The sequence below is a fragment of the Homo sapiens genome, chromosome 10 (genome assembly GCF_000001405.40).
Source record: "Homo sapiens chromosome 10, GRCh38.p14 Primary Assembly".
In the NCBI taxonomy this organism is placed as follows: Eukaryota; Metazoa; Chordata; class Mammalia; order Primates; family Hominidae; genus Homo; species Homo sapiens.
The window spans coordinates 30,728,818-31,305,533 of record NC_000010.11 but is presented as its reverse complement, the minus strand read 5'-3'; the positions used below and the strand labels follow the sequence as shown (position 1 = coordinate 31,305,533).

The following is a 576,716-nucleotide window of genomic DNA, read 5'->3' as shown; positions in this document are numbered from 1 at the left end:
TTTGATACTGTTTTATATTATTGCTATATAGGCTTAGATAAGTATGTTGTTGTACCTTCAGAAGCCATATTTGAGCTACAGGTAAAGCTATTCTTAATTAGAATAGTATATAAAGCATACACATGGGAAACCAACATTATTCAGCATGTTTTGCTATTACTAACAACAACTTATTTTAATATTGTAAATAGTTCTGGAATTTTATTTTCTATATATTGAATTACATTAAATAAGTAAATTTTCTCTTTAGTAGCTTATTTCCTGAATCTGCACATTTGATATCATGCTATTGATTGGTAAGCACCAATAAATATCTATGTTAATTTCTAAAAAATAGTGTCATAAAAATATGGAAGATTTTCTGGCAGAGATTTTCATTAGCCAACTGGTGACATTTTTAGTAAATGCCAAAAAGTAATATATGAATATATAAAACATCAAATGTTTAGCATAAACTTTATAAATAACAGAAATGCCTAGTAGAAGAAAGTATACAGATATTGTCTGCTAAAATAAAGATTTATAAATTGACTATATGAAAAAATATAATTAGTCTCTTGAACTGAACAAATTGATTATAGTTCTGGTTTTGTTTTCTATGTCTGTGGAAGTCATAGTAAATCAAGAAAATGTACAGCTTGAATTCTGCTGTTTTTTTTCCTTACTGCCTAGTTTGCTTACATTTTTTTGTCCTCCCTTGAACTCACTTTCTCCAGACTTTGGGTATGTCATGGGCATAAATCAAACCACTCAGATCCACTTTTGGAGGTTGGTGTTGCTTTTAAAGCACGTCCTTGTATCTGTTCTCCTTCCACTGCTAGTCATTACAGAACTGACCATAAGCTATCAACCACACAAAAGCTTCTGATGCAAAGAATTTGACAACCCATTAGCTAGAAAACTATTCCCTGAATAATCCAAAATCGATTGAAGCCTTTCCCCCACATATAACATTATTCTGCCATTCCATTCATTTCTGCATTCCTCCTTTGTATAGTCTTGGGAAACATAGATCAGTGATGTAGTTGCGAAAGACATCATGATACCAAACAGGAAACAAGGATTTGGAAGACACTTTGGACCTCTTAATTTCCAGGCCACTTGATAGCAGATACAGTTCATTACACAAGAAAATTGCTTGATCTTGGGAAAAGAGGGCGCTGGAGGTGAGGGAAAATGTGTTAGTCACCAAGACGGTTCACGTTGCAATTCAATCATTTAGATCTAACTGGAGAATGATTGCTGCCATGTTCCAGAAAAAGAATGAAAGCCTCATTTCACAATAAGATGGTGAATGATACATCTTCTGTGTTTAGATGCTAGAAGAAAGGAAGGTTCTTTATTCCCCACTCTCCTCCCCTCCCCATCTACCCATTATTCTTCATAACTACAAATCCCATGGTTAAATTCTGTTGTACTCAATAAACATAAACTCAGAGCTCTGCCAGCACAATATTCTAAAGCATAAAGTGTAAATATTTAGAAAAAATATGAGAAGTATTTTAGTGGATATTTTGTTATATGTTCAGTATTTATATAAATGTTTCCATAATATACACAATTTTGAATGACATAATTCTTTCTCTACTTCCTCTTCTCTAGTTGGGCAGTTCTGTGAACACAAAACATCTCCTTCTCTGACGTTTCACTTGTCAGGAAGATCCTCTCATTTCCCACCCTTTACCCCTCCCCATGTGTCCTTTATTCTTTTTTGATTCCCCTAGTCTCTGACCACCCACTTCAAATATCTACCATATTTGTGTTATAATCAATTGTTCCATGCCTTATGCTATAAACACTTTTATGATAGACACCATTACTAATAACTTCTGTTATAGTGATGAGCACATCTGAAAAACATATTTTAAAAATAGATACACCATCTATGGCTGGTATGGGACAAGGGTTCTAATTGGAAACTGATATAGAAGGAGATCACAGTTTGTCTCAGAGGAGTAAATAACCTGAACCTAACCCAATAAGAAGCACAAAGGCTGAAAAAGTGATAACTCTTTTTAAATGAGCTACCGAGGATTAACCATTGCATATGGTATTCGTATATTGTATATCTGAGTCCTGTGAGCTAAGGAAAAAAAGATTGATTTTTGGAGCAGGCATCTTTACCATGACTAGGCAAAATCAAAAAGGGAAATAGCAGTCAGAAGTTGATAGATGTCCACTATCAAAAACAACTTAAACTCTGATTTAGAGTTTAATAACTCTGGAATAAAAATGGATCTAGATTGCCCATGAATGTAAGGACACATAATAATACATCTCTGGAGTTATGGAGACAGAAAAGGTCAAGAGTATATCTTCTCGAGAGTATACCTTTCATGGAGACAACTAAGCTGGGAGAAAAGCTAATATTGCATTGCTGGTAGCATAACCCACAAATATCATTAAAAATTCTTTTGGAACATAAAAAATTTATGTTAATGTAGTATATGGAACCAAGAGGTAATAACTATAGTAGTTCCTTTTGGACCAAAATAAATTGCCAACCACATATATAATTAATTTTCAGAACTCCCAAGGTATTATGTCTTCAATATGCACCTTCTAAATAAGTTAAATAGAGGAATCAAGAAATGGTAGAAAGAGGGGTGAAGGAAAGAAAATTTTTTAAAGATATCACAAGACATAGTTGTCATAGGAAGAAATTTAAACAGCAGGGCAACCTTTCTCAAAAAGATGTATCACAAGATTACCTCTAGTCAAAAATGACTGCAGAGTAGAAAGAAATCTCAGAAGCCTACCAAAAAGGTAATTTAGGCAAAGGGAAGGAAGGAAGGGAGGGAGGGAAGAAGGGAGGATGGGAGGGAGGGAGGGAGGGAGAAAAAAGAAAAGAATTCCCTACCACCACATTAAAAAAATGTTTTAGGACACTTTAGAGTCATTGTGTCTCAGACCCCCAAAATTGATTTCCATAAGAATAAAGATAGTTTTAGTTTTACACAGAGACACATACACATACACACGGTGTAGTGACTGAGAATCTTAAAAGAGTAAAATGAAACAAAATGTGTATTAACTGAATATCTCAGAAAAATGATTATGATAAAAAGATAAGGGCCTAGCGACACTATCCAAAGGGGAAAAATAAACTGGAAAGAATTAAACATAAATACAACTAATACAATTTTTCCAGAAAGAAATGTCAACAGAGAATACCTTTTAAAAGTTGTTCCAGTGCTGGGAAACCTAGATACCCACTTGCAGAATGAAATTAGAACCTTATCTCATATCATACAAAAATCAACTCAAAATGGGTTAAAAACTTAAACATAAGATCTGAAACTGTGAAACTACTCAAAGAAAACATAGGGAAACAGCTCTATGACATTGGTCTGGGCAATGATTGTTTTGGATATGATGACAAAAACACAGGCAACAAAAGCAAACATATAATAGACAAATAGGATTACATCAAAAGAAAAAGCTCTGCATAGCAAAGGAAACAATCCGCAGAGTAAAGAGACAACCAATGGAATGGGAGAAATATTTGCAAAGTATTCATCTGATAAGGGGTTAATGTCCAAAATACATAAGGTACTCAAACAACTCAGTAGGAAGAAAACAACTCAAATAAAAAATGAACAAAGTACCTGAATAAATAGACATTTCTCTAAAGATGACATACAATGGCCAATAGATACGTGAAAAAATGCTCAACATCTCCGATCACAAAACCACAATGAATTATTACCTCCTACTTGTTAGAATGGTGATTAACAAAAATGAAAGAGAACAAGTGCTGGCAAGAATGTGGAGAAAAGGGAACGCTTGTAGACTGTTGGTGGGAATGTAAATTAGTACAGCCACTATGAGAAACAATATGGAAGTTTCTCAAAAATAGAACTGCCATATGATCCAGCAATCCTGCCACTGCCATATATATCTGAAGGAAATGAAATCAATATGTTGAAGAGATATCTGCACTACCATGTTCACTTCAACATTATTCACAATAGCCAAGATATTGAACCAACCTGAGTTTCCATCAGAGGATGAATAGATAAGGAAAATGTGGTATATGCACACAATAGAGTACTACTCAGCCCTAAAGCAGGAAATCCTGTCATTTGTGACAGTGTCCTGAAGGGCATTATATTAACTGAAATAAGTCAGGCACAGAAAGAGAAATAACGCATGATTTCACTTACATATGGAATCTAAAAAGTTGAACTCATAGATGCAGGGAGTAGAATGGTGGTCACCAGTGGCTAGAGGGTGGAGGAGTTGGAGAAATGTTGGTCAGAGGATACAAAATTTCTGTTAGGAGGAATAAATTCAAGAGATCTGTTGTACATCATGGTGCCTATAGTTAATAACAATATAGTATATATTTGAAAATTGCTAGAAGAGTAGACTTTAAGTTTTGTCAACACAAAAATTGTATGAGGTGATGCATATGTTAATTAGCTTGACAGGCTATTCGTAATGTATTTATTTATCAAAAGATGTTCTACATCATAATTATATACAATTTTGTCAATTTAAAAAAAGTCATCCAAATCATTAACAATGGTCTTAGAAAAAAGAAATCACGGTGAAATAAAATGATTATTTAAGGGATGCTGAGTAGAGCTAACTATTGGTTTCAGGCATAGTAATTATTGTTCTTTCAGTCGAGAGGAAGGTCAGTGTAGTAGGTCATTACAGAAAATACTGCTAGAATGTTTTTAGAAAACTGGATAGAGCTGCATACCTATGTAGGATAAAATATTAAGAGACCAACTATTAAGCCAAATATGTCAAAACGTGCCGTTTAACCTTCTAACCCTAGTTTGGATCCAAGGGAAAGTGCCTAATCTTTTTTAAAGAGAGATACTTAAGAATTCCTTTATTCATTTTTCTGACAAATATTTATTGACCTGCTTCTACGTACTCAGGCACCATTCTAATTTCTTAAGATACATTAAGGAATCAGATAGACAAAAATCTCTGCCTAGCAGAATTTATATTATAGTAAATGAGACACGTAACATGCAACAAATGCAATAAATAGGTAAATTACATGATGTGTTTGAAGAGGATTAAATGCTATGAAAAAATAGAGCCGGGTAAGAGTGATTGGAGTTGCAGAGGAATTGTGATTTCCTCTTTTAAGTTACAAGACATGAAAACTTGAGTGCCTCTACAACATGTTTTCAGAAAGGTGCACACCAGGTATATCAAGGGGGATGTCTGTGGAGCCAGGCATATCGAGGGCAGGGGGTGTCCAGTAAATGAGTGTTTGATTTTTAACTACTTAATTATTGAATGGTTCAAAGCAGTTGTTATAGCAGAAAGTAAGGTGTAGAATTCTCATAATAGAAATACACAGTTTTTCATGAGTTCTATAATAAACAAAATCTGTGGTGTCTCCCATTAACTGAATCCCTAACACCTGTTCTCTTTATTTACCTTACTTTTGTTTTCCATTTTGTCAAATACCACTTCACTACTGTTTTAAAACAAAATAATTGAACATATGTGGAGTTTTAGTCACAAAACATTTACATTTTTTCCATCAATGTTAATGATAATATAATCATCTATGTTTGTATGTTTATGAAAAGAGGAATAATTTATTTAACTACCACAGATAAATATGTGCAGCTCCTGCGTTTGAGCAGGGACCAAAGAATATGAAGAGATTTACTAACTTAGGGATAGGCTAGGGCCCTTTGGCTTGGCTTCATGTATCTTTTGCTTAGCTTTTTTAATTTTATGCACCTATGTTACTGCAGTAATAGTCTCAGTAGGGGTTATTGTTAATGACACTCAAATTCAAGACCATACAGATATTGGAACCTCTGCTTTTTTTTCTCAACCCTTGAAAAAAACATTAGAATTAAGAAAGTAATGTATTATTATTAAGCTACAGTAATAATAGTTCTAAAGAGCTTTACGCTCTTTACCAGTTAAAATCTCACTTAATCCTATAATAACATTATGATGTCAGGATGTCAGTGTTCCTTGGAACCTGAGAAAGAGGTGACTTTATCAAGGTCACCAAACTAGTGGGGTTAGTTAGGGGTTGGGTCAAGAAGAATACTACACAGTAACAAACAAACAGCAACACCTAAGTTATTTCTGTTTAAGGGACTTGGTTTTGTTGTAAAACCTGAAAAAGTATTTAATAGAGTTTACCAAATCTAGATTTAGCATTGTTTAAGTCAGTGCCCGTCATTACATGACTAAGCATCTTTCCTTTCACTCCACTGTTCTGTTTCCTGCCCCAGCCAGCAGCTCTGCTCACCTCATCTCACCTTTCCTTTTCATCTCAGGAGGGTAGGAACAGAACTGTTATAATCTCCAGCAAGGGAAGCAACCAAGTATGTAAAAAGAATTGTAATTGGCTTATTTTTAATCTTATGCTCACTTAGTGTATGAACTGTAAACTTTCTAAAAGGTGAAATACAACCCTTACCCAGCTCTATTTTTTCATAGCATTTAATCCTCTTCACATACATTATATAATTTATCTATTTATTGCATTTGTTGCATGTTACATGTCTCATTTACTATAATATAAATTCTGCTAGGCAGAGATTTTTGTCTCTTCTATATCATCTCTTCTATAATAATTCTTAATCATAATTTTTAAGCTTGAAAAATTCTCAAATGATATTGCAAAAATTAATATTTCAAAGCCAGTTTTTAAACACTCTCTCTATAATTTATGAATGAAACCAAAATTTTAGAGTTGAAATTTTTGAACTATTCCAGTCCCAATTATTACAGATGTAGAATTGCTAAACACTGGGTCATTTTAGTCTTCTATCAATTAATGAGTTTCTAGAACATTAATTGCCATAGGCTTTGCTTCAGGTCTCTCTTTCCTAAGTCTGGTCATTAACTAGACTTGCAAAAGAATAACCTACGGCATTTTGTTTTATGAAACAGCAGCAACAAAAATTACTATTCTTGAAATCTAAAGGATTTTTTTCTTGCAGTTCAAAAATTTTAGAGTCCTTTAAGACTCTTTTTTTTGCATTCTAAGACATTGGTAGACAAATTTAATTGCATATTGAATAATGAGATGAAATTTAGCATTATCCAACAGGAATGACCCACCCACCCACTCCCAGATGAAAGCATCGTATTATTTATTGAGTGTCTCTAAAGATTAAAATAACTTCCCAGGTAAGGAGACTTAACAGCCTCATTCCAGATCTTTACAGGATTATTAGGATAGTCTTCCTTATTGTTCAAATAGGTACTACTTTTGGGTTTAGGGATTTTCTGCCTGGTTTTCTTCTTAACTAGAAAGAAGGGAAGGCCCTCTCCTTGAATATGGAATTCCACAGCCTCTCATCTACTCAAGGACTTTTATCCTGAACTTAACCTTCTTTCTTCTGCATCAGTATCCCCCTCAGTAATACAACGTGCTGTAATGTTGTTACAGCCAGTGGTAGGTTCTCTGTCCTTGTGCTCCTTCCTGTGGCAAATCCTCACAGTTGGTCCTCTATCCTCCTTGAAATACTTCCTGCACTTGGCCTGTAGAACACCATGCTGTACTCGCCTGATTTCCCTAATGCTTTTCTAGCTACTCCTTTCAGGCTCCCTTACTTGTTGATCCTCCTCTCCCCGAACTATCAACATTAGACTGCCAGGGCCCAGTCCTTGCATGTCTTTCCTTCTCTGTCCACGTACCTTCTCTAAGCGATAAATATTCTTAGCTTTATGCCAATCATCTATATGCCAGTGGCTCCCAAATAAATATCTCCAGTCTGAATCAATTAACTCCAGGCTTAATTGGCCTCTTTATTTGGATGGCTAATAGACACTGCAAACTTAAAACTTCCCCAAACTGAGCTTCAGATACCAACCCCACTCACCAAATCTGTTCCTTCTGCAATCTCAATCTTTTATTTCACACAGTAGTAATTCCATCCTTTGAAAGGCTTGGGCCAAAACCTTGGGGTTAAACTTGACTATTCTTTTTCTTAAACCCCTTGTTCAATTCTTAAGAAAGCTCATACGTTCTTTTTTCAAAATACATCCAGAATTTGACTATTTTAAATCAGTTCCCCTCCCACTACCTGGGCTTAGCCACCGTCATCACTCACCTGCTGGCAGGTGAGTGTGATCACCTCCCCCGCTGGCATTTCTTGTTTCTACCTTTGTCATCTTTCAGCCTGTTTCAATAGAGCAGCCAAAGTAATTCTGTGAAAACGTAAATAGATCATGGTTTTGTTCAAAACTTCCAATGACTTCACCTCTTAGTAAATTATAGCCAACATTCTTACAATGGTCTTCAAGGTCTGCATGGTCTGTTCACACTCAACTCTCCAACGTTGTCCTGCACTCTCCATCCTTCACTATTCTAGCCACATCCACCTCCTCAATGCTCCTTGAATATACCAGGTATGTTCCTACCTTAGAGCAGGGGTTAGAACCAAGGCTTTTCAGATTCCAAAGACTATTCTAAATCTAAATAATTTAATAGAGACTCTCCAGAAATCCTAATGAGAATATTCTCATAAAATGTACTACTACCTTAATCACATGCTCGTTTTTAAATGCCCTTATTCAAAGGAATTCTAAACAGAGTACTTCATTCTCCTGGGTTATTTCCAAAAATCTGGTATAAACAATTATGAGACTAACTAGAAAAATATCTAACAGTTATTTGACATCTGATATGTACATACTAACTATGAGTGATTCAACTAAAAGCATCTAAATACAGTCAGCAAATGTTTATTTAGTATCTATTAAGTGCTGCCATATACTCTAAACTCATAGATTTCAGGTCCTGTGTTTGGGGGATACAGTGGTAAAAGATACATACACATATACACACATGCATGTACATGCACACACATATATACACATGCCTAATAAAAAACGTACACCTCTATACAGAACACCATAAAACATATATACACATATAGTGTGTGCATGTACATGCATGTGTGTTTATGTATATATATATAGAGAGAGAGAGAGAGGAAGAGAATAAGAGAGAAACTGGAGAAGGCCCAAGTGATTCTGAAAAAGGGACTATTAAGGGCCTTTGTCCAAAAGGAAATATAACATATGGTTATTAAATGAATCCAAGAATGCAAGTTTTGTTCAACATCATAATATCAGTTAATGAATTCATCATATTAACAAAATAAAAATTATCTCAATTTTGATAATTTTAAGATCACCTTGATTATCTCGATCTCAAATTTGCATAAAACACCTCTGATGTATTCAACATTCATTAATGATGTAAAGAAAGCTCTTTAAAAACTAGGAATAGAAGGAAATTTACTTAATCTGATGAAGAGTACCTGAAAAAACCTTATATCAAACATAGTATCTCTCACTAGGATCCAAGTGAAATAATGATGTCTAATCAGTATTATAATGAATAGTCTAGCCAGTGCAATAAGGCAAGAAAAAGACATAAAATGCATAAGGATCAGAATGTAAGAAATAAAATTAATCATTCAGTGGTGATATGATTGGGTCACAGAAAACCCAAAAGAATCTTCTGATAAAGTTTTAGAGTGAATAAGAACATTTAGCAAGAATGCTAAGTACAAAATCAATACACAAAAATTGGTTGTAATTCTCCATACCAGAAATAAACATCATCTAGAAAAAAATTAAAGACATCATAAAGAACAGTTCTTCAAAGCATCAAATACCTAGGAGTAAGCCTAATAAAAAATGTACACCTCTATACAGAACACCATAAAACATTTTCAAAAGCATACAAGACCTTAATAAATATGTATGCATTGGATGATGTTAGTTCTCCCTACATTCATTGGGTTTAATGTAATGAATATATTCAAACATATTCAATAAAAGTTCCAGTAGGTTTTTATGAAAACTGACAAGCTGATTCTAAAATTTACATGGAAATGCATAGGGCCGAAAATAGCTAAGAGTCTTGAAGAAGAAAAGGAATTACAGAGAAATTATAAAACAAAGTAATTAAGAGTTTGGATTTTAAAAAAAGGCTAATGAACCAGAAAGGAGAGTTCAAAAACTGATTTATGTATATTTATAGACTCTTGATTTGTGACAGGTGGCATCTTTTCGATAAATGGTGTTGAGTCAATTTCCTATCCATATGGTAAAAATGAAACTTGACCCTGAATTAATACCATACACAAAAATCCATACAAGCAAATTGTAGTGATTGTATATAAATATGAAATTTCAAACATTAAGCCTTCTAGAAAATAAAATACAAGATTATTTTCAGGTTCTTAGGCGAGGCCAAGTTTTGTTAGAATTAAAAAAGCATTATCTAAAAAGAAAAAGATTGATAAATTAGACTGTATTAAAATTAAGAACTTCCATCATTTAAAGACATCAATAAAGTAAAATTGAAAACCACAAAGTAAAAGACCCATACATTTGCAGCCTGTATAACCAAAAAAGAGCTCATACCGAGACTATGGAAGAACTACAGATGAGTAAGAAATATACAAATAACCAAATAGAAAAGCAAGCAGAAGACTTCAACAGAGCTCCACAAAGCAGGATATCCAAATGGCCAATAAAGCTATGGAAAGGGGCATCATTACTCTTCAGGGGAACGGAAGACAGAACAATAAAAGAGATGTCACTTCAAATCCACCAGAATGGATAAAACAGAAAAGCCTGGCAGGGCTCTGTGGAGAGGATATAGAGCAGTGGACGCACATATATTGCTGGTAGGAATGTAAATTGGTACTGGCAGTTTAGAAAACTATTCTGTATTATATACTAAAGCTGACCAGACTCAAGCCTTATGACCCAGCAAAATTCCACTCCTAGGTGTAACTGCATACATATGTGCACCTGCGTACGTAAGTGCAAAGACATGTACACACATGTCCACAGCAGCACATATATAAATAGCAGTGTAAAATGTCCATTCAAACAATGGGCATTCAGAACACTAACCATTGTGTTTCCATTTATATAAAGTTCAAAAATAGACAAAACTAATCTATGGTGATAAAAATCAGAATATTGGTTACTTCTCAGAAAGTGAGAGGGTTTAGATATGTAGAGGGACCAAGAGGAGGATTTTGGCATGTTAGTGTTACTGACATTCTATTTTTTGACCTGGGTGGTGGTTATAAAAATGTTCACTTTGTGTTAATTTGCTGAGATAGACACTTAGGATTTATACTTTAATATGTCTCTATTATACTACAATATTTCTTGAAAGATTTCTTAAAATCCCCATTGCAATATAGGAACTAAATAGGTACCATGTTTACCTCTTTTCCCAATTGATTTGTTTCTGTTTCAGTGTGCTACAATTGTTGGAAAAGGCATTATGTGAACTAATAAATATAGTAGAACCTCAGGAAAACATACCCTTGGCCATACCTATTACTGTATGTTTTCCTGGATATTTTGGGTTCACAAGCATGGGAAAACAATGTTTTAAGAGGTACTTAATCAAATAAATGCTTTTAAATAATATTTTTATTCCAAATGAATACATTCTTCTGTGGTCCAGACATTAGTCTATGCCTGCATTTTCAATACATGTAAAATATAGTTTTTTAAAAAATGAAGTGTGATAATACCTTACATATTATTTTGTGACTTATTTTACATCTCAAATATGTTTGAAATCTATTTATAAAAACAAATGTCTGTCTACCTAATATATATATTTTTTCTTTTTTTATTATTATTATACTTTAAGTTTTAGGGTACATGTGCACAATGTGCAGGTTAGTTACATATGTATACATGTGCCATGCTGGTGTGCTGCACCCATTAACTCGTCATTTAGCATTAGGTATATCTCCTAATGCTATCCCTCCCCCCTCCCCCCACCCCACAACAGTCCCCAGAGTGTGATGTTCCCTTTCCTGTGACCATGTGTTCTCATTGTTCAATTCCCATCTATGAGTGAGAACATGTGGTGTTTGGTTTTTTTGTCCTTGAGATAGTTTACTGAAAATGATGATTTGCAATTTCATCCATGTCCCTACAAAGGACATGAATTCATCATTCTTTATGGCTGCATAGTATTCCATGGTGTATATGTGCCACATTTTCTTAATGCAGTCTATCATTGTTGGACATTTGGGTTGGCTCCAAGTCTTTGCTATTGTGAATAGTGCCGCAATAAACATACGTGTGCATGTGTCTTTATAGCAGCATGATTTATAGTCCTTTGGGTATATACCCAGTAATGGGATGGCTGGGTCAAATGGTATTTCTAGTTTTAGATCCCTGAGGAATCGCCACACTGACTTCCACAATGGTTGAACTAGTTTACAGTCCCACCAACAGTGTAAAAGTGTTCCTATTTCTCCACATCCTCTCCAGCACCTGTTGTTTCCTGACTTTTTAATGATTGCCATTCTAACTGGTGTGAGATGGTATCTCATTGTGGTTTTGATTTGCATTTCTCTGATGGCCAGTGATGATGAGCATTTTTTCATGTGTCTTTTGGCTGCATAAATGTCTTCTTTTGAGAAGTGTCTGTCATATCCTTTGCCCACTTTTTGATGGGGTTGTTTTTTTCTTGTAAATTTGTTGGAGTTCATTGTAGATTCTGGATATTAGCCCTTTGTCAGATGAGTAGGTTGAGAAAATTTTCTCCCATTTTGTAGGTTGCCTGTTCACTCTGATGGTAGTTTCTTTTGCTGTGCAGAAGCTCTTTAGTTTAATGAGATCCCATTTGTCAATTTTGGCTTTTGTTGCCATTGCTTTTGGTGTTTTAGACATGAAGTCCTTGCCCATGCCTATGCCCTGAATGGTAATGCCTAGGTTTTCTTCTGGGGTTTTTATGGTTTTAGGTCTAACGTTTAAGTCCTTATTCCATCTTGAATTATATTTTTATAAAATGTTAAGATATTAAAACTCATAAGATGATAGAAAATAAACTCCCTTTTACCTTTGCCCTCCCACATTACTAATTCCCAGAATCAAGCATGTTAAAAGATTCTCTGTGTGTATGCCATTGTGGGTTTTTGTTTTCATTTTTGTGTGGTTTTTTTTTTTTTACAGAGTTTGAGATCATACTCTTCCAACTTTTCTTTCACAAATATACTTTCAGCACTTTACCTATCAGTGCATAAATATCTACATCCATTCTATATCAGTCCTTTAAATGTAGATAATATCTGTATCATTCTTTTTAATGATATAATATTATCATTTTAATGATAATAATGATATAATTTAATTTTTAATTATAATTAATTTTTAATGATATAATCTTCCAACATAGAGAAATTTCATAATTTATTTAGCCTTTCTTCTACTAATAGTCTTCTTCCAGTTTTTTCTTTACAAAAATGATACAACAAACATCTGTGTACTTACACGTGTGTGTGCATGCATATGTGTGTATCTTCATATATTTCAGAAAATACAAGAACCGCTGGGTTAAGAGTATAAATATTTTTAAATACTAAAAATAACTCAAACCATACTTCTGTGAGTAGTCATTGCTATTGGATACAACATCACAGCAAAACAAATGTAATCAAGAATTTAAGTAAGGCACCAACATGGAAACCAATGTGCCTCTTAAGGCAAGAAGACTATTAAAGGTTGATGTGAGATTTAGTGGAAAGGAATACATATGGGAGATAATTTACTGCTGCCCCAAGCTTATAGCCATATCACCCATTTTTTCCTTAGTAGTTAATAAAAACTAATGTCAAATATAAAATGGACAAACCAAACTATAAGCCAACATTGATAGATAGAAATTATAATACAATATAATTAAGTGATCAATTTATAATACTTATAGTCAAGTGAAATATTTCACTTAGGTTCCTTAAAATTAGAAATTGTCTTCTCAGGATTAGGCCACATTTTCTCTGAAAATCCATCATCCTTGAGTCATGCTGTTCTAAGGATGAGTTTTTCTTCTAATGGACAATTGTTGATGGTTTAAATCTGTACCTACTGCTGACATTGGGTTTTAGTTTAACCCCAGGACATGAAGACATCAGAATCTCTTAGCGATAAAGCAGTGGATATTATATGTATTAATGTGCTCTAAAGATAGTTAAATTTGGACGAGAGCAAATAAAATTTTTTCTTTACAGCCAGCAAATTAGTACTGTGGCTCCTTGTCATTTAACTCCTCCATGAGTCAGAATAAAATCTTTCCTTGACATAACACAAGATCACTAATAGTAAGGGAACAGGAGATGTAGTGGAAATCTAGATCACTGAATGACTTTGAGCCTTTCTGCATAATAGTGGCAGATATTTTTAGTGCTTGTTATGTGCAAGGTGCACTTGTAAGTGCCTAATTTGTATTATTCCATTTACTCATTATAACAACCCTATGAGGTAGATGGAAAATAAGCACTATCTAACAGACTGGTAATAGATGCATAGAAAAGCTAAGCCAAGTCAACAACTGGTATGTAGCAGAGCCAGTATTCATATCCAGGTACTGTGGCTACAGAGCCCGTACCCTTAACAATGTCACTAAAGCTGTTGGTTTAAACTTGTGAACCCCTAGGCTCAACCTCTTTTCCCCTGTACCTCACTTTGAAGCCCACAGAATCTCAGTAGGTCATAAAATATCTCTTTGCCATTGGGAAGAGAAGCTAGGCAGGGCAGATGTCTCTACAGATGTGTTATTGGGAAGTTGAGTGTCATAACCTTGTCTTGCCATTTAACTTTGTGATTTTTTGCTGAAAGCCACATGTGATGTATCTGGCAATAGGAACTAAGGTAATCAGGCTTTTAGTGTGAGATATTATGTTAATCTGGCTAGGAGCTGAGCTATGTTTAATTTGTTGTAGCTGTGCCAGAAGCTTATGTTTCCTCTAGGTTTTGGTTTTTGGTTTTTGGTTTTTGGTGTGTTTTCTTTTTCCTTCCCTGTTATCTTTGAGCTTCCCAAAGAACTCCTTCTCAAATAGAGTCTGTAATGAGCTCCCTCAACCGTAGTCCACTGCTATTATTGTGAAGCCCTGTTGATGCAATGGTAACATATTGGGGAGGGGAAGTGTGTTCTAAGCTTATGATTCACTCTCGGGGGTTGTTTTAGTGGGCCTTAGTCTCTGGACTGTGACTTTCAAAAGCATTTGTTAGCCTTTTTAACACTTCTCATTGTGTGAGAAGGTTAGGGAGAGCTCGATTTGTCTAATTGCCCTTACTTAGGTCAGATAAGGCTCTGGTAAAGGAGTTTTCCTTGAAGTCAGGTCTTTGCTGAAGAGAACAGAACATTCTGGATGTATCTAAAAATGGTCACTTATCCCCTGGATGTACTGAAAAATTCTTACTTTTCCCCTCTCCCTGCTTAAAGAAGAAAGGAATTTTCCTCTGATCTTCACCGTGAGAACCTGATGAAGCTTCTGGAGTTAAATTCAGGAAAGTGTGGGCTCCAGGGGTTTTAAACTCTCAAGCTAGTTCACCCTTAGCCTCTGGAAATTTATCAATTACTATTTAAGTGTTCCTGCTAGTTACTTATTTCAGTAACTTCTGCTTCTGATAAGCTGTGATTCTTTGTATTTATCTGCCTTTCCATTTTCGGAGGCAGCAGTTTGCCCTGTGACTTCAATTTTCTGATGGATCTAAGAAGAGTTGTTGATTTTCAGTTTATTTAGCTTTTTTCTTACAAGGAAGCTAAGTGACAACTTCCAAGCTCTTCACATGTTGGAGTGTGGTGAGGGAGAACAAATAATCTCACAAAACTTAGCGTCTTAATTCATTTGGCCCACTGTAACAAAATACTGCATAATTTAAGAATAATAGAAATTTATTTCCCACAGTTCTAGAGGCTGAGAAGTCCAAGATCAAGGCACCAGCATATCTGGTGTCTGGTGAGGGCTCACTCTCTGCTTTGTAGATGGTATCTCTTGCTGTGTCCTCACATGGCAGATGGGCCGGGAAGCTCCCTTCAACTTCTTCTATCAGGGCATTAATTCCATTCATGAAGACAGAGCCCTCATGACTTAATCACATCCCAAAAGGCTCCACCTATTAATACCATCACAATGGGGATAGGTTTCAGCATCAATTTTGGAGGGACACATTTAGACCATAACACATAGTATCTCTAAACTTCTCCTAATTTTTTTAAAATGTAAAATGTAAGTCTTCCCGTTTCAATGACAATACACAGGAAATGTCACCATTAAATGGTAGTTCTTAATTTTGCCAGCACATTTGGAGGTTTTGTTTTGTTTTACTTTTAATACCAGTGCTTGGGCCCTTCTCCAGGCCAACTGAGTCAGAATTTTTAGGGTTAGGCTTGAATATCCACACCCTGCCCCCACCCAGCCTTTTAGAGCAATGGTTCTCAAACTTAAAGTGTGCATCTCAGAATCACCTCGAAGATTTGAAATTCAGATTGCAGGGCTCCACCCCCCAGAATTTCTGACTCAGTGGGTCTGGTGTGGAGCCCAAGAATTTGCATGTCTAACAAGTTACAGATGATGCTGGTGTCACTGGCACTGGACCACATTTAGCAAACCACTACCACAGCAGATCCTAAAAATAAATCACAACATTTGACATCCATGATCTGCTTATTCCTCTTGCAAAATGAGACACCATAACTTTGCATTTTTCCTGTGAATTCTCTGGTTGATTAGGTAAAAATGCTCAATATGGGTTCTTTTTTTTTTTTTTTACTTTTGGTATATTAAATTTTTCTATCTTTCAGGGTTTTGTCTATGGCCAGCTTCTCTTTACATGTCACCTAACTTTCCTTCTGGGTGATCTTATAGATTTACATAGTTTATTTCATCTAAATGCTGATTATTCAAAAATCTATCTGTCCAGTTGGATTTCTCTCCCGAGCTTCACATCTGTATATTCTACTGGTTACTTGACATATCCATGAAGATGTTCCCCAAAAAGCTACAGTCAGCGTGTCTACATCTGAGATGTATTTCAGCCTCAAGGTCCCCTTTCTTTGTGAATAATACCAAGATGTATCCTATTTTTTCAAGCCAGAAACCTGCACGTCGACTTTGCTTTCTCTTCCTTATCCCTCTTTCAAAATGGTCCCCAAAGCCTACAAATACTATCTCCTTAATATCTCTCAAGTCCATTTCACTCCATTTATGCCACTGTGTATTTTATATTATTTGATTGGTACAAAAGTAATTGCGGGTTTTGCCACTACTTTCAATGGCAAACCCGCAATTACTTTTGCACCAACCTAAACCTCTGACTGAATGCTCCAATGAGATGATTTCATTTTATAAAATCTAAAGCTGGAACTGTATCATTGGTGAGAAGGAATACAAACTAATTTATTATGGATACCTCTTATACCACCCATGAACCAGCACTCTCCAGCATGCTAGTGTGAGAGAGATTCTTAATTTGAGCTAGTGTGTCCTGCACTGGAATGCTGGCTCTTTGGGGAAAGCCTGGAGTAGGTCCAACAGAGGTCTGTTTGCATGAATGGCCAAGGAAGCTTCTGGGAAAGAATTCACTGGAAGAGAAGAGAATCTGAAAGAGAGAGTCATGGAGGGAAGTTGCCTGAGCAACCAAAACTCAGTTATTGAGAAAAGGAAACTATTACATATAGCAGATGATTTTTTTTATTTTATTATTATTATCCTTTAAGTTTTAGGGTACATGTGCACAATGTGCAGGTTAGTTACATATGTATACATGTGCCATGCTGGTGTGCTGCACCCATTAACTCGTCATTTAGCATTAGGTATATCTCCTAATGCTATCCCTCCCCCCTCCCCCCACCCCACAACAGTCCCCAGAGTGTGATGTTCCCCTTCCTGTGACCATGTGTTCTCATTGTTCAGTTCCCACCTATGAGTGAGAACATGTGGTGTTTGGTTTTTTGTCCTTGCGATAGTTTACTGAGAATGATGATTTCCAGTTTCATCCATGTCCCTACAAAGGACATGAACTCATCATTCTTTATGGCTGCATAGTATTCCATGGTGTATATGTGCCACATTTTCTTAATGCAGTCTATCATTGTTGGACATTTGGGTTGGTTCCAAATCTTTGCTTTTGAGAATAGTGCCGCAATAAACATACGTGTGCATGTGTCTTTATAGCAGCATGATTTATAGTCCTTTGGGTATATACCCAGTAATGGGATGGCTGGGTCAAATGGTATTTCTAGTTCTAGATCCCTGAGGAATCGCCACACTGACTTCCACAATGGTTGAACTAGTTTACAGTCCCACCAACAGTGTAAAAGTGTTCCTATTTCTCCACATCCTCTCCAGCACCTGTTGTTTCCTGACTTTTTAATGATTGCCATTCTAACTGGTGTGAGATGGTATCTCATTGTGGTTTTGATTTGCATTTCTCTGATGGCCAGTGATGGTGAGCATTTTTGCATGTGTCTTTTGGCTGCATAAATGTCTTCTTTTGATAAGGGTCTGTTCATGTCCTTCGCCCACTTTTTGATGGGGTTGTTTGTTTTTCTCTTGTAAGTTTGTTTGAGTTCATTGTACATTCTGGATATTAGCCCTTTGTCAGATGAGTAGGTTGTGAAAATTTTCTCCCATTTTGTAGGTTGCCTGTTCACTCTGATGGTAGTTTCTTTTGCTGTGCAGAAGCTCTTTAGTTTAATGAGATCCCATTTGTCAATTTTGGCTTTTGTTGCCATTGCTTTTGGTGTTTTAGACATGAAGTCCTTGCCCATGCCTATGTCCTGAATGGTAATGCCTAGGTTTTCTTCTGGGGTTTTTATGGTTTTAGGTCTAACATGTAAGTCTTTAATCCATCTTGAATTAATTTTTGTATAAGGTGTAAGGAAGGGATCCAGTTTCAGCTTTCTACATATGGCTAGCCGGTTTTCCCAGAACCATTTATTAAATAGGGAATCCTTTCCCCATTGCTTGTTTTTCTCAGGTTTGTCAAAGATCAGATAGTTGTAGATATGTGGCGTTATTTCTGAGGGCTCTGTTCAGTTCCATTGATCTATATCTCTGTTTTGGTACCAGTACCATGCTGTTTTGGTTACTGTTGCCTTGTAGTATAGTTTGAAGTCAGGTAGCGTGATGCCTCCAGCTTTGTTCTTTTGGCTTAGTATTGACTTGGCGATGCAGGCTCTTTTTTGGCTCCATATGAACTTTAAAGTAGTTTTTTCCAATTCTGTGAAGAAAGTCACTGGTAGCTTGATGGGGATGGCATTGAATCTATAAATTACCTTGGGCAGTATGGCCATTTTCATGATATTGATTCTTCCTACCCATGAGCATGGAATGTTCTTCCATTTGTTTGCATCCTCTTTTATTTCCTTGACCAGTGGTTTGTAGTTCTCCTTGAAGAGGTCCTTCACGTCCCTTGTAAGTTGGATTCCTAGGTATTTTATTCTTTTTGAAGCAATTGTGAATGGGAGTTCACTCATGATTTGGCTCTCTGTTTGTCTGTTATTGGCATATAAGAATGCTTGTGATTTTTGTACTTTGATTTTGTATCCTGAGACTTTGCTGAAGTTGCTTATCAGCTTAAGGAGATTTTGGGCTGAGACGATGGGGTTTTCTAGATATACAATCATGTCGTCTGCAAACAGAGACAATTTGACTTCCTCTTTTCCTAATTGAATACCCTTTATTTCCTTCTCCTGCCTAATTGCCCTGGCCAGAAATTCCAACACTATGTTGAATAGGAGTGGTGAGAGAGGGCATCCCTGTCCTGTGCCAGTTTTCAAAGGGAATGCTTCCAGTTTTTGCCCATTCAGTATGATACTGGCTGTGGGTTTGTCATAGATAGCTCTTATTATTTTGAGATACGTCCCATCAATACCTAATTTATTGAGAGTTTTTAGCATGAAGTGTTGTTGAATTTTGTCAAAGGCCTTTTCTGCATCTATTGAGATAATCATGTGGTTTTTGTCTTTGGTTCTGTTTATATGCTGGATTACATTTATTGATTTGCGTATATTGAACCAGCCTTGCATCCCAGGGATGAAGCCCACTTGATCATGGTGGATAAGCTTTTTTGATGTGCTGCTGGATTCAGTTTACCAGTATTTTATTGAGGATTTTTGCATCAATGTTCATCAAGGATATTGGTCTAAAATTATCTTTTTTGGTTGTGTCTCTGCCCAGCTTTGGTATCAGGATGATGCTGGCCTCATAAAATGAGTTAGGGAGGATTCCTTCTTTTTCTATTGATTGGAATAGTTTCAGAAGGAATGGTACCAGTTCCTCCTTGTACCTCTGTTAGAATTCGGCTGTGAATCCATCTGGTCCTGGACTCTTTTTTGTTGGTAAACTATTGATTATTGCCACAATTTCAGAGCCTGTTATTGGTCTATTCAGAGATTCAACTTCTTCCTGGTTTAGTCTTGGGAGGGTGTATGTGTCGAGGAATTTATCCATTTCTCCTAGATTTTCTAGTTTATTGGCGTAGAGGTGTTTGTAGTATTCTCTGATGGTAGTTTGTATTTCTGTGGGATCGGTGGTGATATCCCCTTTATCATTTTTTATTGCGTCTATTTGATGCTTCTCTCTTTTCTTGTTTATTAGTCTTGCTAGCGGTCTATCAATTTTGTTGATCCTTTCAAAAAACCAGCTCCTGGATTCATTAATTTTTTGGAGGGTTTTTTTTTTTGTCTTTATTTCCTTCAGTTCTGCTCTGATTTTAGTTATTTCTTGCCTTCTGCTAGCTTTTGAATGTGTTTGCTCTTGCTTTTCTAGTTCTTTTAATTGTGATGTTAGGGTGTCAATTTTGGATCTTTCCTGCTTTCTCTTGTGGGCATTTAGTGCTATAAATTTCCCTCTACACACTGCTTTGAATGTGTCCCAGAGATTCTGGTATGTTGTGTCTTTGTTCTCGTTGGTTTCAAAGAACATCTTTATTTCTGCTTTCATTTCGTTATGTACCCAGTAGTCATTCAGGAGCAGGTTGTTCAGTTTCCATGTAGTTGAGCAGTTTTGAGTGAGTTTCTTAATCCTGAGTTCTAGTTTGATTGCACTGTGGTCTGAGAGACAGTTTGTTATAATTTCTGTTCTTTTACATTTGCTGAGGAGAGCTTTACTTCCAAGTATGTGGTCAATTTTGGAATAGGTGTGGTGTGGTGCTGAAAAAAATGTAAATTCTTTTGATTTGGGGTGGAGAGTTCTGTAGATGTCTATTAGGTCTGCTTGGTGCAGAGCTGAGTTCAATTCCTGGGTATCCTTGTTAACTTTCTGTCTTGTTGATCTGTCTAATGTTGACAGTGGGGTGTTAAAGTCTCCCATTATTATTGTGTGGGAGTCTACGTCTCCTTGTAGGTCACTCAGGACTTGCTTTATGAATCTGGGTCCTCCTGTATTGGGTGCATATATATTTAGGATAGTTAGCTCTTCTTGTTGAATAGCAGATGCTTTGTTACTCTCCACCTCATGCCTCTGTGAACTTAAGTCCTCTGTAGGTGTTAGATCTGCATGTAAATAAACTAAATGAACCATATGCCAGTTGTTAAGCACCAAAGCCTCTTCTAGCCTCTGCTTTGTGATGCTGTGGCTGGGACTCTGCAGACCTCAGTTCTGCTTTGCCAGCTGGCATCCTTCTAGGCTCTGCCAGTACAGGGAGGGGAGCTGCTATAGGGAACCTGGAAGGGTGGAAGGCTGGTATAATAAAATACCATAAACTAGATACCTTACAACAACAGACATCTATTTTTCACAGTTCTGGAGGCTGAGAAGTCCATGATCAAGGGACCAGCAGATTCATTGTCTGGGGAGGACCTGCCTTCTGGTTCACAGATGGCAAGTTCTGACTGTGTTTCACATGGCAGAAGGGATGCAGCAGCTCTCTGGGTCTTCTTTCATAAAAGGGCCTTAATCCCATACATAAGGGCTTTGCCCTGATGACCAAATCATCTCCCAGTGGCCCACCTCCTAATACCATCACATTGGTGATTAGCTTTAATATATAACTCTTGAGGGGAAGCAGACATTCCAACCATAGCAGCAGCCCTTTATGTTAAATTCTCTTTGTTCAAATAACTGGAACAGGTGTTGTCTCCTGATTGGACCCCAACTGACTCAAACCATTTCACTAACATTACTGTAAAATATTGGGACACAAAAAGTACTTATTTGGTTCCCTTCAATGATGCTGTAATACACAACAGGACAAAGGCATTCTGTATCTCATCTCATGGAAAACCATGCAACTGTATTCTGTAGATGAAATGGTACCTGAGTGAAGAGACAGTAGTGTCCAGCTTGCACATACAATGTGGTGCTGCCTTATGTGCCTGGCGGGCCTGGCCTGGATATGCCCAGGGGACACAGCAGTGCCTCCTGGATGTGGTAGTAAGCAGCGGAGGGACACACAGAACAAAAAGGGATTAAAACCATTTATGATGGTGAATTCTCTTCTTCTACTCTGACTTTCTTGGTGAAAAGTAACCAGATTTGTTAGTGAGCTCATGTAAGACGGCCTTTGGGAACTCCTAGAAACACTTGGGGCAGGTTCGTAGAAAACTAGGAAACAGTATTAGCAAGTGACAGAAGGACCCCTGAAATCAGGATTACCCTATTTAGCTATACATATGTTTTAAATTTTAGTATTGAAAACCATAGCCTTTAAAATAGGAGCTATTAAATGTTCTTATTTTTGTCTCTCTAGTTTTGCCATTTTAATATCCTTATTTGCCATTAATCTAGTTCTTTGACTAATACACAAATCTACAAAGTGGTTTAGTTATCTTGATTCAGAGCTCTGATCTGCATATGAGCCAGTGTAGAAGAGAACCAAGGACCTGGAGTTTCAAATGCAAGCACAGGAACTTTCAGCATCTTTCAAAGCTCTTGGCTCAGAGGGTAGCAAGCAAGATTGAGTGCTTATCATCTCTTTTCTGCCCCTTCCCTGAGCCCCATTCTTCTTCCACATTCTATGGTCTTGTTAGAGATTATGGATGTTCAAGATGAAATATTGACAAATGGTGTCTGCAACTATACTTTCTTAGCTTCTCCTTTATGAAAGTTTATATCCTTTCTTCCTGAATAATTGGTTTGATTTTTTTTATGGTTGTTGACTTGGGAAGTCTGTGGATATGTGTGCCTGCCTCCCATTCAGCCATTACCCTTACACTTCCCAAATTATGCACTGAAGTGTTCTGGGGCACCACAGAGAATTCAGAGAAGGACTGTGGAATATTTTTAAATTTTAAGAAAAATATTGTGACATTCATTCGACACTGCATGAACTACTATTAATGAGTTGTTTGCATGTTACTACTTAATAAAAGGAAGAAGAAAAGAACTGTTTGATGTTTCTTTTGATTCATGGGCACTATGAAAAAATCATTGAGGCACTAAGGGCACTGGGAAGAAAGTAAGTTTGGGAACCTCCGCATTACCCTCTTCCCAACAACTCATGTCTCTTTAGGGGTTCCATATAGATATGGGACCTTTTTTGCCCCCAGATTCAGGAGATGGAGCATAGGATCAAACTAAATTAATCAGTTCAATCTACCTCCTGGCTTTGTTAAGAAGTGAACTAATTAAGAAGTGAACATGTGATCCAAGTCAGCCAGATTAGAGTAAAACTCAGGTTACTTGCTTGAAATGCTATAACAATCTCAGTATCTCTTTGTTCTTCTTTTCTCTCAATGCCTAGCCTGTTAAGACATTTTTAATGACCCATAATATTGTTGAATTTGGTAAATACTTCATGTACATTTGAAAATAATATGAATTCTCCTTTTTAGATATGTTATTTAAACCAAGTTGTTAATTGTGTTGTTTAGATTTTTATAATCTTAACAAAGTTTGATTTACTTGCTCTGTCACTATTTAGACAAGTGTGTTAAAATTCCTCTGTAATTGGCCAGGTGTGGTGGCTCACGCCTGTAATCCCAGCACTTTGGGAGGCAGAGGCGGGTGGATCACGAGGTCAGGAGATCGAGACCATCCTGGCTAACACCATGAAACCCCCATCTCTACTAAAAATACAAAAAATTAGCTGGGCATGGTGGTGGGCACCTGTAGTCCCAGTTACTTGGGAGGCTGAGGCAGGAGAATGGCGTGAACCCGGGAGGGGGAGCTTGCAGTGAGCCAAGATCGTGCCACTGCACTCTAGCCTGGATGACAGAGCGAAACTCTGTCTCAAAAAAAAAAAATTCCTCTGTAATTATAATTTGGTTGATTTATTCTTTTGGTACTATTAATTTCTGATGTATACATTTTGAATCTTTGAGTGCATACATATTTAAAATTTTTATATTTCCTGGTGGATTGAATCTTTTATCATTATGAAAAGTTCTTCATTATCTCTTATAATGCCTCTTATCTTAGTATAACTAAAACAACTATTTTTTCATACTCATACATTTAACCTGTGTCCTTATATTTAAATATGTCTCTTGTAAAAGGAATATAGTTAGAATTTTTTGTTTGTTTGTTTTGTTTTTCTTTGTTTTCCTCTAGTCTGAAAATCTTAGTCTTTTACTTGGAATATTTTATTCAGTTACATTTATTGTAATTATTGACATTGTTGGGTTTAAATGTTCCCTCTTTCTTTTTTTTCCTATTTAACCCACTTGTTTTGTTTTTTCTTCTCCTTTATTGTCCACTTTTGTATTAATCATTTGATTATTTTGTTTCAACTGTTATCTTGTTGTTCATCTTTAACTCTTCTTTAGTAACTACCCTAGAGATTACAATTCACGTTTTTGACTTATTATAAGCTAATATAGATTATTACTTTTAATACTTCCCAGATAATGCTAAGACCTAATAACTTTTAGATTCAGTTTATCCCTGCCCACTTTTAAACTTATTCTTTTTTGCCTTTTAATTCTTTATGTAGTTTAAACTCTGTAAAGACTCAGCATTATCATTATCATCACCTTATACAGACAATATTCAATTATTAATATATTTATCAAAAATTTTTATCTTTTCTCTTGCTTTTTGTAACATTGATATTTTTGTCTATGATCATTTTCTTTCTCTCTGAAGAACTCATGTATTTCTTGAACTGCTTGTCTATTGGCAACAAATTATCTAAGTGTCAGTTTTTGTATTCCTGGAACGTCTTTACATCACTAAATTTTTGAAGGACTTTGGGGATTACAGTTTTTGATCAGCAGTTATGATCTTTAAGCACTCTTAGCTCTGTCATACTATTGATTTTTGTTTTCCATTATTACTGTTGAGAAGTCATCAATTAATCAGTTCTGATGCTTTGAAAGTAAAGTTTCTCTCTGGCTGCTTTTAAAATTTTCTTTTTGTCTATGTGTTTTTTAAAGCAGTTTTATTCTAGTGTGCCAGGAATATTTATCCTTTTCTGTATTTTTCCTTTTAAGGCTTTCAGAGCTTAATGATTTGTGTTTGATGTCTTTCATCTTCTGGAATAGTCATTTTTATCTCTTCAAATATTGCTTTAGTTACATTCTCTCTTCCAGTTCCTTCTGAGACTTTAATTACATGTTTCTTGGACATTTTCACTATGTTTCACATGTATTATTTCATACTCTTTTCTGTATCTTACACTTTTTTTTTAGCTCTGTTCTTGAGTGTTGAATTGGCCTCACTTTGGGTTTCCTTATGCTTTTAATCTCACATATATAATATGTTGTTAAATCCATATGCTGAGTTTCCAATTTCCATTCTTGCCCTTTTTAGTATCTTAGTATATTTTTGTCCTTTTCTTCTATTTCATTGAACATATTAATCATAATTATTTCAAAGTCCTTGTCTGCTTAATCCCATCACCAAATCATATAGTGATCTTTCTTATCTACCGATTCTTGATTTTATGATCTTTTTCTTGGCATGTTAAGTAATTTTAAAAAGTGAATTCTGGACACTATACATTAAAAAATCATAGAGGTTCCAGATCACATAATCTTCTCCAGAGAAGTTTCATCTTTCCTTTCTGGGTAGATAGAATGAAGACTGATAACAAATACAACCAGGGACTAAGCTTTATTCACACAGGTGAAAACTCTATTTACCTCGCTAGAGTGTGGCTCTCTAAGGCTTCCGCATGGAAACCTGTACTGTACACTGGAGCTTCTCTTGGCTAGTTCTTAACTCTATTATTATTGTTGTCCTGAATCAGAAACGCAGACCTTTTCTGGGGCTTTGTTCTTAGTTTCTTATTTTTCCGTCTCATGCAGCTTCAGAATTCAGCACATATTGTGGGGGAAACTTTCTTGTGCCAACTCTAGTGCTTCACTCATTCCTTTCAATCAAACACTAGCCCTTCATATCTTTAGTTTTCTAGACCCAGTACTGCAAGACCACCAAAAACTCTGCTGGTGTCCTTCTTTCCCAGTAGCCCTCTGTCCAGGCAATTCTCAGATTTTAGAGTCCAAAACTGGCAAATTTACCCATGGTTAAAGTCAGCTGCAGATTCCAAGCTAGTCTCCCCACTGTTGTCTCTTCTCCAGAATCTTCACAATCTTGGGCTCTCTTCTTCCTGGTTGCTTCAGGAAGCAAACCACTGATGCACTGGAACAGATATTTTGTGTATCTCATTAGCTTTTTCTGTGTTTTCTCCATGGGTGCATTGGTGTATGCTAAGCTCCTCTATCATATCCTAAAATGGAAGTTGATTTTTCACATTAAACTTTGCAATTAAGCCATGTTTTATGACAGCCCAGTTTTCCACGTATTGCTGAGTAAGGTCAGTAACACTAGTAAATACTGAGTTACTGTCAGATACGTTATATGTAATTTAGAAGAATTCTAGAAGTGATGCTTAAAGAGAGATTATAATATTTTTAATGTTTGCAATTGTAACAAGGCCTTTCGAGAAAAGTCTGTGAAATTATAAACAAGGTAAGAAAATCTATGTTACAGGAAGGAGGTGCTACTCAACATACAGAAAACACATTATCTCTTTTCCTCCATGTGATACTTCCTAGGATTAGGGACAGGGAAACATCTGACCAGTTCCAGAAAGATAAGGAATTCTGCTGACTCATAGAGATAGCCATATTTCTAATGACCAGCATAGGAAAAGCAGTATGAGAATTTGCTGTCCTTAGAAAAGGAAAGCCAAGGAAATAAAAATCCCCTCTCAATGAACACCAAATTGGCAGTGAAGATAAGCTATGGGGATATAGATACCACATTAAATTTATGTGTAAGTGATAAAGTTATGATAAGCTGTTTTTAGTACACATAAACAGCAAGAGAAATACAGAGGAGATTTCCAATTTGCCATGAAGGTTATCTTTCTAAGTACAATGGAGTCCTGTGCCTCATATCACTGCTATTTTTTTTTTTTTTTTTTGAGGTGGAGTTTCGCTATTGTGGCCCAGGCTGGAGTGCAATGGCTCCATCTCAGCTCACTGCAACCTCCACCTCCCGGGTTCAAACAATTCTCCTGCCACAGCCTCCCAAGTAGCTGGGATTACAGACATGCACCACCACATCTGACTAATTTTGTATTTTTAGTCGAGACGGGGTTTCTCCATGTTGGTCATGCTGGTCTCAAACTCCCGACCTCAGGTGATCCACCGGCCTCAGCCTCCCAAAGTGCTGGGATTACAGGTGTGAGCCACTGCGCCCGGTCCATCGCTGCTATTCTTAATATTCCCAAACACACATGTATAAAGTGAAGGTACTGGCTGGGCACTGTGGCTCACGCCTGTAATCCCAGCACTTTGTGAGTCCAAGGCGCGTGGATCACCTGAGGTCAGGAGTTCAAGACCAGCCTGGCCAACATGGTAAAACATCGTCTCTACTAAAAACACAAAAATTAGCCGGGTGTGGTGACACATGACTGTAATTCCAGCTACTTGGGAGGCTGAGGCAGGAGAATCATCTGAACCTGGGAGGCAAAGCTTACAGTGAGCTGAGACTGTGCTGCTGCACTCCAACCTGGGCCACAGAGTGAGACTCTGTTTCAAAAAATAAGAATAAATAAATAAATAAAGTCAAGGCACTATAAGGCTCTAGGAGCAATCCTGGACCTGTTAGCAGAAAAGAAGGATTTGAGTTTGGTAAATCATCAACTTAATGTCCAGTCAGTGAATTCTAGTCCCGCTAACTTCTATGGACAGGCCCCATCACCCACTCCTGCTTGCTTCTCCTGAACACTGATCCTCCCTTAACATTTAGAAACCCTTACTAGTGACTTTTCTGGTCCTATCCTCCTCCTGCTCCACCACTGGTTTTGGTACTGTAGCCATACTAGACTACTTGCAATTCCACAAATATGCTCTGTATTTTTCATACCTGCAAGCCTTAGTCTATTTGATCTCTCTCTCTGGAATATATGATTCCGTTTTATCCAACCCCTCTGCTCTTCTCTTTCCTATCTCTCTGCCTATGGTAATCTTATTTTTTAATACTTTCTCCCATGCCTCTTTATTAAATATTTCCATTCCTAGCCAGATGTGACCTGTTCTTCCTTAAAATGTTATAACACTTTGCGTATGTCTCTCCTAGGACTTTTAGTGTAATCTGCCTTGAAGAAAAATTGTTTGTGTTCTTATGTTATCCTTCTTAGTAGATAGTCAGCTTTTTGAGGAAAAGAACTGTGAACTTTTTTTAACTCCACAGCTGGGCCCAACAGAATCTTGCAAACACTAGTCGGTTAATAAATACTTGGTCAGTTAAATATAGGTGACATATGGCTCCCCAAGGCAGTTCACAACATGGATATTTATTTTCTTCCAAGCCAGCTGGATTGGCGTCTGACTTGTCACGCTTCTTTAAAGGCTCACATAATTAGATAGGACCCAACCAGGATAATCTCTCTTTTGATTTTACAAAGTCAACTTATTATTAACCTAATTGTGATAGTGATATGCCATCATGTTTACAGGTTCCCCTGTGCTCAAGGGGAAGGACACGCAGATAACAGGGATCATCATAGAATTCTGCCTATCACCTCCTCCTCCCTTTTTTTGCATCTTTTTTTGTATATCTACTCACCCAAGTGGTTGTCAAAATATGATCCCTCGACTATCAGTACCAGCATCACCTGGAAATTGTTAGAAAAACATTCTCAGGCCCCACACCTGATCTACTGCATCAGAAACTCTGGGGGCCCAACCATCTGTGTTTTAACAAGCCTCTGGGTGATTCTGATGCACACCAAAATTTAAAAGCCACTGCCTCACCCATGGGTCTTTTATTTTAGTACCATACTATAAGTAACTTTCTCTATTCTCTGCCTTGATTAAAACAAAACACAAAAAAAATAGCCTAACCATATTCCACTAGCTGTTTTAATCCTTAGTTGATGAGCAACTCAGGAGGAACATAGATTCCGAAACTTGTCATGCTGGGGCCTCTTCCATATTGACTGTGACTCCCTGACAGCCCCTGCTTCCGCCTTCTTATCCTGGTTGCCATTTGCCTTACAAGAAGAGGCACAGTAGTAATGCTGTGTATAACATGTCAACTGAATTAATTGGGTAGTTTTTCACCCATCTTTTCCCACATCTTTGCCCCATTTAAAAAATTGGAATGATTATTCTGACTCTGGGTTTATTGTTCTATTTCTTGCTATTATCACTGCTGCTGTGTGGGGAAAGTAGAGGATTTTCATGTAGTAAGTATAACACTTCCTTAGACTGATAGTAGTTGATTAATCTCAGACATTAGCGCTGAAATTATATAAAACCCATGTTACAGAAACAGAGATCTTGCTACATCTAAGTAGAACCATGTTACAATATAAGAATTGGGGTACAGCACTGTATTTGTAGGTTCTCCATGGTGTAAGAAGTTAAATGTAAACACTGCATGTGTTTGCACCAGAATCAAATCTATAGTATAGTTGAGTTGCTGAATAACAGGATTTTATTATACTTCAATAAAATTTTAACTGTAAAAGTTAACCAATCTCTAACCAGAAGTTTTCTAAATCAAGAAATATTTTACTTAGCAAATATCTGTATACATTTTTGACATTTTATGAGAAGCATCTTACAAATTGGCTCGCCGGGACATTTCTATAAAAGGAAATCTGCTTTTCCAACGACTCTCCTTCTCATGTCATCTTCCACCCCAAGGTAGCTTTCAGGAGGGTAGGGCTTTCTGTACATTTTGGCTTCTTACTGAATCCTCAGCACCTCGAAGATGGTGCTCACAAATATTTGTGGAATGAATATGCTTTTTCTATCATTTTATTACTGAAGTCTTCCTATGTATAAATGATAAAATGGACCAAATTGCCTGAGCATCCTCTACGACAAGTGAGGACCACTGCCTGTTTTCGTAAAAACCAGTTCTCTGTTAGAACATGGCCTGGGTCTTATTCATGACTCAACCATGTAGATTACATGCTAAACTGAATTTACAAAATTTAATCCAAGCTTCTTTACTTGGAACCAGAGGTTTTCTAATGCAGAAGTGTATACCACAGAGTATGTGCATGTATGGGTGTGTATATAAAGGAAATACATTTTATACACTTTCTGTGTTCATGTTTATTTTCAACCACATTAAACTAAAATTAGTGATCAGATGTGGTGGCTCATCCCTGTATTCCCAGCACACTGGGAGGCAAAGGAGGGGAGGATTACTTGAGGCTGGAAGTTCAAGATCAGCCTGGACAACATAGCAAGACCCTAAATCTAAAAAAAATTTTTTTTAACTGGGCATAGTGGTGAATGCCTGTAGTCCCAGCTACTCAGGAGGCTAAGACAAGAGGATCCCTTGAGCCCAGGAGGTTGAGGCTGCAGTAAGCTATGATCGCACCACTGCGCTCCAGCTTGGGTCACAGAGCAAGACCCTGTCTCTTACAAAAAATAGTTAATTTATGTGGTACCCTTTGCAGTGGTTAGCCCCAGCAGGACATTGGAAGAGATGAGCCAACAGAGCCAGCTGGCTGGTAAAAAGCAATGGTAAAACAAGCTGGGTGAGGAGAACTTTAGGAAAGACTCATGCCTTGCTCTTCCACTTCAGAGGACAGAAGCTGAAACCCAGACTTAGAACTTAAGAGAAAATAATACTCTAGAGTAGGGCTCCTTTATTCCTAGAATTCTTGTTAATATAATTAGAAATGATTAAACAATAAATGGCTGTATAAATTGTGGAATAAACAGTCAGTGTCTGTATTTGTCTTACAGAAAAGCTAGTGTATTGTTCTTCTTTTCTCATAGTTGAAGGGACTTCAAACTTCTGGTACCATAAATAATGGTGATATTAAAATGGCAACCATTGCTTCAGAACAGTCTACCCGTGACTCATGGTTTCCATAGTGGTGCACAAGCCTTCAAATTTCACAATGCATGGGACAAATGGAAATAAGGCTTTAAATATCATTTTACCCAGAAACTCAGAACACTCGGAAACATATGTAGCACAAATAGTTATTAAAGTATAGAAGAAGGAAAGGAGTGTTAATTCAGAGACAAACCTGTCTCCAATTAAGAAAGAAGGAACCCTACATTTTTCTTTCTCCATGTTCTTCATTTGCCCTAAATCCTCTCCTGTCCCAAAGAAGACGACAGACCCCCAGCCTGTGAGTCCCTGTTATGCACACCAGGAAGAGCTTTCAGCCTGTTTGGAAATGTTCTGTTTCCTCCTCAAAACATATTAGTTCTTTCCTCTCTTTTAGGCACATGTTTTCATGGGTTTCCTTTCTAAGGCTCAAAGAGAAAGAATAAATCTTTTTAGAAACTCATTTCAAATCAGTAACACATAATTTTTTAAAAAATGATTTATTTGCTGCCTTAAATATTTCCCTTCCCATTGCTTTATTTATTTATTTATTTATTTATTTATTTATTTATTTATGAGACAGAGTCTCACTCTGTCACCCAGGATAGAGTACAGTGGCGCGATCTCAGCTCACTGCAACCTCTGCCTCTGGGTTTAAGCAATTCTGACTCTGTAGTCCTCAGCCTCCCCAGTAGCTGGGATTATAAGTGCATGCCACCATGCCAGGCTAATTTTTGTATTTTTAGTAGAAATGGGATTTCACCATATTGGCCAGGCTAGTCTTGAACTCCTGATCTCAAGTGATCCTCCAACCTTGGCTTCCCAAAGCGCTGGGATTACATGCGTGAGCTACTGCGTCTGGCCTGTATATATTTTAAAATTAAAAAATCTAAAAGCCTTATTGTTGAAAACCAACAGTCCTCCTCCCATCCCTCTTTACTTCCCAAACAGACTACCCAGCAGCAGCCATGTTCAGTTATTTCAGCTGTTTCTCCACATTTTAGGTAATACTTAACAGTATAGTCTCTTGGTTTATGAATTTTAGACAATGTAAGCTTCATATTATGGTAGGTGAGGCTGCCATTGTCTTATGCCCTACCTTCCACTTCCACATCCCATCTGCCCAATACAGTTAGATTTTAGTTTTTGGCAAAAACAGCAGTCATTGTTTATGTTAGTAAGGCTAGGTAAATATTTTTTATTCTCCTTCAGTTAGTATACTTCGATTGTTTACTTTTTGTACAATTTTTATTCTTCCTAGAATTAATAATTGCTTTCTTTATATTTTTATTTGCTTAGTTTCTTTGTATCTATCAGTATATATTTTTTTCTAATGCTGTAACATTAAACAACTGTCAAACAACTAAAAATAACTTTCCCCAAATCTAAAGACAGCAGATCAATCAGTTCCATTTTCCCCCTCTCTGGAGATTTCTTTCCTACAGCTTTTGCCCCACTTGGTCAAATATGAATGTGCTATTTAGGGCGGCTGCACAGCTGTCATTCTGGAACATTCCTTCATGATCTCCTGGGAATTTTCTTAGTTTGCTACATATTCTATTTCCTGTATCTCAAGTATTCCTGTTTCTTCATTTACTTCCTCTTTTTTTCTGGAGCACATTCTCCAGTATTTTTCTAAGAGAGGGTATAGGAGGTAAAATTTTGAGCCTTTGAATATCCTATAACAATCAAGATTAACTGATAGTTTATCCAGTTTTAATATTGTAAGTTGGAAATAATTTTGCCTCAAAAATTCAAAGACATTTCTCCATTTTCTTTTAATTTCCTTTTGGGGAGTTTAATGCTATTTGACATCTCTTTGTATGTAAGCAGCTTTTCTTGGTTTGTTTATCCATTTTGGGAAGACTCTGGGATCTTGTCTGCTTTTTGGTGTACCTAAATTTCCTTGATGCTGTGACTTGGGATGGGTCTTTTCTTGTTTGGTGTGCTAGTCCCTTTCAATCTGGAGAAAGACACATGGGGTTAAAATTCAAGTGTAAATCTAAAGAATGATGTGTCTTTCCCCTACTCAGTATTTTTTCATATAAATCTTGCTTTTATGATATTTTTAAGTGAAGAAATTCCTGTTTTACTTCCTTTCATTGTTAGCTGTCAGTGCTGTCACAACAATATTAGCACCATCATGATAATTGATCATAATGGCTCCCTTTATGGCTATTACTGTGCCGCAGGTTCTTCAGGATCACAATAGAACCTATCTCTTAGTGTGTTTGAGAATATTAAGTGAGTTATAACACATAAAGCGCTGGGGCCAAATACTCTACATAGTAAGTGCTCAATAAATAATAGCTAGTTGTATCACTATTCATGATCCAATTAAACAGGCTAGTATTATCCTCATTTTACAGATGAGGAAACTGAGGTCAAAGAGGTTACATTACTTAGACAAGGTGACACAGCCAGCAAGTAAGGGGCAGGGCTGGAACCTGCTTTGCCTGGCTTTCAGTCCATGGTCTTTCTGTTCTGCCACACTGCCAGAGAAGGTGATATGGTTTGGCTGTGTCCTCACCCAAGTCTCATCTTGAATAGTAGCTCCCATTATTCCCATGTGTTGTGGGAGGGACCCAATGGGAGTTAATAAAATCATGGGTTTCCCCGATACTGTTCTCATGGTAGTGAGTAAGTCTAACGAGATTTGATGGTTTTATAAGAGGTTTCCCTTTCACTTGGCTTTCATTGTCTCTTGCCTGCCACCATGTAAGATGTGCCTTTCACCTTCCACCATGATAGTGAGGCCTCCCCAGCTAGGTGGAACTGTGAGTCCACTAAACCTATTTTTCTTTGTAAATTACCCTGTCTCAGGTATGTCTTTATCAGCAGCATGAAAACAGACTAATACAAAAGGCATTGCTGTCTTTCTTTCCATGTCTTTTTTTCTACCCATGGACACAACTCACTCTAGCACAATATAAATCACAATAGTGTGCAAGGTCAATGTCAGATCACAAACACTGGAGATCATGGACTTCCTTGAAGATACTCAAGTCATGCATAAAAATTACTCTGCCCTGAGTAAGTTAAATCCTCCTGTGTGAAGGCAGGAACTGGAACAATACATTTTCCACATGTGATATTCCATGACATCATGGAAAGTCTAGGGTTGGTTCAAATTAAGGCTGCGGTGATGTTCAGTTAGTGGTGAAATAAGAGCTTTGCTAACTGATACATGCAGCATATGTTAAAATAAGCAAGACATGTTGTCCTGTCCAGAAGAGGTTAACAGATTTGCTGTCTGTATTATTTATGACACTTTCCCAAAAGGAAAGGTTTCATGTGTGATTGTGCAGGCAGAACATTTTCCCAGTCAGTCACACAAAGTTCAGTCCTTTGCGGCACTCTTGAAATATCCCCACACCGTGCCAATAGCTATGGGAGCTGAGCACCTTCCAGATCCTCAGACCTCGCCTAGATGGAGCCAACTCCTTCCTCCACTGAGGAGTGTGGAATGTTCGGCAGAGCTGGGTACAACAGGTTTCACCTCTAATTTTGGAACTGGAAAGTGTTCCTTTTTGACAAATGTGGACACCCTTTTCGACAGGTCTATTGCACTAGACAACATTGAACTAGGAATAATGACAGAAATTGGCTTGAGTAGAAAAAGACCATTGCCTTTCTCATCATCCAACATCAACTACAATTTTTGATAAATTGAAAATAAGAACAAGCACTGGAGGAGGTGGTGGGCTGTGTTATTCTTGTGGCCCCGAGCATATGTCATAGAAAGGAAACCACCCAGAACAAACATTGTAAGATTTTTGAGGCTATGGAAATAGACAAAACGAAAATATACAATGAAATTTTACATGCTGGTCAATTTGTTTCCTTATTCTGTGTCATCCCTTTCTCATTGAAAACCTAGAATAAGGATACATAAGCAGTCATAAGGAACTAGGTTCCGTATATATATGTGTGTGTGTGTGTGCGCACATGTGTGTGTTATATATATCTATATTTATGCTTCCATATATATCTATATTTATATTTCCATATATATTACTTCCATATATAATATATATAAATATATATACTTCCACATATATTTAAATATACTTCTATATGTATTTTATATATATATATATATATATATACTTCCATATATATATATATGGAAGTATAAATATAGATTAGATAGATAGATATTGAGATGGGTCTCATTCTGTAGCCCAGGCTGGAGTGCAGTGGTGTAATCATAGCTCACTGCAGTTTCAAACTCCTGGGCTCAAACAATCCTCCTTGCCTCAGCCTCCCAAGTAACTGGTATTATAGGTGTGTGCCACCAAGGCTGGCTAATTTTTTTCTAACTTTTTGTAGAGACAGGAGGTCATGCTTTGTTGCCCAGCCTGACCTTGAACTCCCAGTCTCCAGTGATACTCTCACCTCGGCCTCCCAAAACACTGAGATTAGAGGTGGGAGCCACTGTACCCGGCCAATAATCTCATTTTTAATACGACTTGTTACTATGTATGTTTGTTCATAAGAAAAGATACCCATTTCAAAGAATTTGCAAGCTGATAAATGTGGGCAGGTCTCAGCAAGGCAGCACTACTACAGTGGGAGCTGTGAAAACGAGAAATAAATAAAGGGCCCCTGGAGTGCCCCATTTATGAGGACCTGCTGTAGTGGTGCTGAGGTTTTACCCTCCCAACTGCAAGAACATTTTGAACAAAATCCCCCTGGCTTGATTGATTTATTTCATTATAATATTGATTATAACACACCTCAGTGAATAATTCTGAAGCCATTTGGTGGCTGTAATCTCTACACATCATCTTTTCATGGGCCTGAAGATTTCTCTGTCCCACCTGCTTTCTGGCCTAGGGGAGGGACTATAAAGAGGGAAGGAGGTAGGAGACTTGCGGAAGGGGAGATGAATGCTCAAAGGTCCAGAGTGGCCGGGCACGGTGGCTCACTCTTGTAAACCCAGCACTTTGGGAGGCCAAGGCAGGTGGATCACTTGAGGTCAGGAGTTTGAGACCAGCCTGGCCAACATGGTGAAACCCCATCTCTACCAAAAATACAAAAATTAGCCAGGCGTGGTGGCGCCTGCCTGTAATCCCAGCTACTTGGGAGGCTGAGGCAGGAGAATTGCTTGAACCCGGGAGGCAGAGGTTGCAGTGAGCTGAGATTGCGCCATTACACTCCAGCCTGGGCGACAGAGTGAGAGTCCGTCTCAATAAAAGCAAAACAAAACAAAGTCCACAACAACCTTCCTAAGAAGGCCAGAGCCAGGGAGTAAAAAATGCCGTGATTATGTGTTCTTCTCACCTCCCTGGCCTGCTGCTCTCGGCATGAATAGAGAAGTAGCACTGGGCCTGAGGATTGGGACCACATCATGCACATCCTTTCGCACACAGAGATATGGGCGAGGTGTCCTGACACTTGGACCCACAGCTCAGCTGCTGGCTCTCTATGAGATTGAAGCAAGTCATGTGAATGTTCGGGCTTCCAAACGCTAGGGCAGCAACATCCACAGCGCCTTTCGCTTCTCACAGCCTCTGTCTCTGTTTTAGGATTCTTTTGCTCCTTGGGCCTGGAATTAATCTGGCCAATCCAAGAAATCATCTGGTTCTACAAAGATATACAGGCAAGAGTCTGAGAGCCAAGAGCCACCTATCATTGCTCTGAATCCCTTTTGTCAGTTCCAGGTGGTGTGTCCTCCCCCTGAGACGATCTGTCCCTCTCAGCCCGCTCCAGAGCAGCCCTGGCTTGGAGGACAGGGAAGATGGATGTTTTCACCTTGACCTCACACCTCCCTTCCCGGCATATCTTCTTTATTCCCATTCTTTCCAACCTTTACTCCTCTTCCTCTTCCCCATCCAAGGGGCAGTAGAATCAAAGGCAAATCAAGACAGATTCTCTGGCAAATCCTTTCGTACTGTGATTTATTAAATTACACAATTGTTTCCCAAGTCCCTGTGACCCAAAGTCAGGAAAACTGGCTGAGTCCCTCACAGGAAAATAAAATACTAAGAAAAATGCAATCCCAAAGGTAGGCAAGGGGGGATAAAAAAAACTTTCCATTTTCAATTCTAAATGTCAAATGGCCATTCTAGTTTTATTGTAGGGCAAATAATTGTTATTTGTTGAAATTCTTCTGCAAATAACAGTATGTAAAGGCTTTTTAGGAGAAATTGTTTGGGGAATGTATTTAACTCACTGTACCTAAAATTTACACAAGACCGACTATTTTAAGTACAATGAAATGCCATTTTCATAATTTCATATAATATTTTTGTGATGGATAGCTACTTTAAATTTACATGCCAGCTATGTAAATGGCCGGAGTGATTTTTCATTATCCTAAGTGGTAAGTAGTTTGAAATATCAATGTAAGTGCATTGCGGGCATCCCATTCATACTTTATTAAACTAAAAGGTTGCTAATTAGTTATTATATTGAAAACAATACCCACTGGGGAAGAAAACTGATTTGCTGAGATAAAAAATTATTTTTTAGAGTTAGAATGTAAGTAAATTAGTGGTAAGAATACACAATTATAGTTGATCGAATTTGACTTCAGGAAATAACTGTACCCTTATTGCTGAGTGGAGTGGGACCTGCTGAGAACTCTTTGTAGGAGTTCCCTATAAATGGGCTGGCAATTGTTTAACTCCATTGGTATACACAAGACAATGGGCCAGGCACGGTGGCTCACACCTGTAGTTTCAGCACTTTGGGAGGCCAAGGAGGGAGGATCGCTTGAGGCCAGGAGTGCAAAACCAGGCTGGACAACATAACGAGACGCCTGTCTCTACAAAATAAATTTTAAAAAATTATTCCAGTGTAGTTGCATGGGCCTGCAGTCCCAGCTACTTCGGAGGCTGAGGCAGGAGGATTGCTTGAGCCCAGGAGATTGAAGCTGCAGTAACCTGTGATTGCACCACTGCACTCTAGCCTGTGTGACAAAGCAAGTCCCTGCCTCTGTTAAACAAACAAACAAGCAAAGACAATGATGCTGTATCACAGTGTAAGCCCTGAAACTCAAAGTTTATCTACTGACATCTAGACTCTGTATTTCTTTGGACTTTCAAAACAGAAGACTTTTCACTGAAGCTTTGATAGCAGAAGGAATGACATCAAAGTAGAAGTAGGCTAGCCATGAGCAGCCACACAACTTCTTAAAAATCATATTTGTGAGACGGCATGAAATTCTGTTGATTTTTCTGCTGTAAAAAGATTGACCTAGGTCTTTAAGTTAATTGCAGCAACCAGATGATGAGTTAAATAACATTTTTAAAGTAATTATATTTTTTCACACAGCTAATTTTTCCAAGGGATGCAGGATAGATTTACAAATTGTTTTGACCAGGTTTGTCAGTGATAAATTGAGCTTCTTTCTATAGAGGATCAAGCTGTACTCTTTGTTTCATATTGCTTACTTTTTATGAAACACATATTTCCAGTTAATTGTTATAGGTATGTTTTAGCTAATTTGGAAGTTGATAAGTTTTCTTTCTGAAAGAATAAAAGTATAAATTTGAATGTCAAATTAGTTTAGTTAATCTATAATTCATCCTTGATTATTTTATGATTCTATACAGCTTAAAAACTTAAAAAAGCATTACTTATTATGTAGGTACCATTTTTACAAATCATTCCATTTTCTGCACTTTTTACATTACCAACTTTAATTTTAGGCATATTATGGTATGTCAACACCAAACCAAGTAGGACCTGTTTTGTTCGATGCTATTTAAAAAATAAAAGTTCTATGGGATTCTGAGTTTTAAAATATTCCTCTCAGGGCTAACATTACACATATATAGGATTTGTTCATTAATTTATTTGATATTCATCCCAATAAACAGCCACTGAAAGCTTATTCGTTATAAAACACTGAGCTAAGTCGTGATGAGGTTACAAAGATGAATAAAATATAGCCCTGCTCCATGGGGAGTGCACTCATTGAGCTAACTACTTTGCAGAGATTCAAAATACAATGGCTTAAATAAGATAATAGGTTGGTGCAAAAGTAATTGCGGTTTTTGCCCTTACTTTTAAATGGCAATTACTTTTGCACCGACCTAATAGATACATGTCTCTTCTCATTATAGCAATCCCTAGGGCCAGCAACTTGCCAATAAGAAAGTGACCTGGAAATTGGGTATATCATTTCTGCCCACATCTCATTGGAATGAGTTTTGTACCACAGCTATCCTGGGAATGTAATCTCTAACTGGGTAGCCAGGTACCCAACTAGAATTTAGGGATTTCATTACCGAAAAGAAGAAGAACACAGCAATTAAAGAGATTGAATTATTAACAGATGTAGCAACATGGAAGAATCTCAAAAACGTTATGCTAAGCAGAAGTCAGTCACAAGAGGTTGAAAGTCAGCCACTTTCAGTGGCTGTTTATTGGGATGAATAGCAAATAAATTAATGAACAAATTCCATATATGTGTAATGTTTAGCTGTGAGAGAAATATTTTAAAACTTAGAATCCTATAGAACTTTTATTTTTTAAATAGCATCGAACATAAGAGGTCCTACTTGGTTTGGTGTTGACATACCATAATATGCTTAAAATTAAAGTCCTTGGTAATGTAAAAAGTGCAGAAAATGGAATGATTTGTAAAAATGGTACGTATATAATAAGTATTGCTTTTTGAAGTTTTTAAAAACCTTAAAAAACCTTAATCCTGTGTGATTCCATATGTATGAAACTCAAGGCAAGGCAAAACTCCAGTGTAGCAGGAACACGATTGCCTGAGACCTCGGTCTTGAGGAGCACGAGGAAACTCTTTTTGGGGTGATGGAAATGTTCGAGATCTTGATTGTGGTTACGTGACCATACAATTATCAAAACTCATTGAACTTAACACTTACAGTGAGTTAGTTATTATCATTGTGGTGCTGTTGTTATTATTGTCTTGAGTAGGGTTCACAGAATTTCAAGGGGGTTAAAAAATCACTGATTAAATTTGGAATTCTTGAAGCCCCCCCTGAAAAATCTAACATAGCTTTATTTTATTTAGAGTCCTTTTTATTTTTTTAAAACTTGGCAAGTATATGTTTCAATTAAGATAATTTACAATGACTGTTATACAAACAACTCCAAAGCTCAGTAGATTAACTGAGAAATAAACAGAATAAAAGATATATTTCTCACATCTGTCACAGCCTCTCTGGGTGGTGGGTTGGGTTGCTGTCCTTCCACAGCAGTTAGGGTTCTAGCTTCTTCCATCTAGGGGATCCACTGCCTTCTGGGACTTTAGAGTTGTCTGGGATCTTGGAATCATCTGCTAGATCTTCTGCAGCCAGTGACGGGTGGGGGGGAACAGAGGGTCTCATGAGATTTAGGGGTCAGGCCTAGAAGCAGCACACACACCTCTACCATATTTGAATGGCCTGAGTGGGTCGCATGACCACACCTAGAGGTCCACCTGGAAATGTAGTCTTCTTATGTGCCCAGGGTGAGAGGGAAATGGTTAGTGAATATATTGCCTTGTGGCTACGTGTATCATTAAAAAGTTCAAATCCTGTCTTTGCAACATAATAGTTGATTGAATTTGGGAAAGTGTCTAGGCCTCAGGTTGGTTGGTTTGTTTTTATTTCTAAAATGATGGCATAAATGATACCTACCAAGCAGGGCTGTTATGCGAACGAAATGAGATTATTCATGTAGAGTGCATAATAGAGGGCCTAACACACAGCAGGCACATCGAATTTCCTGCCTGATTCTCCTTGCATGAGGAGCAGACTGATTTAATCACTGTGGTTTTATAATATACTTCAATATTTGATCGGGCTAGTCTTTCACCAGTTTTCTTTTTTGTTTGTTCATTCGTTTGTTTTAATGTACCTTATTTTTTCAGAGCAGTTTTAGGTTGAAAGAAAATTTGAGTGGTAGGCACAGAGATTTCCCATATCCCCCATCCCCATATATACCCAGCCTCCCCTACTGCCAACATCTCCCACAACATCTCCCACCAGAATGATGCATCTGTTACCTCTCTGAACCTACATTGACACAACATTACCCAGTCTTCTTTTAATAAAATAAACACTTTTTGAGATGGCTTTTTCTTCCAGGTGAACTACTATGCAATTTTTTTCCCCTTCTGAAAGTGTGTCAGCCTGGCTTCTCCAGAAAGTAGAGGCCAAGACGAAAGGCTTAATGTTATTAGGAAGTGCAACCCCAGGAGACACCCAAGAGGGTCCCAGAGAATGAAGCAGGGAAAGTAGAGCCTAAACAAGAAGGTGCTAGCTCACTGGCTGCTTCTCTGTGCACCTGATTGTTTCTTTCTACAGGGCTATCCTCTGATAATTTGAACAGCGTCTCAAGCCAGTCAATCCACAAGGAAGAGGGGGCCCTCATAACTCATTGGTTTAAGTTTCACTCACTGGCCCTTATATCTCATTATATTTAAGTTTCACCCCATAGGGAGTTCACTCCACATACCTCAGGGTTGAACATGACTCAGAGCCTAGTGTTCCATGGTGTGTCATGCCCAGGTGTCAGATGGGGTCCTGGTCAGATCCCCGGCAGAGCCAGCGCAGGACAATTGGCAGAGCAATGGAAGGGATGCCGAGAGAACGTAAATATGGAATAAGTACCCTTCTTTCTGTTATCCAGTTTTCCCATTCTAGAACTTAGCAATACCATTTGAAAAGGAAGTTCTTCCATTTACTCCTAAAGGCATGTTCCTTATGTTCTCTTGGATTTGCTTCCATTAGGATCAAATCAACAAAAAGCTGTATTATAAAAGGGAGAGGGTGGGACCCCTTAACTTAATGAAGAAATGCCATCTCCTGATGTAACCACCAGTCCCTGTGAGGTAACCTAACTTAGTTAAAGAGAAAATGCAGACAGTATGATACTGTTTTGAAAGTCAGAGGGATTTGCTATTGCCTTTGGGGGAAAGACTTCACTCATTCCCTGGCATAGGAGCCCGGGGATTAGAGAATCAGTTAGCATTCTCCTGCCTCTCCCGAGCCACTTCTGATCATCATCAAGGCAACTTATATTCTCCCCAGATGCTTATTAAGGTACCCTACAGCTTTGTACTTAGCAGTAAATTACTCTTGTTCAAAACGTGGCTTGAGAACCACGTGATAGCCAACTTAGCACTGAATCCTATAGAATGTTCAGTGTCGAAAAAGACATGTGATGGATCTCCCTCAAACTATACTCCCCTGCCTGCCACCAAGAACTCAAACTCTTCCTAGACCATAAATAACATCCTGGGCACTGTAAATACCTCCAGTGAGCTATATGGAAGGAACTTGCCCCATCTTTTGACATGCTAGGAGTCTGAAAGTCAGTTACAGGTGATCGTTTTGCACTCAAGAGAATGGTCTCTATGAGCCTGGTTTTTCCGTCCTGTACAAAAAACTTAATGAGATCCAGGTGAAAAGTTTCTGGCCTACGATACTAAGGGGTCTAATACGTGCAACCAAAGATACCAGTTATTTGTCAGGATGATTATTCTGGGACACGCTGAGCTTTGGGTTGGTCCTTGTCCAACCACAGAATTGCTGCATGCCCTTTGGAGGTGTTTTACTAGCTTCTCCATGTCTAGATGTACTAGTGTTATTATACAATATCAGATTTCCCCACAAAATGCCAATGCAATTGGCTATTCATTTGTGTGCACCAACATTATTATTTACTGTACTTAGTCCGTTTTGTAGTATTTAGTGACCTTCACCAGAAGTTCAGCATTCTTGGCAGGCATTTTTCCCTTGGCCACAGAGGAACCCTGTATTTCTCTGGCTCTGGCTCCTTCCAAGAGATGGGAATGTAATAGCAGCAGCTGAAGATATGAAAATAACTGGGAACAAAATAGACATCAAATTCAGAAAAGGACTGAAAAAAAAAAAAAAACCAGCAGAAGCCGTTCTTTTTCGACACTGAACATTCTATAGGATTCAGTGCTAAGTTGGCTGTCACATTGCTATTTTAAACAGAGGGAAAAACATAGGTAGATCGACATGTGATTTTATATTTTAAACACAGATATAGAATTCTGACTCCAGATTTTACTCTTAGATCCATGTGGGTGATTAATCGTAAATTCTGAAAAACATGGTTACAAGAATAGAACAGACTTCTAATACAGTTCCCTTTTTAACCAGACATAAATAAAACTTTAGAACTTCACAAAAAAATGAGTCTAGTGGGGTGGATGATGTTTCTGTTAATAATTTTAGAGTGTGATTTTTTTCAGGTTTAAAAAAAAAAAGCTTCACTGATTGTAAGGCTGAAGTTCATTGAGATACACAATGTCTTTCAGTGAGCATTCCAAAAAACCGAATGTCTCCTTCTGGCATGAATTGTTCTTTCTGCAGCATTCCAAGCTGACACAGCCACATTTCTTCCGTTATATGTTCTATTACCCATGAGACTGCAGGAGAGTCCCACCTAAAAGCATTAATGTTGCTACATTACCATAAAAGTCTGCCCTGCGAGTATTACTTAAAAAACAAACAAATGGGCCGCATTAGAACAGATTGATAGCAGCCTCCCCTCTTGGATTGAAGAAAACATCCACTTAACACTCTGGTTGCTGTAGGTTCATTCCTGCAAAGAGGATATCAACTTCCAAGTTAAAGCCTTTCTACAGTGTACAGAGACATCCATTGCCTTTTTTGCTTTTTTTGTTTTTATTTTTCCCCTAAGGTATTTAAAATATGTGCAATATCTTAAATCTAAAGCTATCTTTCAGATTAAGAAGGAGAAATATTTAAACATTTATGCATTCAGTTCATGATTCAGAGATTTATTTATAAAACTGTTGATTTTGGGACACCCAACTCTTGCATTTAAACTGCCGAAGTGAGTCATGTTGTGGGAGGTAATTACTACCAGAAAGTACAACTAACTTGTAAGCTTCTCTTTAAAATGTCCACTCACAATCTACAATTACTGCAAATAACAGGCTTACCAGGACTTTTACTCTGTTTTATGGCTGTGTATATTTATTATGAGTGCATTAGGCAATACCCAAACATACTTTTCTCGCATAGGGGTTCTTATAGGAGAAATGAGTCCCTTTATTAGTATCAGTGTAGATTTCTGAGGATGTAGGATTGAAAAGATATAAACTCAAAGTATCCCTTCCATTACAGGAAACAGCCTGGGGAACAGCTGGTTCAAGAGTAATAATAGATTCCAATTGTCAGAAAATGTATACCTATGATTTGTGCATCGTTAAAGAGCATATCCAACCCACTGAAATTCTAGCAGGCACTTCCCTCTTTAACACCTCCATGCCTCTCTGAGGCTGACTTTGTGTCCTCCTGGGAGGCTGTCTGAGTCTTCATTCTGTGATTGATGAAGTCCACACCTAACTGACTAGAAGCTGAGTGGGCAGCTTCTTGTGGGCCATAATGTCAGAGTCTCTGAGAACATCCTGCAGTTCATGGTTCTTTCTGCACTGATCAATGCCTAAAATTTCACAGATAAGATGTCCAGAGGTGGCTTACACCTGTAATCCAGCACTTTGGCAGGCTGAAGCAGGAGGATCACTTGAGGCTAGGAGTTCAAGACCAGCCTGGGCAACACCATAGGGAGACCTGTCTCTACAAAAAAAAAAAAAAATTAGGAACAGAAATATCTAGAGAGCTGGTGTTGTAGAAAGGAGAAGGAGTAGTAGGAGGGAATTCGGTGTTTGAGTCAAAGTAAATAAGAGACTGCTGCAGCAGGGGTTGGGGAAATCACCCGAAAAGAAAGGCTGGAATTTCCAAAGACAAACTCTGGCTTCCTGATGTTTTTGCCCTGCCATATCCTTAACCTACCTTTGACTAAACCTTGCTCAAAGCAACTCCACTGGGATACCAAGGCCACCCAGTCTTCCCTAAAGCTCCCTTGACTCCTGCAACAAACACATACTCTTCTTCGGTGGGCTTGAGACTTAACCAACTAAATAACCATGCCTCTTTACACTGCCTATGATCCAACAGCCTTATTGGACCTGTCCACGTTCATTCATTTGTACTGTTTCACTCATAATTTATTCAATACTATTGATCGAGTGCCCTCTATGTGTCAGTTGTTGTGCCAGGCCAGGCATGGTGGTTCACGCCTGTAATCCCAACACTTTGGGAGGCCAAGGCGGATCACCTGAGTCCAAGAGTTCAAGACTAGCCTGGCCAACATGGCAAAATCCCATCTCTACTAAAAATACTAAAAAAAAAAAAAAAAAAAAAATTAGCTGGGTATGGTGGTGGGTTCCTTTAATCCCAGCTACTCGGGAGGCTGAAGCAGGAGAATCGCTTGAACCTGGGAGGCGGAGGTTGCAGTGAGCCGAGATCGCGCCATTGCACTCCAGCCTAGGCAACAAGAGTGAAACTCCATCTCAAAAAAAAAAAAAAAAAAAAATTGTTGTGTCAGGTGCCGGAACATAACCCAATCCCTGTCTTTGAGGAGCATATTGACTGGCTGGAAAGACAGACCTCAAGAGTGGCATTTCCGAACTGCATGACAAATGTTACGTAGGAGTGAGTGGTTTTAGGGAGACACATCAGAAAGGCACCATACCTGAGCCTGGGGAACAGAAAGCACTTCCCACGAGTGCCCATGTTTCAGCGAAGACCTGAAAGAAAAGAGAGGATAGGCAGGGGACTAAAGGGGAAAACGAAGGTGAAGAGACCAGGTATAATATACTGTGCAGGAGGAAAGGAAGAAGCCAAAGCCTGTGAAAAACGTGAACGTGCAGTTCAGGGACATGTGATTAGTCCAAAATGGGTGGAGCCGACTTTAGATCAATAATAGAGTGATGATAGAGGAGGCTGGACAGGGAGACCAGAATGTGAAGGACCTTGTGTGCCACACTAAGGAGTTTGAATGTCAGTGGGACCTATTGAAGGACACATCCTATGTGCTTCATTTTCCTTCCAGGTACTACTGAGGCCTGACCCTGCTAAGCCTCCCAGATCAGATGAGACTCGCTGTGTTCAGGGTGGTATGGCTGCAGACCCCATGTAGGGTGTTTCTATTGGAGCAGCCATCCATCAGATTCTTTATATGCTTGCATCTAAGCTTGCAGGCTTAATCTTGAACAAGTTTGTACACCCCCAAAATTTGGCCAGCTTTCCTCTCCTAACTTTCCTCAGTTGACCTCGGTCATGGCCAGAACTACACACTCTTTGAGTCTTCTGACTTGTGGCGTTGCCTAATTTGTTCCACCTCTCTCAGCCACACACTCCACACTCCTCAACTTTACGATCCATCTGGACCCACAGTTTACCTGTAACCCTTCTAGTTCGCATATTTCATGGAAGTCTCTCTCTTGCTCAATTTTAACTCAAATTCAGGTCTGGAACATATAAAAATGTTACCATTCACTCAACAAATATTTAAGGAATTAGTACTACATGTTAGGAAGTGTTCCAGGCAATACAGTAATGACCAAAAAAGATTAAGTTTCTACCCTCATGGAGTTGACATTTTAGAGGAAGAAAATAGACAAACAATATATCAGGTGGCAATATATTGTTGTTTAATAATCATTGGTATTTAAAAATTGGTATGAAATAATTATGGTTATAAAGAAAACTTAAGTTAGGACTGCTGGAGTGTGTTATTTTATATAAGATTTATATATATATATATGTACACACAAATATATATACGTATACCCATAGACAAACACAAATAGAATTAATACATGCTTCTATAAACATGTACCAACAAATTTTTAATGACTTCAGGTTTCAACAATTAAAAATGTCATATAACTAGTTTGAAGTTAGAGATAAGTGATGTTATTGTCACTTATAAATTTCAGGTCTCAAGAATCTTTCTGATTTTTTATTTATCAAATTCAATGTGTAATTATATTTTTAGCCTTGTAGTGTAATATAGTACACAGGATTTTGCAGTAATCTTATAGTCTTTCCTTGGTTTGAAATACAAATGTGACACATTGTATTTCTGAATTAGCATTTTTCATTAGGAAAATATAAACATTTCTTTACATTTTCTTTTAATTTTCCATTTAGAATGATGGCAAAACATTATTGGTACAACCTTGTGGGCAAGAGTAGGGATTTTGATAGAGTGATGTAAGTTCTATAATATGTGCCTAATAGGAGTGACAGCAAAGGGGGATGGAGGAGCAATATATGATAAAATAAGAGCTGAGAATTTCCAGAATTGTAAGATGGCAGGAGTACTCTGATTAAAAGCACACTAGTAGCAAGCAGGATAAATAAAAATAAATGTACAACATAGTAAAATTGAAGAACATCAACAAAGAAGAGGCAAATATTAAAAGCTATCAGAAATAACAGATTCCATGCAAAGGAACACTCAATAGATGGACAGTGGACTTAAGATGTAAGAAGACAGTGATTATCTTCCTGGGCTGAGAGAAATTAACTTTCAATTGAGAATTTTATACCAAGCAAAACTATTAAAATGCATAAAATTAGGACATTTTTATAATCACAAAGACTTAGACAAGTAACCAATCATAAACTATCATTACAGGATATTCTTTTAAAAATGAATGTAAAGAGCTTTTGCATGGCAAAAGGAACAGTCAGCAGAGTAAACATACAACACACAGAGTGGGGGAAAATCTTCACAATCTATACATCCAACAAAGAACTAACACCCAGAATCTACAAGGAACTCAAACAAATTAGTAAGAGAATAACAATCCCATCAAAAAGTGGGCTAAGGACATTAATAGACAGTTCTCAAAAGAAGATGTACAAATGGCCAACAAACATATGAAGAAATGTTCAACATCACTGATGATCAGGGAAATGCAAATCAAAACCACAATGCAATAACACCTTACTCCGGCAAGAAAGGCTATAATAATAAAAAAAAAAAATAGATGTTGGCGAGGACGCAGTGAAAAGGTAACACTTCTGCATTGCTGGTGGGAATGTAACTAGTACAAACATCATGGAAAACAGTGTGGAGATTCCCTAAGAGCTAAAAGTAGAACCGCCATTTGATCCAGCAGGAAAAAATATGCCTGGAAACTTGAATAACACAGGTTAAAGAGGGAAATCACAATAGAAATTACATTTAGCATTAAACAGTAATGAATGTACTACATAGCAAATGGCTAAAGTTATGGTAGTCAGAGGTGAATTTATAACACAAAATGACATCTTTAAGAAATAAGATATATTGGCCAGGCGCAGTGGATCACGCCTGTAGTCTCAGCACTTTGGGAGGCTGAAGCGGGCACATCACGAGGTCAAGGAGTTCGAGACCATCCTGGCCAACATGGTGAAACCTCATCTCTACTAAAAATACAATTAGCCAGGCACGGTGGCACGCGCTTGTAATCCCAGCTACTCCGGAGGCTGAGGCAGGAGACTCGCCTGAACCTGGGAGTGTGGAGATTGCAGTGAGCCCAGATCGCACCACTGCATTCCAGCCTGGGCGACAGAGCAAGACTCCGTCTCGGTGGGAGGGAAGGAAAGAAGACATGTTAAAATAAATTAGCAATTGGATTAAAAAGTTAGAAAAAGAAAAGCAAAATAAACACAAGAAATGTAGAAGAAAAGAAATAATAAAGAATAGAAATTAATTAAACAAAGGAGCAATAGAGAGGATAAATAAAACCAAAAGCTTTTTATTTGAAAAAAACAACAAGAGAACAATCAAGAAAAAATACAAAAGGCACAAATGTATAATACTAGCATCTAAATAGGGGACTTTCCTATAGATATATGTGTTTTTTAAAAATACATTTTATTGTGTATATTTGAGATTTGCGACAGGATATTATAGGAAACATATAGTCAAGTGGTTACTATAGTGAAGCAGATTAACATACTTGTCATCTTACATAGCTACTAAAATCTACTTAACAAAAATTCCTAATACAGTACAATTTTATTAACTGTAGTGCTCATGTTGCACATTAAATCTCTAGACTTGTCCATCCTACATATTTGCTATTTTATATCCTTTGACCTACATCTCTCACTTCCTCTCCCCACCCCACCATGGGAACCACTGTTTTTCCTGATAGAGATTTTTTTTTAAACCACAAAATACTACTAGTAACAAATTTAAAATTTTAGATGAAATAATTTCTTTAAAAATAAATTACAAAAATTAATTGAATGAAAAATTTGACAATATGAATAGTCTAATCGCTGTTAAAGAAGTGAAGTCAGCAACCAAAACTCTTCCCCACCAAAAAGCCACCAGGTACTGATGATTTTACAGCTAGGTGTTATATCTTCAAGGTATGGATAGTCTCTAACTTATGTACATTATTTCAGGGAGCTGGAAAAGAGGAAAAGCCACAGAGCTTATTTTCAAACCTAGTGTAATCTTGAGATCAGAAAAAAATATAAGAGAAGAAAACTGTAGATTCATTTCATTTATCAGCAGAGAGATAAAACATTCTAATTCAAATGGTAGCAAACCAAAATCAGCAGTGTTTGTGTTCCAGTTGGGTTCATATCAGGAATGGAAGGGTGGTTTCAAGAAGAGATTCCAAAATCTTTTGATATGGTATACCATATTTAGACGTTAAGAAAAGCCTTATGATTATCTCAGTAACTCCAGAAAAAGCATTTGGTGAAAAATTAATATTCATCATAATTAAAAAATTAAACTAGGAATAGAAGTGAATTTTATTTACCTAATATTCAAAATCTACGTAATCCTGCATATTGATGAGACTTTAGAAGCATTACCATTAAAGTCAGAGACAAGATAAAGATATTTTATGTCACCACTTCTATTCAGTAATGTACTAAAGGTTATAGTCGATCCAGTAAGACAGATAAAAACATAAGGGTATAGAATTGGAAAGAAATATGAAGCATATTTACATACACATACAATCTAAGAGGTATTATTTCTAATGATTAACCAATATACGATTCTAAAAGTAGAGAGTTGATCTAGATTTTTGGATACAAAGCATAGCATAATCAATAACACTCTAGTAACCAGAAAAGCAATACAAAAAACATACTTTTCACAATGACAACAAAGACTATAATTTACCTAAGAAGCAATCTAATAAAGATATACAAGATAATGAAAAAATATATAGCATTATTGAAGTAAAGGAAGTCCTAAATAAATGGAGAAGTCCCGAGTAAAAACCATGTTTTTGGATAGGAAGATTCACTATAATAAAGATGGCAGTTCTCTCCAAATTTATTTATAAATCCAATGCAATTCCATCAGAGTTTTATATTTAACTTGACAAGTGTCCCTAATATTTAAATGGTAGAGAAAAGGACAACAATAGCCAAAAAAAAAAAAAATTGAAGACGAACAAGGTGAGAAAGAGATGAATAATTTTTGTAAAATTATAGTGATTACTACAATGTGATTCTGGCACAGAGACAGACAAGATGACAAGTGGAATAGAATACAGAGCTCAGCCCCATGCATACAGGGAAATGTAATATGTCAAGAGCTGCATTACAGATCAGTGGGGTAATAAAATGGTGGTGGAGCAATTAATTGTCCATATGGAAAATGATAAAATTTAATTCTTACCTCATTCCCCAGACCGAATTAAAAACTAAATGTGTAGAGCAGCATTTTAAAAATTTAGATAATAGCATATGAGAATATCTTTAAGACGTGAGGGTGGAAAGAGAGTTCTTGAACAATATACTAAGCAATTAAGAAAAAAAACTGATAAATTTAGCTCCATTAAAATATAAAACTTCTTTATAAAAAAGATACTATAAATAATGTTAAGATAAAACTTAGACCAAAAGGAGGTATTTACAATGCATATGGCTGACAAAGGATTAGTTGCCAGCCTATATAATGATTGCCTGCAAATTAAAAAGAGAGAGAGAGAAATCGCTCAATAAAAAATAGACAGTTACATCAGATAGCAGTCTATAGAAGAGGATTACCTAATGACCAGTGAACTTATAAAACATTGTTAAACTTTTTCTAGTAAACAGAGAAATGCAAAATAAAAGTAAGTTGCCACTTCACATCATAAGATGAAAAAAATTACTTAAAGCCTGATGATACCAAATGGTGGCTTGGATGTGAAGCAAGGTGAACTCTCAAATATTTCTGTTGGGAATGTTAATTTGCACAAAGTATTTGGAGAATAATTTGACAATATCTACTAGAGATGAAACTCCGTATACCCCATGCACCAGCTTTCCAGCCCTAAACAAAGATCCTTCACAGAGGAACATTTGAAGATTGCTGTGCAAGGACACTTTTATATGAATGTTCATTGTAGCAGTGCTAGAAATGGCAAAAATCAGGAAGCCACTTAAATGTCCATCAGTAGGAGAATAAACAAATTTTTATACAAGCAAGTAAAAAACCCCAAAAAACAAATACCATTTAAATGAATGAACTGGAGCCACATGTATCAACATGGATTAATTTCATAAATATAACATAGAAGGAAAAATTTCATAAAACATAATATAGAAAATCATAATATGTAAAATATGTCATTTATTTATATAAAGTTTATAATCCATCAAAATGCTATACATTATTATGGAGATTTCTAAATATGTAGCAAAGTAAAAAAATTTACATGATAAAGATAAACACCAAATTACTGACAGCAACTATCACTGGGGATGGAGAGAGGTGAATAAGATCCAGGAAAGGTATCTAGGGGGCTTCAACTTTATCTGTAATATTTAATTTCTTAAAAGACAAATCTGGGGCAAATATGGTAATATCTCAAATTCTGATAAAGCATGGGGGTACAATGTGTTTTCTATATTAATTTTGTACTGTCCCATGTCCATTCATTCAAAATGAGTACCTAGTATATCCCAAACTACTAGAACCAAAGATAGAGCACTGAACTACAAATAGAGCACTGAACAATAGACAAAAATCTTCAGCTACGTGGAGTTTATATTCTAGTGGGTATTTTTAAAACTTCACACTTTTTGAAAAGGGAAAAAAGAATAAAAGACAAATAATTGGACACAAGGAAATAATTCAGTTCCACAATAAAGAGACTTTAGCATCATCAATAATGGATAGAATCAGATAGAAGATAAAGTAAAGAAATAGAGAATTTGAACAACACAATAAAGCAAAGGGTTATGACAGACATATACAGAACACTCTACTCAATAATCACAGAATACACATTCTTCTCAAGTGCACACGGGACATTCTCCAGGACAGACCATAGGTTAGCTAGGTCACAAATTAAGTATTAACAGATGTTTAAAAGATGATATCATACAAAGTATTTTTTCTGACCAAAACAGGATGAAGATAGAAATCAATTAGAGAAAGAAAACTGGAAAGTTCACCAATTTGTAAAAATTAATACACTATTAAACAATCAATGGATCAAAGAAGAAATCACAAGAAAAAAAAGAAAATACTTAGAGACAAATGAAAACAAAACACAACATTCCAAAACATATGGGATACAGGGAAGGCAGTGCTATGGGAGAAATTTATAACTATAAATGCTTACATTAAAAAGCAAGAATGATCCCAAATAAACAACCTAACTTTGCAACTTAAGTAACTAGAAAAAAAAGAACAAATTAAACTCAGAGCTATCAGAAGGAATAAAATAATAAAGATTAGAGCAGAGATAAATGAATAGAAAATAGTAATAATAAGTAAATAGAAAAATAATAGAGAAAATCAGTGAAACCAAAAAATGTTTAAGAAGATCAACAAAATTGACAAACCTTTAGCTAGGCTAAGAAAAAAAGAGAGAGAAGACTCAGTTTGCTCAAATCAGAAAGAAAATAGGAACATTATTACTGATTCTGTGAAAATAAAAAAGATTATAAGAGAATTCTATGAGCAATATATGCCAACAAATTAGACAACCTAGATAAAATTCCTAGATAAAAACCTAGATAAAAAAACCTAGAAACACAAAACTTACCAAGACTGTATCACAGAGAGTTAGACAATCAAAAAACACTTATGGTTATTAAGGAAATTGAATCAGTAATCCAAATCTCTCAACAAAGAAATGTCCTTGACTTGATGGCTTCACTGGTGAGTTCTACCAAACATTTAAAGAACTAATACCAATCCTTCTCAAACTCTTCCAGAAAATTGAAGAGGAGAAAACACTTCATAACTCATTCTGGCACCAGCATTACCCTGACACCAATGACAGAAAAAGGCACTACAAGAAAACAAAACCACAGAACAATACCCCTTATGAACATTGATGCAAAAATCCTCAACAAGATATTAGCAAATTGAATTTGGCAGCATATTAAAAGGATTATTTATCATAACTATGTGGGATTTATTCCTGGAATGCTAGGATGGCTCTACATATAAAAATCAATCATTGTAATATACCATATTAACAAAAAGAAGGGGGAAAATGTGGATATTTTAATTAAAACAGAATAAGCATTTGACAAGATTATACACAATTATATGATGAAAACACCCAAGAAACAAAAAATAGAAGAAAACTACCTCAACCTAACAAAGACCATATATGAAAACCCCACTGAAAACATCATACTCAATGGTGAAAGAGTGAAAGCTGTTTCTCTAAGATCAAAGACAAGACAAGGATGCCCACTTTCACCACTTTTATTCAATAATTCAATATAGTACTGGAAGCCACAGCCAAAACAATTAGGCAAGAAAAAATATCAAAAGCATCTAAATTGGGAAGGAAGAAGTAAAATTACCTCTGTTTGCAGGTAATATGCTCTTATATGTAGAAAACTCTAAAGATTCCACACCACAAAAAAAAAACTCTGTTAGGACCAATAAAGGAATTCTGCAAAGTAGCATAATAGAAAGTGGGATACAAAGTCAACATACAAACATAAATTTCATCTTTATACACTAAAAATGAACAATCTGAAAGGGAAATTTTGAAAACAATTCCATTTATTTATTTAGTTTTTTAATTCCGAATAAAATTTTTTGTTTATTTATCTTTTTTTTATTATACTTTAAGTTTTAGGGTACATGTGCACAACAGGCAGGTTAGTTACATATGTATACATGTGCCATGTTGGTGTGCTGCACCTAGTAACTCCTCATTGAACATTAGGTATATCTCCAAATGCTATCCCTCCCCACTCCCCCACCCCATAACAGGCCCCAGTGTGTGATGTTCCCCTTCCTGTGACCATGTGTTCTCATTGTTCAATTCCCACCTATGAGTGAGAACATGCGGTGTTTGGTTTTTTGTCCTTACGATAGTTTGCTGAGAATGATGGTTTCCAGCTTCATCCATGTCCCTACAAAGGACATGAAGTCATCATTTTTTATGGCTGCATAGTATTCCATGGTGTATATATACCACATTTTCTTAATCCAGTCTATCATTGTTGGACATTTGGCTTGGTTCCAAGTCTTTGCTATTATGAATAGTGCCGCAATAAACATATGTGTGCATGCGTCTTTATAGCAGCATGATTTATAATCCTTTGGGTATATACCCAGTAATGGGATGGCTGGGTCAAATGGTATTTCTAGTTCTAGATCCCTGAGGAATCACCACATTGACTTCCACAATGGTTGAACTAGTTTACAGTCCCAACAACCGTGTAAAAGTGTTCCTAGAATTGGAAAAAACTACTTTAAAGTTCATATGGAACCAGAAAAGAGCCTGCATCGCCAAGTCAGTCCTAAGCCAAAAGAACAAAGCTGGAGGCATCACGCTACCTGACTTCAAACTATACTACAAGGCTACAGTAACCAAAACAGCATGGTACGGGTACCAAAACAGAGATATAGATCAATGGAACAGAATAGAGCCCTCAGAAATAATGCCGCATAACTACAACCATCTGATCTTTGACAAACCTGACAAAAACAAGAAATGGGGAAAGGATTCCCTATTTAATAAATGGTGCTGGGAAAACTGGCTAGCCATATGTAGAAAGCTGAAACTGGATCCCTTCCTTAACACCTTATACAAAAATTAATTCAAGATGGATTAAAGACTTAAATGTTTGTTAGACCTAAAACCATAAAAACCCTAGAAGAAAACCTAGGCAATACCATTCAGGACATAGGCATTGACAAGGACTTCATGTCTAAAACACCAAAAGCAATGGCAACAAAAGCCAAAATTGACAAATGGGATCTAATTAAACTAAAGAGCTTCTGTGCAGCCAAAGAAACTACCATCAGAGTGAACAGGCAGCCTACAGAATGGGAAAGAATTTTTGCAATCTACTCATCTGACAAAGGGCTAATATCCAGAATCTACAATGAACTCCAACAAATTTACAAGAAAAAAACAACCCCATCAACAAGTGGGCAAAGGATATGAACAGACACTTCTCAAAAGAAGACATTTATGCAGCCAAAAGACACGTGAAAAAATGCTCATCATCACTGGCCATCAGAGAAATGCAAATCCAAACCACAATGAGATACCATCTCACACCAGTTAGAATGGCAATCATTAAAAAGTCAGGAAACAATTCCATTTATAATAGCATGAAAAACAATAAAATACTTAGAGATTAACTTAACAAAGGAAATGAAAGACTTGTATGATGAAGACTGCAAAATATTGCCAAAAGAAGTTTAAAAAGACATAAATAAATGGAACACATTCCATGTTCATGGATAAGAAGAAAATTTTATTAAAATGTCAATATTATCCAAAGTCATCTAGAGATTCATGCAATCCTTATAAAAATTCCAATGATCATTTTTTCTGCAATAGAAAATCCATCCTAAAATTCATATGGAATCTCAAGGGACCCAAAATAGCCAAAACAATCTTAAAAAAGGAAAAAAAACCCTGAAGGATTCACACTTCCTGATTTCAAAACTTAGTACAAAGCTATAGCAATCAAAATAGCATGATACTGGCCTGAAAACAGACACATAGACCAATTAAACATAACAGAGAGCCCAGAAATAACCTCTTGCTTATATGGTCAAATGATTTCAATAAGGTTGTCAAGACCATTCAGCAGAGAAAGAAGAATTTTTTCAACAAATTTTTGAAAACTGGATATGCATATGCAAAGGAATGAAGTTAGACCCTTATCTACCTTATACAAAAATTAAATCAAAATGGATCAAAGACTTAAAGCTAAGAGATAAATCTGTGAAACTCTTAGAAGAAAACATTGGGTAAAAGCTCCACAATCTTGGATTTGGCAAGAATTTCTTGCATATGACATCAAAGGCAAGGCAATAAAATGAAAACCAATTGGACTTCATAAAAACTAAAAACTTTTGTGCATCAAAGGACACTATCAACAGAGCAACAAGGCAACACAGGCAATTGGAGAAAATATTTTCAAATCATATATCTGATAAGGGATTAATATTCAGAACATACAAAGAACTTCTGAAACCCAATCTAAAAAATAACTTGATTCCAAAAGGGCAAAAGACTTAAATAGACATTACTCCCATGAAGATATACAAGTGATCAATAAGCACATGAAAAGATGCTCAACATACTTATCATTAGGGAAATGCAAATCAAAACTACAATGAGGTGCCACCTCACACTCATTTGGATGACATCTATTAAAAATAGGCTTAATGCCTGGATGATTAAATAATCTGCACAACAAATCCCCATGACACAAGTTTACCTGTGTAATAAACCTGCACTCGTATCCCTGAACTTAAAAGTATAAAAACCCCAAAGATATTGAGTGTTGGTAAGGATTTGGAGAAATTGGAACCCTGTGCACTGTTGATGAGAATGCAAAATACTATAGTCACTGTAAAAAAATGATTGTTTCTAAAAAAAGAAAATAGAATTACCATATGATTCAGAAATTCCACCTGTTAGTATATACCCCAAAGAACTGAAGGCAAGGTCTCCATTAAAAAGTGGGCAAAGGGCATGAACAGACACTTTTCAAAAGATGACATACATGTGGTCAACACCCATAAGAAAAAAAGCTCAACATCACTGATCATTAGAGAAATGCAAATCAAAACCACAACGATATATCATCTCACACCTGTCGGAATGGCTATTACTAAAAAGGCAAAAAAATAACAGATGCTGGTGAGGTTGTGGAGAAAAAAGAATGCTTACACACTGTTGGTGGGAGTGCGAATTAGTTCAGCCATTGTTGAAAACAGTGTGGTGATTCCTCAAAGACCTGAAAAAAGAAATACCGTTTGACCCAGCAATCCCATTACTGGGTGTATACACAAAGGAATATAAGTCATTCTATCATAAAGACACATGCGTATGTATGTTCATTGCAGCACTATTCACAATAGCAGAGACATAGAATAAACCTAAATGCCCATCAATTGTAGAATGGATAAATAAAATGTGGTATATATACACCATGGAATACTATGCAGACATAAAAAAGAATGAGATCATGTCCTTTGCAGGAACATGGGTGGAGCTGGAGGCTATTATCCTTAGCAAACTAATACAGTAACATAAAACCAAATACTGCATGTTTTCACTTACAAGTGGGAGTTAAATGATGAGAACACATGGACACATAGAGAGAAACAACAGCACTAGGACCTATCTGAGAATGGAGGGAGGAAGGAGAGGATCTGTATAAATAGCTAATGGGTACTAGGCTTAATACCCGGGTGATGAAATAATCTGTACAACAAACCCCCATGAAACAAGTTTACCTATATAACAAACCTGCATATGTACCCCTGAACTTAAAAGATTTTTTAAAAAAGAAACCAGGGTCTCAAAGAGATATTTGTATATCCATTTTCATTGCAGCATTATTTGCAATGGCTAAAACATGGAAACAAACCACATGTCCAACAATGAATGAATGAATAAGCAAAATGTGGTATATATGTACTTACAGTGGAATATCACAGAACCTTAAAAAGTTAGAAAGCTCTGACACATTCTACAACACAGGTACATTTTGAGGTTATTATACTATGTGAAATAAGGCAGTCACAAAAAAGACAAATACTGCATGATTCTACTTATATCAGGTACCTACAGTAGTCAAAATTATAAACACAGAAAGAAGAATAGTGGTTGTCAGGGGCTAGCAGGAGAAAGGAATGAGGAGTTATTGTGTAACAGGTACAGAGTTTCACTGGACTCCTACCTATCACTATATGCAAAAATTAACTCAAGATGGATTAAAGACTTAAATTTAAGACCTAGAACTATAAAAATACTAGAAGAAAACCTAGGAAATATCCTTCTGGGCACCAGCCTTTGCAAGAATTAATGATTAAGTCCTCAAAAAAAAATTGCAATAAAAACAAAATTTGACAAATGGGACCAAATTAAACTAAAGAGCTTCTGAACAGCAAAATAAACTATCAACAGAGTAAACAGACAACCTACAGAAAGGGAGAAAATATTTGCAAACTACACATCCAACAAAGGTCTAATATCCAGAAATGATAAGGAACTTAAACAATTAAGCAAAAAATAAAACCCCATTAAAAAGTGGGCAAAGCACATGAACAGACACTTCTCAAAAGACACACAAGCAGCCAACAAACACAAAAAAATGCTCAACATCACTAATCATCAGAAATATGCAAATCAAAACTACAATAAGATACCATTTCACACCAGCAATCCCATTACTGGGTATATACCCAAAGGAAAATAAATTGTTCTACCAAAAAGGCAAATGCACTCCTATGTTTATTGAGGCATATTCACAATAGCAAAGGCATGAAATCAACCTAGGTGCCCATCAATGGTGACTTCAATAAAGAAAATTTACAAATTTACATAAGTTGACATATCTAGATAAAGTTACATATACATCATGGGATACTACACAGCCATAAAAAAAGAATGAAATCATATCCTTTCCAGCAACGTGGGTGCAGCCAGAGGCCATTATCCTAAGCAAATTAAAAGGCAAACAGAAAACCAAATACCACATGTTCTCACTTATAAGTGGGAGCTGAACATTGCATTGGGTGCACATGGACATAAAGGTGGGAACGATAGATATTGGTCACTACAGGAGAGAGGAGGAAGGAGGGAGGCAAGGGAGGCCAAACTACTTATTGGGTACTGTGCTCATTACCTGGGTGATGGGTTTAGTCCTACCCCAAACCTCATCATTATGAAATATACCCTTGTAACAATCCTGCACATGTACTCCCTGAATCTAAAATACAAATTGAAATTTTCAATAAATAATAGGTATAGAGTTTCAGTTTTGCAAGATGCAAAGAGTCGGGAGGTAGATGGTAGTGATGATTGCCACCAAGTACAACATGGATGTACTTCATACCACTAAACTGTGCACTAGACAATGGTTATGATGGCAAATTTTATATGTGTATTTTACAGCAATAAAGTAAATATTTTTTCTTTCTTTCTTTCTTTCTTTTTTTTTGAGACGGAGTCTCGTTCTGTTACCCAGGCTGGAGTGTAGTGGCGAGATTTCGGCTCACTGCAAGCTCCGCCTCCTGGGTTCACACCATTCTCCTGCCTCAGCCTCCTCCGTAGCCGGGACTACAGGCGCTCGCCACCACGCCTGGCTAATTTTTTTGTATTTTTAGTAAAGACGGGGTTTCACTGTGTTTGCCAGGATGGTCTCAATCTCCTGACCTCGAGATCCTCCCGCCTCGGCCTCCCAAAGCGCTGGGATTACAGGCGTGAGCCACCGCGCCCGGCCTAAAGTAAATATTTTCAAAAGAGCAAAGGTACAAGGAGGGGCCAAGGGAGTTTAGAGTATTTGCAAGAGAGTAGTTGGAGTAATGGACCACGGAATCCGAGAGTAGTTGGGGTAATGGACCATGGAATCCAACCTGGATAGGAGGGAAGTAGAAAGTGGGGAGATGAGTGGAAGTACCACTGAAATTGCAGAAGAGAGTGCCATGGGGTTCTTGAGCAGGCACGCTGGAACAACAACAACAAACTGGTTGTAGAGGTTTGAACTGGTGAGGGTTTTGAAGTGGAGCATTATTATCCACTTGATGGGATACTACGAATGCTTTTCCATTTCAAAAGAAATATTCCATTGCATGCATTTTAATAATGTATTCCATTTTATAGATGTAACAATTTAACCAATCTCTTCTTATAATTATTATTTTAAATCATAGTGACAAAATACTGTTAGTTTTATTTCAACTAATAAATTTATGATCCTTTCAGAAATCCTCACCAAGAAGTCTCTGACCTTATTGAGACTGGTGGGAAAAAACTCCTGGGATTCCAGAAAAACTCAAGACCAAAGCTACTGACTGGTGCCCTTTCTAAGGAGAAACACAACTGTGATTTTCCTTGAGGTGGACAGCATGGAATTCCTCTGCACACTTAGTCATGTGGGGAGAGAGATCGTGTAACTGCACTTGCCCCTTAATGTATATGAATTTCTTAGTTAACGCAACAAAATTTACTGAGCAGCTTCCACGTAAAAAGAACTCTATCTGGAACTGGAAATGTAAAAATGCTCTCAAATATAGTAGGCATAATTATATGAGTACATAAATTATTATAATAGAAAGTAAATGCAGAGGCAGATTTTCCATGAAGCAAATAAAACTCGAGCATCGGTGCCCCTCACTTACATGGGCCCCTTCCAACACTCTGGGAGAGACCCTATACATATACTTATGTGGTCATGTATTCTGGTAAAATTTGCAAAAGTGAAATTTTTTTAAAAAATCTTCAGTTAAACTGCTGTCTCTTTTTCCTCTGACTTTCCCTACTGTTAGAATGGCCAAGGACATTTTTGAGGTCCAAAAAAGGCAAAGTTATTGAAGACACATTCAGTTGAGTTTATTGAAATACATGTCTGGGGCTCACAGATATTTTGCTGTCAACCAAAAAGTTATTGCACCCAGCACAGGAAGTAGGTGAGTGCTGGAGGAGACACAAGGTTTGAAGTGCATGGAGCCAGGAGCTAGTCTGTGGAACAATGCTTCTAATCAGACATATAAAACTGAACAGTGGATTTCGTTCCCATCAGTGCCTGGTCAAAACAATTCTCTGAAAAAACCCCAGAATTCTCTGACTTCAGGAATACTTTCAATAACACAGCATAAGCAGTTCCAATTATACATGCTCTATCCGTTTGTTTTCTTTTTGTTGGTAATTACACAAAATAATAGAATGTGTGGATTTCTAGGGCACAAACCTGTAGCAGTATTTCAAAGAATAAGTGCATCTGTATGTGAAGTTGTATCTTTTATTCATTCCAATTATTGACAGTAAAAAATTATGACCATTATGGAAGACTGAACTATCTTTCCATGTCCTGTACAGAAAATATTAGTTAAGTAACTGTGGTAGGTAGTTGACTAATACAAATGTTATTTGTTTAGATTGTGGAATGTCTGTTGTATCTGTTAACTTTTTCAAAACTTCGTTGTAATTTCTTTGTTGTTGTTGTTGTTGTTGTTGTTGTTCAGAAGCAGAGTCTCGCTCTGTCGCCTAGGCTAAACTGCAGTGGTGCAATCACAACTCACTTCAGCCTCGAACTCCTGGGCTCAAGTGATCCTCCCACCCCAGCCTCCTTACAAGCTAGAACTACAGATACTTTTCCAATTCTAAATAAATATTCATTTTCATGCCTAATTTTGTATTAATCACTTCCAATTATTTTCCCTAAAGAGGTCCCCCCAAATTGTTTAAGCTTCAAGCCCCACATAACTTGGATTTACCCCAGTACGAAGTAATGACTGTGATACGAGAGAAATGTAAGAGAGCTTTTGGGAGTTCTGAGAAGGAAGAAATTATTAGTTACAGAGATGATGAGGGAAAGGTTTATCTAAGTTATGATTGAGTGGAAGAACTTGAATTCAGAGATATGGCAAATGATGCTCTCAATGAAAAATGGAATTCTTCATAACATTTTAATAATTTCTCTCCCCAAATCTACTCACTCAAATACTCTATTATTGACACATTCTCATCTCTACATGCATATTTCTTTCTGTTCTCATAGATAAAAACCTTTTCTGCTGAAGTTTTGTGGCCATGGGTTCAAGCAACAAATTAGTGCAAACCTGCTGGGTGTTCAAGGAAGAGAATTTCCCAGGATGGATTCTGGGTAGGGGTTCAAACCAGGAGAAATGTAACAATTCTGTCATGTAATCCAGACCCTATTATATGAATTATGTGGCAACAAAACAAACTTTCTTCTCTGCTCTTCAATTATTGTATAATTGGTGAGCAAGAGTCGGAGAAAGTCCTATTTTTAAGTTCTATGCTGCGCTCACCTTCATTCACTCATGAGAAGGAAACAGTCATAATATTCAGAAGCCAAGCATGGTTTCTCCTATGGAGCAATGTCATCAAGGTACCTTTATACCATATCCATAACTTGTTTGGAGAGAGAATGATGTGTGTGTGTGTGTGTGTGTGTGTGTGTGTGTGTGTGTGTGTGTGTGAGAGAGAGAGAGAGAGAGAGAGAGGACAGCAACAAGGATTGACCATGTTCTGTGAAGGGTGGAGGTCCCCGAAGGAAGTGCCTGGTGCTCTGTGTCTGCAGTCATTTCCTTCCCCATCTGGGACCACTTAGTCCACTGGCAGACTCAGCCTTCCCCAGGTCTGGTGACTCAGCCTTCCCCAGGTCTGGTGGGCAGATCAAAGGGCCCTTGACATTGGATGACTCAGCACCCAGTGAGCTTACTATGAACCAAGCTGACATCAGCTGGGAGAAGACAGCATCAGGGACACAGAGGGTCAGCCCTTGGGATCTGAGAAGCAAGTCTGAGACAGGTGGAAAGAACTGAGTAGTTGCTGAGTCATGGAAGGAAGAACTGAGAGTCATAACTCCTAGAGATGGGAATGGGGGAGCAATGACTTCTGACAATGACTTTCTCCATGCAGGGGGCTGATGCTACAGGCCCTGCTGAAATGCAGCAGTGCTCTTGTCATCTGACCAGTTCTTCCCTAACCTCAGATAGAGTGACCAGCTTCTGCTTTGTGCTTATGACCAATCTCCCGGTTTCCATTCACTCCGGCCTTGGTTTTCCAGGTCCCTCCAGAATGGGGGCTGAGCCCTAGATTTCTTAAGCCATGTTACCTATGGCTAGGGTGTCCGGTATCAGCACTTCCCAGCCAGGATTGCTGTATGTCATCCTGCCAAGACTGTCATTCGGGCCCTCTGCCAACCTCCCTAGGCATCCTCCTGTAAGATTTCTGATGGGCATTTGGAATACACACACTTACCAACCCTCCCCAGGTGTGAAAGCCCATGGAAAGACTGGCATATTTGCTCCTTAATGCAATCTCCTCTTTACAACTAATCCTCCAGACAGGTTTCACAGATAAGTAAACAGAGACTGAGAAGTTGTTCCTTGTTTAGGTCACATGAATGCCTGTCTTTTCTCTGGTTTGATTCCTCTTTATTCTGCATCCATGAAACATGTTTTCCTTGTCATTCTTCAGAACTGGAGATAATAATATCCACAGGATTGTTTTGATGGTTAAATTAAATCATCAATATGAAAGTGCCTAGCACGTAAGAGATACTTAACAAATGGCAGTTTCTTTATTTCATCCTTTTCTGACCTCTGCCTAGAAAACCAGGCTCCTCTGACAGACGTTGAACTTGGTATATGTCTGGGACAGCACTGGAACACATAGTAGGTTGTAGTAAATATTGGATGAATGAAATTAGTTGGGCATGGTGGTGTGTGTATATACATATATATGTGTATGTGTGTGTGTATATATATACACATATATATATATATACACACACACATACACATATATATATATATGATGGATGAATGAATGGATAATCAATGGAAGTATTAAAATTTTATTTAGAGTTTGCAAAAACCTAAAGATCACTCTTTTCCCCCTACACTGTGCTACTCTTGACTTCCTGCTGTTTGTGTCTATCAACTGAACATCAGATCCACTCTTTTGCTGGACTTCTCTTCACCGGCAGTGGAAGATGCTTATCCTCACCTGCCCACAAGATCATGCTTTTTGTGTTTCATGTGTCTAGTCATTGAGTTCCAGGCTCTCCTCGCTTGCCTGTACCTTTACTTTCTAAGCAAAATCCTGTTATTCTGCACTAAGGAGGCTGAACACGAGAGATGTGTTTATCTGAGTGAGTGGTCTACATTTCAGTAGACTTGCTTAGGAAATGGGGGCAACATACTACTGCAGTGTGGTTAGATCTGGGCTCAGTAAGGCTACCTGCTGCTGGCTCAGCACCTTTCCAAATAATTAAGCAATTTACTGAGAGCCTGGAGTTTGGAATCATAGAAAAAAGCTTTGGAGAGAAGTACAAGTCAAAAGTCTATAGATGCTTTTCCTCTAGCCAGCAGTTCCATTAAGGAAATTTATTTTCGTGTTTTGGAAGGGTGGAGATTTTAGTTCAGTCGTGGACATATCCAGCCATTACTCAGTCCTCAGTCAGCAGATTTAAAGGAAGCTCAGAAGGAAAAACCCAGGGCCCTGGGCCATCTGTAAGACCTAAGCACAGCTGCAGCCGTTCCAGGAAGAGGATACCTAGGTCTCCGCTCCAGCTCTGGGCATCCATTAGTGATCACAAAAAAGATACCTGGTAATCAAGGCAAAAACTGCCTTCAGATTATGATCAATTTCTAAAAATTAAGCTGCTTGAAAAAGGATAAATAAGTCCATGAAAAAGGCCCTAAAGTATAGAAGGGTATAATGACCTGGAAATTCCCTGCTCCTAAAGCTCTCCTGTCCCACAGCTGGAACCATATAGTGACTATCTGGAGATTCAGCTCTGTCCCAGACTCCATGATCAATTGCATTTCTGGTCAGGGAAAATATAGAAAATCTTTAGGTATCAGTTTGGGGGCTTAGCATCAAGTCATCCCTGTGCTAGCACCTACTCTGACCTAGCATGCCTGTATGTGGTAAATGTATTCTTACCTTATGCTTTTTGATCAGGTTTTCCCTTGGGACTCAGAAGTTCCAGACCTGCATCCTTATCTTAGTCCTGAACACCTGAACTCCTCCTTGCCTCTGTATTTTCAAAATTGGAAGCTTACCGTTGTATCACAAGAACTTGTAGAATCACACTCCTCTGATGCTTGTCAAATATGTAAAGTAGATTTAGCTCCCCCAGTACTGAAATTTTCTAGGACAACTTGCTCTCAGGCATTGAATCAGCCAGGTTTTGCATCTCAACCCAGCCTCAACTCAGTCTGCCTAAATTGATGTTTGACTGCATCCTGATCATGCAAGAGTAGAGTTTAGTGGATTAACCCATCCATGTCCAAATTCTATCTGCACATAGAATCCTGAGGCATGGGTGAAAGTTGCTAAGGCAGCAGGCTATCCAGAAAGCCTTAGGGCAATCACTGAGAATGAAAGAGATAGCTACATCTTCTTCTACATCTGAATCAAAACCTGCCAATAATTCCAAGAAGCCTGGTTTACAGTATTGCATATGTTCATTCACATTAGCTGTCCAAGACCTTGGTACTTCACCACATGCTTTCATTTCAAAGACCCGGCCAATTAAGGATCTTAAACTGTTGTGAAGCAATAAAAGTTTCCCTAAACAATAACTATACAGAGGATACTTCCAAGACTGAGATTTTGTTATTTCATTTCAGGCATTCTAAATTAAGCCCTGGAGAAACATTTTCCTGCTAATGAGTAATCACTTGTTGTAATATGCATTATTGCTGAGATAATAGGCTATATCAATATCTATTCATGTTATTGTAGCTGGGAAATAAGACTTGAGAATACCACTGTTCAGTATTCTCTGTAGTGAGAAAAAAAACAAATCTTAATTTCCATACTGTCATGTTTGGTTTAAATCATCTATTCTAAAATATAGACATGTATTCACCTTCAATATAATGAATTCATTTGTTGCCCAGACACATTTTATTTTTATCAAATATCCTTCTAAAACAATCTTATATGATAGGACACAGAAGAACAAATAGCCCATGACTTATCAATTGATAAATAATACATTGAAATTTACTAAAATACAGTGTTGATGAAATCTTACCTTTTTAAAAGGGGCTTTGTATAAACTTTAAAATTCATACCTTGAAGGTTTAAAAAAATCCTAGCTCGGATTCTTATGTGTATTTTCTCCCTGCTGATCTACGTTTCAGAATGTGTTGGTTTTTTAAAAATATGAATCTTATATATATATACACCAATTTTTAACAAATACCATCAACTCTTTAGGTGGAGAGTCACAACCTCTGATTGACTTTTCTTATTTTCATTTAGTTGATGTGCAGTAATGGTACGTATTTATGGGATTCAGAGTGATATTTCAATACATGTATACAACGTGTAGCAATCAAATCAGGGTAATCAGCACATCCTCTACCTCAAGTATTTATCATTTCTTTGTGTTGTGAATATTCAGTCTTCTGTTCTAGCTTTCTGAAAAATGTGCAGTAAACTATTATCAATCAAATTCACCCTTCAGTGTTACAGAACACTAGAACTCATTCCTCCAATCTAGCTATAATTTTGTGTCTATTAACCAACCTCTCCCTATACTCTCCTACCCCTACCCTTCCCAGCCTCTAATAACCACAATTCTATTCCTCACTTTTATGAGTTCAGGATTTTTAAAAATTCAAACATGTGAGTGGGAATATTCAGTATTTATCTTTCTGCGTCTGACTTATTTCACTTAATAGAATGTCCTCCAGGCTCATCTGTGTTGCTGTGAATGACAGGATTTCATTTTTATTGCTGAATAGTATTCTATTGTGTATAGACCACATTTTCATTATGTATTCATATGTTGATGGACATTTAAGTTGATTCCATACCTTGACTATTGTTAATAGAGCTGCAATAAATATGAGGTGTAGGTATCACTTTGATATACTGATTTTCTTTTCTTTGGATAAATACCCAGCAGCGAGATTGCAGGAACAGTAGTTCTGTTTTTAGTTTCTTGAGAAATCTCCATGCTGTTTTCTGTAATGGCTGTACTAATTTATATTCCAAACAGGAGTGTATAAGAGTTCCCTTTTCTCTACATCTTCATCAATATTTGTTTTTTTGTGTGTGTGTGTCTTTTTGATGATAGCCATTCTGACTAGGATGGGGTGTTATCTTATTGTGGTTTTGATTTGCATTCCCCTTATGATTAGTGATGTTAATCATTTTCTCATACATTTATTGGCCATTTATATACATTCTTTTGAAAAATGTCTATTCAGATCCTTTGCTTATTTATTAATTGAAATATTTGGTTTTTTTGCTGTTGAGTTTTTAGAGTTTCTTTTACATTCTGGATATTACTCCCTTATTGGATGAATACTATGCAAATATTTTCTCCAATTCCACAGGTTGTTTCTTTATTCTGTTGATTTCTTACTTTGCTCTGCACCTTTTTAGTTTGGTATATTCTATTTTTGTTTTTCTTGCCTGTGCCTTTAAGTCTTACCCATAACATCTTTGCCTAGACCTACATTATGAAGTGTTTTGGCTAGGTTTTCTTTTAATATTTTTGTAGTTTCAGGTCTTACATTTAAGTCTTCAATCCATCTTGAGTTGATTTTTGTATATGGTGAGATATAGAGGTCAAGTTTCATTCTACATCATATGAATATCCAGTTTTCTCAACACCATTTATTGATGAGGGTGTCCTTTCCCCAGTGTATATTCTTGGCACCTTTGTCAACAATCAGTTGGCTATAAATACATGAACTTATTTCTGGTTCTCTCTTCTGTTCCATTGGCCTATGTGTTTTATTCCAATACCATGTTGTTTGGGTTACTAGAGCTTTGTAGTGTATTTTGAAATCAGGTGGTGTAATGCTTTTGGCTTTATTCTTTTTGCTCAGTATGGCTTTGGCTATTTGGAGACTTTTCTGGTTTAATGAAGAATTTAGAATTGTTTTTCCTATTTCTATGAAGAATATCATTGGTATTTTGATAGAAATTGTATTGAATTTGTAGATTTCTTTGAGTAGTATGGTCATTTTAACAATATTAATTCTTCCAATTCATGTACATGGAATGTCTTTCCATTTTATTTGTCCTCTTCAATTTTTTCATCAGTTGTTTTGTAGTTTTCATTGTAGTGATCTTACATCTTTTTGGTTAAATTTATTTTTAAGTATTTTATTTTATTTCTATTTTTGAGATGGAGTCTCTCTCTGTTACCAGGCTGGAGTACAGTGGCGCGATCTTGGCTCACTGCAACCTCCGCCTCCCGGGTTCAAGCGATTCTCCTGCCTCAGCCTCCCGAGTAGCTGGGACTACAGGCATATGCCACCACACCCAGCTAATTTTTGTATTTTTAGTAGAGACAGGGTTTCACTGTGTTGGCCAGGATGGTCTTGATCTCTTGACCTTGTGATCCACCTTCCTTGACCTCCCAAAGTGCTGGGATTACAGGTGTGAGCCACTGCGCCTGGCCTTGTTTCATTTTTATAGATAATGTAAATGGGATTGTTTTCTTGATTTCTTTTTCAGCTAGTTTGTTATTGTTATATAGAGACACTACCCATTTTTGCATATCGATTTTGTATCCTGCAAATTTACTGAATTCACTTATTAGTTCTAAGAGGTTTTTTTTTTTCTTTTGTGCAGTCTTTAGGTTTTTCTATCTACAAGATCATGCCATTTGCAAAGAGGGAGAACTTGACTTATTCTTTTCCAAACTGGATGTCCTTCATTGCTCTGGTAAAAACTCCCATTACTATGTTGAAAATAAGACTGGTGAAAATGGGTATTCTTGTCATATTCCAGTTCTTAGAAGAAAGACTTTCAGCTTTCCTCCATTCAGTATGATGTTAGCTGTAAGTTTGTCATATACGGCCTTTATTATGTTCAGATATTTTCTTTCTATACCTAACTTGTTGAGAGTTTTTATCATAAAGAGATGTTGAATTTTATCAAATGTTTTTTTCTGTGTCTATTCGTTGATATGATGTATCTCCTTTATTGATTTGCATATTTTGAATCATCTTTACATTTCTGAAGTACATCTCACTTTATTATCATGTGTTTCTCATTGATGTGTTGTTGGATTTAGTTTGCTATTATTTTGTTGACAATATTTGCATCTATGTTCAAAAGAGATACTGACCTACAGTTTTCTTTTTTTGTTTTGTCCTTGTCCTTTTTTTGTATAAGGCTGGCCTCATAGAATGAGTTAGAAAAAATTCTTTTCTCTTCAATTTTTGGGAATAGTTTAAAAATAATTGGAGTTTATTCTTTAAATGTTTGGTAGAATTTGACAGTAAAGTCATCTGCTCTTGGGCTTTTTTTTTTCGGTTGGGAAATTTTTATTGCTGTTTTAATCTCATTCCTTACTATTGGTCTGTTCAGGTTTTCTGTTTCTTCATGGTTCAATCTTGGTAGGTTATATGTGTTCAGGAATTAATCCATTTCCTCTAGGTTTTCTAATTTGTTGGTGCACAGGTAGTCATAATAGTCTCTAACGATTCTTTGTATTTCTGTGGTGTCCGTTGTAATATCTCCTTTTTTCATTGCTGATTTTATTTATTTAAATCTTCTCTCTTTTTCTTAGTCTAGCTAATGGTTTGTCAATTTTGTTCATCTTTTCAAAAAACCAAATTTTCATTGATGTTTTATATTTTTTAGTCTCTATTTCATTTAGCTCTGCTCTGATCTTTATCATTTATTTTCGTCTACTAATTTTGGATTTGTTTTGTTCTTGCTTTTCTAGTTCCTTGAGTTATATCATTAGGTTGTTTTTAAAAATAATATTTTCTTTTTTTGATATAGACATTTATGGCTATAAACTTCCCTCTTGGTACTGTTTTTACTGTTCACAGGTTTTTGTTTGTTGTGTTTCCATTTTCACTTGTTTTAAGACTTTTTATATTTCCTTTTTAATTTATCCACTGACTCAATGATCACTCAGGAGCATGTTATTCAATTTTTTTTGTATTTGTAAAGTTTCTAAATGTTTCTTTTGTTATTGAAATCTAGTTTCATTCCATTGTGGTCTGAGAAGATACTGGATATGATTTCAATTTTTAAATATTTGCCGATATTTCTTTTGTGGCCCAATATATGGTCAGTCATGGAGAATGTTCCATGAGCTGACAAGAAAAAAGAAGACTATAGTTTCAATGTGCATTCTGCAGCTGTTTAATAAAATGTTCTGTAAATGTCTGTTAGGTCTATAATGCAGTTTAAGTTTGATGCTTCTTTGTTGATTTTCTGTCTAGATGATTCTGTTTAATACTGAAAGTGTGGTACTAAAGTCCCCAACTATTATTGTATTGGGATCGATCTCTCTCTTTAGCTCTAAAATATTTGCTTTATATATCTAAGTGCTCTGGTGTTGGGTGCATACATATTTAAAATTGTTATATCCTCTTGCTAAATTGATCCTTTTATAATTATATAATGACCCCTCTTTACCTCTTTTTATGCTTACTGACTTAAAGTTTATTTTGGCTGATATAAGTACGACTGCTCTTTCATATTTTTATTTGTGTGGATTTTCCTTTTCTATCTCTTTACTTTCAATCTATTTGTGTTCTTACTGGTTAAATGGTTTCTTTAGGTGGAATATAGTTGGGCCTTGTTCTTCAGCCATTCAACCAGTCTATATATTTTAATTGAAGAATTTAAATTATTTACATTCAAGATTTTTATTGATAGATGAGAACTCACTCCTGTCATTTTGTCAATTGGTTTGTGATTGTTTTGTGTTTCTTTTCTTCCTCTTTTATTGTTTATCTTTGCAATTTGGTGGTTTTCTGTAGTGATGAAATTTGGTTCTTTTCTCTTTCCCATTTGTGTGTCTGCTCTGTCTGTGAGTTTTATACTTTTGAGTATTTTCACAATGGTAGATATTATTCTTTTGCTTCTAGATGTAGAAATCCCTTGAGCATTTCTTGTAGGGTTGGTCTAGTGATGATGTAACTCATCAGTTTTTGTTTGTCTGGTAAAGACTATATTTCTTTTATTTCTGAAGGATAGTTTTGTTGGTTGTAGCATTCTTGGCTGGCAGGTTTTTTTTCTTTCAGCACTCTGAGTGTATCATTCTAATCTCTCCTGGCCTCTAAGGTTTCTGCTGAGAAGTCTGTTGTTAGTCTGATGGAGATTCCCTTATGTGTGACATGACACTGTTCTTCAGCTGTTTTTAAAATTCTGTCTTTGTTTTTGACTCTTGATAATTGGAATGCAACGTCCCTCAGAGATGACATTTTGGGAGTTGAATCTATTTGGGGATCTTTGGGCTTCCTGCATCTGGATATCCATATTTTTTCCAAGACTTGGCAAGTTTTCAGCTATTATTTTGTTAAATAGGGTTTCTGTGACTTTTTCCATCTCTTTTTCTTCCGGAACTCCCCAAATTTGAGTATGTATTCACTTATGGTGTCCCATATGTCACATAGACTTTTTCCATTCTTTTTTATTCTTTTTTCTTTTTGTGTCTTTCTGATTGGGTTATTTCAAAAGACATGTCTTCAACTTCAGAAATTCTTTCTTGTGCTTGATTAAGTCTATTGCTAAAGCTCTCAATTGTAGTTTTTACTTCATTCATTAAATCCTTTAGTTGCCACATTTCTGTTTGGTTCTTTTTTATGATATTTATTGCTTTGTTGAATTTCTCATTCAGATCAGGAATTGGCTTCTTTATTTCTTTGTATTGTCTACGTACATTCTTTGTATCTCACTGAATTTCATTAAAATCATCATTTTGAATTCCTTTTCACATACCACATAGATTTCCTTTACTTTGGGATCTGTTACCAGAGAATTATTGTGTTTATTTGGAGGTGTTGTGTTTCTCTCCTTTTTCATGTTTCTTGTGTCCTTATGTTGATATCTGTGCATCTGGTATAACAATTGATTGACTGAATTTTATGGAGCAGCTTTCACAAAGAATTTCCCATAGATGTATCTATAGTGTTGGCTGGGTAGGGTACCATCTCTGGTTTTGAGTGGCACTGTAGTGTAACCTCCATGCATGTGATTTCTTCAGCTATAATGAACATCAGTAGTGTCTGCAAGTTTCTCAGTGGCTTAGGCTGCAGTATTTTGTGCAGGCTGCAGTGTAGCTTTACCAGGGACTGGGATGCTAGGTGGACCAGTCCTCTGGGCCCTAAGTGGCTCACATGGACCTCAGTGGTGGCGGCAGTGTGCCCTGGATGGGCCAGTCCTCTTTTCCCTGTGTAGGGTACATGGGCTTCATCTGTGGTGATGGCTGTCTGTGAAGGATGATCCTTGGGACTTTGGATGGTGCACACCAGCACTGCTGGTGGCAACAACAGCCTCCACAGGCTGGGTGGCCAATCCGTAAGCCCCTGGGTGGCATGTGTTGGTATTGGCAGCAGGCTCGCTGAGCTAGTAGGGCTAATACTTGGGGCCCCAAGTGGTTGGAGGCACCTGCGTTAGTGGTCATAGCCTGAGCAAATTAAGTTTTGACTTCCTGGGTAGCACATGCAGGCATATAGTGGCCCTGTTACTGGAAAGGGAGGGGTCACTGTCACTGGTGGCAGTCCAGGGACAGTGACTCTCAGGCTCCAGAGAGTGCATGCTTCAGTTCTCTATGTCCTGGGGACAGGCTGCCTTATGTGCTGAACTGCCTGTTCCTCCATGTATGGAGTACTGTATGTGCTTGGGTACGGGGGGTATGGCCGCATCACTGGTTCTAGCTAGCTTTATGACACTGCAGCCCTCTGAGTGATTGTAGGGTGATGTCAGTGGGATCCCAGGGATGTGGAAGTGTAGGGATTTTTGCATCAGGATGAGATGCAGTATGATGTTGGCTCTATTATCAAAATGATGCTGTGCAGCAGCAGCTTGAATCCTAGTGGGTGGGTGGGACCCAGCATCAATTCCCTCTCTGGGAAAATGTAGTTGTGTGAACTCCAGGAAACTCACCATACTAGGCTTAGGGCCTGTGAGGGCCTAGGGGCTCTCCTGTAGCTAGGATTGCAGGTATCTGTGGTGGGAATGTGGACTGTGGGGGATCTCTGGCTTATTGTTTCCCCACAATGGGGAATCTGTCCATGCTTTGATGCTCCAAGCTGATCCTAGCCAGCTTCACTTCCCTCTCTGTGCTGCCATCTTGAGTTTCTGTGCCTCAGAGGGTCTCTCTTATTTCTCTTCTGAATTCCAGTGTTCATCCTTATATATTCTATTCAACATGTGGTTATCTGCTTCCTGTAAGTCATTTAATGAATCTTAAGGAATACAGAGCAAATTCAGGAAACTAAGCAGAGGCAACTGAAATGCAGAATGGAATTTTCGGCAGTCTCTTGGTCCTTGGGGGACAAAAGTTGGGTTTCAGAAACCCTCAAAGGAGTCAGGGGAGGTAGTGAATACCCAAGCTGTCAGTTGAGATCCCTGGAGGCTATAACACCCTGGAGGCTACATCACCATGGAGACAAACTAATCTTTATAAACATTATGACCCTGGTAACTACTGTTCTACTCTCTACTTCTATGAGATCAATTTTTTAAGATTCCGTGTATGAGTGAGATCATGTGATATTTGTCTTTCTCTGCCTGGCTTATTTCACTTAACATAATGTCCTCCACGCTCACCATGTTGTGACAAATAACAAGATTTTGTCCTTTTTTATGGATATGCTAATTACCATGACTTGATTATTACCAGTGTATACGTGTACCAAAACATCACACTGTACCCCATAAATATGCACAGTTACTATATGTCAATTTACAAAAAGATTACAACTCTACCTTAAGTTAACTGAATTTGTTATTGGCTCCAACCAATCCGACTCCATTCTAGATGCCTCACAGAAGATCAATAAATTCTCACTAGAGAATAATGACAGCATCCAAAGCCATCAGTTTTTAACATCAAGATGTCCTCATTAAAAAATAATGCCATTTTTCAACAGGAATGCTTCCAGCTTTTGTCCATTCAATATGATATTGGCTGTGGGTTTGTCATAAATAGCTCTTATTATTTTCAGATATATTCAATCAATACCTAGTTTATTGAGTGTTTTAACATGAAGGGACATTGAATTTTGTCAAAGGCCTTTTCAGCATCTATTGAGATAATCATGTGGTTTTGTTTAAGTGATGGATTATGTTTATTGATTTGCATATGTTGAACCAGCCCTGCACCCCATGGATGAATCTGACTTGATCATGGTGGATAAATGTTTTGATGTGTCACTGGATTCAGTTTGCCAGTAATTTATTGAGGATTTTCATATCTATATTCATCGGGGATATTGGCCTGAAGTTTTCTTTTTTGTTGTGTTTCTGCTGGGTTTTGGTATCAGGATGATGCTGGCTTCATAAAATGAGTTAGGAAGGAGTCCCTTCTTTCCAATTGTTTGGAATAGTTTCAGAAGGAATGGTACCAGCTCTTCTTTGTATCTCTGGTGGAATTTGGCTGTGAATCCATTTGGTCCTGGGCATTTTTTTATTAGTAGGCTATTAATTACTGCCTCAATTTCAGAACTTGTTATTGGTCTATTGAGGGATTTGATTTCTTCCTGGTTTAGTCTTGGGAGTGTGTATGTGTCTAGGAATTTATCTGTTTCTTCTAAATTTTCTAGTTTATTTGCGTAGACGTGTTTACAGTGTTCTCTGATGGTAGTTTATATTTCTTTGGGGCCAGAGGTAATATCCCCTTTATCATTTTTTATTGTGTCTATTTGACTCTTCTCTCTTTTCTTCTTTATTAGTCTAGCTAGAAGTCTATCTATTTTGTTAATTTTTTCAAAAAACCAGCTCGTGGATTCATTCATTTTTTGAGGGTTTTTCATGTCTCTATCTGCTTCAATTCTGCTCTGATCTTAGTTGTTTCTCGTCTTCTGTTAGCTTTTGGATTAGTTTGCCCTTGCTTCTCTGGCTCGTTTAATTGTGATGTTAGGGCATCAGTTTGAAATCTTTCTAGCTTTATGTGGGCATTTAGTGCAATAAATTTCCCTCTTAACACTACTTTCGCTGTGTCCCAGAGATTCTGGTACGTTGTCTCTTTGTTCTCATTGCTTCAAAGAACTTCTTGATTTCTGGAAGCATTCCCTTTGAAAACCAGTACAAGACAAGGATGCTCTCTCTCACCACTCCTATTCAATATAGTATTGGAAGTTCTGGCCAGGGCAATCAGGCAAGAGAAAGAAATAAAAAGTATTCAAATAGGAAGACAGGAAGTAAAATTGTCTCTGTTTGCAGATGACATGATTCTATATTTAGAAAACCCCATCCTTTCAGCCCAGAAACTCCTTAAGCTGGGAAGCAACTTCAGCAAAGTCTCAGGATACAAAATCAATGTGCAAAAATCACAAGCATTCCTTTACAAAAACAATAAACAAGCAGAGAGCCAAATTATGCATGAACTCCCATTCGCAATTGCTACAAAGAGAATAAAATACCTAGGAATTCAGCTAACAAAAGATGTGAAGGACCTCTTCAAGGAGAACTACAAACCACTGCTAAAGGAAATAAGAGAGGACACAAACAAATGAAAAAACATTCTATCCTCATGGATAGGAGGACTCAATATCATAAAAATGGCCATACTGCCCAAAGTAATTTATAGATTCAATGCTATTCTCACCAAACTACCATTGACATTCTCGACAGAATTAGAAAAAAATACTTGAAATTTCATGTGGAATCAAAGACGACCCCGTATAGCCAAGACGATCCTAAGCAAAAAGAACAAAGCTGGAGACATCATGCTACCTGACTTCAAACTATACTACAAGGCTACAGTAACCAAAACAGCATAGTACTGATACCAAAACAGACATATAGACCAATGGAACAGAACAGAGACCGCAGAAATAGCACCACACGTCTACAACCATCTGATCTTTGACAAACCTGACAAAAACAAGCAATGGGGAAAGGATCTCCTATTCAATAAGTGGTGCTGGGAAAACTGGCTAGCCATATGCAGAAAACTGAAACTGGACCCTTTCCTTATACCTTATACAAAAATTAACTCAAGATGGATTAAAGTCTTAAATGTAAAACCCCAAACCATAAAAACTCTAGAAGAAAACCTAGGCAATACTATTCAGGACATAGGCATGGGCAAAGACCTCATGAAAACACTGAAAGCAATTGCAACAAAAGCCAAAATTGACAAATGGGATCTAATTAAACTAAAGAGCTTCTGCACAGCAAAAGAAACTATCATCAGAGTGATCAGGTAACCTACAGAATGGGAGAAAACTTTTGCAATCTACCCATCTGACAAAGGTCTAATATCCAGAATCTACAAGGAACTTAAACAAATTTACCAGAAAAAAATAAACAGCCTCGTCAAAAAGTGGGCAAAGTATATGAACAGACATTCCTCAAAAGAAGACATTCACATGGCCAACAAATATATGAAAAAATGCTCAACATCACTGATCATTAGAGAAATGCAGATCAAAACCACCATGAGATACCATCAGAATGAGATGCCATGAGATACCATGAGAATACCACGCCATACAGAATGGCAATTATTAAAAAGTCAAGAAACAATAGATGCTGGCAAGTCTGTAGAGAAACAGGAATGCTTTTACACTGTTGGTGGGAATGTAAATTAGTTCAACCGTTGTGGAAGACAGTATGGTGATTCCTTAAGGATCTAGAAACAGAAACACCATTTCTCCCAACAATCCTATTACTGGGTATATACCCAAAGGAATATAAATCATTCTACTATAAAGACACATGAACACGTATGTTTATTGTGGCACTATTTACAATAGCAAAGACATGGAACCAACATAAATGCCCATCAATGACAGACTGGATAAAGAAAATGTGGTAAATATACACCACGGAATACTATGCAGCCATGAAAAGGAATGAGATCATGTCCTTTGAAGGGACATGGATGTAGCTAGAGGCCATCATCCTCAGCAAACTAACACAGAAACAGAAAACCAAACACTGAATGTTCTTACTCATAGGTGGTAGTCGAACAATGAGAACATAGGGACACAGGGAAGGGAACATCACACACCAGGGCCCATTGTGGGGTAGGGGGGCGAGGGGAGGTAACTTAGAGGATGGGTCAATAGATGCAGCAAACCACCAGGGCACATGTATACCTATGTAACAAAGCTGCATATTCTGCACATGTGTGCCAGAATTTAAAGTAAAATGAAATAAGAATAAGTAAAAAAGGAATAGCTAAAAATAAAGATAATAATAATAATACCAGGCATACCAAAAAAATAGGACACATTCATGACTTAGATATCAGGGTTATCAGACATGTACTTTAAAATAATGTATTATGAAATTGGCCAGGCATGGTGGCTCACACCTGTAATCCCAGCACTTTGGGAGGCCAAGGCGAGCAGATCACCTGAGGTCAGGAGTTCCAGACCAGCCTGGGCAACATGTTGAAACCGTGTCTGTACTAAAAATACAAAAATTAGCCAGGCATGGTGGTGGGTGCCTGTAATCCCAGCTACTTGGGAGGCTGAGGCAGGAGAATCACTTGAACAAGAGAGGCAGAGGTTGCAGTGAGCCGAGATCGCACCACGGCACTCCAGCCTGGGTGACAAAAGCCAGACTCCTTCTCAAAAAAAAAAAAATTAAAATCAATATGGAAAAATGTATTGGACTATTAAATCTAAAAGAAAATCAAATAAAAATTCAAAAACTAAAAAATATGATAAGCTGTAACTAGATGTACTTTATCATAAATACAACTGAAGAAGGAATTAGTAAATTGGAAGTTGTATTAGTAGAAAATAACCAGATTTGAGCACAGAGAACAAGAAGAGTAGAAATGCAGTGTAAAAACCATATGGGGCATGTTCAGAAGGTCCTTCCAGAATGACAGGGGGTGGGGAAATGAGATAAATGCAGTATTGAAATAATAATAAACATGTTTCCAAAGCCAACAAAACAAGCCACAAATTTAAGAAATACTAAAAGCTTTAAGTAGGATAAACATTTACCCACCCATCCCCCAACCCCATTCCACCCCTGCATGTTACATTATAGTAAAAGTTGGATTTATTCTAGGAATGCAAGGTTGATTTAACATTATAAAAATCAGCAAAATGCAATTCATCATTGTAATTGAGTATAAGAGAAAAATTACTGTCATCTCAATAGATGCAGTAAAAGCGTTGGATAAAATTTAAACCTCAATAATGGTTAAAAAGGGAAATAATTTAGCAAAGTAGATATAGAAGGGAAGTTCCTTAGTTGGATGTACAAGCATGTACAAAAAACTTAGAGCAAGCATTATACCTAAGTTTGGCATATCAAAAGTTTTCCTTTTCAGATCAAAAATGAGACAAAGATACTTAATATCTCTACTTTTATTTAACATTGTAATGGGAGTCTTAGCCAGCACAATAAAGCAAAAAGATAGAATGACTAGAATGGAAGAAATAAAACTGCCATTAGACTTAGAATATTCAAAATAATCTACACACTGTTATTTGTTGTGAACATAGTAAGGACATTAGATTAAAAAATCAATATGAATTTTTTTGTATTTCTATATACTAGTGACAAAGAATCTTAAAATAAAAATTTAAGTATACTGCTTATAATGGCATCAAAAAAATCAAATATCAAGGAATACATCTAACAAAAAATATGCAAGACTTCTATGGAGAAAATTTAAAAATATTATGGAAGCAAATTAAAGAGAACTAAATAAAGTTTGCCACACTCTAGATTGAAAGACTAATATTATTAAGATGTGACATCTCCACAAGTTGATCTATAGAGTAAATGCATCTCAATTAAGATCTCAACAAACATTTTTTGGGGAGGATGTGAAAATCAATAAGCTGATTCTAAAATTTTTATGGGATATAAAATTCCAGAAATGCTCAAGATGATCTTGAAGAAAAGCTAATTTGAAATATTTACACTACCATATGTCAAGACTAATTATAAGACTACAGTAATGAAGTTAGTGTGCTATGTGCACAAGGAGAGACATACTGATCAATGAAGCATAATAGAAAGTCCAGAAACAGACCCAAACAAACATACAGTACTTTGATTTATGACAAAGATGACACTGAAGTGCAATGAGGAAAAGATCTTTTCATTTAGTGGTACTGGATCAATTGAATATCCATATTGTAAAAAGAAATTATACTCAAAATGAATTACAGGCAGATTATATATCTAAACATAAAAGGCAAAACCAATAAACTTCTGGAATAAAACAGAAGAAAAGTCCTCATGTTTTTGGGGTATGTAAAGACTTTAAAAGTTCTAAATGTAGTGATAAATAGAACACAAGCAAGCAAACAAACATACAAACAAATCATCATCAATAAATAAGACTATAAAAAATTAAGAAATTTTGTCTAATGACAACATGAAGAGAATGAAAAGACAAGCCAAGAAGGCAGAAGATAATTTTTGTAATACTATAACCTATCATGGACACATAACTAAAATGTGTAAAGAACTCGCACCATAAAAGAGACATAACCAATAAAGAAATGGACAAAATATGTAAACACAGGCTTCAAAAAAGAGATCCAAATGGCAAGTAAATATGTGAACAGATGCCCCAAATTATTAGTTATCAGGTAAATGCAAATTTAAATCATAAGATACCATTATATATCCACCAGCATTTTACCTCTTGAAAAGATTAATTAAATTGATAAATATCTAGCAAGATTGATTTAAAAAATAGACATTAGCCATTGCCATATGAAAAAGGAGACATCGCTACAGATATTCCAGACATTAAAATTAGTATTTCATTGTGAAAAAACTTGTCCCCAAAATTTTGATAATAGAGATATCTCAGCACTTTGGGAGGCCGAGGCAGGCGGATCACCTGAGGTCAGGGGTTCGAGACCAGCCTGGCCAACATGGTGAAACCCCGTCTGCACTAAAAATACAAAAATTAGCTGGGCATGGTGGCACATGCCTGTAATCCCAGCTACTCGGGAGGCTGAGAAGGGAGAATTGCTTGAACCCAGGAGGTGGAGGTTGCAGTGAGCTGAGATCGCACCATTGCACTCCAGCCTGGGCAACAGAGCAAGGCTCTGTCTCAAAAAAAAAAAAAAGATTTCTAGAAAACTACAACTTTTCAAAAACTCACCTGAGAAGAAACAGAAAATTAGAATAGTCTTGTAGTTTCTAAAGATATTGAAACAGTAATTTAAATTTGTCCCATAAACAAAACCATGTCCATATGGCATCAACACTATATTCAATCAAGCATTTATTATTATTTTGAACAATTAATAGATTAAGAAAGAATCCACTTGATCTTACTTGGTCCTAGCACATTCTCTTTTAAGGAAAATGGTATTGCGTTTTTGGAACAAGAGAGAAGAAATTTAACCCTAGAATGAAGAAGAATTATATAGCCATGATAATACTAACATTGTTTGTTGACTTCCCGTATTAGAATCAATCTATAGGCAAGCCTTGAAATACTTAACTGTGCATAGAGGCAAAATGTACATAACATGTTTTGACAATATGAAATAAGATCTATAAAAGGTAGAAGGTTAAAATTCATAGCAAAGGGTAGTGGCAGTAATATTCTCATATTGCAAAATAGGGCATCAAGATACACTGTTAAAAACTGATGGAACAGGAAAAAGAAGTTTAGATACTGTATAGCATTTTAAATCACAAAGATAACCAAAAGAGGAACAAAAACAGCAATAAAACTATCAAATATTGAGGGATGAAGAAAAGGAGATAAAATAGTACAAATGTGCTAAGTCTTTACTAGTCATAAATTGAATTTATCTATTGAATTCATTGGCAGGAATTCAATAGATAATGACTAAGGCCATATTTTATTATTTAACTAGATAGAGTTAATATCAGAAAAAAATAAAAACAGAAATGGTTAAAATTGTTTCCGGTGAACAGGACTATGGGTAGGAAAGGAAATATTGGAGGGAGAGGGGAGTCAATTTTTATTATAAACATAGTCTCTACTATTTGATTTTTAAAAATGTGCACCTATATTACAATAAAATGTTTTTAATTAAAAAACACAGCTAGACTTGCATGAGAATAAATGGATAAGTACACTAAAATAACCCTAGTTTATGTCAAAATCTAGTATATGAAGAAAAATCACAAAGAAGAAGAGAAGGAATTTTTAAATAAATGAGTCTGGAACAATTTTTATCAACTGAATATGCTCAGTTCACACCATGATCCCAAACAATTTCAGGTGATTAATGAAACAAAGGTGACAATGAAACCATGAAAAGCTAGATGAAAACAAAGTGATTGTTTTCTCCTTCTTGGAGAAGGAATTTCCAAGCATAGAAGCAATGAAAAATAATTCAAGGGAAATAATTAACAACATAAAGTTTGAAAGCCTTGCTATTGGAAAAATAAGCCTAAATTGGATTAAAGGAAATAAGTAATTGTGCGGAAACAGTTGCAATAATAAGGAAAAAGTTTACTACCTTGATAATATACTAATGTGTATTAATAATAAAAATATATAAAGAAATTACTTTGTCTGTAAAATTTAAGAGAATATTTAAAATAGAAACTATGCAGTGCCTATGAGGATTGAATAAAATAGAGACTTTCATATAATGCTGGTAAGCTCAGCTAGAAACTTTTAAGAAAGCAAATTGTCAATATGTGTTTTGAACTCAAGAAGATCTATAATTTTTAACCTATGAATTTCATGTCTGAAAGTCAGTCTTAAGGAAAAAATCAGAAATTCTGATAAAGATTTATACATTTTTTTTAAAAAAATCAAAATGTTTAGAATAAGAGAGGGATGGTTAGTATGACATAACCATCACATTTACACATTCAACAAGTATTTATTGAGTTTTACTATGTGTGAAGCAATGATGATTAAACAATGAGCAAAAACAAAAAATTATGCCTTTATTCAGCTTACATGCTAAGAATATTTAACAATAAGCTAAACAGGAATCTGTTACGATCTCAATTATGTGAAAGAGTATGCAAAGAGAAGAGAAATACATCAAACTGTTACCAGTGTCACTTTACATGGTAAGATGTGTAGTGTTTATTGCTGGTACTTCTTTAGTATTTTCCAATTTTTCCACCATGTGCATGTATTACTTTAGCAATTAGAAAATGATGGAAATAAATGTATATATACTTAAAGGATGGTCATGAGGATTAAATGAAATGAAGTATAACAAGTGTCTGACAAAGAGTAGACTTTCAATAAATGTCAGTTTTCCTTTTCCTTGCAATCTGAATATTGATTTTGTCCTTTGCTGTTTTCCCTTTTTACTATGGATTGTTTAGCCCATTGCCATCATATTTCTACATTTATTTATAGTAGGTATATTTTAACTTTCAATCAAAATTGCCATGCCTCTTATTAAATGGGTTGTGTATTATTTTAGAGAATTCCCTTTGCTTTAAATAGTTCAGACCTATAGGAGAGCTCTTTAGGCAGAAGTACTTGCTAGAGCACCTCAAATCATTCCATGGAAGGAATTGCTTTCTTTACTATGGAAATTAATAAATGCTATGTTTCTATGGTTACTACACTGTCTTTATTAATGCTAAAAATCTCCAGCTTTAGCCTCCTAAATAAAAGCCAGGAGGTATGCTGATCTTTAATGGCATGAGTATATCACTGCCATTTTCCAGGCTACTTTTACTTATGGTGCTATTCTTTCTATAGTGTAGACAATACTATGTCAGACTTGATACATAAACCTCAATTTTTAATGCTCTATTAAGCAACCATAAAATCACATGCTTGGCAGAAACTTGCCATTAAACATGCCGTAGGTGGGGGCCTTTCCTAAATTTCAATGATTAGTTAGACTATTGCCTTGAGATTGCTTGTATATATAACATATATGAAGTAGAATCACTCTCCTCTCTACCTCAACTAGTTCCTTGAGACTTTTGCTTATCATGAGAACTTAATGATGTGGATTATGTCTCAGCCTGGAAATTCTTGACTCTGATCAACGTTCCTTTACCTTTTACCTTATCACATGCAGGTTATCTGGTTATTGTGAGAAATGATAGGTACTTTGGGAGGGACTCAAGAGTCTGTAGGGATAATCATTACATTTACACTCTAGTTAGGGAGTTAGTACACACGCAGACAACAACTGAAGAAAGGTGATAGGACAGTATGAAACACTTCAGCTGCAAGCAGGTCAGGCACAGCCCAGCACTGAAGGCTATGGAAAGGGCAGGCAAGAACGATAATGCTGGTTTTGAGATCATGATGGGAAAACGCATCATGCAGCCAGAAGGGATTTGCAAATGTAGCAAAACATACATAGGGATTGTACAAAACTGTGGCTATTTAGAAAAGACCTAAACTTAGAGGTATTGTGCACATGTTTTTTCTTCTTTGTCTTCTCTTAATCAGCAGGTACTCACTACTTGCTTTCCATGCACCGTTGTATGCTTTTAAGTTTGCTTCGATTAGAGTCTAAAGTTGACTGCCTTTTACTTTCTTAATGTGGACAAGGTGTGGTTTTTCACACACTCTAGTAAACTGGCGTGGGAATCACACACAAAACCCTACATTAGCTTTTGCTAAAAAATTTCAAGGGAATAAGAGTTGAAAAAAGTAATCATTAAACCACAGCAAGAATGCAGTGAGGTATGTTATTAAGGGTTTGAACTTCCTGGATGTGAAATCAAGTCAATGTTATAAGAATGGTGTTTTGTTAACATTTAAATCTAATCTTTTCTTTTCTTTTCTCTTTTCTTTCTGACGGAGTTTCACTCTTGTTGCCCAGGCTGGAGTACAATAGCGCAATCTCAGCTCACCGCAACCTCTGCCTCCCGGGTTCAAGCGATTCTCCTGCCTCAGCCTCCTGAGTAGCTGGGATTACAAGCATGTGCCACCATGCTGGGATAATTTTGTATTTTTAGTAGAGACGGGGTTTCTCCGTGTTGGTCGGCTGGTCTCAAACTCCTGACCTCAGGTGATCCGCCTGCCTCGGCTGCCCTCTTTATTAGTTTTCTATGGGGAAAAAGTTCACGACATTGCAGGACGTGTAAGACACACTTTAAAAAAAAAAAGAAAAAGAACAGAGTCATAGAATAATAGTATTCATAATGGCAAAATTCTGGAAATAACTCAAATGCCCATCAGCAGTATGATAAAAATACATAAATTATAGTATATTCATGAAATGGGATACTCCATAGAAAGAAAAGAAAATACCAACTACTGTTAGATGTAACCACAGGGATGAATTTCACAGACACAATGTTGACAGAAATAAACAGAAAAAAATTACATAGTGTGTGATCTCATTTACATGGAGTTCAATCACAGGCAAAAACAATTTATACTGATGAAAGTCATGGACTTCCACCTTTCCTCCAGCTATCACTGTTTAGAAATCATCAGCTAATGTAATTGCACTTCTTTGTAAGTGATCTGTCTTTTTCTCTGGCTGCCATTAGGATCTTCTGTTTTTCTTTGGTTTTAGTGTGATTTTACAAAAATGTACCCTAGTTGGAATCCATTGGGCTTACTGCATCCAAGGATTGTCTTTCAACAACCCAAAAAAGTCTATCCTTGAAGAGTTCACATTCTCTGTATTCTCTCACTCTGGAACTGAAATTAGGTTTATAGTAAACCTTCTATTTTTTTTTTTTTTTTGAGACAGGGTTTCGCTCTTGTTGCCCAGGTTGGAGTGCAATGGCGCGATCTCTGCTCACTGCAACCTCTGCTTCCCGGGTTCAAACAATTCTCTTGCCTCAGCCTCCCAAGTAGGTGGGATTACAGGTGCCTGCCACCACACCTGGCTAATTTTTTGTATTTTTAGTAGAGGCAGGGTTTCACCGTGTTGGCCAGGCTGGTCTCAAACTCCTGACTTCAAGTGATCCACTGGCCTTGGCCTCCCAAAGTGCTGGGATTACAGGCGTGAGCCACCGCGCCTGGCCTGAACCTTCTAACTTTATCCCTCTTGCACCTTAGCCTCTCTTTCATGTTTCCCATCCTTTATTCTCCAGATTTTATTCATTTCTTTGGATTTATCTCTCATTACCGTTTTTCTTATCAGTCATGTCTTATCTGTTATAAAGAAAGTCCACTGAATTTTCAATTTCAATTATTATATCAACTTTAAACATATTAAACAAGTTATTCTGTGCCTGATATGTCCAATATATAAGGTATTTGTGAGTTTATTTCTTGTTTTTTTTTTCCTGATGAATTTCATCAGTGATGTCTGTTTTCCTTGAATGTTAGTGAATTTTGCCTGATTGTTCTGGAAGATTTTCTATGTGGGAATTCGTTGAGGCCTAAGTTGAAGCGGTGTTCTTCTAGAGAGGATCTGCCCCTCCTTCTCAGTCACCAACCTGGAACCATTTTATTTTATTTTACTTTTTATTTTTGTAGAGACGAGTTTTGCTATCTTGTCCAGGCTGGTCTCAAACTCCTGGTCTCAAGAGATCCTCCTGCCTTCACCTCCCAAAATGCTGGGATTACAGGTGTGAGCCTTCCAGGTTGAGTTTTTCTGTGCCACTCAGGAAGCGTGAATTTAGACTGCTGGCTTGTGCTTTCGAATTCTCAGAAGGAGGAAAGGGATTTATTTTTCCCCACCTCCAGTTCAGCGTAGAGACAAGCAAGTTTTCTTTCTGCCTCCTTCTGAATATCAGGGTTTACTGCTCGTTCATCCTTGCTTTAGGACTATGGCCTTTAGCAGTCCAGATAATTATGGGGTCTCCTATGAGATCCCCCTTTGGGCAGACCCTAAGGTTAATCTTTTGTCCTCTGAACTCTATGTAGTTATCAAAGAAGACACTTAGCATCTCCAGGGTTCAGCCACACTTTGGGGACATAAGTGGACTCTTACACTAGCCTACCTTCCAAGATTCATGTGTTCATTCCCTTTGGGGCTCTGCACATTTCTTAATTTGGTGCCAGCTCAGTAATGCATTTAAATTAATGTTCTTTCAACATTTAATCTTTTTTTTTTTTTATTTTTAGTCATGAGGGTCACTTAGGGTATCTAATCAGCCACACTTCTGGAAATGGAGTCCCCAGATCTATTCCATAGAAGTTGGTTAGTTTCTGCTAGGTGCTAAGCCTAGCGTTTTAATAATGGTGTAATTTAAATATTGACTAGTTCTATGAGCTATATGCAAGTTGCTACTTAAAATTAGAAAAAATGATTCCTTTTTTTTTTTTTACCTAACATCAGAATTTAATTAGGCACACAACTGAGACTTATTTGGGGGAATGTTTGAGTGGCAGAAAGCTTCTACAATACTGGAATTAGATCTTCACATTTTAAATCAGTCCAAACATTCTTCACTATTTCCATTGCTGAAACAGTGGGAAGCTTGGAATGGGTTTTATAATGCAATCATTCTTCCAAATGCATAACATGGCACCAGTCCGAGCACTTGTAACCATCTCCAAAATGAGCAGAATGAGTCCAAATTCTACTGTAACAGTCTGACCTGTGGGAAAATGATTTGTTGATTTATAGGGATGGATGAAGACCATTAAAGTTATTGTTCAAGTTTATTCTGCAAATTGTCTTTTCCTTTCCCTCCCTCCTGCTTCTTATTTCTACCTCTTTCCACAGTATATCATATTTTTATAAAAGTCACTGATTTGGAAATTCCATTTAGAGATCAATAACCACATTCATAAGTCAAGAAAGATAAAATAACACATCCCAGATAGTTATTTTTCAGAATTAGAATTTTCTCTTGTATAAGGAATTCGTTTCTAAACAGCTCTTCTATGATTATAAATCTAGTAGGCAATCCGATTAGGAAAAATGAAAAAAAGAAATATTTTATAGTAAGTCTCTGCAAATGGGAAATGCACAGACGTAATTAATGCTAATAGTATTCTTTTAGATCCTTTTTTCTTTTTTATTCTTCTGCATGCCTGTGAACTCACTACTAACCCATTACTCATAACTTGGATTCTAGCTCATTGAAGAAAATAATGAGCTGTGTTTAACAATGAGATTCTATTATTTGCAATGCTGCATGGGCAACATCAAAAAAGAAAACAAATAATCTTCAATAAATTCAGCCTAATACTCTGAGTATGGCTTCAATGTTTGGCTGCTGAAAATTCTTCAATTGATGATGAAAAGTCTCACATAAGCACCTTTATTATTGCACTCCCACAGACAAGCTTCGTGAAGTCTCTGGGATCGGACTTCTTCCTCCCTGTTGAAAATGTGCCTTCCTGCACTTCAGTGAGATAAACTTATGACCTAAATTCTGGGCCTGGAAGACGAGGAATCTTAGAATTTCTTTTTCCTTTGGAAATGATCACAAAGTTATTCTGTAGGAGAAATGTCCTCTTAGCGTTTGCCATTTGAATATCCACTCTTGCAACTAAAAGACAATGCCCCTTAGGGATCCTGGGTATCAGTGAATTTTCCACATTTGGCTTGATTTCCTAACAGTTTAGAGGTAAATAGCAATGCCTGGCTCTCTGCTGAGTGAGAATCATACTAATGATCGACACTTGCTGAGCATTTACCTCTCTTCCTAAGTGTTCCCTCTTTCTATTCGCAACAACCAGAAAAGGCAGCTGCTATTATCCTTATCTTACAAAGGAGGAGCTGAGGCCAGAGAGGTTCAGGTTGTTCAGTTTGTAATCTTAAGGTTGGAGGGCGGGGGCGGGGCATGGTGGCTCATACCTGTAATCCCAGCACTTTGGGAGGCCTAGGCGGGCAGATCGGATCACTCAAGGACATGAGTTTGAGACCAGCCTGGGCAACATAACAAGACCCTGTCTCTACAAAACATACTAAGAATTAGTCGGGCTTGGTGGCATGTGTCTGTAGTCCCAGCTACTCAGGAGGCTGAGGTGGGAGGATTTCTTGAGCCCGGGAGTTTGAGGGTGCAGTGAACTGTGATTGCACCACTGCACTGCAGCCTGGGCAACAGAGAGAGACCCTGTCTCCAAAAAAAGAAAATGTGGAAGGGACCCCCATTCCCATTGAAGGAAGTCATTTTACAATCTCCCTGACAAGCCTTTGGACTCAGCCTGAAAACCTTTAGAGACAAGGAGCTTTGACAGGTGTAGGAATATCATGGGGCAAGTGATGGCATCCCAGCTGGGTGCTGCTGTGGGCAGTGGGTGTCTTAATACACCAGCGGGCAGGCTCAGGGGCCCCTGAGGACAGGATGAAGCCCCAATTCCTGACTCCCTACATCCCACCCACCCTCATCCACCCCTCCAAAGACGAAAAGGGTGTCATGGACCAAATATTGTTGCTTGTTTGTTTATTTGTTTTAAGCTCCATTCAACCAGGCACTGAAAGAACTCTGAGCCTTATGAGCTCACCCCCAGGGAGGACATAATGATTGGGCAGGGAAGAAAAGTTTTGGGTAACAGCAATCAGTCTGGAATTGGCACTGATTCACTGCAACATTTTCTGAAGCACTAATTGCCTGAGCCCTTTCCCTGCCTCCTCTCAGCCTGACCACCTGGCCAAGAATTAATAACCACCTGGCCAAGAGGGGCTGGCCCTGGCCACCTCATTGTTCACCCTGCCCCCTGGTTGGGGTCCATGGGGAGTGAAGCAGCCCCTGAAATGCAATGGATCCTGCACAGAAGCTGCATAGCGGCCCGTGAGCACCCTGCAGGGAGCTGCAGTCCTCTCTGTGTTTGATTTTTCTCAGGCGCTGTCACCCAGGTGCTCTCAGATATGCTGTGTCATTTTGAGGGCTTGGGCACTGAGCAGATTTACTGAAAGGCAATAATCATGAAGAAGAAAATGAAAATAACCTTGATTAAAGGCATGAAAAAACTCTCCACTTTCATTCCTCTTTTTATTAGTCCTTTAGGTATCATCATTTTCCACTGTGAATAAGATTTCCTGTAGCAACCAGCATCCAGGAGGCCAAGATCTCCACTTAGAACTGGTTTACCTTAAAGGATGTAACATTTTGAATATGTCAAGTTTACTGCTTTTGGCATGGTGCGTGGGTTCTCTCTGAAATGTAAACTGGAAGTTGTACCTCTAGAAATCTTCTCTCACCACTGAGCAAAGCTCTGCTGCTGAGATGTGCTAAGGCTAGGAGTTCCATAGAATGTTCTCTTTCCATTTACCAGTATCATTATCCCAGGTTTATTAATTAAGTTCTGTCTGCACACGATGGTGTCCCTTGATAATAGTTTTACCTTCCATTTAGGAAAAGGTGCCAGAGTTTTTCTTTGGGATACCCTAATTTGTAAATTATTTGCTGAAGATAATAACACAAGGATTTGGCAACAAGCAATGGTTTGGGAAAGGCTGATAGACATGGTTTAGTCAACTGAGCATTCCGGAAAATGTTTGGCAACGTCGTTTGAACCAATTTTCAAAGAATTGGGGTTCCAGATATAGCAAAATTGTGTCAAAAACCATGCAACCATTTGTGGATAAAATCAGGAAGTGTTTGAGGAGCTTGCTGTGAAAAGCAGCTGTCATTGCACATGAGAATAGGTGGGGAGTCAGCCAATGCAAGAAGGTACATGACTGTTCAGAACTTAGTGAGGTCATCAAGAAACTATCATTTGATGAGGGAGACATTTTGGGAATCTTGGAGAAAAGCAGTCAGTCATCTAGTCATCTTAGATTTCATAATAGCAAGAACAGGATGCAGTTTGCAAAGGAACAAGCCATTCCAGAGAGTGGGATGGGAAGTCAGAGCCTGGAAGCTGCACAACAGGAGGGGAGCAGGAATGCCAGGGGGCTCCCAGGGAAAGGCTGTGGAAGAAGTGGAAGAGCAGTCAGGGCCCCAGGAGCATCCTACAAGGAGAAACGTGGAAATTTGGATGTTTAGTGGGGCCCATCTAAGAGCCAGGCTCCAGACCCTGGAGGCTCCAGCCTCCCGGACAGGAGAGGGGAGGACAGGAGCAGAGACACTTGGCCAGGTTTTGGGACACAGATGCAGGCATGAGGCAACCCTGGGAAAGGAGTACGGTTGGTGGAAGGGGCACTGCCGGGGTCAACCAGCTTGATACGAAGTGCCAGGGAGTGAGTACGTTCCTAGGAAGGTGCCCAGTGGGTGCAGATGAACGAGTGATCATGAATACTATAGTCGGTTTCCAGGACAGTGAAGAGTCAGGCCTGCCTTGGGGTAGAGGCTTGTGCCATGTTGTGCTGTTGTCTGAAATGCTCCCTGCCATTGTTGCAAAGGCTCAGTGTGACCTCTGCAACCTTCGCTGCTGAAGTGGGCCTTCAGTAGGGTCAGAAAATCAGGCACATCATTACAGAGAGAAGAACACCAGTCACTACCTAAGGCAGAGATCAGAAACTCAAATGTCTACAACGGCCAGGCAGGTACAGAAAATGCGTGAAGCATGCAGATGTATGCAATGGTAGGAAGAGGTGGGAGCAAACAGGGAGCTCAGATTCAAACTTCTGTAAATAACACATCCGCCAAATCAAATGTGTGTAAGCTGGGCCCAGACTGGGGCTGTAGGCCACAGTTTACAATGCCTAGTTTCCACTGGGCCCAAGATTTAGGAAAAGAAAGTTCAAAGATTGAATACAAAGATGCTCCATGCCAAGACTAGCAGTTCTAAAAGGAGAAGTGGAAGGACTTAGCCAACAATATAACCACAAATGAACCTGTAAAGGACAAAAGAGGGAAGAGATCTAAAGAAACCATGTGATTAGAGACGTAGCTCATCTACAAGTTCATAGTTTCAGTGGGCAGGCGAAAAGGAGGGAAGCAAGGGAACCTGACCAAGAATGAATATGACAGAGTGGCCTAAACCTATAAAAGTCAAAGAAGGGCAAAGGTTTGGTCTGAATTCAGACCTGCAAAGATCCCAAAGGCATGACAAAGGCATTTAAAGCCATAACAGCAAGAAAAATAACGAGCAGATTCTTTGCTTGTGGCTAGGAGTAAGAGTAACAGAAGATACAGAAAGCAGATACAGATGGAAGTGCCCATTCCTGTTTTACTTCCCTCTTTACACTTAGGAGAATATTCTCCACATCTAGTGTGGAGAAATAGAATCCCACATCGTCAAGCAGGATGAGGCCTAAAATAGGAAAGGACATAGCAAGCCCCCACTCAGCAATGGCTCCTTTTTCCAGGAGCACAAGAGTTGCCGTGTGGCACCCACCTCCACACTCTGCTCTAACCAGGCACCTGGGTGGTGTCTGAGGATGAGTGAAGCAGGTGAGAAGGCCCCTGGCACATGGGCCTGGGCCACAACCAGGTCCCCAGAACCCTTTTTATGCCTCTCCAGGCTTGGAGCCTTTTCTTCCTGAGACCTGCCCAGCCTTGGCCCTGTCACAGTCACTCCCTTTGTTCGACCTGTCACACGTGTGAGGTTTTGGACTTGCCTGTTCTGTGATCCAGTGGGGGACCTGTGCACCACACAGTTCACCTCTACTTACCTCCGGCTGCCCATGGGCACGGCGGCAAGCTTGTGAAAACTGCCGAGGCTGGCCTGCCACCCCACACGTTGACGCAGAACCTCTCAAGTTGGGGACTGGGCCCCAGTCTTTTAATTCAAATATGCCGTCAGGGTTGGAGACACAGAGGAAAGCAAGCTGGGTGTTAGTCAGAAAAAGTGGTCCAGATCATATTTGCCATGTATGCAACTTTAGGAAAGTCAATGAGGCTTTCTGTTACTTTCTCCATTGGTAAATTGAATAAGAACAATGACCTTGCCTATTTTAAAAGGTTTTGTCATGAGGTCAGCTGAGATAGCGTAAGTCAAAGTCATTCATGGATTGCATCATGCTATTATTATAATGTTTATGTATTTCTTAGTACCTATAAACAGAGAGAGAAAAGAACAAATGAAGTTAAGTAATCATTGTGATGAAAAAGGGTATCATGGAGCAAAAGTGGCATTGTTCAGGCCTCTTTCTTCCATTTTTGCACACCAGTGGAAGTATAAAAGGTAATGTATGCATGGAGAAAATAAAACCAAGAACAGTTAGATCCCCTTTGTGGAGAAGATTTTAAACATATTCTATTGTTTCTAGAGAGTGAATGACCCTAGGATAAGTACAGAGTGTTAACACCACGGTGTCTTGCCATAGTTAAATATCACAAAATGTGTTCAGGTGTGGCAAGACGCTTCACTTCGGATTTTACAATGGTCCTCACTTTGTGTCTCAATATGAAGCACATCTTAAAGCTGACAGCTTCTAATATTTCATGTTTCTTCTTTTGGGATCAGGTAAAGTTTAACTGTTAAAATGAAGATATAAGAATTCTTATTTTGGCAGTAGCAAGGAGGACTAAAAAGACTCCATAATTTAAAAATACATAATATGCCCAGATCTTGGTTTCTAAACACCATTCCCCAGTAAAAGGAACTAGGGCTCCTTGCAGAAACAGTTGATTCCAGGTATAGGACAAAAAGAGCCCATCATGAGCCTGGAACATAGTATTGTGTTTAAAGAATGATGGAGGTATGTCAAAAAGGACACAGGAGCCAGCTTGAAATGGGTCCCACTGACCAAAAATCTGGGACATTTTTGAGCATCAAAATATACAATGACATTAACAGATGATAGCCTGGTGAACAGATGATAGCCTGGTGAGCAAAACAGGAACACATGAGTCCACATTCATATAAATAAATTTCAAGGGAGAAGACAAAGCTTCCTTACAATGGAGTACCAATTAATGAATGTGGAATGAGTGACAGGGTTCGTAAAATCCCCGTTTTACAACTATCATAGTAATAATTGATTCAAGCAAAAGTTTCCATGTATGCTTAGGATAGCAAGTAAAAGTTTGATGAGGAAAAGGTTATTTATATCATCTAAACATGCCTCCCCCCAAATTACTTATTAATTACAGAAGGAAAAGCAATCATTTACCATGGAAAAACCTGACAGATACCACCTAAAACCAAGGCATTTAAGTTAACGCACTCCACGTCAATTCAATAGAAAATGCTGTAGGCTCCATCTTCAAAACATATCCAGCCAAACTGCCCTCACCTCTCAAGAAGAGGTCGCAGTTCACCCCCGTCAAGGGTGTCCCTGCTTCCCCTTGTGGATCTAGAATCTATTGTCAGCACAGCAGCCAGAGAGATCTTGTTAATATGTGAGTCAGGCGGTGTCACTTCTCAGCAAAACCTGCTTCTGCCCCATCTCACCGACAGGCAAAGCCCAAGTCCTTGCAATGGTCTCAGGCCCTCAGGGTCTGGCTCCTGCATCTCCAGCCTCCCATTACTGTGGCCCTTTTGGACTCTACATTGCCCTCCTTGCTGTCCCCTTAATGTATCTGACATGCTCGCATCTCAGGGTCTTGGTACTTGCCGTTCATGCTGCCTGGCCCCTCCAGATATTTGTAGAGCTGGTTCTCTCTTCTTTGAGTCTTTGTTCAGAGGTAATCTCTTCAATGCAGCTTTCTGCAGAAACTGTTTAAAATCACAACTTCAGTCGTTTCCATATCTTGGCTATTGTGAATGCTGTAATAAACATGGGAATGCAGATATCTCTCCCACATACTGATTTCATTTCCTTTGGATATATAGCGAGAAGTGGGATTGCTGGATCATATGGTCGTTCTATTTTTAATTTTTTGAGGAACATCCATAATGTTTTCCATAATAGCTGTACCAATTTACATTCCCATCAACAGTACACAAGGCTTCCCTTTTCTCCACGTTCTCGCCAACACTTGTTATCCTTTATATTATAACAGAATTGTGATTATATATATAAACACACATAATGGAATGTTGTTACCCCTTTAAAAAGGAGATTCAACCATTTTTGACAACATGGATGAACAGGAAGGATATTATGCTAAGTGAAATACACCAGACACAGGAAAAAAAAATACTGTGTGATCTCAGTTATATGTGGAATCTTTAAAAGTCTAATACATAGAAACAAAGAGAAACAAAGAGTAGAATGGTGGCAATCAGAGGTGGTGGAGTGGGGGAAATGGGGAGAATTTGTTTAAAGGGTACAAAGTTGCAGTTATATAGGATGAATAAGTCTAAAGACCTAATGTTCATTGTGATGATGATAGTTAATTATACTATATTATATACTGGAAATTTGCAAAGAGAGATTTTAGGCGTTCTTGCCTACACACAAAAAGGAAACTGTGAGGACATGAATATGTTAATTTGCATGATTGTAGTAATTATTTCGCTATGTATAGACATACCAAAAATCACATTGTACACCTGAAATATAAACAATTTTTGTTAATAGATACATACATAAAAATAAAATCACAACGTCCCTATGCCTCCAAGCTGAGGATCTCTTTAGTCTTCCTACTGTATTTTCTTGGTATTTGCTAATACTTCCTAACATACCATGTGATTAGTCATTTATTTTTGCTAATTGTCTGTATTCCAACTAGCAGTTAATCTGGGAGAAATATATCCCCAGCCTCTAGCACATAGCAGGTACTCAATACATATTTGCTGAATGTTGAGTGAATCTATATACTAATTAAGTACCTATTCTGTCATGAGAACTATGCTAGGCATGGAATGGGATAATACAAACCCCAAAACTAAACGGAATTAAAAAGTATTTGCCATGATCCCCAGCCCTTCAGAACCTGACAGTTTAGTTAGGGAAGTAGAACCAACATAGAGGGGATTACCATAGCATCGGGTGCTAAATTCTTGGTACCTTCTGTAAATGCAATGTAAGTTCCAGAAGGCAAGTGTTCCCAGTAGTAGTCTGGGAGGGCATTCTGGAGGAGGAGAGGGGGCTGGCTTGGTTGGGCAGTGGGGAGACAGGAGGAGCCAGTGCTGAGAGTGCTTCCTCCAGAGGCAGGTGAGGGAGGCCCTGGGGAGCTCTGGAGCAGGGTCTCAAAGCATGGGTGGGTGAAGCAGTGGAGGGTTTGCTGGCTCTCAAGGGCCTCCCCTACTTGTCCTAGGCGGAGCTTCATGTCTTAGTTTGCATCCCCTGGAAGCACACCTGAGACCAAGGATTTGAGGCTGATGACACATTGGGATCATCCCAGGGAGCAGCAGGGGATGGGAAATGAGACAGGGAAGGGGAGAAAGCTGACATTGGTGCATAAATGAGGGGGAAAACACTGCAGGCACTGGGCTAGTCTGGCAGGGGCCTGCGGGAAATGGCGTGGAACAACCTCAGAGTTGTCTCCCTGAACTCCGTGATCATTTGCAAAGAGCTGCTGAGCTATGGGGCATCAGCTCCCTCTTATCTCTAGCCTGCCCCGTGCAGGACCCAAGAGACAGCCATGGGACCGACAGCTGCAGGTGACAAGGAGGGACCTCAGGTGTGATTAGGAACAGCAAGCATCTAGAGGCTGAAGGCCAGCACCAAAGCATCGGCACCCTGCAGTTCATGCATTTTATAGCAAGTAGAAAGGTTAAGCTGTGGAAACCATAAGCATGATTTTTTTTTTTAATAGAGGGGAGTAAGAATTCTTTTTGCACCACCACAATGCTTTGCCCAATTTAGAATTCCTACAAAACCTACTTCCTAATTCTTGTAATACTTTGTAAAGACATGAAGACAGTTGTCACATCTAGTAAAGTGGACTCATGGAAGCCGCTGATCGCCGCCATTGTAGTTGAGTCACTTACCAATCGTTCCTGCGAATGACTCTGCAACTGAGTATCAGTACCATCAAGCCTTTAAAAAATTTTCTCCCCCATGGAGACTGAATGCGGGGCGAAAAAGCAAAACATAAGCCATGGCCCAATTCATTTACAAGGGTAAATGACACTTGTCATTTAGTATCTAAATTCGTTGCCATAATTTCTGGGTAAAAATGTAAAGCAAAAGCCATGTGCCTCGTGCCTCACAATACATTTTGGAGACGACGTAAGTAAGCTCCCAAGGCCTCGAACAGCATTACATGGGGAGAGAAATGCCCTTGACTCAGGGCTTCTCTATGGAATCATTCCAGAGCAAATTAAAAGAGAGGGCTACACACAAGGCTTTCTACCATCGTGGCGGCCAAGGGTGTTGGCAGAGGCCAACACAGGTGAAAAGAGTGAGGACTTCATAAAAAAAGGGAAACACATCCCCACAAGAACATAACACAGGGTTTCTGAGGAACTGCCTGGCAGAGCCCTGCCTGCTGAGTGGGAAACACCCTTGAATTCTGCACGTCTGTAAAAACCATTTTCATCCGAACAGCCCCACCTTCCACCTGCTAGGAACTGGAGAACACCCAGGCACTTCTTGTTCTGGTGGATTTTTCTCTCAACTCCTAGACCTGCCAGGAACGCGGGGCAGGGGAAGCCAGCCAGGCTGGGGAAGTGGGAGGCTGAGGCATTTCAACAGCTGCTGGGGCGGGGGCGGGGGCAGGGCGGGCAGCACATTTTAATTGTCTTGGGGCTGTTACCATAGAGTTTAGTTTTGCCCCTCTAACCTTTCAAGAGAGTGGTGTGTAAAGGGATTCTCTATGGTCCTTGTTTAGGAATTCAGTGAATGAGTTGATAATTAGGACCATTTACTTAATCTGGCAGCAGAGAGGGAGAAAGGAAGAGCAACATTTTTTGTCTTTCTCTTGGACCCTCTGTGAGGCTCTGCCCGGGAATTGCCCTCCTGTCTGCAGAGTCCTGTATCTGGAGCTACCCAGAAGCCACTCCACTCCTTCCACAGCTGATGCTGGAACAAAATGGGGTTTCCCCAAAAAGAATGGCAAAGGGATGCCACTGCTGAGGACAGTCGCCTCAGCACCCCTTCCTAGGCCGGGGTTCAGGGCGTTCAGGAGGCACTTTCCCTCCAGGCAGCCACACCCAGGGCACCTCTTGGCCTGGGCTGGGCTTTCCCACCTCTGCTGATGTCTTGGGCCTTGTTATTGCCCCATCGTGGAAGCTTGCCTGCTCCTTCTCCTTTCCCGTGCATTCAGACATCTCGCTGGTGACAGGTTGTGAGCTGTTCAGGGGAAGGCGGGCGGCGGGGGGCAAGGCCAAGATTCGAGGTCAGGGCTTTTGTCTCCAAACCTAGGGCTCTTCCCATTTCACTCTGGCACCCTGCTCCAGGTCTTCCACAGAAACCACTGTATTTCTATGTTTATTTTTGTGTCAGTTTAAATTTATATTTCTAAAATTAATTTAATTTTAGATTCAGGAAGTACGTGTGTGTGTTTGTTACATGGATATATTGTATAGTGGTGGGGATTGGGCTTCTGGTGCACCTATCACCCAAACAGTGAACACTGTACATGATAGTTAATTTTTCAACCGTCGCCTTCCTCCTACTCTCCCTGGCTTTGGAGTTCCCAGTGTCCATTATTTTATTTTTATGTCCATGTTTACCCATCGTTTAGCTCCCACTTATAAGTAAGCACATGTGGTATTTAATTTTCTGTTTCAGAGTTAGTTCTTTTAGGACAATGGCCTCCAGCGCCATCCATGTTGTTCCAAAGGACATGATTTCTCTTTTTTCTTTCTTTCTTTCTTTCTTTTTTTTTTGAGATGGAGTCTCACTCTGTCACCAAGCTGGAGTGCAGTGGTGCAATCTCGGCTCACTGCAACCTCTGCCTCCTGGGTCCAAGCCATTCTCCTGCCTCAGCCTCCTGAGTACCACAGGCACGTGCCACCATGCCCGGCTAATTTTTGTATTTTTAGTAGAGACGGTGTTTCACCGTGTTGGCCGGAATGGTCTCGATCTCTTGACCTCATGATCCACTCCCCTTGGCCTCCCAAAGTGCTGGGATTACAGGCATGAGCCACCGTGCCCAGTCCATATTTCATTTTTTTTTTACTGCTGTATCGTATCCCATGTGTATATAGACCACATTTTCTTCATCCAGCCATCCATTGATAGACACTTAGGTTGGCACCATGACTTTGCTATTATGAATAGTGCTGTAATGAACACATGAGTGCAGGCGTCTTTTTTATATAATGATTTATTTTCCTGTGGGTAGATACCCAGCAGTGGGATTGCTGCGTCAAATGGTAGCTCTGTTTTTTAAATTCCATGAGAAATCTCCATACTGTTTTCCAAAGAGATTGAACTACTTTGCATTCCTATCAACAGTGTGTAAACGTTCCCTTTTCTTTACATCCATGCCAGCCTCTGTTGCTTTTTGACTTTTTGATAATAGCCATTCTGACTGGTGTAAGAGGATATCTCGTTGTGGTTTTAATTTGCATTTCTGTGATGACTAGTGATGTTGAGCATTTTTTCATGTGTTTACTGACCACTTGTATTTTTTCTTTTGGGAAGTGTCTGTTTATATCCTTTGCCCAGTTTTTCATGGGGTCGTCTGAGAAACAACTATCTTAAAAGTACAAACCCATCATCACATATTAATAGGAAAAGGAAGGGTGTTTCCCCTCACTTTCCCTATGTAGGTTGTCTTATCCAAAGTGGTTCTAATGTGTGGAGTGATTTCCAGATGGGAAAGATGGTGATGATGATGATAAGATGATGAAGAGTGCAAAGAGTGCATACTCACTGAGCATGTGCCAAGTTACAAAGATAAGCAAGTTGTAAGCACTTTTTCAAAGCCTTTCAACAATCTTATGATTTAAGTAACATCATCATCCCCATTCACAGATACAAAAGCTAAGGCCTGGTTAATTACCAAGCCCAAGGTCCCAAAGCCAAAAGGTGGCCAACCTCACCAGGGCACTTCTCACCCCACCCTTTGCTGTGTCCCATTCATGGCATAAAGGGCCTCGGGCATCTAACTTGCTCCACACAGGCAGCCACCTCTTCTCAGGCTGTGATAAGTGAAGTCCTCAGCCAATGGAGCAGTGAGAGTTAACTTAGGAAGTCCAATGAGGCGCTGAGGACTGTCCTGATCCCTTTCACATATTAGCTCATTTAGCCCTCAACAGCTCAATGAACCATGAGCGATTATCATTTCTCCCCATCATATAGGCAGACAGCCTCGGGCTCAGCCTCAGCCTCGGGTTCAGCCTCGTTACCTGCAGGGTCTGTGTAACCTACCCCAGTGTACCAGCCACAAGGGTGGGCTGGAGCCGAGATCTGGTGATCCAGCTACCACACTCACTCCTTCTGCTGCAGACTTGGCAGGTAACAGTTCTCCTTTCACTCTCAGGCTCAAAAGGTGAATGAAGGTAAAGCCAGTTTAACAGATACCTGTTTGGGTCCAAGTGTAGTGGCTCATGCCTATAATACCAGCACTTTGGAAGGCCAAGGTGGGAGGATCGCTTGAGATCAGGGGTCCAAGATCAGTCTGGGCAACATAGCAAGACTCTGCATCTAAAAGAAAAATTTTTAAATTAGCCAAATGTGATGGTGTGCACCTGTAGGCCTAGCTACTTGAGAGGCTGAGGTAGGAGGATAGATTGAGCCCAGGGATTTGAGGCTGCAGTGAGCTATGATTGTGGCACTGCACTCCAGCCTGGGCAACAGAGCAAGACCCTGTCTCCAAAAAGAGAAAAAAAAATACATAGCAGTTTAGAAACAAGACACTATTTGGATTGATTTTTTTTTTTTTTTTTTTTGGTTATTTTTTGAGGCCCTGGTTCTTTCTGGCAGGGACTTGAAAGAGAATCTACTTGATCCAGCCCCAGAAGCCACTGGGAAGCTGCTTATGGAACTGGGCAAGAGGGCAGTATAGACACCTGCTTCGCTGATAGTGCTGCTGGCAGCCCCGCCTGCTATTCCTAGCGCCTTTTGTGCTATACTGCAGGACCAAACAGAGACTCCAGCTTTGGTAATGTCATCCTATTGAGACCGGGAGTTGCCTGATGCCAGTACAAAATGTTTCCTGAACCTGCAGTTGGTGGAGACTTTCAGAAATGACCAAAGCACATCCTTCTCCAGCATGTCACTTTACATACGACACAATTTTTTTTAATTTTATTTTTCCATAAGTTATTGGGGGTACAAGTAGTATTTAGTTACATGAGTAAGTTCTTTAGTGGAGATTTGTGAGAACCTAGTGCACCCATCACCTGAGCAGTATACACTGCACCATATTTGTTATCTTTTATCTCTCGCCCCACTCCCACTCTTCTCCCAAGTCCCCAAAGTCCATTGTATCATTCTTACGCTTTTGCGTCCTCGTAGCTTAGCTTTTGTGTCCTCATGGCTTAGCTCCCACATATCATAAGATGCATAACAAGCATACGATGCTTGGTTTTCCATTCCTGAGTTACTTCACTTAGGATAATAGTCTCTAATCTCATCCAGGTCATTGCAAATGCTGTTAATCCATTCCTTTTTATAGCTGAGTAGTATTCCATCATATATATATATCAGAGTTTCTTTATCCACTCATTGACTGATGGGCATTTGGGTTGGTTCCACGATTTTGCTATTGTGAATTGTGCTGCTATAAACACGCGTGTGCAAGTATCTTTTTCAAATAATGACTTCTTTCATACGACTCAATTTTAAAGGCTGCATTTACAGTTGACATTTTCTTCAGTCATAATTCAAATTTTTCCTCTTCAGCTGTGAGCAAAGGGAAGCATTTGGGCACCACTGCCAACCTATAAGGTCCGAGGAACTCAACTCAAACACTGAGTCATGCATTTCATGGGGAGCATGGGGTGTTTCTCTACATAGACTACACAGAATCCAGGAGTGCCATCTCTCAGAGCCAGACCTGCTTCCCAGGACTCCTTCCTACCTCCCTCGGGAATCGCTCAGAGCGATTTCCTTTTCATATACTTTGGACGTTTTGTCCTGCCCCCAAATCACATGTTGAAATGTGACCTCCAGTTTTGGAGATGAGGCCTAGTGGGAGGTGTTTGGGTTATGGGGGCGGATCCCTCATGAATGGCTTGGTGCCCTCCCCATGGTAATGAGTTAGTTCACGCAGGAGCTAGTTGATTAAAAGCACATAGCATCTCTCTTGCTCCTTCTCTTACCAGGTGATGTACCTGCTCCCCCTTCACCTTCTGCCATAATTGGAAGCTTCCTGAGGCCCTCACCAGAAGCAGATGCCGGCACCATGCTTCTTGTACAGTCTGCAGAACTGTGAGCCAAATAAACCTCTTTTTAAAAATAAACTACCCAGTCTCAAGTATTCCTTTATAGCAATGCAGAAAAGACTAACACACCTTTCTTGGGAGAAGAGGACAGAAACATGAATGCCTTTCATGGACCATGAACCATGTGAGATGCTTTCCAAGTCATTGTCTTACTGTTCATAGAATTGTCTCACTAAATCCTCAGAAGTCTTTTAACCTGGGAGTTAATTATTCCCATTCTACAGACTCAGAAAAGTTAAGCAACTTATCCAAGGTCAAGCAGCTAAGAAGTGGAACCAGGCCCTTTTGGATAACATTTTCATCACACTTGTGGCCTTCTTAAATCTCTATCCCCCAAAATAATTTTGGCATACACACCTGCTCTCTGCCATTTGCCAAACACAAGGTAGGTGCTTAATTATGGCTTTGTTAGTGAATGAATAAATGAATGAATTATATATTTTTTAGTTAACACTCACTTTGCCATAAACTTCTCTGAATTCCCATATCAGGCCATTCAGCTACTCTCCAGTTGTTAGCAACTCTCCCAGATAGTTATCTAGACTGTACAATTCCTTTTGTGCAGGGTTCCAACAAACTTAGACTTTAAGTTTTCCTTTTCCACCCCCGCCTCTCAGTTGAATCTTTTGGGTTAATGCGCTTGGCTCCCACTGATCAAGTCAAAGCTGACAGGATTGCAGACCTGGCGAACCTCCAAATCTCCAGTTCCAGAAATAGATTATGAAATAAGCAAGGGTGTAAGACAGTTATAATCCTGATGCTATTAATACCCAATGAATGGAATTCTTAACACCCGCCATTGTTGGTCAACTATCATGCAGCATCATTCCTGCACTTTAGAATTACAGAAACATTGAAAATAACTTATCCACCATTTAAGATCCCTTGAATTGCTCATAAACACATTGTCTAAGCCCTGGCAAACCTCAGTTTCCCACTATTACGTGTGCTGTATCTACTCTTTCATTCTGAGGGATGGATATAAGTAGTGCAGTGTTTGCTCTGTTCAAGATTCCATAGTTCTGCACCACAAAGTGTTCTCTAAGTCCAGCGTTTCCAAAAACATATGTTTCTACAGAAATTTTTCCTTTACCTCAAAATAAGAGAAAGGGAAAAAATTCTTTCTGCTCATGGCCCAGATTAACCATGAATTGCTAACATTTCCTTGTGAGAGGATGGGAACATGGAATAGTTAAAACTGAAAATAGCTACAATAACCCAGCTATAAATGTATCCTACACTCTTGGGTTTTTGAGGCTTAAAGAAGTTAAAAATGAAAGAGAAAAATTTAACTGGATTAATTTTTCTAGGAGTATGTATTTCCGCACATCCATTAGTAAATATAAGAATGGTATTAGGGTATCCCAATCATTATACAATGTTTATTGGACAGACGTGATTTTCAAATGGTGTTTTAGAATTGAGCTTCTCGCTTTCACCATGGAGAACACAGTGCTTCTTTACCCTGGTAAGCTTCTCCTGAAAAAAGGCAATGTTTTTCACATATATCCAAGAAAACTTTCACTGACAACATCAATAATTAACTTCTATTCCTTATTTTTATCCCCTGAGAAGGGTACATTTAAGGGAAGATTGTCAAAAGACAAAAAGGAAATCTAGGTAGTGGTGACATCACAGGACTCTAGGACTTCCCTAGAGAAGATGCCTCTTGAGGTTTGAAACACATTAGGTAGACTAACTCCCAAGATCAAACTTATCAATATTTGATAAGTGCTGAAGCTGACACACACAAAGCTAGGAGAAGCTCATCTTGCCTTCCTGGCTGCAAAACAATGACAGCAAAGATCTACAGTCAAGCTATGATCCATTTGAGTGTGTGTTCAACTTTACTTAAATTCATTCATTCATTTATTTTTTCTTTTATTGATTCAACAAACTTATTAAATGCTACACAGGGCACTTTCCTAGGTGCTGGAGGTATAGCCAGGAACAAAAAAACTCCCTGCCTCAATGGCATTTATATTTTAGTTGGTGAGGGAAATAATTATGCATGCATATGTAGACAGACACACATATAAATACACACATGCATATATATACTGTATGTATCCATACATACATTTAATATACGTATATAATATATTACATAATTATTATATATTACATCAATATATTATATACAGCCACGGCTCACTTAATGATGAAGATATGTTCTGAGAAATGCATCATTAGGCCATTTTGTCATTGTGCGAACATCACAGAGTGCACACAAACCTAGATGGTCTAGCTTACTACACATCTAGGCTGTGTGGTGTAGCCCATAGCTTCCAGGCTGCATACCTGTACAGCATGTAGCTGTCCTAAACGCCATTAGGCAACTGGAACACAATGGTAAATATTTGTGTATCTAGGCATATGTAAACATAGACAAGGTACAGGAAAATAATGATATAAGAATCTTATGGAACTAATGTCCTATATGTGCCCGTCCTTGACCAGAATGTCATTATGGGGCATAGGACTGTACTAGTATATAATGTATTATATGTAACTGAATAATATTACATATATAAAACTCAGATAATGATACATGCCATGGAAAAAATATAAGGTAAAGCGAAGAAGCAGGGGTGGGGCAGAGCAGGAGGTGCTTTTTCTTTGTGTTGGAGGGTGTCAGGAACACCACCTTGATCAGAAATCTGGAAGGAGAAGGGAACAAGCCACACCAGCCTCTGGGGAAGACTGTTCTAGGCAGAGGGCACAGTCAGTGGACAGAGGCTCTGAGGGAGAAAGGTGCTTGGTGAGTTTGAGAAGCCGCCAGGAGGTCCGAGGCTAGAGCAGAGTGAGCCCAGGGCGTGTCTGCAGATGAGGGCAGGGGCCTCAGGCCATTTTTTACAGCACTTGAAGGCCCCTGAGAGAAGTCTGGCTTTTACCTGAGTGAGCTGAGAGGTGATTAGAGTGTGATTAGCTGAGGAGCAACTTAATCTGACTCACTAAAACCAAAATGAAACAGAAATCTTCCACTGCCCAGTAGAAAATAGACTGCACGTTCCCAAAGGCAGGAGATGGGAACCCAGTTAGAGACATTTTGCAAAAATCCAGACCAAAGATGGTATCTGGTGCTACCAATAGGTCAGGTAAGATGAGGGCTGGAAACTGATGACTGGATTTAGCCTTGGGGGACCCTTGGTGACTTGGACAACAGCAGTTTCAGGGGAGAGGAGAGGACAAAAACCCTACTGGAGTGAGTTCAAGAGAAAATGGGAGGAGGAGAGGGGTGCAGACATCTCTCAGGGGGCAGAGGAGTAGGGCAGGGACAGAGGGGGATGTGGGGCCCAGAGATGGTTCTTCTAAGACAGGAGAAATAGCAGGATGTCTGTATGCCAATGAGAGTGATCCAGTGGAGAGTGAGAAAAGTGTTTTCATGGGACCAAAGGAGACAGAAGCAGGAGATGTGACTGGTGAGTCTTCCCTGCAACGGGGGGGCGGAACTTCCATAGATGCCCTCACCAGTGGTTCACAGCTATGGGAGGGAAGACGTGTAGGTGGGTGAGCGGGTGTGTAGGGTCGTGGGGATTTAAGGAAGTCTTCTTCTGATCATCTGTTTTCTCAATGGAATAAGAAATAAGGTTACATACACACAAAATCAGCAGAGAGTGAAGACAGAGAAAAAGAATTTGGTTATTTCCAGAGAGAAGACAATTTGTGAAATAGTCTCCTAGGAAAGTTAGAGAGGGAAGGATCATGAAATCCCAGCAAGAACTTCCTGGCACACTAAGATCCCACGTGATATTAGAGTCAGGGACTGAAAGTGAGACCAATCAGATTGGCTGTGTGTTGTTTTCAACCATGTTCAACTAGCAGATTCAAGTACAAGATAGGAAGAGGGTTGGATTTAATTGAATTACTCTGCAGTTGAGAGCTGCAGGTGAGTGATTCCAGCACTTGGTCATCGAATCTGAGCTGCTCAAGTAGGAAAAACAGAGGGGAGTCGAATGAGAGGCAGTAAAAAGGTTATAGGATCAATGGATTGCAGGAGTTAGTGGGATCAAAATGTTATCAGAGTTGGGTACTAGAGGAAGTAAATTGCAAAAATAGAGTGGGTTGCATGAAGGCAACCTTGGCCTCATCTGCTAATGAAAGGAAGGTGTATGTGTTTCCTCCTGCTGCTGTAATGGATTATCATAATTTATTGGCTTAAAACAACACAAATGTGTGATTTGTAGTTCTAGAGATCAGAATTCTGAAATGGATTTCACTGGGCTGTAATAAAGATGTTGACATGGCTTTGTTCCTTTCTGGATATTCTAGGAAGAATCCATTTCCTGGTCCTTTCCAGGACATAGAAGCCAACCACATTCTTTGGCTCATGGCCGTCTTCCTCCATCTGCAAATCCAGTGATAGCGGGTAGAGTTATCCAGAACAGCCTTCTGACCTCCATTTCTGCCTTCCATATTTAAGGACCTTTGTGATTACACTGGGGCCACCTGAATAATACAGCATAGTCTCCTTACTTAAGGTCAGCTGATTAGCAACCTTAATTCCATCTGCAACCTCAATTTCCCTTTGCCATGTAATGTAACATTTTCACAGATTCTAGGGATTAGAAAGTAGACATCTTTGGTGAGGGTTGGAGGGGGGGTCCGTTATTCTGCCTACAACAGAAGGATTGTAGTTATTGGTAAAGACAAGGTCTAGGTTTGACCATGGGAGGTGGTGGCTAAAGTGGAGTGGAGGACAAGATCACTGGAAAAGTGAAGGTCCAGGAATAAGGAGCCAGGATATTAGAAGCAGCATCTGCAAGAATATTGCAGCCACCAAGAATTATAGTAGGAAGAGTACTGGGGACAATGGTAATTAATGAGGACTTAAAGTTGCCAAAGAATGGAGAGTAATGAACAGGGGATAAAGACATTTTTATTAACAAACTATTGGGTGAGAGGTGGTATTGGAGATCAATGCTGCTGAAGTCAGTCAAGGGAGAAGACGTTTTCCAAGTTCTGCTGCTCTAGAATAAGATTCAGGAAAGGTAATAAAAATGATGGGGAATTCTGGAAGTGCAGAATTTCCTTATCGCATCTCTCAACATGGGCTATCATATCCATAAGGTATTGTTTTTAACTTTTCAAAACTTTGACACATCTATTATCTTCATATATGTTCATTACATCTGTGAGATGGAAATAGAAAAGTTTTTGTCCCTCTTCCATGGTTTGGAAAATAAGATGTTAATTGATGGCAAATAAGTGAAAACATTAGATCTGTCCTGTGCCCATTTAATTACTCAGCTGAGTTATTGAAGATATTGTGAAGAATATAATGAAGCATATCATATAATTACATTCCTCCAGGAGACTAGACTCTTGGGTCAAAAATCCCTTTGAGAATCTGATAACAATAATGAATTTTGCCCCTAAAAAGGCACATTGGTGCATACACAAAATTTTACATATAATTTTATGATATAACCAATTTCCCTAAAGTCCCAAGGGAGTCTACACCTCTCAGAATCAGAACCTCTTGTCTGAATGTTGAGGTAAAACTACAGTTGACCCTTGAATAACACTGGGGTTAGGGGCACTGAGTCCCGCTGCAATAAAAAATCCATGTATAACTTTTGACTCTTCAAAAACTTAATCACTAATAGCCTACTGTTGACCGGAAGGCTTACTGATAACATAAACAGTCAGTTAACACATATTTTATAGGTTATATGTATTCTAGACTATATTCTTACAATAATAGAAGCCAGAGAAAATAAATTGTTATTAAGAAAATCATAAGGAGAAGATAATATGTTTACTATTCATGAAGTCGAAGTGGATTATCATGAAGGTCTATATCTTCTTGGTCTTCACGTTGAGCAGGCTGAGAAGGAGGAGAAAGAGGAAGGGTTGGTCTTTCTGTCTCAGGGGTGCCAGAGATGTAAGAAAATCTACATATAATAGGATCCATGCAGTTCAAACCCATGTTGTTCAAGGGTCAACTGTAAAGACAGTAGAAATTGCCTAACAGTGTAAGTTACAAGAGAAATTATAATCAGGTGCCAAATGGGTGATATGGAAAATTAGTTATAAGTCCAGAAAAGCAATGCATCACTCAACTTGGGAATAATTATGGAAAAACTGTAGAATCTTGAAGACAGGAGATGATTCCATGGAAAAGAGGAGGAATGGCATTTAAGGTAAGAAGATGGAGAGAAGCTGGAAATTAGGTTGGAATGTTTCAGAGCCAGTGACTAGGCCAATTTAACCATCTGTGAAATGTGGGCAAAAATGACTTCCAAGGTATAGTTGTAAAAAATAATTAAAGCTCTTGATGAAATGTGTCCCTCAAAACATTATTAATATGATACATGGGTCTGTTTCAGGATGAGCAAGGCATAAAATTATTATTATAATTGATTTAGCAGGAATTTCTAAATTTGTGCTAACACTTACAAGGTCTCTCTATCTTTAAAATAAAATACTGAAGCAGAAAAAGTAACTTTCTCATATTCTCAGTCAGAAGGTTCTCATAAAATTATATAACAGCTACTTGAACCATACATTTTTTCCTGTGATTTTTATGTATTTTACATGTTTTTAGCTCTTTAAAAAAACTGACTTACGAAGATAAAACAAAGGCTCTTCTTTATAACTGGGATAAATAATGCTTCCCTTATTTCAAGAGCGGGTGTGAGATCCCAAACCCTGTTTTTCTCAACCTTCTTTTGCTCTCTACAAAATGTAAGCTGCCATGTGGAAGAGAGTAAGTAAAAATATCAATACATTGCAGCTACTTGGACAGCATTTAGAGAGAGTCAAATGTTTTAAGAACACTTAATATTAAATGGAAAATAGATGAATGATGATAAATAATTCTATCTATAGGTCTGAGTTGCCATGTTGGAATCTAAATCTGAGACATTGCAGGGAAAATCCTGTGCACGACTCATCGGAGGGCTGAATTACACCAAAATGAGATCCAGGTTAAGAATGTGGAGACTGGAGCAATCCCCTAAAGCAGTTTTTTCTGAGCTATATTCCCCTTGGCAATGTAGACATGCAGAATAATCACGAGTATCCTGGAACCGTAGAGTGGTAGGACTGGGCAGAACCTAACAGTTCTCAAGTCTGACTCTAACGGATGCTGGGGTTTCCTCTCCAGCACACCTGCCTCTTCCCTGAATAAGCATATCTGGAGACAGGCAAAGTCAGAGGTGTGCTGGTAAATGCTTATCAGCTAATCTCCAGAGAAAAAAAAGGACCCTGACTGGTAGCATTTGCCAAGATCCGAGGTGTAAATACTCCCACCGTGGCCAATTCAAGCAACTAATGTTATATCAACATTATGTACTATTTCCACTGCACAGATACGATGGCAGTAAATAACCTCAGAGGCATATATAAGAAGACAACATAGTAAAATGATCTGGAAGTGGTAGATTTTAAATGTTTTTACCTTTTTGGAAATATTATTTATTTAATTATAATGTAATAAGATTTAACTTATAAGAAGGTTGTATAACATATAACACATAATAAATTGGCACTCATGAGCCAGTACATGCTAGCTCTGGCACACACTGATAATAGCCCTGGAAAATGACCCTGGACCACCTTCCCCATGAAAGAAAACCCCTTAGTAGGTCCTGATCAATGGAAACTCCCCAATATCACTACCCAAGCATTCAGCACATTTTTTTTTTCTTTTAAGAGACACGGTCTCTCTGTGTTGCCCAGGCTGTAGTGCAGTGGCGCAATCACAGCTCACTGCAGCCTCAATCTCCTGGGCTTAAGGGATCCTCTCACCTCAGCCACACCCAGCTAATTTTGTAATTTTTTGAAGAAATGAGGTCTTGGTTTATTGTCCAGGCTGGTCTTGGATTCCTGGCCTCAAATGATCCTCCTGCCTTGGCCTCCCAAAACACTGGGATTACAGGCATAAGCCACCGACTGGTGTTCAGCACTTTTAAGCCAGGCTTGTCTTCTTTTCTTCACTCTCATTTCTTTGTAGTTTCTTCAAACACAACAAACACCAATAAACTCCAAATGAATTAATGATGTAAATGTAAAAATGAAAGAACTAAGAGAAATACAGATGGATATTTTTATAAAATTGGAGAATAGACTTCTCAAGCATCACATAAAATTCAGAAACCAAGAAAATAAATGAATAGAATTGATTTAATAATGTAAAACACTTGTATAAGAGAATATTTCAGTATTAGTAAACAAAGTTAAAGAAAAGTCACAGAATGGGAGGACGTATAAGAACCACACCTAACAGGTTAATAGCCATACCCTATATAAAAGCTCTTGGAAACCAAAAGGAAGAAGACCAAAAAATCCCATAGAAAAATTCGTCCAGGATAGAAACAGGTAATTCATGGATGAACCATAAATGACTATAAATATATGAATAGATGCTCAAAGAAACACACAATAAAATAATTAAACACTTATTTCACCTAACAGATTACTAAATATTAAGATGTTTGGTAAACCCATTGTTGAGGAGGTATGGGGAACCAGGCATTCAGACACTGTTGGTAGAAGTATAAGTCAGTGCAGCCTATTTGAAGAGGAAAAGACAGTAGTGTCTAAAAGACAAAAACAAAATGCACATACACCTTGACCCAGCAATTCTGTTATGATTTAAAATTTTTTTAAATGACCTAAAATATATGTACAAAAATATTTGTCACAGCATGGTGGTAACTGCATAACATTAGAAACAACTGAATGTTCTCTAATAGGGGACTGATTAAAAAACGCGTGGTGTGCCCCTGAAATGCAAGGCCACTAAAAGCTCTGTCTATGTAAGTATCAGTGTTCTCCAAGATGCAACATTAAGTGGGTAAAAGTGCCAAACATCGTGTATGTTTTTGTTGTTGTTGTTGTTGTTGTTGTTGTTGTTGTTGGGATGGAGTCTCGCTCTGTTGCCAGGCTGCAGTGCAGTAGCTGGATCTTGGCTCACTGCAACCTCCGCCTCCTGGGTTCAAGCGATTCTCCTGCCTCAGCCTCCCGAGTAGCTGAGATTACAGGCAAGCGCCACCACACCCAGCTAATTTTTGTATTTTTAGTAGAGACAGGGGTTTCACCATGTTGGCTAGGATGGTCTTGATCTCTTGACCTCATGATCCGCCCGCCTCGGCCTCCCAAAGTGCTGGGATTACAGGCGTGAGCCACCTCGCCCAGCTGCATCGTGTTTAGCATTGTTCCATTTATGTAAATGTAAAAGGATGTGTGTATATATATATTTGTATAATCATGTCTCTTTCTGGGAAGAAATGAAGGACACTATTAACTGTTATTACCTTTGGGTTAGAAGATGATGTTTACTTTTAATTTTCTTTCTTTATAAAAAGAAAGACTTTTTTAAGTATAAACTTAAAAAAACGAAGTATATGCATCAATTTTATTTAAAGAACAAAATTTACTTTTTTTCATAAATAAATAAGAGTTTCTTAGTTTTGGTTCCCCAGAAACAGACCTTGAAACAAGGATTTGAGTGCAAGCGTTTGTTTGGGTGGTCATCCTAAGAAATATCAGTGGGGTATTAAGGAAGGGAGATTGGGCAGGGGAGGGAGTGAATGAAGAGTGTGCTGTCAATCAAGTTACCACTGTGGGCAACTGGAAACTGTGATCCAGCATAAAACATGCACCTGAGTTAACCCATTAACCCACCCAGCCAAGGAGGTATTTAGCCATCAATTCCTGTGGGTCATTGATTGAAGGCTGCTCGGGGGGCCTTAACTCCATGGCTCAGACACAGACAGAACAAACTCTGCGGCCAGAGAAAGCCTCAGGCAAAGAGCTGGGACAGACGCAGGAGACAGGAGCTGGGAAAGGATGTGGGTTGGCTGCAAGGCATGTCTGCTACAGAGACCACAACCCTAGTATCAGATTATAATAAATAAACAGAACATGCATGTTTGCTGACCTAGCAATTTCACATTTAGGAATCTCCCTCCTGACGTCCTTACATACCTGGGCCCCAATCAACAATATAGAAAGATAGATTGATTGCAAAATTGTTTGTAACACAGTACAGCCAAAACAAAACCAAAAAACCAATGTGAATGTCAATCAGTAGGAAGAGATTAAATGCACCATGATGTATCCCGCATATGCAAGTCAAGAAAAACAGTGAGGTCCATCTTAGTAAATTTCATGAAAAAAAAAAATCTCTGAGACACATCACCTTGTGGAACAATATATATCATGAGACCTCATTTTTGTAAAATAGCAAAAACAAGAAAGAAGCAAATAAAAACATACACAAACTCCAGGTCAACTATATGTATGTGTATGTGTACACGGCAAAAGTTCTGAAAAAATAAACAAGTTGCCAGAGTGTGTGCAATGTAAAGTGTACATTACTGATGTTTTAATGTATTATTACATATTTTCATTTACTATAAGGACCCACATTACATGAAAAAGGGTGCTAGAAATAGTACCTATTTCATAGGTTATTGTGGAGACTGAGATAATACACGTAAAATAGCTAGCACTGCACTGCTCATAGAGTGAATCTTCAATGAATGTTTGCTGTTAAAAATGATGGCTTTACTCCATCTCAAAAAAAAAAAAAAAGGATGGCTTTATATGTCACGAAGAAACTAAGTATAAAGTGAGCCAGAGTTTGATTGTCTCTTCACACCTCACTCTATTCACTTATTTATTTGTTTGTTTATAGACTCAGGGTCTCACTCTGTCACCCAGGCTGGAGTGCAGTGGCATGATCATGGTTCACTGCAGCCTCAATCTCCTGGGCTCAAGTGATTCTCCTGCCTCAGCCTCCCAAGTACTTGAGACTACAGGTGTGAGCCACCATGCTTGGCTAATTTAAAAATCATTTGTAGAGCCGGGAGTCTTGCTATGTTGCCCAGGCAGGTTTTGAACTTCTGACCTCAAGCAATCCTCCTGCCTCAGCCTCACCGCTGGGATTACGCACCCATTTATTTAACAACTATCACTGAGGTCCTCCTACCAACTAGGCATGGAGAGGCATCAAGTGACAAGATCAAATCCCTGCTCCCTCCAGCAGGAGCTCACATTCTGCTGGGGCAAACAATGAAATAAACATGCAACATGTCAAGTGACAATCAATGCTGCCAGGTAAGGAAATGGGGTCTTGGAGTTAGGGTGCTGTCATTTATAGGAGGGTCTCTGATAGAGTGCTATTGGAGTGGAGATCCGATGAAGTCATTGGGGAAAGTGCATGGGCCTGGGCAGGTTACGGGAAGGAAGAAGAGTTCACTGAGTGAGAAGTAAAATGATTGGAGGGGGTGGTTAATCCTGGCCTGATATTTTAACATCACTGCTGCTGCAGCATAGAAATTGGATTAGCGGAGGGGAACAGGGGCAAGGTGGATCATGTGTGTGACGTTTGCCTTCACAGTAGTAAGACAATGAAGACCATGGCAGTGAGTGTGGGACTGGAAGGAATGGGATGATGGGAAAATAGTTAAAAGACGAAAACAAGAACCTGGTAATTAATTAGATGTGAGAAGAAGAAGAAAGAATTGTGAATGAGGCTTAGGTGAAATTGCTGCAGGGCACAGCTGTGAGGAGGTCTTGAAAGAAAGGGCTGCCCAGGATGGAGCCTCCAGCCTCCCATCCAGCCACTTCCCTCCTTCCAATCACATGCTTGAGTGCTCACCCTGCACCAAACACTGTGTTCCCTAGAATGTCCTTGCTCTGGGTGGCTGCTGCTATGGTTTGAATGTTTGTGCCCTCCGAAACTCATGTGGGACCTTGGTCCCTGAGGAAGAGACCTGAGCTAGCATGCCATGATGTCCCGTGCCACCTCAGGACTCTGCAGAGACCCTAGCGTCAAGAAGGCTCTCGCCAGGGGCGGCCCCTCGACCTTGGACTTCTCAGCTTCCATAACTGTAAGAAATATATTTCTGCCCGGGTATGGTGGCTCACACTTGTAATCCCAGCACTTTGGGAGGCCATGACAGGAGGATTGCTTGAGGCTTTGAGTTCAAGGCTAGCCTGGATAATAGAGGGAGACCCCATCTCTGCCAAAAAATTAAAAATTAGCTTGGCATTGTAGCACACACCTGTAGTCCTAGCTACTTGTGAGGCTGAGGCAGGAGGATTGCTTAAGCCTGCAAGTTTGAGGTTGCAGTGAGCCATGATTGCATCACTGCACTCTAGCCTGGGCAACAGGGTGAGACCCTGTCTCGAAAAAAGAAAGAAAAGGAAGGAAGGAAGGAGGAAAAGAAGGAAGGAAGGAAGGAAGGAAGGAAGGAATTTCTGTACTTTATAAATTACCCAGCTTCAGGTATTCTGTTTTAAGTAACAGAAAACAGACTAAGGCAGCTGCTTAGAGAACTCCTATTCATACTTCAAAACCCAGACCCAGCTCAGGCATCACCACCTCCAGGCAGCCTGATGCTACAGCTCGAATGAATCGTTTATTCTTCTGCATCACTTCCAGCCTCGTCCACAGCCTAGCCACACAGCTTCCCAACCAACAACAAGCAACACAGCCGTGGGTCCAGATTATAGCCCAGTGGGGAGGGGGAATAGGAAGGTCTCGAAAGAACCTGTGAAGACCCTGCACTTGGCATGTTGCAAATAGGTTGTGCTTGCACCCCTAGGCCTTGAGTTGCCCACGTTGGGCAACTGGAGCAGGTGGAGCTCCTGGCCAGTTAGCTCTCACCATGAACAGCACATCCATTTACCCAAGAGCACCACACAAATATCATCATTTTCTATATGTGCTATGTCCTGAAACAAAAAGGGGGGATGCTCTATCTGTACTAGGTGTTAAATTGGAATTATTTTAGTCTCAGTTTCAAGTGAGGCCCCAAAGAAATAGCTAGAACATTCCAAAGTGAGATGCAAGACTTGCAAAAAGTGCTTATGGAAACCAGTTTTGTAGTCTCAGCCAACCACCCACCTCCAGACTATAAAAGATGAGAGGGAAGCCAAGAATTGAAATTTACAGTAGGGAATTTTTGGAGGAAAGCCCTGCTGTGGGCCTCACCTGGAAGAAAGAATGAGGTCACTTGCCCTACCTCAAGCCAAGGTGTAGGGGTGCCTCCTGACGCTCGGGGGACACAGTGGGCTGGTGTCTGGCTGAGAAGTGGGGAGCCTGGCTTGTTGGTTGCTCTGTGGTGTTGGGGTCAGCTTGCACTCAGAATTGGGTACAAAGGACTCGTCATGCTTCCCATGAATGGTGAGGGCCATTCGGGGGAAGGAGGGAGTAAGAGGGGCCAAATAGAAAGTGAGGCAGCCCCGGTAGGAAGTGACTTCAGATTCCCCGGGGCTGAGGAAGAGCCATAAGCAAGCAGCCAGAAGAGATGCATTCAGGGCCCCAAGGGGCTCCAGGGGAGACAGCCCCAGGATCGTGGCCCAGTAGGGAATGGAGAGTTGGAGGGTCTCAGAAGAACCTGTGAAGGCACCGCACAAGAGAAGGGCTGCTGCGACCCTGGCCTCCGGGCCTTTGCTTATCCTCCTTCTCTCCTCCCCGATCTGATGCTGGGGAACTCAGAAACCAGCTGGAGTGAGCACCTGGCTGCGGCAGCCATTAGCCCTGTGGAGGCTGAGGCAGGAGAATCGCTTGAGCCTGGGACTTTGAGGTTGCAGTGAGCCGTGACCGTACCACTGCACTCCAGCCTCAATGCAATGGGGGTGGGAGCCAGAAGTTTTACCCTTAAATGAAGCATGACGCTTTTGATTATTACACTTGATTCAATGTATTAATTACTGGAAAGAGCTGATGTTTTGAGATTTAAGCAACTGGGACACTTTTAATGTCTAAAGGTGACCAGGAAAGCTATGGGCCCCTGAGCTTTCCCCCAGGACTGCAAAAGGGTGGGCCTTAGCAAATAACTCTGAAAGGAGGTGGAGGTAAGAATAAACTCGCCTTCTCATCGCACCCCGTGGGTCATGGTTAGTTCATCATAACAAGTGCTTTTCTGTCTCCATTCTTTCCCTCTTCTGGGAGCTCCTTGAGAGCAGGAACTTACACCTAGTGTAAGCGTAGTTTGGCCAACAGCAGGTATGGGTTTTTGCAGATTGATCCAAAGTCCGCTGTGACATGCTTCATTTCTGTTTATTCCTTCCCAGTCTTCTAAAATTGAGCTCCTCAACTTAGAGCCTTGAATGAATTCCAAGTGTGAGGAGAGAGTGACTACCCTTAGCCCCCAACTTAACCCTTAGGGCATCCAGGCAAGTGCCCAAGGGCTGAAACCCAGAACCTCTTGCCTTTGGCTGCAAGCAAATCTTTATCCAAGAGGGCCTTAGAAAAATGATCATTTCTCCATGGAATCAACCCAAATGCCAAGTTTATCAATGATAGACTGGATAAAGAAAATGTGGTACACATACATCATGGAATACTATGCAGCCGTAAAAAGGAATAAGATCATGTCCTTTGCAGAGACATGGATGAAGCAAGAAGCCTCATGTTATGCTCCTGTTACATGTTATCCTCATGCCACATTTTGTCCTCAGCAAACTAACCCAGGAACAGAAAACCAAACATGGCATGTTCTCACTTATAAGGAGGAGCTGAACGATGTGAACACACTGACACATGGTGGGGACACACACTGGGGCCTGTGAGTGGGGACGAGAGGACGGAGAGCATCAGGAAGAACAGCTAATGGGTGCTGGGCTTAATACCTAGGTGATGGGATGATCTGTGCAGCAAACCACCTTGGCACACAGTTACCTATGTAACAAACCTGCACATCCTGCACTGTACCCTGGAATTTAAAATAAATGTCAAAGAAAAAAAGAAAAATGATAATTTCTCTGAATGCCATGGGTTAGCAAAAGGCTGGGAAGCATTGCTCTAAGATAGCTCCTGGGACCTTTGCATTTTGCTTTCTGACTTTCTGCTCTATGTACAATAATTTTTTGTCATGCCTCCCCGAAAGTTCACCACTCTTTACCACTGCCAGCTACCCTGTCACCACATGAAACGATACTTCGTCTACATGAGCTGAATATTGCATCCCTTCTTCTTCATGTTTGTACACAGCCACCGTTGAGTTTCACATTTTGTGAAATGCAGGCATCACTACAGTTGATGTACAGAAGAACCCAATGAGGCTGAGAATGCTTACGCGCATCACCTCGGAACTGCTGCATGCGTCAAAAAACATGGAATAGTTGCTCCCTTGCAATTGCTGTCAGGTGCCTGCTGCTTCCACCCACTTTGACACTCCAGGCTGTGGGTGCTGCTTGGGGTCCCCAATGGGCCCAGCCTCCACAGGTAGGATTCCAGTTGGCCCTGGCGGGAGGCATGTGACAGCCATGGGGCCTTTCCCCATCCTCTCCCTGGCTTATTCCTGGCTCCCACAACCTGTGTTTGTTACCTAGCTGCATCTCTGATTTCTGAGCTCCTGGATTGTGGGTATTGCCTTCTCGGGTTTGCAATATCTGGCTGATGCCAAACCCCTTGGCTCTGCCTCTCCTAGGGTACAGCCATGGTTTGGGGGCTCAACTTCTCAGGGTCACCGAAGCTCTAATCTGCTAACCCAATTTCAGTTCCTGGATCTTTCTGGCTATTCCTGTTCAGTGGATACCCAACCCTGGTATCATCTTACTAGTCCCGGAATCTTGAATTGAGAGCAAAAAGTAATTGTGTTTTTGTTAGAAAAGATGGGGACAAAGTTAGAGGGTGGGAAAAAGCATCTGATGCCCAAGACTGTGAGCTGAACTGGAAAAATAGAGTGTCTGAGGAACTCCATCAGAAAACTCTGCATGAAGTCTTTGGATTTGGGTTGTCTATCTCCAGTGATAATGTGCTGGTGATGACTAATTAGGTGCACCATCGTTCGGAGACTCAGTAAAGACTACAAATGAAAAAACATAGTCGATCAAGGCATGATTCACACTCAAAGGACTCTTGAAACAAGCAAAGAACTTTGTTGTTTAGTCTGGCAAACATTTCACTTTGAAAATAATCATAAATGAAAACCATGCTCCCTGAATCTTCCAGCTATCTATGTGAAATGCTCTTAATTTCATAGGTGGTTGGTAAGGGACCAATTACTTTCGACATGTGAATGAAATGACATCATCTTTGCCAAACAATGTGCAGTGAAATGAGAGACCACCTTCCTTATGGCATGTTTCATATGTTCTCTCTCTCTCTCTCTCTCTCTACAAATTGGCCCATGAGTATTCCTTCACTTTCTCATTATAACAAAACAAAAGAAAAATCCAATCACATGTATTGCCAGCTGCTTCTCCCTTGTGGCATAATTCTGCAGAAGCAGTGAGAGGACATTTTCAGTGGGAGGCTGCTACAGGACCACCAGAGAGTGCAGGAGGCCTGGGCCAGGGGTCTATGAGCTGCTCCAGAAGCTTCTGACTGCTGCTTCTGGAGCCCAAGTTCTGGGATCTGAGCAAGGTGACACTGGTTCAGCTGGTGGCCCTCTCCCCTTGCAGAGGGAACAGGTGCTTAGTGGAGAAGCTGAGGCCTTGGGCACTCCGTTTTCTTCTCCCCTGGCCCAGGGCAGGCACTTGGGGTGTCCTCTTCCATGGGTGGCCCCTGCTGGGGATTTCCAAGCCCCCAACAGAATTACATTCTTCTTCCTCAGTCCTTGCACTGCCTCTGTTTTCCCACAATAGCAAAATACAATGGCAGCCTACAGAGCACAGCACAAACTAGCATCATGACCTCAGGGCCACTAAGAAGGCCCTAAGACCCCTTGAATCCTTTCATGGAGGGCAAAGGCTTTCTTTCCTCCCTTAGGGATAGGGCCATAGATCCCTCCAGCCCTTGGGCAGCTGAGTGGAACCTGGAACCCCTCAGCCCATCCCGTTCCAGTACCCTCCACCCTTGAGTTGTGGTCCCAGTGACCAGGCAAACATTACCATTTTCTCCAAAAGCTCTGCCAGGACCGGGGCTGCAGGTGACGGCCGCAGATCCTCTCCCAGTGAGAAGATTCTGATGGAGGGAGCACCCACGTTCCGCGGCAGGCATCCTCCACCTGCCCCCTCAGCCTTTGAGCCAGAGCACATCACTCATCCAGTGAGAGAGGTGGCCAGCCCAGGGCAGGAGGGGGGCTCCACGACTTCGGGGCTGGCCAGGGCGTAGTGCTGAGGATCTAGAGAACATTGGCAGTGAAGATTTCCCTATAACTCCAACTACTCTGGAATCCATCCTGACCACTTTTTGTTTTCCCATTTTTACCCAAGGGTCGGCTCTGCTTCTGCAAACATCCGGCCCTTCCCCTCCTCTGGCCTGTGCTCAGAATTCAGAAGCAGCTGTGGGGGCACGCGGCTGTGCCCTTTAGCCCATGGTCACAGGAGAAATGGCCTCAGCAGAAAGACTCCAGAAATGACAGCCATGCTCAGCCTTGGGAGGTTTTACAAAACAACAGCCCTTACCTCCCCTTCCCCTGAAATAAAAAATGCGGAATATTTTTAAATAAAATGTGTCATTTTTTAAGCAAGAGGTATACCATTTTCCCAGTGGCAGTTTTCAAACATTTCAAAAATGTTAAATGGTACGTTAATTCTCCCTTTATTCTTCATGCTTTCTCTCACCCTGGAAATATATGTATATATATGCACACATTATCCTTGGAGGTGTATTTTCTAGGATGCAAATAACAAAGGAAAGTGATGGCATTTGGAATTCAGGTGCTTGAAGAGGTGGACATGTGCTTTTCATTCCAGCATATAATTGAGGACATTGTCACTTGTCTTACACACGTGTATCCAGTTCTGTTCATCTGCCACCCTCCTTGCCTGTATTTGCTGATCTGATCAACTAGGTGTTTGGGTGAATATCCCACTCTCATACCACCACCATGCTTGGAGTATTTCCAAGAACAGTGAATCAAACTTGGGGCCAGGGCATGGCCTACTTCCAACAAAATACAGTCTTATACATTTCAGGACCATTTTACTGCTGTTTGCTATAACCAAATGAGCAATGGGCAGGTTTAGGGACCACAAAAGCAAAGCAGCATAACATTTGGAATTTTCATGTATGCTTATTTCTTAAATTTGAAGAACTCTGTTGTTATTTCAGGACTTGTGTGCTAGTCTTTGATTCTTCTCCCACAAAGCCCGAGAGGAAATCTCCCCTTTCTCTTGCTGTTCTGGCCTTGGCCTTGCAATGTATGGTCTCACTCCCCTTGCACCTGGGCCATGTCCCTTGAACATGGTAGGGTTGTACCAGAGAAGCAAAGCTTGTATTGAATGGCACATTCCATCGCAGAGGCTCTCCTAGCAACATGGCAACAATAACAAACCTAACAATAGCTTTTTGTTTTTAGCTCTATAAAGTGCTGTGGCCATTAGTCTCACCAGAAAATTCAAAGGATAATTTTGCAAGTGACGAGTGGTTTCTAGCTGAAGCATTGAAATTGGAGCCCCTTGATTGCTTTCCTCCAATCTGCTAATATCTAAGTAGGCAGGCACCAGAGTTTCATTTGAGGAGCAGGATGTGCCAAAGGGGGGCGCTGCACAGGGAAATAACAGGGCTGGGGTGGCTCTAGCCCTGGCTCTGGTTGGTGAACTCCCCACATACCATTGGCCAAGTCATGTTAACTCTCTAGATCTTACTCTCCTCATCTTCAAAATGAGGAGTTATTTCAGTGCTGTGAAAAATCCAGATTTTTGGGTCTATACTCATCTTGCTGAATCAGCGTCTCTAGGGCTGTGCTCCAACAATTTGACTTTTAACCAAAGGTAAATGGACGACTTTGTTGAACAGTTCTAAAAACGTTTATGTAATTAGCTTCCCAATTTGGCTTGCTTGGCAATAAAGGATCAATGCATACTTTAGGGTTGGTATGTTATGTATATTTTCTCTGATAGATTTTATAAAGAACTAAACTAACCCATTTTCTTTGCTGTTTCTGATTGTCTATTCGCTGTAAAAGACTACATATCACGTGCCCCATCAGAAAAAACTTTTGAGCATGTGTTTCTAATATATTTACTTTTAAAATATTTCTTATCTAACATCTATATTTATTTACCTATGTCACCAGGCTTTAATACCTACTATTTTATGTTAAATATTATATATTAACATATTATGAACATTATAAAATGTAAAAAATAAATATTTTTAAAGAAAAAGTTGAAATAAGATTTAAAAATTTTGATTAGTGAAAATCTTGGTGTAGTACTTTGTGGCATAGCAAGATCAAACACAATTTGTGATATTGATTTTGAGTTATCTCTCTCTCTATATTTTTTTCTTTCTTTTTTTTGGGGGGTCGGGGTACAGGGTCTCACTCTGTCACCCAAGCTGGAGTACAGTGGCAGGATCTTGGCTCAGTGCAACCTCTGCCTCCTCCTGTCTCCACTTCCCAAGTAGCTGGGACCACAAGCGCACGCCCCGGCGCCTGGCTAATGTTTGTATTTTTTGTAGAGACTGGGTCTCACCATGTTGCCCAGGCTGATCTCAAATTCCTGGGCACAAGTCATCTGCCCACCTCAGCCTCCCAAAGTGCTGGGATTTCAGGCATGAGGCATCCGGCCAAGTTCAGTATATTTTAATAGTTATAATAGATTCAAATATGCTTCACAAAAATACTGTATGTAGATTCACGTACAAGAAGTATCTTTTTAGAAGACTCTCCTTACTAACTTATAATACTGATTTCTAAATTCCATCCACTAATTATGCCAAAGTGTCTTATGAGCTGGTAAATTTCTGCTTTTCTAGATATCAAATAGTGGTTGTTGCAAACTAATTGGAAGATTTGGCATTTTTAATATTTCCAACAAACATTTTCAAAACATGATAAAATTCTTCACATGGAAAAAAAACTGGGGCAGGTTAGAAAATTATATTTCCAGGGTTTTTAATGTGTACAGATATGAGTTTTTATATTGTTTTTGGCAACAAAACCCACATATATTTGAGAATATTTCCAAGCATCCATTTCCAAAGAGCTCTTTCCATAGCATGAATTTCTTTCAACAATTATTACTTTCTCCCTCATTGTAACACTATTTTCTCCTCGCCTTTATCTCAAATGGACAGATCAAACATAGTTTTGGAAATATCTGATGAATAGTGTATTGGCCTCAGAAAGAGTCAGCCAAATTGGAACCTTTGTATTTATAAAAGAATAACGCGTATCTGTCTCAAGTTTGACAATACTTTTAAGTGCTTTGCCATGAAATAACTTTTAACCCTCCAAGGGCACAAAAGATTGTCACCATTATTCCCCATCTCATTAAGATTCTACTTCTATTTTTCAATCAAGTAACCACACCGATGACACCCTGTAACATTTTGTGGATTTCTGGTTCAACTTTTTACAGCAATGATATCCCTATGGCTGATGATGCAGTGAACAGATGTTTCAGGAGGGGCCATGCCTGTGGATTTCCCCTTGATGTCTCTTTTTTTTTTTTTTTTTTTTGAGACGGAGTCTTGCTCTGTCGCCCAGGCTGGAGTGCAGTGGCAGGATCTCGGCTCACTGCAAGCTCTGCCTCCCGGGTTCACACCATTCTCCTGCCTTAGCCTCCCGAGTAGCTGGGACTACAGGCGCCCTCCACCACGCCTGGCTAATTTTTTGTATTTTTAGTAGAGATGGGGTTTCACCATGTTAGCCAAGATGGTCTCGATCTCCTGACCTCATGATCTGCCCACCTGGGCCTCCCAAAGTGCTGGGATTACAGGCGTGAGCCACCACGCCCAGCTGATGTCTCTTCTTTTGTAATTCCATCAAAGCAGCTACTCCCTGAGTGGTTAGACTCATATGAGTAAACCCCCACTCCCCATTTCCCCATTTTTTAAATTAAAGAAGTCATTTACTGTTGAGAATATCTTTTTCTGGTACATCTTTTCTTTGGCAAGCCATATAAAAGCATTTCTTCATGTATTTCATTATTCAAACAGAATCTAGCAGCTCAATTATGGAATCATGTTGGAAGCATCTCAACTTTTATTCATTCAGCAACAACCCATTCAGCAACCACCCTGTGGTTTATCATTTTTACTAACATTTTGTGCTTTGTGTCTTCCAAAAGATTTTTCTAACTAAAGAGGGCACTTTAATTTTTTACTATCCTTTTATGTAAATGATTTCACTGGTTTATACTGCAGCAGTTTCTTCAGCAGTAGCTTTGCTATTAGATAAGAAATCTCAAAAGTGGTTGCTAAATATGTATAAATATTTCATAAGAAGTTTTAAAATACTGGCCTGAGACTCACACGACTTTACTCTTGAAACAAAACCAGAGGCTCATTTTAATATTGTGGGTTCTTCATTTCAAATTAGTTTATAATATTGCAAAGCAACACTATCCATGGCTCAATGTTTGTTGGTAACAATAATGCATGTTAAAAAGCTATATTTCAAATATACTTTTAAAAGAAATTTTAATTCAAAAGAATTTTAGGTTTACCAGAGGATTGCAAAGATAGAACAGAATTCCCATACACCCTTCACCCAGCTTCCTCGAATACTAACATCTTACATAACCATAGTATATTTATCAAAACTAAGAAATTGACACCAGTACAGTACTATTAACTAAACCACAGATTTAATTTGCATCTCTCCAGTTCTTCCATCAATACATTTTTTCTGTTCCAGGATCCAATCCAAGACACCATGTCACTAAATAGTCGATGCCACATAATAATTTTGTCTAGCTAAAACTAAATAGGCCAGGTGCGGTGGCTCACGCCTGTAATCCCAGCACTTTGGAAGGCTAATTCGGGCAGATCACCTGAGGTCCAGAGATCGAGACCATCCTAGCTAACATGGAGAAACCCTGTCTCTACTAAAAATACAAAAAATTAGCCGGGCATGGTGGGACTAAACCTGTAGTCCCAGCTACTCGGGAGACTGAGGCAGGAGAATCACTTGAACCCAGGAGGCAGAGACTGCAGTGAGCCAAAATCGCGCCACTGCACTCCAGCCTGTGTGACAGAGTGAGATTTCATCTCAAAAAAAAAAAAAAATTGGGGGGCAGGCGCAGTGGCTCACACCTGTAATCCCAGCACTTTGGGAGGCTAAGATGGGCAGATCACCTGAGGTCAGGAGTTTGAGACCAGCCTGGCCAACATGGTGAAACCCCGTCTCTACTAAAAATACAAAAACTGGCTGGGTGTGGTGGCGTGCACTTGTAATCCCAGCTACTAGGGGGGCTGAGTCATGAGGATCGCTTGAACCCGAGAGGTGGAGGTTGCAGTGAACTGAAATGGCACCACTGTACTCCAGCCTGGGCAACAGAGCAAGACTCTGTCTCAAAAAAAAAAAAACCTAAAATCTAAAAAACTAAATAATTTTGGCAATGTAGTTCTCCAGGAATGAGTGAAGGGCAAAATATTACAAGAAGCTAAAAGTGGAGCCATCTTTGTCCCCTCCATCTCTGTTGTGGTATTAGGGCTTTTCACTGCAGCTCTCCTGTACTGTCCTTGAAATAAGACTGTCTGGCTTACAGACCAAATAAGGGAGCCTCCATATGTTTATTAAATATGATACTAGAAAATCTATTTCTTCCTTGCTTTTCTTTTTTTAAAGGCAAAAATGTGATGTGTAGAGGGTCTCAAATTTCTTTTCCATTGCAAACGTCTATACTACCAAGAAAGGGCCAGCGGATGTCTTTTGCGCCCCATCAAGTGCACACAACCCATTTTGTAGAACATTTCTCTGTATTCTATTCATGCTCCTTTGGTTGTCCAGAGAATTGACCCTAAACTCCTACTAATAGTAGTAACGTCTAAGCTGGAAAAACTGGACAATTTCAATGTTTTGTTCTCTACTGGCCAAGTCCATGTTTTTCTGAATTATTGATAGATAAGAAACAATTATTGAGTAACCTATTAAGGCAGTTAATGAACAAAATAAATTTCTCCAGGAAGAACTGCCTTAAGTCATCCCTTAACAAACTGTTAAAACTTCATGTGCTTTTGGCAGGGTAGTGCAGAAAAAACTTGGGGGAAGGGCAGATAGCCCTATGGCACCCCTTAAATCACATCACAGAGGCTACCTGCTCCCCATAATTGGGCTAGCTCTGTGTTTTCACCATTGACACTGAAAATTAGATATTTGATAGTGCCGGGAGTGGAGGCTCATACCTGTAATCTTAGCACTTTGGGAAGTCGAGGCAGGTGGATCACCTGAAGTCAGGAGTTCGAGAGCAGCCTGGCCAACATGGTGAAACCCTGTCTCTATTAAAAATACAAAAATTAGCTGGGTGTTGTGGCACATGCCTGTAATCCCAGCTACTCAGGAGGCTGAGGCAGGAGAATCATTTGAACCTGGGAAGCAGAGGTTGCAGTGAGCCAAGATCACGCCACTGCACTCCAGCCTGGTGACAGAGCGAGACTCTGTGTCAAAAAAATAAAATAAATAAAATAAATAAATAAATTGACAGCTATGTTGTTCATTTATTGAAAGAATGAATGATGTAGTAGATTCTGTAATGTGCCACATGGTCTCCCTTTAGGAAGGAAGAGTTTACCTGCCACTTCCTGGGGGTGTTGCTGGAACAGGCTCTGGACGGTCAACTCTCTTTGGGCATTGCCTTAGCTGAAGAAAATCTCTCTCAGGATTTGCCCCCTTCCAGGGACAGCTTGCAGCCAGTGACTGATCAATTGGAGGTAGGAGGGCTTGGCCCCTTGTCCCATCTTGGGACAACTCCGAGGGGCTATCCCAGCTTCAGAGCTCCCTGAGGCCTTGGCTGGCAATACATAGTAGATCAACTTCTCCATCTGCCCAGTCCTGCTTCCTTTTCTTCCCCTCTACAGGTTTTGATTTCAAGAGCAAATAATTTTCTGACACACTAGTCTCAACTCAGAATCTGCTTCCTAGAAGACGATCCTCCCACATATTCAAGTGGTCAAAATTCAAACAGTAAAAAGAGTGTGCAAAGGAAAATAGGCATACCAGCACCTATGGATGCTTCCAGGCTGTGTGTGTGTGTGTGTGTGTGTGTGCATGTGTGTATACATGTATATTAAAATACTTGTACATTTTATACCCATTTTGGCCATTTTCATATAAAGTTTGTGGCACCTTGTGCATGCTTTTTTCTATCTTATTTTTCATTTTAACCTATTTTTACATAGTGATACATAAAGTTTTACAATTACTGTCTAATATTCCATTTTGCATGGATGTACCATAATAATAGCTACCATCTGCATGACATCTATTGGCTGGACACTCTGGCCAGCTCTTTACATTTATTCAACACATATCTTTTGTTTTGTTTTGTTTTGTTTTTTTTCTGAGACAGAGTCTCATTCTGTTGCCAGGCTGGAATGCAGTGGTACAATCTCTGCTCACTGCAACCTCTGCCTCCCGGGTTCAAGCGATTCTCCTGCCTCAGCCTCCTGAGTAGCTGGGACTACAGGTATCTGCCGCCATGCCCAGCTAATTTTTGTATTTTTAGTAGAGATGGGGTTTCACCATGTTGGCCAGGATAGTCTCGATCTCTTGACCTCGTGATCCGCCCGCCTCAGCCTCCCAAAGTGCTGGGATTACAGGCGTGAGCCACTGCACCTGTTTCACATATCTATTGTGTATCTATTATATGCCAGGCACTGTTCTGAACACTAGCGACGCTAGAAACTGTATCTCACACTTCACTTCAACGTTAAGACTTTGCCACTATTTTTTTTTTTTTTTTTGATACAGAGTCTCGCTCTGTTGCCCAGGCTGGAGTGCAGTGGTGTGATCTTGGCTCACTACAACCTCCACCTCCCAGGTTCAAGCGATTCTCCTGCCTCAGCCCCCCAAATAGCTGTGACTACAGGCTCATGCCAACATGCCCAGCTAATTTTTGTATTTTTAGTAGAGACAGGGTGTCACCACATTGGTCAGGCTGGTCTTGAACTCCTGACCTCATGATCCACCCATCTTGGCCTCCCGAAGTGCTGGGATTACAGGTGTGAGCCATCACACCTGGCCAAGTTTGCCACTATTGTTATCCCTATTTTACAGATGAGAAAACTGATGTTCAAGTAACTTGCCTAAGGTGTGACTCGTAAGTGGTGGGACCAGGAGCCATCATGAGGCAGCTGGTTTCCACCCTCTGTGCTCTTAACCCCTCCACCAGCCTCCCCTCATCCTGCAACTTATTTCATCAGTTTCCCCCAATGGACAGTCAAGCTGCATGCAGTTGGTGGCTATTATAAGCAATGCTGCCGTGATCAGCCTTTTCCATTTATCTTTGAGTACCATCTCCCTACTGCTAAACAGGGAACAAGCGAGCTTATTATTCAATAGGATACCTGTTAGCAGTCCCAGGTCATTACCCAGACCATTTTAAAAGGTGCCTTTCTTCAAAATTAGGGTTTTATGGAATCAAAAGATACGACATTCCATTCTTAATATGAAAATCTTAGGTTAAGCTTTTAAAATACTTCCATGCAGTCCCCGTGTGTTAGATGCATATTTGCAGATAGGGTAATACCTGAATTACCATCGTCAGTGTCCCTGGTGGGAAGTGGAATGTTTTTATTGAAATTGTTCTTGTTTGTGTTTCAGGAAAAAAAAAAAAAAGAAAGCAGACCTACAATCTGGGTCTGGTTTTCATCATAGTGCAATCTTTATGAGACAATGTATGGCTGAGAATTTTTTAATCTGATATTTCTTTAAAAAATGCATGTTCAAAAATGATACAAACCAATCAGAGTAAGAAGAAGAACCGTGGAAAAAAGAAATCCCTTACATAAAAGAGAAGCAGGAAATTCCAGCGAAGTTTCACAGGGAGGAGGGAAAATCCATCTTTATCGCTATTTATTAGGTTGTTATTTCTTGGTATAGTGTAATAGTTGGTTTTGTCGAACAATGAAAATTCTATTTAGAGGAAATTGGACAGTTCACATTCCCTGAAGTGAGAACATAACATTTCACTGAACATTACAAACCCATCATGTGTCCCATGATCCACTGGCCCTATAAATAAATATTTCACTTTCTTTAGAGAATCTTCCTGTTCTGGTCATAGATCCATCTTATATCAGATGATTGAATATCTATGTGATTTGTAGTGTCTCTGTGGATATTCTTGAAATTCTCATATTTTCATTTAATGGTACACTCCACTAATTGGGGGCAAGAAGTAATTTGGCATGACTTCAGGGTTAGTTGTTGAAATTTAAAGGCATTTTTATATAATGCTCTGAATACTGGGAATAGTGAAACCTCAATCTTCCAATAAACTGGAAAACTATTAATGGATTTCTAGGTAGTGTTGTTTAGTGTTAATACTCAGTGGAATATATTTTTCATTAAATATGAAAATAGTCCAAGTATGTTTTATACCAGGTGTGCTAACTTTACTGCTTCCTGGAGTGTCCATAATTTCAAAATTAATCTAGTCTTCTTTTATATGTTTTTTCATGAATTTTGGCTTTCTTTTAAACAGTCATAATGATTCAACTATGGAGAATAAAAACTGGCCAGAAAAAGCCAATAAAACTGTAAAGAAAGTAAAAAGTTTCAGGGAAATGAGATTTACCAAATGATATACAGTATAGTTCCCTCTGTACCAAAGCTTTCAATCTTAAATTTATTCTAAAATGCCTCATTTAGTGTTTATTTGTGCCAGTTTCATAGCATGAATCAAATCATGATGGTTAGGTGAGTAAATCAAGCACCATATTAAAATTCATCCTTGGATTATAAGAGTATCTTTTTTCTTATTCCCATTATCTTGCCTCTTTCCAAAGCAAGAAATTTAAATTTTTATGTGACTGAAATAATCATATGTCAGAATACCTGAGGACTTAAAATTTCAGCTGCTTTGGCTTACACATTTCAATTTCCTAAATCCACTGTGAAAAGAAACAGAACAGTGGATAAATTAAAATATCTAATATTTTCCTATTGTTATTCTCAATTTCTTTCTCTTTGCTATAAATTATACATGTTTACTAGAATGAATACAATTGCCTTTTCTCCTGTTGCTTAAATCTCTTTGTCTACAGAAAGTGATAAGAGCTCATCCATTATTTAAGTTACTATTTCTATAACTGAATTAATACATACACCTACCCAAGCAAATAGGTTGGTAGAATGAAGGTGAACACAGATTTTCTGCTTAAAGTCCCACTTCATAATCTCTGTTTAGATGCTTAATAGTGAAAACACATTGCCACAAATACCAGGGTTTGTTAATGGTGATAGTGTAAATAGTACTGTAAGAAAGAACTCAAATATTTTTTAGCAAAAGATTATTCTCCTTGTTGAAAAGATTCCTTTCTTACTCTCTTAATTTTCTAGGCCCTGGAGTGAAAAGGCATAGCTATTAAATCCCACTTTGCGAAGTGTAAACCAGGCTGGTGGGTATAGACTGCCCTGGATTTTCAGTCTAAAAAATTTGTGACTGAGTGCAGTGGCTCATGCCTGTAATCTCAGCTCTTTTTGAGGACGAGCCAGGAGAACTGCTTGAGGCCGGGAGTTTGAGACTAGCCTGAACAATACAGCGAGAACTCATCTCTACAAAACATTTAAAAAATAAGATTAGCCAGGAATGGTGGCACACGCTTGTGGTCCCAGGTACTCAGGAGAGGCTGAGGCAGGAGGATAGCTTGAGCCCAGGAGATTGAGGCTGCAGTAAGCTATGATCACATGACTGCATTCCAGCCTGGGTGACAAAGTGAGACCTTGTCTCTAAAAAGACCCAGCAAAAACCACCCCCAAAAATTGGGACTTTATTTTTCCTTCATTATCAGTCCAACCTCATGCCACCCCTGCTTTGGTCTCCCAACTTTGCTTTCCCAGCCCAGACGCCTAGATTTTTCACTAGGCCCAATGTCTGCTTCAGTGAAGGGAGAAGGTGGAGGGGAAGAAGGTTTAGGGGCAGTCCTATTTAGAAAGGAAGTATGCAAACTTGAAGTGAGTGAGAAAGTAATATCTGTCACTTGTCCATATGGCCTCCACTGTTGAAGCTGCATGCACGTATTTGTTTAATATAAACACCGACATACTTTAGGAGAAGATGTGTTTCATTTTAAAAGATGGACTTGTACATTGCAGCTTATGAATGATAACCTTCTGGAAGCAATTTAATGAAATCATACATACATACATAGTTTGCAACACTTATTCGTAAGGTAAATACATGGTAGGGAGTATAGGAAAGTAACTGAGAGAGAACAAAAGAACTGTTAATAGCAATTGTCCTGCTTAGTGCAGGGAATCTGCTGTCACACATTTAACTTGTCCACGTCTGGATATTTTAAAATTATTTATTGACCCCCTACTACGCATCCAGCTCTGCTTAGATGCTGGAGTTAGAGGAGTGAGCAGAATGGGCATAGTCTTTTTCCTTGGAGAACTTACAAGTTTATAGTAGGATAAACTGCCAACATACTTGTAAGAATTATTTATCTATAAGATACATCTAGATTTATCCACATGGAGATACATTTCAGGAATTGATTCAAATGATTATGGGGTTGGCAGGTTGGCAAGTCCAAAATTCACAGGACCGGCTGGCAGGATGGAAACTCAGACAGCATTTCCAAGTTACAGTCTTGAGGCAGAATTCCTTCTCTGAGAAACCTGTTTTTGCTGTAAAGACCTCAACTGATTGGATGAGACCCACCTATAATACCAAATGTAATCTCTTTCAGGTCAACTGATTATAAATGTTATTCATATTTATGAAATACCTCTGTAGCAACATCTAGACTAGTGTTTGCCCAAACAACTGAGCATTATAATCGGGGTACCTAGGCAGATCCTAGTATTCTATCCAAGTTGAAGAGCCAGAGATGAGAGTCTGGGGAGGCCAAGGTGATTAACTTGGCAGAAAAGAAGGGATCTATATGGAGAGAGAATTCCAGAAACATGTGGAGGGTCTCCCATGAGGCTTCAGCTGACAACTGATCAGCACATGGATGTGAGGAAATGTCCAAGTTCAGTGAAAGAACTACCCAAAAGGATTAAAATGAACACTTTCCAGAGTTCACACAGGGCCAGAAACGGTTCCTGTTCCCACCAGCTAGAACAAAACATGTCATAATTCATGAAGTGCTAGGTAGAACACTCAGAAGTATTTTGCCTCAGTGGTATGGCAAAATTAGACCCAGACTACATTGCTCTGGTTCTGCCTAACAAACCTTAGAAGCAAACCTGAAAGGCTCAAACTGTTTCCAGGTAATGTCACTGTGCTTCAGAATAAAGTTTAAGAGTAGTTCCAGTCATACAAAAATATATAGCACCCAAAAAGGTAGAATTCACAATGTCTGGCATCCAATCAGTATTACTAGGCATGCAAAGAAACAGGAAAATATGACCCACAATCAGAAGAAGAAATCAACCAAGTGAAACTGACCCACAAATGACATTGATAACAGAATTAGTAGACAAAGGCATTTAAACCATCATCTGTTTTGCTATGTTGAAGAAATTGGAGGAAATATCATGTGTGATAAGTAGAGACATGGAAAATAGAACACAAAAAGTGAAATTCTATCAAGATTACAACATCTGAGATTTTTTAAAATGCACTGAATGGGATTAAAACAGATGAGACATTATGCAGGAAAAGATTAGTAAGGACACAGCAATAGGAACAAAACAAAAGTAAATAGAGAGGAATAACACTAAAAAACAAACAAACAAAAACCAAAATACAACCCTTCCACCAGCATCCATGAGTTGTAGTGCATCTTTAAGTGGCCTAATATATGTATAATTGGAGTCCCTAGTCTCAGCAAACTGGGAATCAGAGAGAATGCCCTCAACTGAAAGAGGTTATCAATGAAAAGCCTATAGCTAACATTTATGGTGAAGGAATGAATACTTTCCCTTGAAGATCAGGAACAAGACAAGGATGTTCACTCTCACCACTTCTCTTCAGTATTTTATTGGAGGTTCTAACCAGATAAATGAAGCAAGAAAAAGAAATGAGGGCATTCAGATAGAAAAAGAAGTAAACCTGTCTTTATTTCCTGATGACACTATGTAAAGCCTCTTATGGAGGCTATAAAAAGTTACTCAAACTAATGAGCAGCTTTAGAAATATCACAGGATATAAAATTAATATACAAAAATCAGTTATTTCTGTATGCTACCAATTAAATTTTTAAACATTTAATTTACAATAGAATAAAAATGTGAAATACTTAGAGATATATCTGACAAAATATGTAGAAGACCTGTACACTTAAAAACACAAAACAATGCTGAGAGAAGTGAAACATCTAAATAAACAGATTTACCAGTTTGATGTGTCAGATGCCCAGTCTAGCTGACATGTCCAATTTCCCCCAAATTAATCTACAGAAACATAAATTCACAATCAAAATCCATTTTGTAGAAATTTTTTGTTGAAGTTGACAAGCTGATTCTAAAATTCATTTGAAAATGTAAAGGAACTAGGAAAACCAAAACAACTTGGAAAAAAATGGGAAGAAATATTTTACATTATCTTACTTTAATATTTATTATAAAACTACAGTAATTAAGATACTATAGTATTGCATCAAGAGAGATAAATAGATTAACAGAACAGAGTAGAGTAATTAAGAACAGAGTAATTAAAATAAGTACAATATTGGTGTCAAGACAGACAACAAGATCAACAGAGGAAAAAGGAGAGAATCCAGAAATAAACCCATGCAAGTATGAGGACCATTCAAGGAAGAAAGTATAATGTTTTGAACTAGTGGAGATAGAAAAATAAGATATCCAGAGGCAAAAGAATTAATTCTGGTTCAATCCTTGCACCGTATACAAAAATTAAATCAAAATGGATCAGAGATCTAAATATAAAAACAAAAACTAGAAAATTTCTAAAAGAAAATTTCTCTTCTAAAAGAAGAGAAAATCGTTCTGGCCTTGGGTTAGGCAAAGATTTCCTACATATAACACTACAATCACAATAACACAAACACAATATATAAATCTACTGCAAACTCTGCACAGGAAAGAATGGAATCAAATATGAGCTATATATTTTTTATTTTTCACCCAAGAAACTGAATCACTGATCTAAGCGTACTGCCAGTCTTGGTATAGTTGTTTCAGATGCTGCTAATACACGAAGTTCAAGTTAGCAGTTCCGGTGATTTAGCGCAATATACTTGCTAATGACTTAGAGGATGCACTGAATGGCCGTGTGGAAAAATTTGCTGATGACACAGAAGTGTTTAGGTTGGGGAGAGCTAAGGAGGATGGTGAGAAACCTAAGATGGATCTAATAAAGCTGGCTGACTGAACAAACACTAAGACTGATAACATTTTACAGAGAAGGGCAAAAGGTAATAGATATTGAGAGAAATAATTTAAGCTCTACATAATTTAGTGTGTGCAGTACACAGTGATGGATTTAGGATTTATGTTAGTCCCAAAGGAAAAGGACTTGCTGTAGGAATCAAATTAATGAAAATATTTCATGAAAACCATCTAATCTGCAGTGGTCTTGAAGAGAAGGCAAAAAAATGGAGGAAAAAATTTAAAAATATATATTGTAGATGAAGCTGGGTGCCTGCCTAATAAGCTTTCTCTCACTAACTCATTTATCCTAATGCTTTTTCCTAGTTCCCCCAACCTTGACTCTGCTTTCAGAGCAGATTTCAGTAAAGGTGACTTTTCCCCAGCACTAGAAAATGAATCAAATCAATCTAAACCAGTGGTTCCCAAAGTATAATTCCCAGACTAGCCACAGCAGAATTGCTGGACAACTTACCAGAATCTACTGACTCAGAAACCCTGGTGGTGGAGCATTGCAATCTATATTTTAGCAAGCTACCCCACAAGTATATTCCAATTCATGCTGAAGTTTGAAAATCACTCGTCTAAATCAGTTATGATAATTTCATTCCCCTTAGTCAATGATTTTATTAGGAATAAGAATTGATCTTGTTCAGGCCAATGAGATACAAGTGGAAGTCTACTGGGAGATTCTGACAAAGATCTTTCTCTTTGATAAGAGGAGAAAAAACATTGCAGCTTTTAGCAATAGTTGTGTGAGGATGTGATGTCTGGAGCTGCAGCAGCTATCTTGTGGCTATGAGGGGGGAATGCCTGAGGACTGCCGAGTAAAAAAATCATGTCTTTGCACCACTGAATCAACTAACCTTGGCACCACCTTACCTCCAGGATGTCTGGCTATGTGAGGAGATAAACCCCATTTTTGGTCAGATGTGCACATTTAAAAGCATCCCCCCCAAAGCACCTCCCTTCCTTCTTCATTGTGGTACAGAGAAAGCAAATCTGAATGCACATATGTTCAGAAATAGTGAAATAGAAAACAGGAATACAGATCTTATCCCTTTCATTGAACATTTGAAATCTACATTCCCTAACCTTAAAGCAATTGTATTTTTTAGCCTTGTTGCTTTTATACGCCGTGTTGATGTAACATTTACTTTCTCACAGTTATTTGTAAGGCAACTTTAGCAATAGAACATGTAAAAACATAAAGAATCTTTCTGGGAGTCAGCACACAATCCGTCTATGTCAGGACTATGTGCGACTAAAGGATACCTTGGGAAGAACATTCAGAGGCATGCAGTTCTTGGTTGCAACCTCAGAAAGTTAAAGTTGCACATCATACACTTTGGTTTCCCATAGAAATCCGTTATGAATTGACCATTTATTAATCTCCCCAACTCTTAATGTGGCTCTTCACTTTATGAATTATGATCACACGGTGGAGGCCAACTTCATCTCTAAGATCACTTTCATGAAAAATAAAATACCAAGACAGATGGCTGGATGGAGATCTACACAGAGAGAGGGAAAAAGGCGTTTCTTGCTAAACGTGTCCTGGATATCTTGGCAACCTGCATTGCTTGGTCCTGGAGCAGACTCACAAGAGGGCAGGGATTGGGATGATTGGTCAAATAAATGTATCCTTTTCTGTGCACCATCTCAGCTTAATGTTAGACAAACGTTTTACAATTAAGCCCCTCAAATGACTAACTGCAAAAGCAGACGGGTTTGTCATTATGCCCCATAGGTCAGGAAACTTGGGCTTTGCAGGACTGACAGCAGGAATTGCTCCAAAATCAACTGGCCTCCACTGAGAATTCCCTGTCAGCTGTTATAGAAGGCAGTGTCCATTGAAATCCACCTTCAAATAGTGCAAAAGGGGAGAGAAGATCTCTCAGAGACAAAAAGCAGACCAGGCAGGATTTCAGGGCTTAAGACCAATACCTTGCATTGCACTCAGAGCTATTAAGGAAGCCAGGAGCATATGGATCCCAGATGTTCCAAGCTGATCTCCCTCTGGGAAGAGGTTGTCCTAGCCTGCCCTGAAACTCAGAGCAGGTCACGAAAGAAGACACCACAGGCACCCAGCCAGAAAGGTGGAGGGGCACACAGAGTCAAGACATTCCAGGCTTCCTTATCCAGGCTTCTGTCCTGCATTCGAGGTTTCTGTGATTCCATTTCCTCCTCTTGTAAGGCAGGACTATTCCTGTCTTATGACGGTGGAGTGAGGAAAAATAGCACAGAAGGTGGGAAAAGGCATTTGGTCACGTGACTTTTAAAGTCCCTGTGCAGAGACATTGTTATGCACTCACCAGAACCTATTTCCCAGACTCCTTTGCAGCTAGGTGGGGGTCATGTGACTAGGTCTCAGCCAATGAGATGCAGGCAAAAGTGATGTGCATCCCTTCCAGGCCTGGCTCCAGGAAACAACCTCAGCCATTTTCCACCATCTGTCTCTCCTGCCTACTGGTCACATACACTGAATCTAACAGAGAACCTGAAAGCCCTACAAGATGGTCAAGATGGTGGAGCCACAAGGTGGAAGGAGTGTGGATGCCTGAGTGACTACATGGAAAGCCACCTGCCTAAGAGGAACAAGCCCATCAGATTTTGCTTGAATGAAAATAAAACTTTTATTGTGCTAAGCCATTCTGGAATTTGTTTCAGAATCAAACATTACTTAACTCACCCTACCCAATATAGTCTCTATCAAGCTTGTCCATCTCACCTTATTTTGTTGTTGTTGTTCTGTTCTGTTTTGTTTTAGGCTTTTAGCAGCCTGAATCCATGGTTTTAGTTTCTGTCTCTAGTGATGAGTGGAAAAGAGGGACGAGGAAGGGGCTTTACTGACCCAACCAGAAACAGAAACTAAGAACCTGATATGGTTAGGCTTTGTGTCCCGACCCAAATCTCATCTTGCATTGTAATCTGCAGGTGCTTAGGGAGTGACCTGGTGGGAAGCGTTGGAGTAAGGGGATGGTTTCCCCCATGCTGTTCTCGTGACAGTGAGTGAGTTCTCACGAGATCTGCTGGTGTTATAAGGCAGTTTTCCCTGCTCCTGCTAGCTTCCTCTTTCCTGCCACCATGTGAGGAAGGTCTTTGTTCCCCCTTCTGCCATGATTATAAGTTTCCTGAGGCCTCCCCAGCCATGTGAAACAGTGAGTCAACTAAACCTCTTTTCTTTATAAATTACCCAGTCTTGGGTATGTCTTTATAGCAGTGTGAAAATGGACTAATATAGAACTCATGACTATATTCTCTTCCTTGGACACTGCTGAGTCTTAGATAAAGGAACTGAGAGGTAGCTGGGATCTGGGGGAAAGGAGGAATGGGAGGCAGGAATATACATTTAGAGAGATGACTCAAAATGTCCTAGCAGTACACGTATCTCCCATCCACTTAAGGATTCTCATCATCAGTGCTTTCATGCTCAGGGTGAAACTGCAAGCTTGCCTGGGCCTCGGTATGAGGGGCTGGGGGCCTCCCTGCTTTTCCAGCTGGCTGTCGGTGTCTAAACAGACAGACATTGAGGCACATTAAACAGACCTTAGGCACCTCAGGATCTGAAGGAAATCAGGCCAGCTGAATCACCATCAAGTAAGTTTGTTCTTTTTTAGAAAGCAAACAGTGGTAAATACAACCCACACCATCTCTCCAAACTACATGTTCACTGCCATGTAAACCACCCATAATAGATTGTTGACAAGTGTAGGGAGGTTTGGTGAATGTACGCCAGATGAATACTCATTTTCTTTCTTTCTTTTTTCTTTTCTTTTTTTTTTTTTTTGAGACAGAGTTTTGCTCTTGTTGTCCAGGCTGGAGTGCAATGACACGATCTTGGCTCACTGCAACCTCTGCCTCCCAGGTTCAAGGGATTCTCCTGCCTCAGCCTCCAAAGTAGCTGGGATTACAGGCATGCACCACCAAGCCCAGCTAATTTTGTATTTTTTTTAAGTAGAGACGGGATTTCTCCATGTTCGTCAGGCTGGTCTCGAACTCCTGACCTCAGCTGATTCACCCATCTCGGCCTCCCAAAGTGCTGGGATTACAGGCATGAGCCACTGCGCCTGGCCTAATTCTCATTTTCATTGGCTCAGTAATCTGCGAGATTTTTTTGGATATACGTGTGGTTGGTGTGAAGTAAGATCTGTAGAATTCTTATTCAAGAGATTGTGATCATTTTATATCTGTTTTTAAATTTAGAGATAGGTTCTCACTCTGTTGCCCAGGCTGATCTTGAACTCCTGGACTTAAGCAGTCCTCCCATCTCAGCCTCCTGAGTAGCTGAGATTGCAGGCACGTGCCACTACCCCTCAGCTGTTATGATCATTTTAGTAAATATTTTCATGTAAAAATTTCTGTCAGAAATTTTTATGCATGAAAACCTGATCTGGACAAATTCATTTCTGATGCTCAAATCTTACCTTGCTCTTTTTTTCTATTATTTGTGGTAAAATATACAGAACATAAACTTACCATTTTAACAATTTTTAAGTGTACAATTCAGTGGCATGAATTATATTCACAATGTTGTACAACCATTACCAGTATTTATGTCCAAAGCTGTTTCATCATCCCAGATAGAAACTTGAATATCATTAAGCACTAATACCTCATCCCCCCTCCCTTTCCCCAGCTCCTGGTAACCTCTAATCTACTTTTTATCTCTATAAATTTGCCTATTACGGATATTTCATGTGAGTAGAATCATAAACTATTTGTCCTCTTCTATTTGGCTTATTTTACTTAGTGTAATATTTTTAATGTTCACCCATATCGTATCATGTTTTAGAACTCTTTTCTGTTTATGGCTGAATAATATTCCTTGGCATGCATATACCAAAGTTTGCTCATATATTCCTCTGTTGATGGACACGTGGGTTGTTTTTACCTTTTGGCTATGCTGAATAACACAGCTATGAATATTGACTTACAAGTATCTGTTGAGTCTCTGCTCTGAATTCCTTTGGGTATATATACCTAAGAGTGAAATTGCCAGACCATACAGTAATTCTCTGTTTAGCTTTTTGAGAAACTACCAAACTGTTTCCCATTGCAAAACTGCAGGATTTTCTTTTCTTTCCTTTCTTCCTTTTTTTTTTTTTGAGACAGAGTTTTTCTCTTTTTGCCCAGGCTGGAGTACAGTGGCATGATCTCGGCTCTCTGCAACCTCCGCAACCTCTGCCTCCTGAGTTCAAGCAATTCTCCTGCCTCAGCCTCCCTAGTAGCTGGGACTAGAGGCATTCGCCACCACGTCTGGTTAATTTTTTGTATTTTTTTAGTAGAGACAGGGTTTCACCATGTTGGCCAGGCTGGTCTTGAACTCCCGACCGCAGGTGATCCACCTGCCTTGGCCTCCAAAAGTGCTGGGATTACAGGCATGAGCCACTGTGCTTGGCCAAACTGTTAAGATTTTTTTAAAAACAGGTGAAATTAAAAATGTGAAAGAGGGCTTTTGCTATGCAATAGCAAGGACTGAGTGATAAGAGTTTGCTCTGGATCTGGAAACCTCATTAGCCCAGAGCATGTCTCTCTTTTCCCTCAGCTCTCTCTCCTGAACAGTCTCATTAAAGGGTTCACATCTGAGTGACTCCTAGATACAGGGGTGAATTGACCAAGAAGCTAATGAACCTTGAGCTTACCCTGGCTCCTCCTCACTTACCCTGGCTCCTCCTCACTTACCCTGGCTCCTTCCAAGGCCCTGAGAAGGACCCGCACACTGTGGTCATACTTTTTTTTCAAAAGTAAGATATTTTAACTAAAATCTGTCAAGGCAACTGCCTCTTTCGACTATCATGCTTCCCCTTGTTTTGGATGGCTTTAAAGAGCTCATGGACATTTGGGGCATCTGGTTAAGGGGAAGTTGAACTGGGGATACATTTCATTTTGGTTTAGGGGCTTATATATGTAGATTGTGGTCTTTTGAGTACAGCTAAGTTACTACTAGTCATCCCCATATGAGAGTACTGCAGGGAATACTTCTACCACCCAATGTAGAAACTCACCAACATCGTGACATGAAGGAGATATAACTGAGTCCCACACTATCTAGCAGGATAAATAAGGTTTGAAATGTTCTGAGCCATGCGCAGGTAAATTATTTCAAACATCAGATATATAAAACCGTCAGTGAAAAATTTGCTTTTCCTAATTGCTGAACCCAAATGGAAAGTCTCTCCTGTCAGGATTTATGCTTGATAATGAAGCATATACAATGATAAGTGCATCATGCATTTTGTTCTTTTTTAATGAGAATTGCACAAAATAGAAGTGATCAAAATTCCTGTAGTTTCAGGGCTAGTTTTAGTTTTAGTATCATGGTGCTGTAAGTAGGGAGAAAATACAGTTTTAATAGTCCATATATGAAAGAGACTTGAAAGAGGATTTTTGTCAAATTTGACACCTATCCTAAAAATGTACATAGTATTATTGCCTATGTTGCCAATAGTAGTTGCGTAGATGAAAGAAACCTCTCTAAACTATCAATTATGAAACCACATTTTCATCCATCATGCTAGAGGACATGTCTGAATTAGCCATCTCTTCATGCTGTAGAAAATACTATAAAATTGTTTTACAAAGAGGTGTTCAAAAAGTATACAGACATGAAATTAGAATGACAGCGTCATAAAGTGACATCAGGCAGTTAATAAAAGAATGTTTTTTTTAGAGCATATATGTTTGTGGTACTTGTCAGCTTTTCACAATTTATGATTTCTTTTCTTTTTTTTTTTTTAGATGGGATTTCACTCTGTCACCCAGGCTGGAGTGCAGTCGTACAATCTTGGTTCACTGCAACCTCCACCTTCCTGGATCAAGCAATCCTCCCACCTCAGCCTCCTGAGTAGCTGGAACTACAGGATGTGCCACCATGCCCAGCTAATTTTTTGTATTTATATTTTTTTTGTGGAGGCAGCATTTCGCCATGTTGCCCCGGCAGCACAATTTTTGATATATTGTGATTTTCTGTTCTTTAAAAAAATTCACATTCCTACTCAATTTTGTATATTAACTTTGCGACTACTGTTCTTAACAACATTCTCAAGGTAATCTAAGCTACAGTCCTTACAAAATCTGGATCTGCCTGTCTACATCATGTTTTGTCACCAATGAGTCACCTTTATGCAAACCCATGTTTTTTTCTGGGCTTCTCTGGCACTCAGAGTCCTAATTCTGAGAACATTGCCCTGTACCATGAAACCTTTCAATAATTTTCTTCCTCCCTCATCCCTTCACTCCACATTTAACCAGCCACCAATGTCTCCTGCTTCCATAGCCTGTTCCCCTCACAGCAGCACTCCACTCCCATGTGAATTAGCTCCTGTGGGAGGCTAAATGGCCCCCAAAGATATCTAGGTCCCAATCTCTGGAATCTGTGAATACTACTGTCTTAGTCAGTTCAGACTGCTATAACAAAGTATCACACATTGCAGGGAGCTGGAGTGCGGGGACTTATAAACAAGAGAAATTTATAGAGGCTGGAAGTCTGAGATCAGGGTGCTAGCATGGTCAGGTTCTAGTGAAGGTCCTCTTCCAAGTTGCAAACTGCTGAATTCTCATTTTATCTTCACATGATAGAGAGTGAGAATGCTTTCTCGGGTGCCGTTTTAAAAGGGCACAAATCCCACTCCTGAGGGCACCACCCTCATGACCTAATTACCTCCCAATGGCCCTGCTTTCTAATACCATCACAGTTGGGGTTAGGGACTCAACATATAAATTTGGGGAGTAATGTCAGCAAGATGGCAGAATAGGAGATCCCAGACCTCACCTGCACACAAAAGCAATAATAAAGTCAACTTTGTATGGATGAAGATAGCTTGGGGAGAATCCCAAAGTGTATTTAGGGTGTGAATCCTAGAATCCTAAAGTGATGCAGAGGAGTTCAGAAACAGTGGATGGATGCATAGAAACGGGTAGAAAACATTCTGCCTGCATCACTCCATCCTCCAGGCTGGCACAGGGCCAGAAAGAATCCTTTTGCCCATGAGTTCCCCTTATGGGAGGAGAGTGAGAGTAGGGAATCTCAACAATTTTGCCACTGAGGATCCCAACAGCCCTAGTTACAGAGGACTCCAGTGATCATTTTTGATGCAGATTCCAGCTGCCGGCACTGCCTGGAGCCAGAGCCACTTTACCTCCTGGAGCTGGAGCCACCATGTGCTGCTCCTTCCTTGACAGAGTCAGAGCTGCCACTCATCCCCAACCCTAACCCTGGTAAGTCCATGTGTGCCCATGCCTGGGAACCAGCAGCAGCTGCAAAGCACATGCCTGCACAGCAATCCCAGTGCCTGCTGGTGCCACTGAATATGCATCCATATGTACATGAGAACAGGCACCCACTTCAGCTGCACACTTGCAACCATGGGACCAGGTGCCCCGAAGCTGTACCCACTGCACATTAGCCTGGGCTCCTACGTGCTCACCGTTGCCACAGTGCATGCACACCACATCTAATGGACCAGGTATCTGAGTGTATGCCCATGATGTGTCCAACAGACTCAAGCCCTGGGTGCACTCCTGGAACCAGCATACCCAGACATAGACCCAGATCAGAAGCCACTGCACATCTTACCCAGTTGGTGCCCTTGTGCCTTCCCATAGAAGGAGCTCTTTCTCTACCTAGGCCAGTCCCTCAAGTTTGGAATGGGTGACTGCCTCTTTAAATGCAAAGACAACAACACAAAAGCTATAAGAAACACACACACACACACACACACACACACACACACACACACAAACAGGGAAACATGACACCACCAAAAGAACACAATAACTTTCCAGTAACCAATCCCAAAGAGAGATCTATGTATTGCCAGACAAAGAATTCAAAATAATTGGTTTAAAGAAGCTCGTATCTCTAAACACAGATCTCTAAACAACTCAACTAAATCAGAAAAGAATGCATGAACAAAGTGAAAATTTCAACAAAAAGATAGAAATCAGAAAAGAGCCAGAAATTCTGATGCTAAAGAATACAATGAAATGAAAAATAGAGAGTTTCATCAGTAGATGTAGTCAAGGAAAAGAAAGAATAAGTGGACTTGAGAACAGATCATTTGAAATTGTGCAGACAGAGGAGAAAAGAATGAACAAATCTTCTGGAATTTAAGGGATACCACCAAGAGAACCAATATAGTCACGGAATTTTCAGAAGAGGAGAGAGAAAAGAGGCAAAAAGCTTATATAAAGAAATAATGGCTGAAAACTTCCAAAATCTTGAGAGGGAAATCAACATCCAGATTCATAAAGCTCAAAAGTTCCCAAATAGGATAAACCAAAAGAGGACCTCATTTTAAGATATACAATTATAAGTGCATCATATAATGAAACACATTACAATCAAATTATCAAAGCCAAGGACAAGGAGAGAATTTTGCAAGCAGCAACAGAAAAGTGGCTTATCTCATGTAAGAGAACCTCAATAAGGCTACCAGTAGATTCCTAACCAGAAACTTTTCAAGCCAGGTGAGAGTGGGATGATATAGTTAAACTTCTGAAAGAAAAAAAAAAAAACTGTCAGCCAAGAATTCTACACCTGGTAAAATTATCTTCTGTGAATGAAGGAAAGATAAATTCTTCCTGTGATGGTTAATACTGAGTGTCAACTTGATTGGATTGAAGAATACAAAGTATTGATCCTGGGTGTGTCTGTGTGGATGTTGCCAAAAGAGATTAACATTTGAGTCAGTGGGCTTGGGAAGGCAGATCCACCTTAATCTGGTGGGCACAATCAGCTTCCAGCGAATATAAAGCAGGCAGAAAAACATGAAGAGGTGAGACGGGCCTAGCCTCCCAGCCTCCATCTTTCTCCCGTGCTGGATGCTATCTGCCCTCAAACATCGGACTCCAAGTTCTTCAGTTTTGGGACTTGGACTGGCTCTCTTTGCTCATCAGCTTGTAGACAGCCTATTGTGGGACCTTGTGATCGTGTAAGTTAATACTTAAACTCCCCTTTATATATATATATATATATATATATATATATATATATATATATATATCTCCTATTATAAATATATATTATAAATTATATATTATATATCCTATTATATATAATATATATCCTATTATAGATATAGATAATATATATATATCCTATTATAGGTATAGATTATATATATATCCTATTATAGATATATATATAATATATGTATCCTATTAGTTCTGTCCCTCTAAGAGAACTCTGACTAATACACTTCCCTAGACAAACAAAAACTGAGGAAGTTCATAATCACTGGACCTACCTTAGAAGAAATACTTAAGGGAGTTATTTGTTGAAATTATGCTAAACAGCAGTGTAAAAGCATATGAAAGCATAAATCTTATAAATGAAGGTAAATATAGAGTCAAATATAGAATAATGTAATACTGTAATAGCAATGCGTAAATTTCCTTTAACCCTAATATAAAAGTTAAGAAATATATTAAGAATAACCAGAATCGACTGGTCACAGTGGCTCATGCCTGTAATCCCAGCACTTTGGGAGGCTGAGGTAGGCGGATCATGAGGTCAGGAGATCAAGACCATCCTGGCTAACATGGTGAAACCCCATCTCTACTGAAAAAAAAAATTTTTTTTTAAATAAATAAAAAAAAAAATTAGCTGGGCATGGTGGCGCGTGCCTGTAATCTCAGCTACTCGGGAGGCTGAGGCAGGAGAATCGCTTAAACCAGGGAGTCAGAGTCTGCAGTGAGCTGAGATCATGCCACTGCACTCCAGCCTGGGCGACAGAGCGAGACTCCGTCTCAAAAAAAAAAAAAAAAAAAAAAAAAAAGTAAAGAAAAGAAAAGAAAAAGAAAAAAAAGAATAACCAGAATCACAAAAGTTTGCCAATGGCCACCCAATATAAAAAGAAGTAAACTCTGACTACAAGAAAACAAAGTGTGAGAGGAGGGGAGTAAAAGTGTAGAGTTTTTTAATGCAATTGAAGTCAAGTTATCAACTTAAAATATGATGATTATAACTATAAGATAATTTATGCAAACCCTATGGTAACCACAAGGAAAAAGTCCATAATGGATACTCAAAAGATAAAAAGAAAGGAATCAAAACAAATCATTACCAAAAACTATCAAATACCAAAGAAAGACGGCAAGAAAGAGAGGAACAAAACAATAGCAAAATAGATGAAAACTATTAACAAAATGGCAGTAGTAAGTCCTCACCTATTAATAATTACTTTAAATATAAATGGATTAAACTCTCTAATCAAAAGGCTTAGAGTGGCTGAATGGATTTAAAAAACAAGATCCATCAATTTTCTTCTATAAAAGACTCACTTTAGATTTAAAAACACACATAGGTTGAAAGTGAAGGGAAGGAAAAATTATTCTATGTAAATAGTAACCAAAAGAAAACAGGGCTGGCTATACTTGTATCAGACAAAATAGACTTTCAGTTAAAAACTCTCTAAAGACAAAAAAAGTCATTGCAAAATGATAAAAGGGTTGAATAATCTAACAGTTATAAAAATATATACACCCAATACCAGAGCACCTAAATATATAAAGTAAATATTGACGGATCTGAAGGAAGAAATTGACAGCAGTAAAATACTGATAGGAGAATTCACTGCCTCATTTTCAATAATGGACAGAACATCCAGACAGAAAATCAATAAAGAAATAGCTGACTGAATAATGCTCTAGACTAAATGGACCTAACAGACATATTTAGAACTTTCTACCCAACAGCAGAAGAATACACATTCTCCTCAAACATATATGGAACATTCTCCAGGATGGATCACATGTAGGTTCCAAAACAAGTCTTAACACATTGAAGAAGACTGAAATCATTCCAAGTATCTTTAAGACCACAAGGGAATGAAATAGAAATCAATAACAGTGAGAAAGCAGGAAAACTCACAAATATATGGAAGCCAAATGGCATTTCCTTGATAATCATTGAGTCAAGAAATCAAAAGAGAATTGTTTAAATACCTCAAAATAAACAGAAATGAAAATGCAATATATCAAAACTTATGAGATGCAGCAACAAGACTACTAAGAGGGAAGTTTATAGCAATAAATGCTTGTTTCCATTACAAAAAGAACACCTCAAGTAACCTAATTTTATAGCTCAAAGAATTAGAAAGAAGAACAAACTTTTCCCAAAGTTAGCTAGAAATAATAAAGATTAGAGTGGGAATAAATCAAATACAGAATTAAAAGAAAGAACAGAAAAATCATCAAAGCTGAACTGAGTTTTCGAAAAAAATAAACAAAATTTGCAAACCCTTAACTAGACAAAATCAGAAGTGAAAGAGAAAACATTACAGTGGATGCCTGAGAAATAAAAAGGATCATGAGGGACTTTTATGAGCAATTGCACACCAATAAATTGGATAGCCTAGCAGAAATGGATGTGCTGCAATAAATATGTAACCTATTAAGACTTAATCAAGAGGAAATAGAAAGCCTGAAGAGACCAATAAGATATAAGAAAATTAAATCAGTAAACAACAACCTTCTAACAAAGAAAAGCTCAGGACCTGATGGCTTTACTGATTAATTCTATCAAACAGTCAAAGAATAATTAATAGCAATCCTTCTCAAACTCTTCTGAAAACTAGAAGAGAAAATACTTTCAAATTCATTTTGTGAACCCAGCATTACCCTGACATCAAAATCATACAAAGACACCACAAGGAAGAAAAATAAAAACTAAAGGCAAATATCTCTGATAAATAAAAAGCAAGAACCCTCAATACCAGCAAACTAAATTACTAGCAAACAAAGTCCAGCAGCACATAAAAAAGATTACACACCATGACTAAGTGGGATTTATCCCTGGGATACAAGATTGGTTCAACATATACAAATCAATCAACATGATACACTGTATTAACAGAATGAAAGATAAAAATCACATGATCATCCTAATAGATGCACACAAATCACTTAACAAATTTCAATATCCATTCTTGCTAAAAACTCTCAAAAAATAGGTATAGAATGAACTTACCTCAACAGATTAAAGGCCATTTATGAAAAACCCACAGCAAATGTCATAATCATTGAAGAAAATCTGAAAGCATTTCCTGTAAGGTCTGGTACATGAATGTCCACACTATGACTTCTATTCAACATAGTACTAAAAGTTCTCGCCAGAGTGATTAGACAAGAAAAAGAAATAAAAGGCATCCAAATAAAAAAGAAAGAAGTAAAATTATCTCTGTTTGCAAATGATATGATTATATATGTACAGAACCCTAAAGACTCTATAAAAAACTGTTAGAACTAATAAATTCAGTAAAGTTGCAGGATACAAAATCAACATGCAGAAATCAGTAGTGTTTCTTTACACCGGCAACAAATTATCCAAAAAGGAAATCAATAAAAAATCTCATTTATAATAGCATAAAAAATAATAAAGTATTTAGAAGTATATTTAAACAAGGAGGTGAAAGATCTATTACATAGAAAACTATAAGATATTGATGAAAGGAATTGAAGAAGACACAAATGGAAAGATATTCTGTGTTTGTGGACTGGAAGAATTAATATTGTTAAAATGTCCATACAACCCAGAGTTATCCAGAGATTCAACACAATGCCCATCAAAATTCTAGTGGTAATTTTCACAGAAATGGAAAATATAATCATAAAATTTGTATGGAACAACAAGCGATCCTGAATAGCCAAAGCAGTCTCGAGAAAAAAAAGAATGAAGCTGGAGGCATCACACTTCTCAATCCCAAAGTATATTACAAAGTTATAGAAAATAAAATCAGTATATTGAAGAGATAGCTACACTCCCATGTTCATTGCAGCATTATTCACACTAACCAAGATGTGGAAACAATCTGTGTCTGTCAACAGGTAAATGGATAAAGAAATTGCTAGATAGAGAGATAGATAGATAGATAGATAGATAGATAGATAGATAGATAGAATAGATGGATAGATAGATAATACATAGATGCATGTGTGTGTGATACACACACACACACACACACACTGGAATATTATTCAGCTTTAAAAAAGAAGGAAATTCTAAATCCTGTCATTTGCGAAAACATGGATCTCTACAGCTTCTAGGGGCTGAGAGCTGGGAGAAATGGAGACGTTAGTCAAAAGGTATAAACTTTCATTTATTTGAGATGAAGTAGCTTCTAGAAATCTAATGTACATCATGGTGACTATAGCTAATAATGCTGCATTGTATACTCGAAATTTGCTAAGACAGTGAATCTTAAGTGTTCTCATTACAAAAATAAGGTAATTATGTGAGGTAATGGATATGTTAATTAGCCTGACTATAGTAATCATTTCCCAATACATATGCATATCAAAACATCAAATTATATCTCAATAAAAGCAGTTATTTAATTTTTTAAAACCATGAATTTTGGGGGACACATTCAGTGTATTGCAGTTACTTTTTATGGCAAAATACCCCATCCTTTGTGCATTCCTTGGTCCTGCCTCCATCTCTTTCTTAAGGAGTCTCTTATAAAGTAGCTGTGTATTTCCTTAATCTCTTATGCACAAGAACAAAACAAAACAAGAAACACAAAATAAAATTCTTAAAACCTTCCTAGGGGAGCATAGGTTGTATTCATTCTCCCACCTTGTTTCTCCCCAGTAGGGGAATGTTGATTATCTATTCTGGAAGCCACTGGAAGAAAAGACTCCTAGTTTCCGAGTCAAGAAAATCTCCAAATATCTATTAAGTAACTATATTCAGGTGACCCTGGGGAGATTTAAAGATGGATAAGACATAACTTCTGCCTTTAAGGAGCTTAGAGACTGGGGTGAGAGGAGAAGCAATAGGATACTGATTAATATTTGTAGTAAAAGCCAGAACACTCAACATGCCATAGCGAAGTAAAAAGTGAGGGGAGGTCACATTGAAACAGAAGTTAGGAAAGTCTCCATGCAGAGGGTCCCCCTGAAATGGGCCTGGAGGGTTGCATTTCCCTAAGCAGAGAGTGTATTAATGAAAGCCAAGGCACGACAGCATGAAAGCCCAGGCTATAAAGAAATAAAACCACTTTGGGGGGCCGAGGCGGGTGGATCACGAGGTCAGGAGATCGAGACCATCCTGGCTAACGTGTTGCAACCCCATCTCTACTAAAAATACAAAAAATTAGTTGGGCATGGTGGCACGTGCCTGTAGTCCCAATACTACCGTTTGGGTGTACTTATTTCCCAGCTACTCGGGAAATAAGTAGCTGGAGAATCGCTTGAACCCGGGAGGTGGAGGTTGCAGTGAGCTGAGATCGCGCCACTGCACTCCAGCCTGGCGACAGAGCGAGACTCTATCTCGAAAAAAAAAAAAAAAAAAAAAGGAAAGAAAGAAAACCAGAAAGGAAAACTGGAGCACAGTTTAGAGCAGAGGCCAGCAAATGTTTTCTGTAAAAGGCCAAATAGTATTTTAGGCTTTGAAAGCCATGTGGTCTCTGTCACAATGACTCAACTCAGCTATCATAGCACAAATGCAGCCATAAGCCATACGTAAACAAATGGATGTGGCTATGTTCCAATAAAACTTTATTTATAAAAACAGGCAGTGGGCCAGAACGCACAAATAAAGAAACTATAGACCATGAGAAACCACTGAAGATTTGTGAGCAGGAGGATGATATTATAACATTGCCAATGCTATATATTTGGAAAACTAATCTGACTACCGGGAAATGCTATAATAGAATTGGAGGAAGTGGAGTTCCGTGTGGAAATAACAGCTGGGAGGCTGTTACAATGGTTGGATAAGAGGCCTGAATTACAGTATCGAGGGCAGAAATGAGAAGGCCAAATGTGTAGGATATGGTAACTTGTTGGACGCAGAGACAAATGGAGGGAGCAGAATTAAAGATCACTGCCAATTTGGAGCCTGGGGGATGAGGAAAAATTTGTGAGCAATGTAATAAGGGAGATCTGGGGGGCTGGATGTGCCACCGGATTCTCTTTGTCCTCTGGATGCTCAGCAAATAAAGTCAAGGAAGCCAGCCAGACAGAGTGGTTGGGCCGCTCATGTCAGGTCTCTGAGTCTCTTTTGTGCAGAGGCGTCACCGCACATGTCCGGAGGCCATGTGGGACATGGGGCCGACGTGGGGCTCCAGTGCAGCCCCCACGGCTTCCCAGCAGACAGCACCTGACACTCTCTAAGTCTGGCCAAGCCTGGGCTCCGAGCAAGCGAGGACGAGGATCACTGAGCCGCTAGACATCTAGGAGGCCAGCCAAAGCAGAACAAAACCAGCCCCGCCAGAAGGAGGCTGAGGCTGTGCCAAGTGACCATGGAAGCTGCGTGTGTGGGCCAAATTGCTTTCTAATTACATTGCTCTCCAGACAAGACAAAATTGTGCCTCTTGAAAAGCATGTATGTGCTGTCAGAGTGGATCTAGAGAGGTCAGGCTACGTGGACATCCAGAGCAAGGAGTCATGTTTCAGAATTCATTAACATCTCCTCTGCTAGGAAGGAAGAACTTGGAGAGGAGGCAGGGAGGAGACTGTGACTCAGTGGGACATTAGGGACACCTTCTAAAGAATCGAACACATTTAAATAGAGTAGGTGATTCTGCAAGAAAATGTGCCATTTCATCATGAATAGCTCATCATTTCTCTCTGAAACGTAATGTAATACCCTCCTGGAAAAAATAACATAAAGATTGTTTTTTTGCCTGTGTCCTATAGCAAACATTCTCCCTGCTGCTCTGCATGCTGAGACAATTTAGTCGAAAAGGAGTTGCCTTAGAATTTGCCACATTTATGTTTGACAAAGAGGCAGTTTACTCACTAGTTGCACATTTGCTTTCTGAGATGCAAACGTTCAGGTTTGGCAGATATTGAAAACACTATTTTGATATTTTATGCACTTTCTTGGGACTCTATTTCAGAGGCAGAGCAATAAGGGAAATATTCCTGACTTAGAATTATAAATATAATGCTACCATTTGGGCATATTTATTTCCCAGGCAATCAATCAGGAAATGTTAGGAAATATATTCAGAGTGTTTCAAACATGATTCCAGTTAAATGAGTAATCTTTCCCTTTTCTTTCCATATGTTAGATAATTTTTTAAAAGATGAAATAGTAAAAGAATTAGTAAAATTTAGAATCTTGAACTCAGATTATAAATATAAATACGACAGTCAATTTTTAAAGAAGAAATGGCTTTAATTATGCTGAAATAAATGATGGTAGTAAAACCAAATACTGCTCATTATATTTATATGCACAATATTTAAAATACAACTGGCGATTCTAGGACTTTCTGGCAACTCTTTTGATTTTGTCAAGATAAAGGCTGAACTAGCTGGTATCTAGTCTCTTCAACCAGGTCCCAGGTGGTCCAGACCAAGAAGAGTCATGCACTGTATAACAACATTGCAGTTAATAACAGACACATGAAGGATATTGATCCCATAAAATTATAATACCATTTTTTTTTTGAGACAAGAGTTTCAGTCTTGTTGCCCAGGCTGGAGTACAGTGGCGTGATCCCGGCTCACTGCAACCCTCACCTCCCGGGTTCAAACGATTCTCCTGCCTCAGCCTCCCTAGTAGCTGGGATTACAGGTGCCCACCACCACACCTGGCTAATTTTTTGTATTTTTAGTAGAGATGGGGTTTCGTCATGTTGGTCAGGCTGGTTTTGAACTCCTGGCCTCAAGCAATCCACCTGTCTTGGTTTCCCAAAGTGCTGAGATTACAGGCGTGAGCCACTACACCTGGCCTATAATACCATAGTTTTACTGTATCTTTTTTTTTTTTTTTTGAGACAGGGTCTCACTCTATTGCCCAGGCTGGAGCACAGAGGCAAGATCATGACTCACTGCAGCCTCAGACTCCTGGGCTCAAGGGATCCTCCCACTTTAGCCTCCTCAGTAACTGGGATTACAGGCACAGGCCATTACTCCCAGCTAATTTTTGTATTTTTTGTAGAGACTGCATTTCTCCATGTTGTTCAGGCTGATCTCAAATTCCTGGGCTCAACTGATCTGCCTGCCTCAGCCTCCCAAAGTGCTGGGACTACAGGTGTGAGCCATCACACCTAGTCCTACTGTACCTTTTCTATGTTTAGTTATGCAAATGCTTAGCATTGCATTCCAATTGCCTGCAGTATCCAGGACAGTGATACACTGTATAAGTTTTGTTACCCATACAACGGGTCAGTGCCATCACATGGCAGGTGGCAGTCCAGTGACCACAACCAATGGGGACTTAAGCAATGGGGACTTAAAGGGATTTTATTAGTGGCAACAAATGAGGAGGACATGGGGGATAGTTCTCAAAGGAGTGCCTCCTCCAATCAAAGGTGAAAACAGGCCTTTTGTTGGCCTGGTGAGCTGAGTCACTGTATGTCGAGATGGAGCAAGATATTAATAGCACATGTGCTGTCATTGATCATGCTTCTACATATGTCACATGTATAGAAAATGGCAAATAAGTTACTCTCTGGTCAGGGATTTTAGTACGGTTATGAGGGAAGTTCCAAAGTTCATCTCCAACTCAGGCACCTCTGGATCCAATGGGTTTTTGCTTTTCCAGGGCTGAGCTTCTTCCTGGAATTTTTGGAAACAAGAAGAACTTAAGGTACAACAGGTACTAGTGGGTACTTTTTCACAGTCCATACCCAAAAACCTAGGGACCCTGGGTTAAGTTTGCAGCCTGAGAACAATAGGCTATACCATGTAGCCTAGGCGTGTAGGAAGTTCAACCATGTAGGTTTGTGTAAGTGCACTCCGGTATGTTTGCACAATGATGAAATCACCTAACAGCACATTAAGTGACTTATGACTGCACATCCCCAGCTATTTCAATGGTTTAGGTACATTTATATACACACCATGTGCTCACTGTACTTTTGACCAAAATGATCAAGAAGTTTTTATAAGAAAACTTAGATGTGGGTCTCTTCTACTTCCTTCCCATCAGTGCCATCAAGAAGAGTAGACTGCGGTAAGAGCTTGCCTGGCTAAGTCAGGCAAAGAACGTAGTAAAGAAGAGAAGGAGGGGGAAAGTCAGGTTGGTCTTCTTGCAGAGCCCTTTCTGATAAGAAATTCCTCTTTCTGGACTGTCTAACTAGCTAAATGTTTTTTTGGCCTTTGGAGGATCTGATGGAAAGGGTGGTTGGGTCAAGAGAAGACTGTGCTTCAATATCAGTTCTCCTTGAATGGAGACTGTGGTGGTTTAGGTATGGTTTGTTTGTCTTCACCAAGTCTCATGTTGAAATTTTATCCCCACTGTTGGGGGTGGGGCCTGGTGCGGGGCATTTGGGCCATGGGGGTAGATCCCTCATGAATGGCTTGGTGCCATTCTTGCAGGAGTGAGTGAATTCTTATTCTTAGTTCCTATGAGAAGTGGTTGTTTAAAAGAGCCTGGCATCTCCTCCCCCCCTCTCTTCCTGTCTTTTTTATTTTTTTTGAGACGGAGTCTCGCTCTGTCACCCAGGTTGGAGTGCAGTGGCGCGATCTCAGCTCACTGCAAGCTCTGCCTCCTGGGTTCACGCCATTCTCCTGCCTCAGCCTCCCAAGTAGCTGGGACTATAGGTACCCATCACCACGCCTGGCTACTTTTTTTGTATTTTTAGTAGAGACGGGGTTTCACCACGTTAGCCAGGATGGTCTCGATCTCCTGACCTCGTGATCCGCCCATCTCGGCCTCCCAAAGTGCTGGGATTACAGGCGTGAGCCACTGAGCTCGGCCTCTTCCTGTCTCTTGCCACATGATCTCTACACATCAGGTCCCTTTCACCTCCCCTTCACCCTCTGCCATGAGTGGAAGCAGCCTGAGGCCCTCCCCAGATATAGATGCCAGCACCATGCTTTCTGTACAGCCAGAAGAACTGTAAGTGAAATAAACCTCTTTTCTTTACAAATTGCCCAGCCTCAGGTATTCCTTTATAGCAACACAAATGAACTAAGACGGAGACCCGGGTGGGCCCATGGATTCCTGCCCATGAAGGTGCATCATTGGCGAAGGCTTGAACACCACAGGGCCGAGTCACTGCGCCTATAACCAGGTGAATGAGAACTAGGCCTCACGACGAGGTCAGCTCCTCCCAGTTCTGCTGGGGGTGAGTCAGTGCAGTTCAGGGTGAACCAAACATAAACCCAGCTCTGGGTGCTGCTAGTCTTGGTGCCCAAGGAAGCTTGGGAGGCTAAGCCTCTGCATCGTGGCCTGAGAGGAGCAAAGCAGCCTCTCTCCTTCCAAGATGCCTGGCCCACAGGCAGACTCTGCTGACAGGAGAATCATCAACTGAGAGACTCAGCACTTTGTGGAGTGGGTGAAATTGTCCTCCTTTTCTCTATATGCTCCTTTTAGTGCACTTCCAGGCACCTTCTTCCGTGTCAGGGACCCCAGGACCTCCTGCTTCAACCATCCTTCCCCATCCCCAATATCAACTGCCTACAAAGCTTAGCTTCAGGCAAGAATCTGTATGATTCATTGAAATCTTGGTGGGAAATTTTCAATGAGCATCTTCTCCCATCACATTGGCATAGAGTTCTTATATCAGATGGTAGAATTAAAGATTCAGTTTCCCGTTCAAGGATTTCAGGCAGCAAACTGGCGAAGGAGCACATATGAGGAACATCTCCTCGTGCAGATGGCAACCCAAGTTCGGCCCTGCTATATCCACACCCTGGGCACACATCGTTGGCAATATTTGGAGACACAAAATAAAAATACGCTGATGCTTGGAAAAGATATTTGTGTGTGAAAAGCTAGTTCATCAGTGCTAATTTGGGTGAATTACGTGGTTGGAACCACAGTACACAGCCTTCAGAATTAGAAGGGAAATGGAGATCATTCCAAAATCTCCCTACACAGAGATGAGGTATCAATCTCATTGTGGATCATAGACACTTCTAAATAAGCCCTGCATGATTTCCTTCTCCAGCCAGTTCTGTGTTGGCCTACTTTTCCTAGCCCCAGTTGACCCAGCTCTGGTGGCTGTAGCCTGAGAAAGGAAGTGACCTGCTGTGATGAGAGGTTTTCCCTGGTGACATCTATCCAGCTGGACACAGTTGGGGATCGTCTGGGGCCCACACATGCAGGATGTCAGAATGTGCCAAGATCAGCAAAGATAAAATCTTGGCACAGAATTCCTCCATCCTGAGGGGCAAGGAGACAGGACCCAATGACAGGTCTGAGCCCAGAGCTTGCTTCTAACATCTTTGGTCAATGGAACTAAACTGCATTTGGAGAGTGGCCTGCTTGGAGAGACAGGAAGAGACAAGTCAAGGTCATAGCTGAAAATCATTGCATACTTTTGCAAATCAGACTGAAGCAGGTCTATCAGCTGTCCTGGAAAGTCAAGGCAGCCTATAGATAAGCTCCAAGTGGTTTGGATTCAGGAGAGTCACTCCTGCAGGAAAGCTCCACTGTGATCTGCAAGTGACAGCTTTTATCTGTTCAGCCCACACACTCCCAGACATTATCTTTATTCTCTTCTAATTGGTCTTAGTGCCAAGGCTAGGGACATAATGAAATTAGAAAAAGCAATTCTGAAGGGAAGGAAGAAAACTGACTTGTACACTGACATTTGATAAAATACCTGCCTAATTGAATATGGAGCTCTAGATCTGGTATTGCCTGAGCTTCTCACAATTGCTATGCAGTTGTGTGGAGTAAAATCCCATCTGATACCCATGTGAGCTCCCTGGGCTCCCCAAGAACTGACAGTAAAGATGGAATCTAGTAATCTCCAAGAGGTGGCTTTCCACTTGGCATCTCAAACTGTCTTCTTATTGGTTGACAAATTACCTGTTGGGTACAATGTTCACTATTCAGGTGGGATGGATACACTAAAAGTCCAGACTTCGTTACTTCATTACACAATATATGAATGTAAGAAATCTGCCCTTGTGCTCCTTCAATATATATTTTTTAGGCTGGGTGCAGTGGCTCACGTCTATAATCCCAGCACTTTGGGAGGCCGAGGTGGGCGGATCACCTGAGGTCGGGAGTTTGAGACTAGACTGACCAACATGGAGAAATCCTGTTTCTACTAAAAATACAAAATTAGCCAGGCATGGTGGTGCCTGCCTGTAGTCCCAGCTACTTGGGAGGCTGAGGCAGGAGAATTGTTTGGACCTGGGAGGCAAAGATTGTCATGAGCTGAGATAGTGCCATTGCACTCCAACCTGGGCAACAGGAGCGAAACTCCATCTCAAAAAAAAAATTATATATGTATATATATAGTTGAAAAAAAACTATCTTCTTCTTAGCTTCAATGAATACAGGTTCTTCTTACCTCTGAAAGGAGAAATATTAGACTGGGGTGGAAATGTGTGAAAAGATTCCTGCTCATTTAGACAACCAGGCTGTGCTTTCTGAGGTTTATTATTACAGAGAGCAGGATAATGGCCTTCTCTGGGTAGGGGACAGCCCTGGGATGCCCAGGTGTGATCGCTGACACTTCTCAACCAGTTCCATTGTCAGAGGAACCCTCCACTGACTTGTTCTACAAGCTGACTGGCCTGCTTTTCACTTTCACATTCTCAATCTCCACAGTGGTGGCCTGGACCATTTATGGTGAATTAGCCTCTCTGTGTGTGCTTCTTTTTTCTTTTTTTTTAAACAAAAAACAAAACAAAAAAAAAACCACGTTGCCTTTAGTTAGTGCTGTGCTGTACAAAACAAGGACAGAGAAAGTTGGAGGAGTTGAAGATTATACCTTAACTTTCACAACAGATGTTTTTCAATATATTTTTCCCCAGGAGGAGAGTAAATGCAAATTGTTCATTTGAGCAATTTCTATCCCTTTTGGACGGTCCCTATTTTCTTGCTGTGAAATGTGCTCAGCTCCTCAACCAAATTGCATGGGATTGTTCCGAAGGGAGCAAACCTAGTTTGCATACTTCAAATTAGAAGAACGCATTAAAGTATGCAGGAATCAGAGACTCAACCCACCCAACTAACAACCTACTTGGGCCCTTAGGGAAGAAGCTGTATGAGGCTTAGCAGTTCTGACACCTGAAAGGTGGAAGGAGATCTAATGGCACTTATTAAAAAATGTATAAATCATTATGAAATGGTTTGAAATTTTAAGTCCAGCATCTTTCTAAGGCAGATATACTAGGGATCAAAATGTAATCGCCTCCACCTCCACACAGGCCTGCCAGGGCCAACTCCTGGTGTTAAAAAAAGGGGGAGGAACTCTAATTAGGTTTTCCAAACGACCTTCTGCAGCTGAGCGGTGGGTGCTCACCTTCTCAGCAAGTTCAGTTGCCCTGGAACTCCTAGGCAAGCAGAAAACTCTGGAAACAGAAACCATGAAACCTACGGAGTTCCCAGAGGAAACTGGACCACCCGGAACCTTCCTAAAACCAGTGATAACTGACCAAATTACAAGTCAGGAAAATGGTCTTTGGTGAGTGAGCATTTCTGAGGTCTTGGAATGCTTTCACTTGACTGAGAACAGTTGGATTTGAGTTTTTGGTTTTGCATCTGGATTGGGAAAAAAAAAAGTGGTATAAATTTTTTGCCTTAGGAGGAAAGAACAGAAGAAGGATGACCATCCTGAAAGCTCCCAGGACGGCTGAGAAAGACATGGCCAGGGCCCTGCCCCTGATCTTCTGCGTCATGCATCATGGTTCTCCAGTAGCTCCTACTCTTCACAACCAGTGTGACTGGACAGCCACGTCACACATGTGTGCCACTGGGCCCGCCCTCCCGAAGTGCAATGACACAGACTTTTAGTAACAGGGATTCTTCAATTTAGCTGGTAAAGTTTCATGTTTTTCTCAAGTGGATAAAAAATCCTGACTTCCTCTGTTTCTAATTAAAGACCTATGGGCAGAGGATGGCCAGCTCCTTCCTTTGACCTCTGTGTGAAGGAGTGTGGCCCAATGGCATCTCAATTTGCCTGTCACTGGTTTGCTGAGCAGGTTTATTTTTGGTTTTTTTTGAGATGGAGTCTCGCTCTGTTGCCCAGGCTTGCCCAGGCTGGAGTGCAATGGTGCAATCTTGGCTCACTGCAACATCTGCCTCCCGGGTTCAAGCGATTCTCATGCCTCAGCCTCTCAAGTAGCTGGGATTATAGGCAGCTGCCACCACACCCAGCTAATTTTTGTATTTTTAGTACAGACAGGGTTTTGCCATGTTGGTCAGGCTGGTCTCAAGCTCCTGACCTCTGGTGATCCGCCCACCTCGGCCTCCCAAAGTGCTGGGATTACCGCATCCAGCCTGTTGGGCACTTTTAAACAGGCCACCTAATCTCTCTGCCACCTGAGAAGAATATGCACCTCATTGATTGGTGTCCTATGCTGTTTCACTGTTTGGTGATATCAAGTGGTCATAAAAATGCTTTAGAAGCAAGGCCCTGGGTTGTGAAAATGCCCATCCATCACCGTAAGCAAATTTATTCCATAACACTTCACGTCTTTAGAACTAAATCAAATAAATGCAAGAAGTTTCTGAAATAAAAGGGAGAAGCTTCAAGTAATAGCTTGGTCCGAATAGAGAGTTAAGTACCCTCTGGAAGTGGAGTTTTTTCCTACTTGGGAGGCTTTAGTTCTATGAGTGTGGAAGTGTTAGAACTCGTGACATGTTTCTACGCTCCCAAAAGGCAAACTCTCGGTTTATTTTATGGCCCACACTTTGGGCCTTTTCCCAAAAAATATGCATCCAAAGAAGTCATCGTTTTTGTACAGTAGTTCCGATTAATGCCAGATCAATCTTTCCAAATGAATCAAGGTGTTTAATTAACATCAGACGTTTTCAGGTCTATTGGTTGTAAATGATGCTGACAGCAGGAGGGGAAGTTAGCATTCATTGAGCACTTATTCTATGCCAGGCACTGTGCCAAGTCCTAGTGTGTGAGCTCATTCAATTCACAGGAACCCATGGGACAGGGAATTCAGTCCTCCCATTTTATCTTATTTTTTTAATTTTTTACATTATGTGTACACATTTGTGGGGTACATGTGAAATTTTGTTACATGTATATAATGTGGAGTGATCAAGACAGGGTGTTTAGGGTGTCCATCGCCCAAGTATAATATACTTTTGTTAAACTATAGCCACCCTACTCTACTGCTATCAAATGCTGGATTTACTCCTTCTATCTAACTGTAGGCTTGTAGCCTTTAGCCCACTTCTCTTCAACCTCTCCCTGACCCTGCCACTCACCCCACCTGGTCTCTGTTCTCCATCTTTTCATTCTCTATCTCCATGTGATCAGATTTTTTAGCTCCCACGTGTCAGTGAGAATATGTGGTATTAATCTTTTTGTGACTGGCTTATTTCACTTAAGATAATGACCTTCACTTCCAGCCATGTTGCTGCAAATGTCAGGATTTCATTCTTTTTTATGGCTGAATAATATTCCATTATGTATATATACAGCACATTTTCTTTATCCATTTGTCCAAAGATGGGCTCTTAGGTTGATTTGATGTCTTTGTGGTATTGAATAGTGCTGCAATAAACATGCAAGTGCAGGTATTTATTTGTTATATTGATTTCTTTTCCTCTTGGTAGATACCCAGTAGTGGGATTGCTGGATTGAATGGTAGTCCTATTTTTAGTTTTGAGAAATCTCCATTCAATTCTCCCATTTTAGTGAGGACATTGAGTTGCAAAGAGATTAAACAATTTTCCCAAAGCCACATTGCTTGTAGGTGACAGAATTAGAATATGAACTGGGCGGTGTGACTTTAGGCTTGTCTTTTTTTTTTTTTTTCTTTTTTTTTTTTTTAGAGATGAGGTCTCACCATGATGCCCAGGCTGGTCTCCTGAACTCCTGAACTCAAGTGATCCTTCTGCCTTGGCCTCTCAAAGTGCTGGGATTATAGGCATGAGCCACTACCACTACCCCGAGCTTTTTTTTTTTTTTCTTTTGAAACAGGATCTCACTCTGTCACCCAAGCTGGAGCACAATGGTGTTATCACTGCTCACTGCAGTCTCTACCTCCTGGGCTCAAATGATCCTTCCACTTCAGCCCCACAAGTAACGGGACTACAGGCATGTGCCACCACGCCCAGCTAGTTTCTATTTTTTGTAGAAGCAGGGTCTCACTATGTTGCCCAGGCTGGTCTCGAACTCCTAGGCTCATATAATTCTTCTGCCTCAGCCTCCCAAAGTTGTTATGATTACAGACCTGAGCCACTGTGCCTGGTCCCTGGGCGAGTCCTAACCATGTGCCATCCTCCCCTTGGGCTTCCTACACTAGTCTAATGGAGGAGCCCTGCTCAGGTGAGAATGCCATTTCCCTGGCCATTCATGAGCTGGAATCCAGTAGTCACTCAGAAAATACTAATTCCTTGTCCCTTCCTTTCCCATCAATCCTATCTTACAGTCATACAGGAGAACTTATTTTAAAGAAAGACTCTTCTTAGGGTTAGGAAAGAGAACAACCTATTTGAGGGGATCTTCCCCTTTAGTTGCATGAAGACTTAAAAGGGTAGAGCAGATCAGTATCTCTACAATGTATGAGTCCCCATATGCTGATGATGGTTGCATTATGTATTTCAGTAACGATCCTTGTCAGACTCTAAAACACTGGTGTGACTCACCAGATACATGCTCAAAGCTTCTCACATTTAATATCCTGGGAAAATAGCTCATCCACCCTGCTAATGGAAGCCCTCTGAAGTTGCCCCTGGGGATCCAGGGGTGACTATGTTGTTTCATCTTCCCGGGAGTGGCTTTTTGGTGTGTGTTTTTATTTGTTCTGGAAAGAGGTCAGAAGCAAAGAGGAAGTGTCTTTTCCATCCTAGAACACACCAAATCAGGAATGAAACCTATGATAATTCCAGCCAGCTGGACCCAAGTCCCCTGCAACAAAACTGTCTCACCCCACAGTGGACCCACTAAACAGATGGAAGGGCAGAGGAAAGACATACTGACACAGAAGGGTCAGAAAAGGGACTCACACATTAGTTGCACATCAGGTTGTCAGTCACCACTGATGAGTCGCTGCTCTGGATTCTGTCTGATCTTTCATGGACATAAACCTGGGGCTCTTGTGGCTTTGTCAGAGTAAATATCGTGTTTTTTGCAGTCTGGAGGATGGTTGTATATACTCAGAAGACCCTGGAAACCGTGAGTCCAGAGTGGCTGGCCACCCCAGATGAGATTATTCTTGATCCCAGATTTCACTGAAGGAAACCAAAGCCAATAGGCTGTTTGGGGGCTCTGCACGTGCGCGTGCGTGCGTGCGTGTGTGTGTGTGTGTGTGTGCGTGTGTGTACGCGCATGTGCGCCTAACCGGCTGTTCAAAACGTCCTTCGGAGGATTCCTGCTTTGAGACTCCAGCCCTGCAGGCAGCACGCAGCCCCTCCACCACATCCTGCCTCTCCACTTCCTCCCCTCCTTTCCCAACTCCGAAAGCCAAGATGGGAAGTCTCTCACGACCCTGTGGCTTGGCGGGGAAGAGGCCTGAACTTGATACAGCTGGCTTTTCTGGGGCCTGGTAAGAGCATTTCTCCCTGAGTCTGGGCTTCTTCGCTTACCTATTTTTAGACGTGTGCTGCAGACTTTTTTGAGGGCTCAGACAGGAGTCTCTGGCGAGGCTAGTCCACGCCAGGCATGAGACTCGTGCACAGCAAGGTCTGCTGCACACCTGAGCAGGGATCCAGGGAGCAGTTACATGTGGTTTGATTGAAAGTCAAAAGGAAGACAAATAAACAGCCTTTGGCAACTCCCTCGCTACCCCCCAAGAACAAAGTTCTGGGTTTTCCCTTCCACCTTAGCAGCAAGTCATGAAAGGTGGCTGAAGGAGCGTGACCTGGGAATCTGGGCACATTGAAGAGGCAGCATGGCAGGAATGTCACAGGCAGTAACTAGGACCTCTAACAGCTGATCACAGAGCACTTAGGCAGGCCTGGGCGGGGAGCTGTCTCTCCAGCCCCACTTCTTGCCAGTTAGTCCCCATGAGGCAGGCACTCCCTCCTTGATCTCCCTGACCTCCCCGCTCACCAACTCAGGGCTTTACACCTGTCGCTTACCTGCTCTGTGTCCTTCAAGACCTAGGTCAAATGTCACCATACGCTTTATTATCTCAAAAAGACCGATGCCTGGCTGTTACTGTCTCCAGACTGCAAGAAGTTGAGGGACAGGGACCATGTCTTATTCATCCGTATACTGCAGGTGTGCCAGAGATTAAATGTGCTAGGTGGGTGCAGGGACATGACAGGGATGTGTGGGAGACCAGGCTGGAGGCACAGTTTGGGGCCAGCTTGTAAAGCGTCACAGGAAATCCCACATAACAAGTGTTTGGTGAAAGCTGAACGAATGAATGATCAAATGACATGCAAAAAAAAGATGTTATCATTTAAGGCCAAGAATCAGCAAATAGCCACTAGAAAAAATAAAACCAGCCAATTCATGATCCTGATTTTGTTTTCTACTTACAAAGCATGTTAGTTTCAGTAGGAGTTTATGAATTCAGTCTGTTTATACATTCAAGAGACTGATGGTACCTAAACCTGGGTTGGTTGGGCCAAATGCTATACATGAAAATACCTTCTCTGATTTGTCACCAATATGGGCCATGTGCAGGCAGAATATCATATCTGAAATCATAGACTTGACAATAGACATTTTTAAAAAAAGAACCAGAATTCACAAGCTGGTGATGGCCTTTGCATGAGGTAAAGCAGGGCCAGTCAACAAACATGTGAAAAACAGCTCATCATCACTGATCATTAGAGAAATGCAAATCAAAACCACAATGAGATACCATCTCACTCCAGACAGAATGGCAATTATTTTGGAAAAATAGGAATGCTTTTACACTGTTGGTGGGAATGTAAATTAGTTCAACCACTGTGGAAGACAGTATGGCAATTCCTCAAGGATCTAGAACCAGACATGCCATTTGACCCAGCAATCCCATTACTGGGTATATACCCAAAGGAATATAAATCATTCTACAATAAAGACACATGAACATGTATGTTTATTGTAGCATTATTTACAATAGCAAAGACTTGGAACCAACCCAAACGCCCATCAATGATAGACTGGATAAAGAAAATGTGGTACATATACACCATGGAATGCTATGCAGCCATAAAAAGAAATGAGATCATATTCTTTGGAAGGACATGGATGAAGCTGGAAGCCATCATTCTCAGCAAACTAACACAGGAACAGAAAACCAAACACCACATGTTCTCACTCATAAGTGGGAGTTAAACAATGAGAACACATGGACACAGGGAAGGGAGCAACACACAAACAGGGTCTGTTGGGGGGTGGGGGGCGAGGGGAGGGAACTTAGAGGACGGGTCAATAGGTGCAGCAAACCACTATGGCACATGTATACCTATGTAACAAACCTGCACGTTCTGCACATGTATCCTGGAAATTAAAGTAAATTAAAAAAAAAAAAAAGGAAAAAATAGTGGTCTTTTGGCACTGCTCCTGGGGATGCTTCTAGGGGTCACCGGAGCTTCCTCCTGTGCACTCCAGGACAGGGCCAAGCCGAATGGATCCGGACAGGGACTTGGAGGAGGATGGCAGCGAGGGCGCAGCTCTCATGGAGAGCAAGCTGGAGAGGCAGCTGCAGGCAGGGCTGCGTCCCTTCTGAGATGGACTTTCTGCTCAGGACTTTCGCTGTCCTGTTGCGCCCCCTCCCACCCCCTGTGAGCACTTGATGCAAAGAACCCCCTACTCTCCCCACTGTCTAATTTGGCCCTCCTCTGTCGCCGGAGAAGGTGCTTTCTCTTTGTCTGGGACACCATGTGAGTTCTCCCACTCTGTCCAGCCCCTTGGGGTAGCTGAGCCCTCCCATCCATCCCCTCCTTTGGGATTCAACACTTTCCTAAATGCTACTTTTCTGACTGCTTTGTCAACTCCCCACACCGGGTCCCACAGAAAAGTAACTGCTCAGCCCAGTGTCTGACATCTATGGCCTGGGCTCACTTGGCTAAGAAGGAGAACAAGAGACACATGAGGTGTCACTGCAGAGACAACACCAGAAGGTGAGGTTTTAGAGGCCAAAGTAAAGGTCATGAGTTAAGTTCAGAGGTCAGGTAAGTTGAGCATAGGGGGCCCAAAACAGCCCAGGATGAAGAACAGCAAAGATGCTCCTGTCTAGAGTTGGCGTGGGAATTGTACTAGTCTGTTTGCATTGCTATAAAGGAATACTGAAGCTGGGTAATTTACAAGGAAAAGAAGTTTATTTGGCTTGCAGTTTGTGGGCTGTACAGGAAGCATGGTGCCAGCATCTGTTCTGGTGAGGGCTTCGTGGAGCATCCAATCCTGGCAGAAGAGAAAGGGGAGCTGGTGTGTCACATGGTGACAGAGAGCAAGAGACAGAGGGGAGGGAGCTGCCAGGCCCTTTGTAACAATCAGATCTCACAGAAACTAACAAAGCAAGAACTCACTCATTACCGCAAGGGCAGTACCAAGACATTCATAAGGGATCTGTTCCCATGACCCAAACACCTCCCACCAGGCCCCACCTCCAACACTGGGGATCATATTTCAACATGAGATTTGGTGGACACAAAGATCGAAACTGTATCAGAATAGGTGACCAGAGCAGGCCTGACCCTAGGACTGGGCCCAGTCTCTCACACAGGGCAGGTTCTCAAGGCCGGGAGCCCAGGATTACCACCAGCCCAACTCAGGCACTGTCAGCCTTCTGACTGTCCAGCTTGGTTCAAAGAAGCTCATGGCTATACATCCCCAGCAAGCAGCTGAGTTCTGCAGAGTTCTGGGAAGACGACTAGACCTGTGGTTCATAACCCAAGGATGTAATTCTGATTACAGTTTTTTCAAAATCCACATGCCAGGACTTCCCTCTGGACCTGTCAAATCAGAATCTCAGATGATGAGTTTGGGGTGGGATGGGCAGGCATATATGACTTTTATTATTATTATTGTTATTATTTATAGATAGGGTCTCACTTTGTCACCCAGGCTGGAGTGTAGTGGTATGATGACAGCTCACTGCAGCCTCAAACTCCTGGGTTCAAGTTATCCTCCTGCCTCAGCCTCCTGAGTAGCTGGGACTACAGGTGCATGCCACCATGCCTGGCTAATTTTAAAATAAAGTGTTTTGTAGAGACAGCGTCTTGCTATGTTGCCCATGCTGATTTCAAACTCCTGGCCTCAAGTGACCCTCATGCCTTGGCCTCCAAAGCATTGGGATTACAGATGGGAGCCACTGTGCCTGGCTCACTAATGACTTTAGAATGCTGTCCAGGTGATTCACATACAGCAACCCACCACATCGCATCTCACGATGGGCACCATCTTTGTTATGTGATTTTGAGGCTAGAGACCAAGGTTTTTACCTTGCATTTAGCATAGTTCCTCATGCATGATAGGCCTAAAATAAATATTTGTTGAATGAATGAATGAATAAACGGACACTTCTGGAGACTAAAAGAATTGTGGACTATGTCAACAAACACAGGAAAAAAACAGACTTTCCAGTTTAAGCAAGTCTTCCAGTCACCCATTCACAACATCAACAAATACGACAACACTAACGTGCATTTTGTGTAGTCGTGTGGCTCAGCAATATGTGGTATTAAGGAACGAAACAAGGATTTGTGTTAACATCATAGACGAGAGTGTAAAATACAAGAAGGCACTCCACCCACTCACAATTAATTATATAATCTGAGGCTTAAGTCTGGCTTTGGAAACAATGGAACCATAATTACATGTCCAAAGCCCAAAATGGAATCCCACAAGTGTTTGACAAGTAGAACATAAGGATGATGGAGTGGTTTACCCATAAGCTTGACCACAGGGCAACCCTGGTGAGTCAGGATTTTAGGTCGTGGTAGGATTTTTCATTATCCTCCATTCTTCTGCAGTGAGTACATTGAGCTCAGGGCCACTTGATGGATGTGAATCGGTCTGTGAATTCAGGCTAGCCTGCTGTCTTCGTGCATCTGACCCGTATACAGAATAGCCATGCAAATTAGCATGGGTCTCAGGCCAGACAAAATTAATCTAGGCCTAAAAGCAATCAAGTAAAAGGTGTCAAAGGGCAAAAGAAGAGGAAAATATGACTGGGAGCAGCGACGCTTTATTTTTCAGGTTTCTCTGACTCATGTGATTTTTTTTTCTTTTGTCATGAGAAAATTCACAAATGTAGGAAAAGCTGGTGGGAATCTTTGCAAATATTTATGGGATGAGAAAAAACTGTTCATATTGAAAGCTGGATTAAGAGATTCAGATTCAGGCCATCCCTGATATCAAATCTAAAGTGGGCCTCCATGCCAGCCCCTTGGGTCTTGATCTCAGCACCCTGTTTTACCTGGACAGCAGTGGCCACAGTGGGTCATTTCATTCATTAGTTTTGATGGCATTTGTCTCTCTCATTGGACTGTAAGTTCCTTGAATCATTCTTAAGTTCCTAAGAATCATGTCTGGGCTGGGCACAGTGGCTCACACTTATACTCCCAGCACTTTGGGAGGCTGATATGGGCAGATTGCTTGAGCCTAGGAGTTCAAGACCAGCCTGGACAACATGGCAAAACCCCATCTCTACAAAAAATACAAAACATATCTGGGCATGGTGGTGAAGGCCTGTAGTCCCAGCTACTTGGGAGGTTGAGGTGGGAGGATCGCCTGAGCCCAGGAGGTTGAGGCTGCAGTGAGCCACGAGAGCATGCCACGGCCCTCCAGCCTAGGTGACACAGCAGGACCCTGACTCAAAAAAAAAAAAAAAAAAAGAAGGAAAGAAAGAATCACGTCTGTCTTGCCCACCTCTTATTCCCAGCATGTGGCACACATATTCAATAAATGTAAATGCTCATTAAACTAATGATTGGACATTGCCTGAGGATTGCAGCAGCCTTCTTATAATAAGAGCAGGCCGTGCAGTTGTCAGAGTCCCCAGGCCTACCATTTACAGCATGCCTGCACCTCACAGAACTCCCTGATGGCCTTGAAGCTCTCACCTTTCTGTTCTGACCCAGGATGCCTTGAACAGTCATTCAGCTTTCTTTTATTGACCAGGGCAAGCTGCCTGAGAAATGGAGATAAAAGGCAGAGGCACACAGGCAAACCCAAGAAGGAAAGGCAGGGACTGGTTTAAAAATGGGCTGGATTCAGACGGCAGATGATCAAGGGAGAGCCAGGTATTCAGTCCCAGGCCTGAGGGGCCAGAGAGAAGACCATATGAAGGGCAAGGAGTCAGGCAGAAGGCCAAGGTTACAATGATGGAGACCTGGGCACTGAGCTACCCTCTTTCACAGAGCACACCACTTCTGTGCTTTCTGTATGCTCAGTAGCAACTAAAAGCAGTAGCAATCATAATAACAAACATGGGTTTGTTATTATGAACTCTTACTATGGGTACTGTGCAGAATATCCTCCTTATGGGAGTAATTGATCCATGCTAAGGATTGGTCATTGATAGAGGTCAGAGGTTAGAGAGGTGAGGGTTTGACGGTCAGGATGGTATTTGTGCTGGAGAACTAGGAATGCCCAAATCCCCTGTCAATCGGTCCTCCTCCCATGAGGTTTGATTGTGTGTAATAACACACAAGGGGAGTGAGTCGAAAAACACAGAAGGAATAGCAATCAAATTACCACTGTATTGTTATTTCCCAATTGCCCCCAACAGATGCTCGCTGGTTAAGCTGCGTTGGAGCCTGCGGTTGAGACTTAAGGCCAAACAGACCTCCTAATCCACCACCAAGACATCCCTTGCAAGAAAATAAAAATCATGGTACTAACACATTAAGAATGTTTTTAGAGGAAAAAGAGAGGATGAAGGAAGGCTTGTTAGGTAGAGCACAACCCTGACCTAACTGTGGAAGCCAGCAGTAGCAGTATCCCGAAAGAGGCGGATCAGAAGGGAGATTCCTGGAGTGTCCATCACATTGCAAGTAGCAATCCCATCCATCATCAAAGGAGGTCAACAGGTGGCCTCTGAGTCTGACTGTCCTGATAGCAGCGCTTCCTTGGAGAACTCTGTCTCATGAGAAGCAGCAAGGCCAGGAGGCAGGTGAATGGGCACAAGCATGAAGACATGGGAGGGAAGCATCCCTCCCCAACAGTAGTAGAAGTAAAAATAATGACGATCAATATTTCAATATGATCACTTTCAGAGTGCATTTAAATGTATTGTTTAATCTTTATAACAATCATATTGGATAGCTGCCATGAGTCTCGGAATGCAGATTGGTTAAGTGACTTACCTAAGATCGCACACCTAGTAGGTGGCAGAGACAGCATTCACTATCAAGAGGGCAAAGCCCACCAGCTTGCCATCCAACACACTGGTTGCTAAGTGAATCTAGCGTGGGGAAATACGTTGGATCTAAGTACAAAGCCTGACACTGTGCCAGGTGTCCTGCTCTGCCAAGAAGTGATGGTTCTCCTTCTACCATTCTGGTCCTTCTAGGGAGCTACCTCTAACACACTTGCCGATTCCCATTTACAGAAAATTCTTGATCTCACTCGGCCTTTCCAATTAATGATTACATATAACTTAAAAATTTTCCAATCATCCATTAATTCCCAAACACAGAGGTGACTCACTAATCGAGGATTTATGGCAACAAATACCATCTAGATAGATTGGTATAATAGCTTTCACTGTAAGTAAAACAGCATGGCCTAGGTGCTGGAATAGACAGATCAGTGAAATAGACCTAAGAATATGGTTACTTATTATAAAGAAAAGATGACATTTCAAATAACCGATAGAAAGCATGGATTATATAACAAATTATGATAAAATAATGGATTTGCAAGAAGAACAATTCAGTTATATCTTTACCTGATTCCTTATTATCGACATACAGATGCATCAAACAAAGCCAGAAATGTACTCGGTGAAAACACAGATGAATACTTTCATAATCTTGGAACGAGGAATTTTCTTACCCAAAGATTATCTTGATACAATATATAATTTTAAATTTCCTATGGCAAAAGATCACAAATGACATTTACGCAGAAATAAAGAACTGGAGAAAAATTATTTGCAAATGATATGATGGACCGAATTAATACCTTTACTATACACAGAGCTCCTACAAATCAATAAAAGGAAGTAAAGAGCCCCATAAAAATGGGAAAAGATACATGTAGCCTGCTTATAAAAGAAGAAATGCCAAACATATAAAACAATATTCAATCTTAAGTTTCAACTATATTAATATTCACACATAAAATAATAAAACAGTAAAGTGTGTGTGTATGTGTCTGTGTGTGTGTCTTTGTCTTTGCCTATCAAATACAAAGAATAAAGAGACTGAGAAAACCTACCATTGAAATGGGTATTCTCATGCCCTTATAGTTGTTTTTTATGTAAATTGGCATCATTCTTCTGAAGGGCAGTCTCAAAATATATACCACAGCTTAAAATATGCACACTTACCCTTAGCCCAAGAATGGCAATTCAACAAATTTATTCATTTTTATTGTAGTAAAATATACATACTATAACATTTACCATTTTAACCATTTTCCAGGTAAATGTAAAATATTTTTGTTCTAGTTTCTTTTTTAACAAATAGTTTACATGTCTGTATACATATACTTATATACAATTATATCTCAGACACATATATATTTTTAAGGTTAATTACAGCTTCCATTTTACTTGTTCAGGCTGTGAGGCAACTAACATTGTAACCATTTGTAAGTGTGCAGCCCAGTGGCATGAAGTAGATTCACGTTGTGCAATCATCACCACCGTCCATCTCCAGAACTTTTTTTTAATCTTCCCCAACTGAAGCTTTGCACCTATTAAACACTAACTCTCAGCCAGGTGCAGTGGTTCATGCCTGTGATCCCAGTACTTTGGGAGGCAAAGGCAGGGGATCCCTTGAGACCAGCCTGGGCAACATAGTGAGACCTGTCTCTACAAAAAATAATTTAAAAAAAATTAGCTGGGTGTGGTGATGTGCATCTATAGTTCCAGCTACTTGGGAGGCTGAGGCAGGAGGACTGCTTGAGTCCAGGAGTTTGAGGTTGCAGTAAACCATGATCACGCCATTGTATTCCAGCTTGGACAACAGTGAGACCCTCTCTCAAAAGTAATAATAGTAATAAAATAAAAGTAAATAATCAAACACTAATTTCTCACTCCCCCCACCACCCTAGCCCCTGTCAACCACCATCCTACTTTCTGTGTCTATGAATTTGACTACTCAAAAGATTTATCTTAAGAAGATAATTGTACAACAGTAAAATACATGTGCATGAAAGATATACTCATTCATTCAAAAATATTTCCTGAGTCCTTACTACGTGGTAATAAACAAGATAGAAGAGGTAACTTGTGTCATGCCCAAGTCATGATCCCGAGAAAGAAAGTAGAACATAAACAAGCATGCAAGCTATGAAACATTCAGTTGGGATAAGCAATTATAAAGAAGATAAACAAATCGACGTGATAGTAATTTTAGGTGGGGGTGTACTTTAGGTTTCTCAAGCACTGTTTATAATAGCAAACAAATTAGAAAAAGCTAAATGTCTAAGCAACATTCCTGCTAAGGCGTCGAGTCCACCTGGCCGGAAGTCAGCATATGACAGTTCATCTTAGACAGTAAGAACCTTTCTCAGAACTAACTCCATTAATTCAACGTGCCTTCTGTAGAGCATTTTCCTGGAGAGAAAGTTTCCAACATTTGGGGGTAGAGAATAATTTAGCAGGGGTACATGCCAGTGCTTCCTTATTCTGAGAAGGAATATGTAGATGACAGTTTCAAGTGTTTGATGTCCAACCCTCCTAAAACTGTAAAATAGCAACAGGGTGATCAAGACACTGATCTAAATCTTGTTTTGTGGTTTTACTTTTGTTCTGGCAGGCTTAGCAACACTGGAAAAAAAAATTACAGTGTGTGCACGGGAAACAGATTCTTTCCTCCTTCTTGACTAACTGACAAGTTGGAGATCAGGCACAAGTCAAGTGTGATGGCATTGCTTGTGATATAGTTGGGATACATGGAACAATTTAAGCAGCATCAAGGGCCTGGCCTACCCTTAGCTTAGGCAGGAAATTCAAGGGTAATATAACACTTTGCTGTTAAGTAATACCATTGGAATAAAAGCATGTTCAGGATGACTTTTGGCTTTAACTTGGAATTTCTGTTTCATTTGCTTCCAATAAGAACGTTTTTTTCTCCTTAAAGTTCTTAACTTGTATTTCAAAAGTTCTTGTCGCTGTATAAATATGATATATACAAGCCAGCCTTGAATAAAAACTGTATGCCACAGGATACGCTGAAAAACAAATTTGGGATATAAGTTTTAGCTGGAAACATCTGCAGCAGCAGCTTTGTATAATGTAAAGAGTAAGTTGCAGGTCAGACGTATGAACCCTCCTACCTATTAGCTGTGTGGCCTTGAATGGATGAATTAACCTTTGAGCCTATAAAAGGGGAAAAACCATAGAACCCACTCAGAGGGTCTCTGTGAGGATACATTGCAAGCACATGAACTAGCACATAGTAGGTCTTTTTTCTTCTTTCCTAGGCTTCATAACTGAGTGTGGCATAAATGACCTAGAAGAGAAAAGGACTAAAATGAGAAACTGAAATGTAGTTTTGTCTGAGTAACTCAAACATGGTCCGACCGATCTGTCTTTTGGTTTTAACCCATGTTCCCCCGTGCTGCCTAAGAAGCTGAGTTTCGGCATGAGTTGAATTTCTGTCTTTAGTTTCTAAAGGATTTACACTAACTAGAGCATCGCTAGATAACTCAGGGTGATGCGAGAGGCTCACACCCATGAGAGAAATTGCTGCAGGATCTCAGGATGTTTAGCAGGGAGAAGACTGTGTGGGGACAGCAGAGCTATCTCCAAAACATTTGTAGGGTAATATCATGTGCAAAAGAAATTAGATTTATTCCGCATGACTCCATAAGTGGAGACATATTTTGGTTTTATAGATAGAAGACATTTATGAAAAATAAGATTGTTACCCAGGCACGGTGGCTCCCACCTGTAATCCCAGCACTTTGGGAGACTGAGGCAGGAGAATCACTGGAAGCCAGGAGTTCAAAACTAGCCTGGGGCTGGGCGCAGTGGCTTACACCTGTAATCTCAGCACTTGGGGAGGCCTAAGCGGGTGGATCAATTCGAGACCAGCCTGGCCAAGGTGGTGAAATCCCGTCTCTACTAAAAACACAAAAATTAGCCAGGCGTGGTGGCACACACCTGTAGTCCCAGCTACTTGGAAGGCTGAGGCAGGAGAATAGCTGGAACCTGAGAGGCGGTGCTTTCAGTGAGCCGAGATCTCACCACTGCACTCCAGCCTGGGTGACAGAGCAAGACTCCCTCTTAAAAACAAACAAACAAACAAACAAACAGCCTGGGCAACATAGCAAGAACCCATCTCTGCAAAAAATTTAAAAAATTAGCCAGGTATGGTGGCACATGCCTGTAGTCCCAGCTACTCATAGGCTGAGGTGGGAGGATCCACTTGAGCCCAGGAGTTAGAGACTGCAGTGAGCTGTGATGGTACTACTGCACTCCAGCCTGGGCGAGAGAGTGGATCCTTGTCTCTAAAAAATAAATTTATAAAATCTGAGGTAGAAAGGGTCCCATCACTAACACTCCCTAGGGGCCATACAGGGAATTCAGTATTGGAAAAGGGTTGAATGAGGTGACTTCGAGGGTTCTTTTCCAGGCCAGGGAGGCTGCAATTCTGATGGCTCTGTAAATGCAAGGTTTTGCTGCAGGAAATTAAGGCGGAACAGGCATAGCGAGGTGTAAGGCACACGCAGGAGCACACAGATTGTGCTAATATATGAACTTTTGAACTTTAACCTTCTCTAACAAAAGAACGTCATGCCACATTGAAAAAAAAAAGGCCTTCCACTGCTAGAAATGAAAACATTCATACTTTAGTGTATCGTATTTTATAGGTTCATGTAGACACAGGGGCCAAATGAAACTGAACCAAGATCTTAGGCATTAAGTTACATTTTAATTTTACCTTTTCCCCTTTGCGATTCTGACATAAGCAGTAAAAATGAACCTGGACCTTTGACCTGAGCAGTAGATATATTTTTTAATTAAATTTTTTTTTCCATTCACCTGCGAACCTCTACTGATTGTTTCAGTGTCTTGGTCAACCGCTTTTAACAGCGAAACATTAAAGCCACTGCAAGAATAAACAGGAAGCTGGTGTTTAGGTGGGAGTTCCTAGGAATTTTATACCACTGACCACAGAGGCCAAAAGAGAAAGGAAATAGGAAAAACAGTGTAAATACCTGGGTGACTAATGACTTTGCACAGCTCAGCTGGCTTTTCTGAACATTTCATGGGACGTCTCTCCAGGGGAAACAACCTGAAAATGTTTCAGGACTCCGGGTGGCATTGAAGGGCCAGAGAGGGGTGTTTAGTGCACGCTGTTGGCTGGCTGGTTTTGTGGGTTTTGTTCACCGTCTACCGGGCAGAGAGCCTTTCTGCCGATGTCGCCAGATGCCTCTCTCCAAGCGAAATGACCCATTTGCATGCGTGGTGCAGACATTTTCCGGAGCTCCAGGGCTCCCAGGCCTCCCCAGGCCTCCGATTGTAAAGGATCGTAGGGCCACCCCTTTCCTTGTTCACATGGACAGCGCCTAAGAGGATTTAGAATCAAGTGGGCACATTTGCACTGCCTTGTTCTGAAGAGGCAGCTGGAGCGCGGACTGGCCTGGCGCAACCCACCGCGGGTCCCGGGGGACCGCATTGTCTCGGAGGGGCCGCCACAGGGGCTCCATTGTGAGCGGGGCCGGCCTTTTTCTCCTGCCCTCTGTCTCCCCGGGCCTCCCCTCATCCCCCCCACCCCCCCTCCACGCAGACTTTTCTCTCAAGCTGCCGGCACCCCCGGCTGCCGCATTTCCAATGCAGGGGAGCGGCGAGGCTCCGGGCTGGCCATCTGCACGCGGAGATTGACAGCAGTCCCGGAAGGTCAGCGCCTCAACGATTTCTGTCTGAACAGCAGGCCACCCAGGCCTCGCGAGCAAAACAAGGACATCTGCTCCCCTTAATTTAGAACGCTGGTTCTAATTTCTCCGAAGCCCCTTGCTTAACGCCCTCCTCAGGCTGCGGGGGAGGGGGCGAGGAGGGGCAGGACAGACGCGGCTGCCCGCCCCCGGCTCCCCAGCTCCCGGGGAGAGCAGCTGAGTCTGGCGGGAGTAGGGAGGGGGGTTGGGGTGAGGAGCCTGGTCACTCACGTGACCCGGGTGACGTGGCGCGGGGGAGGGGCGGGAGGGCGGAGTGGGCGCCGGGCCTGCCACGCCCGGGACGCACAAATGCTTCTGGGTCTGCAGAGGAGCAAGCTGCGCTGGCCCACGAGGCCCTTCTCCCCGGGGCAGATGGATTTCAGGCGCCCCCCACCCCTTGAGGAGAATATCAAGGAAATGGACAGAAGAGTATATTACAACTATCATCTCTGCCCTTGGCCTCGTGAGGGTCGCTGGGCTGGGACAAAGTCCTGCCTGGGCAGTTGACATCAAAATTCGTCGTGCCTTGCCTGCTTTATGTGGGCAAAAGGATGAAAGAATTGCACTTCTGTTGCGCTTCCACTGCTAGATCATAAGCTCCCTGAAAACACGTTGCATCTGTGTCTCTAGCAACTTCCACAAATGTTTGGAGAATAAATTAATGTGTGGCAGGGCGCGGTCCCTGTGAACTCTAACTGTGCTCTTTTTCTCTGTGACAGAAAAGGAGACATTGCAGAGAATCAACCTGTGCCTGCAGCTAGGGATTCGTTAATTACTTTGTTCCCTCTTTTCCTCCCTCCCTCCCTTCCTCCTTTCCTTTCGCTAACATTTTGATGGATACCTCATGTGTGCTGGAGATCAGGCGGTGGACCAGGGATACAAGAAACGAGACTCCTAGCCCTTGAGATGCTCTTCATGTGGTGAGGGGTGCTGCATACAAGCAAACAGTTCACCAGGGCTCTGGGTGACAAGTGCCATGGATAGCAGTAGGGCGGCCCTCAGCCCAGCTCCTGGGGAGGGAGGAAGGGAGGGAGGATGTCCAGGTGGAGGCTGGGTGAGTAGAAACTTACCAGGAGAAAGGCCCTTTGCCCACATAGGTCTCCCTGCATAGCCCACCCCCAGCCCATTCCCCTCCCACTTATTCCTCTGGCCTCAGGTGAAATGTCACTTCCCTGGTGCCTGGGCCAGATCAGGTCCTCCAGTTACAGGATCCTGTAGCTCTTTCATCTTCTCTTTTGTAATACTCATCAAATGTACAACCGGGCAAAATTCACCCTCCCCACCGGACTGTAAGTTTCGTGAGCCAGCACTGTGCCTGACTCCTCATGCCCCATAAATACTTGTTGAGCCAATGAATAGTCAGACTCCTCTTAAGTTAGTGAGAAATCCATACATACATTTTCTGTTTGGGATGCCAGGACAAGCTGTGACGGCTCCACTCCGAGTACCAGTGGGAACTGCCTGGTACCAAGGGGCTGTGGTTTCAAATTTATTATTTTGTGATATTCTGCACCTCGGTGATTTTGAAACTGCCTTCTTCCAAATGAGTGTCAAGTAGATGCTCCTCAAAAAGGGATCCTCGGGCAAACAGGTTTCTTTGCCAGAGGATTTTACAGAGCCTATGATGTGTTCATGTGCACTGTCCTCAGGCAGGTAGTTTGTTGAAGAAGCATCTAGTAACATTTGCAGCTGGAGGATATCGATGAAGCTCAGTGTTAACTTTGCCGCACCGTTTCTCCGTAACTCCTCCTAGGCTCTGAGAGATAGAAGGAGCTGGGATCAAGGGATCTGCACAAGATTAATTTGCCATAATGAAGGTCTACTCCTTCCCCTTGATTTCTTTGTTATGCCATGTGACAAATTGTTGTTTTTGACAAACAGAGCATTGAGGGAGGCCGAGGCAGATAGGCAGATAGATCAGCTGAGGTCAGGGGTTCAACACCAGCCTGGCCAACATGGTGAAACCCCATCTCTACTAAAAGTACAAAAATTAGCCAGGCATGGTGGCATGAGTCTATAGTCCCAGCTGCTTGGGAGACTGAGGAAGGAGAATCACTTTAACCTGGGATGTAGAGGCTGCAGTGAGCCAAGATTACACCATTGCACTCCAGCCTGGGCAACAGAGCCAGATTCCACCTCAAAAAAAAAAAAAAGGATTGAAGATGTAGATTAAGGAGGCATTGGGGGTACTCTATAGTGTCACCTGAGTTTAAATCCAGCTCTGGCACTACTTAGCTGTATGACTTTGGAGGACTTCCTTAGCATCTCTGTGCCCAGGTACTTTATTTGTACATAGAGATAATAGTTTCTAATTTACAGTCTTGTTAAGACGTTAAAAGCTCTTATAGGCACGTAGAATTCTCATGGTAGATATAAATTTTATTTAAATTGCTAATAATTGGTTAATTAAAAAATAAATATCCAACCTCTAATAGGTTAATTTAACTAATTAAGCCTGGTGTATTAATGGAGAGGGATCACAGTGGCTGATAGCCCGAGGGACTAGGTTTTCTCTGCTTGCTGCCTTTGAGCTTGAGTGAAGCCTTCTGCGCCTTGGCTATTTGTTGCTTTTCCAGCTAGAAGGATTCCAAGTCTTCAACAGCATTACTGAGCTCTTCCTCTCAATAAGTTTAAGTTGTAATTTCATTACACTTCATTCTCAAATAGAAGAGTTGAGCAGCTGTGTAGCAAGATCCAAAACACTTTGTTTACAATTAGTTTTCCAAGGATTGGCTTAATAGCCAGTGGCAAATTTCTCAGCAATAGGTTTATGAGCCAGAGAAGCATTTCTTTTTTTTTTTTTTTTTTTGGATACAGGGTCTGGCTCTGTTGCCCAGGCTGGAGTGCAGTGGTGCAATCATAGCTCAGTGCAGCCTTGAACTCCTGGGCTCAAGTGATTCTCCTTCCTCAGCCTCCTTATTAGCTGGGACTACAGGTGTACACCACCATACTTGGCTAATTTTTTAACATTTTGTAGAGATGGGTGTCTTGCTATGTTGCCCAGGCTGGGTTTAAACTCTTGGCCTCAAGCAACCCTCCCACCTTGGCCTCCAGAGGACCATATTATTTTAAACAATAGAGACTGTTTACAGTGAAAAGGAAAATAGAATCGTACCTTATTTGTTGTAGCTTAATTTGGCCATAAAAGAGTCAATATTGTATTTTCAGAGAAGAAAAATTTTCAGGGGCCTTATATGAGAACACAGTGTGAAAATTCACATTATTTTCAAACTGTATTTAAACCACCCAGCCTAAAAGAAAGTTGCTTCTGGAAAGTCAAAGATGCTCTGAAAATGAGTGGAGATATGGTTTCTTACCTATGTGTATAAAATGAACAGTTTTATTCTTTCAACTCTTTATTATCTCTATAGGACATTAAGTTGGGCCGCATGTGCTAGACTAGATGTCTGGAGTAAATCTGTTTTCAGATATAATCTCTGGAGCATTCATGAAAGCTTCATATTTTGACACAGGAAGCAAAGAACATACTTGCAAATGCTGGCTCTGTTCATGGATGGAATGGTGCTTGAAACAAGTATCCTGCTGACATTACTTAACTCTTACAGGGGTCATTACTTAGGGATCAGCAATTTGCTAAAGATGAACAGATTCTAAGAAGATGGTTTTCCAGCAGCAACCAATTTTAAATCTGGACTGTGCACCAGGCACCTCTTGGGTATGACCTCAGTGCCTTTGGGTGTCCCTTGTCCCTCATTCCAGCTACTGATGCAGGTTCTGAGCAGCTTCCTGCTGGGGCCTTGCCTCATGCCTTTGCCTCACACCTCTGCTGGAGCTTCCAGAGTCTGCCCTGGAGCTTCTCTAAGCCGTCGGGGGCCCATGCATTTTGCCCAACCCAGGAGTGATCAATGGAGTCTAAGTGCTAATGGATAAATGTTTTCCTTTCTTCCCCCAGATGGACAGCCCTGAAACATCTTTCATGCAACTCCTCAGGCAGCCCAGAAACAGCCAGGAACCATTCGCCAGGAGCTGTGGCCAACTTAATAACTCATCCTTGTATTGGTTTCCATCCTCTGTCCTTCATCCGTCTTGTCTTTTACTCCTACTTGCTGGATCACACATCCCAATAAATTTTTGCACTCAAGCGTTTGTCTCAGGATCTGCTGTCCGGAGGACCAAGACTAAGTTCAAGTCATATTTTTTTTTTTTTGAGATGGAATCTCACTCTGTTGCCCAGGCTGGAGTGCAGCGGCATGATTTTGATTCACTGCAACGTCCACCTCCCGGGTTCAAGTGATTGTCCTGCCTCAGCCTCATGAGTAGCTGGGATTACAGGTGCACGCCACCACACCTGGCTAATTTTTGTATTTTTAGTAGAGACAGGGTTTCACCATGTTGGTCAGGCTGGTCTCAAACTCCTGGCCTCGTGATCCGCCCGCCTCGGCCTCCCAAAGTGCTGGGATTACAGGCATGAGCCACTGCGCCCAGCTGCCTTTTTTTTTTTTTTTTTTAACTAAATTGAGTTACACTGCCTAGGCTATCTTCACACACCCCCACCATCTCAGGCAGTTTTCCAAATGCAGAAAGCTCAGTCCTCTTTTCACTGAGTGCATCTGCATCCTGGTGTGTGCATGAAATGGGTGATGGGGTAACCTGTCTCCTTGCGTTGCATGTGGTGGGTCTCAGGGAGAGTGCTGAGTCATGATGTCTTGGCAACAGTCACAGCAGGACCCAGAATGGAGTTTACAGTGCAGATCCAGCAACTGGTTGGGAATTCTGGCCCTGTGCTTTTGTCTGCTAACTTTAACTTGGCCCTGTGTTATTTTTCCAAGCCATATTTTTAACTTACTCCTAAGTTTTTTTATTTGTTCATTTCATCCTGCTGTATTTGTGGATTTGATATAAATAAGCAAAGATTGGTGTGAGTAGACCTTTTTTAAAAAAATCATGTCTAAAAGTCCCAAAGTCACATTGAATACTCTTACTATATGATGTAGCTTTTTAAAAATGATGAGAAAATTGTGGTTTTGAAAAGTAAGTGTAAAAACTTTACTGTCTTCATTTGGAGATGATTTATTGAATTTGTTTAATCACTAACAAGCCTGGAACAAAATTATGCCATCCACAGCGAGAATTATACAACTTTGAACAACAGTTCTGGCATGCTATGGGGACCTCATAGAGACACAGTATCTGACCATGGGACACAAAGTGACCATGTGGCCAAAGCAGCCCATCAGGAGCTGGGTTCTGTCGAAACCACTATGTCATGTCATTGGATAGGCCCTGGAACAATCCATTGTAAGACTGGACTGGTACATCTGGGATTAGGCCTAAGCAGGACCAGAGGGCACAGTCAAGCTGCACAATAGCCATCCACTATTACTGTACCAGCACTTCCCTCTCAGCTCACACCCACAGCCATATGTAAGACCCTTATGATTAGCTGACTAAGAGGAAGGAGCTCAAGCTTGCTTCATGGATGGGCCAGCTCTGTACATCCGTGCAAGCTGAAAATGAATGGGAACTGTGCTACAGTCCCATTCAAGGGTGGTCTTAAAAGACAGTGTGGATGGTGGTGTCCCTGGTCATACACTTTGTTTTGAAAGAGAAGTGGCCTGGGGTCGTGATATATGCAGACTTATGGGCAGTACCAAATGGCTTGACCAAATGGGCAGGGGCCTAGTAGGAGACAGATTGGCAGATTGGCCACAAGGAGGTCTGGAGTAGAGACACGTGCATGGACTACAGGAGTGTTGAAGGTCTTTGTATCACATGTTAACACCCACAAGAGAGGCACTAAACATACAGGTAGACAAAATGACTAACCAGTTGACAGCAGTCCCTGTCATCATCCACTCCAGGGCCGGCGCTGAATAGAATAGCCATGGTGGCAGGTATGGAAGCTATGCATGGGCCCACCAGTATTGGCTCCCGCTTACCAAAGCTTTTCTAGCCACTGCTACTGCCAAATGTCTAACATTCTAGCAGCAGAGAGTGATACTGGGGTCCCAGTAGAGCCTATACCTCAAGGAGACCAACCGGACACTCTGGCAAATTCACTACACTGGATACCTTCCACCCTGGAAGATGCAGCAATTAATTTTAACCTGAATGGGCACATATCCATATCCTGGGCATGGGTTCACATTTCCTGCCCTTAGCACTTTGGTGAGCACCACTATTCAAGGGCTTCTATCGTGTTAAATCCACCTTCATGGGATCCGTATAATATCACATCAGGGCAAGGAGCCCACTTTTCAGCAAAGGAGTTGTTAGAATGGGCGCATGCCCGTGGACTCCACTGAACGGTTCTAGCACATGCTATGACACCCTGGGGCTTCAAGCCACATAAAGCAATGGTATAGACAGAACTGTTGGGGCTTAGCCAATACACCAGCTCAAAAGTGATGCCTTGTCAGGATGGAGCACCATTCTCCAGGAGGCAGAATACATCTTAAAGCAAAGACCTTTATATGGCACTGTGTTCACACGGGTAAAATACATGAGTCCGGGAACCAAGGAGTGGAAATAGGAGTGTCTCTGCCAGCCATCACTCCCAATGACCTACTTGGAGAATCCCCCAAACACTGAGCTCTGTGGGTTTTGAGGTACTCATTTTTTAAGGGAGAATGCTTCTGACAGGTGACACAGCAACAGCCCATTGAATCATAACTGTGGCTGATCCATGGACACAGCTTGCACCAAGGGGACCACAGGCAAGAAAGAGGAGTCGCCATCTTGGAAGGGATAACTGAACCTGATTATCAAGGTCACCAGGAAGAGGGAAGGCTACTCTAACATGCAAAGAAGGGAAGAATACATGTATAACCTCAGAGATTTACTTAGGCGCCTCTCAGCACTTCCTTCTCCAATTTTTAAAGAAAATAGACTGTAGCCTGTGAAGGGCATAATGACCAGGAAGTTCAGACCCCTCAGGGATGAGCAACTTGTCTTAACACCAGGAAAGCCACTGAGATCAGAAGAGGTGCCTGTTGAGAGTGATGGAAATCTTCAATGGATAATAGAGGAGAGAGAAGATAAGTGTTAGTGTCACCCTTAAGCCAGCTCTAGCATCAGGATCTATAATTTGTCCCACTACTCTTCCTTTTACAAGTTCCCACTAGGAACAGAGGCTCACTAGTACCTTGAAGGAAAGTTTCCCAGAGCCTATAAGAGGATACAAGCACCACAAGGCGTGGACTGTTGTGGATGCTTTGATGCATTGTCATGATTCCTACTCAGGAAGATTCTTGTTGAGGAATTAAAGTCTTATTTCCAAGATGCTGGGAATGCTGTCAGAAGATAGCCCTCAGCTGTTAGCCTGTGGGGTTTGCCTCAAGTAGAGAATACAGCCTGCATGATCTGAAGATCACACCTCCTGCCAGGAATGACTTGTACTGAATGATCAATATGAAACTGGAAAGACCTGACCTTCTTGCTCTAACTTGAGACAACTCTAAACCCCAGATCCAGAGCTCCACATGGACTGGCTGATGTTTTTGCTGAAAACTGCATCGCATCTTAACTTCCCCCTCTGTCTCATCCTACTTGTCCTTCTCCCTTCACAGGTATTGATCCCCAAAGCACTCCTTAATAAACTGTTTCCCTGGGACCCTTACCTGCAACAGCCAGTGAAACTTGGGTTATCACTGTATGAAATGATTTGTATGCATAGGCTGGTGAGGTCAAGAAAAAACTTTTATTCTAGAAATAGTCAATTTCACTAACACCAAACTATAGAATTATGAGCCTCTTGCTAGTTGTCAATTGATGTTGATCAAATATACATATACGTAGCAAGGTGAACTCTTTTTGAGAATTCCTGAATGCATTCAGTCTGAGCACATCTCAGTTCAGATGCCAGATTTTCAACCCTGATTTCAATTCTCAGTTTGGATTTTAGCCATTTCGTGAAAGATAATGCACTTTCACAGAGGTAAGTAGATGCAAACATTCCTTAGAGTTTTGACACATGGTCAGAAACTTTATGAGAATTTGTGGATTCATATATTCATTTCTAGGATCCTAAGGTTTTGTACCTTCTTTGCATGCATGGCTTGTTTTTCAGCCCAATCAGTTCTTGAAACTGAACCACACTGATACAGCAGATGTTTAATAATTCAGATATATGCTGAGGTTAGCATTCTGTGGATAACTACAGAAACTTAAAACCATGATTCTTTTTTTTTTAATCAAACTCTATGAATCTTTTCTTGAATTGTGTCTTCCTATTCACCTAATAGAAGCTCCTTAAAATCTCTGGAGATTTTCTGGAGCTCAGGGAAGATCAGAAAAGGGAATCAGTATGTCCCCAGCTGCCATATGTGTGCTCACATGTCAACTTACATCAGAGTGTCTGGACAAATCAGTAATCTGTGTTTTCTTCCTTGCCACTTTATGTTCCGGTCTTGACTCACCAATGAGAAAGTTCCATCTTGGGGGTGTTTGAGAAAATAACAAGGTGGTTCCTCTGAGTTCTTTTATGACCAAAAGTTACTGATTTGAGAAAGTACTTCAGAAAACCTCTTCCACAGGTTTGCCCAAATTCTCCTGACAAGTGATGCAATGGAAGTTGGGCATGCATATCTGTTTTCTTGACTTGGGTAAAGAGAACTTTCCCCCCATTTTCCTATAAGCCTTCTGAGGCACATGAATTAGCTTTTCCTCTTTGGATCAAACTTCCCAGATCTTTTACTGGAAGAGGCATGTGGCTTATTCATTCTATGAATTGCACATGGCATTGCGCATGGTCCCAGGTAGGCCACACCTCAAGTAGGGTTGGTTGCTTCTCTCCCTTTTCCTCCCCACTTTCCTCCCATCCCCAAACTCTGTCCTTCGTGGTTTAGATAATCCTGTCAGCTCTAGTAGCCTCTGGTTAAAAGGACGGGAAGAACATTCTCTCATTCCCCCAGCTCTTGAAGGTAGGGGTCATGCTCCTGCTGTGATGCTGGAAGGTTGCAGAGGCCAGGGGCAGCCTTCAGAGGCACGGGGAACCAAGCAGTGAGGCTGGGTGATTGAGTCCAGGTTCTGTCAGAGCCTGAGTCAGAACTCACATCTTCTGGGCTTGTGTGCTTTCTCAATCAAGCTAGGTCATCCTTCCCCCTGAGATTGCCTTCACAATTGACTTAGCCCGTGCCAGGGGAGTTGGTTTATGAAACTTATCGCATCCAGTCCTCGTGTTTGCCTCCTCAATATGCCTTTTGATGTCAAAGTACTTGCAGTAGTACTTTTCCTCTTCCCTGCAAAAACATTTATACTTTCCCCTGGACTTTCCCATTGAAAAGCTTACTATTTAAATGTTTAAACATAATCTTTCCCAGTCTTAGCAAGCTTTTCATTTTCAGCTCTGATTAGCCATCAGATCTTCTGTGCCTTGGGCTTCTCCCTCTTGTCAGGCCCGATCTGGCTCTTCATATATTCACACTGCAGTAAGGCGGCAGCTGCAGGCTGGCATGTCTGACAGGAATTTCAGGCTGCTCCCTATACTCAGATCAAGGAATCTTCCTCAGTTCCTTCACGCACACTGTGCGTAAGAATCTAGAATGGCACCCTAGTGCCTACCTGGTATAAGCTCCATACAATCAAGACTTGATCTCTTTCACCACAGTTTCCTTAGCTGCTTGGACAGTGCTGTTACAGGGCTGACCCTCCATTACCGTTGGCTGAATCAATGAATGCTGCCTCAGGCTCAACCAGCATTCACTGACAGACACTGCACCAGGCTCTGAGTAGGTACTAGGATGCAGTACCTCCATTCTTGCAGGAGATCAGAGTTGAGGATGCAGAGAGAGTGGAGGGATTGATGTTTAACCAGATCACTTCACTACAACTTAGTAAGTGCTATGGGCTGAGGCACACCTGGGGCAGGAACGCAGAGGTGACGCCTTGCGGAGTAGTAATTCACCAATCCCACCACACTCCTCCGCTAGCCATGGGCCATTTGCCATCTGCTCTCCTCCTGCCCTTATCTTTTTAATCTAAGTTCTCCTTACTTCGCAGCAAGCCAGGCCTTCTGTTCCAGGGATGCTAATCTGCTTTCTCTAACCCCCAAGGACTTGCTTTTGTCCATGCTAGCCTATCTCTGTGACTATATGTTCATTACAGCCCAAAAGGTCTGGCTCAGATTCATGGGGTCTAGGCAGCGTTTCCTAGTGATTTCTCTTCTGATCCCTTTATTTCTCTACTACTCAGAACTTAGGCTTTTAGCCTGTGCAGTGTAATTCTATGGACCCAGATAAATCACACTGGCATTGACCATGATTTGGATGTCTATAGATAAAAATAATACAAAGAAAGGTATCGGGATTCTCCTCATGTACTTTTATAAAGCCAGGAAATGTAGTGTGCACAGCACTGCATGTCAATGTGGAAATCAACACAGTGGGAGGTGACTACTTCCTTTTCGCAGGGACTTTTAGTGTCCCCATTGTCTCTATGTCAACGTGACATATCACAGACACACTTCTTTATGTAAATTTAGCACTGTTTATACATATAAAAATTTGGAGGAGGGGGATCTGGATGGGAGATGTATTAAATGGGCTTTATCACCACTGTCACCACCATTGTGGGGTTTTGTATTTGACTCCCAACTGAGTTGCAGTTGCTTTAGAAATGTCTCCATCTTTGTATTCCAATAGAAGAATAGTTAAGGAAACAAAATAATAATAATAACTTTAAAATTGTGAATAGTGCATTACAGTTCACATCCAAAGTAAATGTGACCTCCCCTGAGATGCCTTACTGAATTCCTAGGAGACATGTTTTCACTTTGTGCTCCCAATGCGTCTTGTCACACTTTCAGTGTAGCACCTCCAAGAAAGTATTGTGGTTGATGTTTCATACCTGACTTCTTAGCAGACAGACTTCTTCAAGGATGGGGGGCTTGGCTTCCTTATTTGCTGCGTGCTACTAGGACCTAAGTCACAGCAAATCTCAGTACACTTTAAAAATACTTTTTTTTTTTTTTCCCGAGATGGAGTCTGGCTCTGTCACCCAGGCTGGAGTGCAATGACGCCACCTCAGTTCACTGCAACCTCCACCTCTGGGGTTCAAACGATTCACCTGGCTGCCTCCCCAATAGATGGGATTACAGGTGTCCATCACCATTCCTGGTTATTTTTTGTATTTTTAGTACAGATGGGGTTTTACTATGTTGACCAGGCTGGTCTCGAATTCCTGACCTCAAGTGATCTACCTGCCTCTGCCTCCCAAAATGCTGGGATTACAGGTGTGAGCCACCGCACCTGGTCAAAAAAATACTTAATAGGTAATAAATGAATGAATGAAGGAAGGGAGGAATGGTGTTTCTGTATTATGTATTTGATAAAGGGATGCTATAGTATACACTTATTATGATAAAATAAAAATAAAAGCTGATCAATCTAATGGTAGGAAAAAATATTTGTGGGATGAAATGTGAAGTTATAAATGTAATTAAGATTCTAAATTTTCCTAAGAGTTCTTTTGTCCCTAGAATCAACAGTAAGGAGTTAGTTGTATTAACTTGGGCCAGCACCTCTGCAGAGTTATAAAACTGATTCAATTAAGTCTTACCTTTCTGTAAGAGTTAGAAAAGAAAAAGTGTTTGAAGATTTTTAAAAGTATAGAACAAACAGTTACCGTGTAAATTCTGGAGTATTAGGTGCTTTTCTGGGTATTTCCTCCTTCATACTAAAATGTTAATCTCTGAGTTATGCACTGTAATAATAGATTCCACTGAAAAAAGTGTTTCTGGCACTAATGCATAAAATATGTGCATGCAATTTGAGGGCTGAAAAATGAATCATTCTTTGGGGGAGAAAGAATGGTATGAAAGTTAGTGCCATTCGGGGGGAACAGAACATGATTATCTACAAGGTTAGCTGATTTTAAATACTGATTGCCAAATTCTGCAATAAAATATGAATACTTACCATGGCAATCTGCATCATATGTTACATATCCTATTTCAGGGGTGATGTGTACCTTCTTAAAGAAACATACACTAACTAGGTAATGTCAAGCATTATAAAGAGAGTGGAAATTAAGACTGAAGTGCTTATTTTCTATTGGTTGTTAAACTGGACTTTAACCTCTAGGAAAAGACTAAAACTAAACAAAACTCAGTATCCATGGTAACATGCATAAGAAGGTAATTATTTTTTCTTTACATTTTTAAATTTCAGAGTTTAATAGCATATTATATGCATTGCCTCAGGCCCACAATCCCTCCAGTTGGCCATTAAGTATTAGGAAATGCCCTCTCTAGCAGTCATTATTGCTTAAATAAAATGCCACTTACAACCCTCCTGAACAAAAGAACTACAGTGCCCGTTGAAAGTACAGCTTGAGTATTGTGGTGATTTGGCATAGGGAGCAGGTACCCCTAGAGCAGCTGGCCCAGAAACCAGGCTTGTGTCCGGAGAACAACCTACACAAGGAATCCTTTTCAGTTGAGATTAGACACAAGAAACAGCTCTGTTCCTTAAGGGAACATACCAGAAGAAAGGCTCCAAGCCCACGTCCTCATAGGGTCAAGCTGGCTGCAGTAGGAATTTTTCTTGGGAAATCCAGTTTTTATTAATTCCATCTTACTGTAGAGAATCACTCCTGGATGTACCAATTTGGAGTTTGGGTTTGTAATGTTTAGGGAAGACTCACATTCGCAACACATTGGCTGATTGAGAAGGTATAAAGGGAGAATTTGCTTACGAAATTGAGCTAATGTTCTTCCTACACAGGCAGAGTGATGACAGCATTTATAGTAATCCAGAAAATGCAGTCCAAATTGAAACCAAACCTCCTTTTGCAAGCTACAGAGGCCCTCTCCTCGATGTGGTACACTTGGGTGGCTCACCCCAGACAGGTGTCGGCCTCACGCCTTTGGCTTACCTGCAGAGACACAACCCCAGTAAAGCCGTCCCCAGATGACTTGTGCAAACAAAAGGAAAAATATGTGCTGAAAACTAGAGCTAATCTAGGAAGTTCTAAATTTAGACTGGATTTTTCTTCCAAGAGTTTATTTGTAAATCAATTTTTGGAAGCTGGAGCAAACATTTTCCCATAGAAACATTGTAATAAATGTGGCTGTGCAAATTTAACCCCTAATGAAAATGAAATCCTACACATGAGCAAAAACAGCTTTATCCACTGCCTTTTTTTTTCCACACTTTTTCAGCTACATTGTGGATTAAATGGTTTTTTTTTGGTGGGCTAGTCTGGGAGCTAGACCACCATGGGCAATGGTTTCTCTGGGAAATTAGTCCTCACTCAAAAACCTGGCTGTGAGAAATTCTCCTCTTGCTGCCAAAAGTTCACAGAAAAGAAAGAATTCCTTCCAACCGTTCTGGTGATACCACCCAGAAGTAAAAAAGGGCAGCCATCTTTGTGTAAGGGACATTTGTAAATTTGGTGTTTGTATTTTAGGAACTGCCAGCACTTAATTTAGAAAGTATTACAACTGGATTAAGCTAAAGGTGAATTCTACAGAGCTTAGACCAGGAAGTTGAATAAGAAAACATAAACAGTGAAGCAAAATATAGAACAGAGATTTGCTTGGAGATAAACACTGGAACTAAGAACGTCATAGCAGGGCTTTGGGCAAGACCAATATTCCAGTTCCAAACAAGGCAATGCAAACATTTCTTTACTAGAAAAAGGAAAGAAATCCAAGGGCTGAGAAGCAATGGACTGTGATGCTGATCACAAGAACTTTCTCTGAGCCACATCTTAGCTACTTGCCTTTTCCCTGCCCCCCACCAAAAAAACAAAAACGAAACAAGCTGTGGGCAATACCTCTTCTTCTAGGCAATTCCTCTAGTTGTTTTTGTCCCCCAACCCCCACCATGGCAAAAGAGATCAAGAATTCTTTTTAGCTAGAATGAGGATTGAGATGAGACAGTGGGCAGAGAGCAGAAGATGGAGCCATGACCCATGAGAAAAAACAAGAATCAGTGTAAGAAGTTGTCAGGGGCAAGGGTCCTTCTGGAAGAGAGAGAGGCCGTAAGTTGTGATTTCTGGAGAAAGGAATTACAGCAGAGGCTCCAGGAGCAAGGCAGAAAAATGCTGTGAAAGATGAATGAAATAGTGCGTGGACTTTTCCAGAAAAACAAACAAACAAACAAAAAAAGTAAAAATGTTGGCCAGGTGCAGTGGCTCCCACCTGTACTCCCAGCACCTTGGGAGGCCGAGGCTGGAGAAACACCCAAGGCCAAGAGCTCAAGACCAGCCTGGACAACATGGGTGAGACCCCATTCTACAAAAAATTTAAAACAAAAATCATCCAGGCATGGTGGCATGTTCTGGTAGTGCCAGCTACCTGGGAAGATTGCCTGAGCCCAGGAGTTTGAGACTGCAGTGAGCTATGATCATACCACCATACTCCAGCCTGGGTAACCCTGTCTCAAAAGATAAAAAAAAATATGTGATGAGGTCAAATCTCTTGCGGCAGCCATGAAGGAGCAGAAGGTAAGTTATGAAGCAGGAACAACAACAGTGAAGCTAACCAAGAAATCTCCCAGGTTTCCAAAGTTGGGAGTTGGGGCCCAGTTTATCTAATATCCAGGCTCAGGGAAGGAACCAGCGCTCTCCAAGCTACTCAGGAGTCACTTGACTTTCCATTGTGATCACTCTGCCCCACTGGAGTGTGGGCACCTCTGGGAATCATGGGTTTATAACCTCAACTCTAGTTCTGACCCCGGGGGACCCCAGTGGCTTTGGGTTGGGATCCAAACTCCCTTTGATTTTGAGGAAGTGGAGAGGAATTCATACACTACATTCCTTGTCATCTCATTTGAGACAGTCATTCATTTGGGACTGTTTGTTCCGTTTGCTACCTACCATTAAAACAAAATGGCAGAAGGGAGAGATTTTTCCAAGCTGTTTGAAAAGCGCTTCTCACGGTCAGTTAGGAAACGGCCCGTTGCTATAATTTATGATTTCCACTGCTCCAAAGCACTAAAGGGACAGTAGGCAGAGATGCTGTTAGATGAGAAAAGAGAAATTGTAGTGTGATGGTTGAGATAGATTGAAAGAGTAAATTTATATCAATAGTAGGAGGATTTTCCTGTTCTTCTGGACCTGAAATTTTGAGCATCTGTAAGACTAGCCTCTGGCTTATTTTCTCAGCACTTAATGTAGAGGCTTAGCTCTTTGAAATATGCTAATTTTGGGAAAAAAAACCTTGATAGCTACTTAGCTCCAAATAACCCCTTCTTGGATGAATTAAGTGACGAGGAATAGGAAAGGCAATTGGGGGAAAAAAAAAAGATCCATTCCAATCTAATGAGATTGCTGGATGCTGACTTTCTGGGAAACCCAAGCCCCTGGGACAATTGCCATTGTAGCTGTGCCCTTGTGGTGCAGTGACTTCTCAGCTCACGATGTTTGAAAAGCATGGTTCAGGCAACATGAATCATAAGAATATATCAGTCTGTGGAATGTTCAGCCCAGAAAGTTCACGCACAGGTGAACACTGCCCTCACCATCCATATCAGAAGGGCTTGCTTGCTTTGTGGACTGGCTTATGGTGGAGTTCATTTCAAAACAGAATTTGAGTTGGGTAAAAAGGATTGTATGTGCTCTTCTGTCGGTTATTTCCTAAACTTAATCATGTTTATTAATGTATATTATCAGGGTGACTTTTACAAAAAAAAACCTCACTGATTTAGGTACACTAGGTAGAAAAAACCATTCTGAATCAGTGACTGTCTGGATTATGAAGCAAGTTTGAGCACAAAGGAAGACTGATTGTTTTAAGTAATTCCACTTGACTCTTTAATAGACTTCCCTAAGCAGCAGTTACTAAGGGAGCTGTGTTAACAAAACAGTAGAGGGGTTTTTGTCTTGGCTCATCTACCAGTATTTCGATTCCATGTCTGCCCTTAAATTGGGTTGGGTAATATTCCCTCTGCCTCTGGGAGTCACAGATCATCAACAGGTGGGAAGGGACGGAGAGATCATCTGGGCCAAAGGCAGGCAAACTTTTCTGTAAAGGACTAATAATAAATATTTCTTTTTTTTTTTTTTTGAGACGGAGTCTTGCTCTGTTGCCCAGGGTAGAGTACAGTGGCATGATATCAGCTCACTGCATCCTGTGCCTCCTGAGTTCAAGAGATTCTCCTGCCTCAGCCTCCCCGAGTAGCTGGGACTACAGGCACATGCCACCATGCCCGGTTAATTTTTGTATTTTTAGTAGAGAGGGGGTTTCGCCATGTTGGCCAGGCTGGTCTCAAACTCCTGACCTCAGGTGATCTGCCCGCCTCGGCCTCCCAAAGTGCTGGGATTATAGGCATGAACCACTGTGCCTGGCCTCAATAGTAAACATTTCAGGCTTTGCAGGACATTGGTCTCTGTCACAGCTCCTCAACTCTGACAATGGTAGGAGAAAGCAGCCATAGATAATGCAGCAACGAATGAGCATGGCTGTGTCCCAACAAAACTTCATTTACAAAAATGGGCTGCAGGCTAGATCGGCCAGCCTCCGATCTAGTCCAACTTCCTCACTTTACAGATAAGGAAAAAAGAAGCCTGAGAAGACTGGGTATTTCCCAAAGTCACTAGAAAATGAGTAGCAAAGCCAGATCCCAAACCCAGAAAAGGAATCTAGCATCCCGCTTTATTGCTGCCATGTCACCTCAGTTCTGTCTTGTTTCATAAGATTTCTTCTGCCCCAGAGATGACATAAGTTTGAGTCAAAAAGGAGGAAATTATGCGCTGGCGATATTATATTACTTAATAAAAAGCACTTGGAGGAAGAAAAATATTGATTAGGAAATTGTCACTAATTATCTACATTCTTGTTGGTGCCATTGTTGTATTTCAAGATGCCAGCAACTGAGTGTACCATGAAAAGATTGTTAGTATGTCAGATTCTCACTTTAACACGGTTTTTCACTAGGGGTGATTTGTGGGTTTTTTGTTTTGCTTTTGTTTTTAGAGACAGGGTCTTGCTCTGGTGCCCAGGCTGGAGTATAGTAGCACCATCATAGTTCACTGCAGCCTCAAACCCATGACCTCAAGCTATCCTCCCACCTCAGCATCCTGAGTAGCTGGGACTACAGACACACACCACCACACCTGGCTAATTTTTAATATTTTGTGTGTGGAGACAGATGTCCCGCTATGTCATCCAGGCTGCTCTTAAACTCCTGGCCCCAAGCTATCCTCCCATCTCAGCTTCCCAAAGTGTTGGGATTACAGGTGTGAGCCACTGCACCCAGCCCACTAGAGATGATTTGATAAAGCTAGCAAACTAAGATTTCCAGTTCACAAAGGAAACTGATAGCCTCCAGACAGAAGTTCTTAACATGGGATTTGGGGGTTCATGATTTCCTGAAGTCCATGTGGAAGTTTCTGTGGGTGTGCTTTTGTGCTCTGGGCAGGATACATCATTTTTTTTGGATCCCCAAAAGGATTTGTGACCCGCCCATGCCCCGCAAAAGTTATGAGGTTCTAAATGGTGAAATATTCCTGTTCCAGCCAAGCTTCCTAAAGAGAAAATGAAGACGCTCCCTTTCCTCCCTGTTCCCTCAGTGGCGGTTCTGCAGAAGGTGGTTAGCTGGCCACGCAGAGGAAGGGAAAGTCATCATAATTTGGCTGACACCGACAGAGCCACAAATATGATCAGACCTCAGAAGGCCCAGGTGCAGTGTTGCTCAAAGGCAGTGGGCAGCATGCTGTCGCTGCAGGTTACTAGCTGGCTCAGAGCAGAACCCCTGTCAATGACTGGGTACCCAGAAGGTCAAATTCAACCACCAGAAACTACAGCGTGCATGGGCTTGACTTCTGGCAGTGTGGTGCATTGAGCTGACTCAGCCACCCCAACTACCCCAAACATGGAGAAGTGTTGGATGAAACAGAATTTTGTTTAAAGGTTGTTGTTGTTGAGATAAGGTCTCACTCGGTTGCCCAGGCTGGACTTCAGTGGCACAGTCATAGCTCACTGCAGCCTTCTGAGCTCAAGCAATCCTCCCATCTCAGCCTCCCCAGTAACTGGGACTACAGGTGCACACCACCACACCCAGTGAATTGTTTTTTGCTTTTTATTTATTTATTTATTTTGGTAGAGATAAGATGGGGTCTCCCTATGTTGCCCAGATTGTTCTCAAACTCCTGACCTCAAGCAATCCTCTTGCCTTGGCCTCCCAAAGTGCTGCAGTTGCAGGTGTGAGCCACCATGACCAGCTTGTTGTTGTTTTACTGCAAGTTAAAATCAAAAGAAAGGAAGGAAACTCCCACATATCAGAAGCAAAAAGTGAACTCAAATCAAAATTTGAAGCTACAGCATCCCAGGAGGCTAAAAGCTAGGCATTTAATTCCCATGCACAGAGAAGAAATATGGCTTGGAGTCCACTTAAGGTGAGGAGTTAGAGAGGGATCTCAGCCTAACGCCAGAACTCTTAAAGGGCTGCTGATCTATGAGAAGGGGTCCAGAAAACTTCACCCATAGCCTGTTAGGCATTAAAGAAGCTTTCTGGGTGGCCCAAAGCTCTAGGAAGGAAAAAAAATGCCTACTGTGAATAAAGTTAAAACCCAACTTTTCATTTCATGTGCAGGAGTGGACTCCAAAATTATACTACTCATGTGGATTCGGAATGCCTCGCTCAGGAAAGAATAGTCTAACTGGAGAATGTTTCATGTCCAGTGGGTGCTGCATAGAAGCAGGGCAGATGTGTCGCAGCCCACTGTATACGGACTCCAGAGAAAGCCCCCCTCCCCTGAAGTTGAGTTCCTTCCATATCTCAGACAGAAACTCATGCATGCACACTTACACACATAAACACACACATAACTCAAATACTGTGAGTGAAACAAAATCTGAAGATGAGTGAACGAGTTGGAAGAGACTACAATACAAGCATTTAAAAAATATAAAGTAGGATATAGAAATCATTAGGAAAGATTGCATTAAAAAAAGGTTTAAAAAAGAATCAGATAAAAATTATAGAAATAAGAACTGTAATCATTGAAGGTAAAAACACCGTGCACCTGTAAAAGAACAGTTTCAATGTAGCTAAGAAGGAGTTTACTGAACTGGAAGGTAGATCTGAGGGAATCACACAGAATGCTACACAAAAAGTTAAAGGCACTGGAATCCATTTTGACAAAGCCCAGGGAAGCCAAGAACAGCCTAAGAATACCAGCCTACGACAGCAGCCCCAACTCCAGGCCTGTCTACCAGCAGGCTAAGGTTCCTATCAAACCTGGCCAGAATTATTTCAGGAGCTAGACGGACCTGAACCTGAAAATTCAGGGCCCCAGAAACTCTTGGTGAAAAACCCTGGGGAAAAGGAAGCTATCTTCCAGACAGGCCTGATTTACCTGCCATTACCTGTTCTCTTGGTGCTGGCTGGTCCTGAGGTTAGCTCCAACCTTGAAAGGGAGAGGGAAGGGCCCATTTTCTCTCCTAGCTTCTTACCAGGCCTGTGATCCTCCAGCTAAGTAAAACCTTGCAGGCATTTCTGGGCTACCAGGGATGCTTCTTTAAGAGGCTTCCATGAGCTAGGCCATATCCCAGGAAGTGGGGACACATTGCAAGGCATTTGATAGACCTAGTTAGGAACCAGCAGAGAAGCTGGCTTATACCTCTGAGCAAGAGACTTAACAAAAGGATGGACAGTAGAATGCTAAATCTCAAGGTCACCTTGTGCAGCTTCTCACTGTGGAATCATCTTACAAGTAGTCAGTCTCTAGTTCCTGATCTACTGTTGGCCAGATCTCTGAAAACGGGTTGCTGTCTTACCCCTTCTAACTTTGACCTCCAATAACTGAACCACATTCTCTTGCCTGCCTCTCCCAGGCTCAATACTCATCAGTGGCCCCAGAGTGGCTGCAGCCCCCAGCTCTGATGTGGCCACATCCCAAGATGATGTTTTCATAGCCAAGCAGGATCTTCCCAGAAAGCAACCCCCCTACCCCTCTTTGCTTCTATCCTCAGAATCAGTTCTTTTTCTGAGAAACTCCTGACACATAAGAGAGGTAGGGGAGCATTAGGGGAAATACACTTGCAACAGAGGTCCTGGAGTAACTTGATTTGGAGGCTGGACATGAATTTTCACAGGCCCATTACTTGGAGAACCCCAGAGAGCTGCAGTTATTAGCATTTTGCAGAGATTTGAGCAGTGCACACTAATGGCCAAAGAATATAGTACCATTAACACCATAATGGTGCCGCAGCATCTCTGCAGACAGCGCTCCCATTGACTTCAGAGGCACCTAGACACCAGGTGACGTTAAAATGCTCTCTGCCTTCCTTCTTTGTTCAACAGGCACAGGTTCCAAAGCTGAATCAGCAAGAAAAGCCAATTCTGGGACAAAATGAGGACCTTTGTTATCTTAAATTACTTGCACCATCTAACTCCCTATACAAAGCATAATGTCTCTTAATAAAATAACCTTGCTTTCCATAAGTATGTAGTACATCATCATAGCGATGATTTTATTAAGCCACTAGAAGGTACCCTTGGAGAGTGTTAAAAGGTTGGCACAAAGAATGTCAATTTCGTAGGAGAAAGCTTAGTGTCCAGTTTTCTACCAGAAACTAAAATCTTGACTCCTCATTAAATGACATCTCAAGGCCAAATTTGTAGTCAAGGTATTCTTTATTAGAATTCAAAATAAAAGCCCAAAGAAATCCCTCTAGAAGGCAACTTCTAGCAAAGTATAATGAGAATAAAATATTCTCATTAAAATTCTCATAAAATAAAATAAAATATTTTCAGTTCAGTTTGGCTGCTGTGTTAACAGTCCCAAGCAGGAAGACAATCTATTTCCATTTGCTTCTCACTATTCCCCATAAAGGAGACCTGATACATTTTGGATCTGGCTTGCAGTCTTGATGCATGCACAGACATTTTTCTGAGGCCTTTTCGTGGCAATGCAGTCAGGGGCCTGGACCATTCAGAAGCTGGGTGGGATGGAGGAAGCACAAACCCCCTTTCTGTCGAGTGCCTTCTAGGACAGAGTAATGTCAATGACTCAGAGCTGCCTGGGCTTGGATCCCAATTTGACCATTTATCAGTTGTGTGACTTCGGGCATTTCACTTAACCTTTCTGTGCTCTGGTTTCCTCTTCTGTAAAATGAAGATAATAACAGGCTGTCTTGTAGATTTGTTTTGAAGATCAATGTATAATATCTGTAAAGTACTTACCTTGTAATAAGCTAATTATTAGCTAAGAGACCCTTTCTTCATTTCCAGAGCAAGTATACAATTTTACGTACCTAAGAGATGAATTCTTCCTAAATTCCATGGGCAGAAGAAGTCCTTTTATGGCTATGTGGCCACTGAGGAAGACACAGACATTCCCAAGAATACTTGGACATTCTTACCTGAAGGAATATATTTTCCTTAAACAAGAACATGACCTTGGTGGACTAGGGATGTAGTGTATAAGTGAGGACAATTTAAGCTGTCCTAAATGCAGGTTCTTCTGACACGTGAAGGTAGGATTAGCATCTCACTTGTAGTTACGGGGTCTTTAATAAACTATCCCATGTAAAAGTGACTAGCACAGTGCCTGACACAAGGTAAGGTAAGTACTTGATACATGGTATTTGTGCATGTGCCTTGATATGGATCTGTGCTTCCACCCAAATCTCATGTTGAATTGTAACCTCCAGTGTTGGAGGTGGGGTCTGGTGGGGAGTGATTAAATCATGGGGTGGATTTCTCATGAATAGTTTAGCACCATCCTCTTGGTGCTGTCCTTGTGATAGTGAGTTCTTGTGAGATCTGGTCATTTAAAAGTGTGTAGTACCTCCCCACTAACTCTCTTATTCCTGCTCTGGCCATGTGAGATGCCTGCTTTCTCTTCACCCTCCACTACAACTATAAGCTTCCTGAGGCCTCCCCAGAAGCCAAGCAGATGCCAGCCTCATGCTTCCTGTCATGCTTCATGTCAATTTTGTAGGAGAAAGCTTAGTGTCTAGCTTAGGTTCTGCTCATGCAGAACCATGAGCCAATGAAACCTCTGTTCTTTATCAATTACCCAGTTCCAGGTATTTATAGCAATGTGAGAATGGACTAATACATGCCTGAAGCTGTTGCACATAGCCTCCAGTCCAAAGCTCACCATGACCCATTGGAATCGGGGGCTCTGAACAATCAAGTGAAAGCTGTATAGAATGTGCTAGAGCTGCCTCTGTAGGCTCCACCTCTGGCGGCAGGGCACAGACCAACAAAAAGACAGCAGTAACCTCTGCAGACTTAAATGTCCCTGTCTGACAGTTTTGAAGAGAGCAGTGGTTCTCCCAGCACACAGCTGAAGATCTGAGAACGGGCAGACTGCCTCCTCAAGTGGGTCCCTGACCCCTGACCCCCAAGCAGCCTAACTGGGAGGCACCCCCCAGTAGGGGCAGACTGACACCTCACACAGCCGGGTACTCCTCTGAGACAAAACTTCCAGAGGAACGATCAGACAGCAGCATTCGCGGTTCACGAAAATCCACTGTTCTGCAGCCACCGCTGCTGGTACCCAGGCAAACAGGGTCTGGAGTGGACCTCTAGAAAACTCCAACACACCTGCAGCTGAGGGTCCTGTCTGTTAGAAGGAAAACTAACAAATGGAAAGGACATCCACACCAAAAACCCATCTATACATCACCATCATCAAAGACCAAAAGTAGATAAAACCACAAAGATGGGGAAAAAACAGAGCAGAAAAACTGGAAACTCTAAAAAGCAGAGCGCCTCTCCTCCTCCAAAGGAACGCAGCTCCTCACCAGCAATGGAACAAAGCTGGACGGAGAATGACTTTGACGAGTTGAGAGAAGAAGGCTTCAGACGATCAAACTACTCCAAGCTACAGGAGGAAATTCAAACCAAAGGCAAAGAAGTTGAAAACTTTGAAAAAAATTTAGACGAATGTATAACTAGAATAACCAATACAGAGAAGTGCTTAAAGGAGCTGATGGAGCTGAAAGCCAAGGCTTGAGAACTACGTAAAGAATGCAGAAGCCTCAGGAGCCGATGCGATCAACTGGAAGAAAGGGTATCAGTGATGGAAGATGAAATGAATGAAATGAAGTGAGAAGGGAAGTTTAGAGAAAAAAGAATAAAAAGAAACGAACAAAGCCTCCAAGAAATATGAGACTATGTGAAAAGACTAAATCTACGTCTGATTGGTGTACCTGAAAGTGACAGGGAGAATGGAACCAAGTTGGAAAACACTCTGCAGGATATTATCCAGGAGAACTTCCCCAATCTAGCAAGGCAGGCCAACATTCAGATTCAGGAAATACAGAGAACGCCACAAAGATACTCCTCGAGAAGAGCAACTCCAAGACACATAATTGTCAGATTCACCAAAGTTGAAATTAACGAAAAAATGTTAAGGGCAGCCAGAGAGAAAGGTCGGGTTACCCTCAAAGGGAAGCCCATCACACTAACAGCGGATCTCTCAGCAGAAACTCTATAAGCCAGAAGAGAGTGGGGGCCAATATTCAACATTCTTAAAGAAAAGAATTTTCAACCCAGAATTTCATATCCAGCCAAACTAACCTTCATAAGTGAAGGAGAAATAAAATCCTTTACAGACAAGCAAATGCTGAGAGATTTTGTCACCACCAGGCCTGCACTAAAAGAGCTCCTGAAGGAAGCGCTAAACATGGAAAGGAACAACCGGTACCAGCCACTGCAAAATCATGCCAAATTGTAAAGACCATCGAGGCTAGGAAGAAACTGCATCAACTAACGAGCAAAACAACCAGCTAACGTCATAATGACAGGATCAAATTCACACATAACAATATTAACTTTAAATGTAAGTGGACTAAATGCTCCAATTAAAAGACACAGACTGGCAAATTGGATAAAGAGTCAAGACCCATCAGTGTGCTGTATTCAGGAAACCCATCTCACGTGCAGAGACACACATAGGCTCAAAATAAACGGATGGAGGAAGATCTACCAAGCAAATGGAAAACAAAAAAAGGCAGGGGTTGCAATCCTAGTCTCTGACAAAACAGACTTTAAACCAACAAAGATCAAAAGAGACAAAGAAGGCCATTACATAATGGTAAAGGGATCAATTCAACAAGAAGAGCTAACTATCCTAAATATATATGCACCCAATACAGGAGCACCCAGATGCATAAAGCAAGTCCTGAGTGACCTACAAAGAGACTTAGACTCCCACACAATAATAATGGGAGACTTTAACACCCCACTGTCAGCATTAGATAGATCAATGAGACACAAAGTTAACAAGGATACCCAAGAATTGAACTCAGCTCTGCACCAAGCAGACCTAATAGACATCTACAGAACTCTCCACCCCAAATCAACAGAATATACATTTTTTTCAGCACCACACCACACCTATTCCAAAATTGACCACATACTTGGAAGTAAAGCTCTCCTCAGCAAAGGTAAAAGATCAGACATTATAACAAACTGTCTCTCAGACCACAGTGCAATCAAACTAGAACTCAGGATTAAGAAACTCATTCAAAACCGCTCAACTACATGGAAACTGAACAACCTGCTCCTGAATGACTACTGGGTACATAACGAAATGAAGGCAGAAATAAAGATGTTCTTTGAAACCAACGAGAACAAAGACACAACATACCAGAATCTCTGGGACGCATTCAAAGCAGTGTGTAGAGGGAAATTTATAGCACTAAATGCCCACAAGAGAAAGCAGGAAAGATCCAAAATTGACACCCTAACATCACAATTAAAAGAACTAGAAAAGCAAGAGCAAACACATTCGAAAGCTAGCAGAAGGCAAGAAATAACTAAAATCAGAGCAGAACTGAAGGAAATAGAGACACAAAAAACCCTTCAAAAAATTAATGAATCCAGGAGCTTTTTGAAAGGATCAACACAATTGATAGACCGCTAGCAAGACTAATAAAGAAGAAAAGAGAGAAGAATCAAATAGATGCAATAAAAAATGATAAAGGGGATATCACCACCGATCCCACAGAAATACAAACTACCATCAGAGAATACTACAAACACCTCTCCGCAAATAAACTAGAAAATCTAGAAGAAATGGATAAATTCCTCGACACATACACCCTCCCAAGACTAAACCAGGAACAAGTTGAATCTCTGAATAGACCAATAACAGGCTCTGAAACAGTGGCAATAATCAATAGCTTACCAACCAAAAAGAGTCCAGGACCAGATGGATTCACAGCCAAATTCTAACAGAGGTACAAGGAGGAACAGGTACCATTCCTTCTGAAACTATTCCAATCAATAGAAAAAGAGGGAATCCTCCCTAACTCATTTTATGAGGCCAGCATTATCCTGATACTAAAGCCGGGCAGAGACACAACCAAAAAAGAGAATTTTAGACCAATATCCTTGATGAACATTGATGCAAAAATCCTCAATAAAATATTGGCAAACTGAATCCAGCAGCACATCAAAAAGCTTATCCACCATGATCAAGTGGGCTTCATCCCTGGGATGCAAGGCTGGTTCAATATATGCAAATCAATAAATGTAATCCAGCATATAAACAGAACCAAAGACAAAAACCACATGATTATCTCAATAGATGCAGAAAAGGCCTTTGACAAAATTCAACAAACCTTCATGCTAAAAACTCTCAATAAATTAGGTATTGATGGGACATATCTCAAAATAATAAGAGCTATCTATGACAAACCCACAACCAATATCATACTGAATGGGCAAAAACTGGAAGCATTCCCTTTGAAAACTGGCACAAGATAGGGATGCTCTCTCTCACCACTCCTATTCAACATAGTGTTGGAAGTTCTGGTCAGGGCAATTAGGCAGGAGAAGGAAATAAAGGGTATTCAATTAGGAAATGAGGAAGTCAAATTGTCTCTGTTTGCAGATGACATGATTGTATATCTAGAAAACCCCATTGTCTCAGCCCAAAATCTCCTTAAGCTGATAAGCAACTTCAGCAAAGTCTCAGGATACAAAATCAATGTGCAAAAATCACAAGCATTCTTATACGCCAGTAACAGACAAACAGAGAGCCAAATCATGAGTGAACCCCCATTCACAATTGCTTCAAAGAGAATAAAATACCTAGGAATCCAACTTACAAGGGACGTGAAGGACCTCTTCAAGGAGAACTACAAACCACTGCTCAATGAAATAAAAGAGGATACAAACAAATGGAAGAACATTCCATACTCATGGGTAGGAAGAATCAATATCATGAAAATGGCCATACTGCCCAAGGTAATTTACAGATTCAATGCCATCCCCATCAAGCTACCAATGACTTTCTTCACAGAATTGGAAAAAACTACTTTAAAGTTCATATGGCACCAAAAAAGAGCCTGCATCGCCAAGTCAATCCTAAGCCAAAAGAACAAAGCTGGAGGCATCACGCTACCTGACTTCAAACTATACTACAAGGCTACAGTAACCAAAACAGCATGGTACTGGTACCAAAACAGAGATATAGATCAATGGAACTGAACAGAGCCCTCAGAAATAACGCTGCCTATCTACAACTATCTGATCTTTGACAAACCTGAGAAAAACAAGCAATGGGGAAAGGATTCCCTATTTAATAAATGGTGCTGGGAAAACTGGCTAGCCTTATGTAGAAAGCTGAAACTGGATCCCTTCCTTACACCTTATACAAAAATCAATTCAAGATGGATTAAAGATTTAAACTTTAGACCTAAAACCATAAAAACCCTAGAAGAAAACCTAGGCATTACCATTCAGGACATAGGCATGGGCAAGGACTTCATGTCTAAAACACCAAAAGCAATGGCAACAAAAGCCAAAATTGACAAATGGGATCTAATTAAACTAAAGAGCTTCTGCACAGCAAAAGAAACTACCATCAGAGTGAACAGGCAACCTACAAAATGGGAGACAATTTTCACAACCTACTCATCTGACAAAGGGCTAATATCCAGAATCTACAATGAACTCAAACAAATTTACAAGAAAAAAACAAACAACTCCATCAAAAAGTGGGCAAAGGACATGAACAGACACTTCTCAAAAGAAGACATTTATGCAGCCAACAGACACATGAAAAAATGCTCACCATCACTGGCCATCAGAGAAATGCAAATCAAAACCACAATGAGATACCATCTCACACCAGTTAGAATGGCAATCATTAAAAAGTCAGGAAACAACAGGTGCTGGAGAGGATGTGGAGAAATAGGAACACTTTTATACTGTTGGTGGGACTGTAAACTAGTTCAACCATTGTGGAAGTCAATGTGGCGATTCCTCAGGGATCTAGAACTAGAAATACCATTTGACCTAGCCATTCCATTACTGGGTATATACCCAAAGGACTATAAATCATGCTGCTATAAAGACACATGCACACATATGTTTATTGCGGCACTATTCTCAATAGCAAAGACTTGGAACCAACCCAAATGTCCAACAATGATAGACTGCATTAAGAAAATGTGGCACGTATACACCATGGAATACTATGCAGTCATAAAATTGATGAGTTCATGTCGTTTGTAGGGACATGGATGAAATTGGAAATCATCATTCTCAGTAAACTATCGCAAGGACAAAAAACCAAACACCACATGTTCTCACTCATAGGTGGGAATTGAACAATGAGAACACATGGACACAGGAAGGGGAACATCACACTCTGGGGACTGTTGTGGGGTGGGGGGAGCAGGGAGGGATAGCATTAGGAGATATACCTAATGCTAAATGACGAGTTAATGGGTGCAGCACACCAGCATGGCACATGTATACATACGTAACTAACCTGCACATTGTCCACATGTACCCTAAAACTTAAAGTATAATAATAATAAAATTTAAAAAAATTAAAAAAAAAAGAAAATGTTCATTAAAGCTACTGGCTTGCCCCAATTATAAACTAAAAAAAAAAAAAAAAAGAATGTGCTAGAGCTAGGGCTGAGCCCAGGGCTATGGGGCTGCATGGCCAATGCTTCCTTCAACACTCCTGTTTTTCACCTCTTGGTATTTTGAGAGCCTGCAGGCCTCCTAATCTGTTCATAAGACGTGGCCACCTTATAGCGCTAGGGTTTTTACAGCAAGGTGGCTGGTACCTACCTGAGTGGCTCCAACCTCCAGGGCTTCAGCATTGTCAGGCTGGAGGGCTTCTTAATAAGGGATCACCAACAAGGAAGAGCTGTTCCAAGATCCCACGGTGTTTCAGTCCTCCAAACCCGGACCCCTCAAAGCACCTCATGATCAATAGTGGTGGGGTCGGGGGTGGGCGGTGAGAAATCAACTGCTCCTATAAAATGTTTTAAATACACTAATTAGTGGGCCAGCCATTATAATGCAACCAAACCCCCTCAAACCTCACATAGCAGGCATTTTGTAACATTGTTGATTCAGGTTTTAACTAGAGGGGTTTTTCCTCCCTTCTCCCACTTGCTGCTAATCTATGGAATTCATTAGCTCCTATTCATGATTGCAAATCACTGCAGTGACCTGTGACAGGGTTTCTCATTTAAGATTACTGAAAGACCTAGAAGGGCAGGATGATCCAGCAATGTGGCTTTCTTGTTATTCTAAACAAACAAATAAAACCATGAGATCAGAAGATAGCTCCCTAAATATCTCTATGGAACCTACATTTGCATTTTGTAATTTCCAGAGGAAAAGCACTGGTGAGTTTCAGGTTGTGGTTGCATTTACAGATGGATCAACCCTGGAAGCAGGTGACAGACACTGCTTGGCAGTGATACTTTTCAACGCACAGAGGATTTTCTTTTTTGTTTCTTTCTTTTTTTTTTTTTTATTTGAGATGGAGTCTTGCTCTGTCGCCCAGGCTGGATTGTAGTGGCGCGATCTTGGCTCACTGCAACCTCCACCTCCCGGGTTCAAGTGATTCTCCAGCCTCAGCCTCCTGAGTAGCTGGGATTACAGGTGCGTGACACCATGCCACCTAATTTTTTTTTTGTATTTTTAGTAGAGACAGATTTCAGCATGTTGGCCACACTGGTCTCGAACTCCTGACCTCGTGATCCGCCTGCCTCGGCCTCCCAAAGTGCTGGGATTACAGGCGTGAGCCACTGTGCCTGGCTAGCAGGAATATCCCGGCCTTCAACACAGTATTTCTAAACACTAAAGGAGAATGCTGGAGACTGTCTTCCCAGATAATGATACTATCTTAACTTTGGAGAGTGCTTTCATATTTACAGAGCACTTTCACAATGTCTTTTTTTTTTTTTTGAAACAGTGTCTCGCTCTGTCACCCAGGCTTGAGTGCAGAGGTACACTCATAGCTCGCTGTAACCTCAAACTCCAAGGCTCAAGCAATCCTCCCACTTAAGCCTCTTAAGTAGCTCAGACTACAGGTGCATGCTACCATGCCCAGCTAATTAAAAAAAAAACAGCATTTTTAGAAATGGGATCTCACTATATTACCCAGTGTGTCTCCAACTCCTGGCCTCAAGTGATCTTCCAGCCTCAGCCTCACAAAGCAGTGGAATTACAGGCGTGAGCCACTGAGACTGGCTACTTCCACAATGTTTCTTACTTGATCCCAGACCCAATCTGGGTTGGTGTGAAATGTTTCATTTCCATTAACAAGTGCAATGACATATTGGAAGGAAAAAAAGGTGATGTTGGAGGTGAACAAAAGGAAGACAGGCAGGCCTTCTTTACAACACTGGCCTTTCTGCTTACCTGCAACCTACCTGTGGGCCAGGTGTGCCTAGTGGGCTGGGGCATGGCATCGAGAGCAGAGTTCTTCTTGCCCTTTAAGAAACCATTCATTTGGCTTTCTTGCCAAGAGAGCTTTCTGACCTCAGAGGGATACGTCTTTTACTGCCTGCAAAGGTGTTTTACTGACTTGGGTTAACGTCCACGGGGACTCATTTGAACTCGTGCTTATCGGGGAGCCAAATAGTCCACATACCGCAGCGGAGAGTGAGGGGCTGGAGAAAGCATTACAGGCCTGGAGGGGCCTTAAGGAGGCATAAGGCATGGAACCCTCCCCCAGCTGTGGATGTAAACAATCCACAGGTGGAAATCTGGCCTAATTTTTTTCTTTTTCTTTTTTTTCTAAACCTTTCTACAGTGTTGATTTTTTTTCTTTTTTCTTTTAAAGACAAGGTCTCACTCTGTCACCCAGGCTAGAGTAGTGCAGTGGTGCAATCATGGCTCACTGCAGCCCCTAACTCCCAGACTCAAGCTATCCTCCTTCCTTGGCCTCCCAAGTAGCTAGGACTACAGGTATGTGCCACCATGTATAGCTAATTTTATTTTACTTTATTTTTTGTAGAAATGGGGTCTCCCTATGTTCCCCAGGCTGGCATTGAACTCCTGGCCTCAAGCAGTCTTCCCACCTTGGCCTCCCAAAGTGCTGGGATTATAGGTACGAGCCCTTCACACGGCCTGGCCTAAGTTTTTATTTACAAAAAAAAATCTCTAGTCAAGGAGACACCCTGCCTGGCCTTAGCATTGTGCTCTTGCTTGGGTGGACTTTGCTGCAAATGCTGCAGAGGTATCCACACCGTGAGGCTGGGAGAAAGAAGTAGGAAGAGGTGAGATAGGGCCGGGAGCCAGAGGAGACCCAGCTCAGAGGCCGCCTAAGTGTGACAAGGGGGCAGTCAACAGCCTGGATAACTGCTTTCAAAGCAGAGCAGAAACTCCGGCGTAACCCCACAAGAATGAGCCTTTTTCTCCGGGTTATTGAGCAGCTTTCTGATGGTTCTGCTTCCACCCTTGTGCTTCTCCAGGGCACACGTCAGCCACAGGAATCCTTTTAAACAGATGGTGTCACTCCTTTTCTCCAAACTGATAGATCTGATGGCTCCTGGCTCACTCCATGAAAGCCCAAGTCCCTCTCAGGCCCTGCAGGCTTCACCTTCCCCCGGCCTGTGTCTGGGGCCCCATCTCCAGCTGCCTCCTTGCATCTGCTGCTACTACTGCCTCCTGCCTGCTCCTCCACAGCCAGCCTCGTTCCCATGAGGGCCCTGCACTAGCTGCACTCTGTCAAGAATGCTTTTTCCCTGGAAACACACAGGTCTCTTGTCCTCAACTCCTTCACATCTTGGATCATATTTCCCCCTGTATTCTATTTTTATTTATTTTTTTAAGAGACAGGGTCTTGCTGTATCACCCAGGCTGGAGTGCAGTGGTGCAATCATAGCTCACTGCAGCCTCACACTCCTGGGCTCAAGCCATTCTCCCGCCTCAGCCTCCCGTGTAGCTGAGACTACAGACATGCACCACCACCCCTGGGTACTTTTTTAATTTTTGTAGAGATGGGGTCTTGCTATGTTGTCGAGGCTGGTCTTGAACTTCTGAGCACGGCCTCCCAAAGTGCTGGGATTACAGGTAAGCACAATGACGCCTGGCCATATTTCCTCTTCTTAAGGCAAAATGCCCCCCAGCCCTCCTGGTCTCCATCACCCTGTTGCCTATTTTTTCACAGTGTCATTCATTTTTTAACTTCCAAATTTACTCATTTATTATATTCATTGTCTGTCTTCTTCCACTAGAATGTGAATTCCCCAGGGACAGAAACATCTTTGTCTTGCTTACAGAAACATCCCCCATGCCAGGTAGCACTGGTTGAGTAAACGTTTGACTTGGAGGTATTTGTTCCAGCAGGCTGGATGCAGAAATGACGGTTCTCAGTTCCAGACTGTGGCTGCTCCAAGATATCCAGTGTTCCATTCATGTTGGAACAAGACCCTGATGGGAACTACAAATGCCCACATCAGTGTCTGGGCTTCTGGGAGAGGGGCTGGAAATGGTAGACAGGGAGTCTGGCTCCAGCTAAGCCAGCAGAGAGTTGTTTCAGCAAATCGGAGGCAGAACGCCACTCCTATAGGCTGCAGGGATGGGGTGGGTTGGGGTGGAGTGAGGGCTTCAGGACTGGCGGGAAAACATAAGCCAGGGTTCGGGGGTAGCAAGGCTCATGCTGAACCCCTGCACTGCCCACGATAGGTGACCTCAAGTCTTGCCCATCCTGCTCAAGATGGGCCTAGCACTCAGCAAGGAACCCTAGGATACCCCAGGTTAAGGTCTTCGGGGCTCTCTAGGAAGAGTCAGGGCACAGGGTGCCAAACCAGTTACATAATCTGTAGGGCCCAGTGCAAAATGAAAATATGGCGCTCCTTGTCTAAAAGTGATTGCGAATTTTAAGATGACAAAAGCAGGGCATTAAACCAAGTGCAGGGCCCTCCCGAGCCCAGGGCATGTGTGACTGCATAGGTCACATGCCCACGAAGCTACGCCTGCTCAGGACTGACGGCACTGATGGCTTTTCAGAGATATTCCTGCTGGCCAGGCACAGTGGCTCACGCCTGTAATCCCAACACTTTGAAAGGCCGAGGTGGGCGGATCACCTGAAGTTAGGAGTTTGAGACCAGCCTGGCCAACATGGTGAAACCCCATCTCTACTAAAAATACAAAAATTGGCCGGGCGTGGTGGCACATGCCTGTAATCCCAGCTACTTGGGAGGCTGAGGCTAAGGCAGGAGAATCGCTTGAACCTGGGAGGAGGAGGCTGCAATGGCTGAGATTGTGCTACTGCACTCCAGCCTGGGTGACAGAGCAAGACTGTCAAAAAAAAAGAGAGAGAGATTCCTGCCAGAAAATTTCTCATAATAAATCCAGCTCACTTATGCCCAAGATGTGCAACATAAGGAAACAAGGAAAGAAGCCCTGGGGTGTAGCGGGAAACAATCTCAGAGAAAACCTAAAGGCACCCAAAACTGAAACCCTGCAACTAGCAAAAGGACCTGATGTGTTGCAGGATGGGGACAGCTGGGAGCAGGGGCAGAACGGTGACATCAAACAACCAAGGTGGCCTCTGGGGCTGTGTTCATGTCCATGGGAAATGAGCCACCAAGAGTCCAGCACATTCTTCATTCCAAAAGTGGTCAGTGACCAGCAAGAGGTAAGCAGAGAAGTGGAAGCAGGAAACTGCAGTTAGAAAAAACAAAGCTGGGTTGAGTCACACGGTTGTGGCTTGAAGTGCTGGGAAGCCCAGGGCCTTTCCCCTTGAGTCAGCTGAAGGGGTACACGTTGCTACCATGACCTTACTAACAACACTCAGTAGGTGTCTACAAAGAAAAGCCGATGCTGAGCCAGGTACCACCACCTTTCATTTGGATGGCACCTTACAGTTTAGAAAGTGCTTTGATATGCATAATGACTTCAGTTGATTCTCTCAATAACCCTATTAGGTTAGCAGAGTATCATTGTCCCCAGATAGGTGGACTGACTCGCCCAAGGTTGTTGGCAAAATCCATTCAAGTCCAGCACTTTTTTCTTCTCTTCCATAATGCTCCTGTCACTGGTGCCTGCCATCATCCCGGAGTTCATGGCCCGAGACTGGCAAACGCCGGCCAGGGCGTTACAAGCATCCATGTTGACTAATTGCACCCAACATCCCAATATCTTGCCAGTGGTACAAAAGGAATAGGTGAGCTGCTGGGCTGTGCAGCACCTACCACATCCTCCAGAAAAGGTAGACGGTCAGAGAGATTGGGCATTTCTTTCATACAAACATCACAGGAGCTGCTTTTGGGAATCGTCTGTTAAATGTGAGCTGCAGATTAGACCAAGATGAACAGAGGGTTGTGATCCTGAGTGACTTAGTATTTTGAAGCAGCCTGTTAACCTTTTATCAGAAGGATTCCTTCAAAGCATTAGTTTACGGCACTAAAATGTGGGCAGATTATTTGCCAAATCACATTGTTATGCACAGCTAACTAACTGCTTTGCAAAAACTGGTACCTGTGGATGCACAGTCAATGGCTTTGAGTCAAATATGTCAATCATTAACATTTTCTCTAAAAATTAACAAGTGCAATTAGCATGTATCAATGAAATAATTGCTTGAGTTCACTATTTTTTTAAGCTGAATCTCCATTTGAGTCACACAAAAAGAAAATGAATCTTAAAATCATTTCCATTTTAGCAGAGGCACATGTTAAAAACAGCTGAACTTATTTTTCCCTCCTCAATTTCTGCAAAATTCACTCCCAGGTTTACTTACTGTGCCAAGTTTCAGAGCTGAGCAAATTTTTATGGTCTAGTTATAAACCCTAGAAAAACAAGGTTTATAGGAAATGTTGACACAACCTTAACTAAAGTGGTGCTAGCTGACACCTCTATATTTTCAATTTGGGGATTTCTACTGGGAAAGTATAAACGCTAATTCAGCAAAGGAAGCCAACTATAATAAAAATGTTGTAGTCTTCCTGTTCACCCCATGAAGTTCTACTTCAAAAGATGCCAGTGCAACGTGGAGGTGAGTTAGAGTTAGAATGATCAGCATGGAGAGCACCTGCAAATCGCTCAGCCTCCTGGTTACCTATAAACTTCGCCTGGGAATGCATGACCTCACCATGAGTCACGGCTGCCCACAGCAGTGCAGTCGGAGAGACGGCGGAAGATGTCAGGTCTTTACGCAAAGGTGTCTACTAGTCTCTCCCTGCACACCTTCTAATCTATCCTAAATGGAAACCCAAGTTGATTTTTCACAGGCCAGTAAAGCGAGCCACTGAGACACTGAGAAGCTAAGAAGATGGGAGTGAAGGCACGCCATGGAAGGTTGACTTTGAGTGCGGTGGGCTCAGACTGTGGTAGTAGTGGGGCACCAGGTGTAAGGGCACACTGAGACATCGGGAGGCAGGACCAACAACAATGAGGATTTCCCCCATCCTGCTAAGCTGCCCAGATGAGAAGCACATGTGTTCAATATTTAGGCTTTAATTTTTTCCCCTCTGAAACAGGAGGAGGTGGGAGAAGGGGTAGCTTTGATTCAGGTCCAGAGATAAAGACTGACTGACACACACACGGACCATAATAGGGGACAAAGTGAGTTAAGCGGAAGTAAATGTTTTAAAATCCTCAGCTAGATAGACTAAACAGCACTGGCCCGGGAGTCAGGAGACGCAGCTGTCTGTCTGTCCGGGCGTTCCCACTTATGAACTGAGACTCCAGGCGGTCTGAGTGGCCTCCCCACGTCCTGTCCCAATTTCGTCACTGGTGAAATGGAGTTCAGCCTCTGTTATGGGACAGCGGTGAGGAATAAGTAGAGTTATGTCCCTGGAAGTGGTTTGTGAATTGTAAATTGAAAGGCAAATGGGAGTATTACTTTGTATTGATTGCATTTCTACTTTGGAAAACTATGTTCAGAAAATGGAAATATTTTCTTTTTTTTATTTTACTTTAAGTTCTGGGATACATGTGCTGAATGTGCATGTTTGTTGCATAGGTATACATGTACCATACCATTCAGGACATAAGCATGGGCAAAGACTTCATGACTAAAATACCAAAAGCAATTGCAACAAAAGCCAGAATTGACAAATGGGATCTAATTAAACTAAAGAGCTTCTGCACAGCAAAAGAAACTACCATCAGAGTCAACAGGCAACCTACAGAATGGGAGAAAATTTTTGCAATCTATCCATCGGACAAAAGTCTAATATCCAGAACCTACAAGGAACTTAAACAAATTTACAAGAAAAAAACAATCCCATCAAAAAGTGGGTGAAGGATATGAACAGACACTTCTCAAAAGAAGACATGTATGTGGCTAACAAACATATAAAAAAAGCTCATCATCACTGGTCATTAGAGAAAAGCAAATCAAAACCACAATGAGTTACCATCTCACGCCAGTTAGAATGGCGATCATTAGAAAATGGAAATATTTTCAATGGAGGGACAAATCCATCAGGATAATGGGGATAAGAAAAAAGCCTCCCTAGCATTGCTTTTAGTTCATTCCGAAGCTGATTTGGAAGGGAATTCACTGCTGACAACTTTGCTTTTGTGTTAAGTCGAATAGTCTGCTTAAAAGGCCCTTTGGGTTACACCCCAAATGCCATCACATATGTCTAACCTTCACCAGCTCACAAGGGACGACTAAGTTACATATCTTCATGAGCAGAAAGTATTTTGGATTATGTTTTTGTTTTGTTTTCTCCCAGGTTTCTAAGCCTGTTGGCAGCATTTTCCCAGGGAGTTTTCAAAAGCTTTCACAAGAGATCCCCATACCACTGGCAGAAAGGCATGAAACTTACTTTAAGACAAATGCTTAACTTCTGTGGACCCTGGTTTTTTATTTTCAGGTTGAAAAGGAAGACAGTGAGTTTCTAGATGTATCTGTCAAGACTAAATGATTGTTCATTTCCTCTGAATTGGGAATAACGTAATAACATGCAGCTGGGGAGCTAGGCTGTGTTTCTTGCGTTTTCCTCTTTCAGAAGCTGGGTCTCTTACCAGCTGGGAAATATTACTGTCTGAACGTGCTGAAAAACTTAGGGTAAATGAAAAGAACAACAACATTCCAGATGTCAGCAATCACTCTGATGGTCTTACCTGTACCAACCCGAGAATATTTTAATAGAAAAGGTAGACAAAGATTTATTTAATTCAGAATGAACTCCAGAGTTGGGGAGAGCGAGTTTATAATGCCTCAAAAACCCCTGCTGTAAAATTGAGCTGATAAGAATTAACTCTGCAAAAATTATGCATCCCAATGACAAGGTAAGTTTGAGAGAAACAATTGAAAATAATAAAGTATTTTCACCCAAGAGCAACAGATTTGTACAAATAAAAGTATCCATGTCTTGCTAATGCAGCCATTACCTGGAACGAAATAAATAAAATAAAACCACGCGTACTTTTAATGCTGAGTTTAGAACTGGAATTCAGCAAAATGAATCCCAGACACTTACTTTAAATGCATGCTTATATCTTTTAGTGTAATACATTTTGCTCAGTGTTTCATTAGCCATTATACTATATATTGTGATTATATCAGACATTAGATGCCGAGAGACAGAGCCAACATTTCACTTCAGGTAGCTCTCATTCCAGCTCATCATCACAATTAATTAGAGCAAGAGGAGGTAGGGTGGAGGCGGAGAGATGCTATTTGGGTCTCCAGCTTTTTCTGGAAAGGTAAGGAAGGAGAAGCTATGGCAGTGGGCACATCTCTGCCAATAGAATCTTAAAGCACCATTTCCCATGGACCCAGGCCTGTGCATGGAAGATAAGAAACTTAGGTTTGGGATAAGTGCAGGAGTGATAGGGCTAGCCTGGATCCCCATGAGCCTGTGGTTCTCAGCCCTGGCTAGGGCATCAGAATTACTGGTAGAATTTAAAATTAAACAACTGAATCCTATCCAGACAGGATAAAGCTCGGACATCTGTGTGTTTAAAACAGATTTTTTTAAAAAATTATTATTTCCATAGGTTATTGGGGAACAGGTAGTGTTTGGTTACATGAGTAAGTTCTTTAGTGGTGATTTGTGAGATTTTGGTGCACCCATCACCCAAGCAGTACACACTGTACCCAACTGGTAGTCTTTTATCCCTCACCCCCTTCCCACCCTTTCCCCCTGAGTCCCCAAAGCCAGTTGTGCCATCCTTATGCCTTTGCATCCTCATAGCTTAGCTCCCTCTTACGAGTGAGAACATACGATGTTTGGTTTTCCATGTTTTTTTAAAAAATTAAAAAACTACAATTGGTTCAGAATGCTGAGTCGTGTTGAAAACCATAGGCAGGTGGTAGTTGAGAGTAAACTAAAAGGTGAGTTTGACAGTCTCACCCTTTATCTCAGTCTCTTTCATCTTGCACACATCTCTCCCAAAATACAGCTGCATGTCCTGAAGTATACCAGAGAGACGTAAGATGATGAGGATGACAATATTACTAATAAAATAACGCGAACAGTGCTGGAGTCCTTCTGGCACTCCTCCCCTACCTGACAAAGCACTTGAACATCCATGATGTTATTTCACCCTCACTCCCCTTTCTCTCCCTCAGCGCTGGGAAGCAGACACTGCAGAGATCATCATCCCATTATGCAGATAAGAAAATGCCACATCCTGCTAAATCCCCTAACAGCATGAATGGGCAGGCTTACCCCCATTTCTCATCCTTCCCCAGATGCAACTCCTTACACCTGACAGCTGTTTTGCACCATCCCAGGGCCAGGAGGCAAGGACTTTGCTCCCGTGTGATTTTCCACTCGTGTAGCAGAGCAGGGAGAACCCAGCAGTCAAACACTTAGCTCTCAAGTAGACTGTACATGAAGAGAAGTAGCCTTGGGTTTTGTTTTAACCCTAAAGGATTGGCTTACGTCCCAGTATGTATGATAGATTTTTGGCTCTCCATTTTACACAAGTCTTTTTCTTAAGTTAACACATCATGCTTCCCTTGTCTATTTCATTGTTTCCTGGGATTCAACAGAGAAGAGAGAGGAGAAAGTGATGCAGTAGGTACCGCCGAGCAGCATGTCTCCCCTGGCATGCCTGTTGGAGCAAGCAGCATGGTGGACTGTTCGCCTGCCAGCTTCTTTTACATCACATGATGTAAGTGCTCCCCTGGTTAAGGATGGAAAAAGAGGCTGAGAAATCTTCCAGTCATGTTTGGGTTTATTTCTCTGCCACCTGAGTAAGTTTTCAGTAACCTTGGTCTTATGATTCAATTGTTCCGAAAGAAAAAAAGAATGATCACAGCATTGAGGGGTGATGGATGTTTAGAGCTGAAAGTTACCCTTCTCTGGGGAAGATTTTGTGAAAAATAGACTTGAGGATAAAGAGATTACAAAGCTTGGCCCTACAAGCTGTGCTTTTGCTGATACATTTGTCTAAGTTCCTTCATATCTTATGTTAACCTTTTTTTTTTTTTTTTTTTGAGACGGAGTCTCGCTCTGTCACCCAGGCTGGAGTGCAGTGGCGCAATCTCACCTCACTGCAACCTCTGCCTCCTGGCTTCAAGCGATTCTCCTGTCTCAGCCTCCCAAGTAGCTAGGACTACAGGCGTGTGCCACCAGGCCTGGCTAATTTTTGTATTTTTGGTAGAGATGGGGTTTCATCATGTTAGCCGGGCTGGTCTTGAACTCCTGGGCTCAAGTGATCCACCTGCCTTGGCCTCCCAAAGTGCTAGGATTACAGGTGTGGGCCACTGCACCCAGCCTACATCTTATGTTAACATTTAAAAAACCCAGCTCCCTAGATGAGATTGTCTTTTGGAAGTGTGTGATGTTATAATAGCTACCACTGTGGCCAAAAGTGGAGTGTTAAAACATGATAAATCCATCTCCTCTCAGATCACTATTTCAGAGACTGATAAAAACAGATTGTATTTTTTGGTTTACGCTATCATACAAAAATATATTTACAAAAAGTATAACTCAAGTTTTTAACCCAGTAAGCTGATCATCCATTTTATCATACTTTTCCTTTTATATATGTCATGTAAAAGGTTGATGGCCATGTTTAAATCACATCTGGTTTTCTAATAGCATATTGAAAAACATATTTTTTTACAGTAATACAAAGATATTTTATAGAGAGTTGAATATATGGAATGTAACTAACCTTTTAAACCAGGTATGTAGAGCTACCCTCTGGGAAAGAAATGGCAAATGGGTTTCACCTGAGCACCAGCCAAATGGCAGCTCATTGAAGTGTTATCTCGAAAAAGCTGTTCTGGGCTCAGCAAGAAGGGGTGCCAAGATTGATTAGTGATGCCGGCCATGGGAGAAGGACCAGCGTTTGGAGACCTGTGCACCATTTGTTTGCCATCTTGGCTATGAAGGAAAGAGGAAATACACCTGCTGGGAAATGTACATTTCACTGGGACCTAAGACTGTTGATATGTATAAAGAATTACTTTGATGGATGGCTTTTGCCAGAGCAAAGACTTGATTGATCATTTCAAATAGTTATAGATTTAAGAGCATTCTTTAAGATGTTTAATGCATAGCTGTGTCTAAAAGTGCAAGGATTATTCATTTTTCTCAACACGCTTACAGTGTTATTTGAAATTCTGGAATCGAGTCTGTCATTGTTACAGTAGTGAATGTCAGTCATGATCTTCCAATTATGTAAGCAGCTCACAAATAAGGCTTTTTCCTTGAATTCCATCAGCATTTGGGAACACTTCAGCCTGGTCATTTTCATTAATGTAGTTTTCATTGCACTCAAAGCAAATGTCATCATTTACACTAGTGATTATGATGCCCAAGGGGAAGCCATAAAGCCTGTCATATTTCTAAGTTCCTAATCTTAGAGAATTAGTGAGGATACAACTCCAGCAAAGTCATTTGTTTCCTGTTAAAGATAATGTAAATGGAAAAGCAAATGGGGATCATCCCTCTGGAGAAACCATGAGCTTGAGATGATTAATGTTGCAAAGAAATAACTTTCTTATTGAATAAATGTTCTTTTCATCAGAGTGAGTTCTATTAAATTGCAAAATTTAATTTCGGGTGGAAGAAAACATATCTCAATTATATCATAAATAGTGACAAATTTAAACATGTCTTTAGCCTATTGGCTACCAAAGATTTATCATTGTAGATCATTTTCATGTGTGTTTTTTAGTTATACACTATTCGTTTTATTTTTCAAATGGATGGACACTTTTATTGTCTACGGATTGGGTCCTTGAAGACATGGATTCACCAATAAGGGTTTTGGTTCTGGTTAACTTATACAGCCAGGCAAGTGAACAGACATGAATGAAACCCTCCAAGAATTTATTTGTTTCTACTACCCCTTTTCTCCCTTAGCGAACAAATCCATTCTCTGGGACCCTCAGCAAATTCATAGTCCAGTGTTTCCAGCAGCCATCTAATCATGATTTCATCACCTCCTCTGAACCAACATGAGCCCAGCATGAAGTCTCTTCTAACTCACACTCTTCTCCCTCTCTCCATAGGCATTCAAGGCATGAGGTTTCTGTTGTTGCTTGGTTTTGTTTTTTTGCTTTTGCTGTAAATTATGAAAGTGGCTTCCTTGAGTTACAGGAGGAAACAGGACATGATTTTTCCAAATTCTTACATTGCTCTTGGGAAAGGGCATGTGATCTTTCCTGCTTCCACATATCATTAGTCTTCGGTGATCTTGGGGACACCAGCCTAGAGCCATATGGGAGGTAAGGAGTTCCTCCTTTGGGATCATCGTTTTAGAAATGGGTGTATTCACCAAAGTGGAGAATTGTAACTTACGTACATGTGGGGCCTCTGGGAGAAGAGATGTGGAAGATGATTTGTCTTTATTCAACCCTAGTGGCCAGAACAATAGATCCTCCAAAAATAAATAAATAAAAAGCTTTCATTTATGTAGATATTCTAAGCTGAGTGGGTAGAAAGTGATCATTTACTCTCATTTGGCAGAGCCTCTGCCTCCTTTTTTTTTTTTTTTTTTTTTTGAGGCAGGGTCTTGCTCTGTCACCCAGGCTAGAATGCAGTGGCACAATCACAGCTCACTGCAGCCTTAACTCTCAGGCTCAAGCAATCCTCCCACCTCAGCCTCTCAAGTAGCTGGGACCACAGGCATACACCACCATGCTCTGTTAATTTTTAATTTTTTTTTTGTAGAGTTATAGGTCTCACTATGTTGCCCAGGCTGGTCTTGAATTCCTGGGCTCAAGGGATCCTCCCACCTCAGCCTTCTGAAGTGGCTCTGTTGGGATTACAGGTGTGAGCCACCAGCACAGCCTTCTTTTAGAGCCTGTGACAGGACTGCTTGTTGCCTATACGGCATCCATTCACTCTTGTTACCAATAATGTGCCCAGTGAAAAGACTTTATTGCCTGGACTGCCTTGCAGGCGAGGAGGGTGAGGGAGCACTGAGATATAAGCCTATGCTGTTGGGTGGAACTTTTGATATTTGATTATTCCTGCACTACCTCAAGAGAGAAATTTCTCCTTTCATCCCCTGTCAATAGGTTGTTGAGCCCTAAAAACCGGTCTTAGTTCATGTTCCTGCAATTGTAAGGCTTGCCCTTCTAGCGAGTAATTTGTGAAATGTTATTGGGAAATGGCGGGGGGTGGGGGGAGTCTTTTCCTGTTAACACAGCAGCATATAAAACACAGATGGGAAGATCCACTGAGGAGCATACTAATTTAAATCTAATTAAAACACATTGCCTTGAAAACATTTAGGTATGATAAATCCGAGTGTGAAGGTCACAAATTTCACCACTGTAGGTATCAGCAAGGAAAAATGTTGGCCAGGTTCGGTGGCCCACACCTGTAATCTCAGCACTGTAGGAGGCTGAGGAGGGAGGATTACTGGATGCCCGAAGCTTGAGACCAGCTTGGGCAACAGAGTGAAACCCCATCTCTACATAAAATTTTTTTAATTAACTGGGTATGGTGACACACACCTGTAGTTCCAGCTACTTGAAAGGCTGAGGCGGGAGGATAGCTTGAGCCCGGGAGTACGAGGTTTCAGTGAGCTATGATAGCACCACTGCACTCCAGCCTAGGTGAAACAGCAAGACCCTGTCTCCAATAAATAAATAAATAAATAAATAAATAAATAAATAAATAAATATATAAATAAACAAATAAATAAATAAAATATTAATCACCTAATAGTTACTTATAGCAATAGTGCTAGGTATAGGGAATAGAATCATAAGCAAGAAAGATATGGTCCCACTCCTTCTGGAGTTGACAGTCTAATGGGGAAGACATACAATAAAATAAGCAGGCTGGGCAAGGTGGCTCATGCCTGTAATCCCAGCACTTTGGGAGGCCGAGGCAGGCGGATCACCTGAGATCAGGGGTTCGAGACCAACCTGGCCAACATGGTGAAACCCCATCTCTGCTTAAAAAAATACAAAAATTAGCCAGGTGTGGTGGTGGGTGCCTGTAATCCCAGCTACTCGGGAGGCTGAGATGGGAGAATCACTTGAACCCAAGGGGTGGAGGTTGCAGTGAGCCGAGATGGTGCCACTGCACTCCAGCCTGGGTGACAGAGTGAAACTCCATCTCAAAAAATAAAAATAAAATAAAATAAGCAGTCAAGGTGGAAATGTACAGTTGTGCAGGCTGTGCACTGCCCAACTTCAGGGGACATTATTCACATAGAATGTGGTCTAAATGGTGCCTCCCCAACAACGCATGGCCTGTACCACCTTATGGTGGTGGCCCTTCAAGCAATTTTCTGAAAATGTGCTAAGTAATTGGTGACAGCAGATGTACTGAGCCATGGAAGCACCTGGCAACACCTCTTGACCTAATCTAGGTGGTTTCCTGGAGTAAATGACATTGCAGCCAAGACTTAATAATCAGCCTGAGTCAGGTATGCTAAAAGCAGGAAGAGTCATCTAGGCATCTTCTTCTAGTAGTTTCTCTTCTCAATCAGAGAAACTGCATATACCAAGGCCAAGGACCAGGGGTTCTGAGGCTGAGCTAACCACAGAACAAAGATAAGGGACATCTTGGCAGTTGAATTCTGCTGTTGATGTGGGAGTTTCATTTTTCTCGCTTGACAGACCCAGGTCAGCTGCACCCAAACTTTGTGGATTCCAAGCTGTTTTCTAACAAGGTCTCAGCAATGCTTTTCAATATAGTGCAGTTGATTCAAAAGCTTTGGCTAAACGTAACTTTCAGAGAAGATCCCCTCTCTTCAGACGGATGGTTCCAAAAGGTGGACTCCTATTCCTGCCACCCATCAACTTTATCAATTGTCAAGCATTTTGGTTCAGACAAACTCAATCTGATTATGACACTTCTCTGCTTAAAACCTTTTAATTAGTGCTTTAGGGATTAAAAAACAAAATGAAAGACATCTTGAGATAAAGTTCAAACTCCTTAGCCTGGCCTACAAGGTACAGTAATCTTCCAGAGGGCAGGGGTGATTTCTACATCATCACTTAGCCCAGTGGCTTACACGGAGTAACATTATGGAATGGATGGATGGATGGATGGATGGATGGATGGATGGATGGATGAACAGTCAGTCTTGCCCTGCCCACAATTTTCCCCTTCAATCTACTCCAATAAGAGATGACTCTCTTCCAGGCAGGGCATGTTCCTGTTAGGCCCTCAGTGTTCACAGGATATTGTCACTTCTCCCACAGCTGACTGACTGGTAAAGTTTTAGTCCCTGGCATTCTGAAATGGTGGCACTCCAGGCACAACCAACCAAAGTGTATCGTCTCAAAATGCCTGCAACCTGACACTTATCAAAACTTGGTTTATTACTCTAAAGGGAAAATCACAAAAGTATGAAAGGATGTATGCACAAAAAGATTTCCTGCAGCGCTGTTTATGTTTGGGAAAAATCAGAATGACCCAAATGTCCATGAATAGAGGGCAGGGCACATAAATTAAGGAATATACCACATGGTAGAATATGGAGCAACCTTAAAGTGGGGGAGGGGTCTATTGCATTCCATCAAATCTGCGATAACTTCATCTTTAAGATACATCATTATTTTATTTATTTTGTTTTTTGAGACACTCTGTCACCCAGGCTGGAGTGCAGTGGCACCATCTCGGCTCACTGCAACCTCCGCCTCTCGGGTTCAAGTGATTCTCCTGTCTCAGCCTCCCGTGTAGCTCAGATTGCAGTTGAGCGCCTCCATGCTGGGCTCATTTTTGTATTTTTAGTAGAGACGGGGTTTCACCATATTGGCCAGACTGGTCTGGAACCCTGGGCTCAAGTGATTCACTCACTTCAGCCTCCCGAAGTGCTGGGATTATTCTGAGCCACTGCACCGGGACAAGATACATCATTATTTTATGATAGTAAGAAAATGCTATCAATTAAATGACACAAGCTTTCTTATTCCCTTGAATTTTTATTTTCCACTAACTAGCTCTTTAAACATAGGCATATTTTTATTATATATTGCTCTTGTGCATACATGAAAACATATATAAGCATAATAAATTTGTTTGTATGTTCCTGAAAGTGCCTCTCATTTAGAGTCCAACCTTCCAGATGCTCATCAACTCAGAATCATCAGTGTCCATGGATTTCTATGCTATATTGTCCTCTCTGCCATCAAGAGAGTTTGGATGCTGACTTTTCAAAGAATACATTAAAAAGGTAAATCCATCAAGCTCCTGACTTTGCAGTTATGTAGGATTGGCCAACTTTGGACTTCGCAAATATTGATAAATCAGTTCGATTTCAATAAATCATCTCCCACACTCCTCCTTCAATAATTTTGCTTCTAAGGTTTAAAGAAAAATTCACCTCTTGCTCATGGCTTTTCTCCTAAGTCATTAGCATCCATTCTGAACCTTTTGATGTTTTTGTGAATGTGCCTGGAGCAACTGCTGCCTGGCCGGACACCATCACATGGATTGTAAGACGCAAATCAATTTCAGGCGTGCAAACGTTTTTTTTTTTTTTTATTAGGATCAATGAAATATTTAATATGTCTACAGCATGTTAAGGAGAGATAAAAAGCAAGTCTCAGAATAGCACATACAATAAGTACCTACATGTAATATGTATAAAAGTATGTATTACATCTATTTGTATCAGTATGAAAGGCATAAAGATGCCTAGAGGGATGTCCATCCAAACACTGTCAATAATCATGTCTAAGCCAGGCGCAGTGGCTCAAGGCTAGAATCTCAGCACTTTGGGAGGCTGAAGCAGGAGGATTGCTTAAGGGCCAGGAGTCTTTTTTTTTTTTTTTTTGAGACAGAGTCTTGCTCTATTGCCCAGGCTGGAGTGCAGTGGCGCAATCTTGGCTCACTGCAACCTCCGCCTCCCAGGTTCAAGCAATTCTCCTGCCTCAGCCTCCCAAGTAGCTGGGACTACAGGCCCATGCTGCCACACCCGGCTAATTTTTTGTATTTTAGTACAGAGGGGGTTTCACCATATTGCCCAGGCTGGTCTCGAACTCCTGAGCTCAGGCAATCTGCCCGCCTCGGCCTCCCAAAGTGCTAGGATTACAAGTGTGAGCCACCGCACCTGGAGGCCAGGAGTTTGAAACCAGCCTGGCCAAGCAAGACCCCATCTCTACAAAAGTTATAAATAAATAAATAAATAAATAAATAAATAAATTTGTTATTTTTACCAGATAGTGCACTTGGAATGATTATATTTTCTTTTTTGTATTTTTCTGTATATTTAGCACTTTTAAATTTTACTATAAATGTGTAGCATATTTTCAAAAGTAATAAATTTTTTTTAAGGAGAAGAGATAGTGTTTATGGAAAATTGCCCAAAACATATGGATTTCACTTGTTATCTATATAAGTCTACACTTAAGAACAAATTTTATGAGGTCTGTAATATCCCTAAAATTATACCCATACTTTTAATCTCCCTGTCACACTTAACATAAAATTTGAGCTCCTCCCCAGGATTTACACAACCTCATCCTGCCCACCGGGCTGATCTCACATGCCACCTGTGTTCTGCTGCCTCTCTCTACTCTCCACACATCCCTGCAGTCCCTAAACACACCAAACTAATTCTCCCCTGCCTCACATGAGCCTGACATTTAGGTGTCAGCTTAGCAAGGGAGGCCATTCCTGATCCCCTAACCTAAAGTAGGCTTCCCTTCATTCTCTCTCCCATAACCCTGTCTTGTTTCCTTTTGAGCACTAATTACTATCTGGGAGCCATCTCAGCTATGTCTTTGTTGCCTTGTTTGTAGTCTGTCTCTTCCCTGTGGGCAGGACCCCTGACTGTCATGGTAACTGTGAAATCCTCAGTGTGTGGGTTAGTTTGGCTCCTCAAAAAAGCAGGTGACAAAATGAGATCAGATGCAAAAGAGATTTACTGGGAGAAACACTGTGAAGAACCACAGGAGGTAGCAGGAGGAGGCAGGGAGAGCCTTCCCACCACAGTTCAGGTTGAACCCTATGAAGGGGGACAGGGAAAGAAGGGAGATCGGGTGGGAAGACTGTCAAACCGCAGTTCTAAGGCAGTTTCCTATAAGCCCATGGGATGTCCTCCAGCCAAAGTTGCCCATTTAAGGACTCTTGCATCCTGCAGTATTGGGTCAGCACTGTCACCTGGATCTACTGTGCTCCATCATTGGCAGGGACTGGGAGCAGCTCCAGGGATGGTGGCCTTGGTGCCAGTATGGCAGTGGACCCCGAATGGAGGGGACAGGGGCTCCCCACAGCAGGATACCTGAGCAGCCCATTTGCAAGGCTGCCATAGCCTGGAATAGAGTGAAATCTCTGCACACATTTGTTTTTAACAAATGAGTGAATGGAAAGTTTTCCAAAGTGGCCCACAACTCAAAAGAGGAACTACTACTCTAATATTCTCTCTGAGATAAGTTATATGCTCATACCACAGGATTTTTACTGTCACAGAGTTTCTTTTAATGAATTGGATGATAGTATTTTGACTTCAGCTTCCTTCGAATACTGATATAAGAAATATCTCCAAAGAATGCATTGCCTTTTGTCGTTTAAAAAGGCCATTGATGTACTTATCACTGTATCACCCAGTGCCTTCTTCATGAAGACCCAAGAGGAAAATATTCTTTCTAATCTCAGTACCAGGAAGAGTTATGCTTTATCTGGGTGACTGGGTTGTAAATTTATGTAATTGACAATGTGATCAGAGTTTGCTTTCTTTTTTTCTTTTTCTTGTATCTGTTTTGCGTATGCACCTGAAAGCTTGGAACCTAACTTGTAGTCCATTTTCAGCAAATGCCTAGGAACTCCTACAAATATTTCTGCATATTTCAACAAAATTGATTTTATTTTATTTTATCTTTAGAGACAGGGTCTCCCTCTGTCGCCCAAGTTGGAGTGCAGTGGCGCAATCATAGCTCACTGTAAACTTGAACTTTTGTGCTCAAGTGATCCTCCCCCTCAGCCTCGCAAGTAACTGGACCTACAGGTACCCACCACCACACCCAGCTAATCTTTATTTAAAAAAATGTTTTTAATAGAGACAGGGTCTCACTATGTTGCCAGGCTGGTTTCAGACTCCTGGCCTCCGGCAATCCTCCCACCTCGGCCTCCCAAACATTGGGATTACAGGCACGAGCCCCCTTGCCTGGCTCAAATATTGATTTTAGACCAGCCTTACTCGTGGGTTAATCCTATTTTCCTATCCTTAATTATTTTGCCCCAAGTTCACGACATACTTTTTTATACTTGATCTTCTTGTATTATATATATTTTAATAGGCCACTTTATATGCTTTGAAATATGGTGGGATCTGCATAAATTGTTTGTTGTTTAATGGTAAGCGTGGTACTATGGACCTGTGGTCTAGCCCCAGCCTTCAGCCTCACGTCCCACCCACCACTCCTCCCCAACCCTGTCCTGCTGCTCACAGCTTCCCTCTTATTCCCTCATTAGAGTCCTTACCACACTTTATTACAAAGATTCGTGTAGGGGTCTTGTCCACCCGGAAGCAGAGCATTTTTTGCAGCCCTACTGACTTAGCCATGTCAAAAAGTAAAATCTCTATTATGTCACCCAGTATCAACCTGAACCCTCTCCCTTCTTCCATCTTCAACACCCTCCACCGTTGATTGTGGAAAACTCTTTTTCCATTTTATTCATTTCTAAGTGGCTTGTAATTTTTATAGGTATAGTCTCTTTATCACTGGAGGAAAAAGGGATAAAGACATATTAAAAGCTATACCTGGGTTAATCTCTAAGAGATTTGAGACTTGTCCCTCCAACCATCATTTTAATAAAGCTTTAGAACATTAGCTAAGATGGAGCTCTACAACAGAGAATACTAAAAGAACAGTTAGACATTTATTTTAGTCTAGGGCTGAGAATGGAAGATCATATTATAGACAAATATTCACCCACACCAATTTCCTATATATATCTAATCAATAAGATAAACCAAGTAAGAAAGAATACCAAAAAAACAAGAATGTCCACATTAAAAATAGAATGGGTTCCATGACTAAACAGCTGAATCTCTTTATTACTAGAAAGTAAATGCATTTGACCACTGCAACATTAAAGAAAAATTCAGAGAATCTGATTGTGGACCAGTTGAGATTCATATGAAATCAAGAGAATGAGCAGACATCTTATTTAGAGTGATTGATGGCCCCTGCTGAGATGAGCAAGTGTGAAAAAACATATGCCACTTGGTTTTATGTGTTTTGGCTGCCAGATGGTGCCTAACCCCACCCCACTGCACCCCTGAACCACCCCTCACTCCCACCCATGTCAATCCCTGCCTCATCTGAAACTCTCTCTGGTGCCCGTAATCCACTCACCACCAGGACTGGAGTGGGGGTAGTGATGGGTGAGGCACAGGGATGAGGTTTAGATGTCCATTTTGCATATTACTGGGTAAAATAAAAAGTTTAAATTAGAATGATTTGTTTTCCAGGACACATGTTGATAGCATCTAAATGTCATCTACCTGTCTCTCCTACTAGAAGTTCACCTTTCTATTTCTATCACCAAGGCGGTTCCTGGAATAGAGTAGTTATGTAATAATGTTTATTGTATGAATGAATAAATAAATAAGCAAGTACATGATCAATTCATAATAACCCAGCAATAAAAGGGAATAAGGTGAATTTAGCATAAACTGGTCTCTGTGAATCCAGGCTTTCTTCCAGTGTCCATGGGTTATCTATGGAATAGGCTTGTAGAATTTGCTGGAAGATCCCATCAACCGTCTCATTTTGTTAGTTTTGAACCATACCCTTTTTGGTTCTTGGAGAGCTATGACATCACTTGCTTCACTCTGGTCTTTACTGCTCCTCTTTTTCAAAAGTTATCCCCAGTGGAATTGTGATCACATTTGCAGTCACTTTTCATTACCCAGATTATAGTTTGTCTGATTTTTACAGGCCAGACTCTCTTCAGGCTAAATACGCTTTTATTCATACTTGGAATCAAATCTTCTCATTAAAAAATGTATAATTTTATATTTTTACTATGAAAGTAATGTAACCATATTTCCCCCAAAAATTCACAAAATAGGGGTGAAGGGAGAAGAAAATTCACTCATAAGCCTAACACCAGGTTGAACGCAACCATGATTCAGATTTTGGTAAATTTCCTTCCAATGCTTTTTCCCAGAGAACTGTTTACATAGCTTCATGTGGTTGTGTTCACTATACATACATTTTTATTCCTTGATTTTGTTTAATCAGTCAAGAAAATATAAACTAATTATTTATAGAAAAATAGAAACTAATATTTATTTATTTTAACACTAATTATTCAGCAGAGAGAATTTGATTTTATGGAAAAGGAACCCTGAAATAAAACAGGCATAGTAACCCTAGGAAGCAACTCTCACCCCTGGGGCTGGAGGAAGAAAGGAAAGAAGTTGGGGTAATCGGAACCCAGAAGTGTGCAGGGGAGGGGTGTTGCAGAACTGGGGCCTGCGCTTCTGGGGAGGGGATGCCACCAGGGCTCAAGTTGACACTTCCAAGAGGAGGGGCGGTGAGGCTGGTTCTAGATGTGGCTACAAAGTTGGAGGCTGGAGCCAGTGCTGGTGAGACCAGCTGCTTGTCCAGAGGGAAGGGCCACGTGGGTATCTCTGCCAAGACAGGAAGCAGACAGAAAGGGGCATGTCCCTTTTCTGCATTCCTGCCTTCAATCTTCCTCTAGTGCCCTCTGTTGGTGGAATCAAACACGGAGCCAGCAGGCAAAGTAGAAATTTGATAGGCAAAGTTCCAGGTTGGGCACCCCAGAGCAACGTGGGTTCCAAGATGGAGACCACAGCTGAATAACCAGCCTATAGCTTGAGCTTTGTTTTCGTGTTACTACAAGCCCTACGTTTTGAGGGGCTGGGGAAAGGGAGGACAGGGGTCTTGCTCTTTTGCCCAGGCTGGAGTACAGTGGCACGATCATAGCTCGCTGCAGCCTCAAACTCCTGTGCTCAAGCCATCCTCCTGCCTCAGCCCCCAAAGTTGCTGGGACTACAGGTGCATGCCTCAACGCCTGGCTAATTTTTTTTTTTTTTTTTTTGTAGAGGTGGGGGTCTTATGATGTAGCCCAGGCTGGTCTCAAATTCCTGGCCTCAAGTGATCATCCTGCCTCAGCCTCCCAAAGTGTTGGGATTACAGGTGTGAGCCACTATGCCTGATCCACAGCTCACATTTTTCATGACCGTGCCATATTTTGCACAGTGTACTTCAGTTTTTAAACCATTTCCTTATTGTTAGATTCTCTAGTATATGGCCAAGACTTTGCTTTTGAAAATAAAAATCAATGGAAATCGTTGGGCACTTGTGTTGTTTTTTTTTTCTCACTCTTTCAGGGTAAGTTTTCAGAAGACTAATCTCTCAGTCAAAGGGCATGAAAAGTGTTATGACTTTTACTTGAGAATGCCAAATTGCCTTTCAAACCTGTTGTTTCCATTTCTGGTATCACCACCAGCATGGGAGAACAGAGGACGATGTTAAGAAAGTTAAACCCTGGGCTGGGCGCGGTGGCTCACGCCTGTAATCCCAGCACTTGGGAAGCTGAGGCGGGTGGATCACGAGGTCAGGAGTTCGAGACAAGCCTGACCAACATGGTGAAACTCCGTCTCTACTAAAAATACAAAAATTAGCCAGGCATGGTGGCATGTGCCTGTAATACCAGCTACTCAGGAGGCTGAGGCAGGAGAATAGCTTGAACCCGGGAGGCGGAGTTTGCAGCGAGCCGAGATCATGCCACTGCACTCCAGCCTGGGCGACAGAGCAAAATTAGTCTAAAAAAAAAAAAAAGAAAGAAAGTAACTTAAATCCCACCACATCTACAGACAATGCTGTACTCTTGTATGATTCCAGACATTGCCTTTAATCCCCAAAGCCTTCCACTTTGATTTTGTAAACAAATAGATAAACAGACAGACACTTTCTCTATATAGCTTACAGCAATTTAAGCCCTATGTCAACACTTTTGCTAACATTCTAGACTAGTGTGTAGTGATTTGATTTGCAAATTTTTTGGCATGCACCAGCTTTTTGATTTAGGCAACTCAGTTGAAGAAACTTCTTTTTCCTTTTTCTCTTCATCTTTAATTGTTCCTTCAGCTCATGCACCACAGGGGCTCAGCCCTCAATAAGAGCAGAAACTATGCAAAGGAGTCCAGGTCTTGGAATGATGGCCTGAATTCTCCTAAATCCGTAGGATTAACTACTGCAAGCTGGGATCCATCAGTTGGTGAGTTTGAAGATAAAAAATAAGGAGGTTAATTTAAATATAAAACTCATGATGAGCTATATTCAAAAGCAGGCTCACTTTTCCCAAAATGATTTAAGACAGCACAGGTAACTATCTCTGCTTTTGAATGTATTATTATTATTTTTTTAATTTTTTTTTATTTTTAATATTTAAAAAATATTTTATTTTATTATTTTTTATTTAAAATTTTTTATTTTCTTTTTAAAATATTTTTTATTTTTTAATTTTTTTTATTATTAATTTCTTATTTTTATTTTTAATATTTTTAATATTATTTTTAATTTTTTTTAAATATTTTTATTTTTAATTTTTAAAATTTTTAAAATTTTTTTTAATATTTAAAAAATAACCTTGTTACATTTGCTTTCTTAAGATATTAGTGATCTGGAAGACAGAAGTCTGTAAGGGATTCCTTAATGTCTTTGGATAGTGACATTTTAAAATATGTCCTGCATTAATTGTCCAGGAAAGGGTGGCAAACATAACATGGGAAAACAGGCCTACTCTGTGTGCATATGTGGGCGTGTGGGTACTAGGAAAAATTTATAAAATTTTATTCTTTATGATAGTTAATCTATATTACCATACAATGAAATATTATTTGATTCTAGACCTTTATAACGTTTTTTATTTTAGACATTTGTAATTTAACAGATGAGAAAAAATACATTTGAGTCTCATTATTTAAATCATGAAATATATATAAATATAGACCCACTATATATCTACACACATCATACCCACATGTATATATGAAGGGATTTGTATTCACAAACGATATTCCTTGGAGGGCTAGATTCTGTTAATAGATGACCATTTCCACTTCCTTTAATTAACTTTAATAAGACAGATTTCATGTAGCAGTTTGTTCTATTAAATCTAAGTCAACTCCTCTTGGCTCCCAAATTTATGATCTCTAATTTCAGCACAGCTCATATTTATCAAAACCATGAAAATGATGGCCTGAGTTTCATGGTGACTTATGGTGTGTTGTAAAGATATATTCTTTGTTTCATCCTTTGGCCCAGGGAGGTTCGGGGAGCTCTGCTGAGGGCTTTTCTTTTTCTCTCGAAAGGAATGGGAGAGAAGGGGAGAAGCTCAGGAGCAGCCTCTGCCTGCAGCCTCCATGTGGCCCATAGACTTCTCTCAGTGAGGGAGTGCGAGGGCATGAGGTGCAACTGTTATCATTTATGGCTCTTCCCAAGTGACAGGTTAGTTACCAACACAGCCTGGAGAGATGTGTCTATGGCCAGAATTGGATTTCAGGGCTGATGACCTTACTCCTTAAATAAATAGAGAAACATTTGGAGCCACTTTTGAGGGACAATCACGATTCTGCAAATATGTGGTGGAAAAGAAAGAAGGAGGGTGGGAGAAAATAGAATTAAGGTCCAGTGTAGTGGTCACAGTTATAATCCCAACTACTCAGGAGGCCAAGGCAGGAGAATCGCTTGAGGCCAGGAGTTTGAGACCAGCCTGGGCAACATAGCAAGACCCCATCTTTACAAAAAATTAAAAAATTTGGCAGGCATGGTGGTGCACACCTGTAGTCCTAGCTAATTGGGAGGCTTCAGCCTAGGAGTTCAAGGTTACAGTGAGCCATGGTTGCACTGCTGAACTTCAGCCTGGGTGATAGAGCAAGACCCTGTCTCTTTAAAAAAACAAAAAAGAAGAAGAAGAAAGAAAGAATTAATGACTTCACAGGCAAGCTCCTGGAATGGTCTGGAACATGCAGCAAATGCTACAGAGTAGAGCTCTTAGGAGAAGGTGAGTGGTGGAGAGGTGGGGAGGTGAAGGAGGAGCAGAGTAGAGGCAACAGAAGAATTCAGGAGAAAACACTACCTATGCTTGCAAAGAAGATGCTTGCAAAGAAGATACATTCTGGCGATGCACTTGTGTTGTCACAAATGTTGTCAGAGGCCAAGGTGATACAAGGAACCTAAGAATGCACTTTGGGATGAGAACAAAGGGAGGATTATGGCATTTTTAAAATTTCTAAATGCTAAGAAAATAGAATTGAATGAGTTAACATATGTAGGGTGTAAATATCCTCTGTTTGCTACTGTTATTAGAAGTAGCGTCATATGTGCCAGATAAGGAAAAGAGACGGGAGGAAGGGGAAAGGCTAAGATGTGAGGACCGAGGCTGGAGAGCAGGAGGAAAAGCTCCAGGTACTCAGCTGTGTTAGGTCACAGTGGGGGTCTGGGCCACAGGGAAAGTTGCTAAGAAAGTTGGCCAAATATGTGCAGGTTCTGAAAATAGGTTTTTGTTTGTTTGTTTCTGTCACCCAGGCCGAGTACAGTGGTTCGATCTCAGTTCACTTCAACCTCTACCTCCCATGTTCAAGCAATTCTTCTGCCTCAGCCTCCTGAGTAGTTGGGACTACAAGCATGCATCATCATGCCTCACTAATTTTTGTATTTTTAGTAAAGATGGGGTTTTGCCATATTGGTCAGGCTGGTCTCAAACTGCTGACCTCAAGCCATCTGCCCGCCTCGACTTCCCGAAGTGCTGGGATTACAGGCGTGAGCCGTTGTGCCCTGCCTGAAAATAGGTTTGACAGGGGCACCCAGGCAGCCCTGGGCTGATCTTCCTTCTGGATCTCTCTGGAGGAGGTAGGGCAGAGCCTAGCAATCTTTTCAGAGCATCCACTCATCATTCTAAAAGAAGAATCTATAATTCCACTGTCACCCAGCCCTCTCCTGCCTGCTGCCTCCTATCCTTTTCATTTGGGACCCCAACTTTTGTTCCACAATTGAAGATGAAATCTTAAAATGTAAATCCTGCGAATGGACAACATCTTGCCTAAAACTTACATTCACTGAATATAATGGATTCACCTGTATCTGTAATTCATTCTTATTAGAATTTGAGCAGGGCGGTGAAAAGTCTTGGCTTTGTTGTCCTACAGAATTGGATTTACTTCCCAGGCAGTTAAGTGACCTTGTGTAAGTTACTTAATCTTTATGAGCCTAATTTTCTTCATCCATAAAATGAGGTAATAATAATACTACGCTTAGGATTGTTGCAAGGATTGAATCACCTATTATATGTAAAGGAGTTAGTACATACTGTGAAGTTAGCATGTACTAAAGCTCAATGGGCATAGCTGTTGCAATGGTGGGCGGGTTGGAAAGCAGGACGACACTGACCACAGGAGGGGAAAGGGTTAAGGACACGATGAAGACCCCAGTTTGGCATGAGGCCAACCTGTCCAACTTCACTTTGTACAGCCAAACCCTTGGGATCTGTAGCAAACTTTGGTCACTGCATTATGTGATGCTTAACAATGTCACCCATGTGACTTATGAGGATAACTCATTTTGAAGGCGTTTTATCCCCAGAAGCATCCTCCACTGAGGTATGGAGGCCTAGAGAAGGGAAGGTGTTATGGTTTAAGTTTCAGGCCTGCTCAATTCAATCTCAAACTTCAAGATGTCTGCGTGAAGTTTCTGAAGAAATAGAAACCCCTTACTAACTCAGATAATTAAATGGTATAAATACCGCACCTTAGAAGACCTTAAGCGAGATCGTTTGCAGAAACCTCCAAGCTAGAGGGGGTATTCCCACTCTACAATGTTGGCACCTGTTGGAAAAGCCCCAGCATGTTCTCAGTGCTCCCAGCCTGCACGCCAAAATATTTGCCTCAGTCCATATCTTGCTGGTCATTTCCCTTCCTCACCTGTTCCTGATTGTCCAAGGCCATGGCCCTAGACCTGTTTCCTGACCCTCTGACCTGTGGACTTATACTGTTTCCATTGAGCTGAGCTCTAGCTTCCTTCCTTAGCTCCACTTTGGACTGCCCCTTGATCACATTGCTTCATGGTTGCTCCAAAATGGGGTCCAGCCTCTCCCCGGTACCAGTTCCCATGCCAGAGGGTGCTTCAGGTTTACTCTGCCTCCAGGAATGAACCCCAGACCCACATCATCTTTTATCCTGTAAGAACTGAATTTTAAGCCACTTGAAAAAAAACTAAGACTTGAGAATTTGGTCATTAATGAGAACATAAATATGGATCATATAGCTAGAAAGGGCATGTGTACATAAGAATTGACCTCTCTAGGCATGCACACAGTGAAAATTAGACCTCACTTATATATAATTAAAGAACAGTAACACAAAGTAGACCTTTGCATATGCATCAGTCAATCCAATATTCAGAGAGAAATTCGCTGTAATTGGTTGATTAGAAATGGGCAACATAAAGATGATGTTAATGACTTCCCATCAGCTCACGTGGTGTTCCAGCCATTCCTTGTAATGACATTCCAGACACCCTGTCCACATGCCAGGATATGCAATATTTTCTGAATACTGTTCTTTTTTACAGATGAGGAAAGTGAAGCTCACAGGTTAAATACTTGCCCAAGGTCACAACTTACAAATATTGGAGCTGGAATTTGAACCTAGGTAATCTAGCTCCAAATTCCATGTTCTCCACATATCCATGATGCTACCTCTCTAAAGAAGGATTTCATTCAAACATCCTGTAAGTATAATTATTTTTACATATTTGCTTGCTTTATAGGATTCTTCAAGCTGGGGGTGAATTTACTGGACAAGTGGTGCTGCCTTATTCAACATGGTCATTGACTATTTTCAAATGCTAGTAGAATAAAGTGTTAAGGAACACTTCAGAAATACAAGGAATCCAGGCTTAGCACTTGCAAGCTAAGGAAGAGTATAATTTATATCAAATGTTCAATAGTTTCAGGGTTCTAACCTCTTATTCATATTTGGGCAACTAGGTAGAAAAACCTAGAATTATCTATCCCTGGATAGATCATTACCAGATAATTACCTATTACCTAGATAATTACCTATTACTAGAACCTTCAATCACTGGATTTTTTTAACCTATTTTCATAAAGAGGTCACTATCAACAAAATACTCTGAGAACCTGAGTTCTCTCTCTCTCTTTTTTAGAGCAACTTCTAGTGGCTGTCTTGGGTTAGTATTGTTTAGATGCAGTCTTCTCTATCCAAATGATTGTTAAAGTGAGGACTTGAGTTTCTCCCACAGTTTCCATTTTGTTATTTGGACTGTGTTTAACAAGTCAGGAAAGTGGACATGCATGCTCGATAGGTTCCAAAAAGCACTGGCTCTGAAACAAAAAATCAAGAACACTGTATTCCCTGAAATTTCTGATCAAATACAGTTTCACTCTTGATCCAAATGTATTATATTTTATTAGTAAAATTAATGAGAAAAACATGTGTGTACCTACTCTACATTCAGTGTTCTATGGACATAGGTTTCCATGGGTGTCACTTTCATGACACTGTTCAATAGCTATTAAGGATCTCACAAGTTAGGAACACTCAGTTAAGTGTAAGGTCAATTGAATTCTAATATCTCTTGAGCCCCATTCATTGCAAGACTTGGCCAGGCAAGGTGATATGAGTGAATCAAAACTATTTAAGACACGATATAGGTGACTACAACATAAGCAAAGCAAAGGGACACAACACCAGAAAACTCAGAAATACGTAATGCAGGTGTGGTAAAAACCTGGTGACGCACGACCACACCCATTCCCACATCCATGACAGACATTATCAATCAATCGCAGCACTCTTTCCATGAGCCCAGAGTTAGCCTTGAGGAATGATACTGCACCTAATATCTCTCTCATTCACTTGCTTTTCCTTCTTGAATAAGACAAAATGAGTAGAGTTATGAAACTATACCTCGGAGAGTTAAAGAAACCAATGATTAACAGAAATTCTTGAGCTTGCAGGATGACAGATTTTAAAAAGCACAACTTATTAAAATGCTGAAACTCTCTCCACTTGTAAGATAACAAAACTGGCTAAAATTGGTTGGGACCAATATGGCTGACTGGAGTTTGTGTAGAATTAGCTTGCTGATGTCATAGCCTGAATTTCCACCATGTGTTTCATACCAACTCCCCCTGGATTTGCGCATGGGACCCATGAGGAGGCATGAAGAGAGATAATTGTGCATGCCCAAGAACTTTCCAAATCTCCTCTTTCCTTCCACCAGTCACCTTCTAATCCTGAAATCCATCCCCTAAACATTTTCTAATAAAATTACTGCCTGAAAGCCAGGACAGGGAGACAGATTCGAGATGGTCTCCTGTCTCCTTGTGAATTGACTTGCAATAAAAAGCAATTGCAATAAAAAAGCAATTACAATAAAAAAGTCTTCTTTTTTCAAAAACTTGGCGTTGTTGTATTGGCTTCTAGTGAATCAGGAAGCAAGCCCCTTTTCCTCACTCACACTTCTAGCTATCAAGCTGGGAACACCCACTGGATCATGTATGTAAACATCAACTGTCACTGGTGTCACAGTAATGAAAAAAATAGAGGCCTTTTGTGGGGCTCTGTTTTTAAGTATCTATGGTTTTCACATTATTCATTTAAAAAATTGTGGTGCATTCATTTGCACAATTTTGGATCTTTATTATTAGTAAGAAATTACTGCATTCCTCACTACACATTCCAACACACCAGTTTGTTGAGACACCTCCCTTAAGAACAGCTGCTCTAGAGGCTTAAACTCCAAAGACCATTCCAGACCAAGGTGAAAGAACAAGTGAACTAAAAAAAAACTCCACCACAACACATTGAGAAGGGACCAACCCTATCCAAAGCAAATTATTCCCTTCCCCTCCACATTCCTGAGCAGCTATGCATGTTCTTCCTACACTTAGATGCTTACAATTCTTGGTCAAGAAGTCAATTATGACACGTAAGAGCCAAGACGTTGGTTTTTTTCTTTATGGACACCCCTCCTGAAATGTGAGTAACAAGGTGTGGCTGTCCTTACTGACAGCATCCTGTGTTCTCACCCTGCGCCAGTCTTGGCGAGTCTCAGAGCATTTCTCTTCCTCTCCAAGAGAAAATCTATTCCAGGAGGCATCAGTGAGAAGTAAGAGACTTCACTGAAGATTCTTTAGGGTGGAGTCGGCTTTATCTCCAGCACCTAAAACATACACTGGCTCACCAAAGGGGCATAGCAAGGAATAAATGAATGAATGGAAAATCAATAAAAGTCCTCATTGCACCTGTGGGTCTGTTTTGCCACCATGTTGACTAACCCAAATTCTGAGAATGCCTCTAAGATTTCTTTTTTTCTCTTTTTAGAGACAGAGTCTCACGCTGTTGCCAAGGCTGAAGTGCAGTGGTGTGATCACAGTTTACTGTAGTCTCAGACTCCCAGGCTCAAGGAATCTTCCCACCTCAGCCTCCCTAGTAGCTGGGACTACAGGCATGGGCCACTGCACCTGGCTGATTTTTTAAAACTTTTTGTGAAGACAAGGTCTCACTATGTTGTCCCTGCTGGTGTCGAAGTCCTGGCCTCAAACAATCCTCCCACTTCGGCCTTCCAAAGCACTGGAATTACAGGCATGAGCCACTGCACCTAGCCTGCCTCTAGGATTTCTACTTTCACATATACTTCCTGTAAATCCTGCCCTTAGGTCAAAATAACCATGCTGTTATCATAAACACACACTTACCATAAATCCTGCCCTTAGGCAAATTCCCTATAGTATATAAGCCCTGGGTCTGCGGGGTAACCGTGCAGTGATCCACCATCTCATGGCCGCCTGAGACATGGCTTCTGTTCTTAAGTCCCTGTTAAATATTTCTCTCTGAGAAACTGGATTTATCACCCTCTTTCTTCAGCTTCTCAGCTCCCTGGGCCTTTGGGGTAGGTTTGCACAGACCTGCTCATCCAGGAACACCCTCCTGGAGCCTCATCTCATTCCCTTTCTTTCCCGTTTACAGCTCCTCTATGTGGGTCCTTCCTGATTCCAGGGTCTCCCCTCACCACCCTGCCATCCGATACCCCCCTCTCCTCTGCAGAGCTCTCCCCAGAGATTCCTCCAATCTGTCATCTTCATCCCCAGCACTTCACTCTGCAAACAGCCCTCTTAATTTTGGGGCCAGTTTTTTTTTTTAACTATTTTCTTTTATTTCAAACATTTTTGAGGTACAAATTGTTTTTGGTTACATAGATGAGTTGTATAGTGGTGAAGTCTGAGATTTTAGTGCACTGAGGGCCCTCTTGAGACTCCCCGCTTCCTTTGAAAGCAGCAAGAGATTGTAAATAACAAAGTACTTTTCCTCTCACAAATAAAACTTTCCTGTCACTTGTATATTTGTCATTGTTCTGCTTCCAATAAGCAGCCATCTCTTAAAGGGCAAGGGATCTTATCTGTTGAAATCCAATGTGATCTGTGTCATTTGTGGATGTGGAGGGAAGACGGCTATTAATGTAATACTCTGCATCGAGCAGGCTCTTTATGTTTTTGGACTCTCAGAACAACATGAAAACCTCAGAAATATCAATATGGTATCAAATGGAATGTGTTGCAATTAGAAGGAATTAAATTCTTTCCTTGTTTCCCCATAGACAGGGTCCTCTTAGAAGTAGGATATCATGAACTTCGAGCAAAGAAAACATGAGTTTTCTGAAGACAATAATCTAACAAACACAAACACATTAACTTAGGCAGACTTCACAAAGTTTCCTTAATTCTTTCCAGTAACAGGCAAAGAGAAAGAATTCCTATTTTGCTAGCTCCTTCGTTCTTTTCTCCTACCTCTTCTAAACTTTCCCTATCCCTTGTACCTTTTCCATATCTACCCTACACACATGCGCACGCACACACACACACACACACACACACACACACACACACACAGAAACATAGAGAAGGTATGTTAAGATTACCTGGTAGAGTACTCAACAAGAGTCAAAATTGTATGATTTATGGCTGAAAATCTATTTTTCTCTAACAATTTTCTCCTTTAAAAACCAGTTCCAATAGCTCGGCTTCTTCTCAAATGCACTTTCTGCGGTAATATTTTATATCTCCACTCCCTTCCCTGGAACTTCATTTTTATTTGATTTTATTGACGCTGCTCTATTGGAATGTGTATCGCTTGAGCCCCCATGGAGAACTGAGCAGGTGTGAGTAAAGCAAAACATCTTTTGTTAATAGAAGTTCACCCTGGGAGTTCATGGAGATGCGTAATTTCAATTGCTTTTATGAAAATTCTGTAAATTCCTGTGTTGTGAATTTTGAACAGAGCTTAGGAGACCAACAGTCTTTAATACAAGCCAAAGACATGCTTATTTCTATAACTGAAATAAATGTTCTGCTTACTTTCTTCCAAAAAAATAAATGCAGGTATTTAATTGGAATGTTTAAGCTGTAGAAAATCATATTAACTTTGAGTCTGGCTCTTGGAGCCAAAATGGAGATCTCACTGTGATCAGCCTACAGGAAGATGACTTTGGTTTTCCTGCGTAACTTCTTGAAGCATGAAGAAGAGCTTACCCCACTTTCATGTGGGGTCGAGAATGACTTCACAACTGCATTGTCCATTCCCTGCTCAAGTCTTTGTACATATTTATATTTAAAAACCTAGAGAATGTGAACAGCATCCCCCAACCTCTCAGCTTGAGGGGGTGTTGTATTATTATAATTCTCTCTGTGTGTCTAGCCCTCTTGGATTCACTGCCACAGAGACTCTGGGGGTGAGGTTAAGCCTAGCTTTCTTCCTGGTTTGGGGCCAGACATGTATGGTGTTGCACTCTCCTAAGCTGGAAGGAAAGACGTAAGCTTGGTATATTATAAAATTGCATGTGTCATTAGCAAAAGATGTCAGAATGCTTTATTTAAAACTTTGTTTTCTCAGGTTGTGTTGCCCAAGTGTATCTTGGCATAGACAACTTCAGCTTCAAAAATTCCAAGACGTATAAAGAGTTTCACATAGCTGAGGCTATTATAGTTGGTTATATGCCACTAACACCTTTTCCCCCTTCTTTCTTACTGAGTGAAGTGATGACTGCATTTCTACTAAAAATTTCATTCTCTTCTCCTGGCAACCACAGGGTCTATTCTTGATGGGATCATTTATCTGTTCCAAAAAGAAAAATGTGGCATTTGCTATGGTGTGGGATCTTTGAGGGTTTCTTAGATAAAGCCTTTAGAGTAAAAGCTTTCACTATTCTAGGACAACTTTCAGAAGAATTATCTAGCAGCCTGCCCTGGTAAACTTGCCAAATTGCTCGTACTTGGCTAGAAACCATGGGCAATCTAAGGTCCATCTTCCCCCTGTAGAGCAATAGAGTGTCTTTGGCTAGGAGCTAAGCATACTCATTTGATGTTTGGGAGAGTTTTTCAACCTGAAGATAAATTCCTTTAAAGGATTTGTTTTAACTGACAATTAGACAGCTTCATATCTACTTATGCTGAAATGAAGGTCACCTATAGAGAAGAAGAGAGATGCCTTTTTAAACATATTCCCTCGTGGTTTCTGATGCTACCTGGCAACTGGGTGGTGAACTAACAAGGGCTCAGAGTATTTTACCCTCCTACTTCTCCCATCAGACTCTTACAGAGCATTGCTATTCTTTTTTAAGTGTAAAGAACTTGAGGATGTTCCAGTACAGCCCAGAAACTTCTTTGGGAACACAGTCCTTATGGTCAGGGACTAAGTCTAGTCTCCCAGGAAGGTCCCAGCCTATGCTGATGACCTCAGCACATACCAATGGAACCCGACTGGACTGAGTGTACTCACATCTGTCCCCAGAAACCTTGCTTTATTTCCACAGCTACATTACCTCAGCCCTTCAAAGTTGCCACAAGCAATGTTGGAATTTAATGTCGGTCCCCTTGGCCACAGTGAGTAAGAACAGTTGCTGAAAAATAGCAAATGGGTGTGGAAAAATTAAGCGGGGGGATATTCAATAATCAGAGGGTGCATGAAATCAACAGAGTAAGAGATGTGCCATGATGCTCTCAAAAGTGCTGAAGCCATCCTGCCACCAATACTGACTGCAAGTGTCTTGGGACTGAAATATACCACTAAAATGGTATGATCCTTAAGAGAGGCTATGCGGTGAATGGGGCTGTATGAAATAGCAGGAAGTGATTCATAGGCTCAGGTGTGCCTGGCACACGACTCCCCCAAGTCACCTGCTCACCTGCCCAGCCAGAGTTCAGTGAATGCAGGCATATAATGGAAAAGATGGGCAGGGTGGTGAGAGTTACGGAACCTGAGTTCAAGGTGCTGCATGGGTCCCAAGCCTTTAGGTAAGTCATTTTCATTCTCAAAGCCTCATTTCTCACTAGCAAAATGAGAGGTCTGGACTGTCCAGCATCCAGCTTTTTGGTCCCAGAATAGAATCTTCCTGCACATGTTTGCATAGTGGTACTGCCCATGACCCGACTATCTCTTTCATGCCCAGCAGGTCATGCAAAGGGAGCAGCAGTGATCTGTTAAGTTCAATAAGTATAGTGGGCTTCTGGGAGGAAGGTATCAGGGAGCCAGAACTTTAAAGAGGACACCCACATGGGGCAGAACAGCCAAGACCAGCTGCTGGCTTCACCTTCTACCCAGGAAAGGAAGAGATTAGTTCTGACATCTCATTTCTCTGGCAACTCAGCTGCAGGAAACAGCACACCTAACCACCCAGATCCTGTGCTAGTGAGGAGCGGGTGTTTTTCAGCTGTGTCCTTACAACACCCTTCCAGCTCATGCCTCACCTCCCTGTTGGCCACAGAAATTCTGAGTTAAATTATTTTACTGTAACATGAATGCAATCCTGTAGGTAAGCAGGTTCACATTTATACCTCATTCCCATGCAGCAAAATAGCGATTGTGTGTCTCAGGGATATTATTATTGTAATAGGTTTATTCAATTACAGCACTATGGCTTGTTCTTGGATGTTGAGTATTCATAGTTCTTGAAAATAATTGGAATCTTGTTGTCATTTAACATCCAGGTACCCAAATTTCTAGATAATAAATAGTAAAACTGAAACCAGGCATTCTCCAATATTAATATGTAGAGGAATGTTAAAGTTTTGGAGTGTTTCTTAATATGCAGATTCCCGAGCCATGCCACCAAAAATCCTAGGTTAGAAGATCTGGAGGAGCCTGGGAGTTCGCACTGTAAATGGGTACACTAAGTGATCCCAAAATTGGTGGTGGGAGGAGACGCAGCTGGGGAGATACTGATCTCAGTCCCACCCCTCTGCCAGTTTCCCTTTCCCAGACGCCTGTCTCCTGTTTCAGACCTTAACTGGTTCCTCCTGAATCAGCCAAACAAGTCTCCTTCCTGTCTCCCATCTCCAAACTTAGTGAACATGGATTTCCTGGGCACCAAGTCTGAATTCACAAGCAAACATCACCCCACCTGACTCAAGAATGACCTCCCATGAGCCTGAGTTCTAGACTTTCCTGTTCCATCCTTTGGATTTCCCATTTGCCTGATCATTTGACTGCAGGGAGCTCAAATTAGTACGCTGAGTGTTTCTACTTGCTACATTATATTTCATCACCCTAATATTTCTCCTGGAAAATGCCTTTCAGTTCTAGCATGGGATTCTAGACTCTTTTCTCCCCCAGGAAAAGGCTTTAGAGACTCCTTGGTCTCTCCACACTTCCTAGACATGGGAGTAGGATGTCTCACTCCCAGAACCTAGTGAGCAGGTCCGAGAGAAGAAACTTCCCCAGGGATGGGGGCAGGGTTGTTGCAGGGGCGCGGCCTCCAGATGGCCTCCCCTGGGCTGCTTTTCTGCCTTGGGTCCATTAATTCATTTTCTTCCAAGAATTCTTGGGCTTGTCCCATTGCTTTGATTTCCACTGAACCCACCTGTTTCTTGGGATCAAGGTTTCCTTCCTTCTCTGGCTCCTAAGCCTTGGGATCAGCCATAAATACCCTCCTACTCTCTGACTCCTGAAGTAAGCCACAATCCTTTAATCCTTTTGAAGTTGGAAACAGCTGGAAACAGGCTGAGGGTAAAAAGAGCAAACAGAGACCCATGGATGTTAAGTACAAAGTCTCCCTGGCCACTCTGTTCCATCAGACATATCTCCATGTAACTGAAGCCTGAGGTCAGGGTGCTTCCCGGGACACCCCGCCTTCTTGGGAGCCCCTCACAAATCCCCTCTCCCTGAATCCCAGACTTGTCTTCCTCTACCGGTCTCTCTCTCTCTCTCTTCAGTAGTCCTTCTCCTGATTTCATTATGTTATTTATTTCATTTCATGCTTCCCTCCACCTGCCCCACCTCCACAGGAGAGAAGAAAATTGGAACGGCACTATTGATAGGCCTCCAAAAGATCCCAAGAAAGATCCCTTTACCTTGTAGAGAAGCAGACTGTTCTCCCAGTATCAACTTCTTTTTGTTTTAAACCCAAAAAAGTCCACATTCTCTTCCTCCCGGGAACCAGGGCTGGCACAAAAGCATGATAGGACTTTTGGAGCTGGCATCTGAGAGGCACTGGAGAACTGGCGGGTGATGGCACCCACTGGCACTCGACCAGGAAGCGACATTTTTGTCTGTCCACCATGCTGCCCTTCCTCTCTGTTTCATGTCACAGAACACTTTCCCACAGATGGTCTCTCTGAATTAATATCTCTGTCCCTGCCTGAGGGGAGGTTCATCTGGCTCATTCAGGGGTTCACCATGAGCCCACAGAAGGAAGTCACATCCACATCCACCTATGTAGCCATTCTGGCTGCAAAAGTAACATTTGCCAAGGCTGTTCCATGTAGCCATTCCATGGGCAGCCTCAGGAGCTGAAAGCCTGGGTTCAAAGCCCAATTCAACACTCATACAACCCTCAGCAAGCCGTTGAAATAAATTCTCTTTGCCTCTGTTTCCTCATCTGTAAAAGTGGAGCAGTAAAAACCACCTTATAAGGATTGCTGTGAGAATTAAGTGGGTTAACCCATAAAAGGCACTTAGAACACTGCAAGGTATTCATCGTTGACCTCAGTTCTTTAAGTATAAACCCCTCCTATTACTAGTTCACCTCCACCTATCTGCCTTCTTTGCTTACTCCTCGGCTCCCTCAAAAATCGCCAGTTCAATCCAAGTTGTAACCTTTTCCAGACAGTCAAAAGCAACATGTTTCCTAGTAAGTTGCTTTGGAATTTTTCTAAACATGTATAGAAATTTTAACACCTTTTTGATCACATTAGATAACCTAAATGCAAATTCACTCACATACAATTGATCAATAGGTAATGAGGTTAGGAGAACCAGGAAATTGTTTTGGTTCATGATCTTTCTCTAGGAAAGGGGTGTCATTCTAGCAGCAATAGAATTGTAACCTTCATCAGCAAGAGTAAAAGAAAACCCAGATTGATTACCACACTGGCACCTATAAACAATTATTATTATTTTTGCTTTAAGTTCTGGGATACACGTGCTGAATGTGCAGGTTTGTTATGTAGATATACATGGGCCATGGTGGTTTGCTGCACCTATCAACCCGTCATCTAGGTTTTAAGCCCCACATGCATTAGGTATTTGTCCTAATGCTCTCCCTCCCTTTGCCCCCCAATCCCCAAAAGGCCCCAGTGTGTGATGTCTCCCTCCCTGTTTCCATGTGTTCTCATTGTTCAACTCCCATTTATGAGTGAGAACATGCAGTGTTTGGTTTTCTATTCCTGTGTTAGTTTGCTGAGAATGATGGCTTCCAGTTTCATCCATGTCCCTGCAAAGGACATGAACTCGTTCTTTTTTATGGCTGCATAGTATTCCATGGTATATATGTGCCACATTTTCTTTATCCAGTCTATCATTGACGGGCATTTGGGTTGATTCCAAGTCTTTGCTATTGTAAATAGTGCTGCAATAAATATGCATGTGCATCTGTCTTTATAGTAGAATGATTTATAATCCTTTGGATATATACCCAGTAATGGGATTGCTAGGTAAACGGTTATTTTTAAGCAAATAAACAATGCTGGCCTCTGGGGCACCCTCTGTAGAGAAGTGAAGCCCAGCCTGTGCTGTGAGGCTCTCTTCTTGTGGCAGATAGATGCCTCGGGACCCACCCTACCAGCAGCCCAGAGCCTCCTTCACCTGCCCCATTGATTCTCATGTAAATGTGGCCAGCATAGCCACTCTATTGCTACATGGTGGCATTTTCTAGCTGCACTGAGCCGTCTATCTGGGCTCTTAAGGTTATTGTTCCTGGAATCAACCAATTTTTGTTTTTATACTGCTCTGGTTACAAAGTTGCATAGTTTCGAGTGGCCTGCTCCAACCATAATTTTTCCTAAATTTTGTTACTTTAGTACACGGTTTTGCAGAGCACAAGGTTTTGTAAGAAAACACATATCAAGTTAAAGCAGAAACACCTGTATTATTATCCCTACTTTGAAGACATATCTCAGTGTATCCACATTTTCTTTGTAACTGGATTTCCAGTCCTTATGTTAAGTCTTGAAATTACCACAAAGAAAACTTATGGGCTCATTTGTTTGGAAATTAGATAGTGCTCTAATACTCTTTCACCCAGGTAGTATTGATCCAGTGCTGACTGATTTCTAAGATCAGTTGAAGATACTGTCTAGACTTCAGTTTTTGAGCTACATGATTTATTCAGAAACTGAGCATGCCCTCTCTCCCTCCCTTCCTCCTTCCTTCCTTCCTTCCTTCCTTCCTTTCTTCTGTCACTCTTGGAGAGGAGGGCTAATTTTATTAAAACCTATTTCTTGACAGCACAGTGGATCATGCCTGTAGTCCCAGCTACTTGGGAGGCTGAGGCAGGAGGATCACTTGAGCCCAGGAGTTCAAGGCTGCAGTGAACAGTGATGGCACCACCACACTCCAGCCTGGAAAACAGAGCAAGACCCCTTCTCTTAAAAAAAGTTTTTGTTTTTACCTGTTTCTTAGTGATTGTTTTATTTTCAGTGTTGTCAATATGATATATCATACTAAGAGAATAATTTATATTCCTTGAAAGAGAAATAAAGAAAAATGATATTGCATAATGTGAATTTAGAGAGATTACTTAGGTGTTCATTTGTTTGGATATTTCACATGTAAGGTCCCCATTACCTTGCCTTGTGATATGTGATTCATTTGCCCAAAATGATGATGACATCAAATCAAAAAACTTAACTGATGTTCATACAGAATATACCCCTTGCTCTGAAATCCATCCAGATCAAATCCTTGTTATGGCCAGGCTCAGTGGCTAACTCATGTAATCCCAGAACTTTGGGAGGTCGAGGTGGGTGGATCGCTTGAGGTCAGGAGTTTGTGACCAGCCTGGCCAACATGGTGAAACCCTGTCTCTACTAAAAATACAAAAATTAGCTGGGCATGGTGGCAGGTGCCTGTAATCCCAGCTACTCAGGAGGCTGAGGCAGGAGAATCGCTTGAACCCGAGAGGTGGAGGTTGCAGTGAGCTGGGATCGCACCACTGCACTCCAGCCTGGGCGACAGAGCAAGACTCCATCTCAGAAAAAAAGAAAAAAGAAAAAGAGAAAAAAAATCCTTGCTATGTTAGGTTGGTGCAAAAGTAATCACGGTTTTTGCTATTAAAAGCAAAATGGCAAAAACCGTGATTACTTTTGCGCTGACCTAATAACATTTACACTTACCATTTTCTTTACATTATTTAATTTAAAAATCATCTCAATATCAAATAAATTAGTAGCCTATGTTTATTAAATGCTTATCGTGTGCCAAGTCCTCTTCTTTTTTAAAAAATGCTTTTATTTCCATAGGCTATTGGGAAACAGGTAGTATTTGGTCATATGAGTAAGTTCTTCAGCAGTGATTTTGAGATTTTGGTGCACCCATCACCTGAATAGTATACAGTGAACCTGATTTGTAGTCTTTTATCCCTCACCCCCTTCCCACCCTTTCCCCCTGAGTCCCCAAAGTCCATTGTGTCATTCTTATGCCTTTACATCCTCACAGCTTAGCTCCCACTCATGAGTGAGAACATACTATGCTTGGTTTTCCGTTCCTGAGTTACTTCACTTAGAATAATAGTCTCCAATCCCATCCAGGTTGCTGCAAATGCCATTAATTCATTCCTTTTTAGGGCTGAGTAGTATTCCATCGTATATATATACATTCCAGTGGTAACTAATTTATCCTCAAATCGCCTCTTAGAAGGTAAGTGCTCAATTTTCAGGAAAGGAAACAGAAGCCCAGAGGGGCTAATGTGCCTAAGGTCAGGCAGCTAGTGTGTTGTGAAGCAGACACTGACAGCCCAGCACGTGGCTCTGGAGCCTGCAGCACAAATGTCTCCGCCCCTCAGCACTACCATGCTGCCCTATGGAGGGAGAAATATCATTTCCATTTATGTAGTTGAAGAAGGTGAGGCTTGGAGAGGTTAAGTTCCTGTTCCAAAGCCACAGGTGTTAAGTGGTAAAGCAGGAATTTGAGCTGAAAACACACGCACTTGACCTCTTGGGTCCCTCCTGAATTTTATGCCCCTCTGTTGTTGCAGGCTCCTATAACTTCATGTCTATTGTCCCTTGAATATTTTTAAGGCTTCAGGCAGAAAAACCTCAATGCATTGCACGTATTACTTTTAAATTTACATATTTATCATTTATTTCTAAAGTGTATGCAGAAATATCTGGTTGAAACAGGAGGTCTTTAGTAAAAAGACATCAATTTGAAAGAATTCTCAAAAAAAGTTCTCAAATGTGTGAAGACTTTTTTTCTCCATTTAAAAACTATTCGAATGAACTGGGCAAAAGACTGGCTATTCCTGATAACTTTGCGATTCCTTCCAATTTCTCTTTAAAGTTCTCCAGGAAGATAAACAAAAAGATTAAACGGGGAAATGAAAGCTGAGAAGATCATATGCAAAACACCAGCCTGATTCTCCACTCTCTGTATCATTCAAAAGGGATTGTATAGAGCTGCACATTTTTTGGATTAAAAGTTACACACTCCACAGCCCGAATCAAAACAGGACAGATGCTCCCAGAGGAGACTGGGCCTGCTTCTGAGTCATGCGTTCTGTTACTGTGAAACATCAGGTTAGCACTAACCAGAAAAACAGACAGATTCCCCCACTTTTGAAGTGGTCAAAGCCAGATTTCTGCTGTCCACCCACCAGTTAGCATCTCCTGTTTTGTTTTAGTCAATCTCTTCTACTGTTCTTCTTTGGCCAGAGTGGTGGTAGAAGGTGGAGGGAGGGAAGCAAGCAGGGAGTACTGGAGAAACAATTTAGTAGCTCCCACTGGAAGAAGCCACTCACAACATGCAGTTCCCAAAAGAAAAGGGATCCAAATCTAACCCTCTCGCCCAGGAGATCGGCCCTATATAAATCAACTGACCTGGGTTCTATACAGCAGCCTTATCCTCCACCCTGCATAGGAAAGGGGTGCTGCCAGCATCCACATCCCCTTTCTAAGCCAGAATCTCCATCCCCCACGTGCTATGAGCTGAGCCACTCTCGAGAGTTGACAGGAGCTGCCTCACTTGGAAATGTAATGTTCATCCAATGAGTGACACTGTGCAGAAGCCCAGACCCTTGCTTCAAGGGAGGACAATGCTGTGGGGTTGTTCACACTTCAGAGCTCCCCATGGGCTCAGACTGAGACCAGACTTCAGCTTAACCCACAATAGCATCAAGCTCCATCCTCGGCCACATGCTGCTGTGTCTCTTACAGGTTTTACCCCCAAGCGCTGTCTCACCACGTCACTGCACAAGAATCCCCATCCCACGGCCAGGCATGGTGGTTCACGCCTGTAATCTCAGCACTTTGGGAGGCTGAGGTGGGCAGATCACTTCAGGTCAGGAGTTTGAGACAAGCCTAGTCAATATGATGAAACCCCATCTCTACTAAAAATACAAATATTAGCTAGGTGTGGTGGTGTGCACCTGCAGTCCCAGCTACTGGGGAGGCTGAGGCAGGAGAATCACTTGAACCCGGGAGGTGGAGGTTGCAGTGAGCCAAGATCACACCACTGCACTCCAGCCTGGGTGACAGATGGAGACTCCGTCTCAAAAAAAAAAAAAAAAAAAGGAAAGAAAGAATCCCTATCTCAGGCTCTGCTTCTCAGAATACCAACCAAAACTACTACCCATTTTAGGTACACTTAGTATCTTATAAATAAAGGTGAAACAAAACCTTCCTATATGTATTTTTTTATTTTATAGATTTCAAATTAAACTCCAAAAAAACACAGAGCCAGGCTGTTTTGGAGTTCTGAAAATGCATTGCCAAATTATTTTTCTATAGGGATTGTCCCAGTCGTACTCCCTCCAGCAATGTTTCAGAGTTGAAGCCAGCACTAGAGCTCACCAACGGTCCAAACCAATAAGGTTATGTTATTGCTGCTTTTATTTGTATATCTTGGATTGCTAATGAGGTTGAACGTTTCCCCACATTTGTCTACTAATTGCACATCTTTCTTATGTGGATTTCAAATTTGAGAAGAAAATTCCACGTCGACTTTCCAGAAGTTTCAACACCATGAGATTAATTTCAATGTGTGTGAGGGCTTTTCAGTTCCATGAAAGACAATTCCAAGTTTAAAAACTGGGCAAAGTCATCAGGACTGTTTTTCCTGTGTAGAAAGGTTAAAGTAAAACAGATGTGAAACTCGCCTCCAATCTCTTTTCTGACTGTATTATTTGTCAGGGGATGTTAACTCTTGAACGTACATGCACAAGAATGCTGGAGAAATGATTTAATAATCATCCAACTTACATGCCACGCCCTTTTACTAACAAAAGCAAACACATTAATTAAATAAGCATAATTGTGATAAGTGACTGCCTTGGCCTTATTTCCTCAGTCCACGGCAACTGCTTCTTGTCCTGTTGTCCTTCTCATTTTCTTCCCTTTATTCTTCTTCAAGTGCTCTGAAGGTATATACTCCCCAAATTTCGGTCCCTGTGCCTTTTGCTGTTTCCTCTTTACACTCTCCCGTGGCAATGTGTTTTGTTTTGTTTCGTCTTGCTTCTGAGACGGAGTTTCGTTCTTGTTGCCCAGGCTGGAGTGTAATGGCGTGATCTCGGCTCACTGCAACCTCCGCTTCCTGGGCTCAAGCCATTCTTCTGCCTCAGCCTCCCGAGTAGCTGAGATTACAGGCATGCGCAACTACGCCCGGCTAATTTTGTATTTTTAGTAGAGATGGGGTTTCACCATGTTGGTCAGGCTGGTCTTGAACGCCTGACCTCAGATGATCCACCCACCTCGGCCTCCCAAAGTGCTGGGATTACAGGCGTGAGCCACCGCGCCTGGGAGGTAATGTATTTAAAGTGTGAGATTAAACTATCTGGAGGGATTTTTCCAGATCTTTCCATCTTACCGAGGACTGTCAAATTCCTCAGGGTTCCCCACAAAGTAAGCAGTGCTCTCACATGGGAAGAGAACCTTCACACTGAGGACACGCACTCCTCAGTAAGCACTATTCAGGAGGAAATGCCACAGAGATAATATGGTTGTTTCTACATCATTCCCGGACCACCATCTGCACACTGATCTGCTGTGTCAAGACAGCTTGTTCTCCACAGCAATGAACTTTTTGTTATGCGCATGAAACAGGAGTTGTTAGACAAATTTGGCCGGGTGTGGTGGCTCACGCCTGTAATCCCAGCACGTTGGGAGGCCAAGGCAGGTGGATTGCTTGAGGTCAGGAGTTTGAGATCAGCCTGGCCAACATAATGAAACCCTATCACTACTAAAAATATAAAAATGAGCCGGGCATGGTGGCACATGCCTGTAATGCCAGCTACTAGGGAGACTGAGTCAGAAGAATCACTTGAACCCAGGAGGCAGAGGTTGCAGTGAGCTGAGATCGTGCCACTGCACTATAGCCTGGGCAACAGAGCAAGACTCTGTCTCAAAACAAACAAAACAAAACAAAACAAAAAGAACAACAAGAGTTGTTAGACAAATTCTGCCCAAGGATGTGTGTTTCTGGCCTGTGTTAAGTCTAAATTACAGTGGACCCTTGAACAACGCGGGTTTAAACCGGTCGATGCATTTATACCTGGGGACCTTTGTTACCCCGAGACAGCAAGACCAATCCCTTCTCTGCCTCCTCCTCCTCCCCTTAGCCTACTCAGCATGAAGACAATGAGGATGAAAACCTTTATGATGATCCACTTCCACTTAATGAATAGTAAATGTATTTTCTCTTAGGATTTTCTTAATAACATTTTATTTTCTCTAGCTTACTCCATTTTAAGAATACACTATACATATAATACAGGTATTAGTCTGTTCTCACACTGCTATAAAGAAATATCTAAAACTGGGAGATTTATAAAGAAATGGGGTTTTTGGCTCTGCAGGCTGTGCAGGAACTATAGCAGCTTCTGCTTCTGGGGCAGCCTCAGGAAGCTTCCAAACATGGTGGAAGGCGAAGAGGGAGCAAGACGTCTCACATAGCAGGAGCAGGAGCAAGAGAGCGACTAGGGAAGTGCTAACACTTTTTTTTTTTTTTGAGACGGAGTCTCACTCTGTTGCCCAGGCTGGAGTGCAGTGGCACGATCTTGGCTCACTGCAACCTCTGCCTCCCAGGTTCAAGCGATTATCCTGCTTCAGCCTCCCAAATAGCTGGGACTACAGGTACGTGCCAGCATGGCCGGCTAATTTTTTGTATTTTTAGTAGAGATGGGGTTTCACTGTGTTAGCCAGGATGGTCTCGATCTCCTGACCTCGTGATCCGCCCACCTTGGCCTCCCAAAGTCCTGGGATTACAGGCGTGAGCCACCACGCCCAGCTGCTAACACTTTTAAATGCCAGATCTCGCGATAACTCACTCACTCACTCACTATCACGAGAACAGCACCATAGGGATGGTGTTAACCATTCATGGAAGACCACATCCACCATCTAATCACCTCCCACCAGGCCCCACCCCCAACACTGGGGATTACAATTCGACATGAGATTTGATGAGGACGCAGATCCAAACCATATCACTACATATAGCATACAAAATTATACGTTAATTGATTGCTTATGTTATTGATAAGGCTTCTGATCAACAGGAAGCTGTTAGTAGTTATGCTTTTGGGGATTCAAAAGTTATCTATAGATTTTCAACTGCATGGAAGTCAACACTCCTGACCCCCACGTTGTTCAAGCGTCAACTCTACTTGCCAATCTAAAACGGGGAGATCTCATATCCAATTCCTAGCTTCTCTTAAAAAAAAAAAAAAAAAGCATCTGACCATATTCGGCTCCAAATTCCCATGTGGCAAGGTACTGGCCTCTCTCTTTAATTGAGGCATGTAGTCTACAGTTTACTACAGTCCCCATTGCTCTCTCTGGCCTTCAGCCTCCATACTTTTTTGCCTCTTAGTACCCTTTTTTCCTTCCCTTCCTTCCTTCTTAAACATCCTCTTGGCCGGGCACGGTGTCTCACGCCTGTAATCCCAGCACTTTGGGAGGCCGAGGCGGGCGGATCACCTGAGGTCGGGAGTTTGAGACTAGCCTGACCAACATGGAGAAACCCCGTCTCTACTAAAAATACAAAAAAATTAGCCGGCCGTGGTGGCACATGCCTGTAATCCCAGCTACTCGGGAGGCTGAGGCAGGAGAATTGCTTGAAGCCGGGAGGCGGAGGTTGCGGTGAGCCAAGATCGCGCCATTGCACTCCAGCTTGGGCAACAAGAGCGAAACTCCGTCTCAAAAAACAAAAAAACAAAAAAAATCCTCTTTCCCTGGCTGGGATTCTCTCTCTTTATGCACCCTTCAACTTACACCTCTATGTGGCGTGGTCTATTCCATGGAGAATGCTGACTGATGGTACTTCTTCTCCACAGCCTCTACTGACTGCCCCCACCAAGTTAATCCTTGACTCTTCCATATTTCTTCTCTGGAACATGTATACCTGCATGTGTTTACCTATAAACATTGGGCAGCAAATTTACATTGAGAGACTAGAATACAACAGACACTCTGTGAGGGGCTTCACATATAAAATGCTCCAGGGCAGCATGGAGTACATAGTTGGTGGAAAATGCCAGGATCACAGGTTGTGCAGGGCGTCATGGGAGGATACAGGAAAGGCCACTCCATCTGAACCAGACTTCCTGGAGTAAATGACTCATTTGATCTGAGATTTGAAGGACAAGGAGAAATTAGCTTAGCTAACAAGTTGAGGAAAGGTGAATTTCAGGGAAGGAAAGCAGTACCTGAGAAGGCACACAAGCCTAAAGTTTGGCTGCAAGAAAACAATATATGTCATTTATCAAGCCTATCATGCTGCTTTGTTTTCATAGCCAGCAATGCAAAAATTGAGGAAAAAGTTTTCACAAGCATAGTCAATGAAAACTGGATGAGGACATGCAAAGCTTTCTCACTTATTTGGGGTTAAATAAGAACCCATTTTATCCAAAGCTTTTCCAAATTGTTTTCTGGAAGTTGCAATGAAATTAAATCTGATTCCCCAAATCTCCTTGTGGGGATCGTTTAGCAAATAAAAAATGTCTAAGTGAGTAACAATTTCCTTCCAAACTTCCAAATGAAATTTTTTGCTATAATGTCACAAAAATTATTACCTGAATTTATCTTGCAGGCAAATTAGATGATGTTTTACATTCTTTCCCCCATGAAATCACTTTCAAGAATTAAGTCAGAAAGAGAAGAGGCCAATTTTAGCAGCAATTTGCTCTTGCTGTAGCTGGATTTTGGTTAAAACTGCCTGAAGTAAACTTAATACACACTAATATCAGGATCCACCTCTTAAAATTTCAGGTTCCATGTACAAAATTCCAACTGAATCTGCCAAATATGCAAAGCCCCAGTGAAAGGTATTAGTTTTGACAGTGTGAAGTTATTGGTAGCTTAACACTCTGAAAATGAAGTACCTATATTCTTTGGCCAAATATCTTTCCTTGTGATAACTTGGAAACTTCAGGATAGAACATGAGAACTTTGCCATGAGCATTCAAGTTCTCACAAAGCAAGGCATGTATTCTAATACTTTCCATGGGATTGACAACCTTGATAATAATATGAACAATTCTCTTAGATTGCCAGGCAGGGTTTTGGATGCTTAGCAGTGAATACCTGATTTTTTTCCTGTCAAATTCCTCACTGTGAATTCCACATTATTGGAGCAATATTAAATGCACATTCTTATCAAGTTTTTAAAAAATTTAATTATTTTATTTTTTTAGAGGCATGGTCACTGTCTGTCACCCAGACTGGAGTGCAGAGATAACAATCATAGCTCACTACAGCCTCAACCTTCTGGGCTTAAGCAGTCCTCCCACTTCAGCCTCCCAGGTAGCTGGCACAAGTGGCATACATACAACACCATGCCTGGCTAATGTTTTTATTTTTTTTTGTAGGGACAGGGTCTTGCTATGTTGCCCAAGCTAGTCTCGAACTCTGGGCCTCAAGTTATCCTCCTGCCTCAGCCTCCCAACATGCTGAGATTACAGGCATGAGCCAGTACACCTGGTCCTGTTATCAATTTTTAATATCTCATTTGTTTGGAAGAATTTTGACAGAGCTTCAAAGATATTATCAGGTTTAGTTGTAGCACCAAAGGCTTGAGAAAACAGCTCCTTTTATTCTGCATCCTATTTAACCACAAGTCATGCAGAAACACATGGTGTAGCCCAAAGTTCTTGGGGGAAATCATAAGATGCATCAAACTAATGATAAGAAAATGCAGGCCGGGAGCGGTGGCTCATGCCTGTAATCCCAGCACTTTGGGAGGCCAAGGCAGGCAGATCACCTGAGGTCGAGAGATCGAGACCATCCTGGCCAACATGTGAAACCCCATCTCTACTAAAAAATACAAAAATTAGCTGGGCATGGTGGTGCATGCCTGTAGTCCTAGCTACTCGGGAGGCTGAGGCAGGAGAATCACTTGAACCTGGGAGGCAGGGGTAGCAGTGAGCCAAGATCACACCACTGCACTCCAGCCTGGCCACAGAGCGACACTTCATCTCAAAAAAAAAAAAAAAAAAAAAAAAAAAGAAATGCAATGATTTGATCTTTTGCAGAACTCAAAGTGTGATGTCAGCAGGTAAGACATTCTAACGTGTGACTGTAGATTAAAAGAAACATTCTGGAATAGCTTCTACATATCCACTCAAATAAACTTGTGGCAGCACTCAGAACACATAGTTCTTTGAAAATTTCTTCAGCATTGTGAAATTTTCTTCTCCAGTGATTAAAACGGCTAGTGATATGGTTTGGTTCTGTGTCCCAAATCTCATCTCAAGTCGTGATCCCCATGTGTTGGGGAAAAGGCCTGGTGGGAGGTGATTGGATTGTGTCCGGAATTGATGGGTTCTTGGTCTCACTGACTTCAAGGCTGAAGCCGCGGACCCTCACGGTGAGTGTTAGTTCTTAAAGACTGCATGTCCGGAGTTTGTTCCTTCTGATGTTCGGATGTGTTTAGAGTTTCTTCCTTCTGGTGGGTTCGTGGTCTCACTGGCTCAGGAGTGAAGCTGCGGACCTTCGCCGTGAGTGTTTCAGCTCTTAAGGCGGCGCGTCTGGAGTTGTTTATTCCTCCCGGTGGGTTCGTGGTCTCGCTGGCTTCAGGAGTGAAACTGCAGACTTTCGCGGTGAGCCTTACAGCTCATAAAGGCAGTGTGGACCCAAAGAATGAGCAGAATCAAGATTTATTGCAAAGAGCTAAAGAACAAAGCTTCCACAGTGTGGAAGGGGACCTGAACGGGTTGCCCTGCTGGCTTGAGCAGCCTGCGTTTGTTCTCGTGTCTGGCCCCACCCATATCCTGCTGATTGGTCCATTTTACAGAGAGTTGATTGGTCTGTTTTACAGAGAGCTGATCGGTCTGTTTTGACAGGGTGCTGATTGGTGTGTTTACAATCCCTGAGCTAGGCACAAAAGTTCTCCACCTCCCCACTAGATTAGCTAGATACAGAGTGTTGATTGGTATATTTACAAACCCTGAGCTAGACACAGAGTGCCGATTGGTGCATTTACAAACCTTGAGCTAGATACAGAGTGCCGATTGGTGCATTCACAATCCCTTAGCTAGACATAAAGATTCTCCAAGTCCCCACCAGATTAACTAGATACAGAGTGCCCACTGGTGCATTTACAAACCTTGAGCTAGATACAGAGTGCCGATTGGTGCATTCACAATCCCTTAGCTAGACATAAAGATTCTCCAAGTCCCCACCAGATTAGCTAGGTACAGAGTGTCGACTGGTGCATTCACAAACCCTGAGCTAGACACAGGGTGCTGATTGGTGTGTTCACAAACCTTGAGCTAGGCACAGAGTGCTGATTGGTGCACTCACAATCCCTTAGCTAGACAGAAAGGTTCTCCAAGTCCCCACTAGACTCAGGAACCCAGCTGGCTTCACCCAGTGGATCCTGCACCAGGGCCGCAGGTGGAGCTGCCCGCCAGTCCCGCCCTGTGCCCACACTCCTCAGCCCTTGGGCAGTTGATGGGACTGGGCGCTGTGGAGCAGGGGGCGGTGCTCGTTGGGGAGGCTCGGCCGCCCAGGAGCCCATGGCTGCACGGGGAGGCTCAGGCATGGCGGGCTGCAGGTCCCGAGCCCTGCCCGGCAGGGAGGCAGCTAAGGCCCGGGGAGAAATCAAGCACAGCGCCTGTGTGGCGGCACTGCTGGGGGACCTGGCGCACCCTCCGCAGCTGCTGGCCCAGGTGCTAAGCCCCTTACTACCTGGGGCAGGGGGGGCCGGCCAGCGGCTCCGAGTGAGGGGCTGCCAAGCCCACGCCCACCCAGAACTCTAGCTGGCCCCCAAGCAGGCAGGCATTGCCTGTTCCCGCCCACACCTCTCCCTCCACTCCTCCCCACAAGCTGAGGGAGCCAGCTCCAGCCTTGGCCAGACCAGAAAGGGGCTCCCACAGTGCAGCGGCGGGCTGAAGGGCTCCTTAAGTGTGGCCAGAGTGGGCACCAAGGCTGAGGAGGCGCCAAGAGTGAGTGAGGGCTGCGAGGGCTGCCAGCATGCTGTTACCTCTCGGGATCATGGGGGCAGATTCTTGCCTTGCTGTTCTTGTGATAGTGAATTAGTTCTCATGAGATCTGATGGTTTTAAAGTGTGAAACATCCCCCCTCACTCTGTCTCTCCTGCTGCCATGTAAGACGTGCCTTGCTTCCCCTTCACCTTCAGCCATGATTGTAAGTTTCCTGAGGCCTCCCTAGCCATGCAGAACTGTGAGTCAATTAAACTTTTCTTTATAAATTACCCAGTCTCAGATAGTTCTTTATAGCAGTGTGACAACAGACTAATACAGCTACTTTATACAAAATCTTTACAGCCATTACATCTTCTGCATATGTTCCCATATTAATATTATATATGCAGAGAATTGCACTCTATAATAATAAAGCCTACCCATATAAAAATAAGGTTTATGTAAATTGGATTTAAATGCATTAAAGCTAAGCGAGGGCTACATAGTTCCTTTGACTGGTGTTTTCTTCACATGAAACACACTGAGGAAGTTGAATCCCTGTTGCTTGCAATATACCTGGATCTAACTTTGATATATAAGTAAGTCTCATCAGATTTGTGTGTTTGGGCTGCCATCTTCAGCTGCCTTATAGAAGAAAAATATTAATGAGGGGTATTTTCAAGAATGCCAAGCTGGTTTTGAAGAGTAATTAGTGCTGCTAATGGCAGTTGCTACATGACTGCCTGGTTTCTTCTCATATCTGAACCTTATAAGCACATTATTTGTTCATTCTATGAGTACAAATATGTTACAGGTCTAAAATATGCCACCCATTAGAAACCCAAACGTCAATATCATGCAATATACCATGTAACAAACCTGCATATGTGCTCCTTGAATCTAAAATAAAAACTAAGTCTGGATACATTGGCTCACATTTGTAATCCCAACAATTTGGGAGGCAAAGAGCGAGGATCACTTGAAGCCAGGAGTTCCAGACCAACCTGGGCAACATAGCAAAATTCTCTCTCTACAACTTTTTTTTTTAACAAACAGCCAGGCATGGTGATGCATGCCTGTAGTCCCAGCTACTTGGGAGGCTTAGGTAAGAGGATTGCTTGCATCCAGGAATTTGAGGCTGCAGTGAACTATGATTGCACCACTGCATTCCAGCCTGGGTAACAGAATGAGGCCCTGTCTCAAAAAATAAAATAAAATAAAATAAAATAAAATAAAATAAAATAAAATAAAATAAAATAAAATAAAGTAAGATGCTACCTTCTAATAGAGACTTAGGCTAGGTTTAAAATATTTTTTATGATTCTCTGATTTTTGTTGTTGTTGTTTATTCAGATGGAGTCTCGCTCTGTCACCCAGGCTGGAGTGCAATGGCACGATCTCAGCTTACTGCAACCTCCACCTCCCAGGTTCAAACAGTTCTTTCGCCTCAGTCTCCCCAGTAGCTGGGATTACAGCCACCCGCCATCATGCCAGACTAATTTTTGTATTTTTGTAGAGACGGGGTTTCATCATGTTGGCCAGACTGGTCTTGAACTCCTGACCTCAGGTGATCAGCCCGTCTCAGCCTCCCAAAGTGTGATTTTTAAATTTACTGTTGGACTGAACTCCATTGTTAAACAATATAAAGATACATAAAGAAAAAAGAATCATTCCCCCAGCCTCTCTACAAACTAATCCCTCTGATGTAAATCAAGTTATCCATCTACCCTATTCTTCATGTACCTATAAATGTATTCATACTTACATTAACATACACACAAACATGCAATGTTTTTATCTTATAAAATAAAATGGTATTATATTGCACATTTTCTTGCAACTTGCTTTATCACTTAACAGTTTCTCATAGATGATCTAGCTGGTCCATAGATGGATATATAACTCATTTTCATTTTAAAGAACACCATAAACTAAGATTCTGATTTAATTTGCATTAAAATAGAGAAGTTTTTTATCATACTATATTTCCATCCAGTAACATGGCATAAGTTTTCATCTATTAAGGTTTACTTTATATTCTTCAAGAAAAAAGATTTGCATATAGACACTGTAATTTTTTATTAAATTTTTTTAGAGTTTTTTTTCTTGGCTGTTGGGAAGAGGGCTTTATTTTCCATTTATATTTAACTACTTTTTGTGAGTATGGTAAATTATATTATTTGTCATTAACTACTCCCTCCTTGGTTAGAGGACTATACATTCATGCATGTTGGGTATAATTTACAATACCTTCAGAGATGAAGCATGCTTCCTCCCCCAATTTGGGCTGGCCATGGGATTTGTTTTGGCCAATGAATGTGAGTGGATGTGACACAAGTACATCCAAACAGAAACTTTAAATCAGCTCTGTGATTTCTTTTGGCCTCTTGAGCTTCTGCTCCATGACATGGAAATGTCCAGGTAGGGGCTACTTCTTCAGTCTAGATCCCAGAATGAGACAGCTTGTGAAGCAGACCTCCTACTGACCTCCTACACAGCATGAAGCAGTGTAGCAGCCAACTGTGAAGAACTGGGAAGGGTCTCATATTTCGCCTTACTTTCAAGCCAACATGTTAACTTGCCAGTTTCATGGATGCTGAATGAAGACACTTGGGTTAGAGACAAAACACTTGATTACAGCAAAAGCAGTAGTCAGAATGTCAGCATGTCTGTTTTGGTTCCCTGAGTCTTCATTTTCAGTGATGATGTGAATAGGCCCAGATGGATGCCTGAACAAATGCTGGGTTGCGCTACAGGAAAGGAATATAGAACTTAAATTCCCATGATTTCATAGCAAGTAGTGAGCAAGCCAGCTCTTTGTCCCAGAGGTAAAAATCACCTCCTCCCTCGAGGTTGCTTGTTGTAAACATAACCCTGAGAAAAGGCTGGGTAGGAAATGATTAGGCCCTTGCATGCTTAGCACACCCAGCAAGATGTGTAGGAAAAAGAGTAACATATGGAGGAGAGTTTCCCAACACCAACCATCAGCCCTCATGTAAAGTTAGTGAGAAATAAACGTTTGCTCTTGTAAGCCACTGTGGTATGATTGTTTTGATACACAACAAAGTTGTAGCTAGTACAAATTACATTATATTTGTATATTTATCTTATATCTTGCCACCTTACCTAATTCTCTTATTTTAAAACATGTTCTAATACAGTTTTGTGGGTTTTCTAGGTATAATAATGTCTTTGCAAATAAAATGAATTGCCCCCTTTCCCAAGCATTTATATTATTATGGTTTATTTTGGGTTTTTTAAACCTTCCGGGTTAGCCTAAATCCCAAAACTATTTTGAATAAAACGATGATAGTAAATATGCCATTTATTAAGTTATTGTGTCTTACTTCCAAAGCCAGCCTTTGTTACTGGGCTGGTAATGCCTGGGCTAGAACTTCAAACCTTATTTTTGCTTTGCAAGTTGGCTCCCATTAAACTGTGCTGATAGAGGTGCTTCACGGAGCTCACAGGCTGAAGGAGGAGGAAGAGGCTTGTTCCTTCCTGCATGTTTTTTTGGGGGCTCCCTATTTGCCTCTTTTTCATATGAGTGGCATCCCACCAATGCTTCTTCATCTTGGCAGCAGCAGTTCCTTCCTGTAGCAACAAGTGAACCCAACTGACAGTATTTCTAAATGCCGTATCTCCCCCGGAGATACTATCAGCACTTTCTACTCAGAAGTCTGAGCTTCATTTCCAAGACAGCCCTTCTCCAAGCTCCTAAGCTTTAATAAATCCAACCTCTTTTCTTGATCCCACCCAATCACAGAGCAGTAGCAGTTTTCTGCAGTTCCTATTTCTGTGATCTCAAGTTCTCTTTTAGCTACCTCATGAACAATTTAATACCTAGTTAATAATTCTTTAGATTAAATTCTCTCTGCTAAAATAACTGGTGTAGCTTCTGCTTCCTGACTGACCCTTGACTAATACAGTAGGTATTCCGACCTATTTCCTGATTCTAACAATAGTTGCTTTAGGTATTTGCCTTTTAACATTACGGTTGCTGGTTTTGAGTTTTTGGCTAATCACTGCTGAAGTTTATCAAATGTGTTTCTTGTGTATATTTATAAATACATATATTTTCCTCCCTTAATAGTTAATATGATAAACTAAATATATCTCATAATGTTGACTCATCCTTATATTCCTGGAATACATAACTAATAGTATAACACATATGTAGTACTTACTACATATGTCCTAAAACTGTATACATATGTATGTATACATATTCCCTTAATAAACCTATATAGGTTTATACAGTTTATAAATACAGTTATAAATACAGTTTATAAATACACTTATAAATACAGTTTATAAATACACTTATAAATACAGTTTATACTTATAATTAATGTTAATGTTGCCAAATTTGCATTACTAAATATTTATTTAGAACTTATATTCATAATTAAAATTGAACTATACTTAGAATTTTCTATCTTGTACTATTATTACTTGTTTTCTACCTATCTGATCTCCTCTGTTGAATTTAAAGATTATTAAAAGTCAATGCCTTACTGATATTTTTCTCTTACAAAGTCTATATTATAGTATCTTGCACAGAGCACGTGATTGATAATACATGTTGAATGAATAAACACAGGTAATAGATATGAAAGTAAGACTTTTAAAAAAATTAGCATTTATTCTGTAACATAAAATTCTAATTTCATACATTAAAAGTATTTGTAAGGAATAAAAATACTTAACGATAGATAAATTTGGTGTTCAATTAGGTTTTTCTGGGCATATGTGTTCATTTCAGAACTCGGAAATCTTTAAAATTAATGTAGATCCTGTTTCATTAAATGTCTCTTCACAGAATTTTTAAAATTCTCCATTTAGTTAACAGCAATAATTGCTTTTGTATACTTAAGAGTTACTGTATTATGTTTTATGACACAGATTATATCAAAATCAGTTCTTTTTCCAAAAGATTAAAGAAAAATTAATAGAAGGTATGCATCAAGGATTCTTAACGTATAAAACCATTTTCAACAGAATGCTTTTTATTTAAGTCAAAATTGGATTTCCATGGTTTGGGGCTTGAGGGTTTCTAAGGTTTTGCTCCTGCAGATTCAAGACTTGTACTAGACATCAAAGGTTATCATGTTGCCCTTTCAAGACACTAGCTAAAGGAATTGGCAACTATTTACAATTTAGCTTTGCTTGAGTCCTTCCCTTCAAAGTAGCTATCAATATGTCTTTGTAATTATGTTTAAGGACAAGACATGTTCTTATTTATTTCAGTGTGTTTTAAAAATTGTATTTTAAGGACCTTCTGTGAACACAGCACAATACTGGGAGACAAATAAGAAAAGCAAAAATGTATCCTCTACTACCAAGGATCTTACAATACAAGGGAGAAACCATATGCAAACCCAAATTTTATATTAGAAATAACAGTATAGGACAAGTATTGTTTTCAGTCCCAATGATACTAAAAAGAAAAATCCATCAAAATGGAAGGAATAGAGTGCTTATGGGGCACTCTGAAGGTTTTTTTTTTCTATTTGTTTTTTGTAGTTTTTTGTAGTTGTTTTAATTCCAGATTCTAATTTCATGTGATTGGGGAGGTAATAATTGGCCATTTATGATCAGGATAACAAAGAACATTTTTCTCATATCCTCAGGCATGCTTGGAAGCAGTAATGTAAACAGTAATAATGGGAATTATTTTACTTCTTATTTTGAAAATAAAAATGTAAATATTTGTTTTTAAACTTCCTTACAACCCTAAGGTTTATAACTGTAATGTTTATTATAAAGAAAGATTACTATGTATCATTATTACTGGAAGACAGTAGTTTTACAAAGCCTGGGTTGTAATTATTTGAGAAAACATTATTTTTGAGTTTATTATATATCCTAAAAGTAACATAAAATATATTTTATCAGTTCATTTCAGTTTATGTACCTCCACCTATGTGGTTTCAATGTGTGTGTGTGTATCATACATCTGATGATGTCAAAAATCTACAAAAAGTTCTGAAAACCATGCAATTTTAATGAAACTCATCTAAACTTTAGAAGTAAGTGAGGGTATAGAACTATATAGTGAGGGTATAGAACTATATATATCGTGTGTGTGTGTGTGTGTGTATATATATACCTATATATTAGGTATAGTTTATATTACTATCCTTTTTTTTTTTTTTTTTTTTTGAGACGGAGTCTTGCTGTCACCCAGGCTGGAGTGCAGTGGTGTGATCTTGGCTCACTGCAACCTCCACTTCCTGGGTTCAAGCCATTCTCCTGCCTTAGCCTCCCGAGTAGCTGGGACTACAGGCATGCGCCACCATGCCCGGCTAATTTTTGGGTGTGTGTATTTTTAGAAGAGATGGGGTTTCACCATGTTGGCCAGGCTGGTCTTGAACTCCTGACCTCAAGTGTTCCGCCTGCCTCGTCCTCCCAAAGTGCTGGGATTACAGGCGTGAGCGACCACGCCAGGCCTACTATCCTATATTTTTAATCCCAGTTTTTACTTTTCTTCTCTGTATAGATCCTTCTTATCATTGGTTTTCTTGGATGACGATTTAATGACAAGGAAAAAAGAAATACATATAGTTTGCAGGTTGCTAAGGGACACAAACATCTATTTTAGGGAATTAAAATGGCAACTTGGGGGAATTTTGTTTTCTTTTTCATTAGGTTTATTAAGAAATATAAGTTTTACCATTCACATCAATTATGTTATATTTAAAAATACTAGAGTTGGCAATTTTAAAAATCCACACTTTTTAAAATTAAAGAAGATGTTTGCAAGGAAAAAAGAGAGAAGACCCAAATAAACAAAATAGAAACAAAAAAAGAGACATTACAACTAGTTATCACAGGAATACAAAAGATCGGCCAGGCATGGTGGCTCATACCTGTAATCCCAGCACTTTGGGGGGCCGAGACGGGTGGATCACGAGGTCAGGAGTTTGAGACCAGCCTGGCCAACATAGTGAAACCCCTCTCTACTAAAAATACAAAAAAAAAAAAAAAAAAAAAAAAAAAAAAAAGCCAGGCATGGTGACAGGCTCCTGTAGTCCCAGCTACTTGGGAGGCTGAGGCAGGAGAATCACCTGAAGCCGGGAGGCGGAGGTTGCAGTGAGCGGAGGTTGCAGTGAGCAGAGATTGCCTCATTGCACTCCAGCTTGGGGGACACAGCAAGACTCTGTCTCAAAAAAAAAAAAAAAAAGAAATACAAAAGATCATTAGAGACTATTATGAACAATCATGTGCTACAAACTGGAAAACCTAAAGGAAATGGATAAATTCCTGGATGTATACAACCTACCAAAATTGAATGAGGAAGAAATAGAAAACCTGAGCAGACTGATAACAAGTAATGAGATTGAACCAGTGATTAAAAAGTCTCCCAACAAAGCAAAGTCCAGGACCAATGGCTGCATTGCTGAATTGTACCAAATTTATAAAGAAGAGCTAACCTCAATTATCCTAAAACTATTTCAAAAAAACTGAAGGGCCAGGCGTGATGGCTCATACCTGTAATCCCAGCACTTTGGAAGGCCGAGGTGGATGGATTACAAGGTCAAGAGATCGAGACCATCCTGGCCAACATGGTGAAACCCAGTCTCCACTAAAAATACAAAAATTAGCTGGGCGTGGTGGCGGGCGCCTGTCGTCTCAGCTACTCAGACCCAGGCTGAGGCAGGAGAATCACTTCAACCTAAGAGGCGGAGGTTGCAGTGAGCCGAGATTGCGCCACTGCACTCCAGCCTGGCGACAGAGTGAGGAGGAAATTCTCCCTAACTCATTATCTGAAGCCAATATTACTCTGATACCAAAACCAGACAAGGGCACAACAATAAAAGAAAACTGCAGGCCAATGTCCCGAATAAAGATAGACGCAAAAATCCTCAAGAAAATACTAGCAAACTGAATCCAACAGTACATCAAAAACACACCACGATCAAGTGGGATTTATCCCGGGGATGCAAGGATAGTTCAACATACACAAATTGGTAAACATGATACAACATGTCAATAGAATGAAGGACAAAAACCACACAATCCTCAGTAGATGCAGCAAAAGCATTTGAGAAAGCATTTGATAACATTCAACATCCCTTCATGATAAAAACTCTCAACAAATTAGGCATAAAAGAAACATACCTCAATTTAATGAAGGCCATATATGACAAACCCTTAGCTAACAGCATACTGAATGCGAAAAAGCTGAAAGCCTTTCCTCTGAGAACTGGAACAACACAAGGACACCCACTTTAACCACTCCTATTAAACACAGCATGAGAAGTCTCACCAGAGCAATCAAGTAAGAAAAAAAAAAAAAGATAAAAAGGCATCCAAACCAGAAAAGAAGAAGTCAAATTTTCCCTCTTTGCAGATGACATAATCTTATATTTAGAAAAACCTAAATACTCTACCAAAAAAGTCTTAGATCTATCTGATAAACAAATTCAGTAAAGTTGAAGCACACAAAATCAACATCCAAAAATCAATAGCATTTCTACACACTAATAACAAATTATATGAAAAAGAATTAAGAAGGATTCCATTTACAATAGCTACAAAAATAATAAAATACCTAGAAATCAATTTAACTAAAGAGGTGAAAGAACTTTACAATGGAAACTACGAAACACTGATGAAAGAAACTGAAGAGGACGCAAATGAATGAAACGCCATCCTGAGCTCATTGGTCAGAAGAATCAATATGGTTAAAATGACCATACTATCAAAAGCAATCTATAGATTCAACGCAATCTTTATCAAAAGTCCAATCTAATTTTTCACAGAATTAGAAAAAAAATCCTAAAATTTGTTTGGAACCAAAAAAGAACATAAATAGCCAAAGCAATACTGAGCAAAAAGAACAAAGCTGGAGGCATTATGCTACCTGACTTCAAAATTTCTTTCTTTCTTTTTTTTTTTTTTTTAGCCAGAGATTTGCACTTGTTGCTCAGGCTGGAGTGCAATGGCACAATCTCAGCTTACTGCAACCTCTACCTCCCAGGTTCAAGCGATTCTCCTGCCTCAGCCTCCCAAGTAGCTGGGATTATAGGTACGCATCCCCATGCCCAGCTAATTTTGTATTTTCCTAGTAGAAACAAGGTTTCACCATGTTGGTCAGGCTGGTCTCGAACTCCTGACCTCAAGTGATCCACCCATCTCGGCCTCCCAAAGTGCTGGGATTACAGGCATGAGCCACTGTGCCTAGCCCAAAACATATTTCAAGGCTATAGTAACCAAAACTGCATAGTACTCACATAAAACAGACACACAGACAAATGGAACAGAATAGACAACCCAGAAATAAATCTACATATTTACAGTCAATTGATTTTCAACAAAGGTGCCAAGAACGTACTTTGGGGAAAGGACACCTTTTTCAATAAGTGGTGCTGGGAAAATTGGGTATCTATATGCAGAAGAATGAAACTAGACCTGTATTTCTCACTATATACAAAAATCATCTCAAGATGGGTTAAAAATGTAAACGTAAAACCTGAAACGATAAAACTATTAGAAGAAAACAGGGTAAACACACTAGGACATTGGTCTAGGCAAAGATTTCATGCTAAGACCTCAAAAGCACAGGCAACAAAACTAAAAATAGGCAAATTAAACTACATAAAACTAAAAAGCTTTTGTACAGCAAAGGAAACAATAAGCAGAATGAAGAAACAAAAATGGGAGAAAATATTTGCATATTTCTCCCTATTCATCTGCACTATTCATCTGACAAGGGACTAATGTCGAGAATATACAAAGTACTCAAACGCAACAGCAGGAAAAAAACAAGTAATACCATTTAAAAATGGGCTAAGGACAAGAATAGACATTTCTCAAAAGAAGACATACAAATGGCCAACGAGTTTGTGAAAAAATGTTCAATATCACTAATCATCAGGGAAATGCAAATCAAAACCACAATGAAATATCGTCTTACCCCAGTTAGAATGGCTATCATCAAAAAGACAAAAAATAACAGACAAACTGGCAAGGATATATAGAATAGGGAGCTCAGACACTGTTGATGGGAATGTAAATTAGTACAGCCATTATGGAAAACAGTACAGAGACTTCTCAAAAACAAACAAACAAAAAAATGGAACTACCATGAGATCTAACAAACCCACTAATGGGTATTTATACAAAGGAAAGGGAGTCAGTATATCAAAGGGATACCTGCACCCCCGTATTTATTGCAGCACTGTTCACAATAGCAAAAAATATAGAATCAACTGAAGTGTTCATCAACAGATGAATGGGTAAATAAAATGGAATACTATTCACACAATGGAATACTATTCAGCCATAAAGAATGAAATTCTGTCATTTGCAGCAATAGGGATGGAACTGGAGGTCATTATGTTAAGTGAAATAAGCCAGGCACAGAAAGATAAATATCACATGTTCTCACTCATATGTGGAAGCTAAAACAGTTAATCTCATGGAGGTGGAGAGTAAAATGATAGTTACCGGAGGCTGGGAAGGGTGTGGGATGGGAGGGATGAAGAGAGGTTGGTTAATGGGTATGAACATACAGTTAGATAGAAGGAATAAGTTCTGATGTTACATAGCAGAGTCAAATGACTATAGTTAACAACAATGTATTGCATATTTCAAAACAGCTAGAAGAGAAGGCTTGAAATGTTACCAACACAAAGAAATAATAAATACTGGAGGTGAGGAATACCCTAAACACCCTGACTGGATAATTGCATATTCTATGCATGTAACAAAATACCACATGTGCCCCATAAGTATGTACAAATATTATGTATCAATAAAAAATTAATTAAAAAAAAGAAAAAGAAGAAGTTTGTTCAAAGTTTTCTTACTAGCTCTCTGGAATGCCAACCAAAGGATGAAAACGTAAAACATACACTTATTGTTAATATGTTGTTAAAAGCCCCTTTAATGTATGGCTTAGGGACTGCTCAGTTTTCTCTACAGTTTATTTTTTCATTTTTAAAATTTACTAGTTTGATTTTTTGTTGATTGTTCAAAAAATGTTATTTTTGCATACAAAAAATGTATAGATGAAAGGAAGAAAATTATATCAAATAAATAGTAAAAAATTACTTTGGATGCTTTGCTAGTTTTAAAATGGAAGTTGATACTTCAGAGCTGTCAAGGTTTTTTGTGTTTTGTGTGTTTTTATCAAAATCTCAGATTTCATTAGAACTATTGAAATTTGAAGATGGTCCTGAATGGAAAAAGATGGAAGACAAAGGTGAAATCAACTAATGGAGAAACTTTAGCAAATGTCTCAGTTCCACAACAACATCTTTCCTGTTTCGAAAATGAGTCTTTGCAGGTGTGTTTCCTATCTTGCTTTCTTGCTCAAGAAGAATGTTTATCATTTTCTGAATTTACCAGCAATTGGTGTGTGCTGAGGGCTCATTTATTACAAAATGTCGCTAACTCACTCCTGTCCTCTTAAATTTAAAACAGCTGCTACCCACTGCCAGGATTTAAATCTTCACAGACAGATTTCCAGACTCTCTGTATGCCTGTATTACATTTTTGTTAATAATAATCTCTGTTCATCAAGGTGACAAGGGGACATTGTGCTTCTACGCACATATTTTCTCTGTCCATATATAAAAAACTAAAGCTTTCATTTTGTTAATACAAAGCCATGATTTAACGTTTTAAAAAAACCACTGATTGTTGGTGCCATTTGAAGCACTACAGTTTAGTTTTGCTTCAAGAATCATAACTTCCAACATTGTTCCCTTCCCATGGAATTATTTTTTTTAATATTATCTCTGAATTAGAATAGCTCATTTACTGAGTGAAAGTAGCAGAGGGATCCCAACTAAATGTTAAAAGACAGAGCAGGCCGGGTGTGATGGCTCACACCTGTAATCCCAGCACTTTGGGAGGCCGAGGCCGGTAGATCACGAGGTCAACAGATTGAGACCATCCTGGCCAACATGGTGAAACCCTGTCTCTACTAAAAATACAAAAAATTAGCTGGGCATGGTGGCGGGTGCCTGTACTCCCAGCTACTTGGGAGGCTGAGGCAGGAGAATCACTTGAACCCGGGAGGTGGAGGTTGCAGTGAACCGAGATTGCACCACTGCACTCCAGCCTGGCAACAGAGCAAGACTCTATCTCAAAAAAAAAAAAAAAAGACATCAAATTTGGAAAAAGAAACTTATGCTGTAATTTTAAATTGGATTATAATTTTGTTTTTCAGATTAAATTTTCACAATTTGGAATTTACAGTCTTGTCAACATTCATTTGTAAAGAAAGTATAATTTTGAACTTTTTCAATGACCACTTCACTGTCTTAAAATATATGAAAATATGGGCCAGGCATGGTGGCTCAAGCCTGTAATCCCAGCACTTTGGGAGGCCGAGGCGGGTGGATCATGAGGTCAGGAGATCGAGACCATCCTGGCTAACACAGTGAAACCCCGTCTCTACTAAAAATACAAAAAATTAGCCAGGCCTGGTGGCGGGCGCCTGTAGTCCCAGCTACTCGGGAGGCTGAGGCAGGAGAATGGTGTGAACCCGGGAGGCAGAGCTTGCAGTGAGCTGAGATCATGCCACTGCACTCCAGCCTGGGCAACAGAGCGAGACTCCGTCTCAAAAAAAAAAGAAAAAAAAAAGATATATATATGAAAATATTAATTTTGACATAATCACTAAATTCTTGGATTTTCAAAGATATCATTTTCATTTTACTTTGTTTTTTACATTGTTACCTTATCAGAAAGAAATAATTTTGTTTCTTCCCATTAGAGTTCCTTCTGGAACAACTGTTCAATTTCTATAAAGAGAGAGCAATCTGTTTTGAAAGATGCTAAAGATTACGTTCATGCATAAGATAAATCACTGAGACAGTAAAAGATTCAAAAGGTACTTCATGTTCTACCAGAGTGAAATCCAAATCATTCTTCTCCACAGTGAATTCATGGTTTCATGCAAGATAAGATCTCATCCTGTTAAGGACCTTATCTTTGAAGAAAAAAGAACATAATTTCTCAAGGGAACTCCAGTATCGTAATTCACAAAATCAAAGATATTAATATACACAACTTTTATTTTAAAATAGTCATCCAAGGCTTTGGAACCTAGAGTATAAAGTATGGATGGTAAATTGTAATACTGCATAATAAAATAAATATGGAGAAGTGAAAAAATAATTCTAATTACTTAAAAGTTTTCATTCTGATGAATAAAATTAAAATGCCCAGTAATCCTTAATTAATACATTTAGAATCCCTTCCTTAGTGATGAGAATTAATTTTGCAATTTAATTTGACACTTTACGGTGTGAAAAAGAAAGATAAAAAAATAAGCCTCTTGGGAATGGAAAGAAAATTTCCAGTCTCTCACCAGCCAACCCAATTTAATCAGGTCTTTCTCTTATTTTTTCTGAAATCATTCATGTTTCCACACCTAGCCCTTTCCATTCCCTGTGTTTTATAAACAGAACTAGCTTTAAAGATCTGGGGTTTGGATTTCATTTTGTCTTGAAATGTATACTTAGATTTGCTGCTGGTCAACATGGTAGTCCATCATCTCAAAGATTTTTTAAAAATAGACTCTAAAAGAAGATACATGGTATTCTAGATATAAGATACCAGGAACTAAGTACGGCACAAATTTCCAAATGTTTAATACTTTTAACAGTGTCCAGCTTATCCTGGTGTTTATTCATTCATTATTCATGCATTTATTCATTCATTCACCAAAATTATATTGAGAATCTACAATGCACAGAAGAGAGCATAGGGCCAACGATATAAACTCTACCTAGAGGCACTCATGGCTTAGTAGGAGGGTCAGGTACATAAATAAGTTTCAATTTTAGATGGTATTACAAATTATACAAAGAGTTGTATGGTGCTATGGGGAAAAATGAGAAGACCTCCCAGAGCAGGTGACACCTGATTCAAGCCTTTAAGAAAGAACAGAAGGATAAGCAGAAGGTGGGAAATTTATCCTTGGCAGACAGAAGACCATATGCAAAGAAATGGGGATCAGGGATTTGGGGATGCAGATATGAGGTTGCCTGAAGGACAGAGTCATGGTGACAGAGGAAGCTGAGGAGAGAGAGAGAAGGATTGGAGCCAAACTTTCTGTGCCAAATTAAGGACTTAATACTTTAGTCTGTTCGCAAAGGGTTTTAAGCGGAGAAATGACATAACCAGCTTTAAGATTACAGCAGGTCAGACTCCCTAAGAAACGGTCTCTGAAACTCTGTGATTTGCATGCCGGAATTCATATGGGGAATAATTTTGGGGACAATATCTGTAAGGAAGCGAAGAGAAGCAGGGAGGGAAGAAGAAACACTGGGCTGCCATGCAATATATATGTTTTTTTTTTTTCCTGGTTCCCATTCCCCGTCCTTGGGGTTGTATACAAACCCATAAACAATGGGGAAGAGCCTCTGGTCTTTGGTGCTGGTGGCTGCCACGCCTGGTCATCCTAGCCCACAGGCCCATGTAGTCCATTCACAGACCTGAAGTCTCATGCCTCTGAGTCAGATCTGGCCTCAGGATTGTCTGTCCAGAATCCTAACCTGGGCTTTCTGAAGTCCAGCTCTCCTGGGCACACATACTTCTTATGGTTCTGTATACAAGTGAGTCATTGACAAAACCTGCAGTGTGTGTGAACCCACTGGTAACTCATTTTTTTGAGACAGGGTCTCACTCTGTCGCTAATTTTTAACAAATTATTTTTCTAGAGAGGAGATCTGGCTACATTGGCTATGCTGGTCTCCAATTCCTGGCCTCAAGTGATCCTCCTACCTTAGCCTTCCAATGTGCTGGGATTATGGGCATGAGCCACTGCACCCAGACATGCAATGGTTCTTCAAGTATGGATCCTGGACCAACAGCAGCACCTGAGAAATGCTTTTAAAGTTTGTCAGGTAGCCCTAATTTACTGTTTTTATATCTAGAATCTCCACCTTACAATCTTGTTAACAACCTCCACCTCCTGGGCTTAAGCAATTCTCCTGCCTCAGCCTCCTGAGTAGCTGGGATTACAGGCACACGCCACCACACATGGCTAATTTTTATATTTTGAGTAGAGACGGGGTTTCACCATGTTGGCCAGGCTGGTCTCGAACTCCTGACCTCAAATAATCCACCTCCCTCAGCCGCCCAAAGTCCTAGGATTACATGTGTGAGCCACCACATCCAGCCTAAACTCTACTAAAAGTAAGTTTCTAGTTAATTCTTAAGAGAAATTACCAATCTAATCTCTCAACTAGCTGAGAAAGGATTCTTGGAGCAGGTAGAATTTAAGGAGTTCAAGGGCAGAATCTTCTGACCCTTCTCCTTCCTACAGGCTGGGGGATCACCAGAGCTAGGCTGAAATCCTGGTGATTTTGGGAATGTAGATCATGCATGACCAAGCAACAGGATGGAAGGAGCCTGAGGCCCAGGCCTCACCCTGGGCAAACTGATCCTGGACCACCTATATCCAGACATTCTTAAATAAAATAAGCTTGAATCATCTTGTTTAGGCCTGTTGTCTTAGTGTTCTCTCATTCACTAAGAAGTTATCCCAACTAACATTAATAATACCAATAGTAGCACATATTGTATGACTAGGCAAGAGACTCTCACCATAATAACAGAAGAATTAGATACCCACATTCTGTGCAGCCTTGGAGTTCAGTTTTAAATGTAATCAGAAAGTGACTGCTATTACCATTTGTGGCATAAAATAAAATGTGAACATGATAGCTAACAAACATTCACCTCCCTTCTCTCATGTGTTATGTGAGAAGAGAGGGCCCCAGGGAAAGAAACACATGGGACTCTTAGCTAGGTAGGACTGTGTGTTCTGTGAGTGCCATCAACACAACATTATACATGCAGGGCCACACTGGAAACCCAATTTCCTATTTTACACTTCAACTTTATTAAGTATTTTTCTCTTTTGTTTAAATAGCAAAAGTTGACACCTTAACAGGTAATTCCTAATGCACAAAAAGTTCCTTCTCCAGAAGATAGATATAAAAATTGTGAAAAATCTATTCATAGGGGCAAATGTAACTATTAAAAATCATGAATTCATGTACAACATTAATGAATTTCTGGGCAAAGCTGTTCATTTTGCAGGTTTTATGATCATTCTTAAGCTGGAGGCTTAAATGATCAAGCTCTTCACTTAAGAGTCATCATAAACTCAAGGGCCTTCAGGAGCCAGGCAGATAGGTTAAATAATACCCAGTTGGGGTTACAGGAAAATGTGGAACATCTGTGCCTTTGAACCAGGCAGCCTCATTCCAATAATAAATGCCCTGAGTGAGTGGGGGAACAACACTGTCAGAGCTTCTGATTTTTCAGAAAAAGCCAAAATACTTGTGATATGGTTAGGTTTTGTGTTCCTACCCAAATCTTATCTTGAATTATAATCCCCATGTGTCAAGGGAGAGACCAGGTAGAGGTAATGGAATCATGGGGACAGTTTCCCTCATGCTGTCCTCCTGATAGTGGGTGAGTTCTCACGAGATCTGATGGTTTTATAAAGGGCTCTTCCCCTTCGTTCAGCACTTCTTCCTGCTGCTTATGAAGAAGGTTCTTGCTTCCCCTTCTCTTTCTGCCATGACTGTAAGTTTTCTGAGGCCTCCCCAGCCATGCAGAACTGTGAGTCAATTAAGCCTCTTTCCTTTATACATTACCCAGTCTCAGGCAGTTCTTTATAGCATCCTGAAAATGTACTAATACAACTTGCTTTTTAAATGTGTTTTCTGATATTCATTTCAAAATTTAAAAAACACAATATGAATCAGACCAAACACCTCTGAGAGCTGAGTGCCACCTTCCACTTAAACTCTAAATGCAATTAGACTTGAGTTTGCAAAATCAGATTTTAAAATTTTACTTTGTCATTAATATAACTGCCTTAATGGATTAAAAATGGCCTGAACCAAACATGAAGGATGGAAAATAAATGACAATTTGTCAAGCAGAGAAGGAACCTGCTGAATTAATTGCCAAGGGGAGAAATTACAGGCCTTTAGAGGCAGATAGAACTTAACTGGGATAAACTTCAGAGAAGTTGTGACTTTGTTTTCACAGGCCATTAAGGTCTTGGGGACATCCATGAGTTTTGGCGACAACAGTAATGACTTTTGACTCCTAGATTCTACCCACCCATCACCCCATTGGGTGGATGACCTTCCTTCTTCAACTGGATTAAAGAAATTTGTAAAATTCCTTTTTATTGTGCCAGAAACTGTGCTTGGTATTAAGAACACAAAGTTGAGTAAATCGGTGTCTGTCTTCAAAGGATTCATAGCTGAGGGGGGGCAAAAGAAGCATAAACAATTATAATATGTGTTACTCAATCTAAGGTGCTACCAATTATAAGAAACCATTAGTTTTTTTTACCTCCTAAAATTAAACTATGATATTCTTCAATTTCAAGATGAATTCTAATTTCAGAGATACTTCAATGTTAAAAAAATAAGTGTGTTTAAGTGAAGAAATACTGTATGCGTTATAGGAGAAGTTGTGTTGAAGAACAGGGAGAAGAAATGATCTGACCACCTGGGCAAAGCAGGGAGATACAGTAAAGTTTGTAAGGGGGAGTCAGATTACTTTAAGCAATGTAACTATCTTAGTACGCTTGGGCTGAGGCTTAAACAATGGAATTTATTTTCTTACAGTTCTAGAGGCTGAAAAGTTCAATATCAATCAAGATCTTGCAGATTTGGTTCCTTGCTGAAGGCCTTCTTCCTGGCTTGCAGATGAGTGCCTTCTCACTGTGTCCTCACATTGTGGCGAGAGAGAACTCTGCTTCCTCTTTTTCTTATAAGAACACCAATCCTATTGGATTAGGGCCTCGTCCTTATGACCTTATTTAATCTCACCTCCTTAGTTCATTTGTCTTACTATAATAAAATACTATAGGTAATTTATAAACAAATTTACTTAGACACAGTTCTGGAGGCTGGGAAGTCTAAGATCAAGGCAGCAGCAGACTGCCTTGTCTGGTGAGGGCTGCTCTCTGCTTCCAAGATGGTGCCATGATGTTGCATCCTCCAGAGGGGAGAAACACTGTGTCCTCACATGGCAGACAAGAAAGGATGAACTCCCTCTATCATGCCTTTTGATAAGGCACCTAATCCCATTCACAAGGGCTCCACCCTCATGACTTAATCATCTCCTAAAGGTGGCTCCTCTTAATGCTATTACATTGGTTATTGAGTTTCAACACACATTTGGGAGGGGACACCAATATCTAAAGCATAGGACCTTCTAAAAACTCTGTCTCCAAATCCAGTCACACTGGGAGTTAGGACTTCAACACACAAACTGGGGGGTTGGGGGCAGAAGAGACACCATTCAGTCCACAGCAGTGACCCATGGCTTTGGGTCTCACTTTTTTCCCTCATATGCAAAATAAGATAATAATAGTAGCTACCTCATAGAGTTGTGAAGATTAAAAGATTTCATATGGAGTGCTCTGTGACGTCTTAGATCTAGTACCAGTTTAGTAAAGGCTGGCTGTTATCAGCAGAGGTAATTAATGATAGAATTTGAACTCCAAGAATCAGTAGACCTTCGCCAAGGGCTAAGAAAGCAAGCAGATTCCAGGGAAGAACAGAATGCCTAAAGGACTGTTTCTGGAACATTCTGCCTGTCTGCTATGATGTCTTGATGTAGTTGGCGAGGTTTTTTTCCCTTGAGGAATTAAAAATCTTTTTTTTTTTTTTTTTGAGACAAAGTGTCACTCTGTCACCCAGGCTGGAGTGCAGTGGCATAATTATGGCTCACTGCAACTTCAACCTTCCTAGGTTCAAGTGATCCTCCTGCCTCCACCTTCCAAGTAACTGGAACCACAGGTGCACACCATCATGCCCGGCTAATTTTTGTATTTTTTGTAGAGATGGGGTTTGCCCAGGCTGGTCTTGAACTCCCGGTCTCAAGCTATCTGCCTGCCTAGGACTCTCAAAGTGCTGGGATTACAGGCATGATCACCGTGCCTGGCCAGAAATCTTTTTGGTATCTTTTCTCCTGTACCTTCTTCCCTGTTCTCCAATCCCAATACACGCACAAGGACAGTTTGGTTCTTTCCGTTTTACAGTCAGAAGCATGCTCCAGGCCCTGTACTCAAATCAAGAACTGGGCTTCTCAGAACAAGGACACAGGTTCCTTGTCTTTCCATTTCCCTCCTCGCTTCCCTCCACCCCTTCTTGTTGGGGACAGCCTTTGTCTAACATCCTTTGTTTAAGAGAATTAATTGCTATCCCCCAGTGGCTGTCAGTGTCTTTCAGGAGACCTCATGTAAATAAGGCTCCAGGTGGCCTGCTCTGATTTCCGAGTTACCAGAGGGATAACATCCTGTTAGGACATTCATCAAGGATAACATTTAGTGAGGCCCAGAGCAGTGACTCATGCCTGTAATCCCAGCACTCTGGGAGGCCCAGGCGAGAGGATTGCTTGAGGCTAGGAGTTCGAGACCAGTCTGGGAAACACAGCCAGATGTCATCTCTATGAAAAGTAAAAATAACCAGATGTGGTTGTGCATGCCTGCAGTCCCAGCTACTCAGGAGGTTGAGGTGGGAGAATCCCTTGAGCCTAGGAGTTCAAGGTTATAGTGAGCTATGGTCTTTCCATTGTACTCCAGCCTGGGCAAGAGCCTGTCTCAAAAATAAATAAGTAATATTTAGTAAGTCTAACCCCATTTGAGGCTTGCAGAAGTTACTGGACTTGCCATAAAGTACCCAGTTAATAACAGAGCTGGCCCTGTTCAGTGCTTTACTATGTTATGCTGCATTGCCATTCAAAATGACTTGTCTCCTAAAGGAATTTTCTCATCAGAATTATTTCTATTGACAGTATCCCCTTTTTAGAAAATAACTAGCATCTTGAGTAAGAAAGCTACCCAGTCTTTGAATTCGAGTTCATCCATCCATTCACCACGCATTCCTCTACACATATTAACTGATAATCTATTTGGGATACTACATGTAGAGGATTCGAGGTTAAGACTCACATTTCCCCTATTCTCACAGAGCTTACAGTCTAGGAGAAGAAGCAATTAAAATAATTTGCAATGCAGAGAGCCAAAGCTGCTTAGGGAAGGCTTCTCAGAGTCAGTTCCTGCAAAGTAGAGACCTAAAGGATTGGGGAGAATTAGCTAAGTAAAATGATGAGGGAAGGGAGGTGATAAAATGAGATGAAATACTGTGCAAACTGTGTAACTGCAGACTTGTAAGACTGTTATTAAACAGACATCCCTCCAGAGCTCTCCAATCTCTGTCCCAGGTCTTCTTCCAGCAAAGTCTCTATCTCTGCTCCTTTGGCAGAATAAGCCCCCTTTTAACCTGTGTAACTCTTGTTTTATAGATGGTTATTTTGTTGTTATTAGTATATTCTTGGGTTTGAGTTGGAGACAAGGGCCTATCTCTAATCAGGAGTGACCTGATTTTTATGTCAATTACCTGGGAAGAGATCATCAAACCAGATCCTGGGACTTAAGAGAGGAATGTAAGGGGATTGCAGAATGGGATTTTGTTTCCCTTGGTCTTGATCCTGAAGGATAAATGATGCATGTTAGTTAGGCAAGGCGTGGTTATAATAGTGTTTTTCAAATTTTTTTTGATTGAAATCCATAGTATGAAATACATTTAACGTTGCAACCCAGAATACACACATGTGGCTGAAAGTTTCCCCTAATTTGTGTTGGGAAAAAAATACCCTTATTACATGTGATACAATCTGATATTTTGTATTTTGGATTCTGATTAGTGTTTTTCTGAGTAGCTACCCTTTAACCGATCACAAAATCAACTTACTGGGTCATGATGACCACCTTAAAAAATCAAATAAAAGCAGTCATGCAAAGATGGGATGGAAAACAGTGAAGAAGATACCCATACACTGTGGTCAGTATTTTAGAGCTAAGTCCATATTTTGGACTTCCTAAGTCCCTCTGTTTCTTGCATAATTTGTGCCTGGTTGTATGAAACTTGAGACAGATTAGTGGTTATGGCTGTGGGTTCTGAAGTATGAAGTCTGGAATCTTGACTGTGTTACTCAGCAGCTGTGTGACATGGGCACTTAACCTACTTACCTTGTGTTTAAAATGGGGATAGTAACAGTTCTTATCTAGTTGCAAGAATTCAAGGAAATAATGCAATGCTTGGCACAGAATCAATACTCAGGAAATATTAGGAATTATATTTCTTTCACTTTTATTTTCCCCATACATTAAGTACTCTGTTTTGTCTTAATTCAGCTTTTCTTAGCTTGCTAAGCAGGACCAAGGGAAGAGATGTGTGTATTGACATAGAGGGCTCTGGAAGCCAGATTGCTATGGGCAGCAGATATCAAAGAGAAAGAATCACAAGGGGGAACTGAAAGCCCAAGGGCCATAGTGGAGGGCCTCAGTGCTTCCAGTGCTAAACCTCCAAGGTCCAGGGTTTTATTTTCTTTAAAAAAGCAGATCCTCTCTTTAATAACAACACTTTTGGCCCTAGCTTCTCACTTCCTGTCTAGGTCAAATTCCAGTTTGTTACAGAAAGTTGACTGAACGTGAGTGGTATTTTCCCACAAATTTCTACTTGACATTCCTTGAGACTGTGATCCTTGCTTGGGTACCTTTACTGTTGGCCATCTTTTGTTCACTGCGTTTACTTTTTTCCTGCATCTAGCAAAACAACGACTTTTTTTTTTGAATACCTGAGATTTCAAGAGAAAGTATACTGAACAATACGATGAGAAGACTATATTCTACAATGCCATCTTTCAGAGGCAAAAGTATCTATAGTAAAAACATTTGATACATTTGGTGTATGCTTCTTACCCATTTCCACTCCAAAAAATAACAGATGACATGTACCTGTGAAACACTCCCATAAGGTATACCTAGAAACTCACTTAAAAAAATTACGATTTTTAGAAATGATATATATAAAACATTTTATAAGCATGTAAACTATTAACAATTTAAAGGTTTCTTAAAATTGTTTTGCAAGGAAAAACATAAATATCACTGTTTTAAAAATATGCAGGACTTTAAAAAATGTTAATTTTTCTATACCTCTGCTCTACAGAAAAACCTTATTGTTACAATTATGGTACAGCCTTTACAAATTTCTTTTACATCATTTGATAATAACTAATATTCAGATAAAATATACAAATATTTTTTCAAATCAGAACATTTAAAAACACTGACGTAGATTTTTCTGGAATAATAAACGTTTTTATTTTTAACCAGCTCAGATCTCGAATTAAAGCCTAATATTCCCATCATCACTCTTTCCTGTAAAAATAAGACAGCACTTTCAATGAGAGTGGAAATAAACCATTGTTTCAGGTTTTACTTACAACTGGAGCTGCCTTGCAAAATCCCTGCCCTGGCCATCTGCCGTGGTTCCAAATAAGTTTGTAAAAGTGAATCTTGCCATTTTCAATACTTCCTCCTTTGGGTCTATTTATTCCGAAGTCTGTTTTTCTCATTCTTTTAATTTTTTTCCCCCCAAGACGGATTTGTCTGAGACACTTTTTTGCCATAACATTTGTTTTTTCTGCTTACGAGAGTGTAAGAATTCCACAAGCCAAATGTTAATATTTTGTTGTCAGTTCTTTAAGCCTTCATTTTTTCCGTCTATCGAGCCCTTTTTTTTAACCAGAACTCATTGCTTCTGAGAGTATAAAAGAGCAAAGAGGCCGGGCGCGGCGGCTCACACCTGTAATCCCAGCACCTTGAGAGGCCGAGGCGGGCGGATCACGAGGTCAAGAGATGGAGACCATCCTGGCCAACATGGTGAAACCCTGTCTCTACTAAAACATAAAAATTAGCCGGCTGTGGTGGCGCGCGCCTGTAATCCCAGCTACTCAGGAGGCTGAGGCAAGAAAATCGTTTGAACCCGGGAGGCAGGGGGTACTGTGAGTTGAGATCGCGCCACTGCACTCCAGCCTGGGAGACAGAGAAACACTCTGTCTCAAAAAAAAAAAAAAAAAAAAGTGGGGAGCAGAGAGCCGGACTTGGACACGGGAAGGTATCGTGACATGAGTGGGTCGGGGGCTGGAAAGTTTGCCCAGGCGAAGAAGTGAACATGTTTATCCGGATCACCGTTTGTTAAATGAACAGCAACCCATAGGTAGCTTCACCGAGCCGAAACGGGAAAGGCGGCAGGCAAGGGAGAAGCTAAAATCTGCAAGAAACGGGCTGGGCTGGAGGCGGCGCCAGGGCAAGAAGGGCAGGTGGGGGCCCGCGGGAGCCGGGAGCCAGGGGCGGGAGCCGGAAGGGCGGGACCCAGGGGCAAGGCCTAAGTGGGCGTGGGAGGGGCATAGTCAAGAGATGGGCGGGGACTGCTCGGGGTCTGGGCGGAGTCTAGCGGGAGCCGCGTCGAGCCGGGGAGGAGCGAGGGACCCTGGGAGAGCTGTCTTTTCAGGGCTGAGGACCCGCCAGCACCTGATGGAGAGCAAATGGCTGTTTCCACACGTGGAGAACTTTTAACGAACACGTGAGGAAGGCGGGCAATGTCTGTGGAAAAACTACCTCACAACCCAGGCGTCTTACTCCAGCCCCCAGGGCGACAGCTTGTTTACAGTATTTCTGAAGGTCTCCGTCCCCTTTTGTCGGCCCCTCCTCCTCCTCTAACCCCGACTTCAGGCTTTGAGTGAGGCTTTGGTAGAGCAGTCGCCGCCGCAGGCGCCCCGGTCGGCGAAGCCCACAGGCATGCGGGCGCAGAGGCCGTCTGCGCCTGCGCGGGGTGTCTGCTACGGGGAGGTGCGTGGAGCTCGAGGGCGTGGAGCTCGGGGGCGTGTCTCCCGCCGCGGCGCCGGGGCGGGGCGAGGGCGGAGCCTGGGGGCCCAGCGGCCCGCGCCCCGTGGCTTGACCTCCCCGACTGCTGGGCCCGTGACGTCACCCCGCTGTGACGCGCACGCTGTAGGAAAACTGTAAGTTTACGAGGATTCCTGCAGCTCCTAGGGCTTGCGGGGCCCGCTGGCAGCTGGCAGTCCCGGCGGTGGTGGTGGCTCTGGGGGCGTCAGTTCCTTGGGGAGTCGCCGATTGTGGCGAAGGGACAGGTGTCTGCTCAGAGTGGCAGCGCGCCCTGCTGGGCGGTAGGGACCTGGGGTGCGGGAGGCGAGGCCGCGCCCCGTGGGGCCGGGCCAGCACCTTTTCCCCTGGGGCGGGGCGCGTCTCCGAGCCTGGGAGCGAGGCCTTAGAAGGGGCGGAAAGTCCAAATGGAGAGTCCCTTTTTTTCTTCCGTGATAAAGGGACTTAGATTCCTTTTCTTCCCCCTCTCAGCCTTGGAGTTTGACATGTTAAGTAGGGGATGGAAGCTTCCTCTCAGAGAATAGGAATCCTATGTCCTGGCCGTTGGGATCCCACAAGTGACCAAGTCATCGTGGACACATTTATAAGATAACCAGTTGCTGCCTCAGTTTTCTTTTTTGTGTAAAAGGGAGGTACAGCAGCCTCTGGCCTCCCTAATGGTTGTTCCCACAGCACTAGGAACACGTGAGATAACACAAGTGTGTAAATTTGCTAGGAGAAAGCTTATACACAGACACTTGGTTATTCTGAGGAATGTGGTAGCCACTGGCTATTTGACCAGGAATCTTGTAGAAGGGGAACTTTTTCACTGTTTTGCCTCCCCCCGACAACCTTCCCTCCATCTGATTCTATACCACACTGGAGCCTGTTGGGTGATCGAACTGTTGTCACTAAACTTGATAGAATGGGGATCCCAAGAAATAACAGGTATCGTTAGCACGGTACTCTTGGCAATTACAATGCCCCCGTTGTCTGGGTTTTGCAGAGGAAGCTTTCAGTGTGCTGGAACTAGCACATTATAGACAACACAGACTCACTGAGTTTTAAGGATTGCTGTATCGATTTGGAATATCCAATCATCGTATCTGACTGCTTGAATATTTTGGTCAAGGGGTACTACATTATCGATTAGTTATTACTAGACTATAATGCCTCTCAAACTCCGGGACTAGTAGTCTTCAGGAACTTTGAAGGGAAGAATACTGTGCACACTTCAGGGTGTATTTATACAGGAGCTCGAGAGTTCACATTTCTGTAAATTCATTTCAGGAGTGTGATATCTTTTCATCCAGGTAGGAAGAGCCTTTGAATCAGAAAGCAGGGCTTCTAATTTTTGTTCTATTCGTTAACTAGCTTCGTGTCCAAGGACAAGTCACGCAAACTTGGAACTTTGTTTTTCTTATCTAAAATGAGAGCCGATGGTTTATCTGTTTGTTGGTTTTTCCAGGATCAAATGAGATCACGAGAGTGCAAATGAAAGGCTAAGTGTGCTATTGTTATTAGGAGATTCGCATTGGTCCCCTAGCCTGGATGAGATGTGAGTCAGAAATCTCTGGAAATAGAGCAGCAAAGAAGACAGCCTCCAACCTAGCAGGGCTCATATTGCAGTGGGAAATAGACAACGAACAATACGTGCATAATGTAATTTCAGGTAGTCATAAGTGCAGTGAAGGGAAGGAAGAAAGGAGGACAGTGGGGGAACAGGGAAGGTTGTTTTTGGTGGGATCTGTCAGGAAAAGCCATTCAAAGGCAGGGACACTTGAAGTGTGAGGGAAAGAGCCTGAGGTAAGAACATTTCAGAGAGGAATAATTAATAGCAATGAACACTTAAAAAAAGTAGAGCTTACCATATGTAAGGCACTATTCTGAACACTAAATTAAATTTTTACAAGTCTTTTGATGTAACCTAGTATCTCCCTTTCATAGATGAGGCAACTGACACACAGAAAGGTTAAGAATTTGCCAAAGTTGCACAGCTAAAACGTGGTAGAGACTATTTGAACGTGGGCAGTCTGACTTCAGAGTCCAGGCTCCAGGTGACTGTATTTTCGGCCTCACAGCAGGAACAGCACAGGACAATGCTCTGAGGTGGTCCAGACACAGTGAGAGTGTTTAGAGCACAGCCGGGAACGGGGAAAGTAGTGGCCAATGATGGTCAAGGGCCAGGCAGGCCGTGGGGTCCCTTGTAGGCTGTGGTGAAGTAAAGATGTTGTTCTAACTGTGATGGAAAACCATTGGAAGGTTTGCATCAAGGGACTGGTGTCTGATTTAAGTTTTATTGTATGGAGAATTAACTGTAGATTAGAGTGGGTCGGATGGAGTGAAAATCGGGAGAAAGCTGCTGTGCCCTGCAGGTGAAATGATGGTGGTTTGGGCTGGGGGAGGTTAGTTGTGGAGATGATGGTAGGCGGTAGAATTGGTGATACGTTTTGAAGGTAGAGCTGACGGGAAACGAGCTGATGTGGAATTTGAAGAAAAGGGAGAAGTGATGATTTTTTAGGTTTAGGCTGGAACAACTAGAAGTATAGTGGTGCTGTTTACTGAGGAAAATTACAAATTTAGTTTTGCACAAGTTCTAAATGCCTGTTAGACATAGTCATAACAACAGTGCTAGTAAAAATAGTATTATGTAAGCGTAAACTGAGTCCCAGGCAGGGTTTTAAGTACTTTAACCTATATTAATTCATTTAATCATCATAAGAATTATATGTGCAAGGAACCATTATTGTCCCCATTTTACAGCACGAGAAAATAGAGGCAAAAAGAGGTTATAAGTGACTTGTCTGAAGTCACCCAGCTGGTGAGTGATGTAGCTAGGATTCAAACCTAAGCATTGTGGCTTTGGAGTCCATGCATTGAATCCCTGTAACCACCTCCGAGTGAACATGTTGAGTATGCATGCCTGTGAATATGGAACTCAGGGGAGTGGTCAGGGTTGGAGATACCCATTTATTTTTCTGAAGAGAAAGCATGCTTTTGTTTTTCATCTAAGCTTTGGTTGTCTGTGGGAGAAAGATTATAGGCAGTGGGACTGTGCTAACTGGTCTTTGATTACGACCTGACTGGGTTCATGCAGCCAGTATCTGGTATTCCCCACTGTAGGTTCCGTAGGGGCAAGGTCTGTCTCTTTGACTTCTCTATCTCTAGTCCCTAATCCAGTGCCTGCTGTGTAGTAGATGTTAGGGATGACTTTATATAATGGGCATTTGGTTAGGTTTTGGAAGTTCAGAGATGAATAAAACAGTTCTTTACCTTAGAGGAGCAGGGTATGAGGAAAAACCTGTGGGAATAAAATTAGAGTAGACTAAATGCATAAATACATGCCGATTAGTTCATTTGGGTTTTCTGCACCCTCCCCTCCCCAGCTTCCATGACTTGTGAGATGGGGCATGAAAAGGGCAAAGGGGCAAAAGAATGCCTAAGCTGTTGCAGGATGAAGTTGAGGCTCCCCAAGAGTCCTTTTCAACAAAAGAATTACTCAAAATCATGCATATTTTACTATATTTGCATTAGCTTTATTTGGCAATGATAGAATTTTTACCAAATGAAATAAATTCTGATATTTGACTGTCCTTTTGAAGTGATGAGTTTTTCCAGTTCTATTACCTCAGTGTTGACAGGGCTCACCAGAGAAATAAGGGAGTTGGCTTGAAATGTTGCAGCTTGCATAATAGAGGGTGATGGAGGGGTTGGGTGAAGTATTCAGGCAGGTTTCCACCGGTTTAAGTGTGTCATGCCAAAGTTCCACCTATTGGAATAAGTTTGAGTTTCTTTGCTGACCATCTCTAACATTGACATGTATTTTTTTTTTGTCATAGAAAGGGGATCTGGTGATATATATTGTAGGTGGAATTGCAGATTACATCTCGTATAGCTGGATCATTGTAGAACATGGAGACTAGAAAAATACAAACAAAAAAAGATGTGTCTTGTTCCCGTAGATCTTTCATGGCATACCATAACCTCAACAGTTGTCACAATTTTGTTACTTCCTAACATGAGTATTTCAAATTTAAACCATGTAAGAATTATATAAAATTGCACTGCCGTAGATTTTATGGTTAATTTCAGAATTTTTAAAAATATATAAAATTATATTTTGTTTTAAGCTTTCATTGGGAAAGTATCTAAATAACCAGATCTATGATTACTCTAAACAGAAGCCCTCTACTAACGTAAATGTAGAGGGGTGCCATCTCATTTTGCAGTTCACAACGTTTTAAATCTGCTCTTGTAGCTTCCCTACATTTAATGGAGTTGAAATGATTAGTCTTTATTTACACCACATTTGCAGTTAGTTTCCCAGGAACATCAGATACCCATATATGGTATAAAGTAAAATTGCATAGTCAATAGCCTATTGATGCTCAGGTGTTATTGACTTTTAAGTTCAGGCACAGTGAGGGCAGGTTGATGGTTATTTAATTGTGTCAGGTAGCTCCCAGCAGAGGGGGAGTGATGGTAAGTTCTATCTGAAAACAACAGGACCCTCTGTTTCTAACACTGACCATGCGAAATATAACATCCTAGATAGTAAATAAAATTCAGATTCCTTTTAAAATTTACATTTGCACAAGCAAATTTTAAACTATTTTATGAGTACTTTTATATATATGAAGATTTATTGTTGAAAACAGTGTGTCTAGCCCAGTGATAGTACATACTGAGCATTTAAATATAATTCTTTTTTTAATTAAATTTATTTTTTAAATTATACTTTAAGTTCTAGGGTACATGAGCACAACATGCAGGTTTGTTACATATGTATACATGTCCCATGTTGGTGTGCTGCACCCATTAACTCGTCATTTACATTAGGTATGTCTCCTAATGCTATCCCTTCCCCCTCCCCCGACCCCACGACAGGCACTGGTATGTGATGGTCCCCACCCTGTGTCCAAGTGTTCTCATTGTTCAATTCCCACCTGTGAGTGAGAACATGTGGTGTGTGGTTTTCTGTCCTTGTGAAAGTTTGCTCAGAATGATGGTTTCCAGCTTCATCCATGTCTCTACAAAGGACATGAACTCATCCTTTTTTTATGGCTGCATAGTATTCCATGGTGTATATGTGCCACATTTTCTTAATCCAGTCTATCATTGATGGACATTTGGGTTGGTTCCAAGTCTTTGCTATTGTGAATAGTGCCACAATAAACATACGTGTGCATGTCTCTTTATGGCAGCATGATTTATAGTCCTTTGGGTATATACCCAGTCATGGGATGGCTGGGCCAAATGGTATTTCTAGTTCTAGATCCTTGAGGAATCGCCACACTGTCTTCCACAGTGTTTGAACTAGTTTACAGTCCCACCAACAATGTAAAAGTGTTCCTATTTCTCCACATCCTCTCCAGCACCTGTTGTTTCCTGACTTTTTAATGATCGCCAATCTAACTGGTGTGAAATGGTATCTCATTGTGGTTTTGATTTGCATTTCTCTGATGGCCAGTGATGATGAGCATTTTTTCATGTGTCTGTTGGCTGCATAAATGTCTTCTTTTGAGAAGTGTCTGTTCATATCCTTTGCACACTTGTTGATGGGGTTGTTTGATTTTTTCTTGTAAATTTGTTTAAGTTCTTTGTAGATTGTGGATATTAGCCCTTTGTCAGATGGGTAGATTGCAAAAATTTTCTCCCATTCTGTAGGTTGCCTGTTCACTCTTTATGGTAGTTTCTTTTGCTGTGCAGAAGCTCTTTAGTTTAATTAGATCCCATTTGTCAGTTTTGGCTTTTGTTGCCATTGCTTTTGGTGTTTTAGACATGAAGTCCTTGCCCATGCCTATGTCCTGAATGGTATTGCCTAGGTTTTCTTCCAGGGTTTTTATGGTTTTAGGTCTAACATGTAAGTCTTTAATCCATCTTGAATTAATTTTGGTATAAAGTGTAAGGAAGGAATCCAGTTTCAGCTTTCTCAATATGGCTAGCCAGTTTTCCCAGCACCGTTTATTAAATAGGGAATCCTTTCCCCATTTCTTGTTTTTGTCAAAATTCTACTTCTTGCAATCACTTTTATTTTTGCATTATTATCTTCAACTCATATATATTTGTAGTAGTAGCTGGATGCTTGTTTGTGTACTTTACACTCTAAATGTTTGAATATATTTAAATAATTTATATAAGTAGCACTTATTTTTGCTTCATTTCACATTTGGTTGCTTAAAAATTAAAATCTTTAGGTTTGATTTTAACACATTACACTAATGGCTAATAATTAGTAAGTCTAGGTGGAGACTAAGCTTTAGTGACAGGTTAACCAAGTTTTAACCCCAAAAGAACACCCAGAAGAAAATTCTTAGGGAATAGTAAGCAAAACCAGTATGTCGATGAAAGGAATAATTTAACCATAACTACGTAGCTATTATTCTTCAAGTTGTTACTATTCTACAGGGAGTATTTTCTTATTTGGTTCTTCAATTGCAAAGCTATTAATTTCAGTCTGCATTGCAAGCCACCAAGCAGTGTGAAATAAATACTGGAAGATGATACTGTGAAGAATCTGAACTCAGAATGATTTTTTACTTTCCAACACACTCTGGGGACATTTGGCAATGTCTAGAAAACATTTTTGGTTGTCACATTTGTGTGTGGGGACATTACTCCTAGCATCTAGTGGATTGAGGCCATTATAGCATGTCACTGAATGTCCCACAATGTACAAGACAACTTCTCAACAACAGAAAATTATCCAGTTCAAAATGTCAGTACTCCTGATGTTGAGAAATTCTGTAATATCTTTTCTTCCTTCACTCCCTCCTTCCTTCTGTTCCTCCTTTTTTATTTTTTTATTTTTTTGCTTTAGAAATGGAGGTGGTAGTTTTAAGTGGCAAATGCCTGACTTGGACAAAGGATTGTGTTGTACTGCTTTTAGTTTGTTGGATAGCTGAGCTAATTTGGTTCATTTACTGAATGGGAAATAATTCTTGGAGCTAATAATAGTAGCCTTGAATTTTTTTGGTTGCTAGTGTGTCTAGTGGTTTTGTATTTGTTTTTGGCTATGAATATTTTTCTTACTAAAATTAATTTAATCTGGACTTTATATAATCCTGGATTGTAACAGGTTTCCTAGTGTGAATTCCCTTTATTGTTGTATATGTTAAATTAGCTATTTCACAGTTTCATGGTTTATATCTGTCAAAATCCTTTTCACATTAATTTTCATTTTTGATTGTTACAAACAGCCCATAAAATGTGTAGGGCATGCATTATCCTCACTATTAGACCAATGAAGAAACAGACTTAGGTTAAATGACTTTCCATATGTGTTAATAAGTTAGTGATGAAAGCAAATCTAGAACTTTATACCTAGGAATCTTTTTTTTTTTTTGAGACAGAGTCTCGCTCTGTCGCTCAGGCTGGAGCGCAGTGGCGCGATCTTGGCTCACTGCAAGCTCCGCCTCCCGGGTTCACGCCATTCTCTTGCCTCAGCCTCCCTAGTAGCTAGGACTGCAGGCACCCGCCACCAAGCCCGGCTAATTTTTTGTATTTTTTTAGTAGAGGCGGGTTTTCACCGTGTTAGCCAGGATGGTCTCGATCTCCTGACCTCGTGATCCGCCCGCCTTCACCTCCCGAAGTGCTAGGATTACAGGCGTAAGCCACTGCGCTCGGCCGTACCTAGGAATCTTTTAAAGTTACCAGTTATTGTTATCCCATTTAATCTTCTTGACAATACTGTGAAATAGAGTTATTACTCTCATTTTATAGAAAAAGAAGTTGGTTTAGAGATATTAAATAACCTATTCAGTGCCACCCAACTCATAATGTAGTTTGGCTGTTTCCACTGAGCTATTCTGTGTCTTCAGATATTCTCCAATAAATAAATCTGACAATTTCTGGATAAATTCACAGAATCTTTGCCTAACTTAATTAGGTTTCTTGAAACTCATGTTGCCACTTGAATCATTGGTAATTCAGTGTTTGTAAGCCTATTCTAATTTGACTTAAGTAGAAACTTACCTGAGTTTTGGTAAACCATACTTGCTGGGTAGGGGAGAACCGTGCTTGCAGAAGACAGTCCTTTAAACAGGCAGAGACGTTTTTATGTAGGGTTTTGAGGAAGCACAGAGTTTGAGATTGGCTGATTTTGAAAAGTGCAAAAATTTAAGGATTAGCCAGCTTTAAACTTAGAGTTTAGAGACTGACCGGCTTTGAGGAGCAAAGGTACTGAAGCGGGGCAGTTGCTGATTGGCTTACTTTGTTGGCAAAGTGCTTAAGTGGAAAGGTTGAGTAGACTTTAAGGATGGATTGACTGGGGTAGATTTAAAACTGGTTTTGTGGTTACTTGTTTCCAGCTTAGGACTAGAGCCAAAGAACAATCTTTTCCTTTCTTGAAGTTGAAGAATACGTACTTTTTATGTCAAACATGTTGATGTTAGCTATGGCGCTAATATAACATACTTTTGATTTTGCTTTTCTTCTGAAACTTAAAAGAAAAATGGATGTACAAATATCACTTGTTTTCTGTCTATCAATTTCAGGACAATATATTTGGAACCCAGGCTGCCTCAAGGATTATTTTTATATGTAGTTCAAGAGGTAATATATTATTTGTGGAAATATATTAATGCTTTAAAAATTATGGTGAAGGCTGTGCTGTCTATGGTGAAGGTTATGTCTATTTTTTTTCTCTTTTGGGAGTGTGTTATATTATGTGCCTGCCACAATTAGTCTTGATAGATGCCGAATTATAGATCTAGAAGTCTGTTGTTTTTGCTGTTATTAGAGATACATCTAGAAGTGATTACTTTTTGAATGTTACTTGGAAAGTATTCTGATCAACATTATGAAAGATTAGTGATTATATTACATATATTTTATAGAACAAGGCAAGCAAAATATTTTAGTATTTGCAAATCATGTTACTATAATTATTAGATCATAGTACCATTTATATAAAGTATTAGGTTGGTGCAAAAGTAATTGCGGTTTTGGACCGTGAATTTTAAATCATTATAAGTCGGCTCAGACACGTCTTTATTAATCAGAGCAGGAAGCATTATAATCAACACATTTTTGCCAATGAGAAATAAGTTTGTTCATTCCTGTAGCTTAAAAATTCATGCTTTGGGATTTGGAAAGCATTTTCTGCTTTCCAAAAACCTGCTGGTTTTGGAAGCATTTTCCTTTCAAATAGTTGTCGAGATGCTTGAAGAAGTGGTGGTTGACAAGAGGTCAGGTGAATATGGCGGATGAGGCAAACTTCATAGCTCAATGCATTCAGCTTTCGAAGCGTTTGTTGTGTGTCGTGCGGTTGGGCATTGTCATGAAGAAGAATTGGGCCCTTTCTGTTGACCAACGCTGGCTGCAGGTGTTGCAGTTTTCAGTGCATCTCATTGATTTGCTGAGTGTACTTCTCAGATGTAATGGTTTCACCAGGATTCAGAAAGCTGTAGTGGGCCAGGTGTGGTGGCTCACGCCTGTAATCCCAGCACTTTGGGAGGCCGAGGTGGGTGGATCACCTGAGGTCAGGAGTTCGAGACCAGCCTGGCCAACATTGCGAAACCCTGTCTCTACTAAAAATACAAAATTGGCCAGGCATGGTGGTGTGCACCTGTAGTTCCAGCTACTTGAGAGGCTGAGGCAGGAGAATTGCTTGAACCTCGGAGGCAGAGGTTGCAGTGAGTTGAGATTGTACCACTGCATTCCAGCCTGGGTGACAGAGTGAGACTCCGTCTCAAAAAAAAGAAAAAAAAAAGGAAGAAAGCTGTAGTGGATCAGAGCGGCAGCAGGCCACCAAACAGTGACTATGACCTTTTTTTGGTGCAAGTTTGGTTTTGGGAAGTGCTTTGGAGCTTCTGGGTCCAGCCACTGAGCTGGTCGTTGCCAGTTGTCGTATAAAATCCACTTTTTGTCACACGTCACAATCCGATTGAGAAATGGTTCATTATTGTTGTGTAGTATAAGATGGCACTTCAAAATGACAATTTTAAAAAATTTTCCTTCAGGTCCTGAGGCACCCATTTATTGAGCTTTTTCAACTTTCCAATTTGCTTCAAATGCCAAACGACCGTAGAATGGTCAATGTTGAGTTCTTTGGCAGCTTCTCACTTAGCTGTAAGACGATCAACTTCAATGATTGCTCTCAATTGGTCATTTGTCAACTTCTGATGGCAGGCCAATGATGTTCCTCATTTTTGAGTCTCCTTTGCAAAACTTCTTGAACCACCACTGTATTGTGGTGTAGTTTTTGGTAGTATTTGTTAGTAGTTCCTAGGCCAAATGCGTTGTTGGTGTTGTGAGTTGTCTCTGCTGCTTTATGAACCATTTTGACCCCGAATAAGAAAATCGCTGGAATTTGCTATTTGTCTAACATCATTTCCATAGTCTAAAATAAATATAAAATAAACAGCAAATAATAAATCATTAAGAAAAAAAACAAAGTGAGAAATGTCCATTAAAATGATATATAGCATAACCACATTTATTTTAAGAATGTATTCCAATATCAAACGGCAAATTCCAACAATACAAAACCTGCAATGAACGTTTGCACCAACCCAATATTTCAGTTGTTTAACATTTATTTAGAATATTTTTCTTTTTCAGTATGAAATAAAGAACTACTGTACTATCTATAACTATTTACTCTGTGACAAAACATTTTTCTAAATTGATCTTTCACAGTAATATTTTAAATTATTATTTTCCTATGGAGATGTTAAAATAAATTTAGGGCATTCATTATCTTAGAAGTTATAGAAGTCAGAATGAGTTTTTGGTGTAATTTCTTTTTTGTATTGAAGTTTTATTTTTAAATGCCCTAAGTGCTGTCTGTATTTATGTATGTAATAAGTTCATAACATGTTAAAAAATGGATGCTGTTGTAAGCTGAGATTGCGCCACTGCACTCCAGCCTGGGTGACAGAGTGAGAGCCTGTCTCAAAAAAAAAAAAAAAAAAAAGTTGCTGTTGTTTTTATATGCAGCCCCTATTTCCTTCCTTAATCTACAGCTTTTGTGTCATACCTTCATTCCTGCCTTCCAGGTAGGAATAATCCAGTGGTAAAACTATGTGTGATTTAGATATTTTTATGGAAACACTCTTTGAAAATGTAAAGTCTGATTCTTGTCTCTGTTGACAGACCAAATTTCTGACCTGTATGATAGTTAACCTTAAGAGGTTAATCTTAGCCTAGTGTGAAAATTAATACTATAGTTAATATATTATAAAATTATTTATAATATAACATTAACATTATGAACAATAAGTAATATTGTTTTTGACAGAGCTGTTGTTTACTAAAAGATATTCAAACACTGTTATCTTTAACAGTTAAACTTTATAAATTTATACTAAGGAGAAATAAAAAAAATCCTTTTTATTTGGGAATGCAACCTCCTTTAAACCATCAGGCCCAGAAAGGAATTTAAAATGTAACAGCAGTCACATCTCATTCCCCCTAGAGCTAAATAATGACCTCTTCAAGCTGCTTGCTATTGGGGCTCCAGACTAACTGACGCCAAGTACCCATAAAATGCCATATACCCTGTAGTTCAACAACGTATATCCAATCACCAAGCAATGTTATTTTTGTAAACCAATGAGAATTTCTGATGAACAGCTTTTGTAATTGCCGCCTCTCCTGATTCGTCCTTTTTTTCTTTAAAAACTTGAGACTCTCTTTTGTTTTCTGGAGCACTCAGCTAGGCAACTTGGAAGTGTGTCCCTGGCTGCAGTCCTCAACCTTTGTGCTTGAATAAACTCTAAACTACAATCTCACCCTTTTGATTGTTTTAGGTTCACGCTAAATATGTACTTAAAATTCCTAGGAAAAAATTGATTCCTGAATATGGTTACTAGCATTATTCTTGTTATCTGCAGTATGAAATAAATGGATTTGAAATGTGTTTTTCTCTGTGTACATGCAGTGAATAGTTGGGCTCTTATTTGCCTAGTGATATGATAAAGAATCTTAGGTTAGGTTATCTTTTGTAGTAAAATGGAAAAAAAGAGTTACATGTTCTTCAATAAAAGCCTTATTTTCTAGTCTTTGCTGGTATAATGGGTAAAATGGTAGCTCAAATTTTAATTTGCATTTTTTTAATTACTAGTGAGTGAGAGTGAGATTCTCTTCATTTACTCGTATGGATTTCACTTACAGTTCCAAATTTAGCAAATAAAAATACAGATACCTTGTTAAGGTTGAGTTTCAGGTAAGCAACAAATAAATTTTTAGTGTAAGTATGGGCCATGCAATATGCAGGACACGCTTCTACAAAAAACAACAATTATTTATCTGAAATTAAGATTCAGTGGGGCATCCTGTATATTATCTGGCAAACTTAACTTCACTTTCTGTGAATTGTCTGCCTCTGCCTTTTTGTCAGATTTTCAGTTGCACTTTCTATCTTTTGGTTGTTGTTTTTGCAGCAGTTCTTGGCATACACTGGATTTTAATCCCTTGCCTTTTTAGATGTTGCAAACATATTCTTCCAGTCTTTTGCCTATCTTCTAATTTTGTCTGTGGTGTCCAATTCATCAAAGTTGACGCCATCAAAATTTTTCCATGTTTATGCTTTTGAGATCTTGAAGAAATCTTTCGTCATCCCAAGGTTGCAAATATGTTATTTAACTTTTTCTTTCATTAGCATTATAGTTTTAGCTTTTATACATTGGTTTTTAATACATTTGGTATTTATTTTATGGGAACAATATTAGGAGATGAGGTTAGAGAGGCAATGAAGGGGCACATTGTGTGAAGACTTGTCGGTCATTGTGAGGACTTTGGTTTTTATGCTAAGTGAAATAGGAAGCCCTGGAGGGTTTGGAACAGAGGGTGCCATTGTCTGAACCGTGCCTTTAAAGAAACTCTGATGACTATGGAGAATAGATTGTATGAGAGTGTGGCAAAGACTGCTAATTCTGCTCCAATATCTAATTCCTCCTTTCTTCTACTACCAGAACCCTGTTGGTTTAGCCAGATACATGGCTATGTACATAGAGACTGTTTTTAAACTCCTCCTGCCAATAAGTATGACTTTGTGATTAGATTTGGGCCAGTTAGATAAGAACACAAGTGATATGTGCAAATTCTGAGTTATCTTTGTAAATATAAGGTGCTTGTCCTGAACTTCGTCTGCCCACCCCTCTCCCTTTCCCCCTAACTGAAAGCAGCAGCAACTGGAATGGCAACAGTTACCTTGAACCTAAAGATCCCTCTGCCTAGGTTCCTGGATGACCTTGTGGAACAGAACCAATTACTACTCTTCATCTTCTCCCTGGCCATCTGCCTATCTCTCTCTTGTTTCAAGGAAGAGAATAAACTTTCTTGTTTTAGCCACTGGTTTTTGGCATCAGTTTATTACAGCAGTTTAGCCCATAGCCTGTATAGTACAAAAATTGGCGCCTGAAGTGGTGTTCCACAATTAAAAAGCTGAAATGTATAGCACTGGTTAAGTGGTTGGTCGACAGACAGTAGAAAACATGTTATAGGCTGGAAAACTGGTGACCCTTATTATGTGGTGGCAAAATGTTCAGTGAGACTGTCACCTCTAATAACTTGGAAGAGAGTTAATTTGTCTACCCAGTTTGTACCTCCAGGGAAGTAGTTAGAAAGAATCAGACTGTTAATATGAGTTGATTCGTCCTTGCCAGTAACTACAAGAGGGCATCAAATAAGAGAACGATTAGCCAGTTTGCAATTAGAGTTGAAAGGGAGTATAGTTTTTAGTTATAATATACAGCTAAAGGAGGTTCTCTCTGCCAATGGCCTGTGGTCTGAATTGACTGAGAGGCCAGTAATATGGGGCATTGCAGTGTTGGAAAAAATTGCTTCTCTGTGCCAAACAGCAAGAGGTAAGATAGTCATTCTCAGGAATCTCCTGTTAGATTTTCTTGGCCTGACAGTGGCAGACAGTCCAGGCAAGGTTCAAATTAAGGATTTGCTTTTCCACCTCAACCAGTCATTTGAACTATGTAAAAGCTTCAGTTATACATACAAAATCTCAGTTCCTTACAACAACAAAGGTTTATTTCTTACTCATGACATGTTAGCTGTGGCTGTGTTCCACATACTTTGTCACTTCATTATTTAAGCCAAAGGAATAAGCCTGTTTGGGACATTGCCATTCTTGTGACAGGCAAAAGAGATATGGCAGAACCAGTGTCTTGGAAGTGGTACGTGTTACTTTTGTTCATATTTTATTGGCCAAAGCAAGTCAAATGGCTAAGCCTGAAATCAGTCAGGTCAGAAGGATTATCTCAAGTCACATGGCCTGTCCTGATGTCAGTGGGTTGGAGTGGTATAATCCTCCTGATGTGAATCAGATAATCTCAAGGTAGCTAACCTTCAATCAAGAGAGGGTTGAAGAGAGGGAGCGATGGCTGCGTCACAGAGGCCAGCAGATAAAACAGGAGAGTTGACAAGCTTAATATCTATGACCAGATTAAATCCTTAGTTGTGGTTACTACTTTCTTGTGGAACTGACTGAGGCAAACAGACCTTTTGAAATTTTTAGGAGATTATGTTGCCAAAGATCCCATAAGTTTGGCTTGCAAAAGCCTCTGCTGGTTTGATATTGTTTGACACCTAAAGCAACCCTTGGTCCCAAATTTGCACCAGCAGGAAGTAGGCTATTAGATCTTTGCTGCCCTATTGGAGCATATACTCTTCCAAGTTTGTTTCATGTATGACCAGAAAGGATAATGGAAAAGAAAAAATCTTCCAAAGGCAAAGCCAAGACTGCCTGGACAAGGGTCTTCCCCTCAGAGAACAGAATCTGAAATGAACCAAGGGACTTGCCTTCTTGCTAGAGCAGAGATACTTTGCAATTCCTTTCTAGAAGTGTTTCATCATTGATAAAAATGTGTGTTTGCTATTCTTTTATTTTCAGAATGGAAGACTTAATTGCATTAATCTCATTTGTATTCCACAGTTGTATTTTGTGTGCGATGGTGGTGGTGGAGAGCAGAGGTTATACTCTTTTGTTAGTTTGCGAGCCGCTGGACTAGGAAGGAGCTACACGGATGTGAATGAGTTGAAGAGGGTTGTATATTGCCCAGAGACCTAGACCTTAAGCTAAATCCAGTAACTGGATGAGACTTCAAGTTATCCCTTTAGAAAGGAGATGACTATTTCAGAGTGGGAAGAAGGATGCACTCCCACCTTTGGTACGTATTTAGCTAGGCACATAACCCCTACAAAGAAATTGTATTTCTTACGCTCCTTGTAGCCAGATGAAGCCAGATTTCTAAGTTCTGGCCAGTGGGATGAGAGTGGAAGTGACATATGCTACTTTTAAAAACATATTTGTATTAAAAAAGAGGCTTGTTAGTCATATTCTTTTCCCTCCCATCCCCGTAAATGAAGCATTGGTGAGTTAGCTTCAATCATGCACCTGAGGGCAGTGCCCCAAGGAGTGGTAAGAGAAAACAGGAGGAATCTTAGTCTCTGGATGACCTTATAGAGCAAAGCTACTTACCTTTCCTTGACCACTTGTCTGCCTCTTGACTGTAACGTGAGAGAGAAATAAATTCTTTTTTTATCTGAGCCACTATATTGGTCTCATTACAGGAGTTTAGCTTATATCCTAGTTAATAGAGATGGTAATGATATAAGCAGGAATCAAATATAGAATGTTAGATTGGAAATTATTCTTGATTTTTTTCAGTTGAAGCTTTTCATTTATGTATTCTTTCTATGAAAATTTATTTTTCAGATTGTCTAATTGTACCAACACTTTAGAAATAAAGCTCTTACTTTAACATCACCCCTGTTATAATTATGCTATGTTTCTTTTTATTTTCATAAGCATGTGCTTTACATATTTATATTAAAATTTTATATCCTGATATTTTCATGTGATATCTATTTTCTTTCTTGCTTTAGAGTTCTTATATTTGCATGGTTATTATTGTATAACACTCAGTTTTACTGTACTTAAAATTTTATTATTATTGGTCACTGTGGACTAGTTATGTCCCCCCAAAATTCATATGTTGAGGCCCTAACCTTCCACATGACAGTATTGGAGATGTGGCCTTTAAGGAGGTGATTAAGGTTAAGTAAGGTCATAAGAATGGACCCCTGATCAGATAGAACTGGTGCCCCTATAAGGAGAGGAAGAGATACCAGAGCTCTCTTTTCACCTGTGTGAAGACACAGTAAGAGTACAGCCATCTGCTAGCAAGGAAGAGGGTCCTCATCAGAACTTGACAATGCCAGCGCCATGATCTTAGACTGCAGCCTCCAGAACTGTGAGGAAGTCCCAGTCATGGTATGTCATTATTGCAGCTGAAGTTGATAGTATATTGGCATTTAGATTGCTTTCAAGTTTTCCTTCTATAAATAATGCTGTTTTTTGTTTTTGTTTTTGAGACAGAGTCTCACTCTGCCACCCAGGCTGGAGTGCAGTGGCATGATCTCAGCTCACTGCAACCTCAGCCTCCCAGGTTCAAGCAATTCTCCTGTCTCAGCCTCCTGAGTAGCTGGGATTGCAGGCATACACCACTACGTCCGGCTAATTTTTGTATTTTTAGTAGAGACGGGGTTTCACCGTGTTGGCCAGGCTGGTCTTGAACTCCTGACCTCAGGTGATCTGCTTGCCTCTGCCTCCCAAAGTGCTGGGATGACAGGTGTGAGCCACCACGTCCGGCCATAATGCTGTATTCTTGTAAAAATTATTTATTTGTTGAATTATCTTACGTAGGACTCGATCTAGAATAATTTTATTTTATCACTGGTAATAATGACAGAAACAATATTGATAATAATAGTAATAACAATGGCAATCAGCAATGATGATTATAATAAAGACAGCTATGATAATGACAAGATCAATAACAGTAACAGACTGGGTATGGTAGCTCACGCCTGTAATCTCAGCACTTTCGGAAGCCGACGTGCTTTCGGAGGATCGCTTGAAGCCAGGTGTTCAAGACTAATCTGGGTAACATAGCAAGACCTTGTATCTACAAAAAAAGTTTTCTTTTAATTAACTGGGCATGGTGGCATATGCCTGTAGTCTCTGCTACTCAGGAGGCTGAAGTGGGGGGATGACTTCAGCTCAGGAGTTGGAGTTATGATCACACCACTGTACTCTAGCTTGGGTTACAGAGTGAGACTCTGTCTCTAAATAAATATATATATATATATATACACACACACACACACATACACACACATTTATATATAATTATAACAGTAAGAATGACATATTTATTGCATGTTTACTGTATGCAGGCACTGTTTTAAGCGTTTATCTTATTTGATCCTTACAACAGATTTATGTGGTAAGTACTGTTGCTCATGTTTTGTAGATAAGGCAAGTGAGGCACTGGGAGGTTGGGTACCTTCACCGTCATCACGCAGCTGATTAATGGTAAAGTGTAGATTCTCGCTAGGCTTTACTTGCCACAGAGCATGCTATGGACTGAATTGGATCCCCACCAAACTCATGTGGAAGCCCTAATCCTCCATGTTTATAGTAATTAGAGATGGGGCCTTTGATAGATAATTAGGTTTAGATGAGGGCCTGAAGGTGGGGCCCTCATGATGTGAATAGTGCGCTTATAAGAAGAGACACCAGAGAGCTTACTCTTGCTCTTCCGCTGCCATATGAGGACACAGTGGTAAGGTGGCTGTCTGCAAGCCCAGAAGTGGCCCTTATCAGAAAGCGACCATGCTGGCACCCTGATCTTGGACTTCTCAGCCTACAGAGCTGTGAGAGAATAAATTTCTGTTGTTTAAGCCACCCAGTTAAATTTCTGTTGTTGTGGTAGCTCAGACAAAGACAAAGCCTATGCTCCTAACTGTGACATGACATGATTAGAGGTTTTTTGTTTTTTTTCAGATCACACAGTCAGTATAGCAAATTGGACTGCAAAGAAGGGACCAAAAAAGTGGAAAGGACACCAAGAAAGAATAATGTTACTGAAGCCAAGAGACAAGCATTTTAAGATCAAGGATATCATTATTAAATTGATAACACTTTGAGGGAATTTTCATTTAAGAAGTCATCTGTGCTTTGGGAAGAGCAGTTTTGTGTTTGCAGTCCAGATTGCAGAGGGTTAAGTAGGAAATGATGTGGGGTAGGGGAGACAGTAAAAACAGTTTTAACTCTTTTTCGGACTTGGATGTGAAGGAAAAGAGGCAAATAGGAAGTGGCAAGAGAGACATAAAGTCTGGGGATGTATATTAGTTTGGTTCATTTTTTTAAATGAATCAAATGATGGGAGAAATGTAAGCATTTATGTGCAGCGGGGTAAAAGAAGAGAAGGAGAGATAGAAAATGTGGAGGGGGAAGTGGATAAATGATGGCATCAGATCCATAAGGAGGTGGATACCTTAAGTTGCAGATTAGCTTTGAGCGGGAAGTTTCTTTCCTGCATCTTCCTGGCACCTTCCTCCACAGTGCCAGGAAGGAGGGAAGAATGTGCGTGTGTTTGTTGGTCAGTGAGGGTGGAGGAAACTGAGGGAGTCTGACCTAATAACCCCTCTTTTGTTTCTGTGGAGGTGATGTCATTTTCTGAGTGAAGGGGGTGTAGGGAGCTTGAAAGTGGTGGACGTTTGGAATTGAATCTGTGGGACATCAGAGAGCCTGAGAGAGGATTGATGGCAGCAGTGAGAAGGGTCTGCTGAGGTGGGAGGCCATGTATTTGTGGAATTCCCAGCTTGTGCAGTTGGGGATTTTTTTTTTTTGAGACGGAGTCTCGCTCTGTCGCCCAGGCTGGAGTGCAGTGGCGGGATCTCGGCTCACTGCAAGCTCCGCCTCCCGGGTTCACGCCATTCTCCTGCCTCAGCCTCCCGAGTAGCTGGGACTACAGGCGCCCGCCACCGCGCGCGGCTAATTTTTTGTATTTTTAGTAGACACGGGGTTTCGCCGTTTTAGCCGGGATGGTCTCGATCTCCTGACCTCGTGATCCGCCCGCCTCGGCCTCCCAAAGTGCTGGGATTACAGGCGTGAGCCACCGCGCCCGGCCCAGTTGGGGATTTTTATAACAGTGATCTCTAGTCTGGGTATGGGACTAAAGAAGTAGACTCTTACATTGGTTTAGGGAGTGTATGTGGAAGGACAAGCCAGTAAGACAGTTGAGAATTTAGGCCAGGGAGTGAGAGGTTATTAGGTCAGATTCCCTCAGTTTACTTCACCCTCACTGGCCAATAACCACACACACATTCTTACCTCCTTTCTGGCATTGTTGGGGAAGAGGGTCCCTCTTTCTGGGAGATCAGATTCTGGGTTACAATGGATAAGAAGTGAAGCTTGGAGGATGGTTAATGGATTAGGAAAGATAGAGAGTGAAGTGGGAAAGAGAGAGTCAGGTGGAGAAAGACCAGAGCTTAACAGATTTAAGAACAGAGTTGGTGTATGCAGTCATTCCTTCAATAAATGTGTGTTGAGCATTTATCTTCTAGACACTGTTCTAGGTGCTATGGCCCCCTAGATCAAAACAGTGATCAAAACAAAATCTGCCCTTGTAGAGCTTAATTCCAATGGGGAGGTAGACGATTAACATATATTATGTGTATAAACATATACATACTTGTATGTATAATTTCAGATGGTAAGAAAATGTCAAAAAGAAAATGAGATTGGCCAGGCACTGTGGCTCATGCCTGTAATCCCAGCACTTTGGGAGGCCGAGGTGGGCGGATCACAAGGTCAGGAGATCGAGACCATCCTGGCTAACACTGTGAAACCCCATCTCTACTAAAAATACAAAAAATTAGCCGGGCGTGGTGGCGGGTGCCTGTAGTCCCAGCTACTTGGGAGGCTGAGGCAGGAGAATGGCGTGAACCCAGGAGGTGGAGCTTGCAGTGGAGCCAAGATCATGCCACTGCACTCCAGCCTGGGCGACAGAGCGAGACTCCATCTCAAAAAAAAAAAGAAAAAAAAAAAAGAAAATGAGATCAGGGAAGAGACTCTGAGAAGTGACCTCTGAGCAGAGACATGAGTGTTATCAGGGGCACAGCAATGCAGATGTCTGAGAGCATTCCAGGGCAAGGAAACAGCACATGTTTGTGCAAAGCCCTGGCAGGGGCTTGTATAAGGAACAGCCATGGCACTGGGGAGCGTGAGTGAGGAGGAGGACAGTGGTAATAAATTAGGGCCATGATACATTAGGGCCACTATAAGGACCTAGGATTCTATTCAAGGGTCGTGAAAAGCCGTTGAAAGTGTGAGTCAGAGACATAACATCTGTTTTACTTTTCTGAAGGCTCATACTGGCTGCTTTTTGGAGAGTTGATTGGCCATGGGCAATTAAGTAATCCAGAGAGGTAGAAGGACAAGAGATGGTGGTTCACAAATAACATATGGGAATTTGAGATTTCAGCAGTTGAGTGCTTCTGAGTGAGAATCTCGTTGCTATTCCTTTAAGCAGACACACCCACTCCACAATAGACGTTCTTTTCTGTGGATGAAGGCCTGACCCTGACCCTTGGCTTATACCGCACCCTTTCCTGTTTTTGACTCTCTTCCTCACCAGCTCCATTATTCATTCTCCCATTTTGTCCTCACCTTGTCTTTCATATCTGATGCACATTGTTGTCTTCCTGGCCAAGACTTCCTCTAGATCTAGGTTTTCAGACCTTTTATTCAGTCTGACTTCAGACTTCAGTCTGCAGAAAACTTTGATGGAAGCCCAGTGTGTCAGCCAGGGGAAACCGAGGGAAATGGGGGTCAGGAGTGCAGTGCTCTGCCCACTTGCAGTTGTACTCTGACCTCCAAAACAACTTTGAGACACCTTCTGAGAACCGTTAGCCTGCCAGCTCACAGTGTGGAAAAGCCCCACGTTGAACTGTTGCTCTTTTGCAGCAGCTCATCCCTGGGATCACCCCAGGCCATGCTCTCTCTGCTCAGCCTGTGCCTTCTTAATCCTCAGGCACCTGTTTTGCCTGACAGTGGTACGTGCACCCTCCCGTTACAAAGTGGTGTGCTGAGGGCACTCAGAACCATGAAGCATGCATGGTGCATCTTCCTGAGTGTTAATTTTCCTCACTGGCTATTATTTAATCCACTACATTTTTATAGTAAAAGTTAACATAGTTCTAATTATACACCATAGGTTCTGTCTGTCCTTCTCAACAAAATCTTTTTTTTTTTTTTTTTTTTTTTTTTTTTTCAAACAGGGTCTCACTTCGTTATCCAGGCTGGAGTGCAGTGGTGTAATAATAGCTCACTGCAGCCTTGAACTCCTGGGCACAAGTGATCCTCCTGCCTCAGTCATGCAAGAAAGTACCTAGAACTACAGATGTGTGCTACCGTGCCCAGCTAATTTTTAATTTTTTTTTTCTGGAGCAGGGTCTTGCTTTGTTGCCCAGGCTGATCTAAAACTCCTGGCCTCAAGCTGTCCTCCCTTCTCAGTCTCCCAAAGTGTTAGAAACACAGGCATGAGCCATTGTGTCTAGCCAACAAATTTTTTTAATGACCCTAATTAAACATGTTCAATTTTTTATGCCAAAAGAAAATAGATGTACTATAGTTTAGAATGTAACATTTGTGTACAATTTTTAAGGAAAAAAATAAGATCAAGAAATTTAAAGTTTCCATGGGCCACTTAGGGTTATGTCTTTAGTCTTCCCAGGATTATTTGGTCCCTCAGCTCTGAATTAGGACTACTTTGATGGAAAAGGTTAGAACTACCTATTTAAGTTGTCAGATTTGTAATTCTGTATTTTGGTTTTGTTCAGTGGAGCTATTATAACATTTTTATTCAGCATGGAATAGGAACTGGCCATGGGTTGGTCTCTGAATCATCAGGCTTTTCTGGTTAAAGGTAAACATATAAGTATTTTTTCTTTTAGCCATGTTTAATTTTGAAAAATGTCATTAAAGTAAGCATTGCTGCATTATAAAAATGATTGACAAGTCCGGGCACTGTGGCTCATTTCTGTAATACCAGCACTTTGGGAGGCCAAGGCAGGTGGATCACGAGGTCAGGAGTTCAAGACCAGCCTGGCCGATATGGTGAAACCCCATCTCTACTAAAAATACAAAAATTAGCCGGTTGTCATGGCAGGCACCTGTAATCCCAGCTACTCAGGAGGCTGAGGCAGGAGAATCGCTTGAACTTGGGAGGTGGAGGTTGCAGTGAGCCGAGATTGAGCCACTGCACTCCAGCCTGCTGGGTGACAGAGTGAGACTCCATCTCAAAAAAAAAAAAAAAAAAAAAGAATTGATAAGAACCAGGTGATGGCCTAGCTGTTGGAGCAGTACTCAAAAACAAGGTTGTCCTAGGCCACAAAGTAAGTTTGATGCTTTGCATTTAAAAAAAATAGGGTATCTTGTGTTAAGCTTTGTAATGCTTCCTCTGAGTTGAGAGTGAATCTTTAAGATAAAACATTTCTTTGTCAGGACTGTTTGCAACTAAGGAATTTAAGGTTGAGGGTTTTGCAGGATACTGCCAAATTATAAGACTAATGAGGGCAAGGATTGGATCATGTTCATGGATGCACGTGAGCTAGGAGTAGTGCAGCACCTCACATATAATACTTAGTATTTTTTGAGTGAAGGAATGAACTATCCTTGGTATAACTGTGGAAAATATTGTTAGGTTGTATAATAGATAGAGGATAGCTTCCCTGTATCTATTGAGTTGAACAAGGCAGCCTTCCTGGACGTGTTGTCACAATATTGCTATCAGTATATGGCTCTTTTAAATTAATGGAAGCAGAGGCACAGCTGTACGTTTTCTTTAAAAGAGTGCCAGTTATCAGGTCTGTTTAATCACATGCCAATTCTGTCTGCAAAATGGGGATAGCAACACACAATCTATCTAGTGCAAGTAGCTGCACTAAGGTTAGATGAGGTATACAGGGTAAGAGAAAATACTTGCAAATTATATATCTGATAACGGACTTATATCCACATTTATAAAGAACTCTTGCAGCTCAATATTAAAAAGACAAAAATACCCCATTAAAATGGGCAACGGATCTAAATAGACATTTCTCTAAGGAAGATTTATGAATGGCTGATAAGCACACGAAAAGATGCTCAACGTTGTCACTCATAGAGAGAAGCAAATCAAAACCACATAAGATACTACTTCATGCCCACTAGTTAGCTGTAATCAAAAGCAGATAACAAGTGTTAGTGAGGATGTGGAGTAATTGGACGCTCCATACATTGCTGGTAGGAATTTAAAATGGGCAGCCACTTTAGAAATAGCTTGGCAGTTCTTCAAAAGGTGTTACCCTATGTTACCTAGCAGTTTCACTCCTAGGTATCTGTGCAAGAGAAATGAAAACATACCTACATACAAAAACTTATACATAAATGCTAGTAACATTATTCCTAATAGCTAAACAGCGGAAACAACCTAGATATCTATCAGCTGATGAATATATAAACAAAATGTGGTACATCCATACAATGGAATATTATTCAGCATTAAAAGCATAAAGGAATAAAGTACTGACACATGCTATAACATAACAAAACATGCTAAGTGAAAGGATCAGACATAAAAGGCTATATGTTGTATGATTCCATTTATGTGAAATGTGCAAGGTAGGCCAATCCATAGGGACAGAAAGTAGATTTGTGAGCTGAGAGGGTTAGAGGAGGGAGATGGGGAATGACTACTAATGGATAGGGAGTTTCATTTTGGGATGATAAAAATGTTCTAAAGTTGCGGTGATTGTGGCACAACTCTGAATATACTAAAACCATGGAATTGTATATTTCAAAAGGGTAAATTGCATGGTATGTGAATTATACCTCAATGAAGCTGTTAAAAAAGAAGAAGTGAGGTAATATGTGGGAATATACTTTGAGCTGTTTGAAAAGATATTATTATTATTATTTCAATTTGACTGTAAGGCCATTAAATAAAAGCAGGATGACTTAGATATTTTTCCTTGCTTGCAGGCTTGTGATTTTTATGCCATGACTCAACTTTATAAGGCTGTAACTCAGCAATATAAAATATTGAAAATGTTGAAACATAAAATGAAAACTGCTTTGTCTACTGTTTATATTTAATAGGATTTTCTGAATCAGTTAATTAGCAATAAGTGAATGTGTCATTAAGAAATTAGATTTTAGAATCGTAAAGTTTTAGAGCTGGCAGAAACTTCAGAAGTCATCTAGTCCCCCCTCATTTTGCTTTATGAGAGAGCTGAGTCCTACAGAGACAAAGTAAGATGTCTTATGTCATGGCATTGAGTAAATTCTAGAACTGAGTCAGTGTTCTTTCTGCTGACTATTTGGTTTCAGTGCTATTAAGTGTGTTCTACTATTAATAGAACTAACACTCTTAATAGCTATTTAAATGCTTCCTATATACTAGGCACTCTCTGTTAGGTACTTTATATATGTTATCTTGGTTAATCTACACAAAGCTTATGAAGACAGTTCATTTTACCTGTGTATTAGTTTTGTATTGCTGCTGTAAAATAAAATGAAACAAACAAACAAAAAACAAAAGATCTGGCCGGGCGCGGTGGCTAACGCCTGTAATCCCAGCACTTTGGGAGGCCAAGGCGGGCAGATCACGAGGTCAGGAGATGGAGACCAGCCTGACCAACATGATGAAACCCTGTCTCAACTAAAAATACAAAAATTAGCAGGGCATGGTGGCGTGCACCTGTAATCCCAGCTACTCAGGAGGCTGAGACAGGAGAATCGCTTGAACCTGGAAGGTGGAGGTTGCAGTGAGCTGAGATCACGCCACTGCACTTCAGCCAGGGCAACAGTGTGAGACTCTGTCTCCAAAAAAAAAAAAAAAAAAAAAACACCAAAAAAACCTTTGTGACTTAAAACAACACAAATTTCTTATCTTACATTCTGGAAGTCAGGAGCCCAAAATGGACCTGACATCCTGTTAGCAGGGCTTCCCTTCTCCCTGAAGGCTTAGGGGAGGTCAATTTTCTTGTCTTTTCCAGCTTCTGGAGGCTGCCTGCATTCCTTCACTTTTAGTCTCTTTGCATCTTCAGAGACAGCAGTGGCTGGGCAAATCTTTCTCACAGTGCCATTTTTCTGGTTTTAATTCTTTTGTCCCTGCTTTCCCCTTTAAGAACCCTTGTGATTACTTTGGGCCCATCTGGATAATGCAGATACTCTCCTTATTTTAAGGCCCACTGATTACCAGCCTTAATTCTGTGTGCAACCTTCATTCCGCCTTACCAAATGAGTGGAAAAAACACACTCAAAATGGTTTTTTTTTTTCTATTAGCCAACAGCAATCAACACAGAAGACTTTTGTAATCACACGTGTGGGAGTTCCCCCCCCCGCCCCCCGCCAACCACACCAAGACATTTTGCAGCAGACACCACTCGGGTTGCCTTCAATTCAATGCTGACACCACCTGGAGAGAGTGTCAGATCCCATATCTTCAGGCCTCAGTCTCACAGCAAGTCTCAGGAGGCTCTACCTGTGCTTCTGACCAACCTGCTATAAATTGGGGTTCCCACAACCACCTCTTTGGGTTCATTTAATTTACTAGAGGGCTCACAGAACTTAGGAAAACACATCTACTGGTTTATTATAAAGGGTATTACAAAGGATGCAGATAGAGAGGTGCACAGGGCCAGGCATGTGGAAGGGGCAAGGAACTCCCTTGCCCTCCCTGGGTGTACCACCATTTGCGAACCTCCATGTGTTCAGCTATTTGAAAGCTCTCCAAACCCTGCCCTTTTGGGTTTCTATTTAAGCTTCATTGGGTAGGCATGATTGATTGAATCATTGGCTGTTGGTGATCAACTTAACTTTCAGACCCTTTCCCCTTCCTAGAGCTTGGAGGGTGTCACTGAACGTCCCAACCCTCTAATCAAGCTTTGGTCTTTCTAGTGTCCAGCCTCCATCCTGAAGCTACCCAGGGACTGCCAGCCATCAGTCACTCATTAGCATACAAAAGACATCACTTTGGAGATTCTAAGGATTTTAGCAGTTGTGTGCCAGGAAATGAGGATGTAGACCAGATATATATTTCACAATATCATACCATGTAATATAGGGTAGACAGAGATTCCAGGGAATAAGGGATGGACATCCTTTGAGGGAGGCAATATTCTGTGTACCACAATCTGTTAATAAGCTGAAGAGATTTAGGCTCAGAGAGATTAAGTAAGTTGTCCAAGGTCACAACATAATAAATGAAAGAGCTGATATTTTAACCCAGATCTGTTATTTATCATATATGCATATCTTTCACAATAACATGATCTTTCCCACAAATACCATTTGATCCTACTTAGGAAAAGTAAATAGGATGATGAGCATTGTTCAAATAGTAAATACCTATTTTTTTATTGTATATATTTAACGTATATGATGTTTTGATGTATACACACAGTGAAGTGGATACTACAGTCAAGCAAATTAACATCAGTCATCTCACATAGTTACTCTTTTTAGTGGCAGGAAAATCTCTTTTAGCAAAAATCTCAAATACAGTACAGTATTAACCATAGTCCTCATGTCATACATTAGACATCGAGACCCCTTTATCCTGCGTATCTGCAGCTTTGTATCCTTTGACCTACATCTTCACATTTTCTCCCCCGTCCACCCCTGTTTACCATCATTTTGTTCTCTAAGTATTCAACTTTCTTTTTCTTTTCTTTTTTTAAGATTCCACATATAAGTGAAATCATGCATTTTCTGTGTCTTGCCTATTTCACTCTGCATAATGTCTTCCACATTCATCCATGTGGTAGCAAATGGCAGGATCTCCTTTTTAAAGCTGAATAATATTCCATTTACGTACGTGCATGTACATATATATATACACACACACATATGTACACACACATAACTCACAGTTCATTCATCTGTTGACAGACACTTTGGTTGTTTCAATATCTTGGCTATTATTGTTTCTAAATCTTGGCTCATGCTACAGTGAACATGGGAGTGCAAGTATCTTTATGAGATGGTGATTTCATTTCCTTTGGATATCTACCCACTGGAGGAATTGCTGAGTCATATGGTAGTTGTATTTTTAATTTCCTTAGGAACCTCTGTATGGTTTTTCACAGTGGCCGCACTGATCTGCATTCCCACCAACAGTGTATGAGGTTTCTCTTTTTCACACCATCACCAACACTTGTTATCTCTGGTAACTTATTAAAGTAATAATCACATTTGCTTAATAATATCAAGAAATAGGCTATGTTATTATGAAACAGTTAAAAGCATATAGGAAGTTTATTTATTGATGTGGGAAAAGTATTTATGACTCATCATGACTTCCAGCCCCCTCCCCCACATTTCTACTTATCACTTCCTTTCTGTTACCAGTTCCTTCCTTATCCAGCCTAGATGCTTTGATTCAAATTATTTTCCGGCAAATTCTTTCAATTCCTTTGTACCTCTTTGGTCTCTCCAATCTCAGAACTGGATGAGCTCAACTACCTGCCAGTTTTTTCACTTTAATGATACGCTCAGCAGCCTTAAAATTGTCCAGCAGTCTTCCGACGTGTCTATTATCTCACTCCCTCACTCCTCACAGCATACTGCCTTCATTCTTCTCAAACCTTTTAACCCCCTATCAGTGTTATTTGATGTCTTAGCAGTTTTCCATGCAGTTGACCACAATTGACCATTGCTTCCTTTTGGAAACACTTGTCTCTTGGCCTTTGAGACAAACCCTTCCCTGGTTTTCCTTCTCCCATTCTAGTTGACCATTTTCTGTCTTCTGTGTTACCTGACATCTAAAAGAGGAAAGGTTTAGTTCTCTTGTTTTTCATCTTGTACTTTTGGTTAAATATAATCTTTTTGTGTAAGTCTTATTATCTCTAGCCCAGAGTTTGTCATCTTCAGCACTATTGACATTTTGGGCTGGAAAATTTTTTCAGTGTCAGGGGATGTCTTGTGGATTGTAGGATGCTTAGCAGCATCTCTGGCCTCTATGCTCTAACTGCCAATAGAGTTCCCTCTACCCTTATTGTGACAATCAAAATGTCTCCAGATATTGCCAGATGTCTCCTGGGTGCATAAAATCACCCCCCATTGAGAAGTACTTATGTAGCCTGAAGTTCTCTTCTGAGGATCTGGGGATAACACCTTTCTGACATCTCCACTTGAATGTCTCCTAGGCATTGCAAATTTAATGTGACCAAAATGGACTCTTGTTTTTTCTTCCATATATGCTCTCCCCCCAGATTTTCAGATTTTAGATTATTTATGATCTTGCATTGGAGGTACCAATAAAAGCCATTGGAGGCTTTTATTTGGAGTAAACTAGGGAGCCACCAGAGAGTTTTGGGCCAAGAAATGACATGATCTCACGTAGATCAGCTCTTTCTTGAGCATAGACTATGACTTGGAAGACTGAAAGCAGGAAGACCAGTTAAGAGGCTACTGTGGTAATCACAGTGAAAAATGGTAGTAGCTTGTATAAGGATGGTAGTAGGGCATATGATAAGGAGTGGCATCTTTAGTTTAGTGCTTAAACACAAATAGCCCTGAGAAGAATGCACTTGTACCTTCATGAGGTTAGTATCAGAGTATGCTTTGTTTTTCAGATGTTTTCTAAGAACTTGCAGGGAACAGGTTTTGGTGGGTCAGAATGAGAAGACAGTAGCCAAGTTCCTGGGTTCCTCCAAGCCAGAACTTCCTGGGATGTTACTTGAAGGGATTCAGGCCAGAACAGGGTTTTAAAACAAGGGACCCAACGGGAAGAGTAAGCAAGACATCCAATACTACCTGTTCTACCTCACAATCTTACTTAGGGCTGGTCCTCCCACGGTAAAACATGTACTGGGTGGCAGGGTAGATAGAACAATTGGAAGTCAGGAGTGTTTCCTTCATTAAATATAGGAAGCACATCATCTTGGGCTGGAAGGCCCTTAGCTGAAGTGAGGTGGCTATCGGCATTTGGGATGGGACAGGTTTTTGTTGTACAAGATTGCCCTACACATCTCAAGACTTGCAATAGTGTGCTCTCTCATTGTGACATCTAAAAAATGCCTCCCCACATTTCCAGACTCCCCATGGGAGTCAGACGTGTTCACCTGTATACCACTGGACTGAGCCCCCTTTGCTAATTTGAAAACTGCCTTCTGTAATAGGAAGTTAGTCAAAAGGCTATACATTCCAGGCCCTTAAAGAAAACCTGCATTACTTGTTTGGGGACTTAGAAGGTATCTACTAGTACTTTAAATTAGCATCTATGTTTATTGCTGATACATCCCATAAATGTTTTCTGTCCATGTTATGTACCTTAATATACTACTTTGTAATTCTTTTGTAGGGGTCATAGCCATTTCAGGGCCATCTCTAAAGACACTGCAAAGGACACATGCTCTAGCTGCTCTCTTCTCCGTATTGTTATATAAGGGAACCTGAATTAAAATGAATTAAGAGTTTGGATGAAAGGGCATTCCCTAGCCATCTTAGCAAAGGGAGTGGGAGTAGGATTGGAAGAGGGAGGATAATGGCCTGTATGTGAATGTTTATGCACATCATGTTTTTTAAATCAGGTCTAGCTAGTATCAAGAGCTAAATATTTTTTAATCGTATTTTTGAAAAGTAGTAGAAAATAGAACAATATTCAGATTTGTGAAGGATTGATGACTCAGTATTAGAGGGAAAACTCACCAAGGAAAAGATCTAATAGTTTTGAACATATAAAATGTAAGGTTTATTTACAATGAAAAAAATCACACAACACACTGGAGGAAATGCTTGTATCAAATGTGACTAAGGGTGAATATCTATAATATCTGAAGAGGAAGTTCTCTCGAACTTAATGAAGAAGTTTTAATACATAAGTAAACAAAGTATTTTAGCAGTTAATGATTAATAAAAAGGTGGGATTATGTTTACCGTCACTGGTAATCAAAGAAATGCCTTTTAAGTTAACCTTGAGTTATCTCTTCTATTCTTTCGAAAATACTGAAAATTAAAATAACTGACAATTCTGGAGAGGCTTTAAGGAAATGGACCCATTCAGTCTTATGTGTTTCTTGTGCTACTCCCAGCCACTGCCTTTCCCTGAACATGCTGTGCCATTTTAAATTCTTACGTCTCATCTTTATGAGTCCTTCCCCTCTTCTTTCTGTTGACTTTCCATCTCTTGAGAGCAGCATTCAGATCCTGGGGGCATCCCTTCTTACTCAGCCCTGCCAATGAGCACTCTGATTTGCATTCGGCACTGTATTGCAGCCATGGGTGTATGAATCAGTCCCTACCACTTGGCTGGGGAGTTCTTGAGGTTGGGACTGGTCAGGCCCTGCATCAGGGTCTGGTATACAAGTAATTATTCAATAACTATTGAACTAAATTATTGGATTTTGGTGAATGTTTTAATGAACTACAATATGTTAGGGTGATGGAATAACATGATCACTAAAGTGCAATTATAAGTGTAACTTATGGCAAAATTTTGTAACCAAATACAGAATGATATGTTTAGTGTAATTTCAACTGCATTAGAAAGGTAATATGCAGAAAATGAATTTTTAAATATTTTAAAGTTATAGGTAACAAACTTTTATTTCTTTATTACAATCTTTATGATACAATATATAATTTTTAAAATCAGTTGGCACACTTGACCTCCCTCTCTTCTCATCAGAATTAACCTCTCTGTGTCCTGTCCAATTATCTGATTGAACTCTCAGGAAATAGGGTGGGCCTCCCCAGAATGTGGGCTTTTAAGGATAGCTGCATTTATGTGACTGAATTAGGTCCCCAAGCATTTTTTGAGCTTTTACTGTGCCTGGGTGCATATAACTTGAAAGATATGGTACTTAGTATTTTATAGTTTGTAAATACATTCACATTATCAGCGATGAGTTCTACAGCTTTTAATAATGTCAAATATAAATGGTAGTTGTTTTTTTAAAACATTTTTTGAGTATCTACCATCTGCCAATGACTGAAATACAGAATTCCTTTAAGGAAGTCCTTGTCTGACAGGAAAGACAGACATCCATGGGCCTTTCATACAGCAAGATGAGTGTTGTAATCGTGTTGTAATGAGTGCAATGGGTTGTAGAGTGAATGGAGAAGCAGTTATTTCTTAAGAGGGCTGGTGAGATGAGATGACTGTTCTCTGGTAAGATAACTCTCGAACAGGACTTTAGAAGATGGGCAAGATTTTTGCAAGATGGATAGGAGAAAAGGGGAAAAGCATGAACAGAAAGGTAGAAGTGTAGAAATACATGATGTCTTCAGAAGCCACTAAAAGATTTTGGAGAGGGATATGACATGATTAGGTTTGTATTTGGAAAGAAAATTGAGATCAGTGATTATAACAAGGAAACACAAGAAAAGTTTTTTTTTTTTTTGCATGCTTTTCTATGTGACAATTTTGTGAGCATCCCCAGATTTTAAATTGTAACATAGATAGGACAGGCTTTACATTATGCACAGTTCTGGCCAGCCAACCATATGCCCTCTCATAGCTGTACATCAGAGTGTCCCTTCTAAAAGTCTGGGTGAACAGTGGGCTACAGGAATGAGGTCAGCTAAGAAGCCATTGCAGTGTTCCACATCACCACAGGAAGTGATGGCTTAATCAGGGCCATGATAACAGAAATGGATGGGAGGGAATATATTTGCCTATGTAGACTTGGTATCAGAGTTTTGTGGGGGTAGAGAGAAAAAGGAATTATACATCAGTGTTTCTCAGATTTTAATGTGCATGTGAATTGTCTAGGGATTTTGTTAAAAGGTAGATTTTGATTCAATAGGTCTGGCAGTGGGGCCTCAGATTCTGCTCCCAAGTGATGCCAACACTGTTAGGCCATGGTCCAGTGAATAATTAACAAGGACGAGATAACGTGGGTGTGAGACTCCGCTGGCTAGATGGTGATGTCATTATCTGAAATACCTGAAATGGGGAATACCAGAGAAAAGAAAGCTTGGGCAGGGGGATGGGGTGAAGTTTTTGTGGGACATTCAGGTATAAAAATTGTAGACAGCTGAAAGTTTGGATTCTAAGCTTGAGAGAAAAATCAAGCATAGAGACACAAATTTGGGAATAAGCATTTCGTTGCCGACATAAAAGTCATGAGAATGAGTGACATTACCTACAAAAAAGAGATAAAGTTAATATTAGAAAATATACCTATTCCTTCATCATTCAAAGGCCTCATCTTCTAAAAAGACAAATAAAGAAAATATACCTATTTGCTAAAATTTTAATGTCCATTTAAGTGACTATAAACCAGCAATGGGAAAGAAATTGGATAGGTAGCTTCCTCCCTATGAACAATCTCTAGGTGTAAATTGAGGGGAGGAGAAGTCTTCTTTGGAAACCCCCCCTTTTCCTTGGTAATGACCATAGATCAAGTTAAAAACGATTAAAGTATCTTATGAGAAATCATTCATATAAATAAATATGTGTAAAGAATCGTCAAAATGCCAGGCAGTCTTCTGACCTTAACATTAATAGCAAATGAAATGAATCCCTGAAACAGTGGAGCTTATGGGGGAGATTGACAAATGCTGTGTTAGGAAAGTATAGTGTCATGTGAGAGCACACACATCAGGAACACATGACTCAGTGTGGAGACAAGGGATGGCCTTCCTGAGGAAGTAGCATTAAGCTGAGACCAGAAGGCTGAGTGGTGGTGACCTACAAGAAGAAGAAGGGAAGGTCATAACAGTAATGACTTGGAGTGGAGAGGCCCTGCAGGTTGGAGAAGTTCAGTGTGGCTCACCATGGAGTGTCAGAGTGAGGGAGATGACTGCTGAGCTCCGAGAGGTGAACAGAGCCCCTGGTGAGGCCCACTCCTCTGGGACTTAGTAGAGAGAAGAGGGAGAAAATGATGTATTTTCCCAAGGAAAAACTGTTATTCTACTTTGGTATAGTTCAAACAACAGTCTTATGCATATGGTTTTACAAGGCTTTTATGGACTGGCCTAGTAATGACATGACTCATAGTAATGTTGTTTCTATAGGAAAAATGTTTTGGGCTTCAAAAGCTGTCTTACAATTTAACTTTCAGATTTTTTTTTTTCCATTTGGGAACCGCTTGGATAAGAGCACAATTCTAGTGTTTTTTGTTATTTCTGTTAAAAGTGTGCTTTCTCTGGTATGTATCTATGTGGCTACAGTGTTGATTTTCCGTCTTCTGATATGAATCAAAGCTATCATTGCACAGATGCAGTTGAAATGTTGTTTTATTTTCTTGACCAGATTCAGAAAGTGTATGGAAATAGAGAAATCTTTTTATAAATTGTTTAGTTTTCAAAGTGTTTGTTCTTCAAAGTTAAGGATTCCCTCTGTAAACTATATCATGGTATACTGTGTTATATACCATGAAAGTATGAAAAATGAAACTGCCATGAAAATTGTTATAAACAGAAAGTAAAAGAGATCGGTGTGTTTTCACTATTGAAGTCAAATAGAATGCAGAAGGTAAACAATAAAGGATAAAATACCTAGCTTTAAAAATACTTTAATAACCATGAGCTTATGATCATAATCGTCTTCATTACTAGCTATTGTTATCATTAGTAATACTTGATTTTTTTTTTTTTTTTTTTTTTTTTTTTTTTTTTTTTTTTTTTTTTTGAGACAGTCTCTCTCTGTCACCCAGGCTGGAGTGCAGGGGCGTGATCTCGGCTCACTGCAAGCTCCGCCTCTCGGGTTCACGCCATTCTCCTGCCTCAGCCTCCTGAGTAGCTGGGACTACAGGGGCCCGCCACCATGCCCGGCTAATTTTTTGTATTTTTCTTAGTAGAGACGGGGTTTCACTGTGTTAGCCAGGATGGTCTCAAACTCCTGACCTCATGATCCACCCGCCTCGGCCTCCCAAAGTGCTAGGATTACAGGCATGAGCCACTGCGCCCAGCCAATACTTGATATTTTAAAGCAAGAAACAGCAGCTGTTAAGGTCACTCCCTTTGTAAAATGGATCTATATGAGTTTCATTTTCTTTAATAAATGAAACTTTAGGCTGAAACTCTCAAATTCCCTTATCTCCAACATGCAAAGTTAATTTCATCCACATCTGTCTTGTGAAAGTATCTTTCTTTCTATATCAGTTAGAATGCTTTCAGCTGGTAAGTGACAGAGACCCAACTGAAAGTATCGTATGTAATAACTGCATTTTATTGTCTCATATAACTAGAAATCTGGAAGAAAGATAGTTTTTTTGTTGGCTTATATAGCAGCTAACTCTTATCATCAGACTCTCTGGCTCTGTCTTTTCATTCTACCATCCTGATAAGTTGGCTTTTGTCTTCAGACTTTTCCCCTCCTCATCTCAAGATGGCAGCTTTAACTCCAAGAATGACATACTCATATCAAAGCACCCATGACTGTAAGAAAAGAAGGTGTCTCTCTTATGTCTTTTTTTAAAATGAAGAAAACTTTCTTAGAAGCCTCCTAGAAAACATGACCTCATTAGCTAAAATTGCATCCTATACCCGTTTCTAAGCCAGTCAGTGGTGAGGGGTACGGAAGTCCTGTGTTTGGCTTAGACTAGTCAAGATTCATGGCCCTTCACTCCTCCCAAGGTAAAAAAAAAAAAAAAATAGGATTTTGTTATTCAGAAAGAAGGGAAGACTAGGTAGGCAACCACTAGTGTCTGCCGTATCTTCCAAGGCCAATTTATTTGCCTAGAGCTTTAATTCCTTTCTGCCTCTTAGAAGACTTTGTTAATAATTTCTTTTTGCGTTCATTTTCAGTCTTCTCATTCTTTTTCTTCAGGCTTATTGAAAGAAGAGTCTGCATATGCTGCCTTCATTTTTTTCCCCTCCCATTTATTCCTTAAATTCCTTGCAATCTGGATTTTGTTCCTCCTAATAAGAACCTTCCTTTCTATCAACAGCAATAACCACCTGATTCCCAAATCCTTTGCCAGTGTCTTTGTTTTCTGGATTTTCCATTCTCTGTTTCATTTGTTTGTACATTATTCTTTATTATTTCCTTCCGTCTGCTTGCTTAGGTTTAGTTTGCTTTTCTTTTTGTAGGTTCTGTCTTAAGGTGGAAGATTAGATTATCCACTTGAGATCTTTCTTTTTTAATATAGGCATTTATAGCTACAAATGTCTTTCTGGGTATTATTTTCTTTAGCTGTATCCAATAAATTTTGGTATGTTGAGTTTTAGTTCTCACTAATCTCAAGGTATTTTCTAATTTTCTCTCTGATTTCTTTGACCCATTGGTTATTTAGGAGTGTGGTTCCCTCCCATCTTTGTGAATTTCCTAAAATTCCTTCTGTTACTGATTTGTATTCTAATTGCATGCCATTGTTTCAGAGAACATTCTTTGTGTGATTAATCTCTTTAAATTATTGAAGGTTGTTTATGGCCTAGCATGTGGTCTCTTTTGGAAAATGTTTCATGTGCACTTAATAATGCATATTGCCTTGTTGAGTGGAGTGTTATATAGTTGTCTGTAGGTCTGGCTGTCTTACAGTGTTGTTCAAATCTTCTGTATTCTTGTTGATTTTCTTCCTGGTGGTTTTATCTAGTATTGAAAGAGGGAAGTCTCCAATTATTATTTTTCAATTGTGTATCCCTTCAACTGTCTTTTCTTCCTTCTCTTGTTAAGTGCATATATGCTTCTAATTGTTATACCTTCCTGATGGATTGACCCTTCTGTCATTATGAAGTGTTTCTCTTTATTTCTAGTATTATATTCTTGCTTTAAAATGTATTTTGCCTGATTCTTTTATGTTTACTGTTTGTATGGTATAGCTTTTACTTTCAACCTATTTGTATGATTGAACCTAAAATGTGTCTTCTGTAGATTTTATATAGTTGGGATCTTTGTTCTTTTTCTTTTATAAAAATACAGCCTGATAATCTTTCTTTTGATTAGATTGCTTCATCTGTTCACATTTAATGTGATTACTGATATAGTTGGATTTTTGTCTGCAGTTACGAATTTTGTTTTCTATAGGTCTCAGGTCTTTTTTGTTCTTTCCTTTCTTGCCTTCTTTTGAATTAAGTAGATATATTGTAGTGTGATGCTTTAATTCCTTTGCTACTTTTAAAAATATATATTTTGAGTTATTTTCTTAGTGGTTGCTCCAGGGTTTACAGTGTACATCCCGATTTATAAGAATTTCACTTCTGATTTATACTTACTTTCAGCAAAATAGACTTCCTCTGTTAGCTCCATTTCCTTCCCCAACTTTTTCTGCTATTATTGATGTACCTATTATGTCAAACCCAACAACACACTGTTGTAATTTTTACTTTATGTCTTTTGAAGAAGCTGAGACAAGGGAGAGCAAGTACGTATTTATAGTTAGTTGTATTGACCTCTCTATTTTTTATTTTCTTTACATATTTCTGCATATTTGAGTTAGCTCTGGGGTCATTTTCTTACTCCCGAAGAACTTTGTTCTCACCTGCTTCTTTTGTGCTGTTATTGTCTAAATGTATAGCAGTAAATGTTGTTAGCCCAATAATTAAATTATAGCTACAGTGTTTTATTGAATTATTCTTTAAATCAGTTAAGAGAAGAAAGGGGAAGAAATATGCAATTACAGTGTCTTTTGCAATAATGTACGTAATTTCCTTTACTGGCATGCTTTGTTTTTTGGGGCTTCCAATTACTGTTTGGTGTTACTTGCTTTTAGCCTGAAGAATTTCCTTTAGTATTTCTTGTGAAACAGATATTCTAGCAACAAATTTTCTGTCTTTATTTTTCTGGGGATGCCTTAATTTGACCTTTATTTTAAAAACACAGTATTGCTGGATATTAGAGTCATAATTCACAGTATTTTACTTTAGTACTTTGAATATTTAATTCCATTGCTTTCTGGCCTCCCTTGTTTCTAATGAGAAGTCAGCTGTTAATCGTATTGGGGGCTGCTTTGTACTTGTCTGGTCATTTTGCTCTTGCTGCTTTCAAGATTTTCTCCTTGTCTTTGGCTCTCAAGATTTTGCCTGTAATGTGTCTGGAAGTATATCTCTTTGTATTTATCCTATTTAGAATTTGTTGAGCTCCTTGGGGGATGTGTAGATTCATATTTCTTTTTCTTTTATCAAATTTGGAAAGATTTCAACCATTATTTATTTATTTTTTGTTCTTTTTCATTCATTTTTTTTTTTCCTCTCTCTGAGATAGGGTCTCACTCTCTCACCCAGGCTGGAGTATAGTGGCATGATCTCAGCTCACTGCAGGCTCTACCTCACTGCAGGCTTAAGCAGTCCTCCCACCTCAGCCTCCTGAGTAGCTGGAACTACAGGTGTGTTTCACCCTGCCTGGTTAATTTTTAATATTTTTTATAGAGACAGGGTCTCACCATGTTTCCTAGGCTGGTATCAAATTCCTGGGCTCAAGCAATCCTCCCACCTCGGCCTCCCAAGATGCTGGAGGTACAGATGTGAGCCGCCATGCCTAGCCTCATTATTTCTTTAAGTATTATTTCTGCCTCTTTTTTCTCCTAATGGCATCTGTTTTAGTCCATTTTCTGTTACTGTAACAGAATACCAAAGACCAATACCAATAAGGAAAAGAAATTTATTTCTTATGGTTCTGGAAGCTGAGAAGTCCAAGAGCATGGTGCGAGCCTCTGGTGAGGGCCTTCTTGCTGGTGGGAATTCTCTACAGAGTCCCAAGGTGGCACAGAGCATCACATGCTGAGAGGGCACATGAGTGAGAACAAAACTGGATTTTATAAACAGATGCACTCTTGTGATAGCTAGCCTACCTGCGTGATAACCCATTAATCCAGTAACTTATTAATCTACTAATCCATTCATGAGAGCAGAACCCTCATGACCCAGTCACCTCTTAAAAGTACTACTTCTCAATACTTCTGCATTCAGGACCAAGTTTCCAATACGGTGAACCTTTGGAGAACACATTTAAACCATAGCATTCCACCCTGGGCACCCAAAATTTATGTCCTTCTGGTGTTTAAGAATACATTCATTCCATCCCAGTAGCTCCAGAGTCTTCATTCATTCTATCATGCATTCAAAAGCCCAAAGTTCCAAGTCTCATGTAAATCAGATTTGAGTGAGACACATGGTGTTATTTGCCTTCAGGCAGATTCTTTTCAGCTGTGAGCCTGTTAAATCAAATAAGTTACCTACTTCCAAAATATAGTGGTGGAGCAGGCGTAGGACAGACATTGCCATTCCAAAAGGGAGGAACAGGAAAAAATTAAGGAGTAACAGATCCCATGTAAAACGAAAACCCAACAAGGAAAACAGCATTACATCTTACAGCTGGAGAATAATCTCCTTTGACTCCATGTCCTGCATCATGGGCACACGGGTGCAGGGTTGGGCCTCCAAGGCCTCAAGTGGTTCCACCCCGTGGCTTTACTATGCTCAGTCCATATGTCAGCCCTTGTAGGTTACAGTTGGGTGCCTGTGGCTTTCGCAGGTTGGACCTGCATGCTGGTGGTATAGTTCTGGGATCTCAGCAGCATTCCTGCTCCCACAGCTCCATTAGGCATTACTTTAGTGGGGACTCTGCTGCGGCCTTGCTTCTGGCTGCACTAGGCATTGCCCTACGAGGGGCTCTCAGCAATGAGTCTACCCTTGTTGACAAGTCTCTGCCAGGGCACCAGTCTTTTTGGTATATCCTTTGAAATCTAGGTGAAACTACCATAGCCCCACTTCTGTTACATTCTGTACAGCTGCAGAATTAGCACCTTGTGGATGCCACCAAAATTTATAGCTTGTGCCTTCCAGAGTGGTGAGTTGAGCCACACTTGCTGCTACTTGGGTCATGACTGGGGCAGCCACAGAGCATTGCTGTGGGGTGCAGGGAGCAGAGTCCTGAGGCAGTCCTGGACAGCGGGCTGTGCAGAATGCCATGGATGCCATGGGCTCCCACAAAACCATTCTGCACTCCTAGGCCTCTGGGCCTCTGATGGGAGGAGCAGCTTTGAAGATGTGTGAAATGCCTTTTGGAGTCTTTCTCTAATTGTCCTGATGAATAGCCTCTGGGTCCCTTGTATCAATATGAATCTCTTTAGCAAATGGTTGCTAGGCCACATTCTTGGTTTCCTTTCCTAAACAAGCTTTTTAAATTCTACATAGCCAGCCTGAGGAGAGTTTTCCAAATCTTTCCACTTTGCTTTTCATTTGATTATAAATTCTGTCTTTGTCATCCCTTTGCTCCCAAATCTCACTGTAAGTAGCAAAAAGTAACCACACAGTATCTTGAATGTTTTGCTGCTAGAAATTTCTTCCACTCGATATGCTAGTTCATCACTCTCAAGTCCAGCATTCCACAAACCCCTAGGGCATGGACATAGCCTTGAGGCGTGTCAGGCTGTTTGCTGCTTTGTGACAAGTGTGGCCTTTATTCCAAGTTCTAGTACCTTGCTCCTCATTTCCATCTGAGGCCTCTTCAGAATGACCTTTACATATTTCTATCAACATTCTGGTCATGAGCACTTAAGTAATCTCTAAGAAGATTCAGGCTGGGCACGGTGGCTCACGCCTGTAATCCCTGCACTGTGGGAGGCCAAGGCAGGCAGATCACCTGAGGTTTGGTGTTTGAGACCAGCCTGGCCAACATGGCAGAACCCCTCCTCTAATAAAAATACAAAAATTAGTGGGGCTTGGTGGCGCATGCCTGTAATCCCAGCTACTTGGGAGGCTGAGGCAGGAGAATCACTTGAACCTGGAAGGTAGAGGTTGCAGTGAGCTGAGATTGCACCATTGCACTCCAACTTGGGCGACAGAGCAAGACTGTCTTAAAAAAAAAAAAAAAAGAAGATTCAGAGTTTCTCTAGTCATCTTCAGAACCTTCACCAGAATCACCCTTAATGCTCCATTTATGGCAATGCAGGTTTTTTTCTATCCAGCTCCTCCACAGTCTTCCAGCTTCTACCCGTTACCCAGTTCCAAAGCCACTTCTTCATTTTCAGATATTATAGCAAAAATCCTACGTCTTGGTACCAATTTTATGTCTCAGTCTGTTTCTGTTGCTATAACAGAATACCAAAAAATAAATTTATTTCTTACAGTGTATAGGCTGGGAAGTCCAAGAGTAAGGTACTAACATCTGGCAAGGGTCTTGCAGATGGCAAGAAGTTTGTTTTGCCCCATGTTCAGCCATAGATTAGTAGCTTGGATTATTCATTCCCAGTCACTCCTGAGCGAAGCAAGCCTTGAGCATGCCCACAGTCTAGTAAACTGCCAGGGATACTTTCATATTAAAGCCTGGCTTCCTAGGAGTTGATCTTGGGGCAGAAGAGCTTATTGTTCAGCCACTGTTTGATCAGAGGTTATACTTCAGCCCCCGAGTGACAGTGAAGCTTCCTTTTTTAATTGATCTGTGTGGCTTGTGCCCATATCAAGCTCTGATTGCTCAAGTGGATGCAGCCTCCCACTTGGGCACAGCCTTCCTGACCTCTGTGTTTACTGTGAGCTGGCTGTCTCTTTTTCTAGTTCTGTTAAACTTCTGATAGTCCTAATTTGTTGGTTGCTGCTTGTATCCTGGGGCCATGAGCACCTTCTTAACTATGTCAATTCCCTCAGACAGAGCAGAGGAACTTTTTGTCCTTAAGGGCTGCTGTCTCCAGTCTGCATCTCCCCACAGGTAGAACCTTGCACCACTGCACAGAAACTGGGGGCAGGAATAGTGACTCACTTCTTCCAGAGTGACACCCCTGCTATAAAAGGGTGTTGGGAGCATGGGCATTAGCCACTTGTCTTCTTGGCTTGCCCCTATGGATATGGAACCTTTGCCCCACCAGCAAGTTGATCCAGGAGTGATAGAAGCCCAGTGTTTTCAGCCTGCTGCACCTAGAGTAGAACTTTTGCCCCACAAATGAGGGCTGGCTAGAGTAAGGAAGCCCTGGCCCTCTCAGCTGTGCCTCTACAGAATAGAAACTCTACCATAGAGGGCTAGGGAAAATGAACAGTGCCAGTGGCTTGTTCTACCAGGGTGAAAATGCAGCCCCAGCTTGGGAGCTGAGGGGAAAAGGAGCCCCCATATTCTTGACCGGACCTTCTGGACTAGAGCTCTCGAGTAAGTAAAACAGACTAAGACATAAGTCAGAGCTTGGAGGTGCAGGGGAGGTAAGGTGGGAGCAGGTCATGGCTCAAATGCCACTGACAGGCTCTTACCAAGATTTAGAATATTTTCTTGAATGCATGTTTCTCCATTTATTATATACTCTTCAAACAATTTCCAGTTTAAGTGGTTGTTTTAAACAATTTTTTTTCCAGTTAAATTGTTTTTGTTGGGGAGAAATTCTATGGCACTCTTCATTCCTCCATTCTGGAAGTTGTCTCTTGGTTTTGCTCATTAAAAAAAAAAAGATATATCTTCAATCTCTCTTAATCTATACAGGTTACTTTATAGATTCTTAATCTTTACGTTCCTTCTCCATCCCTTTAAGTTTCATACAGTTTACCTGTTGAAGAACCTGGGAGGTTTGATCTGTAGAATTTCCCACATTCTGGATTTTAATGTGTGCGTATTTGTGGTGTAGATCCACACGTTTCTCTGACCTCTATAATTCCTATAAATTGGCAGCTGTCCATGAACTGGATCAGACTCAGATTTGATTCCTTTGGCAGTTCTATACATAGAATTTAATGAAGTTTAGGATACCTCTGAATCACCTGGTGGGCTTGTAATAATAAAATGCAGATTACTGGGTCCTATGCCCAAACCTTCTGATTCAGGAGATTGGAGGTTGGACCTGAGGGTTTGTATTTCTGGCAAGTATCTGAGTGAGGCTGAGGCTGCTGGTCTGGATAACCTACTGTCAATGTTTGGTTGCATCTTTTTTTGTGATCTTAGCAGCCATTTATGCATATTATTTGTATCTATTTGTTCATTAAGGTTTGAAAAATAGTAACATTCTAATTCTTTTTATTTTTTTCATTTATTCATTGGAATATTTTTATAAAGAGATACATGTCCTTATTTCTTATTCAGTTACCCAGAGTTCTCAAAAGACAGGTAACATAAATTCTTGATTTTTTCCCTTTGATATATTTCTTAAGATAATGAATTGGTTCTCTATCATCTCTTAAAGGTGACCAGTTTTTTAAGAATATTATTATGAACTTTTAGAATTTAACGTATTAGTTAATTCATTTCAAGTATTACCATCACTGAAGCTCAAATTATTCCATCTTTGGCCAATGGAAGCCTCTTAAACTTAGCTCCTGAGTCCTAGATTCAGCTATTTCTCTTAGAAGCCCTACTGTTTAAGGGGTGATCATGTTTTCTCTCAGCCCTTTCTGTAGACAGAGATCAGAAGTATGTGCACATATTGAAGATAAAATAAAAATATTTCATAAGTTTATATTGGTGTTTCCAATTCAAACTTGAGACTATGGTGGAGATGATAGTGTGTTTAAATCTTCTTTCTGTATCTCTTTCCTCTGTTTTCAAGGATATGAGTGCTTATAGAACTGGAAAGTCCTACAATTATGTATTTTCATCCTATAGTGCACACACAACAGTCTCAGAATGACAACACCACAATACTACTCAAAACATTAAAATCCATATTTTTGCATACATTCTCGCCCCCTTAATCACATTTAGGACTGGAGATGTCTTCTGAGACTTTAGTTTATTCAGCAACCATTTAGAGCATCTTCTCTGTCTCACACTCACTGCTAGAAAGGGGATACAAAGAGATGTAAGATATGTCCCTGTTCTCTGAAAGCTAAGGGTCAGGGTTATTGGGTTATGTATCATTCTGGTATAGGAAGATGTGGCCATAGAATCTGGGATTCTGTTCTTCTTTAAAAGAAGTTAATGCTAATGTTAATTCTTCTTTACTTGCATGTTTCTTAAAATAAAACCCTTTCTCTCTACTCTTATCAGGGAGCAGCTTCCTTTTGGTGGAGCTCCTTAAATACTTTCTAATCTCCCTTACGTAGTATATTATTAGTCAGGGTTCTCCAGAGAAACAGAGAGAGAACAAGAGAAAGATATAGAGTTTATTTTAAGGAATTGGCTCACAGGATTTTGGGAGTTGGCAAATCAAACATGTAGAATACAGCAGCAGGCTATATACTTAAGTAAGAGTTGGTAATGGTCTTGAGTGTAAAAATTGCAAAATAGGCTAGTAGGCTGGAAACTCAGCATTTCTATGTTACCATCTTGATGTAGACTTGCCTCTTTTTCAGGTAACTTTTATCTTAGCTGTTGAGGCCTTCATCTGATTGAATAAGGCCCACCACAGTATGGAGTCTGCTTTATTTCAAGTCAACTAATTATAAATGTTAATTACATCCACAGAGACCTTCACACAACATCTAGATTAGTGTTATACCAAACAGCTGGCCATCATAACCTATCCAAAGTGACTCATAAAATTAACTGTCACATCTAGGTTAACTGTTTATTGCCAAAATTGATATTCTTTCTAAAAAACTGTAAACTTATATAATTTTATTGCTTGACTGACAAATTGGTTTCATCATATTGGCGAACCTATAAAATAGTCCTATTAAGAAATTATTTTAAAAATAAAGTTATTTCTAAAACATATTAACATATAGCTATATTCATTAAAGCAAAACTGTTTTAACATTAAAAATAGCGTAAATATAATTCTCAGTAAAAGCTTACATTATTTAGTTTCTTAGCTATAATTTGTACTAATATATTTATTAGGTACAATAATTATAATCTTGTTATCTCTCTCTTTCTCTGGAGAACCCTGACTAATAATATACTACATAAGGGAGATTAGAAAGTACTAAGGAGCTCCACAGAATACAGCTCTCTGTATTTTCCTGGAAAAAAAATTTTAAAAATACGGTTGTATTTTATCTTTAATTGCTTCATAAAATTGTAGTCTTTTTCAGGTTGCATTTTGTGATTGCTACATTTGAAATTATTGATTTTTTTCAAGTTACTGTTTTCTATATAAATTGTGATTTTTAAATTTGAGAATGTAATCTCTATGTCGATAATGAGGTACCTGGTAAGTTCAAAGCAAATTCTATTAAATTTTATTTTGTAATAGTTTAATATGTAAATATTCTAGCACATACATTTTCAAAGCTACTATTAAAAAAAACAGTAAACTCGATTTACAGCACCTTTATTCAATAAAATTTTTATGACAAACTTGTCAAATAAATTGTGTCTATTATGGAAATCTTTTAAACATCTTAACCAAATTTAGATGCTGCTAAATTGTAGGCATTCTCAAGTTCATTTTATTCTAGTACATAATATAAACTTATTTAAGTAAAAAAGTAAGTTCGCCATAAAAATTAAATCTTGAATAAAAGATTTCTGTCTTAGTTTGGGCTGCTCTCTCAAAATATGACATACTGGGTGGCTTAAACAACAATTCATTTCTCCCGGTTCGGAAGGCTGGAAAGTCAAAGATCAAGGCACCAGCAGATCAGTTTCTGGTGAGGGCCTGCTTCTTGGTTTGCAGACCTGGTTTGATCTTCTCATTATGTCCTCACATGGCCCTTCCTGGGTGTGTGCACTTGGATGGGGGGTGGTGGGTGGGGAGAGAGAGAGAGATCTGTTTCTTTTTATAACAGCATTAATCTCATCAGGAGGGCCCCACCAACATGACCTAATCTAACGCTAATTAAAGGCACTACCTCTGAATACCATCACATTGGGTATTAGGGCTTCAGCATAAGAATTTAAGGTGACACAAACGTTTAGTCCATAGCTATTTTCAACTGACTTTGAATGTAATGTTTGAATGAAAATCATCCGTTATGTTGATGATTTTGCAAAGTCTAAGCCTCAAAGAATTCTAAGATAGATAACAAAAAGAAAACATGGACTATCATGCTGGAATTTTTTTTTTTTAATTCAGCATCAGCTTTGTCACAAATATTTTAGTTTTTTTTTTTTTTTTGAGACAGGGGTGTACTCTGTTGCCCAGGCTGAAGTGCAATGGTGTGATCACAGCTTACTTCAGCCTTGACCACCCAAGCTCAAGCAATCCTCCCATCTCGTCCTCCCAAAATGTTGGGATTGCAGGTGTGAGCCACCACACCCAGCCTTAGTTCAATTTTTTTAACCCTGTGTGTGTGTATAAACGTTTGTAAATTTTAATTGGTAGAATGTCACATCTTTTGTGGATTCAGTTGTAAAATATGTTTCCCCCAATTTTGATTGGTAATATATTGCAGTTTTGGGCACAGCTGTGAATTATATGTGAACCACAGCCAAGTCCAAGTTTATTTCTGTTTCACCATTTTTTAAATTTAGTAAGAACATTGTTCTTTCTATGATGCTGTACTCAACCAAGGTTTGTAATTGTGTTATCACTGTAAAAACAAATAGAATTGACCCTTATTATTCACAGATTTTGTTTTCATGAATTCGTCTGCTTACTACAGATTGAGCATCTCTGATCTAAAATCAGAAATGCTCTAAAATCCTAAACTTTTTGAGTGCCAACATGATGCTCAACACAATCCTCAAGGGTCATGCGCAAATGAAATACTCATGGGAGCATTTTGGATTTCAGATTTTTGGATTAGGGATACTCAATAAGTATATAATGCAAATGTTTCAAAATTTTTAAAAACTCTGAATTCAAAACACTTCCGACCCCAAACATTTCAGGGTAAGGGATACTGAACCTATAAAATTTATTTGTAACTGCAAAATCAATACTCATGACACTAGGCATTCAACTGAGTGCATGACTGCAAATGGTACAGAATGGTGAAAAATTTGGATTGCTCAACACATTCCTAGTTGACAAGCTGATTTCCTTCAGCTCTCATACGGTAAACAAGTCTCCTTTTTGTGGTTTATATAGTGCCATGATTTTTGCTTTTTTAGGCTTATGATTTCTGTGTTTAAAATGACTACCCAGTGTGGAACTGAAGTGCTGTATATTGCGCCTAAGTGCAAGAAGGCTGTGATGTGCCTTAAGGAGAAAATGCATGTGATAGATAAACTTATAGTGCTGTTGGCTATGAGTTCAGTGTTAGTGACTCAACAGTGAACAGCCATACATTGCTTAACAACAGGGTTAAATTCTGAGAAATGTATCATTAGGTGATTTTGTCATTGTGAAAGTATCATAGAGTGTACTGATATGAATCTATAGCTTACTATACACGTAGGCTATTTGGTATAGCCTCTTGTTCCTGGGCTACAAACCTGTACAGTGTGTTACTATACTGAATTCGTAGGCAATTGTAACACAATAGTAAATATTTATTTATCTAAACATAGAAAATGTACAGTGAAAATATAGCTTGATAATCTTATGGGACCACCTCCATCATATATGCAGTCTGTTGTTGACTGACACATCATGCAGTGGATGACTATATATTAATAAGGTATCTTGAAACAGAAATATACATAAAATGAGGTTATGTTTGATCAGCTAATTAAAATGTAATCAGAGGCTCTCAGGAGCTCTCAGGAACCCAACCCTGAATTTCCCTTATGAGTAAACAGTTTGGTATTCCCTAATTCAGTGTTCATGGTGACTTCATAGAACTTAACTACTGTGAATAAGGAGAACCAACGGTAATTTTGTCTTTGTTGTTGAACTTCTAAACTGATTTTTAAGTAGCAATTAAAGCAATGTCAAGTGTTTCATATTCTACAGAATGAACTTCCAAAAGCTTTACTTTGGTTTCATGAATTAGATGAAATCATCAAACCATTATTGGAATTAACTGATTTTTCTGGTTGGTACATCTCCTGATGCTGACAGAAAGCTGGCAACATTTAACTGTGAGTTTTTCTGTTAATGGAGCCAACCAGTTTTCACTTTACTTTGATGATGTAAAAGAGACGCTTTAGAATCAGAACTAAGTGCATTTTTTTAAAAAGTCATTGGATCTAGATGAAAAGTCATGCTTTAGAGAATAATACGTAAAACACTTTCTCTGTCCTGTCTGCTTTCATTAAATCCGTGTCTTTAAGCTAGCCATGAGCAGGGAGCAGTATTCAGTATTTCTTCTACCTTCATTCAAGACTGGAGGAGTTAGCTGTCCCTACCTGCTCCTGCCTAGGTATACTTTTTCTGCATGGTGCCTGGGTGCTGTCTTTAAGAATGAAGTATCAGTTACAGTACATTTAGTACATTTAGAAATGGGTTACTGCTAGGTGTCTTAAAGATTTAAGCAAGTTGCGAAATTGACAACTGGCTTCATTGCACATGCATCTCACACATGGCTCAATGAGATTATGGCAGAGCCTAAAAGTACAAGTAAGTCTTAGCATATTTTAATGCTATCATTAAAAAAAATCATTAGAAAATGAAAAATCCAGGACAAATGGTAAATTTGTGGGACACTGGGACAATGGCCGTAAATTGGGACTGTCTCAGGCAAACTGACACACTTTACTAGACATGTGTCCTTTTAAAAATCTTCAAATCCCAAACTCTTGATTACTGTTTTCCTGTCAAAAAGGCTGCGCCCTGAATATGAATCACTTGTTTGTGACTGTTTACTAATTTCCACAGTATTATGCACATGGAAAAGAATGTGAAGCATTCTTCTTAGCCAGTTTTATTCATTGTGGCATTTCTTTTTTTCTGGAACATTTTCTATTTATCTTAAAACTTTTATTAAATTTTGCATGCTTTCATTTTTAAACTAAAGACATGTAATCAACTATGGAATTATTTTCTTCTACATTAGTTCTTTTATTATCTTAATAAAAATATACAGTAATTAAAAATGAAACTTGAAAAGAAGGCACCTTTTACATATATTTGATGAAAATGGATTATCTGAATATGATTATAATAATACTTTGTATTGTTACAGAATTAATTAAAAGGATTTACGGTATATCTTATGACTCTACAGGAGCCTTGGGATATAGGTAAGTGACAAGCATTTTTTGAAGAGAGATTTCTGAAACATTAAGTAATTTGATCTCATAGGTTCCTGGCAAAGTAGACAGTGGGGCATATCTTACTTCAGCAATTAACTCTTTTCTCTTCAGTATAACATTTGTAGAAATATCACATTTACATGAATCTTCATGTAACATTTCCCTAATAGCTAACAAATCATATTTCCCAGGGAATTTTAGGCTTATTTGTATAATAATTACAATGAAGATATTGTTTATAAGACATAGAAGTATGGCATGTAGCAAAATTTAGAGCATTAGAAAAAATAATTAAATGCAATATGGTACCCTGGGTTATACCTAGGAACTAAAGAAAGACAGTAGAAAAACAGGTGAAATATAAATGAAGTCTATAGTTAATAGTAATCAATTAGAAATTAATCAATGTTAATTTCTTAGTTTTGACAAATGTCCTGTGGTTATGTAAGATGTTTAACTTTATGGACAACTGGATGAAGGGTGTATAGGAAGTCTATACTATTTTTGTATCTATCTTGTAAATCTAAAATTATTTCAAAATAAGTTTACTTGAAGCACAAAAGTCAGTTTATTGATTCAAAATGTATAGTTTAGAAGTAGATTTTCTGGACCATGGTTTAAAAAAATAAAAAAAATAATTTGAAAAATCCAGATTACATAAAAACGATTCAAGGAAATACATGGCTATAGGTTTCATTTTTCAGTTTATAGGAAGTATGCAATTTTATTTTTTTAACATTGGTGATATGCTTTGGATTTGTGTCCCTGCCCAAATCTCATGTCAAATTGTAATTTCCAATGTTGGAGGAGGGGCCTGATGGGAGGTGATTGGATCATGAGGGCGAATTTCCTTCTTGCTGTTCTTGTGATAGTGAGTGAGTTCTCATGAGATCCGGTTGTTTAAAAGTGTGTAACACCTCCCCCTTCACACTATTCCTCTTCAGCCATGTAAGATGTACCTGCTTCCCCTTTGCCTTCCGCTGTGGTTGAAAGTTTCTTGAGGCCTCCCCAACCATGCTTCCTGTGCAGCTCGAGGAACCATGAACCAACTAAACCTCTTTTCTTTATAAATTACCCAGTCTCAGATAGTTCTTTATAACAGCGCAAGAAAGGACTGATACAATGGGCATGGTGTTTGCGGACATCTCCTCGTACTTGGTTACAGGCTTTCTCTTTGATACTTTAAGCCACTTGTGTTCTTTGGTCCTTTTGTGTAACTTTTTCTGTTATTCCAAGCAGGCCCTTTAAATGGTTCCCAGTACACTTCTTTTTCTTTTCTTTAGTGTATTGTTTAGAGAAAAAAGTCCAATAATGTGACTCAGTGGTTTGGGGTTGAGACCCTGTTAGTGTAGTTTTGTTCAGTCACACTACTTGAGCTTCTAGGTCAAGTAGTAGACATGGTAGATGTATTGTTAACAAGTACGAATAAAGATGAATATAATTCTTACATATCCATTTCTGTAATTGAGCTAAAATAATACAGAATCTATTGCTGTCAGATAATAGAAATTCTCAGTTTCTAAAATGGACTCTAGCATGATAACTATTTTAAATTTCTATAAATATTAAAAGACTTATAAGAAGGAAACTTTGTAGTTTGCTGAAACTCTTATGTAACTTTTCATTAATAAAAGTAAAGTAGCCATGCAGGTCTTGTAGATGGTTTCCTGCTTCTGCTGCCAAATTTAATGATTTTAGTTAAATTTCATAAAGGGAAATATAAATATATTATACTTAAAGGATATAGACACTTAAAACAACAGACCCATGCCTGAATAACTCTTGCAGAATAATTGTCCGGCTTGGAAATTTCTGTGTTGCTTGGTAGTCTTTAGCCAGAATTGGTGTTAACAGTCTCATGTTAATAGAATTATAGTTAAAGAATTATAATCTATTTTTTAGTTGTTTAACATGATTGTGCTAACCTTGGTTGGGAAGTTGAGAAAAAGACAGGATGGCCGGGCGCGGTGGCTGATGCCTATAATCTCAGCACTTTGTGAGACTGAGGCAGGTGGATCACGAGGTCAGGAGATCGAGACCATCCCGGCTAACATGGAGAAACCCCGTCTCTACTAAAAATACAAAAAATTAGCCAGGCGTGGTGGCAGGTGCCTGTAGTCCCAGCTACTCAGGAGGCTGAGGCAGGAGAATGGTGTGAACCCGGGAGGCGGAGTTCGCAGTGAGCCGAGATCGCGCCACTGTACTCCAGCCTGGGTGACAGCGCGAGACTCCATCTCAAAAATAAAAAAAAAAAAAAGAAAGAGAAAAAGGATGGTTTTCTCAGGCCAAGTTTAAATTACATTGATCATGTAATAGTTCACACAAAACAAGCAAACAAGAAAAACTTATTATTCTGTGCTAGAAGAGCATTAAAAGTATTGTTTTTAGGGACATGCTTACCATTCAGCTGATTGTAATTTGTGGTCATCAAAGTGTAAATAAGAATAGCTAGTATATATTGAACTTTTTTTTTTTTTTTGAGATGGAGTCTCGCTCTGTCACCCATGCTGGCGTGCAATGGCACAATCTCGGCTTGCTGCAACCTCCACCTCCCGGGTTCAAGTAATTCTCCTTCCTCAGCCTCCTGAGCAGCTGGGATTACAGGTGCACGCCACCAGCCCAGCTAATTTTTTTTGTATTTTTAGTAGAGACATGGTTTCACCATGTTGGTCAGGCTGGTCTCGAACTCCTGATCTCATGATCCCCCTGCCTCGGCCTCCCAAAGTGCTGGGATTACAGGTGTGAGCCATCACGCCCGGCCTGAACATTTTCTATGTACCAGGCACTTTACTTACATTATCTCATATAATCTTCATAATTACCTATGAGATAGGCTGGAATTCCCTTTACAGATGAGGCTGAGAGAGAAGAGCTGTCTCCAGTCTAATTCTGAGATGGGGAGGCGGACAGAACAAGTGCCTATTATGTACAGTACCTACTGTTTGTTCATGATATAAGCAGCTCCCAGGAAATGCTGTCATGTTTCCATAAACACGTAGTAAACTTCGGATTATTTCAGCTTTTCTAGGTAAGAATATCTGATCACACTGGGTGACCTAGAGTGGATTCTCCTGGGGTGAGCAGCCTGGAGTAAGGACTTGTGTTTCTTGTCTAGCTTTACTCTGGCTCATTCTGCAGTCCCCTAACATGTCAGTTGTTCTCTGTCACCTGATTAATTGCTGAACACTCATTCATTGTGTGCTTCGTTGATCATATGCCAAGAACTTTTGGCAGCTCTGGGGAACATGCTCTCCACGTGCCTCCTGGTAACTGTTGGACAACTAGAAGTTCCTAGCTGTTGTGAAAACTTTGATCCAGAAACTGCAACACATGCCAGAGACCAGGGATGGGGTAGTTGAACAGCTGACAGGTGAAATGTAGCTATTCAGATTGTTAGTTGGTCAGGAGTCAGAAATAGAGTAGGCATGTGACTCTAAAAAGTGGTTTTTGAAGAGGATTATGATGGTTGGCTATGGACTTCATAGTTTGTAGACATAAAATAATTCTAACTTCTTTTTGAGGAAGAGTCATAAAAGTACAAAATCTCCTTTGCTATCTTCTCTTCTTTATGGTCTCTAAAAGTTGACATTTCTCAGGGCTCAGTCCTTAGCCTTCTGTATTTATTTTCCACACGATCTCATATGATCCCATGTTTTAAATGCCATCTGTTCTCCCAAATTTACAATTTCTTTACTTTGGTCTCTCCCATGAGTTCTAGACTTATTTTTATGTCTTTTCAACATCTCCATTTTGGAGTCTAATAAACATTTCAAACTTAGTATGTCTAAAATGTAAATCTTGAACTTTTCTCCCTGGGTAAGTGATATACCCAGTTGTTCCAGGCCAAAAACTCAAAGTCATGTGTGACTTTTTATTCCATATCCCACATCCAGTCCATTAGTAAGGCTTATATGCCTGCCTTTCAAAATGTATCCCAAATTACTCCTACCCCACTCCTCACCCTTACTGCCCTATTGTAAGTCACTGTCATAAGTCACCTAGGTGATAATATCGTCTTCTAACCGGCCTTCCTTATCTCCTCATTGTATCTCTCCAGTCAGTCCTCCATATAGGAGTAAAAGGTGTTTTTTTTTTTTTTTTTAATGTTAAACAGTTTCTGTCATTCCTCTGTTCAGAACCCTTCAGTGGCTACCCAGCACACACAGGATGAAACGTTGTCTCACATGTTCTAACAGGCCTGCTGACTTTATCTCCTGTCACTCACTGTCTTGCTCACTCTCCTCTAGCCACACATGCCTTCTTGCTATTCCTTAGATACTCCCAAGTCCATTTGTAATCAGCTAGCTTCTCCTGGTTCCGTGATCCCACACCCCTCACTCCAACCAGTTTAGCCTAGTACCAGTGGAGGTAGATTTAGAGAGAAGAAAAGTGCATATCCAAGACTCTCTAGCACATGTATCAGTAGAGTCACAATAAAAATATTACAGCTTTAGCATTCCTAGTTTTGGTAATTTGGATTGCTTTCAAGAATAAGAAGGACTGGATTTAGATCTACAGAAAGTCATAGCTAGAATCAATGGGGAAAAGTTACAGAGAGAGATTTCTCCTCAGTTTAAAGAGTGCTACAAAGAGACTTAGACTCCCACACAATAATAGTGGGAGACTTTAACACCCCACCGTCAATATTAGATCAATGAGACAGAAAATTAACAAGGATATCCAGGACTTGAACTCAGCTCTGGACCAAGAAGTCCAGATATGTCAAAGATCAGATGGTTGTAGATGCATGATGTTATTTCTGAGGCCTCTGTTCTGTTCCATTGGTCTATGTATCTGTTTTGGTACCAGTACCATACTGTTTTAGTTACTGTAGCCTTGTAGTATAGTTTGAAGTCAGGTAGCATGATGCCTCCAGCTTTGTTCTTTTTGCTTAGGATTGTCTTGGCTATGCAGGCTCTTTTTTGGTTCCATATGCAGTTTAAAGTAGTTCTATCCAGTTTTGTGAAGAAAGGCAGTGGTAGCTTGATGGGGATAGCATTGAATCTATAAATTACTTTGGGCAGTATGGCCATTTCCGTGATATTGGTTCTTCCTATCCATGAGCATGGAATGAAAACTGAAATTACTTTTTGTTCCGTAAGCTGCAGGATGGATATCATGTTAGCAGGCATGAAAACAACATTAATGTCCTTGTACATCTCCATTAGAGCTGTTGGGTGACTAGGTGCATTTTCATTGAGCAATAATATTTTGAAAGGAATCTTTTTCTCTGAACAGTGACTCTCAACAGTGGGCTTAAACTATTCAGCAAACCATAGTGTAAACAGACATGCTGTCATCCAGGCTTTGTTGTTCCATTTACAGAGTAGTGTAGATTTAGCATAATTATTCATGGCCCTAGCATAATTCTTAATGGCCTCAATGCAAATGAAACAGCCTTATATTCGAAGACGATATCATATAAGACTTTCATAGCTAGAGAGGGAGAGTCAATGCTTGGCTTCAAAGCTTCAAAGGAGAAGCTGACTCTCTTGCTAGGGGCTAATGCAGCTGGTGACTTGAAGCCAATGTTCATTTACCATTTTGAAAATAATACACACTAGAAATATGGATAAACTTCAAAAACATTATACTGAGTAAAATAAGCCAGATACAGAACACCACAACTGATTCCATTTACTGCTCTAGGTTAGTATATCAGAAGTGTGAGAAGAGATAAATTTACTGTATGGTGACAAACAGTGGACAAGTTGTTGCATGCAGCTAAGGGTGGGTTGTGACTGATCTGGAGGCAGTACAAGGGAACTTTTTGGGATAATGGTTGTGTTCTATATCTTGATTCTGGTGGTGATTATATGGAGATATAAATTTGTCCAAACCCACTGAAAAGTACACTTAAAATTTATATATTTTATTATATGTAAACTATTATCTCAGTAACAATGCTTAAAAAAACCCTGGTACACAAATTTTGAAAGTTGTTTTACTAGCAAAAGATTAACTTCTGTCTAATGTTAGAAGACCTTTGTGTAATGCTAAAACTTAGTCATCCTGAAAAATCCATTTAGATAAATCAGTGTATACAATATACATAAAGAATATATGAATTAAAAGTCCCTAAATAAGGAAAGAGAGTAGACGAATTCTCAATATACTGTCTAGTCTGTAGTTTGATGTATTGGAATCCTCGGAATGAATTGGTGTACATTTCCAGTTTCTTGAATCGATGTTTGGTAGTACCCTGGACACTAAGAAGCAGCCAGATAAAATGAAATAATTACAACTGGTTCTTGGTTCTGCTTTCGTGTTCTTAACTTCTTGAGTTGACTTTTATTTCATGTTTTTTAACTAGAAAAACTGGTTAGAAGACATACCAACATACCAATGTCCCTTAGAATCTTTTTTTTTTTTTCGGAGACGGAGTCTTGCTCTGTCACCCAGCCTGGAGTGTAGTGGCACGATCTCGGTGCACTGCAACCTCGGCCTCCCAAGTTCAAGCAATTCTCTGCCTCAGCCTTCTGAGTAGCTGGGACTACAGGTGCCCGCCACCATGCCCGGCTAGTTTTTGTATTTTTAGTAGAAATGGGGTTTCACCATATTAGCCAGGCTAGTCTCGAACTCCTGACCTTGCGATCCGCTAGCCTCGGCCTCCCAAAGTGTTGGTATTACAGACGTGAGCCACCGTGCCGGGCCCAGAATCTATTTCTTCCTTTAGGAATGGATCCCCTAGAGTTTAGCTAAGCACATGGCTCCCTATCTAGAAACTGTGCTTCTCTGCTTCTTTTACAGCAACATGTGGCTGTGTGACTAATGAGAGGTTAATGGTAATGTGTGTAAGATCACCTCTGTTAAGACAAGCCACTTACCCTAGACTTTCTTTTTTCCTTTTCTGCTGGCTGGGATGTTACACCAGTTACAGTAGCCATCTTAGTTGGAAACTACTTTGGAAACCACGTGGAAGATGGCAGGGCCAGCCTGGGTCCACAGATGATCTTGTGAAACACACCTTCCCCTGTCACCCCATATTTTGGCATGAAAAAGAAGAATTTCTTTCTCACTTGAGCTACTTTTGAGTCTCTTTGTTATGGCAGAAAGTTTATACGCTAATATAAAATGGAAAGCATTTCAGAGTTTTAAGTTTTTCTTTATACTGTTTGCTATATTGTCTATATATTGGTATGGTATTCTCAATTAAAGTAGTTTTTAAAATACATATGATTACATGCCAAGAGTTCCTTTTTGATTAATTATTTGAGAGAATGTTTTGCAAATTTCCAAGTTACTTTTAAGCTTTTGGTATTAATAATAGAATGATGTTAATATATGGCATTCTGCTTTTCTAGATTTTTATGGTTGTATTTCTGGACTAGCCTATGATCAGTTTTCGTAAAGTTACACAGACCTTTTTAAAGAAGTTTTCTTTATGAGATACCTAAATACCTATTATGTTGTTGAACTTTATTATTTTTTTGTCTGATCTCTCAAAGGCTTAAAGTTGTAAATCACTGATTTCTTCCGTCAATTTTAATTATTTGTAGTTCTATAAGTTTTTATTTTGGTGTATGTGTTAATGTGTTATGTGTTATTTACTGTCAGCATCTCAATTGAGGATTATACCTTTTATCAGAGTAATATGACTTCTTTTTTTTTTTTTTATTAAATAAAGGGTCTTGCTTTGTCACCAAGGCTGGAATGCAGAGGCACGATCATAGCTCATTGCACCTTCCAATCTCTAGGGCTCAAGTGGGCAATCCTCCTGGCTAGCTGGTACTATAAGTGTGCCACTACACCTGGCTAATTTTTCCTTTTAATTTTTTGTAGAGATAGGGCCTTGCTATATTGCCCAGACTGGTCTTGAACTTCTGGCCTCAAGCGATCCTTCTGGCCTAGCCTCCCAAAGTGCTGGGATTACAGGTGTGTGCCACTGCACCCAGCCATGACTTTCTAATTTATGACTTGTGTTTTGTTTTAGCTGACATTGATATTGCTACCTTAGTTTATATTTCTCCATAAATCTGTGCTTCCCGTTATATTTACACTTTCTTTGTCATTACTTTTAGATATGTTTCCTAAAAGTAGAACATACTTGGATTTTATTTTTTATCCTAAAAAGAACTTTGTCTCTTAACAAATATTTAATGCATTTAAATTTGTTTCCAAATTGTTCTGATTGGTTTTATTGATCTTTTCAGCTTTTTGTTTGAAATTCTTCCTTGTTTTCATTGTGTTTTGGATTTTTTGCTGTTTTGATTTAAAGTTTTATGTTTAATTTGGTTTTCATTTTTAACTTATTGTGCATCTAAGGCTTTGAAAACTAAGGATTATTTTAAATATTTTTTTAACTTTAAATTTATATGACACCTATCATTAACAGTTAAGAATAGGATGGTATCTCTTGATAAATGAGAAATTTAATATGTTTTTACTTATCTGCTTCTCTGTTTTCATTAATATGATCTAAGATTTTTAACTCAAGACTGTTACTAAATTATAATTTTAAATAATTTATGCACAATTTATTTTATTAACTTTTATATGGGCATAAAGAATATGAAAACCCTAAGTTGTCACAACCTTAATTTCTACTTTTTCAAGTATTTATCAAAAGGAATCTTAAACCATCAAAATTATATTCTGATATCCTATTACTTATTATTTTGATTTATTTTCATATTATATCTTTAAAAAATACTGTTTTCATTTTTTCTGTTGCCCACATTCGAACTATTTCTTTGCTCATTAGACTAGGAGAAAAGAAGTAGAAATAGTCAGATGTGAAATTAAGATACCAAATTATGTATTTGGTATTTTCTGTAGCAAAGTCTAAGGTCTGGAACATGTTTAGGATTATTGGATTAATGGATTTTATGGTGATGGGTTTTATGGGGAGAATTACCAGTTATTTAGTAGCTTGTAAGCTTGTGTCCTAAGATGTCCCTGTCAATTACTGCATCAGGTAACACAGGGCGTGGCACTTAGATTCTCATTGGTATTTGTTCAGTGACAGAAGCTGTCCTCTATTGCTTTCGAGTCTCTAAGACTGTTTTCCCCATCTTGAATGTGCCTAGTCATCTGACCTCCTCTCAAATGGGCACCAACTTCATTCTCTCTGTATAATAAGGGACCTTGTATGGGGCTTTCCTAGTTTTTTTCAGAACATGCTTGAGGACCATTTAGGGAAGCAGGGTCTTAGAGGACATTCAGTCTTGTCTTGGAAACAGTGGGGAAGGAAGAACTCTGTAGCAGTTGCTAGGGGTAATATTATATCTTTAAGAAAACAATGCTGTCACTAAGTTACTTTTAGACATGGAAGGCTTCTCTTTAATTTTTTTTTCTTTTTTAGTGGATGATTATGTAGCTAGACTACCAAGAGGTAGGGAGTGAAGTAAAGCTGAGAACAGCCTCTCCAGGATTATCAGGTTAGGGTGAAGTTCTTGGCAAGAGACTGGATTTAGTGTGGTATTCTGGAAAGCACATGGGCTGAGGAGGCAGGAGACCTTTATTCTAATTTTGGTTCTCTGTTCTTGTTTCTAACTGTGGCAAACCATTTAACTTTTGTGAGTCTCAGACTAGATTTATTAAATGAGGAATCTGACTCAAAGATCCTTTCTAACTTTAAAATTCTGTGTCTGACCAGAGGACCAGGGTAGAACAAGGAGGTTTCTACTCAATAGCATTTTTATTTTTAATTTCATTTTGTAAAGTCAAGAGGAATAAACCATTTATCTTACTGCTTTGAACAGGAGGATTAGAAGAAGGAATCATATATGGCTCACATGTTTATGTTCTGACTTCGTATTAGGTAAGTGACATGACGCATGTTGCAGTCGATTGTCCCTATTGTAACACATGGAAATAATCTGGTACTAGAGTGACTCAGAGGAATGTTTGTTGTTGTTGTTGCTTGTTCTGTTTTTGTTTTCTTGAAACGATTTTACTCCATCACCCAGGCTAGAGTGCAATAGCTTGATGATAGCTTACTGCAGCCTTGAACTCCCAGGCTAAAGCGATCCTCCCACCTCAGTCCCCTGAGTAGCTGGGACTACAGGCACGCATCACCAGCCTCGGCTAATTTTTTTATAGAGATGGGGTCTCCCTGTCTTAAACAGGCTGATCTCAAACTCTTGGTCTCAAGCAATCCTCCTGCCTTGGCCTCCCAAAATGTTGGGATTATAGGCCTGAGCACCTGCACCTAGCTGGGAATGTTAAATCACCATTTTTTCCTGGAGAAAACTTGACAGAACTATTTATCTAGATTCCCAGAAGGTTATCACCTTTTCCACTGGGATATGTGTGTGTCTCAAAATTGAGGGTACTGGGAGGTAGGCCTGTTGTGTGCTACCAATCAGCCATTAGGCTGCAGGTCACACTGAACATCTTTCATTGAACTCCTGAGTGGTGAAACGGCTGCTAGCACTAAAGTTGTGTTTCACAAGGGCAGTAACACGATGCTGCCCTAGCTGGCTATCTGTTGTAAGTTGAGCTGGGCATGGTCACACGCAGGGTGGGCAGAGAGAGTTTTCAAATAATGAACATGTCACAGTTGTGAAAGAGCTGGGAACGAGTGCTGACTGAATAAAATCTATGCAGCAAAGGGTGACTCTTTTTGAAGAAAGACTTTGTTCTGCCCGGATTCTGGAGGAAGAGCCACCGGAACAGCACAGAAAAGACTGGACAGTGGGCTTTGGTCGCTTTTCTTCTCTGTAGTCATCACATTGAGGACTAAAAATTAGTTGAAAAGTTTTATTTCCCTCTCTATCAAGAGCTTCCGGGGGTGGGAGAGAGTTGTTTCATTTCAGAAATGTGTTTTGTTTTAGTAAACACGTATCATGAATTGAATAAATGCAAATAAAATTCAAAATAAATTAGAAACTTGAATTTAAAAATATATGTGATAGGCTTTTAAGTGCCACTGTATGGTAGGCTCTGGTAGGGATGCAGAGATCAACATTCAGTAAAGTCTGCCCTCAGGAACTTGGGTGAGGCCAACATATAAATGGCTAATATTTATTATGTTTCATTCAGTTTTTGTGGAGCATCTACTCTATGCAAGGCAGCAGGACTTACAAAGTAAGGCAGAGAAGATTGAGTCTCTGTTCTCAAGGCATTTATAGTCCTGAGGGATATGAATAAATAGGTAACTAGAGTGCCAGGTACATGAGGGCATACAGGGGAGAATAATAGAATGTGTGGGATTGACTGTGTTCTGAGATTAGAGTGAGGCAGCCTCAAGGTGCCTATACTTTCAGATTTCTGCAGTCTTTAAGTCTTCTAGAACTACAGCGTTAACTACTGGAGGAAACATTATTGTATGTTTTTGTAGGTATAGCTGCTTTATATTAATGAGTCCATAGCTGAGCATCTGGAAGGAAAAAAAAATTGTTGATACATGTGCTTTCTGTATTCAGCTGATGATGAAGATGATGATGATGATGATGATGATTGAATTGCCCTCTACTAGCTACAAATTATATCTAGAATTTTAAATTTGAAATTAAAGGGAGACACCTTTTGATCAAACATTGTTCCCTATTAAGTTACAGTAAAAGTCTTTCTTGAACTTTAAATCTATTAAAAAGAGATTGCATGGCCTCCCATAATCATTGAATCCCATGGCTCTTTGAGGTAGGGATTTCCTATTCAGCCCAGTGTCCTCCTATTCAAGTATGAGGCTGCTTTCTCTCTGTCATCATTGAAGTCTTGGTCTTTTTGGACAACAGTAGAGGCCTGTAATATATTTTAAGCTGGATTTGTAAATTGAAGGGGCCCAGGCTGAGTCTGGCCCATGGTGCATGTGGCTTACCTCCATGCCTGAGCCACAAAAGGCCCACTATTTGCTGTTTTTAGGGAGTTAATAAGAGCTTTTGTGACATAGTTCATACACACTTTATTGGCTAAAATCTAGATGATCTGAAGGAAAAAGAATACGTTGCAAAAGTCAAAGTTATGGCTGTGAACTAGAAGAAAAGTTAAAAATATAAAAACTGTCACAAATGGTACAAACGAGAATTAGAAATTAGCAAGAGCACAGAAGCAGAGGTTTTTTAATTATAGCACTCCTTAAGACATTTTAAATTGTTATAATGATTTCAAATAGGTAAACTTTTGGTCTTAAAAGGAATCAAGGGGCCGGGCGTGGCGGCTCACGCTTGTAATCCCAGCACTTTGGGAGGCCGAGGCAGGTGGATCACGAGGTAAGGAGATTGAGACCATCCTGGCTAACAAGGTGAAACCCCGTATCTACTAAAAATACAAAAAATTAGCCAGGCGTGGTGGTGGGCACCTGTAGTCCCAGCTACTCGGGAGACTGAAGCAGGACAATGGCGTGAACCTGGGAGGCAGAGCTTGCAGTGAGCCAAGATTGTGCCACTGCACTCCAGCCTGGGTGACAGAGCAAGACTCCATCTCAGAAAAAAAAAAAAAGAATCAAGGGCTCTACTTTCTGTGTGTAGTTTATTAAATGTAAACACATACAAAATTTAAGGGGAAAAGGTAATCTTTTTATGTGAAACTGTTTTGATTTATGGCTTCCGAGACTTTGAAAGCCTCTTTGCACCTTGATTAAATACACCGAGTGGTTTTAAAACCTAATAAAATTGTTGGGGGGTGGCATAGGCAGATATTTTTAATATAGCAATTAGGAATATCATAAAGAAGATTAAAGCAGTTTGTAACATAAGCCTTGAATAGTATTACTAAATAAAGAAAATGAGGTTTTAGAAATTTGAACACGTTAACTATAAAAAAAGTAAACTTTTTTTCATGTAATACTGAAATCAACTATGGAATTGAAGAAACTATGATTTTTCTTTTTAAAATAAAATTATTTACAGAGGAAATTCATGAATACTTTGTTAAAAAACAAAAAGCATTTATGTCAGGCTAAAGTTCCATTTGACTACCACCCTTCTGTCTCCCCAGAGATCATCATTTTGCTATTTATTCTTCCAAATTGTCTTCTAAATATTTTTATGCATATATATGTATACATACCACAGATGGATATGTTTTTTGTTGATGTTTAAACACAGAATGTTGATTGCTGGTTCATTTTAAATATGGCCTTCCGTTGTTATGTTTTATTTTTAATACTTCTGCAGTATTACTAATAGCAGCTGACACTTACTGCGTAGTTACTATGAGCTAGGCGGGATGCTTAGCATTTTTCATATAATTTAGCCTCATCTTCATAATAACCTTCAGAAGTAAAATAGTTTATTTTATATGAATAAAATTCTACCTTTAGTATACCTTTCATTTACAGTAAATTACTAATGCCAGTAGTTTAGCATTCTTTAATAAGATTTCTACCAAAACATTTGGAATGATTTTTTAAAATTGCTAAGACTGTAACTGCCAGTTCTGTTACACTTTTTATTCTTGTGCAGTTGGCCTTTACCAAGTCCCCAGAGTCGGGTGTCTGCTTGCTAAACCAGAAAGCTGGAGATATGAGGATGATTCTTGCTCAACTTTTAGGAATGAAGTGGTAGTATGTGTCCTATTTGACTGATTTTAAATGAGGAACAGACAACCCCAGACATTTCCTCACTAGTTAATGGTTTGAAAAGCCTATGCCTGTGATGATGTCCATTTTGGGGACAGTTATAGGAGACAAGACTTAGATTGAAGGTGGTTCCCTTTTGAAAGAAGTCTTCCATTGTGCCCTTGGTCATACCAGTATGAAGACATAAAGACGCTGCAATAGGAACTCCAAGAATTTTTATGGGAATTGGTAGAAAGGGGTATTGGGTAGGTTGAGAGAAAAAAAGGTTGTGCTTATGTATATGCTGATTTTGGAGTTTGGATGAGGATATTTTCCACATTTCATGACAAAATAAAGAGCTGTTAGTGAATGGGATAGCTCTCAGAGAGTTTTAAGTCTGAGCTCTGCTGCTTAACTAGCTGTGTGACTTTGAACAGCTTCATGACACTGTTTTAATCAAATAATAATATTCACTTCATACAGCTGTAGGGTCGAAATTACATAAAGTACGTTAGACATTGCTAAGTGTTTTATAAATGTGCTAGTATTAGGTGGTGTTCTTACTGTTTTCATTAACATAACTGTTGTCAAAAGCTTCTACAGTTCACCTCTATACCAAAGACTTAACCTACTTGCTTCTATCCTTTATTACTTGAGAAAGGTTACTATATTAGGGTTCTGTTATTTTCAGAATAGTAAAAGAGGACCTATCACCTCTTTTAACATTTAACAAATATTGAAGGCCTAATATATGTGTGTGTGTGTATATGTGTGTGTGTGTGTGTGTGTGTGTGTGTGTGTGTGTGTATCAGCCAGCATTTCTTCTGGCTGAATGCTAGTAAAGAAAGGATCATTTATATTAATAGTAACTCTGGAGGAGAGAAGAAGGTCCCAGTAAATATCATTTGCCAAAGGTCTCAGTAAATATCATTTCATTGTCATCATTATTCTTCATAGGCTTTTTAAAATCTTTTTTGTCTTCAAGATTTAAAAAAGCATTAATTATTAATATCTGTCCATTTATGCAAGTATTTGTAAATAAATGAATTTGTAAATGGTTATGATGAGACACTGAAAAAAAAACAATAAAAACTTACCTTGCTTTGGTTTGGTTTTGGTTTTGGTTATGAAGTCACAAATAACATTCAATGGGAGTATGAGGTTTTTATGTTTAATAGGATGGAACATGGGTTAAAAATGTTAAGAAGTGCTCATTTCCAGAGTAAGCTCTCATTTTCAGCTGAGGAGACTGAGCTCCACTGAGCTTGCATTTGGTATACTTCGGGGTCCACATTCTAATGGGGAACTGATTATTGCTGGAAACCCAATCAAAAGTGTGGTTTATTCTGGGTTTGTTTAAAATTTTCCTTCCCACTGTTCTGTTTTCCTAATATAAGTATTATAGCAATTTAGAATTCATGGAAAGAATGAGCACCTTTAGCTTCTTACAGTGTCATGAGACTGCATATTTGTTATTCAGTGTTCAAGAAATTAACCATCAGTTGTTTAAGGCAACTAGGAAGTCTACAGTTTAATCTCATTTACTGTTATTTAGTGATATGCCATTTAGTATATGAAAACACTGTGGGTATAGGCTGTTGGTTGAAGCAGACTATGTGTGCTTTGGAGGGGGCACTTTGCCAAGGGAAAAAATCTTTTGATTTTTTTGTTCCCTCTTCTGGAGAGTTCTCAAAATCTATCCTTTTGACTTTTATTGGCAGTTGTCATTTTCATCGTCATCTCCATATTCTTTTATTTTTTTTGACTTACTCTGTGGCAAACCATCTCTAGCCTGAAGTTATACCAATGAAAAAAAAATCTTATTTCCAAGTGACCCATGAAATTCCATTCCATATTTTAAATGTGTCACATTGGAAATGCCACTTTTTTCTCCATTGTATTTTTGTTACCCTAACCCATGCCCTCACCATCTGAGGACTGTGTGTATTTTTACAGTTAATAGCTCTCATACTCACTGGTTTGTGGAAACTGAGCATTTCCCCTTTATCCAGAGGCAGTTGTGGTAAGTGTCTTGTTTTCTTCAGATCCCAACCACGGGTCTCTAAAGGTATCTAAGATCTGTATGGTCACATCTGCTTTTCCAAGTAACAGCTAGAAATATTTTACCATGCCTTCACTATAGCTAGGCTATAATAAAGTTTACAATCAGAGGCTGGGCACGGTGGCTCACGCCTGTAATCCCAGCACTTTGGGAGGGCTAGGTGGGCGGATAACCTGAGGTCGGGAGTTTGAGCTAGCCAGACCAACATGGAGAAACCCCATCTCTACTAAAAATACAAAATTAGCCAGGTGTGGTGGTGCATGTTTGTAATCCCAGCTTCTCAGGAGGCTGAGACAGGAGAATCGCTTGAACCCGGGAGGTGGAGGTTGTGGTGAGCCGAGATCACACCATTGCACTCCAGCCTGGGCAACAAGAGCGAAACTCCGTCTCAAAAAAAAAAAAAAAAAAAAAAAAAAGTTTACATTCAGTTAAATTCTCTAAGCTTCTGGCTTAGAATATTGAAGAAACTTTTACATAGAGTAGATAAAGGATGGAGTAGGAATTTCTGATTTGATTGTGTGTTATTGTGGAAAGAATGCTTTCCCTACAGACTGACTAGGAACAAGATGTTTAAACATAAGCCAGGGTGGAGACCTGTTTGGTCAGCTTTATAGGAGCCACGTTTCCCTACTTAGGATGAGTTTGCCAACTATCCCATCAACCTACCGCTGCCTGATCCTTCAAGTGTCTTTGGAATTTTTACTTAGGGCACTGTTGGGTAAGGCAGTGATATAGTACATATGTAGCAATTAGGCTAGAGGCTGTTTTGCGGAACAGCATGATTTTATCATGCCGTTATAAATTTATGCTGTGCTCTGTGTATATATATATAAAATGTCTTTTTTTCCCCTTTTTCTCCATCCCTCTCTGCTCCTGGCTTGTATATTCACATAACTGGGCAGCAGCAGGACTTCATTTATCACAGGCAGTGGGAGGGGGTACAGAGCTATGAAAGGGTTACTGTTCACATTTCCTGTGTAGTTCCTTCTGATCTTACTGAGTTGTAATTCCTTTCTTGATGTTAAACATTCCCAGGCTCCAGTAACCTTCTGGCCTGCTTGCACTGGCCAAGTGTGTCCCAGGTGATCTTGTAGGCGAACCTCCTGTTTTTAAGACAAGAAATCGCTCCTTCCTTCATGAGATAGGCTAAATATTCATTCCTTTGCAGTCCCAGAAGAAATCCTTTAATTTAAAACAACACCAGAGCAGTAACATATTAGTTTTAAAATTAAAATTTAGCAGCCATATTTGTTGTCAGGTTAATTTTGTAGATTTTTGAATCTATTCATTCGTAGTTTAGTGACTTTCTGGTTGAATGAAACCCTATTGCCATATTAAAGATTACATCTTTTCTTCTTAAAACACACTTTAAAAATGAGTTTTAATTCTAAAAGGATAAATTTTGGCCCTACCATCTTACTTTTAGCCTACTTATCAGTAGATCATTTTAAGTTGCCTCAGATGCAAAGCAGCTTAACTGTAACTACAATATTTCTGCTTTTCTTTACTAGTCAGCTGTTAGAAGTTTGTAGTTGAGCGTTGGGGAGATACTTATTTCCTTTTTCTCTGGTTTTAAAAGTATATACTGGCTCTTCTTTTCCCCACAATTTAAAGTATATAAATTTTTGTGGTTGGCAAAAAGGCTTTCTGTTTTTGCCTTTTCCTCTAAAGTTTTAGAAGAAAATATTACGCCATGGAGCATAAGAATGGGTCAGCAGCTAATTTACAGGGAAAAGGAGTACTTTTGCCAATGCTGCCTTAATCTCAGGTAAAGAGCTTTTGTTTGGACAAGGCTCCAAGGGTAAGTTTATTCTTACTGCTTATAGCACATCTCTTTGTCCTCAGTCATCAACTTGGGAACCTAGGGACTTGGGGACTGAAACGAAACAGTATCTCTTTGAAAGAGTTTCTAGGATAATTTTAAGTTTGCTAGTGTGTAGGCAAAGTAAACTGTCTGCATTGCTCTAAGCAATGAGATAAAATATTTTTAGTGTACCTTAACTGTCTGGAATACAGTTTTACAGGGGGGTGGGTAGATGAATTTTTGGATTAAATCTGTCTAAATCTGCTTTAAAGAGCCAACATGAATTGCTGATATTAATCATTTACCTTTAGTTCCCCAGTGCCTAATACAGAGCCTGTCACACAATAGGTTTCCTTTCTTTCTTTTTTTTTTTTTTTGAGATGGAGTCTTGCTCTGTTGCCCAGGCTGGAGTGCAGTGGCGCAATCTCAGCTCACTGCAAACTCCACTTCCCAGGTTCAAGCGATTCTGCTGCCTCAGCCTCCCGAGTAGCTGAGACTACAGGTGCGTGCCACCACACCTGGCTAATTTTTTGTATTTTTAGTGGAGACAGGGTTTCACCGTGTTAGCCAGGATGGTCTTGAGCCCCTGATCTCATGATCCACCCGCCTCGGCCTTCTAAAGTGCTGGGATTACAAGCATGAGCCACCACGCCCGGCCCCTTGATTCTTTTTAACAGCAAAAGTTTGCCTATTTAAAATCATTTTTTTCTTTTTTTTGAAACAGGAGCTCACTCTGTCACCCAGACTGTAGTACAGTGGCATGATCATAGCTCACTGTAGCCTCAAACTCCTGGGCTCAAGTGCTCCTCCCACCTCAGCCTCCTAAGTACCTGAGATTACAGGCAAATGCCACCAAGCCCTACTTATTTTTTCATTTTGTAGAGACAGGGTCTCGCTATATTGCTCAGGCTTGTCTAGAACTCCTGTTCTCAAGTGATCCTCCCACCTTGGCCTCCAAAGTGCTGGGTAATTTTAGGCAGTGGGTTTTCAATAATGGTTTGTTGAATGAATGAATGAGACTGCCAGATTACTTTTGTAGATTCTATTTTTTTTACAGTATTGCTAATAGTAAAGAGTGATGCATTTAGTACGTACATCTTTGTATTTTTAAAAATCATTTCAACTTTTATTTTAGATTCAGGGGTTACATGTGCCACAAGATTTGTTACATGAGTATATTGTGTGATGCTAAGGTTTGGGTTATGGATGATCCTGTCACCTAGGTACTGAGCATAGTACCCAATAGTTAACTTTTTCAACTCTTGCCTCCCTCCTCCCTCTCTCCTTCCTCTAGTAGTCCCCGGTGTCTATTGCTGCCATCTTTGTGTTCATGTGTACGTAATGTTTCACTCCCACTTATAAGTGAGGACATGCAGTACTTAATTTTCTGTTCCTAAGTTAATTCACTTAGGATAATGGCCTCCAGCTGCATCCATGTTGCTGCCAAGGACATGATTTTATTTTTTTATGGCTACATAGTATTCCATGATGTATATATACCACGTTTTCTTTGATGGACACCTTGGTTGATTCCATGTCTTTGCTATTGTACATAGTGCTGTCATGAACATAGGAGTTCATGTGTCTTGTTTGTAGAACGATTTATTTTCCTTTAGGAAATGGGATTGCTGGTTGGATGGTAGTTCTGTTTTTAAGTTCTTTGAGAACTCTCCAAACTGCTGTCCACAGTGGCTGAGCTAATTTACATTCCCACCAGCAGTGTATAAGAATTGCCTTTTCTCTGCAGCCTCACCAGCATATTATTTTTCGACTTTTTAATAATAGCTCTTCTCACTGGCATGAGATGGTATCTCATTTTGGTTTTGATTTGCATTTCTCCGATGATCAGTGATGTTAAACATTTTTTCATATGTTTGTTGGCTGTTTTTATGTATTCTTTTGAGAAGTGTTTGTTTATGTCCTTTGCCCACTTTTTAATGAGGTTATTTGCTTGTTGAATTGCTTAAGTTCCTTATGGATTCTGGATATTAGACCTTTGTTGGATGCATAGTTTTTGAATATTTTCTCCCATTCTGTAAGGTCTGTTTATGCTGTTGATAGTTCTTTTGCTGTGCAAAAGCTCTTTAGTTTAATTAGGCCTCACTTGTCAATTTTTTTGTTGCAATTGAGGTCTTAGCTACAAATTCCTTGCCAAGGCCAGTGTCCAGAATGGTATTTCCTAGGTTTTTTTCTCGGATTTTTATAGTTTGAGGTCATTGTTCCATATGCATATGACTGTGTGCATGTCTACATCCTTCCTGTTAATCTGTAATGGTAGGTCCTGTTCAGAGTCCTTTTGTCATTGAACAGTTAATTTCCTCACAACATTCTGTGCCCAAGTCCTTAGGTGATCTATACTTGGCTGACCTATCCGTGACACTGCTTGGTCATAGAAAAAAAGATTTCATTTAGTTATCGATTAAAGATAATCTGTTAACATTTCCTGAACACTTATATTTTCCCCCAGGAAAATACTAATGTCCGTCAGTCAACAAATACTTGCAGAATGCTAGTGTAAACAGCATTGTGCCTGGTATTGTGGACTCTCCAGAGATGTGCATCACCTTGTTCCTGCCATCTGAAGTGTCCTAGACTTCTCAACGAAGAGGATATGGACACTAATCAAGTTAAACAGCAACCTAAAGTATGTTAAATATAGTTATGAGCTAAGTGAGAGGCATGGACAAGAATCAGGTAGCTTTGAGGAAGGAGAAATCATTTTTACTTGAATTAGAGAGTGATCAAAGATTTAATGGAAGCTTGAATAGGGCATTAAACAAATAGTTGGGGTTTGAGTATAAAAGAGTAAGGCTATCTGACATTTATAAGTAAGGGTGACAGTTATCACACTTCCTGTGCCGAGCAGCAATGAAGAAACAACTAAAAAAGAGAATGCTTGAAGTGTGTGGTGGAAACTTTTCTTCATCAGTGACTTATTTGTTCCTTATTTTCTCCTAAAGTAGAATTTCAGAAAAGCTTCCACCTAGGACATGCAGCAGCTATTTCAGCTACTATAAGGATCACTTTAGTAGGAAATCCTCCCAGACTTTTCACCCAAGTAAAATTTCAGCAGGAAGACAGGAATAAGATACACTGAAAAGTTATTGTTCATGACTACAGTTTGATAATAAAAGCTTGATTCAATCTCATTGGCAAAAAAAATTTTTTTTTTTTTGAGATGGAGTCTCACTATGTCACCCAGGCTGGAGTGCAGTGCTGCAATCTGCAACCTCTGCTGCCCAGATTCAAGGGATTCTTCTGCCTCAGCCTCCCGATTAGCTGGGATTACAGGCGCCTGCCACCGTACCCGGCTAATTTTTGTAGTTTTTAGTAGAGACGGAGTTTCACCATCTTGGCCGGGCTGGTCTTAAACTCCTGAACTCCTGACCTTGTGATCCACTCGCCTTGGCCTCCCAAAGTGCTGGGATTACAGGCGTGAGCCACAGGGCCTGGCCTCATTGGCATATATACTAGTGCTCACTGCTGAGTTATATCTTGATTTGAATCCTAACATATAAGGAGATATTTCCAAGTTCACTATTTTTTTACACGTAGATAGGTGGCTATCGATATTTGTCACTATAGATAAATATCATAATTTGATAGGAGTTTCTATTAACCTCTTAAAGTTTCTTTTTTTTTTTTTTTTTTTTTGAGATGGAGTTTCACTCTTGTCGCCCAGGCTGGAGTGCAGTATCACGATCTCGGCTCACTTCAACTTCCACCTCCTGGGTTCAAGCAATTCTCCTGCCTCAGCCTCCTGAGTAGCTGGGATTACAGATGCCCGCCACCATGCCCAGCTAATTTTTGTATTTTTGGTAGAGACAGGGTTTCACTCTGTTGGCCAGGCTGGTCTCAAACTCCTGACTTCAGGTGATCTGCCCACCTTGGCCTCCCAAAGTGCTTACAGGTGTGAGCCACTGTGCCCGGCCAACCTCTTAAAGTTTCTTTCACAATAAAGCATGTACTAATATTACAAACTATTTTAGTCCTATTTTTTGTTTTGTAAAGGAGATTTTAAAATGAATATAATTTATATTGAGACCCTTTGATTATATTTACTTATTAAAAGCAAACCCATTAGTGCATTTTAGAGTCAAACATCTACTTGTATTATTTTATTATATAGCTAAAGGAAAAATAATGCCACACAGAAACGAAACCAGTTTTTCCAAAACAGTAAAGATGGAATCTTGAGACAGTCTGCTCACTTTAATTTTTATTTTATATTTTAGTCTTCTGGCCAGTAGCAAATTGATGTGACCTTGTGCATGTTTCTCTGAATATCCACAGTTGTTCAGCTGTATGAATTGCTGCCAGTGTGACAATGAGCCGGAAGCTATATCCAACTTGCTTCTCACACTGTATTTTTGTAAAGACCTAGATTCTTTCAAGATATTACTAAGTGATCCGTGATTAAAGGTTTTGGTGGTTTGCTAATTTTAGGAAAAGTGGGAGCAATCACAATGTATATTACGTAGTGTATATTGGTATTTTATTTAACCCAGTGTTTCCCAAATGTATTTGAACTTGGGAACACCCACCCCCTGTCTTTCTTCCTTCCAAATTCCTTCCTTTCTTACTTTATTTTTAAAGAACACTTACTAAAATCTCTTATAGAACAAGTTTCAGGAATGTGCACTATGAAACTTTCATACACACATGCACGTTATTTAGATGTGTTGCTTATGTCTTTTTCTATTAATCTCCAACTTTTCTGGGGCATAGGTTGGGAGGAAGAAGGAAAGTGAGTAACTTACAAGTTTTACTAGTTATTCTGATGTCAAGTTTAGTGGGAAAGAGGCTGAAGCTTATATCTAAAATAAGGTTTGAGATTGATCTGAGTATTTTAAGAGTTCTTACTATCTGTATCTTCTATAGTTTGTTGCTCTGTACAAGCAGGAGTTGACAGAGCATAACAGAAGTTACCTTTATGGGAAAGAGTAAGGTGGGTTGGAGGTGAAATAAGACTTTTCGCTTTTGTAACCTTAAGAAGAAAAAGCAAATTAAAAGACCTAAACTGATGGAGAGAACCAGTACTTTACAACAGAATTTCTTATTTCAAGCTTTTGTAAGTACTAGCCTCTCTGGTAGTTTTAAACGCATTTTGTTTAGAAAGTACCAAAATTTGTAAAACTTTTTTTTTTTTTTTTTCTTTTGGGATGGAGTCTCACTCTGTCACCCAGGCTGGAGAGCAGTGGTGCAATCTCGGCCCACTGCAACCTCCACCTCCCGGGTTCAAGCGATTCTGCTGCCTCAGCCTCCTGAGTAGCTAGGATCACAGGCGCACGCCACCACACCCGGCCAATCTCTTGTATTTTTAATAGAGACGGGGTTTCACCATGTTGGCCAGGCTGGTCTCGAACTCCTGATCTCAAGTGATTCACTCACCTTGGCTTCCCAAAGTGCTTGGATTACAGGCGTGAGCCACTGTGCCCAGCCCTATTCTTGTCTTCTAATACAGGCAGGTTAGAAGGGATTCTATCAAATTTAAAATTTAGCACTTTTTGTTTAAAAAAAATAAAATGCGATTATACAATCAAAGAACATTAAAGCTGGTAGAAGTTTCACAAATCATTTGTTTCAGGCCAGGCACAGTTGTGCACACCTGTAGTCCCAGCTACTCAGGAGGCTGGGGCGGAAGGATCGCCTGAGCCCAGGAGTTCATGGCTATAGTGCGCTATGATCATGCCTGTGAATAGCCGCTGTTCTCCAGCCTGGGCAACATAGCGAGACCTCATTTCTAATAATTTTTTAAAAAGGTATAATAAATTAAAAAATTTTTTTTTTTAATTTTTTTTTTTTATTTATTATACTCTAAGTTTTAGGGTACATGTGCGCATTGTGCAGGTTAGTTACATATGTATACATATGTAAAAAAAACTTTTTTTTTTTTTAAGAAACAGGCTTATATAAAGTAAGATAAATCTGGTAAGATAAGATTAATATCTTTTGTTCTTTATCTTGTACATACCTGTTATTAATATACTATGCCATCATTGTCTATTTAAGTGCTAAGTGAGTAAGTATATATTATTTTTCTCTGTATCTTTGGCACCTAACCTTGCACTGTGCCTGGTACATAGTAGGCATTCAGTAAATGTTTGTTGATGTGAGTGTCGGGGGTGGGAAAACTTAATTTTACAGTCAATCCTAGGGGAATACGTTAATGGTTGAAATCTTAAAAGGATTATGTTATTTTGAAAACGTCTTTAAAATATAGCCTATTTTATTTTTATATTTATATCTATCTTGTCTAAGAAAGGATTTAAGGTGGTATTACTAAGTACACTTAGTACAGTGGGATCAAATAAAATTTAAAATAAATGAGTAAAAGAACAAAATTGGAGGATTTATACATCCCCATTTCAAAACTCAATCTAAGGTGACAGTATTCAGGACAACGTGGCCGTGGCATAGGATAAGCATATAAATCAATGGAGAGGAATTGAGAGTCCAGAAATAAACATTTACATTTTTGGTCCATTGATTTTTGGAAGAGCTGCTAAGACAAATAGAGAAAGGGTTATTTTTTCAACAAATGGTGCTGGAAAAATTGGATATCATATACAAAAATTAACTTCCTCACAATAACAATACACAAAAATTAGCTGACAATGAATTAGGGGCCTAAATGTAAGAGCTAAAATTATAAAACTTCTAAAAGAAAGCATAGAAGAAACTTTATGACCTTGGATTAGGCAGAGTTGTTAGGTATGACACCAGAAGCATGAGCCATAAGATAAAAAATTGATGAATTTGACTTAATTAAAATTAACATTTTTATGCTACAAAAGACATTGGGAAGAAACTGAAAAGATAGGCTGCAGACTGGGAGAAAATATTTGCAAATCATGTGTGATAAAGGACTTGTATCCAAAACATGTAAAGAATTATAAGTAAATAATAAGGCAAACAACCCAACTTAACAGTGAGCAAAAGAACAGAATAGACACTTCATCTGAAAAGACATGAGAGTGATTAATAGCCACATGTAAGCACAGTGAGCATCATTAGTCATTAGGAAGATACACATTAAAAACACAATGAGATACCACAATGAGATTACATCCCCTAGGATGGCTGTAATAAAAAAGACAGTATATAGTGTCTAGGATGTGGAGAAACAGGAACTCTCATATTATACATTGTTGGTAGGAATGTAAATTGTTATAACCACTTTGGAAAATAGTTTGGCTATTTCTTTTAAAGTTAAACCAACTTACCATATGTAGTAAGGTTCTCCAGAGAGACAGAATGAATCAGGTATGTGTGTGTGTGTGAAGAAATTTATTTATTGAGACGGAGTCTGGCTCTGTCACCCAGGCTGGAGTGCAGTGGTGCGATCTCGGCTCATTACAAGCTCCGCCTCCCGGGTTCACGCCATTCTCCTGCCTCAGCCTCCTGAGTAGCTGGGACTACAGGCACCTGCCAACACGCCCGGCTAATTTTTTTTTTTTTTTTGTATTTTTAGTAGAGACGGGGTTTCACCGTGTTAGCCAGGATGGTCTCAATCTCCTGACCTCGTGATCCGCCCACCTCGGCCTTCCAAAGTGCTGGGATTACAGGTGTGAGCCACCGCGCCCGGCCAAAATTTATTTTAAGGAATTAATTGGCTCAGAAAGAGTTGCAGTTTGAGTCTAAAGGCAGTCAGCTGGAAAACCAGAAGAGCCAATGTTGCAGATGAAGTCTGAAGGGAGTCTGCTGGGGACTTCCCTTTTGCCCAGGGAGGTCATCCTTTTGTTCTATTCAGGCCATCAACTCATTAGATGAAGCTCCCCCATATAATGGAGAACCATCTGCTCTACTCAAAGTCTAACAGTCTAAATGCAGATCTTGTCCAAAATTACTCTTGCAGAAATGTCGAGAATAATGTTTGACCAAATATCTGAGTGCTGTGGTCCAGCCAAACTGATACATAATTTTTAATCATTGTGCCATATAAACTCAGCAATTCCACTTCTTGGAATCTGCCCAAGAGAAATGAAAACATATGTTCACACAAAGACTTGTATGTAATTGCTCTTGGCAACATTATTTGTAATAGATATTAATAAAAACAAGAAAAAATGCAATGTCCATAACCTGGTAAATGGATAAACAAAATGAGGCATATCTATACATTGGAATACTATTCAGCAATGAAAAAGGAAGAAAATATTGATATATGCTGCAGCATGGATGAAACTAAAAAATATAGTGTTGAGTGAAAGGAACTAGACTCAATAGACTACATATTATATGATTTCACTTATGAAATTTCTAGAAAAGGGAAACTGATTGAGTTAGCAAGGAGATTAGAGGGGAACTAGGGGTTGGAGCAGGAATTGACTGCATATGAACTCAAGGGAATTGGGAGAGATAATGGAAAACTGGATTGTAGTGATGATTGCATCCATTTAGTACATTCTGGTCCTCTATAAATGGACTAAAACGTCATTGAACTGTCCCCTGTTCAATGGACAATGATTAATTTTATGGCATATAAATTGCACTTCAATCCATATCAAAATTATAAAAGTAGTACAAATGGAGTAAGGATGGGACACACATTATATCTTATAAAAGCTCCTATATTTTGCTTGAGGTGGATCATGGATTTTGCTCTAAGCTCTCTAAGAAGACATCTCTCAATATGAAATTTCTTTTCTGTTGTTCACAAGATCAAAATTTATCAATATTTTAGGAGAAGCCTAATAATTATATTCAAAGGAAAATGTATTCTTTTTGTTATAGTGCAGTGTAATCAAGTCTGTCCTTAAATAACATCCTCATAGTAAATAACTGAAGACTCTCTTCTGAAGACCTGTTTCTTGAGCCCCCTTTCTATACAGTCTGGTAGCCTAACATCAAAGGCACATTGATAAATACAGCCCTGTTGAGTGAATAGGGAGGAGATCAGCAAAAGTACAAGGCCAGGAATGCTATTCTTTGGTCGTATGACTCAGTCCCAAAAATGGAACTACAAAAGACCTCGAGTAGCCAAAGCAACATTGGGAAAAAGAACAAAGCTGGAGGCATCACACTACCTGACTTCAAATTATACTACAAAGCATTTCCAAACCTCAAGAAAAATATAAATATCCAGGCACAGGAAGGTCAAAGGTCATACAGCCTACCAAGACCAAATCATAATGGAATAGAACACCTGAGTACAGCAATAATGAGTCACAAAATTGAATCAGTAATAAGAATTAGTCCATCAAAGAACAGCCCAAACCCTGATGCTTTTCCTGTTGAACATTTAAAATAGTAATAATGTCAATTCTCCTCAAAATATCCCAAAGAATATTAACCAATAGTAACCAAAACAGCATGGTACACACATAAAAACAGACACATAGGACAGTGGTACAGAATAGAGAACCCAGAAATCCATGTATTTACAGCCAGCTGATTGATGAACATGCTAAGAGCACACATTGGGGAAAGGACATCCTCTGAAATAAATGGGGCTAGGAAAACTGGACATCCATGTGCAGAAACTAGATACCTGTTTCTTACCAACATCAACTCAAAATGGATTAAAGACAGACTATGAAACTATTAGAATACACAGGAGAAACACTTCATGACATTGGTCTAGATAAGGTTTGTATGGGTAAGACTTCAAAAGCACAGACAAGGAAAGAAAAAATAAACAAATGGGATTACATCAAACTTAAAGCTCTATACAGCAAAGGAAACAACAGAGTGAAGAGACAATCTGTAGAATGGGAGAAAATATTAGCTAACTACACATCTGACAAGGGGTTAACATCCAGAATGTGTAAGGAATCTGAACAACTCAATAGCAAAAAGCAAGCAAACAATCTGAATGCTAAAGTGGGAAAAGATCTGAATAGATATTTCTCAAAAGAAGACATGCAAATGGCAACAGACATATGAAAAAATGTTCAACATCACTACATCAGGGAAACGCAAATCAAAACAGTAATGAGATTATCATCTTACCCCAGTTAGAATGGCTATTACCAAAAAGACAATAACAAGTCCTGGCAAGGATGTGGAGAAAAGGGAACTGTTAATTTACACTGTTGGTGGGAATGTAAATTAGTACAGCCATAATAAAAAACAGCATGGAAGTTCTTTAAAATATTAATAACAGAACTACCATATGATCTAACAGTTTCACTGTACGGCTTATATATCCAAAATAAGTGAAATCAGTATGTTGTTGAAGAGATACCTGCCCTCCTATGTTTATTGCAGCACTAGTTACAATAGCCAAGATATGGAATCAACCTAAGTGTTTATTAGTGTATGAATGGATAAATAAAATATGTCATATATACACAATGGAATACTATTCAGCCATAGAAAAGAATGAAATTCTATCATTTGCAGTGAACATGGATGAACCCAGAGGTCATTATATTAAGTGAAATAAGCCAGGCATCTCATTTATATGTGGAATCTAAAAACGTTTATCTCATAGAAGTAGAAAGTAGAATAGTGGTTACCACTGGGTGGGGAAGAGATAGGAGAGATGAAGAGAGGTTGGTCAACAAGTGCAAACCTACAGTCACATAGGAGGAATAAGTTCTGGTGTTCTATGGTACAGTAGGGTGACTTTAGTTAATAATAACATATTTCAAAATACAAGAGAAGCTTTGAATGTTCTCATTAAAAAATGACAAGTATCAGAATACCACACTGTATTCCATAAATATATACAATTATTATGTGTCAAAAATAAAATAAAACTTTAAAAAGATGTCAGTTTGGTCACACACATATTTACGTAAACATAGTTTATCATTTCACTAACAGTCTCTCTTTTATATTTCATCACTTATCTCACATTGGTATTTTTTATGTTGTGTTTGAAAATCACTGCTGTAGAGTACCATAAAGGGTCTTAATTTTCTATTTGTAATCCCACTCTTGCTTCAATCATGAGAAAGTGACTGAATAACTGTGTTAAATGAACTGAAGGAGAGCCTGAGCATGAATCCTTTGGCTTGATTATCTATGTACAATAGTTTATTTAGTAAGACGAAAATGGTTATAATTGCAGTGATTTAGTTGGAGTATATTGTGTTTGAAAAATTGTTTGTTTTAGAATATCTTAGAGAAAATTGGCCTCTCAGAAATAATTTTACCTTATAATGAACTTTGCAAATTGCTTCTGCAAAATCACTAGGTTCAGGTTTCTGCTTTCAGTTAGGTTGTAGAAGGTGGTAATGGGACATTGTGGCTTCTGGAACAACTAAAAAAAATAATAATAAGTTACAAAAATCAACGTTGTAATAATATGTTACTACCTAATAAAATGCCCCAATATTCAGTGGTGTGAAACAGCAAGTCTCATTTAGCTCATCGTTCTATGGGTTGAAAATTCAGGCAGGTCCCAGCTTGGTGATTTTTGGTTGCATGTTTCGTTGACTGAGATCACTGGGTGGTATTCTGCTGGTGGATGGAATTCTCTGGAGGATTCAAGATACATATATACAGGGTGCCTGGGCAGAGGTGGAAGGCTAAGTCTACATGACCTTTCTAGCATGGTAGTCTTAGCATAGTCAGACTTATTATTGTGGCTTCCGGCTTCTAGAGAGAATTTTCGTGGAGATAGAAAGTGGACGCTGCCAGCGTCTTAAAGCCTAAAACTGAAAAATGGTACCATATCACTTCCACTATATTCTGTTGGTCAAAGGAGTCACAGAGTTCTTCCAGTTTTAGTGAGAGAAGACATAGGCATGACCTTCCAGTGGAAGAAGTATCAAAACATTTGTGGCCATCTTTAATCCACCACAGTCCACTATCTGGTCACAAATGATTCAGTCTCTTCCTATGTTCCTTATTTACTCACCCACCTCCAAGAATCCCAAAATTATTTTCCAACTCTTCTTTACCCTGAGTCTTAAAGTTCAAGAACTTGTTATTTACAACAAGTACACTGTTCAGGAATCTTCTCAGGTGTAGCTGAAGAGACAACTACCCAACAATATAATGAAGAGGCAGTCATAGAATAGCTGCAGTAAACATTCCCATTCACAAATAGGGAAACAGGAAACATACAGCTTTACTGGTCCATAGAAATTTTGATATACTGATGTTAGTTCTTTTATTAGGCTATTCTTGCCTCCTGATAATGATTCTCCCTGGCTCGAGGTTTTGCTCTCTCAATTTAGAGTCATCCTTTTTCTGTAAGAAATGGTCATTTTTTGCAACTGAGTAGCCTTTTCAGCCTTTCTGCCTGTAGAAATTTGAGAGTCCAAAAGCCTGTTTTCATTTTGCACTATCTCTGTCCCTTTCAGTGCAAGCTGATATAATGTTTTTTAAAACTTTGTGGGCTTCCTGTGTATCAAATTGTAGCCCGCTCCATTAATCAGAGGCCCACCCACATTTATTTTAGAGAGGCATTTTTTTTCTTTCATACTGAGTCAAGGTATTTTGAAACAACACCCATAATATTCCTATGAGCTTTTCTGTCTATTTAAGAGTCCAAAGTGCACATCATCAAGATTCTTAGAGGCCTTTTGCCTTAGAACAGAATCTAAGTGTCATACTCTTAAGATTCTTAGAACTGAACTAGATACGATTTTAGTCTTTCAGTCTCAACAAGGTGTTTTACAGCCATGCTGTAGAGATTTTTATCCTGAAACCACGCTTTACTGGTAGTAGGCCCCAAGCCTTAATAGTAATTCTGTAACTCTGAAGCTTTTTCTTACATTTCTCTCTAGAGATAATGGGGATGAGAAACTGTTTAGTTTTGAAAAGATCAAGTCCTGGTTCTTTAAAAATTTTCCTCTAACTTCTACTTGAAAATGAAACAGTTCTTTCATCAGTTTGTGTATCCATAACTTATAGATAGCTAAAGGAGACCACCACTTTCAACCTTTCGCCTAGAAATCTTCTTAGCCAAATTTACCACTTTATGGGGGTATATTTTGTCTTTTTTTTTAAACAGTCTCGCACTGTCGCCTGGGCTGGAGTGCAGTGGTGCGATCTTGGCTCAATGCAACCTCCACATCCCGGGTTCAAGTGATTCTCCTGCCTCAGCCTTCTGAGTAGCTGGGATTACAGGTGCCCGCCACCACATCCAGCTAATTTTTTGTATTTTCAGTAGAGAAGGGATTACACCATGTTGGCCAGGCTGGTCTTGAACTCCTGACCTCATGATCCATCCGCATTGGCCTCCCAAAGTGTTGGGAGTACAGGTGTGAGCCACTGTGCCCGGCCTATTTTGTCTTTTCTATTTCATGTGAGGAACAGTGTTACAAACTTCCCACTGCATAAGAAGAGTTATTCATCTATCCACCATAAGGTTTTCATTAATGTTGTTCAAACCTTCACTAACAGTCTTCTTAAGTCACTTCCAGCTTCTGCTCACCTCTGGTCCCAAAGCCAATGCCACATGTTTGTTTTTTTTTTGTGTGTGTGTGTGTGTATGTTTTTTTTTTTATTATTATATTTTAAGTTTTAGGGTACATGTGCACGTTGTGCAGGTTAGTTACATATGTATAATTGATTCTTACATCATTATGAAATATTTCTCAATACTGCTAGTATTATCTCATGTTTTGAAGTTTATTTTATTGGCTAGTAATATAGCTCCCTCCAGTTTTCTTAATGATTAGTATCTGCATGGTATCTCTTTGGATTCTTTTACTTTTTTTTTTAATTTTTTAAATTTTTTTTATTATACTTTAAGTTTTAGGGTACATGTGCACATTGTGCAGGTTAGTTACATATGTATACATGTGCCACGCTGGTGCGCTGCACCCACTAACTCGTCATCTAGCATTAGGTATATCTCCCAATGTTATCCCTCCCCTCTACCCCCACCACACAACAGTCCCCAGAGTGTGATATTCCCCTTCCTGTGTCCATGTGATCTCATTGTTCAATTCCCACCTATGAGTGAGAATATGCGGTGTTTGGTTTTTTGTTCTTGCGACAGTTTACTGAGAATGATGATTTCCAATTTCATCCATGTCCCTACAAAGGACGTGAACTCATCATTTTTTATGGCTGCATAGTATTCCATGGTGTATATGTGCCACATTTTCTTAATCCAGTCTATCATTGTTGGACATTTGGGTTGGTTCCAAGTCTTTGCTATTGTGAATAATGCCACAATAAACATACGTGTGCATGTGTCTTTATAGCAGCATGATTTATAGTCCTTTGGGTATATACCCAGTAATGGGATGGCTGGGTCAAATGGTATTTCTAGTTCTAGATCCCTGAGGAATCGCCACACTGACTTCCACAATGGTTGAACTAGTTTACAGTCCCACCAACAGTGTAAAAGTGTTCCTATTTCTCCACATCTTCTCCAGCACCTGTTGTTTCCTGACTTTTTAATGATTGCCATTCTAACTGGTGTGAGATGGTATCTCATTGTGGTTTTGATTTGCATTTCTCTGATGGCCAGTGATGATGAGCATTTTTTCATGTGTTTTTTGGCTGCATAAATGTCTTCTTTTGAGAAGTGTCTGTTCATGTCCTTCGCCCACTTTTTGATGGGGTTGTTTGTTTTTTTCTTGTAAATTTGTTTGAGTTTATTGTAGATTCTGGATATTAGCCCTTTGTCAGATGAGTAGGTTGCGAAAATTTTCTCCCATTTTGTAGGTTGCCTGTTCACTCTGATGGTAGTTTCTCTTGCTGTTCAGAAGCTCTTTAATTTAATTAGATCCCATTTGTCAGTTTTGGCTTTTGTTGCCATTGCTTTTGGTGTTTTAGACATGAAGTCCTTGCCCATGCCTATGTCCTGAATGGTAATGCCTAGGTTTTCTTCTAGGGTTTTTATGGTTTTAGGTCTAACGTTTAAGTCTTTAATCCATCTTGAATTGATTTTTGTATAAGGTGTAAGGAAGGGATCCAGTTTCAGCTTTCTACATATGTCTAGCCAGTTTTCCCAGCACCATTTATTAAATAGGGAATCCTTTCCCCATTGCTTGTTTTTGTCAGGTTTGTCAAAGATCAGATAGTTGTAGATAGGCAGCGTTATTTCTGAGGGCTCTGTTCAGTTCCATTGATCTATATCTCTGTTTTGGTACCAGTACCATGCTGTTTTGGTTACTGTAGCCTTGTAGTATAGTTTGAAGTCAGGTAGTGTGATGCCTCCAGCTTTGTTCTTTTGGCTTAGGATTGACTTGGCAATGCGGGCTCTTTTTTGGTTCCATATGAACTTTAAAGTAGTTTTTTTCCAATTCTGTGAAGAAAGGCATTGGTAGCTTGATGGGGATGGCATTGAATCTGTAAATTACCTTGGGCAGTATGGCCATTTTCATGGTATTGATTCTTCCTACACATGAGCATGGAATGTTCTTCCATTTGTTTGTATCCTCTTTTATTTCATTGAGCAGTGGTTTATAGTTATCCTTGAAGAGGTCCTTCACATCCCTTGTAAGTTGGATTCCTAGGTATTTTATTCTCTTTGAAGCAATTGTGAATGGGCGTTCACTCATGATTTGGCTCTCTGTTTGTCTGTTGCTGGTATATAAGAATGCTTGTGATTTTTGTACATTGATTTTGTATCCTGAGACTTTGCTGAAGTTGCTTATCAGCTTAAGGAGATTTTGGGCTGAGACAATGGGGTTTTCTGGATATACAATCATGTCGTCTGCAAACAGGTACAATTTGACTTCCTCTTTTCCTAATTGAATACCCTTTATTTCCTTCTCCTGCCTAATTGCCCTGGCCAGAACTTCCAACACTATGTTGAATAGGAGTGGTGAGAGAGGGCATCCCTGTCTTGTGCCAGTTTTCAAAGGGAATGCTTCCAGTTTTTGCCCATTCAGTATGATATTGGCTGTGGGTTTGTCATAGATAGCTCTTATTATTTTGAAATACGTTCCATCAATACCTAATTTATTGAGAGTTTTTAGTATGAAAGTTTGTTGAATTTTGTCAAAGGCTTTTTCTGCATCTATTGAGATAATCATGTGGTTTTTGTCTTTGGCTCTGTTTATATGCTGGATTACATTTATTGATTTGCGTATATTGAACCAGCCTTGCATCCCAGGGATGAAGCCCACTTGATCCTGGTGGATAAGCTTTTTGATGTGCTGCTGGATTCGTTTTGCCAGTATTTTATTGAGGATTTTTGCATCAATGTTCATCAAGGATATTGGTCTAAAATTCTCTTTTTTTGTTGTGTCTCTGCCCGGCTTTGGTATCAGAATGATGCTGACCTCATAAAATGAGTTAGGGAGGATTCCCTCTTTTTCTATTGATTGGAATAATTTCAGAAGGAATGGTACCAGTTCCTCCTTGTACCTCTGGTAGAATTCAGCTGTGAATCCATCTGGTCCTGGACTCTTTTTGGTTGGTAAGCTATTGATTATTGCCACAGTATCAGATCCTGTTATTGGTCTATTCAGAGATTCAACTTCTTCCTGGTTTAGTCTTGGGAGAGTGTATGTGTCAAGGAATTTATCCATTTCTTCTAGATTTTCTAGTTTATTTGCATAGAGGTGTTTGTAGTATTCTCTGATGGTAGTTTGTATTTCTGTGGGATCGGTGGTGATATCCCCTTTATCATTTTTTATTGCATCTATTGATTCTTCTCTCTTTTTTTCTTTATTAGTCTTGCTAGCAGTCTATCAATTTTGTTGATCCTTTCAAAAAACCAGCTCCTGGATTCATTAATTTTTTGAAGGGTTTTTTGTGTCTCTATTTCCTTCAGTTCTGCTCTGATTTTAGTTATTTCTTGCCTTCTGCTAGCTTTTGAATGTGTTTGCTCTTGCTTTTCTAGTTCTTTTAATTGTGATGTTAGGGTGTCAATTTTGGATGTTTCCTGCTTTCTCTTGTGGGCATTTAGTGCTATAAATTTCCCTTTACACGCTGCTTTGAATGCGTCCCAGAGATTCTGGTATGTTGTGTCTTTGTTCTCGTTGGTTTCAAAGAACATCTTTATTTCTGCCTTCATTTCGTTATGTACCCAGTAGTCATTCAGGAGCAGGTTGTTCAGTTTCCATGTAGTTGAGCGGTTTTGAGTGAGATTCTTAATCCTGAGTTCTAGTTTGATTGCACTGTGGTCTGAGAGATAGTTTGTTATAATTTCTGTTCTTTTACATTTGTTGAGGAGAGCTTTACTACCAAGTATGTGGTCAATTTTGGAATAGGTGTGGTGTGGTGCTGAAAAAAAATGTATATTCTGTTGATTTGGGGTAGAGAGTTCTGTAGATGTCTATTAGGTCCGCTTGGTGCAGAGCTGAGTTCAATTCCTGGATATCCTTGTTGACTTTCTGTCTCGTTGATCTGTCTAATGTTGACAGTGGGGTGTTAAAGTCTCCCATTATTAATGTGTGGGAGTCTAAGTCTCTTTGTAGGTCACTCAGGACTTGCTTTATGAATCTGGGTGCTCCTGTATTGGGTGCATATATATTTAGGATAGTTAGCTCTTCTTGTTGAATTGATCCCTTTACCATTATGTAATGGCCTTGTCTCTTTTGATCTTTGTTGGTTTAAAGTCTGTTTTATCAGAGACTAGTATTACAACCCCTGCCTTTTTTTGTTTTCCATTTGCTTGGTAGATCTTCCTCCATCCTTTTATTTTGAGCCTATATGTGTCTCTGCACATGAGATGGGTTTCCTGAATACAGCACACTGATGGGTCTTGACCCTTTGTCCAATTTGCCAGTCTGTGTCTTTTAATTGGAGCATTTAGTCCATTTACATTTAAAGTTAATATTGTTACATGTGAATTTGATCCTGTCATGATGATGTTAGCTGGTTATTTTGCTCGTTAGTTGATGCAGTTTCTTCGTAGTCTTGATGGTCTTTACATTTTGGCATGATTTTGCAGTGGCTGGTACCGGTTTTTCCTTTCCATGTTTAGCGCTTCCTTCAGGAGCTCTTTTAGGGCAGGCCTGGTGGTGACAAAATCTCTCAGCATTTGTTTGTCTGTAAAGGATTTTATTTCTCCTTCGCTTATGAAGCTTAGTTTGGCTGGATATGAAATTCTGGGTTGAAAATTGTTGTCTTTAAGAATGTTGAATATTGGCCCCCACTCTCTTCTGGCTTGTAGGGTTTCTGCCGAGAGATCCGCTGTTAGTCTGATGGGCTTCCCTTTGAGGGTAACCCGACCTTTCTCTCTGGCTGCCGTTAACATTTTTTCCTTCATTTCAACTCTGGTGAATCTGACAATTATGTGTCTTGGAGTTGCTCTTCTTGAGGAGTATCTTTGTGGCGTTCTCTGTATTTCCTGAATCTGAACGTTGGCCTGCCTTGCTAGATTGGGGAAGTTCTCCTGGATAATATCCTGCAGAGTGTTTTCCAACTTGGTTCCATTCTCCCCATCACTTTCAGGTACACCAATCAGATGTAGATTTGGTCTTTTCACATAGTCCCATATTTCTTGGAGGCTTTGCTCATTTCTTTTTATTCTTTTTTGTCTAAACTTCCCTTCTCGCTTCATTTCATTCATTTCATCTTCCATCGCTGATACCCTTTCTTCCAGTTGATCGCATCGGCTCCTGAGGCTTCTGCATTCTTCACGTAGTTCTCGAGCCTTGGTTTTCAGCTCCATCAGCTCCTTTAAGCACTTCTCTGTATTGGTTATTCTAGTTATACGTTCGTCTAAATTTTTTTCAAAGTTTTCAACTTCTTTGCCTTTGGTTTGAATGTCCTCCCGTAGCTCAGAGTAATTTGATCGTCTGAAGCCTTCTTCTCTCAGCTCGTCGAAGTCATTCTCCATCCAGCTTTGTTCCGTTGCTGGTGAGGAACTGCGTTCCTTTGGAGGAGGAGAGGTGCTCTGCTTTTTAGAGTTTCCAGTTTTTCTGTTCTGTTTTTTCCCCATCTTTGTGGTTTTATCTACTTTTGGTCTTTGATGATGGTGATGTACAGATGGGTTTTTGGTGGGGATGTCTTTTCTGTTTGTTAGTTTTCCTTCTAACAGACAGGACCCCTCAGCTGCAGGTCTGTTGGAATACCCTGCCGTGTGAGATGTCGGTGTGCCCCTGCTGGGGGGTGCCTCCCAGTTAGGCTGCTCAGGGGTCAGGGGTCAGGGACCCACTTGAGGAGGCAGTCTGCCCGTACTGAGATCTCCAGCTGCGGAGGAGCCAAGATGGCCGAATAGGAACAGCTCCGGTCTACAGCTCCCAGCGTGAGCGATGCAGAAGACGGTGATTTCTGCATTTCCATCTGAGGTACTGGGTTCATCTCACTAGGGAGTGCCAGACAGTGGGCGCAGGTCAGTGGGTGCGCGAGCCGAAGCAGGGCGAGGCATTGCCTCACTTGGGAAGCGCAAGGGGTCAGGGAGTTCCCTTTCCGAGTCAAAGAAAGGGGTGACAGATGGCACCTGGAAAATCGGGTTACTCCCTCCCGAATACTGCGCTTTTCCGACGGGCTTAAAAAATGGTGCACCACGAGATTATATCCCACACCTGGCTCGGAGGGTCCTACACCCACGGAGTCTCGCTGATTGCTAGCACAGCAGTCTGAGATCAAACTGCAAGGCGGCAGTGAGGCTGGGAGAGGGGCACCCGCCATTGCCCAGGCTTGATTAGGTAAACAAAGCAGCCGGGAAGCTCCAACTGGGCGGAGCCCACCACAGCTCAAGGAGGCCTGCCTCCCTCTGTAGGCTCCACCTCTGGGGGCAGGGCACAGACAAACAAAAAGACAGCAGTAACCTCTGCAGACTTAAATGTCCCTGTCTGACAGCTTTGAAGAGAGCAATGTTTTAAGATTTTATTACAGAATTCCACTTCCCTTTACTAGATTCTGTTATGGTTCTCTAATTCTGTGTAAGAAAATACCTAAACACATCCCCTGAAGACACAGCCATTTTATTGTACCTCACAATTTGTGGGCCAGAGAAAAGGGCAGGTTCAGCTGATGGTTATTCTTTTTCATGTAGCATCACCTGAGGTCACTTGGTGGCCTTCAACTCGAGAATGAGCTCAATGCGGTCTGGAGGATAAAAGACAGCTGTAATCACATTTCTGTCACTTTGGCAAAGATAACCCAAAACCTAGTTTTATCTGGGACTGTCTACCAGAGGACTTGCATGTAGCTTCTCTAGTATAACAGTCCTACAGTAGTTAGATTATGATGACAGTAGCACAAAAGACAGGAAGGAGGAAATAGATAAATTTTATTACAAAGTTTTTATATTTTGTATGTGACGTGGTATAATATTTGAAGTTATGTTGTGGCAGGTTAAATGTGCATATTTTAAACACGAGCACAATCACTAAAGCTACAAAGATACAAGTATATTTATAATAGGCCAGTAGTGGAGATAAAATGGAAAACTAAAAAGTATTCAATTTCAAATATGGCAGGAAAAAAAGGGAAAAGGGAACAAGAACAGATTGGGAGAAATAGGAAATAACAAGATAATTCATTCAGATCCAACCATATAAATAATTACATTAAGTTTAAATGATCTAAATATTCTAAAGACAGCAATCATCAGGCTGGATAAAGTAGCAAGACCTAACTATACTGTCTACAAAATATTCCCTTCAAATATATACAAAGTGGTTAAAAGTAAAAGAGTCATGTGTTTTTTGGCTGCATAGATGTCTTCTTTTGAGAAGTGTCTGTTCATGTCCTTCGCCCACTTTTTGATGGGGTTGTTTGTTTTTTTCTTGTAAATTTGTTTGAGTTCATTGTAGATTCTGGATATTAGCCCTTTGTCAGATGAGTAGGTTGCGAAAATTTTCTCCCCTTTTGTAGGTTGCCTGTTCACTCTGATGGTAGTTTCTTTTGCTGTGCAGAAGCTGTTTAGTTTAATTAGATCCCATTTGTCAACTTTGTCTTTTGTTGCCATTGCTTTTGGTGTTTTAGACATGAAGTCCTTGCCCATGCCTATGTCCTGAATGGTAATGCCTAGGTTTTCTTCTAGGGTTTTTATGGTTTTAGGTCTAATGTTTAAGTCTTTAATCCGTCTTGAATTGATTTTTGTATAAGGTGTAAAAAATGCTCATCATCACTGGCCATCAGAGAAATGCAAATCAAAACCACAATGAGATACCATCTCACACCAGTTAGAATGGCAATCATTAAAAAGTCAGGAAACAACAGGTGCTGGAGAGGATGTGGAGAAATAGGAACACTTTTACACTGTTGGTGGGACTGTAAACTAGTTCAACCATTGTGGAAGTCAGTGTGGCGATTCCTCAGGGATCTAGAACTAGAAATACCATTTGACCCAGCCATCCCATTACTGGGTATATACCCAAAGGACTATAAATCATGCTGCTATAAAGACACATGCACACGTATGTTTATTGTGGCATTATTCACAATAGCAAAGACTTGGAACCAACCCAAATGTCCAACAATGATAGACTGGATTAAGAAAATGTGGCACATATACACCATGGAATACTATGCAGCCATAAAAAATGATGAGTTCACGTCCTTTGTAGGGACATGGATGAAATTGGAAATCATCATTCTCAGTAAACTGTCGCAAGAACAAAAAACCAAACACCGCATATTCTCACTCATAGGTGGGAATTGAACAATGAGATCACATGGACACAGGAAGGGGAATATCACACTCTGGGGACTGTTGTGTGGTGGGGGTAGAGGGGAGGGATAACATTGGGAGATATACCTAATGCTAGATGATGAGTTAGTGGGTGCAGCGCACCAGCGTGGCACATGTATACGTATGTAACTAACCTGCACAATGTGCACCTAAAACTTAAAGTATAATAAAAAAAAGTAAAAAAAAATAAAAAAAAAAAAAGTAAAAGAATCCAAAGAGATACCATGCAGATACTAATCATTAAGAAAACTGGAGGGAGCTATATTACTAGCCAATAAAATAAACTTCAAAACATGAGATAATACTAGCAGTATTGAGAAATATTTCATAATGATGTAAGAATCAATTAATTAAAGAGACATAATTTTAAATGTCTGTAAGCCTGATACTAACAGAGCCTTAAAATACTTGAAGCAATAATGGACAGAACAGAAAAGAGAAATAGATAAAGCTATTACAGTTAGTTTTCTCAACACTTCTCTTTCTCACTTTTCTTTCAGTTGCTAGAACAAGTAGGCAGAATATCAGTAAAAAAAAAAAAAATCTGGAAGAGTACTGTAAAGTAGAAAAAAATCAACAAAACCACAAAACCAAAAGTTGTTTCTTTGAAAAGAATAACAAAACTGATAAACCCCTACTAAGAAAAAAAAAGAAAGTTCAAATTAACAATATAAGAATAAACAGGAAACATTAATAGAGATCCAGGAAATATATAAGGGATAAGAAAATATGATGAACAATTTTGTGTCAATACATTCGACAGTTTAATGAAATAAACAGATTCCTTGAAACAACCGTTTCTCCTCTTTGACATGACTAACTGCACTAACGTTCTTGTTCCATCTTCTCTTGAATTTGTTCCATTATTTAGTACTCTCCCTTGAAAAATACAGCATAAAAATGACTCAAAAGAAGTAAAAAATCTGAATGCTGCTATATCTGTTAGAGGTATCAACTCCTTAATTAGAAATCTCCCCACCTCTAGTGGCATTCGTCAACTGAACTGGGTCTCATTATTAAGTCCTTGAATGTGTCTAGAAATTCAAAACCACTGTAGCTGGCGAGTTCTCCCCTCAACCCAACCCCCATATAGTTTTCTTCATACTACTTTCTATTTATTTACTTTACATCCCTGTTGGTGGAGTTTGAAGGGACCAATTAATTATATCACTTTTTTATTCTTACCTCTGAACTCTTTAAGAAGTAGACTTAAGATAAGAACGAAAATGTCAGTTTTGTTTATAGAGAAACTAGGTAAAAGAGTACACCTAGCTTTGCATCTAGTCTTCCTACCCCTTCAAATTGGATTGACTTAACTTGCCCTGTAGTGTTTACTATGTAGATGACTGGACAATGAATTTGCATTTGGACAAGCAAGTTCTGAGAGTCAGAGACTGTTGACACATGTGGCCAGTCTTTTGCCGAAACAGATGTGTCAGAAAGAGGGAGAGAGATTGGTGTTTTGTCACCTACAACTTAGGTGACGCCCTACTCTTATGCTCTCTTTTTCCAAGCAGTCGTGCTCCCAGTTCAGATGGAACCCACAATTAGTCCACTGCTGACTTACTTTCAGTTCCTTATGTCATTTGGACCTTATGCTCTATTGTGAACAAGTTATTAGAACTTTGATCTTCTCTCATAACTCTTTTCCCTTCACTTCCCTAGAAATTTAAACCTGGCATTCAAAGGCCGCAATTTGTTTGTTTGTTTGTTTGTTTGTTTGTTTGTTTTACCATCTCAAGAAAAAGCATGGCATTTAAAAAATCTAGGTTTTAAAGGAGGCTTGATGTGTACCTTTGCTCACCAGTATCAATTCAAGGCTCAGCATGCCACCTTTGTTCCTTAGTTCCTTTTCTTATAACTCTTTCACTACCATCTCCCTTTTCTAATTCCTGTTACTGGTTGACTTCCAGGACACTGCTCCAAATTCTTCAATGATGTCACCACCAGGCTTGAAAGTAATGTCAACCCACACTATGTGACTATAATCTGTTTCTCCAAATTCATATTTTGAGTTTCTGATACTCAGAACTCATAGTGTTTTAACTGTCTCAGTTATGCCAACCAGAATTGTTCCAATATCTTAAATACTAAAAGCCCCTCTTTTCTGTTTTCTTCTTCTCTGGCAATTTTTTTCTCTTAAAACTCTTAAATTCAAGTATTTTTTCCATTCATATGCTTTCTCTTCATCTCTTTTTCTCCCTTCTTCTCTCCTCCTCCCTTTCCCTCTGTCTCAATAGATGGTCTTGCCATTGGGTCTGAATTCCCTCAACTTTACTCCCTTACACACAAATGTTTGTATTCATCACCCATCCTTTCCTCTATTTCTAACCATAGAGAAACAACTGTTTCTTCTCTTTAACATGACTAACTGCACTAAAGTTCTTGTTCCCATCTTCTCTTGAATTTGTTCCATTATTTAGCACTCTCCCTTGTATTTCTTCCTGTTACTAGCATTAAAAATGAAAAAAAAACAGCACCAATGACAAAAACCTTGTTAAAGATTCAGCTTCACTTTCAAAGTATACCAGACTTCTTAGAAGACTAAAATTTATTGGTTAATTCCACTTTTTCTCCTTAAATTGGAAGTCTTTGTTTACTTTTATTGCCTTTCTGAAACGTATTCCAAAGGTCACTAGTGATTGGTAAGTTCTCAGTTCTTCTGCCTTGAAAAGGCAGGACAGGGCGCTCTCTTCTTTTGCTCTTCTTTCGTGACTTCAGTATTTTGTGGAAGGCCTCTTCTAAAATAAACCTTTTAGGAGATGTGCAAACTGTTCTATTGACTTAGTGCAGCAAACAAGACTACACAGATGATTCTGAAATGATGCCTCCTTAGAGAAAATTTGTATAAGATTTTTATTATAGGTTGGAGATACGAAATTCTAGGACAGGATATCAGAAATGACGCAAGTCATCGGATTGATTGATTTCTTAAGTTCATGGTTCATGTAAACAATGCATGATTCTGATTGGAAAGAAAGGTCTATTGTGGTCTAAGAATCCTATGTTTGTAACCATATCACTGAATGTTGGTGATGGTTTCACGTCTCAGTCTTGCATAATTGTTTAGGCTGTTATTCTGCTTCTCACTTTCAAGTATATTTCAGAGAATTTTAAACTTTTTACTTTTATTGCAGTTACTCTGATTTCTTCTCATCTTGACTACCGTAGTAACAAAATAGATCTCACTGCTTTTTGAATTTTCTCATGGTAACTTACACTTGAAAACCAGAGCCATCTTTTAAAATACAAATTTGAATGTGTTTTCTGCCAAACACCCTTGGTGCCTCTTTATGTATAAAATAAAGCCCCATGTACTGAATCTAGCATTCAACCTCTTACAGTATAATCTCAGCCCCAAATCCTAGTCCTTATCGATCTCCCTCCCCATTTCTCTCTTTCTCTTTGTATTCAGTCCATAAGGCAGAGCCTTCCCACATTTTCCCTGTAGTAATTATCGTGCTCCAAAATCCCGTAGCGCCTTGTGTCACTTGTAGCACTTACTACATCGCCTCGATACAGAGTTTTTCATGTTTGCCTGTTATTGTGGTTTGTATTTCTTAAGAACAAAAACTGTCTCTTATTCAATTTCATAGCTCCCTGTTCCCCATGATACTGAGTAGGGCACAAATGCCAGCTAAATTTTAAATAATTCAGTTTAAATCAGGCTTAAATATCTAATAATATATTTTCTAGAATTTTTAGCAGGTTGACATAAAAATATGTGAAGACAATATATCTCCTATTTTAGAAGTCTTTGAGCACAGCTTGAGATTTTTATTTTAGGTTCTTAAATTATACGTGGTATAAGAACTGTAAATTTTACAGAACTTCGTAGAACTCTTTTATGGTCTTTCAGGTGCAGTCATCTAATTGGCTCCTATAAGGTACCTAGAAATTCTTTATAATTTTGTTATTTCCACTACATTTGTTTTCAGATAAAAATGAATGCCATTTCCCATCCAGTACTGAAGTGTTAAAGTTAGAAGACATTTGCTAAGTCAAATCACTTCAGGTAAGTCTGCTCACATCTAGCTTGGTACCAGCTTAAGATTTATTTAAAATGCAAAGAATTAAGTTTACTAACTTGGACATCTCAACTCTCAAATTTCTCAGCATATCTTCTAGTCACCTTGTATATTGAATCACTGGTCTTGGGAAATAGTGGAAAGATGATTTCTTATTAAATTTCACATGCTTATAAAAATAAAATGTTCTGGCCAGGCATGGTGGCTCATGCCTGTAATGCCAGCACTTTGGGAGGCCGAGATGGGTGGATCACCTGAGATCAGGATTTCGAGACCAGCCTGACCAACAAGGTGAAACCTCTTCTCTACTAAAACTACAAAAATTAGTTGGGCATGGTGGCAGGCGCCTGTAGTCCCAGCTACTTGGGAGGCTGAGACAGGAGAGTTGCTTCAACCCTGGAGGCCGAGGTTGCAATGAGCTGAGATCACGCTACTGCAGTCCAGCCTGGGCAACAGAACGAGACTCCATGTCAAAATAAAATAAAATAAAATAAAATAAAATGTTCAGTTTTAAACTCTTGGTGTTATTTGTCTAAGTGAGACTAACACCTTAAAATCATCCTTGTATTTGTATCAAGTCTAGTCGTTAAGTCCTAAGTGCCAAACAATGCTTTTGCGTTGTAGCTAATATATATATATAGTTTTTTAAGGCTTTATACAACTTTTCTAAGTTATTTATATGTTCTTATTTAAAGAAATATTTTGTTAATTAACTAGCACTTGAACCTTAAATGTTTATTAACTGTTTGTGTAAAAAATCTTTGAAAGGTCATCTTAATCACCCTCAACTCTTATAGTGATCTCCTAATAATCTTTCTGTATTCATTCTCTCTTCCCCTGTCCTGTGTTCATTGTTAGATAAACCTGCATATAGAACCACTTTTAGTAATTTTAAAACGCTTTAATGGCTTCCAACTCCCTCTTGGATGGAATCCATGTTCGTTTGCCTAGCATTCAAAGCCTCCCACGAAGATCCTGAAAATGTACCCCACTTGAGCCAACTGGGCTTTTCCTATTCTCTGAACTCTCATTGTTCTTCATGCATCTGTCTTAACTTGTACTGGTTTTCCTGCCTGTGATGTCCCCTGCTGCCCTGACACTATTTCCTCTGCACGTTGAAACCCTGTGCAAGCCTCTCTATGACACGTTCTCTGATTACTCCAGCTAGAAGCACTAGCTCTTTCTCTCTCTGCCAGTGTCATCTAATGTTTTGTTTGTATCACCGTTGTGGCATATTTTACCGTGTAGCTTTATTGTTTGTGTTTATGTTTGTCTTATCTCCCACCCTAGATTGTAAGGACTATAAAATCCAAGATCTTGTCTGATTTTTGTTTCCTACAGCTTTCACCATAGCCTTTAATAGTGCTTAGTAAATATTTATGTAATAAATTAAGAGTGTGCTGGCTTTTTCTCTCATCATTTCCTTTGTCTTTCATCCTTATAAATGCATATGTTCCATATTCTTGGCAACCATTTTTGTTCTGCACTCCTGGTTGCCATCTTCTCCTAGGAAAATACTGACCTTAGTGCAGTTAACAAGATACAGTCAGTTCCTGACCCAAGAAATGCACTGTATTCCAAAAGTTCATGTCTAGTTCTGTTGTTTGGAATGCAGAATATATTTTTCCACAAAAACAATGTTATAAATAGTGGTTAGGTTCTCAGCCAGCCCTCCCAAGACTATTTAACTCACTGGTACCAGCACCACTTTCACTATGGGCAGCCATGGTGTACAATGCTGTTTTGTGGAGAGATTGTAGCTCTGGATATGGAGATATATCTCCCATGCTCTAGAAATAGGACAGAAAGTTTCTGGGCAGGTTGAACAGTAGGAGAGTCTGAGCTGGACCTCTGACAGCATTGGATACTCTCCCATCAGAAGCTTCTTGGTTTTCAGTAGTTACAGGAGAGACTTTTACCTGTAGGTTGCTGATACTCTCATGTCACCTAAATTGAGGGCAAAGGGACACTTGCTCTTCTGATCTTTCCCACAGTTGATTAGGATGGTAAATGGGGTTTTCTCTATCCTTTCACATGGGTGGGTTGTTTTTAAGTCAGGTATTGAAAGATCAGGGACTGTTTCACTAATTCCTCCTTTTGGATGCTATACAAACTTATGGGAATTGAATATATAAACATGGAAAATACTTCTATCTATAGGGAGAAAAACACATTTACAGGTATCACCCCTGTATTTGACATCACATCAGTTTTTGTGGACAAGGGATTATCATTTACATAGGCATAATGATGCTTCTAGTGAGAAACACGTCAGTATGCACATAAACAACCCTCAAGGTTGACGATTGAGGTTGTCATGCTGTAAGAAAAAACACTTCATAAATTTCAGAGAATTTAATTTATTCAGTCATAAGTATTGAGCACATGAGTGTCTACTTTATGCTTAATACTGTGGTCAATGCTAAGGGCTAGGAAGTGGGAACAAAAGATGTTATAGTTTGCCTTCAGGCCAGGAGCAGTGGCTCATGCCTCTAATCCCAGCACTTTGGGAGGCCGAGGTGGGTAGATCACAAGATCAGGAGATTGAGACCATCCTGGCTAACACGGTGAAACCCCGTCTCTACTAAAAATACAAAAAATTAGCCGGGTGTGGTGGTGCATGCCTGTAGTCCCAGCTACTCAGGAGGCTGAGGCATGAGAATCACTTGAACCTGGGAGGCAGAGGTTGCACTGAGCCAAGATCGTGCCACTGCACTCCAGCCTGGCAACAGAGTGAGACTCCATCTCAAAATAAATAAATAAATAAATAAATAAATAAATAAAGTTTGCTTCCCTGGGAAGTCTGAAATATAGGGAGCAAAATATTAAACATTCACATTGAAAACAATATATGATTAATTGCCATAAAATGCTTCATAAACATAAAAAATGCCTTTTGGATTATCAGAATGGAATATCATATCCCCATGGTTGTAAGGATACTGGTGGGATTTCACTTAGCTTTAGAAGAATAGTGCTAGAGCTAGGCCAGGCATGGTGGCTCACGCCTGTAATCCCAGCACTTTGGGAGGCCAAGGCGGGCAGATCACCTGAGGTCAGGAGTTTGAGACCAGCCTGACCAATATGATGAAACCCCATCTCTACTAAAAATACACAAATTAGCCAGGCATGGTGGCGTGCACCTGTAATCCCAGCTACTTGGGAGGCTGAGACAGGAGAATCGCTTGAATCCGGGAGGCAGAGGTTGCAGTGAGCTGATTGTGCCATTGCACTCCAGCCTGGGCAACAAGAGAGAAACTCCATCTAAAAAAAAAAAAAAGAGCTATAGAGGAAATGATATTCCAGGTTGGATTAACCGCATGAATAGAGAACTGGCAACACAAGCAAACAAAGCATTACTGAGCGGAGCAGAGTGGTTAATTCATGTTGGCTGAAACAATGGGGGTGCGGGGCAGGGAATTAGACCGCTGGTTCAACCCTGGCAGTAGATAAGAGTCATCCATAGATATTTTTAAAGATATTAAGTCCCTAGATCTTAGCCCAGAACTAGTAAATAGAGTTTCAGGGGCATGGAACATAAACCTGTTTGTTTTTTAAAGCTCCCCTCGTGGTTCTGATATCATCCAGGGTTGAAAATCCTTGAATTAGAAGAATGGGCCAAATTTAGGAGAACCATGAATGCCCTCCTGAGGAGTTGAGCCTCTGTCCCTCAAGCACTGGGAAGACTATAGAGGTTTCTGAGACAGGTGACATGATCAAATTGGTGTTTGCCAAGATAAATGATTTGTCAGCTACATGTGAATGGAAGAGAAATAAGAAACAGCTTGAATTAGAGCAGTGGTCGTGGTAATAAAGAGAAGAGCCACCTTTTTAAGTGTAGTTAGATGTGTGGGAGCTGGTGATGTCAGCCTTGACCTCAGCATGATCTGTTTTATAAACTGATTATACAGTTTCACCCTCATTAATTTGATCTCTTTACTCATTCAGCCTGGCAACTTAAATAGTAATTTCAGCCAGTTTGCATTTAATGGAAGGAGACCATTGTCTACTCATGTACCCGTCTAACTCATAATAGTAAGTGAAGTTATGTGTATGAGGAATATGACCTTTAACATAATCATTATAAAGCATTTAATAACCTCCCACATATGCAATAACACAACCCCAGTCCTGTATGATTGTGCCAAGAGCCAGAATCACATGTATAAAGTAGTTATTAGCACACAGTTCCCTAGCATTAAGTTGAAATTTGAAGAAATGTTCTAAATCATGTTATGCATTTTAATATTTTTAGCATTAAATTTGATAATTACATAATTTTCTGATGTTAGACCCAAGCATGCCTCCTGACTACAGCACCTGTTCTTACTCTGAATTTATGCTTCTCTTTGGCAAGGAATGCAGCCCCTCACCCTCCATTTGGGCCCATCCCCTGCTGGTGTCAATCCATTAGCACCCCTGCCCTAGGCTCATCCAAAGGGATAACTGGGCCAGCAGAGAGGAGTTGTAAAGGAGTCAGAATTTCTTTTGTGGCACAGACACACAAAGGATCTTGGTGGTTCTTTTGCTTCTGGTCCAAGAGGAACACGATAGCTGCTAAGGTACACACACTGAGGAGTCCCAAGTCTCACCACAGGTGAGAAACATTTCATATCTCTTTGATGTGTTTAAAATTTTTTTATGTTTGGAGGCAATGAACCACATTAATTAGAGAGCAGAGAATAAGTTCAAAGCATAAAGGTTTGACGTGACCTGCCTCCTTTTAAAAAAAAGCTCAACATCATAAAATATTTAAAAACAGTGACTTTTTTGGCAATTCTTTAATAGTACACATGTGACAACAGTTTCTACCATGGTCTTCGTCCATGACAATACGTTTATTGTTGTTTTATTAATATCTCCACATCCTATGAATTACATTTTTTTTTGAGACGATGTCTTGCTCCTCCCCTAGGCTGGAGTGCGATGGCGCAATCTCAGCTCATTGTAACCTCCGCCTCCCAGGTTCAAGCGATTCTCCTGCCTCAGCCTCTTGAGTAGCTGGGATTACAGGCACCTGCCACCATGCCTGGCTAATTTTTGTATTTTTAGTAGAGACGGGGTTTCACCATCTTGGCCAGGCTGGTCTTGAACTCCTGACCTCAGGTGATCTGCCTGCCTTGGCCTCCCAAAGTGCTGGGATTACAGGCATTAGCCACCATGCCTGGCTGAGTTACATTTCTAATAGCTATTTAGATTTCTGCTAATCACCCAAATGCTTAACCAGAAAGTGGATGGTTTGTTTAGATTTGAGGGATTCTGTAGTAGAGAGGGAAGAGAAAGGGGGTAACATTTATCAAGTGCCCACTTTGTGCCATGTTCTTTACATGTATTTTTCCACTTTAACTCCATTTTGCAAATGAGCAAATCGGGCTTTAGAGGTTTAAAAAAACCGAAGTCATAAGTCGAGTTGGCAATAGAAACTGGATTTGATTACAGGTCTGGCTGTCTGACTGTCTCATCATCCTGGTCTTAGAAATCTTCATGGCTTTTATTTGTGAGGTAAGATCAGTGAACTCAGAATTAGGAGGTTTGAGTACCGGCTTCACCTCTTCTATAGTTTGGATGTTTGTCCCCTCTGATATGGTTTGGCTGTGTCCCCACCCAAATCTCATCTTGAATTGTAATACTCGTAATTTCCACATGTCTAAGGAGAGACCTGGTGGGAGGTGATTGGATCATGGGGCAGTTCCCCCATGCTGTTCTCATGATAGTGAGTGAGTTCTCACAAGATCTGATGGTTTTATAAGGGGCTCTCCCCTCCTCACTCCTCATGCTTTCTCTTGCCTGCCACCATGTAAGACGTGCCTGCTTCCTTTTGCCATGATTGTAAGTTTCCTGAGGCCTCTCCAGCTACATGGAACTGTGAATCAATTCAACCTTTTTTCTTTATAAATTAACCAGTCTCTGGTATTTCTTTATAGCAATGTGAGAACAGACTAATACACTCTCCAAATCTCATGTTAAAATTTGATCCCCATGTTTGAGGTGAGACCTAATGGGAGGTGTTTGAGTCATGGGCGCAGATCCCTCATGAATGTCTTGGCACCCTCCTTGCTCTGTTCGTTTCCACCAAGAGCTGTTAAAAAGAGCGTGGCACCTCCTCCCCTCTTGCTTCCTCTCTTGCTATGTGATCTCTGCACATGCAGCTCTCCCTTTTGCCTCCAGCCATTAGTGGAAACAGCCTGAGGCCCTCACCAGAAGCCAAACAGATGCTGGAACTATATGCCTTCTGTACAGCCTGCAGAACCATGAGCCAAAGAAGGCTGTTTTTCTTTATAAATCACCCAGCCTGACATATTTATAGCAACACTAAATGGACTGAGACAACCTCTGTCACTAACAACCTTGAACAAGTTATTTAACACCACTGAGCTTGAGTTTCCTCATCTGTAATATGGAGATAAAACCTGCTTTACCAACCATTTGGTGTTGTGGTGAGAATAATAAGCTAGGGAGTTTCCAAATGATTTCATAGGTATGAAAACCAATAGAACTTTCAGAGATGTTTAATTCAAGCAAAATACAACAATAACAACAATAAAGATTAAATGAGATGATTTGGACATATTTTATGGTATTTTACTTCCTAGCATTGCTCTACAAACTTACTAAAAGTAATGTTGGTCAGATTTGTAAGTTCCAAACACTGTGGTATTCCAAGCTGTCTCACTGTGCATTTAATACCTCAGTGTAGTAGATAATGTCCTGGCAACATATCAAGTACCTGTTTTCACTTGCCAGAAGCAATCATTAGTTTCTATACCATAGCAAATAGGTCTGAACTCTGATAGATACTGAAGAAATGTTTGTAGCCAATGAGACTACTAACTAGAGATATGGCTTATTGGATTAGAGTTGATATTAACATTCTCAGAACAATTTTTCTTACATTTTTGAAGTTTTAGAACACACCTGAGGAATAAAGACATTTCGTGAAACTGTTTTTACAAAACTGCTTTTCAAAAATGTTTACAAGTTTCTGAACAAGTTTTATAGGTTACAATATGGTGAGTACTGCAAGACAGTTATGAGCTATTAATATCAACTTACAAATGCTTCAAATATATGTATACAAGAGGTAAGAAGTTTGGGGAACTCAATAAATTGTAAGGATAGTGCTGTGAATGAAGTGACAGTGAGCCTGAGAAATGTTAAAGTCATTTTCCTAGCCTTACACAAAACCTTTACCCAGTTAAAGCTCTAAGTCTTTTCTACATGGGACACCAAATAACGAGTAGAGGAGCAGTATTATGCTTCAGATACACAGATACGGATCAAGGAGAGTGCACCCATTTGGGCTTGGATTCCTGAGTGCGTGCAACTCTTCTGCATCTGCCAACTCGGTACATCCCAAAGAGGGTTCCCCAGTCCTCAAGTGCTGATTTCTTTTTTTTTTTTTCTTTTTCTTTTTTTGAGATGGAGTCTCACTCTGTCGCCCAGGCTGGAGTATAGTGGCGCGATCTCGGCTCACTGCAATCTCCGCCTCCCGGGTTCACACCATTCTCTTGCCTCAGCCTCCCGAGTAGCTGGGACTACAGGCACCCGCCACCACACCCGGCTAATTTTTTGTATTTTTAGTAGAGACGGGGTTTCACCATGTTAGCCAGGATGGTCTCGATCTCCTGACCTCGTGATTCACCCACCTCGGTCTCCCAAAGTGTTGGGATTACAGGCGTGAGCCACCGCGCCTGTCCTCAAGCGCTGATTTCAGTGTGGCTCCCAGTGCCCCCACTGTGCCTGCTTTCTATATCTGGTAGATGGGTAGCTGCAATTGGGGCCAGGTCAAGTGAAGTGTAAGGGGCAGTAGACATGGAAAACAAAGAAAACATACAACAGAGATTGCAAAAATCTGGACCTCTTGACAAGTTTGGTTTATAAATGTGTTTTCTGTAGCCTGCATAGCCTGCGTAATGTTTTTTATTTTAATTATTATTAATTTTACAGACAGGGTCTCACTCTGTCACCCAAGATGAAGTACAGTGGCCTTATCATAACTCACAGTAGCCTTGAACTGCTAGGCTCAAGCGACCCTCCCACCTCAGCCTCCTGAGTTACTGGAATTACAGGTGCAAGTCATGATGCCTGGCTCTTTTGTTTTTAAAGCATAAATTGCTTGTTAACAAGTATTATTTTGACTAGTAACTGATATAATTTGTTGTTAAATAATTTAATGCACAAATCCATATTTCCACATTCTCTTGGAAACTGGCAACTTTGGTCCTGCTCTTGCATGTGGCAGTAACCAGCTAGAGCTAAGTAGAAGCTGCCTCTATTAGATGGGAGGCTGTGCTTTTACATTATAGGTTGTAACCTATAACACCCCTGGCTGTTGTTTTTCTTTGAACAGAATTTAGAGGAAGGTTTAAATGTTACTTATACCACCATCTGTGTTAAAATTGGAAATAGCAAATTGATTGGATGACATATTTCAATATAAGTGAGAGATGGTATTAATTTTCTAGGACTACATAAGCAAGTACTACAAACTGGGTGGCTTTAAATAACAGAAATTTATTCTCTTATAGTTCTAAAGGCTAGAAATCTAAAGTCAAGGTGCTGGCAGGACCATGTTCCCTCAGAGGCTCATGGGGAGGATTCTGCCTTGCCTCTTCTGGCTTCTGGTAGCCCCAGGCATTCCTTGCCTTGTGGTAGCATGATGCCAATCTGATTCCATCTTATGAGTGTCTTCCCTCTGTGTCTGTCTACATCCAAATTTTCCTCCTCTTGTGAGGATACCAGTACATTGGATTAGGGCACACCCTAACCTGGTATGAACTCATTTTAACCTGATTATATCTGCAGAGACCCTATTTCCAAATAAGGTCATATTCACAGGTACTGGGGGTTAGGACTTCAACATATCATTTTGGGGTCATAATTCAACCCATAACTGATGGCATATTTCTTTGTAGAGTGCAGAGTAATGGTTAAGGGCAGGGTTCCTTGAGGCAGAGTGCTGCATTCAACTTCACAACTTATTTGCTATGTGATCTTGGGTAAGCTGATTACCCACTGCCTCAGTGCTCTCATCTATGCAATGGGATAGTGGCACAATCCTGTAAGGTTATTATAGGATTGCAGTAAGGACAAAATAAGTTAACATATATAAAGCACTTAGTACATTGCCTGGCACATACTATATGCTCAATAAACTGAACTATTGTTATTATTAGCTCTTATTCATATGTAATTTAAATGTATACAAGGAGTACCAGTGCCAAAAACTATTATTTAAGATAGCATTATGAAACCATGGAAAAACCAGGGATAGTAGGTAGAATTGTTGCATGAAAAAATAAAAAGAGAGAGACTAGAATTTTAATAAGTTTTTTTTTAATGCATACAACTGTAATACTTTAAAAATGTTAGCCTGCTCACTCTTTTAGATTACCTGCCTGGCCCCTATATGCACTTGAAGCTAACTGAAGACCCAAAGAACTTCAAACCCAGAAGCTTAGATATTGCCTGTTGGGTTGCTGAGCACAATGGCCTGTAGGTAATAATGAAGGAAGTTACTCCAGGGAGAGTGTCCAAGGAACACTGACTTCTAAGTCTTCCTACTTGTCTCCTTGGGAGCACGTTATTACCCTCTACCTTCTCCTTATAAATCTTTAGATTAAAATTATCCTGGTCCCCAGTCTCTGGGTCAGAGATTGAGACTGAATAATTCTTTGAATTTAAATTATACGTTTCCTCCCAAGGGAACAAATATTTTGAGATATATTATTTCATTTTTCCACATAGACTTTACATAAAATAATTACACAACTTGATCTTTATTAACAATCTGAGAGCTCTGATAGAGAAGGTGTAAAGAATTGGCAAGAATGTTTGACGTACCTGGAAGAAAACTGTTCAGTAGGTTAGTGGCTATTGGGTTTTTCGTACTATAGAGTATACATACACTTCATTCTCAAAGATACTGCTACCTTGAAGACGTGAATATTCAACTAAAGTCAAAGGATTTGACCTAAATGGTGAAAGGGACACATGCAAACGTTATTTCTGATTTGCGATTTTATTGGAATAAAAGAAGTTAGGGTATTTAATTTGGGGCAAAAAAAAGTGTTATTTCTGTTGTTCAAGTATTAGTAATTGGAACATTTAGATTCAATGATGTGTTCATCAGGACTGCTTCAGTTGCAAATGAAAGAAAGCCAGCTCAAACCAGTTTATGAAAATAAAGGAAACTTAATTGTTTCTGTAACTATGGTTTCCAGAGGTGCATCTGGCTTCAGGCATGGTTTCAGCCAAAAACTCAAATGATCTCATTTGGACTCCTTTTCCTCTGCTGGTTTCATTATTTGTCATTTTTCAGACAGGCATGGTCAGTAAGATGACCACTAGCAGCTCAAGATGGTTGTCCATCCAATTTAGCAATCTCAACAGAAAGAGAACCTGTCACACCAAATGTCTACCTACCTGCCTCAGAGAAGATGTGGATTGACTCTCTTTGACCTCATGTGTCACTGTGGCCTGGGAATGGGGTAAACTGGTGGGCCACCCTTGGTATGTTTTCCCAGTGCTCCAGTAGAGGGGCATAGCCCAGTGACTGCAAGCCCCGTGAGGGTCTCACAGAGTAGGAGAGGCTTTCTCCAAAGGAACCAGAAGAAAAATGGGAATGTGTGCTTAGCAGACCAAAACTGTCCTGACTTCAAACCATTAAAAATGGTATGTGAAATCATTCAGATGGCAGTTTCTGGTTTTAGGAAAGAACCATTTGCTTTTTTTTTTTTTTTTTTTTTTTTTTTTTTTGACTGAGTTTCTCTCTGTCGCCAGGCTGGAGTGCAGTGGCATGATCTCGGCTTACTACGACCTCTGCCTCCTGGATTCAAGCTTTTCGCCTGCCTCAGCCTCCTGAGTAACTGGGACTACAGGCACTCACCACCATGGCCGGCTAATTTTTGTGTGTGTGTGTATTTTAGTAGAGATGGGGTTTCACCATGTTGGTCAGGAGGGTCTTGAGAGGTGACAACATGCCAGCAGCCCTCGCTTGCTCTCGGCACCTCCTCAGGCCATGGCGTCCACTCTGGCCACGCTTGAGGAGCCCTTCAGCCCACTGCTGCACTGTGGGAGCCCCTCTCTGGGCTGGCTGAGGCCAGAGCCGGCTCCCTCTGCTTGTGGGGAGATGTGGAGGGAGATGCGCGGGTGGGAACCGGGGCTGCGCACTGCACTCGCAGGCCAGTGTGAGTTCCAGGTGAGCCCAGGAGTGTCGGCCCTGGGCAGTGAGGGGCTTAGCACCTGGGCCAACAGCTGCGGAGGGTGCACCGGGTCCCCCAACACTGCCAGCCCACCCACGTCGTGCTTGAATTCTTGCCGGGTCTCAGCCACCTTCCCGCCAGGCAGGGCTCGGGACCTGCAACCCACCATGCCTGAGCCCCGCACTCCCCCCCCACCCCCGCCCCCACCAAATGGGCTCCTGCCAGGCCTGAGCCTCCCCTACGGGCACCGCCCCCTGCTCTGCGGCACCTGCTCCCATCAACTGCCCAAGGGCTGAGGAGTGTGGGCGCGGGACTGGCTGCAGCTCCACCTGCGGCCCTGGCGAGGGATCCACTAGGTGAAGCCAGATGGGCTCCTGAGTCAGTTGGGGACTTGGAGAACTTTTATATCTAGCTGGAGGATTGTAAATGCACCAATCAGCACTCTGTGTCTAGCTTGGGGTTTGTAAATGCACCAATTAGCACTCTGTGTCTAGCTAAAGGTTTGTAAATGCACCAATCAGTGATCTGTGTCTAGCTAATCTGGTGGGGACTTGGAGAACTTTTATGTCTAGCTGGAGGATTGTAAATGCACCAATCAGCACTCTGTGTCTAGCTCAGGGATTGTAAACACACCAATCAGCACCCTGTCAAAATGGATCAGTCAGCCCTCTGTAAAATGGACCAATCATCAGGATGTGGGTGAGGCCAGATAAGGGAATAAAAGCAGGCTACCGCAGCCAGCAGCAGCAACCTGCTTGCATCCCCTTCCGTACTTTGTTTGTGAAAGCTTTGTTCTTTCACTCTTTGCAATAAATCTTGCTGCTGCTCACTCTTTGGGTCCACACTGCCTTTATGAGCTGTAACAATCACCGCGAAGATCTGCAGCTTCACTTCTGAGGCCAGCGAGACCACGAACCCACCAGGAGGAATGAACAACTCCAGACACACCGCCTTAAGAGCTGTAACACTCACTGCGAAGGTCTGCAGCTTCACTCCTGAAACCAGCCAGACCACGAACCCACCAGAAGGAAGTCCGAACACATCTGAACATCAGAAGGAACAAACTCCGAACACACGACCTGTAAGAACTGTAACACTCACTGCGAGGGTCCATGGCTTCATCTTGAAGTCAGTGAGACCAAGAACCCACCAATTTCAGACACAGTCTTGATTTGCCGACCTTGTGATCTGCCCACCTTGGCCTCCCAAAGTGCTGGGATTGCAGGCATAAGCCACTGTGCCTGGCCACCACCTGCTTTCTTCTATTAAAATCTTAGCATAAAACAAAGGAAATAGAAACAAAAATTCCAACTCTTTTTGTCAGAGGTAGATCTCATCAGTTACCTTAAACCATAAAATCTGAAACAGAAAGCATATGATACAGTAACTTAGTACCAGAAGGGCAAAACCAAAGCACCTGCAGAGGAGACGACAGTGATATCAGGAGGTTGAAGGAGGAAGGGAGGCATGGTGCTAAAAACAGATGTTCAGCTGAAAGTCTGTGAAAGGACCAGCTGAACTCCCAGGTCTTCACCTCACTCCAGCTGGACAGCAATGTTCCCCAACTCCACGAGATGAGGGGTTTGTTCTCTGAAAAAATTGGAACTACAGAGAATCTAGACCAGGACTCGGGGACAGTGGAGGGTAGAGTTAACTGAATGTCTGGTCTGATCTTAGAGCAGCAGGCAAAACAAATGTCAAAAAAAAAGTGCTTTGAATAAGAACAAATAAGACTTTTAAATATCAGTACTCAAATTGATAGCAGGGTTTGCAGAATGTTTGCTTTTTTTTTTTTTGTCCAAACGTTGTGATTTGAAGTGACAAAGTTTGGGTCCTATTCTCTTTGAATGTTTGGCCCTTATATTTATATTTATAAATAAGTGTACCACTGGATCATGATAAATAACAAAGTTTCAATGTAGAGTATTAGTTTTTGTCTTCCCTTTCGTCAGTGAAGAAGACAGAATCCTGAATGTTATTTTCTTCTGAAAGTTAGAGGAGACATCAAAAGTTGAAATTTAGCAGGCATATTTTTCAGATTTTAATTACTAGAAAAAATATTATTTTTAGGATTCAATGACTATTATTGACTATGTAACTAATAAATGTTATTATGGTACTTTTAGATTAAAAGTCTATTCCAAATTGCATTTTGATTTTTCAGATGTTCTAAATTCTAGTGTGTAAATATTATAAAAGTATTGACATTTTGAAGTGGGTGGAGTTCCGTCGCCTCTCTTTGGATTAGCTTCTAAAACTTAATGAAATAGAAAGTAAGTGTCTTTTCCCACTGAAAAAAAGGTTACATTTTATTCCTTATTGTACGGAGACCCAAATAAAATAGACAAATCAGAAATAAGAGTGCCAGAATTTTTTCTTGCCAATGTAACTTCTTAGAATTATGCTGAATTGCTTTTGCTGTAAAAACTGGACCAACTAGTCTATTATGGATATTTTGTAGAGAATTTCTGTACTTTTTTTTGGCTCAGTGAGGTCAAGAATTTTAAGTTAGAATTAAAGAACTGGAAGGCATCCTCTTATTCATTTCGCAAATGAAAGAACTGAAGTCCTGAGAAGTCATGATTTATCCAGGATCACACAATTAATAGTGAAGGTTGGATGAAATAAGAGCCTCCTGGCCATCAGTTCAGTGATCTTTGTAAAAGACCCTTCGGGTTTATTTTCACCATCACTTTACGTGCAATGTCTGTAATTTACTGCATTAGGCCAGTTAGCACATTATAAGTTTGTGTTTAATCTGCTAAAACTAAGGGAACATCTAGGATTAGGAATACTGACAGTGACAAAAATCATGGATGGCAGGAAGCATATTGAAGAATCTTTAGCTAGGGTGGGAAATGTTCCTTCATTAGCTTCTGATCCTGCTGTCTGGGAGGAACTTCTTTGTTTATTGTTCTCAGGACCTGATTCTGCCTTCTGGAAGGTTCTTCCTTGCCCATTTTCCTCCAAGGTCATATATATGTGGACATTGGGGAACATGCCCTTTGTGGAGACTATATAGCCTTTGTTTCCTTCTTTCTGTTCTTGCAATTCAGGGAGCTTGAGCATTGTTTTAAGGGTCAAACAGTCAAAGGCTTATAGGTATCACTTGTGGGGGTTTTGGCAATGCCATTCCTCCAAAACTGAGATGGCTTTTGACCTATCTTGTAGTTAGTAACATGTGCTAGCATTGGAGTGACTGTGTGGATCAGGCTGGCAAGGCAGCCTTGGCTGAAATCTCTTGTCTTGGCACGTTAAGTGATAATACTCTCTTCTACTCTCAAAACTACCCCAGTTTAGACAACGTGTATTATGGTCACTCTAGTCAATAAGCACACCAAAAATTCCCAAGTCTAATATATTTCTTTGTTTCCTTATTTTTATTCTCTTCTCTCTCAACTTACCGGAGACTCTTGTATGGCCATCGGAAAATTAACCTACTTAACTTGATTTGCAACAAGGCTGAGTCCCTCTGTTTGCCTGAGAAAATATAATGGGCCAGTTTTTTTCAGTCTTCTTTTTTACCATGTGAATTCCAGAAGCAGTCAGCTCTTATAATCCTAGGAGCTCCCCAAATTTCTGAATTTTCTATTTCCATTCATTTCTGCCCTCAAATCTGTCAGTGCTTGCCTGTGCACATTTCTTATTTATAATCTTTGATAAGTGCAACAAGTAGTACTTTGTTGTTCCTTTTTTTTTTTTTCCACCCTGTCGCTCAGGCTGGAGTGCAGTGGCACAATCTTGGCTCACTGCAACCTCTGCCTTCCGGGTTCAAGTGATTCTCCTGTCTCAGCCTCCCCAGTAGCTGGAACTACAGGCACCCGCCACCACGCCTGGCTAATTTTTGTATTTTTAGTAGAGATGGGGTTTCACCATATTGGCCAGGCTAGTCTCGAACTCCTGACTTTGTGATCCACTCGCCTCGGCCTCCCAAAGTGCTGGGATTACAGATGTGAGCGACTGCGCCTAGCCGTACTTTGTTATTCTAATATTGTTCATCTCTTTTCTCCATAGACATGGACTTGGTAGACACTTGTTCTGCTTTTGAAGTTGTATCAGGCATTTTTAAAAATTGAGCTATAACTTACATACAGTAAACTCACAGCTCTTGTGTTGAGTTCAGCGAGTTTTGACAATTATGTACATCCGTGTAACTACTACCCAAAATATGATATCAGACATTCCATTGCCCAAGATGGATGTCCATTTCTAGTTAATTGCCTACTTTAAACCTCTGGAGGCAACCACTTTTTCACTTCAATCACCAAAGATTAGTTTTGGCAAGCAGTATTTTTAGTAAGTGTTTTATGACTGTGTGACATAAGTACCTTTCTATCCTTTTCTCAGTTTCTTCATCTCCTGCTGTTTGGCTGCTAAGCAGTCACCATATGTTTTAGTTTTTTTAATGTCAGCATCCCCCTCAAAAATACCATTTTTCTTGTATTAGGGAAAGCCAGCTATTATGATAAATGTACCCAAATTGTATAACAGCTTAAATCCAGTTAAAGTGCATTTATTGCTAATGAAGCAGTGCATTGAAGGCATTCTTGATCATTTGGTGACCTTCCATAATGTGGGCCTTGGAGTCCTCTAGCAGCTGGGGAAAGAGCATGAACATACCTTACCTGCTGCTTCTGAGGAACCTTAACCTGGAAGTTGGCATTCAGTCATTCTCACTGACATTCTATTGGGGAGAACTACTCACAAGGCCACATGTGATACAAGGTTGGAAAGGCTTGGAAAGGGAAAATTTTGACTGGGCAACCACTTCCCAGTGACAGCTCCCACACTGTGAAGGGGATAGCAAATTTTGGACAGGTTAATGCGATAACTTTTATTTTGTTTTAATAACATAATACTATATTGCATCTCTTTTTTGTCTTCATGTTATTTCTTTGTCTTTGTATTATACATTCTTTTATACTTTCTGGATAAACATTTTCAGTATTTGAAACTTTAAAAAATAGTATTGTTATCTCTGTAGTAGAAATGTTCAAAGCAAAAGCAAGTAATCTTCCCCAGATTATTCAGTGAAATTAAAATTAGTTCTGGGCATCAACAGATATAATCTAACTCTTAAAAGACAAAGCTGCCCAGTATCACCATTTCTGTTCAATATTGTGTCAGAGATCCTAGCCAGCAGAGTAAGTCAGGGTCGGGGGTGAGGGGTGGGGGACAACTACAAGAAAAGATGTAGGAATGGAAAAGGAGAAAAACACTGTCATTATTGGCAAATGACTTAATTGTCTATATAGAAAGCTCCTAGGACTCAACAGCTAAATTCTTAAAATTAGAGAGTTGAGCAAAGTTTTTAAATGTAAAGTCAATATAGGGAACCCAATTGCGTTTCTATAGACGAGCAGCAACAACAAAACAGAAAATTTAAAAACCACTTTATTTTGAAATAATTAACATCCTACATAGCCGTAGTATATTTATCAAAACTAAGAAATTAACATTTATATACTAATATTAACTAAACTACAGCTTTTATTTTGATTTTTCCAGTTTTTCTACTGATACTTTCTTTTCATTGCAGGATCTAACCCAGGATACCACATTGCATTCAATAGCCATATCTCTTAACCAATTTAAGGCAGTTTCTTGATCTTTTCTTGTCTTTCAGGGATTTGATACTTTTGAAGAATAGTGGTCAAGTCTTTTGTAGAAAGGATATCAATTTGAGTTTGGTGTTTTCTCATTATTATATCACATCATGTCAGGCAGTAAATGTTATCAATATTGAAACCCACCCAATTATCCCATAGATAGTTTTTTGGATAAACAGAAATTGACCATTCTGGTCTTAAAGCTGGAAACTTTATTTTATCTGAGTTCCTTTCTCAGGAAATGACCTTCAGGCCTCTCAAAATAAGTATCAAAGAACTGAATCTCACCAGATCACCACATCCAAACAAGGAAATGCCGCACCCCTCATTCATCATGATTGCCTCCTTGCCTCTCTAGAGTTCCTATTTTCTCACACATCGTTACATTTCTTCCCTGGTATGTAAGCCCCTAGTTTTAGTCGGTCAGGGAGATGGATTTTAGACTGAGCTCCCATCTCCTCGGCTGCAGCACCTGATTAAAGCCTTCTTCCTTGGCAACATTCATCGTCTCAGTCATTGGCTTTCTGTGCAGTGCAACATCAGGACCTAGACCAAACCTCTGGTGTTTCAGTAACAATATGACTTGTTACTGGTCATGTTAACCTTGATCAGTTGGTTAAGATGGTATCTGCAAGATTTTTCCACAGTAAAGTTACTACAGAAATGTAATTTTTAAAAGATATAATTTACATAGCAACATACTACAAATAACTTTTGTAGAAATTTAACAAGTTATGTCTAAGTCCTTTATTGAGAAGTTACAAACTTTTATTGAAAGACATTAATGGATTAGAAGATTTAATGTTGCAAAGATGTTAATTCTCTCTTATTACACATAGAATCAAATCCCTAACAGATTTTGAGATTGTATGATTACTATTAATATTATTATTTGGATGATACTTGACATTGTAATTCTGAACTTAAATGGAAGAGCAATCATCCCAAAATCACATACAGATTCCTAAAGAAGGTGTTTTTCCTCCTATCAAGGAAGTGCTTTTGCTGCCTTTATATAATGACAATATAAAACCATAGTAGTTAAGCCAGCATATGGTATGAGGATATACAAATTGGCAGATGAAAATAATAGAAAATTTACAAACAGATCCACCTATATGTGGAAGCATGATTCATGACACAACAGGTGTTGAAGATCATTGGGGGAAAGGGTGCGCGTAACAGCTTTCAGTATATGGTGCTGAGGCAATAGAGTGTCCATATGAAAAAGATGGAAAGTGGATTCTTACCTCATCATACACAAAATGGGAAAAGTTAAAATGTTATGTTAGTAATTATAGTTTAATTATAAAATCTAAAATTATGCATTTAGAAGCAGAGCTCGGGAAAGAAATTGAAGAAGAAAATGAAACTGTCAAATGAAAACAACATTGGAAGGAGTACAAGAGAAAAAGATGATACAGGAAAAACAGTGAGGTCATGGAAATTAGACATGAGAGAGGTGAGCAAAGTCAAATATACATTTAAAAGAGTGACATAACACCTGAGCTTTAAAATGTCAGTGTTTACAATATGACAGAAACACTGCATCACCTATTAACTTTGCTCATCCTGCTGAGTTACATGCCAGAAATCATAATGTGATCTACAGATTATTTAATAATGTTTCTACTGACAATTCAATTATGCCATCATTTGTAGAAAGCAAAGGACTGGAAATCACTTAACTTGGAGGGGGATGTGCTATCACTTTCTCAGTTTGGAGAAATTTATCAAAAAGGCTTAACTAAGACTTATCAAATGAGTGTTACACTTATTATTCTTTTACTTAGGGGCACCCTGTTTAACCTAACATACTTAGAAAGGGTTGTTTAAAATATTATTAATTCCATTGTGTACTTGGCAATGTACAATTTTTAGACAATGGTTTTTCTTTTTCTTTTTTTTTTTTTGAGACAAAGTTTCTCTCTTGTTGCCCAGGCTGGAGTGCAGTGGCACAATCTTGGCACACTGCAACTTCCACCTCTCTGGTTCAAGTGATCCTCCTGCCTCAGACTCCCAAGTAGCTAGGATTATAGGCATCCTCCACCATTCCCAGCTAATTTTTTGTATTTTTACTAGAGAAGGGGTTTCACCATGTTGTCCAGGCTGGTCCCAAACTCCTGACCTCAGGTGATCTGCCCGCCTCAGCCTCCCAAAGTGCTGGGATTACAGGCGTGAGCCACCGCTTCTGGCTGACAATGGTTTTTCTTAATTTATACCTCAAATATATTTTTATCAAAACCTTGAAGCTATAAATGTAGATCACTCAATTTAGGGAAAATGGTTGCCATTTAATCTAATTGACAAAGCTGGTATTTATTTTCAAACTTATCTTTTAAATCAGACATCCTTCTGTCAGTAAAAGTCCCACTTGATTTTTCATCTCAAATAAATATGTTAATATATGCCTCCATGACAACCATCACATGGCTGAATTCTAATTCTAATATAGATTAAGTAGATAAGGCACAGAGCCTTACCATGTGTTGCCTGGATACAATAAGGTACTGCTGCCTTCAGTGTTTCTTTGCTTTGCGCTCACTGAAATCTCCAGAGAGATACGTCTTTAACACTAATAAGAGTATAGAAGAGGTAATCCCTGTAAGTAAAATGTCCTCACTGTGTATTGTGGAACTGCTTCATTCTACAATACACTCAATTTATCATATAATAATATGGGCCAAGTACTCCATTTCTTAATAAAATCTGTATGAGACATGGAAAGAACAAGGCCTTACTATAGTGCTTTGATTAAAGGAGGTTTCATAGATAGCATTGTTATAATTTTTCCCCGTTTTTGGAACCCTGGAGGTTTTTACATCCCAGGAGGTATGCATTTCTTTTGTGAAGTGAGAAGAGAGGCCGCATGATGCCTTAGCTGCCAGTACACTCTCAGAAAGATCGGTATTGGGAAGAATGAGAGTTGAGGACCTGGAAATAGATTGCCTTAAAACTATCTAGGCCTACATATCTCTTAAGAAGCATTAGAGCAGCCTCGGATGTTCCTCAGTTTTAAGACCATGGGTGTAGATGACAGGCCAAGTAGATCCATCATACGCATAATCATAGACCCAACAAAAAGTCCAAACTTAATGAAAGAAAACCAGTGTTTAGAGCATAAACTTTTCTGAAATAAGTGACAACTTGAATCTAAACATTGAAAGGACACTGTGTGCCTGGGTCTGGTAAAGTTGCTGGACCTCAGAGATAAAATTTTGGGAGGGAGCCAGAAAAATAGGTCAAGATATTTATAAAGGAGAAAATTATGTTGGCCTCAGATTTCATTCAGTGCAAGAAAATAGGCCATACTTAAAAGACTTTTAAGAAAAGGATAGGTAACTTACAGATTTTTATATCTGTCCAAATAGTCCTTCAACTATAAGTCAATAGGCAAATAGCTTTAAATTTAAAATAATATAAAAATGATTTATTTGAGACTTTATTGAGGCAACACTGGAGGACAGATCTTTTTTACTTGACGTTGAAAGGTAAAGATGTACTTGAACCTGCTAATCAACCACATAAATACACTTGTTTGCATACAGGTTCAACTTCTTTAGCACAAAGATAAAGCAATAAGTTATCATGATACCCATCTCCAAAGGTTAGTTCATTGATGAAGTAAATAGAATCTTGGGCATGGTGTTTGCTTGATACCGTGAATGCTGTTACCAAAAATCTTCCCAAGAAACATTAACTTTGCCTCTTTCTAGGTAAAACAAATTAAATCTGTAAAAGATCTTATATGCTTGAGTTAGAAAAACCCTGAATATATTTGGGTTGGTGACAAAAGTGAAATATAACACCCCTGCCACTTTGAACAAAACTACATTGATTGTGAACTGTAGTAAAATATGTCATATAATCCTTTTTGAGAAGCCATCTGAGAAAGAGTATTATGTTTTTCTTCAGTGGTAAAGAGTTGCAGTATCTAAACCAAGTTTTCTACTGGCTACACTCGGCTATTTCTATTCTTGACCTCTATGGTTGACAGCAGCAGATGAGAAAAATGAAGTCTGTAATAAGTTTGTCTGTAAGAGAGCTGCAGTGCTCTTTATAACTGATCCTGCAGCCAGGGTGCAGGATACCCAGGTCATGATTTGGGTTCTTTAGTTCGATTGCCCAGAGGATACCAACTCATATTCCCAGGGAGATCAAACTGCCAAGTAAAATGAGGATGGCGAAGCTGTATCAATTTTACTTCTCTCAGGAGAAGAAAAGGATGGTGTAGCTACCTCTCAAGAAGAGGATACCTATGAAAGAAGGAAAAATTAATCCAGAAAAACTTAGGGACATCCAGAAAATACCAGAGCCCTTTTTAGCCCAAGATCAACCATTAAAAGGAAGACCTCAAAGGTATTTCATTTCCTATGTACGTTAGTGTATCTGATAAGTATTTGAACAAGTTACCTCTACCTGAATATGCTGTGTCTCTTTGTCTTGCTGTGACACTTTGGATAAGGTCTCTGCAGAAAATATAGAAACAACTGACCAAAGAGTTGTTAATGAGAATACAGCTCTTATCTCTCACCAATGACTACATGGAAGAATTTAGAGCCTATTTCAATAACAATATGTTGTTCATCCTTCAGTCAGATGGAAAGAGACCAGAAGCAGGAGAGAGAGAGTACATGCGGGCCAATGATGTTAGTAATGAAGAAGGAGAGGAAGAGAAAGAAAGAGACAGATGAGATGGAAAATGGAAAAGAAAGTGTTGAAAACAGAGGAGCCTCAAACTCAGTCTGCCCCTAATACTGATGAGGCACAGAAAACCAAGGACATTTCTATAAAGTTCATGAACACAGATGAGGAGGCTGAAGATGGCCCAGATGCTGATTTCTTTAAGGAGAAATAGTACTGTATGCTTGGGTTGGTTGGATCTCGAAGAGAATTCATTGTAAAATAAAAATTTGTCAGCCGGGCGCGGTGGCTCACGCCTTTAAAAACAATACAAAAATTAGCCGGGCATGGTGGCGTGCGTCTATAGTACTAGGTACTCCAGAGGCTGAGGCAGGAGAATCGCTTGAACCTGGGAGGCAGAGGTTGTGGTGACCCAAGATCTTGCCACTGCACTCCAGCCTGAGCAACAAAGCGAGACTCTGTCTCTAAATAAATAAATAAATATAAAATAAAAAATTGTCTGAATCCAGTGACAAGAAAAAAGTGACCAAAATCACACGCAAAAGAAATGAGAAATTTTAAGTGAATAAGAACATAATTCTTACTGACGAAGGGAAGTAGGTTCAGCGCTGGCCACCGATGCAGAAGTGCATCTTAAAGGATGCTAAGGAAGAGGATTGTAGTGGTATAAACCTTGAAAAATCAAAAGAAAGGCTTCAGGAAGTGGAAAAATTTGACAAAGAAGAGTAGAGGAAAAAAGTTAAGACAAAGCATATGGAGAAAATACTTCAAAGGGGAAGCAAAAAGAGAGGCCAGCAAGGCCAAAGATGAAGGGAATGTCTTTTAGGATCTCAGTGGTAATAATGGGAAATTCGATTAATTCACTCTTAGATCCTCGTACATACAGATGTCTGAAGAATCAGATAGTGAAGATACGGAAAATAAAATTAGTAGTTCAGGAAAACCCATAGAAGGAAGAAAAGGAGCCACAGTAAAGTGGACAATGTGAAACTACTATTATAACAAGTTGCAAATGAAAGAAGGCCAAGTAGGAATCCTCAGAGTCTCTGGATACAGTTCTGTCTCTAGCAGAAGACAAAGAGCTTAAATTTTATCTAAGAGCTTAAACTATATCTGCTCAAAATGAAAGCTAAATACTTGCTGCTCTTCTCCTCTCCTTGAAACCTGTGCTCATGACTGCGTGGGTCAGATGTCAAAAAAGCTTTGGAGTAGTTAGGTAGCAAAAGTCCCATACCTAAAAGATCGATGCAACTGCAGACTGAGGTAATGGTATGTCTGACACCTTTCTTCCCCATCAGATAATCTACTTAAAATGTGTGTGGATTATAAAAATTCCCCAGCCTGATTTCCAGCATGTATATTGTTAGACTTTAGTCCATTCCTTTATTTTACTGCCAACTTGTAGAATCTCCATTCATTTTTAGAAATTCTTGTCTTGTTTACCATACAGAATATAGTATGTACTATTTAATATTAAACTTTCTCACGATTTTCATGTTTTTAATGTTTCCAAGGAGTGAAAATGCGATGGAGGCACCCTGAGAAATGAGTATTTTTGAATTGAGATGATCATTAATAGAACCTATTTCCTATTTCTAATAAAAGTAGAACATTTAGGAATAAATTCAACAAAAGACATGCAAAATCTGTAAGAACAACAAAACTATACTGAGAAAAATTAAAGATAGAAATAAATGAAGAGAGATGCCATATGGTTGGAAAACTCAATTAAATGACATTTCCCTCAAAATTGATCTGTAGATTCAACATAATCCCTAGCATAAATCCACGGGCCTTTTTGTAAAATTAGCAAGCTAATTCTAAAAGTTACATAGAAATGTAAAAGACTGAGAAAATCTGACGAATCTTAAAAACATAGGTGGAAGACTTGAATTTGTACCATAACTATAAAGCTGCAGTAATCCAGATAGCATGGTGCTGCCATAAGGATAAACTAATAAATTAATGCAATTGAACAGAGGCCATAGACCCATTTATATAGTCCTTTGATTTCAAACAAATCCAAAGCAACCAAGTAGGGAAAGGAAAGTGTTGCAGTAAATGGTGCTGGGTCAACTAGATATCCACAAGCAAAAATATAAATCTCAATTTCTGTCTTGCATCATGCATATAAATCTATTTGAGATGAATCATACTACTAAATATAAAAAGCTAAAGCCATACGAATTTAAGAAAACATCAGAGAATATCCTTATGACTTGGGGGTAGGCAAAGATTTCTTAGGATGTAGAAAGCAATCACTGTAAGAGAAAAGCTTTAAAGAATAGACTTCATTGAAAAAACCAAACTTGTGTTTATCAAAAGATACCACTAAGAAAACAAAAAACAAGCCACAGACTGAGAAAAATATTTGCTAAATGTATATTTGTCAAAGGAATATATAGCTAATTTATACAGCTCCATAACAAAAAGCGGAACAACCAGAAACTAAAAAGGAATAGGGAACAAATGATTTGAAAAGACACTTTGTAACACAGACACTGCACAACGGAAGATATTCAAATGATTAGTAAGCATGTGATCAGCGTCATTTGTCATCTGGGAAATGCAGGTTAAAATGAGAATGAGAAACCCACCATACTGTCTAAAATCAGATAGGATCTAGAGCAACTGGCATTCTTATACATTAGGTATACCACTTGAGGAAAAAGATCTGGCAGTTTCTTATGAAGTTAAATACACTTACCCAATGATTCAGCAGTTCTCCTAGATATTTGCCTAAGAGAAATGAAAATAAAAATCGACCAAAAAGATTCTTATGAGAAGTACATACATAATATATGTGCATAATATAGCTTCAATCATACTAGCCAGAAACTGGAATAGCCCAGCTTCCCATCAGTAAGAGAATGGATAAACAGACTGTGGTTATTCATAAAATGAAACACTGGCAAATTATCTGTGAGGGGAAAGGATGAGAAAAGTCGTTGCTTCTAGGGGATGGGACGGGAACTGACTGGGAAGGATTTTGAAGGAACAAACTTTGGGTAGTGGTAATGATTTGGGTTACAAGGTATATGCATTTGTAAAAAAACTTATGGAATGGTACACTTAAGATTGGTGCATTTCATTTTATATAAATTTTGCCTCAAGAAATAAAAAAGAGCTTTAAAAATCACAAGGAAGTACTTTTTTATGTCCATTAGATTGGCAAAAATGTTGGAGCATCCTGAACTTATCTTGCCCTGCTAGTGGTTATACAAATTGAATCAACCATATAATACATTTGCATTAACTAATAAGTTGTGCATATATCAACCAAGCAACTCCACTCTGAGGCATAGAAACTCTTGGTAATCTACATAGAGAAATACATAATATGTTCCAGAAAGCTGGGAACAACTCAGATATCCATCAATAAGAGAAGACACAAATTGTGCCACATTCAAACATATCATCATGGATAAGTCTCATGAACAGAATAAAACCAAGAAACTTAAGAATACTTCCAATATGATTCCAACCAATATAACTCCATCCAAAATCTTGCAAAATTAAGCAAGATATTAGGGATACATATGGTAACACTATAAAGGAAAGCAAAAACAACAACAACAAAAAAGGATAGCTGGAGAGAAGGCATGGGAAAAAGGATTGGAATTGGAATGGGAAAGGCCATAAAGGGGACTTCAAAGTTATAAGTAATGTATTCTCTAAACTGGCTAGTGGGAAAACAGGTGTTCATTTTACTATTTATAACTTGCACATTTGTTGAAAATACTATTTGGTATGTATTCAGCATTTAATTTCTTGAGAAATTAGAGGTACACTTAAATAATCTTTAAGGATACTTCTTAGCAATAATACGATATGCAAAATATGAGAAGTAGGCTTTCTGCTGTCACTAATTCAGTCATTCAAGTGTTTATCAAATGCCTATACAGCTTGATATGGATGTGACATTAGTGGCCTTATTTGGAGGCCACAGTTTTGGTGGCTGTATCTTAAAAGCGAATTAGAAGAACTACTGAAATCTAAAATGATTGGGATTTATATTGGTACAGTATAAATCTTCTGAGACTGTTTCTCAGAAGTTCCGCCATTATTGCTTCAAGAAGGGAAAGAAAATTATGGATTTTCACTTATGTGATGGGTAAATGAAACCATCAGAAAAGACAGAAGTAATTTTTTTGGCCTTTGGAATGAATCTCCTCCAACAGAATTCTTTTAAAATAGGATGGGCCAGATAACTGAGAGGGCCCGGCTTTGACCTCTTTCCACTAATGCTGGTTCAGCTGACTTCTCAAAGCACACTTTTATGAGTTGAACTGATTATTGACCCATCAATGAATTTACCTTAAAACCAGGTCATGGAGAATGACTCCCATAATATATTTTCTTGCAACTTCACTGTGATAAAAATTCTCAGGATGCTGTGGCTAATATCTAGATCTTAATGTTATGTTGAATCCTAAACATTTTCAAGATATTTATAGATTTTTTCATCTCTGCACTTCCTGAAAAATCTGTGAATATTTTTCATTAAATTAACTTGCCGAGAAAATTAAGGTTGGACACTGTGGCTTCCTATATAGTCCTACATTTGTAGCTTTAAATGTTAAGGGCTTACCCCAACCCTTTACTCTTTATAAGTATTCAAACATTCCTTTGGATAACAAATAATAAATTCATAGTGCTAGATATCCAGCAAGATGACAGTCTGGTTGCTTATATGAAGTACCTAAATATACACAATTGCAATTCCAAAGCCTTATTGCTTCATTTATCACAGGAAGTGCCAGAGTTCTGCAATATCTTGTAAGAAAAGCTACTCGACTTGCATGAATTCTCATAGGAATGACCATGAATATTATGCCAATTTCATCCTAAGTATTGAAGTTAAGGTTCTAAATGACATTTAATAGTATGATTTATTTTCTATCTTAAACTTCATAGGGCACAAAGCAAGATCCTATCCTTTCATATTGCTTTTTTATTTTTAAAGAGTCTGACTGATGATAAAAATCTAAGCTTAAAAACTGTCAAATGATTTATGATATTTCATTTATTTTTCAAAGGATTGGGGTGTCACCAGTAAGCCTATTAGAATTGTAGGTTTAAAGTTCCTTGATTTTAAAAAAGACCAGCTGCCTAAACAAGTTTTGAGCTTTGTAATTTAATTCTATGTGATTTTTTTTAATACTTCAAAGTACCAAAGTAGGCATTTCTTCTTAGGTCATAAATAGTTGTTTATGTCATTATGATTTCAAACTTTCAAGTACATTTTAAGATCTACTTTTTAAAAATATTGATTTTTTTTTATTGTGTTCATTACAACCTCAAGACATTTCTTTCTGTCTACCTAAATCTCCCTTTCTTCATGGGCTGACAGCAACAAAGGTAGAACATGAAGAAACTGGAGGAAGCCTCCTTTTAAAAAATTGGAATTCTGTAGTCGAGTATATATAATCCAGTGTCTTTGAGAAATGCTGTGAAACCACTTTAAAGCTGTTTTTTAATGACACTTTTAAGTTTGGGATAATTGTAAATTTGCATGCAGTTACAAGAGATAATATATGTTCCATGCACCGCTTACACAATCCCCCCAGTGGTAACATCCAGGATATTAACACTGATGCATTCTAGATCTTATTCAGATTTTCCTAGTTTTTCTCGAACTCATTTGTGTGTGTATTTATTTAGTTCTATCTAATTTTTATCACATGTGTAGCTTCTTGTATCTACTACAGTCAAGATGAACATTTCCATCACAAAGATTCCATCATGTTGGCCTTTTATAATCACACTCATCTACCTTCCCACTTCCCACCCCTGTCCCTAACCCCTGGCAACCACTAATCTGCCCCCTGTTGCCATAATTTTTCCATTTTAAAAATGTTATTTAAATGGATCCTTAGATTTAACTTTTTTGATTTAACTTTTTTAATTTAACTTTTTCATTCTCTTGAGATTGTCTCGAAATTAATATTATTTCCTTGAGATTCATCCAACTTGTGTTTATTAATAACTTGTTCATTTCGATTACTAAGTGGTATTCCATTAAAATCAATTTTGATTTTTAGTTTATACGCACACATAAAATGTGAAGCAATAATGCAAAATATCAGTTTAAAACGTGTTTAGGACATTGTTGAAATTAACCTATTAAAATTACATATTTTTTGTCATTTTAGTCATTTGGATTGGATTTGTCTATGGCTTAATATGCTAAGACTGGATGAATCATCACCTGTATACCGAACATATAGTTCCAGTGGGAACATTCTATTCCCTAACTCATTTTAATAAAAACTGTGAGGTTGGAGATACAAGAGAAGTTCCTTGTTCTTATTCCAGAAGATTTGCTATTTAGTTTTTTCTTTCCTTTTACAGCCTGTGATTACCCACGTAATTCTCTTCATATAACCTATTGTTACCTAAGTAATTCTTCTTCCCCTTGTGCCTGTGCTTGCTTTTCCAACTAAATGATTAAGTGTCTTAATTTCTAGGCTGACTAAGATACTTCTTTCCTCCTTCCTCCCTAAATTCACTTACTCTTTCTCTAACCTGAAAGAAAGGGGTAAGATGATGAGTACCAAGAATAAAAGTATTTGGCTTCATCTGGGAGGCCAGAGAAGGCTTCCCTAAGGAGGATACATTTAAGCAAAAATCTGATGGATGAATAAGAGTCAACTAGGAGAAGAGGAGGAAGAAATAGCATTTTAAACAGAGAAAAGAAAGGGCATGGGCAAAGACCCTGTGGTGGGAAGGAGCAAAGCAAGCAGGAAGAATTGGAATCAAGCCAAGTGGAGAATGGGCTGAGAGAACCAAGGGAATATATGGTATGAAATTGGACTGGAGAGGGAGGCAGAGTTCAGACCTTATAGAGCTTTTTAGGTCATATTTAATAAAGATCAGTGCTTATTCTAAGACCAATGAGAAACAAATAAAGGGTTTTAAGCATGAAGTTGACTTGTCCAGATTTGCAATCTGTAAAGATCCTTTTGGCTGCAGCGTGGATGGTGCTTTGGGGTAAAGGGTGGAAGTGTCTCGACTGGTTACAGGCCATTTTAGTGGGGTACACTGGAGAGGATGGACCTTGGGGTAAAGTTATAGTGGTGCAGTTATAGAAAAGATAACAGATTTAATCCTTAAATCCCAACAGATATGTTGTATTAGAAATGGGAGAGGAAAGAGAACTGTATTAAAAATAACTACTAGATTTCTGATTACAGCATTTAGACAGCGAGGGAATTCCAGCAGCAGATCACATTTTGGGAACATCATGCATTTCAAAGGCAGAACATTTCAGATGGCTTTGAGACACACAAGAGGAAAGGTCAAATAGTAATAATGATAATAGCCAATATTTTTGAGCATTTACAGTTATTACAGCATTTTTTAAGCTGAGGACATGGAAACACAGAAATGTTAAGAGACTTGTCCAATGTCAGACAGTAAGTGGAAGAAACAGGATTTAAATCTACGTAGTTCACCTCCAGAGCCCATGCACCTTATCATTCTGTATGCTGCCTGTGTAGACAGATATGGACCTACAGATATGTAGGTGTGGAGCTCATAGAAGGGGTCTGGACTAGAGATTAAAAGTACAGAACAAAAAAGTTCATTTTTATTTACATCTCTGTGAAATGGATGAGATATCCTAGGGAGAGAATATAAAGTGAGACATGATGTTTACCTTGAGGCTCTTCAGCATTCAGTGGCCAAGGATGGCAAGATAGGCAGAAGGAAAGACGAGGGACTTCTGGTTGATATAAAAGAAGAGAAAGGGGATGTTAAGGAGATAATGAACAATGGTGGTTTTACTGCTAACATGTCCAGTAAGATGAAGACTGAATGGTGTCTGTGGACAACTTTGACAGAAGGGTCTTGGAGGAGTGGTGTAGTGGGGCTCAAGCACATATGAGGAGTGAATAGGAGATGAGGACATGAAGTCAGAACATTTAGGCAACTCTGTAGAGAAGTTTATTTGAAGCAGGAAGTGTCTAGATAGGCCTGTGAGCTATAGCTGGAGGGAGATGTGGGGCCAAATGGTTTTGTTTTGCTGTTATTTTAAAGGAAGAGACTAGGGTTTGTTTAAAAACCAGTGCAAAAAGATCTGCGTAAGAAGAAGAGGTTGAATATATAAACAAGAGAAGGAATAATATTTTCATGTTGTTGGGAAAATGGGAGAGAATGGGATTAGGCATAGGCAGAGGGTCTGGCATTTGGAAGGAGGAGGGGCACCACTTTGGTGTGTCAAGTCCAGAGTAGGAAGGACTGGAGCCACTTTGGTAGGTTGTATGTGATACCAGGAAGGAGAGTGACTTTCCATCAGATAACTTCTGTTTCCTTTGGAAAATGAAGGTGAAATGATCTAGAGAGAGCATGAAGAGGAGAATAGTACTGAAGGTTTGAGGAGTTAAGGAGAGCAGGTTTAGTGTCAGGCATCAAAGAGGCTGGCTCTTGTGTTTCCAAAAATAATCTGGGCAGTGAGTTTCCTAGTTGACCACAAACATCGTTTTCTGAGCAGTTGCAGAGTTTGAGGAGATGAGAATTTGTAGGACACAGAGACTTAGGCTGTTCTAAATGTGGTTTTTGTATTGTATGTGTCCATTTCTCCTGAGAAGTGAGGTCAGTATTAAAGCTGAGAAGGAGACGGGAGGCATGAGATGTTCTGTGGAAATTTTTAAACACATTTTTTTAAAGCAAACATCTGTAGTGATTTAAATTATTTTATTGAAAGCGTCTTCTGACACATCACATGTTATCTTACATTTTACTTATTTTAGAGAACAGTTTATTCACCAGCAAGGCTCTTCAACTGGCTTTTTAAAGACAGGGCCCCTATCTCACTAAGCAAGCTGCTGAGTGTGTCCCACAGGTATTCACTAAATAAATGGTGAGAGAAGTGCTAGATATTGCAACTCTGCTGGTACTGTGGCTACATTTTATTTGGCCAAGGGATTTTTTTGCTTTATATTTTTTTGTAAACCTTACTAAATAGATGTTCTCATTTGAAATTATAATGATCTCCATTTTTTTAATGTGCCAAGAGAGTGATTTTCCCTTACCCAATTAAAAGTTTGATTCATTTAATGTAACTGAGAAGTGTGAATCATAAACGAAACATTATATGTATTTATTTTTCATATGTTTTAAGTTATGAAAATGTATTTGCTTGAACTACCATATTCTAAGATTTTGATACATTTTGTAGTGACTCTTCTGGATGTTTTCTATTCCAGAAAATATGAAATTTTAGTTTCGATTTTTCATAAAAAGATATATTGAATATGATAGCTTTAATTTTAACTGTATTAATTTAGATTGGCCTAGGAACCACAGAATGCTTACACAAAAATTCTAAAGAACATACTAAGAAATAGTTTATTTTTACCATAGGTAAAAAGATGATGAGTTTCTCTAAATATAGGCGGCTTTTTTTTTTTTTTTTTTTGGCCAATATACAAATAAAGATTCGTCTAAAGCAGTGGTTCTTTAAAGGGGTGCTATATCAATACTAACATATAAAGTTGCTTTCTGCCCCTTTGCAAGATTGTGTCTCCGTTCTTCATGCTACCATGCCCCTGCTGAGACTCTCTTCATACTGACCAGATTGTTTTCTGCTTCAGTCAGGTTTTGAAGTGTTCGCATTTTTTTTCTACTGTATCTTTGCCTCCTTGTCCATCTATGGCTATAGGAAGCTCATCCTGGGAGTGGAGGAACAGATGTTCTGTCATTGCCACATTCTTCTGGACACAGACTGGAGAACTATAGGAATGTAAGCATTTGCTGAAACATAGTACTCTTTTCTGTTTCTAAGCACCTATTCATTATTGCTGTCATTGACCCTTATGTTCTCCATCTTTCCCAGGGTTCCTTGCTTCCTTCAATCTATGATCACTTTAAGTATGGTCTTTCCTCTTCCCTTCACCTATAGTCTCAGGTGAATCTTCTTCCCCCTTTACCAAGTACACAAGGTAATTGTACTCTAACACCCTAGGAAAACCTGAAGTCTTTGTGCAGCCAGCCTGTCCTGGACAAGGGCAGAGAGCTTCAGGAGCTTGCTTTTCAAGAAGTGCCCAGTTGAACCTAGGGAGCTTCAGTCCTCAAGAACAAATGTGAAAGAAGATCTAGCTAGACAAACTGTGAAAAGAATATATTTACCTGCCATGACCTTTACGTTGGTTATGAGGATAGCTCAGAAGTCTCTTTGCATCACTCTATGTACCCTACTTGTGTGGATATTTTGTGATATGGTCTTCAAAACTGGAACAAGGCATGGCATACCAGCTTGAAAGAATATTTTTAGATTCAGGCTCCATGGTGGTTACCATATGACTGCTTAAGGCACAGCTGCTTCTAAAACACCTTTGCCATACTTAACTTTTTCTGATTTAATTAGATCATATAGTTAGTGTCATTAATTTGGGATGGAAGCACCCTTCTGTCATGACTACTGTCCCTCACAAGTTTGAAAATGATTCACCATGCAGTATTAAAAAGTAAAATGCTTTTATTACTTTCATCAAGAGGCCATATGATACAAAGGTTCAGGATAAAGATGAAAAAGTGAGTAGGAAAAGAAAATTAAAGTTAAAAAGTTATTTCCTGAGATTTATTATTTCTGGCACTATTTTTGGATTTTGGGTTCTATATTTTAGAAGGTAAAATCTCAGTCGAGAATCAGGAGTTCTGTGTTTTATTCAGTTAGAAAGTTTTGATGTATTTGGAAAGTCATGTAATTTTCCTATTGTCCAAGTAAAAATGGCCATGATTCCATAGTAGAAGCTTATGGAGAATATGTGTGAAGGTGCTGAATGATGATTACATAATAATCAGAAACAAAAGTTAAGCATTTCTTTGGTTTTGTAACTTCATATAATTCAAGAGATAGTATTTAAGTCATATTCATGTATATATTTAAAAAAATCTTAGTACTTTACTAAAGTGGTAAACTTTCATATTACACAGTTTGATAAGGCAAATATCTTTATGACTTTTGTGTAAGATCCTAAATACTGTTATTTTTTCAAAAAATATAGATGTGGCCTTAATGATATGCTAATAATACTGTTTTGTAGTTTTCTCTTAAAAGTTTGTAAATCCAGTTTTCTTTTTTTAGGTATGTTGAAGAAAGTACGCACATCTTATCTTCTGAACATTTTGATGGAATTAACCACAAACTTCATGCAAGAACAGTAAAAGGTATTTTGTTAAATAATTTTTGCATATTGATGTAGTGCTCTTAATTTCTAGATTTGCTTCACAAAGGCCTACCTTAAATCAACTGCAAATGGATACTACTTCACAGAGTAGATTTTGTAAGAGAAGTTTCTTAATCATAAAATATATTTCTTCTTTACCAAGTCATATGATATTTCTTTCAGAAAGCGCTTGTACAGACTAAATTTCAGTATTAGTAGTTTGAAATAACATCATTTATTTTCACTGTGCACTTGTATATATTTTTATATGCAGCGTACATTGTAGTCATGTATTTAAAACATGCCCATGAGATAGATATGAAATTAATCAGGAAAGATAGGACAGCTGCATTCATTTCCTACCTTGCTCTCCTTGGAGTTCTTCAGAATAGATGTGTTTAAGAGCAAATCCAAAGCAAGCACCTTACTGTGCATACCTCCTACCATTAGGATGATATTAAATGGCATGGTGAGCCCTTAAAAAGGTAAGCACCCTCTTGAAAACACCAGAATAGCTTGAGCTCCATTCCCAGATCCAACATTATAAGCCACATACACCTAACAGACATCTGTAGAATACTCCACTTAAAGAACAGAACACACATTCAAGTGCATATGGAACACTCTTCAGGATAGATTATTAGGACATAAAATTAGCCTCAATACATGTAAAAAGGATTGAAATGATACTAAAGTATGTTCTCTGACCACTATAGAATACAATTAGGAATAAGTAACAAAAGGAAATTTGGGAAATGCACAAATATGTAGAAATTAAATGATATACTCCTAATTTGGGAAATGCACAGATATGTGGAAATTAAATAATATACTTCTAAATAATCAGAGTCAAAGAGGAAATCACAAGGGAAATTAGAAAATATCTTGAGATAAATTAACCTAAAGCACTACATACCAAAATTTATGGGCTGCAACTTTAAAAAGCAGTGTTTAGAGAGAAATTTATAGCTATAAATCCTTATTGTTTTCAAAAAAAGAAAGATCTCAAATTGATAACCCAACTTTTCACCTTAAGAACCTAGAAAAAGAAGAGCAAACTAAACCTAAACAAGCAGAAGGAAGAAAATAATAAAGATGAAAGTGCAAATGAATGAAATAAAGAATAAAAACAATAGAGAAAATCAATAAAAGCAAAAGTTGGTTCTTTGAAAGATCAGCAAAATTAATGAACCTTTGGCTAGACTAACCAGGATAAAAGAATAATCAACAAAGAAAGAGGGGATATCACTACTGACTCTACAGAAATTTAAAAAAGGTAATTATATGTCAAAATATTTGGTGACTTAGATGAAATGGATAAATTCCTAAAAAACAAAAACTACCAAAACGGAGTCAAGAAGACAGAGAAAATATGAACCTATAACAAGTTAAGTGATTGAATTATAATTTTAAAAATTTCCCCCTTCACACACACAAAACCCAGGCCCATATGTCCTCACTGTGAATTCTACCAAAAATTTAGAAAAGAATTAATACCAATCCTTTACAAACTTCTCCAAAAAATACAAGAGGAGAGAATACTTCCTGACTGATTCTGTGAGGCCAGTGTATTACCATGATAAAAATGGACAAGACAACAACAACACAAGAAAACTATAGACCAGTATCTTTGGTCTATAGTTCTGATGTAAAAATTCTTGCCAGGTGTGGTGGCTCACAGTTGTAATCCCAGCACTTTGGGAGGCTAAGGCAGGTGGGTCACCTGAGTTGAGGAGTTTGAGGCCAGCCTAGCCACCATGGTGAAACCGCGTCTCTACTAAAAATACAAAAATTAGCTGGGCGTGGTGGCGAATGCCTGTGATCCCAGCTACTCTGGAGGCTGAGGCAGGTGAATAGCTTGAACCCAGGAGACGGAGGTTGCAGTGAGCCAAAATTACACCATTGCACTCCAGCCTGGGCGACAAGAGCAAGACTATGTCTTAAACTAACAAAGAAAAATTCTCAACAAAATACTGGAAAATTAAATCTAGTGACATATGAAAAGCATAGAAACCAAGACCAAATGGGATATATGTAAGGAATGCAAGATTGGTTTGACATATGAAAAATCAGTGTTGACACCACATTAATAGAATAGAGAACAGAAGTCACATGATAATAGACACAGAAAAAGCACTTGACAAAATCTAAGTCCCTTTTATCATACAAACACTGAACAAACTAGGAATAGAAGTGAACTTCCTCACCCTGATAAAGAGAATCTACAAAAACTACACAGCTAACATCATACTTAATGGTGAAAAACTGAAAGTGTGCCCTCTAAGATCAGGAACAAGACAAGGATGAGTTATCTTACTGTTTCTATTTAACTTTGTACTGGAGGTTCTAAGCAGGACAGTTAGGTAAGAAAAAGAAAAGCATCCAGATTGGAAAGCCAGAAGAAAAACGTTCTCTATTTGTAGATGACATCTTGTATGTAAAAAAATCTTAAGGAATCCACTAAAAAATTCTTAGAACTAATTAATGAATTCAGCAAGGTTGAAAGATACAAGATCAATATAAAGATCAATTGTATTTATATACACTACCAAGGAACAATCTGGAAATTGAGAAATAAAACTGAGAAATTAAGAAAACAATGACGTTGGCAGTAGCATTAAACAGAATACGCAGGAATAAATATTTACAAATAAGCAAAAGAAGTGCAAGACTTGCACACCAAAAACTACAAAATATTGTTGTGAAAAATTAAATACCTAAATAAGTGGAAAGACATCTGTGTCTTTGAATTAGAAAACTCACATTGTTAAGATAGTAATACACCCCAAATTGTTCTAGTTTCAATGCAGTCTCTATGAAAATTTCAGCTGCCCCTTTTGTAGAAATTGACAAGCTGACCCTAAAATTAATATGGAAATACAAGGAATCCATAATAGCCAAAATAGTATTGAAAAAGAAAAGCAAAGTTTGAAAACTCCCCATTCTCAATTTCAAGACTTACTACAAAGCTATAATAAATAACAGTGTGGTAGTGGCGTAAGGATAGACATACAGATCAATGGAATAGAATTAAGGGTCTAAAAATAAACTGTTACATCTATGGTACACTGATAATCAACAAGGGTACCAAGAATTATCCAATAGTCTTTTCAGCCAGTAGTCTTGGGACAAGTGGATATCCTCACACAATATATAAAAATTAATTCAAAATGGATCAAAGACCTAAATGTAAGAGATAAAAACAATATGAAACTCTTAGAGGAAAACATAGACTGAAATCTTTATAACCTTGTGATAGGCAGTGGTTTCTTAGATTGATACCAAAAGTATAAACAACAAAAGAAAACTATGTAAGATGGACTACACTAAAATTAAAAACTTTTGTACTTCAAAGGATACCATCAAGAAAGTGAAAAGACAGCCCACAAAATGGGAGAAAATATTTGCAAATCTTATATCTGATAAAGAACCTGCATCCAACATATATAAAGAACTGTTACAACTCAACAATAAAAATAACCCAATTAAAACTGGTCAAAGAAATTGAATAGACATTTTTCCGAAGAAGATCTGCAAATTGCCAATGAGCACATGAAAAGATGTGCAACGTCGTTAGTCATTAGGGAATAGCCACAATGAAACACTGCTTCATGCCTCGTGGGATGGCTATAATTTAAATATGGACAAAAACAAGTATTAGTGAGGATTTGTTGACATTGGAAACCCTATACATTACTGGTGGGGATGTAAATGGAAAATTTGTTCGGAAAACAATCTGGAAAATCCTCAAAAGGTTAAACATAGAGTTACTCTAAGACACAGCCAGTATTTATATTGTAAACCTCTTCCCTTCCTATGTGTAACACTGTAAAGGGGTAAATGTTACAGTATGTGAAGTATATCACAAATAGCTCCTCCTAGATGGTCTGTTACTGTGCCAAATTCTTAGGGTACCATATGAACACAAAGGGGTGTGAACCCTACCCTCTAGAGCTTCTTGTCTGTTAGGAGTATGAGGCATTACAATTGTGGTAAGTACCATCAGGGAAAGATACAGGGGCCACTAAGATTATTAACAGGGATATCTGAACCTAGGTCAGGGACAGTTCTCTTAAGGAGGTGATTTTCCTTTGCGATCCAAAGGATGAATCCGAGTTATCTAGGCAAAAAGGGCATAAGATAAGAGGGATTACAGGAAATGGGGGGCCAACAGGTGTAAAGACTCTGTTGAGAGAGTCATGGGGTGTTCAGGAAATGGAAGGAAGGTCAGTGTGAATGAGACAAAGAAAGTGAGGGGGTGAGGAGTGCAGGGTGCGTCCGAGAAGAAGGTCCAGACCAGAGTGTGGACAACCTCATCAATGTGTTATGGCTTTGAAAGGTTTTCAGTCTGGGGTGACACATTCTAATTTGTCTTTTGAAAACATCACTCTGGCTGTGTCAGTTAGAAAAGGGGCAGAAGTGGAAGTGGGAGGGAACAGTGAAGAGTACTCATGGTCTAGGCAGGGACTGATAGAGCAACTTGCACCAGACAGTTGGCAGTGGAGACGAGGAAAAGGGGACATATCTGAAGGCTTTTTGCAAGATAAAATTGATACTATTTGGTGGAAGCCAAGATAGGGGAGGTAAGGGAGAGAGGTGTAAGGCATGGCTCCCAGACACTGGACTTTGGAAAGTGAATGAGTTGGAGGGCTGTTTCTAAGCCAGAGATTTTCCTTCATGATAAACTTTGTTATGAACAACTTCAAGTAACATGAATGGATTTTGTTCTGTTGATAAGTATCTCTTTCTTACCAAGGCAGTCACATATAATACAGAATTATGTGATTTGCTGATAGCAAATATTTGGGGAGAGTACAAATTTTGGAAAATTAGACAATGTTTTTTATTTGCCAGATGAATTTTGCTCTGAGAGTCTCTGTTGTTCTAGTCTGTCTCCTGTGTCTTTTTTTTTTTTTTAACTGTGGCATGAATTGTTTTCAATTTGTTGTGCTGTTACTAAAGTTCTGAGGGCTGCAGTTAAAACATTCCAATTTCTCCTTTCCATCTTTATTGATTCTCAAGATTTTGCAACAGAAAACTCTTTGGGGGCTAGAACAGCAGTAATTGCATCACACTGTTTTCAAGAATTCAAGTTTCAAAAGCAAATCATTAAAAAACAAAAATACAGTTCCTGATTTGAGTTAGATACAGGGACAAAAAAGTAGCACATACTTGAAGGTTACATGGTCTACAAATGTTGGCTATATTTTCCTTGGGAGAGTAGTTCTGTTGGTATATATTTTTTAAATACTCAAAAGGCTCAACCTCAAGCAGTAATAAACACAAGCAAAAGTCCCGTGTCTTCTTATAATGTGTTTGGCCTTGCTGATCCTCCCCCAGTGCTGTAGAGATCATCTGTCATGTGAGCGTCCTCATTTTTAGGTAAGTAATGAAAGTAGACTCTGAAATAATTTTCTGGCAAGTAACTCCCTTCCAATGAGAAATATCTGGACTGAATGTAGTTTTAGAAATTTCTTATTTCCTTGGCCAGCCAAAGTCTTAAAATGCCAAGTTCTTTGGGGATGCTTTTATTCTCCAGTTATGTAGAAGTGATGGTGTTTTCTTATAACTTCTAAAAGCTGAGAGGTGACAGTGTGCTGGCAGCCCTCACTCGCTCTCGGTGCCTCCTCGGCCTTGGCATCCATTCTGGCCGTGCTTGAGGAGTCCTTCAGCCCGCCGCTGCACCGTGGGAGCCCTTCTCTGGGCTGGCTGAGTCCGGAGCCGGCTCCCTTGGCTTGCGGGGAGGTGTGGAGGGAGAGGCACGGGCAGAACCGGGGCTGCATGCAGCGCTTGTGGGCCAGCTAGAGTTCCGGGTGGGCGTGGGCTTGGCGGGCCCCGCACTGGGAGCGGCTGGCTGGCCGGCCCTGCCAGCCCAGGCAGTGAGGGGATTAGGACCTGGGCCAGCAGCTGCGGAGGGTGCATCCGGTCCCCCAGCAGTGCGGCGCTGCGCTCGATTTCTCCCCGGTCCTTAGCTGCCTCCCCGCAGGGAAGGCCTACCTGCAGCCCGACATGCCTGAGTCTCCCCGCTCTGCCATGGGCTCCTGCACCACCTGAGCCTCCCCAAGGAGCACCACCCGCTGCTGCACGGCGCCTGGTCCCATCTACCACCCAAGGGCTGAGGAGTGCGGGCACACTGCGGGACTGGCAGGCAGCTCCACCTGCGGCCCGGTGGGAGATCCACTGGGTGAGGCCAGCTGGGCTCCTGAGTCTAGTGAGGACTTGGAAAACTTTTGTGTCTAGCTAAGGGATTGTGAGTGCACCAGTCAGCACTCTGTGTCTAGCTCAAGGTTTGTAAATGCACCAATCAGCGCTCTGTGTCTAGCTAATCTGGTGGGTACTTGGAGAATCTTTATGTCTAGCTAAGGGATTGTGAATGCACCAATCGGCACTCTATGTCTAGCTCAAAGTTTGTAAATGCACCAGTCAGTGCTCTGTGTCTAGCTAATCTGGTGGGGACTTGGAGAATCTTTATGTCTAGTTAAGGGATTGTGAATGCACCAATTGGCACTCTGTATCTAGCTCAAGGTTTGTAAATGCATGAATCAGCACTCTGTCTAGCTCAAGTTTTGTAAATACACCAATCGACACTCTGTATCTAGGTAATCTAGTGGGGACGTGGAGAATTTTTGTGTCTAGCTCAGGGATTGTAAACACACCAATCAGCACCCTGTCAAAATGGACCAATCAGCTCTCTGTGAAACAGACCAATCAGCTCTCTGTAAAATGGACCAATCAGCAGGATTTAGGTGGGGCCAGATAAGAGAATAAAAGCAGGCTGCCAGTCCCAGCCATGGCAACCCTCTCAGGTAGTCTTCCACACTGTGGAAGCTTTGTTCTTTCGCTCTATGCAATAAATCTTGCTGCTGCCCACTCTTTGGGTCCACACTGCCTTTATGAGCTGTAACACTCACTGCGAAGGTCTGCAGCTTCACTCCTAAAGCCAGCCAGATCACGAACCCACCAGGAGAAACTAACAACTCCAGACGCGCCACCTTAAGAGCTGTAACACTCACAGCGAAAGTCTGTAGCTTCACTCCTGAGCCAGCAAGATCATGAACCCACCAGAAAGAAGAAACTCTGAACACATCTGAACATCAGAAGGAACAAACTCCAGACACACCGCCTTTAAGAACTGTAACACTCACCGTGAGGGTCCGCGGCTTCATTCTTGAAGTCAGTGAGACCAAGAACCCACCAATTGCGGACACATTTTGGCGACCACGAAGGGACCATCGCCTATCGCCAAGCGGTGAGACTATCGCCGAGCGGTGAGACCATCGCCTATTGCCAAGCGACGAGACAATTGCCTATCGCCAAGCAGTGAGTACCATCAGACCCCTTTTGGTTGCTATTCTGTCCTATTTTTCCTTAGAATTCGGGGGCCAAATACCGGGCACCTGTCGGCCAGTTAAAAGTGACTAGCATGGCCCCCGGACTAAAGACAGAGGTGTCAGGCTTTCTGGGAAAGGGCTAGCTAACAACCCCCGACTCAGCGGAACATCAGAAGGAACAAACTCCGGACGTGCCGCCTTTAAGAACTGTAACACTCAGCGCGAGGGTCCGCGGCTTCATTCTTGAAGTCAGTGAGACCAAGAACCCACCAATTCCGGACACAAAGCCACATTGGCAACTTAATGCTACACTGAAATAAATTTTAATTTATACCCTAAAATCGTTTTCATATGATCCCTGAAGAGTTCCACTTGCATTTAGGATGCCAGCACACAGAACCAACTGACCGCTAAAGATCTCATGGGAAAGAGTGTGCAAATGGGTTGTGATTTCAGTTATAACTGTTATAAGAAAGGCGACTTCCTGATTATTAGTGTTTATTGCTAATGTATCAGTAATGGGCAAATACTATAAATCTGCAAATACCAAACAGCAAAGCTAGAGGCAAATTTGTATTAGGAGAATCAGGACAGTCATTTAGAGAAAATCATAGTGAACTGCCTTTTGCATTTTTCTCCTGGGGTATTTTTACTAACATTTGTTCTCCTGAACCAGCACACACAGGAAGGAATCAGGGATTACTGTTCCTAATTTTTCACTGAGAATACTGATGCTTGCATCTATTTGAATCAAGTTTCCATTTTTCTTACTGCAGTATAGGCCATTTAAAAATTAGCTTTTTATTATTGATGAGCATTAACTATCATTATTTTTCATGTGTACTTACCTTCTGTTGTGCATTTTAATTTCTGAGGATACTGAGGGCAGAACCCAGTACGTGTCTTCAAACCTCAGCTCCACATTTTACTAGCTGGGTGAGCGTAAATAAGTTACTTAATCTCTCTCTGCCTGAATTTCCTTGTATGTAAAATGGGGATCATAAAATATCCATCCCAAGGCTGTGATGAGAATTAAAGAAATTAGCGTATACTTAATGCTTAGAACACTGTTTGGAGCCATAGTAATCTCAAAATAAATGTTAGTTGCTGCTGCTGTTGTACCAATAAAATAGCTCTCTAACTCCCACCTGCTAATTAAGAGGTTAATTCAGTTATGGTTATTGGTGGTGGTGGTTTTCTTTGTTATTTGGGCTATTTTGGTGGAGTGAGGTCAAGTTTACATAGCTAGTAAGTGGTATAAACCAGGTTTACTAAGTCACTGGTTTAGAGTAGGGATTAGCAAACCAAATTGGGCCTGGTTTTGTGTGGCCTGCAAGCTAAGAATGATTTTTATATTTCTAAATTGTTGAAAAAAAACAAAGGATGATATTTTGTGATCAATGAAAATGATATAAAATTTAGTTTCAGTATCCATACATAGTTTTTATTGGAACTTTGTAAATAATCTTATATATTGCTTGTAGCTGTTTTCTTACTACACTAGTAGAATAGAGTAGTTATGACACAGATGGTAGGGTCCACAAAACTGAAAATATTTACCATGTAACCCTTTACAGAAAAAGTTTTCCAGCACCTGCTTTGTGGAGTTATCAGTTATGTCGATTAGAGTGAATGCCTACTTTTTATACTGCCCTACTTTGACAAAAGATTGTTGCATAAGAAAGTATATAATTTTAATTAGCTATCCTTGTGGCCAGAAAACTTTGGTTTGTTTTGTTTTGTTTTCAAAAGGATAATTTTCTACGTTGGTTAAAATTTTCTTGAAACTCACATACAAGTTCAGGAGTAGAGTTAATTAAACTCTAGTAGATTGTGTAAGTATATACATGCCAAAAACTATACATATTCACTAGAGTATTAAGATTTGGATTAGTCTAAGAGTTGTCAAAACAAAAGTCTGACTCTGTGTGCCCTGTGTGTGGGGGGGTGGGGAGGAGGTTCAGTACGTTTGCTATTCTGTATTTCTTTTTTAAAAGATTATTGAAATATAATGAATTCTGAAACAGCCTGTTAATAAGGTGAATTTTTCAATGATAATGTACCTTAAGAGTATAGTATTATAATCCCATTTTGGAAGTTACTTGTGGTTATTTCTTTAAAGCCTTTGTTTTTGTGACTGAAAGCCTGATACTTATAAGGTGGCCAAACTCTGGAGGCTTTTAGCAGTTGTACTTGGAGAGCATGTGCTTTAATTTTGTCACACGAATCATTTAGGCAAATAACCTTTTCTTCTGTCTATGTGCTGTTTCTAAGTATGATGTGGATCTTTCTTATTTGGTTAGTTATATAATCTTTATTTAGCATCTTCTTTCCCCTTGAATATCTACAAAATCTTGTAACTCCTTTTTTTTAAAGTTTATACCATTCAAAGTTAACTCATCAAATATTTTTGAAAGACTTTGTCCAAGGTCCTGAAGCTAAGAATGTGACAGACTTGCACCCTGCCCCTGTAGAGTTTTGAGTCTGGTGAGGAAGATAGATGTGAAGTTAATGTAAGTTTGGTCAGTGTTGGGAAAGGAGAATTAAATTGTGCAAAGAAAAGATAGAATAACGGGACCTTAACTAATCTGAAGAAGGTGGAGAATATTCTTTGGATTTTTAAAAAAATTTGTGATGATTTTGAAGATCCATCCTTAACTAAAGATCTGTTACTAAGTTGAAATTATTTTGAGTTTAGAAAAAGTATTGAGTGAGAATTATAGGAAATTACGTATGGTGTCCCTCTTATTGATACAGGTGCAATCTACTAAATTGCTATACTGGATGATGGATGATTGATGGATGGACTTTACACATTTGATTTTGCCAGGAAATTATATATTGAGTGTAATGGTCACCATGAAATTGGAATGCGGAAAATACCAAAAGTGAAAAAAAGACTACTTGAAAATCAAAATATCTGTTCTTAAACAGAAATATATTTTTAAAGTGGAATCTAACTAAGCGTTCCCCCCCTTTTAGAACGGTTATTATTTTTAGTATAAAAATAGATGGTTATGTAGTTATGTATGTATTATATAAATATATACAATATAGTTATATATGTGTGTGTATATGCACACACATACATGTATTATACCCAATTAAAGGTGGAAGTGCCACCAAGTCAAGCCCCAAAAGTAACCACTGTTGATAATTTGATGTTTCTCTGTGAGAATACAACTTTTTTTCCTTTAAGGGCAAAGGAGATCAGAATATACCTACTGTTCCACAGCTTGCTTCACTTAAGATGATGTTATGGACATCTTTCCCTGGCAGTGTTGATTGAGAACCACCTCTCTCCCTAGATCTACTTTATTCTTGTTGTTCTCATTGTTGATACTGCTGTTTTAAGTTGTATTCTGTAAGGTAGAACATTCAAAAGGTTACAAAAAAGTATACATAGAAAGTCATTTTTCTTTCCAATTCTTCCTTTTCCAGAGGCTACCACCCTTAGCAATTTCTTACCTCTTGAAATCATCCAGTTACTATTATATGCCTTTACTTAGACTAAAGTTAACCCCCCAAACTAATCATTCATGAGGAAACCAAATGCTTAGTGAATTTACAGCAGCAACCAATTGATTTTGTAATATTATATTTAATATAGTATTTAATTGTATTTAAGATTGTATACCAAAATGGTAACAGATTTCCCATTTGTTGTATTTCAGTTTCAAGTTTAATGCTGTGTGATTGTTGTTAGAGGATGCAGTCTGGAGGTGAACAATCTCTGTCAGCGGTTTAGATCTTTCAAGTAACTGTTTCAGGAGCAACCCCACAAGGCCCTGTGTGCCCCAGAGCACTGCCCCCACATGTCCTCACCACTGTCTGCTTGTCTCACTGTCAGTGTTGTGAGTACAGACCCAGGTCTTGAAGATCCCAGGAGGAAATGACCTTGCTGCTTTAATCTGAAAGTTAATTTAGGGGTTTACAGCTCATCTCTGTGATGTCATATTTTCATCTGATGATTGTAATCTGGAACCACTGGGTTAACCTGCTGTTTTCAGGCCAGCTTTGTTAATGCCAGAGCCTGGGGAGTGGAGGTGGCTGGGTGGTGATAGATTTAAGGGAGGTCAGGAATCTCCTCTGCTGGGACCAATCTGGAGCTGAGAAGATGTTATTTGTTGAAGCACTTGCTCTATAGCACTGGATCTTTTGTCAGCTGCTAATACTAAGATGGCCTTCTGAACAAGATTACCTGAAACTCCCTGCCTTTCTAATAAACTCACCAGAGAACATGGGGTGATAGTATTGGGGGGAATATAGAAAGAAGTTAACCAGATCCAATCTTCAGAGTGGCTGTGTTGATATCCTATGGCCTGAAGAGCCCTAGGCTAGTACTTCCCTTTTTATAGGCAGTATTTACTTTTGTATAAAATATGTTCCTCAAAAAACTACCCAGATATACAGTGTGTAAAAGTAAAACAAACAAAAAGACATATGCTAAGAAGATATTCCTTTACCAGAGTACTAGTAAAACATTATACAATTCAAAAAGAATATGTCATTCTTTCTGACATAGATGTATGTCTAGTATGAATATTGTATACTTTGTAAATATTCTTTAGTTTTATCATTTTTCTTTACAGTTGAGCACATGCCTGGCTTAAGTCAAGTATGCTTCCAGTAAAAGTTAAAAGACTTGCCACATAAAACACCCTGAGTGATTGCCATTTTTGCCTAAACTTAATATTGTTTACAAGGCCTATGCTTCATGTCAGTACTATGATCACATTTACTTTTTTTATTGTGGTAAAAAACACATAACTTAAAATTTACCTTCTTAACCCTTTTTAAGTGTACATTTCAGTAGTGTTAATTACATTCACATTGTCGTGCAGCCAAACTCTAGAATTTTTCATCTTGTAAAACTGGAACCGTATACCCATCAAACAACTCCCAATTTCTCCCTGGTTTCTTCTCTTCCGGCCTCCCCTCCTCCCCACAACCCCATATCCCCCAGAAACCACTATTCTGCTGTCTATCTTTGAATTTAATTACTCTAGATACCTGATATATATGGAATCATACAATGTTTGCCCTTTTCTGACGGGCTTATTTCATTTAACATAGTCTCCTCAAGGTTCATTCATATTATAGCATGTGTCAGAATTTCCTTTCTTTTTAAAGTTGAATAATCCATTGTATGTATATATCACATTTTGTTGATCCATCTATCTGTCAATGGGCAGTTGAGTTGTTTCACTTCTTGGCTACTATGAAAAATGCTGCTATGAACATGGATGTGCATATATCTCTTTGAGATCTTGCTTTCAGTTTTTTGTTTTTTTTTTTTTTTTTTTTGAGATGGAGTCTCACTCAGTTGCCCAGGCTGGAGTGCCGTGGCGCGGTCTCGGCTCACTGCAAGCTCTGCCTCCCAGGTTCATGCCGTTCTCCTGCCTCAGCCTCCCAAGTATCTGGGACTACAGGTGCCCGTCACTATGCCCAGCTAATTTTTTTGTATTTTTAGTAGAGATGGGGTTTCACCGTGTTAGCCAGGATGGTCTTGATCTGACATGATCTGCCCCTCTCGGCCTCCCAAAGTACTGGGATTACAGGCGTGAGGCACCGTGCCTGGCCTCAGTTCTTTTTGACATTCACACAGATGTGGAATTGCTAGACCATATGGTAATTCTATTTTTAATTTTTTGAGGTACTGCTATACAGTATTCCATAGTTGCTGCACCATTTTACATTTCCAATGGTAAATAAGAGTTTCAATTCCTCCATATCCTCACCAACATTTGTTATTTTCTCAGTTTTGTTTTTTAAATAGTAGCCATCCTAATGAGTGTGAGGTGTTATTTCATTGTGGTTTTGATTTGCATTTTTCTAATTAGTGATCATCTTTTAATATGCTTGTTGGCCATTTGTACATCATCTTTAGAGAAATGTCTATACAAATGCTTCGCTCTGTTTAAGTTGGGTTATTTGGGTTTTGTTGAGTCATAGGAGTTCTTTATATATTCTGGATATTAATCCCTTATCAGATAATTATTTGCAAATATTTTCTTTCATTCTATAAGTTGCCTTTTCACTCTGTTGATTGTATCTGTTGATACATGGAAGTTTTAAATTTTGGTATAGTCCAGTTTATCTATTTTTACCTTTGCTGCCTATGTTTTTGGTGTCATCTCAGTCACATTTACTTTCCATCTTTTCATCTCCAAACACCCAAACTAATTTTTCTAAAGAACAAAATGTAATGAAATATTTAAATAATTATAAAATAACTACTGCAAGACAAAGATGACTACTCCTGAAAGTGAACTCTTGGCTAGCACCATCATGCCCTAACTCGAAGTGTTGCTTCATCCACTAATGTGAAAATGTACACATTTGGAGTACAAAATGCAGTTGGAGGAGTGGATCTAGAAATAGATTGTGGGGACATGGGCAAATATAGGAAAACAAAGGAAGAGGAAAGCACACCTAGTTGTATCCTTTTAATTAGGATCCTTGAGTATCCACAAGTAAACTATTTAACAAATCCTTGCAAGAAAAAAATGGTCCTCTAGGGCCTTCTGCGTTCTGATTTTTCTCATCTTTCCTATGTGTTAATGCCTCATAGTCTGCTAACACCTCTAAACAGAGACGAGTTAGAAATTTTTGTTGTAAGGTTAACTTTCAAATTTAGAGAAATAAAGATGCTCTTCAAATATTTAACTTTATCCCAACCTAAATTTTAATAAACTATTGAAGTTGACTAGCAACATGGCCATTTATACCAATTAGTAGTTATAGACTATCAAGACTGTCAGCCGTGCACACAAAAGTACTATAAGCATCTTTTCTAACTGCAAGAGTGTATGAACCAGTGCTTGAATGGTTTTCTGAGATATTTAAAGAAACTGGAATTTAAGTGATTTTTTTTCTTCAAATGCTCTTTCTCCTTGTATAATAATGTTGCCATTGTTCCTTTTTTCTTCCTACTTTTTCTTTCTTTTGTGATTGCTACTTACTCATCTTTCTCTTGATCGTTAGTTCTACACAGATGTTGATAGTTCTCCTTGCCTAATTTTTCTTCCCCACCCACCCAGACTCATTATTCACTGTCCTCAGCCCTGATCGCTGTCCTCCAGCATTTACAAGGATTAAAATGAGCCTGCCAGAGTCTGTGTGGCTATGATTCTCGTTTCAGGGCACTAGAGGACACACACATTAATACTTCCCAGGTGCTGGGTCAGCGGCTTCCTCTCCCACCTGGTGCTCAGGCCAGGTGTTGGTAAGACGGTAGGAACCTGAACTGGCAGGAAATTATTAAGCCTAGATGTTGCCTCTGGACTGTCTAGTCCTCCAAACACCCGAAGCAGTTTGATTCTTAAAAACTTACTCAGAAAAAGAAGCTACTGAGATATTTTCCCTTTTTATTTTCTTTTGGGTTTAAATAAATAGTAATGGTTATTCTACCCATGTGAAGTTTTTACTTCTTAAATAAACCCCTGTAACAAGTAGAGCATCTTCTGCAAAGAGAGTCCATGGATGCTTATTAATACATTAAATGTTCCAGTTAAGCTCTAGGTTAATGAAAATTCAAGTTTTTGAGTGGTTACTTTGTTCTAGTCCTCTGATGTACCATTTTGCTGTGTGCAACAGTACAGTATTATTTGAGTGGTTTTATTCATTAACAAAATGTACCAAAATAAATTTAGCTAGGGTCACAGTGTTTAATTTAATAGTATTACAATAATAACTACCATAATTAGTTTCAGATTTGCCTTCCTTCCCAGAGGATAAGACTTTTTTAGTTTTGAATGCGTTCTGAAGGTATGATAATGACAGCAAAATTAATGTCATGACCTTTATAGCCTGTTTATAGTTTTTCCATGTTGTACCCTAAAGGATTTAGGGAGCAGTGTACATCTAAAATAAACCACTTAGTATGGACAAGTTAAAAATTGGGTTAATTGGGTTCACATATCCTCAGCTGGTAGCACCTCAGTCAAGACACCATTTCATCTTACATAAAGGAGCATGATTTTTACACTATAAAATCATCTTAAAACTGTACCTGTAATGTTTTAAAAAGAAAAACATTTTAAAAGGCTACTTTTTCAAATATGTAACAATGTTTTCTCTAATTATGTTATGTGGTTTGACTTTTTCAATTAGGAAATCAAGTTGTTTTCATAGCAAGAAAATGTTGATACAAACTAATGTGTCATGCTGCATGAACACTAATGCTCACTTCCTTTTGGTGATGTTGGGCAGCAGCACTGTCTCTTGCAACGGACTCCTTTTCCCATTTGTAGTTTGTTGGTGGGACTTCCCATAAACAATCACCCTTCTAAGTCCTGGAGATGGGAAACTTGGTTTTCATTGTTTATATATTTCAGTAAAATACAGTGTTTGCATATTCAGCTAAAGTTGAGACAATTACATAGGCATGTTAGAATCCTTAAACGTTTTGAGTATTTGATTGAAAAATTCCTATGGCAATTTTTGCAAGTGATGGTTTTGAGGCACTTTCATGCGTTGTTAGATAAATCAGTGCAACTTCTTTGAAGGACAGTTTGGCAAAATCTAGAAAAATATTAAGTCAACCCAGAAATTTCTTACTGTGACTTCCTGCAGATAGACTTCCCACGTGTTAGCAAAGATGTACATGCAAGGGTGCACACTGTATGTAGCTTTGTAAGAGCAGAAGGCTAAGAACAATCTAATTGTCAACCAGTGGGTTAAAAAATAATGGTTCCACACAATCAAATACTATGCAGTCTTTAAAAAGAATGAAGATGCTTTATAAGTGCTGAGATAGCAAACTCTCAAAAATATATTAAGTGAAAAAAGAACAGCATGTATAATCTGCTTCAGTATGGAAATACGGACAGGGGACAGAGCTTATTTCTATGTGTTAGTTTCTGTAAACATAAAACCATTTCTGAAAGGGTGCCCAGAAAGGTGCAAAGAGCTGTTGAGCCGTTGCCTCTGAGGAGGGGAATTGGGGGAATAGAATGAGAAGGAGACTTATTTTTCAATTTATTCTCTTTTTTTTAGTGCTTGAACTTTTTTTTTTTGGACTGGTATTCATATTTTTAATCAATATACAAACAGAATGTTAAAAAAAAGTTTTTGAAGACTGTAGCAATGTAAGTAAATTCTTAATATATAAATGCAATGGTCTTCCCTTATTTGTGATTTCTCTTCTCATTTCAGTTACCTGAGATACAGTACAATAAGATAGAGTTTTGATAGAGACCACATTCACATAACCTTTGTATGTTGTTACATATGTGTTCACATTCACACATTATATGTTGTTACAATTGTTGTATTTTCTTATTAGTTATTGTTAATTTCTTCCTGTGCCTAATTTATAAATTAAACTTCATCATAGGTATGTATGTATAGGAAAAAATACAGTATATATAGGGTTTCGTACTATCCACAGTTTTAGACATCCACTGGGGATCTTGGAATGTATCCCCAGCAAAAATGGTGGAAATGTGATCATTTCAAAAGCAGTGAATTAAATCCAAACTGATCAAAGCCCTGCCAGCCAGATTGATTGAGGAAAACAAAATAAAGAACAATTTCACAATACATGTCTATATTATGGAAGTGTAAATGACAGCCTCTTTATTTTATGGTTTTTATTTTGCTGCTAAGTATCAGTTATTAGCAAATAATGCAATTCTTTTTTGAAAAGCGTTCATCTTTGTTGTGTTGGTAACTTCACTGGCCTGAATGCCTTCTGAACATTCTGTTAGCATTGGAAATCCAGGCTAGAAATTCCAAGGATGTTCTGCTTGATGTAGAAAGACTCAAATCTTTTTCTTATATCTGTATCCTAGACATTTGAACAAATAAGAAAACGGAGGATAGGCCTGTTTGTTAAAATTTGCCACAAACGTGAGTCTTTCTAGACTTAACTAAAATGCACTATGGCAGCATAGTCACTGTATTGCATTTATAGATAATATTGGAAATCAGTGTTTCCTAGGACTTGTTGTCTTTAGTTAGTGAAACTTAATATTGATACATCTGAAAGGCCCCCAAACCTGATGTTAGATAAATTCAAGAGACTAGGACAATTTTTACTTTTACATAAAATAAATTTGTTAAATTATTTTAAGAGTGCTGCAGTCCTTCTAAAAACAGAACCAAGCAATCTATACAAATCAAATAAACTTAATTATCTGTCACTTTTAGTTACGGAAAAGTTTATTAATGGCAGAATTAATAAGACATTGCTTCAAATTTTAAAAATCACAGATGGAACACATTTTTAACACTGGGAGGTAAAGTTAAGGAATTTTTCCAGAAAGAGCAAAAATTAATAAATAGAAAGCAAAACATAATAAAGAGGAGAAAAGCATAACCAGCCAGGGAAGCCCAACATTTCAATAATAGGAATTCAAGGGGGAAAAAAAGAGAGCAGAGCAAAGTAAATGAGGAAATCTTAGAAAAATAATTGAAGAAAATATCCCAGGAATTGAAATGCACAAATTTTCTGATTAAGAGGCCCCACCAAACACTTGGAAAGTGGAAGAAAATAGACTGAGACACTTCACTGTGAAGTTTATAAACATTGTTTCCACAATAAAAGCAAATTATATACAAAGAACTACTCACAGTGGCTTTGGATTTCTTCACACCGACATTGGAAACCAGAATACAGTGGAATATTGCCTTTAATTTTCAACCTGGAATTGCGTACCCACAAAAATTATCCGACATTTTTATTGATGAGAGAGAAAGTAAATCTTCATCCTCCATTGTGGGACATCAGTTGATAATGCCTAAAATTGAACAATCAAGAAGTGAAATTATAAGCATGTTATTAACGATAATGGAGGTCTAAATGCTGGAAGAATCAACTCTAAGAATTGAGAGTGCATGTCTCTGAGGAAGAGGACATGATTGCATTTTCAAAATAATAAGCTGTGTAGAAATGTTTACTTGACTTGAATTTTTTTAGATTGCAAAGTAAAAATGGAAAGATTATTCTAGTTGCATCAGAGAGAATAGATTGGACTGGAGGCAGGAAGACAATTTAGGAGCTATTGTAATACAGGCAACAAGCAGTGAGGACCTGACCTAAGGCAGTAAAGGTGCCCATAGAGCAAAGACAATGGCTTTAGAAAATAGAGAAGGAGCACATTTGGAGGCAGGAGCTGCCTTGAGTTTGGAGGTAGCCATTTAGAGATATGTAGGAAGGAGAGAACATTTCACCCTGGAACCTGGGAATTAAAAATATAAATTTGCAATTGTAGTTAGAACCAGATGAGTTGGAAGAAAATGAATAGAAAACCTATGAAGGAAAAATAAGGATCTAGGCTAGAACATATTTTCCTAATAGATTTTTATTGAGGCAGAAAAATGCCCTCTTAAACATTCTTAATCTACCAAGTTCAGTCATATGTGCAACACATGTTAAGGAACACAGGTGCCTGTATGTGCATGCATTTTATAACAGTCAATGATTAGATCATACAATTGGAAATAATGTTTTTTGGACTTCTAAGTATATTCTAGTACATTTCTTTTTTTTTCTTTTTTTTTTTTTTTTTTTTGGAAATGCCAAAGATAATAAAACCTTTCTTTGTAAAGAATTCTGGAGAACTTTATTAACATGTAATGTAATATGCTGTTTTTTGAGTAATTTTTTTACAAAGTATTTTCAGCATGTAGTATCCAGTTTAATCCTTTCTCCAGCAAAAAGAGTTAAGTATTTTATCTCTAACCTTCTATGAGCAGAAACTGAAATGGAAAAAAAGATTAAATGATTTGTCCAAGATCATACAGTAAGAAGTTTCAGTTAGAAATGTACATCTCCCCACTCAGTTCCCCAGGTTTTTAACTCATTGCATACCTGAGATTGGGCAGGAACATGATCCTGAAAATTAAGGGTGAGTCTAGTTCAATGACTGACATTCAGAAATATGTGTTGATGCCGGACACGGTGGCTCACACCTATAATCCTAGCACTTCGGGAGGCCGAGGTGGGCAGATCACTTCAGGTCAGGAGTTCAAGACCAGCCTGGCCAACATGGTGAAACCCCATCTCTACTAAAAACACAAACAGGAGCCGCATGTGGTGGCACACGCCTGTAATCCCAGCTACTGGGGAGGCTGAGACAGGAGAATCACTTGAATTCGGGAGGTGGAGGTTGCAGTGAGCCAAGATGGTGCCACTCCATCCAGGGTGACAGAGTGAGACTCAGGAGACGAGAGAAGAGAGGAGGGAAGAGGGGAGGGGAGTATTTTTTAATCAAACCCGTTAGCAGCATGCAGCCATTTAGGGAAGGAAGGTGATTGCCAAACATTGATACATTGTATTAATGCAAGTATCAATATAAGCATTAAGAATTTACTATGTGGATTAAAATTTATTCTGTAGATTAAGTTTTAGCTCCTCTAAAGCTTTAGTAACATTTTGAGAATTTTGTTTTTATTTGTTTCTGAAATGGGACAGATTGAGATAAGAATAAGCATTACAGTTGAGCCAATGAAGAATACTGTTATTACAATTGAGCAAATGATGAGTACTATTATTAGTCAGGATTTATGTACTATTAGCTTCTATTAGATATTATTGTATATATATGTGTGTGCATGTTAGATGCTGACAAGGTTGAAGAGAAAAGGAAATGGCTTATACACTGTTGGTGGGAGTATAAATTAGTTTGGTCACTGTGGAAAGCAGTGTGGTGATTCCTCAAAGACCTAAAAATAGAACTACAATTGGATCCAGCAATCCCATCACTGGGTATAAACCCAAAGGAATATAAATAATTTTACTGCAAAGACATATGCAGACATATGTTCATTGCAGCACTATTCACAATAGCAAAGACATAGAATCAACCTAAAATGCCCATCAGTGGTACTGGATGAAGAAATTGTGGTACATATACACCATGGAATACGATGCAGCCATAAAAAAGAATGAGATCATGCCCTTTATAGGAACATGGATGGAGCTGGAGGCCATCATCCTTAGCAAACTAATGCAGGAACAGCAAACCAAATACTGCATGTTCTCACTTATAAGTGGGAGCTAAATGATGAGAACACGTGGACACAAGGGAACAACAGACCCTGGAGCCTACTTGAGGGTAGAGGGTGGAGGGTGGGAGGAGGGAGAGGAGCAGAAAAAATAACTATTGGGTATTAGGTTTAGTACCTGGGTAACAAAATAATCTGTACAGCAGACTCCCATGACATGAGTTTACCTATATATCAAACTCGCACATGTACTCCTGAACCTAAAATAAAAGCTAAATGTGTGTGTTTGTGTGTGTGTGTGTGTTTATAATATTATATAACTAAAGTGGGCCTGAAGGTATTTGGGTTCTCTTGCTCTTGAGAAACATAAATTCCATCATTGCTTAGAAGAGGTAGTTTTTTTAAATAAATGAAATATAGTACAACCACTATGGAGAACAAGCAATTGCTTCTAAAGTTAAGTGGTCCGTGCTTAATAGACCACTTAATAATTCCACTCCCAGGTTTTTACCCAAGAGATATTAAAACATTTATCTATACAGAAACTTGGACACACACATTTATATTTATATTAATTCATGATAACCAAAAACTGGCAGCAACTCAAATGCATATCAGTTAATGGATTAAAAATTGTGTTATATTCATATAATGGAATATGATTCAGCAACAGAAAGGAATGGTCTACTGATACACATAATAAGTGAATAGTTACTGTCTGATGTATATGAAATGACAGGAAATTCTAGGACAAGCAAAACTAATTTATAGTGACAGAAAACATCAGTGATTGCCTGGGGCCATAGGTGAGGGTGGAAATTTATTACAGAAGAGCACAAGGGGACTTTTGAGATGATATTATATATTTTCAATAGGGTGATTGTTTTAAAATGTACTTGGGTTTGTTTTAGTCAGGTATGGTAAAGTGACAGGAGACAACTGCCTTTGAAAGAGGAGTTTAGGCCGGGCGCGGTGGCTCACGCCTGTAATCCCAGCACTTTGGGAGGCCGAGATGGGCAGATCAGGAGGTCAGGAGTTCGAGACCAGCCTGGCCAACATGGTGAAACCCCGTCTCTACTAAAAATACAAAAAATTAGCTGGACGTGATGGCTGGCATCTGTAATCCCAGCTACTCAGGAGCCTGAGGCAGGAGAATCGCTTGAACCCGGGAGCCGGAGGAGGAATCTGGGCTGGAGTACAGTGAGCCGAGACCTCACCACTGCACTCCAGCCTGGGCAACAGTGTGAGACTCCGTCTCAAAAAAAAAGAGTTTATTACTTACAGTCCCTTAGAGGAGGGGGCGCAGCATACCATTCAAAGCCACAGGGAGAAGCACCTGGGTCAGTCAGGAGGCAGAAGGAGCCAGGGGAAAGCATGGCCCAGAGCCTTTGTTGTAGTTTCCCCAGGAAAGACAAGGTAGGATATGAAAAGCTGTTTAACATTGGCTAGCTTGAATAATTTCAGTGGTCCCTGGCCTATAAGGTAGTCCATCTCACTCCAGTGATTTAGGCTGGAGAAATATTGGCTTGGTGTGTTAGTTAGATAAAGGATGTGATTGAGGATATGGGCTTTGGATTGGTTGGTTTGCGTATGAAAGACACGCTCACAGGGGAGTCATTTGCAATATATAGGAATTAGCTAGCCCTGGAAGGGGCAGTATCTTCCCCTCTCTAGCAAGTCCTCTAAGATGTCAAATCATCATAAAATTTAACAAAAAGCCATGATTAATACAGTGATCACTGTAAAGGTATATACATTTGTCAAAGCTCATCTTAAAGTGGGGTGCATTTTGTTGAATGTAAATTATCCTTCAATAACGTTACTTTAAAAGTAAAAAAACAAAAAAAGTTAATGAAATGGACCAACAGTCCCTGATGTACCTTAGTTCAACTCAAGATTTTTCAACTTTACAATGGTGCGAAAGCCATGTGCATTCAGTAGAAACTGTACTTTGACTAGCCATACAGCCATTCTGTTTATCACTTTTAGCACAGTATTCAATAAATTACATGAGATATTCAACACTTTATTATAAAACAGGCTTTGTGTTAGATGATTTTGCCTAACTATAGGCTAATTTAAGTATTCTGAGCATGTTTAAGGTAGGCTAAGTTACGACGTTTGGTAGGTTAGGTGTATTCAACACATTTTTGAATTATGCTATTTTCAAGACTTAGGATGGGTTTATCAGTATATAGCCCCATCATAAGTTGAAGGGGCATCTGTAAATGGGTACATGAAATTACTTAAAACAAGCCAGGAAAATTCATCCTCAAGTGCATTAAAAATTTTCAAACAACACCTAAGTATATAAAGGCAAAGAGCAGCATTGAATACTTAAGAATTACAAGTTCATCCAGGCAGTTCCTATTTTTCTTCCATATGTCATAACCATTTTCATGTTATGGCAAAAGAAAAAGGTGGCATTTTCAGTTATATGGTGTCTGAGTTTATACAACATTTTGGAGTTCTTTCCTGCCATATTCCTAAGGAATACTAATATGTATTTATTTTGATAGTTAACAATAAAAGGCTTCACTCAGCTTCTTCAGGTTTTTCAGTGATGAAGTTATATAGCATCCAGTCCATAGTTGAGTATCAGTAATCATGAGAAAGCTCTTTCTTATATCCAGTTGAAATTTGCCTCCTTGTAACTTTGTCTTCCTTACTGGTCCTAGTCCTGTCCACTGGAGTTACGTAGGATTCCTCTAATCCTGCTTCTAAAATAACAGTTCTTCAGATATTTGAAGATGGCTAGCATCTCCCCTTGAATTTTTTTATTTCCCAGGTTCGTTCCTTTCCCAGCTTTTTATAAAACTCACTTTTCCCTATTACTTTGTCCTTGCCATTCTTTGTTTTACTGACTTTCCTTTATTTTTAATAGTTGCACAGAGACATTCTACATTGATTTCCATCAGAACACCCTTGTCTATAGGTACATGTATGCATGGGAAAGGGATGAGGGGCAGAGGGAGAGGGAGAAGCTGCACTCAGGAGAGCATGAGGAGTGTATATATGGAAATGACACACACCTTGGGAATGAATTCTGGCCCATCTGAGTGACCTTGAGCAAGATGCTTAATTTTCTTTGAGCACCTCAGTTTCTTAACTTGATGATAACAGTGCAGATCCTCATATGTGGATGAGGTATTTGTGAATTACCTAGTGGTAGGTCTAGCACATAGTAGCATTTGTTGCAAAAGAGCTACAGTGTAGAATACAATCTAGGTGAAGCTGTCATCCATGGCTTCACTGACTGGTTCTAGGCTGAAAATAAGATCTTGTGTGATTATCAACCTGTTACATTTTAAAATCAAGAGGCACAGCCTAACAGTAGAATCAAAACTGGAAGACGGCCTGTCAAAAGAGCAGCTGCCCAATCAAAGTAGGTTAGTAACATTATCTTAATGTATAAAGAAAAGCCTGTTATGAATTACCTAAAGCTCTGAGACATTAAAAGACTCATTACCTTTTTTATATTTGCATGTTTTAAGTTATCCTGGCCAAATTTATTATATTATGGCATTTATCTGAATGACAGTATGTCAGTGTGATGATATATGACATGTTTATTCCCTAGGAAATAGTTTCCTAGAAATAATAATCTAGATTGACATCTACATCGCAACTCTGTGACTGGTGGCCACATACACATACAAGAGCATGCACTTATACATGTACTCACAACATGGGTTAAAGTTAATCAGCATGTTGAGCATGGAGCAAATTATTTTCTGTTATTCTCTTATGTTTCTTTATCTACATTTATTTTTAGGAACCTTAACAAAGCAGCATAACAAAGACAAAGCAGTGTCTGCCTTAGATTTCTTCAACAAGGAATAAATGGAAAAATTTTCATTTACATCAGGCTGTCACTTTGTCAAGTAACCAATTCACCTAATTTTCATTTTTAATCAACTCTCTTTAAATATGGCTTATTAACTAAAATAAAAAGTAATCATGTAACTGGTTTATAAAGCACATTGTATTAGATCTTGCTATCATTGATTGTATTTGCTGTTTGCATTCTTTAATTTTATTCCTTTCTGATAGATTTTTCTATTTAATATACTTTTCAGCAATTTAAGAAAAGTCAGGTTATAATTTTCAGAGGTTTTTCCTTATAAACTATGAAGGATGCAGTGGCTGTTAGTGCTATACTATGATTCCTTGAGTAAAAATGCACACTTACTCAAGGAATCGTATAAGGTTTATTAAATACTGTTAGATTTTATGTAACTATTTAATGCATATTTTCCTCTAGCATATTTATATTATTATCCAGTCAAATCAGAGGATCAAATCAGAGGATGCAATATTGTAACTATCCAAAAATTTTTTAATAAGTGTTAGGTATATTTATTATATAACTTATTCATGTTTAATAATTATAATAGAATTAAATGCAGCAATGCTTTGTGTCACAGCAAAAAACAATACAGCTTCATTTGAGTGGGTGTCCTACATGAAATACCAAGATATTAGGAATACAGTTAAAATTATTTTGATGGCACTCCTCTTCTAACATAGTATTTCAAAACAATGAAAATAAAAACATTTTTTTCTGATTGCAAAAGCAGTATTTATTCATTGGGGAAACTTTGTAATATCACTTTATAAGCATAAAAAGGAAGATTATGTAGCACTTTAATGCCCCGCTGAGAGATGCATACTTTTAATATTGGGTAATTTTTCTCATGAGTTATGAAAAAAATAACTGAACCATACTGATCTGTAACTAACACTTTTTTTTGGAGTGAAAACAGAGTCTCAGTCTGTCACTTAGTCTGGAGTGCGTGCAGTGGCACAGTCAGGGCTCACTGCAACCTCAACCTCCTGTCGTCAAGGGATCCTCCCACCTCAGCTTCCAGAGTATCTGGACTATGGATACGCACCTGGCCAATTTTTGTATTTTTTGTAGAGATGGGTTTTTTGTATTTTTTGTAGAGATGGGTTTCACTGTGTTGCTCAGGCTGGTCTCAAACTCTGGGCTTAGGCGATGCTTCCACCTCTGCCCCCAAAAGTGTTGGGATTACAGGCGTGAGCCACAGCATATGGCAATAACCAGCCCCTTTATACAAAAACATGTCATAAGCAATTTTTATATTTCTTAATATTTTAAGAAACATTTTTAAAAATGGCTTTATTATAAAAATATACCCTAATTCTAAGTTTTACATTTTTTGTGTATTTTAAATAGCACCCTTAACATTTCTTTAAAGGTAATGAGGATGATGATAATGATGATGGCTTTACACATTACAATGATGATTTTTTGAGCAAAATTCCTGCATGTGGAAGGAAGGAAGGTCTGGGCCAAAAGGAATGCAGAATTATAAAGCTCAGGATGCACATTGCCAGAGAGTTTGTACCAACTATAATACAGGAAGTAAATGAGCATACCCCTTTCCTCAGACTTCCCCCAAAGTTTGTATTATCATTTTTCTGCCAATTTAGAGGCAAAAAAGTAGTATTATTTTAGAAATTTGCAATTCTTTGATTTTTAGTAAGTCTTAACATTCTTTCTGATGATTACTTGTTAAATGTTGTCTTCTATAAATTTTTTAAGTCCTTACTCATTTTTATAGTAGAGCATTATCTCATTGTTATTTCTTTTATATTAGACAAGAATACAAGAACCATGTCCAGTATATCTTTTCCAGAGTGCATAGTAATACTGCAAACAACATCTGTTAAATGAATAAATGTATGTCTGTATGTCTATTAGAATTTTTAAATTTTTTCCCAATATTTACCTTTTAATTTTTAACAGCTATATTAGGATACGATTGGCATACAGTCAATTGCATATATTTAAAGTACAATGAGATAAATTTTGATATACGTATATACCCTTGGAACCTTAATCATAATCAAGATAATGAATATATTCTTCACCTCGATGGATGGGTATATGTTGTTTCTCAGGTCTGCTTATAGAGTCTGTCCCCCCAACCTTCTCTGTCTCCCCTGTCCCCAGGCAACCATTGATCTGCTTTCTGCCACTATAGTTTATAGTCTCTAAAATCTTATGCAAGTAGAATCATAGAGTATTGCTCTTTAATGTCTATCTTCTTTCGTATAGCATCATGTTTCTTCATTTCTATTGTGATGTAGGTCAACAGTTCCTTTAAAATGCTGAGTAATGTTCCATTGTATGTTTATATATTCCATCTGTTGGTGAACATTTGGGTTGTTTCTGGCTTGGAACTACTACAAATATAGCTGCTGTGAACATTCTTTGTACAAGTTTTTGTATAGACATTTGCTTTTGTTTCTCTTGGGTTGGTAGGAAGGGATTAGCTGGATCCTAAGGCAGGTGTATCTTTTCTTAATAACCAGTGATGTTGAACATCTTCTTATGTTCTTATTTGCAGGCCAGTTATCTTTTTTGGAGAAGTGTATGTTCACCTCTTTAGCCCATTGTAAATTGGGAGATTTGTTTTCTTATTTAGTTTTGAGAGTTTTTATATACAATTTCTTTATCAGATTATTTTCAAATAGTTTCTCCCATTTATGGCTCGTCTTTTCATTGTCTTATTGATATCTTTTGAAGAGCAGAATTTTGCAATTTTGATGAAGTTTAGCATATTAGTTTGTTATTTTATGGATTATGTTTCAGATGCCATGTCCAAGATACCTTTGCCTGACTAAAGGGCACAGTATTTTCTTTTAGAAGTTTTATATTTCAGAAGTTTTGTGTTTTACATTTGGGTATATGATGCATTTCAAATTTTGTATATGGTGTGAGGTGTGGCTCAAAGTTCTTTTTTGTTTTTTGCATACAGAGAAAGCATCATCCTTTGTTGAAGGGACTATTCATGTTCCACAGCTTTCCCTTTGGACTCTCATGAAAATACATATCTGTGTAGATTTATTTATGGACTCTCTATTTTGTTGCATTGATCTATATATCTCTTTCTTGAAACTAAAGTAGCATTAGTCTGATTTCTTTCTTCTTTTTTAAGAAAATTTTGATTATTCTGAGCTCTATTTTCATGTGAATTTTAAAAATTAAATTGGTTAATTTCTACAAAAAGTCTACTGGGATTTTGATTAGGATCACATTGAATTTATATATTTATTTGAAGAGAATTGCCATTTTAACAACATCGAGTCTTCCAACCTTTGAATGTGGTATATATCTCTTCATTTGTTTAGATCTTTTAAAATTTCTCTCTATGAGTGTTTTTTAGTTTTCAGTGTATAGGTCTTTCACATACTTTGCCAGGCTTATCCTTAATTATTTCATTTTTATGCTGTTATAAATGGTGTCTCAATTTCTGATTTATTGTCTCAATTTCTGATTATTTCTAGGATACAAAAATATAATTTATTTTTGCATATTGATTTTGTATTGTGTAACCTTGCTAAACTCAGTTATTAGAAGAGCTTTTTTTGTAGATTCTATTGAATTTTCTAATTAGACAATCATGTCATCTGCAGATAAAGACCATTTTAAGTCTTGCTTCACAATCTGAATACATTTTATTTATTTTTGCTCTATTGCACTGGCTAGAACTTCCAATACAGGGTTGAATAGAAGTGGTGAGAATAGATATCCTTCTCTTGTTTGTGAACTTGGAGGGAAAGCATTCAGTCTTTCATTATTTAGCATGATTTTAGCTTTAGGTTTCTCATAAGATGTGTTTCACCAGAGTGAGGAGTTCCTTTCTATTCTTAATTTATAAAGGGTTGTTTTTTTTTAATCAGTAATGGATGTTGGATTTTATCACATACAATTTTTGTGTCTGTTTAAATAATCATGTAGTTTTCTTTTATAACATTAAGATGGTAAATTGCATTTATTTTGAATGTTAAACCAGTTGTGTATTCCTGGATATCTCTACTTGGTCATGACGTATTCTCATATTGTTGGATTTGATTTACTAGTAGTTTGTTTATTACTTTTGCATCTGTGCTTATGAGGGATATTGGGACATAGGAATCTTTTCTATGTCTGGATTTGTCTGGTTTTGATATCTAGATAATCCGGCCTTTTTAGATAGTAAACATTTCCTCCTTTTCAATTTTCTGGAAGGATTTATATATAATTGGTATAATTTCCTCCTTAAATATTCAGTAGAAGTCACCAGAGAAGACATCAGGGCCTAGAGGTCTAAGAATTCTAGATTACAGTTGTTATTATTGTTTATTGTCTTCAGACTTGCATTATTTTTGTTTTTGTTTTTTTCTTTTTCTTTTTTTTTTTTTTTTTAGATAGAATTTTGCTCTTGTTGCCCAGGCTGGAGTGCAATAGCACAATCTCGGCTCACTGCAGCCTCCGCCTCCTGGGTTCAAGCGATTCTCCTGCCTCAGCCTCCCGAGTACCTGGAATTACAGGCATGCACCACCATGCCCAGCTAATTTTTGTATTTTTAGTAGAGACAGGGTTTCTCCATGTTGGTCAGGCTGGTCTCAAACTCCCAACCTGAGGTGATCTGCCCGCCTTGGTCTCCCAAAGTGCTGGGATTCCAGGTGTGAGCCTCCGCGTCCAGCCAGACTTGCATCATTTTATTAATAGTAAGAAATCTGTTGTTATCCTTATCATTGTTCCTTTATATGCAATGTGTCTTTTTCTCTGGGTGCTTTAAAAACTTTTTTTTTTCACCAGTTTTGAGCAGTTTGGCAATGATATACCTTAATATGTTTTCATGTTTCTCGTGAATCAGTGTTTTGAGATGTTTGGATCTGTGTGTTCACAGCTTCATCAAATTTGGAAAATGTTCTGCCATTCTTTCTTAAAATAATTTTTTTGCCCTTCCATCTCTCCCCTCTTCAAATACTGGTATGTTAATCTTCTTAAAGTTGGCCTGCAGCTCACTGATGCTCTCAATTCTGATTTTTGTTTTTTGTTTTTTTAATTTTACTGTCTTCTCCATTCTGTGTAGTCTCAATAGCTGTGCCTTCAGATTTGCTAATATTTTCTTCTGACGTGTCTAATGTGCCATTAATTTCATGCAGTATATTTTTCATCTTATACATTATAGTTTTTATCTCTAGAAATTTTATTTGAATTTTTTCATGTCTTTTCTACCTGTACTTAACATTTTGAGCACATGAAATCTAGTTACACACTTAATGTCCTTGTCTGCTAATTCTAATATATGTCAGTCCTGCTCAGTTTTGATTGTTTTCTAAATTATGGATCATATTTTTCTGCGTTTCTGCATGCTTGATAATTTTTATTAGATGTCAGTCATTATGAATTTTACTTTATTGGGTGGTAGATATTTTTGTATTTCTATAAATATTTTGTGATTTTTTCTGGTACATAGTTAAAATAGTTTGAAACAGTTTGATTCTTTCATGTCTTGCTTTAAGATTTACGTGAAACCAGAGAAATGCACAGTTTAGAATTAAGTATTCCCCCCTACTAAGGCAAGACCCTTCTGTGTACTCTACCCATTCCTTTGTGGATTATGAGTTTTTTTACCCTAGCTAATGGGAACAGGCAATATTCCCGTTCTTCTGTGACTGTAGTGTACCTTGGACCTTTCCCTGGTCTTGGGGTGTTTCCTCACTTGCCTGTGCTGATCATTACAAAGGTAAATAACCCAGCGAGGACCCTCTCTGTTGTGCTGTGTCTGTGTGTAGCTCTCTTTTCCAGTATTCTGGAAATCTCTGCAAGGATCTGTCCTCACATAGAGCTCATCGCAGTTGTTTCAATAGGGCTCATTGCAATTGTTTCCTGGCTCTCGGGGATCAGTTTTTCTTGACCTGATGATGCAGGATTTTTCTCGACCCCTTTGTCAGATTTGCAATGGGGGTGCCCTGTTTACTCAGCCTGCCACACTCAACCCCTTGCAGGAGGGAGCACGTGAGCAAGCGAGTGGGTTCAGGCTGGCTGCTTTGGGTGCCGGCAGGAGCAAGCTCCATGCACACCCTGTGGCGGTGCCCAGGTGGGAGTGCCTGTGATCCCCAGAATCCCAGAGGGCATGCTACAATGCCCTCTTAGCTTAGCTTTACCGTTTATGGACAGCAGTGTTATCAGCTCAGTGGGCCCCTTGTCTTGTCATGTGGGGTGTCTACACTCCACCAGCAAGGGCAAAGGGCTAGTGTGACAGCCTTTTTTGGGTACCTGCATCCAGTGGGTCCCAAGCCCTTGTGTGGTGTCCAAGAAGAACGAGGTCATGCTGACACTTGAAGGATGGTGGAGGCAGATAATTTTATTTAGCGATGGATGTCTCTCAGTGGAGAGAGGAGCTGGAAAGGGGGATGGGATGGTCAGGTAATCTTCCCTGAAGTCAGAGCGTCCCTCTGAAGTTAAGCTATCTTTCCTCTGAAGTCCAGCTGTCCCTCTGAAGTCAAGTTGCTTCTCTCCAGTCAAGCTGCTTCTCTCCTCTACTGACTGAGTCCAGGGTCTTTAGAGGCACAGAATGGGGGTGCAGGGCAAGCCATGGGTAGTTTTGGAAAAGGCAACATTCGATTGGTAAAAAGACATTATTCAGAAAGAACCAATCAGGAGAGAACAGGCAAACAGGGATAGAAGTTCTCACCTTGGGCAGCAGGTTTCAGGCTACTTTGACTTGAAGGTGCTGTTTCACTGGGGACCCGCCCCTGTCTGCCTAGAATTTCTCTGCCTCCTGCTTCCATCGCTGATGTTCAGTGTTTTGAAGACATTGTTTCATATGTTCTGTCTGTGTTTTGGTTGTTTCAGGCAGAAGCATGAATCTGGTCTCTGTTACTCCATCTTGGCTAGAAGTAGGAATCATGCCTTTTAATTTTGTCCAATTTTCTTACTTTAAAAATATTTAAAATTTTAAATAGAAAAATTCATCAGTCTTTACCTTAATGGGCTCTGTACTTGGTGTCATGCTTAGGAACATTTTTTTGTTTAAGAACTTATAAAAAAATTTACTTCTATTTTTCAAATATTTGAATTGTCTTATTCAGATATTTTATTAATATGGAACACTACATTATACACAATTTGGAAAATAGCTAAAATATGGGGAATGGGGGAGAACACCTGTAATTCCATCACCAAACACACTGTAAATTTATATATTGACATATTTTCTTCCATGTGTTTTCCTGTGCCTTTATTTTTTGTGTATTTGTAATGCTGGTGTCCATCATTTAGCATGTTCATCCATGTTTATCCAGTGCATCGCATCATTAACATTTTTTATGTTGCTACATAATCTTCACAGTTGCATTTTAATGACTGAGTTATATTTCATCAAATGATTATATTACAATTATATTACCTTTATACTGTTAAGCATGTTAGCTATTTCTTCTTAAAGTATATGAAGCAATTATCAGAGAGTACATTTTCAGAGAATCCTAACTTTGCCTACTTACACATGACCCCATGAGAGCAGAAGTGTGACTAAGGCCCCTGATGTGTCATTGCATCTGTCTCTAAGCCCATTCTAGTACATTCAATAAAATCCTATTTGTAGAAAAATGAGAAGAAAATAAAAACATCAATTCTTAATAGCTCAATCCATTTCTTATTACTCATATAGTTATAAAACAAACTTTAAAAAACAGCTTAGAATTTCTATATTTAGTATGCATTAACATGCTCTCTCAATTACTTTCTAATACTTATTTGTGCTTGCTTATTTTTAGGAAAGATACTATTCAAGTCCAGTACATCATAATGCAGAATTCTGTATCAGTACCACCAAAAGATGAAGGTAAGTTAAACTGCTGAGGAAAATGGTGATGAGTCTGTTATAGTTTTAATTTGATACATTGAATGTCATTGACCTCTAATCATAAGGTAACTTATTTCCTAGAATTAAAAATAAAAATTATAATTATATATGAAAACTCATTTCTTTTGGTAAATAATTTGAGTGTATATGGATTCCTGAGTTTTAAGGACCTGTCTCCTTTATAGGCTATAGCGCCTTGAGAGCCCAGCCATCTCATTCCACCCAAAACTCACAGAGCCCTGCTTATTCACTGGCAGTTAACTGGCACTAACAGATATCAGTAAAATTAAAAAGTGTTGGCTTTATTGAAGCAAAATAACACAAGTATTTTAGTGAGTAGAAGAATATATGCATATATATTCACACACACATCTGTAGACATACACTTAGAGGATATAGAATTTGTGTATACATTTCTTTGCCTGTTTCCCCTGATATCCATTTAAAAAGAAATAGAAAAACTATTTTACTTTTTGCAATGTATAAAAAATAAAATAATGATTTTTTAACAGGCACTTCTGGACCTTCCAGAAGAACCTGTACCTCCAGATGGAGGTAGAGTCCTTTCTTCATCAAGAGTAATTAAATTACCCTCACCATAAAGGGTACACTCTAACCCCGGGGAGAAATACCAGTCTTTCCCTGCCCCATCTAGTCTCTTCCACACAGAAGAGAAGTTCTGACATGTATGAGAAAAAAGACATATCTTTAATGAGGCAAAATTAGGTTGCCTTAGTGGAACATGTAGCTTTTAGTGAAAGGAGGGAATTTGTTATGAAGGACCCTTAAATAGAGCAAACACCCTTTGATCTCTCTACCAGTGAGAAAGGTAGTATCATAACTCTTGAGCACATGGAATCTGGATTTGAAACTCAGTCCTACCACTTAACTGTAAAACTTTAGGTGTATCACTTGACCTCAGCTTCCACATCTGTAAATCTATAAAATGAAGATAATAAGTTCCACTCTATAGGATATGTGGAGACTAAAGGAAATAGCATATGTAAATCACCTAGCATATTGTTGTTTGCATAGTAGGCACTTATATGATGATAAAACTACCATTCTCAATGGCTATTATTAATATCTGGGACATCCTCATCTTTGAGACTGGTCAGTGAGATGGCCATGAGGCCGCCTCTTGCCTGGGATGCCTAATGGCCTTGGAAGGCCAAACATGCTCCAAGGGGACCCATGGGGAGTAAGCAGGAATTAGACCGCTTGGTTTGATTCTTACCCAGGAGTTGATCCGAAGAGAGAGTGAGAGTCCTTGAGACTCACACAAAATCCAGCCGGGAACACTAGGGCAAGAAAGGAGATGGGCAAACCCCAACTAGAAATAAAGAGCATGTGTTTTTCTTGAGTGTTCTCTGGTATATATCCTCTGGAAGATTTGTGCAGCACTTGGTAGCTGATGAAGGGTTTGAAATTCAGTGTCCTAGCTGGTATTACCTTTTTTTATCCAAGCAAGCAAGGAGAAGCTTAGGAGAAAAAATAATGGAACAAGTATCAGGAAAGCTGGACTCCATTCCATACCTGCCTCCAACCAGCTGTGGAACCCCAGGCAAAGTTATTTTGCCCCTGAGCCTCAGTTTTCTCATTGAAAAATCGAGAATGACTAGGTGTTCCTTTCAGGCTCTAAAAAGGTGAGTCTATGTGAGTAACTAAGCAACAAGCTGCTTGGCTCTGGCTGATACAGAGGGAGAAAGCACTCACACCTCTTGGCTGCTTTGCTTCTCATCACAGTTTGTTTTGTTCTGATGCCTACCTCTCTGGGCTATCACATAAGCTTGGATACTTCCATTGACCGGAAAGTAAGACCCCTTGGCCCTACCCAGAGCTCAAGTAAACCTCCTTACCCAGTCTTTTCTGGGACTAAAGATGCTTAAGCCCAATCCTGGAATTTGACAGAGGATATATAATAGCTTAAAAAAACCTCAATCATGTGCCTCCATTGTGATAATCATTCTACCTACAACTTTACATCCTTTATTTAATCTTCACAATAAGTTAGACGTAAACCTTATTTTACAACTTCAAGATTAGGTACTTTTTGCCAAGACCACCAACCAGTAAGTGACTGATCCAAGATTTGAACTCAGATCTATCATAAAATTTATAAAGAATATTTATATAAATTATAGAGAATATATATTTATAAAGAATATTTAATTTATAAAGATATTTCTATAAGAATTTACAATTTATAAAGAATATTTCTAATAATTTTTGATCATCTCCTTTTTCTCTCATCAAACATACTATGCTTAATTACACATATGAATGCTTAAAGCCATTTTAAACCAAAGTGAGCAGAAATTATAACTTAAATTATGGAAAATTACATCAATAAGGAAAAATAATATATGTGAATACATGTAAGTCCTATGAATTGCCCAGTTATTCATTAATTTACTCATTCATTCATTCAAATGCTTTCTGTATGTCTTAGATTAATATTAATATTTTTTAACAAAAGCATCAGATGTATTAATTATGATTCTGTTTATGATCAAATATAATTTATGGCTAGGTACAGCAGCTCCCACCTGTAATCCCAGCACTTTGGGAGGCTGAGGTGGGAGGATAACTTGAGGCCAGGAGTTAGAGACCAGCCTGGGCAACATAGCAAGACTCCATCTCTACAAAAAAATTTCAAAATTAGCTAGGCGTGATGGCTCATGCCTATAGTCCCAGCTACTTGGAAGGCTGAGCTAGGAGGATTGCTTGAGCATAGGAGTTTGAGGCTGCAGTGAGCTATGATCATGCCATGGCATTCCAGCCTGGACAACAGAACAAGACCTTGTCTCTAAATATATATATATATATATATATATATATATATATATATATATATATATACACACACACACCCCCACACACCCACACGTAATATATTACATATATATTTGTTTAATTGCATGTACATAATTTGTGTGACATGAGAAGTTTGCTGGGCACATGCTATTTATTAATTAAATGCAGATTGATTTATTTAACAAACCATTGATGGCTAGCTATAAATTATGATACCTTTGAATTTCCAACTTATAAACACATACACACGTATTATATGCATTTCTGTATAAAATTCAGATAAGACATCACCAACAGAGTTGTGAGGCTTAAATTAAGGAAAATATGCTGTACTAACATACTGTCCCCAAACAAAGTTCATATGGTAGAAGCAGGTTTAATGATCACCAAGGTAATTCATACGAGGAACTATCAGATGCTATGAAGAATCCAAAGGTAAATCATACAGAGCCTGAGCTTTTAGGCTCTAAAATCCTGTTGGAACAGCATATGTGCATGTCCTTAATTAGAATAAAGCATGACTAATGCTGTACTAGAAGTGAGTATGACATACTTTGAAAATCAGAATGAAAGGACAGTTGGCTAAGCCAGAGATTTTGAGGCTGGTCAGGAAACAAAATGGAGGAGATGACATTTGTTCAGGATATTAACATATATGTACAAGTCAAGCAAGTGGAATTTAAGCCAGGGGTTTAAAGCTAGGAAGAGCTGGCAGCATTATTAATGGAGAAAACAAATTTGAAATTCTGGTTTCTTCTATTTAAATGTTATCTAATTTCAGATAAAGAGATTTAACATTGTACTGTCACTCTAACGATAAGTTATACTATATTACAGATTTTTCTATTATAAACTAGTGTCACCGTTATTCCTTTCTGTGTGAGAATATAATTTATAGAATTTTGAGATGTTCATGAGACTTATTTTGTTACAATTTTCTATATCATTCTTTCAGGATTTAGGGATAGAATTTAGTTTTCCATAACCTCCTTTTTTTGTCTGTTATTTTCAAATGATGAGCTAAACTGTGTTTTTCAAAAAAGAGGCATGAAAACAACATAATAAGGCCAACTATTTAGATTTGGTGAAAGAAAGACAAAGTCACCACACTGATTAAAAATGCAAGTGAATTTATTTACTTCCCATATAAGAAAACTCATACAGGTGAGCAGTATCACCAAATGATTCTCTGACAGGGACAATGTATGTGTCTTATGTGCTAAGAAGTAGTTCACTGTGATTATGCCAATTGACCATTGAAGTTTGTATCTTGGGTAGTCAGAATGAATTTTAAGTTCCTACACAGTTGGTTAATGCAAGTCTCATTGTTCATTGGTCAGGAAGGAATCTTCATTTAAGTCAAGTGAGAGTCTGTTTTACTGGAGTCAATTCTTTTTTTTTTTTTTTTTTGAGACAGAGTCTCACTCTGTCACCCAGGCTGGAGTGCAGTGGTGCGATCTTGGCTCACTGCAAGCTCCGCCTCCCAGGTTCATGCCATTCTCCTGCCTCAGCCTCCCAAGTAGCTGGGACTACAGGTGCCTGCCCCCACCCCCGGCTAATTTTTTGTATTTTTAGTCAAGACGGGGTTTCACCATGTTAGCCAGGTTGGTCTCAATCTCCTGACCTCGTGATCTGTCCGCCTCGGCCTCCCAAAGTGCTGGGATTACAGGTGTCAGCCACTGCGCCTGACCTCTTTTTTTTTTTTTTTTTTTTTTTTTTTTTTTTTTTTTTTTTGAGACAGAGTCTTGTTCTGTCACCCAGGCTAGAGTGCAGTGGTGCAATCTCGGCTCACTGCAATCTCCACCTCCCGGGTTCAAGTGATTCTTCTGCCTCAGCCTCCCGAATAGCTGGGACTACAGGAGCGCACCACCACACGTGGCTAATTTTTGTATTTTTAGTAGAGAGGGGATTTTACCATGTTGGCCAGACTGATCTTGAATTTAACCCCCTGGCTTAAATTCCACTTGCTTGACTTGTACCTTGTAATCCGCCCACCTCAGCCTCCCAAGGTGCTGGGATTACAGGCCTGAGCCACCGTGCCTGGCCGAGTCTCTCAATTCTTAGTCACTTGTCAGCCTTACAGTTAAGTTTGCCATTTCCTAGACAAGTCTTCTGCAAGTAGAAAAGTTTTCTTATACAGTTCTTCTACCACTTTTCTCAACTCTGTCATAACATTTGTGTTATTTAAAGGTAGTTTTCAAATTGTGAGTGTTATTTCTATTTCATAAAAGTAAGAAGTCGGGGTGGAGAGAGCAAATGGTTTGACGCAGACACACAGGCGGCCCCCTCTGGACCCACTGCAGTTAGCTGGACATGTGCTGTACAGCTACTACTAATTTCCCAAATCTTTACATGATTTGACTGCACAACCACAGCCATTACTGTCTATCATGTGAATTCATATTTGAATCTTTTTTAAAAACCCCTAGATTTTCTGATTCAATAAAAAATGGTTATGATACTGTCTAAAAAATGTATTCTATGTCTTGCAGACATAAAAGTGTATACTTACAGCTTACAGACCTAACATTTTGGTATTTGTGAATAAGAATATTAGAACTCAAGTAAGGCATACTTAGGGAGGAGCTAGTTAATACTCATATCATTCTTAAAGTTTGAGGAAAAGACCTTACTTATTTTGGACTTAGTATCAATTAGGTCTTTTATAAAGTTCTTGATGAATTTTCTATCTTTAGTAGGATTTAAAGCGTCCTGGCATGTAGTAGGCTCTCAAAATGCATATTAAATTATGTATAAAATGCTTTAAACTCTCAAACAGTTTTTATAAATCAATCACACCTGTTGCTGTGAAAATATTGTCATCTTTTTTTTTAATGAAACACCAAAGTGGATGGAATTCTAAGGCCAATGAAAGCAAATGTTCATTTAACAAGTATTTATTGCCTTTGAAGAGACAATGAGCAAAAGAAGCAAAGGGGGGAAAATAAAACCAAACTAAGCTCCTCTCTTGCAGCTGTTGTAATTAATAACACTGGGCTGCCTATCCAAGCAGGGGTTTCCTTTTATGGGGATTTAACCTGAAAGTGGTTTATTCTTGTTATCTAATCGTAGTTTCACTCTTTCGAACATGGTATGAAAGCTATTTTCTTAAGCTCTCTATTTTTTTCTTTTCCTCCTTGGCCATATCTCCCCTTTCCTCTCCATCTGGTGAAGGAACACTGATCTGGACAGCTGAGCTCTGGTCATTGTTACATGCTTCTTTTTAGGCTCTGTGATCTTGGCCAAATAAGTAAACCTCAGTCCCTTCATCTTTCCAATGGAGATAGTAATTCTCATCCTGTAACAGTCAAATGCAGTAGGTATGGTTGATTCTCATTATTTGTAGTGTTTATATTCTAGAAGGCTATTAGGAACACTGAATTAGCAAATACTGAGCCATTTGTTCCTAGGCGATATTCAAGGATAGGTTCTTGTGAGCCTCTAGTCACAACATTTTTGTCAACAGCTGATACATGACCTTGTTATAAGTGTATTTCTGTTAAAAGATACTTTATTTAATAGACAGGGTTAATTTTTTAACATTGAACTCAGAGACACAGCACTATAACTCATGCCCCAACAAAGCTTCTCTAATACAAGTGTTTTCTCCGTAGAGCACATCCCAGTTCTCTTGTGTTAGGAGCACTAGACAGCACCCAGCACTATGCTGGAGACCGTAAGTAAACAGTAAAATCACCAAGAAAAAGAAGCACAAAAAATGCAAAAAAAAAAAAGTGACAGTTTTTGAAATGTAAAAAGGATGCGTGTTTACAGTATGAGAGCTGAAAGAAGAAGGCAGGACATCACCTTGTTCTGCCTAACCTGGGAATTTGCGTGTCAAGTGGCTCAAACTTTTTTTTTCTCCACACATGTCCATGAATGACCGTGAAAGCACCACAAGTATTGATTTTGGGGTTAAAAATAAATTTTAGCAAGTAGGCAAATTCACAAATACAGAATCTACAAATAATGAGAATCAACTGTATATGAATACACCTTGTAAAAACTTTGAAAGCACAGTAGAAGCCTCAGGATAATTTACAGAATAAAAGCTATTTTTTATGACGTTTTTCTCAGATAAAATGACTTTGTGCATTATAAATTTCAAGTTAATAAAGTAACATATTATTTGAAGGTGACCATAAATTCTTAGTTCAGTAAAGCTACAAAGAAAACTACTATTGCAAGATCTGTGACTCTCCAGCCCTCACATTGAACACACAGTAGCAAGGAGTACCACTGTAATTTGATGCTTTGCATTTAGTGCTTAACATTGCTTTATGACCTCACTATTGGGGGAAAATATCATTCCCTATGTATTACCAAAATATTATGTTTCCAAATATGTGATATTCATATGGAAACATTTTGATCTTAACAAGTGGTGTAAATGCTGTTCTTGGACTTTTGGTACCATTTTATGCTGCAGAGCAAGTACAGATTGACATTTGCAAGCTGGTTTTGGTTAACTACTTAATGTTGGAAATTGGAACTTTCTGATGTAATAACTTCTACAAAATACCATTGTGCATTATTAGTATGTTATACTGTTGACAGAAGAACAAATGGAAAACACACACATGCCTGTAGAAATATCCTTTTAGAATAAATGGAAATGACCTGGGTGGCCTAAAACCATAAAGTAGACCAGCCATATATGGAAGTTGAAATAAAATATTAGAGTTTAAAATATTAGTAAATTTAGATTATGAGTATTTTTGTTGTTTAAAATAGCTGTATTTCTTTCTTTCCTCTTTCTTTTCTTTTCTTTTTTGTTTTGTTTTTGAGACGGAGTTTAGCTCTTGTTGTCCAGGCTGGAGTGCAATGGTGTGATCTTGGCTCACTGCAACCTCCGCCTCCCTGGTTCAAGCGATTCTCCTGCCTCAGCCTCCCAAGTACCTGGGATCACAGGCACGCACCACCACACCTGGCTAATTTTTTGTATTTTTAGTAGAAACAGGGTTTCACCGTGTTAGCCAGGCTGGTCTCAAACTCCTGACCTCAGGTGATCTGCCTGCCTTGGCCTCCCAAAGTGCTGGGATTACAGGCGTGAGCCACTGTGGCCGGCCGAAATAGCTGTATTTCTGTTGCCTGAAAAACAGGCTGGTAATCGGATAATTTACTTGGGTATGTATCATTGTCAGTGTGGCCGTTTGGCAGCAGAGTCTCTCAGAAATTCCAATTAACCATGTAAATATATTTCATAGCATCACATCTCACTTTGTCAGAACCCCTGCTGCCTTTATATCATTAACATAAATGCAGGTGCAAATAGCATTTATGTACTTTGATAGAAAGCAGTTGGAGACATTTCACTGTGGGACACAACACTTCCAGATTGTGTACATCTGTTCAAATAATGTATCCAGCCCCAGTGACATGAACACAAGGATGGAAACATCTGCCCCTGAGACCATTTGCAATATAGCAGATGCTTGCATCTTTATTTATGCAGATGGTTAGTGTGATGGCTTGAGCAGGGATAAAAGCAAAGTAGTTTGACAGGGGTATTTAGGATTTTATGCAAGCCAAAAATAAAGGATAGGCATTTTCTGTTTTTAAAAATCTAATAGCAATAGGAATAGAAATTCATAAATCTAGTAATGCTTTTTAATAGAGTAAACATATTGTTCTTGTCTTTAAATTAATGGGCAACAAAATCCTAAAAACATTTATAGAATTCCAGCATCTAACTTGTATTAATTAGGAAGAGCAACTTATGATTACTTTTGTTTGGATAAAATAATTTTAAATGACTTTGAATACTTTTTGTTTAAAAAAATCCTTCAGGCCGGGCACGGTGGTTCACACCTGTAATCCCAGCACTTTGGGAGGCTGAGGCGGGCGGATCACCTGCGGTCAGGAGTTCAAAACCAGCCTATCCAACATAGTGAAACCCCATCTCTACTAAAAATGCAAAACATTAGCTGGGTGGGGTGGCGGGCACCTGTAATCCCAGCTACTTGGGAGGCTGAGGCAAAAGAATTGCTTGAACTGGGGAGACGGAAGTTGCAGTGAGTTGAGATCGTGCCATTGCACTCCAGCCTGGGCAACAAAAGCGAAACTCCGTCTCAAAAAAAAAAAAATTCTTTAAAAACACTGCTCTGTTTTTTGAAAAGATTATATACTACCAAGAGTATCTTGTGATGATATTTCTTAAAATTGGGGGAAAAATATAAATGTCATTTGAATATAACTTATACTCCATAAATATAAATTTAAGTAAGATAAGTTTTTGAAACATTATATAAGATTTTTGTCAAGCATTTTATTTGGTTCATATTCTAATGTTGACAGCTAGTGATATTTTAATTATAATTAATATTTGTGTTAGGATGACTTACCTTTTAATACTTTATTATCAAAACTCTCTCCTATTGATCTGCCATGTTATATTCTCAAGGAAACAAAGGTGAAGGGAATAAAACCTAACAACAAAAAGTAAAACATTTCTAGATGTGATTTTCTATTCTCATTCACACAAACCTGCCCACTCGTACTCATCAACACACACAATTATAGAATCTCAAAAGACATAGGAAGTTAGATTTCATCTAATTCAGTTGTTCTCAGACTTTGTAGCTTCAGGACCCTTTACACTCTCAAAAATTATTGAGGACTCTAAAGAGCATTTGCTTGTATGGGTTGTATCTGTCAATATTTACCATATTGGGTGATTATAAAAAATATTGAAATATTTATGTCATTTTGAAATAACAGCTCATTACATCTTAACAAAAATAACCTAGTTTAACGAAATTGACTATACTATAAAACTAATGACAAAAACCACAATTACTTTTGCACCAACCTAAATATTTTTCTAAAGCAAAAAAAATAATGAGAAGACTGGCATTGATTTACATTTTCTGCAAATATCTTTAAATTCTGGCTTCATTGAAGATAGTTTGAGTCTCATATCTAGTCCTGCATTCAGTCAGTTGTGATGTTGTATATGTTGACATATTTTTTTAAAAGCCAGCTTTCCAGTAGTCAGAAAGGAAGGGGATATTTTGGTAGGCTTTTCAGATAATCATGGATATTTTTCTTTGATACTATGCCAAAGTTTGTCAGATGGAAACTTCTTTCAGTTTAATTGTACTGTGAAATTTGAAACCCTGTCCATGTACTTTTGTATTCTATTAGATTTTGAGTCTCATACTTAAGTGATTCTTTTATCCACGCATGTAACGTTAAACTAAACTGGTCATTTAGAAAACACTAGTTAAGTGAGTTAAGCAAATCTTCCATATACTTCATTGTGCGATATTTTAAAAATCATTCATTAACGTAAGCACCAGTTTTCGTTTTTGGTTTTTTTTTTTTGAGACAGAGTCTCGCTCTGTCGCTCAGGCTGGAGTGCAGTGGCGCGATCTCGGCTCACTGCAAGCTCCACCTCCCAGGTTCATGCCATTCTCCTGCCTCAGCCTCCCGAGTAGCTGGGACTACAGGTGCCTGTCACCACGCTCGGCTAATTTTTTGTATTTTTAGTAGAGGAGGGGTTTCACCGTGTTAGCCAGGATGGTCTCGATCTCCTGACCTCGTGATCTGCCTTCCTTGGCCTCCCAAAGTGCTGGGATTACAGGCGTGAGCCACCGCGCCTGACCCATAAGCACCAGTTTTACCTGAAAAGTAACTACTGGGAAACTTCAAGTTCCTGGTGGTGAATTCAAATTTTCCAAAATTCCAATTGCCACTTGAAAGAAAATGACTTTTATCATTGGCAACAAATACTGTTAGAAGTTCTTTCTTGTAATGCCAAGTTCCATTCATTCACTTTTGAGAAAATGTCTGCCAGATACCCAAGTCTTAATATGTTCATTCAACATATTTCAGCATATGTCTGTCAGCCATTTTATTCAAGTAAAAATTGTATTCCATGAAAAAAGTAGCCAGGTCAGCTTTACGGCTGAATTGAGTGCTTGTCCTCAGAACAACAGTCCTATTTCCATATGCAGCAGACATGTACTCTGACTGTGAACGATTTCATCACAGAATATTAAAAAGGCATGTACTCAAGGATCAAAATTTTATAAAACTAAAATTTTGTACTGCTTTTTTGTTGTTCCACTGTGAGAGTACCACAGTGAAGAATATGACTGCTTGAACAGTTTGTGGGCACTACCTTACTTGGCTAAGTTGCTAGAGAAGTTTTACCCCATCAGCGCAACAAGTGCAAATGTCGACACAAGGCAAATGACATCTTGATATGAGTATGAAAAGAGTATTCGGGACCCTTCCTGAGGTTCTGCAAACCCTACTTTGAGAAACACTAATCTAATCTAATCCCCTCTTGCTAAAGAGAGGAAACTACGGCCAGGAAGGCCGAAGGATTATTATCTTGCTCAAATTCATTCCAGCAGTATAATAAATAGAAACACCAAAGCCAGACGTCTACTCTCTATCATACACGAAATGCAGTTTGTCTTGTTTTCTCTGAGGAACTCCTCCCCCAGCCTTCCGCAAAAAGAAAATTCCTCAGATCCAAATCATTACACCATAGCACTGATATATTATCAAGTTTAGTAAAGGAGCAGGACTTGCCACATAAGGAATTTAGAAATTGTTTTAGCATTTTAGACTTTTCTTTCAGTCCTAGTGTTCTTTAGTGTCATCAGTTTTAGAAGAAGGTGGTGTAAGATTAAGAAGTATCTAAGAAATGTATATTATTTTTAAAATTATAAAAGACCTTTGTCATTTTTTTTCTTCATTTTTACTCATTGAAGAATTACTTTGTCGCTGCTTAAAAGTGTCATTAAATGTATTGTGTAATTGTTGCTTCAGAAAAGTCAGATTCTGGTGTGAGCCTGATTTGGTCACCAGAAGTTCTGTTAAAAGAAGGCCATAGATACAGTGCTGTAGGGTATTGCGCATTGCTATGTGTGAGTTCATTAACTACCTCTCCAGTGACCATGCTGTAGATGTCTCTTAGAAGAAAGACATGTTCTCTCTCTCCTAACAGTTGCACTGTGATTGGAAAAAGGTTGTTCAAAAAGATCTTTCTTTTCTCAACATTGAGATGGATTATGTGGCACTCACCGGTCACTGGAAGAGACTGACATGTAAACAGATAAATTGCTAAACAACTTAGTTCTAAGTTCAGCGTGTTGGAATGGAGGGAGAACAGCTTTGGTGCCAGACAGTCCTGGGTTAAAATCCAAGTCTCAATACCTGCTTTGTGATCTTGCAAGAAGTGTTGTTTTCACATCTATGGACTGGAGGTGTTAATACCAAGAATTGGTGAAGGACTTGAGATAGTAGATTAAGCATTCAGTCTAACTTCTGACTGAGGGGCATTTTAGTTGTTCAAAATAGAACTTCAGGATTCTAGGGGTTCGAGGGAAGAATAGAAATAGATGAGTAGAGGCGGTGTATATGTACACATCTACCATAGATTGTCTCAGGAAGAAAAGGAAGGAGATGGGGCCTAACGACTCTTTCTTGTTGCTGTTGTTTTTCTGTTTTTGTGTTCAGCAGTAGCATAGCAGAAGGAAGCCATGTCAATATGGTTGAGAGTTAATAGTTCGTTCCTTCAGTAAAAATTATGTTGTACAACTGCTAGCTGCTGATCTGGAGACTGAGACCCTGTCAGTAACAAAACAAACCCCTGCTCTTTTGGAGCTCACATTTTAGCGAGGAGACAGATAATGTAATATCATCGTGAAGGTAAGTACCTCGAAGGACAGTGAAGCAGAAAAAGAAAATAGCAAGTGATCACATGGAGCTGAGCAGCTCCTTTTAGACAGGATGGTCACAGGCCAGCCTCCCTGAGAGCTGGGGAGCTCACCAATGGTGCAGTATCCCCGAGGCACAAGGGGCCTGGAAGGAAGGGTAGCCTCCAGACCAGGGTTGGGAATACTCCATTTCCTTATTTTCAGATGCACCTTTTTGTACATTTTAATATATCAGGATTTGAGCATTGTATATTTAGAGTTATAGTACTTCTCCTTTCCCCCATCACAGAAAAGGTTTTTATAAATTTATTTGTGTGGCATAATCAAAGACAAAAAGGGAGTTTACAAATAAAAGGGACAGTGAATGAGTTCCCACATAATAGCCTCTCTTTTTTCCACGAAGTCAATGTCAAAAAACATTGGCAAGAGAGAGATGGCCCTGGGGATAGGGCAGGGGTGGGACAGAGGGAGAGTGCCTCAGAAGAGCAGAGGAAGGAATGTGGGCCGCCAAGAGTCTCTTAGGGACAAGTAAATAGACTGTGGAATCGGTTTTGAACTAGAAACTTTAAACTTAGAACACTGTCCAGCGTTCACAATGGTTGGATTTCTCCAGCACCAAATAACAGGCGGTGGAAGTGGAGAGCACAAGGTGGGGCCAGCTAGGCAAGGTTCTGTAGGAAGACAGCAAGGGGGCGAACCTACAATATGAGGGGAGTGCGTGTGGATGCTCAGCCAGGAGGCCGGCTCTGGAATGGGAGGATCTACCTAAGGAGACCACTCACAGGCACACATAGCCTCGGGGCAAGGAGAAGCAGTGGGCTGTGTCATCACTCCATCTCCAGGGAGGTGGGAAAGTTAACTCTGACATACTCTTCATCTGTGGATGAGAATAGATATTCCCTTCAACCCAGGTTTCATAGTCATCACTAAAAGACAATAAACATATTGATGGAGAAGAAGGATGGCAGAATTCAAAGGCAAAGGAATCCAAAGTAGTCACCACAGCTTTCAAACTCTGCCGCCTTCACTCTTGGTACTGGCTCAGGTCAGAATCTGATGGCATCAGTCACACGACAGGATCTGTAGATGCCAGCTAACTCATAGACAACTAACCTGGTCAGCTCCTCAAAGGTGACCAGCACAAACCAGTCACCTCAGTACCCACCAGTGCCTGGGACTTCATGTTCTTTTTTATTATTTTCTTCAAAGTGTCAGTATTGTAGATGGTCTCTCTATGTTAAGGAAAGGTGTGTCTTCATTAAAGAAATAAGGAACAGTCAAGACTTACCAGCAGAAATGTTAGGGAATAATTATCAGCATAACAGGGGAATACTTGACTTCTTAAAGATCCGTGGCTGTCCACCCTTGTGCATTTGTACTTACAAATCATGAACTATTTGACATAAAAGCTGAGGTATAGAAAAACGTGCAGCAAAAAAATGTTATAAATCACTGTGAGTTAAAGATAAATCAGCAGTGAAGATAAAGCATCTGTAAAACTCTACTATAAAACAGTGAAACAATTCATTTTTTAAAATGTAGTTTGCACATTCCTCAAAAATACCTCTTTTAGATAAAGTGAACTTACTTTTGAAATTATAGTATAAAAGCGATATCTTTGTAATTTTGGTTCCCTGCATTTTGAAACATTGTGATCTTTACCACTTTAGTTTCATAATCATAGTGTTTTGACCAAAGGCAAGAAACTTCCAGCCTTTTGCATGTGTCCTAGTTTAATTGTTCCAACTGACTTCACATTCTGATGTTGAAACCTTATCTTTCTGTTTATCCCACTGAGGAAAAGGTTTTCTTCACCAACTGTCATCTTGTTAGTCATCAAAGATACTTAACTGTTGCAACTGCTATTGAAAACTAAAAGTAGGCCGGGTGCAATGGCTTATGCTTGTAATTCCAACACTTAGGGAACTGAGGTAGGAGGACCTCTTGAGCCCAGGAGTTTGAGGCCAGCCTGGGAAACATGGTGAGACTTCAACTCTACAAAAAAATGTTTAAAAACTAGCCACACAGGGTGGTGTGCATGTGTTGTTCCAGCTACTTGGGAGGCTGAGGCAGGAGGATCACTTGAACCCAGGAGTTTGAGGCTGCGGGTGAGCTATGATCATACCATTGCCCTCCAGCCTGGGTGATAGAGCGAGTCCCTGTCTCAAAAGAAAAAGAAAATATAAAGAAAAAGGGCCCATTTTTAGTTTGTTGGTGGAAGATTTCTTGCCATGCCATATCTGTGCAGCTCACTAAACCTCTTTTGTGGATGTTTCCATGTTCACCAGCCCCATTGAGAAACAGCTGACTCGGCAAATGTCAGAATGTTCTGGAAGGACAGCGTGCACAGGTATTTGTGATGGTGATAGAAGGTCAAATGAAATGACCTGCTGCTTTTCACCATGTTGGAGTTCAGTTGTCAAGGTCCAAATTTCAACTGTAGGACTCAACTGAGTATTAACAATTTTAGTGATAATAACAACAAAAAGAATATTGAGAGAATGGGGTTAACAAAGCATTTCAGAAGTTTCCATTTGCCTGGCTTAGTGTCCTTGGAAGGTCATTAGCTCTTAGTTAACTTCTTATGCTCCTCGGTCATTCTTAGATTTGAGTAAAGATACTGGCTTGGATGTTTTGTAATAATGAATAAAATCTTTTGCGTGCTACAAATTATTTTTGCCAAAAAATAAACAACTTTATCTTTCTAAATGTATTAAAAACAAACATAATTTCATATGGCTTTCAACCATTTTTTATCAGAAGCATTCCAAATCAAAAACAATTCCTTCCAGAAATAACTAATAAAAGCTTCATAATTAGAATGAAGAAGAAATTCATTGAAATTGAGAATCATTAAAATATATTTTAAGTGGTAAAGCTTTTTAAATGTACTTTTCCCTTGGGACATTAACTATATGGCCCTGAAAGAATAATTAGTTACTTCAGTTTATCAACCACATTGTGTTATTTTTTTTAATTGCCACTAGTATTCTAGGTAATTGGCTTTTAAATTCTTTCACAAAGAATGCTTGTTTCCTCTTGCAGCATGATATAGCCAGCCCTCCACATCCTGTTCTGCATCTGTGGGTTCTGCATCCATGGATTCAACTAACCAGAGATTGAAAAAAAATTTCGAACTGCATCTATATTGAATATGTATAGACATTTTTTTCCTTGTCATCATTCCCTAAATAATACAGTAAAACAACTATTTACATAGTATTTACATTGCACTAGGTATTAAAAGCAGTCTAAAGGTGATTTGGGGTATACAGGAGGAGGTATGCATAGGTTATGTGCAAACACTGTGCCATTTTACATCAGGGTTTTGAGCATCTATGGATTTGCGTGTCTAAAGGAGGTCATTGTCCTGTGGAGGAACCAATCCCCCACAGATGGTAAGGGACAACTGTATTTATATATCTCATTTAGTCCATTTTAGGGGCTATAGTTCCTCTTTCAGTGCCTAACTTTTCTTTCTGTACTCAGGCTGTCTTAAAACTTATAATAATTTATTCGGCAAAATACTAAAGTCTGCAAGGCAAGTGTCCCTAACCCCACTCTGGGCCCCATCCCCCATCACAGGGCCACTGAGATCTGTACTTACCCCACTTTCTTGAACAACTACTAGGGTAGTTGCTTTCTTCCCTGCTAGGTTTAAGACCAACAGTTGGCCTCACTACTTACTAGGTATAAACAAAAGTGGGAAGGAGTGTCTCCATAAAGTAGCTCTTTAAAATGCATGTATGTTAACCCTATTCGCATTGAATTGTTAATCCAATTAGCACTTTATCAACTGGGATACAAAAATTTACAGAAGGGCAAGTGGGAGTGGGTTCTGGACAGGGAATCAAAGAGCCTGGCAAGACGGATTGGATTAGATGTTAGGAAAGATTGAGCTACCAGCGTGAGTGTCAAAAGAGAGGCACAAGATTTAAAATACAGTTTCATTATTTACAAGCATAGAGGCAAAGGAAAACTTCCTCTTCACCCCTCTGAAGGTTCACTGATAATGAGCTGACAGATCAGCAGATTAATTGGAGAAAAGGTATATACATTGAATCAGCTGTGTTACATGACACGAGAGCTTTCAGAATGCAGACCCAAAGATGGGAAACTGTCCGTTTTCATGCTGAGGTTCAACAAAACATGGATAGTTGTGGAGAAATATAATTGAACAAAAGGGATGTCATCTAATGCTAATAGAGTGAGTGAGGAAACCCAGCAAGGCTTGTCTGTTTTGGATTGCTATTGACCTCTCTGTGGAACATCCCTTCCTTCTGGGTATGAGGCAGGACCCTCTCTGGAATGCGGGTCCGATGACCTACAATCAAACAAGTAGGTCAGATCATTTCTTTATGGCCAAGGTTAGAGTAATAATTTCAGGTTTTATGGTTGGCTTTGGGGAAAAGTGGTTCTGGTTTCTATGACTCACCTTGGGGAAGAGGGATTCTAGATTCTATGGCTAATCTCGGGGGGAAAATGAAGGGCCAGGGACAGAAGGGCAGAGAGATTTTTGCTTCTGAGGTCTTCATTTTGGGAAGCTATCTTTTGAGGCCAGCACAAGTAATAGCCATTTCTTTTCTCTTTCCTTCATTTACGTTTCAAAATAGAAACACTACTTTAAGGATTCAGAACTACTTCCATATGCTGATCATTCAAGATTTGTGCCTTTTTTTTCCCAACAAAAATAAATGTCAACAACCTGATAGTCTCTAGCAAGAGAAAGTGGAAAACTAGTATATCTGCTGAGCATCTAACATGTAGCAGGAACTACTTGCACCATCATGGGTATTTTTCTCATTTAATCCTGACAGGGACCTTTGTAGGCAGATATTATTATGCCCATTTCATAGATCCTAACATTTAGGCACAGAGAGTGAAGTGCCAAAGCCACAGGTACATGACAGAGCCAGGAGTTGAAACCAAATCTGTCTAAACCCCAAAACACACAGTCTTTCTACTGAAGATCAGATGCTGGCCATAACCACACATAGTAGCTTACAGTCAGCATGCAGAGGTAGAAAGAGCCTTTGGAATAAAATGGGCTAGGATTTGAGTTCCAGCACTGTTACTTATGAGCTTAGAAATCCTTGTAAAACAGACTTGGCTGGGCACAGTGGCTCACGCCTGTAATCACAGCACTTTGGGAGGCTGAGGCAGGTGGATTGCTTAAGTCCAGGAGTTCAAGACCAGCCTGGAAATATGGCAAAACAATATATAAAAAAATACAAAAATTAGCCCAGCATGTTGGTGTGCGCCTGTAGTCCCAGCTACTTGGGAGGCTGACGTGGGAGGATCAGCTGAGCCTGGGGAGTTTGAAGCTGCAGTGAGCCGTGATTACACCACTGCAGTCCAGCCTGAGTGACAGAGTGAGACCCTGTCTCAAAAACAAACAGATACAACAGTGGTTCCTAATTCAGGTTTTTTGGGTATTAAGTGAGATAATGCATGTTATATATTTTGCACAGTACCTAACCCATAAAATCTGCTTATCATTGGGATAATATTAAAGAAACAGTATTGATAAAGAAGCTCAGCTCCTCAGAAAATGAGAATTTCCTTCCCTGCGAAGTGAGGTGATGGATGCACTGTTTGACAAGACAAATCTCAAAGGCCTGTGCTGAGTGGAAGTTGCCCTGCATGTCACTGGTGGTGTTAAGGAGGGAGAGGGGAGTTAGCTAAGAGCAATAATTGAGCAGAACACACAAGTATGTCAAGGAGAATGGACTAAACTAGATTCAGGATACAAGATCTCCAGTTAGGAATGTGCTTGTTTCCTTTGCATTGTCTCAAATTTCCTGAAACTTAGGTCTGAGACATGATGACTCTAGGAGGTCTCCATGCTGCAGATATGTGGACTAGAAATGCATTTGGCATCCTGAGTCCTTAGAAACAAAAGAACACTTGTGCCTATTGCCGGCACGTTTTACAGTGCATGCTCCATAGTCAGTGCTCAATAAATTCCTGTTGACTCTGACTGCTGCTGCAGACCCTGGACAGTAGCTTGGGGAGAGGGTAGGCAATGGCTAAAGGTGTTTATAGGTTTTTCAACAAAATTAAGTTGCACTCCCTTGTGTTATGAGACATTGCTTTTATCCCAGACCTCTCCAGGGTTTTACCATATTTATTTTAACTAGAGACCATCTTGGGAAACAGTTTGAACCCCAAGTGGAATTTATTATTTGAAAGCCAAGTGGCAGGGAAAACAGGGATAACAACGAATGAAATTGAAAATAGAGTATTTCAGTTTAATAAAATTAAAACCAGAACAACACCTAAAATTTTTGGCTCTTTAGTGACCAAGACTTGGCAGAACTTTCCTCGTGAGCCTGGATCCAGGGGGCCTGTTTCAAGAGCAGGGACACGCCTCTCTTTCTCTGCCTGCTCCCTTCTGCACTCTTAGCAGTAGGCCTGTGGGCCCCAGCAGATGGAATAATGGAACTTTGCCCAAACCAGCGACCAGAAGAGGTTGAACAACTTTATTCAGAAGCAACAGAGCAGGCTTTGGTTCTGCCAATGGACATCAGGAAGTGAGCTGTTTGTAGCTATCTAGAGAATTGCCTCATGTGCTTGTCTCTTAATACTATTTGTGGTAGCTGCATTGTGAAACAGTTTAATAAAGCTGGGTAAGACATTGGCACCTAGTGCTATTGAGCCCTCATTCTTTCCTCCACTGCCTTTAACATGTAAATGATATCCATCAGATCCAATCCTTTGATGGCAATGGAGGAGGAGGAGGACACACGTTGCACATTCTCCAAATATCCAACAGCCTTTCTGGATTTCTCAGAGTCCTATGGATAGTAAGTGGCAAATTCAAATATAAAAATATGCTTTTGCTTTCAAATGACTATTAATTTTCTGTGAGTTATCTCTAATAAGTGGGCTTTCAGAAAGTTAGTATAATTTAATGGTAATAGAAATTTTAGGCCAGATGGGGTGGCTCATACCTGTAATCCCAACACTTTGGGAGGCCAAGGCGGGTGGATCACTTTAGGTCAGGAGTTCAAGACCAGCCTGGCCAACATGGTGAAACCCCGCCTCTACTAAAAATAGAAAAATTAGCTGGGCATGGTGGCACATGCCTGTGATCCCAGCTACTCGGGAGGCTAAGGCAGGAGAATCACTTGAACCTGGGAGGTAGAGGTTGCAGTGAGCCAAGATCTCACCACTGCATTCCAGCCTGGGTGACAGCAAGACTGTGTCTCAAAAAAAAAAAAAAAAGAAATTTTAGAATATGACAAGCCATTTCTATTTCAAAATTTATTTTTTCTATTTAAAATTTAGATATGGTATTATATTTTGTGATAAATTCAGACAACTTTACATATAATCCCCCTGCCCTTTGAAGGAAAATGAAGAAAAAGGTCATTGCTTCAAATTGGAGTGGGACAGCTCTGGGTTATGTGGACTTTGGCAGATTATTTAACTTCCTCAAACCTCATTTTTCTTAATCTGTGTAAGGGGAACAGTAATACTTATTCGCAGAGTTTGGATGAAGATTTAATTAAAAGACCTAGCATTAATTCTAGACCATAATAAGGGCTCAACACTTCCTAGTTTCCCTTTAATCCCAGCTAGATCAATTTCTCACCAACTGTAAATGTCACTTTTCAAAATTGTTATTTTAGTATGCTTAACATATTAAAAACAGCCCATATTTAAGATCCTAATATTAAGTATTCCTGTTGAATAATTGTACACAATTAATTTTACTGAGCGACACTTTTATGTCTTCAGTTAATAAAAGTCCATGTTTAGTACCTGAGAGTCCTGTGAGTCTCTTTAACTGTGTTACGGGTAGTTGTGCAGGATTTCCAGAAATTATGAATGTCAGTGGAAATTTTTACTTCTCATTATTTAGTGCACAGTTCTGTAAGATCTGTAATTTAGTGGGTGCAGGTGAGAGTTTTTAGATCACACCATCTGTGAAAGGCCTTGTAAATGTGTAGTGGAATAAACCACTGTTGTATAACTATATTGCCAAGAAAGACTCTGCAGACATACTATCTTAGTATGTTAGAGTTTTTGAAAACTTAATGGCATTTTCAGCTTCTGTAAGGACTCCTGTTGTTCAGACTACTAAAAAACAAAACAAAACAAAACAAAAAAACACGAGTTATTCTAGCATAACTGGCCTTTATTGCAAATTGCCTTATTTTATCTTAAAGAGCAAATGTTTGGAGGAATAATTTGTACAACTCCACTTGTCCTTGGGAGGTAATGAGCTCTAATACTTCTCAGTGCTTAACTTTGGTGGATAGTTATGCACTGCCTGTCGGATTACTTACTAGATTACTTCCCTGATCGTTAGCAATTCTTGTCATTAAGTAGTCAAGGAAAATAAAAGACATGAGCCATTCTCTGTGTGTACATCTAGACAGTCATTTATGCATAGACACACACTCATCACAAATATCCCAAAAGATACTGCTTTTTAAAACTGATTCAACTAGGGAAACTTTCGTTTTCCTTTCATTCATTAAACAAATATGTCTAAGCACCTCCTGTGTGCCAGGCACAGAGCGTATTCGGTGGGAAGTTAGCACTTATCCCATTCCTGACTTCTTAGTTCCTCCAGGTCCCTCCACCCAACAAAGGCCACCATAATCCTGATTTCTTTTGTTTCATTTCAGAGATATTCTGCACATATAAAGGATATATTTGTGTGTGTATCTTCTCATTTTTGTTAATCCAAGTGATAGCATACTGTACATCTCCCATCTTGGAGAGTATTCCAGATCACCCTGATTCATTCTTTGTTTTTATTACTGCGTGGTATTACATTGTATGGTTGGATGATTATCTTATTAGCACCCTGTTGGTGGACACTTAAGTAATTACGAGGGTTTTTTCTCTTCTGTTTCTGTGGCCTTGCTGTCTTTCTCCTGCCTTGCATTTCTACTAACACATTGGTTTAGTTATTTATCCATAATGATTCTGAGAAATTGGATTCAACACCACCTTCATGGAGACCCTTAACCTTGTATGTACTTCCTGATAGATCCAGACAAGCATAAGTATGTTAAATGTACTCAACAAGACCTTATCTTTTCACCCCACAAACTCTTTGTGATTAGCTTGTGATATTGATCATGAACCACCTGATAAGACTTTCAACCCCAGCATCCACTTCTTTAAATCGCAGGGACCTTGAGGAGCACGGACTCAGTTTGGCAGACATCATACCAGTCGTCTGGGCCTCTGTCACTTCAGGTTGCCCACACTGCTCACACTGATCGGTGCTCTCGCAGCCAGGACAGAGCTCAGGAGTGTCCTGTTGTTCCCAGGCCACAGTGGCCTCCTTTTCCTTTGAATGCCCTTGCTCTTCCTATGTGATTTTATTTCCACTATAATGTGGAGACATTTGAAGATCCGTTGAAGCACATTTACTTCAAATATATCATAATTAGCTCACTCCCTTTTGGTATGGCTCTATGAAGTATATCTGGTTTCATTTCTGGAAACCTTAACTGTCAGAAGGTTGCTTTCTCACACTTGGTCATAAAAAATAGGAAGCCCCTTCCCAACTTAAGTCTTTAGAGACTTCGAGGTGACCTTGACCACTGTTGTTGCTTCAGCTGCATCTTTTGCTGTCTGTTATTTCTGCCTTTCTTCTTGTTGACATTACCATGCTCTGCCTCCGAGGTTCAGTTTCCCTTTCTATTGTTCCTCTGTCTTCGCTCTAATCCCCCCACTCTTCCTCTCTGTGTGTCTGTTTTCTGTAGAGCTTGCTTGTTTCGTTGACTATTTCAGTTTATGCCCCAGCAGCATAATTTACCATTCTCTTTTGTTATTTCCTCAGGTAGGTAGTTGATTATTAGCTCCTTATTCTGGCAATAAATAAAATTACATTTTAAGATGTCTCAGAGAAATATCCTCTGTTTCTTTTTTAATTTTCAAAATATGGAAATGTTAAAGGTCATTTTTAAATTGTGTTCTTTTTTTCCCCACTGTTTACAAAATTTCCAAGGCTCAACCTCTAAATTATTTATTTTTCTCATTGATCACTCTATTACCACTTTAAAAATTCAACAAATATTTAGTAAATCTCTGTCACGTACTGGACACTGTAGGCCCTGAAGACACAGACCAACTCCCTGTCCTCTAGGAATTCTAGGGAAGCCAGGCAGTATATGTGATACTTTATCTATTAATTTTTATTTTTTGAGATGGAGTCTCGCTCTGTCACCCAGGCTGCAGTGCAGTGGCGCTATTTCGGCTCACTGCAAACTCCCGGGTTCACGCCATTCTCCTTCCTCAGCCTCCCGAGTAGCTGGGACTACAGGCGCCCACCACCACGCCCAGCTAATTTTTTTGTATTTTTAGTAGAGACGGGGTTTCACCATGTTAGCCAGGATGGTCTCGATCTGCTGACCTTGTCATCCACCTGTCTCGGCCTCCCAAAGTGCTGGGATTACAGGCGTGAGCCACCGTGCCCGGCCTATATGTGATACTTTATTCATTTATTCATTCATTAATTCATTGGAGATGTAGTCTCACTGTGTTGCCCAGGCTGGAGTACAGTGGCATGATCTCAGCTCACTGCAACCTCCACCTCCCAGGTTTAAGCAGTTCCCCTGCCTCAGCCTCCCAAGTAGCTGGGATTACAGGCACTTGCCACCACACTCGGCTAATTTTTGTATTTTTAGTAGAAACGGTTTCACCATGTTGACCAGGCTGGTCTCAAACTCCTGACCTCAAGTGATCTGCCTGCCTTAGCCTCCCAAAGTGCTGGGATTACAGGCATATGCCACCATGCCTGGCCATAAATGGAGCATATGTTCTAGAGAAAATGAAACAGGAAGAGGGAGCAGGGAGTTCACAATGGGATATAGTTTTAAATAAGGTCATCAGAGGAGATGCTCGTTGAGAAGAAGCCATTTGTGCAAAACCTTGAAGGAAACGATGCAGCAAGTACTGGGGATTTACTGAGGGAAGAGTGTCTTGGGTGGGCGGGAGTAGCCAATGCTCCTCCCAGCCAGGAGCCTCCTCTCAGGAGGTGCATGCCCAGAACAGCAAAGAGGCCACCATGGCTGGAGTGGAGCAAGTAGAGGAAATATGTCAAAGAGGCTCCTGAGAACCTTTTTAAGCATGAGGCCTTTTAAGCCATTGCAGGGATTTTGGCTTTACTCTGAGATGAAGAGCCATTGGACAGATTTGAGATGAGGAAGTCATAGATCTTGTGCTATGATGTGTTATTGTCACATATTCTTTCAAGAGGGTGAATTACTAAGCCTTTGTTCTAGCTCATCTTGCGGTAAATATTTTCTGCCCAGTTAGGAGGAAGAACTAGTGATAAATGACCCAATATTTTCTCTTCTCTTCCTTCCACACCCCAGATCTGTTGTGTAAATGCAAAGAACATTATTACTGTTAATGTAATTATTTATTAAGCCACATCTCTAAGTAACCAAAAGCCATCAATAATTTTAGGCTTTCTGCAAAGTCTCTCAATCCTGATTTAAAGTGTTTATTTATGACTTATTTTGGTACTTCTTCCAAAAAAAAAAAGATGAGAAGGTGAGGTTTAAAATGAAAAACATTTAAATTTAAAGGCTATGAAAATAAAACTTAAAAATTAAAATTATGTAGGAAGAAGTAGCAATCCATACAGATGACTATTGTCAAGTGATTTACCACTCAATTTACCCATAAGCGGAATTCACGGTAACCAAACTCAGAAGGAAAACAACAAATAACATAATTATCTTTGTCTGATTTTTCCAGACAATAGCACTCACTAGTCCTTGTACTTCTTACTCTCGTGCAGGCTATCCTGTGAACTTATGTTTCATAATGTCCTTTTTCTTTGCAAAACAATTACTTTCTAAAAATAAACTGGTCAATATAAATTTCACCTTATTTCTACTAGGTTGCTTGTTTATTTAGGCGGTGTCATTTCTGCTGAAAGAATCAACTTCCTGCTAAAATTGTTAATTCACTCACTGTAGGCATTAAAATCAAGGTTGACGGGCCGGGCGCGGTGGCTCATGCCTGTAATCCCAGCACTTTGGGAGGCCGAGGCGGGCAGATCACCTGAGGTCGGGAGTTCGAGACCAGCCTGACCAACATGGAGAAACCCTGTCTCTACTAAAAATACAAAATTAGCTGGGTGTGGTGGCACATGCCTGTAATCCCAGTTACTTGGGAGGTTGAGGCAGGAGAATCACTTGAACCCAGGAGGCAGAGGTTGCTGTGAGCCGAGATCGCACCATTGCACTCACCTAAGCAATAAGAGCAAAACTCCGTCTCAAAAAAAAAAAAGAAAAAAGAAAATCAAGGTTGATGTTACATTTTCTTTTCTTTTTTTTTTGAGACGGAGTCTCGCTCAGACTGTTGCCCAGGCTGGAGTATAGTGGTGCGATCTCGGCTCACTACAACCTCTGCCTCCAGGGTTCAAGTGATTCTCCTGCCTCAGCCTCGCCAGTAGCTGAGATTACAGGCATCTGCCACCATGCCTGGCTAATTTTTTTTTTGTATTTTTAGTAGAGACAGAGTTTCATCACGTGGCCAGGTTGGTTTCAAGCTCCTGACCTCAAGTGATCCGCCCATCTCAGCCTCCCAAAGTGCTAGGATTATAGACGTGAGCCCCCGTGCCCAGCTGATTTTACATTTTCAATTGTCTGTTTCACTAGATTGTCTGCTACCTACCTTGTATCCTCTAACAGATAGTGTTCAGTCCCCTACCCCCAACTCTAAAATCTAAAAAACTCTGAAAACAGAAGTTTATGAAAAGTTGTTACAAACTCATTCAGAAGCAAAAACTTGAACTGAAATAAAGACAATTTAAAAATCTTCATTTGTCCAACTTGCGAATATTTGCATGTTTTGCTACAGAAGTGGTAATAGGTTCAATTATGGGTGCCCTGCAGATTCCGCTGGGAGTTATGTAACATTTAGTACACGCATCTTACTACTTTTCCAAAATTTGAAAATATAAATTCCAAACCACATCTTCCTCCAAAAATTTCAGAAAAGGGATTGTGGACTTGGCAATAGCCAATCCTGGGATAATGATTGGAATAATGTAGGTGCCTAGTAAATGTGAATTGAAGTTTGATTAATATGAGATACTTAGAAATTAGAAACATTTCTGCAGCCAGGTCTTGTGACCTTGAGACCTCAGAGAATAAAATAGATAATTCAGTCTTTAGAAGCAGGACACCAAAATGTTTCCTTAATTGTTCTCTTAAGGTAGTAGTAATTGATCTTAGGTCAGGCTAATAAATCCAGAAAGAATGAAGTGTTACCCTATCAGTCAAAATTGTTCCTATTAGTATCCTAGAAGGTGCTTTTTATGCCATTCACATATTTTGCATGTTGTCTCTGTATCTGTACTTATCACTTTGTATCTTTCTGTTTTTTGTTCAACATTTTTTAAAGGTGTCACATCAGCTTTTTTAATACTGGTGATTTAATTGCAAAAGCACACATAAACAGTTTGAAAGGTGTGAGAAGAAATTCGTAAGTCACATGGGGAAACAGCAACAAAGCTAGCATTCAGTCTGGAATGCATCCACTGTGCAAAACAAATTCAACTGCCAGTGGGTCAAATGGTGTATCCTGAGATTGAGTGAAAAATGAGTTTGATACAAGAAGCGCTTGTTTTATACAAAGGATACAGTGGGAAATATCAAGATGAGATGAATATAGGCTGTACCCTCACAAAGCTGAAGCTTAATAGGGAAAGCAGAACATGTATATAAAATAATAAACTACATAGCAGAACATACCAGACATCATGTGAAGATGAGTGGGGATAGGTTAAATGGAGAGGATGGACTTGCAGAATACATGGATGAGAAGGACGGAATTTTCGCTGTCAAGCAGTGTTGACTAGTAGAGATACACATAAACACATAAATTATTATGGAAAATGGTAAATAACATAATAGGAGCTAAGGAACCATAGATAAGTATAGAAATCCTTGGGGAAGGTAGGCAGGAATTGATCTTCAAGCTGGTCTTGAGGGACACAAGATTTTGCCCAGAAGGCTTGGAGGTAGGTCAAGGAATCTGTTCTGGGCAGAGTAAATAAGATGCTTGTTGTTTGAAGTATCACTAACAGAACAGTTACATACAGTAACTCTTTATATTTTATTGTCATTGCAGGTGAATCAAACATCCCTTCTGGAACAATACAGAGTAGGAAAGGTTTGCAGAATAAGAGTCAGTTTAGGACCATTGCACCAAAAATTGTGCCCAAAGTCCTAACGTCCAGAATGCTGCCATGTCATTCACCATCACGCTCTGATCAGGTGAATCTGGGACCCTCCATCAACTCCAAGCTGCTGGGGATGTCCACCCAGAACTATGCCCTGATGCAGGTTGCTGGCCAGGAGGGGACATTTTCTCTTGTTGCTCTGCCACATGTTGCCTCAGCTCAGCCAATTCAGAAACCCAGAATGTCCCTACCTGAAAACCTGAAACTTCCTATTCCTAGATATCAACCCCCTAGAAATAGCAAAGCATCAAGAAAGAAACCCATCCTGATCTTTCCTAAGAGTGGCTGTAGCAAAGCTCCTGCCCAAACCCAAATGTGTCCTCAGATGTCCCCTTCCCCACCTCACCACCCTGAACTCCTGTACAAACCCAGTCCATTTGAGGAAGTACCATCACTAGAGCAAGCCCCAGCCAGCATTAGCACAGCTGCGCTGACCAATGGAAGTGACCATGGGGACTTGAGACCACCAGTGACCAACACCCATGGCAGTCTGAACCCTCCTGCTACCCCAGCATCATCCACACCAGAGGAGCCTGCCAAGCAGGACCTCACAGCTCTTTCAGGGAAAGCACACTTTGTAAGCAAGATAACATCTAGTAAACCTTCTGCTGTTGCCAGTGAAAAATTTAAAGAACAAGTTGATCTTGCAAAAACCATGACCAATTTATCACCAACCATTCTTGGCAATGCAGTTCAGTTGATCTCTTCAGTCCCCAAAGGGAAACTGCCAATCCCACCCTACTCAAGAATGAAGACAATGGAGGTTTACAAAATCAAATCAGATGCTAACATTGCAGGTTTTTCTTTACCAGGACCTAAGGCCGACTGTGATAAGATACCCTCCACCACAGAAGGCTTTAATGCAGCCACCAAGGTGGCAAGCAGGCTACCTGTTCCACAAGTGTCACAGCAGAGTGCCTGTGAAAGTGCCTTTTGTCCACCCACCAAACTTGATCTTAACCACAAAACAAAACTGAACAGTGGAGCAGCAAAGAGAAAAGGAAGAAAACGGAAGGTACCAGATGAAATTTTGGCATTTCAGGGAAAAAGGAGGAAATATATCATTAATAAGTGTAGAGATGGTAAAGAAAGAGTAAAAAATGATCCCCAAGAATTCAGAGACCAAAAGCTGGGGACCCTGAAAAAATACCGTAGCATTATGCCCAAACCTATCATGGTCATACCCACTTTGGCCTCCCTGGCTTCTCCAACTACACTACAGTCCCAGATGCTTGGGGGCCTAGGACAGGATGTTTTGTTAAATAATTCACTCACTCCTAAATATCTTGGCTGTAAGCAAGACAACAGCTCTTCCCCTAAGCCCAGCTCCGTGTTCAGAAATGGATTCTCTGGCATTAAGAAGCCTTGGCACAGATGTCACGTCTGCAACCACCACTTCCAGTTCAAACAGCACCTTCGAGACCACATGAATACACACACCAACAGACGCCCTTACAGTTGTCGGATTTGTCGCAAGTCCTATGTACGTCCTGGCAGCCTGAGCACACACATGAAACTTCATCATGGTGAGAACCGTCTGAAGAAACTCATGTGTTGTGAGTTTTGTGCAAAAGTGTTTGGCCACATCCGAGTCTATTTTGGCCATCTGAAAGAAGTGCATAGGGTTGTGATCAGCACTGAGCCTGCGCCCAGTGAACTGCAGCCAGGAGACATACCAAAGAACAGAGACATGAGTGTGCGAGGCATGGAGGGATCATTGGAGAGGTGAGTGCCAATGTAATGGAGACCTGGCAAGAGAGTCTGTTTTGATTTGGGGAAGAGGGGAAGATTTCATATTCAGAAAGGAGAGTTTATAAAACATCTCTAGGATTAAGATTTCATAAAGTAGCTATGTATACCTCCTAGATCTGTGAAGAATGATCTTGTTTCTCTCTGGTTTCTGATCATCCATACTTGGAATTACCCTAACCAATCTAGTAAAGTACTGTATATAGTTCCAGTGGTCTTTACAAGTAATTTCCCCCAAAATCACATCCACAGAATTTGCGTTATTTTAAACAGCATCATTTGCCCCAAAATGCGGCATGACCCATGGTTGGGGACTCAGAGTGGGTGGGTCTGTCATGTTGACCCTACCTTAAGGTGCCCAGACCCCACCCTCTTCATTTGCCCTGTTTTTCCCATCAGTTCGGGTTCACTCTTTCTGGTGTCATTCCTTTTTGCAAGCACTGCTTCCTGGTATTATTGCTATGGGATCCTTGGGGTGTCATTTCACCAGCCGGAAACCTCTGTGGCCAGTGGCGCCTTGGCCTGAGTTTTGCTCTGGCCCATTAGGCTCGTTCCACCCACTTGGAACCTAGCAGGCTGCACTCAGCTCATGCTACCGGCCTAGATCCCATGCCTGCCAAGGGCGAGCCAGGCACAGAGTGGTGAGGGATGTGTGAGTGAGCGTGGGGTCTGGCCACTGCGCATAGGCAGGCACGCCGGCTGCTGCTGCAGGCCAGGCAGCTCCAGGTGCCACCTCCTTGCAAGGCTGTGGCTGGACCAGGCACATCACAAGCAGCTTCCACGGTTGGCACCAGGAACATGATGTTGCCCAGAAGCTTGGAGACTAGGGAGTCACTGCCCTGGCTCAGGGGGCTCCCAGGACAGAGCTCCCCAAAGGGCCGCAGCTCTTCTCTTCACCTGCTGTGTGGCAAGCAAGAGGCGTGTTTCAGCCTGTTTGTGTTACAGCTCTCTTAGCCCCACCATTTGGCAGGTCTCAAGTTCTTGTCCTGCGTTCAGGAAGAATGAGGTACACAGAGAAGTAGAGGGTGAGCAAGATGAAGAGGAGCTTTATTGAGTGATAGAACAGCTCAGAGTTGAACTGCAGGGGGCAGTTCCTCTCTGCAGGCAGGTTTTCCCCGTCATCTCTTGTGCTCTCAGCAGAGAGGGTAGCTCCTCTCTGCCACTGGTCGTCCCATTGTCTCTTCAAGTCTGGCTAAGTCCGGGGCTTTTATGTGCCTCAGAGGAGAGGAAATGCGTGCAGTTGGTCCATGGGCAGTCATGGACAGACCCAGAAAAGCACCACAAGTTCCCACTCCAGTCCACATGACTGGCAACCTGGCCCCCAGGCTTCAGGGCTTCTCTGGCTTGAAGGTGGGGCTTCACCGGGGACCTCCCCTTTTCTGCCCAGGAGCTTCTTTGCTCCCTGCTTCTGTTTATGGCACCCAGGCTGTTCATGCTGAGGGGGCACCTGCAGGCTGGCACCGAGCTGTCCTGAGCACCCCTTCCTCAGCCTCCCTTCCATGCTTATTGGCACCCAAAGTCTGGAGCAGGCCAATGGGGTAGGAGGTGGGCATATCAGCACTGCCTCAAGCGTGTGCACACCCAACCAGGTTACAGCAGAGCCCAGGCTCAGCCCCAGCCTTGCTTTGAGATTGGAGCAGGTGCTGACAGCAGGGAGAAGCCAGGCAGCAGGAGCAGGTGCTTCTTGAGCCCGTGGGGGGAAAGGGGCCTTCCTGGACCCCTGAGAGTGCAGAGATGCCTGGATCTGCAGCCACAGCAGGGTAGCTACAGTGATGCCTGGGAGGGCAGGAGCGCTCCTGCCTGCTCCCAGCTTCCAAGAGCACAGGGGTGCCTGGGTCACAGCTGCAGCTTGGGCAGCTGCAGGCAGTTGTGCCTGGTAAGCTCCCACACCGTCAACTTGGAAAGGGCAGGGCTCGTGCTTGTCCCCAGCTCCCACTGGCTCCATGAAGTGTGGCACCACCCCTGGCCCAGCTCTGCCTCAGGGCCCCTCTCTACCCACTCCTGCATGCCCTAGTGTGCTGTTTTCCCCTGCCAGCAGGTGACTCAGCCTGGCCCCATCGCAGTGGCTCTCATGGCGGCAGGTTTCAGGGACTGCCCACCTCCTCTCCATGTTTTCCCAGCAGCAACAGCAGGCAAGGTGCAGGTGGTGCAGTGGCCCTGGCCAACCCTGCACAAATGAACCTGACACTCTCAGGACTAGCCCCACAAGTCCCGGCTGCACCTTCAGCTGGGTGCTCACTGGCTCCTTTCTGAATATGAAATCTTCTCCTCTTCCCCAAATGAAAACAGACGCTCTTGCCAAATGTAGTTTGGACATTGTACCTAAAAATCAAAATCTAACTCTAGGAAAAGAAGGAAGAAGTGAGGTTTCATGGTTCATTAGTGAAAGGCACAGAGGTCTTAAAGGGGACAGAAATGTCTAAGAAAAAGGAGAAACTCTAGAAAAGCAAGGAAGAAATAGGGTAGGCACCCTTTATTTTTACTGAACATGACAGAGTGAGCCAAAATTGAATAGAAGGTATTGGTGCTCAAGGTTAGGGAGAGCCACAGTGGGTAGGGTGGGACCGTTACCTTCAACAGAACCGAGGGTGTTCCCGTGCCCTTCACGCGCTCTTACGTGACTCTTCCACGTGATTGCTCCTGTCCCTGTGGTAACCAAAGACGAGTTAGCTCGCCTGGGACAGATGCGTGAAGAGGACTGTTGACTAAATGAACCCTGGTAGCTGGAGAAATGTGTGGCCACAAGCAGGAGTGACAATTAGTATTCACCACGGTCCTTGCAGAAGGTCTTCCCAGGTGCTCTCTGTTTACCCCAGCCCTTGTCTTTCTCGTCAGTGTTATGTTTTAGATCCCTGAAGGCTGACAGCTGAGAGGAAAGATTCCAATTGCATTTTTCCATGAAATCTTATCTTCATTATTATTGGCCTTTTCAGGGAAAACAAGTCCAACCTGGAAGAAGACTTCCTTCTAAACCAGGCAGACGAAGTCAAATTACAAATCAAATGTGGTCGTTGTCAGATTACTGCTCAGTCTTTTGCGGAAATAAAATTTCATTTACTTGATGTTCATGGAGAGGAAATTGAGGGCAGGCTACAAGAAGGGACCTTCCCAGGAAGCAAGGGGACTCAGGAAGAGTTGGTGCAGCACGCTAGCCCCGACTGGAAAAGGCATCCTGAGAGAGGGAAGCCGGAGAAGGTTCATTCCTCCTCCGAGGAATCACATGCATGTCCAAGACTGAAAAGGCAGCTCCACCTTCATCAGAATGGCGTGGAAATGCTCATGGAAAATGAAGGACCCCAGTCAGGAACCAACAAGCCAAGGGAAACCTGCCAGGGCCCTGAGTGTCCTGGCCTCCACACGTTTCTCTTGTGGTCCCATTCAGGCTTTAACTGCCTGCTTTGTGCAGAGATGCTGGGACGGAAAGAGGACCTCCTCCACCACTGGAAGCACCAGCATAACTGTGAGGACCCTTCCAAACTGTGGGCTATTTTAAATACGGTCTCCAACCAGGGAGTGATCGAACTTTCCAGTGAAGCTGAGAAATGAGACCCCAAGGCAGCCTGGGGTTAAGGAGAGAGCTCTGCCGCCACCTTCCTTCAGAGCTTCGTGCTTTATGGTGGTGCTTAGTCACAAAGATCAAACAACAGGATTGGTGTGAGTGAACAGAAATGATTTTTGTACATGGTTTTATTTTCTTAACGAAATAAAATATAAGCTCTCGAAGCATATTTTTCTAACTATATGCAGTCTTATTTTAAAATACGTACTGATTCTTAATATCTTAGACTTTCAGAATAAATAAAAAGATCAAAATTTGAAGATTGAAATTTAGCAGAATATAGGCTGTTCTTCAAATACAGCTCTCAGTGAAAACATGCATGTGTCCTTCCTTTTGTTCAGATGTTTTCTGCTTATATAGATTGACAAATGTCAAAAATGTCCAGGCAGCAAAACCCTTTTAATCTCAACCATAGTATCAAGTTAGATGGTAAATGCTGATATTTATTAAATTCTCTGGTTTATTTGAATATGATATAGAGCAGTATTTTAATAAGATTGTCATCTACAATAATTTAAAATCCATGTTTTCAGGACTCAGATTTTTGTTTCTTGTAATTTTGCTATTTTCTTAAATGCACATTTCATTGAAGATTAGTTGTTGGCAAGTCTTATAGCTGTAGTGTTCCATATCAAAATAATTTTTTAAAAAATTTAGTACTTCAGCTAATAAAAAGTCTACTTGCTTGGTAAAAAGTTATTTTCAAGTAGTCTTTGGGACCAGAAAATTTACAACCTGGAAAATGAACTAGATAGTTCAGTCCAGATGTGTAGGGGTCTCAACTGCTTTCCCTCACTCCCAAGTAACTTCAGAGGGTTGTCGCTAGCTGATCAATTTTAGATGGAACTGTACTTTTCAAGCCCAGTTCTCTTTGAAAGTCAGAAGTAAATGATTGCCTCTTAAATTCCTGGGAAATTACCTCGAATCAGTAAAGTTGTCATTTGAAGCTTCTGGCCATCCTGGCTGCAAAATCATTTTCTTAGAAAAGTGGAGTTTCAGCACTCATCCTACTGATAATCTCAGTCTTGGATGAAAGCACCATACGTGTGGCCAGCCCTGTTTGCTGAAACTCAGCCCAGGTATGGTCATAATATTTTGTGCTCAAGGAAGTTACCTAAACAGAGAAAGAACTAAATTCTAATTGATAAGCTGATGGATCTTACATCTTTTTTTAATGTCTGATTTTAAAAGCCAGTGTTTGTAGACATGATTTGCCTCAAATAGTACAAGAGAAAACTTAATCTTTGTCTTTTTGCAAATAGTTTTGTAAATTTGGGAATAAGAGAGTAGGGATAGAAATATCTGAAAGATTGTGTTGTGGTTTGTCTGTTGATCACGCTTTACCCAGTTTCAAATAGGGAATATCAGACCTCCACTGTTTGATAGTTTTAGAACTTCTTGGTTAATAATGAAGTCGCTTTACCATTCAAACCAGTTCCCAGTTTGTTTTTTGAAATATTGGTCTCAAAGACATTACCAAATGACTTCTACAAAGAATACTACTTGAATTCAAACCATGAAACTTGAATTCAAACTATGAAATAATTCATAGACTGCTCAATCCTCAGATGCTAAGTCGTATTTTAGAAACACTGGCCGGTTGGCCAAAGCAGAGTGGAGTGTGTGGAGACAAAGGTGTGGGACAGAATACACCCACCCAGCACTCGGGGAAAGTCTCAAGTCCCCTAGATTGTGCAGGAGCCCACCTGTGGCCTTTATTTCCCCACATATTCTTACAGCAAGGCCATAGGCAGTCTCCAGAAAGGAGTACAGTGAGGAATGGGGAAAAGAGCAAAGGTATGGAGAAGATATGATTGGCTCATGATTCAGCACTCTGGCTGGATCCCCATTTCAGAGCAGCTGCATTTCCGAGCATTTCAGAGCAGCAGCTCCAATGTACTAACTAAATTTAGATGACTCAACAGAGCACTGATCCATAGGGAGAGGGAGGGCGCAGGTGGGGAGCCATGAAAAAGTGACACTCATCTTTAAGAAAATTCTTTTTGTTTTTTTGGAGTGCTGCTCAGGCTGGAGTGCAGTGGCACGATCTCGGCTCACTGCAAGCTCCACCTGCCGGGTTCACGCCATTCTCCTGCCTCAGCCTCCCGAGTAGCTGGGACTACAGGCACCCGCCACCATGCCCGGCTAATTTCCTTTTTGTGTGTGTGTGTGTGTGTATTTTTAGTAGAGACGGGGTTTCACCATGTTATCCAGGATGGTCTCGATCTCCTGACCTCGTGATCTGCCCGTCTCGGCCTCCCAAAGTGCTGGGATTACAGGCGTGAGCCACTGCACCCAGCCGAAAATTCTTTTTTTAAGATAAGGAAGGTTAGTGGGGCATAGGACCCTCCCCGGATGTCAGTGTGTATGGGTTCATTTGTGGTACAGTGTTACAGTTCTCAGCTTTTGAAAACTCCCCTGCCTTACAATGCAGACAGCCCCAGTGCCACCCAAAATAAGGAGTTTCTGGCCCTTACTGGTAGTGCTTCATTGAGAATGGTGGGAAGAGGGCCTCCTACTGGGGAGGCAGGAAGATGAGAGAGAGTATTTAGCTAAAGTTACTTTGGGAACAGCTCAGAGCCTTTCTTGGGTGTGGAGATGTTACTGGAACAGTCCCAACCTGTATACTTAGGCCAGAGGTGGTGTGGTGTGCAACAAAGTGCTCCAATACTTACTGTGTGTGGCCTCGAGAGAGTGTCCCCTCTTAGGCTCCATTCTCTCCTCTGTGAAATGGGGGTGACAATCCTATGTCAAGGCACTGTTGTGAAGAGTAAAAGAGACACACACGAAATGCCTGGCACCTGTGGGCCATGTGATAACTGGTGGCTGGTATTTATTAGGCTTTTGGCCAGACTTGGGAGAAGAGGTATTTTGTACCATATAAAAGATTGTAAAAAGCTTGAGTAGACAGATCTTAAGTGCCGAATTCAAGGATGGAAACTACTAGGAACCACAGAAGTTGGCATTTTTGCAGGAAATGCATTTTATTTTTATTTTATATATTTTTTTCGAGTTGGAGTCTTGCTCTGTCATCCAGGCTGGAGTGCAGTGGCATGATCTTGGCTCACTGCAACCTCCGCTTCCCGGGTTCAAGCAATTCTCCTGCCTCAGCCTCCCGAGCAGCTGGGATTACAGGCATGCGCCACCACACCTGGCTATTTTTTTTTTTTTTTTTTTTTTAGTAGAGATGGGGTTTCACCATGTTGGGCAGGCTGGTCTCGAACTCCTGACCTCATGATCTTCCTGTCTTGGCCTTCCAAAGTGCTGGGATTACAGGCGTGAGGCACCGCACCTGGCCATGAAATGCATTTTAATTTTTAAATAAAAACTAGGGTTTGGATTGCATGGAGGTTTGGTAAGTGTCTATTCAATCAGAATAGAAAGCAACATTCACTAAATTATTTCCATGCCAGGTTTCACTTTGGGGCCTGTATTCCTTAGGTCTCAGCCCATGCAGCACCTCATTCCTGCGGTTGTCCCTCTGCCCTTCCCTTGCCCCTGTTATAGCTGTCATCATAGCACCCACCTTGCTGTCCAGAAGCTGAGGGTGGACTTGTCCATCTCTCACACTAGATAATGAGCCTCATGAGGGCAGGAACTGTGCCTGTGAACAGAGGTTCAGCACAGAGCCCTAGGGTCCAGTGGCTGACATGGAATAGTGCACAGCAGATGTTTGTTGAAAAAAAAAAAAAAAGGATACATCAGCTAAATAAAAGCAAAGTTAACACTTTTTATGAATAAACCAGCCTTAGAAGAAACCAAACTTGTAGCTAGAAAGGCATGGAGGCAAACTTGGTCTTAAATTCAGCACATTCATTTTGCTTCATGTCTTTTGCTTCTTGGAAAATTGTCCCAACGCCAGCAAAACTAGATTTTTTTCCTCTTCTTTTGGCCCTAAATTATTTCTGAAAGTTACAGCATTTTTAGATTTGTATTGTTTTATTACCTGTCATTTTTATTCACGTCCGCTTTTGTTGCTCTCTCTCTCTCTCACTGGACCTCTTCCTAGTTTAACTTGACTATTCCTCTGTTAAGCTGTTCCTCATATGGAAAGTTGCCTCTTCATCAGCACACCATAAATAATCCAACCTGGGTGCGTTCCACTGCCTTCTCTGGCTACAGACTCCTCCCCTCCCCAGCTGTGCGGCTCCAGTTGTCTGTGGCCCCAGTGACATGGTTGTTGGCAGTAAATGTTCAACTTCATTTATTTCCTAGAATTCTCAGATCTGGACTGGTTTGCTCCATTCAAGCTGCTGACAAGCTTTGTTAGGTACATATTTTATAGCATCTCCCCTTTTCACTGGGCTCCTGAGAAAAAGTGTCCTGGTGAGTATGACCTGGAATTTAGCAGAACAGGTTTTTAGCTTCAACTTTATTCTGACTTCTCTGACGTTGGACAATCAGAAGCTTATCTAGGCTTGTGGTTTAACCTAATGTATATTTAAACAATATCCACCTCTTCAGGAATATTACTTCTAGAGGTGAACTGTTTATTGTGTCTTATATTTGGTCACGGTCATGGTTATTCCTATAATAAAACTATAGCCACAATTTTGGGGGCACATTTTAAATTTGTGTTTAGTATGCAGACGTTGGCTTAGGAATACATCACATTTTCCATGCTCTGAAGTGTGAATATATTTCAATGCATTGCTCAACTGTAGGAATGCCACCCATTGAAGGAAACCAAATGTGACAACTAAAAGGTGTACAGATTATTCCTTCTTATTTTAATGTGAAGCTAAATTTTCTTTTTCAATTACATTTGCTCCTGTCTTCAGAATTGCCCCACCCCCTTAGCTTAAGAAGAAACAATAGGATGGCAATTCTTGCCATTTTAAGTATGTTCCAAAAACAAAATCTCAAAATTATTAGAATTATAATAGATCATATTTTTTAATAAATAGCCACTGAGCACTCCTCAATGAAAAGATTGTGCCTTTGTTCATTAAATATGAATTTAATCTCCACCTAGGAGTTGCAAAGAGACCACCAGGCCTTTGCAGAGACAAAGCACCGAATTTAGTCTGATTGCTGCCTGAATTGTAATGCATATCTTACTACAAAAATTCACCTATGGAAGAGATCCAAGTAGCTCAAACACATGCACTGCACAGCCAGCCCTAGAGCTCTGGCTGTCTCTGAAAGATATTTAAGGTCTTGTGCTTAGGAACCTAACGTGCTATCTTCTCCCAGTCTAATGCAAATTAAAGCACAGTTCAGGTTTTCATAAGACATTCATTGAACCAAGCCTTTTTGACAATGGTTACACCCAAGGAAAGTTATTCTAAAATGTCCAAGAAAACTAAGTCTTTCAAATGGTCTTTTTTCCTTCTGGAAGTAAAGGGCGGGCAAAGAGAAGCAGGAGGACGGGAATAATGTGTCAAGATGTGGCATGAGGAGCTTTCTGATGATGGAAGGCCCAATGGGGCACTGTAAGGGGAAGGGGGGAACATGTCTCTAGTGTCCAGGTGCACAGTGCCATTAATATTTTGTTGTAACGGAAAGAAATTTGACAGTGCTTATCACAATCTAAAATGCACATTTTGACCCAGGATCTCTATTTCTAAGAATTTGTCCCATAGATAGTACCATACAAGGACACAGGTAGATGAGCAAGGATGTTCACTGCAGCATTGTTTATAGTTAGCAAAAGACTAGACCCAACTGAAATGTCTATCAGAGCTGGTAAAAAACATGACAGTACACCATATAATGGAGTAGCATGGTGTGGTCGAAAAGACTGAAGTGGCACTTTATGGGCTGGAATAAGTATTGTGTGAAGGAAGCAAGGTACAGAAGAAAGTATACCGTGTCCCCATTTGCTGTTTAAAAAGGGGGAAGAAAGAGGGAGAAAAAGGATATATGTGTGCTCATATATGCACAGAAAATTTACAGAAGGTGACTGCACTATTGGAATGTTTTGTTGCATTTTCCTTAAAAACTTTTCCTCATATTTCATATATATGCTTGGCATAGCAGAATTTAACATTATTTACAATCAAATCTGGCAGTATTTTCTTGCATGGCCTTTGCATTTGGTAATATGCTTAGAAACTCCAATGCTTACTCAAGTGTTCATAATTATTTTCGTCTAGTATCATTACAGGTTCCTGTTTTTTTTTCTTTTTTTTTTTGGCAGAGTGTTGCTGTGTCTCCCAGGCTGGAGCGCAGTGGCATGATCTCGGCTCACTCCAACTCCAGGGTTCAAGCGATTCTCGTACCTCAGCCTCTCAAGTAGCTGGGACTACAGGCATGCGCCACCACGCCCGGCTAATTTTTGAATTTTTAGTAGAGACGGGGTTTTGCCATGTTGGCCAGGCTGATCTCGAACTCCTGACCTCATGTGATCTGCCTGCCTTGGCATTCCCAAAGTGCTGGGATTACAGGTGTGAGCCACCGCGCCCAGCCCATTATGGTCTCCTTTATATATCACAGTGGTTAGAAACATGGGCTTTGTTGTCTTATGGTTTTAGATTTCATTCCTGATTCTACCAACTATTTAGCTCTGTAATTCTGGCAAGTTCCTTCATTTTTTTTAACCTTAAGTTCAGGGGTACATGTGCAGGTTTGTTATTTAAGTAAACTAGTGCCATGGGGATTTGTTGTACAGATTATTTCATCACCCAGGTATTAAGCCTATAGTACCCTTTAGTTATTTTTCCTGATCCTCTCCCTCCTTCCACCCTCCACCCCACCCTCCAGTAAACCCCAGTGTGTGTTGTTCCCCTCTATGTGTTCATGTGCTCTCATCATTTAGCTCCCACTTATAAGTGAGAACACGTGGTATTTGGTTTTCTGTTCCTGTGTTTGTTGGTTCCTGTGTTAGTATGCATGGCTGCATAGTATTCCATGGTATATGTATACCACATTTTCTTTATCCAGTCTACCATTGATGGGCATTTTAGGTTGATTCCATGTCTTTGCTGTTGTGACTAGTGCTGCAATGAATGTGTGCATGTGTCTCTATGATAGAACAATTTATATTCCCAGTGATGGGATTTCTGGGTCGAATGGTAGTTCTGTTTTTAGGTTTTTGAGGAATACCAAACTGTTTTCCACAATGGTTGAACTAATTCACACTACCACCAACAATGTATAAGCATTCCTTTTTCTTTGCAACTTGCCAGCACCTGTTTTTTTTTACTTTTTAATTATAGCCTTTCTGACTGGTGTGAGGTGGTATTTCATTGTGGTTTTCATAGGGCATTCATTTGATTTGCATTTCTCTAATGATCAGTGGTGTTAAGCTTTTTTTCATGTACTTACTGGTCACATGTATGTCTTTTGAAAAGTGTCTGTTCATGTCCTTTGCCCACTCTTTAATGGGGTTGTTTTTTTCTTGTAATTTGTTTAAGTTTCTTAGAAATGCTGGATATTAGACCTTTATTAGATGCATGGTTTGCAGATATTTTCTCCATTCTGTAGGTTGTCTGCTCTCTGTTGATGGTTTCTTCTGCTGTGCAGAAGCTCTTTAGTTTAATTGGATCCATTTGTCAACTTTTGCTTTTGTTGCAGTTGCTTTTGGCATCTTTGTCATGAAATCTTTGCCCATTCCTATGTCCAGAATGGTATTGCCTAGGTTTTCTTCCAGGATTTTTATAGTTTGGGGTTTTACATTTCAGTCTTTACTCCATCTTGGGTTGATTTTTGTATATGGTGTAAGAAAGAGGTCCAGTTTCAATCTTCGGCATGAGGCTAGCCAGTTATCCCAGCACCATTTATTGAATAGGGAGTCCTTTTCCCATTGCTTGTTTTTGTCAGCTTTGTCGAAGATCAGCAAGTTGTAGGTGTGTGGACTTGGCTTTACCAGATTAAGCTGAAGTTGTGCTGTTTTCATTAGGGTAGGCCTCAGTAGAATTGTGAAGGAGGGAACATCTGTCCTAATCCCTCAATTGTGGTGCCCCCGTGCATTTTCTCACTTGAGTCCCTACTGCCTAATAGTCCCAGGAAGATGACGACCCACAAATAAAAAAGATGTGTTTACAACCCAAGACACACATTAATACATACAAATACTATACACAGATAGATACCTATACAACTGAGACAAAAGGTTTTATTTTATAAAAATAATACAGTATACAAAATAATTTACATTGTATTTTGATATGTCCTGTTCTAATTCGTTTTTAAAGGCTGGATACCTTGCACTAAGTTGATTTCATGACCCACTAATGAGCAAATAAAATCTGAAATATTTGGCTACAGACTTTTGACTTTCTGACCCCTCCCCTACATCATGGCCTTTCTGGGCTGTCACCCAGTCTCTCAGATCCCTGCTATCAGAGGCTTGATGAATGACGCTCATCTCTTCCCACAAACTTAAATTTCTTAGTCCTTTTGAAGGATGACCTCATGCCAAAGGGATAACTAATGCTGGAACTTCAGACATCCCATGGCCGACCATAAGGTCTCTGGGGGATACTTCAATTAGTGCCCTGGGTGGCTCCCCTTTGCCCCTTTGGAAAAGGGACATTGCCACCCATCTAGGGACTCACCCCAGTAAGCTGCCAGGCCTTGAAATCCTTTTCAAAGTTTTACTTGACTAGAGTTGCCAACTCTTTGGGATTGGGCTGGGTTTGAAATTGTCTCTCATTTCTTTCTTTCTTTTTTTTTTTTTTTTGAGATAGAATCTCGCTCTGTCGCCCAGGCTGGAATGCAGTGGTGGGATCTCAGCTCACTGCAACCTCCACCTCCTAGGTTCAAGCGATTCTCCTGCATCAGCCTCCCATGTAGCTAGGACTACAGGCTCTTGCCACCATGCCCGGCTAATTATTGTTTTGTCTTTTTTTTAGTAGAGATGGGGTTTCACTATGTTGGCCAGACTGGTCTCGAACTCCTGACCTCAGGTGATCTGCCCGCCTCGGCCTCCCAAAGTGCTGGGATTACAGGTGTGAGGCACCGCGCCTGGCCTAAATTGTCTCTCATTTCTTATCCTAATTCAAACAAAATGGTTTGGCAGAAATTAAGTCCTCAGGAGATGCAAATTCAGGCAGCACTGGAGCCAGCAGCCTTCCTCTACTCTTCACCCTCTCCTCCTCCGCTTTCCTAGGAAGCCCACATCTGGGCAGTTTTTCTGGGTGTATGGATAGGACCCCTCCCTTCTCCTCCCCCGGCCTCACTTTCCTGTGGAATGTTCACCTGCTGTTCACCAGGCCTGCTGGGTCACAAAGGTAGAACGTGGTCAAAAAGGGCTCTTAGGCTTCAAGGTAATCTTTGTCTTTCCATCATCTCTCCGGAAACAGATTCTGAAATGAGTCTGAAACTTCCATTGAGGGAAACTAACGCTACTGTCTCCTCGCAGGTCAGATGCCCAGGGCCACTGAAGAGAAAACTCCGCTTTTCATTTAGCTGTCACTTGGCCCAAACCAGTCAAAGGTAACACCTAGTTAATTCACATTCTCCCCTGTGGATTCCTCCGAGGTCCCCCTTTTTCAATTTTAGTGTGTTGGCTTAAAGAAAGTGGGTCTGGTTTCCCTTTTAATAGCAACTTAAGTCCATCCCAAGTCGCCAAAAGACTGATGGAACGACTCCCAGGTCCTCCAGGGGTCTCCCCAAATCCACACGCAGGTCCCGGGTGCCCCGGTCATGTGGAAAACCAGGCACCCAGCGTGCCCACCTGGGGGTCGCAGGCGTGAAGAGCCAGCCTGGCACAGAGCCGGGCTGGCTTTGGGAGGGTCCTCAAGGCTTCCGGGCAGATGGCTTTACCTGGGAGCTGCTGCTGCTAAGCTGTACTTTTCCATTTGCACATCGATGGGAGAACAGAATCTGGCTCTTGCAATGATAATAAAAGGCACTAGGGGAGAAGGAAATTGGCAGGTATTAACGAATAATTGAATGTTTTCATTTTGCTTTGATTTTCATCAGTGTGCTGAAATACTACCTCAAACGTTCATCGTCTTATATGGGAAATAATAATTATAGTAATAATAATTGTTATAACTCCGAGGGCCTTTATTGCTGAAGAGAGCAAGCTTAGGCAATTATCACAAAGAACTCAAATGCTTTCCTGGGTCCTGTGGGATTAATTGGGGATTTCAGCCCAGTCACAATTGGGGAAATTTCCACATCACAAAATCCATTGCTATAATGGACACTAATTGGCCTCCTTGTTGACAGTCCCAGAAGAGAAAGCCCAGAGCCCTAAAACTGAGCGATTTGCTAAAGGGTTGAGACAGTAGATAGGAAATCATGCTGCTGCAACCTTAAGTTTGCTCTTTTCCAGGGATAAGGAGAGTGTGTTGGGCTGCAGGGCTGTCAGTGTCTCAGGTAATTGATTCAGAGATAGCAAAAGGCCTTCTAGTAGTACAAGGAACTTATAATATGTTCGGCAAGACCCTAAGCTACTCCAGCATTAATATTCTTTTAACTTAGGAAAGAAACCGCTGAATTTCAGTTGGTGGCAAAGTAGATAGAGGTGTAGATGAGAGAGCTCGTTCTCCTTATGTGAGAGTGTTTGACTACCTTTCAGGAAAACAGGCTGACTGCTCTCTTTCTACACGAAGTGGCTGGGAGGTGTGATTTGCAGGGACCGCATTAGTCCTAAGTAAAGAGAGCAGGCTCTGGCACATTGTGAGGTTGAATTAAACCTTTCACACTCTGAAGCACTGCATTCTGAATCACATCCAATCATTAGCTAATAATACCTGCCAATTTTCTACTAAGTGCAGTCTGACATTGGTGCTAGTACACCAGGAGCAAGCTCTTAGATCATCCCAATATTTTCTGTCAGATTCATCAACATCGTTGTGAAAATGTCTTAAATGGACAATTCTTCTAGAAGACAATTAAAATAAGACAGAAAAGATGGGCAACCGCTGAAAAGTAAGTTGTACCTGAAGCATGAAGAAAATCTCCCCCCACCCGCTCCAAGAGCTATCTTATTTCCCCCAATTTTAAACTAATATTTATGGTGCAACCATGGCCCTACCGGCCACACCATCCTGAATGTGAACTGCCCAGGGAATAGGGCTGAAAATGGCAGTCCTCTCATGCCAAGGTCTCACCTTGGAGCTGCCCGCTTTTGCGCTCCCAGCCCAGTCTTGCCAGCTTTCTCCTCTGGAGACGGGGCTACCCTGGCCCCACTTTGCCGCCTCACCTCTCCCATGTCCCCAGTTCATTTGCTTACTTGTGTTGTCACTTCCCATTCCCTAGAAGGCCCCAGGCCCTGGGAGGTCCCAGCTGTTCTCCACTTCAACCACATGGGGCTGAGTCCTCCCCTTCGAACAGGGACAGTTTTTTATTAGGCTCCAAACTTGGAGGTAGCCCTCAATTTCTTACAACAACCTTTGGTTCCTTGTTTACCCTCTTTTTCTGCCCAAAGTTAAGTTAAGCTCCACAGGAGCTTGGTGAGAAGGCCCTGTGACCACATTCCTCCCCCCAGCAGCCTGCAAGCTCCACGCAACCTTCATCACTTTGGGGTGAGCTCTCTGCTGCTGGATTCCCTGCCTGGGGCTGTCTCCTCCAGCTGGTGTCAGTTTCCCCCAGCCAAGGCCTGCTGTCATTCCCCAGAGCACCTCCCACCCTGCCTCCTGCTACGGAGTAATGTCTTCAAAGTACACAGTAACATGGTTTCCAGCAGAACATAGGCAAAGCAAAAGTTTACAGGATTCATCATTAGGAGAGAGGGAAGCTGAAGAAGGAAATTGTAAAAGGAAAACATTAAACATTCCCTGAGTGAAAGGTAGGGGAACCCCACTCACTTAGGGAACAGCTGCACCACCTCTCCAGACTCTGGCTCAGTCCAGAAAAATTCCATGAGTGAGGGGGGCATGAAGGCATGGCCCACAGTACTTTAACTGTGGTGGCTGTCCCTGGCTTGCCCACTCTCTTGCTGTCCAATCACATGCAGTTCAATTCTCCCGAGAAAACTGCAGGCGCGATGGTTCTCCACTGATTGTCTTTGTTGCAGTCCTTGAACTCTCAAGGTTGCAGAAGTTGCTAGGGTTCTAACTGTCGAAGTGAATCGTGCTCCTCAGTGTCGAGGGTCAGCGTGCACTGTTTCTTTCATGGAACACGATTAACAACTAAAACAAAGGAAAGATCAGACCGGGTGTGCGGCTCAGGTGACAACGGTGTTCCTGTTCAGGCCAGTTTCCTGCTCTTCCTACCAAACTGGTCAAAGCAATTAAATGTGTGAACTGTGTTATTTATGAGTTTCCAGGGCTGTAAAAGTCATGTCTGTGCTAAGAGACCAAAAATACATATGCCTTGAACACCACAGCAAACACCCTCTTCTGTCAAACAAACAGATATTCTCTTCTCCAAAATCAAAACCTCCACCAACTCAGAAAGTTAGCACAGGACGGATTTCTCGCAGAGAGTGCCTCTCTAGGCAGGTGAGCCGTGCATGGGGCCCAGCGACAGTTGCCGATTGTGATTTATTAGTGGAGGAAAATTTGGAATTGGACTTTACCGTTGGGATTTACTTGCATTTGAAAGCAATGCAGTTAGCAGTCCATCTTTCAACACTGAATGTATTTTCTCTGCTTTTATATCTTTCTGATGAATTAAGCACTTATGTGAGGTGAGGGATTGAAAACACTAGCAGCCTAATCTCTCAGTAGATCTGCTTGCCAGATAACAGCTGTATGGAAAAACACGGGGACCAATTTTACATTGTTTCTCCACCAATTCATACCAGCCGTGAACTGTGATGCTCCCCCCAATTCTACAATGGGCAGATAATGAGAGTTCCTTGCCCTCCAGTTCTCCAAGCCGTTTCGAAGAAGACCTGCTAATTGAATTCAGTTGTTTGCAGTTTTAAATGTTCATGCTTTCCACAAAACAAGAATATATTAAACTCATTTCATCTGTCATCCAAGAAGAATTGGAGCCTGCATTTTTATTACCAACTGACTTGTGTGTTCATCTTTATCCCAGATTTTTTTTGAAATGTTTACAATGTAATTAAAAACAATCAAGTCAAATGATGTATTTGAATTGTTCCCTTTGGGAGAAGATAAAGGAGAAAATATAGCTACAATTGCTTCATTTTTGCTGAGTATTTCTGCCTTCTCAACAGAAATACATCATGTATCTGCTCACCTAGAGCGTTTTGTAATGTCACTGGTGATTTAACAATTACAAAATATTGTAATTAAATGTTCAAATGCTCTCTTCTGTTTTCCCATTACAAATGTTCATGGAACTTGATTAATTTCAGCCAGGACCTGGCTTTGGTAATATTGTTTCCTGCAATGCACACCTCCAGGGAAAACTATGATCTGAATCCTGAAGTCAGAACCAATTAAACTCTTCCATTTTCCCCGCTGCAGCCTGAGGATGAGCCACATTTTTCAGGCACGGCTCAAACAGGCTTGTCAGGTCTCTGGGGCTCAGTGCCCCTGGGCACTGCCTGCCTGCTGCCAGCTGTGAAGAGCATTCTGTAGGTACAGGCGCATAATAGGGAAGAAAATGATAAATCCACAAAGGCAGGGGCCACAGTGGACAGTTCTCAGCTGCAACGCTTACTCAGCATCAGGGTGGCCTGGTCCCGGTCTGGAAGCCCTGCCTATGGGCACAAGAATCTGAGGCTGATGGTCAGAAAGAGGTGGACAGCTAGGAAGTTGTGGAGCAGAAAAATGAAACCATTGTATTCCTAAACGTCAGAAGGGGAGAAATGCTTCCAAGAAAATTAGCCTTTGGGCTGATGAAAAGCAGGAGCATATCCTTAGGTATTTTTTCCTTAGGTATTATAATGGAATTTTTATCCCGAAGCACCAAGATGACTTACCTAAGGCCTGAGAGCAAGCACCAGGGAGAATTTCAGTGTCCAGAGCTCCACGGGCCAGCGGGAATGTGATGGGAGGCACCAGAGGCTGTGAAAGAGAAAGAAAACTGGGTAGAGAAGATGGGGGGGTCTCTGGCTGGAAGAGAGCTGGGATGGCTTGAAAGGAAAAGACCAGTTTGGAAGGAGGGACCCTTCCCAAGCCCTGCAACGGGCTCAGCCCTAGGCGGGTTCAGGCAGAAGCCCTGATGGCCACAGCCAGAGGCCGCTGGGCCTGCAAATGCCCCTCCAGCCTCCTCCACCCAGGGAAGTAACAAAGGCAAATGCTGCTACACTCAGCACTGTTCTTGAATGTAAGGGATGCTTGACCTAACCAGATTCTCCATCTTGGTGCTTCGGGTAAAAATTCCATTATAACTTCTGAAGTCCCGTCAGATTTATGACTGGAGAGGGCTGCATGCGTGGGAATTGAGCTGTTTGTTATGCCTGCCCTGCCTCCCTCCCCCAGCCATCGCCCAGTAACGACAGGTTTACTCTCAAAACCCCTGAACTGGTCTGAAATGCACCTTGCTGTGAGACTGTGGAGATAAAACAGGATTTAAAGGCAATGCATTTTCAACTGGGCAACCTTATCTGGATTGACTGCTCTGGGTTTTCAGCTAAGTGTGAATGTGAAGGATAATTACCGTCGTGTGTTACCTGAGATTACAGGGTTGTGTTCCAACTAATGACACCACGAGAACCAAGCAGTTGTTAATATTTAATCAGTCTCTTGGCCTAACAATTGGATAAATGAGATGTGTAATTACACAATTATAAAAGACATTTCAGATAGGATTGGTACTATTATTAATACTGAAGGTGAAAGATGGGAGAAATAGACCACTGGGTCATTTCAGAAATGCCACCAAAGAAGACCCTTCGAGGGGGGCCTCCCTTATGGAATTTTAAGGGCAGACCTCAAATGCTTTTCCAATATGTACTTGTTCTGTTCCTTCTGGGACTCTCAACATCGAACATCAGGCCAGATGTTTTGTTGATCTCACAGATAACTACCATCAGAGTCTTCAAATGGGACACATTCCAGAGTTGCATTCTAAAGGTGAGTCATGTTTAGTAGCTCTGTGTGCTGGTGGATTTCTGCTTGCTCTCTTGTTTTTTTATTTTGGTTGATGACACTGAGCCAAATCCCAGGACAGTGAACCCCAATGTCACCTTCTGGGAGCGTTTTTTTTTTTGTGGCTGTTTCTCCTCATTAGTCACTCAGTCTGTAGCACCACTCCCTACCCTGGGTGACACTTGCCCACCAAAGGGAGCAGCTTGCACCATCCTTGCTAGAGGATGCTATTGGCAGGCAGTCACCCTGTGACCCACCTGGGTGTTCCATCTTCTCTCAGGTGCTGACAGCTTCTCATGGAAAAATGCCATTTTCTCATTCAGGGGATCAGACAACCAATTAGTTGAGTACTCCTCCATGGTCAAGGCCTGGAAAACACAGTCAAGAGCCATGAAAAGCACCTGGCACATTTCAGCACCCACACAAGCGATGTTGTCCACCAGGATGATGGCAGTTGCCTTATATGGATCAGAGTGATATGTGTGGAATTTATTATGCTCTGATCCGTATCCCTCAAGGATCATTTGTCAGAGCTGCAAGAAAGCCCTTATCCCTTTGCACACATTGTTGATCATTTTCAGAATCACTGGATTGACACATCTGCTGTGCCCAGAAATGCAGTCATGGCAACGAGGGTCGCCCCTCCTCATCTCCCCTGCCTAGCAGCCCAGCTACCAGCCACCAACCTCCTCCTCCAGGGATTGGGCCCAGGTTTCATGGCCTTTCCTTTCTTTCTGGGCTGAAGGGATGGATCTTTCAAGGAGCATCTCTTGCACCTCACCTGTCTAGCAGCATCCCTCAGTATCCAAGGCCAGGCCATTGGCGTGTGCTCCAGTGCCTTCTCCAGGGGTGACCCCTATGACATCAGGAGATGGGAAATGAGTGGAAAGGAATCTGGAGACAGGGAGTCAGTTCATGTTGCAGTTCAACCATCACCCTCTCTTTGTGGCTTTCCCCAGCTTCCCTAGATAGGGAGTCCGTCTCCCCTTGCTCTGGGAACCCTGACTCCTGTGCAAGGCTGACTAGCCCAGGAGACAGACGGATCTGGATTTGCATTCTGGCTCTGCCACTTACTATCCGTGTGAACTGGGGGTGATTCTGCTTCACACACCTCCATTTTTTCACGTAGGCTGGGGTGAGGCTGCACTAGTCAGAGTTTGTTGTGGGGGGAGATAAGAGAAACAGCCCTTGGCAGGCACCCAGCACTTGTTATGCCTTTTTATCTCCTTCCAGCACTCCTCATTCTGGCTGAAATTATTAATGCCACAGACTACAAGTTCCTTGAAGGCAAGGAACGAAGGCTGTTTCAGCTTTGGATTTCCAGCTCTTAACACCATTCAAGGCCACAGTCAGTACTCAGTGAACCCTGGCAATAATCCTAGGGTATTTTGTGTTTTTATGGGGCTCCTCTATCTTTCCTAAAAATTAAAGCTTCACATTTTACTATCTCTTCTTAAGAGCTGAGAGGAAATGCCCAACGTGAGCTCCACTAACTAACAGTTTGATGAATAATGAACTGGACTGAATGCTTGATGCAACCACACCCCTGTCACTTTAGCACCATCGAGGTTGCACCGTGGAGGCTCCCTGCAGGCCATCACATCTGCAGGGTCACTGATGTATAGGTGGTAGAGCCTGTACCGTGACAACTGTCCTTGGACTAGGCTCACGGAGACACACCGTGGGCAAGTCCATCCACGGCAGGCACGTTATCAAGTTTGCAGAAAGAATCGTCCGGTTCTGTATGTTTTGGCTTCAAATATGAAAAGAAGCACATTCAGCCTCTGGAAACTCAGGGATCTGGCACCAGAACATTTCTTAACACATTTGCACTTCAGTTGTTGGGGATGCAAGAGAAGTATTTAAATCATAATAATCACTATTAACTATTTGGAAAAAGTAAGCAGGTGGAAGCCTCTGCTGCCCAAGGGCGACATCGGTTGCTGATTATGTGCCTGATGAGGTGGTTCTTTCTTACAGAACACAAGTGAAGCCCCCCATCTCTCATACCCCAGTTAGAGGGCTGGCCGAGTAAGAGACCCCTCCGAGAACCTCACTATGGCTGTGCATTGCATCCATGTCGGCCCCCTCTCCTCCCCTGGTGCCTCCCCAGCGCTCAGCCTGGCTTCCTCACTGGCTAGTGTTGAAAGGCAGTTCTCAGCTGAGTAAATAATGTTGGTATGAAGCCAAGGCTCTTGAAAGTGAGTTAATCCTTTCTCCGTCAAAATCCCCAACAACAATCTGGGTTTGTTTAACCATTTGGTGTTGGTATTTCAGTGCTTTTTTACAAACATGAAGGGAATCACCCACTTTGGCCAGTGTCCAGAGTGGCCATCACAAATGCACATGTAGTGACTACTCTTGCTCACAATGGATGGCCACATCGCACCCTTCATACTAGAGGAAGGTGGCTGGACATGGATCACACCTGTAATCTCAGCACTTTGGGAGGCTAAGGTGGGAGATCGCTTGAAGTCAGGAGTTTGAGACCAGCCTGAGTAACATAGCATGAGCCTATCTCTACAAAAAAATAAAAAACTAGCCGGGTGTGGTGCCATGCACCCATAGTTGCAGCTACTAGGGAGGCTGAGGTAGGAGGATCACTTGAGCCTAGGAGTTTCAGGCTGCAGTGAGCTATGATTGAGCCACTGCAGCATGGGTAACATAGCAAGGCTCTGTCTCAAAAACAAACAACAACAACAACAACAAAAATAGAAGAGGGTGGTCATTACTCTGCACGGTCCAAGAGCGCCCAGGAGGTCATTATAGAGAACTTGGTTAGCGCTTCACATGTGCTAAGCACGGGACTAAGCTTTTTGCATATGGCAACTCCTTTAATCTCATTATGTCTCTTGGAGTTATAAGGAGGTAGGTATTATTATTATGTTCACTTTACAGATGAGGAAACTGAGGCACTGAGAGGTTACATAGTTGTTACTAGAGTCAAACCCAAGAGCCCATCATACAGATATGCCCATTATTACACTGAAGCCTCCCCAACAAAAACGCCCTCTCTTGATGCCACATACTTGCGGTCTGCAGCTGTTTCCAAAGTCTAAGTCTCCAAGCAGGCGGGGGCCCAGGGAGGGGATCTTGGGATGGAAAGCCTGACCAGGGTTTGAGAGGCCTCTCCCACTGTGTTCTTGCCACCTGGGGACATGCCCTCCTTGCCTTCTCCCACTGCCACCTGACCTGAGGTTACTCAACATCACAGACACACAACTCTAGACTGGCCTGCATGTCTGTCCCAGGTCATCATCCGTTCATCCATCTCTCTGCAGGGGCTTGCACCCTGCCGTGACCTGGTGTGAGGAGTGAGAAGGGGAGGCAGGTGTTTGCAAAGTGACCTACCAGCTTCCAGTTGCAATCTCAATGAACCTATGCTGATGCACTACAGCATAGGAAAAGCTCCTTGTTTGCATCACGGAGCTGGGAAATGGCCTCTTCCTGCTGGTTCTGCACAATGCTGAGCTTTCCTGAGTAATTTTCTAGAGTAGTGCAATTTGCATTTTTGATGACTACACTTTGAAGTAAGTTTTCTGTGTGTCTCTGTGTATTTATTTATTTTTGAGACAGAGTTTTGCTCTTGTTGTCCGGGCTGGAGTGCAGTGGCGTGATCTTGGCTCACTGCAACCTCCGCCTCCTGGGTTCAAGTGATTCTCCTGCCTCAGCCTCCCGAGTTGCTGGGATTACAGGTGTGCACCACCATGCCAGGCTAATTTTTGTATTTTTAGTAGAGATGGGGTTTCACCATATTGGCCAGGCTGGTCTCAACCTCCTCACCTCAGGTGATCCACCTGCCTCGGCCTCCCAAAGTGCTGGGATTACAGACATGAGTCACCACACTGGCTTGTGTATTTATTTAAACATCGACTTGTGCTTAGTTAGGGTCCTTTGTCATGGTTGCCATTTGTGTATTGATCTCTTCTGCAAGACAATGAGCTCCTTGGGAAAATGCATCTTTTGCACTTTGATGGCCTGGTTTTGAGGTTGGTACAGAGGAGGTGCTCAGAAAGTGCTTGTTAACCAGAAGATAAGGCTTTATGTGATACCTGAGATTAAAGTGGCAGAACGGGAGAGGAGAGAAAAGGGGTCACCAGCAGATATTTAGAAAAGGAAAATTATCTCTTATAATCATCCCCAGACCTAAACCATCAACCCAGGAGCCACAAGTAATGCACGATTTAAAAAGTCAGAATAAAGTATCTCTTTGCTACCTCTTTCAATGCTGCCATATTGCCTCTTTCAATGCCACCATATTGCCTCTTTCAATGCTGCCATATTGTCTCCACTCCATCATTCCTCACTCCAGTTAGACACCATCCCTCCTTTCCAGCTTTTCCATCTGCTCACTGATCCTAACTCCAGATTCTGTCTCATCCTGCACTGGCTGATGTAATGTACAGTTGTTTATCTCAACTCTCCTTCCCAGTGGCCTGTTTTGGCATCTTTTAAGGGATTGTCATCATTTGCCCATGGCTAGAAATAAAGGGATCTCTTGCTATGAGCTTCTTAAGAAGTATCAGTGTATCAGTCCACACAGGTTGTCAGTGACAACAAACCAATTCAGCCCACCTCAAGCCAAAAATAATGTGGGGGTGGGCAAGAGGTTGGTCTACCCCACCCAAAATGTTCAGGCAACTGCCTCTAGAGACTCAAACGACGTTATCAAGGTCCCATCTCTTGTTCCAAATGTCTTTGGGACAAAGTTTGGGCTGTGTTGGGTCTATTCTCCAAGCAGACCCTGCATGCAGAGATGGGATGGATGCTGGTGGCCCCAAACATGTCCTATATCTCACAACTGCACAGAAGGGGAGATGGCATCCCCAGTGGCCAGCAAAGTCCTAGGGAGGACATGGGGGGTGGTGATCATGGGTTTAGGTGGTGTGCCCGTTCTTGTCCAAGTCTAGTTCACAGGCCCACCCTGGGTTCACTCGAACTTTGTTCACTAGAACAAAGAAAGCCCCACCCGAAGCCAATGGGAACATACACACTATGGAGAGTGGGCTCAGGCCCCCTCAAGGAAGACATGCCAAACAGACAAAATCAGAGCTCCTTTCCAATAGCACAGTCCCCTACGTGTCCTCCTGCCTTCTTGGATCTAACACAGATTTCCTGCAAGAGGAGTTCATCTTTCCTGCCCTTGTTCACACAGCCAGGTCTAGAATGCAGGTTTCCTAACTGCAGGTGCGGTCCCCATTCCTCGTCCCACACCACTCCTTCACACATAAAGACACAAATGCACACAAACGTGCAGTGCACGTTCACCATCGATCCCTGGTCAAAAGCACCCACAGCACAATTTACCATTGTAAAGTTATGGAACCCACCTAAGTGCTCAATGGCCAATGGTGGATAAGGAAAATGTGGTGTATATACACCATGGAATACTACTCAGCCATTAAAATGAATGAAGTAATGTCTTTTGCAGCAACTTAGATGGAGCTGGAGGCCATTATTCTAAGTGAAGTAACTCAGGAATGGAAAACCAAATGCCGCATATTCTCACTTGTAAGTGGGAACTAAGCGATGGGTACACAGGGGCATACAGTGACATAATGAACATTGGAGACTCAGAAGAAGGAGGAGATGGAGGGGAGGGATAAAAAACTACATACTGGGTATGATGTACACTATTCAGGTGATAGCTGCACTAAAATCTCAGACTTCACCACTGTACAATTCATCCATGTAACCAAAACCCACCTGTACCCCAAAAGCTATTGAAATAAATGTAAATCAATCAATGAAATTAAACGCCCATGTCAGCAGCAGCTACGTACATGAGGTCCTGGGGGCTGGGTTAGCAGGCAGGCTCTGCTGACAGCTCCAAGCACAGGCCCTCAGCCTTGCTGCACACGGGGAGCTCTGGGGGAGCTTTCAAAACCCTGAGCCTGGTCCCACCTCAGAGACTTGGATCTACTTGGCCTGTGCTGCTGTGATTTTTGAAGTTTTCCAGGTAGTTCTGGGGTGTGGCCAGAGTTCATTAGCACTGCCTTGGGCGGAGTTGACTGGTCTGTAGAAATGAGATCTCAAGTTCAAAGGGGGCTTGGCATTCTCCATCTGGTCCTCCAGTCCCTCACTCAAGCTCCGCCCTTCATCCTTTCCATGCACCAGGCAAGGACTTTGCAGCCAGAAAGGGAAAGGCCAGGGTGAAACAGGGCTCTCAGGCATTTGAATAAGGTGTGTGGGAGAACAGAGGAAAGATGGATTAACTCTGCCCTGGAGACTTGGGGAGGGACTCCCAGAGGAGGTGGCATTCAAGGGGGACCTGGAGGCCTGTGCACAGAGTCAGCAGCACAGGTGATGGCACAGAGGTGGACCATGCTGATGACACGAGCTGTGGGGGCTCTGGGTGTGTGTGCAGGGGAGACAGGCTGAGCTGGGTCCCACCTTATCCTTGGGGTCATGGAGAGCATGGGGGATTTTTTTTTTTAAGTAGAATGTCAGGATTTGTTTGGTGTTTTGTTAATTTGTTTTATTATTATTATTATTATTATTATTATTATTATTATTATTATTTTATTATTATTATCTTAGAGACAGGGTCTTGCTGTGTAGCCCAGGCTGAAGTGCAATTGCATGATCACAGCTCACTGAAGCCTCCAACTCTTGGGCTCAAACCATGCTCCTACCTCAGCCTCCTAAATAGTTGAGACAACGGGCATAAGCCTGGTTTGTTTGGTTGGGTTTTTTTGTTTAGTTTAGTTAGTTTTGTTTTGCTTTTTTGCTTTTTTTTGTCAGCAGCAGCTAAGTACGTGAGGTCCTGGGGGCTGGGACAGCAGGCAGGCTGTGCTGACAGCTCCAAGCACAGGTCCTCAGCCTTGCCGCACACAGGGATCTCTGAGGGAGCTTTCAAAACCCCGCGCCTGCTTCCACTTCAGAGACTTGGATCTACTTGGCCTGCGCTGCTGTGATTTCTAAAGTTTTCCAGGTCCAAAATATATTTTGACCTCAAAATGTATTAATTTGTTTGTTTGTTTGCCCTTGACAATGTTAAGGTTGGATCATCAAAGGCAAGGAAAGCTTTTAGGAGGCAGCTACTTTAGTCCAAGCCAGAAATGACAGAGGCCTAAACTGGGAGGTGAATTAGACACATTGTCGATTGACAATTCCTGGGTGTGGGCCATGCACACCAAGAAGGACACACAGGTGGGAAGGGTTGAAGGTGGATGCAGCAGGGCCTGGGGACAGCTGGATTTCAGGAATTAAGGAGAGGAAGGAAAGGGGGCCCACTTCCCCACGTCCAGCCATGCTGATAGTGACACCATTAACAAAGACCAGCAATCCTAGAGGCTACTGGGCGAAGAGAAGGCTGACGAGAGTGCCTGTGACATGATGAGGTTGAGGTGCCTGTGGTCATCTGGGTGGAGAGATCATCTTTTTCCTTTGTGTTCTCTTTCCTTCCAGTACCCATCTGTCACCCTGTTGTCAATGCCACCCTTGGAGGGATTCAGAAGGGGCGATGGGTGTTCAGAGTGAGGGGGACACCATTCTCTGGCTTGGTATGGATGCCGCGGGCTCATCCCAGGACCCTCCTAGTGTGATGAGCGCCGCGGCCCCTTCTGCCCCCACTGTTTGCTCCTCCTGCCCCTGAGAAGCCCTGCACCCACACTGGCCAGCCCTGAGAGGCCAGCAGGACCAGAGGGTGGCTAAGGAGTCCCGCAGAGCAGGGAGGATGGCACAGAGGCCGCAGCAGATGGCCACAGTGGCACCCAACATGGGTTTATTTAAAAACGTGAATTGTTCCAAGGATGGGGCTTTATACCTTCAGCAGGGAGGGCACTGGAGCAGTTTATGGGCTGTGTCATTGTGCATGCATGATCTCCATAGAGATTTGCTTTTGTGTTCTGTTGAAACACGCACCGCTCTAGCTTCTGCATTAGGCCTGCTCCTCTGGAGGGAGACAGAACTCCTCCTGAGGAAGCCTGTGCTGCCACTGGGCAGGGACAGGGGAAAGAGCTCAGGGGATAGAACTGAAATAACCCGCGCCACCTCGAAGCTCAGCCATGGATTGCAGAGGGCGGGAGTGGCTCCTTCCCTCCCAGCCGACGCCTCTGACTCCCTCCTCTCTCCTCACCTGCTCCCCTCTCTCCTGGCCCCCTCTCTGAATCCCTCTTCCTCCTTCCCCTGTGGCTACCCATCTCTTCTCTTCTCTCCCTCAATCTTCTTTAGAGAATTTCTGACACGGAAAGTTGCTGGGGGTGACACCTCTCATGCACACTCCATTTCCTCATCTCAAAAGAAAGCCCTTGGACTAGATGATTTCTAAATTCCTCCCCAATTCCATCACCCAGCCCCTGCTGGAGCCCCGCCCCATCACTGGCCCCTAGCTCGAAAATTATGTTTTACAAGTGCTGTCCCCCAATAATTCTAGATTCGCAGTAAATCCCTAGTCCCCCTAAAATATCTAGAAAAGTTTCTTCAGCTTTTTGTTAGGAAAACTTTACTGCCATAGGCACACAATTTACTTGCTTGTCATTTTTCTTTCCTGGCTAGGCAAGAGCCAAGGAGGTAGCACTTTTCTTCTGCTTCACTCCTAGGTACCCACGTCACTCGTAACACTCCCAGAAAGTACCCAAGTCACTGGTAGCACTGAACACAAAGCCACCAATGCACAGAGGAACCTTATCTTGACTGGGGTCGCCTTATCTCTGGCCACACACTAAATGCTGTGTTGTGATCTTGCTTCTGAACTTGCCTGAACTTGAGAGACTCAAAAGGAAGCTATTTCTTTAATCTGTCACAAGCAAAAGGCATTTCACTCCGGTCGTTCTTTAGTGACATTGCTGTCGAAGGTCTCTTAGGAGAGAGACTTCCAACAGGAGTTAAGAAGCCACACTAGCAAGGTTAGTTCCAGGCCTTTTGCTTTGAAAGTGTCATGGGCTGGGCATGGTGGCTCACATCTGTAAACCCAGTGCTTTAGGAGGCTGAGACATGGGAGGATCACTTGAGCCCAGGAGTTCGAGACCAGCCTGGGCAATATAATGAGACCCCCATCTCTACAAAAAATTTTAAAAACTAGCCAGATGTAGTGGTGCACACCCATAGTCTCTGCTACTCAGGAGGCTGAGGTGGGGAAATCACTTGAGACCAGGAGTTCGAGGCTGCAGTGAGCTGTGATCACGCCACGGCACTACAGCCTAGGCAACAGAGTGAAATGCTGTCTCTATAAAAATAAAAAATAGAAATAAAGAAGATTCCCCAGGAGGAAGCAGATGCTAACATGGGATTCCTTCTGAAATTCTCCAGGAGCTAGTGAATGATAAACACAGCTATAGCAAGGAGTTGTTAGAGGGAGGGCTTTATCAGTCACACACGTTATCGGATTGAACATTTCTACTCTGGCCTGTTAGAGTCTGTTCCTAAAAAATACCTCAAAATATATTAAGAGAGGAATGTCTCTGAATAAAAAGTTCAATCCAAAATTGCATTTAATCAAACGCAGTCACTTTCGAGGCTGGAGGTTGAAGGCATACCCAGAGAAGGGGGAAATGGGAAAAGTGAACTCAGTTGGCAGGAACAAACCATGACTAAATCCATCTCATTTCAGTAAAAACAGGCATGAGAGCGAAAGCAAGTTTTAAAACCGAATTTTCCCAGCATGACTCAGGGATTGTCTTTCTTATGCCAGTTTTCAATTTGTTTTTACAGATGGAGGAATGGGGGCTCACAGCCTTATCTAATCTCCAAATGAAGAATGGGCCCATCTGACATATCCTATGAGCACAAAGCTTAGGGGACTCTTCACCGAAACCTAGACAAATATTTGAATGCATTTTTTTTTTTTTTTTTTGGAAAGGGAGATAACGTCCAATGGGTCTGTTTTATAATGCATTTGTGTAAGGGGAACGGGAGGAAATGAGATTTAAAAATAAAACTGTTTACTTCAGAGGCTTGGGTTATAAAAGCATAGGTTTCTCTTTCAGGACTCTCTGAAGTTGGAAAGTATGAATTACATATACTCATTAAAATGTTTTATGTTAAATTCAAAGAGTAAAATTAGAAGCCATGTTAATGATTCAACCATGCAACAACTGGTCAACAGATGTTGGAACCTTATGGTTAAAAGATTACATGGTTTGAGCTGACAATTTACTGTATGTGTCCCTGGCAGAGACGAGGTATAACAAACATATTATCAGACACAGAAAGTATGCAGCCCCAGAAAGAGGGGACGTGCAAATCGGACTGCCTTCGATGCTTTCAAAGCAGCACATTTTCCCCCTAAACTGATATTGCAGAGAGCTGGGGTTTTTTTTCTTTCCTTAAGAATGAAGAGTTAATCTTATCTAAATTCACAGAGCCAGAAACCTGTCATATTAAATCCCAGGGAAGCCCAACATTCTTTCCAACTTGCTTGCTTGAAATGTAGTTGAGTTTTCCAGTGATCTGCTGGCTAACTAGCGTCATGCAAAATGGAGCCGTTCCTTACGGCTTTGCAGGTCTCTGGGATTCCAAGCTGGGGACTTCTCTCATTTTGGGGAAAAAGCCTGGGACCATGAAGGGAGGAAACTGGAGAGAAAGGCCAGGATGGACTCTGGGCGGCTGGGCAGAGACTGTGTGCAGGTTCGTACAGCTCCGGGCGGTTACAGTTCTGGTCCCCGGCAATGCCAAGCACCCTGTGGAAAAGTGGCCCAGGCTTCAAGCTTCAGAATCGGACTCCTACCCCTTAAAGCTGCAAGCTAGCAGAAAAAAAGAGAGCTGCAAGGGAGCTGTGAAGGGGAAGGGGTCTCCTCCGGAGGGAGAGACGACTGGGATAGCCTGTTTGGGACTGAGTGTGGGGAAATGTGACAAATTCAGCCTTTTCATCGTGCGCCCTGAGCCGAGCAGAAGCGGGGCGGTAGGAGATGATTCCGCTTGCTCCGAGTTTCCAAGCTCCTTGCTCCTTTCCAAATTGCTTGCGGCAATGTAATTCTTTCCTTCGGGGACAGGCAGAGCTCCACTGTTTTTCTGGTTTCCAGGGTGTGCCCATGAGTTACCCAGAGTGGGTGGAGCGGTGGGGCCACTCTGGAATAGCCTTGCGGCAGACGCGGCTGACTGCCCTCGAACAGAACTGGCGGATCCCAAGAAACCAACCACGCGGCAAGATTTGGGGAGCCCACAGCTTCTACTCAGACACCCCTGCAGAGTGTTTGCTCATTGCTAAAAACGTGCAGGCGTCGTAGGGAGTGTCCCCAGAGGCCATTGCCTAGCTTGCCTGCAAGCCCTTAGTGAGCACCTGCCCTGTGCGAGGTTCCGAGCTCCACTCACGCAGGTCCTGCCCTCAGGAGCTCACTGTATTGCAGAGACACAAGAGGACACCAGGGTGGCTGTCTGTTCTGTGCTGGGGGAGGCCAAGGGACTCCTCACCTGCCCATCTCTCAGGAGTTTCCAACCTTTCCCCGCCAGTCCAGTCTGTGACTGGCAAGTTACCAACTGCCCCTCTTCCTTGAAAACAGCCACCTTCCTAGGTGGGTCCTGGGTCTCTGAGCTTTCCTGAGATCTAGAGAGAGGAGGAAAAAGTGTCTCTGTCACAGCTGGGGCTTCCCTAGCTGACCCTCCTCCCCCGCCACCTCTGGAGCTGAGGTTAGCAAAGCCGTGCCTACATCAGCTGAGCTGGGGAGTTTGCCGGATGAGCAGGCCTGGTGGGGCAGTGACGTTTGAACATGTCAGGTGGACAGTTGTATGTCAGGAGGTGAGAGGAGAGGGGTTGGCTGGAGAGAGCAGGTTGGATTCACCAGCACTTGGAGCACCCAGAGGGAAGGGGACCCGCCAGAGAGGGCGAGGCCAGAGGAGGCCAGACGAGCCCGAGGGCAGTGAGGTCAGCCCCTCCACCCGCCAGCCTGCAGGGATGCCTCTGGGTCAAGGCTGCATGAGCAGGGTCCTGCTTGGCCACTTATCAGCCCCTACAGCCTTAGAAGCCAAGCCCCAGCCCACTTCCTCCTGTCGACAGCACTGGCTCCAGGCCAGTAGCTGTAGTCATGGCCTGTTGACCAAGGGCTACACGGGCCAGTGGCAGGAAGCTGCTGGTAACTCAATGAACAGACACGAGAGCTTGCAGAGTGGACTCCACAGCCTGCCTTGATTTCAGGTCCAAAGGACAGGTCCAAAACTGCACAGTACTGCAGTTCTGCACAAAATGGGTCCCTCTGCACCGTGGTTGGGTTGACTTTGAGGAGTGAGTTGAACCAGCTTCCCTCCAATACCCCAGTACCATGCATGGGGTTCCCTGGCAGCTCACGGGACAGAGCTTTGGACTGGTTCTCTCTCCAGCATCTAACCCTAGGATGAAGGTTGAAGAAGGGATTTCTCAACTCCTGAGCTCCCTTCTCCCTCTCTCCTGGCCCTCTCCCCAGTGGGGGGGCTCGGGGATCACAGACACATGCCTCAGTCTCGTTTTTTGAGGGCCATGGTCACATACCTAAAACCCAGCCACCTGGAGAGTCCTCTAGATGTTTAGATTCCCATGTTATTCTAGAGGAAACTTTGTTTGTTTGTTTGATTTTTGAGACAGAGTCTTGCTCTGTTGCCCAGGCTAGAGTGTAATGGCGCAATCTTGGCTCACTGCAACCTCCGCCTCCCGGGTTCAAGCAATTCTCTGCCTCAGTTTTCCAAGTAGCAGGGATTACAGGCACCCGCCACCATGTCCAGCTAATATTTTTGTATTTTTTAGTAGAGACGGGGTTTCACCATCTGGGCCAGGCTGGTCTTAAACTCCTGAACTCGTGATCCACCCACCTTGGCCTCCCAAAGTGCTGGGATTATAGGCATGAGCCACCGTGCCCGGCCTCTAGAGGAGACTTTTTGGTAACCTCAATCCATAAATCCATACTGAAAAATATTTGGCTGAAAATCCACACGTCTGGTGTTTTTTTTGTTTTTGTTTTGTTTTGTTTTGTTTTGTTTTCTGAGCATATGACCAGAAAGGATACAGGTCTTAAACCTTCTCCCCAAGGAGGCAGTGTAGTGAGTTAAAGACTTGAAACCCCAGCTCTACACCTTGCTGGCTGTGTGACCTTGGGTATGATTTAGCCTCTCTGTAAAATGGGAGTAGTAACAGTCCCTGGCTCACAGGGTGAAAGGAGTTAATACGTCAAGTTCTTAGAATAGTGCCTGACACATAATGAGCCCTCACCAAGTCCCAGGGACTATTATTACTCTCTGCAGGAGAGTGATAAATGTACACAGCCCTCTCGCCTAAACCAGATTGGAGCCATAGTCAGAAAATAGAACGTTTTACATTATTTAAGCCTGACCACTTGTGTATGCAGAGTCTTGTGTCAAACTGCAGCATTAAGGGGTCAAAGGGAGACCTATTTTGAGTTAACTGAAGGAGTTCTCTCTTACATTTTAGTTTAAATACAGCTTCTGCCAAAGGTGTACTTGGGAACAGGACGTATTAACATAATCTCATCCAGTGAATTAAATCCAGGCCTTGGAATGCAAAGAGAAAGAAGCCAGATGGGAAGGCTGGGTAGGGAGCTACGCACAGCCTATTTGCTCTTCATCCTTAGACTTTCTTACACGTCCGCAGGCCTGTCACTTCGGGGGACCATCAGCTCTGTCTCCCAGCCCCAGTGACCTGCTGTCTGGCAATTAGGAGGTGTACTTTCCAAGAATTCTGGATTTCCCTGAGTCTATAGCTTCAGTCCTCCTTTACCTGCTGATACAGTTTATATGTTTGTCCCCTCCAAATCTCATGTTGAAATGTGATCCCTGATGTTGGAGGCGGGGCCTGATGGGAGGTGTTTGGGTCACGGGGGCAGATGCCTCCCTCCCACGGTAATGAGTGAGTTCTCGCTCTATTAGTTCACATAAGAGCTGGTTGTTTAAGGGAAACTGACACCTCCTCTTTTATCTCTCTTGCTCCCTCTCCTGTCATGTGACATGCCTGTTCCCCCCCTTCCCCTTCTGCCATGAGTGGTAGAAGGTTCCTGAGGCCTCACCAGAAGCAAGTGCTGGTGCCATGCTTTTTTTTTTGAGGTAGGGTCTCACTCACTCTATCACCCAGGCTGGAGTGCAATGGCACCATCTCAGCCTCCTGGGTTCAAGTAATTCTCCTGCCTAAGCCTCCTGAGTAGCTGGGATTACAAGTGCCTGCCACCACGCCAGGCTAATTTTTGTATTTTGAGTAGTGATAGGGCTTCACCATGTTGGCCAGGCTGGTCTTGAGCTCCTGACCTCAAGTGATCCACTTGCCTCAGCCTCTCAAAGTGCTGGGATTACAGGCGTGAGCCAGTGCACCCAGCCCTGGCACCATGCTTCTTATACTCTTTGCTGAACCATGAGCTAAATAAACCTTTTTTCTGCCTAAATTACCCAGCCTCAGGTATGACTTGACAGCCACGCCAAGCAGACTAACACACCTGCTCACAGTTTTTGCCAGCTCTGCTCCTATCTGGGCATGATTCTGGAGCTGAACACAGCCAGGAGCTCCAGGTCCACCTGCATTAGCCTCCCTCAAAGCACAAACATCTGTGAAAGCAGAGGCTCGAGGGACCATTCACTTTTGTTTTCTTATAAATGGTAAAACAAGTACATAACCACTAAAATTAAAAAAAAGTGTGTGCACCTAGACTTCTAATGTGATGGCATCACACTTAGGACATGCTGTTCTAGCAGCTTTGACTGTCAGACCTGGAGTGTCCTTACAGCCACCTCACTACCTTGTTTGGGAAGTGGTAGACTGAGGCAGGAGAGAAGCTAAAGGGGACTAGATGCACGTCTAGGTCTTGCCTAGTCTGGGCCTGCATGGGACATCCATGCATTGCCTTTCCCCACGAGCTCTTCTTCCTCCCACACAAGCAGAGGGCTCCTGGGAGCTCTGCACACCCTCTAGCAGGGGCAACCCCTCCTTGCTGATTCCCCACATTCACCCAAACCCACGTATGTAGACGGCTCCCTGTGGGCCACTCTGGAGACACATGGGGAATGAAACTAAGTCCCCACTGTGCACTTGCAGGACTGTGGGATGATTCCTAAGTCTTGGCCACTGAGGTGACTCTGTAGCTCAGCCTCTGCACCAAACTCCCAGGGATGGTCCAAGTCTTAGCCAAAAACTTTCCAGAACTTTCTAGAATTTTCTAGAACTATAATTCCAGAGATGGAAGGTCTTGGTGTCTGATCATTTGGGGAACCAGCCCACAAGGAAGGTGTTTTCCCAGGTTTAGGGATTGAATCAGGCCTTCTAGTCTTTGGTCATTCCACCCTGAATGTGCCTGATCTCGTCTGAATCTGGTGCTCTAGAGCTGGGGTTTGATCAGCTGCTTGCAGAAGTCAGATTCCATGGACTTCTAGTGTTCCTCAAGATGTTCCATGAAAGTGGACTCTATTTAAGGAAGTTTGGGAAACATTGCAGACACTTATTGCCTCTGGGGGAGTTATAACCATATTATCTCATAAAAGGCTCTAAGAAATCCTATAGGAGAGAAGTTTGTTTAACACTGCATTTTCCTAACACGCTTGATCACAGAATTCTTTTCTTGCAGAACACATAGGGAGAACACAGGATTATATTCAGGACCTTCCCGTTCAATGCCCCAATATCTTGTTTTCTCTGGTCTGGTGGTGAGCTCTCACTCAATAGACCGATTTTTCATGATTGTAGTCATGGAAGCCTTCCTTACCCTTCGCTCCCATAAAAAACTTAAACACAGGGAAAAAAAATAAGTTTCTGGCCTCAATGGAAGTAAACAGCTGGAACTGATGAATTCCAGAAGCAAGTGTTCTTTTTTTTCTGCAAGAATCTATGAGAGAGAGAGAGACAGAGAGAGAGAGAGGGATTGGGGGGAGAGAACACAGAGGCTATGTAAATATAATTATTTCTAAGTAGAGTACCTTCAACATTTTCCATTAGGTAGCAGTGAGGTCACTGTAAGGCCAGCTGTCCAAATATGGGCACTGATTCCCCTGAGTCAGCAAAGCATATAAAAGAATTTCTCTTTGGGGACAGAAATTTCTTGCCACACATTAAAATAAGTACCTCCAAGTGCATGGGGTATTATATTTAGGGTTGTGGCTTTCAAACTTATTTTCAAAGCAGGATAAACCCTTTTTTCCAAGAGAGATGTGATTCAGAAACCCCATTGCACAGCCCCCCAGGCCAGCACCTGAGTCATCTTCAGGAAACCCAGGAATCTAGTCAGGAAACCTGTGGTCTAGGGCCCTGCTACTCAAAGTCTGGTCCACAGACCAGAAACTTCTGCATCACCCTGGTTAGCCATACAGAGCCTCAGCCCCACCCGGACCTGCTGAATCTGAATCTGCATTCCCACACCATTTCTAGGGGATTTGCATGTACATTAAAATTTAAGAAGCAGGTCTAGGGGATTTACTTCTGAATATTTCTTCTGCCATTGGCTCATCCTAAGTACTTGGATGAAGCTTCTTGAAAATTAGTCTGAAAATGTTAGGCTTCCAACCCATCTATGCCTCTAAGTAGGGTAATCCAGGATCGTCGTGTCATTGGCTCAGTGCTTCTCGCCTCTAAAATCTAATCCTTCCCTCTCCCTTCACAGACACAGTGGGAGAAGAAGCAAGGTGTGTTTGGGACGAGGCAGAGAGTAAAGCCAAGACTGTGAGCAGAGGCCCTGAGTTTGAGCCTCAACATTCCTGCCTCTCCTCTGCTGACCTTGCACAGGCTAACTAAAGTATCTGCCAGTTTATCCTCATAGGTCTACAGGGGTGGGAGATGACCATGATGATGATGGTGGTGGTGGTGATGATGATGATGATGATGATAGTGGTGGTGGTGGTGGCGATTATGGTACCAGTACCCATTAAATGCCTGGATGGGCCAGAAGCACTTAGAATCACAAGGTACCTGGTAAGAGCTTTTATTCCCGAGTCAGTGGGAGCTAGCTTCATCCAAGGGCTTCACTTCAAGGAATGCACAAAGGAAAATCTGGGTCTATCAAACAGATAAAATAGGAGTAATAGAGAGTCACCATAGGTGATTTGCAAATAATCCCACACTTAAAGTGTGATGGAAAGAAAGAATGCAACTTAAACTTTCTGATTTACATTGTCACGTTTTTTAGACTTAGAAAAATCTGTTTCTGCTTGGGCTGCTCTACTGATGAGCTCCACGACCCTGGACAAGTCCTTCAGAGCTTTGATCGCACTTTCCTCATCCAGGGTCGGGTAGGAATCCTGCCCTGTCTAGCTTGTGGGAATCTAGGAGGAGGGCCAAGGGAGAGAGTGGGTATGCAAGGGCTGGAAGTTTCTGAAGCTCACATTAGAAGTGAATAGAAGCGCAACCGGTGCCCTAGCCTTCCAGTCTCTGATTCAGCCTCTGCAGAACCGGAGAATGAGAACGTGCAGAGGTCCTTTCCTGCTGGGGCAGGGCAGTGGCAAGAAAGAAAGAGCTCAAAATAGGAACGTGCTCTCTGAAGAGCACAGTGCAGGCAGGAAGTCTTATCCTGCCAGTGTTTCTCCCACGAACACATTCTCTTTATTCTATGAGACACCAGCATAAGGTCACCTGCACGCTGAAACAAAAGGAACCCCCCCCGCCCATTGGAGCTGAGGCTGGGGAAGCAGCCAGGCCAGGGCATAGAGGGGTCCCTGGGGAGGCGGTTGTTGCCAACACTGAGCCAGGCGTCCTGTTGGGGCTGGGTGTATGCATGGGCCACCCTGTGCTGACCCCAGGGATCCCGTGTGCCAGCTCCAAAGGCAGCCCCTCAGCAGGGGCAGTTGGGGACGGTGCTGGCAAGCAGAAAGCTTTCTTCCATGGTGCTCTGAGCCTCTGCAGCCTCTCTGGTTTCTTGGCACCATAAACTGCTTGATCTCCGTCCAGTGATTTGCTCCTATAAACAACAGAGAAGAAGAAAAAAAATAGAAAAGTTGTGAAAAACAGATACAGGGAATTAGGTCACCCTAGAAATTCTAAAACATCAGCAAAGCTCTTGTTTAACATGATTCATTCAGCGACCTCTGACCACAGCCAGGCCTTGAATGTGGAGGCAGAATGTAACAGTGGAGACTGAATGGAGCAGACGGGAAGAAGGTTAAGGTGATCCTTGGCTCGGAGGTGGGGGAAGTGCTGCCGACAGCTTTTGTTCTGATGCATGGGTCTGCTGGAACCGGGGAGCAGAAGGTGGGGGGTGCTGGACGTTCTTTTGGATCCTGATGTAGTAACTGATGCAGGCTGGACCTCTTCATGCAATTCAGCGTCAAGCTCTCCAACTTACAGAGCACCAAGCCAAGATGTTTGCATGGGAACACACGCCACCCCCATCTTTGCGAACTTCATCATTGCACTTCCGTTTCCTTGATCTTGATGCCAATGTGGTGTTTACCGGAGACCAAGTAGTCGCCGGAGATTTATGCGGCAAGAACACCTCCACTGATGAAAGCAAGCCTTCCGCTTGGCTGCAGCCTGGAAGCCACTTAGAAGACTATTTATTCTCTATGCGTCTCTCCATAGACAATCACCCATCGTGGGGAGCACATTTACACCTTAGTCAATGGAATGCATTTTAATTGCGTTAATAAGAATTGAGATAGGACTAAAGACAAAAGGCTCACTCTGTACAAAATTAAAGACTGTTGCTTGTGCTCAAGATCCTGTGGCTAGAGGAGCTTAGACAACAGGACTGCCTGTCTCCTGGGAGCCAAAAGCAGCAAGGAAAGGGATCTTGTTTGCCTTGAGAGAAAATGCAGCTAGCGGCCTGTTGCCTGGCTGCTGAGGGTCTGGAAGGGGAGGGGGCTTATTGGTGGAAGTTAGATTTAACCTAAAGGGAAACGAAGGAAAAAAGAGTTGTAATGTTGTAGAATGGGCGCTCATCTTAAGATTAGCTTGTAGGCAAGCTATTTAACCATTCTATTTCCTCTTCTGTAAAATGGGTATAATGATATTTATCTACTAACATGAGGAAGGTGAAGTAAGAGAAGGGATGGAAATGCGTAATAGATCCATAAAGTAGAACATACAGATGATCCCCTTCTTCAGCGTCTACCGCATATCCTGCACTAGCTCCAAGATGGGCTCTATGCTCATGATTTTACAGCTCTTGCCTCTTTGCATGTTTACAGCAATGCTGAAAGGAAGGCAGGAATTGTCATCCGCATTTTGCAGATGAGGAAAGCAGGCAATTTAATTTCACATGCCCAGGGGCCCATGGCTGGTACATGAGAAGCTGAGCTTTGAATGTGGAGCTGCCTGGCTGCATTCTTCGCTTTAGGGAAGGATGGGTTCATTCTGTGCTTTTCTAGTGACTGTTGGGGATACTTGCCCACGTGCCACAGAAACAGTAGCAGAGTCTACGGAATGCTGTCCTCTTCTGCATAGCTCTTTGCCCTGCCTCCAGTGCCCTCCACCTGTGAGTGGTCAGAGGCTCTCATGTTGCTCCCTGTGCTAGCCCCCAGCCAGAGCAATGAGCTTGACTTGAAAAAGCCCTTCAAGAGCCGCCATTCCTGGCTCGGCTAGACTTCAGATGGGACCAGGGAGCTCAGACTTGGAAGGGCACTTCACTTGGTCCCTGCACAACCTTCCCCTGGCACAGAGCCAGCTTCCCTGGGGGGTCTGCATTTCCAGAGAGGAGATCGCAAGCCTCCCTCACATCCATTCCAGGGTCACTCACTCCCTTGGGCACAGTGACGATTCTTTAGTCATTCCCAAAAAGGTACTTAGCTTGAAGACAGCCTCGTCCCCATTTTCCATGTAAGGAGATGAGAAAGCCACCTCCATCCAGGCCCCTTTAAGCGAAACCTCCCTTTCCCTGTCTGTGGAGTTTAGGGGACCAAATTCTCCAAGAACAACCTCTGCAGCGGGAACATGAGGATGGCCTCCTGCATCCAGGGCTCCTCTTCTTGCCCTGTTTACCACCAGGCCTAGTCTCCATCCCTACCAGCCATGCCACTAGAGATGACCCAAACTCTCTAAGCCTCCACTGCCTCGCCTGAAGGGTAAGGATGCTCAGCGGCAGCGGGAAGCTGGGAGGGCGGGATGCTGCAGACACAGGAGCCGTCACCCCAGCAGGAAGATGGACTTTTCCATAGTTGTCACCTCATGTTGCTGATTCACCTGCATTTACAGACCACCCCACCAACCCCCTGCCCACCACTTCTCCAATTCCCAGGGAGCCTGGAAAATCTGAAATTCTTATCTGAAATTCTATCAACGCTTTTCCTTCCAGAGCCCATGAAAGCAGTGGGCAAAGCCACCAGCTAGGCCCCTGTGCTCCAAGGCTGTGCTCCACAACTATATAATTAACACACAATAAACTACATACTTTAAAAAAAATGTTAATTTTGTTTAGAAACAGCGTCTTGCTCCATCATCCAGGCTAGATTGCAGTGGTGCGATTGTAGCTCACTGCAGCCTCAAACTCCTGGACTCAAGCCTCAAACTCCTGCCTCAGCCTCCCGAGTAGCTGGGACTACAGCTGTGCACCAGGCCTGGATAATTGTTTAATTCTTTTTTGGTAGAGATGGGGTCTTACTGTGTTGCCCAGGATGTTTTCAAACTCCGGACCTCAAGCAATCCTCCCACCCCAGCCTCCCAAAGTGCTGGGATTACAAACATGAACCACTATGCCCAGCCAAACGACACCCATGTGAAGTGTTCAGTGTGCTGAGTTCAGGGACCCCTCCTGGCACATGAAGCTGGCAGACCTTGTCCTTGCCCTGCCCCTGCCTGCACAGAGCTTATAGTCCTGGTGGGGACCAAGAAGGACAAGGGATCTGGACAGGACTTTTTGAGACCAGACTTGGAGAACTCCCAGAAGAAACTGCACCCAAACTGAAGCCTGCAAGGAAAGGGTAAGAAGAGGAGAAAGCAGGCCAGGCACAGTGGCTCATGCCTATAATCCGAGCACTTTGGGAGACAGAATCAGATAGATCACCTGAGGTCAGGAGTTTGAGACCAGCCTGGCCAACATATCGAAACACCATCTCTACCAAAAGTACAAAAATTAGCTAGGTGTGGTGGCACGCGCCTGTAATCCCAACACTTCTGGAGGCTGAGACAGGAGAATCGCTTGAACCTGAGAGGTGGAGGTTGCACTGAGCCGAGATGGCGCCACCGCACTCCAGCCTGGGTGACAGAGTGAGACTGCATCTCAAAAAAAAAAAAAAAAAAAAGGAAGCAAAGGAAGCAAAGAAAGCAGAAACCAAGAGAAGGCTCATATAAAAAGAAGAAAGGCACACATCATGTGGATCCAATTAAACTAGAGCTTCTTTCATTTTGGTCAAATTGTAAGTTAATTCCTGCCTTCTGGAGTATTTAATTAAAGGCAAATCCCATAGGCCACCTGTTGTTTTAACCATTTTTTTTTCCTTTGGTGGAGTCACTAGGACCCTTTGGAACAGGGAACATTGAGCAGTAACCGACCATTGGATTCTCCTGGGGGAAATAGGGATTAACAGGAATGATCAACATCTTGTCTTCAGAACATCATAAATTCTTCAATACCAGACCCAAAAAGCATTAGATTTACATCCTTAATTGGAACTCAGGCTACTTGGTAGTCCAGCTTAGACTTCCCACGTGTGTTTTATTTTCTTTATGGAGTCCAAAAAGAAAAAAGCAGACAGACCTCTCCCCATCCTGCTTCCTTCTGCACAGTGCGGCTGTCGGCTGGTTTTCTTTGACTAAATCATTATCTCCTCTCTCTCAGCTTCTTTACTTGAGGGAGGGACATGGCTCGGGTTTCTGCGCTTGTATACCTGATATAACAATTAATTGTATTTCTCGACTGTTGTTGCAGCTTGTGCCTTGGGAGATAATTTGCCAACCCACGGTGTCCATGTGTGGCCCTGGGGCTGAAATTTCCAGCTAGAAGGTGGTCAGCCTGACAGCCACCCTGGGGACCAGGGACCAGGACAATTGGCTTCAACATTGGTGTTTGTATTACTTCACTTCATATTGTCAATATCATCCTATTATCAATCAGCAGCTACCACGACCCCAATAACTGATATAAATTCCAATTAAATGACATAGATTAGGTTCCTGATGCAGGCTGGTCATTATGCCAGGAGAACACAAAGGCCATGTTCCTGTTTCATTCTTACAGCGAACTTCCAGGCCCAGAGAAATCAGGCCTTCCGTGGGGGCTTTGCAGAAAAGAGCTGCACCAGGCCTTTTGGCTCCAGTTCCAGAACCTTCCTCCACCAGAGCTTTGCCAAACTTCACTCGTTCAGGGTCATTATTTGTGCTGTGTCCTCATTCTACCACATACAGTTTTAATGATTTTCGCCATGGCCACTACCACCTATAGTCTGTTGTTTATTCAACCTTTAAAAAAAATTGACTGACATTTTACTTAAATCGGTTTACTTAAAAGTTTCCTATGATACGCTAAATGTGAAAAGTAATGTCATTTGTCAGACCATTAAAAATACAACATAAATTCTAGAGATCTGCTGTTCAACATAGTGCCTAGAATTAATATATGCATTGTGCCCCTACAAAAATTGTTAAGAGAGTAGGCTGGGCATGGTGGCTCATGCTGTAATCCAAGAACATTGGGAGGCCGAGACAGCAGATCACTTGAGGTCAGGAGTTCAAGACCAGCCTGGCCAACATGATGAAACCCCATCTCTACTAAAAAATACAAAATTAGTTGGGCACGGTGGCAGGTGCCTATAGTCCCAGCTACTCAGGAAGCTGAGGCAGAAGAATCACTTGAACCTGGGAGGCAGTGGTTGCAGTTAACCGAGATCATGCCACTGCACTCCAACCTGGGTGACAGAGTGAGACTTGGTCAAAAAAAAAACCACAAAAAATTGTTAAGAGAGTACTCTCGTTAAATGTTCTTACTGCACAAACAGAACAAGACACAGCCCCCCAAAACGAGGAACCTTTTGGAGGTGATGGATGTTTATGACCTCGAGTGTGATGATCTTGCGGGTGTTTGTGTATGTCCAGACTCACCAAATTGCACATATTAAATAAGTGCAGTTCTTTCATATGTCAGTTACACCTCAGTCAAGCTTTTTTAAAAATGCAATGAAGACAAAACAATGTCATTCAAATGCAGCTGTTGCCGGCTGGAGCCTGGAGGCCCAGGATCTGCTCCTGCCAGTGATGAGGAAGGTTGGCCAGGGACACACTAGTGTGAGACAGAGGCTTTTCTCTGATGTCACCAGGGGGACTGGAAGAGAACCGATGAGGGAGCTGTGTCTCATCTGGAATCTTGGGTCCCTGGAGGCCCACTTTCTACTCCTAATGCTGGGGATACTGGTTTCCCCAGCATCCCAGTCCTTGCTGTCCTGGCCACTTGCTTCCCTGTGTTGGATGCAATGGTTGGCCAGGGTATAGGAGATGCCTGTTCACCATGAGGACGTGCTCCCCGAGTGATCCTCTACCCTCTCAGGGTGCAGCTGAGCCTGCACCCTCCTGGCAGGGCCCAAGGCCCCATAGAGGTTGTATCTGAACAGACAAAGTTGCTGTCCCCTCTCCTGCTCCCTCCCCACGGTGGGGAATTCTCTTCAGTCAAACACACCAGCTCTAAGGTTCTGTTGTCATGAGTCTTAGCATCCACACCTCCCACTGCCCTAATGTGTTTTTTTAACCAGGAGTGTTCTGGAAACAGCTCAAGAACTCCAAGGTGAGGCTTTCTACTTGCCCGGTGGGAGTGGGTGGTCAGGGGACAGGTCAGCCTGTCCCTCTGTGACCTGTCACACTCTTGAGGCAGCACCTCCTCTGCCCTCCATGTCTCTAGCTGGCTGAGCATAGGGGACCTCTGTCCTCGAATTCCCAGTGCCTCCCCTCCTACCCCACAGAGGCCCTGCAAGGCTGGGCTGCTGCCTGCCCCTGAGCACTTCCTGGGGTGAGGAGGCCCCTTTGCAAGCAAATGTTTTCAGTGTCCCAGGTGGTTTCATGCTCCATCAGGGACAACAAATGTGATGTCCCTACTTCACTTAGGCCCACTCCTAGGTGAGACCTCGTTGTGTCGTGCTTAAATTGGTGGGAAATCTAGAATCCACGTCCTGGGCCTTTCAGAGTGGGAGATGCACAGAAATGAAACAAAGGTCAGCTCTGGGGTGATGGTAGGACCTCAGACAAGTGTTTCCACAGCCCTTTACAGTGACCACCCCTCCTCGCTACTGAGGGGTGTGTGCCTCCCAGGGGCTTGTTGAGAGAATGAGGAGGTGACTCGCCAAATTGACAGAGTCAGGCCTCCACCCCAGCATTGGATTCCCAAGCCCCTGCTCTCTTACTGAGGGGCACACAAACTCACTCCACCTGCAGGTCATATTTTAGCTCTTAGTGAAATGCTAACACGATTCCCTTAGATTATGATGCCAAAAATGGAGATGAACTCCATTTTTCCTTGTCCAACAGGTGCTTTGCTAAGCTGATCTGGCCCATGGGTCCCAGGCTTGCCTCAGAAAAGAGAAGGAGCAAAGGCGAGGCCAAGAATCACAGTTCTTTTTGATTGAACTTGAGACTTTGAAAATAAATAATAATGCCCCCCTGCCTTTTTTTTCTGGAGATGGAGTGTTGCTCTGTCTCCCAGGCTGGAGTGCAGTGCTGTGATCATAGCTCACTGCAACCTTGAACTCCTGGGCTCAAGCCATCCTCCTGCCTTAGCCTCCTGAGTAGCTAGGACTACAGGTACACACCACCACACCTGTCTAATTTTTTTTTATTTTTAGTTTTTATAGAGATGAAGTCTTGTTTTGTTGCCCAGGCTGGTCTCCAACTCATGGCCTTAAGCAATCCTCCTACCTCAGCCTCCCAGAGTGCTGGGATCACAGACGCAAGCTACCGTGCCTGGCTCAAAAATGCCTTTTCCTGTCAGTCTTAGGTCAGTCGCACGCTGAGGGCTTGGTATGGGGGACTGGATGAATCTGGAAAATGTTGGTGTTGTGAAGTCTGCACCAAGCGCCGGGGCCCTGTAGAAAGCTCACCTTGATCCACTAGGGCCACACTCTGCTCCATGCCAACCACCCCAGCAGTGACAATGCAGGCCATGGGCTCAGCTGTCCAGCAGATACCGGGTGGACCCAGGGCAGCCTTCAGGACCCCTGGAATGACTTGTGCCGACGTGGGACATGGAGATGAGCAGGAAGCCCCAACATGCAACTGTTCTGATTTATAGTTCCAAGACTTTAATAACGCAGCTCTTTGACACAAAACATAGTAATGGCTACTTGGATCTGTTTCAATGTATCATGTCACCCTTTGCTTTGGAGATGTTACAAAGCTGTTATGGACACCATCCAGGGTCTGGTTTTACAAGTGTGTTGCTTAGAAGTGCAACTGTGTGTTGGCTCGGCTGATGTTCAAATCTTTGGAGGAGTTTAGTGGGGAGGAAGATTAAAGTGACTATAAAACCACAATCTATGTACAAAATGTATCATGGATTTTAATTTGAGAGCTGTTCTTTTTTTTTTTTTTTCCTCTTGCCTCATACAGCTTGAGGCAATGGTTTCTAGAAGAGTCTTTTGTTTGCATTTAAAGCTGCTCTGGAGAAACACTGTTTTCAACGTTTCTGTGGGTCATAAAACGGTTGGTCTGAGTCCTGGCTGGGTACCCTGGGTGACGCAGGCGTGGGTTGAGGACTGGAGAGCACATGTCCTTTGTGGAGGAGTCCTCACCACAGACAGGAGGCTGCCTGCTGGAGACAGGGCCCTGCCGGGGGTGGCCCAGAGGCTGCCAATCATGGAGCTCCAGCACCTCATATGTGCTGGGTGCATCTCCTTCCCTGGCTTCAAGTTAAAGAAATTTGGGTCCTAGGGTTTTGTTTTGTTTTGTTTCATCCTAAAACGTGAACCTTCCAGTGTGGCCTTTAGACATGAATTTCGTAAATGATTCTGACCTTCTGGGTCTCCAGTTGCTTCGAAGGGAGTTTGGAGCATGGAGGACAGTATCGGGAGGCCACAAGGGCAGGAGTGTCAGTTTCCTGTTGATGATGCCAACACATCATGCCTCTGCACGTCCCGTCCTCTTCCTGTTCTGTGGGAGGTGAGATTCCCATATGTGATGTATTGCTGTTGCATATCAGGCTGGGCGATGGGTCTTGCTTCACAGGCAGAAGGTCAGCTTTCCCAAGCCAGACACTGTCCCTTCCATCTCCTTTTCATGCCCAAATGGTAAGAGGACTCAATACACAATCTGGATTGAATTAAAAGTCCAGGACCCAGCGTTCCTGCCTGAGACATCTGGGCCTGGAGGAGGAATGCAAGCACAGCTGCCAAGTGCCTGGGAGAAGAGTGTGGTCAACACTTGCTGTTTCTGTCTTCATTAGAAAACCCTACACTGGAGGGCAACCTGCAGGCTTCAAAGGCCACATCCCACAGCCTCAGGGGCTGCCCTCCTGCTGCCTCTAACTCAGGTGAGAGGACCTTCAGCACCCATTTCCACCCTCATGGGTTAACCTGGCGATCTAAGCCCCGCGGGACCCTTCAATTCCAGTCCAAGTTCCGATCTCAGCTTGGCTTGGAGTTCAGAGTAAGTTCTGTCCTGAACATGAAAACCACAAAAATCTCCATCCGGAGAGGGTTCAAGAATTTATTTACTCAGGAAATGTCTACTAGACGTTGGAGTATGTTAAAAGACCTCCATGCTGGGCTGAGAGTCAGCTCACCTGAGTCCAGTTCTGCTTCCCACCTGTATTCATTTGCTAGGGCTGTCATGACAAAGCACCAGAGACCAGGATGTTAACCAACAGAAATTGATCGTCTCAGCATTCTGGAGTCCAGAAGTCCAAGATCAAGGTGTTGCATGGTGGGTTCCTCCTGAGAGCCATGAGGGACAATCTGTTTCATGCCACTGTCCTAGATTCTGGTACTTTGCTGGCAATCTTTGGTATTCCTTGGCTTGTAGAAGCATCAACCCAACCTCTGGCTTCGTGATCACATGTTCCCCCTGCAAGCATGTCTGTGTCTGTGTCCAAACTCTCCCTTCTTGTAAGAATACCAGTCATATTCAGCCAGTCAGTTGGATTCGGGCCTGTCCTAATGACCTCACCTTAATTAATTACATCCAACAGTGACCCTATTTCCAAATAAGGTCATGTTCTGAAGCACTGGAGGTTAGGACTTCAACACATGAACTTGGGGGATGCAATTACTTAACACCACCTTATCTCTGAGACCTTGGACGAGTGGGTGAATATTTCTTTTCTCCACCTGTGACATTTTTGATCTTTAAGATTCTTTTCTAGTTCTTAAGCACAGTCACTTTTAAAGTCTTTAGAGTATGATGGTCTATTTTTTTTTTTTTGAGACAGAGTCTCGCTCTGTTGCCCAGGCCGGAGTGCAGTGGCACGATCTCGGCTCACTGCAAGCTCCGCCTCCCAGGTTCACGCCATTCTCCTGCCTTGGCCTCCCAAATAGCTGGGACTACAGGTGCCCGCCACCACGCCCAGCTAATTTTTTGTATTTTTAGTAGAGACGGGGTTTCACCGTGTTAGCCGGGACGGTCTCGATCTCCTGACCTCGTGATCCGCCCACCTTGGCCTCCCAAAGTGCTGGGATTACAGGCGTGAGCCACCGCGCCTGGCCTGATGGTCTATTTCATTTTCACTGTCAGTGGTCTCCAAACAATTCTTTTCATGGAATGTCACTTTTAAAAACACTTTATCCAGGCTTTAAGAAATTTATCATTTCCTGCCTTTGACCGTAGTTATTTGCATGAGTGATATTAAATATATTTAATGATCTGTCAAGGGTCCAGCTAATCAAATGGCCACGGGTCATTTTGGCCACCCTGAGACATGATGGAGTCTCCTGGTGTGTACTGGCTGAATCCCAGTCCTGCTCACTTTTGTATTTGCCTTAGCTCTCCTTTTAGACTTCATATTCTTCCTCCAAAAATTAGTTTTTTCTGATTTTAAAATAAATATGGAATTATTATGTAAGGTTTTAAGGAATAAAATAAAAATCTAGGCTGGGCACAGTGGCTGACACCTGTAATCCAGCACTTAGGGAGGCCGAGGTGGGTACATGGCTTGAGCCCAGGAGTTGGAGACCAACCTGGGCAACATGGTAAAACCCCATCTCTACTAAAAACACAAAAATTAGCCGGGCGTGGTAATGGGCACCTGTAGTCCCAGCTACTTGGGAAGCTGAGGCAGGAGAATCACCTGAACCTGGGAGATGGAGACTGCAGTGATCCGAGATGGCGCTACTGCACTCCAGCCTGGGAAACAGAGCCAGACCCTGTCTCAAAAAACAAACAAGCAAACAAACAAAAAACTACAATAACACTTTACTGATACATTTGGTATCAAAGCATTGTAATATATATTCTGCTTTTTCTGTATTCTCTCCTAAATATTTTTGTAGACATTAAGTACTTTTCAAAAACATGATTTATATTTTTGCAAAATATTCTATTCTCTGGATGAACCATTTCCATATTTTTAGTATTGCAAATCAAGCTGTTGCTAACATTACTGTACTCAAGCTTTCTGCACATCTCTAATTGCTTACTGAGGTGAAGCTCTTTAGGGTGGAATTATTGAACCAAAGTTTACATAGTTTCATATGTTTTATCAAACTGCCCTCCAAGAAAGTGGGGAAAATGAATACTCATACCAGTGACATCTGAAATTGCTTTTGTTTTTTATAAGGATATTTTCTCTTTTCTTATTGATTTTTAAGAACTCTTGTTGTATATAGTTAGGATATTAAATCTCTTTCTAGCATACATGTTGAAAATATGAACTTCGAACTTCTTAAAGGGCCCATGCCTTCTCAAATGTGTCTCTCCCACAATACTGAGTTCTATGACTTGTGCATGTAACACCCAGCAAATATCCAAAGAATGTAAAGGAACAACTCTTGCCATTAAGAGGCGAGGCTGAAGCAGGAGAATGGCTTGAACCCGGGAGGCAGAGGTTGCAGGGAGGCGAGATCATGCCACTGCACTCCAGCCTGGGCGATAGAGGGAGACTGTCCCCCCCAAAAAAAAAAAAAAAGTTTTATTGCAATATAAACCACACTCCATACAATGTGCCTGGTTAAAGTACACAATTCAATGGCTTTTCGTATATTCACAGAGTCATGAGACCATCACCACTTCAATCAATTTTAGAACACTTTTGTTCCCCACAAAAGAAATCTTGCAAGCAGTAGCCATCACCCCTCCCCAGCCCCCCATCTCCTCCAGTCCTAGGTGACACCACTCCTCTTTCCATCTCTATGGATTCACCTATTCTGGACATTTCCTCTAAATGGAATCACACAACCGGTGGTCTTTTGTTTCTGGTTTCTTTCACTTCCCTAGTGTTTTCAAGATTTCTCCACACTGTAGCATGGATCAGCGCTTCGCTTCTGTCTATGGCTGTTTATTGCATTGCATGGATATGCCGCATTTTGCTTATCCATCAGTTGATGGACATTTGGGTTGTTTCCACTTTGGGGCTCCTCTGAATCACGCTGCTGTGAACATCAGAAACACTGTCTCCCATTGAGGCTTGATTTTTTATCCATCAACCAAATGTGGTCCTCCATTATGTGGCCCTGCAGTGTTCAGCCCCTGTCCCCCGAGAAGCTCCTGGCATAATCTGAGCACCTCCTGACTTGCACCACAGCTGTCAGGGGCTCCTCTTGTGATCCTTCTCAGGGCTCAGCCCCTGAGAAGCACCTGTCATACTCCCCTGTCTCTAACCCACTTTGGTGGTTTCTTGTGGATTCTTTGAAGAGGTGCTAGGAGAAGGCAGAGCCGTCTCTCTAAAATGCCAAAAACCTTTCTCCTTGAGACAGGCAAGTTGAGATGTCTGTATGGGAAAACCCAAAGCAAGCCTGGTTGTGAGTTACCCTACTTATTCTCTCCACATTCAAGAAAAAGAGAATCATTCAAATTAAAATCATTAGCCAATAAATGCTTGAGGTGACAGATACCCCATTTACCCTGATATGATTATTATAGGCTGTATAAATATTCCATATACGTCTGGGTGTGGTGGCTCACACCTGTAATCCCAGCACTTTGGGAGGCCAAGGCAGGTGTATCACCTGAGGTGAGCAGTTTGAGACCAGCCTGGCCAACATAGTGAAATCCCATCTCTACCAAAAATACAACAATTAGCTGGGCGTGGTGGCAAGCACCTGTAATCCCAGCTACTTGGGAGGCTGAGGCAGGAGAATCACTTGAGCCCAGGAGACGGAGTTTGCAGTGAGCCAAGATCGCACCACTGCACTCCAGCCTGAGCAACAGAGTGAGACTCCATCTAAAAAAAAAAAAAAAGAAGAAGAAGTTAAGATGCGCAGGGCCAGTGTGCAATGACCCTGCACTGTTGCCTTTTTTCTGGGGTCGGGAGCCCTTGTGGGAAGGAGGCTCTCACACTGCGTCTCTCAGATGTCTCCTCTTTGCTAGGAGCCATCTTATCTCCCTCCTTTATGTTGTGTGTCTCTGTCTTAAAATTATCTTCTTCCTCCTCTCTCCCCACTAGAGCATGGAGGGCAAGCAACAGGGAAGTAGATCCAAACTCAGACAACTGGGTTTGAATCTCCCATTTTCCAGCCATCGTGACCCTGAGCCAGTTATCAAATCTCTCAGGAGTGGCGCTTGTGAACCCTAACCCTAAATGAGAATGCTAATGCCGACCTCATTAGATCATGGCTAAACCCGAGGAGGGGCACACTGCAGGCACAGGGAGGCAGGTGTGTTGTGCATCCCCTCTTCTCTTTATTTCTCAGATACAGGTAATTAATTACCCTGTCATCTGAATTTCCAGAGGACATTACCTTTCAACTCTCTTTCATTATTGGCTATGGCCCCTGTGGGCAGAAACCCCTCCTGGTCTGACTTCTCTGTCTCCCCCAGCCCCCAGCACGGCCTGCACACCCTGAGGACAGACAGTGACCTCCTGCCACCAGGTGACAGATGACCTCCTTCTCCTCTATCCCAGGTGGCGGGGGGGGGGTGGGTCCCTGCTTAATGTCACCAAGGGCAGAGAGTACTCAGACATAATGACCAAGCCACTGTCTGAATCAATTATTTTAACAGGATTCTAGGGTATCTGCATTCTGTCCTGGCTTCCTTTTATAGTTAGGAGGGGAAAATTCTCAAATTCATCTGTGTGCCGTTTCACGCTGCTTTAAGGAGAATGAGAATGATGAACGCGCTGCAGTTCCTCTGGAATAAATAGTTCTTGTAAAGCCAAACTAAGTAAGGTGATTTGCAATATGGATTTTTTCCCTCCGAGTTATGAGAATATGTTCCATCAGCACATTCAGACTCTGCCTCCAGCGATCCATTCAATGCACAACGCTCACCTCCAGCCCCGTCTCAGGTTCAGAATGGGGCCCTGCATTTGTCTTGGCCGTTTGAGCTGGGAGAAGCGGGGCCGTGGAGAGGGGGTTTTGGATGTGGGTTTATTGGAGAGGGCCTCGGGGCTCATGCTCTTCTGAGTACACAGCCTGGCTGGGAGCAAATAAGGGGCAGCTGGATTCAGCAGCTGCCAGGCCCCGCAAGGCCTGCATCTCACCACAAGGCCTTGCACATATGTGGGTCTGAATTGTCCCATCTCCCTCGCTTGCCTGAGGGGGACCACAGCAGACTAAAGGACTGTGTGGGGGACACTCCAGACATGTCCACCCACCGTAATCAGCCTGGAGTCAAATCCAGTGGCCAAGTCTTCAACAAGAAGACCTGATGCATGAAAGTCCTGCTTGGCTCTAAAGTAAGGCCCTCGGGCAGGTGCTGTGGCTCACACCTGTAATCCTAGCACTTTGGGAGGCCGAGGCAGGAGGAGCTCTTGAGGCCAGGAGTTCCAGACCAGGCTAGGCCACGTAGCAAGACCCCATCTCTACAAAAAATAAAAATTTAAAAAGCAGCCAGGTGTGGTGGTGCACACCTGTATTCCCAATTAACTGGGAGGCTGAGGTGGGAGGACCACTTGAGCCTATGAGCTTGAGGCTGCAGTGAGCTATGATCATGCCCCTGCACTGCAGCCTAGATGACAGAGCAAAATCTTGCATCAGAAATAAATTAATACAGACATAAAGTAAGGCCCTTTGTAGCTACTTACGGAATCTGTGAGCTCTAGAGAGCCAAGTGCTGTAATGGGGGTGAGGGAGAGGCTGTGGGTGCCCCTCTCTTGGGGCTCACCCCCATCCATCTTTCCACCTCCTGTCTCTCTGAGCAGGGTGAGTTTGGGCTCCCACACAGTGCCAGTGCACTTACTTCTAGCATTACTGTATGCTGAGCTACATTTTTTGCTCCTGTCAGTCAGAGTGGCAGGTGCTTTTCTTTGCGTTCATGGAAATGATCCAATGGTATACACACAAGCGTCATCACTACAATTTTGGAAAAACCTGTGACTTGGAGGATTCGGGTTGGAGATGTCTCATTGACTAGATGATTTGGGAGGCTCATCTGCACCCATTGGGCCTGTGCAGGTCTTGCAATAATCCTGTTGTCACCATCCAAGGACGTGAGGGCACCCTGCAAGCTAGAATATTTTTGGTGTCTTTGAGTGGGGTCCCAGAGGCCTCTCCAGCGCTTGCACTGCATTCTCTGCTATCACAGACTGTTTGATCAGCTGTGGCCAGTAAATTGTCGCTCTGATCTTCAGAGATTTGTCAGAGGTTCCAGGCATACTGGGTGTCAACAGGGACTTGGTCTTGTCCTGTGGATAGGAGACCAAATTTATGGTCTGTCATTGGGTGTACCATTGACACCAGAAGACAGCTCTTGGTGGTTGGAGGTAGGGCTGGAATGGTAGATTCTGGTGGGGGTAAGGGAGTGGAATGGTGGATTCTAGGGAGGAAACAAATAAAGATATGTGAGAATAATGTGAAGACTGCCTTTCTCCAGAACCCTAGTGGTCCATGCTGTGACTTTCCTACTAGTGCTTGGGGGAGGTTCCAAACAGCATCTTTGCCCATCCCAGATACCTTGAACAGCATCACACCTGTTGGCTGCAAACCTGTGAGTGAGTTGTAGGGACAAATAGGATTTGCAAATGCAATATATACCTTCTCCAAAATCCAAAGCGGGCCACCAAATGCTTCATCAAGCAAGGAGCCCCCTCTTAGTGGCGAAGGGTGCAATGTGCCACCATTTGTCCTTTATCTTATGGGGAATGTTCTCGTGGGAGATACACCGGACTAAAGGACTATGAAAGCCTCACCAATGCAAAAGGATCCTGAATATTTGTTTCTCTGGCATCCTCTGGCACACCTGTGTTTTACTAGGGTGTTTGGAGTGCTTGTCACTTCCTGCTCACTGGATCCAATTAGCAGGATGTCATCAATATGGTGGAGCTGCAGGATGTTCTGTGGGATGTCAAGATGCTCAAGGTCCCCTTGGCCAGTGCTGTGTCAGAAAGATGGAGAGTTTGCATAGTTCCAATTTTGCTGTTCCTCACTGGTTATGACGGAAAAGAATGCAATTTGCCAGATGAAAGAGCAACATACAAAGGGCCAGAGGCTGTGACAACACATGCAGCTTTATTGCAGGAGGCACTTGGTTGGCACTTGTAATAGTTCACTGTCATCCTCTGTGACCCATCTGGTTTTTATATGGGCCGAAAAGGTGCACTGAATGGAGAAATGATGGGGACCAACAATTATGCATCTTTTAAGCTTTTTACCATGGTACTAACCACTGAAGTTCCTCTGAGACACTTCGGATTTACACAGGGTCAGAGGCTCCCATGTAGCCGCTCCTACCACTGCAAGGGTTCTGCCAACTATTGTGTGTAGCTGTCCCAGCTCTACTCAGGGCTGGGAAAGTAACTGTAGGATGGATAGTTGAGTGCACTGGATATGAGTCAGTCTGAGGCTGGGACTCCACTGACTGCCTGACCTCCATGACTCCCCTCCTTGGTTGGAGGAACTTGATGGCTCTCCTTTTTCCTTGGTATCAGCATCAGCCCAGCTCCTAGACCCAATATTCCAATAGTCCTTGAAAGACTGAGTCCCTTTCCCCAGTGCATGGTTACCTTGGTAAAAGCCCTTTTAGGAAAGGCTTAGGGGAATATTTATTGCTCATACTTGGGGTAGTGGTGCCATGACCTATTTCAAAAGTACCTGGCCTCAATTTTAATTATTGGGCTTTGGGTCTGGGAACCAACTCAGTCCAGAGACTTGGGAAGGGCTGGAATTTTTCCACTGTGATACCTGACGTAAATTTCCTGACTGCCACCTCTCAGGCAACCCCCTATGCATGTAGCTGACCTCAGAATACCAGGGCTTAATGGCTTGTAGGTCAAGTTACCCTGCCTGCCTCTGGCCTCACTGACTGTTAAGGGATTTATATTCACCTCGTTTCTGTCATCCCAGAATCCTATCATGCCCCACCTGATATGGTTTGGATTTGTGTCCCCGCCCAAATCTATTTCATGTCAAATTGTAATCCCCATTGTTGGAGGAGGAGTCTGGTGGGATGTGACTGGATCACGGGGGCGGACTTCCCCCTTGCTGTTCTCGTGATAGTGAGTGAGTTCTCATGAGATCTGGTTGTTTAAAACTGTGTAGCACCTCCCCCTTCACTCTCTCTTCTTCCTGCTCCCACCACGTAAGATGTGTGTACCTCCCCTTAGCCTTCCGCTATGATTGTAAGTTTCTTGAGGCCTCCCCAGCCATGCTACCTGTAAAGCCTGCAGAACTGTGAGCCAATTAAACCTCTTTTCTCTATAAATTACCCAGTCTCAGATAGTTCTTCATAGCAGTGTGAGGGCCGGGCATGGTGGCTCACGCCTGTAATCCCAGAACTTTGGGAGGCTAAGGCAGGCAAGTCACCTGAGGTCAGGAGTTCAAGACCAGCCTTGTCAAACATGGTGAAACCCCGTCTCTACTAAAAATACAAAATTAGCTGGGCATGGTGTTGCATGCCTGTAGTCCCAGGTACTTGGGAGACTGACAGGAGAATCATTTGAACTTGGGAGATGGAGGTTGCAGTGAGCTGAGATCACGCCATTGCACTCCAACCTGGGTAATAAGAGCAAATCTCTGTCTCAAAATAAATAAATAAATAAATAAATAAATAAATAAATAAATAAATAAAGCAGTTTGAGAATGGACAAATACACCAACCAGCCATCCTCACCCCGACCACCCATATATTCCTTATTGCTTTAGTGAAGGAAGTGTCCTTTGGGCCTTCACAGAGAAGATGACCAAATGAGGAATTAACTAGCTTAACTTAATAGTTGCATTCTCACCTTCCCACGTTCCTGTGCCTTCCAACTTTTTCCTCAATATTATGCAAGGGCAACTCCGGCATCTCCACCTCGTTTACTAAAGTCTACCATTACACCCAAACTTCAAGAAGTCTTCCCGGGCCAGGTGCAGTGGCTCACACCTTTAATTCCAGCACTTTGAGAGGCCAAAGCAGGAGGATCCCTTGAGCCTAAGAGTTTAAGACCTGCCTGGGCAACATAGGGAGACCCCATCTCTAGAAAAAAATTTTTTTTTGAGACGGAGTCTCACTCTGAAGCCCAGCTGGAGTACAGTGGCATGATCTTGGCTCACTGCAACCTCCGCCTCCAGGGCTCAGTGATTCTCCTGCCTCAGCCTCCCAAGTAGCTGGGACTACAGGCACGTGCCACCACGCCCAGCTAATTTTTTTATATATATATTTTTAGTAGAGATGGATTTTCACCATGTTGGGCTCATCTTGAACTCCTGACCTCAGGTGATCCACCCACCTCAGCCTCCCAAACTGCTGGGATTACAGGCGTGAGCCATTGCACCTGGTGAAAAAAAAATTTTTTAATTAGCTGGATGTGGTGGTGCACACCTGTAGTCCCAGCTACTCAAAAGGCTGAGTTAGGAGGATTGCTTGAGCCCATGAGGTTGAGGCTGCAGTAAGCTCTAATTGCACCAGTGCAATCTAGCCCAGGCCACAAAGAAAGACCCCGTCTCAAAAAATAAATAAATAAATAAATAAATAAATAAATAAATAAATAAAAATAAATAAAAGAAGAATAAGAAGTCTTCCTGGCAGTGTGAGGACTGGCTCAGGTGTCTTTACTAGGAATTGAACGCAAATCATGAATGACATCCCCAAGTCACTACATTCACTTCTTTTTTGACATTTACGCCACATACTCAGTCCAGTGTCATTAAGAGCTTCTCCTATACCTGTTCCTCATATTCCTGCTAGATTTTTAATTCCTTTGGCATATAAGCTATTTTCTCCCAAAGCACAGACTGCTTCCCCATTTGGGCTGGGCTGAGACTTAAGCATAATTATCCTGAAGAAAAAGAGTTGAGGTGAATCTTGAAAAGGATAAATGAATGTCATCTCATAAGCTACTTACTGCAAGTAAGGTCTTTCAAGTTTTCCAGGCAAGGAGAGGCTGTTTTCCTCTAGCAGATGAGAGCTTGGAACATTCAGGGGAGTTGGGTTCAAGATTTTTGGGGATTATCTATACAAATGTCCTCATTCCAAGCCTCAGAGTCCTACTATTTTCCCATCAGTGTTCCGAATTTGACATGGGAGACAAAGGATTGTGGTTTGGCCAGTCTCACAATTAGATCATGGATCTAATTTTCAGCACATTCTGCCCTGCAGACTGCAGGTGATAATCATTCCCTTAAATGCTGCCATAGAGGCTCTTTGGCTTCCACAGTGTACCTTGAGTTAATACAATCTGCAGTGCATAACATTTTGGTCAACACAGACCACATATACAATGTTGCTCCCATAACATTATAATATCATATTTTTACAGTACCTTTTCTTTGTTTAGATACATTTAGATACACAAACACCATTTTGTGACAACTGCCTACAGTATTTAGTACTGTAACATCAGATATATGTTTGTAGCCTAGGAGCAATAAGGCTATATCATAGAGCCTAGGTGTGTAGTAGGCCATACTATCTAGGTTTGCATACGTACACTGTATGGTGTTTGCACCACAAAATTGCCTAAGAATCCATTTGTCACACTGTATCCCTGTCATTAAGCGACATATGACTATAACTGCCTGTCCTAAACTTATCTGGTAACAACACCTGGCCAACTTTGCAATCCTTGCAATTACCATTGTCTCTACGCTGCTGAGATGCCACAGCTACCACATATCCCAATACTTTACCTTCCAGCTGCACCTCATCCCAATCCACTGCAGGTAACCATTTGAATAATTATGATGCTATTGCATATCAGATGTTATCACCACCCACTTACCATTTGGCAATCAATATAGACGACTGGTACTCCTTTCTAGGGTACCTTCCGAGGAACTTAGGAGTGGTTCTCCAAACTGCCTGCTAGGGGACAAAACGCAGAAGCCTTTATCCATCAATTTCTCTCCCCACTGGTTGAGAATGGACCCATGAGCATTAAGTCCCCACATTTCCAAGTTGCACATGTGTAAATGCCAAGCAGTTTTCTGTGTGCTAGTAAAAGTTCTGAGCCAGGAATGGAGAGGTGTAATGCAGGGGCCTGAGGTGGTGTTTTCAGGTGGCTCCTGGCAAAGCTAGTCAGAGTCTACCTGGAATTGGCCACTGCAGCAGGGCCAGGAGAATTTGAAGTATGCACAAGGGATGTCTGATACAACTCCATTAGCGTGAGCAAATACACCATCACAAACAATGTATTGTATTTGATTTGGGAATATCTTTAGTATTTTTCTATAACTTCTGCCTTTAAAATTCTGCTTAGCTCAGGTTAATATCAGAATGAGATTGCACTCCCTAAATACACCCAGACAGCCAGGATGGGTGTTGGAAGGAAAGTCCAGCCCACTATTTGAAATGCTCTGCACAGAAATCCATATGTGATTCATTCATTCATTCAACAGATAAGCACTATTTTAGACACTAGGATTACAGCAGTGAACAAAACAAAAAAATCTCTTGGGGAGCTTATAATATGGGTAATGGAGACAATATATAATACACAAGTAAATTAAATGGTATGCTAGAAAGTGAGAAATGCTATGGAGAGGTATTAAGGCAGGAAGAGGGTAGGAAGTAGAGGTGGGAGGGGACAATGTTGTAAACAGGATGCTCAGGCACGGTCTCCTGAGAAGGTGACATTTGAGAAAAGACTTGAAGGAGGGGAGAAAAACAGATATCTGGAGACAGAACATTCTGGGCACAGTGTGGCAGCCTGCCTAATGGTGGAAAAGTGGCATAATGGTTAGTGGCTGGAGTGGAGCAGGAGACTGAGCCAGAGGGTTGGCAGGGGCCACGGCATGTGGCACCTGAGAGCCATAGGAATGTCTCTGCTTTTACTTGGAGGGAGGGGGAAAGGTATACAATGGCGAGTTGGGAGCAAAGGAAAAGGTGATGTTCTCACTGTATTAGGTTGGTGCAAAAGTAATTGCGGTCTTTGCCATTAAAATGAATTAATTAAATTAGGTTGGTGCAAAAGTAATTGTGGTCTTTGATAGTTGGCAATAATATATGAATTGTGTACACACTCACACATCAGCGTGAACACACCCAGGTCTCCACATGGCTGAGTCTGATATTCTGCAGGTTTGACATCCGTGGATGAGTAAACAAACATGGCTACCACAGAATGCAATACTGAGGGTCATGATCTGGGTGCTTAGACAATGATGAGATTTTGGTCACAGATGAGACCTGGCTGATGGTGGAGAATTCAAGTCAAAGAGGACCTTCCAAACTGCAGATAGTCTATGAAGAGGGATCTAGATGTCCAGAGGCAGGCAGGGAGCCCTGGCCACCCCTGGTATTGGACGCAGGCATGGAGGTTCTTGTCCTGCCCATGCTCTCCTATCCTCAGCAGGAGGCTCCTCCACCCTCCAATGGCCCACAGTGTGTCTAGCACAGGCTTTTAACTTGTAAACTCCAAGCCATTGACAAGCATGGCAATAAAACTTCATTGTTCCCGATGGCAGTAGTCTGTTTTTCTAACCTTTGGCTTCCCTTTTTCCTGGTACATTTATACATCTGGTTCTGGTAAAATAAAAAGATTCACTCCGTTTACAACAGTACTTTTTGTTCAAGGCTAAGTTCTCTTCCCCACGCCCCCTCCCCAGCGGAGGCAGAAGTGACAGAGCCTATTCCTGGAATCAGCCTTCTCCAGGCAGGACAGTGCCCCGCAGTCTATCAAGGTTCTATCAGAGGTGACCCTTCCTGGGCCCTGGCCAGAAAGTCTTCTGAGAGTTACCATCCAGGAAGTGACATTCCAGGAGGCCAAGGGGTCCACAGGGTCCCCCTCCCCAGTTTTACCAGGACCCTAGGTGGGACTCAACATGGAGAGATATTCCGTGGGACGATGATGCGTCCTGAGAATGTGGGCTCATGATCATATGTGGCTTTCACTATTTTCTGTGTGTCTTAATCCCTTCTCTGCTGCTATGACGGAAGACCACAAGCTGGGTACTTTTTAAAGAAAAAAAGTGGGCCAGGAGTGGTGGCTCACACCTGTAATTCAAGCACTTTGGGAAGCCAAGGTGGGAGGATCACCTGTGGCCAGGAGTTCATTACCAGCCTGGGCAACATAGCAAGATCCTAGCTCTACAGAAAAATTTAAAAATTAGCTGGGCGTGGTGTAGTCAAAGCTACTTAGGAGGCTGGGGCAGGAGGATTGCTTGAGCCCAGGAGTTTGAGGATTCAGTGAGCTGTGACTGTGCCACTGCACTCCAGCCTGGGCAACAGAGTGAGACCTTGTTTCTAAAAAAAAATAAATAAATTAAAATTGAAAAAGAAAGAAAAGTAGAAACAACCTAAAGTTCCCACACCAGGAACTTAGTTAAAGACCAAACTGCCTGGTTGCTCAAATAAGAAACCTTGAGTCCTGGAGTGGTGGCTCATGCCTGTAATCACAGCATTTTGGGAGGCCAAGGTGGGCAGATCACCTGAGGTCAGAAGTTTGAGACCAGCCCTGCCAACATGGTAAAAACCCCATCTCTACTAAAAAGACAAAAAAAAAAAAAAAAATAGCCAGGCATGGTGGCGGGCACCTGTAATCCCAGCTACTTGGGAGGCTGAGGCAGAAGAATTGCTTGAACCCAGGAGGCAGAGGTTGCAGTGAGCCAAGATCGCGTCATTGCACTCCAGCCTGGGCGACAAGAGCGAAACTCCGTCTCAAAAAAAAAAAAAAAAAAAGAAAGAAAGAAACCTTGAAGTCATCCAGTGTTCCCCCCTCACATCCAAGTCTTGTTTCTACCTCCTCTGTCAGGAGTCAGACCGCTTTCTGCATTTATCCCTCAGGGCTCTGCTTCAGCATGCTTTCCTCTGAGAAGCCACCCGCGCACCCACTTCTGACTCTGCTACACGCTGGTGTGACACTCTTCGTGTTCCGCCCCACTCATCCCCCTTGTCATGACTGCTTCTCCACTTCCGCCCCTCTCTCCAGATTATAAGTCCCATGAGGGCTAGGGCGCTGGCTGTCTTGTTTACTATTGTGTCCCCCAAAATGTCCCTGAAACCTACAACAGTGCCTGGCACACCATATTCCCTGACTGAAGAATAAGCACATGAAAGAATGGATGTGATCCAGTCTTAAACCATATTCTCTAAGAATCCATATGGCAAAATGCTCACAACCCAACATTAAATGAGAAAAAGTCTGCAAAATTGTATACACAGCATGACATTAACATGACTATACACAAATACATGTAAAAACCCAGACCAGAGGCACTAAATTGTTAGCAGTGGTTGGTCCTGGCCATTTTAGTTTTTTTCTTTATACACATATATATTTTCCAGATATTTACAATAAACTTCTATTTCCTTCATAATTGTGAAAACAGTGAGTTAAGAGAGTTGGAAACAGCAAAGGATCCAGGACTTCTGGAATGAACAATGATTTAAGTCCAAGGTCTAGATGGTCGGGCCATCCTGTGAAATATCCACATTTGAACTTGGCCACAATGGATATCTATTATAGCCATCATTTCCAGACCGTCTCTACACAATCGCCAGTGATTCCTTTGATAAGAGCTCCCTTCCTTTGTCATGGGGACCCGTTAGGCTGAGCACAGCAGAGATGACAGGTAGGATTTCATGAAGAGACATAAATTTCCTTCTTTTTTCTAACAGAAAAATTCAGGGTAAACAACCCTTTCCCCACTGTCACCACACTCACCTTCAGAGCAACAACTTAGAGGCTCTTACAAGAGGACTTGTTTACCTCTGTCCCACCTGAAGCATCTGTAACTGTTTGCAGTAACTGTTGAAGGTGTCAATGTGAAGCTCCCCAGGCTTGGGACCCAGCACAGGGATAGGTGGTGCATTAAATGGGCCCAGGGAGGACAGATCTCATGGGAGTGGCGTCCGCAGAAACTCGAGGACAGTGGTTCCAAGTCTTGATCTGGACCCTGGATTTCTTCTCTTGCTTTGATTTCTCCATTTTCCCATCAATCACATTGGGATGTGTATGCACCCCTCTGAGACTGTTTCAGGGAGTGGTGAAATTTACAGCACTGCCATTTGGGGATCTGTCCCTCTACCCTCTGCCCATGGGTCTCTCTTAAGAGATCACCATGTGAGGAACAGAGTGTAGAGAAGAAGGGATGTTCAGCCTCAAGAAGATGAGAAAAACCACAGAAGAGTGGAACATTAAAATTGTCATACACATGAAAAGCAGATTCGTTCTGTGTGGCTTCCCAGGACAGAACTCAGGCCAGAGGTAGAGGTTCTAGAAAGCCAGGTTTCTGCTTCACCTAAAAAAAGAAACTCCTAAGAACAAAAAGTGATCCACGAGGCTGCCTTGTAAGGCAGTGCTGAGTCACCCATCCCGGTGAATGTTTCAGTGGGGCTGACCCATCATAGGGCACTTTTGGTAGACAGGATGCCTGTGTGAAGTTGGGAACTGGACTGATAACCTTTGACTTTTCCTCCTGACTCCAAGGACCTATGTTTCTGCCACTTGGCCTTTTGCTTGTGCAAGCTTGGACATAGTTTATAACTCATCCTCAACACCATTTTACCTAGGCCCAGCCAGAGCTGCAATAGCCAGGGGCCTCCCTCTTTGCTCACCTCCAATGGGGGACATTTGTCTTGCTCATAGATGCCATCTATTACCTGACTACAGGACAAGCTCACAATATGAGTCCCACCTTCCCAGAGTAAAAGTGAGAACTCAAAATCCCAGGATCCCTTGCAGGAAAGAAGAAGTCTTGTGACCTAAGTCTATCTTTCATATGCTCCTGTGCAAGACTTCAATTTGGAAATTAATAACCTGAAGGGAAAAAAGGTGCAGGAGGGAATCTGCCTGGTGCATTAATTTTCTGTTTTGAGCCACGGCAGAGACATTGGCTTTTATGCTGTTTCCCAGACAGTGCAAGGTCATGTCCCATTAGATCTAGCAGATGTGGCATTTGTGATGAAGCAGATTTGTGGCATTTTGTGCTTATGAGTGGCAGAAACCACTGCTGTTTCCTCAGCAAGTTCTGTGGCGGGATTTAGGGATCGCTCCCGGACGTTTAGCTTCAACTCTGACTCCTGGCTGCCCATGACTCTGTGAGCTTGCTCTGATCTCCCAAGAGAATGGCTCAGGGCTCACCAGTCCCATTTTGTCCCCGTTGTCAGGCACACACAGAGCTGAACTGCCTTTCCCAGCCTTCCTTGCCCTTAGGCGTGGCCACACGACTGAGTCCCAACTAATGGAGCGTGGAGAGAAGCGACAGACATCCATGCCTGGTCCCTAAAGCCTCTCACAATCACCCACACTCTTATCGCCTAGCAAGGCGCAGAGGATCCGCTGGGAGATGACAAGAGCCCTGGAGCCATGAGAAGACAGGAGCCTGGGCTCTTGGATCACTAGCCTGCATGGCGACATGAACAAGGAATAAACCTCTTATTGTCTTAAGCCACTCTGAGTTTGCAGTTGTTGTAGGGTTAGCGCATCTTGACTAGTACACTGAAATCCGTTTTCTGATGGACTAGCTAAAGCAGATTTCCTTTTTTTAGGATTAAGAACTCTGAGTATTTCACTTCCCGACTCGGTCTAATGTGTTGATTTGGTAGTTGCATCTGCAGGTAGGCCATGGTTCCCCCAGAATGGGCGGCACAGGGCTTGCCTTAGACCTCTCATCTTAGTGCAGGATGGAGGGGACCCAGCAGGAGCCCTAGTGTGGCAATCCCATCACCATAGGCAGGCCCAGCCACAGAAGTGTCTCTGATGGAGAGTGGGCTCTCTGTCTGCTTCTCTGGTCATGGTGGGCCTCTGACTTCATCCCTGGCTCCCTGCTAAGAAGTACAGGGAGGTCAGGTATGTTCTTCCTGGTGCCCCTGAATTCTGCACTGGGAATTCTGTCCCCTCCTCTTTCTTATTAGGTGAAGCCATGGTCAGGTGTGGTGGCTTACACTTGTAATCCCAGCATTTTGGGAGGCCAAGGTGGGAGGATCGCTTGAGGACAGGCATTCAAGACCAGCCTGGACAACACAGCGAGACCCCACTGCTAAAAGAATTGTTTTAAATTAGCCATGTGTGGTTAGTGCCCAACTGTAGCCCCAGCTACTCAGGAGGCTGAGGCTGGAGAATCACTTGAGCTCAGAAGTTTGAGGCTGCAGTGAGCTCTGATCACATTACTGCACTCCAGCCTGGCAACAATGTAAGACCTCATCTCCACAAAAAATGAAAATAAAAAATAGCTGAATGTGGTGGCACGCATCTGTAGTCCCAGCTACTCTGCAGGCTGAGGCTGCAGGATCCCTTGAGCCCAGGAGTTTGAGGCTGTGGATTGCACTACTGCACTCCAGCCTGGGCGACAGAGTGAGAGCCCATCTCTGAAAAGAAACAAAAGAAATAAAAAAGGTGAAGCCAACTCTGGGTCAGGAGCCCAGAGAGCTATCTGTCTCTGAAAGAAATTACCTTGCACCCACTTGAAATCAGGCTTGAGTTCATGCAGAAGATGCTCTTAGCCATTTCTGGCCAGCTCACCCCTGATTCATCCCCTACCCACAGGGCAGTCCCATGGTGGCAGTGAGTACCATGTGGCTGGCCCTCTGCTCTCAATTGGCTGGACCAGAGCTGGGCATGTGATCTAAGCTGGGCCAGCCCCATATTTTGTGCCTGAATTCTGGAGATGCAGTTTCAGGCTGGGCTCCCCTGTTGAATAGAGCAGATGTAAACTGAATTTTGTGCCTGAATTCTGGAGATGCAGTTTCAGGCTGGACTCCCCTGTTGAATAGAGCAGATGTAAACTGATAAACAGTGGCAGGACCATCTTCTGTCCTATGTGGACTGAGAAACAGGCCTTGAGGCAGTCAGTCGGCCAATAAAAACAAAGCAGCAGGAATATAGAAGAAAAGGTGAAAGAAGGAGGAAGAACTTTCTGAGCCTGGAGGTATCTCAGGCCCATGGGTCCATGAGCAAAGTCTCTATCCACAAAACAGAATTTTCTAGTTTGCTTAAACTAGTTCAAGTCCGTTTGTAAAATCTAAAATGTAAGGACCTTGATGGATACAGGAAGAAGTAGAAAAGGTTACCCTACAAGTTGCCACCCCTTGGGAACCTCAGAACCTGCTGGCTCCTGCAGAACTGGGAAACCTAAAAATTCTCATGCAGAGCTGGGGAAATAAGGCCGCAGGAGAGACCTCTTGGGACGTTTCACTAAGTGGAAAGGAGTTTCTCCAGCCTAACAGCCTCTTGTCATCTCAGAGCAAACGCAAAGAGCCCAGAGAGGTGGAGTGACTTCCCCGCGCGCCCCCACAGTCCATTGGCTTGGGGCTATAACCTAGGTCCCAGGGCCGCCCATCTGCAAGGCTGCCTGAAACCCCAAGCATGAACTCTCACTTGGAATTAGCATCCCTTTCCCACATTCGGCCCCTGGGAGCAGCGGCCAGGAGGGAGCTATCGGGAGAAGTAAGCTCGAGTTGCTAGGATGGCGACAAATGACGCAGCTAATTCTCCTCGCCTGACTGGTCCCCGCGCCCTGGGACCCCGTGTCCCCGCGCACAAGTGCGTGCTCGGGAGTCCGGCCCAGGAGCAGCTGCGGAGGCCGGGCGGCCCTGGGAAGATGCCTGGCGGGTTGTCGGGGGAGGGAGGAGAGGGTACTGGGCTCGGGGCCCCCACTCACCCACCCCTGCACCGCGGGGGGCGGCGCTGGGCGGCCCGGGGAGGGCCAGCCCCGCCGAGCCTTTCAGAGTTAATTAGCCTTCATGAATATGGATGCCACCGCCGATTGAAGACGGTTGAGAGGTCGTAACCTGACCTCGGCGAGGCGTGCATAAAGAAAAGCCTACTTTTCTCAGCTTGGCTCCTAATTGAAAGCCCGAGTGGTCGGGCGCAGCGCGGAGGGTGTGATCGCGCGCCCCGCTCCCTGCGCGCTCTGGGGACGGTGGCGGGGGCGCCCGGGCGAGCTCGGGGACCCGCAGGTGTGTGCGGGCGGCCCAGCGCAGCTTCGCCGCGGCGGGATCCGAAGTGGGGATTTATTCTGAAAGCTTTCCTTTTCCATGATGGTTTTCATTTCCTGTAATTTAGAGCTGGAAGCATTTATGGAATATCACATGGTTTTCGTTTACACAGGAAATCAGCTGCAGTTGTGAGAAGATACTGACTTACTTTTTTTTGTTTTTGAAATCCTCCTCCCCACATCCAAAAAAAAAAAAAAAAAAGAAAAATTTTTGAAAAGACGAGCTGGCAGCATGTTTTGAAATAGTTCTCCTTTTTGATCCAACCTCACTGTTCTCCAAAGGGGACTGCAGTTTATTTCTGACACGTGGTAATCACTTTATGTGAAGAAACCCCAGCATCGAGAGATGCTTTTGGTTTTTTTCAGAGCAAAGCGGGGAGCTCAGAGGGGGTGGGGGCAGGCGGGGGGAGAGGGGGGCGCTCACAGCTGCGCCCCAGCTTCCTTTCTGGGATGGGAACGATTTCTAAAGGATCTTAGGGAAAGGAGCCTGCGAACCAGGCCGCCTTTGGAGCTGAACTCCCTCCCTCCCCGAGAAAGACAGCACTTACTGCCCCAGTTAACCTGCTGGGATCACTGCTTAAAACCTTAGAGTCGTAGCGCCGTCCCCCAACCCAGGAATCACAGTATAAGTCTCTTCTTAACCCAGCCCCACCCCATCACCCCAGAAATCATCAGAGAACCGCAGGGTTTTATCACAGAGATTGAGGCCGAGGTGGAAGAATTTGCAATTTGTTTTTTTCATCTATGCCCCCTGGTTGCCACTGAGTTGAAGTCAGCACTCTCTTCTCTCTTTGCTGGGGATGGTTCTAACCACTTCCCACCCTCCACCCCCAGTTCGGAGGCCAACTAGACCGCCGTGGGCAATAGCACCACCGTGTGGCCAGCCTCCCTCTCCAAGCCCCTTCCCCTGCCTTTTCTGGGATCCTCCCGGGCGGTAGCGTGGATTTAGTGGGGCTGGGATGGTCTCTGCCCACTTTCTTCTCCTCCCTGCAATGAGGTTAACACACAGGGCACCAGACGCTCTCCCTTCATGCCATCTACTAAGTAAGACATTCTGCAATGACGGATCCGTTTCTTTGATTCAAGGCTTAGCTCCCAATTAAACAGAAGATACCCTTGAAGAGATAAAATTTAGGCACCGATTTTAGGGTGAAACAGTGTATTATTGTTTCCCAAGGATTGAGTGGGCTCCTAGAGAAAGGAAGGAGGCCCAGCCTGAGACCCAGAGGGACAGGAACCAGCGCTGTGGCCATCCTTCAAGCCCGGGCCCTAGTCATTCATTTGGTGGGACTGGGAGGAGGTAGGGTGGTGGCTCTGGGAGGTGGGTAGTGACAGAGTCCTGTACACATTTCAGGGGTGTGGAGGGAGCCTTCTGAGAATGTCCAGACCTCATGGGGCCTCTAGGACCCAGGTGGCCCTCGATGGTCACTGTGTCCCCAGCAGTTGAGACCCATTTGACAGAGTCTCAGGCAGCTGCACCGTGACCATCTTCTGCTCCTCTCCCCAAGTCGATAAAACCAACAGCCATCTGTGTGAACATAAGCCCCGTGTTTTTATGGGCTGTCTACTGGCTGCTGCAGACAAGCCAGGATGGAGGCTTACGGCCGCAGCTCTCTCAGCCTCCAAATATGAAACTGTGTAATCCGACTCATTCTCTGAAACCAAATATTTGCAGGGACAGCCAGCAGCCACCTGGCTACCACATCTTTTGACCATGCAGGTCATTGGTGCTGTGAAAACGCCACCTGGGGATTTTTCTCAGCTTCTGAGGGGTCCGCAGGCAAACCTCCCCTCCACGACACAGGGCAGCCCACCCTGGCCTCTCCTGCTGCCCCCCAATTGGGGTGTGCAGATGAAATCTCAGTCGGGCCTGTGAGCGGAATGAAAGAAACTCTGTTCATTTCTGCAGGGGCTCTGGTGTCTGTCTGAGGCCCTGGTTTCCTCCCAGGAAACTGCACTTACCTTCTGTTGCTTATTACCTAATTGATGAACTATTTGAGTCTGCATGGTGCTACTTTGAGCTTCCTTAGCTTGGCCACTAGCTGAGCATTAAGGAAGTTGTGGAGAGCAGTACCTTCATGCCCCGCGCAATGATTTGGTACATTTCCAGAACGATCTTCTCCTTGTCAGGCTTCCCTCCCTCCTGCTCAGCAGCCCTTATTTTTTCTCCTCTCTCTTTCTCTGGAAATGTGGAGTTTATTGGTCTCTGCAGGGGGGAAATGATCAAAAACGTAATTATTATAAGCTGCAACCCCTGGCCAGCTGTTTGGGTTTCAGGGTGGTTCCCAGTGAGTCACTAGGGCACACCCTCTCTCTGCCTGGCTCCTCTGGGTCCCCCTGGCTTGGCCATCTGGAAAATGGGAGGATTTTTTAAGGGAGGAGGACGTTTGGGGAAGAAAACAGGCGCCTGGGAGCCTCTCTCTCTCTCTCTCTGTCTCTGTCTCTCTCGCTCTCTCTCTTTCCTAACCCCACAAACTTCTGAGAAGCCCCATGTTCCTGGCCAAACATGGAACTGTCTGGAGGGACCTGGGCGGGCTGCAGGCCTAGGCCCCCACCCAGATGGCCGCTGTGCTGCCTCTCCTAGCAAAAGCCTTTGCTGGAAGGGTGAGCAACCAGGGCCTTCTGTACAGATGACTTTACCATCCCGGACACCATTTTAAATAGATCGACATTTCAATATGTATTTATTCTTGTTGTATATACAAAAAAATTAATACAAAATAAAAAAAGCCCTGCTGGTGATATGCCAGGCTGAGATATATAATGATATTTAGCAGCAACTGTGTCATTCTGTGTTGTTGACAGTAAAATAAATTAACATAATAAACATAATTTGCTCAAAAACAGCTAAGGAAAAGCAGATGGTTAGCACATTTCAGCAGGACCTGTTGGTCCAAGTTTGCACGGATGTTTAGACGTTTGTGCAGTCTGCAACAGATGCTTGCCTGGGTTCCCAGGCGCTCCCACGTGATAGGCACGGGAGGGCTCCACGCCTCTGGCCTGGGACAGGGCCACCGCACTGCAAAGAAATGGGGTCCCCAGGAAAGGGAGCTGCCATGTGCATTGCAGCCCCAGGCCAGGGCTGGCTCAGCGTGAAGAGTGGCAGAGGCACCAGGCTGGCTTTCCCGCCAGGCAGAGCTGGAGCCTGCAAGCGCCTGGGCCATTAGCATTCATGGCCTGTCGCCTGCCCAGCGCACATCCTTTGTGTGCCTGGAACAAGGGAGCTTTCTTCCAGGGAGGATGGCGCCGAGGCACTCCGGATCCTGCAGGCGAGCTTCCCAGTGGCAATGGGGACCAGTGGGCCTTGGCCCTCCCTTTGGTTCATGCACCCATAGCTCTGGAAAGAGAAGAAAATGTTATTTTTGCAGAAGATGCCTCAGTGCCTGGGAAGAAGAAGAGGGCTGTGGATTTATTTTATTCTGCAGATTGGAGGGGATAGGGCCTGCAGATCCCCAACATCAGGACCCCGGGGTCCCTGGCTCTACCAGGCAAATAGTCCATGTTAGTAGCCTCCTGGGAAGGAGCATTTTTCCTGAGGGCAGAGGTGAAGGCTGAGGCCCCCAGCGATGGGCGATGGCATTTCAACCTGTCCTTCTCAAACAGGGCAGAAAGAGGGACTCATGAGAAAGATGATGTTGGGATTTCTGCTCAGAAACCTCACTACCCCACCGAAGGAGGGCTGAGGGCTCCCTCCCACCCAGCACTGGGATGCCAGGGCAGGTCACTGAAAAGGGCAGCCCTTCCTGGAGTTTGGATGCAGCTCCAAAAGCTCCTGGGAATTCCCGTGCTGCCTGAGCAGTGCTGTAGGCAAAGCCCCCATGGTCCATACTTGAGAGTTCAGATATAGGCTAGACATGGTTTCTGGTAGAAAGGAGCTTATTATTATTATTATTATTATTATTTTTAGAGATGAAGTCTCAGTCTGTCTGTCACCCGGGATGGAGTGTAGTGGTGCCATCATAGCTTGCTGCAGCCTCCCACGTCTGGGCTCAAGCAGCCTTCCCCACCTCAGCCTCCCAAGTAGCTGGGACCCCAGAAACCCTGGGACCCCACACCTGGCTAATTTTGCTGTGTGGTTTGTGCTTGCACCGGTGCCTCGGCCTCCCTTTGTAGGTCTCCTTGCCACGTTGGGACCCTCCCCGCGGGGCTCACCCGCCAGAGGGGCTAGAAGCAGGGACCCCAGAAACCCCAGGACCCCACACCTGGCTAATTTCAAAAAAAGTTTTTTTAGAGATGGGGGTCTCACTGTGTTGCCTGGGCTGGTCTCCAGCTCCTGGCTTCAAGAGATCCTCCCACTTCAGCCTCCTGAGTTTCTGGGATTACTGATGCACACTACCATGCCCCACCTGCTAGAAAAGAGTTTAGAGTAGGAGACCCAACTGGATATAAAATAGCTGGAAAGACAGATGCCCTGTTGTAGGACAGGTTAAGCATCTGTAGCTCCACCACAGAGCTGTTAGCATGGCACAGTTGCCCGGTCTGAGTCTGGGATCCTGGCAATAGGTGTGCTTAGCACCACGCCTGGTATGTGCCACGTGCCCACTAAATGGTAGCGGTTGTTAACCCTGACTGCTGCGTCGAAGACAGTTTCATGGGAAGAACAGCTTGCCCCCTGCGTCCAGAGGACAATTAGACCTTTTCCAAGTGTCTAACAGGCCCCTCAAACATGGCCAAGACTTGAGGATCTGGCCCCAGTTCATCCCTTATGGAGTCATCCCACCTCTGGAAATACCCCTGCCATCTATCCTGATGTTCAGCCAAAAACTGGAGGCCATTTTTTCCTTCTCTCTTTTGCCAACCCCCACATCAGATCTCATCAGCAAGCCTTGTCAACTCTACATCCAAAAAGCATGCTGCATCCCCCAACTCACCATCTTCCCCTTGCTCTACCACAGCCGTGGTTCAAGCCACCTTACTCTCTCCAGTTCCTGAGCAGCTGCTGATGGATTTGCTCCACTCGAAGCCCTATAATCAGAGCGTGCTGATTAAAACCCCACTCTGTCAGGCCAGGCTCTCTGGGAAGCAGAAGGCAGGATGCAGTTGGAAAGGAAAGGAGTTTACCAGGGGAGACCTGCAGAGTATGCAGAAGAGAGGAAGCACAAGGAGGCAGGGAGAGCCTTCAGACCAGCATGTGGGTCTGACCCCCGGAGAAGAGAGAGCTGAAGGAAAGAAGAGAGGGTAGGAAGAGCTTCAGGCCACACTGCAGCTCTGAGAAAGCCCAGCCAGACCAGCAAGGAGCTTCCCAACGGAGTCCGGGCTCATGCACCCCCGTAGAGATTGGTCTTTGGGCGGAGTATGGCCGCAGGTCGAACACTGCAGGAGGATCTTGGTGGCACTGCACTTGGAGGCTGTCCACTGCCTGCTCTGGTCCCAGCAGGTCCTCTCTTGAAGTGGGAGCTGAGCAGTGCCCCCATGGCTCCCACATTCACCATTGGGTTCCCCTTGCCCTTGGGGCAATATAACCTGGCTCACAGAACTCCTACCTACCTTAGTGCCCTCACCTTCCCCGCCCTGCAGTGGGGAAGTGCTCCAACCCCAGATCCTCAAACAAGCCAAACTTCTCCCAATGTTATGGCTTTTCTGTCTGTGTAGATCATTGATCTCCTTATTCCTCCAATGGCTGGCTTCTTCCTGCAATTCAGATCTCAGTTCAGTGTCAGCAGAGCCTTCCCTGGATCTTCCACTCTTATGCACCACCCAATCATTCTCTTTCATAGCATCTTATTTCAGTCTTGCAGAGCCTTTATCATTGTCTGATTTTCTTCCTCCTCCTTCTCTTCTTCTTCCTCCTCCTCCCTTCCCCTCCTCCCCTTCCTCCTCCCCTCCTGCTCTTCCTCCTCCTTCTTCTTCTTATCCTTCTCATTCTCCTCCTCCCCTTCCTCCTTCCCTCCTCTTCTTCCTCCTACTCCTTCTTCTTCTTATCCTTCTCCTTTTTCTCCTTCTCCCTCTCTTTCTCCTCCTTCCTCTTCTTCCTCTTCCTCCTCCTCCTCTTCTTCTTCCTCCTCTCCTTCTTCCTCTCCTTCTTATTCGCCTTCCTTTCCTCTTCTTCCCCTTCTCCTCCCTCTCCCTCTTCTTTTCTTTCTCCTTCTCATTCTTTCTTTCTCCTCCTCCTCTTCTTCTTCATCTTCTCCTTCCTCTTCCTCCTCCTCTTGTTCTTCCCCTTCCCCCCTCCTTATCCTTCTTCTTCTCCTTCTCCCCTTTCTCCTCTTCCTCCTCGTCCTTCTCCCCCCATCCTCCCACTCCTCATTCTTTTCATATGTGTGTATTCAATGTCACTTTTGAGATCAGAGGCCTTCTCCGACTTGTTATCACTGTGATCCTAAAACAGTACTTAATACACAGCAGGCACACAAACACAGGAATACACAGGTGCAAATGCAAGACCTGCAAAAGCTGGAGCACCAGGATTTAGTAGTTGAGTGTTCTGGGCAAGGTTCTGGCAACTTTTCAGATACAAAGAATTGGGTGCTGAAGGTTTGCAGGCTTCTACTCTGCTCTCCTGGGTGCCTTAGGCAAATCTAATAGGAAAACACAGGGTGCCACACACTGAAGGTATCTAAACCTTTATCAGTTCTTTTTCTGTTGATTATACCAGACTACCTGAAACTGCATAATTTACAGAGAAAAATATTATTACTTCTGAGAAGTCCAAAGTCAAGGGACCACATCCCGTGGGGGTCTTCGAGCTGGTGGGGACTCTGCAGAGTCCCAAGGCAGCACAGGGCATCCCATGGTGTGCTCATTATATGGCTGGTGTCCTAACATGCTATACTCAAGTCTTTCTGCCTCTTCTTATAAAGCCTCCAGGTCCACTCCCATAATAACCCATTAATCCATCAATCCTTTAATCCATTATGAAAGCAGATCCCTTATGATTCCATTACCCCTCAATACCGCCAAATTAGGGATTAGGTATCAACATGAGTTTTGGAGGGGCTGTTCAAACCATAGCAATCTTTTAGGGCTGTTAGCCTAACAACTAATGGGATGTGTAGACATGCTAAGGAGGGATGGATCAGAACTTCTTTCCTCAACAGCCCTTCTCTCACAGTAGCTTTTGAAAATCCTTTAGCATAAAAGGTTTGCTTTTGTTGTCTAACTCAAGAGATAGTTTCACCTGTTGGTAATTTAGTTATCAGTGGATTTGGTTCTAGAACATTCTAGTATTGCTTATGGTCTAAATGTTAGTGTCCCCCCAAAATTCATATATTGGAACCTAATGCTCAATGTAATAGTATTGAGAGGCAGGGCCTTTTGGGAAGTGATCACATCATGAGGGTTCCGCCTGCATGAATGGGATTAGTTCCCTGATACAAGAGGTTGAAGGGAGCTTCCTGGCTCTTCTGCCATGTGAGGACACAGCAAAAGGCACCATCTATGAAGTGGAGAGCAAGCCCTCTCCAGACACCAGATCTGCTGGTGCCTTGATCTTGGACTTCCCAGCCTCCAGAACTGTTACCAATAAATTTCCGTTGTTTATAAATTACCCAGTTGAAGGTATTTTTTTACAGCCGCCCAAACAGACTAGAACAAGTAATTTGCCCTGTGGACTTGAGCAAGTCACTGAATCTCTCTCTAAGCTTGTTTCTCCAGCGGCAAACTAAAGGAATGTTTATTTCATTTTTTCTATGTCTTCATGGATAAAGGGAAGATGTGTGAACATTTTATGGGATGCTACTTTTGGGAAGCAGGATCTCATGTATTCTCCCAATCTCATTGCCCTATTGAGGTGGCTGCCATTCTGCCTCTATCTTAATCCTTTCCTAGGGCAGTGGTGGAGATGGGGTAAGAGCTGGACAATAGAGACGGGGAAGAACAAGTCCCCTCCCATGCCAGACTTAAGTTGCTGCAGAGAGAGATACACTCTTCTTTCTTTATTTTTCTTTTCTTTTTTGTTTTTTGTTTTTTGTTTGATTTTTAGAGATAGAGTCATGCTCTATTGCCCAGGATGGAGTGCAGTGGTCTGACCCTAGCTCATTGTAACCTTGAACTCCTGGGTTCAAGCGATCCTCCTATCTCAGCCTTCCAAGTAGCTAGGATTACAAGTCATACAACTAATGCTCGTTATTGCTTTTATTTTTTAATTTTTTGGTAGAGGCAAGGTCTCACTATGTTGCCAAGGCTGATCTCGAACACCTGGCCTCAAACAATCCTCTTGCATCAGCCTCTCAAAGCACTGGGATTATAGGTGTGAGCCACTGCCCCCAGCCTTGAGCTATACTTTTCCAGCATAATTCTTATTTTGTGGGGGCAGTGGGAGGGTCATTCTCTACAAAGTCTTCTTTCTGATATTTACAAATAAATGTTTCCAATTAATATTTATATACCTAAACAAGTAAAACCTCCCCACTGGAACCAAACCCAGCAACAGCCTTAAAAACCCTGAAATTTCCAATTATCCCAAATCCTCTTGACTAGCAGAACACAGCCCTCTCAGCACTGTATGTGCTGTACTAGCGAATCATCCCAAAACTATTACAAAAATCTCAGCCGGGCCGTGGCAGCTGCAGCACAGATGTTCTGCATAGTGGCAGGAGCATTGTTCAGTATCAATAAACACCACCTCTGAGACATAAAACGTGAGAGTTGAGCTAGAAATGGTGATAACAAGAGCCATGAAGACCATTTGCAGGGAAATGGAGTGAGACCCAGGGCTGAGAGGGAACCCCTCCCTCTCCGTGCAGGATGCCCAATTTCAGAGCATGCTGTGATGGGAGCACTAAGGGCTGCCTGGCCCAGTCTCGGATCTGAGTGCTTAATGGCCAGTTTGCTCTTTGAGAGGGGTACCCAGAGCCCAGTGCTATACCTATACCCCACAATTTGTGGTTCCCAAGCCCTGAGCCCACCCTCTGGTGTTTGTCCGCCTAAAGATGTAACTCTGCAAGTGCTGGTTTCTGAAGCGGCTCACGCTGTCCTCAGCTCCAGATGTTGTGGGCTGGCTGTAGCCAGTTTAAAAGCAGTAACTCCTGGCCAGGCATAGTGGCTGACACCTGTAATCATAGCAGTTTAGGAGGCCGAGGCAGGCAGATCACTTGAGGTCAGGAATTCCAGACCAGCCTGGCCAACATGGTGAAATGCTGTCTGTACTAAAAATACAAAGACAACAAAGCTGGGCACAGTGGAAGCCTGTAGTCCCAGCTACTTGGGAGGCTGAGGCACAAGAATCGCTTAAACCTAGGAGGTGGAGGTTGCAGTAAGCTGAGATTGTGCCACTGCACTCCAGCCTCTTCTTCTGGGCCACTCAGGAGAAAATAGGGGATCGGGGCAGAGGTGTTGGCCTGGGCTTCTTGTCCCTCTGATCTTTGACCAGATTCCCATATGTGCGTGTGCCTGCCTGTTTTCTTAGCACTCGTTGAGATATTTCCAGGCCTTATAGAGTTCTCAAGGTGTCACCTCCATTCTCAGAAGACAGGTGCAGCACCTGGAGCCCTGCCCCCTCGTCTGGGCAGGTGTGCTAAGCAGGTGGTGCATCCCCAAGACAGCACCTATTCCTCCCTTCTGAGCACCTCTGCCTCAGGTGAGGCATGCACTGGGGATTCCAGGCTTTCAGGCTTATTAGATTAAATGAGATTGAATTATTAGTGAGACTGGAGGCCGAGGCTGGGCTTGAGGGGAGATCAAGGTTTTGGTGCTGGGCATGGATTGGCTTAAGCCAGAAGCTTCCTCTCCTGGCTCCTGCTAACTGCTCTGAGAATACACATAGGTATTGGAGCCACCCTCCTGGCCCCTGGCCTCACCCCGGGGCCTCACCTTGGGCCTAGAGCTGCGGTGCCCCTTCTTGATCTGTTGCCAAACACCAGCCTTAACCAGGGCTCCGTCAGCCTCTCGGCGTGTGTCCTTTGGGCAGCTGAGGGAACACACCATAACACAAGCGTTTTCCCGAGCCTTTTCAGATTAATAACTGCCATTTAAAAACAATTAGAAGTGATTGATAATTAATTTCAGAAATAGCCCTTGCCAAATAACTCATTAAATGGAATCTCCCTGGTGCCAGTTCTGCTCACTGTCAGGCTTTCAGCCCTCGGGAAAAGGATGCTGAGTTTGATCAAAGTTTCCAGTCGGAATCGTTGCCATCGCCGGCTGCTTTTGTGATCCCTGGGCCATCTGATGTCCCAGCAGAGTCTGGACTCTGCAGGGAACCTGCAGGCTGGGATTGTGGGTCAAGGTAGGGGAGGGTTCCCGCAAGGAGTTGTGGGGAGGGTTTGTGTCTCTCCTTCAGGGACTCAAAGCAAAGCTGAGAAATTCTCCTTTCTATGCGTGTGTCTTCCTGGTCTCTGCTTCCAATTGCTGGGCAAAATGCTGATATGAGAATAAAAATCCAAGCGGCCGGGGCATCTTTCCAATCGTTCAGCATCAGCCCATGGGTAAAGTGGCAGCTGATGCTCCCTGGGGTCTGTGGTTCGCCTGGCAGGATGGGCTATGGGCTTCTGTCCTCTGGAAATTTCTGGCAGGACAGTGATCCTCTGAAGATGGACTTACACCACCAAGTGTCTGCTGACTGGGCGGGTGAGAGTGTGAAATGGGGCTCCACGGAGCTCTGTGGGAGACAGAAAGGAGTGGCGTGGCGGACAACCATTTTCTTCCTTCTCTTTCCAGCTTGGCCAGCGGTTGGCTCTGTTTGTGCCAGATACTGCTTTGCTGTGCCTCCTGGAAGCAAGGCCCCTGTCACTAGCGAGACCCCAGAGACACAAAGAGCTGTGACACAGGCCCCCCGCTTGGGCAGCTCCTGGTCCAGCTGGAGAAATAAGATGTATGCATACGTGAGGAATCAAAACAACAAATGCCCTCCATTGAGGACACCCATTGTGATGTCCCTTGAGGGGTTTGGGTTCTGCTAAAAGTTCAAGAGAGGAAGAAAGCCCGTACTTTGTGATCCTGGAAATTCTTCACACAGGAAATCAGATTTGAGCTTTGTCCTAAAAGCATGGTAGGATTTGGAAGAAGGTGTGTGTGTGTGTCTCTCTGTGTGTCTCTGTGTGTGTATATGTGTATGTGTGTGTGTCTGTGTTTGTATATGTCTATATCTGTGTGTGTATGCATGTGTCTGTATGTGTGTGTATCTGTGTATGCCTGTGGGTATCTGTGTATGCCTGTGTGTATATGTGTTTGCCTGTATGTCTATGTGTGTATGTGTGTGTGCCTGTGTGTCTGTGTGTATGTGAGTCTGTGTGTGTATGTGTTTCTGTTTATGTGTGTATGTGTCTGTGTGCATGTGTGTCTGTGTGTATACATATGAGTGTCTGTGTGTATGTGTGTGTGTCTGTGTGTATGTGTGTGTATGTGTATGTGTGTGTAAGTGTGTATGTGTGTGTGCATGTGTGTATGCGTATGAGTGTGTGTATGTGTGTGTCTGTGTGTATGTGTATATGTGTGTGTATGTGTGTGTGTCTGTGTGTATGTGTGTGTATCTGTGTGTCTGTATGCATGTGTGTGTCTGTGTGTATGTGTATGAGTGTCTCTGTGTGTGTCTGTGTATATAAGTGTGTGTCTGTCTATGTGTGTCTGTATGTGTCTGTGTGCATGTGTGTGTCTCTGTGTGTGTATGTGTATGAGTGTGTGTATATGTGTTTATGTGTGTCTGTGTATATACGTGTGTGTCTGTGTGTATATGTGTGTGTGTTTATATGTGTGTATGTGTGACAGGGATAGAGAAGTATAAGTGCCCATGGGGACAGCACAGGGTGCGTCAGGGTTGTGGGTTCACCTGTTGGGGGGGTGTGAGGAATGGTGGGAATCCGGCTGGAGAGGTGGGTCAGGGTCAGCCCATGGAGGGCCTTGGAAGGTGGACTTTAATCTGACAGAAACCTTGTTTGGAAGGAAGTGATGAGATCAGGATGTGATTCCAGGGCTCTTTCACTGGAAGGGACCATAGAGAAGCGTCTGCCAGCCTGATGTGTGATGCATCAGGGCACTCTGGCTATGGGGCGCAGGATGGATTATTGACATGCACAACAGTCTCCTCAATCTGCAACTCTGAGCTACTGAAGGACACACTGCACCCCCAAAAGCTACTGTTCAGTATTACGCTACAAATGACATAAAAACCTAAAATAATAATGCCTTAAGGTTTATTTGTTCTCACATTCTGAAAGTTCAGGGGTTGGCAGTTTAGAGATGATATGGTATTCTGTGGCCCTGGCGATCCATATGCTTCCAGCTTGTGGATCTGCAGTGCATGCCTTTTATTCCCAACAGCTTCTCATGGTCCACGATGGCTGCTGCAACTCCAGCCTTCACGTTCCCATTCCAGGCAACAGGAAGGAGGAAGGGATGAAGCAGGAAGAGAATGGAAGACTAAACAGGGTCATCAATTCCTTCACACTTTTTCCATTGACAAGTGGAGTCTATGTCTCCTCATCTTGAATCTGTCTGTGACTACTTGGTTCACTGGAAGGTGGCAGAAGTGATGTTACACCAGTTTCCAAGTTCATGTCTTAAGAAAATGGCAGCTTCCACACTCTTTAGGAACATTCTCTCTGGAAACCGTGAGGTGCCATGTGATGCACCTGACCACCCTTCCAGCCATCCCCATTAAAGTGCCAGGGATGTGCATGAAGCCATCTTGGCCCCTGTAGACCAGCCCATCCATCATCTATCACCAAGTGACCTCAGTAGAGGAAAAAATCATATCACCTCTTTGAGTCCTAGCCAAGTTTCTGACCCAGAAAATTGTGAAAAACAGTAACAATGACTGGCATTTTAAACCACTAAGTAATGGAATTTTGAACGTTAAGTTTTGCAGCAATAGATAACCTGAAGAGAATTTGCTAGATGGAAGTGGATTGCTGCTATAACAGAAACCTAACACATGGCCTTGGTTTTGAGATGAGGCACTGGGCAAAAGCTGAGGGGACCTCATGAAGATAGTTTTTTGTTGTTTTGTTTTGAGACAGGGTCTCATTCTGTTGCCCAGACTGGCATGCAGTGGTGCAATACTGGTTCAGTGCAACCTCCATCTCCCAGGCTCAAGCAATTCTCCTGCCTCAGCCTCCCAAGTAGCTGGGATTACAGGCATGTGCCACTACCACCTGGCTAATTTTTTTTTTTTTGTACTTTTAGTACAGATGGGGTTTCACCATGTTGCCCAGGCTGGTCTGAAACTCCTGACTTCAAGTGATCCAGCCGCCTCGGTCTCCCAAAGTGCTGGGATTACAGGTGTGAACCACCATGCCCGGCCAAAGATTGTTAATAAAAGCTGGAAGGACTCCAAAGATTCTGTTCACAAGAGCTTAGAGGAGAGTGAGGAAAACATCACTGGAGGCTGAACAGAAAGCTTGGACACACTGTCACCTGTGGTAAACTGGAAAATAGGAAAGTACCTGATGAACTCAGAGGTCTTCAGAGAAGAATCCAGGCAGAGATAGAAGACACTGCTGGCTTCTCATACCTGCCTATGATAAGCTATAGGAAGAAAGAGTGAACTAAGGAAAGAACTACCAGGGTGCAGAGCAGAGCTCAGAGCGAGTGCAAAGGAGCCAGGACCTTCCGGGTGTGATAACAAACCTGTTTCTCATCTCCATCCTGTCTCAGCAAAAGTGTCACAGTAAGAAATGGCTTCAGGACAAAGATCAAATCTTTGTACAGAATGACCTTGGAGTGAAGATTTCATTGAGTATGACTGTAAGACTTTAATAACTGCCAAAATATTTAAGGATATGATATGCCTGGATACTGGAAGGTGGGGGCTTCTAAGAGTCTTAAAGGCATGCTTTACAGACTTTCTCAGACAATACAGCTTTAAAGAATTTAAATGCTATTAGCATTGCTCACAATAGCTTTGCCTATTGCTAAAGGTGGAGAAAGATCTGACATGGAAAGAAATGTGACTTTTCTTTAATGGAATTGACCACTGATTGGTATATGGGTAACCCACGAAGTTTTTAAGGGAATTGTATCAGCTTGGACTAAAAGGATAAATGTAGTACAAAATGAATTTTATCCTGCTGGAATGTTGAGCCTTTTATTTCCAACAGCTTCTCATGGTCCAAGATGGCTGCTGCAACTCCAGTCTTCACATTTCCATTTCAGGCAACAAGAAGGAAGAAGGGATGAAGCAGAAGAAGTATGGAAGACTAAAGAGAACCATCAATTCCTTGACACTATTTCTATTGACAAGTGGAGTCTATGTTCCCTCCTCCTGAATCTGTGACTACTTTGTCCACTGGAAGATGGCAGAAGTGATGTTATACCAGTTTCCAAGCTCAAGTCTTAAGAAAATGGCAGCTTCCACACTCTTTAGGAACATTCTCTCTGGAAGCCATGACCTGCCATGTGATGCACCTGACCACACAGCTAACAACATTCCAGCAGGAATCCAGCTCAGCTGGGAACAGTCTGAGAAGAATACTTCTCTGTGAAGACTTCTTATTTCTTATTTCTTTTTTCAGCTGCCATTTCTTATGAAGAAACTGTCAGGAGCCACTGGGAGTCACTCCCAGAAAGCAAGATTTTGCTTTAATCAAGGAACTGGAGACATGGGCTTGACTGGATTTCCAAATTGCTATGTACCAATCATGGCTAATGCCTCCTTTCCCTGTCTCTTTTGAATAAACAGTGTTAATTGGAGTTTCCCTATCCAGCTATTACCATTGTCGTTAAATGGAGTGTGGGGTGGTAGGGACATGTCATTATTTCTCTACCTCGCAGGTCTTCAGAACAGGCAGAACCAGACTTGTGGAGCTGCTCCTGAAGAAACACACCCAGATGGACCTGGACCTGCTCTAGGAAATAAGATCCTGGACCTTGAACCTGAGCCTGAAGCTGTAATGGGAAGAGACTTGGAAAGGGGAGAGAGTCTTTGTATTTCATATATGGAAATAATGTAAATAATTTTCCATTATTGACAGAGGGCAGCCTTGGTGGATTAAACAGAAGAGTGAGTTCTTTGACACCCACTATGCTTGGGATGTGGATCCCAAACTAACTGGATTTGATGGTGAGAGGTGACAAAGTGCTAGCAGCCCTTGCTCACTCTCGGCACCTCCTCAGGCCACAGTGTCCACTGTGGCCACGCTTGAGGAGCCCTTCAGCCTGCTGCTGCACTGCGGGAGCCCCTCTCTGGGCTGGCCAAGGCCGGAGCCAGCTCCCTCTGCTTGCAGGGAGGTGTGAAGAAAAAGACATGGGTGGGAACTGGGGCTGTGCGCAGCACTCGCAGGCCAGCATGAGTTCCGGATGGGTGCGGGCTCAGTGGGCCCTGCACTCGGAGCGGCTGGCCGGCACTGCCAACCCCGGGCAGTGAGGGGCTTAGCACCTGGGCCAGCAGCTGCAGAGGGTGCGCCGGGTCCCCCAGCACTGCCGACCTGCCCACACCACACTTGAATTCTCACTGGGCCTCAGCTGCCTCCCCAAGGGGTAGGGCTCTGGACCTGCAGCCCGCCATGCCTGAGACCCCTCATGGTGGGCTCCCACGTGGCCTGAGCCTCCCCAACAGGCACTGCCCCCTGCTCCATGGAGCCCGGTCCCATCAACCACCTAAGGGCTGAGGAGTGCAGGCGCTGTGGCGCAGGACTGGTGGGCAGCTCCGCCCGTGGCCCTGGCATGGGATCCACTAGGGGAAGCCAGCTGGGCTCCTGAGTCGGGTGGGGACTTGGTGAACTTTTATGTCTAGCCGGAGGATTGTATATGCATCAATCAGCACTCTGTGTCTAGCTCAGGGTTCGTGGATGCACCAATCAGCACTCTGTATCTAGCTAATCTGGTGGGGACTTGGAGAACTTTTATGTCTAGCTAAAGGATTGTAAATGCACCAATCAGCACTCTGTGTCTAGCTCAAGGTTTGTAAACGCACCAATCAGCACCCTGTGTCTAGCTCAAGGTTTGTAAGCTCACCAATCAGTGCTCTGTGTCTAGCTAATCTAGTGGGGACTTGGAGAACTTTTACATCTAGCTAGAGGATTGTAAATACTCCAATCAGCATTCTGTGTCTAGCTCAGGGATTGTAAACGCACCAATCAGCACCCTGTCAAAATGGACCAATCAGCTCTCTGTAAAACGGACTAATCAGCTCTCCATAAAATGGACCAATCAGCTCTCTGTAAAATGGGCTAATCAGCAGGATGTGGGTGGGGTCAGATAAGGGAATAAAAGCAGGCTGCCCGAGCCAGCAGCGGCAACCTGCTCGGGTCCCCTTCCACACTGTGGAAGCTTTTTTCTTTTGCCCTCTACCATGACTCTTGCTTCTGCTCACTCTTTGGGTCCACACTGCCTTAAAGAACTGTAACGCTCACCGTGAAGGTCTGCAGCTTCACTCCTGAAGCCAGCGACACCACGAACTCAGCAGGAGGAATGAACAACTCTGGACGGGAGGAACGAACAACTCCAGACGATCCGCCTTAAGAGCTGTAACACTCACCGCGAAAGTCTGCAGCTTCACTCCTGAAGCCAGTGAGACCACGAACCCACCAGAAGGAAGAAACTCTGAACACATCGGAACATCAGAAAGAACAAACTCCGGACACACCATCTTTAAGAACTGTAACACTCACCGCGAGGGTCTGCAGCTTCATTCTTGAAGTCAGCAAGACCAAGAACCCACCAATTCCGGACACAATGGGGTTGCATTTGAGGCAACTTTATAGCCCAGTTTAAATGTAAATGAAAGCATTATAGGTTAATCCTTGAGGTCTATCAATAATATAGATCTTCAGTTCTAGAAAATCCAAGCTGGGCTCTGAGAGTCGTAAGTCAACAACATTGCATACAGAAGAAACAGAGAGAGAGAGAGAGAATCACCAAACCGAAGAATGACGGATGGACTTCACTGTGGTATGAAGGTAAAATATAAAACGAAATTAAAAAAAAAAGAGTGACCAAGCCCCAGGTCTGCGTGTGCCCAGCTCAGCTTTCCACTGGGGCTCCAGGGGGTGCCCCTCACTGGGGAAGGTGACTCAACCTAATAGACCCTGCTTTGATCGTTGAGGAACCGCATACATGGAAGTCCAGCAGCAGGGGTTTGAGAGCTGCAGGCAGGAAGCAGAGAGCTAGGGAGCAGGTAATGAGATGGGGTTCCTGCTATGGGCTGGGGTTTCCAGCCCCCCTGAGCTGTTCCCACGGGAGGCCCCATGTGAAGCACCACATGGAGGTTGCCCCGGGGCTGGGGACCTTTGTGTAACCCTGCCACGAAGTCCTCTTCTGTTCCATCACTCTGTACTCTCACCTTATGTTTTTCTTGTAGCTCTCTGGCTGCACCAATTTTTTTTTGAGACAGGGTCTTGCTGTCACCCAGGCTGGAGTGCAGTGACACAATCATAGCTCACTGCAGCCTCAAACTTCTGGGCTCAAGTGATCCTCGTGCCTCAGCCTCTCGAATAGCTAGGACCACAGCAGGCACGCCCCTCTCCCTGCTAATTGTGTGTGTGGTGTGTCTGTGTTTGTAGAGATGGGAGCCTTGCTATGTTGTCTATACTAGTCTGGAACTCCTGGCCTCAAGCGTTCCTTCTGCCTTGGTCTCTCAAAGTGCTGGGATTACAGGTGTGAGCCACCATGCCCAGTCCTGCACCCAATTTTATCTGCTCTTCTGTTCTTCTAAATTAATGCTAATCTCGGTGTCCAAGCCACTGTTTAGAAATGATGATTACACCAAGATTCCAAGTCACGGCCTATGTGAATTCCACTGTGGAGGAGGGTGATCACATGCAGGAGACAATCCCTGAATGCTGTTTTAGCCACTTTGGCCCAGAAATTCCCTGTTGCACACTCTCCATTTGCCAGAAATTTGGTTACTTGTTTAAACTCTTAAGTAACTGAACTAAATGGATTCTATTACATACAATCATAATTGCTTCAAATTAAACAATAAAAACGTTTTACTGTTTTTCTACACCCTAGGTATTATAAAGAAAGTGTAAAGCAAAGGGTGCCAGTTTAAGCGCCTGGAGCTAAGGTTCCTTTTGGGGAGAAAAGCTGGAGTTGTCAAATATGCAGATGCGAGTGGTGGTTGTTTTTCCCTATTGTGGAAGTGTGACAACCCAGGACTGTGGCCACAAAGGAAAGATGGAGGAGAACGAGGAGGCGGGAGAGCTGTTCCTGCTAGCAAGCGGTCGCGTTAAGAATTGGCCCACAAGTCTGGTCTTTATTTTGCCTTCATAATTTTTTCCTAAAATGAACAAATGCCCTGCTATAGAAATGCCAAGCATTTTCCAAATGACATTTCAGGTGGAGTCCATTGAACTGCATTTCTGAAAAAGTACTTAAAACCGAACTTCAGAAGCAGATGTCAGCATTTTGGACCCTCCTGACATGATTAAAGGTGCAGGTGGCAGCTGGCGCTGGGGAGGGGACAGGGCGGGAGCTGGCACAGGCCAGGAGGCAACACGGTTCATCATTCTCCCTAAAACAACCAGCACAGTTAAGGAAGTTGGGGAAAGAAGGGCCATAAACTTGAAAACACACATTTTTACTTAAAATTAGGTGTGAGCTCCCATTATAACAGGTAAACAAATGATCCCAGGCTGCCACTGCTGAAGAAACTCCCCTCCCTCTGCCAGCTCTGTGCTGATGCAGTGACCCTCTTGGGCTGCAGCAGATGAGCCCATGTCTCTCACTCTCCCTTGGGTTGGTCTCCCAAATCTGGATTATGTCCAGGGATCTCAAGCTCCGATCATTCTCTCTGGATCTCTGGGTCTCAGACAGAGTGTGCAGTGGAGCCCCAAAGCAGTCACATGTCACCTTGGGTTGGGGAAGACCAAGGGTCCCAGCCTCCTGGTGTCTCTGCTCACATTTTCACCCTGGCTGCCTCCATGGGCTGTCCTATCCCCTGACAGTGCTACCGGCAGGGTCCTGCCTGGAACAAGGGGCCTCTCTGTAGATCCCATTTCAGGAAGAAACGTGGCCTCTCCCCTAATTGTAGGGGTGGAAGCAGAAAGGCAACCACAGGCCTTTTGTTGGCCAACAGAAAGGCTGAAGTTTGGTTCTCCCTGGTTGCATTTCAAAGAAGTCTAAAAAAAAACCCCCTCATTTTGCCTAAGTGCTGCCTTCACATCGTGAACATGGACACTTTTATTTGTCTCTGCCCACTGGTTTCTCCACCCCACCTGCTTCTGAGGTGGTCGAATGGGAAAATTACTCATGTCCTGCTAATCAGTTCCAGGGTCAGGCACAGGACGGTGAACGGGGCCAGTTACCGCAAGAGCTGATGAGCGCTTTATGACATGCTCCTCCAGAGGGCCGTGAACCTGGGGCCGCTCTCAGCTTCCAGTTAGGGCCTGGGCTGCAGCTGAGTGCCTTCTGGGGAGCTCTGATTCTGGGCTCACCTGGGGCTCATTTGAATGAGAACCACTAGAATAGCTTTCTACTTAGACCTGCAATTGGTGGCCAGGGTCTAATCTGGGGTAGGAAGAAGCTGTTTCTCACCACCCCCATCAGATGCTGGTGAGCCCGGCAGGACCATGGGGTGGTACATGACTCAGCTGGATTATGTGTTCAAAGGAGTATTTGATTTATTAAAGTTTGAAAATGTAAAAACCTAGTCTTTCTTATGCTTTTAAGTCCAGCTGACAATAAATCTAGGAAGTGACAGCATTCGTTTTCAGCTTCAACTCTTTGATCCCATTTTGAGCTGTCATCTCACCCAGATGGTCCATTTAAAGGCTTGGAAGCCTTCGTGGGTCCTACCTACTATTCTTAGCTTTCTCTGCAATTTGGTCCAGGCGGCAATTCGCATCTCTATCTCCCTTTCCGGCCAAATGCCTCATCATCGTAGAGGAAGATAAATGGCTTAGGAAACACTCAGGGTTCAAACGTGAAGTTACCTCAATTGTAAATATTGAGGCTTGGTTCTCAGTAATTTCCAGTTGCCATGTGTGCTTTGACTACGTGGCAGATGAGTCCAGGGAAAGGTGTGTCTTTCACCACGCCTGGCAGAACATTTCGGGGAGAGTGCCTCTCTGTCTCTCTGTGTCTCTCCTCTTGGCTCACTCTTCATCTGGAAGGCAGGTTAACGTGGACCACAGACACCACACACCTTGTCCTTAGGAGCCCCACAGTCCATCCAGGCACCCATGTCTGTCCATGGCAGAGCTGACCTCAGGGTCCGGTGGCCCCAGTCTCATCTCAGGCCTGGGCTCAAAGTGAGTTGACTCACTCACCTGGTGCTCCCCTGTCTTCTACTCAGCCATGCCATCGGAGCCTCCCCATCTTGACCTTGACTCGAGCTGTCATTTAGAACTTATCATCAGCACATAGCTAGACTTTTAGGATTCCTCCAGTCACATATTATATATATTTTTTATTGACGGATACTTCCATGAAAAGTGCTTTTTCAGGTATGACTTGGAAGAGAAATTTATTGCAGGAAAGTTAGGAAACCTTCCAACTTTAAACACACGTGCACACACACACACACACACGCTTCATGAACTTTTTCAATAATAGATGATTAAAGAAGTCTGTGGAGAGTTCTTAATGAGCTCCTTCTATGTTGTCTAGGAGCAATGATCGTTAAAATGATCGGGGGGAATTGAATTATAAATTAAAGGTGTCCAGGGTGTCCCTGATCATTTACGGGCCTGAACCCCACTAATAACACGGGGCTGGGGCTGAGTGGCCTTCATCCGGCTTGTTGAAAACCAGTAGTTGTGTAAGACTCTGACTAGTTAATTTGAAAGCTCCCCTTTGGGATCGATATATTTAATTTCAAGACCTTAATTCATGAGAAAGTTTATTCAATGAGAAACAGGCACGGGGCATTGAGCAGAGCAAAGAGAAGTGTCCACCAGGCCCGCTGCACCAACGCTGCGTCTTTAACAGCTCTGGGGCTGGGCGCGTCATGGCTACGAGAAAGCGCATGACCACTTCCCTGTTTGGTTTGGTTTGTGTTGTGTGTCAGGGCGCAGGGGTTTCTGCTTTCACTCAAGTTAATTTATTTTCCTTTTCCTTGGTAATTGTGAAAAAACAAAATAAAACCTCCTGTGAGCCTTTTGGAACTTCTGGAAAAGTCCCTTTGCTGTGAACCGCTGACTCTGAGAAGAGCTTTGAGCAGGGCTGGAAACCATTTTTCTGCAACCTTTTCTTTCCTGGGGTATGTCTGGGTGCACACAGGCTCCCCACAAGGCAAAGGCTGTCCCTGGATGGTTGGCAAAATGCGCCACACCAGAGTGGGTTTGTGTTGGCAGGAGGCATGAGAAAACCTTGCTGATGGCAGGGGAGGACGGCGACACCACGATGGGAACAAAATCCTCCTCCTTACCTCTAATTACAAAGAGGAAAAAGTCACTGAAAAAAAAAGTTTAAAATGTCTTAATATAAGAGTCATATATAATCCAAAGCTACCAAAGGCCAAGTGTTTAGGGGGAAGTTTCTGGTGGTTAACCCCACTTCAGGGGGATTTAAAGTGGTTGTGGTGAGGATTTGGTTCCAGGTATGCGTCCTGCCAACCTGGGTGGGTGTTCCCTTTGGTGGAGCCTCTTGAAAAATGAGGGAGTGGCTGGGTGCAGTGGCTCATACCTGTAATCCCAGCACTTTGGGAGGCCGAGGCGGCCAGATCACCTGAGGCCAGGAGTTCAAAACCAGCCTGGCCAACATGGTGAAACTTCAGCTCTACAAATATACAAAAATTAGCTAGGCATGATGGCAGGCTCCTGTAATCCCAGCTACTTGGGACGCTGAAGCAGGAGAATCTCTTGAACCCAGGAGTAGGAGGTTGCAGTGAGCTGAGATTGTGCCACTGCATTCCCGTCTGGGCGACAGAGCAAGACTCCATCTCAAAAAAAAAAAAAAAAAAAAGAGGGAGTGGCTGGGTGCAGTGGCTCATGCCTGTAATCCCAGCATATTGGGAGGCCAAGGAGGGAGGATTGCTTGAGCCCAGGAGTTCCAGATCAGCCTGGGCAATGTGGCAAAACCCGGGCTGTACAAAATCCATAAAAATTAGCGGGGCATGGTGGTGCGCGCCTGTAGTTCCAGCTACTTGGGAGGCTAAGGTGGGAGAGTTACTTGAGCCTAGGAGGTTGAGGCTGCAGTTAGCCATGATTGTACCTCTGTACGCCAGCCTGGGTGACAAAGCAAGAGCCTGTCTCAAAACCAAAACCAAAACAAAAAACAAAACAAAACAAAAAAACAAATGATGGAGAGTTTTTACTAGGATTGGTCTGATCAGGGTAGACACTGTGCCTTCAGCCTCCCTCTCTGGCTCACTGCCAGCATGTTCTTGGCTCTCTGGTCTGACTCCATCAGTGGCCCCCATGGATACCCAGTCTCCTTCTGGGGCTCAAATCCTAATGCCTGTCAGACGTTGGATGCTGCCCTAGTGGGATGGCCTTGCAGACTCATTCTCTCTGCAGAGCTCTCTGGGTCTGCTTGGGCCATGGAAGGCATGCAAAGTCCTTGTGATGTGAGGCCGATTATGGCTCAGAATCTTCCAGACACTGAACTCTGCATGGCTCCCCGAGTGCAGAAACTTACCATATCTTTAGAATTCCTGTCTTTTGTTTTTCTACATTAGTACAGTTGCACAGCCCTCAGCCAGACCTTGAGAAGGTGGGAGGTGATGGAAGAAAGCTCTTCCATGGAAGCTGTGTGTACTACAGGAGGACCTTGAGGTTAATAAATGTCACTCCACATCAGCATGGACCTCTTAGACAGGTAGGAGAGATCTAAGTGGTCCCTTGGCCCTCTCATTTCAATATCTACGACATCACCTTGACCACCCCAGAACTCTCATCTTCTGAAGTCCTGCCTTGTCTGTTGCCATAGCTAGCTGTCTTAGTGGGCTCCTATAACAAAATGCCATAGGCTGGATGGCTTGCAAACAACACAGCTGGCCTGCACGGTGGCTCATGCCAGTAATCCCAGCACTTTGGGAGGCTGAGGTGGGAGGATCACTTGAGGTCAGGAGTTTGAGACCAGCCTGACCAACATGGACAAACCCCATCTCTACCAAAAAATACAAAAATTAGCTGGGCATGGTGGTGTGCACCTGTAGTCCTAGCTACTGGGGAAGCTGAGGTGGGAGGATAGCTTGAACCTGGGAGGTGGAGGTTATAGTGAGCTGAGGTTGCACCGCTGTACTCCAGCCTGGGTAACAGCGTGAGATCCTGTCTCAAAAACAAAACAAAACACACACACACACACACACACACACACACACAATTTATTTCTCGTGATTCTGGAGCCTGGGAAGTCCCAATCGAGGCCCCAGCAGATTCTGTGTCTGGCGAGAGTTTGCTCTCTAGTTCACTGACAGCCACCACCTTCTTGTTGGGTCCTTACATGGTGTAAAGGATGAGGTAACACTCTTTTTATAAGAGAACTGATATAGTTTGTTTCTCCAAACCTCACATTGAAATGTGATCCCCAGTGTTGAAGGTGGGGCCTGGTGGGAAGTGGTAGGTCCTGGGAGCAGATCCCTCATGAATCACTTAGTGCCCTCCCTGTAGTAATGAGTGAGTTATCGTTCTATTGGTTCATGCAAGAGCTGGCTGTTTAAAAGAGTCTGGCACCTCCTCCCCACTGTCTTGCCATGTGACACACAGGCTCCTCCTGCACCTTTCAGTATGATTGGAAGCTTCCTGAGGCCTCACCAGAAGCAGATGCCAGCACAATGCTTCTCATACAGCCTGCAAAACTATGGGCCCAAATCAACCTCTTTTTTTTTTTTTTTTGGAGGTGGAGTCTTGCTCTGTTGCTCAGGCTGGAGTGCAGGGGTGTGATCTAGGTTCAGTGCAACCTCCGCCTCCCGGGTTCAAGTGATTCTCCTGCCTCAGCTTCCCGAGCAGCTGGGATTACAGGCATGTGCCACCACGCCTGGTGAATTTTTGTATTTTTAGTTGAGACAGGGTTTCACCATATTGGTCAGGCTGGTCTGGAACTCCTGACCTCAGGTGATCTACCACTTTATAAATTACCTAGCCTCAGGTATTCCGTTATACCAATGCATATAGATGTATACAGACCAAATCCCTTTCACGAGGTTTCTGTTCTCATGACTCAATCCCCTCCCAAAGGCTCCCCTTCCTAATACCATCCCCTTGGGGGTTGAATGTCAGCATTTGAAGTTTGGGGAGCATTCAGACCATGGTGCTACCCATGGGACTGTTTTCTCATGGGATCTGGCACTGTCTGGGGACTGTCATATCTTTCTATGAGACCATGTCCTGCCCATTTTTTTGTTGTTCCCTCACCTTCTCCTCTCAACCTCATAAGACCTGGTCCAGTCTTCTGCATACCCACTTCTAGAAAGCATTTAAGGTGATTCCTAAGATAAAGAAAATAGAGTGAGATGAGAGAAATAATTTTCAGATTAAATAAATTCTAGTTCTTTCTAGATCTGAGAACCTAAAAGTTGATGCCTACAAGATGCCTTCCACATAGAAATACACACATGAGGCTGGGCACAGGGGCTTACGCCTGTAACCCCAAAATTTTGGGAGACTGAGGCAGGTGGATCACTTTAGGTCAGCAGTTCGAGACCAACTTGGCCAACATGGTGAAACCCTGTCTCTGCCAAAAAAATACAAGAATTACCTGGTTGTGGTGGCGAGCACCTGTAGTCCCAGCTATTCAGGAGCCTGAGGCAGGAGAATCACTTGAACCTGGGAGGCGGAGGCTGCAGTGAGCCGAGATCGTGCCACTGTACTCCAGCCTGGGCGACAGAGCAAGACTTTCCATCTAAAAAAAAAAAAAAAAAACAACCAAGAAAGAAATACACACGAGTGCATCAAAAGCTCAGAAATCACCACTAAATAACTTTTCTATGTAGCCCCAAACCACCTGTTCACCAAAAACTATTGAAAAAAAATTTTAAAAATGAAATTAACAGAACAGTGTCAGGGTTTGAGATGTTTGACTCTGATGTTGAAAGAAGCTCTACCATGGGTAAAATGCTATCAGACAGCATCACCTGCTACAGGGAGATCTTTCACGAAAGGAAGAGTCAGTCGATGTGGCAAACTTCATTATTGTCTGATTTTAAGAAATTGCCACAGCCACCCCAAACTTCAGCAGCCACCACCCTGATTACTCAGCAGCCATCAACATCGAGACAAGACACCCCCACCAGAAAGAAGATTGCATCTTGCTGAAGGATCTGATGACTGTGAGCATTTTTAGCAATAAAGAAGGTCCAGGGTCTGGCACTGCACACTTGGTTATATGGAGATGCTTGTTTTTCTCCAGTTTCATACATGCAAATCTTTTTTCACTCGCTGGATTATTTATACAGCACTTAGAGAGAGGTGTCCCGAGCTACATTTGCATCCATCATAAGGCATACCAAAACTTGGGCCTACAGGAGGTGTGCAATCCAACCTTTGGCCTGATGGAAGCCCTGCCTTGAAACTGAAAGTTGCCCAGAAAGGTTACGGGAAATGCTATAATGTTTTCATTACTCATTCCCTTGCTGCATGCCCTTAAGTCTTTTAGAATGTTTGTATTATTTTATGGAATATCCAATTTCTGCACCAGTTAGGGATCTAGATTACAAGTGCAGAAACTAACTCTGGTGAGTTTATAAAGAAAGACATTTAATGGGAAGATGTGAGGTGCCTGACAGCATCTGTGGGAGGTGTTGAGAGCCACACTCTGGAAATAAGCAGCAATGAGGGGCTAGGGGAGCAAGTTCACTCTGCAGGGACTTGGTCCCGTTGTGGGTGTTTATTTCCATAATCGGGTCCTTGTCGTAGCCATCCTGGAGTCACAAAACTGCCATTTCCACAGCACTCTCTCAACCAGCTCAGTGGTGGGGCTCACCCCTTCAAGAGTTAAACCTGGGGTTTCAGTCAATGCCTTAAGAAGCAAACTTAGTGGCCAGGCACGGTGGCTCACGCGTGTAATCCCAGCACTTTGAAAGGCAGAGGCAGGCAGATCACTTGAAGTCAGGAGTTCGAGATCAGCCTGGCCAACATGGTGAAAACGTGTCACTACTAAAAAAAAAACAAACAAAAAACAAAAAAATTAGCCGGGCATGGTGGGGGGGCACCTGTAATCCCAGCTATTCAGGAGGCTAAGGCAGGAGAATCGCTTGAACCCAGGAGGCAGAGGTTGTAGTGGGCCAAGATCGTGCCATTGCACTCCAGCCTGGGCCATAAGAGCAAGACTCTGTCTCACACACATGCACACACACAAAAAGAAGCAAAGTTAGTGATTTAACTTTGTTTTCCTCTCACATAAACTGTCCAATTCTATTATAGGCAGCCACCTCATCCTAGAATCCCTGAAATCCTTCGTGTCCTGCACATCATTCTGTGGCAGACTCAGCCCAGTCCCCCAAGCCCTGCCCTCAATAAGCACTTCAATCAGATGACCTCAGGTCATAATTTAGCTAGCTATTTCCCCACTGGGCTTTAGATTCCCATCTCAGTGTAAGGGAATTTTTCTGTCCTCAGCCAGATAACAGTCCAGCTTTCCCCTGGAGTTGGTTATGGGCAGCCCACTCACAGTTAGCAATGTCTCTTCTGCTAGATTGTAAACTTCGTGGGGGCAGGAGCTTCATCAGTCTTATTCATTAGTGTGGGTGGTGCCATTGGCTAGAATATTGTGAGACATGCAATAGGTATTTGATCAATGTGTTGAATAAATGATTTGAATAGCATTCTGCATCACAGAACTATACTTAGGAAATTATTTACTGGAATTCTAAAATCCTCTATGTATAGCCAAATCAAAGAGCACATATATAGTTTATATTTTTTCTTTCTTTCTTTCTTTTTTTTTTTTTTTTGAGACAGATTCTCACTCTGTCACCCAGGTTGTAGTGCAGTGGTGCGATCTCAGCTCACTGCAATCTCTGCCTCCTGGGTTCAAGTGATTCTTGTACCTCAGCCTCCTGAGTAGCTTAGACTACAGGTATGTGCCACCATACCCTGCTAATTTTTGTACTTTTAGTAGAGTAGAGACAGAGTTTCACCATGTTGGCCAGGTTGGTCTTGAACTCCTGACCTCAAGTGATCCACTCACCTCAGCATCCCAAAGTGCTGGGATTACAGTCATGAGCCACTGAGCCCAACCTCAAAGCACACAGATATAGTTTCTTTTCTTTTCTTTTTTTTTTTTTTTTTTGAGATGAAGTCTCACTGTGTCACCCAGTGTGGGGTGCATTGGCATGATCTCAGCCCACTGCAACCTCCGCCTCTCTGGCTCAAGCCTCAGCCTCCTGAGTAGCTAGGACTACAGGTGCTTGCCACCATGCCTGGCTAATTTTTATATTTTCAGTAGAGATGGGGTTTCACCATGTTGGCCATGCTGGTCTCAAACTCCTGATCTCAAGTAGTCTGCCTGCCTCGGCCTCCCAAAGTGCTGAGATTACAGACATGAGCCATCGCACCTGGCATAGATATCGTTTCTAAGGGAGCAGTAGCATCATAGGCAAGCAGGACACATGGTTCTCTGTTAAAGGCCGGAGAGCCGCCATCCCTGGCTGTAATGTCTGGACCCACCACTGCTTCAAATCGGTGATTAAGGAAAAGGTGGGTTTGATTGCTTGAACCCATCCATGCTAACTTGGGCAAAAAGGTCCCAAGATCTGGGTTTCTTGGTCATCAGTGAAGTGGATTCAGACACAGCCTGGACCTGTTCACTCAGGTAGAAACTCTTCATGCTGAGTTATGTCCACTGAATGACCAACTGGAATCCCCAAAAGATACAAGTCTGTGAGTATTTGATACAGCAATTACCTGCATGGCATTGCTTAGAAATTTTTGTAGATAAATGATGGATTGAAGCGTTTTGTTGAGTCTTTGCTGAATGTTTATTTACAAGGTATTTCTTAGAAATTATCCTAACAAAACTCCACCAGTTCTGAAGACACATTTATTTATCTACTACTAAGTACTAACAATACAAATAATGTTCACAGTAGTTTATTTGTTGTTACGCAACTTCTTCATTTCTGGGGAAATAGTGAGACAAGTACTTCCCAAGGGCAAGTTAGTATATGTTAACGCATCTCCATAGAAAGATGCTTATTGGTCAAATGGATCACAACCAAATTTAGAGAGTCTCAGACAAAATTGACCTGAAAGGGAATGATATACTTAGGCTTTGTGTCCCCACCCAAATCTTATCTTGAATTATAATCTCCATAATCTTGGTAATCCCCACATGTCCAGGGAGAGACCGGGTGGAGGTAACTGGGTCATGGGGACAGTTTCCCCCATGCTGTTCTCGTGATAGTGAGTGAGTTCCCATGAGGTCTGATAGTTTTATAAGGGGCTCCTCCCCATTTGCTTGGCACTTCTTCTTCCTGCCACCTTGTGAAGAATGTACCTTGCTTCCCCTTCGCTTTCTGCCATGATTGTAAGTTTCCTGAGGCCTCCCCAGCCATGCTGAACTGTGAGTCAATTAAACCTTTTCCTTTTTAAATTGCTCAGTCTCAAGCAGTTCTTTATGGCAGTATGAAAATGGATTAATACAGGGACCTTAGAGATCATCCACTCCAATGTCTTCATTTAACAGGAAACTGAGTGGCTCACACCCATAATCCTGGCACTTTGGGAGTGCAAAGTGGGAAGACCAGTTGACACCAGGAGTTTGAGAGCAGCCTAGTCAACATAGTGAGACACCATCTCTACAAAAACAAAAAAATTTTAAAAATTAGCCAAGTATGGTGATGTGCACATGTGGTGCCAGCTACTCGGGTGGCTGAAGCAAGACGATCACTTGAGCCCAGGAGGTCAAGGCTGCAGTGAGCTGTGGTCACACCACTGCACTCCAGCTGGGCAATGGAGCAAGACCCTGTCTCAAAAAAAAAAAAAAGATAAAAAGAAGAAATTGAGGTAACACTATTTACTGGCCTATGCTGGACTGGAACTTAGATTCATCACTTCTTAGAACTCTGACTGTTGGTGTAGGTTCTGGCCAAGGTAACTGGGAAATTAATAACATGAGCGGCCTCTTTGAAGCTTAGAGCCTGGAGAGTTCTCAAGCCTTTCTGACGGCTCCATCATTTCTTCCCTTTAGACTTGCTGTTTGCTTTACCGATTGCCTTCTTCCATAACATGCTAATGCTGCCTTCATTTTGAGGAGTCCCACAAGGCTCTCTAGACTTGGCTGGGCCCTCTTGGTGTACAGTCAGATTTCTGCATCTGGCTAAAACCCACCTGCTGTCTGTGCCTGGTTCCCAAATGCCCTAGCATTAAGTAGGGAGGAGTTCTTCCCCCAAAGTGGGCTAGAGGCAGTCAGTGGCCAGCCCTGCACAGCTGGGATTCATTCAGCAGGAGCCTGAGGCAGGCGGGCCCCACCCTAAGTGGAAACTTGTTCTCTGTCAAATACAAGCCAATGGCATCTGCCCCACACCTTCTTTACACGAAATGTTCTCTCGGCTTCTTTGGAAAGTAACTTTACACTAGCCCATCCAAGCTGAGGCAAGGAGTTGAAATCTTAGGATAGGCCCACTGGGAAGCAGGAACAAAAATTAAACAGCTCAAGATATTATCCTTTTTACCCATTCCAACGCTGATTACACGGCCTCCAGCTGGAATGTGGAGCATGAACCGTGTAGCACAGACTCAACAGCTGGAATTTATAAATGGACCCCATATTAACCCATCGATTCCAGGAGCTGGGATTTCCTGAACCCAAAGCAGTAATTTTGCAATTTTTTTACCTTTCCTTTCCATCCTTTAAGGAAGCAGGGAATGTGTGTGGGCAGAGAGGTCAATCTGGGTAGCAACAGATTACCTTTCCATGTGCTTTGTGCAGTGAACTTAGGAGCTCGGAGAGAAAGGAAAATGAAATTAGAACAGCCCACTTGTGTATTGTTCCTGGCTCGCAGAAGGAGGCCTCTGTGGTCCTAACTTTGCTTCTAGCCTTTGGAAAACAAAACCCTGACTAACATTGACCCTCATCACCCCTCCTTGAAGGGATGAAATAAACAGGGGGATCTTGGCCTGGAGAGGTGGTATTCTCCATCTCCCAGGAGGAGCACAGGGATGGAGGCACCAGGAGAGCGAAGTTCTCCTTTCAGATGGGCCCAGCACAGGCCACCGCAGAGGAACAAGAGTCAGTGGGTACATGGGCTGGGGGTGGGCTGTGGGGCTGGGTGTTAGAATAGTCCGGAACATAGCAGGTGGACTTCTCACCCCCTGTCTCTGTCAGCCTAATGTTCCTCTTGCCCCTTCTTCAGAGAGCTGCGTGGAGCTCACCCCAGGAACTGGCTGATGGTGAGAATATTAAATGAAACCAAACTTCAGCAAGGTGGAAGGTGAATTCCCACCCTCACCAGTTAATCTGCTTCCACATCTGCTAAACAGCTGCATCACCCCTGGCTCACGGGATCCCGGGGAGGGTAGGTGAGGGAACACACCAGACACTCCCAACCCAGGGTGGGCACAGGGTCCAGGCCATGGCAGCACCTAGAGCCAGGAAGGAACATGTGCATCTCCAGCTGAAATTTCCCTACTAAAGCTCCCACCGGGTACATACAGGTTAGTTAAATGGCTGGTGAACAATCCCACGGGCATTTCTCAGTAAGTTGCGAATGTGGCTCGAAGCTCCGTGGGCAGAGCCCTGTGCACACAGGCACTTGTATTTTGCCTCCTTTGACTTCCCTGTGGCTTTCCTGGCCACTCTACCTCGCCTCCTGTGGATCCCTGTCCTGGTCCAGGAGGTGTGAGGCCTCTGTTTTCAGCAAGCTCACCAGTTAAAAGGGACTGCCCGTGAGACACTGGTGACTCCCCTCCAAAGCCCAGAAGAGCAGGTGAGGCACCCAGGATTTGAGAGTTTACAGTAGGGGCCACAGTACTGGCCTTGTGGAGTAAGAGGGTCGGGGAGGAGTGGTTCTCTCGCAATGGATGGGGCCTTTCTAGACATTTAACTGGGGTCTTAGGGTTGCCGTACCCACATGTGTGAGAGGTCACAGCTATCTGGAGATAAGGACAAAGGGGAGTGTGGTGAACCCCATCTTCTGGCTGCAAGCCTGGAATAAGGAGGAGGGAGAACTGTAAATTCCCTGGGGAGGGTGTGCGATCAGGGCCAATGATTTTAAAGAACATATCCTCTGAAACAGGAGCCCCGGGGTGCTGATACAGAGAGGAGAAAGAAGAGTGTGCTGCCATATTTTATCTTCTGTACATTATGCCCTTGGCAGCCCAGGGAGCAAATGGGAAACCTGTCTTAAAAAAAATGTGAATAAGAAAAGGAAGGCAGGAAATCTAATGCTCTTTCCCTTAGATCTGTCTTTCATTTGCTTATAAGCACCTTAAAGACAACCCAGATTTATTTAGAAGACCAGGATGATATATAAAGAGGTAGAAAAGCAGGTAGGAAACTAGCAGGCTTGCCAATGACACAGAGGAAATCAGAGGTTGTCGCCGCTGCTGGGGGCTTTGCTTCAGGCCTGCAGGGATGGACTCCATCTCTCTGTGGGGACACGAGACAGCAGAGGAGACTCCCCAGAAGATGGAAGGCCGGCCACAGCATCGACACCCAAATGTCGATAAATCAGACACCGGGGCCCGCACCCTCATCACCAGGCTTAGCACACGGCTGCAGGTAAAGCCCGTGAACTTGACATCGGCACTGTTAGGAGAGCTGCTCTGATCGTGAATACAAAGGAAAGGTAGAGAATATTGAATTTCTGATTAAGCCACTGCTAGATGCTTACCAGGCCCGCTCTGATTTCTCCTGGGCCACGGATCATTTTTATGACTGGTGAAAAAATGATTATTCTCTCCATCACATTGCTTCTGCAAAAAAGGGCTCAGCCTGCAGCGAGTCTAGCCCCATCCTGCAGTGAGCGGGAGGTGGGAGGTGGGCTGGGTGACTGCAGGTGCTTTGTGCTCCGTGGTGGCTCCAGGGCTTCCCAACAAAGCCAGACCAGGGAACGCTGTGGATGCAGGCAGCCAGGGCCTTGGCTTCTCTCTGGCCTGGCTGGGGTGGGCAGGGTCTGGCTGAACAGGTAGAGGGGTGATGACCACTGTGCCACTCTGTGTGGTCTGTAATTGGCATTGAGCCTGCCCATCAGGGACAGCTCTGCCCACGCCGCCCAGTCCCACAGAGGAAGGCGCAGCCACCCAACCTGTTCTGGGAGGAGGAAATAAAAAGCCCTAGTCTGTACCAAGGAATCACCCATTTTTTCCTTAGCAGAAGCCAGGCTCTCTTCCTAGCAAGCGTCCAATCAATCTCTGAGGCTGCCTGCAGGCTAAGAGGCAGGGCCTCATTTGAGCTGTGTTTGGAGTGATAAGGGGCTGCTTGCTGTTTGATAAGCGGATGGGCAGGCACCTTCCTAAATGGGCGTCTGTCAGAGCATATTCCAGTCCTGCTGTCCCTCTGGCGCTGCCACTAGACCCAAGGGCAGTAGAAGCCGCCGGCTGCCCGCTGGGGCCAGATAATGCCGGCACTGTGCTGCAGTCACATTTAATTTTCGTGAGCTGTCACATCTCATGGGTCCTCAGCCTTGGGAAGGCTCTGCTGCCTGGAGAAGATCTCAGCCTGGCCTCCACAGTCCCCCTTCTGGGCAACAAATGGGTCCAGCTCCTGACTCCTTCTTGGAGCCAACAGCTCGCTGAGGGAAGTCAGAGGGACTGCCAGCCCACAGGCTCACTGCGCCTTCCTCAGTCTACAATTTCATCTGCAGAATGACCAAGGGGCAGCCTGAAACGAAGAAAAGACCTAGGAAGGGGCTTTTAAAAGCCGACACAAGCTCCATGGGCCTTGGCACTGTCTCCCAGAAAGCAGAGCTTCCTGGTACCTGCTCCCCCTTCCCGCCCTGCAGTTTTCTTCCTCTGGTTTTGTAATCTCTGTTAATTGCCAAGGCACTTTTTGTTGGATGTGACTTCATTGTGGACATAAGGCTCTGTCAATTCGTCAAGTGGGGTCCAAGCCAAATAGTTTTCTGATCAACTGCATCCTCCAGCGAGCTCTGGCCCAGCTTGACACAAACAGGCATTTCTTTCCCCTCGCACAGCCCCAGCTCTCTGTCCGAGCCTGCGGCCTCCTCTGCTGGTGGCCTGTCTCTATGGCATGCAGGAAGTGCGTGCCCATTGGGCCATATGTACCTATAGGAGATGTAATCTCAGAGGTTTTAATGCACATTTTTTTCTTGGCACTCCGAAATAACTGATGATGGAAAATAAATTCAGAGAATTCGTCCAGCTGGTCCTACTTCACTTCCTAACACTTGCTTTCCTAAGCTGAGCTACCAAAATTTGAGCAGCCTGGGTCTGCGAGCCACTTCTGTGCACCGGTGGTTTGGAGGCATCCTCAGCAAAGAGGAGCCGCTCGCCTCTGCTTTGCATGGGGCACAACTTCCCAAGATCTGTGAATGTGCTTTGTCCTTTTAGGTCGATTTTCTCTGCTTGTTTCTTTTGCTCAGGGCTCTTCCGGAGATGGTGCCTTGAGCATGGAGCCTGGTACCCAGCAACTGTAAATACTTCTGGAAAAATGTGTTCACAACTCAGCCAATGGTTTGCGGCCACGTGGGAGAAAGATCTAGTCTACTGAAATATTGCAAAAACAAAAAGGACATGCTTCTGTCTTACAGCGCACTGGCAGAATCACCAGTTTCTCTCAAAAGTTGTCCAATCTGGGACCTCACACACAGATGGCTTATTACTTTCTGAACTCTGCCAGCAACTCACTGGCATGTCCACACTGGAAATGCTGAGAACATCTTCCCAAACACACGTTGGGTTGAAATTCTCACAGGTGAACAATGGGACCGACACATGTGCACCAAGCAACGACATGTAGAATAAAAATAGACCAATGACCTGCACACGGCGAGGGTTTTTTCAGTTTTCTCTCAGGCTGGATTTCCTGAGGAGTAGGAGTGTAAAAGCTGTGGGTATTTGCTGCCTGCCTCAGGAAGTCCTGACTCCCCAAATAGTGGTTACAGCAAACACCTCTGCACTCTCATTCTCAGAACCCAGAAGAAGCCGAATCCAGGACTCATTTGCTTGTTGTCTTTGGAGGGCTTGTGGGAAAAGAACAATGGCTTCTGTGATACTTGGCCAGGCTTAAGGAGAAGTCATTGGCCACAGCTTCTGAGCAGAGCTGGACTCAGAGATGGACCTGGGGCAGGGCTTTGCATGCAACTGCCTCACTGAGCCCTTAATTGCCACCAAGCTTTGCATACATAGCACCTTTCCTTGGTGACTTAGTTTGTTGTCCCACCAGAAGTACTGGTGGAAAGCAGAGAAGGCACCTTCTTCAGGTCACAGGAGAACTGTATTGTTCTAGATGAATTTCTCACACCAGGATTCCTGCACATCTACCAGGCAGGTCTCCAACACCCCCACACCCCCAGGACCCTGTGAGGACCAGCCCTGCTGAGCCTTCAGAGCCTGACTTTGTCTTGCATAAGATTCAGGCTCCTCTGACGGCTCCCCAAGTTCTGAGTCCCCTGTCCCCACGCCCATCCAGCTTCATTTCCCCTCTTCCACAGCAGACCCCTCTGTCCTCATCGCGCCCCTCTGTCCATCTTCATTGCACATTGTTCCTTCAGCTGCAACACCTTACATGGTCTTCCCTCTGTTGTATCTCCCCTTCAGCCTGCAGGATCCGGGCCACATTCCATCTCCTTCATTCAACCATCTTGTCTAGCCTGAATTTCATCACAAATGCCCCCTTTTCTGAACTCCTACAGCATTTATGTATCAAATAGAACTTGCTAGTATTTTTGCCTCTGCAACTCTGTAACAACTCCTTTGAGGAGAGGGAGGTACAGTGGTGATAGGGGGTGAGCCATCTGCAGGTGGGGGCTCTGGGGCTCTGGGGGTCCAGCCGTGGCCTCCCTGCTCCTCATTAGCTGTTGAACAAATCACCCCCGCCCAGTGATTCTCAGCTTGGGGGCAATTTGTTCCCCTAGAAGACTATAGAGACCAGAGACTTTTCTGGTTGTCACAACCGGGATGGCGCTACTGGCCTTGGAGGCCAGGGATGCTGTAAAACGTCCTGCAATGCATAGGACAGCTCCCTATAACAGAAAGATTTTTCAGCCCCAAATGTCAATGGTGAGAACCCTGCCCTACATTATCTGCTGATCTCCTCACCTGTAAAAAGAAGAAGGGTATGAAAAAATAAACTGAGAAAAAAATGTGTGAAAGCAGAGGAAAACTGAAAACACTGAAAATGCTATATCCACTGAAGCTATTTATATTAGACTTCTTGCTCTTGACACCCCTGTAACAGTATTTCTTCATTTGTGGAGTAGGGTTAGTGGGATGATGGCCGGAACACCGAATGAAGGCTCATTGTGGGTGATCTCATTTGATCCTCAGAGAAGCCCAACTGCATTGGCACCAGCATAGGCCCTGCTTTTCTACAGAGAAGACGGGCGTCAAGCCACACAGAGGCAGCTCAAGGGCACACACTCAGGCAGTGGTGGAGCAGGAGTTTCTTAGTTCCCACTGTGATCAATGGTTGCATCATCTCAAGACAGTGCATGGAAAAGCATTGGAAAACGTTGGAATGCTGTACACGTGTGGTTGCAGTTGCACATCTGTGACCCCGTCCTGATAGCATGATGTCATACGTGCCTTGGAGATTCAGCGAATGCCTGGAGATTAATTAAATGTGAATTACAGCCAGGCACGGTGGCTCATGTCTGTAATCCCAGCACTTTGGGAGGCAGAGGTGGATGGATCACTTGAGGCCTGGAGTTCAAGAACAGCCTGGGCAACAAAGCAAGATGTCATCTCTACAAATAATTTTAAAAATTAGATGGGCATGGTGAGCACCTATAGTCCTAGCTACTTGGGAGGCTGAGATGGGAGGATCACTTGAGTCCAAGAGTTCGAGGTTGCAGTGAGCTGTAATCGCAACATTTCATTCTAGCCTGGGCAAAAGAGTGAGACCCTGTCTTTTAAAAGGCACAGGGGAGGGTGGGAGTAGGGAATTACTATATTGAGTTAAGAGAGGCTGAAAACTGTGAGGCTGCTGTGTGACCTGAGAGCCACATCATGAGAATCTAGTGCTTGGAAAGTACTAGATGTTAGGATAAGTCTCCATAGCCTCAGAGGAGCCTGAGACCTTGTGAGAAGGGTGACTTAGAGCCTAGGTCCTGCCTGACTGCCATTCTCAAAGGATGCTTAGCTCCTGTGCACTTTGCCAGCACACTGTGCACAAGTTCATGTAGCTGTTGAAGAGAATCAGTGAAACCAGGGTCCCGGGATGCTTTCCTTCTGGTTCCAGCTGCAGCAGAGTACACAGGCCACAGTGCTTATACCCCAGGGGTGGGCCCAGAGCCTCCAGAGTGGGAGATTCATGACACGGCTCTGTCTCCTGCAGTGATGTCATGCTCTCCTTTCAGCTAGATTTTAATTTCCAGGGAGAGCTTGCTAAGTTCACTGTCAGGATGCTTGTCCATGGGGCTGGAAGGCCCAGCCTCGATCAGCAGCACAGCATCTACTGAACCACGGTTAACTGTTGTCTTTCTGTATTGAAGGGGGTGGGGAGTGAAATCAGGCCTTGCCTGTCATGACATGGCCAGTGTTGGGAACAAAGCTTATCTTGGTCATTTATCATTTCCTCTTTGTTTTTCCATTTGGGAAGTAAGAAATTAAATTGTATCTAAAGAGAATCTCCTTCCAAGGTCTTCCTCTGAAAATCATTCTGGGACTAGAAAGGGTTTTTCCTATGCTCCGGGCAATAAAGCTTTTAAGACTGATGACATTGACAAAATTCTCTGAGTGACACGCAGGAGGCAACATAATCCTTCTGGTAGGAAAAACATCAGTCCAATAAGCAGATAACATATTGCCTGTTCCTCTGTAAATAAAACAGGACACATCAATTTCTCTTCTGCCTGTGAATGATGACCAATTTATCAAGTGTACACTGAATAATGACTTTCCGTGGGGACAGCAGCTCTTAAGATAAAGTGTTACTGCTCTAGCTACATTATTATAAACAACATCCAATTTATGGAGTTGGGAAGCAGATGCATTTCTCAGTCATATGTCACTATTATCTAGAACGAGCCATAAAATCTAGGCTGTCGCATATTTTCTGGCTGCAAACTTCAAGCAATTAATAGTCCTACAAAGCGGTCTTGATCACAGACCAATTTAGAAATTAGTTGTTCAATATGATGATTAAATTCTAGAGCTGGAACTTGCGATGGCCAACTGTGACAAATCTTATACAACTTTTCAGACGGAAGGAACTGTTTGAGACGCTGGGAGTTTTTGGTGAATTTCAAATGAGGTACCTTCACCTCAAGAGTGTGCTGTGATCTGGCCCAGCCTTCGAGAGGAGGATGAGTCACCGGCATTTTCCTGCATCCAAATGCCGTGTCTGGTCCCCAACCCCTGAGTCAGTGTTAGGGAGGCAGCAGACACACAGCAGACGCACCCTTCGCTCTGATGGAGGACAGTGTCCACACTGCTCTCCTGCCAGGTCTTTTTTTTTTTTTTTTTTTTTTGAGACAGGGTCTCGCCCTGTCACCCAGGCTGGTGTGCAGTGGTCCAGTCACGGCTCACTGCAGCCTCAAACTTCTGGGCTTAAGCCATCCTCCCATCTCAGCCTCCCAAGTAGGTGGGACTATAGGCGTGCACCACCATGCCAGGCTAAGTGTGTGTGTGTGTGTTTGTGTGTATTTTTAGTAGAGACAGAGTTTTGCCATATTGCCCAGGCTGGTCTCAAACTCCTGGGGCTCAAGTGATCCGCCTGCCTTGGCCTCCCAAAGTGCTGAGATTATAGGCATGAGCCACTGCGCCCAGCCAAGAACTTTCATTACCACCCTGCCTTTTTCCCCAGCTTAGGGAAGACATAGAAAGCTATAAGTTGGCAGGACCTTAAGTGAGAACTAGGAGATATAAGACGGTGGGAGAACAAACCTTGGAATAAGATTTGAAAATGTGACCCTGTGCAGTGTGAAGCCTATGCCACCAGAAACAGAGTGGAAAGAGTGATAAGTGCTGGGGACATTGTTGCTCACTAATAGGTTATTTTAAACATAGGGGTAGGACCACGCTTCGCACTGTCATCTGTAATGTGTGAACAAAAATAGTTTTGTGGCCGGGCGCAGTGGCTCACGCCTGTAATCCCAGCACTTTGGGAGACCGAAGTGGGTGGATCACCTGAGGTCAGGAGTTTGAGACCAGCCTGGCCAACATGGTGAAACCCCGTCTCCACTGAAAATACAAAAAACTTGCTGGGAGTGGTGCCGCATGCCTGTAATCCCAGCTACTTGGGAGGCTGAGGCAGGAGAATTGCTTGAACCCAGGAGGCAGAGATTGAAGTGAGCCGAGACTGCGCCATTGCACTCCAGCCTCGGCAACAAGAGCGAAACTCCGTCTGGAAAAAAAAAAAAAGTTTTGTTCTAGCCGGATGCAGTGGCTCACGCTTGTAATCCCAGCACTTTTGGAGGTCAAGGTGGGTGGATCACTTGAGCACAGTAGTTCACGACCCGCCTGGGTAACATAGCAAAACCCCGTCTCTACAAAAAAATACAAAAATGAACTGAGCGTGGTGGCACATGACTGTAGCTCCAGCTACTTGTAGGGCTGAGGCAGGAAGATCACTTGCTCCTGGGAAGTGAGGCTGCAGTGAGCAGAGATCATGCCACTGCACTGCAGCTTGGGTGACAGAGTTAGACCCTGTCTCAAAAGAAAAAAATAGTTTTGCTCTGTCATTTGGTTGACAAAACCTATTTCAGCACTCCATTTGCCTTGAAATACGTCTATTTATTTCTGTGGTTATTCAGAAGTGCTGTCTTTTGTGCATCTGTGGGCTGCTCAGGACGGCGATGCAGTCTGAAGATGGATTTCACTATATTGAACGTGTACTATTGCATTTAAAATTAGAGACAAGAGAAAAGAAACCACCACTCACTGATGACAAGTGTCTGGTGAAATGGACACTTGTACAGGCTGCTTGTAAAAGTACATTCTGTTATGAGACATGGGAAAAACAATTTGGCAGTAAGTATCAAAACCTGTGTTGTGGGCGCTCATGTAATCCTAGCACTTTGGGATGCTGAGGCAGGAGTTTGAGACCAGCCTGGGCAACATAGTGAGACACTGTCTCTACAAAAAGTTTAAAAATTTAGCTAGATGTTGCCCAGGCGCAGTGGCTCATGCCTGTAATCCCAGCACTTTGGGAGGCTGAGGCGGGCAGATCAGATGGTTTCAGGATGGGGGCTAGTCACAGAAAGACCAAACGTTGTTTAGAAACCTGGAACTTTCAGCCTCGCCCTCCAAGCTCTGGGGAGAGCTGAGGAGCTGGAGATTGAGTTAATAATCCATCTTGCTGCCGGGCGTGGTGGTTCACACCTGTAATCCCAGTACTCTGGGAGGCCAAGGCGGACAGATCACAAGGTCAGGAGATGGATAACATCCTGGGCAACATGGCGACAAAACCCCGTCTCCACTAAAAAAATACAAAAATTAGCTGGGAGTGGTGGCACATGCCTGTAATCTTAGCTACTCGGGAGGCTGAGGCATGAGAATCGCTTGAACCCATGAGGCAGAGATTACAGTGAGCGGAGATTGCGCCACTGCACTCCAGCCTGGCGACAGAGGTAGACTCCGTCTCAAAAAAAAAAAAAAAAAAAAAAAGCTAGATGTCATGGTGTGTACCTGTAGTTCCAGCTACTCAGGAGACTGAGGCGGGAGGATCCCTTGAGCCCAGGAGTACGAGGCTGCAGTGAGCTAGGATCGTACCACTGCACTCTAGCCTGGGCGACAGAGTGAGACCTGTTTCTAAAAAACAAACAAAAAATCCTATCTCCTTTGACTCAGCCATTTCCCTTCTAGGATTTATTCTGTTTTTTTCTGTTTTTTTTTTTTTTTTTTTTTTTTTTTGTTGTTGTTGTTGTTGTTGTTGTTTTGAGATGGAATCTCGTTCTGTCTCCCAGGCTGGAGGGCAGTGGTGCGATCTCGGCTCACTGCAAGCTCCGCCTCCCGGGTTCACGCCATTCTCCTGCCTCAGCCTCCCAAGTAGCTGGAACTACAGGCGCCTGCCACCACTCCCGGCTAATTTTTTGTATTTTTAGTAGAGATGGGGTTTCACCGTGTTACCAGGATGGTCTCTATCTCCTGACCTCGTGATCTGCCCGCCTCGGCCTCCCAAAGTGCTGGGATTACAGGTGTGAGCCACCGCGCCCAGCCTCCTTCTAGGATTTGTTTTAAGGAAAAAAGTTAGTGGAGAGTTGCTGAGTACAGCACCACTTGCACTGTCAAAATTTGTACAGAAAACACATGTCCAGCATAAGGGGACTGGTTAAGTAAGTATTGAGACATCCATGAAATGTGACAATACACAGTCCCACAAATCATGTTGTGGAATGTGTTTTGGATCCATTGCTTAATGCAAAAAGTCACTTAAAAAACATTGTATCATGTGATCTCAATTTTACAAGAGAAGGATACACTGTGTATGCTTGGAGGAAAAGAATCACCAAAATATTTACAGTGACTATCTCTGCATGTTCAGAGAGGGCCTGATCTTTAATTTTTCTCCTCTGTGCTTTTCCTAATATTCTACCATAAACATACATTATGTTTGTTATCAGAGAGAAAGAAACAATGGGATTGTTGAAGAACCTCAGCCAGGGAAGTTAGCAGAATTCTTATAAAGACTAGAAGAATTTATACAGGATATTGGACTATTATATCATATTATATTATATTATATCATGCTGTAAGGTTCTGCAGTCACAAGGGGATGGGAGGGGAACTTCTTAGCAGTTCTATTTATGATCAGATGATCTTGGGGAAATACAGCGAAGGAAAACCAGGGTCAGCTGAGCCCAGGGAATTTTCTAAAGAGCATCATTTATGATGATCACATCTTGGAAAGAAGATGTAAGAAGTGTACTGGATATGTTTTGGTTTAGAGTTCATCATAAATTGGAGAGAAATAGTAGACTTGGATATCCCATAAAATAGCTCTGAATCCTGGTAGGATTAATTAAATCTCTATCCATGCAAGATAAAGTGGTGAAGCAAATCCTAACTGGGCCTCTGTTGCCTAGAATGGGTCTTGTGCTTAAAAACAACAACAACATACAAGAAGAAAGGAACCTGGCCTTGGAGCTGGAGTTGGTGATCTACATCCACCCTGGTTGGAGGCTCCATGAGACCCAGCCCTACACCCCCAGGTCTATCCGGAAAGAAGCCACGGCAAGGATGGTAGAGGTCGTCCTCATCAAGGAGGTTCCATTAACACCATCTCCTTTGTCAGCCACACCCATCCACCTGTGTGTGTGCCTGTATGCATGGGTGCCAGCCACAGGCATCACTTGTGTGTGTGTGCCAGCCATGCCCATCCAAGTGTGTGTGCACATGCCAACCACAGTCTATCTGTGTGCATGCATGTGTGCTGGCCATAGTCCAGACTGTGTGGGTTTTGCTTTGGCACCAGACTGGGAATCCCAGAATGGGGCAGCTGTGGGACCACTGCCTTGTTCCCTGTACCTTCATAAACAGCTGTTTCCTTATTTCATGCTGTAGCATGCTCAATACCTTAGAATCGTGAGTGTTGCTTAGGGGGACAAGTAATTGTGTTACTCCTTCCCCACCCAAACTCCTCTTGGTATTTCTCACCAAAGTGCAACTAGCATTAGAGCATGGGATTGTTGCATGGGATTGCCCCAACACTGAAGCCCTTTTAGGTTCCCTGGCCCTCCTAGTGAATACAGTAGGACCCTTTCTGATCCTATGACAGTAGGACGCTTTCTGATCCTGTGATAACCCCAAATGCCCCTACCACTCTTTCAAAGCCATGTGGGAGCCATGCTGAAATGACAGGTGTGATATCCAAATTGAATTGGATTAGCTCAAAAAGCCTTCAGGCCCGAATCCTCTCCCAATCTGTGACCTCTCCTCCAAGTGCCTGAGAATGACTGAGTGTCACACATTTGCGTGATGGCTTTCCTGTTGGTGACCTGTAGCTTTGAAATACTCCGTGCTTCCGACAACATATATCTGTGGATATTTGGAACGTGTGGCTTTGACCAATTTTGGGATCCCATAAATCTTAGAATATCAGAAGAGGAATCAAGGACCCAATATTTTAACTCACTCATTTATTCATTCATTCATCAGTCAGGATTTGTTAAGGACACACTGTGTTAGGCACTGGAGCTCAACAATGAGCACAGAAATGAGTCAAGCAATCACATTAATAATATGTCATTGCAAACAGGGATGCATGCTCTGAGGAAAGAAAAGAATAAGTTAGAGGGGAGTTTGTCTTAAAGGAACTGCCCAGACTGAGCAGTCAGAGATGGTTTTTCACTAAGTGATGTTTGAGTGAGATCTCAAGGCAAAGCAGGGGCTGGCTAGACGAAGGGGAGTTGTGGTGGCATTTGATCATTCTAGATGGAAGACAGAGCCTGTGCGATGGCCTGTGTGCAAGGGCTGCCAGGGCGTGGGAGGAACTGAAAGGAGCCAGTGTGGTTGAACACAGAGAACCAGGGGCATTTGAATAAGGGCCTTATGGGCTTCTTACGGAATTGGAGTTTTTAAAAGAGCAATGGGGAGCCCCTGGGGGCCTTTAAACAGAGGTGCTAGGACCAGATATGCATTTTGGAAAGATGATCATAGATGCAGTATGGGGATTAGATTAGAAGAGAATCTGACTAGATCCAAAGGGAAATCTTCCACCCTTTTCAGAGCAAGAGATGAACACAGCCTGGACTAAGGGGGTGGCAGTGGACCAGGCAGTGAACTATGGGTAGACTTATGAGATCTTGAGGAGGTAAAATGATTGGTGCTTGGAGATGCATTGGTTTGAGTGATGAGAATAAAGGAAATGATAAGGATGATTTTCAGTTTTCTTGTTGGGCAACTTCCAGAATGGAGGTTGATGCCATGCATGCCACTGGGACCTCAGAAGGGATCAATCACATGGAGCTGGCCGGGAGGGCTGGGAAGAAATCATAAGTCCACCATTGGACAAGTTGGGCTTCACTTGTCTTTGAGACCATTTAAGGAGAAGTCAAATAGGGAATTACCTTGGTGGAGGGAGGGGCAGGAACAGGGCGGAGACAAGAGAAGATATGGCCATGGTGGACTTGCAGGTCTCTGTGAACCTTGATTTTCTGTCCTGTTTTCCTTTTCTGGATGGTTCTGCTAGATGATGGGGTGGCTGTCCAGTGTGACAAGCAGCAAGGGAGGCTCAAGTATCACGGGCAGGAGGAGAACAAGAACTAAAACTCCTTAAAGATTGTGCGCAAAATAAGATTAAAAGTATAATTGTCCCTCCGTATCCATGGGGGCTGGTTCCAGGACCCCCGCAGGTACCAAATTCCTTAAATGCTCACGTCTCTGATAAAATGGTGTCCTATTTGCACACAACCTGTCCACATGCTCTGTATACTTTAAATCATCTCTAGATTACTTATGATACCTCATACAATGTAAGTGCTTTGTAGATAGTTGCTATACTATATGGTTTAGGGAATAATGACAAGAAAAAAGAAGCCTGTGCATGTTCAGTATGACACAAACATCCATTTTTTTCCCAGAATATTTTCAAACCATGGTTGATTGTAGCCACAGATGTGGAATCTGCAGATACTGAAGGCTGACTGTCATATGTCCTTTGGAAACCTGAAATAATAGCATCACCTGTTGACAGTCTAGGACCTTTCAAAGATCTAGCAATACTGATGAATTAGAGATTTAAATTTTTTTTTAATGTTTACAAGCATTCTGACTCATTAAGACCCTCTGACATGACCTCAATGGCTTGACTTGTTGGGAAAGATAGCCTGGCCTTTCCTAATACGAGGTGAAGACCTATATAGCTCCAAAGGAAGGTTCTCGGACATGTCCCTGATCACTTTTTGCCCCTGCCTGAGGCCATTCATTAATGAGATTGTGTTGAGGAAGGAAAAGAATAGATTAAAGGAAATATCACAGATGTTTCCCTCACTCCCTGGGAGTGACTTCCTGGTCACTTTGAAGTTTAGATGGTGGGGTATTTTCCAACACTAATAACCAATTATCTGATTCTCTAAACACCAACTGAGTGTTCAAAAATTTAACTCAGTTCCTGCGTTAGTTTGCTAAGGATGATGGCCTCCAGCTCCACACATGTCCCTGCAAAGTGCATGATCTCATTCTTTTTTATGGCTGCATAGTATTCCATGGTGTATATGTACCACATTTTCTTTATCCAGTCTACCATTGATGGGCATTTGGGTTGATTCCATGTCTTTGCTATTGTGAATAGCACTGCAATGAACATATTTGTGCATGTGGTAAACTAATACAGGAACAGAAAACCAAATACTGCATGTTCTCACTTATAATTGGGAGCTAATGATGAGAACACACGGACATATAAAAGGGAAGAGCATGCAGTGGGGCCTATTGGAGGGTGGAGGATGGGAGGAGGGAGAGAAACAGGAAAAATAACTAATGGATACTAGGCTTAATGCCTGGGTGATAAAATAATCTGTACAACCAATCCCCATAACACAAATTTACCCATGTAACAAACCTGCACATCCTGCACACGTACCCCTGAACTTAAAACTTCAAAAAAATTTAATCCAATCCTGACACTAACCATCTGGAGTGAGCACAGACCCCACAGGTTTTAGGGCTCAGTCCCACAAAACTGCACTTGCTCCTGATGGGGTTGCACGTCCTGGGCTTCTAGTACTTCTGAACGACTGGCTATAAATTGAGGGTTCCCATGATGGTGGATGGAGGGTACATAGGATGAGGTCCTTAAGGGTCCTGAGCAAAGCAGCTTCTGTTCCTGCGGAGTTGGGGTGCAAGAGCCTCCTGGCACAAGAATGTGTTCACCAACCCAGAGGCTCTCTGAACTCCATCATTTAGGAGTTTTTATGGGGGTTTTGTTACGTAGGCATGACTGATTTTTTTTTTTTTTTTTGAGACAGAGTCTCGCTCTATCGCCAGGCTGGAGTGCAGTGGCACGATCTTGGTTCACTGCAACCTCCGCCTCCCGGGTTCAAGCAATTCTTCTGCCTTAGCCTCCTGAGTAGCTGGGACTACAGGAACGTGCCACCATGCCCAGCTAATTTTTGTATTTTTAGTAGAGACGGAGTTTCACCATGTTGGCCAGGATAGTCTCCATCTCTTGACCTCGTGATCTGCCCACCTCAGCCTCCCAAAGTGCTGGGATTACAGGTGTGAACCACCAGCCTGGTCGCAAGATGGGTTATTAACTCAATCTCCAGCTCCTCACCTCTCCCCAGAGCTTGGAGGGCGGGGCTGAAAGTTCCAGGTTTCTAAGCAACATTTGGTCTTTCTGTGACTAGCCCCCATCCTGAAACAATCTAGGGGCCCAGCAAGAGTCGCATAATTAGAACAAAAGTCACCTCCTCTCACCCCCATCCCTCAGGAAATTCCAAGGCTTTTAAGAGTTCTGTGTCAGGAACTGAAAAAGACCATATATATATTATTATTTTTTTGAGACAGGGTCTTGCTCTGTTGCCCAGGCTGGAGTGCTGTGATGCAATCTCAGCTCACTTTAACCTCCGCCTCCCAGGCTCAAGTGATTCTGCCACCTCAGCCTCCCAAGTATCTGGGACCACAGGTGTGTGCCACCACACCCAGCTAATTTTGCAATTTTGCTTATTTTTCTTTTCTTTTTCTTTCTTTCTTTCTTTCTCTTTCTTTCTTTCTTTCTTTCTTTCTTTCTTTCTTTCTTTCTTTCTTTCTTTCTCTTTCTTTTTTTTTTTTTTTGACAGAGTTTCGCTCTTGTTGCCCAGGTTGGAGTGCAGTGGCACGATCTGGGCTCACTGCAACGTCTGCCTCCCAGGTTCCAACGATTCTCCTGCCTCAGCCTCCCACGAAGCTGGGATTACAAGCACGTGCCACCACACCTGGCTAATTTTGTGTTTTTAGTAGAGACAGGGTTTCTCCATGTTGGTCAGGCTGGTCTCGAACTCCCGACCTCAGGTGATCCACCCGCCTCAGCCTCCCAAAGTGCTGGGATTACAGGCGTGAGCCACCACGCCTGGCTAATTTAGCTTATTTTTCACAGAGACATGGTCTCACCATGTTGCGCAGGGTTGTCTTGAAATCCTGGGCTCAAGTGATTTGCCCACCTTGGCCTCCCAGAGTGCTGGGATTACAGGCCTGAGCCACTGTGCCTGGCCTATGCTTCTCATTATGGCACAGGTGGCTGGTCCACTCTGGAGGTGCTCCCTGGGTAGCAGGTGCACCCATGGGAATCCTAGCAGCGATTTGCAGCCAAATTCAGCAGTAGCTCTCTCGTCCCCTAGGAAGCAGCAGCTTCTGGCCAGCATGCTTGCCTGCAGCAGCTGATCCTGTCCCTGTAGAGGGTCTTACCTTCCACAGACTCTGTCCAAAGCCGTTGGCTGGTCAGAAAGTTCTGAATCTGGATGGCTCAGGACTTGCCTAGTGAGAGTGTGTGGAGTAGGCAGGGGCCACATGCATGCCACATGGTTATATCTGTGGCCAACGGCTGTCTAACAGAAGTAGGAATGCTTCCATTCCAAGAATAAGGGCGCTTCTCACCATTCATTGAGTGTCTGCTTGGAGCCAAACATTGGCACACTCACTTGCTAATCCTGAAGCCCTGTAGGAAGGCATGGGATCCCCCAGGTTGTAGGTGAGTTACTGGAGCCCCTAGAGGTTAGAAAACCTGCTCAAGGTCACAGAGACGTCAAGAGGCAGAGTCAGGATTCAAACCCATGTCTGTCTGTTGGGATCCAATGTCTGTGTCCTTTCTTGGTGCATCCATATTCATGTGATGGGGACAGAAACCAGACGCAAGACCTGATGATCGCTGGAGGCCGGCCAGACCCACACAGCAGTGGTTGACTTACCCCATAAACTAAACCAGGGAGACAATAGCCTAGAAATCCCCATGAGATTTCGTTCATGGTGTGGGCGATCTGAGGCACAGTCGGCAGCCTTCACCGGTCAGACAAGATGCAGGGGACTTCCTCTGATTCACTAGTTCACCTCCTGGTGTCTATGGGACCCTGTGTGGAGACTTACAGGTCTTCAAGGATGCAAAATTTCCAGCCGGGAGAGCACCACATGGGCCTCTGTTCTCCCAAAGACACGGCCAATCAGGATAGCTGGAAAGGCCTCCAGGTGAGAGCCTGGTAGGAAGTCCGCCAGCTGGTGTAGACAAGCCCGACTGTCCAACATACAAACACTTAACCTCAACTCCCTTCGGCCCTAAGGAGAAGGATGGGCTGCCCAGTTCTTTCCTGCATCTGCTTCTCATGCTGCCTTTAATAGCACCTAACTCATTTCTTCAGCAAAAAAGACTGGTGAAGGGGAGGAACACAAACTGTCCCACTGGGACAACTCTGTCCCTTTTATTCAAATCCACAAATGGGCCAGGCACAGTGGCTCGTGCCTGTAATCCCAGTACTTTGGGAGGTCAAGGCAGGTGGATCACTTGAGGTCAGGAGTTCAAGATCAGCCTGGCCAACCCCGTCTCTACTAAAAATACAAAAATTAGTTGGGTGTGGTGGCGCGTGCCTGTCCTCTTAGCTACTTGGGAAGCTGAGGCAGGAGAATTGCTTGAACCCGGGAGGCAGAGGTTGCAGTGAGCCCAGATTGCACCACTGCACTCCAGCCTGGGTGACAGAGCAAGATTCCCTCTCAAAAAAAAAAAAAAAAAATCCACAAGTGGTTCAATATTTGCTTAGACACCGGCACCTTTGCAAAGCCTTCTTCAGCACTCGGATACCCCATACCTCCCTCTCTTCTCTGAACCCTAACACTTTCTAGTTGCACCATTATCTTTTTAAAATACTAGGTGCTTAGGTAACCTTTCAGGGAGAAAAATAAATCAATCACCAGATGAGCATCCAACTTTAAAGTCCTTCCATCCCTCCAGGTTCTTTTTTGACCTCTCTGGGAGGCTTTACATGTATTTCCACATCTTGGGAAATCGTGTGCACGTGTTGTTATGTGATCTCCTTCTAGAAACCTTTATTTCTGAGGCACATTTCCATGTATGGACATCAGCTCCATGCCTGTTTTCAACTGGCTCTGCAGTGGTCTGCCGTGCAAACGTCTTGGGGTTTTCTTAGTCATTACAGGATTGCTGGGCACTGGGGTTGCTTCCAGCTCGTTGCTATTATAAATAGTTGTGCTGCCTCCGGTTGCTTTTGCATTGAATCACCCACTGCTTAACTGTTTAACTGTTTCCTGGGGATAGTCCTAGCTCACTGAAGGTAGGGATGTGGTTTAACCTTTTGTATCCCCCTCACTGCCCACAGGAGTGCAGGGCTCTAAGAAGAGCTTTATAACAAACACGGTTGCCAGGCGTGGTGGCTCATGCCTGTAATCCCAGCACTTTGGGAAGCCAAGGTGGGCGGATCACCTAAGGCCGGGAGTTTGAGACCAGCCTGACCAACATGGAGAAACCCCATCTCTACTAAAATTACAAAATTAGCCGGGCGTGGGGGCACATGCCTGTAATCCTAGCTACTTGGAAGGCTGAGGCAGGAGAATCACTTGAACCCGGGAGGCGGAGGTTGCGGTGAGCTGAGATTGTACCCTTGCGCTCCAGCCTGGGCAACAAGAGAGAGACTCCGTCTCAAAACAAAAACAAACAAAAACAAAAAGACAAGACAAAACAAATAAAAAAACATGGTTAGCAATGGACTGCACTCTTGCCATGTGCCAGACGCCGGGGTAAGTGCCCTCCACATATCATCTCATTTAATCCGCATAGCCGCCCCACACAGTAGGTGCCACGGTGATTCTCATTTTATCAAGGAGGAAACTAGCGCTTAAGATGATCAGATGCTTTCCCCAAAGCCGTATAGTCAGCAGACGGTGGCTGGTGGAGCTGGCTGAGGCCACTGACTCCACACACCCCTGCTCAGCCTGTCTCATGGAATGTCGCTGGGACGGGCAGATGGCTCCTATAGCCCTTCCAGTGCACTCCTGGCTGGTCCTAGGCTGAGGCTGGGCAGTCTTTTAAATTTATGTATATATTTTAAAATTTATTATTTATTTATTTATTTATTTGAGATGGAGTCTCACTCTGTTGCCTAGGCTAGAGGGCAGTGGCGTGATCTCAGCTCACTGCAACCTCCGCCTCCTGGGTTCAAGCAATTCTCCTGCCTCAGCCTCCCAAGTAGCTGAGACTACAAGCACGCACCACCATGCCTGGTTAATTTTTGTATTTTTAGTAGAGACAGGGTTTCACTATGTCGGCCAGGCTGGTCTCGAACTCCGGACCTCATGATCTGTTTGCCTTGGCCTCCAAAAGTGCTGGGATTACAGGGTGAGCCACCGCACCCGGCTTTATTTATTATTTATTTATATGCAGGATCTCACTCTGTCACTCAGGAAAGAGTACAGCGGTGCAATCTCAGCTCCCTGCAGCCTTGACCTCCTGGGCTCAAGCGATCCTCCCTCCCACCTCAGCCTCCTGAGTAGCTGGGACTACCGGTGTGCACCACTACACTTGGCTAATTTTTAAGTAATTTGTCATAGAGATGGATCTTGCTATGTCGCCCAGGCTGGTCTTGAACTCCTGGGTTCGAGCGATTCTCCCACCTCAGTCCTCCCAAAGTGTTGGGATTACAGACATGAGCCACCATGCCCAGCCTAGGCAGATTTCTTGGCTTGCAGCTTTCTAAGAATGTTCAAGATTTGCCCCATGCAGAATCACATGATTGAAAGTTACTCGTTTGCCTGTGCTGCTAATCCCATGTAGAAGACCACCTTCGAGTGCCTGCACCTGTTTGCTCCCAAGCTCCGTGTCTGCCATGTGAGACATCTGTCACTGTCACACCAGGCTCCAAGTGGACTCAGCATTTCCATTCCAGCTCCTGGGTCCCAGACAGCGTTTTCTAAACAGAAGAGCCCGTCTTCCTCTCATACCCACTGAAGGGAGAATGGAGAAGAGGGCGGGGTTCTGCTTGCAGGGCCCTTTGCACTTCAAATATTTTACAGGAAGGGGATTGCAGATGCACCCTCTGCCAAGGAAGCTTTGAGGGCCAGCATCACATAGCCCTGTGGTGAATGAGAGCTGGCAGGGTGACAGTCTGCGAGGAAGGAAGGATGGAGCTCCGACCCCTTTGCTTTCTGAAACTCCTGCTGAGAGAGTTGGCTCCACAGCCCTGGTAGGGCTCGGGTAGCTGCTGTGGCTGAATCAGTCCTCTGTTATCACCCGCTCGGTGCCATGAAGTGGAAAAGCAGTCTCTGCCCTCCTCGTTCCTCCAATAAGCCCATCCTAATCACCCTTATCATGCTCCTTCCACACCCTGAGAAAAAATGGCCTCGCAGCAGACGTTTGAAGGCACCGGGACTGGAAAAGTCTTTCAAATGGCACCTGATTTGGCTACATGCCTGCAGACAGGTGAAAGTTAGTGCCCCCATTTCACAGGTGAGGCCACTGAGGTTCAGAGAAGTCAATCAATGATGTGATCATGCTCACACATCCCAGCAGTGACCAAATATGTAACGTTCATACACTGTGGAATAGAAACCCACTGATTATCAAATGTCTTTTATTTTATTGTGATTCTTACTTTTTCTTTTTGAGACAGAGTCTCACTCTGTCACCCAGGCTGGAGTGCAGTGGTATGATTATAACTCACTGCTGCCCTGAACTCTGGGGCTCAAGCGATCCTCCCACCTTGGCCTCCTGAGTAGCTGGGACCACAGGTATGCAGCACTACTCCTGGCTAATTTTTGTAGAGATGGAGGGAAGTTCTCACTATGTTGCCAGGCTGGTCTTGAACTCCTGGCCTCAATGATTCTCCCACCTGGGCCTCTCAAACAGCTGAGATTACAGGCATGAGCCACCATGCCTTGCCCCAGATGTCTTTTCTTTCTTTCTTTTCTTTTCTTTTTTCTTTTTTTTTTTAAGGCAGAGTCTCCCTCTGTTGCCTAGGCTGGAGTACAGTGGCGCGATCTTGGCTCACTGCAACCTCCGCCTCCCAGGTCCAAGGAATTCTCATGCCTCAGCCTCCTGAGTAGCTGGGACTATAGGTGTGCACTAGGATGCCTGGCTAATTATTGTAGTTTTAGTAGAGACAGGGTTTCACCATGTTGGCTAGGCTGGTATCGAACTCCTGGCCTCAAGTGATCAGCCCCCCCTCAGCCTCCCAAAGTGTTGGGATTACAGGTGTCAGCTACTGTGCCCAGCCCCAAATGTCTTTTTAAAAATAGCATAATTTTTATAATTAGAAAAGTAGTACATTCCCATTTTAGAAACTGTAGAAAGAATACAAAGAAAGGAAAATAAAAACTGTGATAACTATATGTGTTTTGTGGTATATCATGCCAAACTTTTCATAAATATTTTCTTAGCTGGTTAGTTCCAATTTTCTGTTATTATAAACAATGCTGGGATTAACATTTTGGGAGTAGAGCTTTTTCTGTATTTTGTGAACTTCCATAATCTAGATTTTCCAGAAGTGGAATTACTGGGGCAAATGACATAAGCATTTCCAGTTCTCATGGCGGATGCTGTCTAATTGCTTTTCAGAGGAGTCAATGCCTTCGACACCCCCACTAACAGTGCCTGTTCACCCCACCTTCTACCATCTGAGTGCAAATTAGCTGAGTGTAGTGGTGCATACCTGTAGTCCCAGCTACTCAAGAGGCTGAGGTGAGAGGATTGCTGGAGCCCAGGAGTCGTCGAGGCTGCAGTGAACACTCTATCCTGGGTGACAGAGCAAGATCCTGTCTCAAACAACAACAACAACAAAAAAATAAATAATTTAAAAAGCCTGCCCAGGGTGGTGTTTGGCATAATAGACAAAAAACACATATAGTTATCAAAAGCGTGTTTACAAAGATCTCTTAATTACCAGAGAAAATGCTTATAATGTTAAGTGAGAAAAGTCAGCTACAGAAATTTTTATGCAAAGGAACAAAATTCTGTGAAAATATATGCATGAAGATTATATAATATACTCAAGTGTTGACATTAGGTTCTCTCCAGGTGATGAAATTAATAAACTTAATAAAATGATTGAAGTCCATCAACATCTTCCATTATGGTTTCCTCTATGATGTCTATCTTTGTTAGTCACTTAATTGTTAATAGCTAATTTATCGAGTGTTTCCTCCACACCAGACTCTGCTAAGCACTCCTGTCCCTGGGTTCCCCGCCACCAGTCCTGAATGCCAGGGGTAAGTTTGGGGGCAGGCCTGGGCCACTCTTCCTGAAGTGATCTTCATTCCTGGTTCTGGGCGAGGAACCCCTGAGGAACTTCCCACTTGGCTGCACGACAGTGAAGTCAAGGGGTAAACCTGCCAGGGCCAAACCAGCGAAACCAGCATGCAACCTTCTTTTCTGCCAAAAGCCTCCAACTCCACAAAGGGTTGAACTCTGTGGTGGGCCAAGCTCCCAGTGCGAGATTAAGAGAGAATAAAACATCATTCTTTCCCTCAAAACCTTACCAACTAGTTGAGGGATGGCAGTAAATAGATGACTGTTCTATAAAGTGGAATGCAGGAAGGGCCATAGCAGATGTGAGATTGGAGGACCTTGGGCACTCAGAGTGGGATGTGACAGCTGAAGGGCTCCATGGAGGAGGCACAACTTAACCTCCCCAAAGGGCGAGGAGATGGCAGGAGGGGACCCCAGGCAGAAGGCCTAGGGCAGCCCAAAGGATGGAAGGTGTTGGAGGAGCCATGAGACATTCCAGTGGGAATGAGGAAGGTGGGTCTGAAGGGCAGTGTTTGCCAAGCTCAGGGTCTGCCCTTGGTGTGGGCTGTGGAACCGGAGGTTGTGTCCACTGTTCAGAGGGGGATGATGACAAAAGCCCATGGGGTTAGAGAGGGATCTCAACTTCAGGTGAGCAGTGAAGAGGCTTGAACTAGGGAGATGGATGTGAGAATGGAAGCCAAATGACAGATTTGAGTTAACAGAGATGGAATTGACACTACTAGATGATGGAGTGATGGAATCGTTCCTGGTAGCTTGACTCCCCACCTCCTCTTTCCTTGGCCCCCAGGTCAGCCAGGCACAGTCCCACTGGTTCCACCTCTGTAACATGTCCTGAGGTCATCGGTTCCCTCCAGCTCCAAGGCCACCACCCCATCACGGCTTGTCCGCTTCACTACATTCACCTCCAACCGACCTCCCAGCTTCCCTCATGGCCACTCTAACATCTCCTCCTCACTGTGGCCAGGATCAGGGGGTCCTTGTGATTTGTCATCTGAATGAAGACACTTTTGTAAGTGGAAGGGGCATGGAAGATAATGACAGCAGGCAAAAGACATAAACCAGGACTGTCCTGAGCAAACATGGACACATGGACTCCCCAGCCAGAAGAATCATCCACAAACCTAAGTTACACCACATATCATTCCCCTGCTTAATGGCTTCCCTTTGCGGTTAGAACAAAGCCCTGCATGTGCTCACCCAAAGTCCCTTTCCCAATCTCACCTTCTTCTCCCTCTTGCATCCTTTCCCCTGTGCTCTGGCCCCACAGTCCTTCTTTCAGCTCCAAGAACTTCCACTTGCCAATCCTGCTGCCTCTATGCCCTCCCCCGATTCAGGTCTCCTCCACATGGTGTCTCCCCAGACAGGCTTCCATGACCTTGATGATGACTCCCTCCTCTCCCTAGTCCATTCTCTGACACTCATCACTGTCTGAAAGTAAGTTATTTATGGACCTCTGTTTGAAGCTCCAACATGCAAAGAGCTTGGGAGTCATCACTCTTGTCCTTACAAGAAAGAGCTGAACAAACAGAAAATCGATGACTTTTTGGAAGGACCCATTGGAGAACTGAGCTTGCAGGGCAAACTACCATCCTGAAATCTTGAAAGACAGATAAATCCAGAGTCAGAGCCAAGATCTACTGACCTAGAACAGAAACCACTGGACTCATAAACTGGTAGAAACACTTAAGTGATTATCTTAATGAATCTGGAGGCTGAGTGTGGAGTAGTGTGAGAATGACAAACTCCTAGGGAGTGCAGTCTTGATGGGGCCCCTCACACTTTTTTGGGCTTTACCTCCAGAAACCCTACCAAGTTCTCATGGTGAAGATCCAAGATGGCATCTTGGATGGAAGAGTAATTCTTGTGAAATATACCTAGAGCGTTCTCCAGAACAAAGGCCTACCCTTTGGGGAAAAGGCTTCACCCGAGCCTTGTTCCAAAGCCATGGGGGAAGGACAACCCTCTCACCCCACACCCCTCTGGCTTCCCTGCCTTACCTAAGGTGGGTGGAGGTATATGCAAGAAGAAACACTTGGGTGTCACAGGCTAGGGTCACAGGCCCACTAAAAGCCTGAGATTTAATTGGAAGATTATAGAACTCTTCCCACTCCCCTACATATTACCACCACACCAACAGGCCTGCATATAATTATAGTAAATTACAGCTGAAAGAGCTTTGAGACAGAGACTCTCTTTGAGGAGGAGTATGTAGGGAATCCTGAGGTTAAAAGGGGAGAGAAAAAACACAAACAAGGACATTGGTGGAATTAAAAGGCTCTGGCACCTTTAGTTTTTACAGAAAACACTAAACAAAAAGACCAACTTCTAGCCAGATTCTCATAAATCCTTACATAAGAGGTCTATTTACCTCAGTTCCCATTACCTAATACAACTTGTCCAGCTTTCAACAAAAACGTACAAGTTCCACCAAAATCAAGAAAGAAGTCATAAGAGAGAAAGCAATGATCTAAACCAGACTCAGCTATAACACAGATGTTAAAAATTATCAAGCAGGACACTTAAAGTAACTACGATTAATGTGTTAAGGTCTCTAATGGAAAAAGTAGACAACATGCAAGAATACATGGGTAATGTAAGCAGAGAGATGGAAAACAGAGAGATAAAACCAAAAAGGAAATGCTAGAAATTAAAAAAAAATAATAACAAATGAAGAATGCCTGTGATGGGTTCATCAGTGGAATCAACATGGCTGAGGAAAGAATCAGTGAGCTGAGAATGTTGAAAGAAAATTCACAAACAGAAATATTACAACAACAATAAAAAAAACAACAAAAAATACAATGTCCAAGAACTGTGGGGCAATTACAAAAGCTGTAACATGCACAGAGTCGGAATACAAGAAAGAGAAGAGAAAGAGAATGGAGCAGAACAAATATTTGAAGTAATAATGGCAGTGGGCCTTCTAATATTAATGACGTATACCAAACCACAGATCCAGAAAGTTCAGTGAAATTAAATTAGCTACCTTTGTGTTTGTTGCCTAATTTCAGTTTTAGTACCCTCCAATCCATTTTCCACCCTTCATGAGTGATCTTTATCAACACAAATATCGATTTTATTTCTAATTTCAGACACTTCAATGGCTCCTTATTGCCTTAAGGATAAAAATCCAAATTCCCCAGCATGGCAAAAGAGAAATAGTTCACTATGTAATCCACTGTCCTGGCCAGTCTCAATGCCTGCTTCAGTCTCAAGACTGGTTCGTCTCTGCCCTCAGCTGTTTGGAATTATTAGCAGTTCTATGGAGGGGCCATCAAAAGCCTTTGGGATCTGTGAGGCACAGTGGCTCAGGCCTGTAATCCCAGTGCTTTGAGAGGCTGAGGAGGGAGGATGGCTTGAGCTCAGGAGTTCAAGACCAACGTGGGCAGCATAGCAAGACTCTGTATCTACAATAAAAAAAAAAAAAAAAAGACTGGGCATGATGGCTCATACCTGTAATCCCAGCACTTTGGGAGGCTGAGGTGGAAGAATCACTTGAGTCCAGAAGTTTGAGACCAGCCTGGGCAACACAGCAAGATCCCATATCTAAAAACAAACAAACACACAAAAAAACTTAAAAAAAAATTTCGGGCATGGTGGTATGTGCATACCTGTGGTCCCAGAACTTGGGAGGTTGAAGTGGGAGAATAGTTTCAGCCTGGGAAGTTGAGACTGCAGTGAGCTGTGATTGCACCACTGCACTCCAGCCTGGGCAACAGAGTGAGACTGTCTTAAAAATAATAATAATAATAATAATAATAATAATAATTTTAAAATTAGCTTGGAATGGTGGTGCATGCCTGTAGTCCCAGCTACTCAGAAGGCTGAGGCAGGAAGATCACTTGAGCCTGGGAATTTGAGGCTGCAGTAAGCCATAATTTCGTCACACCTGGGTGACAGAGCAAGACCGTGTCTCAAAAAAGAAAAAAAAAAGCACCTTTGTGCTGTTTTCTCCTGCTTTCTTCTGCTCATTCCTCGCCTTTCCTTTGTCACACAATATTTTAACTGGCTATTTATTTATATCCCTCTCCTGACAGAATGTAACTACCCAAGAGAAGTGTTAATTATTTACAACTTGGAAGTGAGGCATAAAGATGATTACATGCCTATACTT

The 576,716-nt window shown here is 41.3% G+C and overlaps 1 protein-coding gene, 5 long non-coding RNA genes and 2 pseudogenes across 65 annotated transcripts, besides 26 other annotated features; 4 read left to right on the top strand and 4 right to left on the bottom strand.

Annotated features, from left to right (window-relative positions):
* Positions 1-43,981: 43,981 nt before the first annotated feature.
* LINC02664 (long intergenic non-protein coding RNA 2664) lies at positions 43,982-117,651 on the bottom strand. Its single transcript, NR_134478.1, has 3 exons — positions 117,335-117,651; positions 45,498-45,552; positions 43,982-44,539 (listed from the first exon to the last, which is right to left on the bottom strand). It is a non-coding gene; the product is annotated as a long intergenic non-protein coding RNA 2664 (long non-coding RNA).
* RNA5SP309 (RNA, 5S ribosomal pseudogene 309) lies at positions 45,830-45,935 on the bottom strand (annotated as a pseudogene).
* Positions 61,676-62,875: an enhancer, noted in NCBI's record as "P300/CBP strongly-dependent group 1 enhancer chr10:31531588-31532787 (GRCh37/hg19 assembly coordinates)". NCBI's record gives its function as "activates an origin of replication core promoter dependent on BRD2, BRD4, P300/CBP, MED14 and CDK7 cofactors, with strong dependence on P300/CBP, by STARR-seq in HCT116 cells {active_cell/tissue: HCT116}" and the evidence as "EXISTENCE:reporter gene assay evidence [ECO:0000049][PMID:35650434]".
* Positions 95,878-96,378: an enhancer, noted in NCBI's record as "H3K4me1 hESC enhancer chr10:31498085-31498585 (GRCh37/hg19 assembly coordinates)". NCBI's record gives its function as "activates a minimal SCP1, AML or CMV promoter by ChIP-STARR-seq in naive H9 embryonic stem cells {active_cell/tissue: H9 hESC(naive)}" and the evidence as "EXISTENCE:reporter gene assay evidence [ECO:0000049][PMID:30033119]".
* Positions 117,652-149,604: 31,953 nt separating the features above from the next.
* On the bottom strand, positions 149,605-273,026 carry LOC105376481 (uncharacterized). Of its 3 annotated transcripts, none has more exons than XR_001747410.3 (3): positions 270,233-273,026; positions 199,409-199,595; positions 149,605-150,141 (listed from the first exon to the last, which is right to left on the bottom strand). It is a non-coding gene; the product is annotated as an uncharacterized LOC105376481 (long non-coding RNA). The 3 variants fall into 3 exon arrangements; XR_001747409.3 differs by lacking the exon at positions 149,605-150,141 and adding an exon at positions 191,974-192,463; XR_930796.3 differs by lacking the exon at positions 149,605-150,141 and adding an exon at positions 191,974-192,463 and having other exon boundaries at positions 272,124-273,026.
* Positions 155,367-155,596: an enhancer, noted in NCBI's record as "active region_3235". NCBI's record gives its function as "activates an Ori minimal core promoter by ATAC-STARR-seq in GM12878 lymphoblastoid cells {active_cell/tissue: GM12878}" and the evidence as "EXISTENCE:reporter gene assay evidence [ECO:0000049][PMID:35858748]".
* Positions 158,259-158,809: an enhancer, noted in NCBI's record as "H3K4me1 hESC enhancer chr10:31435654-31436204 (GRCh37/hg19 assembly coordinates)". NCBI's record gives its function as "activates a minimal SCP1, AML or CMV promoter by ChIP-STARR-seq in primed H9 embryonic stem cells {active_cell/tissue: H9 hESC(primed)}" and the evidence as "EXISTENCE:reporter gene assay evidence [ECO:0000049][PMID:30033119]".
* Positions 158,810-159,361: an enhancer, noted in NCBI's record as "H3K4me1 hESC enhancer chr10:31435102-31435653 (GRCh37/hg19 assembly coordinates)". NCBI's record gives its function as "activates a minimal SCP1, AML or CMV promoter by ChIP-STARR-seq in primed H9 embryonic stem cells {active_cell/tissue: H9 hESC(primed)}" and the evidence as "EXISTENCE:reporter gene assay evidence [ECO:0000049][PMID:30033119]".
* LOC105376483 (uncharacterized) lies at positions 161,692-171,634 on the bottom strand. 2 transcript variants are annotated; one of them, XR_001747411.2, is made up of 4 exons: positions 170,733-171,634; positions 168,846-169,021; positions 166,288-168,740; positions 161,692-161,795 (listed from the first exon to the last, which is right to left on the bottom strand). It is a non-coding gene; the product is annotated as an uncharacterized LOC105376483 (long non-coding RNA). The 2 variants fall into 2 exon arrangements; XR_930798.3 differs by having other exon boundaries at positions 161,692-168,740.
* Positions 171,201-171,250: a silencer, noted in NCBI's record as "silent region_2273". NCBI's record gives its function as "represses an Ori minimal core promoter by ATAC-STARR-seq in GM12878 lymphoblastoid cells {active_cell/tissue: GM12878}" and the evidence as "EXISTENCE:reporter gene assay evidence [ECO:0000049][PMID:35858748]".
* Positions 171,311-171,670: a silencer, noted in NCBI's record as "silent region_2272". NCBI's record gives its function as "represses an Ori minimal core promoter by ATAC-STARR-seq in GM12878 lymphoblastoid cells {active_cell/tissue: GM12878}" and the evidence as "EXISTENCE:reporter gene assay evidence [ECO:0000049][PMID:35858748]".
* Positions 171,330-175,551, top strand: LOC105376482 (uncharacterized). Of its 2 annotated transcripts, none has more exons than XR_001747412.2 (4): positions 171,330-171,414; positions 172,169-172,369; positions 175,016-175,125; positions 175,363-175,551. It is a non-coding gene; the product is annotated as an uncharacterized LOC105376482 (long non-coding RNA). The 2 variants fall into 2 exon arrangements; XR_001747413.2 differs by having other exon boundaries at positions 171,342-171,414; positions 172,312-172,369.
* Positions 200,423-200,542: an enhancer, noted in NCBI's record as "active region_3234". NCBI's record gives its function as "activates an Ori minimal core promoter by ATAC-STARR-seq in GM12878 lymphoblastoid cells {active_cell/tissue: GM12878}" and the evidence as "EXISTENCE:reporter gene assay evidence [ECO:0000049][PMID:35858748]".
* Positions 204,138-204,197: an enhancer, noted in NCBI's record as "active region_3233". NCBI's record gives its function as "activates an Ori minimal core promoter by ATAC-STARR-seq in GM12878 lymphoblastoid cells {active_cell/tissue: GM12878}" and the evidence as "EXISTENCE:reporter gene assay evidence [ECO:0000049][PMID:35858748]".
* Positions 214,178-214,367: an enhancer, noted in NCBI's record as "active region_3232". NCBI's record gives its function as "activates an Ori minimal core promoter by ATAC-STARR-seq in GM12878 lymphoblastoid cells {active_cell/tissue: GM12878}" and the evidence as "EXISTENCE:reporter gene assay evidence [ECO:0000049][PMID:35858748]".
* Positions 266,207-266,407: a silencer, noted in NCBI's record as "peak918 fragment used in MPRA reporter construct". NCBI's record gives its function as "represses an SCP1 promoter by STARR-seq MPRAs in K562 erythroleukemia cells {active_cell/tissue: K562}" and the evidence as "EXISTENCE:reporter gene assay evidence [ECO:0000049][PMID:32103011]".
* A 96-nt stretch (positions 273,027-273,122) lies between the features above and the next one.
* On the top strand, positions 273,123-460,902 carry ZNF438 (zinc finger protein 438). 56 transcript variants are annotated; one of them, XM_047424745.1, is made up of 10 exons: positions 273,669-273,701; positions 321,108-321,165; positions 328,052-330,940; positions 340,955-341,131; positions 342,145-351,107; positions 363,883-363,959; positions 396,519-396,601; positions 428,469-428,536; positions 455,167-457,003; positions 459,961-460,902. In XM_047424745.1, exons 8-10 carry the CDS (start codon positions 428,500-428,502, stop codon positions 460,571-460,573), a joined length of 2,487 nt encoding a protein of 828 aa, XP_047280701.1. In that variant the 5' UTR covers positions 273,669-273,701; positions 321,108-321,165; positions 328,052-330,940; positions 340,955-341,131; positions 342,145-351,107; positions 363,883-363,959; positions 396,519-396,601; positions 428,469-428,499; the 3' UTR covers positions 460,574-460,902. The 56 variants fall into 56 exon arrangements, 53 of the variants coding, with proteins under 53 accessions (XP_047280685.1, XP_011517674.1, XP_024303639.1 ...); XM_011519377.3 differs by lacking the exons at positions 328,052-330,940; positions 340,955-341,131; positions 342,145-351,107 and adding exons at positions 430,029-430,203; positions 447,756-447,854; XM_017015877.2 differs by lacking the exons at positions 328,052-330,940; positions 340,955-341,131; positions 342,145-351,107 and adding an exon at positions 430,025-430,203 and having other exon boundaries at positions 455,167-455,312; positions 456,091-457,003.
* Positions 273,448-274,007: a silencer, noted in NCBI's record as "silent region_2271". NCBI's record gives its function as "represses an Ori minimal core promoter by ATAC-STARR-seq in GM12878 lymphoblastoid cells {active_cell/tissue: GM12878}" and the evidence as "EXISTENCE:reporter gene assay evidence [ECO:0000049][PMID:35858748]".
* Positions 345,937-346,166: an enhancer, noted in NCBI's record as "active region_3231". NCBI's record gives its function as "activates an Ori minimal core promoter by ATAC-STARR-seq in GM12878 lymphoblastoid cells {active_cell/tissue: GM12878}" and the evidence as "EXISTENCE:reporter gene assay evidence [ECO:0000049][PMID:35858748]".
* Positions 346,287-346,336: an enhancer, noted in NCBI's record as "active region_3230". NCBI's record gives its function as "activates an Ori minimal core promoter by ATAC-STARR-seq in GM12878 lymphoblastoid cells {active_cell/tissue: GM12878}" and the evidence as "EXISTENCE:reporter gene assay evidence [ECO:0000049][PMID:35858748]".
* Positions 358,287-358,487: a silencer, noted in NCBI's record as "peak916 fragment used in MPRA reporter construct". NCBI's record gives its function as "represses an SCP1 promoter by STARR-seq MPRAs in K562 erythroleukemia cells {active_cell/tissue: K562}" and the evidence as "EXISTENCE:reporter gene assay evidence [ECO:0000049][PMID:32103011]".
* On the top strand, positions 384,404-386,526 carry DDX10P1 (DEAD-box helicase 10 pseudogene 1; annotated as a pseudogene).
* Positions 458,272-458,772: an enhancer, noted in NCBI's record as "H3K4me1 hESC enhancer chr10:31135691-31136191 (GRCh37/hg19 assembly coordinates)". NCBI's record gives its function as "activates a minimal SCP1, AML or CMV promoter by ChIP-STARR-seq in primed H9 embryonic stem cells {active_cell/tissue: H9 hESC(primed)}" and the evidence as "EXISTENCE:reporter gene assay evidence [ECO:0000049][PMID:30033119]".
* Positions 460,903-484,220: 23,318 nt separating the features above from the next.
* LOC124902405 (uncharacterized) lies at positions 484,221-485,329 on the top strand. The gene is made up of 2 exons (XR_007062104.1): positions 484,221-484,284; positions 485,090-485,329. It is a non-coding gene; the product is annotated as an uncharacterized LOC124902405 (long non-coding RNA).
* Positions 486,877-487,798: an enhancer, noted in NCBI's record as "H3K4me1 hESC enhancer chr10:31106665-31107586 (GRCh37/hg19 assembly coordinates)". NCBI's record gives its function as "activates a minimal SCP1, AML or CMV promoter by ChIP-STARR-seq in naive H9 embryonic stem cells {active_cell/tissue: H9 hESC(naive)}" and the evidence as "EXISTENCE:reporter gene assay evidence [ECO:0000049][PMID:30033119]".
* Positions 487,432-487,481: an enhancer, noted in NCBI's record as "active region_3229". NCBI's record gives its function as "activates an Ori minimal core promoter by ATAC-STARR-seq in GM12878 lymphoblastoid cells {active_cell/tissue: GM12878}" and the evidence as "EXISTENCE:reporter gene assay evidence [ECO:0000049][PMID:35858748]".
* Positions 520,092-520,401: a silencer, noted in NCBI's record as "silent region_2270". NCBI's record gives its function as "represses an Ori minimal core promoter by ATAC-STARR-seq in GM12878 lymphoblastoid cells {active_cell/tissue: GM12878}" and the evidence as "EXISTENCE:reporter gene assay evidence [ECO:0000049][PMID:35858748]".
* Positions 521,888-522,388: an enhancer, noted in NCBI's record as "H3K4me1 hESC enhancer chr10:31072075-31072575 (GRCh37/hg19 assembly coordinates)". NCBI's record gives its function as "activates a minimal SCP1, AML or CMV promoter by ChIP-STARR-seq in naive H9 embryonic stem cells {active_cell/tissue: H9 hESC(naive)}" and the evidence as "EXISTENCE:reporter gene assay evidence [ECO:0000049][PMID:30033119]".
* Positions 550,701-550,800: a silencer, noted in NCBI's record as "silent region_2269". NCBI's record gives its function as "represses an Ori minimal core promoter by ATAC-STARR-seq in GM12878 lymphoblastoid cells {active_cell/tissue: GM12878}" and the evidence as "EXISTENCE:reporter gene assay evidence [ECO:0000049][PMID:35858748]".
* Positions 553,375-553,424: a silencer, noted in NCBI's record as "silent region_2268". NCBI's record gives its function as "represses an Ori minimal core promoter by ATAC-STARR-seq in GM12878 lymphoblastoid cells {active_cell/tissue: GM12878}" and the evidence as "EXISTENCE:reporter gene assay evidence [ECO:0000049][PMID:35858748]".
* Positions 554,159-554,218: an enhancer, noted in NCBI's record as "active region_3228". NCBI's record gives its function as "activates an Ori minimal core promoter by ATAC-STARR-seq in GM12878 lymphoblastoid cells {active_cell/tissue: GM12878}" and the evidence as "EXISTENCE:reporter gene assay evidence [ECO:0000049][PMID:35858748]".
* Positions 566,986-567,055: an enhancer, noted in NCBI's record as "active region_3227". NCBI's record gives its function as "activates an Ori minimal core promoter by ATAC-STARR-seq in GM12878 lymphoblastoid cells {active_cell/tissue: GM12878}" and the evidence as "EXISTENCE:reporter gene assay evidence [ECO:0000049][PMID:35858748]".
* Positions 567,116-567,205: an enhancer, noted in NCBI's record as "active region_3226". NCBI's record gives its function as "activates an Ori minimal core promoter by ATAC-STARR-seq in GM12878 lymphoblastoid cells {active_cell/tissue: GM12878}" and the evidence as "EXISTENCE:reporter gene assay evidence [ECO:0000049][PMID:35858748]".
* Positions 568,360-568,409: an enhancer, noted in NCBI's record as "active region_3225". NCBI's record gives its function as "activates an Ori minimal core promoter by ATAC-STARR-seq in GM12878 lymphoblastoid cells {active_cell/tissue: GM12878}" and the evidence as "EXISTENCE:reporter gene assay evidence [ECO:0000049][PMID:35858748]".

Bases quoted from the DNA above. Each gene is read 5' to 3' on its own strand.
- ZNF438 (XM_017015863.3), top strand. The intron at 428,537-455,166 runs GTAAGTTAAACT...TTGTCATTGCAG, and splicing joins AGTACCACCAAAAGATGAAG to GTGAATCAAACATCCCTTCT. The intron at 457,004-459,960 runs GTGAGTGCCAAT...TGGCCTTTTCAG, and splicing joins ATGGAGGGATCATTGGAGAG to GGAAAACAAGTCCAACCTGG.